At 37.1% G+C, this 441,092-nt stretch overlaps 6 protein-coding genes and 1 long non-coding RNA gene across 14 annotated transcripts; 4 read left to right on the forward strand and 3 right to left on the reverse strand.

Moving 5' to 3' along the window:
* Positions 1-3,847: 3,847 nt before the first annotated feature.
* On the reverse strand, positions 3,848-7,154 carry LOC130604986 (uncharacterized). The gene is made up of 3 exons (XR_008973581.1): positions 7,039-7,154; positions 6,115-6,210; positions 3,848-4,019 (listed from the first exon to the last, which is right to left on the reverse strand). It is a non-coding gene; the product is annotated as an uncharacterized LOC130604986 (long non-coding RNA).
* A 711-nt stretch (positions 7,155-7,865) lies between these two features.
* Positions 7,866-25,806, forward strand: KATNBL1 (katanin regulatory subunit B1 like 1). Of its 2 annotated transcripts, XM_057420016.1 has the most exons (10): positions 7,866-8,111; positions 15,923-16,050; positions 19,589-19,629; positions 19,998-20,277; positions 21,647-21,765; positions 21,949-21,999; positions 22,086-22,175; positions 22,736-22,825; positions 23,220-23,313; positions 24,901-25,806. In XM_057420016.1, exons 2-10 carry the CDS (start codon positions 15,937-15,939, stop codon positions 24,931-24,933), a joined length of 912 nt encoding a protein of 303 aa, XP_057275999.1. In that variant the 5' UTR covers positions 7,866-8,111; positions 15,923-15,936; the 3' UTR covers positions 24,934-25,806. The 2 variants fall into 2 exon arrangements, with proteins under 2 accessions (XP_057275999.1, XP_057275998.1); XM_057420015.1 differs by lacking the exon at positions 24,901-25,806 and having other exon boundaries at positions 23,220-23,654.
* A 17,786-nt stretch (positions 25,807-43,592) lies between these two features.
* EMC7 (ER membrane protein complex subunit 7) lies at positions 43,593-52,490 on the forward strand. The gene is made up of 5 exons (XM_057420017.1): positions 43,593-43,828; positions 46,796-46,915; positions 48,879-49,017; positions 49,550-49,630; positions 51,713-52,490. The coding sequence occupies exons 1-5, from the start codon at positions 43,593-43,595 to the stop codon at positions 51,863-51,865; spliced, it is 729 nt and encodes a 242-aa protein (XP_057276000.1). The 3' UTR covers positions 51,866-52,490.
* A 22,029-nt stretch (positions 52,491-74,519) lies between these two features.
* Positions 74,520-80,392, forward strand: LOC130605040 (fibrinogen-like protein 1-like protein). The gene is made up of 2 exons (XM_057420117.1): positions 74,520-75,154; positions 79,692-80,392. The coding sequence occupies exons 1-2, from the start codon at positions 75,007-75,009 to the stop codon at positions 80,390-80,392; spliced, it is 849 nt and encodes a 282-aa protein (XP_057276100.1). The 5' UTR covers positions 74,520-75,006.
* A 5,880-nt stretch (positions 80,393-86,272) lies between these two features.
* Positions 86,273-132,267, reverse strand: CHRM5 (cholinergic receptor muscarinic 5). Its single transcript, XM_057420115.1, has 2 exons — positions 131,982-132,267; positions 86,273-88,490 (listed from the first exon to the last, which is right to left on the reverse strand). Exon 2 carries the CDS (start codon positions 88,405-88,407, stop codon positions 86,824-86,826), a length of 1,584 nt encoding a protein of 527 aa, XP_057276098.1. The 5' UTR covers positions 88,408-88,490; positions 131,982-132,267; the 3' UTR covers positions 86,273-86,823.
* AVEN (apoptosis and caspase activation inhibitor) lies at positions 91,686-188,996 on the forward strand. The gene is made up of 6 exons (XM_057420116.1): positions 91,686-92,058; positions 113,201-113,381; positions 181,530-181,600; positions 184,701-184,796; positions 187,350-187,707; positions 188,820-188,996. Exons 1-6 carry the CDS (start codon positions 91,816-91,818, stop codon positions 188,936-188,938), a joined length of 1,068 nt encoding a protein of 355 aa, XP_057276099.1. The 5' UTR covers positions 91,686-91,815; the 3' UTR covers positions 188,939-188,996.
* Positions 188,997-189,352: 356 nt separating this feature from the next.
* Positions 189,353-414,386, reverse strand: RYR3 (ryanodine receptor 3). 7 transcript variants are annotated; one of them, XM_057420108.1, is made up of 105 exons: positions 414,128-414,386; positions 363,359-363,478; positions 359,105-359,212; positions 349,165-349,239; positions 348,268-348,346; positions 345,438-345,550; positions 344,860-344,959; positions 341,254-341,347; positions 339,108-339,185; positions 338,130-338,286; positions 332,939-333,112; positions 329,147-329,268; positions 326,860-327,028; positions 326,018-326,153; positions 324,342-324,437; positions 323,956-324,074; positions 321,472-321,605; positions 320,610-320,851; positions 316,687-316,879; positions 314,839-315,055; positions 314,528-314,632; positions 313,486-313,589; positions 312,960-313,043; positions 311,070-311,229; positions 310,638-310,785; positions 309,505-309,710; positions 308,617-308,791; positions 306,855-307,063; positions 305,398-305,582; positions 304,679-304,715; positions 304,145-304,305; positions 303,427-303,592; positions 300,571-300,657; positions 299,981-300,207; positions 298,314-299,115; positions 297,605-297,805; positions 296,943-297,045; positions 294,020-294,157; positions 287,657-287,930; positions 286,375-286,489; positions 282,932-283,064; positions 279,938-280,041; positions 276,006-276,141; positions 270,720-270,900; positions 270,165-270,273; positions 268,885-269,005; positions 265,623-265,792; positions 264,729-264,949; positions 263,396-263,486; positions 262,654-262,794; positions 260,246-260,427; positions 259,214-259,292; positions 257,777-257,866; positions 256,197-256,346; positions 254,775-254,837; positions 253,851-253,926; positions 253,542-253,665; positions 250,317-250,432; positions 249,964-250,031; positions 249,027-249,148; positions 247,009-247,058; positions 246,168-246,228; positions 245,070-245,308; positions 244,091-244,172; positions 239,518-239,648; positions 237,823-238,143; positions 236,142-236,382; positions 234,582-234,669; positions 234,388-234,480; positions 231,560-231,580; positions 229,687-229,701; positions 226,550-226,720; positions 226,027-226,086; positions 224,751-224,882; positions 223,112-223,224; positions 219,414-219,510; positions 217,759-217,868; positions 216,850-216,901; positions 216,117-216,170; positions 215,741-215,840; positions 215,422-215,501; positions 215,097-215,173; positions 213,544-213,617; positions 213,284-213,301; positions 212,721-212,801; positions 212,209-212,297; positions 211,699-211,827; positions 211,234-211,338; positions 210,058-210,139; positions 208,419-209,743; positions 206,418-206,473; positions 205,260-205,428; positions 204,528-204,614; positions 203,017-203,214; positions 202,351-202,481; positions 200,128-200,170; positions 199,436-199,563; positions 198,426-198,486; positions 197,243-197,389; positions 195,689-195,823; positions 194,133-194,289; positions 192,961-193,025; positions 192,749-192,849; positions 191,094-191,145; positions 189,353-190,300 (listed from the first exon to the last, which is right to left on the reverse strand). In XM_057420108.1, the coding sequence occupies exons 1-105, from the start codon at positions 414,176-414,178 to the stop codon at positions 190,205-190,207; spliced, it is 14,658 nt and encodes a 4,885-aa protein (XP_057276091.1). In that variant the 5' UTR covers positions 414,179-414,386; the 3' UTR covers positions 189,353-190,204. The 7 variants fall into 7 exon arrangements, with proteins under 7 accessions (XP_057276091.1, XP_057276092.1, XP_057276093.1 ...); XM_057420109.1 differs by lacking the exon at positions 213,284-213,301; XM_057420110.1 differs by lacking the exons at positions 219,414-219,510; positions 229,687-229,701; positions 231,560-231,580 and adding an exon at positions 220,577-220,676.
* Between the last annotated feature and the right edge of the window lie 26,706 nt (positions 414,387-441,092).

Raw genomic sequence — 441,092 nt, forward strand, 5'->3', positions numbered from 1 at the left:
ATTTCTATTTACCATCACCCCCAAAGAAGTATCTTTCTCACTACACAAGAAGTTTAGAGTTTTTCCCTAACATAAATACTTAATGTTGAAAATAGGATTTTTATTTTTAGTTGGAATAATGAAATTGTGATATTTCACCATTGCAAACAAGTAATTTTCTTTTAGTACCATATGTCATTAAGATTTATAACCATTTTCTAAAATACCTGCCATACACTTACTACCTTTTTCTCCTTAATAGCATTATATAAAATTGTTCCTCATCATACTTTTAAATATCACTCCTATTAACAAAACCACTGATTAATTTTAGTCAGACCCTGGCCTACTCTTTCAAAAAATTAAATTTAAAATAAAATGAAATAAAAATAATTAAATAATTCTGACTACTTCTTTACAAATAAACCTGACATGAAAACTTCTAAGTACTATAAAACAGTGTCCTCACCCTAATGTTCAGAATTTCCTGAGGGAAACTAATACAATATGTTTATGAAGTGTTCAGAAAAATATTCAGGCAACCCAAAAAGCTGTCATCTTATATACCTGATTTAAACTGGTTATACACCTTACACAATATGTAAAAAAAGTACTTGCTGAACAGACAAAACAACCTCGGAATAGTTACTTGAAATCAACATCTAGGCTTTGGGTTTCTATTATTTGGGATTACATCAAGGCCAGCCATTAACTTCTAAATAAAAGAAGCACTTGTTCTAATAATAGAAAACAGCCACCACAAGTTTTACAATGGCCATAGTAATACTGTGACACTGAGCCCTGCTATAAACAGGAGCCATGTGGCATGAAATTTTCCATGAGTATCCTAGGAAAGAAAACGCAGCAGTAAACATCATTAGTCAAGCGAGACCTACACGTCATAAGCAATAGGCAAGAGTCCAGGAAGGCCACAAGGTTAAAATGCTTTGTTAGAGTAATTATAGGATTTGAAGGATTAGGCTGAACCAAAAGATTTAAGGACATGGAAGGATTAAAGGCAGAAATAAATAAATTAAATTTAAGAGAATGAAGATATAGAAGGCAGCACAAAAACTATATTACATTCAGTAAAGGTTTTTAAAGAAGAATTGTTAAATAAATTAGCTGCAATTGCAGGCAATGTTAAATTGCTTTATTTGTTTGCTCTTCAGCAACTGGATCTGCAGAGTGAAACAAAAAAAAATTAAAATCTGTATATTTCTGAGATTAAAGACCTAACACAAGCACATATTTGAGGTGAAATTCCTTAACAACCTCTTTGTATCCCAGAACATATAGTCATCATGTATTCTGTAGCTGCTATGAAACTGAAGGCCTGGTATACAAACCGCAGGGGAGATCACACCCACCACAGCCTATTATTGAAATCTGAAGATTCTTGACATACACACAGAAAATTCCAATCTTTATCTTATGCCACCAAGTTACAACATTTCATAAAGCTTGCCAAGCTTTTTTGAAAAGCCTACTGTCCTTATAAACTATTAATAGTGAGAATTAGCTCACTGCATTTATCCCCAAGAAGATCTACAGCTTCTGTGTCTCCAATATTGTGGATGAGAAAAATTATACAAGGGTTATGATGTCTGATTGATCCTTAGCTCATGAAGCAAGAAGTCGCCAGAAGATAAAACAACCACAACATAACCACAGATATACAACAGTAAACATAAAGGTTTGGTTTTGTTGGGTATTTTATGAAACAGTCACTCACAATTGCAAAAGAATATCAATTTCAGCACAGCTATGCAAAGAGAGTAAATAAGGTTTGAAAAATAGATACCAGCTTTTATTTGGAGTTACTTCAGCAGATGACACCTCTCTCTTCTTCTTTTTTTGATAATGTTTAGAAATAAACAGCATCTGGGCATCTCAGTAAGGATGTCTGACAGAAGTTCAAGACATTTAAAAAAAAGGACAAAATGAAAAAGGGGAGTAGGAAGAAAAATCAGTTACTTGTGAAAGAAAGTAAAATGAAGAGGAAAGTGTTCAGTATGTAGATGCATAAACCAGACAAAGGATTCAAACACAAAGCTCAGACAAGAGAGAACAAATGAACATAATGTTTATTTTCGAAATTTAAGTTTCTTCTATTCCATCTGAAGACATCCACCACCACAACAGTATTACCACGTTTGATTCAACTGCACTGCTCAGCCTAACGACAGCCCACTCAAAATTGACCATAATCCAGTGTGTGGGCACCACCTTCTGGTCAGCGGCGGGAAGGCAGAAAAAAAATAACGGTTAAAACTAATTTTTAATTCATTTTTACCGGGCACGACATTTAACAGCATAATTTTGATGCGAAGATGAATGCATACAGTTTTACTATCTCATCATGTTAGTAGTTGTGGGTCTGAAACTATGATAATTATCATTCAGATGTCTGACTTCAAACAAAACCAGATAGTGTTAGCAACCCCAAAAATCATACCCTAGATTCTTCATACATTTTCTTAAAGGTCTTTATTAAGGCCTAGATGTTTAGTTTCTCTCAAAATTATCATCCTAAAAGCATATTTTTGCTTAAGGAACATTAAATGAAGCTGTGAAGTGGTTGGTATTAATTTATCGATTATAAAAGATTCTAGTTACAAATTTTTATTCACCTTTCTTGAATATTACAGTATGGTGTTTTTCTTTCTTAAGTGGCTAATTGCCTTTTTCAGTCAGATAGCAAACTGTTTCACAGGATTGCAGAAATTCAGACACTAGCCCAATTCACAGATTCTGTAATTACACCTGACTTTATTTCTACAGTAGAAATGGATGCAGTATTCAGGAGCAGTATGTTACAAAGAATCCCAACTTGTCATACTGATTCATAACTTACTATTCATTCAGTCAGCTTGAGTTAGCCTGTCTCAGATTGCAATAAGGCAAAACTTTATATATTTGAATAGAGCATATATTTCAGCTGAACTATGTTCTAATCAAATATTGTCATCCTACACCAATCATTTTTTTATTAATAATGGACATTTTCATTTTGAGGAGTGGTAGGATTCTGGAGGATGTTGATACCTGCTTTTCTGCATCACTGAAAAATCAAGCCACTTTTCTTACAAGCTGCTGTCATTTTCAGCAAAAAATTATCAGTTGTTTGCTTTCTAAAAAAAACATCATCTCCTGACAGCCCACACTGACAAATTTTGCTATGCTCCCTTCAGGGTGCTGAGGCCTGACAATTAGGTTTCTAGCGGGATTGTTAGTCCTCATGTTCATTTGTGGCAGGTTAGTGATTAAATCATTCTCAGAGTGGGTTTTGGGAATTTTTTTAATTGTAAAGCTGATCACCAGTAGCAGGGATGGCTACCAGTTCCTCTCATACGGGTCACTGACCAGACACCAGATGGTGGAAATACTCTGTTCCTACTAATCTGGCCCAGAGCTGGCAATTCAGGGGAGAAAAGCTTTATCCCATTACCAACTGCCTGAGCCATCCTGTCTCATACCTGCAGGCTAAAGATACTTAATAATCTTGAAGTAACTACCACCCCCTCAAATATCCTATCTACAACCCATCCCAGGCACTTACTGGGCAGATCTCAGAAAACATCCATAAATGTCAGTACACTTTATTGAACTTAAATTCTACCTAAGGAGGAATAAAAAAGAAGCCAGGCTGGTAAAATAACGCCACCAATTGGCATAGTGCTACTTATACAACAGCTGGAAGAAAAACTTTAGTGCAAATAAAATATCAGAAAAAATAGAAGCTACAGGGAAAAAATAGAAAATACAATTAGAAAATAGTCAAACATCTTAATCAGCTCGGAACAGTAGAACTATGTTTTTTTTAGTGAACGCATTCATCCCATCCTTACAATTTTCTTTGCCTTTGCACAAGTACTTTGTTTTGCTGCACATTAAAGATTTCCATTTTTATACATTAGGCTTCTGTGTTGCATCCAAAATCACTATCAAAATTCCTACTTTCCACCACAAATTTCCAGGGCAACTAGTGTTACATTTGTGAAAATGACACAAAATATATAATTTGGAGTTACAGATAACTGCAAAGGAAACAATTCAAAGAATTACTGAGCTTCTCTATATTCAGACTCAATCAATGAAATTCTTTAAAAATTCAGATGTGTTTAATATCAATATGTGTTTGAGAATATGAGAACACAAGAGGAAGTAGTAGGTTATTTTTATATGTACATATGTTTACATTTCTCTGCATTAGATCTGCATATATTTGGATCTATATTCCTTCAGTTATGAAGAAAAACACGATTCAGATTACATATCATGATCTGACAAAATCCTATTACACCATAATTACTTTATCTTGTCAGACTCTTTTACCCATCTGGAAGATTTGACTATTCAAACCTGTCGAGCAGCACACAAAGAACTCATTTCCAAAGGAACCATGAAAGTAACTGTACAAAATGTGCCCTGCAAAAAGTGTAAGCATAGCTCTCTGGTGCTACCTTAGATATCCTACTGTTCATTCCTCACTCTGTATTTCATACAGCTTGACACAGCAGGTACAGAAAGTTGTGCAGTATATGTAAGTGCTTGATAAGCATAAGTTTTATTTATGACAATTTACTTTATTCATTTACAGCTATGATGTCTCTAAGGACTGAAAATACTCCATCTTTTGTCCATAAAAGCATCCTATAACATCATGCTGTGTGTCATAGTAATGGTAGCAAAAACATTGTTCTAAAGTAATTACATATTCTTGATGCTGATTCTTTTCCTATGATCATTTTTTTTTCCTTGAAAATACATAACTAGGCCTTGCCAAAATATTTAAAATACTAAAAATCCCTCAAGTATACACTTTTCTATATTGGAACTGCAGCTAAAATTTTCTTGAGGTTTGAATTTATCGAAATAATTATTTTAAAAGTGTGACATCTTCTTTTTTCAGCTTCAGTAATAAGATTGATATAGCTCTTCTGCCAAAACCCCTTGTTCATCCCAGTGTAGCAAAACTGGCTCCAGAGAACTAAAATAAGCAATGTTAGAGAAGTAGCATTTTCTTAATGGAAACTTCAAACACATTAGAAGTATCCTACAAGTATGGTATACTGGCACTCCCCTATTAGCAGTATACAGAAGCAGCAACATTAGATCTTTCCTCTACTGGTGAAATTTACATAAATTAATTTTAAAAAAAAAGTAAACATGGAAAGGAACGTGGAATTGGAAAAAAAAAACTTTCAAAAAGAATGTAATTTTTCAGTACTTTGCAGTTAATGCAAGAAATTATGGCTTTTTCTTTAATTTAGAATCACAGAATCACAGAATAGTTAGGGTTGGAAAGGACCTTAAGATCATCTAGTTCCACCCCCCACCCCCCGCCATGGGCAGGGACACCTCCCAGTGTTACTTAGGGAAGACAGCAGCAAAAAGTAAGTTAAAATAGGCTAAGGAAGATACTTAGAAAAGGTGTAAGGATGCTTAGCTAAGAAGACTCTTTTCAGGTCCAGATAGTAATGTAAACCAGAGAATGCATATCAAAAACAGAATCAAAGGAAGATACATGAAAGAAGCGAGAATTCTTAATGTAAATGATTTCAGCTGAGTCTGAGGATGGTTAACCCATTAGTATTAGCAGCTAGATGGTCCGTGGTCATTGCTAAGTAACCAAGGTAGTTTTGTGCTTCTGAAAATAGAACTGGACCTTTGACAGAAATTACAGTACTATTACAAAATCTGACCCCTACTTGGACTTGCAGAACAGCTTCTTTTCAGAAGGGGTATTTAATAACCAGGCCCAGTAACAAAAAAAATTATTCTGTTTCGCACCTTGGCTGAACCAAGCCAATTGCTCTGCCCTTTAAAAGCTAAACATAAGATCACTTAAGAAGCTCTTCTGCCATTTCTGCCACTGTCTAGCGTCAGCATCTAACTTAGCCACATTTAGCTGGCAATCTTTTAAAAATGGTTTGGTATCTAACCATGTGCTCCTGACAAACTTCACAAGGTCTGGTTTGGAAAGCTCAAGCATTTTTAAGTGTGCATCATCTGGTAATTGTCACATTCTCTAAAGCAATATATAATCCGTTTCCTTTGATTACGTGTTTGTTTGGTTTTGGGTCAGCATGCACAGCTCAAAGAAAATAATGTTTAAAAACCCTTACTGACCTGGATAGCCACAGCTGACGTGCTCAGGTGAGTAAGAGAACCATGTATATATTAAACACAGCGCACACAGGACAGCTTGAACTGAAACTGTAGCATCTGCAAAAATGGCAGTAAAAGTGACATTAGGATGATTATGCAAACATAAAGGTTATCCTGCCATAGGAGACTCTGTTAGGCTAGTAAAATGAAATTGTTGAGAGGATAAAATTATTCTCTTATGGCAAACAGACTTCATAGAAGGTGAGAGTCGTTTAAACTATCAGGTAATACTAGCACTAGAGTTTACTCATTTACTCAGGACATGAGTAAATTTAGACTGGAAATTAGAATGCATTCCGAAGCACCAGGGCATTTTTGTTCAAAAGGAGAATGATTATGGTGAAAGACTCCAATGACTTTTTAGATCAACACACTTACGAAACTTCTGAAATGAAACATTGCCTGACCTAAGGACTTGATTATATACTCGCAGCTCATTTTTAATGGTATCAAATGCCTTCTTTGTATAGCAGATTTGTGTCATAAGCTGGTATCTTATGGATCACCTTGTTTCAAAGTCTGATAATACCATGACATGAAAAGCAGGTCACAAAAAGTGGTAATGTAAACTCTGATTAAATCCAGATAGTCTTGGAGTTGTTCAGACACTGAGGAAATATCTTCATAACCTAGTTACAATATAAATCGTCATGCCCAGTTACTTATAGAAGGATGTAATTTGTCACAGCCTGCCCTTCTCCCCTAAAATTGAGAGTAATGTACACTAGGCAAAATTTCAGCCAAGCCAAAACTTTACTGTAACAGGGACAGATGAAGCCTCTATTTTATAGGGATGCTGTGAGATTGTATAAGTAACACACTTCAGATTATAATATATGAGGGGAAGGAGGCACTAAGTGAGGGGAGATGTGTAATGAAACTCACCTTTCCCTTCAGTTATCACTAAAACAAGCCACTCTTCTCCCTGGCTTTAGGTGTGTTCTAAGATGTTAATCTAGATCAAAGAGAGAACTTTAGTGTCACCCAGGGTTCAGGAATACTAGAGCTGCTCACGCTCAACTAGAAGCCGGAGCTAGAGTGGGTTTGTCAGCCAGTTGAAACATCGCACACTCGTAACCGCGCTTCGTCATTAGCAGTCTACAAACACGGTGTGTAGCGAGAGCTGCGAGGTTCCCGATACAATGTAAGTATTCAGGAGGGGTGATCAGACATCAGCAAGTTTCCCGTACGCTGCGCAGCGCCCAGTTGGAATGCTCCCCCGCGTGCAGCAGCGGCGGATGCTCCCGCACCAGGAGCCCTGCGGGACCGGGCGCGGTCGGGGAAGCGAGGCGGCCGTGGAAGAGAGGCGGCCGGCTTAATACCGCCGCTGCCTGAGGAAGCTCCGCTCCACGCAGGCGAGTTGCGGGGGGGGGGGGAAAGAGGAAAGAAACATCTTTTTCCAACGAGAAGCTGGACCAGACCGGCACAGGTCAGCCCAGTGCGCTGACGGCCCCGGAGCGCGCTCAGCCCGGCAGACAGCCAGGACAGGCCGCCAGGCGGAAGGGGCGGGTGAGGCCCATGGGAACACAGCTGCGGCAGCCTGAGCGCCCGCCCGGAAGAACCACCTGGTTGCACACAGCCAGCGCCCCAACCGCCGTACCGTGCGCGCCGCCACAGGAGGCGGGGCAGGAGGGCGGGGCGGGGCGGGGCAGGAGGGCGGGGCGGGGCGGGGCGGGGCGGGGCGGGGCGGGGCGGGGCGGGGCGAGGCGAGGCGCGAGCTGCGGCGGGCTCTGTGGCAGCGGAGCCGGATGCGCCCTCGGCTGCCGGGAGGAGGCGGCGCAGTCGCCAGAGGGCGCCGCATGCCCGCGCGGGCAGCGGGGCGTGGCGCGGCGCGGCCCAGCATGCAGCGCGGCGCCGTTTGAATGGCGCAGGCTGTGGGTGCTGGGTCGCGGTGGTAGTAGTGTTTTGTGGCTTCTTCTCCCACTTGGCGTGGGCCCGCCCGGTACGATGAGCAACGGGTGAGTGACGGGATGCGAAGCTCCCAGGGCAGCGCCCGAGGAGCTGGCGCTTGGAGCAGGGCAGCGGGCAGAGAGCCTTCCTAGCGCGCGGCGCGTCTGCGGCCGCTGAGAAACCGGGAGCGAGGTAATCCTCGGCGAGGCCTTGCGCCTCTCCGCTGGCTCTGGGGCAGCGGGGCGGACGGGGCGGCCCAGGCCGCGGTCTGCCTCGCCGGGGCCAGGTGCTGCTCCGGGGCGCCCCGCCTGGAATGTGGGCTCGGGGCTGCATGCTGGCCGCTGGCCGGGAGCGGGTCTGCCTCCCGCTGCTGTGGCGACCCTAATCTGACACGCTTGCGCCGCTGGCACCGCGGGGATGTCGACTGGCCAGTGCAGGGACACCTGCAGTCCCACCGGCCGGCCTGTGGCACGTCTATTCGGTACTTGCGTCTCCAGCGGGCGAGTTGTGGTGATTTTATCTTTTTCTGAAGTGCTGTCACTCGCCACAACTCAAAAGCAAGTGTGTGCAGTGGTGGGCGAGTGTAAGGAAAGCAGGAAAGGTTCTGGTGCTACCGAAGGGGAGGATAACGAGCTGGGTGTGAAGCCTCCTCAGGGATTTTATTCCTTGGGCGTGACAGATTCCGGGGAGGGGGGAGAGGAGGGAGGAAATCTTCAGACGCTTGAAGATCAGATCCTGTATTAATGGCTTTGTTAAAAAGCCTTCAAGCTTTTTTCTCAGCTGCTGTGCTGGAGTGGTTGGTGTGCTGTTTAGTGTAGAACTAAAAAGAATTTCTGAATAGTGAGATCTGTTAAGGAGAGAGACACTGGGAGGTAGCTTTAGAAAATTTTTGTTGCTGTTTTTGTAACATGCTGTGCTTTGGAGCAACATTAAGTCAGTTTGCTTAAAAGCAGCTTTCTTCCATCCAGCTTTCTTGGAACATGAATTTTGTTTTTCCCACTCCTCTGTGTTTTTGTTCCTTCTATTCTTGGGCTATAGTCAGGGAAGGAAATACAAGGTAGTTAGCCATGCTTAGTAGAATTAAAGCATAAGAGAAGGCAAGTTAGTGCCTCTTTGGCCTTGCTGATTGGAAAGAACAGATTGTTCCAGTCAAAGCCTGTCACTTTAATTTCTTAGTGCATACAGTTTTGTTTAAAATTTCTGTAATATCATCTCATCAAAGTCAAGTTACCATTGGTTTGAGTTCCTAAACTTTATAACTCAGAGCTTTATAATAATATCTTATATAAAATACCATAATACTATTTCTGTATATATAAAAACATTACATGTCATTATACTGATATATACATGTCATTCTAGTTTTGTGGACATTCTCTTTTGCCCAGTTGTGATACTTCTTTTTTTGATGTATTTCCATTGGAATATTTTTAACAGTTTTGTATATTGATCCCAGGATAAGAAGCTTGAATATGAATTAAGAAGTCTTTTTAAATGCTATAAATGAACCACATTGTGTTTGAGGGTAACATTAGAAAGTGGTATGATCCCAAGCTGTGTCAGATGTAGTCACAGTGTTCAGCCAGGTTGGGATGAGGTTGGTACCCATGCCTCCACTTAGTTTAGAACTTAAGGGGTTTTCAAATATATCTTTCTCTAGGTTTGAATTTAAAAAATTTGTAGTAGGTTTTTGAAGCTCATTGGTTTGAGCAATGAATAGGAAAAAAAAAATTGAGTAGTTTCTTAAAGCTGATGTCAAATACTAATGGGGAAGGCGCAGTGTACTGGAATTTTATTTCCTATATAACAACTCTCAGATAATGTCAGTAATGGAGTTTTTCCAATGTAACTATTTGTAGGGTGTTCGTAAGTGAAAATCCACAGACAAAAGTATTTTTTCATTGGTGAAGGATGACTTCAGGAAAGATTAAGTCACTCACAACTAATGTTACTTTATGGCAGCTTAAAATATCTGTAAATGGTACATCCAGATGCAGAAAACTGAATACTGGTTTATTTAACTTTTTTGTAAAATTTTTTTCCAGAAGGTGGATAAAGTTCATTTATTAGACCTTTAAGCTGACCCCACAAGGAGAGATAACTCACACCTGGATTCATACTCAACAAACTTAACCAAATCTGACTTGTCATTTTTAAAGGTTCTTGATGAGTACTTGCACCAGAGGGACGCATACAAATTCCATATGTAAGAGTAATAGGAAAGTTAGCTTAAATTATAGGAATAAGCTAACTTACCATAACTAGTTGCTCATATAAGATTTGTCTTTAAGGCAAGTCTAATAAAATTCCTCAATTTTGGGCCACACATGAAACTTTTAACTGTAACAAATGGCCTGACAGGTATAGCACATTAAAAAATTGCGTCCTGCTGGCATTGAGGACATGCTTTTTTATAGTGTTGCAGAAAATTTTTGCATTAACATGCTTCTTGGAACTTTTATCTCCAGTTTCTTTTTAAGAGAATTCAGTATTTTACATCTAGTGAACTGTCAGCATAAATTACTAAACAAGGAGATGGGTTGTGGTTTTTTGTTTGGTTTGGGTTTTTTTTTTTAACTCAAACTGTTTCATATTCAAACGATGTAGAAGCCATCTAAAACTGAGAGACAGATAGGTTCTGTTAACATTTGTCAGCGTTAAAATGAAAGGAAATTATGCCAAGCTTACAGAATCACTTCTGCATCATGACATAGTTCCAATTTATTTTTGTAGACAGATTACCCTTTTGGAAATAAATGTGGAATAACCATTACTGGAAGTTTCTCATAAACGTTTTAAATCTGATAATGACTAGCAAAGTTACTTGACCGTTGTTAGTTCCCTGATGTATACGTACTTTGAATACTTTCAAAGTATGAACTCCCCTTCTTAGAGAGTAACAGTTAACTCATCTGAGTGTAATACTTGTCATCCTTGAACTTGCAGTATTGTGGTGTGTGTTCTGTAAGAAATAGATGTTATGTTAATACATGTGTAGATTACGTAAGGTGAAGAAAAGTTTGTCCCTTTCTGGGGGCCATGCCCAGAATTTAGGATGATGGGAGGGAGTGGTGGAGTTGTTAATACTTGCCTTCGATAGATACACGCTTGAAAGCCTTTTAGTATGGCTTTCTTTGCGTGATTCTGGTAGTTACATTGCATCTGAGAGAGATCAAAGAAAACAGCAGCAGAGCCATCAAGAATACTTTGCATAGGTACTGTCTATTGGATGTGGGCACTAATGAGCTTACTTATCAGGGTATGTGGCTGCTGTTACCCTAGGCCTGTGTCCTGAAAATTGAAGAGAGTAAAATGAGGAGGAAGGAAGGTTGGCATCTGCTATGGGAAGTCACTCATGGAACGGCTGAAATTGATGGAATGTGAACCTGTCATCTTAATAAAATTGTGTGTCTCTGTTCATAAGTGCAGTGTACGTTGTCACAGTTGTAAAACAGTTTGGGCTTGTGTGATGAAGGGCTGAGGCAGAGCTGAAAGGACTTGCATTCTATCCTTCTATTTTTAAAATTTGTAAAGCAAGGGATTGCATTGGCCTTAATGAGCTGCATGACGTATTGTTCTGAACAAATACAACCAGCTGTGCTTATCATACGGGAATAATCAAAGAATGCAAGATGTTTAAGTGTAAAGTATTAGATCCTGCACAAATTAGTATCTAATGGCAGTTTAAAAATGCTGTGCATATATCCCAAAATAAGTGTTAGTGTCTATTTAGCTGTCTCTAGGTGATGATACCTTATAGCAGGTAGGAAATAAAAGTTACGAAAAACCCTGTAAAATGCCTGGACAGCTATCATTTTATCATGTGTTACTAAGTCTTTGGAAGCAAGTTTTTTGAGAGATAGGCTAGGTTTGTTATAGCAGCGTTAGATTTAGGTATGCCAGATTGTTTTGCTTATGTTCTGCTCTGTCTCTGGGCTACCCAGGTTGTGTTTCTATATTTAATCATATTTAATAACAGTCTTTAATCTTTTTTTAATGAATTCGCACAGTCTACCCTGGAACCTATGTAAACATTTGGATCTGCAGCATCATGTGGCAGGTTCAGGTTGATGATAATATGCATAAAGATCCACCCCCTTTTGTAAGTTTTGAACCTCCTTCAGCTTTTGACCCTTCATTCTTACATTGGGCACAACAATGAACGATTTCTATGCAACTGTTCCAAGCTATTTGTTTTATAGACCTTCGTCTTCTTTCACCTCTCTGCTATAGGTAGCCTTCTTTCCAGACTGGAAAGCCCTGGTCTGTTCAGTTGTTGATTGTCTGGAAAGTGTTTCATACTTCTTTTAACTTTGTCTGATATTTTTGTTTGTTTGTGTTTTGGTTGATTTTTTGTTTGTTTGGTTGGTTGGTTGGTTTTTGGGTTCGATTTTTTTTTTTTTTTTTTTGGTGGGTTTTTTGGTGTGATTTGTTTGGGGTTTTTTTTGTTTTTTATTTAAAAATCTTCTGAGTTGTTTTTATTGTCTTGTGGTGGGTTGGGGTGTTTTTATTTTATTAAGGGAAGAATACTAAACCTGCACTTAGTACCTGAAATGCAAGCACAAATTAGTTCTGTTTATTATTGATCCATATGGTGCACCGAGCAATCCAAATTATCTAAAATAAACTGTCATATATCTTGTTGTGGATGGCAGTTATTAGCTTACAGCCTGCTCCTGTGCCTGCAGACACACAGGCTTTGTTTTGTATTAATCTATAATCATTGCTGCTGCTTCTTATTGTAAATCACGGTCCTTTAATTCTTCAGTTAGCCCTCATCTTCAGTGTCTAATATAACTTTGTATTGTCAACATCAGTTACTTATCCCCTTTGAGATGTAATCTATGAATATATTGAACAGCATAAACCAATGTAGATTTTTTGTGGGATACCTGCTGTGGCCTCCTTCAATGTGGGAACTCCTTAGATTGTTTATGACTTTCTTAACTATTTGTCCACACAAAGTCTTTCCCTCTTATCACTTGGTTGCTTAGTTTCCTCAGGAGTTTTACCTGAGGGACTTCTTAAAGCTTTTGGGACTCCCAGGTAGGTTTTTATCATTTAGTTGTCCTTTACCCATGTTGTACCTAATTTTGCAGGGCATGACTTGCCTTCACAACAGCCAGGTTGAATGTTTCCCAATATATTATTTGTTTGTGTCCAGTAATTCTATTCTTAGTTTACATTGTTTACTAATTTGCACAATGAGATGACGGTCTGGATCTTCCTTGATGCTGTCTTTAAATACTATTTTCCACATGTGATTTCCTTAGGTGCTTTTTCAGCTCTAAGAGAGGTTCTGCACCTTACTTAACAATGCAGCTATTTCGTTACTGCTTATACTCGCAGTTGCTTCTGCATCATCAGAGACCCTCACAAAACTGTTTAAGCTATGGAAACCTCTCTGTAGGACAGTGAACACAGACATAAGGATTTTACTTCACTTCATCTGATGTTCCTTTATATCTGATTATCTGTTAGCCTTCTGGGTTTCTGTTCCCAGTCTTTAAAGAACGGATTGATAGTTTTGTTGTCTTTTCACGTTTCATCTGGGAGGCCAGGCAGCATTATATTCTTAAATCAAATTTGGCAAACTGTGTCCTCATCTTCATTTCTCTTGAACGCATTCAGTTCTTTGTAGGGTGCTTTCTTCCCTCCAGGATAGTTGAAATACCTCCAATGTGGGTATTTTGAGATGTCATTTTAGACTCTTTAGAGCCCAGTATTAAACACTGGTATGCTAATTGAGTTTCCTTGGTAAGGCATTTCTTTCTAGCCTTCAGAAATTTTACACTTCTATTAAATAAAAAACATTCTAGTTTAACAGCACCGTCTTGTATATTGGAGATCAGACTTTTGCTTACTGCATAGCATGAAAGAGGAGGATAGTTTGAGATCATTTATTGAAGGAGTACATAAGGAGGGGTCACGGTTTTGCATGAAGAGTTGTAAGCTGTCAGTGTGTCATGGAATCAATTGTGAAAGTTATCCTTCAGGAACAGAGAGCATGGAATTTACTTATTTGTTTTTACCATCTGAGGGGATGATTCTGTGGGGTTCTTTGGTCACTGCATTGCACGTTTGCAGATTATCCTTGCTAATTTCCTGGATTTCACTGCTTTCCCCTCAGCTGTTTTTTCCAAGCCCTCATAGCTTTCTGCCTTCAGCATTAGCCTGAAGGCTGTATTTGTTTGGATTTTAGGGTTGTTAGAGTGGGCTTCTCCTTAAAAGTTCAGTTGTTTGCCCTTGTGTTGTGCTCTAAGTTCAAATTTTAATGTACTGTCCATTTTGAGGCCAAATAATGTTTTTAATGAGTCTGATAAGCAGAGGAATGGTTTATTCTTGTAATTTCTTCTAAGGTCCAGGGAAAAAAAATAAATTACTATTTATTTATAAGCCTGGTGGCTGGAAGCCTTGGAAGTGTTGAGAGCTCACAGGCTGGCAACTATTCTGTCACCATCCCACAGTATGCAGGAAAAAAGTCAATCAAGTTAATGCACTAGTCTTAAGCCAGCTTTGTATCTGCAGAAGTATGGATCACAAACTGTTAGAAGACTTGCCCTAAACAATGCTGCCATTTGCAATTTGTGAAGTCCTTGGCCTGAGGACTCCATACTTCTGTAACAGATGCAGTTCTAAAGACAACTGAAGCATTTGAAGGTGGGTTTGGTTTGGTTTTTTTTTTCCTTTTTTTTTTCCCTTGCTTTCACTGTATCCTGCAATATGGAATGAAATATGCATTATGTGAAGAATACACCTTCTACTTTGTTTTGAGCCTGCCTCCTGTTTGTCTTCTTTGATGGCCTTTAGCTACTGCATTGACAGGTCTTCTGTGGCTAGTAAGCTGTTTCCCATCTGGCTTTTTCCACTGCTAAGTGTCTTAGTCTTTGATACACTGAAGTTCTTAATGTGGGATAAATCTGCTACATAGAGGAAGTAGGATAGGACTGTTGGTACTAAAGGTGGAGGGGAGAAATTGGGACATTCATGTTGAGACAGTTTTGCCACCTAGGGGGAAAAATCAATAAAATTGGAGCAAAGGGATGGCCTTTAAAAGCAAGGTAGCGTGTCTTGCTAAAATATTTTAATGCTAAAACATGATGTAGTTCTTTAATCCAGTCTCAAGCAGTGTCTTGTCTGAATCACTGAAAAAGTTGTAAAACCGTATGCACAAGTGTCTCAGTCTTGAGTTTGATTCTCATAGAAATATTTGCATACTTCAAGGCAGAGTCCCTTATACATTTTAGTATTGGTTAACTGTGGAATAAAGATTTTAATTTTTAAAACATGAAAAATAGCCAGTTATATGCCGAGAAAAATGGGCAGGGGAGTGGATTTGCCAGTAAATTACAGGGAGGTCTTTCATTTCAAATTTTTTTTTTTTTAACCTTTGTTATTCTGATAAATTTTGCCTTCTTCCCCCCAAAAAAAAAACCCAGGGATTTTTATTTAGCTGACTTTTCCCACTTGGAAGCATTTGTGGGATTTTTTTTTTTTTTTTTTTATTTTCCCCTCTAGGTTGCAGATGAAATTCATAGTGTGTAATGTGGAGGAGTCTCCTAAATTGCCTTTTCCTTTACTTGAATTCCTGTCTGCATGACACCCTTCAGTGCAGGTGTAGTAAGTTGGATTGAAAACAGAATCTCTACCTCTGTTTCTTCGGGAGGGGCTGAAAACTAAATAGGCATTTTGAAGTGCTCATCAGCATCTTACTAATGATCTAGCTGCCATTTGCTGAAGGATGATGTCTTGGGTTAATTAGATGATGGAACATCTTGTGAATAGTTGAACTCTTTTTAACTGTTTTGCCACCTGTATTTGAAGAAAGTTGACTGAAAGTTTTAGAAAAGATAACTAAGTTTCTTTCCCTTGAAAACAGGGATTTGAGAGATTATGGCATCTGAAGCCCACAATGTTAGAAAACAGAAAGTATTGCATATTGAAGGTCATCACATTGATCTCCCCAGGAAAAGAATCTCTTCTTCCACTAAAAAGATCATGAAGGAGGTAAGCTCTTTGTGGTTGTGGGTTTGTTTTTTTTTTTTTTTATGTCCTCAGATGAAACTGACGTAAACATTCAGACAAGTTCATGGTTCTGAGCAGTCTAAAACCAGAAGCACAGCATTATTGGGTATTTCATGTTTAGATGTACAACAGAACTGTAGCTTTAACAGCAATTATATTATGAAAACTATGCATTATAATACATAGACTTTTCAGCAGGATCTGTTGTGATACGGCAAGGGGTTTTGGTTTTAAACTGACAGAGGGGAGATTCAGGCTGGATGTTAGGAAAAAATTCTTTACAAAGAGGATGGTAAAATACTGGCACAGGTTGCCCAAAGAGGTGGTGGATGTGCCACCCCTGGGGGCATTGCCAGGCTGGATGTGTTTCTGGGTAACCTGATCTAGTTGAAGAGGTCCCTGCTTATTGCAGGAGGGTTGGACTAGATGACCTTTGACGATCCACTCCAACCCAAACTGTTCTAAGATTCTATGATAGGCCATCACTGCACAGACTACACAATTACTGGCATCATATCATCCATGTGAGTAATAGGTGCTGATATGGTTTTACTCATGCCTACTCTGCAGTCTATTTAAGAACTGTTACAGTAGAGGAATACTACCATCAAAAAGTTCTCTCTTGCCAGAAGAGCTACGTGGCACAGGTAAGAGGTGTGGTAGGTGGAATACCTGCATTGAAATGGACCTGTCTTTATATTATCATATAGCTGGATCTACCACATTGTCTAGTAACACATAGTCTTTCATTGGATTATTGGTAATCAGAAGCAATTTCTTAAACCTCTTACCTGTCTTACTGGCTGAAGAGTAAAGCAGCAGAGCATGGAGGAAGCATTAGGGACATAAACTTAACTGCAGGATTGCTTCAAAAAGTGGCAAAGATGCCAATATCCTCTGTTTGCTTATTAAAATTATGTATTAAAACCCACATGATTTTGAGCTGGTGTTAAGATCATAGCATTGTTTTGCTGATGTGCACAGCATAAAGAATCATGTCCACCAAGACTTCCACCCAAGTCTTGGAAGGCAGACGCAGGGACTGTGAGAATGAAGACCTTGGGACCACTGTAGGAGAGAATCTGGTTCGATAGCATCTTAAGAACATGAACACAAGTCCATGCGACCTGATGAAGTCCATCCGCGGGTCTTGAAGGAGCTGGCAAATGAAGTTGCTAAGCCACTGTCCATCATATTTGAAAAATCATGGCAGTCAGGTGAAGTTCCGGATGACTGGAAAAAGGGAAATATAACCCCCATTTTTGGGGTCATCCCCTGGATGACCAGGGGAATTACAGACCAGTCAGTCTCACCTCTGTGCCTGGCAAAATTTTGGAGCAGATTCTCCTGGAAGGCATGCTAAGGCACATGAAAAACAACAAGGTGCTTGGTGACAGCCAGCATGGCTTCACTAAGGGGAAATCCTGCCTGACCAATTTGGTGGCCTTCTATGATGGGGCTATGGAACTGATGGACAGGAATAAAGCAGTTGATGTCATCTACCTGGACTTGTGCAAAGCGCTTGACACTGTCCCCCATGACATCCTTGTCTCTAAATTGGAGAGACATCAATTTGATGGATGGACCACTTGGTGGATAAAGAACTGGCTGGATGGCTGCACACAAAGAGTTGTGGTCAATGGCTCAGTGTCTGGCTGGAGACCAGTAACGAGTGGTGTCCCTCAGGGATTGGTGTTGGGACCGGTCTAGTTCAACATCTTTGTCGCTGACATGGACAGTGGGATTGAGTGCGCCCTCAGCAAGTTTGCCGATGACACCAAGCTGTGTGGTTCAGTTGATACGCTGGAGGGAAGGAATGCCATCCAGAGGGACTTTGACACACTTGTGAGTGACTGATGCCAACCTTATGAAGTTTAACCATGATAAGTGCAAGGTCCTACACCTGGGTCGGAGCATTCCCAGACACAGCTATGGGTTGGGTGGAGAAGAGATTCAGAGCAGCCCTGCGGAGAAGGACTTGGGGGTGTTGGCTGATGAGAAAATTAACATGAGCCAACAGTGTGCACTGCCAGCCCAGAAAGCCAACGGTATCCTGGGCCGCATCAAAAGGAGTGTGACCAGCGGGTCGAAGGAGATGATCCTGCCCCTCTACTCTGCTCTTGTGAGACCTCACTTTGAGTATTGTGCACAGTTCTGGTGTCCTCAGCATAAAAAGGATATGGAACTGTTGGAACAAGTCCAGAGGAGGGCCACAAGGAGGATGGTTAGGGGACTGGAGCACCTCCTGTATGAAGACAGGCTGAGAAGGTTGGGGCTGTTCAGCCTGGAGAAGGGAAGGCTGCGTGGAGACCTCATAGCAGCCTTCCAGTATCTGAAGTGGGGCCTATAGGGGTGCTGGGGAGGGACTCTTCATTAGGGACCCTAGTGACAGGACAAGGGGTAACAGATTAAAACTTAAACAGGGGAAGTTTAGATTGGATATAAGAAGAAATTCTTTACTGTTAGGGTGGTGAGGCACTGGAATGGGTTGCCCAGGGAGGTTGTGAATGCTCCATCCCTAGCAGTGTTCAAGGCCAAGTTGGACGAAGCCTTGGGTGATATGGTTTAGTGTGATGTGTCCCTGCCCATGGCAGGGGGGTTGGAACTAGATGATCTTAAGGTCCTTTCCAACCCTAACTATTCTATGATTCTATGTAAATTTTCAAGTTGAAATGCCAGCAGTATATGAGCTTAGTACCCGTTCATGTGAAAATACGTATTTCTAACTTGAGCATCTTAGTACTTGTTTCTTTTTACCGGTAAAAAGAGAATGGCACAGTTAGAGCTTCATGTAATGAAGATGAGCTTAAAACATTGAAGACTGCTGTATAAAAAACAGTCTTCAAAAATTCATCTTCAAATTGTGTTGCTTAATTTTCAGAGGTGTGGCACAATCTTGAATGTTTTTTGTTATTCCTGTAGGATATCGCTGTTCTGTGCAGTCTGTCTGGTGTCAGGGTGTTAATCTGTTTCCTGTGAAGGATTTAGGATAATCAAGGTCATGTTGTCTACAGCAGTCTTGATTTTTTTTTTTTTTTTTTTTTTTTTTTTTTTTCCCCTTTGGTGTGGAAGTGTTTTGCTATTATCCTTCCTAATACTAGCATCTTACAGGCATCATATTATGGGCCTTTAAATATACGTGAGACAATTAATGCAGTTTTGCCATCAGATTCCAGTAGGCTTTTCATGTGTTGGCGTTTAGTTTGCTTGTAACTAAAGAATCTGTTGCTGATGTCACAATCCCGCCTCTTGCCAAAGATACCCTACAGCTGATCATGGTGCTCCAGGGACAGCTGGGGCAGAGAGTCCATCTTTAGGCCGCTGTGAAATACTTGAAGATTACGGGAAGGTTAACATAGCTGTGCTTAAGTTGCAGAATAGAAAGAGTGGGTGGAAGGGAGGGAATCTCTAGTAAACATAGGCTATGGTCAAGCAGGCTACTTTTTTATGACAAACTGTGGGAGTGTTTGATCCTTTTTAGTAATGCAGGTTTTTTTCTTCTCTATTCCCTTTCTCTCAGGGCAAGAAATCTCCAAAACAGCTGGCTTCATACACAAACAGGTAGGAGAGCAGTGGTGTGAAGAGTCTTGAGTTTCAAGTGAGAGGGAGACAGAGGAAAAAGCAGTTTAAATGTATTACGATACCCAGACAGACAGAGATAAAAGATAGGTCTTAATTTTACTGACAATTGATTCTTGTGTCTTGCTTCCATAATAATAAGTCTCTGCATTCATAAAAGCAAGAAAAAATGTTGGTGGTAGCTCTTACACTTTCATGACTATTTGGGTTATCAGAAGTATCTTGGGGATAAAGTGTTCTAAGTAACCTGCAAGTTCACTACTGAATTCAAGGTGATACATTTTAACTTAACAGAAAGTATTGCTTAGGTTTACAGCAACCTTCACTAAAATACTGCTTTATTGTTGCAGAGTAACAGTTGGAAAAACGGTGGCAAGTCCCCTCTCTCTTTTCAAAGTAGTTTATTGTAAAAGAAAAGTTCATTGCTATACTCCAAAGCCTTGTTACAGAAAGAAACAGCACCCTAAATCTAGGGACTGTGACATGGCAAATAAAGAAAATGAACTGGCTTGTGCAGGCAATCTGCTAGCAAAAGTGCACAATAGTCGTACGTGCTTCCTGAATTCTAGCGACTCTGGCTCATCTCAAACAGAAGGCCCCTCATCCAAGTACAGTGGATTTTTTTCAGAGGTAAGTAGAGTTTAAAGAAACTTTTGTGTCATTAGCTGTGAAATTTTTCAACTATACTAATTTTCTTAACATACAGATTGGCTCAGGTCTTGTTATTTACCATCTTTATCTGGTAAATATCATTACTAATCATTATTTATTATAATACCATTGCCAACAGTACTGCCGGTTTTCCTCATGTTTGGGTCAGCACAGAAGCTCAGATCTTCCAGGCTAGTCTGGGTTAAAATTGCACCAGCACCAAAGGAAAGCCTTCTTTGGACCTAGTTAGGTTTCATGATCTGGCATGATGCATGGCCACACATATGTTATGGAAGTGTGAAAGTGTTAGTGTGTGAATGGGAATAAGCTAGTGAGGTAGGATAAAACCATCTTCAGTAACAGTGTCAGCTTAGTGTGTATGTAACTAGCTTAGGAGTTTGTATGAGACTGTATTTCTTGTTAAGGTTGCTTGATGAAACTCGGTGAATGTTTGTGGGGCTTCTGAAACTGGCTAAAAGGTCAGATATTTAAATGAAATGGGTATTGTGATGGTGTAGTCCATTTAAGTCCCTTAATGTTGAAATTTCCACTTCTGTCACCTTAGATGCTTGTTACCCATTGTGGCTTGCGGGTTTTTAATGTGAGGCATGGCAGGGAAGATCAGATTGAAGACTATCACCATGCTGCCTTTTCATGGTACTGTAAACATGCGCTGCCATGAAGAGACAGCTCAGAGTCCAGTGGGCTGGAGGTACAGATCTGGCACTCCTGCACTCCATCATATTGATGGTTTCAAGGAAGTAGGAGCAGAATAGTTAGAATAAGAAAAGAAGGGTAAAGAAATGAAGACTCGGAAAGATCTAACTTCTGAGAAACTAAAGACAAGATCACTGGCCACAGATGACTGAGATGTGGATGGCTCTGCAGTGTTTATTCCAATCAAAGGAATTTTAATAAAATACCTAAACTTCATTCCAAGAATGAGCTTCTTCAAAAACAAACCTTTTCTGTGAAAGTACAGAAGAATACATATAATTACTTATGTCTGAATCATGTCAAAATTAGTAAACATCTAAGTAAAAAGTACTCAAAGTTGGTGAGAATTATAGATTCATGCTCATGAATGCTCTGTTGAATCATTAGATACCTCTCTTTAGGTGTCTGCAAACCTTATTCTTGTAGCCTGTGGGTTAAGTAGCCTTTATCTATTTGTGCCGCCTTCTAAGGGAAATTTGTGGTGTTTAAGGCCATTGTTAGCTAAATTTCTAAAAGCACACAGGTAGGAAAGTATATTTTCATATACTAAGTTACTATATTAGAGCAGCTTATTGTGTTGTTGCTGGCTACTAAACTTGTGGTAAAATTTTATATTTTCATAAATATACAGGTTTCTCAGGACCATGAAACTATGACTCAAGTTCTTTTCAGCAGGAATCTGAGGCTGAATGTAGCTTTAACCTTTTGGAGAAGAAGGAGTATAAATGAACTGGTCACCTACTTAGTGAGGTAAATTAGGTGTCTCTTCTATATTCTTAAAGTAGTAACAATCCCAAATATGCTGCAGTATTTTTAGGGGTTCCTTAAATGTTGTAACTTCATTATATTTATTCTTTAAATCATAGTTGAAGCATACACTTCAACCTATGTTTTACCAGTAACATTTCTGATATTTTTTCTTAATGATTCTAGGATACAGGATCTTGGAGTAGTAGTAGACTGCCTTCCTGTGCTTACAAAGAGGTACAAACAAAAGGAAGTGGGGGATAAGAATCTGCTATAACCACTCTGACGTTCAAGCACTTCTGAAACATCTTGTGTTTTTTAAGTTTACAGGAAGAAAAACCATTTATTTCAGTTGGCTGCTGTGTAGATCTTTTGCCTTTAGTGAAATCTCTGCTTAAAAGCAAATATGAAGAGTAAGTATTAGTTTCAGATGTTTTCAAAACACTCCTACTTCCTGGCTATGCACTCTCCTAGGCATTAACGGTGTTTAGTCCTCTGACTTTTGTTCCCTCTGCCCCTTCTCCCAAAGCTGCTTTTCTAAAGAAACGCCTACCTGAAGGGAATCTTTCCTGTGAAACTTTCTCCTTTAACAAACTGGTGGTGGAGAAAACCTTTTCTCCAAGGGACTGCAGAAAACTGGCAGGGACTGATTTTGCCCCTAGACAAATTTATTTATCCTAAGCTGTAAAACAGAATAGCATTGAGGCTTTAATATGCTTTATAACATGAAATCAAGGCAAAGGTTTCAGGCAAAATACTTGAATCTCTTCTTTTCAGTAAGAGCTTCAGTTTAGCACTTTAAATACTTGCCTATGTCTTCAATTTCAAGCTTGCCAATTTGTCTAGATTTATATTCCAGAACAGAAAACATGTTGCGTTCTAAGTTGCTTACCATTTTGTCTTGACACTTTAGCTGACCTGTAGATATTGGAGAGTGGGAGAAAAGCGTAATATGTAAAATATGTTGTTACAGATATGTGATAGTTGGTTTAAACTGGCTTCAGGCTGTCATTAAAAGATGGTGGTCAGAACTGTCTGCACATACCGAAAAGGCAGAGGATGGGTGAGTATAGTGTTGGGAAATATTTAAATGTGGGTTTGTAGTTTATTCCATCTCGAAATCTGTTTCAACTTTGATCAGTAGGAGCGCACCTTGTCTACAAAAGAATACTGTAATTTGAAAGTAAAAGCTTAAAAGCACTTATGTTCTTAAGATACAGGATTGTCATGTTTTGGGATGGTTTTTTTTTTTTTTTGGGGGGGGTGGTTTTTTTGTTTTAGTACATCTAACATATAGTCATATCAGGGGTTAATACAAATGCTGTAGAAGTTGGATCAAATTTTTTCCGATATTGTGGCAGTATCATATAGACTAAGTCTATATGTAGTAGTTGTGTTTCAGGCAGAAAGTACTGAAATGTATGCATTTTATAAAGTGGTGGTCATTCTTTTTTCAGAAACATTCATATTTTAAAACAAGAATTGAGTGGTTTATGGGAACAGCAGAATCATCTGACACTGGTTCCAGGATATACTGGTAACGTAGCTAAGGTAATCCAGTTCCGGTTGTGTTTAGTAATGAACATATAATTGCATCACTTGCAGTATTACTCTCGTTTGGTGTTATTTATGCTAAACTATTGATGGATATAAACACCTTTATTTTCCACTAATGCTCAAGCATATTGCACAATTTTTACAAGAGCAAAGAGCCTCAAGCTGCGCCAGGTTTGGTTTAGACTGGATATTAGGAAAAATTTCTTTACCAAGAGGGTGATCAGGTATTGGAACAGGCTGCCCAGGAAAGTGGTGGAATCACTGTCCCTGGAAGTGTTCAAAGACTGTGTAAACGAGGCCCTTAGTGACATGGTTTAGTGTTGGACTTGGCAGTCCTGGGATAAAAGGTTGGACTTGATGATCTTAAAGGTCTTTTCCAACCTAGTTGATTCTGTGATTTTATAGCCATTGTTTTAAGTGTAATACAGCAGGGAGAATCTTAGCCCAGCACTGTTAGCATTTGCACATCAAGTGACTGGGGCAAGTGCCAAGATACTAAATCTTAAAAGCGTATTGCTGGCCTAATGCTTAAATGAGTTTGTGGGTAGCAAAAAAGTGTCTCCATCTGAAGTGAACCTTATTTGCCTTTTCTCAAGGCAAACATGTTGTGGTATCAGTAATATAATGTCTGGTAGATGTATGATTTCTGCTCATGATACTCCTGTCTATTAACATGGCTTTCTGAGGTTGGGCACTAAGAATTACACAGAATAAGAAACCTGTCCACATAGAGGGACCTGATGAAGGCAGACAGTGGGAAAGGGCTTAAAGCAGACACTTGGTTATGTGTAGGATTTGAGTGAACTTGAGAAGGACTTAAAGATTGAATGCTTATAGATTCTGCAAAGATCCTTCAGATACAATTCTATGGCTACAGAATTTGTCACTTTGATGTATCAACGAAGCAATTTATTTCTTGTTCTTCTGCAACTGCTGTGCTCCTCTGACTTCAATTTTGATGCCTCTATGATGATAATTACAAATGTCTTACAGCTTCAGTCAGCAGGCATGCAGAACTGAGTTCTAACTCCCAAATGGTAGAACAGTAAGAGCTTGTAATACAGACTGCCTAGTTCTTCTGGTAGATCAACACAGCAGTTACAGCCAGTGTCAGTTTATTTCTCTGGGATTCTGTTTCCCTTCCTGTTTGTTTGCCTGTTTCTTAATGTATATCAGGATAGATTGTGATCTGAACAAGTCAAGAGCAGTAGGACTAGTACAAGTATGCTGGAGGGATGTGGTGAAGGAACATCACTCTTAATAAACATGTTTCAAATACATGATCTCATGATGATGACTTCTTTTCCTGTGAATGCACTGAGCAGAGGAAAAACTGAATTGGTGCTTTGGAAACTAATCACACTGTTCTGCAGACTTTTCATTACATAAAGAAATGCCATTAAAAGCATTAACTGAAAGTAATCTTGAAGATAACTTGTTCTGAAATTTGGCCTATATATAATTACTCTTGTATTAATGTCCTGATAGGTTACCCATTGACATACAGTCGATGTTACAGCTACAAGTAATGTGACAAACTCTTTCTCCTGGTTTTTGTTTTTGTTTTTTTTTTCCTTCTAGGATATAAATGCTTATTTATTACAGCTGCACTGACATGATTGGGAAACTGGGCTTACGTGAAATGTGTACTATGAAAGCCTTTTGAGAAATACTGGCGGAAGAGAACTGAACTGTCAAGCTGTTTAATAAAACCACTAACATCATAACCATCTACTTCACATTGAAGTGGAAAAATGTCTAGTAGGAGCAACTTTTACTTCAGTGAGGTGAAAGTGCACTATGAAAACTGTATGCCTTTGCTGCATTTGGGATTCACTTAGTTACTAGGTATTCATTGAAATGCTACTGTATTTTACTACAATATCCCACAAAAGATGAATTATCCTGTTATGAAGCCAAGACAGCTGAACCAGTTACAAGGAACCAACAAAAGCAATCAGCATTAAGAGTTTTAAAATCTGTCTTTTACAAGAGAACTCCAAAATGCACAACTATCTTCCAGTTACATTTAAAAAAAAACCACAAAAAACTTCAGAATATTCAATTACTTCTATGTTTTAATCAAATTATTAAAGACAGTTTTTGTTTGCACTATTGAGAAAAACTACACAGCAAAGATGCCTTAATTACTAGTGTTTCAAAAAGCCAATGTGTTAAGATGCAGATAGCTATTATGTTCAGATTGTGATGAAAAACTACAAAAATCAGGGTTTCACAATGTGTAGTTAATGAAACATTGCACATATACAAAGATTAATGTATGAAAAATATTATAAATACCTGAAGTTAAGCTCGGATAAACAGTTGCAAGTGTCAGCAGAATGGTGACTTTGTCTAACAAATGTTTTTATATTGTATGTGAATTTCTAACATAGTAATCTTGTTCTGTATCATTTAAAGTACATGCAAATAAGTAAATATATTAAATGTATCTACTGTTTTTTTCTTTTCAAGTTCATAAAACAATTTCTAGAATAATCTCTTCCACTGTACTTCTAATCATAGGTATTTATGTCTATTGTTTGAAATGTTTACAGCCAGATGAGGCCATGTTTTGCAAGTGGCAAGCTTTTTATACTACCTCCTTTAAGAAAATGACAGCTTCTGCAAAATTAAGTTTTAGCCTGAGCAATGATGGCAATTTTATACCAACAATAGCATTGAAAATACAGCTATAAACTCTTCTACTGTCCTTTTGCTATCCTGTACTATTTTAATTTAAAAGCTATCACTTAATAGCTCTGAGGGAGTTTTGATTTAGACTTGCTATTGCTTTTTATGACTAGGAAGCATGCTTTTCCAATTAAAACTCGTGAAGTGCCACCTGTTCACTTAAAACATAAATACATGCAAAGCATGTATCACCAAACAGTCTACTTCTTTAAAAAACTAAGTATTTACAAGAGTTGTTTTCATACCTAGCATTAAGCATTGCACTTTTATTGATGTGCAAGAGAAAAGTCTTTTGATAGCCCCAAGTGGTTTTTGCTTTACAGATGAAATAAATTAATTTTAAACTGATGTGTAGTGGTCAACAGCTTTAGGCCTCCTGTTGCTTTGTTTTGTATTTAATTTACATATTATTGCTGTCTTTTGAAGGCCAGCTAGAAAGATATCAGAATTTGGTGCTTTTGGTTATTTGAATGTTCTTTAAACCACCAAAGGTTTTGCACTTCCCTGGGCAATGCAATTTGTTACAGGGAAGAGTTCTGAGACATCCCAAAACAGATAACTCTGTGGACAATCTTGAGATACACACAGCCAAATCTTTTTGCTTGAATTTTCATGTATCGTTAGAGATATTTCACGCTCGGAGTTTGAGATAAAACTGACTGCTTTTCAAATGTCCTTGCTGACAATTAAAAGTTTAAAGGAACTACAGTATGATTCCATTCTCATATTTACTGTTCTGTTGAGCACTTAAATGTAATAGTAACAGAAAGACTAGCTTTATAATTTGGGTAGCAGATGCTGAAACTCTACAGTATTCTTGTGCAATTATCTAAAAGGTGATGAAATTCAGATCTGCTTGTTGGTTGTTTTTTTTTGGGGGGGGATTGGATTTTTTTTTTTTAACAGAATGAAGTAACTCATGGCCATTTATTTCTGGTAATAATAAGTAATCATTCTAATTGATTAAAGTGAAATACTCTAGTATACAAAAATCTAGCTTGACTGTAGATGTAAATACATGGGCTTGTAATGAATTCTGCATGTGGCCATGGATTTATCAACATGTAACTGTGGATGGTGCTTTTGTTTCTAGTGGCAAGGTAAGATTGACTTGAGGATCACTCCTGAGAAATATCTAATAAAATTATGCTTTTTTTTTTTAACTGCCAAAAGTTGTATTTTGACAGCATAAATAATACAGTATTAAACATTAAGTCATTAGTATCTGTGCCTTACTTTAGAAGAAATTTTCTTACTGTTTTCAGGCAGTTACTAGATTTATAAGAACAGGATTCTGGTGTCTCCATTATGAAATGATTTTTCTGTCATAATCTTGAACTGATTTCAGACTATTCACACTGACATTCAAGCTTGGGTGCCTGTATGCTCTTTAGTCCTCAAATAGCTAGGAATCGGTTTTGCTGTAATACAATGTAGATGTATGATAGCTGCTCAATGGTAATGAGTAAAATGTCTTAATAGCTGTGTAACTCCTTGAAATCTATGCAGTTGTCTCAGTGAATCTAAGAAGTTTACGAAGTCATGTGCACAAATGCTAATTTTTATGTGATAATTTCTCAAAAACCTCTTTCTAGGAGTGTCAAAAGATCCAGAAATAATTAATCCCTTATCCTGCATGGTTTTGTGATGCAGGAGCATGTACATACTTGAGAGTGAAGGGTGATTCTGCGAAGCTGTTCTTCATGTAATACCACTTGATATGAAATTAATGTCCTTGAAAAACAGTATGTCTTTTGCCTCCATGTTCCTTGAGACTACTAGAGGCTATTTTGCTGAAAAGGTTTTTATCTGAAGCATGAACTAGGGCTTACTCATCCCCTAAACTGAAATTAAAGAAGCTGCCTGGTAAACTACCTCTTTGCGCACAGGTGAAAAAAAAAAAAAAACCTCCAATGTTCTGTTGATGTAAGAATCAGAGTTTAGGTATTGCTGATAGCTTGCTGAAGAGTGGAGATGGGAAAAGCTACCCCATTAATTAGCTGAGTACAAAGAAGCTCGTGTGTCTTGATGATTATGTATAGCTCCATTTTTAAGGAGTTCTACCTGTTTCTTAGTGAAGAGTACTCTGCAGTGGAACACCCTTGTATCGCACAGGTGCTGCAGTTCCAGGCTGCTTAATAGTGCTTACAAATTGTTGCTAGTATAAAAAAAAATAGCATCAGCCCTACAGGAGCTTATCATCCTCAGTAAAGTATAATTAAAATTATCTTCCCCTTTCTGTCAGCTGCTTTACTGTTATCAGAGGCTGCAGTTTTAACACATGGGGTGCAGGATGGGTAGGGTGCAGAGAATAGGAAAGGACAAAAAAAGTACTGATATAGTGAGATCAGTCCCACTGCATTGTACTGTACCTATGTTAAAGCAGGCTCTATTTTCATTTTCAGGTGTATGAAGTAGGCAATTGGGGGGTTACAGGTCTCTCTCCATTTTGTATTGAAGGGATGTTTGAAGTGCTGATTTGTGGTATTTTTTTTTTGTTGGGCATTTTCTTGAAATGGTGGACACTTTTGTGTGTAGAAACTCGAAAGCGTCTTTGCGTAAAGCTTATGCTTGTCAGCTAGCAAGTGATTGCTTTTGCCAGTTCATCTTGCCAGATCTTCCAGTTTTACAGAAGAATGAATGTCTGTCTCAGTGTGGAAATTTGCAGCTATGTTTTGCGCTCAGTTTGCTAGTACAAAGGAAAACGGGTGGCTTATAGTCAACTATTTCAGAATACAAAACCATGCAAATCATGCTACTAGTGTGAAATTATTCCAACTTTTGTATAAGGCAAATTAGTTTATGAAAGCATTTGGCTCTTGTGTGAGGAACTTTATGTTGAAATGATGCTGCATGGGGGGGGGGGGAACGATGGGACTGGTTTTAATAGCCTTGGTAAAGATCAGATAGTGTAGTTTAATTTCTCTGTCTTCCTACACACAGTAATCATAGGCTACAGATGAAGATTCACTGAGAGAATAGGTAGAGCATGCTTGTGTTGATAGTGCTTATGTTATACTACTCTAAATGGCTTGGTTTGTGTATTAGGATTGAGACTAAATGCAAGTGTATTTTCTCCCTCCATTCTTCAGCAGTTAATGATGTGATTGCTTCCTCTTCTGGTTGAAACATAATGTGAGTATTGTTAGAAGAGGGGAGGAGGAAAATTCTTGATAAACCTGAGGGCTAGCTATTTAACATTATTCACTTTGAAGCAATCGTGAACATTTTTCCCTCAAAAACTTTTCACACAAATTTTGTTAATACCTACTAACTAAAGTGGATGATCATGGCTGCAAGTTTGAGTTTGAACTTGACTGGGGAAAAATACTCACTCTAAATAACCATAGCTGCAGAATTATTTTTTTTTTTTTCTATGGAGTACCAAGTTGGGCTCTGTTGCAAACCTGCTGTACGGGAGGCAGGAGGTGTAGCATTGTGCCTTAATGCGATAGAATATTTTGTTTCTGTACTGACTAGATTTTTGTAGTATATCTCTTCATGCAGATTGTAGCTGCTGATCACATAGCTATAAAATGAGGTCTGCTTATTTGGATTGAATGTGATGCCTCGTTTCAGTTTTGTACAGATCACTGTTCACTTGGTCATTACTTGAACTACAGATGAACAACCATGGGGTCTTGAACATCTTACTCTGCTGTAACAAAATACAAGGATGCCATATTTGTGTTTTCCACCCCCACTCCCCTTAATTTTTGTGCTTAAAGCCATCTGAATTCCCTTTGGGAATTAACAGCTTCCAGACCACATGAACACATGATGAAAACAGCTTTACAGTATTTTTTTTTGTAAGCACTGTGTGTGTTGTGAAACAACTAAGATAAATCTGAATATCAAGATAATGTTACATTCCAAGACTGCCTCCTTTTGTGGGTGTAAATGTTGGAACACATACATACCCTGGCATCATACTTTAAAGTGACCTGCAGTTTCAAATAGCTCTTGTAATTTAGGTTGATGGCTCTTTTAAAAGCTGTATTTAATCTACTGAGCTTCGCTTTCAGAAAGTCTGAATTATGTTTGCAGCTTGCAGCTGCCACTTTCACTCCTGTTTCAGGATGGATTGAAAGACTTGGTATGTCTTTGGATTGAATCGATTTAAAGACTTGGTACAATTTCAGCTTCAGAAAAATAGCTGGTCTTTTTTGTCAGCAGGCTTTCTTTATGCCTCTCTTCTGCATGAGACAAACTTGTTTTCTGCAAGAGTTTAAATCGTTTTTTAGCAACACTTTCAGAGGAGGATTGCCACATCCAAGAAGCCTGTAGCATGTTTGATTCCAAATGGAGAAGTTGCACAAATACAGCCAGCTGTTGGGAGAATGTAGTTCATTACTGTTGAGTTTTCTTATCGCATGTGAATCAGCTGTGGTAGTACCTAGTTGGTTTAGATAAAAGTGGAATGATGGATTATTGGGGAGTTGAAGTCTTCAAAACTCTTGGCTGTAAGAAACCAAAAATGCTATTTCCATGCTGATGAAAGTACTACAACAAATGAAGAGAGGAACTATTTGTCATGTGCTTGGTTTGGAGGGCTGAAATATCTTCTTTCTATGTCTGCTAATAGTACTTCGTTTTGAAGCTGAAAGGCATAGACGTTTATGTGTGTTTATTTAAAACAATGAAGTTTCTGACTGAAAAGGAGAAAAACCTTTGCTGTGTTAGTTCATTTCTGGATGACTGTGCCACCCCTGTTCCAGCTGCAGAAGAAAGTAAATAAAATTCTAAAAATAATAACGAACCATCATTGTGCAAGTAGTGGTAAAACTTTATTTTCAACATTGTAAGTTTCTGGCTATTACTAGTGGATCAGGACTAAAGAGTAACTGGCAAGTTCTGTTCTCTGCCCTGTGCACTGGTAAGTCTAAAAGCTTGATGCTTTTTAATCAACCAGAATTGAGTGATGATCAACAAGTATTAATTCCGGAGTAGTTGTGTGCCAACAGCCAGCATTAGCATAAGAATAAGCTGGGTAGCTGGTTATGAACTGAACCATTATCCTAATTGCATGATGGAGTAGTGCTGCAGGGGGTCCCTCTAAAAATAGTGGTGGCATCAATAATCATTAAAGGGGGTTGAAGGCTTGAACACAGGCCAACTGTTACCAGACTGTGGCTAATGTACGCATTCCTGGTTGTGTATTGGTGTAGGGAATTGACTTGCTTAAAATGAAAACTAGGGAAGAGGGCTGTTTGGTTTAGATACAGTACAAAAATTCCCATCACCCAAGAGGGATGCCTATGGATAGATTCAGGTTTGGTGATACAGGAAGTCGTTCCAGTCCTGTGTGCCCGATTCCACAGCAGTGAGACACACTGCAAAGGAAGGCTGGAGACTTTGCGCTTGCAAAGCAGTCACGTTTCCTCACAGTTGCTGCTTTCCCACCCCTCTGACGTGTTGGAGCACATCTGCTTGGCTGAGATCCCAGCTCCACGTCAACCTTGTCACTTCTTCAAGTGAGAATAAAACGCCTTCATATTTGGCACACCTGGTTTCCTAAGTGATGTCTTGTCCCTCAAGTCTTCCAGGTTCTCCTTACAAACCAAATTACCAGCTTAGTGCCATGGAACTGTTAAAACTTACAGGCTTATACCTCTGAATAACACATGGCAACTGTGGATGCTACCACTTTGTTTAAACCTTGCATAAACACTAGAGAAGCAGAATGATACACACTAATGGCTATTTCAATCACCAGATTTAAGATGAGGCTGTTAGGACCGTTTGTGTGTGTGTGTATATATAAATGGGTTTTAAACATAAATATTCTACCAGGTATTAATTAAAAATGCCCACAATTCTGAACATTCACAAATGGTGGGCTGGTGGCTAGTTAGAGAGAAATCCTTCTGCTTAGAGGTGAGTGGTTTGTTGGGTTTATTTTCCCTGTTATTCACCCATCCTGCCTCCCCCTCTGAGTACAGGTCTTTAAAAGTATTGCTGCCTTCTTGAACTCTGTTTTTGCAAGTTTATGCATTTTAGGGTTTTCTCACTCCACAGAAAATTACCGGGGAGGTGAGCAGAGTGAGGATACATCTTGTTGACACTATGCTGTGTAAGCATGCATATGCACTCGTTGCTGTGCAGAAGTATAATTTTTACACTTCCTTCTTCACTCTGGTGCGCTCTAGGCTTCTGTTGGTGGCATGTCTCAGAACATCTGCAAAGGGATTCTTCCCATCTCTTATTTCTTGATTCAAAGAGCAGCATTAGTTGCTTTCCAGCTGACCAGATAAGCTTGCTACTGAAGCTAAAACCAAATAAATCTTGCCAAACAAAACTAGTATTTTTGTCTCCAGTAAAAAGTAGTGCTGTGGCCAGGTAAAAACAAATGTTGCTGTCCCATTTTTCACTAAAAAGGGGACATATTAATGTCTCTGAGTAAGAGGTCTCTGACATTACGGATTTATTTTTTTTAACAAATAGTGCATTGTGATCTACCAGTTTACCTTCTGGATTGTCAGAATATTCGTGCATGACCTTAGCCACCTTACTCTGAAGAGCTGTAAATAAGAGAACGCCCTTGGAGCCATCTTCACAACTGGCAGCTTGCCTACATCAGCCTTTACCCTGGGGACTAGTGAGGCGTATTTCAGCATTTCTCTATGTAGGCTTTGGCATACGCAGTTCTGATACATGCTTCCTCATTTAATAGTCCTCTGTGAGCTCTGGAAAATAAGAATTTAGCCTCTGGTGACTCACTCAAGTCTGTTTTGGATTAAATGGTTCTCATACCAAGAATTCTGCTTATGTGACAGGAACTGCAAGACCTTCTCTCTTCCTGCATAGCCTCAGTAAATCTAAACCCTGATCATAATAGGTTTCTGTATTGAGAAATCTGTTTATCCACAGTTCTTGGTAGCCTCATTAACACTTTTTTTTTTTTTTTTTTTTCCCCCCCTGGCAAAATGGATTGCTTTGTGATTTCTTTGTAGTATTTGATTATCACTATTAACCTTCTGCTGGTTTTCATACCTTAAAGCGGGTTCTATCATAAAATCACAGAATGGTTTGGGTTGGAAGGGACCTTAAAGATCAACTGGTTCCAACCTTCCTGCTATGGGCAGGGACAACTTCCACTAGACCAGGTTGTGCAAAGCCTTGTTCAACCTGGCCTTGAACACTTCCAGGGATGGAGCAGCCACAACTTCTCTGGACAACCACCCTCACAGTAAAGTGTTTATTCCTAATATCTAATCTAAACCTACCTTCTTTCAGCTTAAAGTCATTACCCCTTGTCCTTCACTACAGTTCTTTGTAACAACTCCCTGTCCATCTTTCTTGTAGTCCCCCTTTAGGTATTGGAATGCTGCTCTAAGCTCACCTCAGAGCCTTCTCTTCTCCAGGCAGAACAAGCCAGCTCTTTCCTCCTGTCTTCATAGGAGGGATGTCCAGTCCTCTGAGCATCTTTGTGGCCTCCTCTGGACTTGCTTGAGCAGGTCCCCATCCTTCTTGTGCTGGGGGCCCCAGAGCTGGATGCAACACTGCAGGTGGGGTCTTAGGAGAGTGGAGTAGATTGTGAGAATACCCTCCCTGGATCTGCTGGCAACACTCCTCTTGATGCAGCCCAGGATATTTTAACTCTGAGGTGTATCTCCAAGATACTGCTGCCCATGTTTCCTGGTGTTCAGTGTAACTGAGATTTTTCTGATGTTTATTTGATGTTATCTTTTGGCAGGAAGCATTCAGAACTGAATCTGATTCAGAACTTGAACTGATTGTAATGGTCTGAAACAGTTTTTGTACTTTTTGATGAAAGTATAATTTGCAGTGGCTTTGCAGCAATATAATTGAATTTTACTCTCAACAGTGAGACTTCAGTGAGAAGAAATGGAGTTGGATGACTCCAGCAAGCCCTACCTTTTGCTTCTGCATCCAGCATCAAGATAAAAGGAAGATAAGCAGTAATTACTGCTCTAAACCAGCTTTTGAACCCAGCCTCAACCACAGCTACTGTCTCATAGATGCCACATTTTCTCTTCAGGGCACCACCAGCAGTCAGTCATGCAGAGGTGCAGCACTTGTGGAGCAGCTGCAGCACTGCTCCATGATCTGCTGCTCCCAGATCTTGCTTCAGACACAGGTTTCTCTGCCAAGAAAGTAGGAGACCCTTTTGCTGAACCCTCAGTAGGATTCTTTCTTAGCAGAGCTTCCCTTAGAAGATGTTCCAGACTCTCATCTAAAGTTGTCTGTGATTCAGTTACAGAAGAACCTGTTTTTCTTTCTGTATGTGCCTCTTTTAGGTCAAGATGCCACTGTGTCCTTTGTATGCCATGAGAATCATCTCATTTTAAATGCACAAATTCAGACTTTTTAATCTCCTTGTGTTTTGTCTGACACAGTCTGTCCAGACAAGATAACTGGCTGTGTAAAAGTCTGCAGTGGGACTTGCCGGTAGTCCACCTGAGCTTGAGCTCTCTGTGGCCTTGCTGAAGAATGTTTCTATTCCAGATACCTGCATTACAGCCATTAAAAGGTCCAGCTGCTTTTTCATCCAGCATCATGCTGAGAAAGGGATATAATATAGAAGATTATCCTTTTGAGATGAGCAGGTTAGTGGGTTTTATTTAGTTTGTTGTTTGATGGTGGTCTTTTCCTCTTTCTGAAGCAGGTATTACCTGGGGCCTCACTTTGTTGACACGTATTTTTTGGAGTTCATGCACATTTTCTTCCCCCTTCTGTCCCCCAGCTCTTGCATCAATACAGAGTAGCAGGGATTTGATTTTTGCCTCCCCTTTCCAATTCTTATTTTGACCTGTCAATATCTAAAAGCACATCTTCACCCTTGCAAAAAGTAATTCTAAACTAGACACTAGTCTGCCATCTGGAGTGAGTACCACTTTTAAGATGTTTTGCTGAGTTCTTTAGGTTTGAAGGAGACAGTAGAAGTTTATAAATTAAATCTTGCAATAATTTTTATGTTGGTTGTTACTTTATTTGCCTAAAAGTTTGCTATAAAAGTTCTAAAAGCTAAATACGGAATCAGCACCCCTGCTTTCTGTGGCAAAGCTGCTGCCTCCAGTGGGCCCTGTATTTCACCAGAACTGTATGGAGCTTCCTAAAGGAGCCTGCTATCAAATCCACTTACAAATATTGAAAGCAAGCAGCTAGAGGAGGAGAAGAGGTGTTTGAAGGTGACTTATGGTACTTTTTTTTTTTCCCCAAAAACTTAAAACTATTGCATGAGAAATATAAAAATGGCCCATTATTGCATAGATAAAAAAACTAAGGAGGGGGAAAAACAGTCATCCAACCTCATGAAATACATGGAAAGTACAAGACTTCATGCTGCAACTGGAAATAGTTTATATTATAATGCTTGTATTAAGAATCTAACAATTATGTAATTTAACCCCTAAGTGCTGATCTGAGAAATACCAAATCCTGCTTCAGGCTGAACCAGGATTTGGCAGGCTGAAGCGGGGGGGGGAAGCCCACCAAGAAATAAAAAAACCTATGAATAGAATATATGAAGAATCACTGCACTCCCATGGGATATTTATTAACCTCTAGTCTAGGGCTGATATAGGTACTGTTTGAGTCAAACAGGAAATGCTGCTACTTATTGTAAAGTTGCTAATCATGTTGCTTTAATGAAGCTGTTTAACACATTGAATAGCAATGTAACAAGGCATAGAAAGTTAGCTTGTTTGCCATTGATAAATGATAGATAATGTGTGCAGTTTACCACAGTGGTTCATTTGAGCAGTTCTCTGTGAATTACTAACTCAGGCTCATCAAGGCATGTCTTTACTTGCACAGTCTAATTCAGCATAAAAGCCCACACAAATAGGACTGTATTTTAAAGATAAAAACAGGATTCATATTTAGCTTTCTTACAGTGTAATAGAGGTGTAATGCACCTCCAAATTATTTCATTCAGATAAACAAGGCAGAGATTCAAGGGTAGAACAACAAAAATTGCTTATTTCAAGAATAGCTTAGAAATAGTTACAGAAGAATCACAGGCCAATACAGTGAAACAGCACATTAGGAAAAAGCTTTTGGCAGTTCTTCTTCAAAGTGTTGAATTTTGAATTTCAAAGCACCAGCTGGTAAACTCCCTCAGGTATCAGCTGTGTAAGTGTAAAGTTATATACATAAATATCAAATACCAGTCTTGTACAAGAAAGGCACATACAGAGGAACTTAAAGCCAAGCAAAGTTACAGTTCTCAGTTTCTTAAGAACAGCCACAATGTGTTTGTCTAAAAAACAAACAAATAAAAAAAAAAACAAAACCCTACAGCTTCTGCTGGAGATGACAAGCAGTAGGAGTAGCTAAAGCTTCAGAATAAAACCCAAGGCACTGCAGAAACACTTCTTCATTTCTGAGATCAAGAACTGGCCAAATGAATTCAATTATTCCATAATTTGACAATTCAATTATTTGACGATTCAAATTTTCTACCAATGAGAGGAGTTGAAGGGACAGCTTTGTTTTGCTTTGAAAATAATGCAAGTGCCTAGGCTTTACTACTTCATATTTAGTATAAATCCAGATTTGCTAGCAGTACACACTGTAATTGTTTTTGTAGCAACATATTTAATACACCGAATAGGTTATCATTTAGGAAATGCTTGCACCAATTACAATTGCTTTAGTACACTTTTAAGTGCCACTGTAAGTTGTGTAAAATAAAGACCCCAAAAAAGCTAAGAAAAGGGGGGCTTTAAAATGGTACAGAGAAATCTTTAATGGCCTTTGGTCAATCATCCCATTGAAACCTGCCTGTAGTTTCATAATAAGACAGAAATGCCTGAACTTCCAGCCAGAAGGAGGCTCTGTGCTGCTTTTGGCCTGCATTTTTAGCACAGTAGCAACTAGCATAATTTAAGCAACTATTTAAGGCTGTCTAAATCACAGCAGCTCTTTGCATGTCAGACACGGGATTTCCCAGCCTCTCTGCAGGGCCAGACAGCTTACAGACCTGCTCTGACTGTGAATGTGTCAGTTGGTTCCCGAACAGGATTCTCTCTGGTAGAACATCCCACCAAAGTGCTTGCAGCTGCTTTGTGTTGCTGTGACCTCCTGTCTGATGTGAGCCTATTCTACACAGCATGTGAGCAGCTTCTTGAGTTCCTTCAAAGAAAGGAGTGTTGTTTTGTGGTGGTCTATTACCAATACTGCAGTAAAGTGGGAAAAGAAATACTTCCGTATTGCATTCTGTAAAGGATGCAATAGTGCTGTGTTATGTGGAGGCCATCTTGTGGCACTATGGAAGTAGAATCTAGATGTAAAAACAACACAGCATTCAGACTGCATACCAAGAAATAGGGGTTTTAAACTGCTTATAATTTTGGAAACCAAATGTCACTGTGATGTGTCATTCTAGCCTCATGCAACTAATTACAAGTGGTGTCCGTACAGGCAACAACGCTGGAATCTGAGGACGTGTGGAGCACCATTCTGTGTGGCATTGCTTCTTACATAGTCATCTTAATGAATGCTGTGGTTCTTAAGCGCGCTGCTTGCATGGTTTATGCACAATTGTTGCTTAACAGAGATGTAGGGACAAATTTTAGAGTGAACAGAAGCAAACGAGGACTGCAGTCAAAGTACTGTAAAACCAACTTTTGGGTTACCATCATGTTACACCTATATTTGTTCTGTGTGCAGGAGCGGGTCTGGGAATTTTTACAGCAGCAAATTTATGCACCTTTTCCCTGCACATAAATCTAATAATTAAATTTTTCACACTACTGAATAAAGCTTGAGTTCAGCTAACTAACTTAATAATTAGTTAAAACAACTGCAACCAGACAAAACCAGCTATCATCCAGCATGTCAGCATTTACTAACTCCCATGAAGAGTATACTAAAGAAATATCCTGTTTATGGTTTTGGGCACATATTATTAGAAAAGTGGAAACAATTCATTCCTAGAGAAAAAAAAAAATAAATCCTGAAGTTGGAAGTGGAAAATGGATATAAGTAAATCGAAAAGAGAAGTTTAATTGCGGTTGCAAAAGTAAGGCAGGATAATCCTGAGTACCGAAACACTGGGTCATCCAGTGCCTGCCCACCCCTGCAGTAAAATCTTTCAGGAAAAGGCAAAGAGGTTTCTTCACAAAGCTGTACAGTGTGGGATTTGATAACCATAGAATGGTTAGGGTTGGAAAGGACCTTAAGATCATCAAGTTCCAACCCCCCTGCCATGGGCAGGGACACATCACACTAAACCATCTCACCCAAGGCTTCGTCCAGCCTGGCCTTGAACACTGCTAGGGATGGAGCATTCACAACTTCCCTGGGCAACCCATTCCAGTGCCTCGCCACACTTACAGTAAAGAACTTCCTTGTATCCCATCTAAACTTCCCCTGTTTAAGTTTTAACCTGTTACCCCTTGTCCTGTCACTACAGCCCCTAATGAAGAGTCCCTCCCCAGCACCCCTATAGGCCCCCTTCAGATACTGGAAGGCTGCTATGAGGTCTCCACGCAGCCTTCTCTTCTCCAGGCTGAACAGCCCCAACTTCCTCAGCCTGTCTTCATAGGGAAGGTGCTCCAGTCCCCTGATCATCCTCGCGGCCCTCCTCTGGACTTGTTCCAACAGTTCCATGTCCTTTTTATCTTGAGGACGCCAGAACTGTACACAGTACTCCCAAGTTATAATGCAGAGTTTCAGGGTACAATAAACTTTTTCTAAGCAGACTGGTACTCTGAGGTAAGTCAAGACGGCAGCCTGCATTCCCTTCTGCCCCAAGTCAAAAGTAGGACCTTCTCAAGGCATCTTGTATTCAGGACAGCACAAAGACTGTGAATGAATCCAGGCTGCAATCCTAACTTGTCTGTCCATGTTCTCATCTTAAAACGTTTCTAGTGTAGCACTGTAAATTGCCAGCAGATGGCATAATGATTCCATGCTACAAGCAAAAGAAAATCCCCACTGAAGGAAATACAAAGGACAATTTTTGTTACTTCTATGTTTAATCGTAGTAAAGCTCCTTGTGAAGGAGTGAGCTCAGTAAATTATTTACTTCTCTGTGGCCTTTCACAGTACTTTTAATGCTGAATTCTTCCATCTACCTTCAGTTTATGTATTCTTATAGATCTGCTTGCTTGGGTGGGCATTTTGATTTCTTCTTGCTTTTAATGAATTTCTGAAAAAATAATAACAACAAAAAAGTAGATACGAGTTTTCTGATGCACATCGCATTCTTACTTATTTTTAATAATCAGCCAGCTCTGTGTCTTTGTGTCGTGGTTTAAACCCAGTCAGGTAATTCGTTCGCTCACTTCCCCCCCCTTTCTTGCCCTCCCCCTGCTCTCGGAGGGACGGAGAGGAGAATCAAAAGAATGCAACTCCCACGGGTTGAGATAAGAACAGTTTAGTAACTAAGGTATAACACAAATCACTACTGCTACCACCAATGATAATAATGATAAAGGAAATAACAAGGGAACAGAATACAACACCTCACCACCCGCTGACCGATAACTCGCCCCCCAAGCCCGACCAAGCTCCGACCGATACCTCCTCCAACCCTGCAGTCTCCCAGCCCTTCCGACTAACTCCCAGTTACATCCTGGGCATGACGTGCTGTGGTATGGAATACCTCTTTGGTCAGTTTGGGTCAGGTGTCCTGTCTCTGCTTCCTCCTGGCTTCCCCTCCTCCCTGGCAGAGCATGAGGCTCACAAAGTCCTTGGCCAAACCAAAACATCTTTGTTATCAGCTCTGTTCCCGAGCTGAAAGTCAAAACACTGCACTACACCAGCTACCAAGAAGGAGAAAAAATGACTGCTACTGCTGAACACAGGACACTTTGCTTCTGCTGAAGTTTGTGAATGAGCACTGCTCACCTAGTGCACTGGGTGTACTGGGGGACTGACTTAAAGAATACAGTAAGATTAGAGGCAGATGGCTGAAGCTGTTCTCTTCTTGTCTGCTGAAAGTCAACAGCTCTGCCTATCAGGGCCTGAATTACACACAAAACAGATTGTGAGCTGCTGCTGTTTGTGGTCCAGTGTGTGTGCAGTGTATTAAATCAGCACCAATGACAGGATCATGCTATTTTTCACAAGCAAATACTTAAAAGACTAGCCAAGGTGCTAACAGCTTTACAGAAAGAGAAATTTTGGGAGTAACTGCACTGAACTGTGAATTTAAATGCTTTACTAATGGTGAAACTTAAGCAAGAAATGTATGTAGCCAGTTTTGCTAGCATTCTGTGAAAAGGATTCAGCACAAAAATAAGTTCTGCTACATTTCTGTAAACTTCTTTTGCCCTCAGGGGAAAAAACCCTCTCTTCCTACTTAAGAGTATCCACCAGCATCAGAGACCACAATAGCTCTGTAAACAGCTATGGTCTGGATTGGAAGGGACCTTAAAGATCATCTTGTTCCAACTGGCCATGGGGAGGGATACCAGGTTGCTCAAAGCCCCATCCAACCAGGCCTTGAACACTTCCAGTGAGAGGGCATCCACAACTTCCCTGGGTAACCTGTTTCAGCTTAAAGCCATTACTCCTTGTCTTATCACATGCTATGATGCTCATGGATTTTGATGTTGCATTCAGGGAGCTAGGAGGAATGTAATGGGTCTCCTCTGCTTTTGTTTGTACTTGAAACCAAAGGTGACAAGAATCTGAAGATACGGATTTCAGTGTTATCACTGTGATGGCACTACATTAGTCTAGACCTCCTCTTTGTTCAACCCATTAGGGACTGTCAGTTCTCATCCATCAGGCCAACAGTTCTTTTGCATTAGTGACAGCTGGTTGAAGTAACTCGGACAAAACCGAGAATTTGCCTGTGAGTAAGACAGAAATTTTTAGAAACGTGCACATTTCTACATAGCTGTTACTGAAGGACTGAATCCATCAGAGAAGAGACAGTTATAAAACATGAAGGTCATCCTTGATTGTACTTTCAGGTGGTTGACAGAATTGCTTGGTTACTTCAACTGAACTGAAGCTGTTGCTTGGCAGTTTTATCTACCTCCTGATCAGGGATTCACCTGACATCAAGCTGTAGACACAACTTTGATAACAGTAAAAATTCCTCCCAGAAAAAAATTCCAGGTAGAGTCTCCCAGATGATGTTCTAAGAAAATGAATATTGGTTATATTTTGATAAATCTATACCTTCACAGCCTTGGTTTGGGGATGTTGTTTTTTTTCTTTTGGGGGGGGGGAGGGAGGGGGTCTGTTAACATTTGTAATACTTTTGTTCTGGGATTTGTTCTTTTTACCTAGAAGGCAAACACCCACAGCATGCTATCAAAACTCACAAACAGCATTGTGCAATCCACTCAAATGAGATGCTATTATAGCTAGTCTTAATCAAAACAGACAGCAATCAACCAAATTAATTCTCAGTTGTGTACCCTTAAAAATTTGGTAACTGATGTATCTGTTTGTATGAAATTGAACTATTAATATGTAAAGACGTTATACAGTGTGAGACGTGACCGTTTGCCTACAACAAAAAAGGCTGTGTGCCAATACAACTATTCAGAACTTTGCATAAAGATATGTCTCTGCAATGAAAGCTGCACCCACAGTCAAGAGTCTACACAAAGATGGGATTCTAGCCAAGAGGCTGTTTAAGTAAATTCTCAGTTTATTAGCAGGATCATACAGAGAGAAAAGCTTCTTGGATTAAAAGAACAAATGAAGTTTTCTTCTTTTGGGTTCACATGGATTTAAGTCAAGTAACTGTATTGTGTATGTTATAAAAATAAATTATTTGGTTATGGAAATCCTTAGAACAGGAGGGCACAGCCATTCTATGTGGTCTGAGAGTATCCCAAAGCAGTTCCCTGGGGATGTTTAAAAAATAGCATTTTTACACTAACTGCATATAAAAACTAGTAATGTGAGATACTACTATGAAGGCAATGTCTTTCTGTTGTGTTAGACTGGAAATGGAGTTGCGTATGGCTTTAATATAAATCCTACTGCCTAGTGATCTGACTGGTAAGTACTTGCTTCATTAAAAAAACAAGCAATGCTCAAAGTTATTGAATTCAGAGAAGCTACTTTGTAACACTTCAGTTCCAGCATTATTTAGGTTTCCACCCTCAAACCTCCTGGATTTTCTTGCTTTTGTGAGTTTATGTGGCAGCAGAACCTCACAGATCATGTCTTCCTGGTTGTCTTCTAAGTAGAGACACCTGAAAAATACTACCAGACAAATAATTCACATTACTCCACTCACATGGGGTGACAGACGCTTTAAAAATCATCCTAGTATAACAGTAGTATTATCAGCTGATGACCAGGTTCATAGTCTCTGACATAGTCATGCATAATAATGTTTTCAACATGTTTAGTAATTAATTCTGACATAAGACAGGTAAAAAGGAAGTAAGTGTAGCCACAATGTGACGATGAATATGCATGAGACAGCAGGTCATGCTGGTAAAGGGAAAATAGGGGTAGGGAAGGTATTACAGCCCTCTTGGTTTCTGCTGTAGCTGTGCCTACCTACTTAGTAACAGCTTGTCATGCTAGTTCTTGTACTGTCAACAAGTTCTAGTTATTAGTCAGAAACTGCAATGCTATAAATCACTGGTTAAAAGAAGACACTTTAGGCTTTGATTTTAATCTTCTGTGAGCTTTTTTGTAACCTCCTAGAAAAAGCTTGATCATTACTTTAACTACTAAGATTTAACTTCAAACTGTCTTAATTGTAAGTGAATACACCTTTTACCACAGAAGATACATCTGCTTCTCACACATTCACATTCTTCTGGTTTATCCGTGTCCTTCCACACGTTAAGTAGCCAATTCTTAGAATCAAATGGCTTGGTAAAGACCTTTAAGTTCATCAAGCCCAACCTTTACCTCAGGACTGCCAAGACCACCACTAAACCATGACACTCACAGGCCTCATATACCCGGCTTTTGAACACTTCCAGGCATGGCAATTCCACCACTTCCCTGGGAAACCTGTTCCAATGCATGATCACCCTTTTGGTGAACAAATCTTTCCTAATATCCAACCTAAACCTCCCCTGGTGCAGGTTGAAGCCTTTACCTCTTGTCCTATTCCTTGTTACCTGGGAGAAGAGCCTGACCCACAACACACTACAGCCTCCTTTCAGGTAGCTGTAGAGAGCGGTAAGGTCACTCCTTACCTCACCCTTCATTTTTACTCACAACTGAAAAACAACGGAGCCCTACCCACACCCGATCCCCTTCTTAGGCGCGGGGACAACTTATCTGCACGACAGCCAGCCCCGGAGCAGCTACATCGGCCCCAGTCAGGGGCAGACAGCCCCGCGGCCTTGTGGGGCTGTGCCCGGGCTGAGAGGCCCAGCCGCAGCCTGTGCCGGAAGGCGACAACTTCCCGCCGCACAGAGGCACGGCCCCGCGGCAAGCCCCGGCCTGCAGAGGCACGCACAAGAGGCCAGAGGGCGCTAGGCTTGCAGCGCCCCTGCCGCGCGCCGCCCCCGCTGCTTGCCCGTGCGCTGGACGTCACCTCACTGCGCGCCGGTCTCTCCCTGCCTGGAACGCAGGCGCAGCAAGGTGGCGGCGCTGCTCCTCCGCGAGGGCTTTCGCTCAGCGCATGCGGGAGCGCCGGCGCCCTGGCGCCGGAAGGAAGCGGTGGAGCGATGGCGGCGAGGCGCGGGGTTGCGTGCCTGGCTCTGCTCTGTCTTTTTACGTCGCCGCTGCCCGATGGTGCCCGCGGCTCGGAGGCGGTGGGGACGGCGGAGTCGTCGGGCGGTGCCGGCCCAGGGGAGCGGTTTAAGATCGAGGGCCGGGCCGTGGTGCCCGGGGTGAAGCCGCAGGACTGGATCTCGGGGGCCCGGGTGCTGGTGGACGGGGAGGAGCACGTCGGCTTCCTGAAGTGAGCAGCGGGAGGGGCAGGGGGTTCGGCCCCCCGCGGGAGGGAGCGTCTACCCCGCCGGGTTTGGGCCCGTGTCTTCCCGTGTGCGGGTGCCGCTCGGAGGTACTCACCACCTCTGACACGCTTAGCCTCCGTTCTCTTGCCGGGGCTGTAAGATGGCGGCCAGCGGTGGCAGAGCGGGACAGCTCCACACGAGTTAGGGGCCTGTCCTGCCTAGCAGCGCGCAGCTGTGTAGATGCACATCTAGCCTCCGAGTTGGGCTTTACTGGTACACTTGCGCCTTACCTTGTGAGGCGGTAGAAGCAGCTAGGCCTGTAGTGGGAACCGGCGTGCTGTAGGTATTGTCAGGCTCCTGCAGACGCAGCCAAATTGATGACAAGGGCTCCTGGCTTCTTAGCAGTCAAAAAGCTGGAATTGAGTTATAAGTAAAAAAAAAAAAAACAAAACAACAAATCAAACACACGTTTGCGTTAAGTACTGGAGTACAGTGTCCTCGGCTTTTGTGGGTGCAAATTGTTACTTCTTTTTTAAAACCCTCTCATGTCATTCATTCTGGAGAAAAATTTGTGGCAGAAAGTTACAGTTGTAGTTACTTGTTACAGAACCTGTAAAAAACTTACTGTACCCGTGGAAGCCATTTTGAGATTTACGGCTATACTCTTTTACACAAGATCATGCAAATGCATTTGGAAGCTGTAAAGAATCACATTAGCTTATTCAGTCTCTGGTGGTAGTGGGTGTACAGATCAGCAAAGGGTGTAGTGATATTAAGGCCGAAAATGTCCCCAGAGTTAAGATTTCAACTAATATCATAGTTTCAATAATAGAAGGTAATTCCAAAAAATGTATTAAAGTGAGAGAACAATTTAAGATACACCGTCTCACAGTACCAATAATTTTCAGTTGTTTGCAATAAAAGTTGAACTGAACTTTGACTCTAGGAATTGTCAGTTGGTTAACGCAACAGATTTTACTCTGCAAAACTGGGAAGAGTTTTGTCAATGTAGCACCTCATAAGCCGGTACAACCAAATTGTTGGAGCGTGGCATAATATTTAGGAGCTGATTTAATAAATACCATGGGGTTGGTAAGTTTCCAAATGCTTGGAATTTAAGTTGTCTGAAATGTGAGGAAATAGCCTTAGTTAAGAGCATACTATATTTATGACACAGTGTAATCTAGGTATTCTCTGTTAATCACATTAATTTGATATGTTTGTTTATGGGTTTATAAAATTATATTGATACAACTCAAAGCCAAGCAATTAATATTATATGTTACTGAGTTTGATAATCATACCTGTAGATGTTGTGCTGCCATAAATATGGCACATTTTAGCAAGAATGCTTTAATGTTCAGTAGCATTTTTTTGTCCCATGTATTGAGCATAGTACACTTTTAGTAAGAACTGTTAGAAGAAAGAACAGTTATCTTAAATAACAGTGGTATTTCAGGCTCAGTAGAAAGATGCTTCACTTTCAGTGATAGATTTAAATGTATTTGATATATCAGAAGATGTATTTGTCACCATCTTTTGTCACTATCTCTCAGGCAGGTTTTGAGTATATGTTACATAGATGTCATTCCAGTTACCAAGAGAAAAATTATCATTTGACATAGCAACACCGTTTGATTATTTCAAAAGTCGTTCTCCAGTACAAGCATTTTTATAAATCTGGTTAGTTTCCCCATTAATAAAAGTGAAACTTTTTTCTTCTAAAAGGCAGTATTGAAGACACGTATATGAAGTGAGAATTTCCTTAGTCATAGAAATAAATTAAAAAAAAAAACAACAAACCAAACCAACTGGATTTTGTCAAAATAATACTGTAAAGAATGAAAAAACAGGAGTTCATAGGGAAATATCCTTACAGCAGGTGCAATATAAAATAGTGTAAGCATTCTTAGGTGTTCACATCATTACTGAAACCCACCTAGACAGTACTGTTCATATGCTTCTGATTTTGTGGTGGGAAGGTCTTTATGAGAGAGAAGTTGTGTGAAAGACATGAGGATAAAATTCTTTTTGAGAGTTCAGTGGTTAAGAGGGTTCATTATTTGTTTTCCTGATGCAAGTTTCTAATGTATCAGGTCTAACTGCCCCCCCCCCCCGCCTTTGAACAGCTTTTTTGTTTAAAATTTGGGTCTTTTAAGAGAGTTATCTTAACCTTTTAAAAGGGAGGGGAGCACAGTTTTTTCTTCCTCAGAACTTCGTGAAGCATGTAGGAGGAAAACTACATGCTTCTGTACTTTATGGCAACTGGTGCTGAAGCTTTAAAGTATCTTTTTGCTAATATTTTCACTTGAGTATTAAAGCTTCACATTTTAACATAAAAGCAGTCTGTCTAAAATTCCCTTCTGTATATATCTTCAGAGCTCTTAGTTTCCTTATTGTTGTGATAGAGCTTTCTAGCGTGGGCTAGTCTTGAAGGGAGCAATTAAAAGTAAAATCCTCTAATTTGCAATAAAGGCACAAACCACAATTTCTGTGCACTGCAAGTCATCTTTAATACCTACCCACACTGTGGAGGATGTCAGTTTTTAGGTCGGTTTGGGGATATTTTTTATGCTTCCAGCAGAAGTACTGAAGCAAAGTAAACTTCATTATATGTATTCTGGAAGGAGGAAGGAATACTGGATTCTGCCATCATCTGAGTACCTGAAATCCAACCATTTCAAATATTACTTAGGTTATTAAATTACTCATCCAGCAGGACAATAGCTTGAGAGCATAAGAAAATCCTTAACATAACTGGTAATTTCAGCTACTGTTGTGGCACACATTCATGACTCCAAGGGGGTTGACATTACAAGTGCTGAATGATTTAAGTTTTCCTTTTGGTAGTTGTTATGTGAAGATTTATAACATGAAATAATACTACTACACTTCCTTCTTGAAAAAAAAAAGCATCTTCTAGTGTGGTGAAGTGTATTGAAATGTAGTGGAACATTCTGAATTTTTTTCAGGACAGATGGAAGTTTTGTGGTTCATGATGTGCCTTCAGGATCTTACGTAGTGGAAGTTATATCTCCAGCTCATAAATTTGAGCCTGTGCGAGTTGACATAACTTCAAAAGGCAAAATGAGGTGAGCCTTTCCTGATTTGATTCTGAATTAATCTATTAAGTATACTTGACAGTGTAGTATGTAAACAGTAGTGCAGATCTGATGTTTCATTTCAGACCATATATTTCAGCTTTTAACAATGCTTCTAGGTTCACATTTCTTAAAATCTGAAGTTTGATTTCTTTTTTCCTTTCATATTTATGACCTTAAGTAAGAGGGAATGGTTTAAAACAGTTGTGTTTGTTTACTTTTATTTTCTTACACAGCTATACTGAAAAAAAACCTAGACATAAATCAGTTAACTACTTTTGCTAACACCTTTTTTTTCTTCTTCCCTTTTTCCTTTTTTTTTTTTTTTTTTTTAGTAAATGTTCTGTCAAGACTTGGCATAATGACATTTTAATTCATTCTAATTCTAAATTCTGAAATATTTCTGTTACACCTCCATAAGATACTCCTTACAGTTACTGGCAAATGCTAGTAGTTGCCAGCCTGCAGTATTTCTGTACCTTTCTTTGTTAGCCTTTTTTTTTTAATGCTACAAATGGATACTTTATCCCTAGCAACTGTAAATGTGCATCTGTAACTGCACACTATTCAGTAAGTAAGACAGAAAAATAGCTATCTAATAAGGTGATTGTGTTTAAATGAACATGTTTGTAGTTCATTTTTCTTTTACAGGAACACATGTAGTGTTTTAACTTCAGGTTTGTCTTTTACAGTATCTTATAAAAGATACATTACATTTTAGGAGTACAAACATCAATATAAACACTGCAGCAGTGTTTTTAGGGGAGGTTAAAAATTGAAATCTCAAACTGAATCAGTGCAAATAGTGCAATAATAATAATAGCACAATTTCTGCTTAGATTTTTTTTCCCAAAATGTTATGGAATCTTTGGTTTTGTACTTTGTAAGGCAGTATCTCGGTGGCAACAATTGGTAGGTAATAAATATGGAAGGAACTTGGTGAAACAGACACAATAGTGTGTATATCTTAGCACTGTTTTGGTATCTGAGAACTAGAGGTAAACAAATTTGATGTTAAGCAAATTAGTAGGATATATCTGTAGAGTAAAGTACTAGTTGCCTTGACATCTCTACCAGACGAACAGGTAGAAAGTATAATGAGGAATACTGTTGGGAGATGCATGAAAAAATGTGGTACATAGGGCTTTTCTAAGGAAAGTTCTGCCTTAAAAAAAACCAAACTGGAATTCTTAGAAGAAACACCATGTGAGTAATGGATATGTGTGGATACTTGAAAATCTCAAGTTTTGAAGAAAATAATAGTCATAAGGTAGGAGGTAAAGACATCCTGTGGATTGATATTTGGTGCAGATTTCAAAGGAAATTGTAATGGGAAGAAGTCATCCCAAGAATTGCATGAGGCAGGTAAATAAAAATAGTGAAAAGTGGATAAAGAGTGACAAAGTTAGATGATAGTACCAAGTAACTGTGTAAGTACTGGGCCCAAGTGAAGAGAACTATTGAAGGACTATGGAAAGACCTTATAAAGTAATAAAGGCTGAGATTCAGTATTGATAAATGCAAAGTAAGTTGCTTAGGGAAAAGGTAGTATTAACTTCATATATAAATAATTGTTGTCCTGTGCAAACTCTGTTTGAGCTACACTACACTGTTCAAAGCTGTAATTTAATACTGTACCTTTACTTGCTTGTTACCAAGGTGGATAAGATGTTCTGCGGAAGTCGCATCTAAACAAATAGTTCTGATGTTTCTGATACACAGGTCTGTTTTCCATATCAAGTTTCAGCCTACTTAATAACTAGCTTGGAAAAAAGGTAAAATATCAGTACACTGCTAAGAGAATTTAGCTTCTGAAAAGTGAAGCCTGGCTGACACTGCCTAGCAGATAGTTTTGTTTGTAGGCTGTGGCTGAAACTTTGTTTGGAATATTATAAAAAGAATATTTTTTTTTGTTAAAGGTTGTATTTATAATTATTTACATTTTGCTCATTAGAGCAAGATATGTGAATTACATCAAACCCTCTGAAGTTGTCAGGCTGCCATACCCCCTCCAGATGAAATCTTCTGGACCTCCTTCATACTTCATAAAGAGAGAATCTTGGGGATGGACAGATTTCCTCATGAACCCTATGGTATGTACAGGCAACACAAAAAGGTTAAAAGTATGCTGAAGATGCAAATACAGCTATTCTTCAGAATACCAAAAATAAAATAATTGAGAAAATATGTGCACGCTTTACTTTTCTGAAAGAAATTTTTTACTCCCTTGGTTTTTACTTACTTACAAATAGAAAGTTTTTCTATGATCTCTCCTCCCCTATATACCTATTCTATTACTGTATGTCCTTGAATATAGCCCATAGTCTGGTTCCTTTGACAACATGACGCTGTTGTAATAGTGTGGAGATCAACATGTTGCAGGATTCTAATTACAACAGTTGAAAGAGATAGCAGGCGTTTACTTTAATGATCTGACTTTGAAATCTGTTATTTAAAACATAATACTTCCTTATCATGTTTCTTCCCTGACAAATGGATTACTGTTACGGGGTTACTGACTCAGAATGCAGTAGTGCTAGAATTTGGCTGTTTAGCTAAAAGCTTTATGTCAGTATGTCTGGAGCAATAAATAAGCTGAAGAAAGATTTGCTGTTTTCTGTGTAGGTGATGATGATGGTTCTTCCATTACTGATATTTGTGCTGTTGCCTAAAGTTGTCAACACCAGTGATCCTGATATGAGACGGGTAAGTGTGTTCAATTGATACAGACATAGAGAGCAAAGATAATGAGGTTTTAAGGTACAGAAAGGTAATAAGAAAAAACCCTGGACTTCTAAGGAAGTCTTAATAGGCATAATTTATTCAACTAATACAGTGTTGCTGTTCTAACAGTGAATTCTAACATTTTTGAATCATGAATGGGCTGTTAAACAGTACAACACAGAATTAAATTGTTTGGCATAGCTTTGAAAGCATCACAGTATGAATGATGTTTTCCAGACTTTCTTTAGAGCAATAAGTACAATTCCTCAAAGACTATTTTTTCTTAAGTTTCCAGTGTATTTCTATACTATGTTGAAATCTAGCACTTCATTTTTAGACATCGTTTCATAAGTGTTGTGTAAGGGGAAGAGTATGATACGGGGTTCTCATATCCATCAACCTAAACTGCATATAGCTTACAAGACTGTTAAAGCCAGATGTCACAACAGTGTATTTGATATGGAGTCTTAATGTAGTCATTAAATTGTCTTATTTATTGTCCTTTTATCATGCAAAATGCCGAATAGCAGAAGGCTAGGACAAAATGGAGATTCAAGGTGTTTGCTAAATCTTTTCTTATTTTTGGAAGTATTCCTTGGCTGTCATGGGTGGCTGCTTTTTGAGGGTTTGGTTAATTTAAGCTCCTTTTCCTCTAAATGACCACTGTCTTCAGTAGTACTTTATAGGTGTCTGAGTATTTTATTTTTTTAATTTAAAGTAATATCCGTAAAAAGCATATCAGAGCTTTGAAATGCTCTTTTGGCTTTGATTAAAAAATGGATACAAAGATCTGTTAGATATCCATGGCATGGTCTTCAGACTGAACTTTGAAAGTTTAATTTTTAAAAAAATCACTTATTCCTTACTTTTCTAACTGATTTGACACTGCTTACAGACAGGTTGTTCTAATGGTAAACCATCAAAATTTCTGATGATTTAGTTCTTTGCTGATTGATATGACTTGTTAAGGAGAAATTTTAAGTTGAAGGAATCTTGCTTGTAATTTAAATTATCTTTAAAGAGTAGGAGAAGGTAGTTTTTTAAGAACTTAGTTGTAGTGGCATTCTCTAGATGACCAGGTATTAAATTCTTAAGTGTATATCCAACTTCAGTTTGCTGTGGAGGGCATGGAGCATGTATTACATTTTTCAAGTTAGCTTGTTTTTTCCTTATGGGATCAGCACAGTATTTTATGTGTAGAAAGTTAACAATTTAGTAACTGTGCCTGTTGTAGAGGCATGAAGTACAGATGTAGTATTAGATGCAATAGTAACAAAGGCTACAGCTCTTGCTTCATTTGTACCTTCAAAACACTTCAAGCTGTATCATTCTGAATGGTAACTAGAAGAGCAAGATGACAATCCCACATGAAATTGGCAATTACTGTAAGCATTATCACATTGTGGATGTGCAGTTCAGCTGTTGTACGCATTAAAAGTACTTCATGGTTCATTGGTTTGTTTTAACTGTACTAATTTGTCTCACAGAGCCACTATGTTAAACTCTGAAGTTACATTAGGCTTAGCTGGGTATATGGTGTCATTAAAATCCTTCCTTTCATGAAATAAAAGAAAACCTAACACTAACAGCTTGATGTTACAAAGTAAGGCAATAAAAGTATCTAATCCCTTCAAACAGATTAAAAAATTTAAATGTTAATGCTAACTTGAATACACAAAAATATGTGAAAATTATGAGAACACAGATGTGAAAATCTTAACAAAAGCTAAAATTTTAAGACAGAGGAAAGTAATGCTAAAAATAAATAATGTAATTTTTTTCCTTTCAATTTTTTTTTAATTGGGTGGTTGCCCTGTAAGACTGCTTAAGACATGGTTACCTTTTTCCATACACCAGTGCTTTTAGTTTTGGGGGTTTGTGTTTGTGTATGTAGCTGGGCATTTGGTTGTGGTTGCATAAAAATATGTAGCAATATGTACCCTAGAGAACAACAGATAGTAAAACGATATTTGTGAAAATTTGACATCTTCCTGATATGATCTTATAATTGATGCCTTAGAAACAAACAGAATTGTTACAAGCTAATCTAATCTTTGCATGCAGGAAATGGAGCAGTCAATGAACATGCTGAATTCCAACCATGAGCTGCCAGATGTCTCTGAATTCATGACAAGACTTTTCTCTTCAAAATCTTCCAGCAAGTCTGGTAGTAGCAGCAGTAAAGCAGGGAAAAGTAGTTCTGGAAAAAGGAGGTAGTTAAAGTCTTCATCCTGAGCCTGAGTTTGCACAACTGTTTGTTATGTGGTATCGTGTTTATTTGTGTTGAAAGATCAAAACGCCACTACTGTAAACTTTAATCAGGCACACAGTATGGTATGCTACAACTGTGGTGTGTAGCTTTTTGTAGTCTATATAAGCTGTTTTGTACTTGACAGCAAGAGGACATGGCTTCAATACTGTATCTGTATAAAGTTATTGATGACACTGAATTAACTATATTGTTCTGTAGAGAATTATTATAAATTATATGATGTGCTAAACAGTAATAAATGTCTTAATCATAAGACAATGTATAAATTTTTTTTTTAAGACAATAGAAGTGGATCATAGACTCACAGAATGGTTTGGGTTGGAAGAGACCTTAAAGATCATCTAGTTCCAGCACCACTGCCATCGGAAGGGATGCTTTCCACCAGACCAGGTTGCTCAAAGCCCCTTCCAGCCTAGCCTTGAGCACTTCTAGGAATGGGGCATCCTGTTCCAGTATCTCACCACGTTTTCCTAATACCTAATCTAAATCTCCTCTCAGTTTAGTCTTAGGATTGCTTTTAATGCCTTATACTTGCTGTTGAGTTCTGAAATTAACAAATCCTTCCAAAATTGAGCCATGGGTTTACTAAGTAATTTGCTGTGTCGGGTTTTCATATGTTGACATATAATATAATTTTATTTTACAGTGTTTGCTGCCTGTACACTTTAGTTTAGAGACTTTCCACTTCTTATTACCCAGTTTAATTCTGATCTACTTTCTACTAAAAGCGCTTTGGTGGAGGGTAAAACAAAGTATCCTGCATCAGAAAGTGTTAATCTCTGTCAGGTTAGCTATGAATCTAGGGTATCTTTATGACATGGTGAACATTTATCTTGGATCTTCCCTTGCTAAATCACATGTATTATGACTTCTGCAAAACTTTTGGTTCTTACAGTTTTCTATGGGCTTATCAGTGGTATGATATGTCATACACCGTTCACTTTATCAGTAGCATGATCTGAGGCTAAATACAAAATTTAAAAAATCAAATCTAGAGGTACACTAGGAAGGTAAGTCCCACTAATCTTTTAAATTATGTTCCAAAATCATAGAATCAACTAGGTTGGAAAAGACCTTTAAGATCATCAAGTCCTTTTATCCCAGGACTACCAAGTTCACCATGTCACTGGGGGCCTTGTCTACATGTTTTCCGGGGACAGTGATTCCACCACTTCCCTGGGAAGCCTGTTCACCATTTTGGTGGAGAAATTTTTCTTAATATCTAATCTAAACCTCCTCTGGCACAGCTTGAGGATGTTACTTCTTGTCCTGTCACCTGTTACTTGGGAGAAGAGACTGATCCTCTCCTCACCACAACCTCCTTTCAGGTACTAGCTTTTCAGCCACTCTTCCCCAAGCCTGTAGCATTGCATGGGGTGGTTGTAGCCCAGGTGTGTGACCCGGCACTTTGCCTTATTGAACCTCATACCATTGGCCACAGCCTATGAATCCAGCCAGTCCAGATCCCTCTGCAGAGCCTTCTTATCCTTCAGTAGATCAACACCCCACCCAACCTGCTGTCATCTGCAGATTTACTGAGGGTGCGCTTGATCCTCTCATCCAGATCTTCAGTGAAGATGTTAAACAACCCTGGGCCTCACCAAGTCTTGAGGGACACCACTAGTGACCGGTTGCCAACTAGATGTGACACCATTCACCACTACCCTTTGGGCTCTGCCATCCAGCCAGTTTCCAGCCCAGCAAAGAATCCACCTATCAAGGCCATGAGCAGCCAGTTTCTCCAGGAGGATGCTGTGGGAGACACTGCTTTACTAGAAGTCCAAATAGACAATGTCTACAGCCTTTCCCTCATCAACCAGGCATTTCACCTTGTCATAAAAGGAGATCAGGTTGGTCAAGCAGGACCTGCTGTTCATGACTGCGCCTGATATCCTAGTTTTCCTGCACCTGCTTTATGATCTTACTTAGGATCATCTGCTCCATGACCTTCCCTGACACTGAGATCAGGCTGACAGGCCTGGAGTTTCTAGGGTCTTCCTTTCTGCCCTTTCTGTAGAGAGGCTTCAACATGCCAGCCAATGTCCAGTCCTCGGGGACCTGCCCGCTAGACCACAACTGTTGATAAACAATAGAGAGTGGTTTGGCGAGCTCACCTGCTAGCTACTTCAGCACAGATATATGGCTGTCTAGATATGCTGAGTAACTGCAAAACTTCATTGTTTGAGCATGCCTCTGTGTCTGTACTGGAATATCTTTTCAATCTACCCAGTACCTTCACAGAAAAAGTGAAAAAAAATTATTGTTTTCCACTAGATGAATGTTTACAATTTAAACTTAACAGCAATATCTGCCAAACCCCATTAGCATAGATGTTCTTTTCCAATTTTAAAATTACTGACTTCTTAGGTAATAGTATCCATGCAGTATGGGTAATGAATATCTGACTCCAAAACCAGTATTTAACATTCTCCTGAAAATAACACCTGAAGAAAAAACGATTCTAGGGCATTTATTTGTTCTGCCAAACACTTAGGAGGGCTATAAATTGTCTTATAATACATACTTAGAAGTATGCTGTGAAACATAAAAACTGCAAAAGAATGAAGTACTCATTCATAGGATTGAGTCAACTTTTAAGATGTTCAAGAATCAGTGTTTCTCTGGACAATGAAATATTTCAGTCTTTGCAAAAGAAGCTTCTTGAATGGTCTTGTTGTTTTGTATATTAAGTAAAATATATCCAGTAGAGACAAGAGAGTCTTGGATATTCTTATGAGAAGGACTTACTGAAATGAGTGCCATGTTGCCTTTGGGAAATCAAAACAAAACAAACCCATTGTCTTCCAGCAGCATTTTACTGAAAAATTCGTAGGAAAAACTGGGAGCAGGTCTTTGCAGATGGAGCAACTAGCTTTGTTACTGTGCTGTCCTAGCAAGTACAAGCTATGAGTTGCTTTTGTTTAACAGTACCCGGAATGACAATTAAATTGCATTAACTTGTTTTAATCACAGTTTGTTCAGTAATTAATCATACTGATGCATTTTTCCCTGTTACAAAGGTAAGAACAGCAGTATTTGTGCCTTTGTTCATTGTATCTGTTCACAGTCTTGTTCTGTCTTTGAGAAAGAATGGAGAATTCAAGCCATGAAAAGATGAAAGCCTTTGTTAAGAGTTCAGAGTAAAAAAAATGACAGGAATTGTGAGGATCTAATAAAACTTTTGAAGGAGCATATAGAATAGTCAACACTTCTCTCAGAACTGATGTCTTGAGGTCCAGGCAATTTCTTGGTGCATCAGGATAGGGTTCAGTGTCCTATCCTGATGCTTTCCTCCCTTCCCTTCCTCAACAGAAAATCCTGCCCCACCCACAGATACCTGTTACCTGAACAATCCAAACTTGAGATAAGGCAGATGGTAAGTCAAAGAAGCTGTTACCTCAGAACACAAAGATGTACAGAATCTGCTTGGACTATAGACAAGCTGATTTTTTCATTGCCAAAAGGAGGAAGACTTGCTTCCTCAGGTTGGACTGAGGAAGGTAATCCTGCTACCTTCTGCCTACAAGTTCTGGTAATTCTCAGGCTTTGCCATTTGTTGACTTTACAAGAAATCTGGCCATCTTTCTGCTAGATTTCTGAGAGCTCGCAGAAGAGTTTGAGAGAGCTTACAGAAGGATCAAAGAAGTATCAGTGCCAGCAGAAAGTAAGCACCAGAGGCATGCAGTCAGAAGCAGGAACTATTATTTGTTTCTGGCAGTGAATGTGAGTAATACCATCAGCTCACTGCATCTTAAGGATGTATAGCCCAAGAGCTGAATTAGTCATGTTCTGAATGAGTCTCCTTAGTTTATGACAGGTAGTGTAGAAGGGAGAGGAGACATGTTTTGCTGAAGTCTGTTTCAACTACTAGTCATTTAAGATGGCCTGGAAGGTGTTTAGAACAGCTTGAAACAATTTTATCAATTGCTTCATCAAAGATGTGTCCTTTCTTTACATGTAAAGAAGAAATTTCATGTATAGATACCTCACTGTTTTAAGCAGAAAATACTTGTTGGTGCTCTATCGTTTTGATGAAGTGGGGATGATAATGGCTGTGTGTAAATGGGGTGTCTCAAAGAGAAAGGTTGGCTTGAGGTTAAGATTTGTATTTCTGAAGAGAATTTAGAACTCTAAGGTTAATTGCCTTGAATTTTGATGCAACTGTCAGGCTTTGTGCACATCATTTATGATTTCTATTTCATTTTTTTATTTATAAAGTGAGAAGCTTGTCTTTCAAAAGTAATTGTAAGGATATATTTAGTAATAAATAACAGGTATCAAATAGTCTGGCTATGAGCTTATTGAAGAACATCCAGTAAGTAATCTTAACAAGCACCTTCATTAAGCATTTTTATGTAATTCTTCATACATATTTATGAAAGCAGCCCTTTTAAGTAACCACATCAAGGTTTCGAAAGCAATTAGGCAATTTATATATTCTTTTCCAATTTAGTGAAAAGTATATTAAATCACTAAGATCCATTTAAACATCTTTACTTGGGTGTTAATGGACCTTTAATTGCATACAGGTTGTGTGATCAGTAGCTCAAAGAGGACAAAATTTGTTTCACAGTTTGATAAAAGTACCCTATTTTTACAGGCTAATAGTGATAGCAGTGCCAAGGTTTAAAGGGATTTCACTTTCATTTTTAGGACATCATGTGTGACCTTAATCCTGCTGCTATTGATAGTATATAGTGAACTTGTATTCCTATGATTTTTTTGTTTCATTTGTTTCATATTTTCCTATTTTATTAGGAAAATAGCCAATATGTATGGCTATGTATTACACTTACTTAATGAACTGAAGTAGAAGTGTATACATACACTGTTGATGGGCTAATGGAATACAGAACTTAAAGTTTTGAACTTGAAGTCAGTGGAAAAGCAGATCTACTGAAGAAAGTATGTTGAAAGGTTAGAAAAAAACACATATGTACATTTTGCACATTCTTGAGCAGTAAAAGCACAAGATGCACCTGTAGTCCAGAGGGCATTGGGAAGATCCTGTTTAATTGACTTAATTGTGACCTGTATCTCCAAAGGCCTGTTACTGAACAGCTAGCTGGCACTGAGGCCAGCCTGCCTGGAACAACTTCTGTGCATGCTCTACTCTCCAGAACAGTGCATAGACACTGCATCTCAGGAGCTGTTTCCCATGCCAACTTCCCTACCATATCCAGGAGTTACTGAGAGAGTTATTTGGCATATCCAAAAGTGAATTGGCAACTACTGCACAAACTTAAAACAGTGAATCAGCAGATTCCCAGGGAAGATCTCCTGCAGTGTTTTATTTAGTAAGACACTTGAAGCTATAGATGATTGAAAGCATAAAAAAGAAAGACCCCAAGGTAATGTAAAGACATGAAAAAGCCTGAAGAAATTTTAAGGATTTCTGTCATGGAAGATTTGACCAAAATACTAAGATTTGCAAAAAATATCTTCACAGAAAATTGTAGACAAATGTTTTTGTGATGTACTATAGACATTTTTTCTAGGTGATCGTAACATTGGCAGTAGTGCTAGCATATATGGACAAATGATTATAAGAGAGCCAATGAGGATGACAGACAACTTCATTACTCCTCTATGTCTGTATGTCATAACTAGTCACAGCTGTTAAGAGAGCATAGTCTTCTCCATTAGCCTGTTACCTACATGAGAGAAGAAAAAGCAGTGATCCCACATTTCTTTCCAGCTGGTTAAGATTGCTGTAACATTCAAGAGATCAAGTTTATCAGTTTTTTCTTCAGGCACTATATAAAAAAATGGGCCCCTATTTAAGGCTCTTCCTTAAATGGTGTAATCTAGCCATACAGTAATTCACCTTTCCCCCACTATCAGTGTAGGCTTCGTTCTGTATGATAGTCTGCCAATGGACAAACTAAATACAAAACACATTGTTACACTTTAAGTGCCAAAAAGCAAGCAATTGTGAAAAAATACCCAGATTTTCAAAATTATTGCTTTCCTCACTTCTATGTCTTGTAAAGACAGGGCCTTAATGACTATTTTGAACTTGATACCATGGGTAAAATCTGGTGATTCAAATCATAAACTATAAAATAATACAACATTGAGAGAGCTTTTTAGTCATGAAATTGTCTGTAGGAATAGTATGGTTTCAGTCTGCTTTCAGGTTAAGCTAGTGGAAGCTTCTTGAGGTCACAAACAGATGTTTAGGTTTTTTTATTCTTGATTCAAAATCCATGAAGAATTTAAATCCTCTGTCAGAATAAATACTGATTCTTCATGAAAACCTGTCTACCTTTAAAATTACAAGGTTATTCCTTCAGATTATTCAGGCAGTGACCCTTGTGGAAGAGTTTGTTTCAACTGCTGAGGTGAGTAGCTCGAGAGAGGACGCCTTCAACACCGGAGCGGGGGGAAGACCAGCCTCCGGGAGCCTCAAATCCTCGACAGGACCTGCCCAGGAGCCGGCAGCTCCTGACGCGAGCAGGGACTCACAGGGGGCGGAGCCAGGAGCAGCGGCACCAGCCCTGAGGGGGTAAAAACCTGCCCCAGGGAGCGCGGGCGATTGGGGGCGTCGAGGCAGTTTGTGCGGGCAGGCGGGCGGGATGGTGAGTGCTCGCCGTGTGACCAGGGCCCGGTCCGGGAGCTCTGCTCTGGCTGCCCCGGCGGTGGCCAGCGTAGGCACCCAGACAGAGCCGGTGAGAGGGGAGGCTGCAGTGCAGAGCTCGGGGTGTAGAGAGTGCCTGCACTGGTCTCCTGAGGGGAGGGTGCACAATGGGCAGGGCTGCACTCGGTGCTCCCTGGTGGAGGTCCTCCTGCAGCAGGTGGCTGAGCTGCGGGATGCTGTTAATAGGCTGCGAGATGTCAGGGAAGCTGAGAGGAAGCGGGATTGCTTGCTCCCGGCCCAAACTGTGCAGGGGCCTCGAGCTTCCCCTCTAGCTCATGAAGGAAAGTGGGAGGCCGTTAACCTGGGACGCTGGAAATTAGTGACACAGTCTCCCACAGCATCCTCACAGCTAAATTGAGGAAGTGTGGTCTGGATGATCAGGTAGTGAGGTGGACTGTGAACTGGCTGAAGGAGAGAAGCCAGAGAGTTGTAGTCTATGGGGCGGAGTCTAGTTGGAGGCCTGTAACTAGTGGAGTGCCTCAAGGGTCAGTGCTGGGACCAGTATTATTTAATATATTCATCAATGATTTAGATGAGGGAATTGAGTGTACTATCAGCAAGTTTGCTGATGACACTAAGCTGGGAGGAGTGGCTGACACACCAGAAGGCTGTGCTGCCATCCAGCGAGACCTGGACAGGCTGGAGAGTTGGGCAGGGAATAACTTGATGAAATATACAAGGGAAAGTGTAGAGTCCTGCATCTGGGCAGGAACAACCCCAGGTTCCAGTATAGGTTGGGGAACGACCTGTTAGAGAGCAGTGTAGGGGAGAGGGACCTGGGGGTCCTAGTGGACGACAGGATGACCATGAGCCAACACTGTGCCCTTGTGGCCAAGAAGGCCAATGGCATCCTGGGGTGTATTAGAAGGGGGTGGTTAGTAGGTCGAGAGAGGTCCTCCTTCCCCTCTACTCTGCCCTGGTGAGACCCCATCTGGAATATTGTGTCCAGTTCTGGGCCCCTCGGTTCAAGAAGGACAGGGACCTGCTGGAGAGAGTCCAGCGCAGGGCAAAGAAGATGATTAAGGGAGTGGAGCATCTCCCTTATGAGGAAAGACTGAGGGAGCTGGGTCTCTATAGTTTGGAGAAGAGGAGACTGAGGGGTGACCTTATAAGTGTCTATAAATATATAAAGGGGGAGTGTCACGAGGATGGAGCCAGGCTCTACTCAGTGGCAAACAATGATAGGACAAGGGTTAATGGGTACAAACTGGAACACAAGAGGTTCCACTTAAACTTGAGAAGAAACTTCTTCTCAGTGAGGGTGACGGAACACTGGAACAGGCTGCCCAGGGAGGTTGTGGAGTCTCCTTCCCTGGAGACATTCAAAACCCGCCTGGACACATTCCTGTGTAACATTATCTAGGTGTTCCTGCTCCGGCAGGGGGATTGGACTAGGTGATCTTTTGAGGTCCCTTCCAATCTCTAGCATACTGTGATACTGTGACAAAAAAAAAAAAAAAAAAAGGGAGGAAAAGGACAATTCAAGCGGCTTCCTCCTAAATCCGTTGTCCCCTCGCAGAACCGCTTTGCTGTCCTGCAGGGGGCTGATGAGGAAACGCACTCAAGCCAGAAACAGCCGGCTGGTGCACTGGTAGAGAAGATCTCTACTGGTGCTGCCAGGAAAAAGCAGCGGGTCATAGTAGTAGGGGACTCTACTTCAAAAGGAACAGAAGCACTCGTCTGTCGGCCAGACCCTGTCTCAAGGGAGGTGTGTTGCCTACCAGGGGCACGGATCAGGGATGTGGCAGAAAGGCTGCCTGCTCTAGTAAGTCCCACTGACTATTACTCACTTCTAGAGATCCATTTGGGTGCTAGGGATACAGATAGTAGTAGCCTAGGGAACATAAAGGAGGACTACAGAGCCCTGGGGGAGGTGGTTAGGTGCTCTGGAGCTCAGGTAGTCTTTTCGTCAGTTCTCCAGGATACAGGGGAGGACCTAAAAAAAGCTAGGATGATCAGCCAGGTTAATAACTGGTTAAAAGGATGGTGTCATAGTCAGGGGTTTGGGTGTCTTGAACACCGGACCCAAGCTTGTAGGCCAGGTCTACTGGGGGCTGGTGGAGCTGGTCTGATAAAGAAGGGAAAGAGCAGTTTTGGTAGGAGGCTTGCCAGACTGGTCAAGGAGGCTTTAAACTAGATGTGTTGGGGGAGGGGGGCATCATTCCATCCCAACACACTCAGTCAGTTGCCAGAACCTATAATAAATGCTCGGAGCAATGTAGAGATATCCCAGCCGCTCCAGCCAATGAGCCGGCTTCATTTGGAGCTCCGCTCAGATGCCTCTATGCAAACACCCGTAGCATGGGGAACAAACAAGAGGAATTAGAGATGTGTGCACATCTACAGGCATAATAATAGGCATCACAGAAACATGGTGGGATGGCTCCTATGACTGGAGTGTTGGAATGGAAGGTTACAGGCTCTTTAGAAAAGACAGGCCTGGCAGGCGGGGAGGGGGAGTTGCCCTTTATGTTAGGGATAGGCTGGAGAGTATGGAACTCTGTCTGGGGACAGGTGATCAGTTAACAGAGAGTTTGTGGGTCAGGGTTAAAGCGAATATAGCTATGGGAGACATTACTGTGGAGATCTGTTACAGACCGCCTGATCAAGGAGCACTCTGCAGATGAAGCACTCTATAGACAGGAAAAGCCTCACGCTCACAGGCCCTTGTTCTCATGGGTGACTTCAACCACCCTGACATCTGTTGGAAGGACGGTACGGCCTGGCACAAGCAATCCAGGAGGTTCCTCGATTGTGTAGAAGACAACTTCCTTCTGCAAGTAATAGAGGAGCTGACAAGGAGAGGTGCCATGCTTGACCTCGTGCTCACCAACAGGGAAGGGCTTGTTGGAAATGTGACGCTCCAGGGGAGCCTGGGATGCAGCGATCATGAGATGCTCGAATTTGAGATCCTCAGGACAGTGAAAAGAGCGTGCAGCAAGCTCACTGCCCTGGACTTCAACAGAGCAGACTTTGGCATCTTCAGGAACCTGCTTAGTAAGGTTCCATGGGATATAGCATTAGAGGGCAGGGGGGCCCAAGACTCTTGGTTAATATTCAAGGATCACCTGCTACAAGCTCAGGAGTGTTGCATCCCAACTAGAAGGAAGTGCAGCAGGAGGGCCAGGAGACCTCCTTGGATGGATAAAGAGCTGCTGAGGAAAGTTTGAGGGGAAAAAAGAGGCTTATAACAAGTGGAAGCAAGGACAGGTGGCCTGGGAAGAGTACAGGGATGTTGTCCGAGAAGCTAGGGACCAGGTTAGGAAAGCTAAGGCCCAGTTAGAATTAAACTTGGCTAGGGATGTTAAAGATAACAGGAAGGGATTCTATAGGTACGTAGCAAATAAAAAACAGACTAGGGACAACATAGGTCCCCTGCAGAAGCTCTCGGGAGAACTGACTACACAGGATTTGGAGAAGCCTGAGGTTCGGAATGACTTCTTTGCCTCGGTCTTCACTGGCAGTGGCTCTGACCAAACCACCCAAGTCTTGGAAGGCAGATGCAGGGACTGTGAGAATGAAGACCTTGTGCCCACTGTAGGAGAGGATGTGGTTTGAGACCATCTCAAGAACCTGAACATACACAAGTCCATGGGACCTGATGAGATCCGTCTGTGGGTCCTGAAGGAGCTGGCAAATGAAGTTGCGAAGCTGCTGGCCATCATATTTGAAAAATCATGGCAGTCAGGTGAAGTTCCCGATGACTGGAGAAAGGGAAATATAACCCCCATTTTCAAGAAGGGGAAAATGGATGACCTGGGGAACTGCAGACCAGTCAGTCTCACCTCTGTGCCTGGCAAAATTTTGGAGCAGATTCTCCTGGAAGGCATGCTAAGGCACATGAAAAACAACAAGGTGCTTGGGGGCAGCCAGCATGGCCTCACTAAGGGGAAATCCTGCCTGACCAATTTGGTGGCCTTCTATGATGGGGCTACAGAACTGATGGACGGGGTAGAGCAGTTGATGTCATTGACCTGGACTTGTGCAAAGCATTCGACACTGTCCCGAACGACATCCTTGTCTCTAAATTGGAGAGACATCAATTTGATGGATGGACCACTCGGTGGATAAAGAACTGGATGGATGGCCGCACGCAAAGAGTTGTGGTCAATGGCTCAGTGTCCGGCTGGAGACCAGTAATGAGTGGTGTCCCTCAGGGATTGGTGTTGGGACCGGTCTTGTTCAACATCTTTGTCTCTGACACGGACAGTGGGATTGAGTGCACCCTCAGCAAGTTTGCCAATGACACCAAGCTGTGTGGTTCGGTTGATACCCTGGAGGGAAGGAATGCCATCCAGAGGGACCTTGACACACTTGTGAGGTGGGCTGATGCCAACCTCATGAAGTTTAACCATGACAAGTGCAAGGTCCTACACCTGGGTCGGAGCAATCCCAGACACAGCTGCAGGCTGGGCAGAGATTCAGAGCAGCCCTGCAGAGAAGGACTTGGGGGTGTTGGCTGATGAGAAACTTAACATGAGCAGGCTTCAGTGTGTGCTTGCAGCCCAGAAAGCCAACCGTATCCTGGGCTGCATCAAAAGGAGCATGACCAGCAGGTTGAAGGAGGTGATCCTGCCCCTCTACTCTGCTCTTGTGAGACCTCACCTGGAGTATTGTGTGCAGTTCTGGTGTCCTCAACATAAAAAGGACATGGAACTGTTGGAACAAATCCAGAGAAGGGCCACGAGGATGATCAGGGGACTGGAGCACCTCCCGTATGAAGATAGGTTGAGAAATTTGGGACTGTTGAGCCTGGAGAAGTGAAGGCTGCATGGAGACCTCATAGCAGCCTTCCAGTATCTGAAGGGTGCCTATAGGGATGCTGGGGAGGGACTCTTCATTAGGGACTGTAGTGACAGGACAAGGGGTAACGGGTTAAAGCTTAAATAGGGAAGTTTAGATTGGATATAAGGAAGAAATTATTTCTTGTTAGGGTGGTGAGGCACTGGAATGGGTTGCCCACGGAGGTTGTGAATGCTCCATCCATGCCAGTGTTCAAGGCCAGGTTGGACAAAGTCTTGGGTGAGATGGTTTAGTGTGATGTGTCCCTGCCTATGGCAGGGGGGTTGGAACAAGATGACCTTAAGGTCCTTTCCAACCCTAACTATTGTATGATTCTATGATAAGTGTATGAACATTTAATGACAATATAATTTTCTGTGCAAGTGGAACTTTGCTCTTTTATTGATGATACATAGAAACGGATTACAGTTGAGCTCATTTTTATAATGTACTTGGTTCTGCATGGCTGATAGGAATAAAAATTAAAGACTGTCATTCAGTCAAGGGCAAATGGTGGTGAATATACAACAGAAAGAAAAACTTTCATAGCATTTTTTGACCAAAACTGTATTCTTTAAACCTGAATACAAATATCAAAAAGTAATACAGAAGTTGGTGAAACTTATTTGAAAACAGAGCAAGTAAAAAATGAAAAAGTTTTTTAAAGGAATATTTTCTGTTTGAAATATTAGAAAGTTCCTCTCAGAAGCTCTCTGGAGTCTTTTAAGGATTTTTGTGCTGTCTGGTACACCCTTTGTCTTTCAGAATGTAGAATAGGACACCCAAGCTCATAGGCTGGTGTGCAGGGCACAGGACTGCTGTTTACAATGCAGACGCAAGGAGAATCCATTTAAATACTCAGAGTAATACTGTCTGTTCCTGGGATCAGAACAGGATAACACTTTGAACTAACTTTTGGGAGTAGGGAAGAGTGTTTCTTTTTTTACCAGTTCGTTTTCTCAACCATCCATAGAGATGGTTCGGTGTGCTTCAGCTTGGATGGTGGGAAATGTATAAACTGTATTAATAAAGATTTAATTTCTTGACTGTGCTAGTAGAACACTGAAGGTGAAGAGTATTTAAAGAAATTGGAGATCAAGATTAAGCCTCCTAATGAGGTTGTGTTTTTGCTGTGCTAAACATCTCATACAAAAAGGAGGAGCTCAGATAAGAGGTGGAACAGTTGCTAAAAGACAGGTTTACGGTGGAGTAAGTGCAGCATCCATCATCATGTTTACCAAAAATGATGAGAATTGAACCATGGTGTTGTTACCGGGTATGTGATTAAAGGATCCAGATGGTCCTTTCTTAAAAAATAATTCTTCTACCTGTAGCTTTGTAAGGGTCACCCACGTGTTAGGCACGTGAATCTCTAGACAGCTGATAGAGACTCCTTGAGCAACCTTACCTTCTAATCCTCTCATTTTTTAATTCAAATTGTCGTGTTGATACTCCCTCTTTTGGTTCGTTTTTCTGCTATTACTCTTAATTACACAGAGTCGTTTCACTTCTATTTGCCCTTCATTTTCATGCAGACAACAAGCATCTTGTTGAAACTGCTGTAGCAAAATCAATTCACCTGGTGCTGGCAGAAATAATTGTATACATCACTTGTGCTTTCAAGGGTTTCAGTGGTAGCAACCAATTATTTCTATCACCAGGTAGCTAGCTGGTAGAGAGGTCATTTGTCCTGGAAAGATCTGATCAAATTGCAGTTCTTTCTTTGTAATATGTTTAAGGCTTATTTTATTGTAGATTTTTTTTAACAAACCCTTTAAGTGTACCCTGAGAATAATATCAGAAAGATTGTGCAGTGACCCACAGTTCATTGAAAACACAGAAGCTTAACAAAATGTACTGTTTACAGTTTTTTCTTGGGAGAGGGAGTAAATATAAAATTGAAGAACATGTCCAGAGGGCCTAAGTAGTTCCTTCATGAAATATGTCAAATCACAGTGCCTAACACTGAAAGTTATCAGCTCCTTTCAGCCCCTTTCATTAGTATCACATAGGAATGAAGCACACTTAAAGAATTCTGCCTCTTTCCATCTTAAATCTATATGACAAAAAAATCGGTATGTTCCTCTTCATACATTATAGCTGTTTATGCATCTTTTATATATGATGGACTAAACTTGCCCTCTGAAGCTCATTAAGTGCCTTTATAGCTTTGCAGTACCCTATTGGCCTTTTTTAGTCTTTTGTACACTGTTCAAATTTGATAGCTTTTTTTTTTTTTTAACCAGATAAACTTCCACATTCTGAAATGTGCTTCTTTGTAAGAAGTGATTACAGCTATAAAGGCTTAAATTTCTAACTTAAGCACTGTTTGTGGTTGGGTTTTCCTTAAATGGTGCTCACATTACCTACTCTTTTTCATGTATTTTTAATATTTTACATATATTTTTGTTTACATATTTTTAAGGCCTAATAATTATTTCATGTTCCAAGTTAGAAATTAGAATAAGCAGGTATTTTTGGAATAACAATGTGCCTTACCAGGAATATTAATAGAGTTTATCAACAGAAGTCCAAACCATGAAATGGGCTCTGTTCTGTTTGCTATTTTTAGCAGTGCTTACTTGCTTCAGCTACTTCCTTCATGAACAAAATACAGACCAAAATTACCATATAAATATATACTATATAAATACCTGTGGAAAAGGTATTTATACCTTTATATATATAAGTACCTGTGGAAAAATATGTAAATGCATCTGAAAATCTTGCTCTGCTACACATCGTTACTGTTGAAAGGAAGTTCAGTATTCTTTCTCTAGCCAATGCAAGGGGTGTTGATCTTGGCTGTTGAACACAGCATTATGGCTATTCCATACGATGGCTGCAGATAGCAGGTGATGAAAAACTCCTAGGCTACACTGTAGGAATGTAATTTTCACATGTGTATGGACTTGTTCTGCTGTAGCACTTACAGATAATCTCCTCTCAGTAACCCAAGTATGCCATAACCAGGAATGCTTAAAATTAAGTAGTTAGGAAAGGTCATTCAGCTAACCAAACTGAAGCACAGGTAAGTAAACAAGAGTTAAACCACCTGTGCATGAACTTCCCTTAATTTCTAAACTCTGTAAGATGGATTTCAGAACCAGTGTGTTAAAGAGATATTGCAGGTTTTCTAGTCTGTATAGGTTCTTAGACTATAGATTCTTAACACTACAGTTCCTTAAACCTTTCAGTAGTTACTGAGCAATCTGACTAATTCTCATGATATGATCCTAGTCTCTCTCCTGGGGAGAACTGTGAGCAATAAAATGTCTTGTTTTGGTAGAAATTTTTCTGTTCCCACCCTATCCACCTCCTGTGTGTTATTTATGTTGCTGTTGATTTTCCTTAAAACAGTAGCAGGATCAAGAAACTAAGTCATGTAGTTAGTGTGAGACAGGTGAGATCTGTGATAACCATCACTCCCAGGAGAGATAATTCCCACAGTCAGCTGCACAGACACACGTTAGTGTGGTAGGATATATGTGGTTTGTGATTGGTTTGGTTTCTTCCCTGTGCTCATCATCAAACTGAGAATTTAATTTGTTTATTTAAAGCCTGCCTTATGTTCTGAAGCATTCTTGTTATGTTCCTTCCAAGCATTTCTTATGATGATATATTGCTGTATATGAAAAGTCCTTTTTTTTTTTTCCATACATTTTGTAGCAAAGCTATTTCAGCTGTAAGGTTGCTAGAGAGCAACAGAAGTCATAGAATCTCTGGAAAGAAGATGGTTGCCATGACAATGCTCCCAGCTGCTTCTTGTCCCAGATGAGAAAATAAATTTTAGACTCCTATGTTACAAGGTTAGGCTACAGTGTTTTGAACTAAATGTATAGCTGATTGATTCAGATACATTGCTTGTTAAAAACCTGGGCTTATGATCAGCTAAAATTGTTGAATCAAATATTTGTGCAGGTACTTATCAAATATTTCTTGGTATTTGTTTTTAATCAGATACATGAGGTAAAACTGGTGCATTGAGATGGAAAATATTTTCATCTTACTGGTTTTACTAAATACCCTTTTTTTGTAGTAGAAATTATCCTGAAAGCTGACTGATACCTAGATAAGTAATGTTTTATATATGATTCTGAGTTTGAATCATATTTTGCAATATGCCAGATCTGGAGCAAATGCAAATGCTAGGCACTTTTAAGGTTTATTTGCTCTGAAGTCCAGACTGTCGATGATGGATGTGTTGTTTGTTTTGGTGGTCTCTCATCAACCTCAGTTTAAGCAGGGCTATCACCAACACTAGTTCAGTCATGCTGTGTCTAGCCAGTATTAAATCCTCCAAACATGGAAGTTTCACAACCAGCCTGGGAAAGCTGTTCCCGTACCGTACTATTCCTGGTGAACAAGCTTTCTCAGATGTCACATTTGAACATTCCAAGTCACAGGTTGTGGTTACTGAACCATGTTATTGTTGGACTATGTGATTAATCATGGTAAACACAAAGGCCTGGTGAGGTTCAGATGCATAGTGACAGGCAGAGGGACCCTAGTTAACCTAATCAGTGAAAACTGGAAGACAGACTTGACTGTTCCTAAGACTACCAAAAGGGAATTATTAGACGATTGTCCCTGGTGTGAAACCCAAACAAACTTTCCCAGAACTCCTTGCAGAGTGAAGTGTTGCCTACACGGGACTTGCAATGGCATGCAGGGGGAAGGGCACTTCAGATTTGTTTAAAGGTTATCATGGGGTGCTTTTAACAGGACTCTGGGAATGTGTGAAACTTTCTGTGGAATGTTTAGAGAAAGGACCAAAGGATGGGAAAGGGAGAGATCCATGTAGCATGGAGGAATAAGGCTCTTGACCAGTCTACAGTGGCTGCTTTTCATCACCTTATCATTCCACTTTTTCACGTCTTTTATTTTCTGAATTTCACTTTATTTTAGCTAATTTCTCTTTATTTCTCTTAGTCTTTCCTCTTTATAAAAGATAGGCCTCTACTGTGCCCACTGAAGTCCTCTGGGACCTCTGACTTCTGAAAGGTAATTGTAAATGGTTCAAAGAGGCCTTTTGCTCATAGAATTTAATTTGTCCTTGCCACTTTGAAAACACCTAACTACTTCAGTACCTTTGAGATGTTTTTCACCTAATTTGGCCTCCAGTCCTACTCCTTCATTAAAATTAATTTCATTAAGTATCTGATCACTGTTTATAAAGCCTGCAACAAAAAAGGTCACCAAATCTGTGCCTTTTGTCCTTCACCCTCATTAAATAATGGATTTTTTGTTTTGATTTCTTTATATTTCCAATGCATTTACAGAATATTTGTCTAATTTTTATGTTCCTTGCCAACAGTAACTAACCTCAAATTTTATCCTAGTCTGTTATTCTGTTATTCCTGTATAGTCACTCTTAGGAATTTGTTCTTCTATTCCACTTGTTTGCACAACTTCATTCAGATTTTCAAATTTCAAAAGAACTTTCGACCTTTTGAGCTCTTAGTACGCTTCCTGTCTTTTTTCACAAGAAATAGTTTGTCATGTCTCCCTCATTATAGTACCTTTCTTCAGTTGCCAGCTCCCTTAATGAGCCTTTCTCTCTCAGACTCTTAGCAAGTGAGGATAGAAAATGGTTGCCTAAGTTTCTTGGTCTGTTTTTTATATGTATATATTTTTTTACATATATTGTCATTATACTGTTGCACATACATTTCCTTTCCTCAAAATCACAAATTCTACCCTATTAAGATAGGTGCCACTTATATTGCATTCCACACTCTCCAACAAAAAAACTCTCCATCAATTTTCACCTTCAATGATTATATCTGGCAATTTCTGCCAGCTTTAGAATTGAAAAGTCACAAGATGTGTCCTATCATACCCTTTTCCAAAGCTAGCTGAGTAACTTAAGTTTTTCATTACCTCTAGTTCTGTCTGTCACCTAATCAAACAATTATCTTCCAGCATCTTCTATGATGGTGGATTTGGATGTATTTTTCAAGTTAGGTCTTAATTCAGTGTTTTTGTTGAAAGTGAACCCTTTTCAATTCAGGTAAGTTCCTATGCCTTTAGAATTTAGTCTATGGTTCAACAGAAGACATAAAGATACATTTTCAATGTTTACTTCAGACCTTGGAATGTTTTCATAAAGAAATCTAAAAAAAAAAAAAAAGTTGCTGAACATTTGAAAAGTCAAATGTTTCTGAGAGGGGAGCATTTGTTTTCTTTTACATTCAGTAAAAAATATATACCCTGGCTCATTTCCAAAGTAGTGGTACATCTCACAAATAATGAAGGTGTAAAAAGAGATTGAGAACCTGCACAATGTGTTTCAGCAGTTAATATCTGCTTTCTGCATTGTCAGACAAAACACACTTCATATGCCATTGCCAGCTCTGAAGTTCAAGAACAAGTGAAAACTGTTATGAACATTCATTTTTTTCAACTGCTCCTATACAAAGATACAAAAGTGCATTTAGCCAAGGTTGCAAAGCAATTCAAAGCCACTCAAAGTAGCAGATGTATTTCTATGCCCTGGGTTTTTTGTTTGGTTGATGGGGGGGGGGGAGGGTGGGGGTGGGAATCTTGGTTTGTTTTTCCCTGAAGGAACCACTCATGCTGTGCAGCCATAAAACTTCTTTCAGGAAAGACACTCAGTGAACCTTTTTTTATGTTTTATGTGTTTTGCCTTGTTAGAACTTTGTCTTTTGAGTTCCTTAGTACACTGAACAAGATTACTGCATAAAAGTTAGTATTTTTACAGGTTTCTGGCAACAATACAAAGCCATAAATTGCCCAGCTCAAGTGTTTTGAATCCCCTGGGTACGCAAGTTGCTAGCCTGTCAAAACCCTTCCCATTAATAATGGAGCCCATCATGGGTGTAGTGATCACAAAATTACAGTTTTTGATTCTTGAAGAAGTAAGGAAGGGGTTAACAGAACAGTTCCCTTGCACTTACAGAGGGCAGACTTGGGCCTATTTAGAAGACTGGTTGATAAAGTCACTTTTGGGAGGCAGTCCTGAATGACAAAGGAGTCCAGGAAGGCTGGGCATTCTTCAAGAAGGAAATCTTAAAAGAGCAGGTCATCCACACGTGCCAGCTGAACATGAGCAGCAGTGTTCCCAGGTGGCCAAGTAAGCCAACAGCATCCCTGCCTGTATCAGCAGTAGCATAGCCATCAGGGCCAGGGCAGTGATCACCCCCCTCTACTGGGTGCTGGTGAGGCTGCACCTTGAATACTGTGTTCAGTTCTGGGCCCCTCACTACAAGAAGGACATTGAGGTGCTGGGGCAGGTCCAGAGAAGGGCAACAAAGCTGGGGAAGGGTCTGGAGAACCAGAGGAACTTATGAGTCTGGAGAACTTACGAGGAACAGCTGAGGGAACTGGGGTTGTTTAGCCTGGAGAAGGCTGAGGGGACATCTTCCTGTTCTCTATAACTAAAAGGAGGTTGTAGTGTGTGGGGGATGTTGGTCTTTTGTCCCACACAAGTGATAGGACAAGAGAAAATGACTCACTTTGTGCCAGGAGAGGTTTAGACTTAATATTAGCAGAAATTTCTTCACTGAAAGGCATTGGTCAAGTGTTTGAGTGGCCATCCCTGGAAGCATTTAGAAGAAGTGTAGATGTAGTGCACAGGGACATGGTTTAATGGTGAATTTGGCAGTGTTAGGTTAATGACTGGACTTCATGATCTTAAAGGTCTTTTCCAACCAAAATGATTCTATGGTTCTTTGACTGTATAATACTGCCACTTGCTGTCACAATCATCCAGACTACAAAAATTAAATTAATAGTACTTTGCCCTTGCTAGAATGGATGGCTTCATTGCATGGCTTACATATGGACATTTTCCACATCATTACAGAGTCTGATTAGTTGCAAAATAGGAGCTAGGTTGTCTTTGCAACTTACTTTAGAGCTTGATGAAATTGATCAGAGACAAATCTTCCCTTTGCAAGGCTGTGCCATGAGTTGTTAAAATATCAAGAACTTGTAAAGACAATTTCCACAAAGGAGAGCATGCGCTGGAAAAAATTCATATGAATGCTTGCCAGTTGAAGCTTAACAGAATCAGAGGGATAATTAAAACTTCAGCATATTGTGGAGAAGGACCTGGTTATTGGGCAGAGAAACTATCTTAATTAACATGGCTAACAATAAGTCATTATAGTAATGCATTATTTTGAAATTTATATGACCAAACCATACCAATGTAAAGTACCTTAAGGTCACTATATAATTTTCATGGCTGAAAAATTATTCTCAAAATAATTCATCAAGATCAGAGAGAGAGATGTAGTAATTTTCATTATTTTTCAAAGTTTTCATCTACAGAAATAGATGCCTTTCTGAGCACAAGTGAATTAATGCTTCTGCCCTTTCTTCTCTCTTCTAATTAAATGCTTCCCACTTTGCTTCTGCTCTGACAGTTTAGATGAAAGTTTGGAAATAACAAAGAGAAGCAAACAGCAAGAAATTAAAGAAAAATTAAAAGATGGGTAGAAGATAAACAGTGATGGAAAATGTAGGAATCAAAGGCACAAAGCAAAAATGCACCCCAATTTAAACCAGGGTAACATGAGACCTATCAGTAAATATCACTAAAGTCAGTGGTGTTTTCTAGATTTTATCAATATGGACAGAATGGAGCAGTACCTTCTGACCTTTTTTAGCATACCATTTCAGCAAGATCTGTGTCTGTTCAAAGCACTTTTATTATTTCATAAGGTATTTTCATGCCTTAGCCAGGGTTTATAAAGCTTAGTACCAACCAAAAATTAGATATGTCAAACATATTGATACCAGAAATTCCCTGAGCTGCGTAACAGTAGAAGTGGAGAGAATGTGTTCTTACACTACCCTGAAGCTCTGCTACTGCTCAATGTCATGGAAAAGATACTGTTCTGACTCCTTGTGGCCATCCTCATGTATAATAAAGCACTGCTTGTACTTGAAAAATGAAGAGAAATATCACTGAGTTTTAGATGTTACAAGAAAATGTTCCTTAAAACATTTGTTACATGTATTTATTTAATTGTGCATGAAATAGAAATCCACACATGTTGTGTTTTCACTGAGAATAAATTATTGAAGGACAGAAATTATGCATAGTACAAATCCTCAAGGAGAGCTTGCAGAGGATGTAAATGCTCCATCAGTTTTAATTGTGGCTTGTTTCAGGGATAGAATCTGATCAAAGTGGGTTGCAGGCTGGATCAAGGAGCAAAAAAACTTAACTGTTGGCTCATCTTGAAAGGGGTAAATGCTAGATTAGACATCATCTAAAGGCCATGCAGATAGATAGTGCAACTTCCAGATACATAGAAACAATTAATTAATCTAATTCATTATAGGTTTGACCTGAATTAATGTTAATTAACTCTTGTTAATTCAAATAAAATAAAACAGCACTCTGTTGACCAGCCTGTCCTGATTTGGTGGCTTGTTGGGTTTTTTTTCCCATTTTTATAGCTCTGAGACACTGCTCATTCATTCATGTTATAATATGAAGTAACAAGGTTTATGGTTAGCTTGTTCCCTTGTTCCTAATGCTTAAAAATCAAGTTGTCTCTATGCAGTTTTAATTCATCTATGCAAAATGACACAGTAAATTTGAGCATCTGACTGTGTGTATTTAAGCAACATAAGTAATTTTCAGAACTAAAACCTCTTCACGGTTCTCTGTCACTGTGTCTATTTATTGATCAAGGAAATTTAATTAGTTACTGTGTTGTTTTAATCCTTACAGAAGGACTTTGTACTTTATAATTCATAAATACTTGCAAGTATAATATGTCAGAGTAAAGTCCACCAGAGTAAGCGTGCAGTGTGAAATAATGAAGATGCAATTTTGCTGCATTTGAGATAGTGTGTTGGAGCTGATTTATTCACCTGGGCTTAAGTATCAGGCAAAGTACAACTGTACAAAATGAGCTCATTCATTTCCGCATGATTTTCTTTGCTAAGCTTCACTTGAAAGAGGTAAGGTGCCTGCCTAGTGCTGCTTTCCTCAGTTGCTTTCTTAATAATTTATAATACTAAGTTCTATTTTAAAATTAAATGGGTCTGTAAATCATTTCAGTGTGTAAATATGAAGGAAGAAAAAAGATTCACTCAGAAATGCTAAATTAAAATAAAACTTCTAAAATAATAACTCCAGATCCAAGTGCAGTTTTCCTGAAGTTTAGTGATGCTTGTGGGTTAGGTTTTTATTTTAAGTAAGTCATTTATAACATAATACTTAATAATAGAAACAATACTAGAAGCTTTCATGGAAAAGGATACATGACAGTGGGAAGTGTAGGTAGAGTACAACTTAAATGCTTTAAGGGAATCCCTATGACAAATTTAATGGGAGGCAATTTCCCAGTTTATTACACTCTCAGTGTTAAATGACCAACCCTGCATAAAACAGCAAATTGTATATTAATAATAAATCAGAATTATTATTTAATCACTTTAGGTAGAGTAGAAAATTCTGGTTTGCTGTTTTTCTGCATGGTAGCTATAAAAATTAACTCTCATACCTGAACTCTCTTATCGTGATTTGTCTTGGACATTTTTTAAAATGTGGTGAATATTTTTTTCTGTCTGGAATACTGTTTGCAGAATCTGCTGCTAAGTCATTACATTTATAAGGAATGTGGCTTTGCTGGAACATAAACCACTGTGGAGAAGGGTACTGGCCTCTGTAGACCATGCTGATGCTGGCAGGAAATAAGGTCTGATAAAAGAGCTGTTTGCTAAATCTGTTTGCTGCCTTTGCCAAAGTCATTGGGGGGAGCTCTCTTTAAAAACCCCAGCAAACCAAAACAAAAAAACCACCCCAGTTTGGCAAGTCTTAAGCAAATGTGTCCTTTGAGAGTATGGGAAACATTAGTTATCCCGATTCAGCCTATGCTGCTGTTGATATAAAAATTCCTCTTTTGTCAAACTGGGATTTGCCTGGGGACCCAGGACTTAGTCCAGTAAGTCCAGAAGTAAGACTTCTTGCTATGTTGGATGGAAAGTTACTAGATATGTAACCCCAAAAGAAGGACAAGCTCAAAAAGGTTTTGATACAATATATTAAGCTCTTGTGGGGCAAAAATTCTTTTTGCTTTGTTCATTTTTTTTAAATCTGATTTAAACCTGTGACTGATTATTTAAAGCTGTAGATGGAAATTCATAGAAAGGATAGTCCAGATGTGCTGAAGAGAGCTATCCAGGGCACAGAAATACTGCCAGCACTCAGAAAGCCATGTCTTTTGAGTACTGTTTGAACTAGACAGTCAGAAGAGCTAGTGTTACTGTTTCTGCCAGGTTAACCATTGGTGCTCTATTTCACTAGTTCGGACTCGGGGAATATTTCAATTCTGATAAATACAAGATGTGCTTTTTCTTCCATTGTTGCTTTTCTGTCACAACAAAATTACATTCTGTTTCATTGCCCAGCATGGTGCAAGGTAACAGCTAAGAGATTCCAATCCTATGTGTCAGAGGAATGACCAGTCAGATACAGGGTGCAAGACGTTAGGAAAGGGAGAGGTCCTTGAAAGATGGGAGAAGCTGATTTTGGCAGAGGCTTACTACACTGAAGCTCAGTATTTCAATACCTTTGTTCTTCAGGACTTTCCTATTAGAAGTCATAAATCTTTCCATTTTTAATCCACCCTGTGTTACAGATCTGTACTGCTGCAGAAGGACTGACTTGGAAGGAAGATGCTGATGACAAGCTCAGTGGGATTTATTCTGTTCTTGCTCTTTCAATGCACTTTGTCAGTAAGCACCACAGAGGCAGTGGTCTTGGCTAATGCCCACCTTCTTCCCCAAAGAGGCTATGAGAGACTGGGTAACAGCAATGAAAAAGGTACTCATGAAGAGAATTGGGTATATTGGATGCATGCTGTGTTTTACTCTGTTGTGTTGCTGTAACATTTTCAGCCAATGTACTTGAAAGCTAGCCCTGCAAAAATCAGAGTCACAGAATGGTTTGGGTTGGAAGGGACCTTACAGATCAACTGGTTCTAACTCCCCTGCCATGGGCAGGGACGCCTTCCACTAGACCAGATTGCTCAATGCCCCATCCAACCTGGCCTTGAATGCTTCCAGGGATGGGTCAGCCACAACTTCTCTGAGAAACTTGTGCCAGTGTCTCACCACCCTCACAGTAAAGAACTTCTTCCTTATATCTAATAAAAATTCTACCCTCTTTCAGTTTAAAACCATTCTCCCTTGTCCCATCACTAGATGCCCTTGTAAAAGTCCCTCTCCAGATTTCTTGTAGTCCCCCTTTACGTACTGGAATGCTACTTTAAGGTCTCCCCAGAGCCTTCTCTTCTTCTATAGGCAGAACAACCCCAGCTCTTTCAGCCTGTCTTCACAGGAAAGGTGCTCCAGTGCTCTGATCATCTTGTGGCTATCCTCTGTACTCATTTGAGCAGGTCCACATCCCTCTGGTGTCGAGTGCCCCAGAGCTGAAGGCAGTACCTGCAGGTGGGGGTCTCATGAGAGCAGAGGAGCAGAATCAGCTCCCTCGACCTTCTGGCCATGCTCCTTTTGATGCAGCCCGAGATACAGTTTGCCTTCTGGGCTGCAAATGCACACTGGTGGGTCATTGTTGAGCTTCTTACCAACCAACACCGTCAAGTCCTCCTCAGGGCTGCTCTCAATCAGTTCTTTGCCCAGCCTCTAGCTGTGCTTGGAATTGCCTCAACCTAGGCGCAAGACCTTGCACTTGGCCTGCTTTGCAATATGAACATGTCCTGACCTGAAGTCACAGAACCATAGAATAGTTTGGGTTGGAAAGACCTTAAGATCATCTAGTTCCAACTCCCCTGCCATTGGCAGAGATGCCTCAAACTAGATCATGTTGCCCAAGGCTCTGTCCAACCTGGCATTGAACACTGCCAGGGATGGAGCATTTACCACCTCTTTGGGCAACCTGTTCCGGTGCCTCACCACCCTCACAGTAAAGAACTTCTTCCTTATATCTAACCTGAACTTCTCCTATTTTAGTTTGAACACATTACCCCTTGTTTTATCGCTGCATCCTTGATGAAGAGTCCCTCTCCAGCATCCTTAATCCCTTGCTCAGCTGCCATCTAATTCAAGAGAAATTACCAGTTTTTTTTTTCATTTGAAGACTTATTTGTTGGACAATCATATGTAGCTTACATCATACACCTCAGTACCTAAATCCCATTGGTACCTATAATTGAGGCATCCCTCTGCCTATCTAGCTTGCAAGGTCCAGCTTGTTAGGGTTTCTGATACATTTACCAAAGTAGGTCCCATATAAATTGTATATAAAAAGAGTAGGTGGCTGATTCATTTTACTCCTTTGACTGATGGCATTTGAGGTTTTATAAAATCCACTTTCCAAGTGAATCCTGTGACATTCAGTCTGAATTATTTTCTCATTATTTGTCTATAGAAGTTGTTGTATTTTGCCTGAATAATATTCATTGAGAAGGGCAAATACAAGAGTCATTGTATGTATCACTGATGTGTGCATCACTATATAATCACTTAAATAATGGTAATACTATAAAATCATGGGATTGGGTTTGGAGTCAGGCTATGTCTACCAGACAAATGTTCTAACAACTGGAGTACAGTCATGTACAGAGTTCTGCTCTTTCAGGATGTTTAATAACAGCATGCAGATAATATTGAGATATAAAGTCTTCTATTCATGGCTGTAGATTCTATTAGGCAATGAAAGACATAAAAGACCTTGGAAACACTATCTATTCCTGTAAATCTGTCCTGAGTGGCATGGAAGTACCAATAATCTTCTGAATATCAAATATAAAAGACTATATTTAACACAATAGTAATTCTATGAAAAATAGTATTTAACAGGTTTAGTCCATCTGGACTTCTACAAAGCCTATGATACAATATTTCATGCAATAATAAATCACGGAAGTTAAGGTTATATTATAATTTCAGTAGAGACTGAAAAGAAAATGACAATGACTTGGTTAGAAAAGTAAACCATAAAGTCAAGAGGAGACTTTGGAAGTATTTGCTCATAGGTAATCTTTTCCACATTCTTATTAAGTATACTGATGCAAAACCAGGCATATGCTGATAAAATTTAATGATAACATGAAGTACAGAAATGCCAATGCAAAAACCCAGAATATTACACAGGAAAAAAAAATGTATCGGGTGTTCTTAAGTAATGCCATTTGGTTGAAAACTAAAGTACATGATCCTAGGTTCTACTACAAGGTGAGGACCTCACCAGTTACAAAAATCCCAAAACCAAACTCTAGATTAAAGGAAATTAAGCAATACAAATGTAGTCCTGGAACATATCAACAAAGGTGTTTTTAATAAAACCTGGGAAGAATCAGTGGCACTACACAGGGCCATCTGCAATACTGTGTGCAAACTTTACCCATGTTCTAGGAGATTAATTTGCAATGAAGAGTGCAGAAAAGCTACTAAGACAATTAAGGAACGGAAGATTTATCTTACACTAAATAATAAAAGAACTTCTTTATGCTACCCTCACAAAACAAAGGCTGAATAAAAATATAATTGTCCTCACTGGGGCTTATTACCCAGGAAGAAGCACTATTTAACTAAGGGACAATGTGACACAAGAAAGAAAAAGGTGGATGGTGGACATTAATAAAATTAGATTGGGAACCAGATTTGTATTTCTAAGAGAGTAGTGACAGTTACTGAAATATACAATGCTTTTCAGTTGGAAGAAATTCAACAATTCTGTGAAGAAGACTGTATGATATAATTTGCTGCAGGACCAGTGGCAGATAAAATAGTCACTTCTGCTGCCTTTCTCTTTCCACAAAGTTGTTTGGGGTTTGTGGTTTTTTTTTTTTTTTAACACTAGCCAAATCACTGAGTGTACTTTTGATTTGTTGGTCACAAGACCATACAATGAGATTCACTCTTTTCTGACTCTGTTCTTCTGTTCAGGAAAAGAAAAACAATTTACTGCATTCAGTAAAAGGAGCAAAGGATCACTGATCTCTGGTCAGTGATTTGGGCAAAGAAGAGGTTTTTCCTGAGCATTTATTTTAAAGTTTTTATCTTTGAAAATATTTTTCCTTTGTTGTTTTTTGGTAAATATTTAAAAGAAACCAATTGCTGTACTTGTCCTCAATTATCCTGGTTTCCCAGAAGAAAAAAAATAAAATTCTAAATTCAGCATTTAAATTCCTATCAGTCACTGTCAGACAGAACATAAGATTTTGTCAGTCTGAAGAGCTCTTATTTGACATCACAGGTGGTTTGTAGGAACTTTTCTGACAGAGACACTAAAATTAACAAGTTTTTATTAAACATAAAGTACAAGTATCCCATAGTATAATGATGTCATGACATGCCTTTCAAATCTATGGAGAAGTGAATGATTTCATTTCATAAACATGTTTCTGACAAACAGAACAGACATTGAATACCATCCTTCTCTACAAAAGGAATTCTCTATATATGAATTCATACATACAGAAATGTGTATTTAAATAAATTATATTCTGGCTTTGAGAAGTCTCACAGCCTTTTGTAAAAAGCAGAGCATTGTGCCTTAGTCTCAGAGATGCTTGATACTATACTATAGCAAGAAGTTACCTTAGAAGCAAGTTACATTTAAAAAACACAGTATATATATTTCAGCCCAATCAAGAGAGTTATCCTAAGCCTTACATGCCATTTTTGTTACCTCTGAGTATATTGGATAACGTGTAAAAGCACTTTCACCTATTTTCCTGGTATTGGTGTTATCACTGCACAGCACTGTAGTTCTGGTTGTAAATCCATGGTAAGATTTAGCCTGGACTTTGAGTGACATGAACTGTTCTTAAGAAAAGCCTCAGATGTTTATAAGTTTTATAATAGCAAGAAATATGCTTTACTATCTCACTTTTACCACTGAACGCATGGCATACTTATCAGAATTCAATGCAAAGATGTTATATATGCCCAAAAGTGCAAATTGGTTAAAGAGAAATTAGATTTATTTGAGGATAAAGATAGCTCCTGTAATTAATCACAGTGGTCTACTACACGGCACAGGGAATTGAAAAGTTGGTGACTACTCAAACTAGAAGAACACAGGAAGAAAAGGAATGGTCTGTACCTAACTTCTGGCTTTTCAACCATATTGCTGTCATAAATGCAAAATCACACTTATGTTGCATGACAGGGTTAACAAACCCATTTTAAAATTTCTGAACATTTCCTGCACGTTCTGGTCTGCAATCTTCCCCTTTAGCTGAGCAGGTGCCCACTACCTGGGATGAAGTCAGAGTCATTTTCTGGTCAGAGTGTAGTCATTCATTCATTTTAAAGGACAGAGTTCATATCTAAAATTCACTATTTGAACAGAAATTTACTTTCTTCCTGGTTTTTTTTTTTTCCTACTCAAGACTATCCAAGGGATTGTTTTGAGATTTTTCAGCACTCCAAAGGAAATTCCAGAGATGGTCTTTACATCATCCAGCCAAAGGAGGACCCAATTGTAGTCTCGTGTAACATGCAAGATGGTGGTTGGACAGTAATCCAGCACATTACAGCCAATAGTACTGTCGACTTTGACAGGACCTGGCAGGATTACAAATATGGATTTGGTTCCGTTCATGACAACCACTGGTTAGGAAATGAATATATGCATCAGTTAACAAGCAGTTCCGTGCAATATATACTTGGAGTTAAACTTGTAAACATAAATGCTGAAATCAAATGGGGACAGTATGAACCATTCCTTATTGAAGATGAAGAGTCTCAATACCGAATCAGGGTTGGTCTATACCAAGGCAATGCCACTGATGCTCTAAGCTTGGACACAGAAGCTTATCTTCATGACAACCAGAAATTCACCACCAAAGACAGAGACAATGACAATTACTTTCAGAATTGTGCTAAACTGGAACACAATGGCATTCCTGGTGGAGGCTGGTGGTATGATGCATGTGCTGGAGCAAATCTAAACCGTAGGAATGTGATCTACTGGCAAAAAGACTGCAACAAGCAACGCATGTGCAAGTTTGCCTGGATGATGATCAAACCCGTTGAGTATAGCCTGTCATATCCAACCAAGTCCTGTCTGTGTCAGAAAGTTGAACTGTAGATAAGCCATGTGTACTTTGAAAGGACCATGGATTCTTTCTCCAGTAACTGAAGTGAACTCACACTGACTGAATGATCACATTAAGCAACCATGATTAAAAATTAATTTGGACCTTAGCAAGGGCTTTATGACAGCATATTATCCAGGACTAGACCAGGACATAGACATCACCCAGCCACACAAGAAGTCACTGTCAGAAACTGAGGCCTCTATTAGAAGATTTAAATATTTAATTTTATAGTATTTTAGCCATAAGAAGAGTCACATATGAAATCCAAGACTTGATGTCTTGTACAAGATATACATGAACATACATGCATTTCAGAAGTTTTGCTCCAGTATGAATGTTGATCTCTTATAATTGTACATCTTCACATATCATGCAGGAAGGAAATTTCCAGTGAAGTACCTGCATTTACAAAACACATATTGGAGAGTATTGTGTACTCTAGGGCAACATCAGCCCTTTCTTTTTTATCTTTAGTGAAAGGTATTTTAATATATAAAACTGGAATTAGCCTCATCTCCAGTGGCTTCTTTTCCCCTTCATTGTCTCTTCTCAGCTTTTAAATTATACCATACACAGTGAAGATTCAGCATAGGCTTTTCTTTTCTTCCTTCTTTTTAAAAGACCAGAGCTAATGGAATAATCAGCTTTTCCACTGAAAGCTGCTAATCCAAAATTCCTCTGAATTTTTCTTCAAGAAACTCAGTGAACACATTTTTTAAGCGATCAAATTGATTTTGCAATTGTTTACTCACTGCTCCTTCTTTTTCTTCTGGATATTGCTGCACTTTATTTACCATGTTTTGACTGTTGCTTCTCCCATGATGTGCTTCAGCTTTCTCTTTTTTTCAGTATCACTGTGAGAAAATAAAAGCGTTGCCTTTATTTCATATTTGCTAGCTTCAATTGTTTTGGCACTCAACCTTGACTTTTAATTTAAACTCAAGGTTTATTTAAACAGTGCCCTCTTTCTGATTACACAATAAAGAGAGAATCTTTAGATTTCATGGTAAATTCACCTTTTCTAAAAAATAAATAAAAGGATTTCAGTTTTGATAATCCTGAAGACCTTGTTTTCTTTTACAGCTGTTTGGGTTACTTCACACATTTCTGTATGACTGGAAAAGCTGAATAACAACTGAAGTTTTCGTTGTTGCATGATATAAATGTCAGAATAATAATTAGAATATCTTTTATGTTTTCTCAGATATTTCAATTTCATAAAGCCGACCAACACATACTGGCAAACTCCTACTTTTTAATTTAAAAACAGAAATCTCATAATTTCCATGAAAAGTACTTTGCAGAAAAAAAGTTGTAATGTGTTTTGAGACGTCCAAGACGGCCAGAATCACTTACAAGAGAAATTAATTACAAAGTGCAAAAGCCAAGAAGGGAATTTTTATTTTTTACAATGCACTGCAACGTTTTCAGAAAGAGCTACAGATCTGTTACGTGGGTGAGGCCAGTATAGCATATATGTCTATTTCGCAGCATCTGATTTTTTCCTCCTCTAAAACTGTGTTCAAAGACAAAAGTGTAATAGGGGAAGAAACAGAAAGTGGCCAAATTGAGTTTATGTCATTGAGTCAATTTAATGTGGGTTCTGCTGTAACTCTATCAAGTTGCCTCCAAAGTTGTAATGACAATACATGAAAATCACCCAAGTGCTGCCAGTCTCCCATAGCTTTTATTTTAATTCTTTGCCATATAGCCAGACTCTTACACACCTTCCAAAAATATGTTTTCAATAACCTTGACATGGAAGCACAAAACTGGAAGCCAAATAATCTCTGAATGTTACTGGCTTCAGAAAGGGAGGGTGTTGCAATTGTTTTTTCCATTTTGGTAAATGTTTACTAGGCACTGCTGGGCTATGTACCAGATCAGGAACTTCAGTTTTAATTCATCTCAGTAAAGCTGCTACCTTTTACTCAATACTAAATTGAGTAAATAGTATTATTGAGTAATGGGCCATTAGCTACTGAATGCCATTAGTTTCCTCATGTATCTGCTGATAGATCAAACAAGCCAGTCTTCCCCAAACAACTAGACATTTAAAACCCTTCAAAAAGTTTTCTTCTCAACTTCTCCAGATCCTGCTCAGTGATGGCTCCTGTTTCAGTAAGCCTTACTGAATTCCTGGATTACAATGGTCAGGTCGCCTATAAATATGACAAGGAGGCAATGTTACAGATTTCTGAAAAAAAGCCCTCTGTGGGAGATATAACAGTCAGAATAATTAAATTAGAGATGGGGACTTTTCATGACACTCAGCTCTAAAACTGGAACAATATATAAAGGGTGATAAGGAAGTACAATTAAGGATTTTGCCTTGAAATGTATCACTGTCTCTGTATCTAGACTCCTCAAGCCCATATATGCCAGTACAAGTCCCATTATCAGTACAATAGAGATGAGGAACAAAAATCCACATGTAAAAATAACTTTCAACAGTTAATAGCAGTTACTAACTGACATGCATAGTTGAGTAAGATAAGCTTAATTCGCAATTGAATTATATAATTAATGGCAAAATACACTTTATCGTATTTTACAGGTTCTTACAGTATTTTCTCTATAACCCTTCTGATTTCATCCTTCTTTAGTTCAACAGGACTTTTTCTATAAAGGAAAACCTGTGCATTTATATTCTATCTTGACTTCCTGTCCACCGCAAAACTCCTCACTACGTGCTAGCAAGTCACAGATGGTGCAAAACTCTAACTAGGTGTTCTATACCCATTTAAAAATTCTGGGAACTCTTTCAAGTATTTATCTACAAACATAAATTATATGTACAGAAAATGAATGTTACTTCATGATTTATGGAGATCTGGAATATGTATGGTATGTATAAAAGGGGAGACACAAAAATGATACCCCAGTTTGTGAGAAAATTCAATATTGAAAAATATTAAAGGTGCCATGTCTCTGATAACCTTAGTTAGGGATGTATGTTTATGCATCTGTATTGACAATAAATACATACATATGTGTGTCTGTGTAGGTGATTATGTATAAATAAAATGTACTTTTTACAAATAAGTTCTTTTCACCAGTCCCTGACCATGACCATAATCAATTATAGGATCAGTTTAAAGTTCATTAAAAGGACAGAAATACAGATAACAAGGCTGTTCTACAGTGTAAAAGTCTGCAACACTTTTTAAAGGTACAAAATATAATTTGAAAACAAAACATAATTAGTACTGACAGTCTGATGAGGATCACGTTTTTCTTCTTGTGATTTTGAGTTTTTTTTTTAAGAATAAACATCCCACATGACAATAAAGCAACACACACCTCTTTACAGAATTCCAGGTATTTATGATGTACCCATGTTTGGCCACGTAAGGCCATGTAATGTCTTCGCATCTCACAGTGAAGTGCTAGCAGCATAGTTTGAGCACATATTTCACAAATACATTGAACAGACTTTGTTGCAGCCATCACTGTGTATTCTAATACATTTACTGAGCACAGAGTCCATAAACATGTACAGAACACTGCTGTTCAACAGAAGCCAAAGCCAACAAAAAGTATCCCATTTAATTTCAGTAGAAGCCAATGCTTTACTTTAGCAACAGCACTGGAGCTAGCAGAAACTCTCACTAGCTCATAAATTTTGCCTTTAACTACAGCTTGTGCCACACAGGGGCACATCCATTTGCTAAAAATGAAACAGTTTACTGAATATCTGATCCGGTGTAATATAAAATAATCCCACTATAATAACCAACTTGTACATAGTTACTGTGCACAGGAAAAGCTCTGGATAGTGACAGAGGAAAGTTGATGCACAGGTCTTTATATAAAACACCCTTACTTTTCTTTAATAAGTAATCGTATGCTAATGCACAAAAATAATAGGCACAGTATGGTCTGTTACAAAAGCAATCATCTGAGTTTAGAGAACATATTTTTACATTACCACACTGCTAATCTTTCACTGTCACAATTTTCCCCTCTGGAGATTGGGGATATAAAATATTAATCAATAGTACTGTGGATGTTGACATGGAATAATTATTTATCTGTACAGCAACATTTTGATGGTACAATAATATAATAAATTAATATGAACAATTTCACAGAAAGCAATGGTACATCCAGGATGACTAATACAATCCATGAAATGTGCAACTGGGTCATGTCACCACTGCAATGTCCCACTAAAGCATATATTAGGTATAATATGAAGATTGGCCCAAACTAATATTCCAGGGCTTCTCACTCAGAATTTGATAGAAAGGCCAGAACTGTATCTGAACTTCATAAGCATTTGTTTACTTTAGGATTTCATTCCTTATGACTCCTGTCACCATTAACTGTTTTCTCATGGCCTTTTCTAAGGCTTCATGTTTTGTTCCCACTGCAAGGAGGCAGAGCACCAGCTCTGCACCCATGGCCTCCTGCTCAGTCAATGCTGCAGGACTCCTGACAATTTAACACAGACATCAGACAGGCATCTGCTGTTCAATCCTGCCACAGGAGGGTCCTCACCACACATGCAAAGCCCCCGCAAACCTCAGCTAGCAGCCAGAGTCTCAGCTCATTGTATCTAGGCCAGTATAGCCCAGTCCCAGAAGCCACAGCCAGCAGAAGGGCTGACTCCAGCCCTCAGTACAGCAGCAGATATGGTTCTGCTGGACCAAAAGATAGCGACTGAAGATAACTTCTGTTTCCAAACACCTGACATTGACTAATATTTGTAAAGCTACTTGACGATATAAAGTGCTATGAAGGTGCAAAATCTCCTTAATAGTTTTATAGAAATATTCAAAAAATACTAAAAAAACCTTTATTTTTGTCTTTCAGAGATGCCAACTCTGTCACTGTTTATAGTAGTTTCATAACATATACAAAAATGCAAAGGGCATCAATACATATTTTTTCCTCTTCTTGCATCATTCCATCAGTAATGGAATATTGGAGCAAGGAGAAGTGCAACAAAGGAGATTGCAAAAAAATACTTTCCTTGTGCTGTAAAATAGATAGACTACGTCCATTATGCTTTACAGTCAGTTCTCATTTGAATTGACACTATCACATCAAAATTTTAAAATTTCATTGGGAAATGGAGAAACTTGGAAGTATCTGCTAAGCATCACCATTTTTTACAGGTGACAGTGACTTGCATAATGGAACTGAAATTGGAACTGGCTTTTTCATATACAACATAGATCATCTATTTCCTCAACTACAAGCCCTTCCTATGTGTTGTGGTTTAAGCCCAGCCAGCAACCCAGAGGCATGCAGCTGCTTGCTCACTCCCCACCCTTCCTCCTCCTGCTCCCGGAGGGATGAGAAGGAGAATCAAAAGAAGGTAACTCCCATGGCTTGAGATAAGAACAGTTCAGTAACTAAGGTATAACACAAAACCACTACTGCTGCCACCAGTAATAATAATGATAAGGGAAATAACAAGGGAAGAGAATACAAGTGCTCACCACCCGCCAACCGATACCCAGCCCGACCGAGCAGTGATCTAGCCCTTCCGGGTAACTGCCCCCAGTTTATATACTGGGCATGACGTGCTGTGGTATGGAATACCTCTTTGGCTAGTTTGGGTCAGGTGTCCTGTCTCTGCTTCCTCTTGGCTTCCCCTCCTCCCTGGCAGAGCGTGAGGCTCACGAAGTCCTTGGTCAGAGTAAACATTACTGAGCAACAACTAAAAACATCGGTGTTATCAGCGCTGTTCCCAGGCTGAAAGTCAAAAGCACAGCACTGCACCAGCTAATAAGAAGGAGAAAAATGACTGCTATGGCTGAACCCAGGACACTACGTCTCCATAAAAGTCATCCTTAAAGTGGAAATTTTCTCACTTTCACATTCTCCTACAATATGTGTGTTCATCTGGGGCACTCTGAATCTCCTTAACCATTTAGTATTGGGGATGACAGCATTTCCCCTTTAAACAGTCCTTGATTCATTCCAACAGCAGGTAGAAAAGTCTCAAAAACCAGAGTACGAGCTTCATTGTTTGGTGACTTGGAACACTGAAAGCTAAGCAGACAATACACTAGGAAAGGAACTGTAGGAAGAAACAGTTCTGTACCACAGGGAAATAGACTGGATGACCTGATCTGACGACTGGATGACCATCCCACTTGAATTTCTAGTAATTCATTATTTACTCCGTATATTCTCAGATTGAAAGTAACTGAAAGAAAGAAGACCCCAAGCATGATAACTTTAATGCAGATCTACTCCATAATCAAAACCACCCTGTGTTGCTCACAGTAACCACTGACTTCTTTATCCCAAGCACACTACTTTAATGCAAAAGATCTTTTTTTGGTAGGGTTTTTTTTTTTTAACCCTTAGACATATAAAGCTATTTTGAAAAGACAGAATCAGACCCAATTTACTAGGTTATATCAATATCTGTTTCTCCCTTTATCCTTTGTATAGGAGTAAATTATGGCAGTCTGGTATTGCCTTGCCAGTATAGTTTCTCTTCCACTTTTTTCTTTTTCCACTGGCAGAATAGCAGCATCTTAAAAGTTTTCCTAAAAGTTTTGTTACAGAGGGCATAACACATGGGATTAACAGTGCTGTTCACATAGCATAGCCAATACCCAAGGTGCCACAGTGTCAGGGGAATGCAGTCAGAGCAGAATGTGGAAATCAAAACCATGATATTGTACGGAGTCCATGTGATAATAAAAGCCAAAAGTATGGCACTTAAAGTCTGTGCTGCTTTGCGTTCCTTTATCAGAACCATCCGTTTCCTTTTGGTGATTTGGTTATTTATATTTGGATCCATGCTCTTGATGGAAGGATCCTTTGACAGAGCAGCAGGACAGGGAGTTATTTTTACTTTACGGCAACCATTGTTGGCTTCCTGGGTGCCATCAGCTTTAACCACCAACCGGAATTTATAGGCCACACATTTTTTACTTTTTTGTATGTGGTCTTTGGCAGGTGACAAAAAGTATTTCTGGTTCTCAAAATTATTTTCTTCAGGCTGGTGTTTGACAACATCCGTACTCTCATTAAACTCTTCTGCCTTACCTTTAGATGGACTTCTGTAAGTTACTTGGAAAACTGAATCTGTGGCAAGTTTATCCTCCTCTTCTGAAGATGCATAGCTGCTACAGGTGGTTAACTGGTCAGCCTTAGCCCAATCGATGCAAGTACTTGCTGCCTGAGAGGCTTTCACCGTAGCTGACGTACTTCGACTAGATGAAGACCAGGAAGCCTGACACCTCTCTCTTTTGACTAAGTTTTGTCGCTTGCAACTGAAGCAAGACTTCAGGAATGCTTTCCGAGGCTTTATCATCTCCAACTCTGCCACAGACTCCGAACCTTGCAGTTCAGCAAGGTCCTTGGTGCGTTTCTCTGTCTCTTTATAGATGCGACAATACAAAATGGTCATCACAGACACTGGAATGTAAAAAGCAGCAATTGCAGTACCAAAGGTGATAATAGGCTCATATAAAAACTGTATCTGGCACTCTTCAGGTGGTACTGTTCGTTCACCCACGAAATACTGCCAGCATAAGATCACGGGTGCCCACAGCACGAAGGAAATTAGCCAAGCCAGACCAATCATGATGCCAGCTCTTTTGGGTGTGCGTTTGGCTCTGTAAGTTAAAGGTCTTGTGATGGAAAAATACCTGTCAAAACTGATGACGAGGAGGTTCATTACTGAGGCATTGCTAGCTACATAGTCCAGTGCTAGCCACAGGTCACAGGCAAGGCTTCCAAGAGACCAATGGCCTATGAGTATATAGGATGTATAAAGGTTCATAGAAAATATTCCAATGATGAGATCTGCACAGGCAAGGCTGAGCAAGTAATAATTGTTGACAGTTTTGAGCTGACTGTTAACCTTGAATGATATCATCACAAGAATATTTCCCACTATGGTTATTAAGCTTACAATTGCAGTTACAGTGGCAATAGTAATGACTTCCCAAAGGCTATGCCCTTCTAACTGCTTATGGTTGACGGATGAACTGTTTACAACAGTGGAATTGCTGAATAAATTTACTTCCATTCTTGTTCTTGGTATACTGTCATCAGGATCCTAGCACTGCTGCATATTGTTTACTGTACTCAAAAATATTCTTTTGGAGACAGCTGTAAACATGAAAGATAAAAAGAGAAAAAGAAAATAGCTCATTAAATAGCACAGAGTTCCATTAGAATTGCAATAAAACACTTGTAAAATAATATTTCAAATTATTTGTGCTTTTTGCATTTTGATTATTGTTTTTACCATTATGAACGTAACTAAACCACACAAATATACATTCTTGGACAATGTCACCTTAAGACATTTCTAAATGCAATCAAAACAACTATTGTTTCTTAGGACAATCAATCACACCTGCTCTTGTATTTTGGATAGCTTAGGAGACACTCTACATATTCGTAAAGACAGACATTAAAGTTTTGCAGTGCAGTAAGACAGTGAATCATTGTATTGTTTCCAACAATTATTATCTTTGGAAAATTTGGAGAAGTCACCAGCAACAGAAAGAGACTAAGAGGAAGCTGAGGATGCATGGGGAATTAGGAACCATGCTGGCATAGTGGCAGCAGGTAACAATTTGGTGTTAGAAGTGCTTGGGGCAATTGAGGAGGAATCCTTGAGTTAAGGAAGGAGGCAACATTAAGATGTTTTTTGAAAAATATGTCAGGAAAGACTTTTCTTTACTAAGAGATCTCAGGACAGAGGACACTGATTGGGCCAGGTGTGGAAGTGCAGTTTGGGTAGTGTGGGTAGCTGGATGGCAGGGTTGACCAAAAGTAGTGAACTGAAGTGGAAGCAGCAATGAATGACCACAATGACAAGCAACACAAAAAAAAAAAAATCAATACTTGTATAAGCAGCAAAAGGTAGAAATGGCACCACTATCATTCTATTAATGCACACATGCCTCTGATGTCCACCCCTTCCTACATTCTTCAGTGCTGTTTTCTTGTCCCTTCCTAACATCAGAATTTAGGAGGAAAGACTGATGAAGCTACTCCATGTGGACTGCAAACTTCAGAGCCACAGGATAAGCAGAAATTGTTGCTGTCCTGACACAACTGTTCTTGGTTTAAACTGACATGGGCAGGAGAAACATTGGTAATACAGCATAGAAACTATAATTAATTTCTAAACAGAAAGTACTCTCATTACCATCATGCAACCTCCCTAATGAGCTGTTTTACTGTGATGCCTATAAAAATTGACAGTAGCTAAGCTGCTAGTATGCAAAGATCTCTTCTTGGTATGTTGGCCATTCTTGTCATCTCTTTATTTTCTATCATCTTTTGCTTCATAGGTCTGTGTTAACATTTTGCAGTGTTACCTTTTGTACTCTCTCTGTGTATCACTCAGGGCAATAGTGTCTGTAAATGTGACTTCTTTGTGCTATGATAACATAATTTATGTTAATTATCGATCATAAGAGATGATAATAATAGGGAGATCAACATTAAATTACAAAATCAAAATGCACATGTACAGTATCATGCCTTTTCTGTCTCTCATCATCAATGCATGAACTTCATGCTTGTGAGTTGTAATGGTATTTGCTGTTTGCTGCTAAATATTAGTGATTTTTTTCAGTGTAGCTGTAAGTATTAACTGAAGTGAGTTGTTAAATTTGTACATATAGTCATCTTACAGTTATCTGCAGGCAGATTGTTCGTGTCACAGATTAACTGCACCACAGATGCAGGCACAGCTTGGGTTTGCCAGGTTTTATTAGCTCTAGCTCAGCACCGGGTCTGCCAGACCTGTGCTGGCTGCACAAGGAGTCATTTAGATGTCTTTGGAATATGCTTGCCACTGCTGCTCCCTGTTACTTCATTTATTTGCTTGTCTTGCATTGGACTCATGCTAAACTGATGTATTGATTTGCTGCATGGTATGCCGCAGAACTAAGAAGCCCTTGCCACATGCAGTAGCACACAGACATGACAGCTCATGATTTCACAGTATGGGAGTTGTGGTAACATTTTGCTGTAAGGACTACTTAGGTTTAAAAACCCTACAAAACCAGACTGATGTTTTAATGTGTGTTGTCAAATGGCATCCTGCATGCTCAAGAGTGATCACTGAACTTTCCTCAGGACAGCACGGGTGCCTGATAAACTGGCCTTCCTCTATGGCATAAAGGTATTCTCGTGTCCTGTGCTGTGTCCTCAGAGCAAGATGATCCCCAAGAGGCAGCAGAGGACACATATTTCATGCAGTGCGGGCTTGTGTGTGACACCCTGTCAGCTGGGACTCAGCCACTTTTTCCCTCATTTGCTGTGCACAGCTAACTTTGCGTCCTGCACTTGGGTTACAACAACCCCATGCACTGCTACAGGCCTGCGGAAGAGTGGCTGGAGAACTGCCTGGCAGAAAAAGAGCTTGGGAGGTATTGGTTGACGGCTGAACATGAGCCAGCTTGTGCCCAGGCAGCCAAGAAGGCCAACAGCATCCTGGCCTGTATCAAAAACTCTGGCCAGCAAGGCCAGGGCAGTGATCATCCCCCCTGTACCCAGCACTGGTGAGGCAGCACCTCAAATACTGTGTTCAGCTCTGGGCCCCTCGCTACAAAGCAAACATTTAGATACTGGAGCGGGTCCAGAAAAGGGCAACAAAGCTGGGGAAGGGTCTGGAGAACAAGTCCTGTGAGGAATGGGTGAGGGAACTGGGGTTGTTTAGCCTGGAGAAGGCTTAAGGGAGATCTTCCTGCTCTCTACAACTACCTGAAAAGAGGTTGTAGTGTGTGGGGGATGTTGGTCTTTTGTCCCACACAAGCGATAGGACAAAATGACTCAGTTTGTGCCAGGGGAGGTTTAGACTGAATATTAGCATAAATTTCTTCACTGAAAGGCATTGGTCAAGGCATTGGAACAGGCTGCCCAGGGAAGTGATTAAGTGGCCGTCCCTGGAAGTAATTAAAAGGAAGTGTAGATGTGGTGCATAGGTACATGGTTTAGTGGTGGACTTGACAGTGTCACGATTAATGGCTGGACTTCATGATCTTAAAGGTCTTTTCCAATCTAAATGGATGGCCATAGTTTAAAAGGCTTTAGCTATGACTGCTGTTTTCCAAATATTAAACACAGCTCCGGTTGAAATACACCTAGAAAGCTATTTGCAGAGTGTACGCAGGAAAACGATACCCAGGCGCCGGCCCAGGAGGAGTAGGGCAGCTCGCGCGTCCCCTCAGGCAGGAAGGCCAAAACCGCACCGCGGGCCCGCTGCAGCGTTCGTACATCGGCCGCGGAACCCGCGCCGCGCGGCTGCCGGTGCCGCAGACAGGGGGAGCTGCTGAGGGTGCGGGCGCGCCACAGCACCGCCATTTCCCTCTCTCGCCCTCCGCAGGCGGCCTCTTTCCGGGAGTAGGCGGGGACCGGCACAGCACAGGCCGGCACGGCCTCCGGCGGCGCCTGGGAAACACGTAACCCGACAATGCAGCCTGAGCGGGGCGGCGGCCTGCCCCGCAGGGAAGGTGGCCGGCATGGGCGCCGGCGGCACAGCTGCGCGGAGAAGGCAGCTGATGCGGCGACTGAAGGAAGTAGCCGGGACTGCCACGGCGGAGACGAGAGCCGGGGAAGAGGCGGTGCTCGCGGACACCGAGGAGGCGGGCGCCGGGGAAGGCGAGAACCTCGAGGTCGTGGGGCAACGCCGCCTGCGGCTCAGCGGCCCCGGCGGGTAAGCACGAGGAGACCGCCAGAAAGGCGGAGCTGAACGCTATCGGACCGCAAGGTGGCTGTCGGGGTGGGGGTACAACCCTTTGCCTCTCCTCCCTCGCTCCACCCCTTCCCGGGTGGAGCCAGGCAGCGGCCACTCCCGGGAGTTGGAGGTGGTGGGAGGGGGGGTGTTGGTGTTGCCTTCCCGGTGGGCTCGGTGTGTGCGGTCGTGGTTTGCGCTCTTCTCCTGAAACAGCAGCAGCCAGCAGCTACTTGCTCTAGTGAAAACATAGATAGGGATTTTTTTTTTTTTCCGAAGTAATTTTATACTTTTGTGCTGAGAAATACAAGTGGCGTTTGAATAAATGCATCTGAAAAGTACATCTGTTTGTAAATAGAGGTGAAGTGCTGCTATAAGTCTATTCGGCAAAGCTTATTAGAAGTTAAAATGAGCGTGTCTTGTCTAGCTTGTGGTACTAGCAATGAAGTGGTGACGTGGCTAATTTTATTGCATTGGTATGTGTGATTCACTGGAACACATATTTGTCAGTAACAAAAGGTGATAGTTTGTGCTTTGACCAATTTTAAAGTGTTTTAGTAGTTTAAAAGTAGCGCAGATATGCCCAAGTGTAACACAACTACTTTCAGTTTCCTGCGGAGATGTTAAAATGCCTTCTACAGCCCACTGAGGTATGAGATCAACACTGTGCCTTAAAAACCTGTTTCCATCTATAAGTGTGTTGACAGTACCACATTCAGATTGTTTAGCTTCCATTAATGTTGTTGCAACACAGAAACCATGGTTGTCCCTGGACTGAAAAAAAGATGACAGTGATGACCTAATACTGATTAGTTTTGGCAGCACTGGAAGTCCTAATGTAGATGGGCCAGCTGCTACCCCATTTTCAGCATCATGTTGATTAGATTCACTTTGACTTTTATGATGCTATGGCTTCAGTTGGACCCAGCAGTGTTTTGTCTGCATTAGAACTCCTGTGGTTGCCGCTGGATTTTTAAAAAAAAAGTAAAATATTCATCCCTCTTGTTACTGTCTTTAGAAACTTTTTAGCACTCCTATTTTGGGAGATAAAAGACTGGATAAGTACTCTTGCCTAAGGTGCTGGTTGGTAGTTTCACTTGTAAGTGATACCAGCTGTTGAGTTCATAGTTATGTGTGTGGACAGGTTTGGATTCTAGATGTGAACAGTAGTGCTACATCATAAGCCATAGAGAAATGGGGGGGGGGGGGGGATTTAGCACCTATATTAGCTGAGGAAGCTTCTATCTTTAGCTGATTTTTTTTTTTTTTTTTTTAATCATTGAACCATTTCTGACTAAGTTGAGATGCATTTGTATCTGTGTTTTTTCTGGTATTGTTGACCCAGCAGGGTCCTCTTCATAACTTAAAAGACACATTCAGGAAGGGAATCGTGTTATATGTGTGCATTTTTGTCTGGATTGTTGTTTGAAATATTTTAGGAAACAGTTAAAAATTTTCTTTTGGGACAGTTTACAATATGTTTTGCCTGATCACTGTGTTACTGACTTTAATATACTTATCATCTTAGTCTAGCACAGTGACTATGTTTATTTTTGGCTAAGGCTAATAAGCTGGGTTGGGCCTTTAATTGAAGCAGTAGCTAAGGTTTCCCCAGAACTCTTACTGAGGAGTAAGCTTACTGCTCTTCCTATGCTGGAGGCTTTTGCTGTTAAGCACTGTGTGGTCTCAGCACACCTGCCACAAGTGTCATGTTTGGCAGCTTAGACAGAACTGCCTTCCAGCAATCTAGCCGTAGTGTCAACAGCTGTGCCCGCCTGCAGCTGCTGCTGTCTAGTGCTACCTCTGAGCCAAACTCAATTTACCACTTCTGAAACAGAGAGGACCTCCTTCTTTCTCCTTCCATCTGTGTGGTCAGACAGGCTCCCTTGTACTGTCTTCGATGTGTGCTTGACCATGTTTTCTGAATAGATTTAGGTCTTGCCTGTCAGGAAATTACCCCTTTTTATTCCCAATTCTTTAGCACTCTCTTTGTTCAGCAAAGGGACTTGTTTTACACAAGTGCGCCAGCTCAGTGAGAGAGCCGTTTGTGTAAGAGGGGACCCTGCTGTCTTTCACCAACAGGGGTCAGAGCTTCTCAAGTGATGATGGGCAAGTTGCAAACCCGGAGAGCCAACATAATAATATGGAGAATGTGAGTGGTTTTTTCCATTTTTCTTTTTTTTTTTCCAAATGGGCCTTGAAATTCCCTGGAGAAATTCACCTGTAGTTTTGTAATATATAGGATTTCCAAGGGCAATTAATTCTAGCCCTTCTGCTTTCTAGGCTAGAAGTTGTGGTGGATTACATTCTGCATTTTCCACAGTGCTGGTGTCAGCTTGGCATTTTGGATGAATTTTCTTACTAGATTGGGATCATTCTAACGTTTTATAAACTAAATTTATAATAACATTTTATAATATAAATTTATAAACACAGGATTTAGGTGACCTGATATTATTTCCTGAGAATAATTTTAAGCCTAGGCTCTTCTATAGTTTAAAAGCTGTGATAAATTCATAATTGTATAGTTTTTTTATACCCCATTTGTTTATTAAAATATTGCTGCTAAGCTGGCTGTTCTTCATTGCTGGAACATTGGTTGTTGCTTGGGAAGTTTGCGTCTTATTGTGTCTTCAATTATGAAAAGCTTTATGACAAAACCTACATGAATTTGTATTAAAGAATCTGGATTTGGTTTTGCCAAGTCTGCTATGGACAGAGCAGTAAAATGCAAGTAAAATTATAGGTGAATGGATTCAGTGAAGCATAATAAGATTGTTAATAAAACCAAACTTTGTTGAAAACTATTGGAAATACTTAGCAATTTTTACAATGAAGTAGAAATTGGCATTAAATTGCATAATATTTTAGCAGAAATATTTGTTAATCAATTGCATTCATTTAAAGCAACTGTTCATCTTCAAATGCTGTGTTTGGATTGTTTTAATTTAATGGTTCCTAAACCTGAATTTGGAGCTAGAGAAGGATGTTATTTCTGACTTGTACTGTATTTTTGAGTGTAGTGGCACATCTGCTTTCAATTTTTTTTGTGGACCAGTGAAGGCTGGACACCACTTGCCTTTAGACTACTGTAAGTGTACTGCAGTTCTTTGGGTTTAGTAATGGGTGATCAGCTGTGCTACTTGCAAAGCCTGTCAACACCCAGTACTTGCTGTGTCAGTTCTTTCCTCTTCTGCTGGGTGCTAATGTAGAAGGAGATCAGGATGTTGTTTATAAATAACTGACTTATTCATACCCTGCATGGTAGATCCAGCTGTGGATCAGTCTTAAAGATGAAAGCTTTCATGATTTCTGTCAGCTGTTAAGGAGATAGCTCTCTGAGGAACTCCTCAGCTCTGCTCTTGAAACAAGATGCTGTCTCTCTCAAACATAGAGTTATTTCAGAAGCTGTGAGAAGTGTTCTTAATCCTGGTGAAGAGGAAGAAGGATCTTGCACTTGTTACATCTTTTTGTAACTAGTGTGCACGTTGGTTTAACAGGCTTGATTACTGAAGATTTTGTGTCCTCCCTTTAAAAACGAATCCGAGTCTAATTATGACCAGCTGGTGTAACAAATGGCAGATTTCTTTGTAGATCTGTCATCCTGAGTAATTTCCTGTTGTTTGTCTGCTTTAACTCACCTATTCTGTGTTAAATAAATAGAACACATTTGCAATTATTTTTTAGTAAAATAATGTGGAATTATGATGCTTAAAGTATAAGATCCAGTTGGAATTGACCCAATATTATCTCCCACTTTTATTCTAGCATTTTATTACTAAAGAATGGAGGTTAACAGACAGATTTCAGTGCAGTCTTTCTTGCTTACGGTTAGTTTCAAGATGAAATCTCATTTATTTATTGTTTAGTATATCTTAATTTCTTAAATCCATGCACATGTAGAACTGATCTAAGGGAACACCTAATGCTGTCAGCATCAGATAAATTTTTCCTAGTTTAGTATGAGCTAAATTTTTACAGTCTAAGCAACTGCAAAAGCAATCTGTTCACAGCCGTGGTAGCAAAAGCTTTGATTTTTCAAATACAGATACATTCGATTTTCTTTAGAACACTGTAACAGAGCTTGTGCAGATAGAAGAAGAATAGATTTCTGGATCTTGAACACAAGTTTTTGAGGTTTGGTGTTAATGTTCTGAAAACAACTAGGAAAAGTGTCATTTATGTATATCAGTTTGTGAGCTATACTTAATTACTAATGAGGTGTGAAGAGCTTCCCTTCTGGGAAGTTTCTCCACTTTTATAAGGTGTGAAGAGGCACTAACTGTGAATGAAGTGTGGATTATTTTGAGTGTATTGATTTAGATTAAGACTCTTGAAAAATGTGTGAACAAGTGGTTGCAAACTTTTTTAGGGTTAGTTCAATGTCAGACTGGTGTTTGTTAAATGGGATTTTGCAAGACCTGTGTTCTGTATCTGCTCACGTTCAGTGTTTCTATTGATAATGCTAATGAAGGAGTAAAACATACCTATTAAAATTTGCAGACAGTGCTAAACCGGAAGGGTAGGTAGGAGGCTGGAACACAGAACACAGTCTCAACAAATGGGAGAAGCAGCCTACACTAAGATGTAATTCAAGGTCTAATGTAACACCATATTGTTACACATTTACATAGGAAAAACCTGCAGAGGTGTGTGACTGGTTAAGCTGCAATTTCATAGACTGGCTGCTCAGTGGATGAGAGAGCAGCAATTAGCAAAGTAGTCACACTAGAAGGTCTGGTTGTACTGCAATTTTGGACTAGCTGGAAAAGTTAATCGGGAGGGGCTGAAGAAAGATGTGAGGCTTGGCAGATGTGACCTAGGAGGAAAAGACCTGATTCTCTCCCTCTCTCTCCCCCTCTCGTCCCTTAAATTTTTGTCCGGTGAAGAGAACACTGTAGGGAAACCTGGGTGTCAATTGATTACTGTAGAAAGGTTTCTGCAAACAGATCCGTTTTAAGCAGGACAAGATGAAAACCATTGCTAAGAAGGAGAAATTTTAGTTTGGGCATTGAGAATAAAAATTGGGACTGAACGGGTAGATAGGTTGTGTAATGTGTCAGAAGTATATGGAGATCTGTGCAGGCAAATATTGTCAGAGGTTTTAAGAGTGTAGTAAAGGTTACTGAGAGTACTCATTCGATGGAACTGGTGTGTAACCACTTGCCCTGCCCTATTTTTATTTTTTTTTTTTCCCATTTAATATTTTTAAGACTTTCTTTGCAATTGAAAAAGATAAACACCCTTTATACAACCAAAGTTAATTTAGTCTTGTCAGTTTCTAGACAATAGAGAAACCTGCTTTTCACAGAACTAGGGACTGTCATGTTTTGTAATAATCCCAGATTGTTTAGGGGAGAATGGTTTAATAATATTTTTCATTATTCCTTCATTTTATTTAACCAAATTCCTTGCTGATTTAACTTGAGACACTTTTACTGAGAGGTTACACAGGTGAATGTGCAGCATCATTGCTGTGTAACAGCATCATGTCTGACTTTTTTTTGTGACTTCCTTGGAAAGAGGCTTCTGCAGGTAGATTTAATAATACATCCTGCTGGGAAAACCTGTAAATCCACCAAAGTGTGTGAGAACCTTGCTTAAGGCCCTGTTTCTATTCCTGTTTCACCTTTCCCAGAGGATAACCATGCAGTTACAGACTGTACAGACTCTCTCTTTAGCCCTGGAATGGCCAGAATCTCTGTCTTCTACATAACAGTGATGATTCTGGGCCACAGTTCATCCTAGGCTACTGCTCTGACACTGGCATGTTGCGAGGTCTTGAGCTTTTTCTGATTGCCCGACAAACCAAGAGTTGTTTCTTTTCTTTTTTCTTTTCCTTCCCTCTCTCTCTCCCTCCCTTCCTCCTTTCTGTATTTTGTTTCAGGCTCTATTTCCTCAGACTGCTTTGCTGCCTTCAATAGCTTATTATGGTCCTGTTAGTTTGTAACAGCAGTTGGAATCCCAGAAGCTCAAATGATCCCAATCTCCTTATTTCTTTTCCTTCCACTTCACTCTAATTCTTAGCAAGGATGTTAAAGGATTATTTTCTCAAGAGTAAAGCTTCATTTGTAGAAGCAAAATTAAAAAATGAATTGTGCTAATGAGAAAAGATGGTTCTTTCAGGATTTTCAGCATGGCTCTTTGTTTCTTAGTTTGGGTTGTTGTCAAGGATGGGTTGTTTTTTTGGTGCAAATTTGCCTTGTGGGTTATACTCGAGTGTAGTACTTGTGGATTTAACGTGGTTTCCCTACTGATGGAACCACAGCTGAAGTTGTCCACTAATTGTCTAGACAGTTGAGCACTGCCTAGAGCTTGCCACTGCAAAATAGATGCAGAGCTCTCTGGCAGTTAGTGTTCCATATGCACCTAGGGCTGGCAATCGGTGCAAACTGTTGGAGGTGAGGATGTAATATGCACATAAAATCCTGGGGTTGTGTATCCCAGCAAGTACAACCCAGCCCTCCTTTACATTGTTGGTAATTTGAATGTGTTTGTACTTCCAGCAAGTTCTAAATTATTTCTTAGAGCTTCTTCACAGTAGAGTGAGCTGCAGGATCAGAGCATCATTTTGCATAGCTCTTGCATCTTATAACTATACTCTGACCAATAGCAAAATAAAATGACATTTTAACATCTTGTTTTTATAAGTATGGCATTTAGGGTATTGAGGAACTTGGACAGTTATTCTTAACTACTTTATCTCATGTTGCATGTTCAGTTTAGGGAAGCACATTCTTTAAAGCTCCCTGGAAAAATATCTTTCAGAGGGTTTTCCCTCTTCTGTCCATGGAAAAAAAGTTGGAGATTAATAAGTAACGGGTGTCTGCGGTTGGAGTGGTGATCTCTAAAATGTCTGTAGTAAGTTGCATTCAGATTTGGTACAAAAATAGCAAAGGGTTTTTGGTTGGGTTTATTTTTGAGTGAATGCAAACACTTTACCACCCTGGTGTAGTCATAAAATAATTTCATAAAGGTGATTTAAAAGTAGAACAACAGTACTGCTTCTTGAGCCTCTCAAGAGGCTGATAATAACAGAATAAACATGGAGCTACAGTACACAGTGGAACTTTTCATGGGCACTTGATAGGTTTACATTTGTATAGAATTATTTGGGCCTTGTTTAATAATAGGCTTTGTGCAGATGTTCTGTCTAGATAGGAGTAATGTTTCTTTCTTCAGCTGTAAATAGGTTTGAACACAAGAACTTGTCAGGATCTGGATTGTTTTTTTTCTGTTATTTCAGATTGATTTTCTGCAGCTGCAGTGATGATTTTCAGGGGGGAAACTTTGGTTACACTCTTTATCTACAAGTTACATACTATAGAGGACTGTAGTTCTCACCAGGTCATTGTCACATGACTAATCAATTTGAATTACTCATAAAGCATTTTAAAAATCAAGGGGAGAGAAATGTTTTTTGCAATTAGAGTTAGTAAGACATCTTGTAGAGCCATACTTTGCGAGTGTTGGAGCAGTAACAGTTTTATGTAAAAACTGCAAGAACAAGTTTTTTCCTTGTGTGCCTTATGAGATATTCTTCCCTTTAACTGAGTGTCATTCTTGTCATGCAAAAAACAAGTTTCAGAATAGGATGTCTCTCTTGGCTAATTCTATCTTTACCTAACCCAAAGTGATGAGTTCCAGTATTCAACATTTATGAAGCAGTCTTAGGATTTCATCCCTTTTTCAAAAATTCTCATCCTGTACAATAAAGACTAAAAGCTTTTGTTAACCTGTTCTCTGAGGTGCCCTTTCTTCAAATTAAGCTTCTCTTTAGCTTTGGTAGACTCTCTAAAGGTCACTAATAGAGCAGACTAGTGAAGAGGATTACTCTTTGCAGGAATATTTTTTTTCTTTTCATGAAAGAACCTCTGTCAAGGCTCTTCCTTAGTCTAAAGCAGGGCTGGAGTTGGAGAAGAAGCATTAGGTTTTTCCTTTTCCCCCTCAAGTTGGATAATCAAGTTATAGTAGAAACCTGAACTTGTACTGGAAGAGCCATGATGTTTAGGTGAGCAATAAGGAAATAAATTGTTCCTGTTAATGAGATGCAGTGCTTAAAAAAATCACTGGAGACTCACTATAAATTCATCAGTATGTAAATATGCCAATATAAGAAGAATATGAACGTACAGACATGTATGTCAGAGTGTCAGACTTCATCCCTATTAATACCTTTGAAGAAATAATTTTTAACTTGCTCTATTATGTGTGTCACTGTAGTGATGGAATAGATTTAACATCTGGCAATATTTAATCTTATTTATACCGTTGAAAAATCATGAAGTACAATGCACAGAAAATTAAATATTAAGATTTCTTTTTGTCTTTACATTTCATTAGGTATAGTACAGAAAAAATACATCATAAAAGCAAAAGGACTTGCAAATACCTCTACCTGGCTGTCAAATGTTTTTTACAAATGCTAGTTTTCTGTTGAACAGTTGGGGGGGGGGAACTCTTACTTAAATTATGTGAAACCATTAAAAAGGAAGTATAATGAGAAATGGTTTAATAATTTTCAGTGAGGCAGCAAAGCAGATTGATGACCTTTTCATTAAAAATTGCTTATTCTCTTGCTTTACTGTATTCTTTGTTAGCCATTAAAAATGTTGTTTATGATGAAGAAATAAAGTTCTTTGTGAAGCAATATATTTGAGCTTTTTCTCAAAATATATAGGAAAATCATCCTGGTGTCTGCCAGTTTACATTAGAAACAGGTTGTGCATAAGGTTAGAGAGCCATTACCACTGATGCTTTTTTGTAAAAAGGCAGTCAGCAGACACACAGCATGTTTTAGATACAGAGAGTACACAATGATAAGGTTTAGATCTGCAATGAGTAATGAAGTAAAGGATTTGAAGAATGTGAAGAAAAGGAAAAAGTTTAAACTTGGTTTGTTTTCTTCCCAGTTTCGAATACAGTCAAATTTTTTTCACTTATCTGAGAGGTGATACTTTTTGAACTGAACTTCCCTCAATTCCTATTTTTCAGTTCCTTTGTACTTCATGTAAAAACATCATACTGTCGTAGAGAGAGAGCAGGCATGAAAGAAATAATGATGTGAAATGTTCTGTTTGTTTTTTTCTTTCTTGTGTGTGCGTGTGTGCATGGTGGTTGGGCATCTGCCTGATGCATAGGCCATGAGCTTCTCCTGCCAGGAGTGTCTGATTACTGTACAAAGTAGTTCTGGCTGGGAAAACAGGAGAGATCACCCGTTTCAGACTATTTAGTCATTCATGGGATGTGTTAGGCATGACTTGAAATGTGTGCAGAGAAAGTAATTGAATTTATTTCCACTTTCTGGGTAAAACTGTAGTTCTGCAGTAGCTGAATAAACATGGATTGTATTTATTTGCACTGTCACTTTGAGATACTTTATTTTGACACTCTACTCTTACACCACAGTCTCCATCTACTCTTTGGTCATTTCAGGACAAACAGTTATTTTTGCTCAAGAAAATACTATATTTCTGTTAAAAGTGTACAGTGGTTATGAAGTTGTTAGAGGGTTTTGGTAAATTCTGTATTTCTGTTGCCTGCAGTGGGCAACTGCTTTGAGACCAAGTGCATGCCACACATTGGTGGTATAAAATTCTCCTTCAGGGCAGTGGGATGTCTCTACATCTTTTTTTTTTTTTTTTTTTTTTCTTTTTTAATGTGTGTTACGTTATTATTTTGATATATAGACAGGATTCCCAAACATGTTCATCATTGCTTCTCAAACTGTAGTATAGCAGTTGGAGGGAATACTGCTCTGGGAGCTATACTACTACTTATACCATCTCTGAGCTATATTACGAAAAGAGCTTGAAATGGGAGATGTGGTGTGTTGCTGCCTTTTGTTTTGGAGGAACATCATAGATACACATTATCTATCATACAGCATGCTTGTGGATTCAACACAAGCCTATCTCTTAGAGGCAAACCTGCCACAAATCAGATGTTTGGCAGTAGTTTGCTTCATTATAGAACAGCACTTTACATGGTGCCTGAGGGAACTCCGGCTGATAGTTCCTCCTTTTTGCTGACTTTGTGCTAGGAAGGGGGCTACTGACTCGTACTTGGAAAGTTGATAGTGGAGGGTTTGGGTTGCTGCTCTTTTTGCACCCTTTGTGTATACTGTCAGGGAAATCCTACCTTGATTATGATACAGGGATTGCAACCTCTAAATTTAAAAGTATATCCTTGATGCATTTCTTTTTTTTCTGACTTCCCCTTTCCTTCCATCACTGTGTTCACTGTCTGGTATGCATACATCTATGCAAATTGAAAGGAGAAAAACTGGGCTTCCTCACTGACCCGCCCATATGTTTCTTATGTCAATGAAAAGACAAGGAAAAAGAAAGGTCTCGGTGTCTCTTTATCAAGTGGCTAGTTACTATTTTCTGTGTCTTTTATGTTTTTCCATAAATAAATTAATTTTAGTATTGGTCTCAGAAATGCTGTTTAAAGCCCTGGTACTTGAGGATAGTATCTTTTTAATGTAGCGTTGTTGTAATATGTTGTTTTATCTAGTGTGACTAAATTATTTTTTTAATCGGTGTCATTCAGTCTATATATCCTGCTTGCTTGTTGCTTGATATGTGGTTTTGCATTTGTAGTTATACATTTTGCATGTTAGGCAATCTGCTTTATATCTGTATTATCTTTTATATAATTTATTGTTCCTTGATTTACTGTGTAGCTGTGTATTGGTCCTAAAAATCATCCCTTTTTGATCCCCCCTTTCTGAAAATATCATTAAATGAAGCTATTTGCAACTGAAGCTTTATTGCTTCATCATGTCCCGCTGTAAATGTCATAACACGACTTAATTTCAAAAATGCATGGTGGCTGGATCTGCCAGTTTGTTGATAGAAGGGTAGTAGAGATGTGAGGTTTTTCAGAAGCATGTGAAATTAGAATTAGGAAATGGAAGTATGCTAGTAATGAAAGATGAAAAACTTAGGGACTATGCCTTTGACAGTGTTGAAGACATAGTGAAAGGGAGGAAAAAGCAGAATGCTATCCTCTTTAGTCCTTTTTAGTATTTCAAATTAGTAGAGTGTCTTTATTTACAGCTTTAATTTTCATTATGTGACTATCTCTGTTTCACGTTCTGTTTCTATGTGATAATTGATCTGAAAAGCAACAGATATTAGGTGTTTTAATTAAAGTCAAGAGAAAGTTTCCTGCTGAATGAAACATCAATACCCACATCATTTTAGAAGTTCGCCTTGGTGACTATCTTAAAGTGGGTACTGAAAATGGTTGCAAATGTTATAAAGTTTAAGTTGAGAGATTCACCAATTGACATAAATATTTGTAGCAAGTATTTGTTTTACGAAAATATTTATTTTAAAAATATGTGAATTTGACAACACCTGTGTGTCCACGTGTATTATGTGTAGCAAGGATAGTACTGGAGAATCTACCAGTCTTTAATAGAAAAAGAAAACAAAATTGGCTTTAGAGAACAAGTTTAACATTGCAGGAGATTAAAGCCAAGGATATGTCTTAACCAATACACTTAGCCAGTCTAGAGGATAACTGCTGCCGGATATGAAAGAAGGACCTGCTTCCCAGATCCCATGTTTTATGGCATGCTTCCAGCCTATCTAACTGTAGTTGTCTCCTTCTGCTGTGAACTGATACAGGGAATTTAAGCTGGCAGAAGGTTAACAGTGGGAAAGAGAAGAAAACTATACATTATTTTTCTGCCTGTTTAGGTGTACAATTTCAAAGAATACTGTTCTGTTTGGTGTCTTTCAGAAGTTTTTCTTCTTTAATGCTGTGCCAATTGAAAATGTAACTGTGGGTGAATGTTAGCAGTTATTTTCATGTTATTTTTCTATGGATTTCAAAACGTCTTTTTCCTTATGTGCTTTCTTTCTTACAAAATAGGTGTATTTAAAGAAACCTATAAATATTTTTGAATGTAAAGGTAGGAAATAGTTATGTTGTTATTCAAATGTAAGCTAAGTTTTGGAGAACTCTTTGTTCTGAATATAGCACAGCTGAAATCCTTCAAATGCTTGTTTTTGAGCTTTTTTCTTTTTTTTTTTTTTTTCATTGTGGCAAAAAAGATGTTGTATTGAGAAACTTTGTCACGTATTTTTCTTTGCATGAGAAACCCTGAAGCTTCTTCAACATGTTGGTTTTGAACTTGGTAGAGAGTTGCTGGATTTGTGTTGGTTTTATTCTAAAACTGTGCGTGTGTAGGGGGTGTTAAATAAACATTAGGCTTGTCTCTGTAACTGAGGTGTTCTCTAAACGTTACTCTTTTGAGTAGATTTTGTTAAGTTTATGAAATAACCTTTGTGGATTAGAATCAAGATGCAAATTTTTCTCTATTCTCCAGATGGATGCTGCTTTTAGTGAGCTTTTTGCATAATTTGTCATACTTTTACTTCATCATTGATTTGGTTGCAAAAGTACAGAGCTTTTCAATGTGTATCAGTTTGTAACAGATCTGTTTAGTGAGAGAGGCTGTCTTACCCATTAACTTGTGAAGACTAGCAAAATAGCAATATTCTTCTGGGTTTGAACTGTTGGAGTTAATGTATACTCTCAATAAACTTTGATTCCTTGATGTTACAGAACTCTTCATGCTTTTCTTTACAAGTTGTTAATACAACTGCTTTTTCAATTTTAGAAGTGCTACAATAAAACAACAAAATAACACTAAGAATTAGGTATACTATTGGAGGCTTTCAAGCCCAGAATGGACAAAGCCCCAGCCTGCTTGGTCTGATTTCAGTTCCACTTTCGAGTAGGCTGTTGGACAAGATGACCTCTTGCAATTCCTTCTGGCTTGGACTGGTCTATAATATTTTGACATTAACACGTAAGAAATGAATCCATTTCCCAATACAGTCTCTAATGCAGCTCAGGATACTTATATTCAGGAACGGCAGATTTGTTAAGAACAGGTAACTTTCTATGGAAATTTTCCTTAACCTATCCAGGATGTTAAGTATAACTTGGTTTTAGAATATGACATACAACGTTCACATGTATGCAATATATAAATACTCTGACTTTGGCAAATGCAGCCTATACATAGGAACAATCAGTAATCTAACAGAAAAAGCTATAACCTTTGGCGCAGTATATTTACTTTGAAAGGTTTTATTGAAACTTGTTATTTCTGTCAAGACAGAGGCTCCTGTTTAGTCTTTGCACTCATTTTTTTGACTGAATATTTGTAAGAAGAACATTCAGCTTTTTTAAGTTGCTGATGATTTGAAAGTAATAGAGCTACCAGGTTTTGTATAGGTTCATGTGACCATTTCGTATAAATTGCTTGATGAGTTTGCATAGTTGCCAGTAAATTTCATATAATCATTTCCACTGAATTACGCAAAAAGTACAGTTGATTTTCTGTTGGTGGAAATGTATTGGCTTGGAAAGTTTGAAAAATCAGAAGTCTCTTTATCTATAGACAGCAGCTGGACAAGGTTCCTACAGGCTCTTTGCTTGCAGCACTGCTTAGCCTTGGGAAAGGGAGGCAAAGGACTGCTTCTGCAGTTAATGCAGCTTGATTCTCTGCCGAGTTTCCCAATTATTGCAGAATGAGTGCTGAATTTATAATGATACTGTTCTCACAACAAACCCCATCAGATATTCTTTAGTTTGGAGTTTTAATCTAACTGAATAGAGCTAAATTCTAGCTGATGGCTTTGTAGTGTGGAAAATCATGTACCTAATGAGCAAAGTCTTGAAATACGTAGTTTCTGAAGTAAGTACTCACTTGATGGGCTCTACCAAGTTCCTAAGTCTACTGCTAATGTTAGAGAATAGAGCTTTTGAGATTTTCTTCATGTGAACATACATTGCATGGTTATTAAGTTTATTTTATCTATGAGTGAAGTTTTCAAACTCAGTCATTAGAAGCTGCAGTACAAAACTTCAGAAGTGCATAGTAGAGGTTGGTTTATCCTGCCCCTGTAAGCCATCCATTTGAAAAACCATGGAACTAATCATGTGCTGGCAGGTTACAGAGGTATTTTTGAGCTAGCAGTGGGAAGTGAACATTAGAATTTATGGATTCTTTTATAGTTCTTTGAAAGGGATTTTTAATGCCATTTAGATCAGTAGTTATAAACAAAATAACCAAGCTGTTTGCCCTTCAGGGCCCCCCTTTTTTTTTATCCCCTGGCTCAGTGAGTCTAAGGAAAAGATTTATTTAGCTCCTAATAGAAGCTGCTATTCTCATTCAGTGAGGTGTATGTTTTTTATAAAATATGGCTATAGCTTGTGGAAGTATTAGTAATGATCTGTGAGAAAGATGAAGTGTGACTTGTAGCCTCCTGGCATTTGGGCTGAATACAAGGGCATTTGAGCTGAATGCAAAGGCATTTGAGCTGAATGCTGAATTTACTGAATGCAAAGAATATTTTTACAGCAGGGTTGTTTGGTCTTTTTTTGGTTTTGTTTCTCTCCCCCCCCCCCCCAGTTAAACACTAATGCGAAAACAGACTCTTTCATTTGAAGTTTTTAATCAGTTTCTATTATTTGCATCTCACAGATAGAATAAGCAGGAACTTTGCAGCAAAATAATTTGGATGACAAGGTTTCATTGTTATTGTGGTCAGACTTCTGAATACGATGTCTGTTGAAAGCAACGATGTATAGATAAGCTAACAGCTCACAGTTTTTGCCAAGTGTTGCTGAGCATTACAAACTTTTCTGCCTCTGAAAGAAACTATGGTCTCTTACGGTGTCACTGCATTAGGAACATCTTATTTTTCAGGCAAATTTACAAATCTTACCTTTTATTTACTTTTCTAAAGTCTGGAGTGAGAGTACTAAATAAGAACAGTTTGGGGGATTGTATTCTACTGTTACTTCATACTGACCTTTTTATTGTTCGAACTTTCTCTTTTTTCTCTCTATAGAAGTTTATCATCTACATTCCTAGGTAGACAGAATAATGTATTAACATGCTTCACGGTATTTTCCCAGATAGTTGTGTATGTATGTAACATGCTGACAAACATGTTTACCTTGTTAATTCACCATTGGTAATTTTGTTTGTCTGTTTTTAAAACTAAATTCCCATTTGTCTATGTCATCGTGAATTGTATTTCAAATTCTGTCATTGAATTGAAGCTGCCTCTCTAGGTAACTTCTATATTATTTCTGGTAGGTAAGGACATGTTGATTCTAAACACCTACAAACTTGCATTGGTATCAATAAAATTGCATTAGTACTTTATCTTTTGTAAAATAATAACATTAAGAAATGTGTTTAAAAATGCAGTTTGGCTTTCATTTGCCATAATTCTGAATATTTAGTTTGTTTTTCTTTAATATCCTATACAGTTTGTATTTTAGAGGGCCTATTTAAATTTCTACTGTGATAAATCAGGTAATGTATTCCTTTGTCAACTTTAGATTTAATGTTAATAAATCTAATTACTTCCAAGACAGAGAAGAGGGACATATATCTAGGGGTTGCTATTAGGTAAACGTGGAAAATCAGAAGAACTTTTTTGAAGATTATTATACTATATATAACTATCATAAGGTATAAGCCTATCAATCATGGTGATAGAGAAAATTAAGCTGTCAGGGGATTCTCCTGTACCTTTCTGGAATTAAGGTTAAAAAAAAAGCACATTTAATGATCACCATTACAAAAAAAGTCTTTTTGAGATTGTGTTGTATTCGTATTGTGCTAAGAAAATTGCTGGTGTAATCTCATTGCTCCTGTTTGATTACACCAGCGATGACTTTGAACCACGAAATTAAAAGCAGGTATGTCTTTCCAAGAGCAATTTAAGTCATTAAAGTAACTGTTATGTCTTTGACGTTTCCACTTATGTCTGCCTGAAGGAAACAGTAGTTAATATCAGCTGAGCTACCTTACTTATTGTCACTCGTACAAGTGTAGAGACTTTTACTCTGCAAAACAATTCAAAGATATCACGAACTGTTTTGCTTCTTAGTTATATGTGGTTTTCTGACCCCATGACTTACAAATTCCATCTGTGAGATTTTGACTGTAACAGATGTTGCTCAGATTGGGTTGGGGAGGAGAGGAGAAATTGTCTCTGCACAGACACCTTACTATTGTAAACACAAATGAGGAAAAGCTATATGCCCATCCATGATGCAGCTGATAATTTAGGTCAGCTTCAACCCATAGAATATTTTTGTTTTGTCTTGCTAGTCTTTTCCCCTGATGAGAAGAGAAATTGGGATTGAGACAGGTGAGACTGAATGTCATTGCACTTGGCCACAGCTTTACAGCAGTTTCTAAGGGAGGATGGAATCAAGGTAGAAATTTACTCAAGGAATTGGTGTGTGCTGTTGCTGTTTGGGAGAGCAGCAAATTTAGGGATTAGACAATGGTTATCACTGCCTATGAACATGGAGGCGTATATGCATAGCAGTGGAATATGTCTGGTGTATTGCAGGTAAGTGTCCCTAATAAAGAATGGAGAGAAGATTAAGAAAATATGTATGTTTTTGAGAGGTGTAACATTCAAAACAGTAATACAGGAGTTACAGTAACAAAGGGGAAAAATAGCACTCAATCAATATAATTGTAAAGGGTTTCTAAAGAGAAAATGAGAAGGTTATTGTGTATCTTTGTGAAGAAGGTGAATAGGAGAAATAGCTGTGCTCTTTGTAACAGATTACAAAAAAGCTCAAACTGTGTTTTCATGTATTTCATAAAGTTACATTTTTGGAAAGAGAACTGGGAGAAATACTACAAAATAAATAAAATGGAAATCTAATAATGCATGATATACATAGTGGGGAAGGGCGGTTGGCCCAAAGAAAGGCAAGCTGAAAATAGTTGTTTTCCGTGTTCCTCCCACTCACAGTAGGGTATTCCAAGTACTGACAAAGACTGAATGTTTTAAACTTTTATTACAGAGTTAATAGAACTGAACAGGAAGATGGCTATAAGTCTTAACTCCTGTGGGTTCTTAAGGGTAATACATACAGGTTTAGAAAGTCTTAATGGAAACTCTGACTTTTAATGCACTTCTTGGTTTGTTTTTTTTTTTTAGAGGACTGTGAGCTCAACAGGCCTTGTTGAGTGTTTGAACACATGCTTAACATGCTAGGACTGACTGCCCTTACAGTGAAGAGTGATTGAGTAATTGAAGCAGGGTGGAAGAGGTCACTGTTGCACTTTCTCCATTGTGTACTTCAGCATTGGTTTGATCTGAAACCACTCTGGGTTCCAGTGAAGTGCAGAAGAATGACGCCAGGGGAAATTATCTTCTCAGAACAATGTTTACTTCATTTTGACACCTTCATTCCTGAACCATGTGCATCAACATGTTCTTGTCTGTGAGAAAAGTCAAACAGAAAGCCTGCTTGCCATTTTTTTTCAACCCTGTATACAAAACTAGTGCATAAAGGAAAGTGTACTGAAGTATCCTTTTGCTGTAGTAGAGCTTGTAGATTGTGGTCATGTGCGCTATGCATTTTGCTTGTCTTCAGAAGGAAAGTGGAGTCATAGGCTCTGGTAAAGGATGAAAATCCATTTCTTGGTGGAAGGTCCCACATCGTAAAAGTTTCTCTGCAGGAGAGCTTGGCTCTTTAACTGTTCTTTGAAGGGCTTCAGTGAACTTAGTGTTTATGCAGAACACTGTGTATATATTTGTTTCTGATATGCAAAACAATCTGAAGGTTTCCTGGTTTTGTTCAACTGGGCTTTTGCATACTTTTTCCATTCTCAAAATTTCAATGAAATGTGCAAATGGTAATGCATGTAATACCATCTGAAATAGAGGCACAGCAGATAAATGTTATACCTCCTGTGGCAGAAAGTGTTTTTCTCCTTACCTGAGTAATATTGTTTAAAGGTTATATTTGAATTGGCTTCTAGAATTTGTTTCAGCTTGTATCACATGTTATTTGAGGATGGGGTGGGAGGGAAAACTTTTATTTCATTACACATAGGGCAGATGTTTGCTCTGTACTGATTAAGCGTCATTTTCAGTAAAGTATGAATACAGTGGTATCAGCATATAGACTAGCTGAATAGGCAGCTAAGAGGAAAGTAATAAATATTTATATTTATGTGTTTCTGAGATTGCCACTTTAGATGGTAGCTGTCTTGTGAAATGGTAGAAGCTTATTTTCTGAAGCATCATCCATCAGTGTTCTAATGTATTTGATTATATTAATGGTGAAGACACATCTTTAAGTTGTTTGTATGTTGAATATTCAAATGTGTTTATTTTCAGTTTTATCTTGTAGCATGGCAGTGCGTCATGTAAAATTTTCCATTAAATATTTACTGGAAATGTACGCAGGTCAAAAGTAAACCTCAGCGCAGTATTTGGGGAGCCAGGCTGCACAACTACTGTTAATCCTCCTGAGACTTTGGGGTTTATTTCCTGAAGTTCAAGTTAGCAGTTTTACTTCTAAGAAATGAAATTTCCTTGAAGTGTGCTGTGCATTGCTAATAACAGAATCTGAAAAAGAATTTAGTGCAGTGTAAGAGAAAATGTTTGAATCTGTATTTGTTTACTGGAAGCTTGTTAAAATAAGAAGGTGATAGTCCTATTTTGTTTATGTTGACAGCTGAAAGGAGTGAATCCTTTAAACAGGTCTGTAGTAAGTAATTACATATAATGTCGTAGTTGCCTAAGGTAATTCTGGTCTTAAAAAAGTTCCAAACCCCAAAGTACAACACAGATATATCTGTGTGGCACTATTCTTGCTTTGACTTGTGAATTGTATCAGCTCCTTTGGAATTTCACTAGGTTTGCTGGATTATAGAAAATCTTTCAATTTATAGGAGAAGAACAGAAGAGAAATAAGTTGTTTCTTTTCTTGCTGTAAGCAGATTTGGCTCTGTGGAAACTGGAAGCTCTGGATCAATCCCCAGAGCATTATGACTTCATCCCCTTGCTCATGCAACAACCGTATGTCCACAACAACCACTTTAGTGCATTTATCTGATGAATAGAAATAAAAGAGAATTTACTTAAAAATTGCACAGAACCAGTGAGAATGCTCAGAATATTTTACTTCTTGTCAGCTGTTTGACAATTGGGAGTATATTTTTATAATCATGACAGCTTTTAATCTGTGTTTAAGGGTTTTGATGATTTTAACCAGATATCTCAAATGGTGGTGAAAGAAGCTTGTGGTGGATTGTTTTTCATGTGAAGTCATTATTTGAATTCTGATTTTGCTACCATATGATATGCTGGGAAGTCAGTTTTAGTTTTTAAGACATCAAACAAGAGAGAATCTAAAATCTCAGAACTGTGTTTGAAGATGCTTTTCAGTGGACGTTTGTTTAAAAGCTGTGAAATAGGCTTCCTTGCTATTTTTGGCAATTTTAAATGTATTTTCAGAACTAAGAACTAACAATGGTCTGTTGTCCAAAAAATGCTACTTACAGCTTTTTTGTCTGTATCTTGCTGTCTTTTTATGATAAATATAAATGTAGTATTTGGTGTGCAATAGGGGCTTATTTGGCACTGACAGAAGTTTTTCTGTTGTATAATCAGACACTAAAGGAACATGAAAATCTCAGCTTGTCCTTGTGTAGCTGAGCCACAGTGTAGCTGAGTTTCGTATGGAGTAGTTAAGCCTTCTTCATGATGGATTTCTAAAATCAGTCTAAAGCATGTGTTTCATTGTTCTTTGTCCTTTCTTTATCTATTAAAGTAACTCACTGATAATAAAACAAGTTAATGAAGTGATGGTGATTTGCTCCTGATAGCTTTGTGCAATTGTTTTTACCAGGTGATCCAATGTTGTACCAGTATGTAAGTCCGCAATATGTGCTTAAAATAACCCTAATGTAGTTTTAGAAATGTGGTAACTGCTAGAGGTTTTAGTAATCTTTTTGCACAAGACATAGCTTTTTACTTTAAGGACTTTTAAAAAATACAAATAATTGCTCTTCACATTTATTTCAGGATTACATTTAGTTTCCTGAAAGTCAATGTCTGATGGTGAGCTGTAAAGGTGTTTTGGCTTGTGGGTGTAGAATGGCTTACTCTAAAGTAGTTTGCTTTTTAAATTATTTTGTACTGAATGCAGATGGCTGTAAGCTTTACAGCAATGCAGATAAACTTGAATTTTATTGCCCTAGTCATGAAGAACATACTTATTATTGGGAGATCGAAATTTAAGCGTATAGCAGCAGCACACTGTGGTTTGTGAAGAAAGGTGGAGTAAAGGAGAGAAGAGAGTCTGAAGCTGTCAACAGGGATGTCTGGAAGCAGGCACAGTGGGAATCTCTTCTTTCTTGACTCCTTTACTCCACTTCTTCAGAGCTTTAGATTTCTGCAGAATGTATCTTGTACAGAACTTTCCTAGGTGCTCTCAGTTCTCCTCTTGCCTGGGGAGTGCTCCTTCCTCCAAGAAGTCTTTCTGTTTGTGAACTGGTAGTCATTCCAGCTGAACTCCAGGCTTTGGGAGAGCTCTGTTGATATAGAGGATTCAAGGGATGGGAGAGTTTTCCATGGCTGTTACGTACTTGTGGCAAATGTCTGTTTTGCTTGCATCTTTGTGATGAGTTCTCTTGTTGACCCTAGAGCTTATTAAGGGCTTGGGCTAGTAGACTGCCAGCAGTCTATTTAATTTTTCCATATGTATTTCCATAAAACTGCTTTCGTGATGGAAATTAATTTGACTAATGATTCAATATTACTTAGGACCCTGTAGTTAGTTGTAGTGGAAATTCTGACATAGATCACCCTTTTCCAGATGTTTTTCTGCAGAATTATGTTATCTTCTTATTCTGCTCTACAAACATCAGTTATTTCAGTTGTCACCTGTATCACTGCAACACTTGGACAGAGATACTGTAATTAAATTCTTAGATCTACTCCCTGCACATTGCTCTCAGGTTCAGGAGACAAGCTGCTCATTAAGGGCTTCCGGAATAGCAGAGAAACGAGTGAACTAGCAACAGTGTCACTGTTAGACCCCTGTGAGAACTGAAGCTTCATTAGGTGTTTTTAATTACACTGTTGAGGAGCTACATCAGGAAGATGGTAGCACCTGATCTAAAATTTTGGTGGGGATGCAGGCCAGTTTGTCTTTCTGGGTTTTAATTCTGTGGTGGTTGTTTGTATGAATGACTATTTAAATACAGAACAAAATGCTTTGGAGTTGCAGTGGCTTAACTGCCGTTTACATGTTACAGGTAGAGGAGGATGATGGTACTGAATCACAAGAGGAAGAAGAGAAGGAAGAACTGAAAAGCTATTCAAGAAGAAAAATCGTTTCCAACTGGAGCCGCTATGAGGATATAGAAAAAGAGGGACAGAATGAACATGGGGAAACCCAGAGAGGAACAGACTTCAGTGTTCTGCTTAGCTCAGCAGGTAGATATTTTGTACTCTATAGGTTACTACTGTTCTGGCTGTTGTCTGATGATAAAACAGGACCCTAGAATACCAGTCCTATCTGCCTCAGTAAGTCTGCTATTGATATATCTGTGAGTGCTCTAAGTCTCCATGTGAGCAGCTTTATAGCATACAGACTGCACGATGCTGTGGCAGATGGGGAATAAGAGAGGGCTGCTGCATTTATAGCTTCCTAGTGAAGCTAACGTATGGGTCTGAGTGTGTGCAGCATCCAGTTACTTTGGGCTTATTGACAATGAATTTCTTACTGATCTTGGTCATGTTGTTGCTTTCTGGAAAAGGTTGCTAGTATGGCTGAACAGCAAAGCAGTCGAGGTGCTTGCTGTTGTTTGACACATTTGTAATCATCATTGCACAAATGTGTGCATGAGTAGCAAAAGTTACTGTCCTTGAAAATACAGATAAGTTTTTTTCCCCCTCTTTAAAGGAGATCATAAAAGGAGTTGGTTGAGGCATAGGCTGTAGTTATTTTTTATCTATATGTGAATAGTATGGGTAGTTGCACAAAAACCAGCTACCTACAATTATTTTAGAAGCTCTTGATATGGCATTGAGTTGGAATACCATGTAGTAAAAAGCTGCAAACAATGTATTGTAGGAGGTTTTTTTGAGCAACTTGGAAACTCTGAAATCTGAGTAATCGGATTTTTCAGCCACAGCTTGGTGGGCTGTAGCTAGAAATTATCTATGGTAAAGAAACAAGGCCCAGACCTTTCTTTTTCTGTGCCAGAATCCATTTCTAAAGTTTTACATGAACATTGCAGAATTTAGCCTAAATTGAAAGTTTTAATCATAGAATCATGAGGTATATATTGACTTTTCTGGATTGTTAAGAGTTGAGATGTCTGGTATGGTTCTCAGAGCTGGACAGGTAACATAGCCTGGAAGCAAAGTAGATAATCACAGCTGAAAATTTTTTAAATCAGAAGATCTACCCTGAGCTGCACGTTGCTATGGTGTAGCTTGTTAGAACAAACTTTAGTATCTCTAATTTTATACTTAGCCTTCAAAATCTCTTTAAAATGTTCTGATGATTAGTACTTTTGAAATGAGTATATAAGGAAATACTGCGTATTTCTACTAGTTTGTATTTTTGCTAAGTTATACTCCAATACAGTTATTACCAACCCAGTTATTTTACTCTGTAGATTCTCTGGGTGCCTACAATTAAAATAATGTTAGTTAGTATTCTTACTAGTTATTAATTCTGAATCTTTCATTTAAAGAGTGCTTTATTTTAGGATATATTGTGACTCTTCTTGACATCAAAATAAATTGAGAAGAAACAGCAACTAAATAAAGTTCTTTCTTTAAGAGGAAGAAAAAAGTACCTTCTAAACAATAATGCCAATTTCTTTTTGGAGTCACGTAAAGCAGCGTGTGTTGGGGGTGTATGCATTATTTCTTTGGCTTATGTGCAAAAACAGAATTCAGTCATCTTTAGTGGTCTGAGAAAGAGGTTGCCATCTATGCTTTATTTGATAATTTTGATTTCTGTTAGCATATTGCTGAAATTGCACACTGGATCCAATTCAATTGCAACAAGCAGTTAGGCGAGTACTGGAGGGGGAATGGAGTTACAGTGCCATTTTTAATGAATTCAAAAGCTTAGAAAGTTCTTGCAATTTACTGTTAATACGCAACAATGTAATTAATGCAGCCAGTTAAGACTCCTTTGGCAAAAGCTCAGATAAAAATAAGGTTATCCCATGTAACTTTTAAGTTCCATAATACTGAAAGCAGGGTCTTAAAGAGAGTGCTGTCCTTCAAAATGCAACTTGGATTTATTCCCAGAAAATATTCTGTTAATTGAATGAGATAGCGTAGAAAAAAATAGTTTGAAATAATATAGTAATAAATTCCTGATGCCTAAGAAACTAAAATGCCAAGCTTGGTTTTGTTTAATATTTTGTAAATGTGCTTCTGCGTGTTATTTTATAGTTAATATTAACAAAAAAAAGGCAAAATGAGAACACTAATATACTGTCATATGTGTGCCATGTTGATAATTAGCAGGATTGGAGCTTTTAAATCTAGTGCATAAACATTACTGTTTGAATTAAGAAAGTGACAGAGTTAGGGCTTTATCTGTAGTAAAGTGGGATATTTTTTTTTTTTGAGAAGGAGAGGAAGAGGTTTGCAGACATTTGCAGAGGATGATAAGTCTTAGGGTATTTTATCTTTTTTTATAACTTCTGAAGACACACTTTTTTTGTTGGTTGTGGTTTTTTTTTTTTTTTTCCCTAGGCTTCTCACTGCCTCAAGCTAGTCTCTAGTGCAGCACTGATTCTGTCTTTTCAATCAAATATTTAGGCCTGACTAGTTCCAGACTCCCTTAGACTGCACCTCATCTCTCTGTTGTCAGCCTTTGCTTGCCTGCTACTTCTTCTCACTCACCCTTGCTTCTGTTGATTTTTCTTCTTGTCTGTTTTTGATTGCTGGTGGTGGGTCTTTTCTCAGACTTTTCTTTTGAGTCATTTCTCTTCCACATATATTCACTAAAATGGAGCTATATTTTTCCCTCGCAGTATCTGGTCCTGGTGGTCTCCTAATCCCCATTTCTGAGTTGTTCTGCCTGGGATTGCTTATTTGGCCTAATTTTTCTCTCATTGACTATCACATCTTCTTACATTCCTCTTAGTTTTTTTGCCTTGTCTAGTCCATCCCAGTTTATTCTTTCAAGCTTCAATTTCTAATCTCTACTACAAGCTGTTTCCTCCATCTTCACTCCACACACTCTGTCGGTGTACGTTAAATCCTACTCAGTTACCCAACGTGAAATGAGAAGCCACTGTTTTTAACTGTTGTATGGGTATTGGCATAGTTGAGGTTGAAGAAATACGCATGTGACACTTTGTTGTGTGTTGTACCTAATGCTTCTTAAATGTAGACTTCGCTTACAGTAAAAATCTGGCTCTTCACTCATAACCAGATGTTAGAGGAGACTGACTTCAATTGCCTTGCCCGTGGAGATGACATAAAGATCACTGAGGATAGACTGTTTAGTGATTGGTTGTTAAGCTCCAGCAGATCTTGCCAAAAAATACATACAAACTTGGGTTTCTAGAAGTGTGTAGCTTGGCTAAATTGGGTCAGATTTTTCACAAAATGAGCAAAATGTACCTTTCTGCTACAAAACCATTGTCCAGCCTGATTTCAAGTTACTGATTCAGGGCAGGAGAGTGGTTACAGTGTTTCAAGGCCTTTGTTTTCAGGTCCTTTTGTGGTACAAAAATGTTCCAGCCATTCCCTGACCTTTTTTTTAAAAGGTGGTGGTGAGGGGAGGGTGAGAAAAAGTCTACCTGAAGCAGACAGTTGACATGGAAGATTTCAGACTGAATAGTTAAAAAGTGGCTGAAAATAGTCTTAAGTAAAGACTGCTAGGTGGCTTTGACTGCTGATGTCACTAACCTGACAGAGCTTCTTTGCTAGGGCTTACTATATTTGTGTGTAAAGCAGTATGATAACTTTTTTTTAAAGTCTATTTGTTTCCTTTTTACCACTTTCTATTTTTTTCTGTAATTAACCTTGAATATAGCAAAGCAAACTTTTCTGTATTGCTTTTGGTGTCTAGCTGATGTAAAGTGCAAGTCCATTGTGAAGCCTTTGGGGAATATGTCTTGAATCAATTTAGTGAAAATGCTGTTGAAGCATAAAGAGCAAGAGAAGTGGAAGTGATAGGATAACATAACTTTGCTAGAAGAATCTTGCCATGTTTGAAGAGCTGTCCTCATTTTTTGACTGCTGAGGGTTAAACATCCCAAAATAGATTTCAGTTCTTCGTTAGGTTTTTGGCTGTGAATAGATGCTTTAGGTTTAAAAATATGCTTTTAAAATCTCTGTATAGACCTGATCAGAATGTATACAGGGACTGGATCACTTTCCTTTAAACACTAGCAGCCAAAAGCTGCCAACATATGTGCCTCTGTAGCAGTGTGCTGAGTTGCAGGATGTGATGATTATCAAGATGAAAAAAATATAATTTTGGACATTTATTTTTTTTTTCCATTTGGTCTTTTGGCCATGGCTGAATAATTCTGATGGTCTTAAAGGTTAAGAAAGAACTGCTGTGTAGTTCAAACAGAACTGGCAGAATAGTTTTGGTATTGTGAGAATTCGCATAATTTCTGTAGGTACCTAGAACTCAAGTACAGTAGAGAGTATGGAACAAAAATCAAAAGAGCAATCACTTTAGCATAATAGTAATGAATGGTAAATACAGGATTACTTTCTGTTCCCTAAAACTGTTTTGCTTTTTTAACCTATTGCTTTGGGGCCTGTGTTTAATTTTGATGCGTCTTTTGCAATATATTGCTGCATTTTTGTCATTTTCATGGGTGATACATACATGAGAATTAACAGTGTACAGAAAGACTATTGGCTGTCTTGGAGAAGCTGAGCAGGTAAACTAGTGGAGCAAGGCTTGTGTTAAAAATGGGTGTTCCTTCAACTTTTCTATCTGTAGTATATACTGACAGAGATTTGGAGGGAAAAGAGTGATGACTGGATGAGTTTTCTTATTTCTGACGCCAATTTTATTCAAAGAAAAACAATTGCAATGGCAGGGTGCAGTTTGGGTGCTAAAAACCAATCCTTTCAGTTTTAGAATTCTAGAGAATAGCTGAAAATCTGTTTCCTTTACAGAACTGCCTAACTTGCTGTTGATTTGGATTACTGTATATATCAGGGATCCCATTTACCAGTCTTTTACTTTTCATTTTGTATGTCTGTTCTGTGAAATTATTTATGACCATAGGTCTCAACAGAACTCTCTTTTTGTAACTCTGTTTTTTGAACCACTGAGATACCTAGACTATCTAGAATTGTTGGTTATCAACTCTGAATACATTCTTACTCTGTGCAACTGAGAAGTAATTTTTCATTATCCTTTGCATGTCTTTATGACTATGTGTGGATTGGATTTGTTTTCAACTAGTGTATCTTACTTGGTCAGAAATTCAACAGATGCAGAAATTCATGTCTTTGTTGTTCATCAGGTAACATAAGCTTTGTGATAATAGGGCACTTGAACATTCCTAGCATATGTGCTCCTGAAATAAGCAGTTAAGGCTGTGTCCTTTACATGCATCTTTTCTCATGTTCTGCTTTTTTTTTGCTACCTCATTCCATAAACATTCTCTGAGCTTTCCTGACATGCTCTCCTCTGCTGTTTCTCCTTCTAGCCCCATTCTAGCACATCAGAACTTCCTTCTTTATGGTCACGTGGTAGTAGATACTGTTTCCCATCCATGGAGGCTCTTTATCCAAATGGTCTCATTTCCACTTGCAGACGTTTTAGTTGTGACAGTTATTCCCTGGGCAGTCTGTAGCTTTGGACTTGTTCATAGACCTGAGAGATACTATATATATAGTTTATATACCTGTAGGTATCTGAAAAGAATAAAAATGTAACCTTTCCCCTCCTCTCAATCCCCTCCCAAGCCAAAATAACTTTCCTGAGCAAACAGAAAAAAAACATCCATGTTAAAGATTTGCAGTAAAATCACAGGACTTGGCATCAGTGGAAGCTGATTCTCCATCTGTTCAGTGCTTCCTCCTGAACTTTTCCTAGCATTACAGAAATTCATCTTTTTTGTTCTCATCAGGCAAGCTGTCTTTTTCTTTATTTTCTGAACTAAAAATAGGAAGTGCAAGATTTTAAGTATTAATTACATTTTCTAGGGAAATGTATTTTCCTGTAACATGTAATCTTTGCTTATTATATATACTTTCATATTTGTGCCTTTTTTCCTCCTAAGTTTTATCTAAAATGTAATCAAAACTGTATGATTGAAGTATAATGTGATCTATGATTTGAATGCAGGTTTCAGTGTTTCAGAGATTTATATGCTTTACTGGAGAATTTAGCCAGAATTAGGACTGAATAGAATAAGATTCATAGACTAAAAGGGTTAAATTTTGCTCCCATTAAAATAACTGTGGTATGCTTTCTCCCATTCTTTTAGTTTTTCACACCTTGATTTCACTAATTTTTTCAAGTTCCAGATTTCTACATTTAAAAAGTTTTCTGACCAGTGTCCTTCTGTAATTTTGGGTCTTAATCCTTTGCTGCTGCTATATATTGACAGTATTTCTGCCAAAATGTGTTTACGGTTTTTTTTTGGTTATGAAATCTCGAATCAGTAAGTTTGAATGTGGAACAAATTATCTTTATTCCTCTCTTGCTATTGTAATTTCCACTACTTGAGTTTGTAGGCTTGAGAGCTAGATAAAAATTGTCTACCCATTTGATTCACTGTTTCTTATGTTTAATCATGTCTTTTGGTTTTTATAATACCCCTAAAACCAGCTTTGACTAGGCCTCATGTTGGTCATCATGGTTCTGCCACATCATCATCTCTGATTTTCCTGCCAGTGAAATCCCCTAACCAAAACCAAATTACTCTGACTCCTGTACTCAGACAGTATGTTTAATATTCCTGTTTTCACTTTCAAAATTTAGTACGTTATTCCCACTACATTCCTGTTCACTTTCTCCTATTTTTACTTCTCTTTACTTACTTTCTGACATTCTCCCTTCCTGCAAATTTTCCTTTTAACTCCATGGACTTTGTGATTTTTCTTGTTTCGGTTTGATTGATTTTAATCTTTTCTGTCAGATTCTTTTTAGCACTTCTGATTACGAACCACTGTTAAATTACCTAAATTAGACTCAACTTTTTAGAGCAGTGTCCTGAGATGTTGTTAAATCATCTGAGTTAGGCTGTAAGCTTTATAGAGCGGAGACTTTCTTCTGCTTGCCTGTAAATTATTGGCTCTTTTCCAATGATGGCATTAGTAGATATTACTTCTAAGTTAATATTCAAAGATGTTGATTGATATGGAGGAGCTGTGTTTGGTTTTAATTCTAATATTTTTGTGCTGTCTCTCAGCAGCCTACATTGAAGAAAGAAACAATAAAAATAGAAATTTTATAAAATTCCATAAAACCAGAATTTTTTGTTTATGGTAAGGATGATAGGAGAATCAGATGTAGCAGACTGGTTTAATTGCAGAAGCCAGACTTCATTTGCTATTCTTTTTCTCATAAGGGTTGATGTATTCCTGGTAACAGTTTAGAGACAAATTAACTGATAGGAACATTTCCTTGTTCATTGATGAAGGCTCCAAAGCAGTGTAGTGACCAAACTGCACCATCAGAAGAGACCAACAGAAGCTACTGCTATTCTTTTAGCAAGATTCCCAAGAAATTTGTTCACAGGGAGCAGTGCTGTTTCTAAATGTTGGGGTTGGAGTGAAAAAAGGGCTGTGATGTAGGCAGTGCTCTAAAGGACAAAGAGTGCCTGTTTCTTCCTTAATCTCAGTTGCAGCTCCTCTTTTATTCTTATTCCATTTGTGGTGCTGAAATTCCTTTTCATGTTTGCTACTGATAGCTTGGGCTTTCCCAGTCCTTCTCCTTTTAATGCTGTCTGAGTCACACCTATTAATTTTGCCATTGTTCTGTCCCTGATCTCATTCTGTTGCTGAAGAGTTCCCAGTTCCCACATCCAACTTCCAGCCTATGCTTTCTTTTGATCCTTCCCCCACCCTATATGTTCGTACCTGTCCAAATCACATGTTGGCTTCTCATATGTTTTGTGTTCTCTTTGCTATTGTTCACTCTCAGCTCTCCTGGGAGTGGCATCTTTGGGATTTCTGGCTATTGTATAGGAAGATGGTGCTTCTGAACACTTAAGAGATTTGTTTCTTTCCCAAAGGGCTTATTTTTTGTCTAGATTTGGGTAATTTTCTTGAAGAATGTCAAAGGCATATTGAGCCTTGCCAAAGTCTTTGTTTCAAACCAAGTTTTATTAACTGTCTGTTCCAGGCTCAAGGGAACTATTCCATCCTGTTGTTGTTTCTTGTAAACCAAACCCCTCTGCATGTGTAAAATTGTGAACTAGAAATTCTGTCAATAAAAAATGTGTGCTTGAGGGACGGAATAGGGTGCGACTGGGGAGGAATTATGTTTTCTCTGGTTCTGACTCATTTTCAACCTTTTCTGGAATATGAATCAGATGACCTTCCTTTGACAGTACACACTCGTCATCTCAGTTTATAAAGCATGGTATTTCTGAATCTACTGCAGATAATTTGGATTGTGAGACTGATCATTCTGTATTTCTCTCAAGTTCTTGATTGAAAACAGCCTGTGATAATGTGGTATTTTTTTTCTTGAATATGTGCATGTGCATCCACAAGCAAAAAATGTGTCAGTGAAAAGTGTGTATCAGCTAGCTCCAAAGGGGGCAAGGTGGAAGAACTAATTCAAGATTGGAGAGCTTTAATGGGATGATATCATTCTATTGATTTTTGTGCCATAAAGGTTAGAGGCCACAATTACAGATATTTATAGCACAGAGATTTTCATTCAAGACACTTGGTTAACTTTATGCCAGGAAAATGCTGGCAGAATGGAGGTCTTGGAAAGCTAAGTATTTTAAATTGGCAGTTCAGTGTTAATAGGAGGCAAACTGGGTTAAAGTTTTCTGAGTAAATGAAGTACTAGGATTGCAAGAGTAATAGTCCCAGAGAAAAAGTACTGATTTGTACTTTTTCAGGAAAAGAGATCCTGTTTGCAGTCTGTATTGTCACCTTTCTGACGCTCAAGGAAGTTCACCAAAGTGGTTATTATAGAAAGCAGCAGTTTAGGCCTGGCTTCTTTGCTGATGGTGTCATGCCAGAGTTTGTTGTGGTTTTTTTTCCCCCTAGGTGTACTTTATGTTTCTGAACATGTTAGAAGATAGAGTTCAGCATGATGACAGATGAAAAATGTTGATTGGCTTTTCTACCCTAAGATTTGCTTTGGGCTAACGCACTTCTCGACACAGAAGTAACTGTCCAGACAGCAGTTATGCTTAACTGAAGAGGCAAACAACTTTCAAAGGCAAATAACATTAAAAAAAATGTTTTGAATTTCTCATGTAGATATGTTTCTTAATGCATGTTGGTACCCTGTCTGACCCATTGAAAGACAGACTCATTCTGAAACCTGGTGTCTACATTTCACTTCACTGTATTGCTGTCTGCGCAGGGCTTTGTCACGATGTGTCTGTGCGACCAGGGGTGGACAAGAGCAGTTAGGTCAGTCTAAAGGCATTATTATTGTCCTTTATTCATTATCCATGTTTCCCACATAATACTGTGCTTCATTTTGGGGCAATAAGTCATCCATCAAATCTGGGGAAAAAAAAATCCAAAATGCAGATAGGATCCTTTGAGACAGTACTTACAGTCTGGGACTTTCAGCATTGCCAAATGTCACAGGTCTCTCTACACATTACTTCAGAGACTACGAACTTGATCTGTCTCCTGAAAAGTCAACAAATGCTGCTCCTTGTCACCTCGTGTTGTACGCAGGAAGCAAGTAGTACGTGCTGGTTAATTGTTCTGAAGTCTTTCTTAGGTCCTGGAACATTCATTCTCTCTCATTTTTTCTGCTTTGTATGTGGTTAATTTTTGTACAATTTCCCTTTACCTTCTTATCTTGAAAAGAATGCTTTTCTTTTTTGTGTGTTTTGTTGGGTTGGTTTGTTTGTTTGGTTTGTTTTGGGGTTTTGGTGGTGTTTTTTTGTTTGTTTGTTCATTTTTGTTTTTTTTGTTTTAAGAAAAACAATGTATTTGCTGCACCTTTCAGGTGCCCCTTTCAGGACTACATTACACCTAGGGCAAAAACTGACAAGGAATTCTGTCCTGCACTAACTAGTCATCTTGTTTAATCTGAAGGGTCAATTCACTGTCACAACAGTGAAAATGGAAGGTGTTTGCATGTTCCTTTTCGTCTTACTGTGTCACTTATCCCTTGAAATGCAGAAAATTACTTCTCTGTAAGTGGAGAAACTGACTTTTACCCCAAGTAACAAAATACTTTAATTTGCCCCAAAAAGGGCTGGCTAACACTGCTTGTTTCAGCTGCAAAATATGGACTTGTATTGGCTTCCCCTGCTCCCATACATTAAATATCTGTACAGAAATCTGTAGCTGTTACCAATCATTGTGAATTGGCTTCATTTGATAATGTTTTTCATCTCTTAAGTAATTTTATATGTAACTATTAATTGCTTTAGCCATCTTGTCAGTCATTACTAAAATATGAATTCTGATGAAAGCAGCTATAATTTATTCTAGATTATCTCTTCCTTTTGTACATTCTGAGAAGGAACCTAGTCCACGTCTTATGTTTTGTTTCTTGAATATCTCTGCTTCTCTTGCTTCCATGGAGTGTTTAGCTTTCTTGTTACATTTCTTGTGCAGCTGTGGAGGCCTTATCAATAAAAATTTAATGAATTTGAAGTTGCTTTATATTTTACTTCTGCTCTTGATAATAAGATCATCTTGCCTCTCCTGATGAAGAAGTATGTTTGAAAGGCACTTCAGTGACTATATGGATTTGGCCTCTCACCAGATATGGGTTTAGTTGCCTGATTTGACTGCATGAATGGTGCAAAAGAGCTGGCAGGAATGTGAAATGGAACAGCTGGTGAGAAGGGAAAGATCTTGAATAATCAGGGAAACACTAGGATTGGTATTCATAGTAGTAAGGGAAGAAGCAAGAGCTCCTTTTTTGGTGATAGCATGCATGTGTATTGGATTAAATCCAGATGCCTAATTTTGATTTATCTTAATATACGTTGGCAGTTAGAATACTGACAGCAAGTAAAATTTTTTAATGCAAATAAGAGACCACAGTCTCTCTTGCTTTGAATTTTCTGTAACTCCATGTGATTCTGTCTGCCCTTCTTTTGTGTTTTTCTGTAGTTCATAATGCCTCAATAAGTGTTCACTTACTCTTGTTTTTATATATCCTCTTTCTATCACACAACTTTATTTCTCCAAGTTGTATTTGAATATGAAAAAAGAGGAGGAGGGAGAGAAAGAAGGAGGAGTAGAAATCTTTGCGAAGAGCAATCTAGTCACTTAGAGCAAAATTGCCTACAAGTATGAGATGACTAAATTAACTTGTAGAACTGTAATCTGAAAGCATCAAATCTCATGCCAGTAACTTACAAGCACACTTCAGCTTGTCAAAGAAAATTGGTCTTTATAAATATCTCTGGGTAAAGTAACATTTAACTAGAGGGAAAGCGTTTTAAAGTCTCCAAAGTGTTTGATTTGGTCATGTTATCTTTGTGTTAAAAAAAACAAACAAAAAAAAGCCAACACCAAAACCAAGCAACAAAACAACAACAAAAATCCCCCATGTGATTATTTGTATTTGGTGCCTGTACTTCAAATAGTTTTTCTGTATCTGTTAATCTTAACTTTAACATTTTCTTTTTGTGGTTGTTATTTATTAATAGTGGAACCCTGTAATAGTTATTAAGGGTTATCATTTTGCAAACCTTTCTACTTTTAAAGTATTGTAACATGCTACATTTTCTGCTGCTGCAGTGATTCTAGGAAACTGAGGGAGTGGACAGTGGAACCTTTCTGGGAAGCAGAACTGGAGTATGAATTAAAGACCTGTGTATATAAACTTGTTTAATAGAGGGAAAGAGTATGGTCTAAATTTTAGCATAAATAAAAGGGGACATTTTTTAATTTAAAAAGTCTACAGAGGAGTGTAATTATTTTTACCTCACAATGCTTTAACGTTGATGACAGATGCAATAGACAATGTTTGGTTTTGTTGGTTTTGTTTTGTTTGTTTGTTGTTTGGTTTTTTTTTTTTTTCCTAAATCTCCCTGACTGGTTGTAAATTGAGATTATTTAATTCAAAAAAGACTAGTGAAGGTTGCTCTGTTACAAAAATAACTCCCTGAGCAAGCAATACTTTATGATAAAAAGCTGCTGTAATGCATTTTTGAAAATTGAAGCATTGAACAACTACACTGGCGGTGAAATTTCATCTGACTAGAATTCATTTAATAATGAAAGTACAGTAGATAAATCCAGGGAGACTATAACATGGACAAGGTATGTTGGTGACAGGGATAGCATACACCTGTGATATCAGGAAAGATGATGTCCACATAATGGCATTAGGGATGATTTATCTGATTTACATTAGAATAGGTAAAAGAATTTTTGAGCAACCTGTTAAGGAGAATATATAGGTTTTTAAGAAAATGATTTTTTTTTTTCCCTAGGGTCTTTCTGTATGCATTCTGACAGCTTGGCACTGCTAAACTTAGAATCGGTTCAATTTCCTCATCTTCTTGCAACACTTAATAATGTATAGAATTTTAATAGTTGGGTGCCACAATATTTGCCATTATTTGCTTTCAGATGTTACAGATGTAAAATACTACCAACAAACATTTTTATATTGCAGTTTCTTCACTTTTTAACTTGCAAAATGTGTGAAATAGCAAATACAATAAATCTGTTTCAGTGAGGTGTGGGACAAATTGAGGAAGTGAAACTTGCTGTTATTTCTTTCCCTAACTCAAATCCCCTGCTTGAAGAACAGTGGACCAGGTTCTCTCTCTAATAATTGTATATGAAAGGCTATCCCCAGAATAGCCAATAAAATTCATAGATTACAAAGCCAAATAAACTGTTTGTTATTGGGTGAACTTTTCTAGGTAACTTGAGCAGTCATAACAAAGTAAGTTATGCACTAGTTATGGGTTGGATTAGGGCACATCTCATAGTATGACGGCTGTCAAAAGCTATTGTCAGTCTTGGTTTAATCAATTTCAGTGTCAGAGAATTCCCCAGAGCTCTTTAAAGGTTGTCCCATTGGGCTCTTGGATTGATCCGATGTGCTGTTACCTTCACTCTTAAAAGTGTGCATTTTGATTCCCCCCTAATTCTGGATAGTCTGAGAACTGCAGAGAGTTGCAGAAAAAGCACACAAATGGTAGATTAAACTCGGTGCAGATGAAGATTAAGTGAGGTACGTGTGTGTGTGTAAACATTTTTTTAATCACATTTAAAGACATCTGAAGTGATTGTTGCTATTCATTAGTTGAAAGCAAATGAACCCTAGAAATTAGGAAAAGAACAGAGAACAAATCAGAAAACACATCATGGTGTCACTATATAAACCAGTGACATAGACATATCGTGTAACTCTAATTTGGACACCAGGGCTCCACGAGGAAGCAGAAGTACTGAAAAAGGTACATCAGGGGCAGCAGGATGACTAACAGTATTGAGGAATTTACATATGAGGCGTTGGGGATGGTATTAGTAAAGCAGAGTAGAGGTCTTTGCTCTCAAAGACTGAGATGGGTGAGAATATGCTGTCTAAAATCATGGAAGGATGGATATGGCAAATACGAAATTATTATTGTCTCTTTTGGCGCAAGAAGTAGGGAGTATTGAATGAAGCTGACTGGCAGCAAATTTGAATGAAGCTGACTTGCAGGAAATTCAAATGAAGGTATTTTCTGATGTAACTCAAATAGGGGAGTTTGTCACAGGATCTTGCGGAAGCTTAAATTTTGTGCAGGTTCAAAAAACAACTGGAAAGATCCTTTGGAGGTTATTTTGTAAATAAGACACCATCTCTGGCTCAAGAAATCCTTGAACTACAAATAGGTAGAGGCTGGCAGAATATTTCTGAGGAAGTGGCCCTGTGTGTGTGCCTGGTTCTCAGGCTTCCCTAGACTTAAACTACTGGGCACTGTTGTGGATTCACTTTTATGTATTTTTAGTATTTTCAGCAAGATTGCTGACTTCATCACTGCTTGATATATAAGTATGTAATAGCAGGGTAGCAAGTTGAATTCCTTGTAAAGCATCAGTACCACTCAGTGGGGCAGACTATATAAATGGACGCTTTTTTAATGCCTCATAATTGCAGGAACATTGAAGAAGACAAAGAATGTCTGTCTTGAATACTGAAAAAAAATGCTGTTGCGTGGAATTAGTTAGATAAATGTAGGCCCATGAGATTAACATCAATCCTGGAAAAAAAAGAATGGAAAAGGTGATACACAATTTGGTTAATTAAGATTTAAAGTATGGAGGCAGGCCTTGTTGGACCTAAAAGTTTGTTAAGGGCCAGCAGCCTCACAAATAAAAGAGAGGGGTGAGCTGAACATTTACAAGTCAAGGCTGCAAAGCAGCAGGTTTAGAGTTACCAGGAGCACACAGTTATGTCTGCTGTAACAAAGCTTTCTTCTATGCCGATGCCGCTTTGGCATATCAGGCCCCTTCACAGAGCAGTTTGTATCTGCCATAAATATATATAAGCCGTTGTGCTTTTGTTTTAAGCCAGAGTTCATATGCTAGAGAACTGAGTGTCTGTCACTCTGCATTCTCTCCTGTAGCTGTAAACTGGTTTTGCCTGACCTGTCTCTGCCTGTTTATTTAATGACAAAGGATATGAATGTAACTAATATTGGTCAGTTTGGATTTCTGGAATATACTTCTTTACGTGTGGTTTGTAATACTACATATTACCTGAATGTATTTACAGTGCAAATGGTCCTGAGGTGTTTTAGAGCCTTTTTTTCCTGTTACAGTGACTTTTGGAGGTGGGGGATTATTTAATGAAAGGGCTTGAGAGAGATGCAAATGGCTGTTGTGAATTTTGTGTTTGTAGAATCATAGAATAGTTAGGGTTGGAAAGGACCTTAAGATCATCTAGTTCCAACCCCCCTCCCATGGGCAGGGACACCTCACAGTAAACCATCTCACCCAAGACTTTGTCCAACCTGGTCTTGAACACTGCCAGGGATGGAGCATTCACAACCTCACTGGGCAACCCATTCCAGTGCCTCACCACCCTAACAGGAAAGAATTTCCTCCTTATATCCAACCTAAACTTCCCCTGTTTAAGTTTGAATCCATTACCCCTTGTCCTATCACTACAGTCCCTAATGAAGAGTCCCTCCCCAGCATCCCTATAGGCCCCCTTCAGATACTGGAAGGCTGCTATGAGGTCTCCACGCAGCCTTCTCTTCTCCAGGCTGAACAGCCCCAACTTTCTCAGCCTGTCTTCATATGGGAGGCGCTCCAGTCCCCTGATCATCCTTGTGGCCCTCCTCTGGACTTTTTCCAACAGTTCCATGTCCTTTTTATGTTGAGGACACCAGAACTGCACACAATACTCCAGGTGAGGTCTCACAAAAGCAGAGTAGAGGGGCAGGATTGCCTCCTTCGACCTGCTGGTCACGCTCCTTTTGATGCAGCCCAGGATATGGTTGGCGTTCTGGGCTGCGAGCGCACGCTGCCGGCTCATGTTCACGTTCTCATTGACCAGCACCCCCAAGTCCTTCTCCGCAGGGCTGCTCATCTAATTCAAGGTGAATGGACATATTAGGGCAGTGATTTAACTATAGGAGCAGAAATTGTGGATTACACTCCTTGCTTTTTCTACTAGGTTATGTAAGTTATATATCTTAACAAAGAGGTAGAAGTTTAGGAGTACCTCATGTTTTACCTGTATGCATGATAGTCTTGAGGAGATGTGGAAGTGAATGGAAAAGATAGATCAACAGTTTAGGAATATGTATACTTACAAGTTATGTGCTGCTACTTGTTGATTTCTTTTAGCTATAACCGCCCAAAAGAGGCAGTTGGACTTACTGTCTGTGTTTTGTCTGCGTAATTTCTAAAAGGTTTATTAAATCATGCTATGCCACTTAATGTTTGTTACCTGCTGAATTAGTTGGGAAGTGGTCCCATTTGTATGTACTGTTTGTGCTGTTTTGCTGAGCAGATGTACTCTCTTTTGGCAATCGACTGTAGTTATTTTGTGATGTGGTTTACCCATTTCATGTAGACAAGCAACTTAATACAGAGAGGAAATGAAAAGATATACTTCTCAGATGCCTAGTGATCCTTGAACAACTGATTATGATAAAGGTGGATAATAAATACTGACTCACTGCTTTCAGGTGAGGTGATTTTACATAATTACACATTTTGGAAGACATTCTGTGATGTATTTATTTCTGGTTGTGCAGAAGTTTAGATTTTGGAACCTCATTATGAACTGTTCATTTATGTCTATGCATCTGAATTCTTTGAAGATAAGTGAGAGAAATCATGCACTTAAAAATAACACTTATCTTGATGACTTAAGAGATTAATGAAAACATCTGAAAAAAAATCTACTTTTAAAAAATATTACATAGTTGTAAGCAGTCTTTTAAAAACGTTAGTTGTATCCAGTTCTCCTTCCTACAGTCAAGCCTTCCACTTGTTCTTAGACTTCTCGTATTTGAAACAGCTTAAAAGTTTTAACTGCAATTCTCAGTTTAGAATTTTTTTAAACACTAAGTTTTGAGTAAGCTTTTTGAGACCCTCATTGAATAATAACCTGATTTTTCTTAAACAGGCATGTTGGCTAGCTGTTTTGAGGGGATTTTTTTTTGTTTTTTTTTAAAGCCCTGATAAATAATACCTTTTCAATAGAGGTGGCAAAAAACTCACACCCAACATCCAAGGTCAGAAAACTTCACCAGTGTGAGAGCAGTAACTGCAGAATCAAAACTTGAATTACAATTATTTTCCTCTTTCTTTTACTTCCAACTCTGAACTAGATTGCACAGATACACAGCAGTCTTCTGAAATTAACTGACAAAAGATATATTACATCTGCTGCTTGTTAGAAATGTTAATCGAATTGTAATAGGTTTTGATGGTTCAAGTTATGGCAGTCTTGAACTGGTGCCATTGAAACTTATGGCCGTATTGTTTTGTTTTGCATTGTACAGAACCCACTTAACAGATGATTTTTTTTTTCCCTGAGATGTTAGGTGAAAGACAAAAGTATCAGTGCATGTTGTTATAAGAGCAGTGAGGAGGCAGGAAGAATTCTTACTGGGTCAGTATAATATGTGAAGTGAGGCAAAGGAAAATAAGATTGAGAGGTGTTTGAGCATTTGTGAAGAGAACAGTTGGAGATACTTAGTAAAGAAAAAGACAGAAACTGGGGAGATGTAGAGCGTGCTGGAACCTGTCAGCAACAAAATGGCTGAGTGGCTAGGTACGCCATCAAAAATTCTCATTAAGTTCTTATCAAATACAGCAAGTGGGAAAGTGGAAAAGGGTTAGAATAATGGAAAAATCTTTCCCATTTTAAGCAGAAGACTTAAGCATGAAACTTTAGAAACTACGGAACGCGTTGTGTGTCAAGTCACCCTCCCCTCCATCCCTTCCCCCTAGTCGTGGCAGTCAATAGTGGGATCTTGTAGGAGGAATTTCAAATATAAAAAGTATTCTGCAGTTATATGCACAAGATGACCCCTTTCCTGTGGAAGTTTTTTCACACATTTTTCCTGGTAGGAGTCCCTTTATTTTGGGAGTATGTTGTTGACTCTTGATGTGAGACAAGGGTTAGCATAGTATCAACTTCTTGTTTTTTAGTCTCATGATATTCTGTTAGTCTTTGGCAAGTAAGTTTAACCTGCTAGCATTTGGTGGAATTCATAAATCCTTTCTTTGTTCATAAGTGAAGGGTTCAAAAGAGGTGTTTATGAATGGCAAATTTGTCCTTAGCAAGCATCAGGCGAGAGAGATTATTTTAGTGCGCTAGCAGAACATAAAAAGAAGGGGAAAAGGAAAAAAAAAAAGAAGGAAAAAGGATTGCTAGATACATTAAATGAGAAAGATGTGCTAAATAAAAATGAGGGAAGTGAGACAGATGTAGAGGAAAGCTATTTAAAATGATGCTGGAAAAAGAAATACTGTGTCTTAGTAAACAAAAAATGGTGTGAAATCAGTAAAAGTAAAAGCAAAGATGTAGGTTTTCAAAGCTAATATTACATGCAAAATTGATCAATATGATACTATAAAATGGTGTTTTAAACAGTACATGACTATGCTTTTTCTGTTTCAAGGACTGTGGGGTATTTAGTGTGTGTGAGCACAGGCATTTTTCAAGTTACTTTTATATTATTTTTCAAGTCCTGTTAGATGTTAGAGTCTCATTCTAAAATGTTTTGCATGTTACTTCATGTAGAATTCACATCTATGTGGCTTATGTAGTGGATATTCCAAGTGAGTGAAATAACTGAGATGACCTGCACCTTTTATTTTATAGTTTTACTGGGGCACTGGTGTCCAGTCGTCTCATTGAAACTCTGTACACAGTACTTCAGGGTGTATTAACATTGATGCTGTTTCCTTAGTGTACTGTAGTTTATTTTTCAGAAATAACTAATCAACACTTTTAGCTTTGTTTAATATCCTTTTATATAAACAAAAATTCATTGTCCTATAATAAAAAATATCCTTTTACTGCTGCGGTGCAAAATGTTCTTTGCTTTGCCAGATTAAATAGGTGATGAAGTATAGTAAATGTGTTTTAGTAATATTAACAGATGCATGCCTTTTTATTCCTTTATACTTTTCTTAAACAGCCATGATTGGAAATAGGTATTAAAAATACTTTGAAGGATTTAAGTCTTAGGAAGTATTTCAGTGTAAGTCGAGAGAGAAAGCATTTAATGATTTTCCTTTGAATAACCTTAATATCAACAGAGAGCTACTATTTTAACAGCATAGGAAATCTAAGAACATAAAATATTAGTCATAGAAGGATTTAAACTTCAGTATCATTATAAAGAAATTTAAATTCATTGAGTTATTGTCCAGACATTAAAGTATATATAGATGTGATAAAAAATTGAAGCAGAATATGAAATAAAAACTTACCTAGAAGATACTTGATTGAAGCTTTATCTATGCTCTGTCAGAATATACTGAGACTCACTCAGAAGATAGGAAGCATTTTTCTATTTGAAATGCATTGTGCACTCTTGTCTTGTGATTTCTTTTTCCACAGCGTCTTGTTATTCACTGCTGCTTCGTCTTGTGGTATTGGTTGTTAGTAGTTTATTTCCAGGTATCTCCAATATCAGATTTCTTCCATATTCAGTGTTTGTGTATATTCTGCCCTAATCGGGTAACAGAAAAAGAACCTGTGAACTTTGTATTTTTCCTCCTGCCCCGACCCACACCCCCCCCCACAAAAAAAAAGGAAAAAACAAACAAAAGGTAAATGCACTGACCCCAGTTAACTCAAGTATTCGGCACCTATTTAGAAAAAAAAAATCGTGAAGAATTAGCATCCAGTAAATTCCATCTGTTTTCTGTAGATATTCCAAAACTGAAAAGTTATTTTCCTACACATTTAGGCAGCCTCCAAGTTTTAGATTTTTGTAGGAAATATGCAGGAAGGATCAGTAGACATCAGGTCTTAACTTTTAACCCATGCAACATTATTCTCTGAAGAATGATGAAGGTCTGTCTCTCTCAGATCCTTATGCTTCTGTCAGACACAGATGTGAAATGCTGATTTAGAACAGAGGGAGGAAAAAAAAATCCCGAAGGGTGTAGTGTTTTGTCATCTCTCAGGACAGTGCGCACGCATGGCATCAATGAATAGCAGATAAGAGATATTCAAACCAGTCACTAAATTGACAGGATGACGCTTTCGTACATAATAGACCCATTAATTATTTCTTCTGATGGACAGCAGTGTCTACTAGAAGAAGAAAGCAGCAGATGATAATACTAGGTTTGATAGGTGCTCTGTGTTTGAACAGCTTGTCATCAAGAAATGAATCCAGGAAAAAAATGCTGGTTTAGGATATAATTAGATAAAACGGACCAGAGTTGTTTTGACATGGTAGATGTTATACATAGGGTTAAAAACTCCATTCAGGTTAACGTCTATTCATAGCTTGCTTTTTACCAAAAAAGATGTTCCAGAAGATTTACTTTAAAAATCGTGGATTGTGCTTTGCTTCATGTAGCCTTTCACTGGGGGAACCTGGCTGTAGTCTTACGGTTTTTCATTTATACTTTAAGATGCCGATTAAGCCTACGCATTCATGGGTGTTTTATCTTTTTCTTTTTTTCTTTTATTTCTTTTTTTTCCCTGCAAAAAGAAACCTTAATGTTTTAAAAATCTTTTTCAAAGGACTCTGTGTATGAAGATGATGTTCAAACTCATTATACATTTTGTATGAAACAAAGGCTTTCTGACTCACAAATCCATTTCTAATTAATTTTAGAAATTTAAATAGTCTGATTTAATGTTAATTAGCTGCTCTCTTGAGGTTAATATGTAGGAAATAATACACATTAGAAAACCAACTTTAGTGTAGCATAAGTCCTTCATAAATCTGTCCTAAAATATGATGGGTAAAATCTTCATTCACTGTACTGATGTTGTTAGGGGCAACATGTGCTGATTGTGGGGAGAAAAATGAAACATTTGGAACTTTTCCTTAGAATATAGTTTCCTTCTTTTTTCCCCCCATTAGAATCATATTTACTGCAGCTTTTCTTTTTAATTTATGGACAAGAAAATCTTTACAATAATTTTTTTATTTTGTTTTGTTTTCTTGGTTTTGCCCTCTGTATGTTGAAGGTCAAGAAGAGATAAAATGATGACAGAAAGAAAATAGTGTAATTTACTTTAGAACTGGGGTGAAACATGAACCAAAAAAATGGTGGGATAAGGAGCTACTTCTACAGGTTTGTACTGGTTTGTTGTAATTATGAAGAACCTCTCTCAAAATTTGCCCTTGTCTTCTTTCATTGAAAGAGCAAAGATACTTTCATTTTTCCTTATTATAAAACAATGGAGAGCATCTGGATAAGCTTTTTTGATTTATAGCGTCAATAATGATGAGCAGAGTTATGCATTTATATCACATCAAATAAGTTTGGGGATATTTGGCCTCTAGTTGGCATCCTAAATAGCTCCAGACCAAATCCAAGCCTAGTAGCATATGATGGCTGTAACTTTAAATCCAAATTGTCAGTGTTGTCTCTTTAGATAATGAGTTGAGTTGCCAAGGATACAATGGGTACATGATGTAAAGTCCATGCTGAAAGTACTGAATAAGGCATACTTTCTGAAATAATATTAACACTTCTGTCTCATGATTCCTGTCCTCAAGCATACAATGCATATCTGGAGTTGGTAGCCTAGCTTGAACTGAAAGTGTCCTAAATTTATTAAGATATTTCATAACGGTGCTGATTCTCACGAAGCCCTTCGAAGTAATTGGAGTCTGACAAGACACAATCTTCCTGTTTGCTGCAATAAGATATCTGTATACAATTTGTATTCTCAAATAATCTTTTGGGAGATAAAGAGCAAACAGTAGTCCCAGTCTGCTTCTGCCTTGCAAATCCCCAAATAGGGCACTTGAATATCTACTCTGTGATTATCCCCAAAAGAAGTCCTGAAGCATAAAATGGAGAGTTTTTTAATACACGCATTTGTGCAAGCGCACACATATAGGTACTTGTATAAACCCCACTTTTCCCCCCTCTTTAGAACTGGATAAGCTGAGCTATTTGTGTGTTAGTATCAAAAGTATTCTGCAGTCTCAAGCTTGGAGATGAGACTAAACTTGGATAAAGCAGCACCTTAAAGTTAGGGGATGACAGCAATCCTGACATCTTTCTGTGCAACTTCAGTTGAAGATAAGGCGATGGCTGGTGTTAATTCAAAATCTGAAGACAATGCTGTTTAAAATTTTCAACCTTGAATGTAACACAGAGAAGAGGAAATGAATTTTTAGCATGGTGTTCTGAAAATCTTTTCTGGTTGGTCAAGATACAACAGGAATAAGCTGTATAGATACAAGCTGCATGTATAAAGGTGATAATATCTCTAGTGTTGAAAGTTGCTGGTATACCTGAAGTAGCAAAGGGTTCAAGCATGTACAACTATGAACTCTGTAGGTCCTATAGTCTGTTTTGTGACTGGATATCTACAATGTGACAATGATGTTAATTCTTGTAGAGTCTGGTTGTCTTGCAGTCACAAAATTATGTGATAAGGGATTCCATATCTGTATATAACATCAGTTGGCATGAAGTTCTCATACTTTTAACCCAGGGGTAAGGAATACATCCCTCTGCTTTGTTTCATTTGATTCACAGACCCGTTGGATGGGGCTTTGAGCAACCTGGTTGGGTGTCAGGTATTCCTGACCATGGGAGGGGGTTGGCCTAGAAGATCTTTAAAGGTCCCTTCCAACCCAAACTATGCAACACTATGTTGTTTTATGCACTATTTTCTGATAACAGGTTAATTTGTAGTGATGAAAATGTCCTTTAGTTCTTGGACAGACTTCTGTTTCAATTCCCTGTTTTTTGGATGGTTATTATGCACCTACATGTTATAGCTACAAACCTCAAAATAACTACTGTGTAGCTTTGGCTAACAATGTATTGTAAGTCTGTGCCTGAAAATGAGATCTAGGGTGAATCATGCACCTTCCTGTTTTAAGAAGTCTGCTTTCTCAAAGTTGCATAAGAAGTGAGAACAGAAGGCAGCTTTCTTTAAAAATGCTTTAAGTTTTAAGTGCATGAGCATTCAAGGTGAAAGCTCACTGAAATTTCATTGCAGTCTCAGTGGGATTTGATATTTACAGTATCAAAGCTGATAGCTTTGCCAATAGTATTAAACCATGTACTACTGTCTGTGTTAGTCCATTCATGATTAATAATTATGGATTCTTCAAATCTAAAAGGCCAAGAGTTACCCCTGCTGTATGAAAGTAATTTGTCAAATATATCAGGGAAAAACATTCTTCTAGTAAAACTGAATGATCAGTAAAGCTACATCTCAGTGAAATGTTTCTACAGATTAGAAATGTGTGTGGTAACCACTAATGTTAGAACGTGAACAAATTTGAGAAAAAACTACCAAACACAAAAAAACCAAACAAACCCCGTAGTGGTAGAGAGCGCTTCTAAACATTTTTCCGTTTGAGAATTTTACAAAGCAGTTATCATTTATCACTATCAAACAGTTACACGCACGGAAATCCCAGTTTCAGCTTTTTTATGAATGTTGTTATTCAGCTTTTATAGATCTGCATGATTACCCGCTTCAAGTGAGTTGATAACTGCAGTGGTCGGTTTTCAGAGAAAAGCAGTGTGTATTTATCTGAATTTTAAAATTGCTGAAGAGCTAATGTTCTGAAGAAAACATCATTGTTACTGCTGCTGCTTTTGTTGCCTGCAAGTAGTTCCTGCTTTTGTGAACAAAATTATTTTCCTACTTACTCTTCAGACTTATTTTTGGGGCGTTATGCTTCTGTGTGTATTGTTGTGACCTCAGATCAATAATTATTTGTTATTGCAGATTAAATAATTCAGGTTTATTATTGGAATGTGTGATTATCTTTCAGCTAAAGTAATCTGCAAGCCATCATTTTCAGTGATCAATATAGAATACATTGTATGATTCTTAAAAAAAAACACAGATCAAACAAAAACAAACCCCAAAACAAAATCACAAATCCCCAAGCCCATAAATGACTATATAAATGAAACTAGTCTTCAGTTTTAAAATTTTGAAATCAATCAGATGACTAATACTGAGTAATTTGTGACCTAAAAATGTGACAGCCTGAATCTTACAATTATTTTGAATTTAAAAGGAAGATCTGCTGGCTCTCAATGAAAATACAGATAGTTTGTAATTTCTTGAGATATGACCATTTCTCATAAAATGAGTTTTTCCTATAGTCTGAAAACTGGTGTAGGACAGCAAACTCAAAAGAGAAATGGATTGAGATAGCTTAGAATTTTTTTGTTACCTAGGAAATGAGTTAAGTACTTAGCACAACTCTTATCATGTCAGACATCTGAGGGCTTTTGTGTTTTCTAGATTTTAGTTATGGCAGTCAAGTTTAGACTTCAGAGTAAGTGGCTTTAATAGAAAATCCTTTGAGAGGAAAGACAATTTATTTTTTACTTTTCCAGTGGAAGTATTGCTAGTAAGTGCATTTGGACAGAATGCTTTAATAAAAATGTATAATGATAATTCAACATTATTTCTAGGACTGTTTCTACTAACATTTTGTTGAAAATTTATATTCAAAAAGAGCCCTGTAATTAAACTGCACATTTTTTTAATTTTTTTCTTCTTTTAAGAAAAATAACTGGCATGCTGGCACAGGTTTTATGTAATTTGTTTTATAAATTATACTTTGTACATTTGTGTGTATTAAAATGAGGCTTTCTTGATATGTTTTTTCCCCCATTATTTTAATATTGGAAATAGAAATGCCCAAAGAATTCTGCTTCTGACTAACACAGTACTAGGAAAGATAAGCAATGGCTGTTTCATTAAATATGAGCTTCAATTATATTTTAATCATGTTTTAATTAATGGTTCCGTATTTGTGAATGTGGTGTCTGATTTAGTCAAAGAAGGGTGCTGTTACTAAAGTATTCAGGTTGGTAACCAATTATGAAACTGTATTGAAGATTGAACAGTTCTGTGTAATTGTGGTTTGTTAACTGGCGATATCTGATGAACATGTGCTCAGCAAATTGTTACCTGAAGTCTTTCAATTTTTGTAGACTGTTGACATGTGCATTCACCAGTTGGATTATGACTTTGCATTTAATGTCTTAATTTTTACGCTAATGTGGAGCCTTTCCACCCTCGTCTGTGTTAAAAGGAAGTTTTGCAGTTAATTTTTTTGTTGTAAAAAGCTAAGGAGTGATAGGATGTAGCCACAAATTTTAGAGAGGGAGGGAGAGGGGAGTGTCAAAGATTTTTTTAAGTTTTGCTTATGCACACCCTTTCTCTCCCAACTTGATCATTCTAGTTGCCATAACAACTTCATAATAGCAGTGCATTTGCTGCTACAGTTAAGATTGTGTCAGCACTTCCATTATAAGCTACTGTTTTCAGGAATTTGTAATTTATTCACAGGCCTAAAAATGATATACAGTAAGCCTATTTAATTGGTTTTAATGTACTCCACTGACTTTTTGAAAGCTGCTGTTGTCTGATCTCTGATGGCACGTATAAAATAGCATATTGTTTCAAGTGTGGGTTTGGGGTTTTTTTTGGTTGTTTGTTTTGTTTTTTTTTTTTCCTTTTTTTACTGAGAAGTAGCAAAATGTTTTTAATCTAAAACTAATTTTGACTGGTTCCCATCTGCCAGAGGTATGAGAATCAACATGTTCTTTTGCTCTACCACAATGCTCCATCACGCCTGTATCCAGTTAGACCCATCTGTTCCTGTTACTTAAAAGGTTAGTGTGAACATGGTACTTTTCTGGGAAGTAAAACAAAATATAACCTTTTTAATAAAAGAATTTCATATCTCATTGAGAAATAGGTATTTCACATCTGCAAAACTTTTATAATGAATTTTATGTTAAGTGAGGACTAGCTGTATTCAATGGTGGATGATTTTTGAAATACAAAAATCATAGAGTAGTTAGGGTTGGAAAGGACCTTAAGATCATCTAGTTCCAACCCCTCTGCCATGGGCAGGGACACCTCACACTAAACCATCTCACCCAAGGCTTCATCCAACCTGGCCTTGAACACTGCCAGGGATGGAGCGTTCACAACCTCCCTGGGCAGCCCATTCCAGTGCCTCACCACCCTAACAGTAAAGAATTTCCTCCTTATATCCAATCTGAACTTCCCCTGTTTAAGTTTGAATCCGTTACCCCTTGTCCTATCACTACAGTCCCTAATGAAGAGTCCCGCCCCAGCATCCCTATAGGCCCCCTTCAGAAGTTGAAGAGGAGCCTGTGAGCAATAGCTAGTATTGAAAAAAGTGTTATTCATTGTAGGAACAGTTCCTCTTGTAGAGTTTTAGTGAGGAATTGTGCATAACTTTAATGCAACTTTCTGAAATCTGGAGATTGTTTAACCTGGTAAACCCATCTAAGGAGTTACATAATTTGCCAAAGATCTGCTCTGTGCTCTGTAACAAGTGACTCCGCTACAAGTGTGATAAAGGGATTGTTCGAGGACTTTCCTCAACACAAATGGGTCTTTTATTTATTTATGTGTTTATTTATTTTAATATAGTAGTTTCAGGCAGATCTACAAGGCACAACACTGCCTTGCTGAATAATTACAAATTTGTGAGGACTTGTGGAATTTTTGGTTGTTCCCCCCCTTTTCTTTTTTAGCTAAGTGTCAAATGCAGTGCAAGACCCATAGTCCTAAAACTAAGTGATACTTTTTTGATGTAGGAGACACCACAGTTGTATGTTATGCAGCACTCAAAACTGCTCTGTTGTTACTTAGAAGGGAACAGACTTTCTTTTGCTTTTTAATCCCGTATTGTTTTTATTTTACTTGGAAGTAAAGGCTTCATTTACATAAAATCACTTAAATGTGAAAGAAGTATGTTTTTTTTTTAGTTCATTTATGTAACTTCTTCACTGTAATAGCATCTAATTGCAGTATTTAGACATTTGTATCTCTTCGGTTGATTTATGTTTGAAAAACTTCAAGAACCACATATAATTCTAAAAGAAACACTCATTTGATTTGTTTCTTTTTAATGGTCTGTAGTAAGCATAGCTATTCATTTCAAAGGCCAGTTTCTTTGGTTTTACTTTTTAAAGGAAAATCTAGTTTAAACTTTGAATATATTAATTTAATCATACTATTTAGAAGTTATTTGCTTAATGCAGAAAGATTGTGGGTACTTCTCAACTGAAAGTTAGAGGTAGTTTTTCTAAAAGCTCATTGATTCTATGGCACGGACTTTGTTTAATTCCAGACAAGTGAAATATTCAACCAGGATTTCCTGTGTCCAGGCATTTTATTGTCCTTTTATTGTTTCACTTTTTAATGTGTTTTCACCTTCCTTCCAATCATCTGATTAGTTTTTAGCCATTTTCTGTTACGTTCTTGAAATCATATTCATGGAATTGACTTTTGGAGAGTTTTGTTTCCAACTGACTGTTTAATTGCAGCCAAAAGTGTATAAATGTTGAAAGAAAAAACACAACTCCTGAATAAATAAAATACTTCTAGAAAGCTACGTCATGGTGGTAGCTGCAAATTGCATCTCTCTTGCTAGGTTTTACAGACATCTGTTTGTTCTCCTATCATCTTTTAATAGTTTTTACTTTTACTCCCTCAGCAAACACCCTTTATGCTCCAAAATTATGGAGCTTTGAATTTCAGAGAGTTCTTTTACCTTGAAGATTAATTTTTACCTTAACATGAATAGTTTTTCACCTTAGTTGTTTTGAAGGTTCTGTGTTCTGTTCGGATTTTAATTTAAAAAGATTTTGGCCTTTCTCTGATAAGTAAGAATTCATGGAAACATTTGTATCCTTTGCAGGTTTCATAGTTATCAGAAGTGATAGCACCATATCTCTGCAACTTCTTTCTTTTGAGTAAATATCGGAAGAGAATGCTAGTTAAGATCTTCATGGTACTCTTCAGATGAGAGAGAATATTGAAAAGAATAGTATAATGTTACAGTCTATGGGTAAGCTATAGTCTGCCTCCATTTGTTTTGAAATTTGTAATACAACTCTGTGGAGCTATTAAGATTAGTTAAAAGGGTTTACAAGAAAGTCTGTTTACCTCTCTTCTGTCAATGAAAATTGGGCTGAAAGGTGAGGTTTGATGTCAACTGCATTTTAGAAGAGTGGTATGGAACTCATAAAGTCTGGGTTGTTGGGCTAATTTGTCAGCTTCCCAGTGAATGAGATATGGTTTCTTGAGGTTTTCCAGGAGAGGTAAAAAAGCAGGTCTTGTTCAAGAACCTCTGTGATCTTCTTGCTGTATGTCTACATATGTATTTATTGTGTGGGAAAATAAATTCTTTCTTCCTGATTTCAGTCTGTATGAAGGATTTTCTAAAGACTCGTATGTTTGGCAATTCTGAAGTGAAATCAGCACACAAAAAATGTTATTTGAGCTTTGTCATGTTTGCTGACTTATGGAGGAGGTTCCAGGGCTCTTTCTCAGAGTTAAAAAACAAAAAAAAACACCAGAAGAGATGTCTCTTCTAAGGTAATCTATGAAAATAGTTTTTGTAGGGGTTTTTTGTTTATTTATTTTCTCCTGGGGATTTATTGCTGTCCAGTTGGGAACTGAAAAAAAAAACAACAAAAAAAAACAACAAAAGTGGAACACTTCTATAACCATTTATGGTGGATTCCATGTTGTAACTTTCAACTTATGAACTGGTTTAAAGTTATTTTAGAATTTTGAGAAAGATTGTATTTTGGTACTGGATGTAGCTTTATGATTTTAAGGATGTTATATTTTGGGGAACTAAGGAAGAGAGGGGAAAAATAGATTATAATGGATATGAGACCGCAGTTGGAGGACTCTTTACAGTTCTAGTGTCCTCAACATAAGAAGGACATGCAGCTGTTGGAGCAAGTCCAGAGGAGGGCCACAAGGATGATCAGGGGGCTGGAGCACCTCCTGTATGAAAACAGGCTGAGAAAGTTGGGGCTGTTCAGCCTGGAGAAGAGAAGGCTGCGTGGAGACCTCATAGCAGCCTTCCAGTATCTGAAGGGGGCCTACGAGGATACTGGAGAGGGACTTTTCATCAGGGACTGCAGTGGTAGGACAAGGGGTAATTGGTTAAAACTGAAACAGGGGAAGTTCAGGTGAGATATAAGGAAGAAGTTTTTTATTGGTTATGTGAAGAAGTGGTGAATGCTCCATCCCTGGCAGTGTTCAAGACCAGGTTGGACAGAGCCTTAGGCAGCATGGTCTAATGTGAGGTGTCCCTGTCCATGGCAGGGGGGTTGGAACTAGATGATCTTGAGGTCCTTTCCAACCCTAACTATTCTGTGATTCTATATACTTGCAACACAGTGCATCAAGTAACTGTCTACACTTCAGTGTTTGAGTAAGCCAAAGGAGGATAAACTAACCTATATATAATGCATTACTTACCTGTTTACGTGCTGGTTTAGTTATGCTCAGCTACAGTTTCTTTTAATTGCATTTCTAATAATTTGTCAATAAAGGTGTCCTAGGGTGGGAATTAGCTTCTTGGTGAGTAGTGCTGGGGTAGTGCAAATAGCATCTTCAGACATCTATTTAGGTATGTAACTCTGGTTTTGTTACTGAAACTACGCATCAAAAAGCATTCCTTATTCCTTTAGCTGTTGATTTCTGGCCATTGCTTCTTTCTGTGCCTGGACTGGGAATGTACAGTAGGAAAGTCACAATTACTTTTAATAATTATCTGGTTATTTAAATGGTACTTGAGTGTAATTCTCTTCCATTTCCGTTCAGCTGGGGATTTATGAAAATATTAGACTCTTTTCATTATGTGCTCTTTTGAGTGACTCAGTGTACAAATGCATTTGTGAGTTGGATTATGAATATCATGCTTTATGTCGTATCTCAGACTTATTTTTAAGGAATCTTCATATTTTCTTTCAATTACACAAGTGTAAAGTCTCATAGGGGAGCACAAGACTCATGCTTCTGTTGTTCACCACGTCTCCTGCCACACTGCAAGCATCTTGTCCAGTGGCCGCAGAAGACTGCTATCTTGGTACCCTTTGTGTGAAGGGTGTCATACTTGGGTATACTTTTCTACCACATTTGGGTAGAAAACAAAAGATTTGTAGTCTAAAGAGTTGTGGGCATCATGAGCTGGGTGAGAGGCAATAGGGCCATGCAAAAGCACAGAGAAAGCCCCACGCCACTTCTTGCAGTTGTGGTACCTATAGGACAGGGACACACGTCTCATGTGAGCTGATACAGATGTATGTCTGCATTGTCACTGAACTGAACAGCCAATCTCACTGTTTTGCCTCCTGCATGCACCTTTTAAATTTTATTTATGTTTCAGAGAGCTGCTTTTTTGGGAAAGCCTGTTTACTTGATTGCCACTTTAAAATAGAGCTGAATATTAAAATTCAACACTTGCAAAGTAATGCATCCATTCAGATGAAATCTCACTGATGGAGACATGACCAGTTGTGTGATGAGAAGAAACAGGAAGTTAAGCTGCGATTCTGTTCATCCTAAGCCTTCAAGTACCTTTGGAAATGCTAGGCTTTGCTTCCTGATATGGGTATTTGAATGGAGAAGGGTTCCATGAAGCTCTCCCCTCAGATGGAACTGGTTTTGTCAGCAGGTGGCAATTTTGTTGTTCCGTCCTTTGTCTCTCTAGGAGGTTTCTTTGACCTGCCTTTTCAGGATGGTTCATCTTCCCAGTCACCTGTTTTTTTCAATTTGAATCAGTTTTTTTTTTTGGGGGGGGGATATCTAGCCAAGAGGCTTTTAAAAAATAGAAAGGATATTAAAGTATCATGAAGCACAGTTTAACAGAGAGACAGAAAAATAACAAATTGGGTTTTAGAATATAGAAGTTGACTGTTACCTGTGTGCTTCAACTTTTGTTTGGGTGGTCCAGGAAATAGAGGAACCACCTTCTAGAAGCTAATGGGACCTATGAAACAGCTGTCTGCTCTTTCAGAACCTTTCAGACTAGATCAGAAGAATGAGAGCAATTTCTTACAATTTTACACCCTTGAGAGATACAAAGAATATTTTGACACTATTTTGTGTATTAGTTGAGACGTCTAAAGACATTTTAGTGCCTTTTTTTTTTTTTTTTAATATTATCATTCACTGGCCCTATGGAGGGGGATATTCATGCTTCAGAGACTTCCCTCTTCATCCATTTTTCTGTTTTCTCAGTAACAAAACCAGCAGAAAATACCTTAAATGCATTATGGCTGACAGTGTTTTCTGTCTAGGAGAAAAGAAGTGCTGTTTGTTTAACTAATTAAAGATGACATTTACCTTCAACAGCCTAAGAGATGCTGCTATCTGTAGAAACACCTTGGTGAATAATCTCGGCTTTGAAGCTAGTCCAAATGAGGAGACAGAGTACAAAACGTACCTTCTGCTATAAAGCATGTATTCTTTTATTCGGGCGATCTGCTTCTGAAAATAAGATATGATGAATGTTCTGTTGGTATAACAGAATATAGTTGTATAATTGGAATGAGAGTCATTAAAAATGTATGTTGGGGATGTTGATTTAGACATTTATTTCCTATGTGTGTTCTAAATCACTATAGTCTTCTATGCAGACCATGCTGATAGGACAACTTTAACATTTATTATAGCATTTTGAGATAATCCATAGGATATACATTTAAAAATGTTAAATTAAACATCAATTACAGAGTAGAAACAAGCATCATGGCCATTTGGAAGCAAGCACCTTCTTTGGTGTAATGATGGTGATTCGGAGGAAATTCCAGGAACAAACTTGCCAACAAAGCTTTCAAGCTGAAAAGCAGGTATTCTTTATTGTGGTGCCGGGAGACATGGGGGGATAGCTCCTCCTAACATGCGTCTCTGTATTGCTACACGAGCTGCCCTTATATAGTCACTGGGCATGCATACGTATTCATGAGGTTACGGATGGATTACATTATTTTCCAGAAAGTTCCCCGCATGCATGCAAAATTGTGGTGGTGGTCTCTGAGGGTCGTTTACTTCTTCCAACAATCTTCATCAGTTTTGGCAGCCTTCGAAGCACATGCAGTTGATGCTCATACCAGTTTAATTGGTTCGTTAGCACCAGAGACATAATAATCCTCCTATTCTCCTATTTATCAGTTAGTTTAACTGTAGCTCATCCTGGACACCTGCCATTCCCAGATACTCCTTATCCTGCATCCTATTATTCTAGACTGTTTTTCTTAAAACTATGTCAACTTGAATGATTTATCTTGTACAAGAATTCTCAGTATGTTCTCTAGCTGTGCTCTCTTTTCTGTGTATCATGCACCTCAGTAATTTTCCATTGCTACTGTTACAAAGTCATCGAACTTAACATTACTTAAAACTAATTCTAAAGGTTTTTATATTCCATTTTGTGATTTTGTGTCCCCCTTGTCTCAACGTTCAGAAAAATTACATTGGAGTAATCAAACATAGAAGCCTTCATTTGATATTACTAATAGTAATTTTGAAATAATATTTTGTGATCTGAAATAGAAATTTTTAAGAAATTTTATAACTTGAATTTATACTTGTATAAGAACTGTAACCTTATAGTGGAAGTTGGAACTGCTTCTTTAAGGGATAATGATGAGTGATGAATGTAAAAACAAAATGCCTTGATAGCTAAAAGTAAATGCTAGCATTTAGTTCTTGTCTTGAAGCTGGTTCTTTTTATTATTACTACTACTTTAACCAAATTAAGGTTTTAGTCAAGCTTTTTTTTATGGCATTCATTCAGAAGAGTTTTAGGTAGAGGCAGAGGTTTGCTGCTGGGAATTCTGTGAATATGACTGTCGCCCAAGGGAGTGGTTTATTTAGTTACTTATTTTTATGATCATGTTCTTAAATAGAATAGAAATAGTTAAGTCACTAGTGGAATCTTCTAAGGAAAATTTTTTTTTTTAAATGAAGTTAATTTATGCTTTTTGTTAATAAAAATAATAAATAATAGGAAGCTGTAATATTAAACATTTCTTCTATAAGTATGATGGACCCAAGTCTTTTCTGGTGTAATTGGTTTCATTTTAACAGCAGTAATGCCCATCTGCTTCTCAGGGTTTCTTGGCAACTTCGGTGTACTAAAAGTTATAAATACTTCAAATGATACTGCATATTGTATAATGTTGGTTTATTGAAGCCCACATTGGAACACACTGTTCTAACAAACTGTAACTTGATGTAATTTGTTTTTTTTTGTGTGTTTTTTGGTGATGAGTTTTCTCAATAATTATGATCAAATAATCAATCTTTTACTCAAAAACTTTGGTAGTCAGCACAGAAAAGTGGGCCACTGTAGAATGCATGTATAAAGTTGTAAAATACTATTTCATTGGGGTTGTGTATTTAAAAATGGGATGTATTAATTTATTGTCCAGGTAGACACTTACTCTGATTCTGTTAATCATGATGAAAAATCAGATAATGGAGGCATTTTGCCATAATTGTGTTGATTTTCAAGTTTTTTGCACTGCTTATCCATAACTGTTATTTTGGTGGGAAACCCAGGAAAATAATTTGAGAGAGAGAAGACTGGAGAAGAATAGAAAAAGAAACTGGAGACTTTAAAAAAACAAGAAAAAAAAACCCCAAGCTACAAAACCCCTGAATTTGGACTGATAAAAAGAGATTACTCAGCAGTTTGTAAACCATGTACATATCTATCTATATATAGATAGATGGATAGATATAGATACTTTGGATAGAAGTAGAAGAAAAGAGGTGATCCCAAGTGTCAAAAAAGTAGCGTGGAAGTATGCAAAGGCTCTAGCGTAAGATTAATTAAAGATGCTATTCTTTTCTAGTTATCTCTGGTGCTAGTTGTGTTGTAGGCTTTTGAACAAATATGACAAAATAAGGAAGGAATTGTCCTGCTGAGCAGAAAGGGAAGTTGTCAATAGTTGAAAGCAAGAAAATGGAAGCTTTTGAATGTCATCTTTTGCGTAAATCCACACTAACTGGATCCCCTCTGTCTGGATAACTAACATATTTGACAGCACTTGGAAGCAGGGTCTGTTAGAGAATTCTGGAAGCGTCAGGCTCAAAAGTCCACTTAGTTGAGGTACCAGGGAGGAAAGAGTATCCGTCTTCTGTTTTATTTTGCCCTAGGCAGCTACTTGTGACCACTTATGGAGGTGAGATACTGTGTGATGGACCATTACGTTGTAAAGGAAAGCAAGATGAAATGGGGCATTTAGCCTTTGCATGTTCAAAGATAGAAACTGTAGGAATGTTATAGGATCACAGGATAATTCAGGTTGACAGAGTGCTCAGGACTCTAGTCCAGCCTCTTGAACAAGGCAAGGTCATCTGTGGTCAGATGTAGTTGCTCAGGGCTTTACCCAGTAGTAATGTTAAAGGATGGCAGTGGCACAACCTGCTGTACTACCCAACTCATGATGAAAAGTTTTTTCTTTATATCCAGTCTGAACTTCTCATTTCAATTTATCCCAGTTATTTTTTGACCTCTCCCCATGCATATTTCGACTGCCTGGCTCCGTTATCTTGATAATCTCCCTGCAGGTACTAGCAGGCTGCTGTTAAGTCCCCGCAAAGCCATCTCTTGTGTAGGCTGAATAAGGCTGGTTCCCTCAGGCACTCCTCACAAGGTAAGTACTCCAGCCCACAGACATCTTGGTGGCTCTCTGCTGAGCTCCCTGCAGTTTATCAGTGCCTGTACTGGGGACCTCAGCCAGAGAGCAGTGAGGTATTCTTGGTGTGATCTGACAAGGTCTGAGGGAGCACTGCTGGCTCTTGTGGAGATTGCTGTCTGGGAAGGCCCCAGTTGCAGCCAGTCAGTTGCGGCCTGGACACATCTTCATAGTGTAGATCATAAGTAACATAGCAAATACACTGCAGCGAGAGAAGCTTTAGGTTTAGCATGAGAAAGAAAAAAAAATAATTCTCATATAAGAACAGCAAAACATTTTGAGTAAACGCTCTAAAGTCACTGGGGAGTATCTGTCCCTGAAGATCTTCTATGACAAGTTAGAAAAACAGCTTCCAGGAATAACATAGGAATAAGTGAGCCTGCTTGGGAAGGAAAAGGGTCTAGATGATCACATGAAGCCTGTTTGAGTCCTGTGATTTCCTGTCTGAAGAGGAATACACCCTTCTCACCCCATTGTCTTTCTAAATATTAGTAGCTGTTTGAGCTGACATTACATGAAATAGTTATGTGTGTATAAATGAGCATAGCTCTACATACCATAAGCTGTAGAAATGAAAACAGAAGAAAAAGCACATGCATGTGTGTCATCATTTCTCTTCTGGCTTGATTCCATTTCAATCTACGTATCTTAAACTGATGAAGTATTAATGTTCATTTCTCATGCAAGACTTGTTTAGCAGTACCCTTTTATATTTCTCACAGTTAATGATATTGTTTTCAACTTTTCTTTGGTTATTGTAATATTGTTCTTATATATAACACAAAGATGGTCCGAGGGCTGGGTACCACTCCTATGAAGACAGGGGGCTTGTTCAGTCTGGGGAAGAGAAAGCTTTGGGAAGACTTTATAACAGTTTTCCAGTACCTAAAGGGGTCCTATAAGAAATCTGGAGAGGGCTTCTTACAAAGGAGCGTAGTGATAGGACAAGGGGGGATTGGTTTTAAAGTGAAAGAAGGCAGATTTAGATCAGATACAAGGAAGAAGCTCTCTACTGTGGTGAGACACTGGTACAGCTTGCCCAGAGAAGCTGTGTCTCCCCATCCCTGGAAGTGTTCAAGGCCAGGTTGGATGGGGCATTGAGCAACCTGGTCTATTGGAAGGTGTCCCGAGGGGAGGGGAGTGGAGGGGATGTGGAACTAGGTGATCGTTAAGGTCTCTTCGAACCCAATTCTGTGATTCTATGAAACTGTTCTTTCATTATGGTATATAAAGTTTTACCATATCACTGATAGTTGAAAGAAGAAACACCTGATGCCATTGGCAGTCCTAGAAATTACCACTTGCACTTCTTTGCTGTTTCTTTTCATGATCTGCTTCCGAAAGATTTATTTCAGAATCAGATTAGTTATATTGTCATCTTATTAAATCTTCTTTGAGTTAATAACCTGTAATGCAGTGAGCATGATTTAAATTGTATGCATGATTATAATAAAGAGTACAAATATCATAGTGATCAAATAAAATTAAATTATATACTGGGTTTCTAGATGACTGTTTAATTACTGTATTTTAAAATTTGGATTACAAAACAATAAATAAACTTTATTAGAAAACTTTATTAGAAATTAGGAGCAATCCATCTTGTCAAGTGATAGACTTTAGATTATTCAACATCAATATATCAAAACAAGAAGTTATGCCTGCTGTGTAGGAGTGGTACTTCAGCATGGTGTTAGTCTCTGAGAAAGCAGAAATCTTCCCTGGAAAGACTTCTCCTACCCCCATAGGCCAAATCAAACCCAAATCAAGAGACATCCATCCTATGTGTGTATGTGTCGCGGTGTCTTTGGCAAATGTATATTAGGTGTAGTGAGGACCAAGCTTGCTATTGCTTTCACTGCTTGATCAACATGCATGCATTAATAGTTGTGTTTCATTAAACCTTAGATAGCAATATCAAAATAATAGAAATGGACCATAATAATAACAATGCATTTAACACCCCATTCCTTCCTCTGCTTCCGAAATAAATGTTAATCAATACAAGGTTTTGTTTTGCAAAGTCTTGGGAACCCTTTAGTTTGAAGAAGCATTGATAGCCATTGCTTCTGCTATACTTGTGTTCTCAGAAACGCTTTGGTATGAATATATTTGAAAACCTTCCTGTTTTCCATTCGTGTTTAAAAGGGACAAACAAAAAATAATTTCTGCTTTTGAGGCTTTAATAAACCTCTGTGTTTTGCACTAAATCTTAAAGAGCTTAAAGGCTAAATGTGTAAGTATGCAATGTATACGAATAGTTGTCTTTGCATGAATAATCTTGCTGTATATACATACTAGGAGCAAGTAAGTTCAGGATGCATTCTGTACTTGTGCATCTATTCATGAAGAATTTAGGCTTATTACTTATTAGGATAAAATATGGAATTAAGGCAGCTATTATGATGTGAGGTTAATCCAATTAAAACCAGAGAATATCTGTGGTTAAGCAAAATTAAAAAAAAAATAAATAAAGGTGCAATGACTGCTTTCTGCTGCTTTCTGATCCTTTCCTCTTGCAACTGGTATCTATGGCTGTATATAAATGAGAGGCTGTTAGGACTGTAAATATGCTTTTTCTTTCTGACATGTTTCCTGCTAGTTGCTTGGTTACCAGTACTTGGCTATGCATGCATGCACGATATTAGTTCATTCTTCTGTCTTCACACTTTGAGGTTTAATGAGAAGATACATGATTGATATTCATATTTTTATTTCTCTGTATCTAGCTATTAAGGGTTAAATGGCTTATTGTCCTAGAAGATTTTAAAGTAATTATACCTAGTTTATTGACTTCATATGGAAGGATAAGCTATTCGACTATATATGTATGAGTCTTGTTGAGTTTGGTTTATTTGTTTGGCTTTTTTTGGTGGGTGGTTTTGGGGTATTTTTTGTTTGGTGGATTTGGGTTTGTTTGTTTGTTTGTTTTTGTTTGTTTTTATTAAAAGTCCAAGAAAACCTTGGAGCTGAGGGCTTTAGCATATTATGACTTCTAATATTTCAGTTTTTTAGTGTTTCATAAATAATAAAATACGTTGGAGATGGTGAAAAAGTAAAACTCAAAAAAGTCTTAAAATTACCAGTTTTTTTTAATATATTTAGGCAGTCAAAACAGAATTCTGTTCTTTCAGATTTTAATCTCAGAAAATATTATAATTTGTTAATTGCTTTTCTATTTGTAGATTACTCCTGACTTAGGTACAGAAAAATACTCATCCGTATTATGTAACAAAGCTGCTACAATTTTTGCAGAATTTTTATTGACAAAGGTGGAGCCATTAATTTTTAGCGATTTGACAATGTGTTCATACTTTAAAATGTTATTTTTCCCTTTTAAAATGTGTGTGCCTTATTTCCTGTTCAGACGTACACACCAACCGGAAAAGACAAATAATTTCCTCCCTCCATCCTGTTATATTGTGCCCTCTGCCTTCCTTTTCTTGTTTTAGTGCATGTCTTTTTTCTGGGTGTGTTAAATAGCTGAAGGAAATAGGTGCTATCCAAAATATGATTGTCTCATTCATATTTCTGTGCTTGTTTGAAAACATATTTTCATGTTGAGTTGAATCTGTGCAAGATGGCTAGACACTGCATTAATTTCCTAGTTAGGAGTATTTGTTGGTGTGATGGGTCACACCCAGAAGGTGTGAAGCCATACTGGAGTAATGTCCCATGTCCTAGAGTCTTCAAAAGCTATGCAGATAACTACCTTGAGATTCTGTGCTTTTGAAACTCTGTCCTTTGTAAAGATTTAACTACGTTTCTTGTAACTATCCTCATGCAGCCTATGCACCCTTCTTTCTTTACCTATAACCGTTCTTTAGCAGTTGCAATTGAAAACTGTAATTGCTTACTGTAAACTGTTATCATTACCCTTTCTAATGGTGGCATCTCTTCTAACTTATCCATAGTAAATGTTAGTGTCAGGATCACTACCGAACAACATGTAGTATTTTAGGTGTTTCTATCATATCTGTCACCATGGTACTTAGCTTTCTAGCTTTCAACTGAGTGTACCCCAGAGGAGAGGATACTAGTGGATGAAAGATTGGATATGAGCTGGCAACGTGCGTTTGCAGTCCAGGACGCCAATTGTATCTTGGGCTGCATCCAAAGGAGCATGGCCAGCAGGTTGAGGGAGGTGGTTGTGCCCCTCTGCTGTACTCTGGTGAGGCCCCACCTGGAGTACTGCATCCAGCTCTGGAGTCCTCAGTACAGGAAAGATTTGGACCTGTTGGGGAGGGTCCAGAGAAGGGCCACAAAAATGATCAGTGGACTGAAACACCCCTTCTATGAGGAAAAGCTGAGAGAGCTGTGGTTGTTCAGCCTGGAGGAGACTATGGGGACACCTTATTGTGGCCTTTCAGTTCTTAAAAGGTGCCTGTAAAAAGGATGGGGAGAGACTTTTTAGCAGACCCTGTTGTGATAGTATAAGGGGTTTTAGTTTTAAACTGAAAGAGGAGAGATTTAGTTTGGATGTCAGGAAAAAATTCTTTACAAAGAAGGTGGTAAAACACTGGAGCAGGTTGCCCACAGAGGTGGTGGATGTGCCATCCCCAGAGACGTTCAAAGCTGGATGTGGTTCTGGTGTTCTGGGTAACCTGATTGAGTTGAAGATGTCCCTGCTTGTTGCAGGGGGGTTGGACTAGATGACCTTTGACAGTCCCTTCCAACCCAAACTATTCTGTAATTCTGTGATTCTAAGTGTAAGAGGTTAAAGAATGCAGGTTACTATATGTCGTTATTTATTTATCTACATGTAGTTAAAATCATGTACATGCACATGGGTATATGTAAAAATATTTAAAAGCTGAACTACACTTTACTTGCAAATGGTTATTAGACCTGTGATTTTTCTTTCCAACTTACAAGCTTTAAGAGCTCCCTAATTTCATAATTATCTTCTTTTGAAGGATTTAATGAAGATGTGTTTATGACACTGCTTTCAAAAATTAGACCCATCTCAAGTTTTGTTGTTGTTTTTTTTTAAAACCCAAGCTTACTGTTCTTTTCCAAATACCATTTTCAAAGGTGTGTTTCCCCTCATCTTTCATCCCCTAAATAGTTAGATATACTGAATTAAATACAGTGGAATGGCAAATGCAGGGAAGAAAACCTTTTCAAATTCTCAAAGTATCTTCTGAAAAGGTACACATGTTGCTGCATCTGCAGGATGCTTTAGTACACACTACACAGTAAAAAAATCTGCAGCTGTAAAGTGCTTGAAAAAATGTCTGCAATAGGTCACTAATCATTTTAGGAGAAACAGAATACAAGAAATTTCTGTTAAGTGCATCTTCTTCTGTTTTCTTTCATTTTTCTTCTTTCTCCCTGGAAAGGAAAAATAGTCAACAGCTAAAACAATTTGAATTTTTCTTAGCCTAAATTTATACTGTTACTGTTCTACTTTTCTTATGGTTACACGTATTAGGCTAGTAACATAAAAGAGAATCCCTACTTAGAACTTCTAGGATGGAAGACAATTTATCACAAACAATGCTTGCCCAACAGACAAACTTATTTTCTTGGGTCTTCTCTTCATCTTTTTTGAGAAATGGTATGCATTCAAGAAACCAAATATTATAGAATGCGCAAGTGGTTTAGGGTTATGAAGTTTCATTGCCATGTAACACAGCAGGTTAACTTTTTTCTGTTTAAAGTCGATCATGAAAGTTAAGAAATTCTCTAAAACAGGGGAAAGGACAATAGAACATTTTTTAGACCGAAAAGATGGCTATTATGTAACTCTAAAAATACTAATCATATCGTTAATTCCTATGCATCATGTTAAAACATTAAACTGAATAAAGAATACTCTTCCCATTACGTATGAGGCAACAATAAAATTAATTGTATTGATAGCTCTGACAGTTTTAGATTTAGGTAATATATTTTCAGAAAAAGAGAATAATAAGTGAGTTTAGGTGTTCAGTTCAAATCAGATTCTGATTTCTTCTACTTCCCCCCCCCCATGTATTAGTCATCTGCTTTAATGCTAGCACTGAAAAGTCTAATCATAGAATGGCCTGTGTTGGACCTTAAGATCTTCTAGTTCTAACTCCCCTCCCATAGGCAGGGACACCTCACACTAAACCATGTCACTCAAGGCTCTGTCCAACCTGGCCTTGAACACTGCCAGGGATGAAGCATTTACCGCTTCTTTGGGCAACCTGTTTCAGTGCCTCACCACCCTTACAGTAAAGAACTTCCTTGTATCCAACCTGAACATCACCTGTTTAAGTTTTAACCCGTTACCCCTTGTCCTTTCACTGTAGTCCCTAATGAAGAGTCCCTCCCCAGCATCCCTATAGGCCCCCTTCAGATACTGGAAGGCTGCTATGAGGTCTCCATGCAGCTTTCTCTTCTCCAGGCTGAGCAGCCCCAACTTCCTCAGCCTATCTTCAGGTGCTCCAGTCCCCTGATCATCCTCGTGGCCCTCCTCTGGACTTTTTCCAACAGTTCCATGTCCTTTTTATGTTGAGGACACCAGACCTGCACACAATACTGCAGGTGAGGTCTCACACGAGCAGAATAGAGGGGCAGGATCACCTCTTTCAACCTGCTGGTCACGCTCCTTTTGATGCAGCCCAGTATACAGTTGGCTTTTTTGGCTGAAGCTGGCTCATGTTAAGTTTCTTTTCAGCCAACACCAACAATTCCTTCTCCACAGGGCTGCTCTGAATCTCTTCTCTGCCCAACCTGTAGGTGTGCCTGGGATTGCCCCGACCCAGGTGTAGGAACTTGCACTTGGCTTGGTTGAACTTCATGAGGTTGGCATTAGCTCACCTCTCAAGTGTGTCAAGGTTCTTCTGGATGGCATTCTTTCCCTCCAGCATATCAGCTGAACCACACAGCTTAGTGTTGTTGGGAAACTTGCTGAGGGCGCACTCAATCCCACTGTCTGTGTTGCTGATAAAAATGTTGAACAGGGTCAGTCCCTACAAGCAACCCCTTCGGGACACCACTTGTTACCTGTCTCCAGTTGGACATTGAGCTGTTGACCACAACTGTGTATGGCCATCCAGCCAATTCTTCATCCACCTGGTGGTCCATCCATCGAATTGATGTCTCTGTAGTTCAGAGACAAGGATGTTGTGTGGACAGTGTCGAATGCTTTGCACAAGTCTTTAGTTTTCCAGGTCTTCCGTTTCTCCTTCTTGAAAATGGGGTTGTATTTCCTTTTTCCTAGCCATTGGGAACTTCACCAGACTACCATGGTTTTTCAAATGTGATGGCCAGTGGCTTAGCCATTTCATTCACCAGCTCCTTCAGGACCCACGGATGGATTTCAGCAGGTCCCATGGACTTGCTCACATTCAGGTTCTTAAGATGATCTCGGACCTGATCCTCTCCTACAGTAGGCTCCAGGTCTTCAAACTCAGTCCCTGCATCTGCCTCCTGAGACTTGAGCAGTGTGGTCAGAGCACTTGCCGGTGAAGGCTGAGGCGAAGAAGTAATTGAGAACCTCAGCCTTCTCCAAATCAAGGTTAGCCAGTTCTCCCATTTCCTTCTGGAGAGGACTCACATTATCCCTAGTCTGTCTTTTGTTAGTGCCGTACCTATAGAAGGTATGGCACTAATGTAGATAAATATGCAGATTAATGTTTAAAATGCTCCTTTGTGAGGTAATTAATTATTTTATAAAGTGACTTCTCTTCCTTTCTGATCTGTGCCTGTAATCTGACAGTTATCTAGCAGAATTTTGCTATAGCATAGGTTGTTAAGTTATTCAGCCTCTTTCTAATACTATTCAGTTTAGGTAAGCTTTTTTGCTAGGGTCTGTCTCAATGTAGACTGACAGCTGCTGCTTGGTTGTTTCTATGTTGGAGTTGTTTGTCTTTTTGTGGATGGGACCGGGACCCTCTGGCTTTATGTTTTTGTACAAATTTGGGTTGCAGCTGTGGGATGTCTGGTCTTGCATCTAGAGTCATGAGAAATCTGGAGGTGAAACCTTCACTTTCAAGTTTGAATCCTGTCATCTTCCCAGTCTTTCCATACCAGAGGGTTTGTTATTACTGGCTTCTGATGGCTTGCCTGGTAGTCTAAATAAACAGTTTACAAACCCGTGATGTGTTTATATGTATGTCAAATGACACAGAAACTGTTTCAAGGTGATGCTTAAAAAATAAAAATTGTTTAATTTGTATTTTTTTCCAGAGGAGATCGGAAGTATTTCAGTAGTTTCCATGCAGGCCTGAAGAGAAGCCATGGGCTGCCTCTGCTTGTCACCCCAACACAAGAAGCAGTAATGGAGAGCATGTTATTTTCCCAGGATCATGGGCTATGTAAAAATTATGCCCAAGAGGCTGTGTTACTTTTAATCTTAAAACACGAATAATCTTTCATTTTTCTTTTGGAATCCTCTTTGTTCATAAAGTAGTTTAGTAGTATGAAGTCCAATAGTTGAAAATTTCTACAAAAATTGCAAGTATTTCTCTTCTGTCACTTTCAGTAGCCATTAGGGAATGTGAATGTGTCTTAAATAATGGAACTGAAGGCAGGTGTTGATTTGATCTTTATGGCTATTCGGTCTTTATGGGCATCTATATATGTACTGACAACTGCTGTTCTTTAATTGCTGTTGCTTATTCAATTACAAACAAAATGATTGCTTAAAACTAATCCCACCTTAGTATACTATTGGTATCATATTAAATTTTGAGGGGGATTTGCTCAAGAAAAAGGTACCAATTTTCTAAAGGAACAAAGTTAAGCCTGTATAATAACAGGAATAAGATAAAACCCCTGCAAAAGCTTGAGTTGAATTTATTTTATTTACAGTTATTACTTTGCAGTTCTTGGAGGTCTCAAACTGCTATCTTCAGTGGTTTTCAACAGTAGAAGCAGAATGTTGCTTTAAAAAATGCCAACTCAGCAGAGTTGAGAGCACTTAGCCTGAAATCAGGGGATTGGCTGAAGTGAACATAAAGGCTTTTTCTTACCTCAGTTCCTCAGTTTAGTTTCAATGTTGTCATATTTGCTCAAGTAAACAGTTAACTGAAATTTTGATTTTAATGAAACTGGAGAAACAGGAAATTCGCATTGTAGTTCTGGTATTAATTTTTAATGCTAGCTTTAACTTCAGGTTTTTGAACGTTTTTGCATGGCTGATCATGCTTTTGAATGACTATATCCTAAAGATACACATAGAACAAGCTTTGTCTATGCTACTGTGTTATTTTAAAAATGTTTCCTAACAAGTCTAAGTTTTTATTACCTGCACTTGGTATATTTTATGTCTAACCAGGGATCAGTAAAATTCCCCTGGTATAGATTTAATTTTCTATTTCTAAGATGGCTTATATATATCAGAGGCTCCTTTTAAAGACTGAATTAGAGATACATAAATTAAATGCTCCCTTCTGCAGCCATTAATTTCAATGTTAATGATGGTAATAGCGGAAATTATCAGTGCTATTTCCTCTGTGTCATTTCCAAGCTTAAGAAAAATCTATGTCACTAATTTGTTTATATAATGCGTTTTGCAAACTAATTTACTAGATGCAGTAGTACAAATAATAGTTTAAATAGCATTATAGATAAAAGGACAGATTCTGCCACTTTCATATATATTGTTATGCTCTACTTTGGAAGCAGTGCTTTTGGGTTTTAATAAGACACTATAAGGGTAGGACTCTACTGAAGTAGAACCTGTTTGTTTCCCTTAGGATTTAGTTGTGTAGTTTTAAATATGTTGTACCATTTTATGCTTTCTCATATAAGTGGCTGTGTATAATTAATGGGAGAGTTTTTTTCTTTGAAAATACAATAATCTAATTTTATGACATTGCCTTTCAGCTTGCTCCCATTCTCTGTCTTTCTCCTCCATATATGCTCTGTTTCTTCATTGTATGTAGAGGAATAGCATGTGTGTGTCAAAAAGCCTTAAGATTAAAAGAATCTGAAAGAGGTAAAAGAGGGTTATTAAATAGTCAGGTATGCATTGTAAAACAGTCAAGTAAGGCAATAACTACTCATTTTGTAGCCCTTCTCCACATATTCATGATTTGTTTTACTATAACATCTATATTCTTCACAGTACAGTTCGCTGAAAGATAAATTCCTTTCTCTGAAGACATCATAAACTTAGGTTTTCAGAAATGTATTATGTTAAAGTTCCTACCAAACTCAGCTAATAACCAGGAAACACAAAGTATAACAATTAAATTTGAAAGTAAACAGGCATTAAGATATCAGAAAAATTTGTTTTTTTTTTTTTGTGATTTAAGTGATTCTTTTTGTGAAGGTTATGGCCTGCTGTCTGTCATATCTTAATGATTTCAATTTGGGAAGTCATTAACAGGAATCAGTAAGTGGAAGACTATGTAGTCAGCCCAAGATTTGACAGCGACAAGGAAATATTTTAATAATGCCATGAGATAATGCCCTGATAACAAAAAGGGTATTTTTTGAAAGCTTTCCTTAAAAACAAGTTTTCCCATGGGCAAGAACACTAGTAAGTTTATTTTCCTTTAGTTTGCATCTGTATGCTCTTTTCTCTGTTCCTAGCTTTTTTTTTGCCTGGCCAAAACAAAACTGTAACTAAACCAGTAACAGTCCATGCTGTTACTGGTTTAGACTTACAGATTTGCTGATGGCCCTGCTGGTTGGTGCATTTTTTTTTTGAATGAGTAAGAGAATGAGCTTGAATTGTCATTCCTTTGACAAGACATTCAAGGGCTCTTCTTTACCTGATTGTCCTGGGTTCAGCAGTAGCAGTCATTTTTCTCCTTCTTAGTAGCTGGTGCAGTGCTGTGTTTTTGACTTCCAGCCTGGGAACCTGCTGAACCCAGGACACTGATGAGTGTTGATGACAAAACTTGGACCTTTATATGTTCAAAAGCTTCACCCGCTGTTATATTTAGTGGAAATTTGCTAAATAGATTAAAAGTTATGGGTAGGTAACAAAATGTATAATTTATAAACCATGTTTCCTTAAGAATTATTATTTTAAGTAACTAAATATGTCCCAAAATGAGCTAATTCAATGTATGCTTTTATGCATTTGATTTTTTTTTACTAATTGTTACATTTTTGTGTGGTTGATAAACACATTGCATGTACATTTTTAATATGGTATTTGTCATATTCCTTCAATTTCTTGGTGAAAGATCAGTATCCTCTGAAAAGAAGTCTTTGTATAAATTGCTTATTGCTTATTGCAAGCAGTATGAATTCTTTAGTTACCTAAAGTATCCCAAAGGTTCTAAGGAAGTAAACATTCACAAGTATTTTAGGAATAGTAGGGAGTATGGTCTTAATCATATAATTAGTAGAGGGAGCTATTTCAGCCATGTATGCAGTTAATAACAGAAAAACATACTTTTATCTGAGATTGGTAGAAAATACTCCCCCTTTTTTCACACTTCAGTTCTGTAATAATTTCAGCTTTTCTGTTTGCTTATAAATTCCAAGGTTTTTTTCATTCTCCCATATGAGAATAAACTTAGGAGGATGTCAGTCATATGTATTTTTCACACTCATTAACTTATTGTCGCGGTTTGAGCCCAGCTGGCAACCCAGAAACACGCAGCCACTAGCTCACTCCCCCCCTCCTTCCTCTCCCTGCTCATGGAGGGATGGGAAGGAGAAGCGAAAGAATGTAACTCCCACAGGTTGAGATAAGAACAGCCCAGTAACTAAGGTATAACACAAACCACTATTGCTGCCACCAATTATAACAATGATAAGGGAAATAACAAGGGAAGAGAATACAACCACTCACCACCCGCCAACCAGTACCCAGCCCGAACCAGCAGTGCTCTAGCCCTTCCGTGTAACTGCCCCCAGTTTATATACTGGGCATGATGTTCTGTGGTATGGAATACGCCTTTGGGTAGTTTGGGTCAAGTGTCCTGTCTCTGCTTCCTCCCAGCTTCCCCTCTTTCCTGACAGAGCATGAGATTCAGAAAGACCTTGGTCAGTCTAAACATTACTTAGCAACAACTAAAAACATCGGTGTTACCAGCGCTGTTCCCAGGCTGAAAGTCAAAAACACAGCACTGCACCAGCTACTAAGAAGGAGAAAAATGATTGTAGTGACAGGACAAGGGGTAACGGGTTAAAACTCAAACAGGGGAAGTTTAGGTTGGATATAAGAAGGAAATTCTTTACTGTAAGGGTGGTGAGGTACTGGAATGGGTTGCCCAGGGAGGTTGTGAATGCTCCATCCCTGGCAGTGTTCAAGACCTGGTTGGACGAGGCCTTGGGTGATATGATTTAGCGTAAGGTGTCCCTGCGCACGGCAGCGGGGTTGGAAGTAGATGATCTTAAGGTCCTTTCCAACCCTAACTATTCTATGATTCTATGATACATATGTATACATATATTTATATATACACATCCACACACACAAAGAGAGAGAGAGATCATTCCTTAGTGCATGGACCAATCCCTATAAAGCTGCTGAGTTCATTCGGTCCATGATGTCAGGTTCCATCTCTTGTAACAGTCTTTCAGAGCAGGAAAGAGAGTATGATGTAGTCAGTCTGCCAGTCCTCCCCATATTTGTACTTCAGCCATCGTCCTCCATACCAAAAAGGCTTTAACCGCTTGGCTTGCTTAATTGCAGCGCATTTCACAATTGTGAATAACCTGGGCAATAGTGTCCATTTCTAAGTCCACCCCTCGATCACGAGCCCATCTATATACTGCAACTCTGCCCTGATGGCCTGAGGTGTCATGGGCCCACCAGACTCAAAATATTCACCCTCCCCTTCAGCAGTTTCTGCAACTTGTCACCGGGGACTCCATACAGCTGCCTTCCATCTCTGCTGCTTCCAAAGCACTGGAGGAGCCAGTGGACTATATAGTTGCCCATACTGTCCCACACACCCTGCCACTTGTGGTTGTCCAGCCTTGGGGAAAATCTCTTAGTCCTCCTATATCGTCGTCTAATCCTGGAAGAGACCCAAACACAACTTCACTTAACTTTCAAGGTCAGACAAAATGGTTGTGGATAAAACAGACTCTGTATGTGTGCCAACATGCTGATCCCCATCACAATCAGCAGGCAGGTCCCAAGGATACCCAAAGGCCATTCAAAACCTTCAGAACTCTCAAACAATGTTGCTGTACTTGTCACTAGGGCTGGTGTAGCTGCTGTGCTTGTCTGCTGCACTGCTGCACTGTCTGCTGCGGTCGGAGTTTGAGTAGCTGCTGTACTTGTCGCTGGAGTTGGTGTAGCTGCTGTGCTTGGAGTTGGAGTAGCTGTGTTATCTGTTGTAATCAGTTTTTGAGTAGCTGCTGTACTTGTCACTGGCGTGTGTGGGAATGTCTCCCTTATAGGCTGAGCACCCGAGGAGGGGAAAAAAGATGCGTAATTGCTATACACTTCTATTATATACCTCCCAAAGTATAGAGATGGTGACCACACTGGGAACGCAAGCCAGATCAGTTTCATGATCAATGAGTCTATTGTGTTACAAGTCAATACCTGTACCATAAAGTACAGTGAAACAAGATCCTTAGCCCAAGCACCCCAGCTGATAAACACTAACACAGCAAATACCAACTGTAAGTAAGGTACAACCTGCTGAAACTCCAAGATCAAGAGCAATAACTTTGAGAGCCAATAAATCAGCATTGTGACGAGTGACTATTTATCTGAAACAATGAATGCTTATCAAAAATATGATTAGACACACTCTGGTCAGATCTGTCATTATCTCAATCCTTCGTGCCTCATGCTGGGCACTAAAAAGAATTGTCATGGTTTGAGCCCAGCTGGCAACCCGGAACCATGCAGCTGCTCACTCACTTGCCACCCTTCCTCCCCCCACTCCCAGAGGGATGGGGAGGAGAACCGAAAGAATGTAACTCCCACAGGTTGAGATATGAGCAGTCCAGTAACTAAGGTATAACACAAAACCACTGCTGCTACCACCAGTAATAATAAGGATAAGGGAAATAACAAGGGAAGAGAATACAACCACTCACCACCCGCCCACTGATACCCAGCCCGACCCAAGCAGTGATCTCCCCTTCTGGGTAATTCCCCTCAGTTTATATAGTGGCCATGATGTGCTGTGGTATGGAATACCCCTTTGGCTGGTTTGGGTCAGGTGTTCTGTCTCTGCTTCCTTCTGGCTTCCCCTCCTCCCTGGCAGAGCATGAGACTCAGGAAGTCCTTGGTCAGAGTAAACATTACTTAGCAACAACTAAAAACATCGGTGTTACCAACGCTGTTCCCAGGCTGAAAGTCAAAAACACAGCACTGCAGCAGCTACTAAGAAGGATAAAAATGACTGCTACTGCAAGTCACCCTAGGAATAATATACAGGCTCATCTGAGAGGAAAAAGAACCCATTTATTGCAATTCTCTGCAGACTCAGATACTGAGATAGCCATGTTATATGAGGGAGCTGCATATCATGGCCTTGTTCTGTCCAAATGCTGGGCTGACTTTTTTTTTTTTGGCTTACCCTTGATTCATCCAGTGAAGACGTGGGGCGTTGGGGCAGGGAGGAAAGAAAACAAAACTTTGGAAAAGGCCCCAAATGAATGCCTGTGTTGGAATTTTTCTGTCTGAACTAGAAGGGCATTTGAAAGATTGTCTTTTGATGATTTAATAGAATAACATTTCTAAATTGCTAAAAGCTTTTGTTGTTTTGTTACTACTGGAGAAGGAATTAGGATATAGCAATGAGGGATGTTTTATAAAGCTTCTGATATTTTAAGATTTGGTAGGCCTTATAGCCTGTATCCATTGGGCTTTGTAAGTATTAGGGCAAAACTACTGTGTGACAGCACAAATGTTTTACAGTACTTTGAGTTATAAATAGTTTTATGCATGCACAGCCATGTAACTTCAGCACAATGAGTGATACGATGATATTTAATTTACCTACTAAAGGACGTATTTTAAGAAGGCCTTTGATTTTCCAGGTATGGAGTGTTTGTACTATGGAAGTTGAAGACTTCAGGTTAAAGTGTTTTTTTAGAATGTCTTTTCCTTCTAGAAAAGTATCTATGCCAGCCTACACACAGATACTTAGAACTGTTTAGTAACTGCTTTCTCCCATGGGGCTCTTTGGCTCTGAAATAAGAACCAGCATGCTTAACCCTCATTAAAACAAATAGATTAATTTCTTACTAAAATGAAAAACTTATTTTTAGTCATTAAGCTTCATGCTATTAAGGAAAGTGTTCAATTATTGAAAAGTTGCTGTAATTTAATGGACTAGAAAGATTCTCCACTTCATTAAATTATATAAAATGCTAGGGTTTTTTTTTTGATGCACAATTTATTCACCTTGTATTTCTCAAAATATATAAGCTTTCATCTTATTTTAGAATGTCAATTTAAATCTCAAATTTGACCCATAGATTTTGAAAATAAAAATACTTTCTCTGTAAAGTACTTAAAAGGATAATGTTGAGTACTTTCATAAGCCTAAGTCTTGTTAACTTGATGAGCAATGCTTCTTATGAAGCAGAATTGCAGTCTACCTCTTAATCTATACAAAGCAGGAAACATGTAAACTGTAGGAATCTCAATAAAGCAACAAGAACAAAAGGCAGGTGTTGGAGATGGTTGCACCTATCCATGTAGTTGCCCATGGACAAGCTCCAAGTGGTACAGGTGTGAGGCAGCTGCCCTTCAGAAGCCATGTGAGCAAATGCAATATGTTGACCCTATGTTCACTGTGAGTGTTGTTGCATTGTTATCAACTTTGTTAGTACTTGACTGCTCAACTGAATTTTAACTTCAGGTAACACTGAATCTAATTGATTGTTTATTTTAATCTGAGAGTTAAATTAAAGGAATAACAGAGAAATAAAAATACCTAACAGTAAACAAAGCCAAATTATGTTTGGTGATGAGTTTTACTTAGATGGTTTCAGTTTAAAAGATAAACCTGCTTTTTAATACTGTGGAGAGGGTTCGTATGATCACACATTACTGCAGGTATGTGCAAAAAAAGATCTCTGGGCTCTCTTATTTACAGGGTCTGTGCTGGTGTTTAGTCTGGGAAAAGAAATGCAGTTTTGAAGTGAATCTCACTGTCATTCCACCTTACTGTGATTTGGTTCATAACACACTATTGTTTGGTTAATGTAGACTTCCCCCCCCCCCCCTTAAAAATATTCCTCTCTTCATAGAGAAACCCTTCACTGTACTTCACTGTAGACTTCTGAAGAAAACTTAGTAAAGTTGTTTTGAAAGTTATGAAGCTTTTATTTCTACTGTGTTTAGCTTAACAGACAGAAACTATTAGTGAGAAAAATTGGTGGAGGCATGCTGTTTCAAAATCTCATGTACTTGCTTATCAGTTTCAGGATGTACTAATTTCAACAGGTTTAATGTATTTATTTACGTATCTCAGGAAGTTTGTGCTTTGTTTTGGTTTTGTATGAAACTTATCTATAATTACGCTACTTTTGCTAGTTATCAAGTTGTGGATATGATGTTTGCTCTCTTAGGCTGCATCGTTTTTAAACCAAAGCTGCATGACTCTTCCACATGTAGAGAGTTTGCTTAAATCTATCCTTTCTAGAAGTGGACTTTCAGCCTACCTGACACTTACAGCTGTATTTTTGAAAAGATGGTTCTCTTGACTATACTAGGATGCCTGCCTGCCTAAATAATTTTTATTATTTATTTTCATAGTGATTGGCAGTTTATTGTGGTATTTTACATTGGGAAATTCTTATAAATAAAAAAAAAAATTAAGCAGTTTGGCATCATAGAAATGTATGAGGCATCATAAAGATAATTGCAGAAGTGTAGACCAGTTGATGGAGTATATTTGAAATGATTTTTAGTTGCTAGATATCAAAAGAGTTCAGGTTTCATAGTAAACTTTTTAATATTGTTTTCTGTTTCATTTCAGTTCTAAACTGTACTAATGACTTTGACTTTCTGTGGAAGTTCCAGTCATATTCGTGTGATGATCTTTTACTGTATTTTGACTTGTAAAGATAAGAAATACTTCATCAATGTTGATTTTTAATAGGATAATAATAATAAAGTGAGGGTGTTCTAGGTTAATTTAGAAAAAAGTATGAGATAGTTGTTCTTTACTAATTCATTGTTTTGATTGAGCCATGGAGCTCCTTAAGTTAGTTTTGGGGACAGAAACTGTTGAGAAGATTTACTTGAAAAGGGAAAAACAGATTTTTCAGAATGGAGGATTAACAAGCGAAACAGGTTAGATGGCATTCCAGACATTAGCTCCATTTACATATCAGTTGTGCATGTGCTGGAAACAAAAGTTGTATGTGCATTTATCTGAAATTCATTAGAACAGCACTTTTTTGCAAAGTAATTTTTGCATGGGTTAAAGTGGTTTATTCTTTAAATTGAAAATGAGCATTAGTGAGACTGAGAGGTGCTTTCTTTGTTCTTTCTACAATGTAGATCTCCCTAGTAGCAAACTGAAACCACAGATATTTATTTATATCTTTTGTAATACAGTGACTATATAATCCTAGTTTGCAAAGAAATGAAAAGGCTCTACCCAAGCGATTTCCTGAAAGTTCTGTTAGTAAAGACATGCTACGTTATCATGCTAAAATGCATGACTGTCCTTTAAACAAAATGTGTTATGCTGACTTCATCACATGGAGGATATATGCAAGCCCATTTATTGTGCTTTTTTGTTACATCTTCAGCTTTGTAAACGTTGCACGTACTTTCTTGGGAAAATATTCTTCTTTCTGAATAATATGCTCAGTTGCAAAGCAAATGGATTTTTTAATGTTGGCAATTAAGGTTATATTAATTTTAACTAATTGAGCTTGTTGCAATTTTATTTCTTCAGTTAAAACAACTAAAGTTAATACAATTAAAGTTAATACAATTGTAGGGATTCAAGTCATGCTCTGATCTTGAATGGAGTTAGTCCTCCTTTACCATCTACTATAAACTTCACATAGTAAATATTTGGGATATGGGGAGTTACCTGGTATTTTTTAGAACAGAAAATGTAGGATTATAGATACAACTGTGTCCTTCCTAGGATAGAAACAGAACACTTCCTAGAAGTGTTCTGATTTTTTCCTGGTAGCTTGAAGTAAAAATTGCCTAAATAAAGTAAAAATTGCCTAAATAGTTTGTATTGTCTGATTACTTGCTTCATATTTTGCTAAACACATTTCTTTTTTTTTATCTGCCTCAGAATATTATCTAAAGGTAATGGATATGAAGGGTAGAAGTTGGTCAGAATACAGATTGTTAGGGATTTGTTTAATTGTGGAATTGAAACTTCGGGACTCATTGGGTACTGTTTTAATGGAAGTAGATAATTGTGAATTTTTGTGTGCTTTTAAATGCAGCTCTCTTGCAGAAACATCTGATTTTAAATTAAGATTTCTTTTTATTGTTTGTTAATTGCAGTTTCTGAAACAGTCTGTTCTTGCTTTTAACTAGTGTGTTTGTATGGAATGTTACTCTAAATTCCAGATTTTATTTTGTGTTTCTGTTTTATATGTGTTTCTCTGTTTCTTTGTTTCTTAACCTTCATTAAAACTTTCATTGTACTTCTGCAGTTAAGTAGGTGTTTGAAAAGATACAAAAGAATATTAGCAAAAATTTTCATTTTTATATTAATTTGAGCCAGGTATTGCAAGATAAGGAGTTGAAAGGAGAGGGGAGAAATGTCAAAAGATTCTGGCATATAATTGACAGTTTTACTCCGGTCCTTAAATTCTGACTGCAGGGAATTCTTTTGCTTTGTCTGTACTTCATAAGTCTTCAGTAATAATTGAATCTTGTTTTAAGAGATTGTTTTAAAAGGACATCTTACGGAAGCTTAAAACTCGTGATTTGATTTCATTCGTGCACTATATGATCATTATTTTCCTTTTCTCTGAAAACTTGAAGAGTAAAGTATGTACTTTTCTGACAGTAGACATTAGAGCACAATTTTGGTTTTGGATCGTCAAGTTTTCCATTAAGACTAGTTAGTGTCATCTTTCATCATTAGTCTATTTATAAGTTTAAGGATACTTTTTTTTTTTTAATATCTGCTAAAAAGTGTAGTAGGTTACAGCAGAAAAGCGGTACCAATAAGTACACATTACCAAATAGGGTAATTTGGTATTGATCTTAGATTTCTGTACAAGATATTTTAAAATGAGAATGTAATAGTAAAGCTTTTTTTTTTCAGGATTTAAAAGAAATTGTGTTTGCATTTTGTCTTAGATAATTTTCAAAAATCTTATAAGAAAGAACTAGAATATTATGTGATGTTTTCCATACATAAACCCCCCTTTTATAGCTGCTTAGAGGGTCAGACCTTAGGAGCTAAGAACTAGTGGCCCACAGGGAGAAGAAGTCAAGTGTTATCATATGGTTAGTTATCATATTCTCAGACCATGAAGTTCAGATTTTTGTTCTGAAAATTAACTTCTCTTTGCCTGTTACTTCTGTGACAACAGCATGTGACCTAAATTCTCTGATCCCTCTTTCATTTTTCCTGTTCCTCTCTGAGGACATGGTACCCTGAGATCAAACCTCCTATTTTACCAGATACACTAATTCTTTATGTTATGGCTAGAATTTAGATGAAAGTTACAGCTTACACTTAGATGTCAGATGCTTCAAAAATAGAAATACATGCTATTAAAACTTTTGATTCCACCAGGGTCTATTTAACAACCAGAAATATTTTTTCACTAAAACAGAGCCACCACTATCTTTCTTCAGTATAACAGAAGCCACTAATATTGCATTCACCAACTAATAGAATGAAAAATGCATTGAGAATATTTACACAGCCCATTGTTCTTTCTATTTTTGGGAGACTATAACATCTGTGTATGTAGCAGTCTTATTCAGGTGCTGGTGGAATAAAACATTAGCTACTCTTATTAAAATCTTAAGCATTAGATTTGTAGGAAGCTATATAGAACAGTGGTATTTGTCACTCTCGCGTAACTCCAAAATTCAACAATACCAGTCCAGAGAAACAAATTTAAAATGTATCAGTATAAAATTAGCTGATGATCCTTTACTACAGGGACATTCATTATCAGATTTTTGGGACTATGTTCTATAAGTGTTTAAAACCTATGAAGAAACCCAGGAAGATGACAGCAGATCAGTTGACACATTGTTCACCCAAGTAGGCACACTTTATGACTGGATGTTTGATCTTGACTGTATCTGGTTTTCGTAATCCTCTACTCATAAGAAAAGTGTCTCTATTAAGTTTTCATATCACAGAGAACACTGATGAAGACCGAGGAGGTAAACGATCCACAAAATGCACATGCTGTTTCCAGCTGTCCTTTTTCTACTCTTAGGAATGTGTCTCATTGAAAAGCTATTCAAAGAGACAGTAAGCCCTTATCGCTGGAGGAATGGGATTTGTATCTTGTTATCTCAGACAAGGAGACTTTATTACTTCCTGCTTCCAAAGAAGAAAGGAGGTGAATTCTGCTGAGGGAATTGAATGATTTCAGCTGCTGTGTTGTATTCACATAGGGATTTATTTCCATTACCAGATTAAAAGTAATAGCAAAGGTACCTACCACCCAACGTAAAGCTTCTGAGATCCTCACTTGGAATATATTATATCCCTGTATTACGCACCTGTAAAGGCTGCTGCTTTGACCTTTCAGTTGTAGTAGGAGCATTTAGGAAATCACTGCAGTGGTAATGGCCAATGTGTGCTGCCAGGCTGTGCAGCTGCTCATATATGAAGATAGCCTGACTTATGAAAGACATTTCCTGTGAACAAATTCAAAGACGCAGCCATTGGTCTGGTGCAAGAATAGAAAAGGTATCAAAGGAAGCCTGTAAACAATATGTAGCTCAAGAAGAGGGCTTCTCTTTTTGAGTAGCCTCCTGTGAAGTTTACCACTGAAAAAGTATGCAACAGACCTTTTTGCTGTGTCTGCCCTGTAAAATTTATGGTCACGGTTCTGGGCTCACAGAAGTGTGAATAAATGCACTGTTAATGGATGCCAGTCTGCCCTGTGAAATCAAGTTTGCAGTTTCCAGTATGAACTTGTTCACCTTTTAGGTCATGTGATCTCTTACAGACATGTAGCACCTCATGAAATAGCTTTTTTCGTTATTTATTTATGACATGGAAGAAGCTAAATGAATCTACAGTCCAGATAAGTGCATTGTAGAGAAACTGTGTAGAGGGGTTTGGGGTGTTTTTTGTTTGTTTTAGTTTTTGTTTGTTTGTTCGTTTGTTTTGTTGATGGTGGTGTAGTTTGGTTGGGTTTTTTTGAGGGAGCAAAACTTTCTGGAATTTTGGAAGATAGGCTTAGAATGAATTCATGTTTTTACAATGGAATCAGCTGATGCTTTTCTGCCTTGAGCTATTACTGTCAAGTAACCCAGAATAACTAATAATTCCAACTAGGCCCATCAATCTTGTCTTTCCTAATTATTTGAAATATGTATAATCTATATGCTTGAATCTCAGGACACACCTGATGACAAAAGCTGGTAGAAGTAAATCAATTTACTATACCAAATAAAATCTTAATGACTATCTGAATTGGAAAGATTTTATTAAAATTTTTAAACTGATCTCTCTAATTGTACACAGAAGTCATACAAGAAGACATGTTTTCAAATGAAAAGATTTAAATAATAATGTAATCAGCATCACATTTCTCTTTGTACTTAACAGTGTCAAATACACTGTATTATGCTTTCTTCATGTAGTCGGTGAACCTCTTCTACAGTTTGTCTTCATCTAGCATGTGTGTATAGTAGTCTCCAGGTAACAGTCTCTTAAAATGTTCATGTTCACTTACAGCAGCACTGTACAGAATATATAACTTTTCTCATTATACCGAAGTGATAGAAGTCATGAATCTCTTTTCTAATGACATCTCATTCATCTGGTAGTCGTGTTCACTTACACACATTTTCATGAAGGGTGTTTTCCCTGTAGCCGGGTGGGGGAAAATCTTTGTCAACCTCAGTGAACTCATCTACTGAAAGAAATTGGTGTTTATGGAATTATTGAGCTATAACTTAGTTTTTTCCATTCTGTTATGATTACAAAGAGGTTTGCCATTTTTATTCAGAACAAAAATTTTAGAGTGAGTTTGGGTTGGAAGGGACCTTAAAGATCATTTAGTTCCAGCTACCATGCCTTGAACACTTCCAGGGATGGGACATCCAGAATTTCTCTGGGCAACCTGTTCCAGTGCTTCATGACCTTCACAGTAAAGGATTTCTTCCTAATAGCTAATCCAACCCCTCTTTCAGGTTAAAGCCATTATCCCTTCTCCTCCCTCACACCCGTGTATAAAGGCCCTCTCCAGCTTTTTTGTAGCCTCCCTGGAAGGCTGCTCTAAGGTCTCCCTGTAGCTCTCTCCAGGCTTAACAGCCCAAGTCTCTCAGCCTGTCTTCATAGGAGAGGTGCTCCAGCCCTCAGATAATCTTCGTGGCCCTCCTCTGTATTTTATCCAACAGGTCTACATCTGTCTTATTTTGGGTGCCCCCGAGCTGGATGCAGTACTCCAGGCAGGGGTCTCATGAGAGTAGAGTCAGAGGGGCAGAATCACCTCCCTCAGCCTTCTGGATGTGCTCCTTTTGATGGAGCTCAGCATACAGTCAGCTTTCTGGGCTGCAGGCACACATTGCCAAATAATGTTGAGCTTCCCATCAACCAACACTCCCTAGGCCTTCTCCTCAGGACTCTGCTTAAACTGTTCTTTGCCACGCCTGTATTTGTGCTTGGGATTGTTCTGACCCAGGTGCAGGACCTTGTACTTGGCCTTGTTGAACTTATGAGGTTTGTGCTTGCCCACCTCTTAAGCCTGTTTAGGTCCCTCTAGATGGCATCCCTTCGATATGGCATGTCAACTGCACCATACAGCTTTGTGTCATTGGCAGATTTGCTGAGGGTGCACTTGATCCCCCTATCCATGTCACCAACCAAGATGTTAAACAGTGCTAATACCAACCTCTGAGGAATGCCACTTGTCACTGGTTTCTATTTGAATGTTGAGCTGTTGACTGCAACTATTTAAGTGCAACCAGCCAGTTCCTTATCCACTGAGTGCTCCATCCATCAAATCCATGCCTCTCCAGTTTAGAGACAAGGATATTGTGCAGGAGTTCCTTGATTGTTGTTTTGTTAGGGGGTGTTACAAGCAGCCATACCTCCAGCAGCTCCTGGGGATTCCTTCTGCTCACCCCAGAGACACTAGGTGTGTCCGTAGCTCAGGCCGATGGATGTGGCTGCTGCTTTCCCATTTGCAGGTTCAACCAATAGTGAGGGTAAGTCTAGATTTACACAGTAGGCTGATGACTTCCAACTCTTTTTTATTACCCAGCTTGGAAAGTCTTACAGTGAAATGCAGATGTGATAAACAGAAAGATTGCTCATTAATTCAGTTGGTGTCATTTCCCAAAATTTCCTGGTGTGCATTTTGACAGTCATAGAAAGAAAGCTTGTTTCTAAGATTATCAATTGCCAAACTGTTTCTTATTTTTCTGAACTTAATAAATTCAGTTGAGGCTGCAAATGTTTTCTGTAAGTGTATTTTGAATGTGAGTCATTTTCAGCTGTTGTGTCTTAATCTTTGTAGAACCAGAGATGTGCATTGCTTTTCAGTGTTTAAGGGTGTTTATGCTAACATTTATTTACCATTAAAAAAAAAAAAAAATCTAATCTTGGATGTTGTGCTTCTGTACAAGGTAATACAGAAGAGATAAGAGCACAGAAATCTGTTCTTTTTTTGCTATAGTACAATAAGATGACAACCCATTGACCCTTATTTCCTCCCAGTTTTAATCTAGGAATCCTTTGAGAGATTTCCCCACCATGAGCTTTGGGGTTACAGGGATAGTTAAGTTTCAGTTTGAAATTTGTATTTGACTAGAAATATGTGAGCTTCCCAAATTTCCCTTGGTTTTCATTTTCCCTCCAGTGGTTGCCAGTTCCTAGTTCTAAGTCATCCATCACAACTGACCTCATAGTATGTTTAGCTTCTGCAGTGACTCGTTTGATGTAGGTAACGAAGCTGCAGCTGACAGGTTAGTGCAGTTCATCTCTCAACCCATATATGAATAAAGTGCAAGTGAACTTTGACTGTTCAAGTGTATTTTTAATTTGGCTTTCAGAGAACCCTAGATGCCCCTGAAATTTCATTTTGTTTTCTTAAGTTTAAAACTTATCTTTCATATATATAATTGATGTATGATTCTAACCTTTGTCACTTTTGGTTAATGAATTGAACTTCTGCTGTATTCTGAGTATTTCCTAGTCAATGTGAGAAAGAACTCTCTCCTGGGAAGGCTCAGAATATTAAGCTATCAGTAGAATCATGGGTTGCCTTCTTGTCATCCTAAAACTTTTGGTAGATTCTGATTATTTTCTAAGTCTCTGAAGCTTAAAACCAAAATGAATGTTAATTTTACAAATACAAATACTAATTAAAAAAAATAAAAAGATAAAGCACTGACCAAAACTAGAAGAACTGTTGAAAACCCCCCTGAATGTGTGTTTAGAGGTCATCCATTTTTCATCTACAGAGCAGCATCTTGGTGAATGCTTTTTTTTCTCTTATGCTATGAAGACTATTATTTTTCCTTTTCACGTATATATGGCTAAGATTTATAACTGTTAACTCGAGAATCTTTTACTTGTTGTAAGCATGTTTTCACTGTATGCTGGTTTGGTGGGAAAGATGTGTTGTGAAACCCATCCCTGTGTGATTGCCGGACAGTGGTTATAGAAGGGGACTTGGTTATTTTATGAAAGAAAGAAATGATAATCTGACAACTTGCTACAAATCTCAGTGTCTCTGATGCTGCTTTTAAAATAAACTTTCATTAGATAAGAATCAGACAGTTTGAGCTGCTCAGAAAAATTCTGCCTGAATAAATAAATAAATAATTCAATCATTGATCAGCACCTGCATATTATGTTCTAAGTAGGCTAGAGGGACTTAAAGTATTATAATCATGGCCAGAAATTTGAAAGAATTGTTCAAACAAGGTAAAAAGCTAAAATAAACCTAATAAGCAGAGGTGTAGGACAAGCAGGGTGATGAATGAATGAATAGGCAGGGAAGGCTTTAGCACAACGTTAAAATGCACCATGAAGTAATGTCTCTCTGGAGCAAAATTGTGTGAGCCTTTCTTTTTTGTTTTTTTGACTATAGAGAGCAAGATTATAGAAAATCTACAAGTAAACAACACGAAGTAAATTCGTCTAGTGAATAGCCATGATACAGATTTTTCATTTTAGCCTTTTTTACCAGACAGTGTCACTGTCTTCAATATCTAAAACCTGAACTTTGATATTGCTATTATGCTACTTAATAGTATGCCAATATTGTGATAGAAAATAAATTATTGAAATCAATATTTAAAAATGAACACTAGAGTGCACATTCCACTTCTGTTCTGTTTGAATTCAGAAGGTAATCAAATAAAGATCAATACTTTTGCACTATTCAGACCTGGAAAACACTTGTGTATCAGTGGTAAATACATAGTCCAGATGGTGTTTGTCTCCAGAAAACTGTAATTCTTCATTTTCTATCATCTCTTTATAGAATTTAGTTTGTGGAAGAGCAGTAATTCTTGTTACTACCATGCAAGAAGAACTTGTGCTAATAATGCTGCAGGATGTGTTTCTAAGAGATATTGTAAGCTATAGAATGTGGAATGTTGTAGTGTGTTCAGCACAGAGGAGCAAGCATGGGGTCAACACAGGGGATACTAGTCTTTTCACTCGAGCTAACCTGAGCTTGATTTACTTACGATAAATTTGTTAGAAAAAACCTCAAGGTAACTGACACAAAAGATTAGCAGAAGCTTGTATGTGGCTACATTGCTTTTTCACATGACCCAAAGAAATGTAGATACCAAGTGGTTTTGTTCTCCTTTTATAATTTCTGTTAATACAAGGTTTGAAACTTTGCCTTGACCAGTTAAGCTGTAGCAATGGGAAAACTCTACTTTAGATAGTGTAACCTTTTAGGAAGCACGTTTCTTGAAAAATTATCATGTGGTTCCAGCTCATTGATTATTTTTCTTACAGATGTTAAGTTGAGCAAGAATGTAGTGGCTTTCTGTGCCTTTGGTGAAATGAATAGCCTTGCTTCTATTTTTGATCTGAAATGAATGCTTACCAATCTGTTGTTAACTTTTAAGCTGATGTTCAGACTCACTGTTAAGCCATTACACTACTATTTTTGGAGATTTATGAGTAACTTGCATATGCAAAGAAATACTTTTGCATGCTTATAAAATTAGAGCTTTACTAGATTTACTCTTTGCTAATTAGAATCCTTGTTATTTTATTAACATATCAGAAGATAATCCTGTCTTGTTTTCTGAAGATACTTCTTCTGTGTCATTAAATTAAAAGCAGCTTGTGTTACTGCTGTGACTTGTCAGATCTTCCAGAACCCTTCATAAATGCGAGAAAGCCAAGCCTTGTACTCACTGTATCAAACCACTTGAATATTTTTAGGCCTGCACCTTTATTTATAATTTATGAATACTTTTGAAAGATAGTCCCATGGACATGGCATACTGTACTGCTTGCATGAATAGTGAATTCTGCTTTAGGGAAGAATGGTATTAATTTGGATGTGATAATGTTAAAAATACAACAGGATAAAAAGAAAACCTTATTGATTACATAACTTCATTCTTTGCTATAAGTGTTCTATCAATACAGAATAAGGAATGAAAATGTAGCACTAAGAAAAAAATTAGGTGGGGTTTTTGGGCTATAAAATTCTAATAGTGCAAAGACTGTCAAATCATGTGTGTACCATCATCTAAAATTAAGACTGGCTTTAAATGCTTAAAATGGAAGCTTGAATAGACAACTGTCAAAACTATCGTAAACTGTCATGACTTGCCTGCTATGAAAATTGGAGGGAAGGGGGTGGGAGAAAGGGAAGTTTTCTTGTGTGTGTATGTGGCATGTAAGAGCTACAGATAGGCTTTTTTCTTTGTGTCAAGTTAGTGGCTATTATTGGAATACAGATAGCAAACTGCTTAAAACAAAGTATTTAAGTTTCTTTACATGCTCTAAAATAATGTTTTGTGTTTTGTTGTGTTTTTTTTTAAGTAGAATTTTTTTGGATGGGTGTATAATGGGGAGAATCACAAATTTCACCTCCTGCTATGTCATGCTGACGCTATGCAAAAGAAGTCTTTGGTCCTCAGTATTTATTCATTAAATTATGCAGCAATCTTTGATCTCTTTTTCAGTCTTTCTCTTGAATGGTGTTGTTCAAAAGACAGTGAGCTCAGTGGATTTTTATACTTTGTCTAATCTAGCAGACTGGTTGCAGTGACATTTAAAAAATCACCAAGTATGTTGTAAATTAGTGACCTGAAAAAAATGACACTGAGAAATGTCATGAAGCATCAGGAAAAAATATAAATATTTAAGGTAACTACCTTAAACTTAATGAAAGGTTTAAGCTTAACCGATGGGGAAATCAGTAACTTCACACTTAAATATCATTTTATTGTTTATTCAATAATAAAGAGAAAGGTGGAGATGACGGGATTGGTCACATCAGGTTAAATTTTAAATATCCTTTTTTGCTCAATTCTTTTTTTTTTTTAGTAGTTGGGATTTTTTTTGTAATGTTGTACAAGCTATAATTGTTAAATATTTAATAAAAAATATGTATGAAAAATAGTGATACATATAAGAAAATGTAGAAAAGTTAATTAGAAAGCAGAGAGAGTCTGATACTGTTTATACAGTTTCCCATATGTCAGTGTTGTCTGTCTGCTTATACACCCTGCAGATGTAAAATGTACATTGTCTTGAAGGAACACTCAGCTACAGGTTAAAAATAAATTTGTAGATCACCTGCTTTTCCTTCCCATTTTTCCTGCAGAAAGAAAACTAATTAAGAGAAAGGTAGAGTTCTACAATTATTTGTTGGGGTTTTTTTTAAAGTAGCTTTTTGCTGAAACTTAAGGTTTGAATTAAAACCCAATTTAATTAGACCCAATGTCCATCTGGAGATACCTCTTGTAAGGCACCTGAGCTTGTGATATGATACAGAACTTTCCCATCTGCTATTTTCCCAAACACTTTCTTAACCTGCACCAATTTATGTCCCTTTATGTTACTTCCTGAGCCAGATAGAAAATCTTTGTAGTTAACAATAGATATATCCCTCCTTGCATCTGTGGAAACTTATGACATCTGCACCTCCTGATAGCATGGAGTTCCACAACCAAGCTTCAACTTACAAATTTGCCACTTTTTGGTTGGTTTGAGTAACATTTATCCAAAAAGTTTTTTATATAAATTGCTGGCTTCATTTGCACTGTCCTTCTCAGTCTTCCTTTCACTGCTCCCAGTATTCTTGCGTTGTCATTTAGTTTTTTGAACGCCTTAAAGGCATTCCAATTACATCTACCTTATTTCTTAGTCACCTAGTGTTCATGCAGAAGCATGTGTACAGCTGTTTTTCTGAAACTTTTCAAATATCGTTTTATTTGTTGTTTTCCTGTTTTGACTCTTGTCAACCTCTGCTCTAGCTTTTAATAAGAAGAGGTGTTGGGTTTTTTGTTGTTTTGTTTTGGCTTTGCCTATTCTCTTCCCCTTTCTCCCCCCCAGACTATCGTGTTTGCAATTTGTTGGCTTTAGTCTCCTTTTCATTTGAAAAACTGGCATCCAACCTTGATTTCAAGAGGCTGCAGTTCCACTGTATGTTAAAGTAGTTCTGTTCTTCCTGAATAGACACCCTCTGTTCCCAAAGCAGCACTAGTTTCCAAAGATCCTTCCTTCTTACTCCTTTTTCTGTGACACGTTAAATTTTGAGGACCTCATTTAGCCTAGATCAGATGAGCCTGCTCTTAGGTCAAATTTACATATTATTTTTTTAAATTGTGACTTGTAGTACTGTGTAGTTGTGCCAGGGAATTAATTTGAATATTTTTCTTTCTGAATCTGGTTACAAATATGCTTTATATTTTGCAGTGAAGGCTACAGAAATCCTTGACACCAGTATGTTTGCAGAGAGCTCAAAAACTTCTGCTGGTAACAGTAGAAGAATGTTATGTAAAATATTTTCTTTGTGACATGTATTCTGCTTGTAGTTAGAATTTTTATTCTGAGCCATTGCATAAGCCTTCTGGAGTTTGTAACATGACTGTGCAACCTACTGGCAAGCGGCAGAACCAGGGAAAATATTGGGTTGTATTTGTGGTGAAAGCGTGTTGCTTGGAAATACTTGTCATGTTCTTAATAAAGGATGGACTTTGCGGTGACAGGCAATGCTACAGATCTTAATAGCTTCTGAAGAAATCTCACAAATGTTGAGTTCTTACAGGGTATTTATCTATAGTTTTTGTATTCTCACATTCTAAAAATTGCTATTACTCTATGCATAAGTAGCACATTACAGTCTTACTTACAGTAAATGATAATAGTTACAATGTGTACTCTAGTGGAGAAATTAAAAAGCAGAAGTAGAAAATCAGTGATGTTATTAGAACTTGCATGAACAGACTTTGGAAGCTGTGTGTCTTTGAGAAGTCTGTTTGCAATATTGTATGCTACCTTGTTGTGGGAAAACGATCATATCTGGATGATTATCTGTTTATGAGGTGTATAAAATTATTCATATAAAACTTTTGCAGAACATACGTTCATAGTGTTGGAAGAATATTATGAATTTGTATATATGTAAGTCTCCTTCTGTTGGAGAAAAATAGGAAAAACCATTAGGTGTCCTGTAAAAGGAAGTCTTCAGTAGTATTTATCCAAAGAGATTTTTATATAAAATGAGGATTAATTTTAGATAGACAATTTATGTATATATACATAAAAAATATAAATATATCTATAATATATATGAAAATCGCACTGTGTAGAAACACTGTGTAAGAAGAAATAAATCTTTTCATTCTGATGATGTTCCAAATTGCCTAGTCTGTGGTTCTTGCTCTTTGTGTGCTGTTTTTAAAATCTTCTAGTTAGAGCAGGCCACGGCGTGCATGCATGGATGGATGGATGGATGGATGAGAGTTCTTCCTCATGCTTTTTCTTCTAGCTTGAGAAAGATTCACTCATACCTAATTAATCCCAAAGACTGGTAAGTTTTAGGTTTCATGCTCCTAAGTTAGCTCAAAATTCATGACTTAGTAGTTGCCCACCTTTTCTTATATCTATAGATTTCGCTCGTCTCTTGGACTTTCAGCATGAAGTCTTGCACTATTAAAAGGGAAAGAATATACTGCTTATCTTCCTCTAATTTCTCAAGAGAAGTTGATCAGTCTTTTATGAACCCTTGATGTTGGATAAGATTTCAAGCTTCATTCATGCCTAAATTCTGCAATTCATTGTTTTTTTCCTGCAGAAAAGTGTTAGACTGGAGGATCTGGTTCTTTTTTTTTCACCTTAAAATAACATCTACTTTCTCCTGCATTATTGCAGCCCATGAAGAAGACTGGTGGAGAAGGCAGGTAGCTTATTTTGATATTATATCATTAGTGATGAATTGGGGATCAATATAGAGAAAAAAGGATCTCTTGCAAGTTAAACTTGCAAAGTTGCTTAAAATCAATTCTGAAGATGAACTTCCTTTGAGAGGATATTATCAATTTAGTAGCTCCGGAAGAACTTTGACTAGTGTGGTCGAGGGTGCTTTTTGAGATATTTTACATCTTGTTACTAATTTCCCAAATGTAGTTGTAGTTTTCTATTGTGGTTTATTTGGTTCAGCTGCATAATGTTGTCTTAAATTTGCTGCATTTTGTTTAGCTGACTAAACACATTTGAAGACAGAGGATTGAATTCCCAAAATATAATGAATGAGAGGTGAATAAAGGCTGGAAAACCCCAAATAAATTTATCAAAATCATTGGTACTTATTTAGGAGAATTTAAATTCTGATTGAAAAAAATGGTTTTGAGTCTTATATTTGCCCTTGCAGTGCTTCTTTACAATCACGGTAGTCTTAGAAGGATCCTGTTACATTGATCCTTCCCTCTAATTTGAAAAATTTCTGAATACGGAATATTTCTTGTCTGTCTCCAGTAATGTTTTATGTCTTCTGTTTTTGAGGAATTAGAGAGTTAATATGAACAAAATGATTCCACTGATATGTAAGTTTTTCTACTGAAATCAGTTTTTAAGAAAAACTTTCAACTCTTGGACTCATAATTTCACAGATTAGAAAATTTTATTAAATTACAGGTAGGATTTGTTTGATTCTGCTATTTAGTGACTATTTAAATGAAGAGATAATTCTGCTACTGAGACTATGAAATGTGTTCTGTTTAAATCAATTGAGCTTTAAAATAAATTGATGTGGTAGGAAAGCATGGTGGTTTAGATCTGCTGTTCCTTCATAATAAAGTTACATTTTACACAATAAACAGTATTAAGGCTTACTATGAATGTTACTGAAGACGATGTGTGAGGTTTACTTAAATGCATTATTTTTAGCTGCTCTGTATTTGAAGGCCAAGTGATATTTGTAAGTAACGAAAGCTATTCACTGTATTTTCTTATGTTGGGAAGAACTGTAGTCACTGCAAGATGTGATTAGTATTCATGGCATAAAAGGAAGTTATTTTCAGGGTAGAGGACTTCGTGAGAAGATAATTGGTTAGACCAACATTCTCATTAACCTAATTTGCATTAAATGTGCTTCTGTGAATTGTAGTTATTGCTTTTCCATTTGAAAGACATGCTTTGTTAATTTACTTAAAGAGCCCAGTTAAACTACATTTAAGTAATACCCTTTAATTCAGCAATACAATATCAAATTGAGGATCTGTTATTACCAACTTTTTGAGTGTGGAGATTCATAAACCAGTTCTTGATCCCAGTGGATTTTCCTGATGAAGTAGGTTTGTTTAGTTGCTTTAGATCTGGTCATTCTCAGATACTGAGAGCATTTGACTAATTCTTCAGTTAAATTTTACTTTTTTTTAGGAACAGAGGAAACTTTATTTCCCTTGTGACTCAGCATGAGAAAGAACTGAAGGAGTCTTGGGGATATCAGAAGAAAATCCTTATGCCTTTGTTCTGATAGTATGAAGACTTTGAGGATCACTTGGTTTAATTATTTTTCAATAAAGCTTCTTTATATATGTATCTAAATTGAGCCTTTAAAATATGAACTGTTAAAATAGAAATTAGTTTGCACATTTTCATACCCGTTTTAAAGTCATGAGACTGAAGAATGAATTTCTTTAATTTTCAGCATTAGTTATCACTTCTTAGCAGTATTCTAAATATTCTAAAACAGAGGGATTTATTTCTTCTTGTGCTGTGTGCAGTGAAGAGGGAGGCACTTTTGTCAGCAGTGAGTCAACTGTGAGTGCTCAAGTCTTTGCGTCTTCAGATAGATACATAAAGACAGGATGTTATTTTTCTGTACTGCTGAGCACACCTAGCTATCATGGAACATGGTGTTTGTGAATTATATGAACTAAATATTTGCAAAATTAGGTGTCTTCTTGTATATCTAATTGTTAATTTCAGTGAATAATTATTTGCACTTGTACTGTTTGATACTGGTTATTTTCAAAATAGTAAAATCTGTATGTATTGAATGTAAACCGAGGCCTCGCTGACCAGGCAGGGTTGTATGTCAACCCATTAATGTTGGCCAATGTTGGATAACCCTAATGAAGACAGGGAGATGCAGATTCAAGCTGGACATGGTAATGGTCATAAATATCTATATAAATACTCAACTGAGAACTTTTGCTGGAATGTTTTTTAAGATGACAGTGATGGACATGCCAGGTACTTAGTGTGTTTAGAATACAGGTACACTGCATACCTCATGAGCATACATAAAATGCAATAAATTGGAAAAGCACTTCAGATACAGAAAAAGCCATGGACAATAAATTTTACATGCCTGCTGGGGGATAGTTAGTTTCCCTTCTTTTATTGTTTGGCAAAGAAATATGAAAATCTCTATGCCTTTTCACTACTTATTCATTCTGTTTGCAAAACAGAAGCTGGCTGATGATTGCACTATTGAGTAACATTGTTGAAAGGCTGAATTCTGGTTAAGTTTTGGGACAGGAAAACAGTGGAAAAGAAGCCAGTTCTGGGGACAGCACATTACGTGTTCAGATTCCGTATGCAGGATTAAGGGCATGATTCAGGAATTGCTGAAGTTATGAATGGCAGTTCGATGTTGAGAGCCGAATGGAAGTTAGATGCTCAGTTGTTGCTAATGTCATTGAAAACTTCCTCTAGCACATTCATTCTCTGTTAGAACTTGGGAAAAAATGAGCTGTTTCTCAACTAACTGCTGGGCTAAATCCTACTGACTCATAGGTGAGCTGCAATTCTGGGGATAAAATTTCATCTCCTTCAAGCAATAATTCAACAAGGGATTTGTTTGTTGTTATTTTTGTTTTATTTTGTTTTTCCCATAGAACTCCTGAAACACCTGTTTGTTCTTAAACTGCATAGTCTGGGAAGGTGTATGTCCCATACTCGGCATCAGCACCATCTTTGCTTTCTGTTACTCTCAGTCTTTAGCCATTATCTCGCAACCCTAATCTTTCATGTTTCCTCTGTCACAGACCTTACTATCTTTTTTGAGTTCCTAGAATTTTTGCCCGTTCTTTATTCAGTGAGTAAATTTATAGGACTTTCGCAACCTGTCATGGAACTGCAATAGAAATATTACATCTAAACCAAAATAATAACCCAAGCTCCCCTATAGTAAAAGGAAGTTGTTACTGTCTTGGAGGAATGTGGTAAGAGGTTAGGAGATCCTGTAACTAAGATTATATGTGTATCTTAACTAGCCCTATCTAGGCTGTCTTTTAATTCGGTCCCTTGTGCACATGAGCTGGAGTTCAGGGTTCAGTGCCTATTTTTTGATGACATGCCTGAGTAGGGGCAAGTTCTAGGAAGAGAGAGTCTGGAGAATTTAGCTATCAGACAACAAGAAGTCTTTACTTGGTGTGTACAAACTGATTTTTATGACAATTTTTATCAATTTTAAAAGAGATCTGCATGTTGATAAGTGAAAATCTGTCTACAGCAGTTTTAAAGATGTTCTTAAAACATGGCATTTTGTGAATACTGTACATGTTCCTAGTATGTTGCCAGATTGGACTTTTCAATTAAAATCTTGCTTGTTGACATCTAGCATCTCCTCATTCAGTTTTGAACTTGTTGCACCTTTCAGTACTGTTTTGCAAACAAGAGTTGAAAAGATCTTTCTATGGAATTTTGGCTTAAAAAAGCTTAATATTGTGAATGCATGCAGCATGAAAATTATATGCCAATTTGTTGAAGACGAGACATTGAATTTACTTCTGCAGGGTTGGGAACTTTGGAGAGACCTTGTTATTAAAAAAAAATAAATGTGTGTTTTATTTATTTTCTGTAGGAGATTTCCTTTCACAGTTCCGATTTGCTGATGAGAAGGAATGGGATAGAGAAAGCATGTGCCATAAGCAGGTAACAGAATTATCATTCAAATGAGCTTGTATGGATAGGCGCCTGGCACAGAATACCTAGGCAGTTGTGCTTTCAGCAACCAATAGTTTAATACAGTAATAGCACTCTTTAATTTGTATATTTTTATTAATTTGTCCCTGATGCTGGAGGCTCTTGGGTCTTGTCCTTATTTATTTATTTCCTATTGAAGACTAATCAAAGCAGCAGGCAAGGTTTTTGAGTAACATTGGAGGAAAAGAAGCAAATCCATACAGTGAAAGGAGAATAAGGAACTCACTTTGCTTTACTGATGTATCAAGTCAGCCTGCCTTTTTCAGTGGTATTAAAGAGAAAATGGTTTAGAAAAATAACCTATGAATATAGTCATATTTGATTATGAAGCTTCTTCTAGTTCTTTCAAATTAACAGTTTATATCCTCTGGTTGCAACTTAATCTCCAAAATTACTATGGGTCCAACTAGATTTTAGATTATTTGGATGCAGATCATTTATGCTGGAATAAAAAGGGACAAAGCAAGAGAGTCAGCTGTTTTCTATATAAGGATACTGGGATGTGTCTTAATTTCTTCAGCTGCCTTCCTCATGTAAGTCACCTAAATTATTGCAAGATAAATGCTTTTATCTTCCAAGCTTTTCTTAAAATTGCTGCAAAACTGTGCTTGAGTGTTTGCTATTTATTTCCTAAAATATTAACACTAGTTATTGCCTGGGAAGTGATATTTAAAGGTACATTAAAGTCACAAAGTCAAATTAAAATTAGGAAATAAATCCAAGTGCAGTTTTTTAAACCATCATATGTTTGTTCAGCGGGATGCAGTCTTTCAGTGACTGTGTTGTTTTTTTTTTCTTCACAGTTCTTCCTGCTCCTCATATGCAGGATGTCAGTGTCCAGAATATTAATTTCTTCATAATCTCCTCATAGGCTTTGCATTAGAGCATTTAGGTGATTTGAACTCAAATTAATTTCTGAATGGCTAACACCATTGTGAGCAGAGTGAAGTTGCACATTGCCCATGGTTTTCACAATGTTCTTCTGCCTGCCACTAATGAGACTGGCTCATTGTGAAGTGTGCTGTGGTGGGCACATTCTTCTGCCTCTGTCCCTACCAGATTGGTGTTACTCATCCTGCCTCATCCAAATTAATTGTTTCAAACTGTTTCATGTCTTTCACTGTTCTTGCACCGGTTTGAAATAGTTTACTGCACTAGTCACAATTACCCTCTCTTTGATTTCTTATGTTACATCAGAATCCTGGCACAAATGATTTCGTAACACTGTTTTTTCACGTTGTCTCTCGTCATCAGCCTATTACCCCTTTTTGTTTCTGCCCTATCTTTCTTTTTCATGAAAACTGTATCAGGTAATAGTAATTTGTATTTTTCAGTAGAAAATGAGTTAACAGCAACAAAATATGCCTCTGCTTATTTTCTTGAACAAGTAATTACATGTGCCATGAAGCATGTATAATTTGTTAAATGCTGCTTTGATCCCTTTGAGGTTTATTTCTTATTTGTTTGTTTTGTTTTTATTGAAGCACCACTTCTAGTGAATTGGATATTGAATTCCTTCTTCCATTATGTTATTTCTCAGAATTCCTCTTTACCTTCATCCTCAGCCTTTCCTCCTCTTCCCCATCTTCGTTTCCACCTTCACTCGCAATGTTCATTCACATATATCTTTTGGCAAGTATACTTAGCTCTTCCCGAATGGACTTAAATGTTATTCAGTGATACTTGACTATTTACACTTTTTTTTTATGTAACTGGATTCATACAGTATCCTTGTGCTTTGCAAATATGTAGAAACCATATTTGATCTTCAGTATCTGTCAAAAGAACTGGTGAATTGCTTGTTAAAAGAGTTTTTGAGGTTACTTGTACTAGTGAATCATCTTTGATGGTGCTCACATATCCACTGTAAAATAAAGTTGTTAGTAAAGAAGAAAAATTCTAACCATCAGATAGTTAATTTGTTTGGACCTTTTACACCATTACTGGATACCAGAATCAGAATTTGCATACAAGAACCAACTGCATTGTGTCATTTTTTAGCTTTGTAAATATGCTATGAGAACATACTGTGTCTTTGATGCTCATTCTTGCTGTGCGTACAGGTGTCAGAAGCCATCCTGTTGATTGGCTTTGGGAAGGAGCAGTGTGAATTCCTTTGACAAATCTCTCGGGATATGGCACAAAACACTCTCTACTAATTTATGAGCATTTGGAAGTCTGAATGTCTCTGTTAGTCTATACCACATTGAGTGGGACAGTTTTTTGTCTCTTTAGATTTGGTAGCAGCTTCTCTGCTTCCATGAAAATGAGAGTATGGACTGAACTTGAGCATTTTGTTTTCAGATTTTAAAACATGTAATGGATATCAAATTATCTTTTTCATTAATGGTTAACATGCTCAGAATCTTCTGCCGTATGTGAGCTTGAAATCTGTTTAAGTTTACCAAAGTCCAAGGTGTCCTTTAAAAGCCTCAAATGTTGCTGGTCCATTTTCTGTAAATTTGTTTTTAATACTTTACAGCCAAAAAAGAAAAGGGCCAAGAGACCAAGTAACTTCAATACCTGTTATGTTAGTAAGTAGCTTTTCCACCTTTTACAAAACTAGGCAGCATTAGAGTATCTGTCTTGAATACTATTTTAGAAGTGTATGTAGCTATAGTTGGTTGCTTTTTCAAGCGTTGAAACATTTTAAAAAATGGGGAAGTACAAAAAGGGCCATTTTGTTTAGGCAGTAAAACCAGTAGAGCTACTTACAAGCAACATGGTTCGATTGCTTAGAAAATAGTAGCGACTCATTAAAGAATGGCAATTCCCATTGTATAGCAAGCTTCACAGATTAAAAGATGTTTCAGCTGGTAATGTCTCCTACATCATTGTCAACTTGCAGAACTATTTCCTGCTTTGGATTTTGAAGGCATTGCCCAAGGAGCATTCCATATACACCTTTAAGTGATTATTTTCATTTTAGCTGTTATGGTAATTTAGCCAAACTAAATTAGTACATGTGTCATTTAAAACTATGATTTAAGTCATTATTATTTCATTTTTATTTCAATACAGCCATACTATGTGTTTAATTATATTTCAGTTATCGGCACTTTCTGTTGACTGCCAGTCTTTGGCCCAGGCCCTTCAGGAATTACCTCTACATCTGAGGTTGAATGTAGATGCTGAACTTGTGCAGGTAATACTGTGAATTTTCACAAGAAAATGCAAATATTTTAAGTGAAACAATCTGTGCAAGAATGATTACTTTGAACTTGGTCTTCAAACGTAAGTACAATGCGTTTTATAAGTAAGTACATTTATTGAGACTGGCATGTCACATGGCAGGTAATGCAGGCTGCTGTTCTATCAGCACTTATGCTTTGTGTAAACAAAATGAAAGAATGTAACTCCCATGGGTTGAGATAAGAACAGTCCACAGAATCACAGAATCCTAAGGGTTGGAAGGGACCTCAAAAGATCATCTAGTCCAACCCCACTGCAAGAGCAGGGTAACCTAGAGTACATCACACAGGAACTTGTCCAGGCGGGCCTTGAATATCTCCAATGTAGGAGACTCCACAACCCCCCGGGCAACCTGTTCCAGTGCTCTGTCACTCTCACAGTAAAGAAATTTTTCCTGATGTTCACATGGAACCTCCTATGCTCCAGTTTACACCCATTGCCCCTTGTCCTATCACTGGACATCACTGAAAAACACCTAGCTCCATCATCCTGACACTCACCCTTTACATATTTGTAAACATTGATGAGGTCACCCCTCAGTCTCCTCTTCTCCAAGCTAAAGAGTCCCAGCTCCCTCAGCCTCTCCTCATAAGGGAGACGTTCCACTCCCTTAATCATCTTTGTAGCTCTGCACTGGACTCTTTCAAGCAATTCCCTGTCCTTCTTGAACTGTGGGGCCCAGAACTGGACACAATATTCCAGATGCGGCCTCACCAAGGCAGAGTAGAGGGGAGGAGAACCTCTCTTGACCTACTACCCACACCCTTTCTAATGCACCCTAGGATGCCATTGGCCTTCTTGGCCACAAGGGCACATTGCTGGCTCATGGTCATCCTCCTACCCACCAGGATCCCCAGGTCCCTTTTCCCTTCACTACTGTCCAGCAGGTCAACCCCCAACCTGTACTGATACATGGGGTTGTTCTTCCCCAGATGCAAGACTCTACACTTGCCCTTGTTGAATTTCATCAAGTTCCTCTCCGCCCAACTCTCCAGCCTGTCCAGGTCTCACTGAATGGCAGCACAGCCCTCTGGTGTGTCAGCCACTCCTCCCAGTTTAGTATCATCAGCAAACTTGCTGAGGGTACATTCAGTTCCCTCATCCAGGTCGTTAATGAAAATACTAAACAGCACTGGTCCCAGCACCGACCCCTGAGGGACTCCACTAGTCACAGTAACTAAGTTATAACACAAACCACTGCTGCTGCAACCAATAATAATAATAAGGGAAATAACAAGGGAAGAGAATACAAGTGCTCACCACCCGCCAACCAATACCCAGCCCGACCGAGCAGTGATCTAGCCCTTCCAGGTAACTGCCGCAGTTTATATACTGGGCATGACGTGCTGTGGTATGAAATACCTCTTTGGCTAGTTTGGGTCAGGTGTCCTGTCTCTGCTTCCTCCCAGCTTCCCCTCCTCCCTGGCAGAGCATGAAACTCAGAAAAGTCCTTGGTCAGAGTAAACATTACTGAGCAGCAACTAAAAACGTCGGTGTTATCAGCGTTGTTCCCAGGCTGAAAGTCAAAAACACAGCACTGCGCCAGCTATTGAGAAGGAGAAAAATGACTGCTACTGCTGAACCCAGGACAGAGAACCAGTGAGACTTCAATATTAAACCAAAATTCCTATTAAAAATAAAAATAAAAATCCATCTGCTCAAGCAAGGTGACCCTTACAGAATAAATTTTGCTTCTGTTTGTAGTTACATGAAATGCTTCTGTGACTGACACAACAGTGCTTTTTCTTAAGGGAGCTCAAACAAATCTGCAGATGTGATGTCTAAGGGAATCAAATGCTACTTTCAAACAAATAAATGCTACTTTCAAATACAGTTTTCTTCTTAAGAGTTCTAGTCATTGTTTTTGACTTTTGTCAGCGTTATAAAGTGTGTGTTATGACATTTATCTTTTGTCTTGGCATTGTGACTGGTGAAGTGGTCATCAGATACGGCGCAGTGTTATTAATGCCAGGACATTCTGATAAAAGCAGAATCTGTGTTCCATGGTTAAAAAATGACTTGCCACTTCTTGTTTCACTATGTGATAATGTTTTGTAATTTGGTTTCATTTTTAAAAATATGCAGCTATAACTTGTGACTTTTGCTAAATGATTTTCAGCAACCTGTAGTATGGTTTGCTTTCAAGACTGGAATTTTGGAGGGAAGGCCTAACACGGGATAATATTTCTAGCCAAATTCTGAGTATCAATAGGATTTCAGGAGAGAAGAATTAAAGAGTAACTCTCCAGGAAGTATTTATTTGTGACACTATAGAAGTTGCTAATTTAGCATACAATCTCATATTCTGATATAAGTGATAAAAAGAGTTTGTACTTGCTTTGGTGAAAGTATCATCATGTAATTTTACTTCTGAATTCAATTCTGCTGAAATCCATTGTGCCTTTGTAAGGGGTCAGATGGAGGAAAAACAAACTACATTTCAAAGTAGAATAGTAAAAAGGGAGTTAATCATCAGGAAGACTCAAGTACTTTCTTGTACTCTTAGGCATCAACACCTGAAGAGCTCCCACAGATGAAATCTAAAATTATCAAAGATGGCAAAAAGAGAGAGCTTCTGTTCCGACAGGCTCCAGCTCAAAGTGAAACAGTGTTGGTGTCCCACGCGACTGGCAATTCTGATGCTCCTTCAGAGCCTGGAAGTAAAAATAGTCCTAGAACAACTGTAGAACCCTTTCAGAGGGTTCATCCACTATCAAAGCAAGAGACTGACCATTTGGATGAAGAACTTGATCTTCTCCTGAATCTAGATGCCCCCACTGATAAAGAAAACAGACCTGTGTCAGAAGCATTATCCTACAACATATCAACTGAGAAAAATTTGAAAAATGATTGTAAGGAAAATGGTAAGATCTCTTTTCTCCTCAGCATGCCCTTATTTAATTTACATTGCTCTCTGTTTTGGTGATGTTTTGAATTTGTGATTGGCCAGTGAAAGTACTGCTGTCATCATCTCTGTCATACTGCATTTACCTGAGGATATGTTCTGACACATTTGTTTCTTTTGAATTTTATCTCTCCACTAAAGTTCCTTCTGCAGAGCAGCACTGGTCTTGTGAATCAGCAAAATTTAAAATTAAAAAAAAACAAAAATAAAGCACTACTAGAGAATTTTAGAGTGGATGGTAAAGCTTTCATGTAACATTATTGGCCCTTAGTTCACTGTGCTGATAGCATACAGAAGAATTGACAGCTATTTCTGATGGCTTGTTATAAATGCTCTTTTCAAACTGTACTAGCATCAATTTTATAAAATTGTTTAGCATGGAAACAAAACATATGCAAAATTACAATTTCAGAAAAATCAGCAACCCCTTTCTTTTGTTTGCATTGTTGGAAGCTACACTGCTGTTTGTTTTGATGGAGGTGGCTTACTACTCATCCCCAGTCCACCATGCTTTAAGAGAATCTTTAGCATCTTTGATTTTTTTGTGTGTGATAGTCTTGCTATCTTAATAAGCCCAAGATGGCTGAACATGTAGGATATATAGCAAACCTTGTTACTGAAGACAGTCTTGAAGTGCTCTTTTATTTCAGTGGTAGGTCATGCTTTTCACTCCAAAGCACAGCTTAAATCATTAAGAAAACAATGCCATCAGAATATGGAATCATACTGTAACGTGCTGTAATAATTGTGCAAGGCAATCTGCTGGTGTGGTCTCCTGCTCTTCTACATTAAAGTAACCTCTGCAGTGATGGGATTGCCAACAAATTGCAGTAGGGAGAACACTTATTGTCTGCTGCAAACCAGGCCCTGTCTGCCTTGAAGCCACATTGCTCTGCTTGAGCTTTTTAAGCTGTCTCATCTCTTTTACTGTTGCTACTGTTTATTGTGATTCTTAAGGAGAGATTTTGTTTAAATAGAGTCAGTTGTATATTAAAAAGTAAAATGATCTGGGATGAAGAGCTGGTATGGAATTGCTTCGAGATTTTAAAGTGTGTTCTTTTCACTTTTTAGACCCTTTAAAACTAGATATGCCTGAAGAGAAGAGTACAGCATCACAGCAACAGCAAAGTACATCTAAAACTGTTACTGAGGAAGAGCTTGAAGAGTGGCTGGACAGCATGATTTCTTGAAGCTCAGATTTTCTTCCGTGAATAACTGAATATAGCAAACATTAGGTAGAAAGTTGAATCTTCTTTAATCTCCCTGTTATTTCCTTTATATTTCACTTTATTTTTTTTTTCAGTCTGCCAAAGGTCCAGCTTTCTTTGCTGGTACCTTAAATTTTGTGCAACGAGAGTTAATCTAGATGTGATTAAAAATTGTCTAATATTCTTAGAAGGGTCTAAAATTTGTGATGAAATTAGGATTTGCTAAAGATACAGGTTACACTGTATCCAAGAGAAAGTTATTTCAGCTTGTACTTGCTCTATGTAGTCCTTAAAAATAAAACTATGAATGATGAATGAATACATGTGTTTTTAGTCATCATCCTCACTTCACATCTTCATACTGTAGGGAAATGCGAAAGACAATAGCAAACATAGTATTTGGTTCATAATACTTTATTGCAGTGGGCACTTTTTATTAGAAGGAAAAAAAATGCATAATTCTAGCAGCTTCTACTTGCAGGTGACCATTAATCATTGTTTTATTTTGGCCTAAGATTTAAATTGTATTCATTGTGATACAGTGTATGTCTTTTAACAGCAGCATTTAATAAGCTGTCATTGAAGGTAGTGTATAAACAAACTTTAAGTGCAGTTTCATACAGAAAGACAGAAAAGCAATACAGTTAATGGATCTGTTCACCTAGAACACTAACATAAATAAAAAGTTTGCATAGCTATGTCTACAGAGGTTTTAAGGCACTTAATGTTTCAAGGTTGACAAAGTGTTTGAAAATGTTTTCTTTTTAACTGCTTAAAGCTTTTCAAGCTGTATCTTAAAATACATTCACTAGCAAATAGTGGGGGGAATAAATGGACAGCAGTTAGTTAAAAGAAGTATTTTTTTCTGAGGCATGGCCTCTGGTGTTCAAGTTCTTAAATGTCAAATATGCAATTAAGACACCTTGTAGCCCTTTCAACTGCACTGCCAAAGCATTAGGTTAATGACGTGGTTAAAAAATTGCTATAATTTCAGATCATGTTTGAACTGGAAGGCTTAACCCAGCATAGCTTTCTCTCTTCCAGTGAAAATTCCAACAAAAGACCTGTTTCATATGTAGTAGGTACAAAAAGCCTATGAAATAGTATCACATTTTATGTATGTCTTGAAGTTTAAAGACATTTAAAGTAAATACAAGATGTGAAATTATGTCATGAATAGAAAAGAAGGGTTTTTTTTTTCTATCTTGGATCTTAATAGTTAATGAAGAAATAATTTGTTTTGTGGTATTAGCCAAGTTGATCCTCATACTGTTTCCGGAAGCAGTCCCCTGCTGGGAAAAAATCCCAACATCTTTCTTGGTACATCTTCCACACAAATGACTCCTGAAAAAGAGAGTATTTGTTTTAACAGACTTGCTGCAGTTAGTGCTGTTTGACAATAACAAGATACTATGCCTATGACCATGGAGTAGAACTGTGAAGACATCATTAAAACTCAAAACTTGTATATCAAGAATGTTTGTGAAAGTATTGTTCTGCACTTCTCTCGATTCAGTACTACTGAAATTTAAGCCCTATTAGAAAAATACTGCATACATGTAAGTTAATCAGTCTGTTATATCAGAGCAAACCTGCACACAATTTGTATAGATAGAATGTGGTTCAGTTTGCTTGGAAAACACTGAAGTGTACGGTTCATTTGTAGTGTTTGCATAACAGCTTCTCATTTGAGATGAGATAAATAAGAAAATAAATAGGATTTAATTATCTCTTATTTACACCTAGGGCCTAACAACATTGAATGCACATCCATGTACCTATCTATAGATTGATTTAGACTATAAATATAGCAACTACTTAATCTTTTGGGGATAAATTACAACTGGATATTTCAGGCTTTCATTTCAGAGATAAGATGACAGTAAGGTAACTAGTAGAGTTCTGACCCACTTTTGGGTCAGTGCTACCACAGTTCTGGGTAGAATAGCACAGGGCTGCAGCCTTCTCCTCTACCCTCTTTTTTTTTTTTTTTTTTAACCCTTCCTTTTATTTCACTTGCAGAAAACAATCAGGGAGGGTGGCATCATCCCCACTTCCTGGTGGTACATCAGTTCCACCTGGTGGTACTGAGCTACAAGGCTGCTACACGCTACAGGGTAATTTCTTTTCTACTCACCTGGCCAGTATGCTCAGTTTCATCCTTGTTAATGAGGTACATTAAAAAGAATCTGAAAGAAGCACATGAAGAAAGCAGGTATTAATGCAGAAAACATCTCTGCCTAACCTTTCCTAGCCTGGGGTATGTGAAGGAGATTATGCCTATCAGTGAAGTAATGATATTGCTTATGCTAAAGGAGAAAATTCTATCCTCTAGCACGTCTCCTGTAAAAGTGCTAAAGATTTAAGACATATAGAAGTGGAAAAATGAAGTTTAGCATTTTCTTCATCTTGGTGCTAGGAGCAATACCTGAATTAGGCATATGCCAACTCCTATACACATACGTTCCACCACTTCACTTTGGAAGAAGTTGGCTACTATGCAAGAAGTTTAGAAGTGTGGCAAATCCTCAGCTGCACCAAGATTTCCAAACACTGATGTCATGTAGCTCGTAAGCTCAACCTGGCCATGCAGCTCATAAGCTGAACTTGGCTATCTCAGATCCCTGTGCTTACTCAAATGTAGAAAGCTTCAATTAATTAGGAAGGATGCAGAGTACTAACAATGCTCTGTTTCTGTGTAACAAAACTCGTGGCTGGCCACTTTTCATGCCATGCCTTTCGAGTTAGTTAAACTTGGTATGTGCTTTCATTATAAAGAAAGTAATGTACACTGACTAGCATTTGTATAATTAAAGAGCAACCTGGTTAAAAAGATCGTCCACTATATATATAATATTAAGGAAATGGCCATTTCGAATTTACTGTGAATTGCAGGTTCCCATATACCAATTAACCATTTCAGTATAGTAAGAAAAGCTTGGAGGTTGTTGGCTGGTAAAACTATGGATGTTCATGGAAATTTGCCTCACAAAAGTAATGCACATTGATTTTTGCAGTGTCAGCTGCTATGCAAGGAGTAAAGCAGCCTCCATGCCAGGAGGCTCAAGTAGGTTTTATTTTTTAATTTAAAAAGTTCAGATGCAGCCTTCCAAAGCCAGACATCTATAAGATGCCACCAGTTTAGCTCCTTTAGTTCTTCTGGCACAATGCTCATGTAATTAGCATTGTTGCATGACCAAGTAACTTTTTAAATATCCTCTTTGATCTGCTCTGTATTTACTAATGAAAGTAGAAGATCACTGTGTTGGGAGATTGGGCAATAGTCTAAACAGATACAACTCCTGATTGCTTAGAGGTTTCAGAAAGCTGCACTATCACTAAAGAACTATAGGGTAGACTTATACATTGTTTTGTAGCTTATCTTTCAGGAATGTTCTTGAAATGCTTTTGTTTGGATTTTCTTTCTGTCAAATTGAAGCTATTTTCAGTGGTGTCACCAACATTACCAAGCCCCAGTAGTCACAATCAAAACTTCCAAACCAACCTAAATTATTAAATTGTTGTTCCCTATCATTCCACATACCTGGATTTCCTTTGAGAGGAATGAGGAGTTAATGTGCCTTCACACGTCATTCCACTAAGGCAGCTCTTGTAGGAGCATGACGAAGTTAGTCATAGGTATGGAGTAGAGGAGGGGAGATCAGGAAAGAATGGAGATAGATACTCCCCAGTTCTACAGAATTCTGTCTTTTTGTCAGCAATGCATGGATCTAAATTACTCTGGAGTGGAAAGGTCTCTTTATTGTAATTCCAGTAGTAAAATATACTTACAGATAGTTTGCCAAGTTGTGTTCCTGCAGCGTATGTGTTTCAAAGCCATGTGGGGTTGTGTCAAAATAGTCGTTGCCGATTCCACAAATAAAACATTTGGTCTAGAAACACAAGTTGTGGTTACAAACCAATTTTATCTCAAAGACACTATTTTAACTATTTACAATCTAGATGAGTAAGAATAATGAAAAATGTAGAGTGCGTCCTCATACCTCCATGTCTTCTCTCACTTGTTCTTGCTGGTCTCTTAATTCACCAAAAGCATCAATGATCAGACCTATTTCAAATAGAAAAGTAGCAACACTTCCGCACTTGGCAATTTTCATATTTCAAGTAACGTCTGCCAGATATCCTCCATTGTCTTTGGAGTTTAGCTTACTTATGTCTAGGTTGAAAAGTTCAAGGTACAATTATCAATTTCCAGACATTGGAAGTGTTTATGCAATGCTCCTAGCAGGAACAATTTCTCTTACATAGAAGTACAATATTCAGAGTGAAAAGGCTTTTCTGGTCTTATATTTTGGTCAGTTTAAGCTTCCATAACATCATCTCTTTTGTTCCTGTGAAAGAATTTAATTTTCATTCTCCTTCTCTTGGAACTCATCTCAGCTTTCGTTGCACAAAGACAACTTTGCTCCCACAGGCCCCCTGCAGCCAGTTCGGAGCAGCATTCTGCCACTTCAAACACGCTAAGAATAGAGTTGGATCATTTTGGAACTGTGACATTCCTAATTTTTTCTCAGTATAGATGTATTACATTTTTCTTTGCCACCAGATCGCCATAAACTGGTGTTTCTTCTGAACAGCCTTAGGTCAGGTTATACAATGAGTGTTGCATACCAAAGTCATTGAAGGAAGGTCTCATTCTCTGTAAACCACAGCTTCAAACCAATTAAAACTGCAGATTGTCCTCTAAAGAAAGGAGGAAATGGGTATGTGGCCATCGTGACTTTCTCCATGTCCTTTCCCTTTTTCAAGGGAAAGGTCTCCATTCCACAGACAGCTGTGGTGGTTCCAAGCTAAAGGTATGAAAAGTGTCTACAAGCAAGGCTCTCCAAGTTTAAATGGTTATTACCAATGGAAGAACAGTGATCCTGCACAAACTTCATCAATTCTGGATAGCTGTCACAGTGTTCATAAACACCGTAACCCAGTTGAGTTATGTTTCTTGTGCTTTGTCGTTTTGTAGAACCTGAGACAATGCATTATTTATGGATTAAGTAAAAAAATATTACTTTCAGAATTAATGATTTTATCAGCTCAGAAATAACTCCTTACAGCAATATACTGATAAATTTACCTCAAACACAAATACGGTTTAAATATATTGCAGAACTTAAGGAAATTAAATTCCAACAGTCTCTACCAAGGTAAGTGACAGTACCTTGAATAATGGCCAGTAGGATGACAATGACAAAGAAGAAAAATGTGATGTCAAAGACAATTCGATACATTTCATAAGGGTCTCCTGCGGGATCCTCAATTTCATCTCCAATGCCACCACCAGCCCTTACGCCCACATACATGTGGAACAGGTAACACTAAAAAAAAAGAGGAAAATTACAGATATATTTACTGTGAATGATTTTGTTTCCCTATTGAAAAATGATCCTGCTCTGCTGATTCTTTTCACAAGTTACAGTAAAAAAGAACACATACTATCATTCCTCATGTATCAGTCAGCTACAGAATCTTGTAAACCACCTTCAATCACACAGTGGGTTAAACCCAACAGAAATCTTTAAGCCTAGCCAGTGTTCTGAAGTCACATTGGAAATCAATGCTGGTGCTAAATAATCAGCATAAAACCTCACAAATCTGGTCTTTTTTAAGCAAACACTAAACAGACACATACATCCATTTTTATAATGCAACTTTAGTGTTCATGTAAGATGCTGTTACAAGTTTAATCATATTTAAAAACATAACTTGAGATTTATTTACCTCACTTGGTAGAGTGGTTTAAAATGTAATATAGATGTAATAAAGTTTCATTATTCCAAATACTCCTACATTTATTTTATGACCAGATGATTGTATCCAACTTGGAGAGGCCCAGTTAAATAATACTGATTGGGCATATTTCATAATTGTCATTTGCACATCTGACTTAGCACTCAGTGCTTGAAAGAAAGCCCAAGAATAGGGAAGATCATTTTGTGAAGTCCGTGACACACCTCTGTTCTGAGGGGCTTTATTCTATCTTTGGCTTACAGCACAGGGCAGAGATTGACTTTTCCATGGAAGAAATTAGCTGGCCTCAAACTCTGAATATTACATTTTTAATACCTAATTTGTTCTGTTTTCTGTTGACAGTAAGAAAATCAAAACCTCTTCAAACTGTAATACGTATCTGTAGCATATGTCTTAATACGACATGACATTGTGGTAGCAGGTAGAAGCCAGAAGGGAAATTAGTTGCATTATGTTATCACTGGTAATAAATAACTTTTAATTTCTCCTTTCTCTACTCACCCTTGACTTCTTACTTCTTGACTAAATTACTAGTTGTAAGTGGTTTGGAACAGGCTTTTATAATTAGTGCTAATAACATCATATACTTTATATAACTGAAATAAGAATAGGAAGAGCTTGCACACTTGCAAACATGAAGAACAAATTGGGTTTATTTGTGCTGTACAACACAGCTTCTTTTTGCAGAGTTGACCAGTTTGTCATGAAATTTCTCCCCTGTACTTCAAGGATTTGCCATCTTCAAATGTAGAAGGTGTTGCAGCAAATCATAGACCACAGAATATAGGACAAAAATCCAGAATATCTTCCTATGCTTTTAAGTGTCACCTATCTACTGCTGAGTTTAGAAGAATAGACTCATGGATTTAACATCAGAGGCATCCCTGCTTGCTTATCATTTTATCTTAAGTATCCATTTTAAGATTCAGGATGAAATTTGAAGCATGCCAGTAATATTTTAGTTACCGTCATCATGTCATCACATTTCATGTCTGGTTCATCTTCATCTTCACTTTTGTTGTAGAACTTGCGGAAGAAGTTGAATGCCACAACAGTGTAAAGATACACTACTACAGCGAGGAGTCCTACAGTAAGCACAAGCTGTGTATGGAGATATGACAATGTTAGTTTCAGTTTCATTCCGTCAGAAGAGATATGCTAGCTCAGTTATTGCCTTAAGTATTGAAAATGTATCATATTGTACCTTTGCCAATAAGGAAACTAAAGACAGGAGTTACAATAGCTTTGTGGTCTCCCTATTGCTTGGAGGTGTGTTACTTTGCCCTGCTCTCACATGAAAATCAAAGGGATTTTGTATCAAGAAATTGAAGTTGTTTCCATCTTTCTGAGCTATATGCATAAAAACTGTGTATCACTGAAGCAATATTTCTAGTATTTACTTTAAAAGTTAAATTTACTAACTCGAAAAAAACTAACCAGTTAATTTGATAAGTAATAAATAATTTTAACTTACATTATGCATCATCTATTTTCTATTCCAAAGCTAGTTAGCTAAGCCATCAATAAACTAGATAACCAAAGAGTAAGTAATTTAAGCAAATAAAACTCTTGGGTGAAAAAGTTTAGAAGTCAATAAGACTAGAGTATTGTTGAAGTTAGATGATATAGCATTAGAAGATGCAGCTCTGGAGAGGAGTTAATGAAGGCTACATCTTTTACCATTACTCCTTTAAAAGAAATGTTATTGAACAACTCAGTTTATCTCTTTCTGCAGATCTGTCAGTATGCTCCCAGTGTGAACATTTCAACTGAAAAATCTGCAGCTTTCAGTGTTCATATCTACTAGGAAGAAAAGCAACAGGATTAGAAAAACTAATCTTACCTTGTTCAGAATGTATACTAAAAGCTGTCTTGAGTTGAAACAGTTTTATCAATTATGCCAAGTTTTGAGTGTTACATTTATTCATAAAGCAAATATATAAGTCACTACACTTAAAATAATACTACTTTTGGCCATCCTGGAGGAAAAAAGAGGAGATAAAACCCTCCAAAAAATGCACTATTTTAGAAACTGCTTTCCTGATAAGGGAAGAAACTTCCATTGTTCCATTTCTGCTGAAAGAAAATCTGATTTTTGCATGATGAAGTGACATATAAATATATTCCAGCGTGCAAGCACATTCTTACTAGCTAAGTATTGAAATCTCAGTGCCCAGATCATTATTAGTGTTGTAGCTAAGGAGAGATTGTGAATTCTTATTAGTTATCACTAATCAGTTCGTCACTGAGCATAGAGAAAGAGCTGGGGAGACACTAATTCATACTCTTGTATTTTTCTAAAATGATGCAGCACTCTGTGGGTATAGATTATTAATTATAATTTCATAGGATTTAACATGTATTAGGTGTGCTGCACAAGACATAATGGGATGTATTCTTTAATCCAATCATGATTAATATGGATTAAATTCCAGTATTTCCTAGGTACCACAAGATTATTTTTTTTCCAGTACTGTTACCAAACACATTCATTTTCAGACTTTTTCATGTAGCACCAACCTGTTTGCCATTGTGAGTAACTGAAGACAAAATGGTACGCAATGTCTTGAAACCCATAGCGATATCCAGCAGATGAGCAGCAAAGAAGAAGTTGTTGTAGTGCCCAAGGATAGACATAGTCGTGTACCAAGCTAAGTATAGAAATGACTGCAGAAAAAGTGAAAAGCAATAGAATGTTAGCAGGTGCTAATGTGCATTACTCGGATGCAGAATATTGCTTTTAGTCACTCAGTTTATGAAAGAAAGCAGTACTATCATTCTGATTTGAATCACAGAATAGTTAGGGTTGGAAAGGAATCACAGTCTGAATGTAATACATGTTCAAAACCACTGTCTGACTCTGTCTCTTACCATCTCCACTGTGTTTATTGCTTAACTGAAACCTCTGTCTTTTCATATTTAAATGCAGTCTTCAGTATATATGTTATTAACATCAAAATCTTCTACCTTAAAACTGTTTTGGTTGGGGACCTTGTTATACAGAACTTTAATTTTTAATACTGATTCTGGAGGAGAGAAAATGCATTGTATTACTCATAAGACACTGTACTCTAAGTCTCAAGACCACATCAACCAAGACACCCAGAAAACCTAAAGCACATAATACAGCTTATTCTTTTAACAAGCAGTGAACCTGAAGCCTCTTTGATGTGAAAGCTTTTACTGAAGGACAATGGCTCAGTGTGCTTTTAGTGCACAATGAATTTATACATCTTTTCTTGATTCACCTTGGCCTTCTTGTTTGTTTTGGAATATTCAAGAGGATGCAAAAAGAAGGTTCATGTAAAATGGGGATTTTAATATGTGTGGTCCTTCCAAAGGAGAAGGTATGAAAGAAAAGAATTAACCAACCACAGCAAACAGATGATTCAAGAATAAAAATCCTATAGATGGTGCTTGATTTAGAAAAGACACCTTTGGTGGCTAGATTGATTTCTATGAAATTAAATGAATGTACAACTAACTTTCAGAATGGTGACACTGTATTAATGGTGAGGAAGTGCTTAATACCCATTTGAATCAAAAAGAAAAATATAGCATAAATTAAAGCAGTTTGCTACAACACAGAAACCACTATTTTAAAATGGCTCTGGAATGCAGTATTATTTGTGTATGTTTGTTTAAAATAAAAGCAGATGGTGGAAGACACAATCATGTTTAGAGTAAATCAAAGCGTACTCACATTATCAGTGAAAACAACTCCGAGCTTCCAAATGTGGTACTTCGTATCAATGGAGCTTAACCTAGGAAATACAAAGGTTTTGATATGCATCACTGTTAAAATTAAGTATTGAATTCTATAGGGGTAAACAACAAACTGGGTTTGGCATATCACATTTGTTTGCTGAAGGTAGTGATACACATTAGCTGTTATTTTTTGAGTGATGTAGGCGCTTCATTTTTCAGAGAGTATTCATTAACTGAGCACCCATACACAGTTTCTAAACCACTGAAACTGGTGGAACAATTTCAGTAGAGCAATACTACAATATTCCACTTACAAAAATTAAAATGTGTCTTAAAAGTAGTGAAATGTGGAACCTGATTTGTTTGAATTTAAGAGGTAAGTGTTCTGTCTAGTGTAAAATGTTGCTAGAATTACCAAGAGAAAAGGTAATGCCTACTGCGTGATTCTAAATATTTTATTAGTCATTAGATGGCATGCAAATGGAAATCTTTATTCTTGTGTGCCTTAAGTAGCGAGGAAATCAAACTCTTGCGGAAGCCTAATTCATTTGGGACTTTGATACTTTCAAATTCTGATCTTCACTCATGGATTTGTTCAGGAAAACATATCTAACTTTTTTTTCTAGATACCTAGCATATAGATATTTTTTTATCAATACTTTTCCAGTCCTTTGATTTATAAACTAACTCTGTTTTAACACCTAAGGAACTTTTAAATGCCGCACTGATTATTGTTTAAACTAAAAGAGTGGCCAACTATATCAGTCAGCATCATATTAACGATTTGTTTCTAACTTTTATAGGAGTAAGTATACACGTTTTAGAACAAACAAACAAACAAACAAAAAGCTTTTTTATTTTACTTCCACACTAGGAAGACTTCTCCATTCGAATTTTCCATGCCAAGGAAAACATCACTGCAGTTTCAATATAAAATCTGATTTAAATCTTTGACAGTGAAGTTGTGCCAACACATAATGTGTCTGCAAAGTTCAGAAATTATACCAGGACACAAGAGATGCCTCTTCTGGTTCGCTCTCTTCCACTGGACTAAAATCAAGGGCACTTTTTTCCAAACCCAGAAGTTCTGCGATGCGCTCTGCTCCATATAAGTCTCCGTATTTGTTAATAACCTAAAAATGGAATAAGAGAAACTTTTGCTTAGGGAAAGTCCTAAGTGACATTCACCCTGCTTTAAGCCAGCAGTTGTCAGAAATTAAATAAAGTCTTTCACAATTAACTACTAGAACAGTCAGAACTCCAGGGAAGCCAGGCAGGGGAGCATATAGAAGAAAAATAGAAGCATTAAAGGCTGTTATCTGAAAGCTTATGTATAATTTGCCATCATTTAAGCTGGCATTTTTTTCTTTTTTTAGGGGCATGAGGAGGCTTTGTATCCTAAAGATGACAATGACTTTAAATTAGACCTGTGTGGCTGATTGGCAGCACAAAGTTATTTTGAATGCCTGAGTCTAGGAAGGAAACCATAGCCTTCTGTCTTCCTCCCTCCTACCACCTACGCTGCAGCTGCCTGTTCACCGAGACATTTGCCACCACAGTGACTTCCATAAAACAAATTTCAGTTCTCAATTATTTGTATATATATGTTTACAGAAGTATATTACACATAGATATTTGAGCTAACTGAATAGTAGCTTATTGCCATGTTGAACATAATAGAAATATAAAAACCCTACCTTCCGTTTTACAAATTTGTCCCAGTAATTATTAGGAAAGGACCTGCATAGGCAAAGATATTTCAAGTTATTTAACTGGTTAGAGGAAAAAACAACCCCCCAAAAAAGAGAAAACACTATGTCCGTTGCTGCAGATTCTAGTACAATTTCATTCTCTCACACACTGTGCTTCAAATTACAAGAACAATTTCTTTCTACATGGACAACAGCTGTTACTAGTTATCATTTACTGCAATATCATCCTTCCCCCTAACATCTCCTTTTCTTTTTCCCATCCATAAACACAACTGGCTACAAGAGGACAGTAGGCTAAATATTATCACCTAGCGAGCCTAACGACTCCATAATAGCAGGGTAGTCAGTGTAATATCATTCATCTCCTAAATAAACACGTCATTGCTTCTAGCAATACCATCAATATGGGCAATGATTTTCAGAGGAAAATAAGTCTTGTAGCATAAATAACTTTTAAATTCACTGGATTACATTTCAAATAGAGGCTGAACTCCTGGGAACCAGTAGATAGTTTGCCAACATAAAGTAAAATTAAAATAAATAACCCCATAAAATTGCAAAGATCATTTGGCAAACACCGGGTTAGTGGTAATCTCAGGTGTATCATATTGTCATTACTGGAGCTGATGTCCTGGAACAAGACAAGGTAGAGCTAACAGTAACAGCACTGGGAAATACATCAGCTTTGACCTGCAAGGACAAAGTGTTCTCTCTTGTCAGTGACATTTCCCAGATCTTTAACATGATCATAAAAACCATTTTGCTTAAACTGTCTTATGAACAGCAGTTCCCAGGCATCCCTCATTCTGACAGTCTTACTGTATATTATGGCTGTTTTGAAGAATGCCAGTTAGCAAGAAACACTACAAAATTTAAAGTTTTTCTCTCCTTACTTCCTAGATGTAACACGGAGGTTAGCAAATATGCAGAAGGATAAAAAAGTTCAGTTCGAATGAAGTTACTCCAGATAAAGGCAAATGGTTTCAGTGATTCAGATGGTATTTCCTGGTACAATGATCTGTGTCATTTCCTTCCTTCGTTTCTCTGACTTTTAAGCAAAACATATCTCTAATGTAGCCAGCTTGCGTCTTTCTCTCTCACCAAAAACATCTAATGGTGCTGCATTTATCAGGGTACCTCTTTTGCCTTTTTAATTACTTCTTTTATTCAGTTCTGGAATGCACATTTCAGTATATACACAGTATTGGGCACTGTCCAGCAGTTGTTATCCTGATGGTACAATACCTGCACTGAACCTCAAGTCAGTTCACATGAGAAGGAAGGATTAGTCTGATTAGTGGAGAACAAGCTGTACAGCATGTCTTTTTGGGATAAGCTGACAATATATCTCATTAATTCATGCTTGGTTTTGTTGAGAATAAACTTAATGGATGTTTAGATAGCTTGCCATCAATCGCTAAAGAAACAAGTTGGAAATCAAGCAAAGCTCTCCAGTTACCCAGTTACTAGGGAAAGACTGTAATCTAAGCCTAGGTATACTAGTACCAAAACGTTATTCTGTTTGTTTCAAAAGAGTAAATAGCCTGTAGATAAGGCATTGTTTCAAGAGAAGAGAGTTGACTTGCTGTAGTTGTCTGTGTTGCTTCTACAGACTGCTGGAGCTTACTGATGTTTTTTGTGCCTATACTTGTATCATTCACTCACAGAGCAGGTGAGTCTCCTAGAATCAGTGTATAACTGCTACCGTATTTGCTAGTGCGCACAACCTGACAGTAATTCCTGTCAGACCTATTCAAATTCTGGGATTGCTATTTTCCACTAGTTATTTCTCTTTTCACACAAAAATTTTGTTACAAAGAAGTGGGAAAGAAAGGCAGGAGAATGCTGCTCTACAATATGAATGTGAAATTGAGTCACTGAAAAGGAAGTGATCTTCTTAAAGCTTTCTCCATAGTGACTAATACGTGAAATGTCTTGAAGAGAGCTTGTAAGGGAAGGTGCACAATCCTTGCAAATTCTAGAAAAATTAAAAGGAGGTGGAATATACATGCTAAGATGGTATTTGTTAAATAAACAGATAATGCAGGATTTCACATCAGAATCTACTGCTGTAGCATCAAAACTAAGGTAAAAAAATGCCTTTCTTTTAGGTGAACTAAGTGACAGGTGGACAGCAAAATTCTAGATCAATGGCTTTATGAGCTATGTTTATAAGCAGCTTACATATAACAATTTGATGTTACATACGGAGTATTTATAACTAGGCGATCCCACTGTCCTTTAATGTCATCTTCAGATGGCTGTTCAGTTATGTACAGTCCGTCAAATTCCAGCTTTCTAGCTACCTCCTTTTCTCTCTTGAATACAACCAGCGGGACCTATGAAAATGGCAGTGGACACCTTTGTCATGGCTTACACATCTTTAGAAACCATGATATCTACCTACAGTATTAAATACCCTTTATAATACCATATAAGATCAAACATCACACTAACACCTCACACAAGCAAATCAAGACCTAGAGAGTCTCTGACCAGCAGCGACATTGGAAGTCAACCCCCTACCCCCAACCCTTTGCCTCCTCCCAGTGTACTCAGTGGAGGATGAACAGAGTGGCTAATGAGGAGAAAGCTTTCACACTGTGCAAGCACTGTTCAGCAATAACCAAAAAAGTGAGTGTGTCGGCAACACTGATTTAACCACAAATCCAAAACATGCTCTTGTATGAAGAAAGCTCAGTCTCTGCCAGACTGAGTAAATGAGGAAAACAAACAACTGCATATCCAATAGTGAGCGTTTGTACGACAACTAGGTACAAACAGGTATTCCCGTATTAGCTCAAAAATCACTTCAGTACATTGACAATGTTCCTCAACAAATAATACATTAGAAAAATAACATTCAGAACTTGCCTTTAAGCAATAGTATCCAATCACACAGACAAAGGAGATGATAGTATGAATAACTGCCAGTGCTCTGAGAGCAGGTGCCATGTAACCTGTACTTTCTTCTAAAACAAAAAACACCATTCCCTCGTCCTCCTCCTCTTCATCAAAAGAGTTCCAGAGATTAGAGTCTTCATCTACTTCATCAAGTGGCTCTTCTGTCACCTGAGAGAAATTCAAGCACAAACCACCAGTGAAAAAGTTATGCAAAATATTTTCTTCAAAGAAGCAGACAATGACAGGGTTATCTAATATGTCTGAATTTAGGGTTTGTTTTGTAATCTATATTGTTCCTGAATACTAGAGTCTAAAATTTAACAAAGTTCTCATATTGACTTGTATATTGTCTGTAATTTATTTCATGACTTAGCTTAGAGGACTTTTCTTTTGGACTTCAAATGTGTAAGGAAAGGAAAGAAACCTGAGGCTTTTATGGATGGGAGTTCTCTTTAGTGAATTCTACTCCTTTTCATGGACAGAGGTTGTGAAGATTCTGTAATAAAATTAGTGAAGATGTTCTGATTTTTATCACTGGGTTATACACCGGAATGTGGTGCAACTCATGACATTCAGGAAAAAACAACTAAGATTAATTTTAAAGTATGGATATATAACCTTCTTCATTGGTGATATAGAAAAAACACTCTGAAAAGGCCTCTCTTGGTTTACATTTCTTGTGCCTGCTTGTACCCATCAATTAAAGTCTCAATCCCAGTATAGAAATACCTTAATCAAAAGTCACTAACAACCATGCTGGCAATGACAACAAAGAAAATGGAACAAATAAGTATGAAAGCTGAATTATATTCCCACATGGAAATGGGAGAATGGGGAAAATGGCAACAACAAAAAACACATTTTATGTTCACTACGGGTTAATAAATTCACAGAAAAATAAATTGAAGCAAACATGCCCCTGAGCCTGAAACACCTGAAAAAAAAATTATAAACAAATTAAATATAACTAAAACATATGAACTGATGTAGTTAAACTGAGATATTAATCTTATTCTGATCAGTCAAACCCAACTGAAGTCAGTAGGGTTCTTAAGGAAAAGCAGAAATATAACCACTGAGAATAATCAGATGAAGTCTCTCAGTATCTTTAAAACAAATGACAGAAAAAATGCAACAGTTTTGACATTTCAGTTATTTTAGTTGGATTTCAAATTTCCCATGACAAGATTAACAATTCAAACAGTAACAGATTTCTATGAGTAAATGAAAAAATGCCTAGAAACACAAGCTCAACTATAATGGAGGGATGAAATAAATGTTTTCATTTAGCCTGAACAAAATAAAAACCGAGGAGGTTTAATATCACAAATTTTAGTTACAAAATTTAAAATACTAACTATTTCATATCTAAATGCTTTAGTTCATGGTGAAGGACTTTATTAAACAAGCGCTGAAACGATCATTAAATATTCCTCTGAAAGTAACAAAAAAATCATTTAAAGAACAATGTATAATCTTACCTTGTAAAATAGAAGAATAAAGTTGATGGCAAATGCAACAAACAGAGCAAGAAACCTTAAGTTATAAAAATTTCTTGCCAAGTAGTGCTGAAAGTAAAAAAAAAAAAAAAAAAAAAAAAGAAAATTAGAAGCAGCCTTTAGCTAATACCAAGGTAAGAAAGTTTTAAGAAAATAAATACATAATTGTGTTGCCTTTATTCACCAGTTATAACAAGGAAGGGCATTTCTTGGCAGCCTATTCTGCCATTTCATGGTAAATGGGATTAAAAAGCACCTTGCAATTGCAACAGGGGAGACCAATATAAGGAAATAACGAAATAAGGAAAACTTTCTAGAAGGAAGTCTGGCATAGGAATGCTAAAATACTGCAATAAACTACGTGAGACAGATTCATAGAGTTCATCATCTGATGTTTTTAAGAATACAGAAATATCTCACAGAAATTAGAATTACAGATTCTAGAAGTTAGCTTAGGGAAAATAGGGAGCTCCCAAAACGAGCTCAGGAGGTTAATCTGTCCTGTTAGACCAAAATAAGGGATATCACACACATAAAGACTTTATGTATATAACTCTCTAAAGTATTATAAAAATCACAATGGACTGAATACAGCCAGTCATTTGAAAACTCATGCCAATGTTCCTTTTATGATGATGTCTCTCCCTTCAATATCAGAGTTCTATAGTACATAAATAAAAATTCAATGACCAAAATAATTTAGGAAAAACTTACAAGCATTTTTGTTTGATAAATTTCCAAAGCTTTGAAGAAGTTAGCCATTACAGCCTCTGGTTTCTCAATCTTTTGTCCATGCCTTCGCTTCTTTTTCTTTATTTTTCCCTCTTCTAGCTGCTCGGATTGTACTTCCTTTGCTTTATCTTGTTTTTCACCATCTTCCATGCTAGAAGAAAGGCAATCAAAACAAAAATACCTAGCCAAACTTCTGTACTGTAAATGCATTCCTTTAGAAAGAATCCCAATTCAGAAAGTTTGCCTTTGAAAGCTAGAGGTGAACAAGTCAAAAATAAGAAAAAATGAGTGGCACAGGAGATTTTGGGAAAATTCCTAGATACTTAGAAATTGCTTCACTGAAGCTGTGCTGAATATGCCACTAGTGTCTAAATCAGGAGACCAAAATCAGTCAAGAAAGAAAAAAGCCCACCAGTGATATCTTTTTAACAAAATTTTTAAAAGGTGTAATTTGAGCAATTTAAAGATTAACCAACTTAATATTATAATGTAACATGGCCTAGATGAAACAACAGCTTCAGAAATTGCGTATCTTAGTTATTATCTTCATACTGAGTAACACTCATCAACAGGTTCTTTGGATACGTGGTACCAAAAAAGCCATAGAAGATTTGAAGTGCACTTTTTAATTACTGGAAGTGCTCTAAACAGTGAAAATGATGTTTAACATCCCTGCAGGGATTGAAGAGAGAGACAGATCATATCAAAACAATTCTGTAACAATAAAATGCAAGAAGGGACTTGAAAACAGATAAACAGCATTAATAATATTTATTTAAACTATTACTGCCTGAAAATTATAGTGGGTAGTAGTGGAAGTGTAGATAGCAATAATGACAAGTTGTAGAGTTTTTTCCAAGACTGGTGCTCATTTTTAAAGGTGGTTAGTGGAATTTTTAAAAAGACAATGGCCACAGGTTTATATATGCAGAATTGTCAAAGGCCACAAAAATCAGATTACCATTTTGTTGCCTATTGAGATGGTTTTGCCGCTTCTCAGGGACTGCTGGTTTTCAGAATACTGATGAGACAAAGTGTGCATAAAGTGTTTTGAATACTGAGCATTGCTTGGATTCTTTCTGGACAAATTACCTAGCATTAGGAATTAGCAAGGAATCAAACAGGAATTGTGTAACTTACTCAGCCTTCTCAGCTTCTGCTTTTCTTTCTGTTTCAGCTTTTGCAATTTCAGATATCTGCAAAAAGTATTTTAACTCTCAAAATGGATCCAATCAAATAAAATTTTGGTAACTTTAGTTATTGCTTTCTAAGATACAAATAAAATAATTACCACATTATATTTTTTATACCAGTTTGCACTTTTAAAGTATTTGATTTTAAAAAACAGACAGCTCAGACTAGATGTAAACAGTGAAAATTACAGAAATTCTTCTGATAGCTTTTTTCAGCATAGTGTTACCACCATTGTAAGTAGCCCAGTTGACTGAACAACTTAGAATCATAGAATCAACTATAAGTTGGAAAAGGCCTTTAAGAATGTAAAGTAATTATACCTGGTTATCAGACAGATCATGTGACCAGTTGAGGATGAATGTAATTAACTACATCTAGATCATACCATAATACAACAGTCACTCATGAAGACTGAGTGCAGTTACTGATTATACAGAAAATGAGCATCAGTTTGCTACATTCCAAATATAAAACGAAGAACAGTGTATCAGTGATAGCATCAAAAATCTGAAAAAGACCTGTGTAATTATCAGATACTACAAAACCCAATCGTTTTGCCAAGATCAACTGATGCAGTCGAAACCAGAATATTATTTAAACAACTTTTACTTGCGCAATATTTTCTTCAAACTATTTGTCTTATGGAGGTTGATGGTTGATTAAACCTTTACTTGCACCCCTCAAAACCACCTAAGTGTGTGTTTATAACAGCCCCTTGAGATAAGGAAAAAACAATATACAATTTTACAGATGGCTAACTGCAGCAAAGCCAGAGCCTGGATTTCAAACACGCTTAGGCTTAGTGTTGCAAGACCAAAGTAAACTCATTTTTAAATATAGTTTGAATAACTAAGCTTCACTGGAAATCAAAGAGATGCAGGCTCCAAAGTCCCAGATTCACAAAGGACCCTAAAGTCACCTCTTATATGGGAAACTCCTCTAGTACATGCAATGAAAGCATGTGTTACTTCCACAAATAGTTTCCCCTAAGATCTCAAGCTGGTGGAAGGTAATTCTGTGATCGTTTGATAATGCCTAGTTCTTCTAAGGGGTAGGGGAAGAATGAATAAATCCCTTTTTTAAAAGACTGTAACTTTTAAGTGCACACATAAAAATAAATAAATAAATAATAGAAATAAATAGACATATATAGTCTGATCTAGGCAATAAATCTTGAAGAAGAGCATACAAATGAAGAGGACATAATGAACTAAGAAGTTGTACAATGCAGGCTCATCCTGAAAATATTTGGAAAGCATACTGTAAAGAGGTGGATTAATGAAAGGAAAGATATATTTGAATAACAAGTAGAAACAGATCTAAAGTGTAGAGTGAAACATAATGCCTTCCAAATACGATGAATGCATTTTGGTTTTGACATTTAGTTCAATCCATTTTCAAACAGAATGATAAGTTATATTTAGCTCAGCTGAGTGGAACAAAATATACTGTTCATAAAACAGAATATGAGGAAAGAATGATTACATGGTAAACATAGTAACAACAAATTCAGGAAAAATTATTTCAAATAATAGGAAAAAGTGACCAGTGAAGCATGTACAAGAAAGATGATAATGACAAGGCATTACGGAGAAAGTAGATTGTAAAAATAATTGAAATATACTGTGGGAAAATGGGGTATGCAAAATAAACAAAACTGTAACCCATTTAAAGCAAAATCCATGCCTAGAGAGCTGCTAGCAATTTTTGTTTTGAATGCAAATGAACAATAACAATTTACTGCAGTGACATCTAAACACACTGGGCACATAAACTCTGCTGTCTTGTTTGTAAGACTTTTTTAAGAATACAGATTATAAAGTATGTTCTCACCAAGAACATTTATTAATCAGTTAACTGACAAATAATTCAGTTACTAGAAAATTCAGTAATATATTTGTCTTATTATTATTTTCTGCAAAGAAATACAAAATCTCTTTAACATACCTGTAGTCCTTTTTTCTTACGAACTGTGTTTTCCAAAGATGACTGGATATCAGTACCAAGGATTTCTGCAATATCTCCAAGCCCAGCATCATGACCATGTTTTGAGCCACCTTCTTTCTTTGTATGAATGCCAAAAATGTCTGTTATGATGTCAGCTTCTCCCTTTTCACCCTTTGCAAACTGCACAAGGTCAGCTCTGATGCCATGCTCAGCACCTTCAGCTTTTTCTGCTTCCATAACATCATCATGAATTCCAAACTGTGTTGGGTCAGGCATGTCCCCTAGTATTTTAGTCACTTTAATATTTTTTGCTCCCTCAACTAGGCCACCCCCAAATACAGTGCTCCAAAGAATCTGGAAAATCCCCCACACTACAGAAAAGAACAGCTGGAACATCCCTACAAATAGGAGCCAGAAAAAAGAGAAAAACAGTTTCACCATCTCTTTTACTGTCATCTTTCTAACTTTTCTGTATTGTTTCCTTAGGTTCTTCACAGTGATTGTTTTAAAAAAGTTGGCAACATTCTTCTTCACTGCAACACAGGCCATTGCAAAAGCTGAAGCAGATTCCAGAGACTTTTCTTCTTCCTCATCATCTCCAATATCCATAACATAACAGGACTCTGTCTCTTCCTCTTCCTCAGGCCTCTCGGATGAATCCGTTTCAGAGATCTGGGATGCTAACTGCATTTCAAAGATTGTGTCTTCACAGAAATTCACAAAGAGTTCCATTTTTTCTTGCTCTCCACCTTCATTTACAACATCAAATATAAACTGTCTTTTAGATTCCTTCACCTGTGGCTTCTCCCACTGCATTCTACTGGACTCACTGATTTCAAAGTAAACTCTTTCTATTTTCTTGGCTCCACCTATTATTTCAATGCGGCCAAGGTATGGTTCAAAGTAATTAAGAACACTTTCCGCAGGTTCAAGTAAGCTCTGAAGGCGTGAGTCATTAGGCATGTGCTCTGAAAGGTTTGTTAGCAATACAGCCACATTAAATCCAATGTCTTTAGCTGGTTCATGGAATCTTTCCACAAAATCAACATAGTTAAACATATCATTTTCATCAGCTTCTGCACAGGACAGCAGGAATTCAATCTCTGACTGTATGTATTGTTTTTGAGCCTCCATTGATTTTTGAAATTCCTTCTTTGAAATGATGCCTTTACCATCTGGGTCGTGCTCTTTGAAAGCATCTGAGTTAGTCAGGTCTTTTAACTTAAGGAACATGTCAAAGAACTTCAAAATCATCTCTACATTGCTAGATGATTCTACAAGTGTGTCAACCATTTGTTTTCCAATAGTTCCATTTACAACATTGCCTAAACAGTGAGTGAAAACAGGAAGTTATTTGTCATAGCTAGATTTAAAAAAAAACCTCATATTTGTTCTGAGAACAAAACAAAAATGTTCTCAAATGTTGTAATTTTTCTTTCAATATGCTTTTTTTGTAGCAGTCCTCTTTTCAAGACTAAGTATATTCCACAATAATTATTAAATAAATGTGAAATAAGTTTTTTCCTGACATTACATAAAGGCGATTTAAAAGCAGTTCAGAAAGATTAACATAGCTATCATACTTTACATTATGAAGCTGGGAAAATCATAATCAACCATAAACAAAAACAGGTCCAACCTTCAAGCAGTGACAAGAGCATCACTACCATATCCTTTAGCAGATCTAACAGTTCTTTGAGTAATTCAATCTGAGCAGAGTCCTGTAAAAAAAAAAAAACAAAAGTATAAGGGTGTTTTTAATTTGCATTTATCTGGAAAACTAAATGTAGTTCACATTCCTCAAGATTTCATTGTCATTTTATTATGATTACTATCAGGGATTTTATACAATATGAGGGTAACTTACTACAGCAGAGGTATTAATACCATAAAGATAAGTTTTAATAAAGCATTAAGGAGTACAAAAGGGCAGATAAGGGACAGCAAAAAAACTCACAAAATCGATTATTCAGCACATCTGGCAGTATTTATCGCAGAAAGAATTCACCGTTTCTCACTTCACAGGGAATATTTAGTGGCAGGATGCATTACCACTCAAACTGAACTACAACTATTTAGTTTAACTACAGAATATAAGTCTAACATGGGCTTGTGATTAAGATGAAGGACCGAAAACTGTTAAGTACCCTGAAAATTCAGACAGACTTCTGCAGGGTGGGTAGAAATCTTATGAGTAATTCAGAGGGTAGCAGAGCACTGAACAAGAGTGAGAGAATGACTGCACTGTTGCCTTCAGTTCCCAGTGGCCTGACTGTATGGGTAGTTGAGCTGCAGTTGCAAAAGAACACAAAAGCCTGAAACTGTGAGGAGGGCTGGGATTCCACAATGCTCTGCACAGTGAAATGAACACTGCTTATTGCCCTCTTGCTCCATGCCTGTGACGGATTAATGGGACAAGTTGACTGCCTGCCATATTCCCACCCTCTTTGAATTTTTCCCAGCTTTTATCTTGCCTTACTTATCTGTAGCATGGGAGCCTATTAAAATGCTTTTAATTGTGTTTCTGCTCTGACAGATCATCCGGTTTTGGTAACTGAACAAACTGCCACGTTCATTATCAGAAAGTTATAATGGAGCTGGAAGCAGTGAGTTTGATATTCGAAAAAGTGAGTGCACTGTGATGATTAATGTTGAAAGGAGTGATATGAAGATGCTAGTGCTGATATTTAGTCTTGGGCCTCTACATTACATTAGGCCCATGCACAACCGGTGAGTAGCAGACATTAACTGCTTTACAGCTTTCAACATTCACTTGACAAACATATGAATGAGATTATTTGACTACTGAAAATACCTGTGAAAGTTTCATCTGCATATTGGCAAAAACATGAAGAAAGCCAACAACTGCATCCCACAGCCTACTATGAGCCAGACTCTGTTGATTACCTATGCAAGGACCCTAAAAAATTTAAGAAAAAAAAGCACATGAAATAAATAAGAGCAAATAAAACTAATTATTTCATAAGATTTCTTCCTTAAAGGGAAAAAAAAAAAAAAAAAAGAAGCTTCAGGTTTCCATGAAGCTACAAGAGAGAGCTTCCCAAGGTCTCTGCTATCTGGTGTATGAATACTCAATCGTATCATATTAAATATGTAGCCATTCACATGTTTTAGTATTAACTTTACAATGGACCAGTGATGCTATGTAACTTTATCAAATTTAAGAAAAATAAAGCAAAAGTGTTTACAGATTTGTGATAGGATATTATGAGGCCATAGAACTTCATTGTTGGTACTGTGAGTAAAACATTTTGTTTACCTGGATATATTCTGTAAGGGAATTGAATATTTGTTTGGTGACAGCCAAAGCTTTAGAGAAGTTACGTTGTCCTGATTCATCAATAACATCCTTTCCTGAATAATACCAATAGAAGTCGCTGATTGATTCCTAAGAAAAAATCAACAATGATATATTGTCTAATTTTGGATTCTGTATGCAGTATGCTTGCATTTGTATCACCAAAAGTTGAATCAGCAGCAGATGAAATTTAGCATTTTGTATCAATATGAAAATAACTTTTTGTGGTTTTATCTAACTGCTCCTCAAAGAAGTGAAAAATGAAGTAAATTAACAAACACCTGGTTTCACACAGAATTCTGAAAGCTCATCTATTTTAAAAGGAAAGAAGAGATAAATTAAATCAGAATTCTTCATTTTAGATATCCCTGAAGAGAGGATTTTCACATTTGATTCTAGTAAAATGTGATTTTAGAAAAAAGAAGAAAAGGCAAATATATTGTATTCCATTTTTCTCTGGTTTTGCCTCACCTGAAGACGCAAGAGATAGTCAACTGTACTAATGATAATATTCACTGTTGTGGTGTTGCCCATCTGAGTACGTAGGTAATTTTGAAAATCTGAAATAAGAAGCAATTTGTGATTGATTGGTTAGTATATATAGGAATTAACAAATTCAAGTTTTTTTCATGTTCTCATGGAGACATGCAGAAAGTATTCAAGTATCTTTCTGGGTACAGACGTTTATGTGGTGGAAATTGAACTATAGTAGATCATAAAAGTAAATGCAACTGAAGAATTGTTACCCACATGACTTGCAAAAAACTTTACTATTTGTAATTGGCATAAGACCTGAAATTATGTTAAGACTTAAAAATTCAAATTGAACTCCACAATTCAAGTTCTTGGCATACCAGTTTCCACTCAGAACACTACACGAGTTAGAAGGAATAAGCCATTAGAATCTAATACATTCTGTTCAACTCTGTTTAAGAACAGAGACTCATCATACATTTTCCCCAAAATTAATTCAGTTCACTTACCATTGTTATGCCCCTCACAGAGGAGTTGCAAAAATCTAAATAGATCTCGAGTAAATTCATGATGCTGCAACACTTTTTCACCTTTAAAATATATAAATACAAGGATTATGTGACAACTGTTATGATTAAATATCCCAAACACAATTTTACAGCAACCTTTACAACTGGAATTCAAGTAAAAGTATCATAAAAGCACAAAGCAGTTCAAAAGAAACAAACTGATAATAATGAAAAGAAAAACTGAGACAGAAAAAGCAAAGCCAAAATATTCAGCACTCCAATGCATCCATGGTTAAAAAAAATTAAAAAATAATTTTAAAAAGCACAACAGGATATATATCTAAGAAATAAACTGTTAGTCGTAACTTAAGTATGTCATGCCTTAAGTATGAATGACATTTATTAAATAAGCATCAAACTGTTTATCCAAGCTGAGCACACAACCTGCTGCAGACCATAAAGCTAAATCTAAATATATCTTGAAGATGCAATGAAATACTTCTCTCTGTATTTGCAACACAGTTTTGCAACAATAGTATCAAAAACTGTAAACCCAAACATACCACGCTCACGAACGATGACTGTGGATCAAAGAAAAATAACAAGAATACGAGATAAGAATACTGGAAGTTACAACATTTGTCTTAAAAATTATTGCTAAAGATATTGTAAATATAAATCATACTCAGAACTCAAAGCCTAGAATTACTTATTGTAAGTTTATCAACAGAAAACTCAAGCCACAGTAAATAACAGTTATAGCTAAAGAAGGAAGCACAAATAATGTTTGAAGCACTACTGGAATCTGTTTCATGCTACTTACGAGTTCCTTCTTCAGTAACCATCCCCAGGCCTTCTGCTTTATTTTGTCTCTCAAACGCATTCAAGTCCAGAACACTTTCATAGAAAAAAAAAATCAAAAACCAAAAACAAACAGGAACAACCACTATAGTACACAGTGGAAAATTATTTTCATCTAGGAAATCCCTGGAGGTCTTCAACAACTAGCTTTGACGCTCTGTGACATGCATTGCCTCTTATTTTATTTAAAATGAACATTAAATAAAAGAGCTTGTGATGAAAATAAGGGTCCACTGTTGATTTCTGGAAAGAACTGAGTCTCAAGTCAGGCCTCACGACTTACCTAACCTCACTTGAAGTCATTCATGGTTTCATATAGAAATGAAAAGTGGAAAAGGAACCTGAAATATTACTCTCTATATTTATTTAAACTTGCCTGCCAAAAGGACTTTTCTTCATCACACTCTTTTCCACTAAGTTATCACTACTATTTCTATTATATTGTTACTGCATTTATTATTCATTATGTTATTCAGAAGACATATGGAATCTCTGATTCTGAGTCAGAATACTTTCATTCAGATCATTCAAATACAATTCTATGATTATTTTCTTTTTCAGTTAAAAGCAGTCACATATTCTTCTACCTAGCAACATCATTAAAAGTAAAGCATTTTTAAAGCATCATTTTCATTCTCTTGTCAGTGTTCAAGTCATTTGATCAAAATCATTTTTAATGAAGTCCTGAACAGTACACATACACTATTGGTAATATGATTGCTGTAGGTCCTGTTTGAGCAAATCCTTGCTAAATTGTTCTATATAAATGTAAAAATTAGAGGTCAGATGTTATTTAATTAGGTTGCAACTACTTGGCAATAATTTCTGCAGTGCAGGTCACCATTCCTTCCACATTCCTTCCACACAGCTCCTCCGATTCTAATTTCCAGTCTACTCCTTCAGAACTCTTCTGTTACTTTAAAAGACTAAAAAAAGGAGGTTCTCTACTGTAAGTGTAATCAGAAACACCAACAGTTTCCCAACTTCTTTATATGAGTCCTTCAGCTTAACTAACTTGAACTTCTGGTCTGTCAAGGGAATGGGCTACTGTAGTATCACTGGTGATGTGCCATTTCTAACAAACCTGACATATATTTTGAGAGGATTCAAACGAAGAAACAGAGATTATGTAACTCATCAGAGATGTTGAGAAACTGAAAGCGTGATAAAGCTCCACTGGCCTGTCTCTCCTTCAGTGTTGGCTTTTCTCTATCCTTAGAACCACCCAGGTGGAAAATTTGACAGATCATGGGCCAGTAAAGGAGCCTTTACAGTTTACTTTTCTGCATCTACAAACTAAGCCTTCAAAGGCATATACAGTCTTTGCTTTATTTTTTCCTTTGGAAGAATACTCTAAAAGATTAACATACCATTCCTCTATTCCCAAAAATTTTCAACAAGAATTCTACAGTCTGTGACTCCTGTAATTTAAATGTAACAAATCCACCTGCACTGAGCGATAAGCCACCAACTTGAATAAAATTGAAACTGTAATAATATGATTTATGTTTTTACCTGCAGGACTGCATCAAGCCAGAGAGACTCTGAAAAAATCCAGCATCCTTTTTCTCCTTCAGGTAGTCTAGCATTTTCTGGAAGGTGTACATTTTGGGAGGAAAAAAAAAAATCTATATTAGAATTATATGAAATAACAACTTTCTGAATTACCATTTGAAATGCAAGTCACGGGAAAGCAATAATATCATTGTTATTGTACTAAAATAACCCTGATATTTCTTCACTGTTTAGCTTAAAATTAAAGGCACTGTAACACTAAAATTCTCAAAATTACTTTCCTTCTTTCCACAAGCAAGATTTACAGTCATTAGGAAAGCATTACCTGTTGAACGATGGTGTTCCCACCATTTAGAATAGCGATACCAAGTTTCAGTGTTTCAATAACCATGGGTCCTGTATGCCCTGTCAAACAAGGGTGCAGTCATTAGAACTTGCAATGATGAACTATTCAACCAGAAAAGCAGTCTGGAAATTTTACCTAGTATCGTTGTAATAGATATTTATTTTGCCTCATTGCCATATACAAGTTATATGTGATATACACATCATAGGTATAATGACATAATACATTGTATATATGTATAGCATTATACCTATGATATGTAGATCATGTATACTTTTAATGCTGCACAGAATATTACCTTTGCTTGCGCTAATCATCTGAAGGACCATCTCAGCAGCTCCACGATCATGTAAGCGAGCTTGCTGATAGAGAGTTCTTTGTTTTTCCATTTCTTTCTCCTGGGTTTGGGAATAAAAATGAGAACACAATACAGAGTGGAACTGGTTCAGAAAAAAACAGAACTGTGAGAAATCTGAAGTTGTTGAAGGCCATCTGCCTCCATAATCCATATGGATTGTTTCATTCCAAAACTTCAGAACACACCATATTTGTTATATATGAACAGCCTAGTAAATCAGCTCAATAACTATGTTATTCTTGCACTTATTCTAGAAGAAATAGTTAAAACACTTGCACATTAGGCAATGAGAAAGAAATGTTATTTAAACTCTTACCTCAAATGTCTTTTCCTTTTCTTCTTCTTCCTCCTCTTCTGCTTCCTCACAGCTCTTTTTATGTTAGGAAGAGAAAGCACAAGATTTTTCTTATTATAAAATATGTCTATTTTTACTATAGTATTTCTACAAATATGACCAAAGAATTATTTTTTCAAGCAACAATTAAAGGTGCTGGGAAGACTTGAAATCCCCATAATTATAAATTTTTTTTCTCATCCACATAAGAAACTGATATTCCCTAATGTGTGAGTACTTCACTGTATTCATTCAACTACACATACACCCTGTAACTGCAGGCTATGTGTTCTTATTTCATATCTCTATTTATACCCATAATATTTTTCTTCACAGTCAAACTCTCCTCACATGTGTCAGCTGTGATCAGTATGATGCAAAAACTGCCAACTGATTTCTGACAGGCTTAAAATTTTAACTCCAAAATAATTACCCAAAGAATAAAAATAACTAACAAACATGTTACGACTGCTCATGAGTTAATCCCATACAAAACAAAGTGCCAAGTGATATCAATAGGATTGCACCTACTGGTATTTCATACTATTAATGTAGGAAATTTCTCATTTTATATATATGTAACTGAACAGCATTCGTTTCATTACAAATATAGGAATTACAAGTAGGATTTACACTTAAAACAGAGGGAAACATCTAAAATGAATAGGAAGCACCTGAGAGGAGTGAGGGATGGAGCTTGAAATACTATATTTACCTTTGCCATCATAGCAGAATAGGCAATATATAAAGGATCATCTTCTAGTTTGCTATAAAGAGTAAAGAATAACCAAAATTATTATATAGTAATAAAAAGAAGTCATACTCCTACTAACATTTAAATACCGTTTTATTAAAGGGTGTTTTATTAAAGGGTATTTTATTAAAACAGAAACACACACCTACTTAAAACACAATTATACTTGAAAATCAGTTTATGAATGCATTTTCTTATCTCAAACCAAGTCTAATTTTTAATTAAACAGTTTTGAGGTCTATTTGGACATCATGGACTTTTGGACTTAGGTTGGATAAGTAAGGATCACTGGCTGTTGTAGGCGCAGAAAAGTATAATGGAGATATAAGTTAGAATAATTATAACAGTCAGATGGCAAGATTACATTAGCCATACATAAAAAGCATATGAAGTACCCTACTCAGAAAAAATACATATTCCAATCAATAGTCTGAATTCAAAGCAGAAACTGTCACTGAAAGAGATTCATGCTGATCATCTATGAAACCTTTTCTGATATACTGAATAAAACGTAATGAATACCAGCACCATCACCACATATCTATAAGCAGCAGAGACCAGGGGAAGAAGGTACTCTGAATAAACCAGTAGTTCCTGTAGACTTTATGTTTTTATAAGAATTCACGCTCAGTTATTTCTGTATTGGGTATTTACCAGGGTTTAAATTTCAAAAACAGTCAATATTTATCTCAATAAAGAGGTTATATCGAATTTAAATACATGAAAACTTTAATGAAACTGAGAGGCAAAAAAGTATTCACTAAGGAACACTAAGGAACTGAAGTTGTGCTAAATCACTTCTTTAATGCTACTAGAAATTCAGTTACTGTTGCTTTTACTCAATGTGCTTTTCAAGACAGCTTTTTTTACCTTCTCTCTGTGAGAGCACTGCGACTAAAATAGAGGATAATCTGATGAAGTGGATCAGGCTGCTTTTTCTCAGTCTCTTCCTCTTCCTCTTCATCTTTTTTTGGAAGTGTCTGTCTCAAGATTTATATCAGAACATATAAATTAAGCTTCATGAGTAAGAAAAAAGTCACGTAATTAAGCTTAGACAGGATTTCAGTAATTTTATTCTCTCCAATTTGTATTAACTTCCAGTATTCACCTTACTCAATAGCTTACAGCATAACCTGCAACATTACATGCCTGTATGTCTCAGGAGTTAAGAATATCTGATTGCTATTCATAATTGATGCTAACTTTATAAGTTTCTCATTTGCAAGGTATTGAGAATGAGACAGTGAAAATCTTAGGGAAGCCTTATTCAGCAGAAATTATGTGTTTCCACTGGACCAGACTTGAAAGAAAATCCCAGCTTGATTATTTAGCAGAAATATTATTGGTAATGGAACTGTTATAATAATATCATCAGATACATCCTAATTAAACTGCTCTTTGCTACAATACTTACATACATCATATTATTTAGGTAACCTTGATTCAACAAATGTAATGACTGCTTTTATTGTCAATTTTGAACATTTTTTGGCAGTTTGATATATAAAAGAGCCAGGCAGAAGAACAGCATATCACCTTTACCTTACATGTGTAATCACCCCTTTGCAAGGTTTGCAATTATTGTCGAATTATCACAATTATAGTAATAATTGTGGTTACAGGAGTTCAATTTACTGCTTTAGTAAATCTGAAATAATTGTAATCACTGTTTTGATTAATGGCTTCATTTCTGCCTTTAGGAAAAAAAAAACAACAAAGACTGTGACCACATGACTATGAGAAGAATACATTAGCTTTGATTTTTAAAATATCATACAACCTTCTATACCAGTGGGTCTTTATAAACACAACATGACGGGTTTTGCTAATGCCAAAGCATCTCCTGGTATGTCTTCATATGATCCATGAAGCCATATATTCATTTTCACGGTATTTAGATACTATAGGCCCTTTGGAAGTATTTTAGACAAACTAACTACAGAGGGGAAGAGAAAAAAAGTAGTAGGCTTTCTGAATCAATATTTAGTAACAAAATGCTGAAATTTACTGATCACTTTTATCAAGTACACATGCAAATAAATTTTTGCTGAATACGGCTGTATATGTTTACCTCTCCTTATGATGTATCAAAAAGGGAAAAGCAAAATTAATTTGGATCAAAGCTGAAAATGTTAAAATTAAATATTATGTATCAACAGAAATTTAGAAAGGGGAAAAGGATCAACTGTGTCAAGCTTAAAAAAACAGTAAATAAAATATAGGAACATAGGAATTACCATAATGACAAAAATAGTCTGGCTGTTCATCTAATCCATTTCTCTTCCCAAGAACGAGTATCACATAGTTCATCTGAAGGCATAAACCACCTTAATGCAGAGTGCATCACAGGATTAATGCCTTTTTGACCACAGCAGAAAATTACCTTACGCCATGAAGCATAAGGAATAATATTTTTTAATTTATATGCATACAGTACACAAAAATTAAATATAGGTTATAACAGAAACATGAAATATACACTAAAGTGGGCACTGAAAAATATGCCCAATTATGTCAGTACTTACAGCCAAATCCTGAACTAGTTTCTCCTCAAATGAATATTCCTCTGTTTCTATCCAATAGTTCTGATAGCCATGGAGGAAGAGGTTAATAGAACGGTGCCTGGGGGGGGTTGTGAAAGTGAGATCAAGAGGGGTAACAGAACATAGTATAACAGCTCAGGTGGTTAATGATTAGTAAGGATACGTATTTGTACAATTCTGATCCTCTGATTGGTCAGTGAAACAAAATGCAAACCATAGCTAACATTCAGTGACAAACCAGCATGTACCTTTGAATATTATTACTATTTTTCTATACATGTGTATATATGTTACTTTTTGGTTTTAAAGCTTTGGGAGTGCTACCATACATTATATATGAAACTGCAGGACTGGAACCTTAATGCAAGCATGGGAAAAACACACACTTGAACAGACTAATTTAAAGATGAATGGGATTTACACCTAGGATATGTAAATCTTGTTTACTAGATTTATGACATTGAGACAGCAGAAGTTGGCCACAAACAACAAAATAAGTATCGAGTGCTTTCCACCATGGTATCTGCAGAACAATCGTTGCCGTCTTCCACAGAGAGAAGACTAACCTCAGCTCCTTTTCTTTCAGTTCCAAATAAAGGCAGTATTAATATGTCCTCAAAGATGCTGATTAGAAATACACAAAACCTGCTCTAGAAAATGACCAATTTTAGAAAACTCCTAGGCATATTAATTACTACTACACAGTACCCATTTAATTAACATCCACAGAAAAAACAGCTCCTGGCAATAATGCTACATATATTAATGGCCAAACTATTCCATCTTTATGTTACATTTTGGGGCCAATCCTGTTTTGAGGCACACTACATGAAGTTATAAATGTTGTTTCACGCAGCTTTTTCATTTACTTTTATCCTGCAACACAAAGAAAAGCTATACAAATTGTCTGAACTGACACTGTGCACATGAAATACTATTTTATAATGGAATAGCTACTGAGCCAACCTTCTGTGCTCTTCTGCATTTTATTTTTACTGGTGGCATTTTATTATCAAATCCCAAAAACTGACCAATCAGAATCCCTCTGAAAATTGTACAAATTCATGTTTTATGATAACATCAAATCATGGCTGGGAAGGAATAAGTGTGTGCATAAGCAAGAGGCTCTCCACAAGTTACATTACCATTAAATTGAGTATAAGCCTGTCATACTGAGTTTTTTCATGTACTTTTTCCAGCCAAACACGTTGAAAGGTGCTCAGGAAGAAATTGCTAATTTTGTGTCTGAAGAAAAGCATATAGGTTTTCATTGAAGAAAGGCACAAGTTAAATTCAACAAAGTAGTCAGAAAGAATATAATTTGTAAACTATGAAAAATTGCCATGTATAACCTTGCTGTATCTATGTGCATATACAGAAGACAGACAGTAAGACAAATTTTTTACAAATTAATTTCCTTAAAACATCAAACATACATACATATATCTCAGAGAAAACATTTATCACATAAGACACTTTTTCAAAGCCACGCACATCAGTTAAACACAGAACATGAGGAACTAGTATTTCCTAACTTAACTGATTTTTTTCTTCTTGAAAAAAAGAAAAATATTTTAAAATATAATTATTTATTTTGTATCTTTAGGCACTTCTAGAAAAGGGAGTACTGAGAAAAATTACTTTAACTTCTAGCGTAAATATTCTATGATTTAAGAAACACCTGTGCATCAATAAATATTTTAATTTCTGAAGTATCATCCTGGAATTACTAAGAAATGGTACATATAAGAATAAATTTTGAAGAAAATTAAAGTATGGAAGTGACATTAAATTATAATGAAAGCCAACTGAATCTCCAGAAATTTTCAAATTTCCAATAGAAAGCTGCAACTAAAATGAGGAAAAATTAAACTGTGGTTCAAAGGGATTTATATAGCTCCTAGAATTAACCACACCGTACTTGAAATAATCTCCCTAGGGTTCAGAAATGTCTTAACACCACAGTCAATTTAAATGATGGAGACAGAGGTGCATAATAGTGACAGCCTTATTTTCCTGTCAGAATCTTATGATTAATCTAGAAAAAAATGTGTCTATAAACCAGTGAATTTTAAAACTTTGCTCTGCACCTATCAATTGAGCGATATACCTAAAAGTTTCTGCTCATTGCTGGGGGGTTGGACTAAATGACCTTTAAAAGTTCCTTCCAACCCAAACCACTTTGATTTTACGATTCTAAGTCTTGCCTGCGATGTCACAATTAATTGGCTAAAACAGTTTCATGACAGTTCATTTATAGAATCTACAAGATGAAAATCTACAAGATGAAATAACTGCACAGATTTGCTTCACACTCAGGAATAAACTCCACCTCAAAAATCTACCATAAAGTTTATGAATCAACATCAATCTTTTTAAAACAGAAAGGTTTTAATGAAAATGAAAGAGGAATGCACTACTTCAATGAGTATTACTCCATATTTTATTGAAAATGAAAATACAGATTCATAACCCATTTTGCCTTTTGACAAGTATTACACCAACAACCTCAAAGGTAATAAATGTGGTTTTTTTCAAAACGAAAAAAATAGGACAAACTATTTTTATCATTTTGGTGCTCACATATATTCCTAACATTTTTAAGAATTCATAAATCCATAAATTTATAAATTTAATTATTAATTAAATTAATAAATTTATAAATTACTCTGGTTCTTTGAAGGTTGCCTGAAGGTACTATGACAACTTAGAAAAAGTTATAGTTTAGAACAACTACTTTTTGTAACGGAAGGATGCGGGTTTTATACTATAACTTTTTTTGTCTTGTGCAAACCCAATACTCTTCCTATATGTTAGTGGCACAGTTAGAGACCTTAAGCCAACATTAAGCATGTAGACTGGCATTTAAAAATGCAATGCAACTCTTCTGTTAAATACTTTACAAACAATCTCTGAACAAATATATTAAACATAAAAGGTGAAAAAATGCAGAAGGTGAGAAGCAAACTTAGAGATGTACTTAGGCTGTATCTGAATAAAAAGCAGAGTTGTTGAGAAAGAACAAGGTAAAGGAAATGACCCCAATGCCTCATGGTCTTAATACTCTGTTTAGAGCAGGAGATAGAACCAAGCACAGGATGCACTTTATCTCAGACTTTGTGGTATTTACATGCAATGGTAGTAAGAAGTAGAGCAAAACGCAAGTACATAATATCATTCTGCACTGCTCTGGACCACTAGCCTCTGTAATGCATGTAACACTCAGTTGTAGTAGCTAAAAATTGTCTCAGACAATGAAGCATTCCTGCCATAGGAGAGGAATAGCCATACAAAGTTTAAAAAAAAGAATACAAACACAGGAAAATAAAGAGTAAAACCGGCAAGCAGAGGCAAAAAGGGGACAGAAACAGCAACATCTTAACAATTTCCACAGATAACTTGAGGAACTATACAGAGTAACAGCTGACAAAAATGAAGCATTCTGGTTTTGAAGCAATGTAATTCCTATTGTCTTTTTCCCCTCTGGTTATTTGTTAGGAGATAAGTATTTTGTTGCTGCGAGGAATTAGCTGACAACCAACTCTTTAGTCTCTTAAACAAAATCACAGTCAACAAACTTGCATGGGTACACACAAGAAACACAAGTCATATTTGCACTCAGAAATGTAAAGAAAAGTTACAAAAAAACACCAAACCAAAACCACCTTTATGCCATTTACCTTGGCAGGTTGTATAACGGTGCCATTCGGAAACATGCAACAACAGCCCTTTTGCGTTGTTTTGATAGGAGTTTGTGCCAAACAGCTTTCTTTGATCTCAGTGGTTGTTCAACCTATGGAAAAATATCTTCTAGCACATATAGAGGAAACACTTCAACTTTTATTGAAAATTTTGTGTTTAGCTAGTGGTTAATGTAGTTAGCAAATTAGAAAACGTTACAAACGCTCCCCATCATCTGAAAAAAGCAATCCCAGGCACAGCTACAGGTTGGGCAGAGAAGAGATTCAGAGCAGCCCTGCGGAGAAGGACTTGGGGGTGCTGGTCGATGAGAAAATGAACATGAGCCAGCTTCAGTGTGTGCTCACAGCCCAGAAAGCCAACCGTATCCTGGGCTGCATCAAAAGGAGCGTGACCAGCAGGTCGAAGGAGGTGATCCTGCCCCTCTACTCTGCTCTCGTGAGACCTCACCTGGAGTACTGTGTGCAGTTCTGGTGTCCTCAACATAAAAAGGACATGGAACTGTTGGAACAAGTCCAGAGGAGGGCCACGAGGATGATCAGGGGACTGGAGCACCTCCCGTATGAAGACAGGCTGAGAAAGTTGGGGCTGTTCAGCCTGGAGAAGAGACCTCATAGCAGCCTTCCAGTATCTGAAGGGGGCCTATAGGGATGCTGGGGAGGGACTCTTCATTAGGGACTGTAGTGATAGGACAAGGGGTAGTGGGCTCAAACTTAAACAGGGAAAGTTTAAATATAAGGAAGAAGTTCTTTACTGTAAGGGTGGTGAGTCACTGGAATGGGTTGCCCAGGGAAGTTGTGAATGCTCTATCCCTGTCAGTGTTCAAGGCCAGGCTGGAACAGAGCCTTGGGTGACACTGTCTAGTGTGAGGTGTCCCTGCCCATGGGAGGGGGGTTGGAACTAGATGATCTTAAGGTTCTTTCCAACCCTAACTATTCTATGATTCTATAAAAAAAAATACTGGAGGCCTTATGTACAGTACCTCTCAGTTTATACATAAAAGCTCAAGATGTCAGAGTATCTCATGTGGGACTCCTTGGTAAAACTCCAAAATGGTTATTTTGTCTGTTTCTAAGTATGCATATTCAGTTTTTTATGTGAGTGAATTTCTGTGCCATAGCACTTGTGAACGAGGTGGATTAACTTTAATTTGGAAGAGTACAAATATACCTTTTTGTAATTAAACGGTATCATTTCAATAGACAAGCAATCTATTCAAAAGCTGCTACAGCATCCTCAAGTGCAGATATAGGAGACAGGCTAAACCCGGAAACAGAAAGTGCACTTGCAAACATATTTTCCTAAAATTACAGAGTTTTCAGCTACTGCATGGTGACTATTTGTATACTATACTTTTTATGGCTGTTCACAAAGTCAGAGGCAAATATATCCTGAGTTTTCTCTGAAGCTAAATTGAGGCACAACAGATTATGTTAAAAACTGCATATATGCATCTGTATGTGTGTGTGTGTCTGCATGCATGCACAAAAGTAATTTTTATCTGGAAACTTTAATAATGATACTCACTGAAGTCAAAATAAACTCTAGAAGGTAAAAAAAGGAAAAAAAAAAAAACAACTTACTTTAAAACCAACACAGCATGGACATTTAACTTTTTACCTGTTCCAGGTGATACAAAGCAGCTGATATCCTCTGCACACGTTCCACATTTCTCTCTGGGTCAGTAGGTTCATCACTCTTCAAAATGTCTTTGTATAAATTTAACTGCCATTTCACAGCTGGATCATCAGACTAAAAATCAACATATTTTGTACGTAAGCTGCTGAATGAATATACTGAATTTGACCACCACCACTGTTATTCTCCTAGTATAATAAAGAACGCTGCAGATACTCCCACTTCATGTGTTCCCCTTTAGTCAAAATTAATATCTGCTAGCTGCTCAGGAAAATGGCATTAGATTTTCATATATCTATATATGTATATGAGAGTATATGTATACTGTTGGGTAGCTGAACTCAATCCTTAAGCAAGGTTCTGTGTTTTTATTTCATGAGACCAAATAAAGCACCCCAGGACTTCTGTATACCATTCAACAGCATTAAAAATGAAGAACATTTAGTACTGGGGTTGAATTTAACTCCTTGCTGAACTTCTGTACTCTACAGGTGGAAAGCTGTTCAATGGAATCTATAAACGACAACTGGAATTTCAGTAGGTGAAGTTGCAGCCAAAGGTGTAGGGTTTTTTGCAAGACAAAAATAGAAAAAACACAGTAGAATTACTTACTGTGTCCAATTTAAATTTATGTAAGTACAGACTTACAGCAACCAGACAGTCATCTCCCATGACAGATAAGAGTTACTCCTATTATGTTCAAAGACTGTAGGCAATGCTCTAAATTATTTACTATTTACAGAATGCTGAGGACTCCATTTGGATATCACCTTTGACAGTGTATTCGGTATATAAATAGTAGGAACATAAATGATCTTGAAAAAAATCTGAAGGTGACACAAGTGTTTCTTATTTTATCATAGTTACTTTAAAATGTATCTGTTCTTAGAAATAGTATTTAAGCATTACTGCAAGTTAAATTCAAGAAGAGAAGCTGAAATACTGTAGTTTTAATTTTATTTTCTTCTCAGATCAAGTTGATTCTAAGTAATTACAGCTTTAAAATTACCAATATTTCAATTTTTTATGCTTGTTCCACTCTACAAGAATTCCTGAAATTTGAAAATAGCAGCCAAAGCTACAAATAAACCAATTATACTTACAGAAAAAAATGGGGAAAAAGGGGCAATTTTTCTAATAAGTTTTCGGGTTCTTTTTAAAAATTACTTTTACATTTCATGATAAACAAAACAATTGTGACTTCTGTGTTTTAAAAGTACACACCAGCATCTTCAAGACAGATTTTTTTTTACATTACCTTTTCCTGCAAATGTAAGTTGTTACGTAAATGTTCTTTGACTTCATCATCAGTATCCCTCTGTAGAAAAGTAGAAATATTTCTGAATTCAGATTATGACTCATAAGACCACATACAACCTAGAGCAGCTATCGTCTTCATATTGAACCTTAAACTCTCTTCTTTTCCAAGTACACTAAAGGTTAACAGAAGAGCATGGGACAAAGGCCTTTTTTAATTTTGACCACAAAACAAGGATTAAACTTTGAAGAGAGAATGAAAGCTAACTAATGCTATTTCAGTATTTGATCCAAATGAAATTGCACATGCAAAAATGTACATTGTATACAAATGGAAAATGACATGGAAATGATGGCAGCTGTCTATGCACTTTTTCGTGTGAAAGCACAATTAGCAGCTGTAATTGCTTACAGCACATTGATACATCCAATTATATTGACTGCTTAGATATCTCTGCCTCAAAGTTCAGTTTATAAAGTACTGCTTATTTTGCATTAAAAACTTCAAGGAAGTATACACTTACATGACTGTATCGAGTCTTAGCCAAAGAGATGAGTTCTTGATCTCCAGGAGTACACATATTCAAACCAATGGGAAGCATCTTTTTAAGTGCAGCTACAATCAAGGATGTTTGTATGGAGTACAAATCCCCTCTGCGTTTTGATTTCTTTCTCTCTTGATCTTGTCCCCCAGACTACAATTAAAAAAACAGAAAAGTAAATGACTGCAATTCTTAAACTTTTCTAACATACTCTCCCCCTAATAGTCCAAGGAAACTATGTTCCTGTACAACTAATGAAAAATGCTGCATTAGAGGAAGGGTGTACAGTATTATGCAGAAAATGTAAAGGAATACTTTTGGTGTGTGCCAATGCAGAAATTGTAATAACTAATATTTTAATAGCAGTAACATCCTTGAGTGTGCATTCAGACATATGAATCTATGTTTTCTGGATGTTGCCTCTCAAATCAGAAACAACCCTAAAGTTAAAAGCTGAGTCAGTCTCAGGGGACACTATTAGTTCTCCATGTTGAAGAGGAAAATTCAGGATGTTTAATTTTTGTTAAAAACTTGCATAGTTATCCAGGGTTTGAATGAATGAATATTGTCTGATTTATCTCAACTGAAAAATACGAGCATCTAAAAGACTTATTCAATGCAATAAAATGCCAATCTTATTGCATTTAACGAATTAGTGCCCTTGGGAAAAGCCTGCCCATTGGCTTTGGTTAATATAATCAAGTCTGGGATGAAAAATTAAGTCTTTTGCACCTTTGGAGATCACAAGTAATAGGAAAAGGAAAACAAGAGACAGAAGTAAACAGCACAACAGAATAACATCTGCCCAATTCTCTTACAAGAGACAATGTATAACGATATTTCACACACTTTTTCATTTATGAGACAGCAAATCAAAACCTTTAGAATAGACCCATATATTTAATGAACATATGAAAAACAACAATAACATAAAAGTAGCCCAGTTCTGAATTCTGTATCTAGATTAAACTCCTACTACACTCAAGAAGAGTTTTGCCTAAGATAAGATTTCAGGACTAGGCCTCCAGACTTACACAAAACTACAAAACAGCAAATGCTTGCATTTAACCCTCCACATCCTTTTCCCTCTGTCAATAAAGTTTTACTGACTACTGCTTTTATAATACATTGTGTAGTTTGACATATGGATACAGCAGAATCCACTGCAATTCATTATTTATCAATACTACCACACAATTATCACAGCAATCACTAGAAGAAAAAAAGGCAGCCATACATATAGTACTCAGTGGTCAATTCTGGCAAATTCAGTTTTCTAGATGGTGAAGCACTGCGAATATAGCTGGTGGTGAGCATTGTGCAGGTCAGAGGGAACACACAATGGATGTGGCTTCCTTTCTTAAGGAACTAACAATTGCAAGAGAGTACTTTGCCTCAAAGCTTTGCTTTTGGAAGTGCCTTAGAAGTAGCAGTGATGTAATGGCTATAATAATGAAATTATTTGTACTCTACATTGACAGCAGACAAACAAATCCCACAATGTATCACTGTATTCCAGTGGCGTCACTGTGCATCTTAAATAAGGAAGACGAAAATATATAATCAATATATAAAAAAAAAAAAAAAAAAAGAAAAGGAGAGATACTGATTTACTTTTCTGCATCTTTATGCTTTTAGGCTTGAGGACATTTTACACATCCAATTTTATTTTAATTTGAGATTAATAACAAAGTATGAACAGGATAGGTAAACCTTAAAACCTGAACAGTTTCAAATCTGAAAACAAGAACCATTCTGCCTTTGCCATCAAATTGTTCTACCTGGGAATTCACAAGTCCGGCTGATAAATATTTAAGTAGAGTCACAGACAGAAACCTAAATGGCAATCAAATTATGCCTCTTGCAGTTCTAATAAGCAACTATAGGAGTAAATGCAATAACTTGATTTCATTCAAGTGGATAGATTTTGCCTAAATAATTAACTGTGCTAAGAGGACCTCAACAGGAAGAATGAGATAATCTGGTTGTCTAACAGCACATAATCTTAGTTGTTTGAGGATCTAAACGCAGAAATGGACATTTTTTAAACTTATACAGACAAATAATTACAGAATATCCAGTAAATTTGTAATAACTAAAAATACAATCATAAAGTATTTTTTTTTTAAATAAATCAGGTAAAAACAGTTAATATGATGGAATTAGTATTTCTAGTACTCCAAACCCTCCTTAAACCTTCAATTCTCTGAGATTATCCAGACAGCATTTGTTAAATCCTACTCTATATACCTGGGGAAATTTGACAATAGCAAAGTATGAAATCAGATCTATTAGATTAATACAACTGCTCACTTTTTAACTTATTCCTCCAATGTAATTCATTAAAAATTCTTCACAGGACCTTGGGAGCTGCTCCACACAAAGGGTGAAGGGAGAGATGAAAGGATTTTACATTCCCATTTTACTTCACCAGTGAAGAACATACCATAGGTTGCAAAGTACTCATCTACATCAGAAGTTCATATTAAAAAAAGATAATATGAATGATGCAAATGAAGGTGAACTGTGGTTCACTGGGGACAAAGCAAACTTTGAATAAAAGTACCATTAAAGAAACAAGAATTGTTTAAAGGCTTTTTCACACCTTGCAACTTTAGTAAAGACTATTTTAATTTTGTAAAAAAGGTGGGATTTGAACTCTGAATTTAATTTAAACTTACTGGTTCTAATAAAATCTTTATTCATTTACTGACAGAGTACAGGTGTTAGTGCATTTCTCTCACATACTTTTCTTGAATATCAGAAGCCAAATAAACATTTCTGATGACTCTACTTAGGTAGTGCTTTTACAACATCTGCTTTAATATATTAGCAAAAAAAATCAGAATGCAGAAAGACAGCAGAGGCAGAATATGCACCTAAAATAATTATAAAAGGCAACTTTACAACATTCGCACATTAAGCAACATGTGGGAGTGCGAAAGGGAATTTCAGCTGCTCTGGTCAAATACTGCCCCTTTAACTTGCAGGAAATTTACAGGAGGTGGAATGTGGGCTTTCACTTTGTGACGCCACTGCTATGATCAATGGAAAGAATGCTTGGAGCCTGATCATCTCTAAATCTAAAACAAAGACACATCATGCACTTTGACCTGTACCTTTACTTGCATGGCCTGTATGAAAGAAAAATAAAGGGAAAAAATCATAAGTAAAAGAGATGAAATGCTGAAAATTTTACAAGTTAGTAATAAACTGACTCAGCTTTACTAGGATAATTAAAACATTATAAGTTTTAGCTATAATAATAGCCTGTAAGTGTATAATCAAATGAGATCTTAGTGAAAAAAATTTATTCAGCTTAATCCTTATTAAATGATTGAACTTCTGAATTTATCTATTGCTATTCAGCACTACCATTTATTACTTCAGCTCACAAGAAAGTACATGTAATAAGTAAGCACATCAATATGACTAATTACTGTATCTTTTCCCAAGATCATTAAAAACAGAAAGGTGTTTGGAACTCTGGATAGTCCAATAATAAAAAATATTCACATTTTCATGAAAATAGCTCTTTCTGCCTCTTTTCCCCGTAAAATATGATCGCAAAAAATTATGTTTAGAAATGGATATCAAACTATCACTGTGAAGATGCATTTCATTTATGGATGTATTTTCCCATTGCATAGCTCATTACTATTTTGAAGACAGCCTGAGAGAAAACTTAAGCTCCTATCTCTCAGCAGTACCCATTCTGAGACCACTATTATATACTCAACTGTAACTCTTATACATACACAGTTTTTATTCCTGTTTATGATGTTAATACCATAAATACACTTAAATAAACATGCATACCATAGTCAACAATACATTATCATTGTGTCAGACAATCTTAAGAAGATAAATTCAAAGTCATATAGTTACGGTAAAATGGCAAAAAAGTTCAACTGCTACTTATAGGAATCCTTGACCAGGCATGGGAAAATACTATAGAAAACTGTTAAATATTAGAAAAAAAAAACCAACCCACCAATACCCACCAAAAAACCAGAAACTCAAGAACCCCCACTTCTCTGATAGGTCTAATAGTAACTTTGTTTTCTTGTGATGCTTGAGTTAGCCTCAAAATGTTGAAGCCAAGTTATTAAAATATCTTTTTATATTCTACTATATTTATATTACATAGTGAAGAAAACCAGCTACAAGAAAGACTGAAAAACTAATCATCAAATTAAGTGTTTAGCATCTCAGAATCTTCAATACCTTACTCAGACAAATAGCAAATTTTAATTGAAAAATGCTGCACAGACATGGCTCAGCTTATATGCACCAAAGGTAAGTAAAGACGATATGTGAATTATATTTCATTTATTGGTGATGGCCATAAAAGTAATCCACTCATGATTTACAATAGTATATCTAAAGGAAACATACTGCAATTGAAATAAGTCTCAAAGAAGAGATCTAAACCTCTTGCAGAAAATACTAACATGAAATGCTCTAATTATCATACATTTGCAAATAATATGCATTACATATTGCAAATGGGCACATGCCACAATGTAGTTCTGTAATACAACTTGGATTTTATGTCTGCCTCAAACTCCTATAATAGGTCTATCCAAATGCTTTTAAAAAACAGATTAAGAAAAAAATTAAGAATGAGAGCCAGTCAAATAAGCTTCAGTAGGCTATGCGAATTCTTAGCAACTGAGGTTATATATCCAGCCACACATTCCTTTAGATGCAAAAGTTACACAAGAAAAATTGCCCACATATGTATTAGACATTTATTATGTACATGTGAATGTGTGCATTTAGTCTTTTACATCAATTAACTGTAAACTACAATAGGACAACATTGAATCTTAATAAAAATACTATTTTACCAACAAACCTATGAAAAGTTCAAAACTAACAGATTAGTGGAGTTGAATATGTTTAAATTCTCCATTTCCACACTCCTATTACAAATCTGTTATTTCAGTGCAATCTAAGTTACCAGTCTCTCTCAGTTCTCTAACTTACCGTTCCCCTCCGAGCAATCTGCTGCCATTTTTTCAGAAAAGAAAAATTAAAAACTTGCTCAGCTGTTAATACATTTATTTGAGAAAATATTAACAATGGTAATATTGTATAACTCAAATACAATGGGTACGTTATCAATTTACTGAATGCAATGATGAATCGTTTGTTACCACTACTATTAGTTACTGATAAATAATAAAATCCTTCATTGTCTGCATGTTTTTTTCTGGATATGGCATGTGAAGATACAAAACATGGTATATCACACCTTACACACTTGCGCTATCAGAGTATTTAGCATCTTAGGAAAAACGCTCTGTTGTAAGACAGTTGTCTAAAGCAGCCCAAGATCAGCATGGGGCCTTACTCCTTTAAGAGACCCCAAACTGTTCTGCCTCGGGCCAGCTGTTAATAGGCAACGTTCATATTCACAGTTATCTACACAGTCTCATGCTGGATAAATATTAGATATGATTACTTCTAAAAAAAAAGTAATGCAAGTATAGAGGAAGTGGTGATAAACAGAAAAGTGCTAATTATTCTGTTAGCATACTATTTCCTGAGCTGAATCTTAATATTAAAGCAAGAAATTATAAAAACAATACTCCCTGATGTAATGCCCTCTACTGATTATTCTCTGAGGATATAAATAAGTATCAAACCTTGTAAAAAACCTGAAATTCAGTTACATAGAAAATTTCTTTTTTATTCCAAACCATGCAGTCTTTTAAAAATATTATTCAGATCTAAATATCTGCTTTAATGAATGTGCTAGTTTTAGAGCATTTACATTATACATTATATACATTATATACATTATACATTATCACCAATTTCCTGCGTAGAAATCATATATAGAAAACCAACACAAAAATTCTAAAAGATGCCTTATGTATTGTATCATGATATTTAATTCATCATGAAACAAATGCCTAAATGATCAGCTGTTCTGCAATCACTCCTGCAGATATCATATTAATAAAATAGTAATGAAAAATACATTAAAAAATATTTTATTTCTTCCTATATTAGCAATAACCATGCACAGTGCCCTTAAACACTATGTTTTTATTAATATGCTTACAAAATTCATATGCATATAAAAGTATAATCTTTATATATAATGTTATGTACTGTATATCCAAATGAAGGAAAGTACATTTACAGATGCATCTACTTCCATGTTATATACAAATACACTATGAATACTTTTATAAATGTATCTCTATATTTAAATATGTACTACAGGAGTTTGAAAATGCAATCAAAACCAAACTCTTTCAAAGTTGGGGCATATAGATTCTTGATGTTAAATTCCTGTGATTTTATAATAATTGGAGCAGCATGAAGGATACCTATGTTTCATTTTGTAAAGGCTTGTTTTGTCATTCCTGTCATTCCAGACTGACTATGACACTAGCAGTTTACATCATACTATCCCTTTATCAACACTGCAGTGAGACACAATTGTGATTAAGTATGAATCACCTGATTCTAAACTACCATGCTTGAAAATAAAGTACACTTAACTCTTTCCTCCTCAGGCCAATTCTAATGTATAAAAGTTGAAGTACATGTAATTAAATGTATGTGTAGCGATTGCCATATGATAAAAGTACAGAACTACGTGATAGACTGTTACAGTACCAGTGATCAGCAAGCAGCCTGGACTGTGCCCACTATGCATCTCACTAAAGAGGATTATGCAAACATTTCAGTTCTATCGCACAATTTCAAGGAGGTGCATCTTGAAAACAAAAAAACACATTAAAAATTTCATTTTCTCCAAATATGGAATTCTCTATATAGTCTGAATTGCTGTTCAGTACCAGCCATGAAGTAATGATAAGCAGAAAATCTGTTATTTTTTGCTTGTAAACTTTCCAATATCAGGGTCTGGCTTAACCATATTTCAGAACCAAAAATATAGAACAGAAATTAAGCAAATGCTTTTTAAGAGAATTAAGAAATGTAATAGCATATTTTCTGTGACTCTGTTGCCTAAAGCTGGACTTACAGTAGCTAGGTTACAATCATAATACAGCAAAATACAAAAGCGTAAACCCCACCACTTCCCTGGAACACTTTCAAAATAGGATTACACCAAACACATTACAAACATGAATAAAACAAAGGGTTCTTTGCTATATTCACCAACACTAATTTGGAATTAGGCTTCATCTGGCTTTAGCTGAGTAAGGCAGTCTTCCTCATCTAATGTCAAAGTGACATTTTTTACCTTGACAACATGCATTTTCTCTACTATACAGGTAACAAATGTACTTCCCAAACATCATGTCGGCACCTTGTCATATTGAAAATAATCAAAAAAGAAATTAATGTGGTCATTAATACGAAGCAAGAGAAACAGTGCACATGTGTCACACTATATTTATGAATAAAGAGGCATATGCAAAGACAGCATTCCTCTGTCAATATTGACAGAACAATACTGATTGACGTTGACAAGAAAAAGATTAGGCCACCAATGTTTCTTCCCTAGCTTTTATACAAGAGTTTACCCTTATGGTGGTTTTTTTTCTCAAAAATCAACAGTATATTACAATCCATAATCTCTTATACATTACTTTTTTTTCGATTTTAATCTTCTGTCTTTGACTACATAGCAGACATTTAACAAGTAACTCTAAGGTAGATAGCCTACAGTTTGTATAGTAGTTGTCATGTCTATCATCAAGAAATAATACTATTTTTAGTTTCTTCTACCAGCATAACACCTGCAATCTGAGTAGATTTTCAGAGCCTTTTTATAACATACTAAACACATGCTGAAGACTTAATTGATCCACAAATTTTTATTAACTTACTTTAGACATCTTGCTCTTGGTGTCGCCTGTTAAAAACGCTAAATTGTTGATTTCATTCTGAATCACAAAATTTTGTTCTTCTCTTTTGAAATTCTAAAAATGGGGAAAATCACCAGAAGTTTAATTCATCTGCAGTTACCACATTTAAATTGAAAAATAGAATTTAATGGAATAGAAATTGTACATTGTCTTACATGTGATTTACACCACAGGATAAAAACTTCAGCTACCATTCGAAAGAGTTCATCGGAATCTGCATCTGGTTTCTTTAGCCAATTGGCTCTAATTACAAAAACAAGAGAAATTTAAAGTAAGACAACCGAATATAATAATCTCTATTTAACAGATCAGGTTGCATTTGTGTAGTTAATCTTGGAATGGAATGAGAATCACCTCAATTTTCCATGTCCATGGTTAAAGAGACCATTTTTCGTGGCAGTTTAACTAGGCTCCAACAAAACTCCTAATTCTTCTGTACTTAATTCTTCATGCTCCTCCTTCCCCTGGTATCAACACACAGTTTTGTGCCTATTACATGAACCAGACTAAAATACAGACCTGGCTGAAAAGCAAAAATATTTCCCTGACTATTTCTCTATCCCCTTCCCTCCAATCATTGATCTAAAAAAGAACACTGCAAGGGTGTGAAGGAAATGAATGAGTGGGTAAAGCTATAACATATGAGTGCTTCACTTGATTTATTTTTGTAATCCAGGACCTAATACAATTTGTCTGGGTCTGTCTGCAGAAGGATGCTCAGAAAACGGGCAAATGGACTAACAGATGCAGCCCTCTTAAAGATGTCCAAATTAAAATGCATTAATATGACCATGCATAAAGTGGGCACCTGACAGCACACATGAAAGGAATTACTATGTTATAACTTATGCGCATTAACTCTATCTGTCTAGTTTGATTTCTCCACAGCCCAGTTAAAACTGTGTTTTTAAAGAATTTGAAGTTTTTCCTTGCCAACAAGGTCTGAAATAGTAAAACCTTGAGTTCATCTAGAAAAAGCAAATAATTCTCAATAAATTGGTTCACATGCCACATGATCATGCATGCAATGAAAATGCTTCTAACTAGTCCAACATGTACTAACATCTAAAAAATGTACATAGACAATGACTGTGTAAAGAACAATGTTGTTAAGGATATAATTAAGATATTGTAGATACTGAGATACTATTGATACTCTTCAGAAGAGCATCTTGGGGTCATGTTCTGGGACAAAAGAAAGGGAAAGTGTAGGCACAGAATAATCCTCCTGTAAATAGTTGAGGAGAAAAAAGTTCTGGTAATTCTAAAGCCAATATAATGTTGTCCACCTTTTATTTCCATCTTAAAAAAAAAACAGCAGAAAGGACTAATATATTTGTCGTATTATCTACAAATAGAATGGTTCAGTAAGGCAAAATGGTTTTACACCCTTTCATTAATAGTTAAGGGTTTTAGCTATCTTTTAGTTTGTGAAAGGCATATTCGTTGTAATGCCACTGAACTGCAGTAGCATATATAGCAAGTCTAGTCAGGATAAGCATTCTTAATAATAGTGTAGTTACAATACAACTAAATAAGCCTAATGCATCTGAGAAGAGGTTGTGTATTCAAGGTACATCATTCCATAAATTAAGAATCTTAAAATACTCAGGATCTGATTCTCAGCATAACATTAAATAGATTTCTGATTATCTGATCATGGAGTCCAGTACATTAACTAATAAATATGAATTTAATTATTGTTTTTTATTTACCTGTTGTTGTCTACATAACGTATCAACATTGGATAGAAGGCATAAAGATCTCTACAAAGAACAGCAAACTCATCAAGAATGAGGAGCTCAGCTTCTTGGGTGTCAGTTTTACTATCTGCTCTCAGTTGCTCCTCTTCCATCACAATCTTTATAGCTTTCTTCTTCAATTTCTCCAGTGTTGGAATAAAGTGAGTTTTCAGCAGATCAGGCCTAGCTTTGCTGATGATGGGTTGAGCATAAACTATACATAGACAAATATAGACAATCTTATGATTAATGTGCAATTGATGTTAATATGAACTCTGGAGTTCTAGAAAACATAAAGGTCATAACACTTCACATATTTTTGGACTATCATAAAATTATTAATAAAACGACAAATATAGCTTTTGTGTATATTAAGAGATTAAAAGTTAGTTACTGAGACCTCAGATTGTAAGTATTTCAGTTTTAAGTCAAATAAACTACCATGGTTTTGGCAAGTCACACATCTCTAACTTAGAACATAGACAATGCAGGGATTGAGACACAAAGTCCTCACAAAAATACTGAAATTTTTTGTTTGTTTGGGGTTTTTTGAATGTGGTTTTTTTTGTATACCATGTCAGAAAATAGTCAGAAGATGGTGTTCTGGAAGAATTCCTGTATCTGTTTTGCCTTGGGCAAGCTAAAATGCATAGAAAATAGTCTGAAGATGGTGTTCTGCAAGAATTCCTGTATCTGTTTTGCCTTGGGCAAGCTAAAGTGAATAGAATTAATGACTAATCCAAGGTCATAGATCTATTTTCTACAAGCATTTGTGATAAAATGCAGATCACTTAAGCCAAAATTCCTTGTAAGAACCTCACTAGTACATTATCGCCTTACATAGATAAGCAGCCACTACAAAACTACAAGCAGTGGTCTCTACAGTTAAGCAGCAGACCTCTTACTAAATTTTAATGGAATCATTATTATTATTAAAGAACTCTTAGTATGTAAAATAATACTGAAAACCCAGTGCCAATGGGCATTAGAATTTCACAGGAAATTATTACTTCTACATAGATTTTCTTGAACCACCTTATTATATATTATACTTTTACACTGTTTTTAAGACAAATGATAAAATCTGGATACAGTATATCTCTTCAGATAGCTAGCTTTTAAATGTTACAGGACATTTTGTGAAATCCTTTTGCTCATTTAATAGCTGGAAGTTACTCAGGCAAAGCAACTAATTCTGAACTTGGATTACTTCTGTGATTATTTCACCTCACACTTTTTCTTTCCCTTTTGACCTTATACTTCATGAATAGAATTCATGTGATTTATACCCCCTACTACAATAGTCAGTTCTTGGTTGTCTTGAAAATAATTGGATTTTGATCCATTGATCCAACTCCAAATTAAATGCAAAGGCTCTTATACAGTGCATAGAGAAGGCAAGATTTTCAGAATCTATTATGGTGTATAGAAAGCACTCTGCTTATAGTGATACTACAATGCATGCATAAAAATAACAATAAAAAAACTTTTAAAAATTAAGATTTCTTTCTCTTATTTATCTATTCTTTATCTTTCTTTCCTGTTGTTTTCAATCACAATTTATTATTACTATAGCACTGAGTAATACGGTAAAGTGTAGCAAAGCAAAGAAATGTGATTAGGTACCATTACTCTTTACAAATATTTAGAGTACCTGCAATTCTTTTCATCCAAGATGCTTCATCTATTCCCAGATTGTTGTTAATGATTTTCAGAATGTTTCCAAGGACGATGCTCAGATGCTCGGATGTTATCATTGTACAGCAAGGCCCAGTGCTTTGAGGAACACTCTCTGGCCCTCTTTCCCACCAGTAGGATAAATAGTTGCATAGCATGGGTAAGATAACCTCAATTACATGAGGCATTTCAGTGTACCTTGCTCCAGACTCTGCTAAATCATTAATTTCCTTTATTAGTCCATCCAACTGGGGGATCTCTGGACACATGTCTTCCACTGTGTCAGGCATACCTAAAACTGCAAGTAAGGGTATAAAAGAAAAATATTAATTAACAAAATAAAAGGGAACATATATGTTCATCTACGTTTAAACCCTAAATACAAATGTCATTGTCACTCAGGTTTTTTTCTTTCACCATCTTGGGCAGATGTATTAAAACTTTGGAGCATACATGAAGATCTTATCTCATAAATGATGCCTTTCTGATAATGTGCATATAGCACTGATGTAGGCAATCAATGCCACAAAGATATGGCTTTACCATAAGGTGTCCTGCAATTATATGGTGGGAAGCCCAGCTATGTGAAAGTGCAGAACTGAGAGCTTATATTGGGTAAACTCAGGCCATTGTTTTCATAACCTTTCAAAAATTTCATGTCACTTTGCAAAAGATTAAATCCACTTCAGGGAAAATAAAAAAAGGCAGCTCAAAATCATAGGCGAGATTAAAATGAAAATGTATCTAATTAAAAACTCTTCACATCTATCTCCCAACAAAAATGATAAGAAAGAATTCAGTTTGCCAGATACTTGTATTAGAAATTGAAGGGTGCTTAGTGCTTACTCAGCAATTAACAACCCATCATAATCTAATGCCAGTCACTCTAGTAAAATTCTTCTTCCACTAGTGCTGCTTCTATAAGGTAAAGCTGAAAGGAACAAAGGGCTAGCACAAGCTTTTCATTAACTGCTTTTATATAAAAAAATTAGGAAGCATATGGAATTGATCTACCTACTTCCACCCTCCTTCCCCACAAAGGAACAATGATTTTGGCACCTAATGACTCCTACAGTGGATCAATGAAGAAAATACTGAAATACTTTTGAGTCCATCAAGAGTAAGGGGGGAGAGAAACAAATGAAGAAAACCTATGTAAAAGACTCATGTTCCTTTGATTAAGGTTTCATGGAATCAAAGTCATATTCTGTCAGGAGTTCCCTATACCAAAATGCAGTGGAGTACTGGTAAGACAACAAAATACGTAGATAATTGCCCTGTTCACACAAATAAGATATTGCACCTCTTGCATGTTGCTAGTAAGAACATAAGCATACAATCTGCTATGAAGTTTTGTAATGTAGATATGATCTTCAACTAAGCTTCAAGTTTTACAGTATGCAGCTTCAGAAAAGAATTCAAACGTCACATTCAGAAATACATCCAAATAATCCAAATATGCTAGGAGAAAGACAAAAATGTTAACACGGTCTCAATAAAGCACAGCAAGGCTAAAATGACAAGTAATGAAAGAGTAATAGTAGGAGTCCTCTACTGAGGCATACATTCAGGTCCTTTACATTATTACAATTTCTATTACTATTAGTTGGAGAGGAGCAAACAGGTGTGTGTTTTTGTTTTGTTTCATTGTTTCATGAGGAACAGTACTTACTTGCTCTTTCTCTTGCACTTTTTGTGTTGAAGACAGACAATGGGTTGTAATGGTTGAGAGAAGGTTCAAGGAATGCTACTGGAATGGCTGCTGCAAGAGATGCTAAGCACTCACCAAGTGCAGGACGCTGCCTGTATGAGACATCAAAATTTACCTGAGAGGAAAAGTCTTTCACAGGCTTTCAATGTCTAGCATGCATTATAAAGCACCAATATTTAATCTGATGTAGTTTATGTTTTTAACTATTTGACAATTTTGAAAAATTTTATTTTTCACATGACAAAATTTCTGGAAATTATGTTGATATAAGAAACAGAGTTTTAAAACAAACCAGCCTGTATCAAAAATTCCATGTTAAAAGGTAAACTGCTTCATAGTGCAACAACACAAAACACATCTAGAATATGCACAAAAAATAGATTAGTAACTGCATATTATTATAGCTGCAGTTTGCTTGAACAAGGAGCAAATGAACAGAATTTGTTTTGGCAGTCATACCCTTTTTCAAGATTTTACTACTTTTTTATACATATGTATACATATATATATAAATACACATTTCTTTTGCTTCACACATTTACCATTTACATAGTTAAATTACGAGAAACACTACTGCCACTCATTGAAGACTGATTTTATGACTTTCTGGGTTTCTGTGTGGCATGCTCTGATAGAGGCAATACAGCATTCCCCCAAAAAACCTTTGCAAGTTCCTATTTGTCTGTTCTGTACTAGCAATAGGACTCAGCATCTTAATAAGCTGGATGAAGGAAATGATCCACTCAAAAATAAACCTCATCATAAAAAATAACCAAGCCAAACCGACAGCAACAAAACTTGCTCATCATCTGCCTGCATACATACTACATACCAGAAAAAAAAAAATAAACAAAAAGAGGTGGAAATGTACAGATGAAGGTGCAAGAGATTCTGAAACAGTCCCTTTCAGCATAAGACTAGACCCACACTGGCTAAGGTACTCTTCTGAAGTTCTGAATTTCTGAAGCACTTTTTATACAAGATGCCTCCCAGATTTTGTTATGCTTGACATACAGATTGGATAAAGATAGTACAGCCTTACATCCTCTGAAGCTTCATGGCATTTTTTTGGAATGGACGTGGACCTGTTGGAGTAGGTCCAAAGGAGGGACACGGAAAAGATCAGTGGGATGGAACACATCTCCTATGGAGAAGGGCTGATAGAGTTGGGATTGTTCAGCCTGGAGAAGACTCCAGGAAGACATTGTCGCCTTTCTGTACTTAGAGGAACTATAAGAAATATGAGGACAGACTTTTCAGGAGGGCCTGCTTCAATAGGACAAGTGGTAATGGTTTTAAACTGAAAGAGGGTGGATTTCAACTAGATATAAGGAAGAATTTTTTTTTTTACAATGAGGGCGATGAAACAGTAGAACAGGTTGCCCAGAGAGGTGGTAGATGCCTCATCCCTGGAAACATTCAAGGTCAGGTTGGACAGGGCTCTGAGTAGCCTGATCAAGTTGAAGATGTTCCTGTTCATTGAGAGGAGTTAAACATCTAAAAGTCCTTTCAAACCCAAACTATTCTATGATTCTATAATCATTCAGCTTTCAGGGCTAACTACAATATTTTTAAGATTCATTTGTGTCAACAAAGCCTGCCTCATTTTATGACCTAAAGTCAAAAACTGTGATCCATCTAGTACCTCATCTTTAACTGCCTATGTCAATGTTTACTTCATAACCATGCTTGGATGTGAAAAGTTTTGCAACTTTCTACCCTCCAACTTCTTTTGTTCTAGGAGAAACAAAAGAAATTGGCAAAAGCAACGGCCTCACAGAATTAAAAACATTATAAAAAAGGTTTTCTGTTCACTTGGGTATTTAATGTAACATGATTCACATTACACTGCTTCAAGTGTGAATGCCTATTCAATCTCTGTACAGAATTACTACAGTTTACTATTGTTTTACTGCCATCAAAGAAATGAAAGATGCAGAAATCAATTACCGCAAAATGAAAAAGAAACTATGTTCTCCACCTATAATCTGTGTCATTTGCCTTATATTCTGACCATCAATATAGTGTACATTTTGCAACAGAATACATGATACATTAGTATCATAGATAGCAACCACAGAACATTTCATTAAAAATCAAATTTTTGATAATTTTAGAATTCCTACTAAATTTAAAAGCACAGCAAAGTTCTCTTCCAATTTAAATTGGGTGGAAAGCTACAGTGTTATATATATATGAGATTTCATAAATTTTCCTAAAAAGGAAACATTATTACATCTTTGCCTTCTTTTGGATCAAGGAAAAAACCTGGGGGTGTGTGCGCATATAAATATATATGTACACAAACACATATTAAAAAGTAATTTGAAAAGACTAACATCAAATGCACTAAGGCTATTTAATCACATGCATGACAATGTCATAATGCATACCCATCTTTCCATATGAAAAGAAGAGTCCAAGAAGCCAAAAGAAGGTGAACAATTACACAACAAGGCTAAGAATATTACTCTTTAAGTACACAGCTACTTTATGTCATATGGATTTCCTAAATATGAGAAATCAAGGAAAAGCCTATAATTTTGCAGGACAGAAACTAGAAAAGCTAAAAATAATTTCAGAGTCACTGACATAAAAAGCAATGAATGTAAAATAAATCATTTAGGAAACTGAGTGGTTCAATAGACTTAGAGTAAAACATACTTAAAGAAAGCGAAATTAACCCTTCAGACAAAATATTTTAGGAAGACAACTAACTGGAAACATTTGCTCCAAAGAATGAGGAAAAACTGTCAGAGACTGAAATGCAAGTCTTGGAGGAAGTGAAAAACACTTGAAATATAATGAAATCAATCTAGTCTTTGAGAAACCAACCAAGATAAAAGACCACCAACTGATGACCATCATGAAGAAGCACTTACTATTACACCATTGTTACAACAGACTTTCTTGCATCTTTCAGTCTTCATTTTGAGAAGCCTCAAACAGGTCAAATCGAAGTCTTGAACTGAACAATCTGGATATGTATGTATGATTAAATACAGCAGTTAATGCCATATTTAACTACATACTTTTTTTAAAGTGCTACGATTTCCTAACTTGCGCAGAAGTTTGTATCTCTTAATAGTGATACAGATATTTCATCAGTTGTTCTAAAAATCCATTAGAAATATGCTTCTATAAACCAACTAGGAAAAGAATAAGATGCCATAAAAGGACATAAAACTTTTGGGTACTGGATATGAAAAGGGAATTTTCAACTTTATAATCTAAATTCCTGATGCAGTGCAAGAAAAGAAATGGGTACCCAGGTATAGAATTCATAGTCAGAATGACTACAGCAATAATACCACACTTACCAGTGGAGCATTAGGCCTCAAAGAGGTCAAGGACTACTGTATTTTACATCCGGTTCTTAACATTTATGAACCACAGAGACATTTATAGAAGAAAGATTCACAGAGAAAGCAGAAATATATCCAATATCCTAAACAAGCTAAGCAGTCTTTGTACAACAGAGAAAACCCTTGCCCAACAGAAGTTTGTCACAACAAGGCAGCCATAGCAATCCAACTTTGTATTAGTCCTGAGCCCCAGCAGTCAGGGGGCTTGTAGAATCATCTGAACTATTTCAGCCATGAAAATTGATATTCACCTATGAATAATGAACTATGACCCATCCTGCAATGAAAGGTAAAATTTCTGAATATCCCTGCCAAAATTCAGTAGGAGAGAAAAAGAAAAATGCACTTTGAACCTAAATCTGGGCACTGTTTAACTTGAATAACTGCTCAAGTCAGCTCAATCATTTACTTTTAAGTTTTGCTGAAAAACTGAACAGTGTGTTTGACATCCTACCAACCCACCTAGACACTAATGTCTACCTACAGTTTAACAGCCTGAATGAGACTAGTGAAAACCAAACTAACTGAAATTCACAGTTGGAAACTTCTCACACAGCCTTTGGCAACTAATTCATTTCCTTGGTTATATCTGACCTGATCATTCTTCCCTTCTAAAAAGACAACTGCAGTAGGAAAAGGTGATGCAACTAGATGCTTAAAGGAATTGTAGACGCTACTCTTTTTAAATTCCAAGTAACTGGCATTTTCCTTTATAGAGTTAAAATCTCTTAGAATGCTCTAAATATACTCAAGATTTTGCTGCTTGGGACAACTATTTTAAGAACTGTGTGTAACCTTGGGTGTGAGACAGACACAGCCTACTTAGTACTCAGCCTGCTTACCTCAGCAGTATGTGATAGCCAAAATTTGAGAAGCTTGCTGGCAAAACGTTAGCTTTCCCTATGGGAAAAACAAACTCCCTGCAGATATGCTACCATATGCAGGATGAATTGTTTGCTTTTATTTAGTTTGGGCTGTTTTCTGCTTGGTTGTTAGGTTTTTTTTCTGGAGTAGAATTGAATTCTAAGGTATAGGCAACTACATTCCAGCTCAAGTATATTTTAAACATGCTCACACTGTTTCAGATTCACATTTCATTTGAATTGCTTTATTACCTAAACAACACACTCCTAATGAAAAGATTTTACATGCTGTTTTTCATTCATTACCTTTCAACATAGATGTTTTTCCCAGTCCCAAGGGAATATAGGCTACAAAGAATTCTGTAACATGAAACTTGTACATCACCCACTAGAGGAAAACAAGAGGTAGATTATTAATATTTATTCAAATAAAGACTACTTTCTAAATATAAAAAATGTTTTACATAATCTGAAAAACAGTGTCTAAAACTTCTAGTGTATGTATGACTGAACATTCTATTGTTATTTATCTTAAATACACTATCTGTCATCTACATTCATGCCAAAACCTAACAGAGCAGACATTTCAAGAGGCCAGCAAATACTTGCTAATTAGATATTGCAGATTATCACACTTGCAGAGTACAGTTTTAATCTAAATGACATCATTCTGTATGTTTAACTTCCACAAACATGATCTAAAGGCTCCCCACATTTTAAAAGAAAGTGGGCTATCATTTTCTCAATTATCTTTCGCTTTGAAAATCTGATCATACAAATATATACAAAATGCTGGAACAGCATATTGCTGAATCTTGAAGCATTTCAGTAATTTTAAACTGAATGATGTTAAAAATAAGGAAAATTTAAATTAGAATATCTACAGTAGTTTTCAAGTGTAAGAAAAAAAAACACTATAAATTAATAGTGAGTTGTCTCCTTCAATCTAATGACATAAAAATATGCAACAAAAATAAGGATAATTTAATTTTCTATAGGAAACTATTCTCACCCACACAGCTGGTAAGAGAGCAATTCAGAGGAAACTTTAATTTCTTTCTCTCAATGCTTGCAGAAATATTGTACATAAGTAACTTGAAACTTACTAAGTATTATTTTTAAACATGAAATAGAAATTATGTACTATGCCGCTAATATATGATTTAATTCTGGAAATATGCATGTTAGTGAAAACAGAATTTCATCCTTTGAATTCATGCAAACATTACTAAAAAGCATTTGTATTATAACAGAATAAATTTCAAAAATGAAATAAAAAACTTACAAAGTAAATCAATTCCAAACTGATATTGTGCAATATGCTCAAAAATTGATGTCAAGATGGGTAACAATGCTACTGTAGTATAATTGATATTCTGTGAAACACCCTTGATTTGTGTTCGTGAATGTGTAAATTTTCCAAGCTTAAGATTTTCTGAAGTTTTTTCCAGGTCTTCAGCTGCATTTTCAAAAAAGGCACGCAATCCAGCTTTAACAAGCTCAGATCCTGATTTCATAACAGTTCTGAAAAATAATGAATGAAAAATATTAACTCTGCATTGATCTTTAGTAGTTTTATAGATATGTATGCACATGTTACATGCTATCAATCTTTGAAAACATACAAAATATCAATGAACTTTACATTATGAACTGCAAGGACACTTACATCTACATAGTAGTATAAGCAGCAATTAGCTCGAAGCATTTCATACAAATTAATAAGAAGAGCGAGCTTGCTTCTCAGTCTTGGCTTTCCAGTTTTTGTTATCTGCTTTCCAGTAAGACAATGCCTTCTCAGCAGACATCATAGGTGGTGAGAAAGTTCCTCTGTACAATATGCTCAAGAAAAGTAACTCTTAATTCCTAAATTTTTACGGGAGCTACAGCAGTTAGATATGCAAGTCAGGATGCATGCTTAGATGCATCTTCAAAGCACACTAAATCTAGAAAATGCTACTGCAATACCACCCTCACAGTCCCATTCTATAATGTTTTTGCACTCTTCTCCAAGCCCTTAATGAAGCTTTCCAGGGCTATTATTCACAATGAGTTCACTGCCAGGCTGCTGTATAACACAACTAGGCCAGAAAACAGTTCATGTTAGAAAACTATTCCAGGCTGTGTTTTAACATACTCAAGTATTTCAATGGTAAACACAAGTATCAAGACATTCTTCAGACTTCTAAAGCCAAATTTTTCAGTTATGTACTAAACTGTCTCAACATACTCTACAGGTATCAATACTTGCAGTTACAAAGTTTGTGTCATTTATATCTCCCAATAAAGTCTTCAAATGCCCTTGGAAATAGTGACAAACTGCTCCTGAAAAACTTGGGGATACCTATGTACTTTGTAGCTGGTACAAATGTTGCAAACTTACCGTGTGTCAAGAGACTGAGCTAATATGTGCAGGCAGTTCACCATTGTAGCAGAATCACTCCCTGGTTAGAAAGAGATACTATGAGAGCACGACAGTATAGAAAATGTAGGATAATCTAACAATCCAAAATGTCATTATTGGAGATGCAGAGGTTAAACAAGACATAAGTCTACCACCTTAAGTCACTGGAGGGAGAGTTAGGTCTCGTTCTAGAACTAACTTTCAATTTCTTAAGTCTGTTTCCATATAGCAGCTTAAAAGAATAACCACTGGCTACTTATGGCACCAAGTACTTATGTAATTTTCATTACTTAAGTACTTAAGTAATTAAGTAATTACTTAAGTACTTAAGTAATTCATACTTAAGTAATTTTCATTACTTGATGCTGCAACATTCTGAACTTTCTGTCTTGTAGTATCCACATTTCTTTTTTAATTTTCTTACCTTTACCTTTGAAAAAAAGGTATGTTATTTTTCCCTACACCCCCCGAGCATATTAAGAAATTAATCTATTGGATTCAACAGTTGGATGACAGAAATTGAAACAATGTAAAATGGCTTTTGAAATCTAAAAGTAAATGCAAAGGCATGAGAGTTTTTAAAAGGAGTCTGAAAATTCTAGAAGCTGCTATTTGTCCCTTCTCCAACACTTTACATATTCTGTTATTTGTTAGCTTCAGAGGCACATTCAATGAAATCACTAATTGTATTGGAAGTTTATGCATCATTTTATAGATTTTTTTCCTATAGCTTGTGAAAAGGTTGAGGTAAGATAGAAGCACCAGTTATGCATTCTTTATGTTTTTAACGTTATCATAAAAATCTTTCTTAGCAACTTACCAAAAAGTGAGATCCTATGTCTAACAAGAGCAGCTAGTTTGCAGAACAGGCTAAAGTAGAAAAGAACAGAAAGAGCAATACAAGACAAGACAAAGATAAAGATTTATTTAGAATGTGAGGTAAAGAGTAGTAGGGATATGAAAGAGAACACGACATAATTCCTGAATATGCACATCCTGAATCATGCATGATGATAACACACTATTTAAAGCAATTTGTGAAGATATCCTTTGTAAATAAATAAATCCGTGTTTAGCCACTGCTGATGATAAGATTAATCCTGAAACGTAAACAAATGAGAAGAGCTTCTGGCAAGTATGTCAGAAACTTGCATATATAACCTATTTGTCAAAATAATAGGATAATTAAGAGAAAGCAAAAATCACCAACTCTGACTACTTCAACTTCTAAAAAGTAAAGACAGCTAGGCATACTTTTCTATTATCTGTGTTATACATTACAAATGGAATTACGATGTAACAAAAAAATGAAGAAAATATACCTTAGGAATTGCTATGGTGTCCTACTAACAAGAGATTGTCATTGTTATCTTCACAATAGTAAGAAAATATTATACTTCCTATAAGATGAAAATAACTGTCACTTTGCTCAGTGACAAATGGAAAAGGAATTATATTTCTGAATTTATAATAGCAGATATGCAGACTAGAGGTCTAACTTCCTTCATGTATGAGCTTTTGTGAAGGTGTTTTGTACAACACCAGTGAGCATCTTTCTAGCTTTATTAAGCTGACCTGACTGACTTCAGTGAAGCAATAGAGGATTCAGAAAGAGAGTATGAAATTGAATTCAAATGAAACGAAATTAAATGAAACAAAGCTTCAATCCTCCTGAACCTGAGCTGGCTTATGCAAGTACCGGAGGACTATCTTGTATATTTGTATATAATATATCTGAAAGCTCATTAAAGCAGAATTTTAGGGACACTATATCCACTCACTCTTACGGGCAACTGCTTTATAATGACTACCACACATCTAGAAGATGGAAATAAAAGGGTAATAATAATTTAGAGAAATGCAAAGAGACACTGGAAGATAAAATGAAGAACAGAATCTAGGAAGTTCAGTGCTAGGTCTGATGTTATGTAACAAGTAAGTTATCTTTACTTTCAAATTTTGTATCGAGTCTTCCACTGGAAAAGTAAACTCTGTTCAACTTAGTGAAGGAAAGCAAAATAAATTTAAGAATCTGACAGCTAATGTAAGAAAGCATGAGCATAAAATACAGTTTGAGAGATTATGATACAAAATTTCCCAAACAAAATAACTGGCGGCATACCCCTAAATGGAATAAAAAATTGGCAACAAAAATATTAGATGACAGTCATCGCTAAAAATAAATTAAATACTGATTTTTAAATGTTAATTGCAGAAAAATGAAAACCATATTTTTGTAAAGGCAACACATTATAAATTAAAAGGCAACTGTCTCTTTTTAATTGAGTTTTCTAGAATAACTTCGAGTCAAATGGTTGACTTTGAGTCAAATATAAAACAGTACAGACATCTAAGTTATTAAATTCCAGCAATTTTTCTTTGGGGGCATAAGTAATTTTGTAGAGAAGGGAGAATCCATAATGACACCTAAAAAGCTGCATCATGGTATTTTCACATTTTTTGATATCTGAAAATTTAAATGTGAATCTATTTAAATAACTCAGCTGTGGGATAAGCTTCAACCAGAAAGTGCCATCAACAATGACACATAAACCAATCAGAAACTAAGTTTTATTAGTTCCGTTGCTCACAGAACTATTCATTGGTTTTGATGTTATTGACAATTAGATACTGTTAGTATTATTACATATACTTACTTCTTTAATTAGAATACTAAAATAAGGAATTCTATTCACTTACTGCCATTCTGATAGAGAATAAATTTATTTACATTCTATCTGAGGACACTGAGCTTTTGAACTATTATTACTTTTAATCTAAGAGTTGTTTAATTATCAATATAGAACCCTCCTGTATACATCTTAATTGTCTACTTACCTTGCTACCATTTCCTTTTCCTTATTTGATGCATATCCACTGCTACTGAGTGTTTTTGTTGGAGAAGACAGGAAGTAGAGGCAGTGATTTGTAAAGTACTGATCAACTAATGGTAAAAGAACCTAAGAAATACAGATACAAAATGTATTTTTCACAGAGCAAAATGGTAAATGTTGCAACAATGCTCTGATTGATGAGTTTATTCAAAGAATTTTCAAGCTCTGTAGCAGCTGTATTTTCTCATTTCAGACACAAAATAATAAAAATTAAAATCTTAAGGCTTACAATTTTACTTAAAATTGATATAAATAATAAACAGAGTTACGCAAATCTATTTTGGATCCTATACTGCAGGCTTATCTTCTCACATTCAATAAAGATAAGTAACACTGAACTAAGAGGACCCTTCCTCTCCACTATTTACATAAATCTCCAGTACAGATATAAAGGGAGAGGGCTTTTTTCTTTTTAAGTGCCTAAATTAAATTCTAAGCGTTCCTTACTTCAAATCTGATTATTTACAACATTTTCTTACTAGGTACACAAATGTGTATAACAACGCTATGCATAGAAATAGTTCTTCCTGTTAATTAAATGATACTATGCACTTCAGTGATATACCGGGGCAAAAATTTTCAGAAATAATTTATATTTTCAGTGAGAGTATTTAATTTCATATAATAAATAAGCTGCCTTTTAATTTCTATGTTCCTTCTCGTGTTGAATCAGATATTTTGAAATATTTGGATCTACCAAATGCATTGAAATAGTTTTGAAAGTATTTTGAAATATTTGATAACATTTAATTTATTACTTACCATGAAAAAAATGGGATAGATATATTTCTATTACCTGAAAAGCAGTCTAATGTTAAAAATTTCCATGTTCTGTATAATGGAATGTATATGTACATTACTTGAAATACTAAATCACTCACTTTGGCAAAGAATTTTATTTCTTGGTCATGTGGAGATTTTTCAGTTTTTCCACTGGTTACAATGGCTTCTGCAAGGATATAATCAAGGCAGACACAAATAAGAAGTTGTCTAAAAATAAATAATAGCGCTTTTATATATCCTTGTAATCTTATTTTTGCTATAATACAAATAAAACAGCAGAAACAGTTTAACTAGTTAAAGATGTCCAAGAATTCAATCTTCAAATCAAAAGACATCATTTAAGTTTCTTAAATGAAAGAAGAAGTGGTTGCTAGAATTTTAAACATACCGATATCCAGATATTTAGCTATCAACAGTTTTAATATTTTTCAAATTAAAATCTGCAGCTTACCCAAATGTGCAATAAACTCTTGAGCAGAATCAACATACTTTAAAATTTTCTTCAGGAACTTAAAGGCAAACCTCTTTTCCATGGATGAAGCATCCAACTCCATGTCATTCAGACCCCTGTTTTAGAAAACATTAAGATAAGTAGCATTGACGATGACAGTACTATGAAACATTTCATTCCTTATTATTTTTCATGTCAGATTTTCAAAAGAAGAAGAAAATGACCTTCCACAGCAGCTCTAAGTTGTCATCTACATAGCCATAAATGTTAAAATAAGTTCATGTTTCTCTAAGCGGAATGATAGTTTTGGATTAAAATTTCCAAAATGTGTGTGGTTTTGAATAGAGACTTCAGAGAGCTACCTTATTGCACAAATGAAGCCATCATTTTAATCCGACAAAGCAATGCACTGGCCACTCAATTTCTACTGCTCGCAGATCAAAGTGCAAAATGTTTAGGAAGTCAGCAACTGCATCTTTACACAATCAGTTTAAGTACTACACTTCATTTCATTATTCACATTTTTGTCCTTGAATTTTATGAAGTCAAAATGACTTAAACAACTAAACGAAAACCTAAATGTAAATAAAAAACTACTATACTATTCAAAGTAATTGAAAAATTGCAATGGTATGTGATACTTTAGGAAGATGCATGTATTATGTATTCTTTGAGATAAATTAATGACCTAAATCATGACTAGTACATTCAAATATATTAAACAGGAATAAAAACATGTATGGTTGGCTGTGCCTAGATTTAAAATAATAGATTTTACTTCAGCTACAAATAAAAACTACCTCACTGAAATTCTAAAATTCTTTAGGATCACAGAAAAAATTAGCTTGGAAGGAACCTCTGAAAGTCATCTGATCCAACTCTCATCTCCAGTAAAAGCTGAATCCAAAGTTAGATCAGGTTGTTCAGAACCTTGTCGAATAATGTATAGAGTATCTTCATGCACTGAAATCTCATAATATTTGCTGGAGACCCTACTGTAATGTTTGACCACCCTCATTGTGCAAAAAATAAAGGCAAAATACTTTCGTATATCTAACTGGAATTTCCCTTGTAACAACTTGTTAATTTGAATAGAGAATGTTTGAATGTTTGTTGGAGGAAATGATCATTTGTCCTGAGATTCCTTAGCACTGGTATAGGAGTAAATTAGGGAGAATCAAGGGTATTAACAGGTATATATGGCTGGCAGGCATCTCCTCCTACCTCACTTTTGAAGTGGATAATTTATCTAAGTATTTATGTGTATTTTCAGTGAGATCAGTGAAAAGATTATCTTTTTTTGTTTATAAGTCATGCTAGCTGAGAGATTCCATGTACTTTCCTGAAAATTGAAAGACATTGGTAGCTGTGTTAAATAACAAAGCTGGTATCAAAAGACATTTAGAGATTTAAAATAAAGATGCTTAACAGAATACCATGTTTTTTCTAACTTATACTTGATTAAGGCCTGAGAGATTTCTCTGTATCTCATAAGCACCTAAAAGTAGTTCAAAAGTGTTCCTGACAAACAGAGAGGAGCAAAAATCAAAACAGAGGCAGATGGTATATGTAACGTACACACACTATGCCGCCTATGTTTCCAGTTAAAAAGAATTTCCATGTTTTAAGGATTAGACCAACATTTTCGAGACTGACATTCTAGAAATGTGATAATTGCTATCAGTACTTCAAAAAGAAAATTTGCATATATTTAAATATGCACATAGTCATCTTAAGAAAACACTGAGAAGATGATAATTGTGATTCACCCTTATATAGACAATTGCTGAAAACTCTCAGCCCCTACCCCATATGGAGTTTGAGCAGGCTTTTTCAATTAGTTAACACTGGAAACACTGTCTTCTTAACCTGAACAGATACAGCCACAAAGAGATACTAAAACTTGTATTTGAGCAATTCCATTGGTGTTTCAAAGGATCACCCATTTCATAGAATCATAGAATAGTTAGGGTTGGAAAGGACCTTAAGATCATCTAGTTCCAACCCCCTGCCGTGGGCAGGGACACCCTACGCTAAATCATATCACCCAAGGCCTCGTCCAACCTGGCCTTGAACACTGCCAGGGATGGAGCATTCACAACCTCCCTGGGCAACCTATTCCAGTGTCTCACCACCCTAACAGGAAAGAATTTCCTTCTTATATCCAACCTGAACTTCCCCTGTTTAAGTTTTAACCCGTTACCCCTTGTCCTGTTACTATTTACAGGAACTAAACCTGCTTTTCCTATTCAATGGCTCTAAAGCAATTATAGAGGATATAAAAATGTCTGCTGGCATACCTACATTTTGATTTCAGGCTGAGAGTCTACATATGTGGCAGGAGGGAATTTTTCTTCTAGTAAAGCAGAAATGTATATTTAAAGCTGTCTTCTAATATCTTTAAAAATGTTATTAATTGCTGAAGCCAACAAAGTTACCTTTTGAAGATCCTAATAATCAATTAGTATAAATTTCTGAGTGTATACTTTCACTACAGACACAGACTTGAAAAACAGAAATAAATGAAATCATCTGACTGCACATACAGAAAAAAATTGTTCATGAATAGAGTTTATTTTACAAAGATGCCAGCAAAACTGCAGTTTCCTAAGTCCTCAGGGGTTTCACATACAAAAAAAGGATAACAATTACAGTATATTATCTTACAATTCCATCATATAAAGCAAAAAATACAGTATAATGAGTTATTTTCATTTCATTGACAGTGTATGCGCCTGCAGGAGAGCTGACTTCCGGACACAGCAATTCAATTTAAAAGTCTGCACTCCTGCTTGAGCAGAAGTATGAAATGCCCACAAAACAGCCACTTTGTCTGACTGCTCCACAGAATTCAAACCAACATTTTTCTTAAAAACTGGATTAAAAAGCACATAGATGTGTTTCAGTATCAGACCTCAGATTTATTTTCCCACTACACTTACTGACACTGCTGGCTGGTAATTTAGAAGTTTTGAGTCACCTGCTTGTTTAATTAAACTATTGTTGCATTTCGTATCCACTGTGATCACATACTTATTAAAAATATTACCTGTCTACACTGTTTCAGAAAGGTCTTTCTAAACATAAAAATAACAAGGATTCTGATTTACATAAGATATGTCAAACGGTAATTATGTTACTAACAGAGTGCAGCAAGATAAGGACAATCATCATGGTTCCTGCACAGAATGTAAGCAAGTATCTAAAAAAAAATGTGCAACTTACCGAGATATGATTATACCATTGACTTGAAGGAATTTAAACAGCTCTTGTGCCTTTTCACGGTCTCGCGATTTCTCCTTAGCTGTCAATGTGTCATAAGGTACCAATAAAGGATGACTACCTCCACCTTTAGTAAGTTGAAAGAACTGTAAGTTTTTTGACTGTAAGATTTATTTTGCTTCAAGAACAAAAGGGAACTATTCAATTTTGATTGTCTTACACTGTCCTCTTTCAGATTGTTTCTTCTCCCTCATTTTTGTCTTTTTTTTTTTGTCTTTTTGTGTGTGTGTGGTTTACAGCATTCTGGCTTACCTTTGCTTTCCAACTCCATTTTCTTCTTTTTGGCCCATATGTTATGGTAGTTTTCTGCCATTACCTCAGCCATTCCCTATGTTGCCATCAGAAAACACAAGATGCAAAATTAGGACGTGACAAAACTTGTAATTCAACGTAATTTTACACTATTGTGGTAAAGAAACTTCACAGTTAAGTCTCATTTCTACATTCGTCTGTTCTTCGAAGTCAGCATAGGCACAGGGTACATATATATCACATGCTGTTTACACCGCCTTCCATAGTTACATGATAACTTTTTCTATGAACTCAGAAAGCACCAATAGGATCAACAGTAGAAATCTCTTTCATATATATATATATATATATATATATATATATATATATATAAATAGTATGGCTTGCACCTTTTTACAAAAGCATATCACAAACACTAGGCTGAGTAAGTTGGGGCTGTTCAGCCTGGAGAAGAGAAGGCTGCGTGGAGACCTCATAGCAGCCTTCCAGTATCTGAAGGGGGCCTACAGGGATGCTGGGGAGGGACCCTTCATTAGGGACTGTAGTGATAGGACAAGGGGTAACAGGTTAAAACTTAAACAGGGGAAGTTTAGATTGGATATAAGGAGGAAATTCTTCCCTGTTACAGTGGTGAGGCACTGGAATGGGTTGCCCAGGGAGGTTGTGAATGCCCCATCCCTGGCAGTGTTCAAGACCAGGCTGGACGAGGCCTTGGGTGATATGATTTAGCGTAGGGTGTCCCTGCCCATGGCAAGGGGGTTGGAACTTGATGATCTTAAGGTCCTTTCCAACCCTAACTATTCTATGATTTTACGGTTCTATGAAATAGGCTTATAAAACCTGACAAAATTCAAGTCATTAGTTATAAAAGAACAAATATATTAATTCTTTTCAGCACAATATATGCAAAACACAAACACAAACCTGAAGCTCCCTAGGAAGCATCACATTAGAGAGATCAAGTGGTGCTGGGTTATATCCATTTCCCTGCAGGAAAGAAAAAGGAATTATTTTCAGGTAAAAAAGTATTTCAGATAAAAGAATCAAATACTGAAATACATCATCTCTGTTGTTGATCTGATTAGAGCAACACCATTCTCATTTTTAAACTTTCTTATCGAACCTCTGTTCACCTTTTATTTGCAATGTGCTGAAGACACACAGGATGATTAACAGAATACATCTGCAGAAATAAGAAGGTTACTGAAGATACTTAGATCTCCCTACTTAAAACAACTGGCAACCTGCTAAGATCCATGCTTTTTCAGCCTAAGAGAGGAGACCAATCATGAGGCATACAAGATATGCCTTTAATACATGACAGAACAGTGTGGCAAGAGTGTGAATGAATTATATCCTAAAGAGAAGACATCACAACATAAAGTTAAAATAGATTATTGTCTCACGCAATTTACAGACTAAGAAAAAGGAGGAGTGTGGTATATTTATGGAGTCTTTAAATGTTTAAAGTATGAGAGCTGCAGTGCAACAAACCTTAAGTGCTTAAATTAAGCATTATTTAACCTATGTTAAATGTAACTGATCACATATATATCAGTGATTCCAATCATGTATTTAAGTTAAACATGTGCTGAAATCCCCTACTCAGTCATGTCTTTATGTGTATCTTCTTGGGCAAAAAGGCGCAGTGCAGAAAAGGCTCAGCTGGCTGGAAGCACAATTGCCAGAAACAGGAGGACTCCCTGTAAGGAGCGAAGTTTGCTGAAAAGATAAGAAATGCTGTCTTGTAACAAGAGTGCTCAGGGGCCACTTGTGGTAAGCAAAACTGCTGCTGGGGAATGAACCCAACATATGCTTAAGGTGCCTGATGCTCACAGAGAATCAGTGCTGGTGCAACTGTATGTAAGGGATCAGCTTCTGGCACATCTTTTGTGTGCTCCTTCCGCCATAAGTAGTAGAGCTCCAAGGTATTTATCATTAAATCTCACTATATTTGAGCACAAATATATGTTTAATTCACCTCAAGGGCTACAATAAAAATTCCTCAACACGTCATAGTTTTAAATAGTTGCCCACCTCCAAGACACATAGTGCGCAGCAGTCTCAGCATGCAATTATTAAATAAGTAGATGAAAACTGTCTCCATGTCTTCTGAGAAAATGGATAGGTGACAGCCTTATCATTTTAAAGTTGTCTTTTTTGCAATCCCCTCTTTAGTGTTGCTTCACAGTTTTTATTATAGTGACATGACTTCCAATCTCAGAACTCTAACATTAAATGTTTATTTTCATTAGAAGAGTATAAAATTAACATAGTTTTTTATAATTTCTTAGTAGATTAACAAACAAGTCTTTTGCTTTCTAAATTTAAGCAATTCCGCCTTACCTGGCTAGACTGAGATATGTTGCGGAGCTTTTCATTTTCACGCTGATGTATTATTGCTTCTCCTCCTTCCTTGGTCCTTTCTAGGCTCCATCCCATGGCCAACATGGTTTTCAGTGATTCTCTGGCAGGCCAACGATAAATTTCCTTTTCCTTTGAAGAAAATAATGTAAAATTTCTCTGTATTTAGCAAGTAACAAACACACAATAAAAATATTCTGTCCTTATTTATAAATTGTCACATGCCACAATGGCAAACAAAATTTGATTATATCTGAGGACACATGAGAAAAACTTTAAAATACTTTTTTTGTTCATTTTATTCCTAGTAGTATTTATTTCTGGAATATCTGTTACACAGTAACAGGATTCAAGTGAGCTCTGGAGCAATGATGTAGTTTGTATCTGGAAACCTTTTCATTAATTCCTCTAGCCCAAAATAATACAAAATTGATGGCATTACAAGTACTATGAAAATAGTTAGGCAAGTATGTACATTTGAATGCATCAGCACAAGGCCTTTTTTGGTCTTTCTGTATTTATATCCACTCTTAGAATGTCACTGATCTATGTACCTCTTCATATAAATACAGTCATCGATAAAAAATTAGGGAACAGCCTTTATTCTAACATTCTTTTGAAAAGTAAAGGTGTTAGAGAAAATCTGAAAAGTTGTGGCAAAGAAAATTCTGAGTATGTCATATTAAGACCTTCAAATCAACCTAATAAAAGTATTTCAGGTCATACCGTGAATAAGAATTTTTATGACAATTACTTAACATGACACTTTTCATGAAAAGACCTGATTTCTATGTTCAAAAGGTCTAATCTGAGACAATTCAGAAAAATCTCTTTGAACTGTTTTAATAACAACTCAACCAATAATTCCTCAGCTCCTCTCCAAAGACTTCAAAGCAATTTACAAACCTTGGGAAATTAAACCTTTTGAACCCCTCTTGGTTTTTTATCATTTTCATTTTCTGAACAGGAAAAGTTTGGTAAAAAGGGACAAATATTTGAGTTATGAGTAACCCAAGGTTTCACTGAAAAATATGTAACAGAATTCAAATCAGTCCACTGTTCTGACCACTAGAAGATATTCATGTCTAGTCAAGAAATTCAAATGAAAGTTTATTCAAAATAGTTTAAATATGTTTCCCATTTTCTACTGAAGCATCTTCTATACTTTAAATTTTTCTGCCATCTTTCTTGAAGACAAAATTGCCTTCAGCTATGTTAAATTACACTTTTATCTGAAAACCCAGGACTTTCTGCCAGTCATTCCTCATCCACAAAGGCCTGAAAATCCTGTGCTATAGATACTCTGAATACAAATTGGCTCAGGCAGAGGAAGACGGCCCAACAGAAGCAAATTATACAAGACTCTGTGTAAGATTATCCAGCCAACTCCTTAAGCATATAAATGTTTCTATTCTTAACAGCCACAAGAATTCCACAAATTCTTGTAAGAATTATTTGTAATAATTCTAATTTGTCTCTTACAGCATATATTTTAAATAGACTTTAAAAAGTACACATATCAATCTAATTTCTATTAATGCAGCTATAATTTCCTCTATTACCTTTTCAGTTAAAGTCTTGAAAGGTCTTATTAATGGGTGTGTCTTCATATTTTCATCAAGTGAAACACCGTACTTCCACCCACTATTAGTCTGAAAGCAAAATAAATATACTGAAATAAGATGAGAACAACATAGATGAGTAATGGCAAATTATCCAGTTTACTTTGTTGTATTGAACTGCTAAGCTATTCCAATAGCTACTCAGTGCCACAGAAATTTCTGTTATAAGAACGTGCACCCATTTGTAGATACATTGGAATAAAACATGGTCCTGACAAATTAGATGCCACCTATGAGTAGTAGGTCTCGTGAAACCAGGTCTGAGCCTAATACACACTGGCGTCCTTGAAATGGACTCAAGCATGAAGATGGTAGTAGCTAAGGTAAAGAGTCTATTCTCTGGGAGGTTAAAGTCAGCAACACAGAAAATACAACGTTAACAGCTCAAGCACTAAAGAATGTAACTTTAATGAATCTTTTACCTCAAACAATATTACTTGAAATTTATGGGTTGAGACAAATGTGTGCATATTTATATCCTTCTGTATATATATATATATATCTCTACAAATTTGCATACATAGCCCCACACAACAACAGAATTGCTATTTCTATGTAAGTGTTGTATAAAATTGTTATTCATTTTTTATTAATAGTTACAATAAGTTACTTAACCCAAATTCTATTTTTTTCCTTGAATGAAAGAGATTTAAAATTCCTACTTGGGTTGAATTAACTAGTTCAATGTCAGAAAATTTCCAACACAGTTATCAAAAACTATTGTCAACTCCCCAAAACTTCATTTTGCTCAAATTTAACTCTGAAAGTTATTAACAATAAAATATATTTGCAAATGTAACCTTAAAAAGGCCTTTTTTAAACGTTTCACTGAAACATTAAAAAGATGTATCACTTAGTATATATTGTCTCATCTTGTAGCTATTTTGAAGTGGTGAAACTGAAACACAACACAGTGACAGAGCACTTGGAAAATTAGAGGAAGAGCCTTCTTAAAGCTGCATTTTCTGAAATAAAAAAAGGACATTAGACTTTCCAGATACACGATTAGATCACAGAGCTGCTTCAGTAAAATTGAATCTCTGCCTCCCAGTCAAAAAATATGATTACCGAGCAAAATAAAGGTAAGATCTACACAATTTTATTAATAAAAACAAGCAAACAAAACTAAAGCCAGTGCCCCCTTTTCATTTCCTTCAAATATTTGTCTAATAAATTCTGCCCACTTTGAAAAACTGACAAATTTCAGTTCATTTTCTTGAGCAAAAGATTTCTTCCACATACCCGTAAATATGCAGACATTAACACATTCTGACCGAGCGCTTATCAGTTAAATTGTCCCATTTTCTTACAATATTCATACCAGGTATTATTAACTAGTCCTTTCCTGACCGTTGCTGGTATTAAAATAATTCCTACCTTATCAAAGGCCCATTTATCATGGGAATGTTCAGCGTACTTGCTGACAATATACTCCAACTTTTCAGGAAGTACAAGGCTGTAAGCAAAGGAGAGTATGGTCATTCAATCATAAGTCACTGCAGTCTGATTTATGAAAAAAATGTCAGTATAATATAGCGCTAATCAGAATGCTTCACTTCCACACAAAGGCAAGACATTCGGCTTTGCCATTCCATTTTCTTTCAGAGAAATGCTGCAAAACAAAGAGCTATAATGGCATTTACAGGGAATCTTCAAATACGTAACAGCTGCACTTATTAGACACTGAAATCACAAGAAAAAAAACACTCCTTCACCATAACCTACAGATATTTTTCTTGACAATTCTTAATACAGGATAATATTTGCATGGATGTTTCACATTGCATAATGATGCAAAGGCAAGTCTTTAATAGCAAGAATCAACTAGTGAACCTCAGTTCTTGAATATAAACATATTAGAAATTTGATTTTTAAAAGCACAAGATTACTAGAAAGGCTAAGTCTCTATTAAATCATCACACATGACCTGCTTACCTTTCTGTATCAGATTGAGATCAGTACTCAAAATTGGGAATTTTATAAAAATTGGGCAATAGGCCAACTGAATCACCAGATTTTGGTGATCTTGTACCATTTGTCATGAGCACAATCTAAATAATGATAACATCAAACCTATTACAAGTGTACATATCTCAAACATTTGAATTACTAGGCATAAAGTAGACAAGAAGTATAGAATTTGTTACGTAGTCTGCACATATAACAGGGAAGTACTTAATGTCCATACAGTGCTGAGAAGAAGATGTTTTATATCGAGTAAACAGGATATATCGCAGTGAAGTATTTGGCAGGAGGAAGCAAAAATCCCTACACTACTTCTGAAAAGTACTAGTACCATTAAAAAGCCAGTGACTAGCCAACTTTTCCTACAGAGGAGAAAAAATTGTTAATAAGGAATAGAACAATAATATTTAAGGAAAGGAAATTGCTACGATTTATATGACTCACTTCGCTGTATTGACAGGCTTGGGATCAAAATTTCCTTCTGGATCCAGTGAAGTCTGCTTTTCCAAAGTTGACTTAATTCTTGTATCTAAATAATCAGGGGGCAAGGCCCCAGCAATAGCACTTAGACAAGGCAAAGCCATTCGAAAGAGCTCTGGATCATACTTCTGCAGGAGAGATAGGAACTGGTTGGAAAATCCAACAGAAAAACATGCAAAATGTTAGTGAAAAGCAAGCAGCCATATGTCCAAATATTAGAAGATGCAAACAAACTGTGAAGCACATTTAAAAATTAAGCATAGAGCAAAATTATTCCTGCACAACATCTATTTCTCTTGATACCAACTTGATACATTTTAAAGACTACTCAAATTAACATGAAAGGATGCTGGCACTTTTATAAGTATATATCATACAAGTATGACTCTTAAGCTTTCTTTGGGCTAGTAAGGGGCCTTACTGTTTGCCTAGTTATAGAAGTACAGCCATCTATGAAATACAGCTTCAATTCTAAAATGACTAATTGCTATGTTAGCTGCAGAAGCCATTGTAATTTCTCCCTCTTTTCCTGTAATCTGTTTCAGTTTAAATCATACTGGTTAAAGGAAGCTGTATTTTACTTTAGCAAAGGCAGTTCATTATTTTTCAAAAACTGTCCTGCTAAGAGGTGCATTTGCTCTTCTGAATAGTCATTTTAGCTCTAGAAAGCACACAGATGTACCTGATATATAAAAATATGAGATGATAGAATTACATTTGAAGAATATATCTTTAGCAACTTGCCATCAAACATATTCAAGGTCAATTGTTACACACTAAATCATAAAAAAACATGTTCTAGAAGAAGTGGCAGCAGATCACAGTAGGCAAGGCTCTCCTTCCAGCTTTGAAACAACATTCTTAGTATGCTTAGGATAAATAAAAATCACTTCTCTATCTTTCAGATTCCTATCTGTAAAATGCACATAATGATATAGTTTTAAAAGGCTTTAAGATCTACTGATGAACACTAAAGTGCAAGAGTTTGATGCTATCATAATTTTTTCATAAATTTTACTCAGATAGCTCAGGCATCTTTTTGATGTTACAACACAGACACCAACCATTTCTAGCAAAAAAAAAAAAACCTACAAAAATATTTCTCTTGCTTCATTATTAGAAATTTTATACGCTACTATAAATTTGAATGACCACTTTGTGTTAAGAAAGTGCTGAAAGTATATTATACCATTATATATATATTCATAATATTAAGGTCCATTATAATTTTATCAACAAGTTTTTTCATGTTTATATCAAAGCAAGCAGAATGCTTAAAATTTCAACACTTTAACTTCCTCTAGTTTTGTTTCAGATTTACACAACAACTACGATCATTTAGAGAAATAAGAAAATACTATTATAGCGGGCCATCAATATTGGCAGAAACATATCATCATTTATTTGTAAAAAGCCAAGATGCACTAATTGGAAACATTTTATTGCGTCAGGCCCTCCTGACACTCTGCACTTGTGACAGCAGTGAGAGAAGTAAATGTCACTAGAATCAAATGCAAGTAAGGCTTAAAAAGTAGTTTTAGAGTAATGCAGAGACTGATACTGTAAATCAGAATGCCTACAGAAACAAGCATCTAAATCTGTCAATAAGAATTTGAACAGAAATTCACAGAAATGCTATGAAAAATTTGTTGTTGTTCCATAGCAAGAATCTGATTTTTGAGCTCAATCAGGCAAAAAAAAAAATAATAATTTAACTGAGTAAGGCATTTCTCCTATCAGAACTATTTCTTACTCAGACCAAAAATAAGCAAGTAAAAAAAAAAAAATCCCAGGATCACAGTTTGGAACAGGAAAATGGAAAAAAAAATATTTCTAAGAATGTTGCATTATATTTTGTAAGCTGGGCAATAACCAGAAAACTAAATAAAAAAAACAACCCAGAAAGTAAACAAAGAAACAAAGAAAAAAACAAACCACAAAACCCAAAACAAATCCCCCAAAAATCCCAAACAAGTTTATGTTTGCAAACAATGTAGATTTACTGCGCATACACCAACTATTTGACAAGCATATACATACATTTCTTAAAATTAATTTTCTGCCAGTAAAAAGTGTTTTTAAAAGTTTAGTAGAGCTAAAATAGGAGAGGTGACATCACCAACTTGTTAGCACAGCAACCAATCTGCCTTATTACTAGTGTAAAGCTATATGGGTGTATCAAGACAAATGTGTTATATTTCATTAGTTTGGAGAGAATCTTTCAAGATTCAGCATTCAATTTTTCATTAGAAAGTTACTTCATTAAAAGCATTCATTGCCATATCCCCTATATTAGATAATGAACTGATAAATAGGCACTTGTCACAACAAATTATCATACCCCATACTGTAATGTGTATTAAAGTCATTACCTTATGAGACAAGGAATCAAATATTCCCCAGAATAATTTTTCAGTTAAATGTAATTCTTCTTCTGCTGCAATTCCATAGCTTCCCATTCCTGAAGGCAGACAATAATATTTCCAGCACTGCTCATAGTGATTTGTCAGAAGCTAGAATTTTCAAGAAAAAAACGCACGTAAAACATCAGTACCTAACAAAATAACATACTGGTTAGTGAACTCTGAATTGCCAGTATCTATTTAAACAGTTACATAAGTATCATTATTTATTTCTGTTTCTTCATTTCTAATGGCTCATAAAAACAGTCTCTTTTTCTTCTTTTGTTGTCTGGGAGAGCAGTAGAGCCCATACTCTGAATGTATAAAAGTGTGTATTATTCCCAGCTGCAGCTGTGGGATTCTCAGAGATGACAGAAGCAAAATTACAGTATTTCAGGATTGTCACCATGTGAATACAGGTTAACTCGGATGGTAAAAACAGAGTCAATGAAAAGGTATAAAGCACGACATGACAGATTCTGGTAAAACCTTTTACAAACTCAAATTGATTTTACTTCTGTCATTTGTAGTTGGCGGCCTCAGTATTATTCAAAACATTGCAAAAGGAGCCTCTAGTACACCCTTTAAACCATCTCTCTGGAAAAACCTGTGCTTCACCCTGCCCCGTTCTGTTTTTTAAAAACATAACAATGACGGATTATCATGAAGTAAGTTTTACATGGAATATATGTACAGAAAGTAAAGCATTTACCTTGAGAGGCATTTTACAGTATTCATTGAGTAGGGGCACATCAAAAACTAGCCTTCTCAACAGCTGTTGTAGCATAGAAGGACGTAAGTGGCTGTAATTTTCAAAAAAAAAAAAAAAAAAGAAGTTCTTAGTGAAGTTCATACAGTCCAGTAAAAATTTGCATATTAGAATTCAAATCACTATAAATGTGTTTTGAAAAACCAATGGTATGTGCTTAAAGAACCTCGCTGTGCCTCATCTACATATAGAAGAATGTAGCACAGAAAGATGTGTTACTTTTGGACTATCTTAGGTGGACAGACAATGTGTATGACTGTATCAGACGACAGCAGAGGGAAGGGTGCTGGATATTTTTCAGAATACATAGAATAATCTGAGCAAAAGAAACAGAATATGACCTAACAGAATGGTTTCTGATATGAAACTAAAAAGCAACAACACACTCCTAACTGAGCAGGAAAATACATTATGATTATTCTTGTAAGAAATAAATCTCAACTAGGAGACTGAATAAATTACTCAGCATTTTTTTCTAGCTATTTAATTTCAGTGATCAATAGACTCAAAATCAAGATAAAAACACTGCTTTCATATCTCCCTTTTAGTCATCACTTTTCCAGGCTGAAGATTCCTGGTCTCCTAAGCTGTTTCCAAAGGAGCAAAATTATTCCTTATGTTGATCGCTTTTTTTTTGTTTTTTCCAAATCTTCTCCATTTCCAATCTATCCTCTTTTTTGGCAGGGGTCCATCGCTATGCACAAACCGAAAATGCACACTGCATTACTAATCTCACAGTCCACTGCCCAGACAAGTAGCACTACAGTTTATAACAAAGATCAAGAATTATGATTCAGTTGGCAAATCTACATTTCAATTCTTGATATGTCTTCAGTGCTCAGTTCAGTTTTAGGATTTGGAGAGTGGGAGGTAGTTTTTCTTTTCTTTTTTTCTTTTTTAAACAACAGTCAAGGTTCTTCACACCCCAATCAGAACCACAGACATCAATCCCTTAATTCCCTGACACATACTTACTGTCAGACTTGCAATAACACTTTTGGTATTACTGGGGTTTTGTTTTTACAAATAATCAGAATTTATCCTGTATCACCATAAAGCTCATATCAACATGACGGTTTGTGTAGTGCAGTAACCATAATGGAAAAATCAAATCTGTTTTCTCTTAGGAAAAAACAAATCTTATCATGCATTCTGGTAATTTATTTCACACAAGAATAAAATAATCATAGTTCTACTTTATACACAAAGAAAGAAATTCCTAAAATACATATACTGCACAAAAGAAATCAATTTGTACACAAGGTATAATACATACTGGCAAATAGCAAGCAGGCATTCTTCAATAGTGTCTCTTTGTGCTTTTGTAAGGGAACGTCCTTTGGATAACCTGTATATTGTGTGAAGCATGGAGTCAACAAGAGAGGCGTGATGCTCTGTTCCAGAAAAGAGGGGAGCACATCTTTTAAGTAATGGAAACACAGCTGAGCAAATATATCTGTTTAGTGCAAGAGCTGCCTCTGTGGTACTTAGAGAAACCTGTGTGAAGTAGTAAATGACTGTTAGTATCATATGGAATAAAGGTTACTAGATATGAAGTCTATAAAACAGAATAATTAAATACTCCTTAAGTCCCCTTAATGACTGAGTGCTAAAATTATATCCATTCATAACACGAGGACAAATGCCTTTTTTTTCAATTGATAAAATCCAAGTCATCCACTTATCGCCCATCTCTTGCCCCACTGTACTCTGAACCAATAGGAGAAAAAAAAAAAAAGCATCTTCTTTCTTTAAAGAGGTTAACAAAACCACAAAGCATTAAGTACCACTTTTGATCTCACTACACGTATATGAGTTTTCAGTGTAACTCTTGGAAAGACACAATAAAAGTAATCAGTAGACCTATTACAAATGTACTTACTGTATAATTAATGTAAGCCTGTATTAAAAGTTTCTAAACTATATTGCACTATTGATTCATAAAGTGGCACTGAATGCTTAAGATAATAAGCATTAATTAATTATCAATTAGGTTGTAACTAAACAACCTAAATTAATAGTAACAGAATTATTACTGTTGTCTTTACAGCAAGCCTACACTATCTTTTTTTTTTTTAAATAGCTGCTTTGACTTGAAATTCCATTTTTTTACACTAATGAAGCCACTATATTCAGCCACTGCACCTGAACTCCATAGTAAAATACTTACTGTATCCAAAGAAGCAGAGGCTCTTAAATCTGGTAAAAATCCAACTTCCAGTAGGTGAAGGAGAAAACTTTGGTCCTTAATACCATAGACACGGTCCAAGAAGAGTACCATGGGTGCTTTATGATCAGGACAGAAATTTGCAGACATGTCTGGCTCATTTACTGTGCCATCTACATAAATATATAATTTAATTTTTAACTGTAGATAACGGATAAAACAAGAAAAAGCAAGACAGTGAAAGACACTAAAATTATATTTAATGTGTAAAATCACATGTTCAATGAAAATTATATTATTGTTCTGTTTTCTTGTGTGCTGAAAAAGATTACTAGGTTTCTATTATTTCAAAACACCCTATTATTTGCAATTTACTATTACTTCACTATTAAATGACAGCTTAAGAATGAATGGTAATCTATTTGTTCCATTAGAAATACGGAGAGTGTTTATATGGTATAATTAAAGATATATACTACTGCAAATATTAAAAATATATAGCAACTGTGAAGGCAAAAAAGGTTAATTTTAATTTTTGTCTCATGTAAGCTAGACTAAAAAAGCATAGAACCTAAGGGAAAGACAAAAATTACACAGAAGTTAACTGTGGATGAGAAAAACCATCTCTGACTGTAAAGTGGAATAGACAATAACTGTTAAACAGAAAAGACAACAGAAGGAGGGAAAGGAAGATAAAAGTATTTTGCACTATAAAAAAAAATGACAGACTGGTAATTTATATCCCATGAAATATGGAGAAATCAATGGGGAACATGAAGATGATAAGCCATAAAAATGTCATCCTCTGTTGAATTTATGCTTCATAGAAAATTTCAACTTGTATGGTTATCTTGGAAGTTATTTTGTGGATATAAATCCACCCTGGATAACCACACTGACCACTTTAAGGAAAGAATCAACAGTTGCATAACAAGCAAGAACACGATGATCAACACATTTCTGCACTTTGAGTTCAGAGTGCATAAACCAAACTATGGTGTGCTCACGTTACTAGTAAAAACATGTTTGTGTCTTGTGTGCATCCCACAGCTGTTTTCTGTTTCTTGGGACTGCAGAATAGAGGTAGTTAAGGTACACAGAAGGGCAACTAAAATGATGCAGTTAATGGAGCATTTATGATGAGAAACTAAGAAAACTTAAGATTCTTCAATTTGGCAAAATGAGGCCTGAGAAAGGATATAAATGAGACATCGAAAATTATAGCTGACAAGATGAATGAAGAATTGCTATACCACAAATCACAAAATACTACAATACAAGGGTCCTAATTAATATTAGCTGAGCATAATAAAAAATGCAATCATAGAATCATAGAATAGTTAGGGTTAGAAAGGACCTTAAGATCATCTAGTTCCAACTCCCCTGCCATGGGAAGGGACACCTCGCACTAAACCATGTCACCCAAGGCTCCATCCAACCTGGAGCATTTACAGCTTCCTTTGGGAACCCATTCCAGTGCCTCACCACCCTAACAATGAAGAATTTCTTCCTTATATCCAATCTAAACTTCTGTTACAGTTTGAACCCACTGGCCCTTGTCCTATCACTTTAGTCCCTGAAAAGAGTCCCTCTCCAGCATCCTTATATGCCCCCTTCAGATACTGGAAGGCTGCTATGAGGTCTTCACTCAGCCTGCTCTTCTCAAGGCTCTTCTCCAGAAAGCCCGAACTTTCTTAGCCTGTCTTCATAAAGGAGGTGATCCGGTCCCCTGATCATCCTTGTGGCCCTCCTCTGGACTTCCAACAGTTCCATGTCCTTCTTATGTTGAGGACACCAGAACTGTACACAGTACTCTAAGTGAGGTCTCACAAGAGCAGAGGGGTAGGGTGACCTCCTTTGACCTCCTGGTCATGCTCCTTTTGACGCAGCCCAGGATATGGTTGGCTTTCTGGGCTGCCAGCACATACTGAAGCCGGCTCATGTTCATTTTCTCCTCAACCAGCACCCCCAAGTCGTTCTCCACAGGGTTGCTCTGAATCTCTTCTCCGCCCAACCTGTAGCTGTGCCTGGGATTGCTCCGACCCAGGCATAGGACCTTGCCCTTGGCATGGTTAAACTTCATGAGGCTGGCATCAGCCCACCTCACAAGCATGTCGAGGTCCCTCTGGACCCACTTCCTTCCAAGTGTATCAACCAAACTACACAGCTTGGTGTCATTGGCAAACTTGCTGAGGACACACTCAATCCCACTGTCCATGTCAGCTAGAAAGATGTTGAACAAGACCGGTCCCAACACCGATCCCTGAGGGACACCACTCGTTACTGGTCTCCAGTTGGACATTGAGCCATTGACCACAACTCTGCGTGCGGCCATCCAGCCAGTTCTTTATCCACTGAGTGGTCCATCTATCAAATTGATGTCTCTCCAATTTAGAGACAAGGATGTCGTGCAGGACAGTGCGGAACACTTTGCACAAGTACAGATAGATGACATCAACTGCTTTGCCCCTATCCATCAGTTCTGTAATCCCACCATAGAAGGCCACCAAATTGGTCAGACAGGATTTCCCCTTAGTGAATGTCACCAACCAACTCGGGTTTTTTCATGTGCCTTAGTATGCCTTCCATGAGAATCTGCTCCAAGATTTTGCCAGGCACAGAGGTGAGACTGACTGGTCTGTAGTTCACTGGGTCTTCCCTATTCCCCTTCAGAAAATGGGGGTTATATTTCCCTTTTTCAAGTCATCGGGAACTTCACCTGAGTGCCATGATTTTTCAAATATGATGGGCAGAAATGCTTAAAACACTTTTTTTATGTAGCAAATAGCGAATTTCTAGAACTTACTGCCACAGGAGTTTGTGGGTACAGACATTATTCCAAAGGGATTAGATACATTCTTGCACACCAGGTCCAGAAGCAGATACTAATGGGCAGGGAGGTACACTCTAATCTTTCTAATCAAATAACTGGATAATGTGAAAGTACAAAGGAACTCTGTCCAGACTTACTTATCCTACCCAAAAAAACAGCATCTCTACAGCCACTGTTGGAGACCAAGCACTGAGATGGACAGCCCATTGCAGTGCGATCCTGTAGTATTACTATGTCCTTATATTCTGTGTTCCACAGGAGTATTTGTTCTACTGAAGCAGCTCTAATTGATAGCTACCTAATTAAAATCTGAAGAAAAGTTCTCTATTTGTACTCAGCTCTAACAAAACTTCTCCATTTTACACCAGAAGTCTTATGTGCCAGAAGATTTTTATATAAGGTGAACTAGTCCAATGAAAGTACTGAAGTTACCTTTGTTAACTGTTGACAGCTTTAGTGGTATGCTTATAATCCCAACCAAATCTTCAGTTGGCACTAGAGATCGAAGGATTGACCTGATTCGAATAGCTTCCCCTTTTCCACTTTGAATAAGCTGTTAGAGAAAGTTAATCAGTTAAGAAATTTATTACATAAGAAAAATGTCATCAAAATACAGATCTTAATATGCTTTTTTTTTCAAACACTGGGGGGAAAAAAATGCACAGAAATTTAACTTCTCCCAGAACTGTAAAGCAGTTGATTTTCAGCTGAGCCTACTTTTGAATCTGTCCTAATTTGGCTAATTTCACAATATTATAAATTCCCAATAACACACAAAATATGGATAAGATCCCTTAAGCAGTCAAAGTGATAAAACTGGAAATTTTTGAAAGACTTGTTACTTACAGAACCTATAGTACCAGGTTTTGAGCTTGCCTCTTTACCTTATGGATAAATGCAAACCTGTCTGATGCATCTATGCATTTTTCTATTATTCCTATGCCGTAAAAATTTCAGAAGGCATTAACAACAAAGAGGTGACCAACTCCTTTCAACTTCTAGCAGAAATTAGATATTCACAACCTCTGTCTCTGAAAATCTCTTCCAATAATTTTCTTAACATGAAACTACTATATCTGGCAACAGACTCCTACATACAGCTTTACAGAAAATAAAACTAATACCTTTGCTAACAGGTAGCCAGAAGCTGTTAGTCAAATTTCTTGCTTCTTGTTTTGACATACATACTGCATTTTCAGCTGGATTTATCCTACTAACAAATTTTAAATACTGACAAGCAGAAGTCTGTCTAACTTAAAACCAAGTCTTGCATGTGGCTTTTGTGGGCATTACAGTCAAAACAGTTATTTTACATATTTTTCTGTGGATCCATGCAGTGCAGATACCATATTTCATCAGTGCACACAAAGGCTGTTCTGTATCACAGAAGTATTTTATGGCTTTCTAGAGAAAGTTTCAGAAATTTCGATGGTAGTATAAATGTGCAATACTAGTAGTTCATCTTTGCTTTGATTCCACAGTCATATAAAAAGTCCCCAAAATTTCAGATATATAAAAACCGTAAGTAATCAGAAGACCATGATTCCTTATAAACAGCTTGCAGGAAACATATTTGTCTAGATACAGAGAGAAAAGCAATAAAGTCCACCTTCTGAAGGGAAGATACCTTTGAACAGAGAACAGTTTAGTTAGACATGTACAGTTCTTTTTACAAATCTACATTTTCTGAGCAAGTGACAAAATGAACTTACATGCATTTCCGGTGCACAGCGTCCAAGTAAATCTATAAGAGCTGAGTAAAATGACATGATTGCATTGCCCATATGCACAATCTCCTCCTCCTCCTCCTCATCATCATCCCTAAAAGATAAACAAATCCAGAGCATTTTTGCTAATGTAATTTTATAGGTCCTCTCTGGAGCTATGTCCATGATCCAGAGACTATTAATTAGATATATTAATTTTCCCTGGCTCTGGATTACAGGGGTATCCTTAGAGTAAGCATGTAATTAACAGTAATAAATGACTTCACATGAGCCTTCTATCTTCCTCTTTCACTTTACCTTAGCTTCATTCCACAACAGCATTCTCTTCTTTGCCCTTCAGGCTTCTTCTGCAACTCTTATTCCACTTTTATCTAGCTCACATTTTACAAATTCCATCTGACAACTGCTTGTGGGTGTAAATCTCTAATACTCTATGTTTGTATAATATTGAATAACAAAGCCTATTATCCATATATTCCAAGCTTGAGTAAAACAGCTATTAAATCATCATTTGCCAAACAAGCATTCACATTTACGTACCCTTCTCTTTTATATGCCTGAGAGGGAAGGTCACGAGAAGGATTCTCTGAGATCCTGATGGCTTCCTGCATAGCTGCCAGCAAACCATTTCCTCCTTCTCCCCTAAGGTCTGGTCCAAAGCACTCTGGACGTCGAATAAGGAGCTTCACAACGACACTCGCGTTTTCCTCAACGCTTTCACCTGAGGACCAAAAAAAGCACTATACATACTTTCTCCTGAAAGGTATCCTTAAGTCAGAGGACAACCATGTTTTCCCCCTAAATTTTACAAAGCAGAAAAATACTCCCCATCCTTATTTTTGAAAACAAAAAGGTAACAAGTTGGCAGCATTAGGTGTGCTTTATGTAAAGCTTTAAAACTCACAGTGACTTGCTTTGCTAAAGTTTTACTACAGTGAAGGTTAATTTGCTTTTTATGGCAAATACTACAGTCTCTGGTATAAAGGCTAAGAGTCCCAGGAGGCAATAGAAGGCTATTGGGGAAGGTAGGAAGCAAGTTTTGACTCAAGCCAACAAGCCTCTTGTTCTCTCGCCTCTCCTGTGGGACAGGATGAAAATAGAAGGTGTGATGACTAATAGATTCAAATAACAACTATCTAGCATAGAAAGCAAAATCTATATATGCCAGCAAAGCAAAACGACAAATTAATTCACTGCTTCCCAGGCAGATGTTTAGTCAGCTCCTAGAAAGCAGCACTTCAGCATGAACAGTAGTTGTTTGGGAAGACAAGCATCATAACCATGAACACTGCCCCCACTCCTGCTTTCCATGAGCTTTCATTGCTTTTATTGCTGAGCACAAAATCAAGGTATGGAATACCCCTTTGGTCATTTGGGGTCAGCTGTGGTAGCTGTGCCTCCTCCCAGCCTCTTGACCACCCTGGACCTACTCACTGGGGCCCAGGAAGGAGGAGAAGGACCTGAATGGGGAGACCATACAGGTTGTTATGAAGAAAGTTAACTCCATCCCAGTCAGACCTAGTACAGGGCATGAGAGGTATTTGACTTTTACTGGGCCAGCTGAAGCAAGGAATGTTGTTTAACATTCTGTTCTTAGTACTTCATCAGTAGAAAACTCATCTCAGAGTTTAATCTTCTCAATATAACTAAAGTATGACAAATTCTATTTTAGATTAAACACACCTAGACCAAAATCTCCTGATGTTTTCTACTGCATGTTTAAATACCTGTTAAACCTTCTGCTTGGTATTTAATGCCTGAAATTGAATACTTCATCTTTTCTATAGTTTATATAGTTTTATAGTTTAAAGGTCATAGTTTGCCTGAAACAACAAAATTTATAACAGCTTTGTGTGGAAAAATGTATGTATATTTGAAATTGGAAGAGTGGGTTTAACTATTGTATAAGTACAGGCAGACAGGTTTTGATCTAGATGCTTGCTGAATAAAAGTCATTAGGAAAAGGAACCTTCATATAAATGAATTCTTTTCATGTAACAGCTTCATGGGCTGCAGTTAGTGGCACGTGGAAGTATGACAGGAATAATAATAGGGTCAAAAGCAGCTTATGGTTAAATACAACTGTTCAGAAATTCAGTGAGCACCTTATAAGAATACAGATAATCCATATGAAATTAATGGGACGTTAGGAAGAAAGCATATTACAGGAAAAGAAACCATTCACAGTCAACGAACTTGTGATGTCAGTAGCGCAGATCATCAGTGTCTATATTCTACATGCAAGCTACAATACTAAACCAACACAAGTAGCAAGTTTGCACTAAACTGAAAGTTGCAGTTTTAGCAGCCACCAGAAAAGTATCATGAGAAACTGGTTTAGCTGAGAGCAGCAGTGGTGTTACCAGGAAGTCACAATCAACAGAAGGCAATGACTGATGGGACAACTGGGACTGACTGGCTCAAGAAAAAGCAGCTAAATACTTTAGATATGTCAGCCTTGTATTTTCCACAGTTAAAACACTGGTATGACCTTCATACGAAACATAGGATGAGAGAAAACAGCCTCAGGTGTGCCTGGGGAGATTGATTGGACGCTAGGAAGAATTTCTTCACTGAAAGGGTTGTCAGCCATTGGAACAGGCTGCCCAGGGAAGTGGCTGAGTCACCATCCCTGGAGGTATTTGAGAAGACTTGCAGATGTGGCACTTAAGGACAGGGTTTAGTTGTGAACTTGATGGTGTTAGGTGTATGGATGTATGTGATGATCATAAGGGTCTTTTCCAACAGAAGTGATTCTGTGATTTGGTGCCCTGCTTACTGACTTTGCACTGATTTTCTCCCCCCCCCCCCCCTCTTTCATTCACCTTCTTTTCATACAGCAGGGAAAAAGCAGGATTTTAAATCTTGAATTTGACAATTTTACCTTCATTTAGATAAAACCTTTTAAATGAAGATTTTTAAAACAATGCAGTAAGTAAAATGTAATCTCAAAAAGTTCACCATATACTTCTCCATAGTTCTACAAACAATCATCCAAACGTACAACATTCAGCTACAACTACCAGATGCTCCTGAATCCTTGCATATTTCCTATATCTTTTGAGGAGGCAAATACAAAATGCCCTTAAAAATTGGAAGGGGCCATTTGAGTCCATACTGCAGAATCAAACAAATACAAGTAAAATTATATCATGCAATTAATTTTTAGTTTAATAAAAGCACTACCAATATTGTTTTGATGGTTTGTTTGGTAGAACCACCATTTTGGTGGTTCGTTTCCAATACATTTTAGATCTAGATGTAAAAATTTATTTTAGTTTGGGCAGTTTTTGGCACACCAAAAATATGCTTTGTGAGGAGTGCTATTTAGAGTAAAAGAAAGCATATATCAGCATAAGCCCCTTGCAGACAGTTTTAATTTAGAACGGGCAGGAAGAAACTTTTTTTAAGCACAGAGATCAAATCAGTCTTTAATGCTGCTCTACTAAAGTCAACAGAAGTTTATCAAGAATTAGTCTACATTTTCAGTTTACAATTTCTTGTACCCTGCATTTGCCAGTAGAATCTTATTCTGACCTTCTCTATATTTATATTTCTTCTCCATGACCCTTCTGATGGGATACTGAACTCCTGAAAACAGCTTTAATATCCTGAAGCCTGCTCTAATGTACTTCAGAGGCCAACGTAAGGAAGAATTTTGCTTGAAGAAAAAAGGTTTTGCTTATTCCAGGGACACACCGGCCAGAATCAAAATCCATTCATCTATTTAGAAGTGTGTTTGCTTTTATCTCAACAACCCAAATGTTTTACTAATCTATATTTGTAATTGTCCTCTAAAGCAGGAGACACAGAGAAATTAGTCATCTGATTTTTGAAAGTGCTGCCTCTAAAACTGTCATAATAAGATTCAAAACCCCAACCATAACTGTTTCTCAGATAAAAAGCAGCTGAAACACTTGAAACTAAAACTTCATTCTACTAGCAGACCATCCAGCAAAGTTTATTCACCATAGAATTATAGAATGGATTGGCATGGAAGGGACCACAAAGATTATGTAGTTCCAACTCCCTGCAGGGGTTTGCGTCTTCTGGCAGGGACACATTCCACTAGACTAGGTTGCTCAAAGCCCTGTCCAACTTGGCCTTCAACAATTCCAGGGATGGAGCATTCAGTTCTCTGGGCAACTCATTCTAGTGCCTCACCGCTATCACAGTACAGAACATTTTCCTAATATCTAGTCTAACATAAATTATTACAAGATCAAAGCTATATTAATCTAATTTTACAGAGTGCTGTTAACATTTATTTAGAAAATCAACAATGAGAAGCACACACTTTATTAACTCAATGACTATTTGTTCTACACTTCTTATCACAGCAGTTTATCAACTTAGTTTAGCAATTCAATAGCTAAAGGCTTATCAACTGAGAAACTGAACAGCAAACATGTTTATTGTTTCTGTTTAAGGTATTATTTGCTAATTTCAGACTGATAACATTATATGACTAGAACAGTCAAAATCTAAAAATTAGATTGTTTAAAGTTGTTTCCCTTCTGCCTGTCCCTATCTGTCTGTTAACATTTTCTATATTGGCAGACCAGATGAGCAGTGAGAAGACAAATCATTTGATCTCACCTAATCCCTAATCTAAATTACTAGTGTCCTGGGTTCAGCAGTAGCAGTCATTTTTCTCCTTCTTAGCAGCTGGTGCAGTGCTGTGTTTTTGACTTTCACCCTGGGAACAGCGCTGGTAACACTGATTTTTTTAGTTGTTGCTAAGTAACATTTAGTCTGACCAAGGTCTTTCTGAATTTCATGCTCTGCCAGGGAGGAGGGGAAGCCAGGAGGAAGCAGAAACAGGACACCTGACCCAAACTAGCCAAAGAGATATTCCATACCACGGCACGTCATGCCCAGTATATAAACTGGGGGCAGTTACCCAGAAGGGCTAGAGCACTGTCGGGGTTGGGCTGGGTATTATTGGTCAGCAGGTGGTGAGCGGTTGTATTCTCTTCCCTTGTTATTTCCCTTATCATTATTATTACTGGTGGTAGCAGCAGTGGTTTGTGTTATACCTTAGTTACTGGGCTGTTCTTATCTCAACCTGTGGGAGTTACATTCTTTCGATTCTCCTTCCCATCCCTTCGGGAGCAGGGGGAGGAAGGGGGGGGAGTGAGCGAACGGGCTATGTGGCCTAAACCACAACAACTAGTTTGATGAAAAAAAAATCCACACGAGTTGGAGAATGCTTTTTGTTTAGTGGCATTCAGATTAACCTAAATTTGATTTTAGCATATTTATTTCACAAATTTCAAAAGGAAATTGCCCAGAGAAGTAAGTACAAGACAGTTATCAAAGGAGAAGACTTTTCTCTTTTTTCAATACATCAGATTAAAGGTACACAGTCAGGGTGCTTTACAAACACCAATCCCTCACAACTATGCAAACATGTGACCTATTGGAAATTTGCTTTTTGTAGTGCAAAATGGCTTAATTACAAACCTCTAAAACTTCCAGTGCTATAAGTGGCCAAGAAAGGTCAAAAATCACTGCTCACTAGTTATGTTTATAACCAACATATCTAGTATATGTGAATACCAGTTTACTTATTTAATTAATTCCTAATATCATTTGCTACTTCAACAGATTATGAACTTATGCAAGTTGCAAAAAGAGTAAGGAAAAAAATGCAACTATAAAGATTAAAAAAATTACAATAAGCAACATATACCAGTAATCTTGTATTTGTAGTGAGAACAGTATACATTAATCTCTCTCCATATATTAACACATTTTCTGGTTAGAAACGTAATTTTAAGGAAACCTTTTGATAGAATTTGGATGATGAGAAATCACACTTACTATTAACAAAAACTGCAAATCTTAAGAATGACAGGTAACGTTCACCCTCTATTGGATTCCATCCAATGTCTGGATATCCTTTAGCCAGCAATACTGGACAACTCTGCAGGCCACAACCTGCCAGGTAGGTAACAACCTACAATACAGAAGCAATGACTTATTCATTTGCTTAGAAATACATTTTTCAAAATAGATATAAACCAATCACAATAAATATAAAACAATAACAAAATGAACATAGTAATTTTTTTGATACAAGCTTTTTACATAGAAGGTTGTTTCACCTGAGAAACTACCAACATAGTTCATAACTGCATCAGTCTTAGTTTCTAGCTCTTGCTTTTGGTGATGATGTCAAAGTCAAGCACTTTCATTTCTGAAGTTACCTTATTATATGATGATACAACAATACAAGAACAAGACAAAATGTGGAATGTGAAAAGTAGAATAATATATTGTGGAATTCTGATTTTTTTTTTAACATTACATAAACAACATTCAAAATGCAACTTCAAAAATCACATCAATAGCCATGTATGACTAAATTGCTATAAATAGAATAAATATTCTGTTATAAATTTATTTACTGTAATTCCAATAGATATGCAAAAAATTACATTTTTCAAAGACTAATAAATATCAGTGAACAGTTTTAAGAGGCTGAAAACAGAATCATGGAATCACAGAATCATAGAATAGTTAGGGTTGGAAAGGACCTTAAGATCATTTAATGCCACCCCCCCACCATACGCAGGGACACCTCGCACTACACAATGTCACCGAAGGCTCTGTTCCAGCCTGGCCTTGAACACTGCCGGGGGGAAGCATTTACCACTTCCTTGGGCAACCCATTCCAGTGCCTCACGAGCCTCGCAGTAAAGAACTTCTTCCTTATATTTAAACTTTCCCTGTTTAAGTTTGAGCCCATTAGCCCTTCTCCTATCACTACAATACCCAATAAAGAGACCAGCATCCTTATAGGCCCCCTTCAGATACTGGAAGGCTGCTATGAGGTCTCCACGCAGCCTTCTCTTCTCCAGGCTGAACAGCCCCAACTTTCTCATCCTGTCTTCATACGGGAGGTGATCCAGTCCCCTGATCATCCTTGTGGCCCTCCTCTGGACTTGCTCTACCAGCTTCATGTTCTTATACTGACACCACAGCTGCACACAGTACTCCCAGTGGGGTCTCAGAAGAGCAGAGTAGAGGGGCAGGATCACCTCATTTGACCTACTGGTCATGCTTGTTTTGATGCAGCCCAGTATACAGTTGGCTTTTTGGGCTGTGAGCTCACATTGCTGGTTTATGTTCAGTTCTCAAATTAAAAAAGATTAACATTTTGGTAATATGTAAATTCCTAACACAGCATTTCTTATTAAGAGGAATAACTAAGAGAAATCTTTGCAATATGATGATAAATTTAATTAATTATAATAAACTGATTTTCTCAATCATTTACAGAATATTTTCTCAATCATTTAAATGGAAATTAGCAGATAACTGCAGAAATGTGATTTTTGTTTTTACTGAAAATACACAAAGGACAACATATGAACATGATTATAGTCCTTAAATATATTCTGCAATAGGTAATGAACACCAGGACCTTTCATGAAGCCATAAAAAGAGATGCAAATTATAATTTCTTAGAATGGAAGGCAGTCAAAAATGGGTGGCAAAAGGGAGATAAGTTTTGCTATTTGGAAAAAGGAGATACATTATTCTGCTTAAGCACCCTATAGCAATTCCACCATTCATGAGATCACATTTAGTGTCATTACACACAGTCACACACAGTATGCTAGAGATTGGAAGGGACCTCAAAAGATCATCTAGTCCAGTCCCCCTGCCAGAGCAGGAACACCTAATGCCCTAAGAGAGAAACTAGTTAAGAATTCACGAAGAGGAATTATGCCTCTGCTGATACAGTATGTAAGTTGCCTCCAAAAGGCTGAAACAGAAGAAAAATGGGCTGATGTGAAAAATTTGCTTATTACAGTATACAGTAAGGAAGTTACTCAGTGCACTTGGTGGGAAAAGTACACAATTCCTAATAGACATGATAGCTTTCTAGTGTCCATTTAGAAGGTATAAGTGAACACATGTCTGTAGGAGTCTAGAGATACAGCTCATATAAAATGTAAGAAAATCAGGAGAATACATCTCTTCTCCATCTCGTTTTTAGATTTTATAATTCCACCACCAAATCCTACAATTTTAATCCTATTCAGTTTACTACAGTATGTCATCTGGCCAGTCCTCTACCTTCTACACATTCATTCATTTGCAGTAAAAAGAGATCAAATTTGCAATAACAAAAGTTCAGAAGTTGTCTATGTGTAATTTATTTGCTTTAAACACAAGCTTTATGATGCAAATTTTACTTGAATAGAAACACTGTCATTCTGTGAGTAAAGTATGTATGCCACATTCATGAACTGATAGATATCCAGTATTTGTTTTTTGTTGTTATTTAGTATGTAGATTTGTTTACTGAATAACATCCACCTACTGCTCTAGATAAAGTTATTGACTCACCAAAGTCAGGCAATAAGTCACCATTCTTACAGCTAAAACAACTTATGAATTTGGGAGACCCAGTCTAAGACACATATAGCCTGATTTTTCAGCATGTTGATGCTGATATCTGTTACTGTTTAGACATTCACCACTTACGTGGTGCCAAGTATTCAAAGGTAAGCAATCAGTACATGAGGAACATGCAATTAAGGGTCAACAGTGAAATTCAGTTTAAGTGATTTGCCCTATAGTACTTTCCATGAAAATGTAGGATACTCATTGGTGGCATTCCAGTCACTAGTGGTGTATCCCAAAGATTGACACTGGGGCCAGTACTGTTTAATATCTTTAGTAATGGCAGAACAGAGTGCACTCTCGGCAATTTTGCAGGTGATACAAAACTGATAATTGTTCTTAACATACTTTTATCTAATTAGTATGTTCCTGTGCTCTCTCACACCCTCCCCATTAAAATTCTTGTCTCTGCCTTCCACCTACCCCCTTCACACTCCCATTTATTTCTATTTCCCAACTTTTCCTCTCCCACAGCATATGCTGATCACAAACAGCCCACAACACATTCCACTCTCATCACAGTTTTCCCATACTGCACAGAGACTTTCTCTGTGCTAAGCTATCATTTAGGTGCTTAACTGTTCCTCTCCATTCATATTAAACCCTGCCTTTCATTTTCTGTTCCTCAAATGCTGTGCTAGCACATATCACTTCCATTCCCAGATTTCCCCCTTTTCCTTCTGACTGTGAACCCATCTTCCATCTCTTAATCTGTTTTCTTTCCAGGACATACAATGAACTTTTTTGCCTTTTTTTTTTTTTTGTATCCTTTTATCCACAATTTCTAGTTCATCCTGCCTCTCCTCATACTTCCCTTTATTCCTAACTATTTCCAATGATCTGAGTCCTGGATTCAGTTTCCTACTGCAACTGTCCTAAATTCCTGTTCCAACTTCTCTTTTCAAATACCTGCCCTTCCATTCCCTTAGCTCTTACCTACATTCCCATCAATTCTTCTGTTTTATTTAAGCCAAAAGACCTGCTTAATTTCTTCACATTCACCTCTTTGTTCTCAAATTTGCTCTTCCCCAAATAATGTTTCTTGATACGCCTTTCTCCTGTTTCATGCCTTTTTTTTTTTGTCATCCTTTCTACCTGATAACGATAGTGAAAGAATGCAGAAGATAGAAATCAAACTGTTTTGCTGTGATTCCTACTAAACATAAAGCAAATAATGGAAAATACTGCTCAGTCAATCTTACCTTGAGAAGGAACATACCTAGAGCAAGTATTTCTGAGAACATATTCAAAAATTACTATGATCAAATTTGCCCTTTTCCCTTCTAGCACAAGTACATTATTTAATAAATAGGTGAGCAGACCTCAGAGTGGTTTACCTTATCGAGATCTGGCTCCTCCAGTGCTAGTGCAAGCTCATTGTTGTCCATTACAGAGGCTGCTGCAACATCGAGTGGTGTTGAACCTCTCATTGAAGGAAATGCTGCAGAAAAAAGTTAGTACTTAAATACAGTTTGCAGTAATCACCGTCATGCAGCAGAGGGCAGCAATCACACTGGGATTTGAACATAAATATATTAATAGTATATAGTATGGCTGTTTTTCAGTCAAGAATATGGTTAACTGCTTTGAGCAATGTTAAAATAAATTGCTGATTGATTTTGTTTTCCTAACTTGATTTGTCTATTCAACCACACTGGTTTTAAGTGCAGAGAAGAAATCAGTATCAGCAACACAGAAAATCAGAGGGATATTATACCTTCTATTTAGCAGAGCAATATATTCACTATGCAATTCTGCACAACCTTACCAGTTCAGGGTTTTAAAATTTATTTTAAAATACTCATCCAAAAGAGACATTTTCAAGCTTCAGTGTCACCTGTTTTCTTTCTTCTAGTCTTATCCCATCTTCTGTGTTCAATATGGGCAAATGCAGGCATTGAAATGGTCTCAGTGAACAGCTAAAGCACTGTGTAATCACATGCTATCTTGCCTTGATATACCTTATTAATTTAGCGTCTATCTAGCCAAGATATTTTTCCTTCTGTTATAAAATTTAATGTGCACACATAAAAACCCATATATTCAGTGCTTTAAAGGAAAAATACGAAATTACTATCAGTGGCCTAAGTTTTAGAAGAAAGAAAAGTGAAGCCAGATAAAACATACAACCAACATAAAGGGTTAATCTAATCTTAGATTTCACAGAATCACAGAATGGTTAGAGTTTGAAGGGACCTCTGGAGATCTTTTAGTCCAACCCCCTTGCTAAAGCAGGTTCCCACACAGCAGGTTGCACAGGATTATATCCAGCCATTTTCTGAGTATCTCCAGAGGAGATTCCACAACCTCTCTGGGCAGTCTGTTCCAGTGCTCTGTCACCCTCAAAGTAAAGATTTTCCTCATTCAAATGGAACTTCCTGTGTTTCAGTTTGTGCCCATTACCCCTAACCCTGTTGCTGGGCACCACGCAAAGAGTCTGATACCTGCCTCTTGACACCCTCCCTTAAGATATTCATCACCTCTCCTCCACACTAAATATGACCAGCTCTCTAAGCCTTTCTTCATGACACAGATGCTCCAACCCCCTGATCATCTTCATAGCCTTCCAGTGAATCCTCTCCAGTAGTTCTTTGTCTTTCTTGAACCAGGGAGCCCAGAACTGGGCTCAGCAGTAAAGACTGAAGCAAAGAAGGCATTCTGTAACTCCACCTTCTCTACATCCTCTGTCGCTAGGGCACCCACCTCATTCAGCAGCAGGTCCACATTTTCCCTAGTCTTTCTTTTGCTACTGATGAACTAGCCCTTCCTTTTGTCCTTGACATCCCTTGTCAGATTTAATTCCAAATGGACCTTAGCCTTCCTTGTAGCATCCCTGCATACTCTGACAGCATTTCTATATTCCTTCCAAGCGGCTTGTCTTTTTTTCCACATTCTGTAAACTTGCTTGTTTGAGTTTTGCCAGAAGCTCCTTGCTCATCTCCTGCCTCCTTTGCTTGGTTTCTTTCTTATATGGATGCACTTATCAAGAGCTTGGAGGAAGTGATACTTGAGTATTAATCAGTTCTCTTTGACACCCCCCCCCCCTCCCCACCCCTCCCATCTTCTAGAGCCCTAACCCATGGGATTCCCCTCAGTAGGTCCTTGAAGAGGACAAAATTAGCTCTCCTAAAGACTGGAGGTGCAAACCGACTTATTGCCCTGCTTCCCCCACACAGGATCGTGAACTCCACCATCTCATGGTCACTGTAGCCAAGGCTGCCCCCAGTCTTCACATTCCCAACCAACGTTTCTTTGTTTCTTAGTAGAAGGTGCAACAGGACACCTCTGCCTTTTGGCTCTTCCACTACCTGCGTCAAAAAGGTATCATCAGCGCTTTGCAGGAACCTTCTGCACTGTGTGTGCCTAGCTGTGTTGTCTTTCCAGCAGGTATCAGGGTGGTTCAAGTCCCCTACAAGAATTAGGGCCTGTGATAATGAGGCTACTTCCAGCTGACTGTAGAAAGCCTCATTGACTTTCATCTCCTGATCAGGTGTCCTGTAGTAAACACCCACAACAGTGTCACCCATGTTAGCATGTCCCTTAATTCTTACCCATAAGCTCTCAACTTGTTCTTCATCCTCCCCTAGGCAGAGCTCAAAACGTTCTAGTTGCTCTCTCATGTAAAGAGCAGCTCCACCAGCTCACCTTACTGGCCTGACTTTCCTAAAAGATATGCAGCCATCCATGAGAGCTTTCTGGTCAGGTGAGTTATTCCATCATTTCTCTGTAACTGCAATGAGACCACGGCCCTGTGACCACACACACACATCTCTAATTCTTCCAATTCATTCCCCATAGCATGTATGTTGTTGTACAGGCATTTCAGAGAGGTAATAAAAGATGCAGATCTCTCAAGAGAGGTGCAAGAGGATTCATCATATCCGTACACGCTCGTGAGGTGGTTGGTCTTCTGGTTCTCTTCTTGGTGGGCAGCTAAGGAGCATTTATCACTTCTCTGGTTGGCCTGGCTTATTCCCCAGTTGGATGTGATGGTGCAAGCATTGCCACTTAGAACCCTGCCCCCAAGTCCTTAAATTTATAGCTCACTTCAATCGTAACTATTTTGAATGGAAAGAATGCAGAACTATGGGTTTAATCTTAAATTTTCCAAGGTATTTAAAAACACAGGCTTAGGCTATTTTGTTTCTAACACAATTCAAAGATACATAAGGATGAAAGGGAAATGGAAAACAGATTTGAGTTAGAGGTGAAAACAAAGTGGATTAACATTCAGAGGAGCTTCATCACATACTTCAACTTGCTTTAGAAATTGTATACTAGTCTTGTGATATCCTGGTCTTGCTTTTAGCTGTTATAGTCACATGACGTACCCAGTCCAACGCTGCTGTTTTCCAGTAAGTAACTAAGATGCTCAAACATGGCCTTTTGATTTTGTCGACTGATACGACAGAAGTAGCACAAGAATCGACAACAGCTTGCCACCATCTTCGGAAAAACGATCTGCTGAAGAAGAAAGTTGACAAAGCAGTGAAATATGGTAATTACCAATCTGTTCCAATTCTTCTTCCTGCATGCCTAACAAGGAAATTATAGTGAAGTTACCAAGGTGATAAGCAGCTAACAGTTGCTTTGCTTCTAACTTAAGGAAAAGGGGCTGTGTTTTCTTTTAAATTTTGTATCCATTAGATCATTAGGTTACACAAACATTGAAAAATCATTTTGCAGAGAACTATAGGGGACATATAAGGGGAAAAAAGGAGAAGTAATGCTCATAAAGCAATCTACAGACCAGAAAATGCAGTTACACAAAATCTCTGTTTTAGCAGCATTATAAGAAGCTCAATCTCTAATATTAGGTCATAACAACATAAAGAGGATTCAAGTGCTTTAGTTTATCCTCCCATTTTGTAACAAGAATACACATGTAAGACTCTTCTACCAGACTCCTACGTTGCGTAATGCATAAGCCTGATAAACCAAAATATTAAATTGCAACTATTGAATGCTTTTCAAACAAACAAACAAACAACAAAACAAAACAAAAAAAAACTAAAAAAAAAGAAACCCAACACTTTAATTGCTGCACATTACATTTAAGGATTTCTCCTCGGAAAATAAAATAATTTCATCTGTAGCATTCATGAAAGAATGTTTCATGGGTTGAAATTGTTCATAGCATCTGAGAAGAAAACTTCTGCCATTCTCACATATTACTTAAATGAGCTGAAAGAACAAGATCAAAAATTATGGGACAGATTTTTAGTGCTTGTTTGAAGGTTTTTCTATCTGATTTATTTAATTTACCATTATATAAGATTTTTTAAGAAGTGTCAAATTCAGTTGCAGATCTATGTCCTAAGGATACTCATAAAATCAATCAGAAAATGCATTACCATCAACGAGAATTATTTTTTGAATAATCTGACTGTGACCCTTCAGGCACAAGCAGGAATATATTCTATATAATATATACACATTCTACAATATGCAAGGTGATATCTGAGCATTTTAATCACAAAATCACGGTTGGGTTTTTTTTTCTTCTTCCTATGACATCCTGCCTCCTTCACTTCATATCTTTCAAATTGCTTATAACTTTATTATAACAAAGTCTAGTAAATGCTCACTTCATTCTCACACAACTCTAACTCATTCTGAGAAGTGCAATCTTTTCACTTATGAGACAACAATCTTTACAAAAAAGTAACTACCTAATTAAAAGCTATATGATATTATCTTTTCAATACATCAGGTGCACTACTAACTTTCAGAGACTTGATTAACTGCTGTTTTTTTTTGGGGCAGTTTTCTTGCTAATATATGCAGCTTATTTGTCTATTTCAGTCATGAGGGAACTACTATGTACAAGCAGCATTAAATATTATCTCTGTTCTTAAATATAGGATGGATGAAATTTACTGAAAAAAAATCATTCATTCATGAAAACATTTAACAAAGTTTTGACACCCCCCTAAATTTTCCGGGATTTTCACAGAATGTATGAAATAATTTATTTAGAAAATGACAGTAACAGCAACTCTGTTAAAAATTGTCATTTTAGAAATTCATCAGGAATACATAATTCTAAAAACTTTCAATCAGTAAGAAACAATTTTTAAGTACAATGACTGAATTCTGACAGCCAAAAAGGGTATTGATCAGGATTATCTGAAAATGAATGAACAACGAACATCAGAAATCAACATGACATGGAGATTCCAGAATTACAAGATCTAAAGACAGTCTTTAAAATAACTATTTTAGTCTTGAAGATAACATACCAAACCCTAACTATTATGGAAACACTCAAAGCTCATCCAGTTATGTTCTGGGATATACACTTCACCATTAAGTGCCTTTCCAGGATTTTGTAAGCCTGCAGTAGCAAAATACTCCTAAAGTAGTGGGATACCTTCAGCCACATCATATTCCACTGATCTTCTCTCCTGTTTCTGAATCATTTATTAATAGCACAGCTGGAAAGAAGCCAAATATGTTTTCTTCAGTTTGAACTGCCAAGTTTTTACCTTCCCACCATTCATTCAGAGAAGTATGAGCTGCAACACTCTTACCACATCTCTCAATACAGTCTCATGATAAAATCACTTAATTCAAGAAGCTGGTGATCCAGCTTAAATCATCTGTGGCCACAACCTAGGAAAATGACCAATCCCTAAATCAGAGACTACATTGCAAGTTGCTCATTCCATGTCTTGAAACTATGACATTGTACAGAAAGAAATGTCAATCAAACTGGAAAGAGAAAACAAAAGGAATATAGTAACAATCTAGCTGTGAGGACCTTGCCCGAGAGCAGGAAAAACAGTGTTCTAGTGGCTGATGCCATGGCTACACTTCAACTGTATATAAGCGACTCACTGGGCAAACACACAGAGAATTTCAAATAAGTACATAAAACCATAGCTGACAGGGAATGCTCCATTTCCAGCCCTACTCCTTTTTATTCAGAACACCTTACCTGGCAGAGTGAAAAATCTGCAGCATGCGCAAACATGTACCTGTGTTACTAAAATTTTGTATGAAAAATATTTTTTAACATTTAAATATTTACTTAAAGACAGTGTGGGGTTGTTGTTTTGGGTGGGTTTTTTCGTCAGCTTTTACTATATGTACATGCTGTAGCAAAACTGAGGGTTGCAACACCTATAAATTAGCAAAATATTAATCGTCTAATAATTAATTGTAACTTGTCTTGAACTCACATATGAGCATATTATGACAGAATAACCAAACCCTGTATATGAAGATTTTGTAACACTGTGATGGTATAGCCAGACACAATGTGTAAGTATTTTACAGAAGTATATGTGCTATGTGACCAAGGAGGCAAAAAAATAGGGGTGGAGATGCACATGGAAGGCACTCAAGTAATGAAAAGTTGCCAGAGACAGGATAAGCACAAGAGAGTAAAATAGACTCAAAATTTTTCCAAAATTGAGTTGGTGTTAGTCTCTTATTATAGTTTATTGCCAATAACACGCCCCATAAATGCAGCTAACGTATACATTTAATATAAAATAAGAACAAAATCTTTTAAAGTCCTATTAAAAGATAAATGAAACACCTATAACCTCTCACTCACTTTAAAAAAATTAAGTCCTAGAATGCTGGGCTTTTCCCTCTAGTACTATAAAAACTCTTCTGCCTTTACTATTAGCATTTCAATTAGGACAGGCAAAACCTATCTTACATGAGAAAGATATATTTTTGTTTGAATACTTTTTAAACATCCTAGTATACTTTTAGAAAGGTTCAAAATGCAAAATGCATAATAAGATTATGGTGGAATTACCTGAGATTTATCTCCTCCAAGCACATTCACCATCACGTCCATAACAGTCTCATGCATGCCCAAGACTCTCATTAAGTTAGGATGCTGATAAAAGACCTTGTTGTTCATTATATCCCTAAAATGAAAGAAAAGGCAACCATGTGTTTTAAGAAACTCCATTTTAATTTAAATCAATGGTGCATTATTAGAGATGTCAGAAATACGCATTCACTGTAGTAACACCATCTTAAATTCTTAGATTTCAGCATAATACAAGAACATCTAACAACTAAATGCTTCACAATTCAATATGCTGTCATTTCTCTAAGAATCTAAACTTTTAAATTATTTCAAAATGGTATTTCTTCATCTTTAAATTACTTTTACCATATGTTCTGTTTAAAGAAAAAAATATATTCTATGATGATCTAAGTGGAAAAGAATATATTCTGTTGTTTTAGGTAGAGTGAGGATCAAGAAATCCGAATCTAATGTTGCCTGTACAGTAACATCCCTTAATTTTTTTTTTTAGTTCACAACATAGAAGACAATAGACAGACTTAATATTCAAGGTTATCTGTTAAATGTGCTTCATCAATATTTCCAAAATTAAGACCATCTGTCAGAAGATATAAAATGGCATACAGTCCCCTTAAATAGGAATATTTTAACATTTTCACTATGCCCACCCTCCTCATGTTCTAGAATTTGCTGTATTTCATAATCCAGAACACATTTCATGTGTTTCAATAGGGAATCCAGTCATTTCTACCATTTAAAGTCAACCTGTTAAAAACAAATGGCAAATAACAGACATCATGCCTGCTTTACAGAAATACAGAAAGCTGGGAATTGAAGATGACTCTCAACACAGCACCTCCAGGAAGGTGGCTACACACATGCTGAGTTTAGACAAAACCAACCCTTTATCCTCCCTGGAATTCTCAACAACTTTAAAAACCCAGCATCAGGGACAAATAAAGTAATACCGTCACATACTAACTAATGACTTGTTAACCATTACTTGCTGAATTCACCTGATTAGTTTTCAGAATTTCTATTAAAAAAATATGATTTTTATGGTGAAACAGTAAGAATAATGGAGATTCCTTACAACCAATGTAAATGACAGAAACTGATCAATTGGAGGCATCTTGGAAATAACCTGTGAAAATGAAAATTTCTGGTACATACGTGCATTTTAGAAGAGCAGTAATTTTCATCCAGGATCTAAATGAAAGCATTTACTAATAGAACAAAAAACTTTACACAATTTAGAAAAAAGAAAAAGTTAATTCCATACCCTAATCCATTAATCATTAGCAGTTCTTCCTCTTTTCCCATCCTGACACTGAGAAGTGAACGAATCTGGCCCAGTGCTGCAAGCAGATTAATGGTATCCTTCACAGAGACAGCACTAATAGTGTAGGCTTTCCTCAGAGCTTGCAGTAGCTCACCAATACTGTCATATTGTCTACGAAGGAGGGTGTACATAATCCGAACTAATTCTGGATCTTGAATCTGATCTTCCTGGGACCAGCGCACCATAGTCTGGGATATGAGTTCTTTCAGTGTAGCTAGAAGAATAAAATACATAAAATGTTAATAGCTATTACCACAACGAAAAAGGTCTCATAAAATGTACTGTAAAATATCAGATGATCAGGGGACTGGAGCTCCTCCCGCATGAAGACAGGCTGAGAAAGCTGTGGCTGTTCAGCCTGGAGAAGAGAAGGTTGCGTGGAGACCTCATAGAAGCCTTCCAGGATCTGAAGGGGGCCTATAGGGATGCTGGGGAAGGACTCTTCATTAGGGACTGTAGTGATAGGACAAGGGGTAATGGGTTAAAACTTAAACAGGGGAAGTTTAGATTGGATATAAGGAGGAAGTTCTTTACTGTTAGGGTGGTGAGGCACTGGAATGGGTTGCCCAAGGAAGTGGTGAATGCTCCATCCAGGTTGGACAGAGCCTTGGGTGACATGGTTTAGTGCGAGGTGTCCCTGGCCATGGCAACTAAATGATCTTAAGGTCCTTTCCAACCCTAACTGTTCTATGATTCTATGAGGCAGCTGTAAGAAAGCAAGAAAACACAAGCAGACTGTACAGGGTTTTTCAACTAGAAAATTAATTTTTAGATCTTTCAAGGTAAGTGCGATCCTCGAGAGATGGAAAATAAGAAACATCTACTTAGCATTCAAGTCAATACCAACACTGTTGGCAGTAAAGACTTCTTGGTTGATCACAACTTTAAGAATCATCCTTGTAAGTTAAATGCTATATTTAACCTTTTAATTTATCCTTCATTTCTACATCAAGATTTATAAAATAGCACTACATGCAGCACAAACATCTGCTCATTAGGAAAGACAGAAACCTAATTTTATAATGCTAAAGAAATATCATGGTTTTGATGATCATCAGCCTAGGTCTGGAATACAGAAATTGCTAATTAAGTTTTCAGTAAACAGTTTATTGGCTGACAAGTATGAGTTCAATTACCCCAGAAATATTCATGAATGTGAGCTCAGCTTGCCAATCAGTTTTGCCGGGGGGAGGAGGAAATAAAATCTGTTCTAAACTTATAAAACTGCCAGAAAAGAGGATGAGATAGCCTTTTTAAACCAAATATCCAATTAAGGGCCTAGCCAGGGTGGTTTGAGCAGCTTTTGCTGCCCACTCGCTGAATATTTAGCTATTTTGCTGTTCAAACAAAGGATCTACACTGTCTTCAAAAATATGATTTAACCTGGAAGTATCTCTGAATTGTATGATGATGTAAATGCATTAAGGAGTAGTGTTAGTGCCAGCAGATTAACTTGTACCAGAAGCTAGGAGAAATCTGAATACTGGGCATGGTGATCAATAACCAGCCAAAATAGTTGCTAATTTTAACAAGTTTTAACAAGAAATTGCAGTGCCTTACCAATTTTTCAAGGATGCATGATAAGGCCCCATATATATGCCTAATTTACAATACGACTTGACTGTTACTAAAGTCATTATAATGAACACTAATTTATTACATCAATGTAATCCAGTTCCATTGTTTGTTCCAGCTTGTTTGGGTTTTTTTTGTTTGTTTTTTTTTTGGAGGAGTGGGTTTGGTTTTGTTTTTGGTTTTTGTTCTTTTTGCCGGGGGGTGGCGGGGGGGTGGGGTTTTGGGGGGGGGGGGGGGGGGGGTCTTTTGTTTGTTTTTAATTGCTAACTCATCATTAGCACTAGTGTAAATTCCTCTCCTAAAATAAAAGTCCATTTTAATAAATATGAACTCATGCTTAGAGGAAAGGAAGATTTCCTTGTAGAAAATAGTTCCTTCTTACAGATATTCACAGCCTGAGTATGTATGACCAGATGATTGAGGCCAGAGACTTTTAGTCTTGGCAATAAGTACATATCACGCACACCACTACCACTCTTCATGGATATAAGAGGATGGAGGTACCTCAAACATACAATGCCCTTCACTCTCTGAATTCCAGAATTCCTGGGGGTAAAGTGGAACTGCACATATGCACTACATATCACAGTCTCCAGCTACGGTTAAGAATAGAATAGAATACATAATTTTTCATTGCTCTTTGAATGACTTCATCCACATGCATATTTGTACTATGCATCACTTCAAGGAGAAAGCACTCCAAGGAGAAGCCCAAGCCAGAAAAGCTTATCTGAAATTTCTAGAAAAACAAACACCCTGAAATTTGTCCAACCTGCATTTCTTGTGACTCAAAGCTCTAGTACATGAAATATGTAAAATGCTCTGTTCCAAGGACCAAACACCCTGTGCCCCTAGGGGTTAGGAGTGAATGCTTCCTGACTCATGACAACAGAATCCACATGAAGCCTTAGAGAAGAAATGATACTCCCCAGATACAGAGTAGATCCTACTGCCATTGAAGCGAAATCAGATGCTAACAGATAAGTCACAGGGGAATAAACCCCTTTTTCATGCAGCACATGAGATTGTTGTAAGATTTAATGTATTTAAAAATTAATATCAAGCTTAACAGACCAAAATAGGCTTTCAGGGCAAGACAAACCCTCTCTGGTGCTCTACAGAACAACTAGATCATGTAAGAAATGTCCTGAATCATAATACAGCATTAGTGTTTAATCTCACACAACTCTTGACGAAATGATCAAGTCTGAAAAAAAATTAACTGCTTTGGGTCTGTACAAGGACCTATTGCCAAACTGAGCAAATTTGAAATAGAATGACTTACTGCCAGTGTTGGTTGGAAGACCAGCCTCAAGTCACTTGCACAATTCTGCACATGACATTTGGATGTTCTTATATAAATTTGGAGATAGGCAAAACCCAGTCTTGATTTGCAAAGGTAATGAGAAACCTCAGCAAAAAATTTATGACCTAAAGGAAGACCTGAAGGAATTTGTCTTTTTTTCCTTACTTCTTCCTCACTATCCATAGTCACTACTGAGGACTGAAAACTCACAAACATGACAACAAAGACAAAATTTCTGAGATTCACTCTACTTGTCAACATCACGGGGTTAATACATGGCAGGAAAGCCAGGCAAGTTGCCCAAATAGGCTCAATGCAATGGCAGATTGTAAAGGAACTGCAAGCACAGAGCCCATTTCACCTGTTTAGGCCATGAACACTCCCTCCTTTGTTAGGGAGTAGGGTATAAAAATCTACCCGTACAGGAATAATAGACTAAAAGTCTGCAATTTCAAGTGTTTTGGGGTGTTTATGTGCACGTATGTGTATTTATGTATATACATATCCTAAGAAGACATAGTAGGAGGAGGAATACGAATACTTTGGTTTGCTACTAGTCCTTCCCTGCTGGTAACAGAACCAATAAATAATTTATTGGAGAAAGTAGAGCCAAAATAACAATATACCTTCAAAATGCAACATGAAATATTGCAGAGATGAAATAATAATGACAAATTGCTACTCAACTGAAGCAGACACAGCTTGAGATAACTTCCATTTACAAGCAAGGTCTATTTTGCTCTCAAGCAGCAAAGGGGTTGAACGAACTTCTATAACAAACACTATAGGTAAGTATCTGTAACATTTTTATTTCAATGCTTCTTTTACTTAGTGTATCTTTGAGACACCAGTAATACATGCAATTATCTATTTTCAGCTTTCCATTGCTAAAATGACTACATGCAGTTATCAAATACTTAATGCATGTGCATTATTTCTTAAATCGGTTAACCAACTAAATAATATTCTTCAAAGCATTATGAAGAAATGGCCAGCTGCTATATATGACATCCTTCTGTGGTTATGAGCATGTCTAAAAACCCAGCATTTCAGAGAACCAAAAATAGTTCACGTACAGTATAACATTCATTATAAGCTCTGGTAGTACTTAAAAGTTAAAACTGATTGAATGCAGTAAAAAAAAATAAAAAAAAAAAAAAAAAAGGAGAATTTTATTTCCTCTGGATAAAGGTATATAACAAAACATATTATAGCCTGTAAGTGTTCAAATACTTGTTGGATAATGTTTTTAAATATGGTTGTAGGAATATGAAGAAAACATGCTGAAACAAATTCTCAGTCTTCTGCTTACTTTACACCATTAGTCATGGTAAAGTAGTAAGAAGACATGTGAAATATGGCAAGCATATTTGCATAGAAGTAAATGTAATTTTAATTTACTCTTCTACAGAAAATACAAACTTTCCATTTTTTTGTATTACAAAAACTGACTTAGAGTGTGAAGTTTATCCGTCATTCCTCTGTGTGCAGAGGATTCATACATTTGTTTCTTGCAACAACTAACTTTAACTCAAGAGTAACACTTTCATTGATTAACACTTGTCAAACTTTGCACAGCTTTCTCTTAATATGATATAAAAAAATGGATATAAATGTTATCAGATGATACATACATTACATAAATCAAACCCAACAAACCGCCAGTGCCTTGCAGTATGGAGTGTCAGGCCTTTTTGAGAAGAAAGCTCATCAACCTATTTGCTCAGCATCAACCAAGACAGAGCTTGGACTGTTTGACCTAAAGAAAAGCAGGCTCAGGGGCAGTCTTGTCAATCTATATAAATACCTGAATGGAAAGTGTAAAGAAAACAGGGACAGTCTCTTTTCAGAGTCCAGTGACAGGACAAGAGGCAATGGACACACTCTGAAACACAGGACAGTCCAGCTGAACAAAAGGAATGTTTTTACTGTGAGGGTGACTAAGCACTGGCACACATCGATCATGGGTAGTGGACTCTCAACTCTTGGAGATACTCAAAAGCTGTCTGGACATGGTCCTAGATAACCTGTTCTAGATGGCCCTGCTTGAGCAGAGGGACTGGATCGCATGACCTCTAGAGGTTCCTTCCAGCCTCAGTCATTCGGCCATTCTGTGATTCTATAAATCACTGCCTCAGGGCAGTACAGATCTGAAAACAAAGGAATAACAACATTCTATTGGCTTACTCTTAAACAATATTAAACTAATTAATGCTCAATAAATCCTTGAATTGTTTCAACAGTTACTCTCAGTTCTCTGCTGTGTTTACTCAGCTGTGCAAGGACTGTTTTCACTGATGTAAAATACATTATCCCATATATATATATATTGTTTTTAGGTTTATGGATTAAATTGCCCCTCATCTCATTATTTTCAAAACATATACACAAACTTTTCAAATGTTTTGAGTGACGTATTTCTACTTTAATGACATGTTAGTATTACTCAGCAAACACCGTGATTTTTCAGTCCTCTTCCCCTATAATATTCTGCTGCAGAAAGGAACATTAAAAAAAATGGTGATAAATTGAGTCTCCTTATGTATATTTAGGCAACATGAAAGCTCACTGTGAAGGGATATGAAATTTATAAACTATAGTGAGAAGTTTTGAAGCAGACTGATGACATCTAATCAGTATTTTTCTCTGCCCTTTAGAGACACATCTGAAAGATTTATAAAATCAAAGAGCAGAATAAAGAATGTCAATACTGAATTCTGGAAAATTCTGTTAAGTACTTAGGAATACAGAATTTGTACTTGTGAAAATAAAGATATTACTTCCTTGTTTAATTAGTGAAATAGATTGAATATTTCATTAAATTCAGAAAGGATATGGTATGGAATATATATGTACATGTATATGATGCTTCAGATAAATCAGAACAAGTTATTGGTTTTAATGAATGTATACAGTCACCATTATCACACATGAAAGAAATCCCTTTTAATATAAAAACACAGAACTGTAAAACCATTTTGTCACAAATATCTTGGTACTGGGATGCAAAAAACTTCGCATGCAGCAAAGAAAAATGAAATGGGGCTAAAGCTGTAAAGAAGAAAGTCTTGTATTTAGAAAAAAACAAACCATATAAATGAAAACTTCTCAAGTTCAGAATGGTTGAGTCTAGATTACTGTGCCATAAATAACTTTTTGCATTTCTTTGTAAAGAATATGCAAATTTTCAACCCCAGAGTTGATGATCTGGATCCAAAATCTTCCACCAATTTTAACTTCTTTGTAACAATTGGATCTAAGATGTTCAGTACGTAGGATGGTTGTTCTAAGAGGCAGAAGGAACTTAAGCAGTTAGTCTCCTTCAGTCTGCTATAAAGTTTTAACAGAAAATACACTCTTGTTGACAAAGTACATCTTTAACACTTGCATCATGGAAGTATTTATATTGAAAGAAAACTTACTAGGATATTTCTCTTCTTCCTCCTTAGGTTCTACTTTTTCTGCTTTTGGTGGACCTTTGATTTTGTACATTAAAGAACGGAGTTTTCCAGTAAAGGAGGAATCTTCTTCTTCCTCTTCCTCCTCTTCTAGCGGTATACCTTAGCAGATAATAAAACTGTTTAGAAACAAAACTAAACCTTTGAAGATTAAATCCTTCAATATTTAACCAATACTAAATATCTACAGGAATTTTTTTTGACCAGCAAATTTCTACAGGAAAAATGTATGTAGTAATGCCAGCAGCTTTAAGATGTTAGCTACAGTAGCGCCCCTCAAATTATGCTTATTTTAGTACACACACTTCTTACATACAGACTTATAGTATTTTTTTCTAGTATTATGACCAAAGAGGTGGTTGGTTTGGTTTTGTTTTGTTTTGTCTAGGATTCTAGTACGGCAATTAATTTGGATTCAAGTCATATTTGATGAAATACGTGACCCTTTATTTCATATTGCAGAATGTAAGCTAAAGAATTGCATGGCTGTATCTCACAAAATAGTACATTTTTTCAGTTGAGATATTTAGCAGTCATAAACAAATATATTAACTGGATTTAAAACTGTAAGAAGGGAGATGTTCAGAGACTGTACCAGTGATACATGTTATTCATCAAAATGTAAATATGAGATGGGATGTCAGTTCACATTTACTATAGTTCAGTTCACTATGTTGCTTCACAACCATTTAAAGCATTTTCAGATCTTTCACACCTTTTAGTGATGATCAGATACCATGTGTGTTACGTGCAAAAGCACAGAACATGTAAGTAGGCTCCCTTCAGAACAGAGCTAATTGTGCTGTGCTGACAAGCAAGCTTTTGCTATTTGGCTGCCGGTCAAAGTGAAATTGAAAAAAGGAAAAGATTTCCAGACAGAATACTGAAGAGATACAAGCTGGAGCAGATGGAAAATAATAAATTGCAGAGGCTAAAACTGGTATTAAAAAAGAAGCTCAGAAAGGAAAATAAATAATGTAGTTGGAGAAACTTTGCCACTGGCAGCTACCAAGAGGAAAGAGCTAAAGTTATGACTAGGAGTGAGTTAGTGACTAGGAAGAAGAAAATTCAGAGGGAGAGAATGAGTGAACTAGAAACTGAAATTAAAGCCTACATATGGAATTTAAGGAATGGGAAAAGTGAGACTGGCTGGACAAAATAAAAATCTAAGAATGAAGCAAGGCTACAGTCAGACACTAGAAAAAGAACATGAAATGTAGCCTATGAGAGGAAAGAGAAAGCAGACAAGGATGTTACAGAAAGCAAGATCATGCCTGGCACTGAAAAAAAAGCTAGGACCTAGAAGCAAGAGAGACAGCAAGGGGGAGAACTTTTAAGAGGTTGAAATGGCCAATAATGAGGTAAGACAGTGTTGAATTGGAGGAGATGGGGTCTGTGACTGCTCCGTATTGTTTATTATTCATTCTGCATCCTCTCAGAGTTGCAATTCATTCAGAAGCTGACCATCTCATGTTGCTTTTGGCTAATTGCTTAATTCAAGTGGCAGAGGTCTGTGCACTGGAACAGATGGTTCCAACCCAGATAAGTGTCAATTTGATATTATGCAATAAAATCTGTTGAAAATTTGTTTTGTTTACAACTAAGAAATTACACACAAAAATTACGATAGAGGACTTAATCCTAGGATTAAGACAGCCTGAGTATTTTTAATTCAGGCTATTTGCTTATATTCATTATGAAGCAGCCTTTAATTACTTGATTGCATACATATTTTTCCACTTAGACCACCAAGAATGCTTAGTATTAAAAAGATGATTAAATATTCCAAGCACAGCTCCTTTTCATTTTAACTGCAGCTGTGATTACTTAGTACTGATTTTCAGGACTAAGTCAAGACACAGCTAATGAGGAGCATTTATCCACAGTGGCCATCAGTATTAAACCTGTACAACGTAATGAATAGCGATTTGTTTAGAATCCAGAGGATCGCTAAACTATTTTAATCATGAGACTGTGCTTTCTCTATCTCCAGTCCTTTCTCTTATTCAGTATACACATTTATAATGCAGTAAACAATAATAAAAGTACACCACTAAAAAGACAAGAAAACTACCACCACCACTATTAGTAGAAAAGATGAAGAGTGATCAGGAGCTAAGCTAAATCAATAATACCAGCAACAAGATTTCAAGGTAAAATAAATATATTTTAGAGTTACGACATTTCCAAGCAAGCTGAAGGTTTTCTATAATCTTCATCATGGAGTCTCAGAGAACACCCTAATGCCAAACAGGCAATATATTTGAAAAACAGAGGTCAGATCAAATGTTAAGTCACTGAACAATGGAGATGATGATATCTTTCTTAATTAAAATAGGGAGAAAGAGGAGTACATACAACGATGTTAACTATTCACTTTAATGCATGGAATAAAAATGCTGAAATGAAAGAAACAGTTATTGGTGAACACTTGAAGCAAGGATGAATAACAGTCAAAACACAGGATTGTCATAACCAAATTATGTTAAAACAACTAAATTACCATCTTTAACATAGCTAACCTTACTGATACAAATCTTGATTTTAAGAACTTCTGATACTTGCTCAGAAGTAAGATGATGAAACACAACCCAGATACTGACCCACTGAAACACACACAGATACTCATCCTTGGCAGAGGCTAAAGCTAAGGAAGTTGAAAAACTGAAACTGGCTTATAAAATCAAAGCTTGATGTCTGCTGGAGATTCTAATAGAGTACTAAGAAATAGTAGCATAAGATGATAGCAGAACCCTTAACAATACAAGCATAGGACGATATGGGAAGCACCATTGATCCAAACACAAACCACAAGCTGTTGTTAATTACAGGTCACTAAAAGAATGCAGTTCCATGAACTGGTTAAAACAAAAAGCTTGCCACTCACCACAGTGACTTAGAAGATCATCATGAAATTCATATAACTCATCCCGGATCTCCTCTGGACAGGGACAATCCTCTCCCAGTTGGAAATTTAGCAACATATTAATCTTTTAAGGAATTAAAATGTAGTTAAAACACTGAGATAGCCTAAGACATATTCTAACATATAGCCATACTTTACCTATTTATGATCAAATTTATAGTTACATGGAAATAAAGCACAGATTTCTAATACAGCCTAAAGGAAATACTAAAGCAATGGTACTTGGTAAGCTTTAACATCAAAATACAGTTACACTTAATAATAAAGCTATTTCCTGGAGCTAGAAAAGACTATTCTCATCATACAGATGTCAGCACAACACCAACTTTGTGCTAACTTTTAGCAACCAAATTCATGAAGTTTTTGCAGAACTGGATGACTCTTGGCTCCTCAGCATTGGGCAGTAATACTGCTGGGAAATCCTAAGTCATCTTAGAGCTTGAATTCTGGAGTACAGGTATAAGCATTCTGACATTCAGCATTTTGGGGCATCTTAATAAATATATTTCACAATCAGTTTTGGTTCCCTAGCAGTTCCAATGGTAGTTCAGAAGTCAGAACTCTATTTTATCATCACAAAGAATTTTCTTTAATCTTTAGATTAACCATTTCTTTAATATTACCTGTTCTTGAGGAGGAGACCGAAATTCTTTAGTTTTCTTGGCAGTCAAAGCAGCAGACATGTTCAAGGCTTGCATGAGTTCATTGTACCTGAATTTTTGATTATATTGCAATTTTGATACATAACGGTCTGCAAATGATACAATTGCTTCCACTCTATGTTGTAGCTCACAGTCACAGAAATAATTGAGCAAATGACACATCTAGGATAGAAAAAACAGACTTAAGTTCAACAGTTCAACAAACTATAATTGAAGAACTGCAGTGGATACTATACACTGCAGCAGACTTCAAAAATGAGAGATGTTTTTTCCCCATTATTTTTTTACACTGTAAAGGTGACAATTTATGAATTTTTTTAATCTGATCAGTAATGCTATATAGCATTCAGTCTTTCACTCCAAAACACATAGAATTCACAGAATCATAGAATATTTATGGTTGGAAGGTTCCATTAAAGATCCCCTGGTCCAACCCTCCCTCTTTTAAAATACACATACGAAATAAGCATTTGTGTATCTATTTTGAGTGTAGATATATATAGAAAGAATTTCATTGACATAAAAATTGGTTATTAATGTTAGGTAACAAGCCAAAGAGGAATAAAAATCCTCAGGATTTCAAATTTGACAAACTATAGAACAGACAGAAAGCACTGCATTTCTTTCAACAACAGTAGAACATTTGTGATACATTTAATTAAATGGTCACCTGAAGCTTAACAGATTCTGGCAATCTTGTCTGCAATAAGCCCTTCACAGGAGCTTTTGTTTCTTTCATTGCTTTCTCCCCAGCTTCTACAGCTTTTTCTTCAACTTGTGTAACTTCTTCCTTCTCTGTCCTCTCTTCTGTTTGTTCCTTGTGCTCTCCAAACACAGTGGGATCAACGAGGAGCAGTACCTGCCTCACATCATCATCATCAAAAACACCCATTATGAGCAATGTTGCTATCAGTTTAAGGACAGGAACAAACTGGAATGCAACCTGTCCTCCAACAGGATCTCGTATATGAGTACCACTACATTGTACTGCCTCTGTTAACATACTTATGGCCTTGGACTTGAGTGTATCAAGCGGTATCTCTGGGCTGGATGTCTGATGCTCTTCAGTGGTCACAATAAAGCATGGAGTAGAAAAATTAAAGCTTGGTTTCAGACAAGTGCTAAGCCCCACTCCAGGTAATCCGTGCTTCTTTGTTTCATCCGGATATAATTTAATAGTTCGAGTTTCATCTGTAACTGGAATGATAAATTCATTGTTCATCATTAGCTTGGCTTGCTTTGCGTACTCCAAATGAATACTAATTAGCAAGTCATAGAATCCAGAACGTAGGAGTCCAGGTAAGTATTGATTATCTATTGTATAAAACAGCTGAGATATGTCCACATGGCTACAAAGTGCATAAGCAACTCTAGTGTTACCTAGAGCACTAACTGAACAATAGAGTTTTAAAGTATGGTAGTGAAACTTCATCAAATCTTCTTGTTCACATAGTTCCAAAATATCAACACATCTGTTATGAAATAAAGAAACAGAACACCAGTCAATTCCATTAATAACAATTTTGTAAAAGAAAAGTTTTATAACTATAAAGTGGTCAGTTCCACTTTAAACCATTAATGGTAAAGTTGATACCGACAATCTTAACATGCATCATTAAACCACAGTAAATGGTGGTAATAATTTGATGAGATTATCTACAATTAGTACTCCATAGGAAAAGAAAAGAAAAAATGTAAGACAGAGAAGTTTCTTTGGAAGCTATGGTAAATTAGGGCTTGTTTTTGTAAGAAATGAATTTGTAAATAGCTGATGAAAGTACAGCAGATAGATTACCTTTCTGCCATGATTTTGCTTATACTTTATTTGTCACTGGTTACCATATTTGATGTTTGGACACATTTTTATTATCCTCAGTCTGAGGATAAGACCTAATGAAAATCTAAGACAGTCAGGATCTTGTCAATAAGAACATAAAAATTTAGTTCATGTTAATTCAGAGCAGATGAAACAGAAAGAGGTTACATGGTTTTATTACAGAAAAAAATCAGCAAAGCAGTACTCGCATGCTCTTTTTATTTGGGGAGAGTGGGGGTTCAAGCTGAGAAAATCTCTATGTTTAAAGACCTAGAGATTTAAGATATTATTTTATAAAGTAAATAAAATCAGTCATTTTGTGTATGCAAATGTCATCACATGGCATTAGAGTTATTCAGTCTCCTGTATCTACTTAAATTTCACAAATAGGATATTACAGCAGATAAATTCTCATCAGCTCCAGTGTAAATATTCTCCAAGGCAGGTTTAACTAACACCCAGATATCAGCTTTCAATGCATTTGGTCCACATCAAGTCACTGTAGCTTCTTCCCGATGTACCTGTTTTCTTCTGGGATATGTAGTGCCATCATCTGCAGAGGTTCCAAACACTGTACAACCCACCCATGACGTTCACTGACACGCTCAGTTTCCACTTTTAGAAAGCTGTTTGGCATCCTGCTCCATAAAACAGGTGTAATTGTTTGCACATCAAGACGAGGGGGACACTGAGGAACAGGATTTCTTTCTTCACTTTTAAAAATTGCTGCTGATAAAGGCATGGTATTCTGAAACAAACAAGTGTATTAAAATCATTTTCGTAACATCTGATCATGAATAAACCTATAATACCCAAGGGAAGTATAATTTAGTGATAGCAAAGAACTCATAGAAATATATTATTGTAATAAAATCTGTTTAAAACCTCAAACATTTACAGCATTCTCCCCAAATAGCATTAGTTTGACAAACGCAGTTTAAATTTGCTGAGCAATTAATTTCATATAATAATTACATTTACGCAAGTAAATGTAGAAGTCAAATAAAAAGTCACACCTTTGATTCAACCTTCCTAAACAAATTCAACTGAACGGGAATTTCTGTGGAAATAAACATTAAAAAAAAGCACCTTCATAGAAAATATTTTGTACCTTCAATTTACCAAGTTCAAACTGAATCAAGTTAGTGCTTGTGGGCTGTACAAAAGTTGCTGGAAAAAGCTTTGTGTTTGGCTCAACCTAGAAGAGAAATGAGATTAAAAAAATTTAAGAAATTAAAAAAAGCAATAAGAATCTCCTCCCAAAATGTTATGAGATATATAATAAATACTACACAGCTTACACTTTAGTATCAAGTAACTGCAGACATTGTATTGAAGTGTTGATTAGCACCTACCTGTAGTTCACCTCTAATATAGTAAACTGTTTGCTGAATTATCTTGCATTTAATTATCTTTACAGGCTCACCTAACATTCAGGCAGATGTGTCTACTGCTTTATGTGCTCTCAACACCGATTCTAACTCTAGAGCAGCTCCTTAAAAATCTAGCCACTTTACAGCTACATCCTTTGACTCTTGTTATAGGAAAAGCACCCTCAACATGGCCTGAGAGTAGAATACAGCTTTTCAGACCAACACACATTGTTTAGATTTTTTTTTTTTACATTTTATGCTGGACAAAATATCTCACTCCCCAAAAAGCTAATTAAAAAAAAAAAAATTAAAAAAATCTGAGAGATGGAACCAGAAGGGAGTAAGGTGAGTGTGAGAGAGCAGAGCATCATTTGGTAAGGATAGTGCAAATCTTTACTTCCTATGAAGGTAAGTGAACTTCTGATCCATATTCCAAAAGTACAAAAACGCAATTTTTCAAAGATCTCTTTATTTCCAGACTCAGCATTTGTCTCCAGTCTCTACAAAAACTACAGTGAATCACACTGAATCACTGTGCTGCATTTTAAAGTGTCTGGTCAGGCTGGGTTTTTTTTTGACAGCTACATTATCCTGATTTTCCCATAGCTGGACTCAAAGTACATATGAGAGTAGTAATACCAGTTTATTCAGAAGAATTCTCTACATGACCACCCACCCCCACTGCCAGGAAAAGAAGAATTTAAAAGATACTTATAAAATGGCATGTTATGAAAAAGATTTCAATGCTCCAGGGTGGCAAAAAAAAAAGGTACATTCTATACAAACAATTCAGGAGTTCAGGAGTTCAATTAAATATTTTATTCATATCATTGTGTATTTTGTGTACTATGCATATACATTCTGCACACTAAGTGCAATTACAATACTTGCGCTGTGAAGGAGTGCAACTTCTAACTTTGAGGACTGCAAACTAAAAAGAATTGAAAAATAATAAACAGTCATGAAGATGAAATTAAAAAATCTGTAATTTTTTCAATGAGAAAACAGCTCCAAAATATAATACAACTTAAATGAATGTAAAATAATACCACATACCAAAAAATTTGTATGCAGAATAGGTTTGTGGGTTTGAGGGTTTGTTTGCTTGTTTTTGGTGTTTGTTGTTTTTTTTTTTTTCAGAACTTTGACTATCAGGATAGACAAAATAATTTAAGCACAGGTATGTACATTCTAATCTATTTTTTTTACAAGTAATAAAACCCAAACCCAAACCAGAAACAAAAGGTACCCTGGACTGAAAGACACTACTAATAAAATGTGGGGTTTATCTCATTAAAGCCTGAAACTACCTGACTGAGACGATGTAAGTCACAGACTCTGACCAAAGATAGACATTTCCTAGTAATAATAATAGAATTTGTAATTTCTGATCTTGTTTGAAGGTCAGAAAACCATTACTAACTCAGAATAAAACAAAATATCTTGTAATCCAATATGTAAGATCTCCTTTCTGCTACACATACCTTAGCATTGGCCTGACAATTAATGACAAAATCTCAAATATATATATATACACACACACACTATCTTTCATTTACTTTTCTATTATAGAGGGGTTGAATTTTTTTTCCAAATATCATAGTATTCAATAGTTAGATCAAGAACTGCACAAAATTAACTGTCCTCAATATGTTGACCTGTAGGCATTTTAGAATGAAAACAGCATACAAACATTGTCCCTCTACTTCAGTTAAGAGAACTAAAAAGTGCAAATGGTTATAAGGTTATAACAATTATCTTTCAGCCTCTACTAGCCAAGTATCAGTTGTTTGGTGTACTTTAGGTGAGAGATTAAGTATTATAAAGATTTTATTTTATGGTAAGAATATTCAAGAAATGCATATGAAAACTACAGAAGACTATTTTCACTACTTTGAAAAACAGGTAGAAAATATTTAAATTACTTGAAATAATGAAAAGTTGGGAAATATTTCACCCACTCATGTAACACTCCTGTTGCATTGTATCTTTACATGAAGTGTTGGCTATACTTTTTTCAACAGTTAGTTTTCAATAGAGTTAGTATACAATGTTCCATTAAATTTAGATAAATAACACTAAAGTTTTATCTGTATTGCAGATTTCTGGGGGTTTGTTGCCTAGAACTATGAGGGTGACATTTACTGTGACAATGGTGGGACATTGGAACAGGTTGCCCAGAAAAGTTGTGGCTGATCCACTGCTGACAGTGTTCAAGGCCAGGCTGGATGGGGCTTTGAGCAACCTAGTCTAATGGAAAGTGTCCCTGCTATGGCAGAGGGGGTGGAACTCAATAATCTTTAAGGTCCCTTCCAACTCAAATCATTCTATGATTCTATGATCTAGTTCTAGTTTTCTGAACAGATCTACCAATAGTCCTCCCCCAACAGCTGAGACAACTGCAAGAAGTTAGAAAAATGTAGCCTTATAAAAAAGAGAGAGAAAAGGAGGGATAAAACAGGATAAAAAAGTAAAATATTATTGTCACATAAACAGTGCTCAGTTACATTTCTGAACAAGAAAAAAAAAAAACAATTACAACAGCATCAAAATGACCAGCTTTAGTAGATAGCTTCCTGAAAATCTGATAATACCTGATAACAAGAGCCAAGCTCTTTTCCATTGGCTGTGAACGACAACATTCCAGTAGCCAGGTCAACAAAGCATCCAATTTCTAAATCAACATTACTGCGACCTGATCTCTGGGAATTGGCAATTACATCTCCTCCCCAAACCATATAGCAATTGCTCCGCTTCACACTGAAAGAACAGCAAGAACAAATCATAGGTCATATTGAATTTGACTAAGTATTCAGTAAAGATGTACTTTTGAGTAGAATAACAGGTAGACACCCTCAAAGGTGCTTGTGCCCCTATTATTTTTATGTTTCCTCATTAACAAACTCCCTTTTTTTTTTAATAATGTAAGCATCATGGGTAAAGGATCAGACTATGAGCACTTTTATTTATGTTCCCTTTTTATATTTATGGAACAATTTGACATGTTTACATGTGTTGATAAATGACAGTGAAACGAGTAACAGGTTCATCCACAGTTACCAAATATGGATGTTAAAAGAAAGCAGCAACACCAATCATTATTTCAAACAGAACACTAATGATATATATACTCATTTTAATGAATCTATATAAAACACATTCATATATAAATGAGCAAAGAAACTCCTACTCCATAATCAATTTTCTCATTAGTTTAAATTAGTGTTTAAAACATCATCAAGCTTGTGAATAATTCACTTTTAAACAACAGTATTAAAATGCATTCTTAGTAAGTGACAAATAAACCCATACCTTTCATGAACCCTGCCTCTCTCATCACCTAAAGTAACTGTCACTGTACAATTTCTATTTAGGTCAAAATTCTCACTGTAAAAATGATAGTCTGGGGTTACCCAGCCAACCCAGACAGAAGATGGGTCTTGGCCAGCAAATATCCGTAGTGAATAAAAACACTGAAAAGAGGAAAAGAACATATTAGTAATGGAAATCTAAATTACCGTATCAAGGAATACTCAAATACTTATTAAAAATATCTTCTATATATCAGACAAATGATAGAAATTACGTCTTTTTTTAATAAGTCATTTAAAATGCTTATAAATTTAAAAAAACCCAAAACAACAAAACTACACTACTGGTTTAAGACTGTGAGGTTTATGCCATAAGTCATACAGTTCTGGGAATTTTTATTTATACAAATTGTTATATCACTGCAAATTTTTAAAAAGGCTTCTTTCAACAGATCATTTTCTAATGAACATGTTGCCACAACTAAATCTACTTCATAAAGGAAGAAGAACTAACCATCAAAATGTATTTACTTACTGTAGTAGAAGGAGCAGCAATTTCTTGGCTATGCTTTCTAAAGATAAAGAAACATCAGTAAATTAGTTTTTAAAAAATAGTAGGGGAAAAAGTACTCAATATTAAACTGAGTGTACACATGGCTGCTGGGTACTGAACATGCATTAGTAAACTGAGTACACAAAGACTGTACAGGATACAAATATACACCCAACATAACTGATTTCAGTTAAGGTGGAGAGAGGTGGTGACAAGAAATTTATATCAATTCACTTCAGATGCAGGCAACGTTGGAAGGTGCTGAACTTAGTAGTGCCTGGTAACTTGAATCTGTCCCACCATCTTTTCTTCTTTGCATTAGTCACTTTTCCAGTGACTGAAAAATACTGCAGATAAGCACTGATCCAGTGGGCAAAAACTCTTGAGCTGGCTTTCCAGCCTGGCTGAAGAGCTTTGCAAATCCCAATGATTTTAAAAGGACGGTAACTCCCTAGCAATGAATAACTGTAAACCTTGTGATGTAGCTTTTCAGAAAATGGTTCTGTCTTATCTACATATAGCATTCTGCAGAGCTCTAAATTTATTAAAACCACCAAGAACAAAAAAATCTCAGTAACGTGCATCCTGTGCTACTGTCTGCTTAGCACAAAACCAAATATGAAATCTTGAGTGTAAAATAATAGAACATTTTACATTTACATCAAGAGCAGGAAACAGGGGTATCTAAAACCAAGCCTAACCGTTTTTGGAAAATATCAGATGAGGCATTTTCCACACCCAAGCTGAAGTTGAACGATGAGTGGAACTCAATGGGCATACTCAATCGACAATATATCATGTCTGAATTGCTGTTCTGTGTGCCAAATGTTTTGTGAATAACTTTTAACCGAGGTGGACTCTCAATGGTTCCATCAATTCTCCATACCTAAAAATAATGGAAAGAGTTTTAAAATAATATTATTCCAAGAAAAATGCTGAAAATTTTCATTATGCAATTTTTCATTAACTAGAGGATGAGACAACTGAAACAGTCAAATTTTTCACAATGAAGCCATTTCAAACTTTCTTCTCTGACATTGAAACTAGCCTGAAGAGCAATGGAAGCAACAGATTCAGTACTTCCTGTCTACAGTAAATGTCTGCAAGTTGTTCCAAATTGCATTAAAAAAAAAAAAAAAGAGTACAGAATTTATTAATTCACTGAGGGCAAAAAATAACTGAAAAAAAATTTTTTTTTAGAAAAAAATGAAAGAATGACTCATTTTTCCACCACAATCAGAGGAAATATTAATTAGAATCCTTCAAATGATTGTTATGAAGTTTGAGGATGATACTTTTTTTTGTTTGTGCTGAAAAATTCAGTATGTTTTTATCTCAGTGATAGGAACGTTTCAAAAACTTTTAAAGGGAGGAATACAGTTGAAATGATCCTGATAAACTGAGAAAAATCCTGAGATAATTTAGCTGAAATTAAGTGAAGTGTATTTTGTTTGAGAAGGAAATGTTGAAAGTATTATGGAATAATTGGCTAAACTCCTAAATTATAGTAAATAGCCTAGGGATTACAGTAAAGATAAAAACTGATCAGGAATTCAAACATATAATTGTGGAATATATCAATATAGAATATTTTATACAAAACAGGATATATTTTTCTGCTCTAAAGTAGACTAGTTAGGGAGTTGTGGAATTCCTATCACTGTTGCATCATAAGAATGAATGAAACTGGTATCACTCAGGGACAACACAGGTATACTTAAATGTCCCTCATTTTCGAGAAGTGGACTAAATCAGTCTCTGTTTAGTTCACACTTCTATTACTTTACGTGATGCAGAATTCAGTTGAACAATTTTTAGATATTTAAAAAAAATGTATAATAGAGGAGGTTTAAAAGCTGAAAGCAAATGTAAGATAGAATATAAAAAATGGTTTGAAGAAAACACAATCAGCATGTTTCAAGTACCTAACCACAACATAAATAAGACATAATAGAATGGATAGGTATATCCACATGGATACTAATAATAGCATAAATGAAGTTGAAGATAGACAAGATCATCTGGAATTATCTATGAATGACTTAATAGATTTATATGACAAACTATCTGATGACAGTAAGTATTAGTAAGGGTCTAATGTCTCAGCTTGCTAAACAAACAGTTGACAAACAGGTGTCTCCCTAACATGTACGGTTACCTCAATGTGAGGATGATTTTTTGGCACATTGACAAATGTTGGTAAGCGTTTACTAAACCACATAGCAACATCTCTGTTCATGTTGACAGCAAAAGGTTCAAAACCTTCTTGAAGGCCACACATTGTATAATACTTGAATGTACTGGCATCCATTCCAAGGTTCATACGACCAATCTGAGACAGACCCAGTGCACAAATTGGAACAAAACCTAAAAAACAATAAAACAACAAAAAAACCTCACAGTAATTTATTTGGAGAACATAAGCATTCTATTTTGGATCCATCTAATGCAAGTTAAACTTTAGCTCCTACAAGTAATGCACATGAAGCAATGACAGTAGCAAGGATTTAAAGCCACCTTAAATACTAATGTCTAAGTTAAATATAATTGCTACAAAAAGCCCTGAGGACTTAGGCAATGAAGGGACATTAAAAATACCATTCAATTTATTTAAACATTAAACCAGTTTAATAACTGTTATTAGTAGTAGAAATTGTGTGAAAGACCAAAAAAAAGTCAAGTCAAGAAGTAGTTTTGTGGACAATTAGATTTGAAAAAATAAGATTTGCTCAAGTCAGTTATTCATTTATTAGAAGAATCAGTTAATTTTTAGACTACTAAACATGCCTTTATACAGTGAGTTAAATGCTGGAAAAAATCCTTGGCTAGATTAAAATTATTAACAAATACTAAGTATGCTCTCTGAGGACACTGAATTTTCAAAAGGAGGTTCAGGTATCTCAGCACATCTGTTTAAAACATAGTTTGCCATCAGTAACTATAAATTTGTTGCCAGCCTTTATCCCACCATCATTCATGATGGACAAATGCACACTTTCTTTAATGCTGGCATTTTTTATCACTGAACTCTTTTGGTCTCCATATACTTTTAGCAGCCAATACACAGGGATGAAAGGCTGTTTAACTATTTTCTATCTCTCTAGAAATGGAACTTGGAGCAACTTCAGGGAAAAGCCAACAGTTCAGCCTCTAAAGGAGAAATTTTTTCTCTGTTACACTTCAGTCCTTCAGAAAAACTATCTTAAGGCAGTCCCTCTGTATCTACCATTAGGGAAACTATATCAGTGGTCAGACCAATTGCAAAGTCTTCTGACAATTACTGATGGGCATGAAGATACTACTGGTTGGAGGAAATACGATTCAGAAGAAAATGTCAACTAAAAAATAAAGCAGCTTGAAAATATTCCCTGCCTCCTTCAATGCAGTCATGTAGATATTACTCTTGCAAAAAAAAAAAAAAAAACAAAACAAAACAAACAAGCAAAAAAAAAAAAGTCACAAATCAGGCTCAATTTATGTTGCAAAGTTTTGTTCTCTTGGTACACACTTCCGCCACATAGTACTCAATTTTGTCCTTCATAGACAAGAACATAATATGCGTATGCTCCGGTAAAATAATCTGAGACTACATGTTCAGCTTTTGGGAATTTTTCAAGGTGCTTCTTACTACCACTTCTTAATGATGAAGTTCAGTCTTGTGAGTAAGCCTAGCAAGGCTCAAAGATTCTGATTCCTGAAATCCCATTCATATCTACTTGTGGTTAAAGGAAAAAAAAAATTAATTTGTGCCACAAGCACTCTTAAAATATTTTTTTAAGTTAATGTGAGCTTTCAGACTGCACTACACAACAGTAAAATATTATTTCTCAGTTCACTAAGCCATCGTGAGAGATCAGTTTTTTCTGTGTTTTGATTTGCTTTGTCTTCCCATAACCATGTAAGTATAACAAGAAAATTACCACTTTCTATTCCAAAGTCGGCAAACGCAAGCTCTGAACCTTTACTGGTTATAAGCAACTCTCCATTCAGAGTAAAGATAATTGATTTGTCATCCAAGTTTATCATACAACCAACCACATCTCCCGATTGCCAGCTTCGTCCAAAGAATCCACTGCCTTGATGCCAACGCTGGCCCTAAAGGAATAAATAAATAAATAAAATAAAATAGTAAACAAACACTGTGCTAAAATTAAAAAATAAAATACAAAATGTCAAACAAATATTTCACCTTCCTGGATCTCAAAGTAATACAAAAAGTACTGATTGTGGCTTTCGGGTAATTATCTTAGTTATTTCCCATAGAAAGACTAAGGCACTCTAATATGCAAAGAGCAATTTAGAACGTGAATGATAACCATTATTCACTGGATTCCACTTCTGACAAGCAATGTCATTATCATCCTTCCAATCCTTTAGGAGTCACTTTTGGGAAGAAAGAATGTGCAGAAAGCAGAAAAGACAGAAAAGGGAATACAGAACTGTAGTTATCTCATCTAGTCATTGAAGAAACAGATTTACTTTTGTAAAACACCATTTAAATTAAAAAAAAAAAAAAACAGAAAAAAAGAAAAAGGAAGTGAATGATGTATCATGATTATACTTACAACAAAATTCTTTACTTGGATGGGTATATCTTAGGAAGATAGATATAAACCAACCCACCTCTTTTAGCATAATTTCAGTGATCAAAACAAAAAAGCAGATACTATCCAGCGTGAAACAGAGCTCAGATATATTTATTTGACTCAGAAATATTTGAATATTTGAGCTGGAGTATAAGACAAAACCTACACTGTAGTTCTCTGCCTAGCCTTTTCATAGGTCAAAAAAGGTAGAGATATACTGACTTTGCTTCCTTCAAATACGAATGCTTGGTCATCAGCTCCCAACTCTATGTCAGGTCGACAGCCTGGCCTGGCCCAGCCAACACGCATATCTCCACCTGTCACAGCTTCAAATTCAAAGTACCACTTTCCAGACTTCACTGCATAAGACTGTTCTACTCTGAAAAATCGTATCTTATCAATGCTGACTTTTTCCACCGTTTGGTCAGCTGCAAAAATAAACAGAGAAAAAAAATCCCACCTTTTATAATTACAGGAAACTATAAATGCCACTGTTCAGGTTTTAATCTGTACCCAGTATTTTCTATCTCTGAATACAGCCATTATCTACCACTGAATGTTTAAGAAACTCCATGGTAAATGTTACAAAAACATTAACAGTAATAAGAATATAGAGGCTACCACATCCTGTACAGGATGGGTGGTTTTCTGCTATTTAGAATCAGAATATTTCAAAGTATCACTCAACACAGGGCTCCAAGCTACAGAAAACCACAGAAGTTTAAGACAACTACATGCATTACAATCCAATGCAATACTGCAGTATTCCAGTACAACAAAATACTTTCTTACACAAGTAAATACATTTAGACTTAAAAAAAAAAAAAAAAAATCAAGTAAGTTTTGTTTCAATTTAGTTGTTTTTTTTTGTCAAAAATTACAGTGGTATAGCAAATATGAAGAAAAAGTCTAAACAAATTTCTCCTCCTGATATCAATAAAGAAAAATTCTTGAAGTTGGTGCACATCTTTGATTACTTCTTAAGAACTGAGTTTGACTTGAAGTAGTCAAACCGAATCTGCATACCACTATAAAAAATTGTTTTAAATTAATCCCACTTTTTTTTTCTTTCTTTCCTTAGATCCAATGAAAACCACTATGTCCACTCACATTCCAGATTTTCTTCAATCTAAAAATCATGGAAATCAGAATTGTCATATCATTAACTACAATCTATCTTTAAAAAAATATATCTAAGTAATATACATGTAATTTACAAAGTATAGTTGTACCTTTCATCACAGTCCACTGCAAAAATATGGTATTATTTATTCATATCTTATTTTTTCCCAGCACTGAGGCAAAAAAAAAAAGAAAAAGGAATGATTCTTATTGAAAGTATTGAAAGTACTTACCTATCTCTTGGTCAGGTGGTTCAATATTATAACCATAGCCTGCAAACGTTCTAACAGCTTCACGGAGGCTATCTCTGTTTGATTTTTTAGTACGTTCATCTAATAATGCATATGGCACTAGCCGAGGATTACGTTTGTTCTTAAGATCCTGAAAGAGGTTATAAAAAAAGAACAAGAAGAAAACTGTTTAAACATCACAAAGATTTTGTATGATGAGAGATTGTGTTCTGAAATAATGTTAAGATTACAGGAGGAAAAACAATATTGATCAAGAACAGTTCTACGAATGCAAGCCCAAATTGTTAATATCAAAAATCTAAAGACAAGAATGAAAAAGAAGCATGGAAATATGGTGTCATACCTCCTGCAGCTGCAGCCATGCAGGTCCAACAATGTACCAGACTAATGCAATGTAGCTAAAGTAGTCCTTACCTGCTGAATGCCATAGGTCCATCCTTGCTTTATTCTGTCTTTTGCCCAGACGTTATGTGCATTTTCTGCTAGTTTGTCAACTAGAAATTCTTGAGAAGGTAACAATTTCACTTCAGAAAGATCAAGAGGGGCAGGTTTATATCCATTTGACATCATGTAACTGTAAGTCAACGAAGGAAAACAAAGGGTCAAGATACTCCACTGATGGCATTAAAGTGTTCAGTGCGGCATCCATAGAGTTCACTTTCTCCACTTTTCAATCTCCTATTCTCCCATTCCTTTGCAAAATCCTGCATTGTCTTTGGTCATTGACAAGGAAGGATAAATTGTGTTCTAGCCGAGACTCATTTTCCACTTACTTGCATCCTATCTAATTAAATGTGACCCTGATCTGCGTGTGCATCTCTAAACAATTGCTACAAAAAAATCCAGATTTTTGTGAATTGAGTACTCTTTTTCTAATTTCATATTTGCCATGTTAAACCTTTCAAGTAATTGCCATTTTTAAAATCTGCATGATGACTTCTTATGAAATTATTTTACATGCATTCTTAAGTATGATATTTTCAATATACTAGTCTATAAAGATTGACTTACCATTTTTCCAGCAGAAGAAAATATTTTATCTATTATTCTTCCCACTTTTTCACTGAATAGTGGGTTTGGCTATTTTTTCATTAGCAGATATTACTCCCTACAATACTTTCACATAGTATTAAGACTGCATATTCACTCTTGCTCAAAACAGATAATTTCCATTTGTTAGGATGATTCATGTGGGCAGTAGCTATTTTAACAAGAGTCAGAAATTAAGATTGACTTGTTCTGTTATTGAAGACAATAGTATCAAAAGAGTATTATGATGGACCTGTATGAACCTTGGGAAAGGTTCTTTTTCTGTTGTTTTTTTTTTTCTTAATGCCGTCAACTGAATCAAGATTAGCATCTCCATATGACAGAACTATCTATTTTACTGCTCTCTTTAAAAACTTTTGTTTCTTGTGGATAAAGCTCTTTCAGGAAAAAGCCATCTAATGGGTTGATAAACTGATGTGAAATGGCAGGTACCCAAATCACTGTTCCTGTCTTCAAGTTTTGTTGCAGGACAGGGCTTCAGTCTGTCCCAAGAAAACCACAGGATCCTCACAGAAAACACAAAAATACAAATGTAATCCTTGATTAATCTTTGTCACTTTGGGGATTATTCTTACTGGTAACTTAAGGATGTTTAAAGGAAAAATATCATCCACCTAATTTGGCTTATAGCTAAATAGCCACAATTCAGCTACCAAATTAAACCAAAACCCTGACTGTATTTTATGCAATAATCTACTTATGTACATTTCCTAGAAATATGCAACATTATAAGAACAGGTTTTTTGGTTTGGGTTGGGTTTTTTTTTTTCTCATCTTTAAACAGTGCACCAATAATATCTCTGGAAATGTCTATCTGTTGAACAAGCATTTTCCTGGAGAGGTGATAAGAAGAAATGCAAAGAAGGAGCAATGGGAAAATGGTATATCCTTTTTCAAGTAGATCAATTTACCATCTTATACATGTACTGTTCTTTGCTAAGTGATAGAAAAGCAGAGAAATGTTGCTTTTAACTCTGCAGTATATATTCTAAGATCTTGTAACGCAGATATATTTACATATGGTTTAAGTGTATGACTATTTGTGTCTCTGTGAATCACTCCATGTGATGTAATGCAGAGTATTCACAGTCGACCATCACCACAGGCAAGGTAATGGACCAACCATGTGCTCTGTAAATTTGTATGAAGTATGTCGTTCATATCAAGTATTTTTTAAATGACCTTACCATGTTCTTGTTTAGTTAGTATACTTTATTTGCAAAAAGTATGTAATAGTTATCATAAAGTACATACTTTTTAGGAAGTTTGACTTTTTTAAGATCTTCCTCAGCTGCTGGATGAGCATGAACAATGTGACATCCAAGGGCCAACAGGGTTCTGCCAACATAAACAAAATGGCAGTAGTGAAATACATTAAGAGTGCTCACCCATTTTGTACATTTCTTTCAGTTTACAGAACTAATGATATTTAAAACCAGGGAAGCAATTTAAAATAATGGAATTACAAAGCCCAAATATTTTGACTTATTAGCAATACTAAATAAAACCTTCAAAGTCTAAAAAGGTACAAATCTGTGGTTTCAGAGTTATCCCACTCTACTAAAACCAACAGGATTTGGTGTTTCTTCATTTCTGTCTCTGTAGAGACAAGACTTCTTAAGTTGCTCTGAATGTATCCCTGGAATTTCTAGCAAAGTTAGCAAAACACAATTTGAAAGAGATATTCTAACGTTTTTATATCCTACAACAGTATGAAGTGCTTGAATAAAGATAATAATTAAAAAAAAAAAATTTATTTTCTTTTAAATTTCAAGCTCACTTTAGGGTTTCAGTTGACATTTGTAGATTATAATTCTTCTCTGTCTCAGGTAATTTTGAGAATTCCACAAGACAAGGATGATGTCTTTTATTATCATCCCGTATCTGCAACAAAGGAACAGAAAAGAGTACTTTTATTACATCAGATTGAAGCCAGAATCACAGTAAAAAATAAGTTATATTTTGCAATTATGAGGACCTTGTAAATAATATCATTTATATTGCTCATTGACAGTTAACCATCATTATCTAAATGAATTTTCCCATGATTCATTTATAATGCACTTCATAATGCTCCTTCATAACAAGTAACATCAGAAAAAAATATAGTTATTTCATGCGTTCTGCATAATTTTATATACCAACTTTAATTGTTGAATTTAATATAGTATTCTGAATTTAATATTCTTGGCCTAACCTTTTAACTTTTTTTCATTTGGTGGTGACATCCATGGGAAGGGAATGCCTTGTGATATGCATTTAAATGATGTTGAGTTTTCTACATGGCCTTATTCTCTTCAAGCTGTTAGGTGATACCGCATTATAAGGGATCGTCATAATGATAAGCTTTAACTGTAACAATTTATTAAGTAAGAAACCTGAGCTTTGAGGAATTTGAATGTTTAGTAAAGTCACCAAAACCCTGCCTCTATTATCAACACAAGCAAATTTCCACAACGGACTTTTTGCTTGTTATCACTTTGATCCCCAACACTAGAGTAACCAAAAAGGTAGTTGAGGGTTTACTCACTGTTCATATGACTTTTAGTAGAATTCCATCTTGGTATAGCTAGTATGGTTCTCAATTATTTTTTCAAATGGTTAATTATAAATAGTACTAAAATATGTACCTTATTTATATACCATATTTGCGTTCTAATCACTAGTTAATATCACCATCTCCTGCTAGCTTACATGTTCACCTTTTGTTAGTAACATATAGACCACCATTAAATACTCCGTTCAACTTTCAAGTCCAGGTTTTCTAGTAGGAGACAACCTAATACAGGTGACTATAACCACACAGGACATCCAAAACATACCTTGCCGTATGTCCATCCCAATTCTATTTTATTCATTCCCCATAGTTCATGAATATTTTCAGCTAATTTGTCCCTGATCTTTTCAAGATGAAAAGGAAGAGCAATCTAAGAAAAAAAGCATAACAATTCCACAAATAAGAAAAGGTTCCAGTTACCAACCTCATAGATCCAAGTTCAACTACTTCAGTTAAATACACCACAACACACAAAGAATTGCTTAGAAAGGGGGCAAGCAAGCTTAGCTTTCATATTTTTTATTTAAATTTTGTTAAGACATATTTTACAATCTTGTTATTGCATATTTAACATACCTGACTGGTGTCTATTGGACAAGGGATAAACGAAGCTTGGGAGAGGAACTGTGTTGTACCCAGCAAATCCCTCACTCCATCAGAATCTCTCTTATATTCTTTCACTGGTTCCAGTTTCATCTTCTCTTTCGGAAGCAATGCTTCATAACAGGGAGCATAGCCAGCAGGAGGCAGAAATTTAAACTCTCCATGACGCCCACCAAACAAGAAACGAACTCTGTGAAATTTCAAACCAAGAAATTACACTCTTAAATAGTCAACATATAAAGAAATAAAGAAAGAAATAGTTTAGAAAATTAAACATTTATTTCAACAGCATTTACAAAAATACTCACATATTTCAAGCGTTGATAAACACCGAAGTGTTACCAAGCATTCAGGTTAGCACATCAATAACACCATCACCTACCCACATCCACTGTTTCAGACACAGAAGACGACATTATAACCTGCTACTGCCATCAGCTACTATTAATTACAAGGGAAAATCTTCTCACAAAATACACAAACATCAAATAAGAATGAAGATAAATAATTACACAAGTTCAGACATATTTTTTACAGAAAAAGTTAATGAACATTTTCAAAAGCCCTTGTACAAATGCAGCTGCATAGTAAGGACACTCTCAGAGAATAAATGAAAACCGATTTATTAAGCCCTTCCCCAGCCTCTTTTATTTTGTTTGGTCTCTGTTAGTATTCTCACCTGGTAGGTTCTCTTAAGCATGAGATGCTCAAAGTACTTATGTATTGGTAATAGAAGGAAAAGCTCAAAGACAACCAATTATTTGATTTACTTTGCCTCAGAGAAAGAAAGAATTTATTTTTTTTTTTCCCAATTGCTAAATATATGAACTAGTTATAACCTGAGTTCTCTTTCACTTATGAAAGCTGTATACTGGCTATTCTAGCCATATCAAACCTTCATTTCTCAAAAATTACCATTCATATGAGAAACACTACTTTAAATAAAAGTCAGCCCTTTGAATTTTTTCAGACCTTCACCACAATCTCTTACTAAGATCCTGATTATTTCTTCTAAGTTTGGCAGTTTCTGGCAGCTACAGACATACAGATTATTAACATCTTTTCATAGTGAAAAATTTTCATACTTCTCCAAGATTTTGTGAAGAAATCATGCTCAGCCTACAAAAGACAAAAAACTCAACCATTCTTATGGTTTTCTTTAATTATTCTTATGCCTTTTCTTCCTAAAATTGTTACCTGTCAATACTAGAAATAAGAAGATGCTCTAAGATGAACTGAACAGAAATTGGTCATAACAACAGCGAAGAGTCTTTTGTTGTTGTGTTGACTTTCTAATCTTAACACAAGCATTTTGGTCACTTAAGGAGATTCACATTTGCAGACGGTTTTCTGAATGAATTAAAGAGAACAATCAAAGCTTGAAAATAGTAAATTCTAATCTCAGTAATTTAGCTGCAGAACAGGTACAAATGGGCAATATTAGTAACAAGATTCCAAAACTACTTCTCACCAGTCCTTTGTGTTTCCTACTGTGAATAAAGTATCAGTTTTCATGATGACTAAAGTATTTTACTTCTTGCTGAGAAAGCCAGTGAGAATTTAATTAGTGCCAAATGTGGTGCTGTGTTCCTAATGTGGTGCTTTTTTCATGATAATTGGAATGAGACAAAATCAATTTCCCATAGGTCACCAAATAAAATATTAATTTTCAGACACTGTGACTTGGTCAAACTGGTAACAGGCTGATGTTTCACCCTTAAATAAAGTCATCACTAAAGAAATCAGTAGTTTCCTGTCTCCCTGATTATATTTTGTGTGAAAAGACAGCAAAGAAAACAAGTAAAATTAAGTTTTACTTACTTTACACCTGCTGATAAGCTTACAACCGGGAAGAAAAAACCGTCTATACTGAAGTTCTCAAACATTCCTTGTACAGGCTGCCCATTAATGCGGAATGAAATGCTGGGTACACCTAAGTCTAAGCAGCAGCTAACCACGTCATCAGATGCCAGTAAATGCTGATTGACAGATGCTACAGCTCTGGGTACTCGACCTAAAATAAAAATATTTAGTAATCAGAAGCTTTAGGCAGACTCTCATGGGTTTAAATTATTCCCACAAAAACATCAAGTTTTATGTTTGTAGTCACATAGACATAATCTTGCCTTCATCTGTTTTATGAATGATTCTGCTTTTAGAGACAATAAGTCTTCTTCAAACTGATATAGAGCAGAAAAGTGCATAAACTGAGACCTCTGACACTGTTCACAAGACAGAATGTGCTCAGCTGAAATCATGCAAGTTCACACAGTAGCCTGATGCAGGAGTACTGAGGAACAGTAAATGATGTCCTCTTTATAAAGCTAACATTGATATATACTTTTGTTGTTGTTGTTGTTTGAGAGATATCAGAGTCACATATCTGTGAATATTCAGTGGTGAGACACTGGAAAAGGATTCCCATGGAAGCTGTGGAAGCCTTGTCACTGGAACTGTTCAAGGTTGGGTTGGATGGAGCTTTGAGTATCCTAGTCTAGTGGAATGTGTCCCTGCCCACAGCACAGGGGTTGGACTAGAAGATCTTTAAAGATCCCTTCCAACTCAAACCATTCTATGCTTCTATAATTCTAACTGGAGCTGTGATTATAACCAATACCTAGGTATACAGTATCAAGAGGCAGAATATTATACTGAGTTATCAAAAAAAAGATTAATAATATAATGGGCCAGGTTTTCTTTTTCAGCTACAATCCATTCACTAAACAGAGGGAGTTTCATTTTCCGTACCTGGGAAGGTGGAACCAGACTGCCATTAAAAGCACTCAGCAATAATAATAATGATAACTAGAGATAATACATCTGAAGTAATATAACTATACATATTCACATAAAACTGCAGTTTTTCAATTGCACTTGAGTATGATTATATTTTTAGTTAAGGAATATCTCTTTAGAATTCCTTTCAAAACAATTCAATTGAAAACATTGTATTTTAAGTGTAAAGCAAGCCTAACTAAGCAGTTATGCACTATTCCAAATCACTGTGTTTGGAACTTCTTATGAACAAATTGAGTCAATGTTTCAGGACAGTTTAAATACTCTGAATTTTCCCTTACTGCAGGATATGAGCTTTAAGAGACCTTCCAGCACTGTATTTCTGATGTTCAGTTACAGTTTATTTTTTTATTAATGATTTATGCGCCCCTTTCTAATGGAGTATGTTGCAGATGTCTCCCAACCTACTTCCAAAAATCATTGCTCCTATCATTCGGGAATTGTTCAGTAGTGCTGAAAAAAAATATTGAATTATATATGTGCAGACACACACAGAGATATTTTATATACAAAATCCTGTGCTAGAACAATGCTGATAAAATAGATGGTCAAACATACTCAAATTAGGAAATGTTAGAATTAAGGACATAAAAATCAAACTCAGCATAGTTATGTACACTGTATTTATGACACAGCTTTTTAACTGCATGGCCTGCATATTCTTTTCTGGACAATTAAAGAGAAATTATCTGTATAAGGCATTTCAAGGCACTGAAAATATGGGGAAACAAATGATTTTGCTTAGAAGCCCTGAATAGCATACAGTAAATACAGCACAAGCCACAAATCAATTAAAAAAATAACCATAATTTACTGTATATGCAGGAGAGATCTGGAAGGAAAAATACATGGTACTTCATCATTAAATATTGTACAGAGAAAGACTAAAATAATGTCTATTTTTTCCCTCCAAACTTAAAAATGCTCATGGATGGCTACACACTCAAGAAACAAACAAATATAGACAGATCTACAGAGTGTGCTATACTGAAGTTTGTTCCAAGTCTTCTGAAAAAACTTTAAAAGACTTTCACAGGAAATGTAGAAAGCTAAATTCCTGGTGAAAAAAAACTGTAACAAAATGTCCTTTATAACAAAATGTTACACTTCCAAGTCAGTGTTTGAACATTTCAGAGAAAAGGTAGGCAGAATTGTCTAACTTTGAAAAAAAAAAAAAAGTCCACATCTCATTCTGGAAAATTAACTCTGTTTTCAATTCAATTCTACCTTGAGGCAGAGATCCAGCCAATAAAATCTGCTCTCAAACAATTTATGATTAACAAGGATGTAAGCAAAAGAAAATAAAATTTTAGATAATAGTAATACCATGTTAATAAAAAGCAATCCTTTATATTCTTAAAAAAAAATCTATATGAACAAAAGACCTTTACCAATGAAGACAGACCATTATACATTTGAGGCACAAAACCTAATTGCCCGACCTCTGTTTTAAATATTTATGCAAATATAAGACATATGTAAAATCTAGAAATTTTAGCATCTGCTTAGCTTCCTACTCTTTTCTTTCTCCTTCACTCCTTATTAATAGTTCAATTAAGTATATTACAAAAATATCAGATGATGTAATTAAGAGTATGTAGCTAATTACCTAAATATTTTATAGTTTTATGCATTATTTCTTCTCTGCAATGTTCCTGATTTAGAGAGTATTTAGGAACTTTAAGAAAGCAAAAACAACCATCAGCATTACCTGTGATGCTATTTGATTCTTACAATTTGCCAAAACACTTTGCTGTTATTTTCTACAGCTACATATATTGACATGGTCAAAAAGTATTCAATTGTGACAAAGCTGTCTGTTTACAAAAAACAGACAGCTTTCCCTTTCTAGTCCCCATTCCCTGCATATAGTACTGGGTGAGGAATAATCATGCAAAAACCCAACAGCCTTGCTCAAAGCCACTTTCCAGCACCCAAAGAGCTCTCACTAACTCTTCTCCAAAGCAGATTCTTCTGTTTTCTCCTTTTTCCTCAGTGGTTATTCTTTGTGACACACTCATTACTACAAAAATTATTTGAACTGCAACACATCAGATGAGCCCTCCTGTAAACTCCTTTTATTCTTCTAGACCTCTTTACTCAAATATACAGAGTGCGTAGGCAGTGACATCCACATTTTTGTTAACCCACTAACATCTTCAATTCACTTGAACAAAGACTGGCTAATAAGACCACAAGTTTACCATCACTGATGCTTAAGTGACCACAACATACACATTTGCTGGCATCCATTAACTCCCTTCTTTATAAACTGCAAGTGTAAGCACTTCACTGTAATACTAATTGACAGTCTTTTAGATAACTAGATACACTTCTTAGAAAAATTCTAATTTTTCTGCTAAGCATATTTTAGATGATATGAAAAATATATTTTCAAACTGCATAGCAACTGCAGGTTTTCATTTTGATATCACACCACACAAATTTATGCTTTAAAACCAACAGAGGTTGGTAATATCATAGCAAATCTTACTTCTAGTTGACAAAAACCATCAAAATTTAAATTCAATTTATTCAATTTATTAAATTTATCAACAGATGCGAGGATAAGAATGGCAATTTACTTCACCTGTACATACTCAGGGGAAAGAATAATACAAATGTATATTAACATACATATACGATTAATCTGTCTGAGATCAAAACATTCAGTGATTTATAACAGACTTCAGTCAGCATTCATCTAGATCTGGAAAATACCTTTTTGTGATCAAAATCATGAAAACAGAAGCTATCTGCTAAAAAGCCTAATTAGTATAATCCAATATTGACTAAAATCTGATCTGAAATTCTAAATAACTTTACCATATCCCAGAGTTCTGAAAGTAGCTCACTATAAAGAAGCATGCTACGTACAAACAAGTACTGAAGGTAAAGGTAGGTAACTCCTAAATGTAAGAATAAGGAGAAGTGAACAAAGTACCTACCAGACCACAGATGAAGGCCATCAAAACCATAAGAGTACAGGTCATCACCAACACCATTGCCTCCCCATCCTTCACCACCTCCAGGATAGGGGGCATAACCTGAAGTAGAGGCCCATCCAACTCGTAAATGTGTGGGTTCTGCCGTTAAGAATGGATCAACCTGATCAATTATTAACTCAAAGTACCACTTCTTGTATTGTGCAGAGCCCTCAGCAACACCCAAAAATATATTTGGCCTTATGCTAAGAAAGAAAATGGAAATCAGTTAGTGTAAACATAAAATGCAACATATGAATTATATTGCTGTATAATATTCAAATTTACTTTGCAAATATGTAAGAGTATAGATGTCCACATTTTGCTTATGATATTTAAAACAGTGAGCCATTTTATAACTTTACAAAGTTGCTGTAGAATCATCTTTTAAGGTATAGGCTTCATGCTTTGAAAACCTTATAGTCAAAAGAGGAATAAGAAGATCATTTCCTAAAATCAAAAACCAGAGTGAGGTTGTAGGAAAATCGAATCCCTCCTAAAACACGCAAGCACCTCACATTATGTTTATATTCTCCATAATAATTATTAGGTAAAAACATGTTCTGTTTTGAATGAGAAAAAAACAACTTTCATCTTTCATTTCAGAACAGACATTACTATAAATTAGCAATTTCTATTTGAGCATAGTTTCCATTACAAATGGCATTTGTTTTTCAGAAGTTAATACTTAAATAATTCCTAAGGTGTATGTCTCAATATTGAAAGCTGTGGAAGATCTCTTCGGTTACAGTATATTCTTCAATTAATTATTAAAGACACATAAGTCCCATTTTTTCTAATATAACAATAAAAGATGTCACTATACCTTGTCACATCATTAATCAAGCGTGTTTGCAAGAGTAAGTCTCTTCTAGGCAGTAGATTGTCACAAATCAGATTTTGATTGGCACGAACTGCAACTCCATTACAGACACAGAGAGAGCAAAGCACATCGAGAACCTTAAAAAGTACACATATCAGAAGAAACTCAGGTAAAGGCATATACTATTATTAAGTTGTCTGCTTAATTTACAGTCAGAATAGACCTAAAGGAAGGAATATAGTACACATTACCATTATTGCTTTCTAAATACTTTTCACATATATGGACCAGGTGTAATCTGTACTAACGAAAGAGGATATCAAACATAGATAGAACACAAATTCAGAACAAAGAGTTTTCAAAATGACTCAAAACCCCTTCCTTCAAGATTCCTTATTCCAATTTTGATTACGAAAAAAGCAAAGCTAGAACAGCTGTATGCCAACTCTTTAATATTTTTTTAATTGAATTTCACTAAAAAGTTGAAATATAAAATGAAATTTGAGAAATTTACTGCAGCTCAAGAAACTTTCTGGCAAAATTAGAGGCTAAATCTCAAATGCAATTCTCAGACTTCTTATGAATCTGTTCTGAAAGCACATTTTCAATAAGAGAAGTAATCCATTTATTCTTAAAATTAAAAACATTTAAAAGAATTTGTTATAAAGCAAAACAGAATTTCAGAAAGATCTTACTCTAAAATTTCAGCTAAGGGAGGAAGCTGCACACTTTTGCATAAAACAGGGAAGCTTAAAGATGCAGTTGAGCTCAGATAAGCAATCATTAAAGCAATGAGCTGAAATGGCCGAAACTCTTACAGACTATCTCCAAGACAGAGAGCTACTTTCACACTATTGATTACCATTTTGGAAACTCCTTTACAATGCAAAGAGCAGAAAACCACCCTCAACAACAGCTTAAGCAAATATACTGCAAACTTTGCTATGGCCTAGGACCATGCATTTTTGTATCATCTCTGCCGCTGGGCAGAAACCTCTAGCAGAGGGACAGAGGTAGTAGCTTAAATAACCCCAGAAACTCTGACCAGTAGTCAGGTGGAAAGCATCTTAATAACATTAATGATCATCAGTAACCTTGAATATAAACTGTTTAAATAATCTGCATGCCCTCACTGACCATATTTCTGACACAAGGCTTTTAATTTTAAAAATCCATCAAATAAATAATTCCCAAACTTATTTTAGTTAATAATGTTACTGTTTCTTACTTCCTAAATTACAACAGAATTTCTAAACTAGTAGGAGAACAAGATATACTGTTTCTGGAGCTACAAATACATTAATTAATTCACATTATTTAGTCATGTTTAGTCAAGTATATAACAAATGGAAATGCACAAATACATTAGCAAGTCTAAATCTTCTCTTGTGTACAACATTTCCCTTTTCTACTTTAAGTTCTCACTATGAAGTCTACATTAAGATGCTCAGCTGAAAAGTTCTCTTTGCAGGTGACTGGCATGGCACAATAATCTTGCTAACAGCTAAAACAGTAACCTAAATTTCCCACTGTAATTTCAACCTTTTTCTTATGCCTGCTTATATCAGTTTGTACCCCTTAACCATGCTTTAAAATACTTCTTTTCCATATCTATAGTTGGTTAGGTTCTCTATATTACCTTTTCCTATAAATCAGTAATTTCAGCTCACTAAAACGTTTTTTGTTCTTCCTCCAGGTTATCAGTTTTTCAAATAAAATTTGAATTGAGGAAGGAAACTCACAGCAGAAAATCACACATAAAACTATATCCTCCTCTGTGTTGTGATGTCATCCTGCTTGCAGCCAGAAACTCTGTTCACCTTCTTCTGTCATATTAAATTGCACATTGATGTCTAAATTACTTTCCACCATTATTTCTTCTGGTATAACTCTGGGTTTTTTCTTTCTTCTGAACACCTGTGTTTTCAGATATTTGGATTATTTTTCCGATTTCTCACTTTATTTTGTTCTTTTCTGCTACTATTATTATTACTCAAGTTAGGAATGAGTTTGCAGGATTCAGTTCTGTCTGCTGATACAACAATGCAGACCCTGCATCAAAAAGCAAGCTACTCTGTCCACGTGCTTACAGCCACCAGAATGCTTCATTTTCTCAGCAAATCCAAAGTTCATAATGTCAGTATTTCTCAACTATGCTTTTCTTACCTATTTATTGTATTTGGAACTGAAAAGCAATTGTATATTACACATTTTTTAATCTCAACAAAGCAATTTTGCAGATGTACTTCAAGGTTATTCATTCCTTTCAAAGTAGTAGAATCACATAATTTTGGGGTTGGGATTTTTGTTTATTTGGGTTGGTTTTTTGTTTTTGTTTGTTTGTTGGTTGGTTGCTTGGGCTTTTTTTGTTGTTTGGTTTGGTTATGTTTTTATGGGTTGGGTTTTTGTTTTTTTGTTGTTTTGGGGTTTTTTTTTCCAGAAATCATTGTAAGGTTATCAATACATCCTCAGCTTTCCCAAACATACCTTGTAATTGCGCCCATGCTTATCCAACAATGAAATAATGGATTTGATGTGATCCTCAGCTATTATATTTAAAGCTTCTGGGCTTTCAATCAAGATACAGTGCAACACTTCCAAAATACCTATATGAAGGCCACAGAAACAATGTTGTTATTAAATCATCTGTGCAACTGGACATAATCTAAAAGTTTGATAAATAACAGAGTATCTACAATACTTTGCTAAAAAAAGGGGAGGGGAGGAGGGGGGAGGGGAGGAGGGGGGGAGGGGGGAGGGGGGGGGGGGGAGGGGGGGAGGGCGGGGCATTTGATTTCCACGACATTTATAAGGTAAGACAGCTGGGTGTGGTGTACTGATAATTAATTTATATTGATTTAAATGCATCTCACCTGAGGAAGATTCTAATCTGTCCAATTTACTTATTAGCCAATCAAGGTTACTGGAAAACTGGGTACAATTGTTTCTGTTGCCACGAATAAGAGCAGCTGGAAAAAAATCCACAAGGTATAATGTTATAACAGGATATTTCCTCTTAATTCACCAATATATTTTAATACAATTTTTATAACAACTTCACAAAATAATAAGCAGACAAATCCTATATACATATATGTCAAGATAATAATATCTTATAATATATAATAATAGCCACTGACATAACTCCTGAAGAGCATGCTGGTTTTGAAGTTGACAGGGGTTTACAGGATGAACAAGAATTTTAAGGAAAAAAGAAAATTGTTTTATTTATGTTTTTTTAATTTTATTGTTAAACTTAAATAGAAACTATCTACCAGCCTTGTTTAAAGCAAATGTCAAGCACCATCATGATGGAGAGGCTGAAATACTTTTTCTGTTTCTTCCTACCAGTGAGTGAGAAGATCATATGCAGAAGTTTAAGCTCAAGTGCAGGTCAGGTTTACTGCTCTTTAGCTCTACTTTTATAGGTAGAATGTTATAGAATGGATAGCTTTCAGTCTTCAGCAGCACAGAACATAATGTTATTTGACTGCATTTTGAAAGTTCACCATCATTCAAGTTAAAAACGTCATTACTTATCATAAAAAAAAGCTTTTGTTTACAATTGTCAAGGATTTTTATTATGAAACATTAACTTAATATTTATTACATCAGAACAAGTGTGTTCAAGATGTATCTTTAGAAGAAAATCAAGACAAAATCTGAAAAGGCCTAAATATCACTAAAGAGGGTTTTTTCATCCTGCTTTCCTTTAAACTCATAAGACTGGAGTAAGGCATTGGTATCTCATTACTTTCTAAAGCAATGAGAAGATTCCACCAGAATCATTTGCATGTCTGTGCTATGTGAGTAACCTCACTCTTCAAAGTACACACCCTAGCTTGTTTTATTCTTGTTCTAACTCTCAATTTGCATATTTTACTATGGTTTAGGACAAATTTTCTTTATAATGAAATCAGAATGTATTTAAACTCCATCAGAAGACAAGATTCTTCTATATAAGGAATTATGCAACTTGGGTATTAAATCAATGGTTTGAAGAAATACATATATACATACTTCTACTGCATAATTTTGACACTACTACAACACAGAAGCAGTTTGCTCTAGGAAGTATGGTGTTGAAATTGAAAAAAATCTTTTAATTTGATCTATATAATAATTTTTTTTAACATTTAAATCTGGGCCTCAGGTAACAAACAGATTCAGGAGACCTGCAAGTTCCAACTAATGCTTTTAGGCTTCTCTTCAGCTTCAAAGACAGCTTTCTAGCTTTTCTGCTTTTTAAAATAATAATTCACACCTATTTGCATACCACAGGTACATTTAAATTAAAACCAACCAAACAAACCAAAACACCACACTTGCACGCTTCACCAATCATTTTCCTAGCTGAGATTTTTCTTCTGTATCATTGTTCAAGAAACTCTATTCTCTGCAATAACTACCAGTAAGTATATGGAAGAAATTCTGTAATTTACATGACAGCATGAATAGCATTTGAAGTATTCTTTGGTGGTGAAGAAGGAAGTTCAATATAAGAATCCATATCCTGCTTTTTGCATTAGTAGACTACTGAAGACCTTACCTAACAATTTGTAAAGTAGATTCAAAATTTCTTTCCATGCTGTACCATGTTCTTCTCTTGTAAATCCTGCAAAATGAGCTGCGCTGTTGTAGTCATTTAAGCGATCAATGCAATTCAAAACTATTGCCAGCATTCCCTAAACACATATGACAGAAATGAAAGTGAACTGTATATAAATGAGCATTTGTTGTTGTCGTTTTAAAAGATTTCCTCCTGCACACATTTAAAAGTTGCATCATCTTAGATTTAAAAACAAAAAACAAAAACAACCAAATTATTGTGCATACAAGATTTGAATACGTATTTTTCAATATCATAGAATCATCTATTTTAGAAAATGATTCTACAAGCTTCCTTACTCAGCCAAGAATTATAGAAAGTAAAGAATAAATGAAGACAACAATAAAGCCTTTTATAATTTTTGTGAACAGACTGTTTTTTGCATAAAATTTTTACATCAGAAGTAACATCTATCTTTTCAGTATTTGTTTGGAGTATCCAGAATGTAAAACTTCATAGACAGAAAAAGAAACTTGTCACAATGGTTTCTTTTAAAAATGACATCTGTTGAAAGATTCTCAGAAGTACTAAGACCAAATTTTATGAGAGAGCTTGTGGCCTATGGCAAGTGTGAAAGCAAAAAATATGCAACAGCAAGTTATCATACTGCATTAGTCTATTATATATAATATACATGTTAAATTAATTACATATAACTACCCATGGAACTTTGCATTATAAATCCTATGCATACATCTAGATGATAATATATAGGTTCTTCTGAATGTTTGTGACACAATACACTTAAAAGTAAAATAATGTAACAGTTCCTCTCTCTGTACCTCCTCTTTGAATAGATTTTGTCTGTTTTTGAGTGACCGAAGCTTGTTTTGCTTATCTTCATGTTCCAGGTCTTCTTCGGGAAGCTTAAAGTAAGTAATTAGGTCTTGCAGAGTCTGAGCCATCTCCTCAACAGGCAGGGCAGTGGATGATAATGTTCTGTTGTTTCCACTATGGAAAACAATGAGAAAGACTGGCAGCATTATTCATTTTCCCACTGTAATTTACAGTATTATGTAGCAGCCTCTTTTCTGCTGGCATCTAAATCAAGTCTTGTTTAACACATGAAATATGTATATGATCAACACCTGATCTGAATTGCAAATCATTCAAATATCTATTGTCTAGGTGTCCAGTGCTCAGATTCTACTTCCACTTCCTGAACTGATGTAAAGAGACAGAATCACTAAAACAAATGGAAAAAAAGAAAAAAAAGATTAAACAGAGAAGAAAGATCTACCAAAGTCCTTTCTGACAGTAACTAATTTTATTTAGATAGTTTTAAATCCTATTGATAATACAGGCATAATGTGCAGATGGACTAAAATAGTAGCAGTTATTGAGGCTGTACAATCCCAGTCTTCTAGACATAGAATACAAAAGTAACAGGTAATTCTAACATCATTAATTACATCTACTGTATCAACTCTATATAAGAAATAAAGAAGGGTGTATTTAAAAATATAAAGCATTTCAAGGAGTCCCAGTTATCAGTAGCATAATGGACCATAGAATCATAAAATCATAGAATGGTTTGGGTTGGAAGGGACTTTTAAAGGTCATCTAGTCCAACCCCCATGCAATAAGCAGGGACAGGCTGCTCAGAACTACATTCAGCCTGGCCTTGAATACCTCCAGGACTGGAGTATCTACCACCTCTCTGAGCAACCTGTTTCAGTATTTTACTACCCTCATTGTAAAAAAAGGTCTTCTTCATGTCCAGCCTGAAATTCCCCTCTTTTAATTTAAAACCATTGCCCCTCATCCTATCGCAACAGGAGAAAAAGTATCTTCCCATCTTTTTTATAGGGCTTTTTTTAAGTACCGAAAGGCTGAAATAAGATCTCTCTGGAGTCTTCTCCCCAACTCCAGGCCCTTCCTCACAGGAGACATGCTCCATCCCTCTGATCATTTTTGTGTCCCTCCTCTGGACACACTCCAATAGGTCTGTATCTTTCCTGTACTGAGGACTCCAGAGTCGGACACAGTACTCCAGCTAAGGTCTCACCAGAGCAGAGGGGCAGGATTACCTGTTTTGACCTGCTGGACACACTTCGTTGGATGCGGGCCAAGATACAATTGGCCTTCTGGGCTGCAAGCATACATTGCTGTCTCATATTCAATCTTTCATCCACCAGTACCCCCAAGTCCTTCTCCTCAGAGGTGCTCTCAATCCCTTCATACCCCAGCCTGTATTAATACCAGGTGCAGGATCAGGCGCATGTCTCTTTCCTGTCCCAGCATTTGCTCAGTCTTGGGTGACAATCCAATTTTTCAGTCTGACTCACTATTAGAAATAATTTAATCTTGGAGGAGCTGATTGCTGGCAAAAGTGGTTCTGGTTTTATATCCTTAGCACAAGAAATACAAAGGAGCAGTGTATACTACTGTCATACTGAAGAAGTAACGTTTTCAATGGTGGGTTCCCTGAAAGCAAAGTCTTAATTATAAACTCATTTTTCTTTATTTTAATTTTATTAGGCAGCAATACAAGAATGGCCACTTGATCATCTTAATAAAACTTCTGCCAAGCACTATGAAAAAAGTTTCTACAGTACTATATATATTATTACCAATTTCACTGTGTATACATACTCATATATTGATCTCAACAACTATAAATGAATATGCATTGACACTGAATTGTATTTTACCTTAAAATTTGCCCAAAACATATCCTATGAAAGAGCTATAGTGAAGTAAACATGGAACTTTCACACTCAAAAAAGGAAAAAGAATTCTTTTATGAATACTGTGAAGTTCTAGCTACTATGGAATACTTACTAATGCTGTAACACTAAAATCATTTAGCATGTTTTCTTTAATCTGGATTATGATCCAGTTTGTTCTGGCTTCACATAAATAAACTTAAAACATATATGTTATCTATTTAATTGCATTACTCACCAAAACTGCAAAATTAAGTCAGTAAAAAAATATGGCTAATAACTTTTAAATACAAATACTTGAAAGCAGGAAATAAGGATTCTGTTAGAGTAATTCTTATAATTTCAGAATACTTCAAAAGCCAAGTATAAAACAGATATTATAAAAGATACTAACAACTACCTTATAAACTGGCTGAATAAGCTTGTAGTATTGCGAATGATTCGAGCAGCCTGGGATTCCTCATGCTGACATCTTTGTAAAGTTAGACCATCATCCATATGGCCTTCTTGGTGTAATATAACCTATTAAAAGTCAATAATTATCAGAATAGTTACATTAATAACTTGTGTGCTTTTCAGTATTTTGTAACTTAGTTCAATATCACACTGAAAACAGTAACTGCATACATGCTGAGCCACTACCTGTCAATCACTTTATCTGGATGCTTTTTTATTAACTAATTACAAATCTGTCAGTCTCACATAAAAGTTATTCAGAGACATATTTTAATGTGCCTTTATTCTGTTATAATTCATTAAACATGCTTATCAAATATTTTCCAACTGAAACAAAAACTGCCATTCTTTCTATATTCTGGCTGTCAGGTAAAGAGGATCTTCACTATCTTAAGCATACTTTACAAAAGATTCACGCATGAAAAGACTACTGAAAAGAAAATCAAGCAGAAATGACAAACATTATAAAAATTACAATGCAGCTAAAGGAACAACCACATTTGTGAGTAACTTCTGAACCATTTATCTATTCTCTGCACATTATGTTTGATTCTTACCAGAACCATACGTGAACATCATATGAAACTCAAGCAATTGCAGAGATCCTTTAGTGGGTTTTAATTTTTCCCCTTAAATAAAAGCAGAATTTCACCAAAAGCTAGCATAAAAACAAGTCATTAAAATACTACAGCTTTTTTGTAAGAATTAAATGTGAGTTACCCTGTTTCTTTGCTCAATATGTAATCTATTGAATCCTCCACTTGAAGAATGTATTTTTTTAAACTCTGAGATGGTAAAAATTTGCTGCCCAACTTCTCAATTAATTGAGGAATTCTGTAGGGACTCAATAATTAACAAAGAAACTAATAATGCTATACAAGTTGGCACTGCCCCATGTGGGAAGGTTATTTACCAACACCTTTTTTCACATACTGGCAATTGGGCATATACACAGTTACGTTTTTCTATATGTGAAAGAATTAAAAGTACACATGTGCTCTGTTCCTTCCAACATACTAAGGTAGTGCTTTTAAAAGAGACAATCTTCACCCTATGAGTTTATCTGGACCCCAAAATCCATACAAATATGACAGAGAGGATTAGGAAGACATTTCTGAATGAGTATATTAATAATATTATCTTTAAGGAGACTAGTTTACATATTTGTTATCTTTCCTCTTCATTCAAGTACTTTGTATAGAGTCACACTGTGGATGACTTCATCAGCTTAAATATCACATAAAGAAGGATCCAGGGGTCTCTTAACTGAACAATAACTAAAGAACTGTTCTTCCCATCACAAAACTAGTAGGAAAACATTTGACAATCAGATAATCTTTCCTCAGGCTCCAGATTTTGGAGCTACAGGAATGGTACAGGAATGAAAAATATAACAGATAGGACATTAAAGCTGTAACACTTTTGCAAAGTAACTGAATCTTCACACGTGGCAGATACGCACTTTTCTCCCTCAGTATGCAGCAGACTAGGGATGAGAAAAGTCTTTTAGAAGGACTTAATCTTCCCTATTTCTCTGACCAAAAAATGACAACCTCCAAACCTCAACTAAATCATCCTGAAACACCACAATGACAAGAAAGTGCTACTTAGAACTCCAGTAAGTAGATTATGGCCAGAAGCATCCAGCACTGCCTACTCCAGTACCGCAGACAAACCACTTCCCTGCATCTACAGAGGCATTTGGCACTGCCTTTCTTCCTGAGGTACAGCAGGGCATTGGTATTGACCAACACCCTGAGCAATGGTCTCTGGGATGTAAATCCAAAACATTTAATGTGTTTCTCTGTTCTTTGAGCTCTAGCATTCTGGAGCTCTGCAGGAGTTCACAGTTTGCACAGAAGCAAGCTCTCAAACTGAAAGAAAGGTATCTATCACTCATGCTGGATGGTGAAGAAATATTTAACAGGATATTGATATAAACATTATCACTACCTGGCAAAGTCTTGAACCCCCGGTTACCAAGATCTCAGAGAGAGATGCAACAGATAAAAACTCTGGCAGAAATTGTGCAACAGAAGCCTCACAAATGAAGCCAGAATTTCTTACCTTTTTGTGCCTTGCAAAGACAGCATGATAACTAGATACATGAAACTACACCAAAGCCAAACAAAAGACATTTTTACTTGGAACCCCAGCCCTCTCCCCCCACCCCACCAAACCCTTTGCAGTCAGCTTGAAAAGGATTACAGTGACTGAAAGTGAAAAATCTCCTGACAAAATGATGGTGAAGGACCCATCATTTTACCCCAAGGGATGTAAAAATTCTTTATAAAATTATAGTCTAGTACTATATTTTGCAGAGGATAAAATATTGTTTCTTGCCTCCACGGAAATATCAACTACAGGAAGCAATAAGGTTTGGGTTTTCCTCTGTTTGAAGGCACTTAACAGGAGACAATTCTCTAGGTGAGAGAGCAACAAAAGATTTGGCGTCTTTGAACATGAATGAAACAGTTTGAAGTGAGAATAAAAGTGACAGGCAATCATGGAAGTTGTTTTAGTCCTTTGCTGTTGAGCAGAAAACTGGGGGGGGGGGGGGGGGAACCAAAACTTTACAGGAAGCTAGTATAAAATTCCTCATTTGAATACAGAGGAAGAATCTACATGCTGCCTTTTAAAGAAGGAAAATTAGACCCTCTGAGGAAACAGAATCCCATACCCAACACTGTCATGGGAAAGGAAGAGGTCAACCTTGCGTGAATAACTCTCTCACCAAGAAAATACTGAGTGACTGGCATACAAAGAAGAACTTCTCTGACAGCAATGTTGCTGACAGAGACACTCACTGCCCATTTATGACCATGTGTGTTGCACAAATAAATAAGATTGTGTCAGGAGTCTGCTGAGGACCTCATTTTTAATATTACAGTGCTTGTGTACAGGTATCCTCTTGGTAATGTACATACAAGCCATTAAAGAAAATATCCCAACTTATGTTCAGTAATGAATTTTTTTTCATGTTCTAATGTTAGATTAAAATTGAAAAAAAATCTGTGTATACAAAGAATCATTTGGCAATGATGCAATTATGCAAAGGGAGTACTGAACCCACTAATAGTGAATGAAATTTAAACATAATTTGAAGAGATAACAGGCCACATGATCCTTAAGAATATAACATTACATTCAAAATATACTAATACCTTATAATCAAAAGGCTGAGAGAAAGACCTTCTTGATGCCACATCAAAATTATATCCAACATTTTGACAGGAAATTTTTCATTAATACCGCTTAAGAAACTTGAGGAGCTTAAGTAACAAGTTAAATTAACATTTCATACAGTATACTGTATTAAAAAATCTAAAATACCAATGAAAGTAAGATGACTTATAAGTTTACATTGTTAAACAGTACAGATTTTCAAAACAATGATTTTCACCATCCAAATCAGGAATTTCTGTATTTTACTGCAGTATCAAAAATAAAAATTGAGCCCAAATTAATAATTTCCTCTGGCAAGAAAAAAAGATAGATGCATTTCTTACTGGCAAAATTTTTCTTCAGTTACATAGTTACGTTAATAGCCACCATTGTTTATCGTTTTAGAAGGAAACGTTTACACCATTTTCAATACACCATTTTCCATAAAGCACAGAACAATAAAACCCACAATTGCCATATTGGTAGAACGGTAAAAAAAAGGACAGACAGAAAATGTTATGCAACTAACATTCATTTTACAAGTAACTGAAAAAAAACCCTTAAACATTACCTTTCTTTTCAAGGGACCTAAACGTGCTGATTTAGCATCTTGAGCTTTGTAAGTCAACCATAAAGCACTAGCCACATGTTGGACAAAACAGATTGAATCACCATACTTTATTTCTGGGACTCCCATTCCATCAATGTCACGTTTAAGACTAGAGTCCTGCTTTTCTTTTAGCTCCTAAAAAGATAAAATAAAAGCTGGTATTTAATTTCTGTACCAGAATTGGATAAACCATGGAATTCTACACAAGAGGAATAATGCCCCTGTATTGCAACAACCAGCAAAGATGAATCTTTTTAAATACATTCAGTTTAGCCGTTACATTTATTTTAATTTTAACTTTTTTTTCCCCATGTATTTTACATTTATCCATTTTTAAGAGGAATTAGATTCTTTCAAATCTCTTTTAAAGACATTGTTCTATGCTCAGCTGGAATATCCAGTACAATTTTTAAGCCCAACCTATTACTTAATCCCATACTTTATCATGTACAAACAGAAGATCTTAAGTCTCCAGCACAAAAGCAAGTTGTCATTTGGGGGGGGGGGGTGTGTGTAATAAAATAGTTTTCCTTTCCAAATTGAATTCAGGAATAAGAACAGAATTATGCAGCAATTTCTGTAACAGCAAATTACAGATGCATGCACATATGTGTGATTAAGTCGACAATTCTGAGTAATTAGAATATAAATATTTTTCTACTATTTCAAATGCTGATGAACTTAAGTGTTGGTAGTTGCTCATTTGTTGTTAAGTAAACAAAATGTGATAGACATTGAGACACAGTTTAAATTTTTATATGTGTAATGGGTTTTCTTACTTCATTTCAGTTTACTGAATGTTCAATATCTGTGGAGTAAAGAGAAGTTCTATTTTAACTATGCTAATCTACTTTAATTTATATGGGATTTAGCTGTCACATTTCAACAGTTGAAACAGACAGCATCATAATGCCAAGATGAAGTAGAATGAAATTACAAAACATTCCTTGGGGATACCATTACAATATCAAGACTATTGGGAAATAATGTCACATCATATTTACATGGACTGAACTATTACATACAGATAGGGATGAACTCTTTCAATACATATTTACTGTGAAGCCGTTAAATGAAATGCAATAAAATAGCATAATTTCATAAACTGACAGCAATTAATTATTTAGGTTTGCATAGCACCCTGAACATTAAAACATTTTTCTGAAATATTACATCTGCATCTGCATCAAGAATCAAGCATGAAGGAAAATCTCAATGAAAGAAATCAACAAGTGATCCAAATTAAGTTACTTTTAAAAAAATTGAGCCACACTGACCCTTTTGGACAACACTAAGCAAAGAAAAAACAAGATATTTTAATTTCAGAAACAAAATTTTTTTGGGGAGCCTGAAGGCTCTCTTCCCTTTAAGCAACCCAGCATAAATTCTTCTTCATGATGTTCTGCTCCCTGTACTCTGTCCAGTTTGTCTAGGATTTCAGCCAAATCATTTGATAGCAGTGTGTAAAGACAGGGTGTATTTTCAAACAGCTGAGAAGTATAATCAGCAAAAGATTATCAGCAGAGAAGGGGAAAAACATCTCTTATCTGGATATTTGGACATATTCTTAGCAGCGAAATATCCAAACACTTTCTCTTTCAAAACTCCCTCTTCACAACCTATTCTCAGTTTAACTCCCTCAGGCCATGAATGAATCAAGTTGAAGAAAATTAATCAATTCAAAGAAAACAAATCACATCATAGGTCTGGAAGATGGCAAAGGAAAAATAACAGTAATAAAAAAAAAACAAAACGCAGAAGAAGGAATGAACACAGGAACTCGAGGGCAAAGCTGCCAAAATTTACAAATTTCCCAAGGTAATATACTAGAAGACAGGCAAGATTTAGAAGATGAGAAAATTAATAGAGTCATAGATTCCTATGTGATAGAAGGAAAGTAAGGAACAGCAGTATGAACAGGACAAATAAACCCAACTTTATAAAAATTTTTCAACAGTCCTCTTGTAAAAACTCCTGAAATCTTAAGTGTTTTTTACATACCCTGAAGAAGGGTAAGACAACCCAACTGCTGAACTCTTACTAAATCTAACCTACCTGAGTTAACTAAAATTGTATCTTTTGGTGTTGCACACTGGTATTGCATTAAAAGTACTGCCATAGCTACCCCAATTTAACAGTAGAAAAAAGATAAAAGTTCTACGAATGTGAGAGCAGAGGACTAATATGTTGAATTTACCTATCCTGATAGTGGGCTTACTAAGCTTTGTGTATTTTGTGGCATACACTTCTACAACCGAGTAGGCAAGGGGATAAAAAAAAAGAAAAGATAATTTTGCTTTCTCAATTCTCCCCCCGTATAAAATAAGTAGGAAAAGAAAGCTTTAATACTGTGTTTAAAATGCAGTGTTTACTGGGAAATGATAATTGTAAAATACAAACTTACAAATAAATACTTGAACTGCTAGAGACGATTGTAAGTAAAGGATTCTGTAATATCTATAATTTTAAACTTTATGATTACTACTCAACTATTACGACATCCTAATGTCATGTTGAGCCCCTAAGATAGCTACATGCTGGCAGTAATATTAAAATATCAAATCCTTCTGCATGAGTCATCTGTGACTTTTCAATGTGTCAGAATGTTACTTACTCAGACTACACCAATAACTTCTTCATTGTTAATTGTATATACCATCATGAAAATAAAATATGAAACCTCAAATATTAATTCTAGGCTATAACAATTTAAAAACAAACAAGTATTTTTAAATACGCTCTTGTTCTTCACTGTATTTATTCTCCAAGAAATTTATAAGCAGAATCAAGGTTCTGCAGAGTACACTGAGCCAAGTACTGTGCTGGAATGAGAACATCCCATTTCAAAGCAGGATTCCATCTGCTGTAGGGAAACTGCTGCCTCTGTGGTCACAAGACATTATGGAACCACTGCCTTAAATATAAAGGTTAACATTTTAAAAGTTTATGGAAAGTAAGATCCACATTAAACCCAACAAAAGGCATAATTTGGGGGGTTCATTAGCATAATCTTTCACTTTTTTAAAAGCTCCCTTCTACTCTTATTATATAAGAATATATTAAGGAAATCTCTAATCTGAATTCCATAATTTAAAATATTTGTTTCAATTTCCAGTATTACCCCGCAAAAAGAAAGAAAAAAAAAACCACCACAAAACCAAAAAACAACAGCGAAAGTAAATGCAGTATGAAGGCAATCACAGGTTTTGAAATGCAAGGAACACACCAACTGCTGAACTGGTATGTAACAATACTGAGTATGAATGGGATTTTTTTCAACAAAAGCATCTCTGTAACAACTACTTGAAAAATAGGGCTTTAAGTCATGTGTTACAGGCTCCTGAATACTCCAGATAGCTCTGCCTACTGGCACATATACTCTCTTTTTTTTTTTTTTCCATAAAATCCCTTTTGCTGGCTTCTAAACTGGAGAGAATACCTCGATGGAGAAACGTTTCATTTCCTTTTGGATACTCCACAGCAATATATATTCACAGCAATCTGGTCTGAACTCAGTGTTGACCCCACCTGGAGGCTGGACTAGATGAATTCCCAAGGTTTAGAAAGATTCCTTTCTAATCAGAATTATTCCATGATTCTAAAGGATGGAAGTGCTGTAAACAGACACGTATTCCAGAACCCTATTTTTAAAGATTTGTACATAGCTGGATAGGAAGGTATTAGACAGTTATCTTGAAATTCCCCTTAGTTCATGCCATGTTAAAGTCCAGGAAAGTGAAAACATTTCTTAATTGAAAAAATGAAGAAGAGAAAACAAAGGTTTACAAGTACAAATATGCAGAAATTAAGATAATCACATTTGCATATATGTAGCCTAGCTATCAGTTCTACAGTTCTTTTCCTCTCAATCTGTATACAATCATCACTTGGTTTTAAGATTGATTTCTTTCTTACAGTCCAAATCAACCTCTGAGGTTCTTTTGTTTCCAAAACCCCACCTTTCTTTCTTCAGGAAGAATTATCACTGCTTGTTCACCTCAACTTTGGAAACACTAATGTTTCTACTCATGGGCCTGTGCAGCTCTCACCTGCCCAGATAATAAACAACTATTCTTATTCTTGGCACAGAAAAAAGCAAGTTTATAACCTATTGTGAGAGAAAAATACTCTTTCCTGTAGAGGACAGCACAAATCCTAGTATGAAAAGGTGTTGAATTAGCATTTCATATAAAAATGTATATCAACAACTATTTTATGCACAAACACAGTAGAAGAGATGAATGCATTACAGAGTCATTACTGATTTCTGCATAATTAATTGCTAGTGAGTGCACCTTAAGCATTTTGGTGATTTAGACTCTGAATACTAGATCTCACCTACCATATACATAACTTTAAAGATTCCTTTTCACTGCTCTTCAGGGACCATAGAGCATTCAGAATTACATGGAACATTTAACTTCTCATACTTGATAAAAAACTCTACTGTAGCAGCTATAGCAACTATTTAGAAGTAGTATTATGAAATCATGTAAAAAATTTGCATCACCTTTGTTGTAAAAACCTTTCATTTTTTGGAAAAAAGTTGTTAAGTTTGCCTACCTCCATAATCATTCTTCATCCTCTCTCACTTGCAGTTTTTCTCAGCTGGAAATGATGAAAAAGCTAGTAGCATGCAATTAGCAGCTCACTAAGGAGTACAGTTTAAAAACATATGGCTTAGAAATCTGAATAAATTTTCCTTGCAGTTCACCTATCAGCACACTGCACAAAGAACAGCTAAGGCAGAATTTTGTCCAACTGAACTGAATTCAGTTGAATCCAATTATGACAGGTAGAGCTGGAATGAATAACATTCTAATGACATTCCAACTAAAATGGTTCTGTAGCGATTAAAGCATTCATATTAAAGTACTGTATCTCGCATTGTATTAGTACTCAATCTTGTTTTTTTAACCTGTTAACTGTTTAGTTTACTCTAAAATTTATTCATCATCCCTTTTTTCTCCAAAGGAAACCTCTGTTACTCTTGACTCAGGTTATTTACCTTTGTATTTAAATGTTTAATCTCTGTCAATTACTTCAATTTAAAAATTAAAAGTAATTTAGAAAGTCATTGAAAGATGAACAAATACAGATCTAGTATTTGAGTCCTCCACATTTAATACAAATTTGCATTGATGTTATTTACCTTTGATACTCTAAAACAAAAGGCAGTAGACGTTGTGTCCGACTTTTCTCTATCTAACATTGCAAGTCCTTCATCTTCACTCAAAGCCAAGTACTTTCCTGTCGTAATATGTCGAAGGCGGAAAGGTTGTCCCCACCTGATGTTACTTCCACTCCAGCTAAATGTATGAGACATCAAAACATAATTGATGAAATAAGCAACTAGTATTTCTATTTGGGCCCAAAAGGAGATTCAGAAAATAGAATGTGTTATATACATTCCCCTTTTTTGCTTTTGATTTCAGCATCTGCAGTGTAACAGATGCAAAACTATTAATACATTTTCAAAAGGCACCCTGGGAAGGAGTATAGCTTTAATATTCTTGTTTCGATACCCTCTCTCTGCTTTAGTAGGGTGTTACCTATGGTATCCATAAAAAAATCCTACATGTTTCTGAAAAATACTGAAGTGTAAATTAACTACTATATTTCAGTTATTTTATTTGACTGCCTAAATAAACCAATTAAACCTAAGTGAGAACATTCCAAAGAACTATCCTACCTTATTGTGTATATTGAAATTTCACTTTCAACAAGTTAACAGATAACTGATCATCCAAGAGGGAGACACAAGTCTAAAAAAACCCACAAAAACCAACAAACACCTACATGGAATATTACTGTTTGGATTTCCACCCATGCTTCTGAAATTCCAAGTGAAAACTAGGAAAGCATTTTACTTTTGGACAGAAGTAATGTCTCAGGCAAACGAATCTCACAGGCAACACTGCTTTTAATATGGGACACAGATAAAAAGAAAAGTCTTAAAATACTGACATTCCCCATATGACTGTGTCACTTTTCATTATTTATCATGAACATACTACATATATAACAGGACAAGCATATCACTCATGTCCTGCCTTAAAGGTCTGTAGCAATCAAATTGCTGTTAACATAGCAAGAGTTGGTAACAAAATAGTTCAAAAAATATCAGTACCTTATTCGCAGGGGTTCTACTCTCCACAAAGACCTTGCTCGAACACAAGCTCCTCCGGTTTCATAAAGTACTTTCCTACTGAAAAGATTCAGAAGATCATCCTCTTGTGTTTACTTGTGCTACATACATTTACAACTTAATCCTCTTTAAACTGCGTATGACTCCTCCCCGGCTCAAAAGTAACAATTTCCATTCTATTTGACCCCCTTAATTTCTCATTGGCCCAAATCAAACATTCCTTCAGTGAAGGAATACCATAGATAGATCTCTGTTCACATTTTATACTTCTTAAATCCTGTACAACCTAAATTCTCTAACCCTTTTCTATATGCAACACTGTATTAGCATTAGTGACCTGCTTTTACAGTAATGAAACTGCAAGTAAAACAATTGCTGCTTATTCACAACGGCATCCATGTAACATTTTTCTTCATCTTCTTCTTGATTCTATCAATACACCCATCTTTTTCTGAGTTTTTGCCAAGCCTGTCTTTTTGATGTTCAGTAAGCCCACCCTTTCTATTTTCACCTGACCTATAATAAAAGACCTTAAGAGTCTTGACAGAGAATACTCTCTTGTGTGAGTTGTTAAGGGCTATTCTTTACAGAACCCTTCACAAAATTAAATGTCTGTTCTAGAAAAGAGAAATTATCACTGTTGTCTTACTTAGCTTATTTAACAGCCCTAATAGAATGCATAGAACTGATTAAACAAAGAGATAGAAATAAACAACCATTTTCTACAGCTCTTTGTCCTGCTCCTTTTGCTATGTTATTTTTTCATGTATTCATCTTGTTTTGTATAATGTGAGCGTGACTCCTACAACTATGACACAGTACAAAGTTGGTCTTATGTCTATTACACAGCTCACAAATCCAAAAGATAGTACAACTCCAAATCATTAATCTTAGCACACTGTTATCACTATCAGTGATACAAATGAATATTTGAAAATGCTGAATTCACATGTTCTTATTTTAGGAATATAAATACATATATTTCATTCAGAAAAGTCAGAATTTTTTAATGTTACCCTTTTATGTATATAGTTTAAAAACATAGAGCAGAGCTTAAGGCAGTAACACTAAATATATATCAAAAAGAACATACAGGCAATAGGACTATAAAATTATTTTTGGCTTTAACTGTAGCTGACTTCTGGATAAGTAACAGCAATAACAACAGCATTTCTGAAAGTATTAAAAAGGATCAATACCTGTTTTAACCTTATTAAGACTGGCTGTTTATAATAGTCTTGAATATGAGATCTATTCAACACAAGGTATCTAGATCTTAATACTTTCACTAGTACTTTTATACTTGCTATTCACATTTTCACACTCAGCACAAACTTTTCATCTTTTTTCTATACACATCTGAAAAGAATGGCAATAGAAAAAAAATAACCAGTACTCTGACATTCAGTTTGGGTTTTATTTTGGCTTTGGAGCCTTTTTTACTCTACAGAAACATAAACATGGAAAATTTAGAGCTGAAAACTTTACTTCCCATAACTGAATGTTACTTGTGCTATCATACTACCTAGAGCATCACTTTTTTACCACAACTGGTACAGCTGAATATGATCTTACTTGTTAAATGTGATTTTTAATGCTGGGTGTTTTGTGTATGAAAATTATTACCTTGCTGTGCTTTTGATTATCAGCAAAATGAAAATTTAAATTCAAATGATAAATCAACATAAAATATAATGACTGTAGACCTAAGTTTAACACAAAAGTGATTTAGTCTAGGTAATTTAATTATTTTCACATATTAAAAAAATTTGAAAGAGCAAGAACTTGCAAAAAGGTGTAAAATATATAAAATATTGTTTAGGCTTTTTATTTATTTAATTGCCATCTTCCCTGCTAATGCTTGCTTACAGTAGTGCACATTAAAGATAAATAACATAACAGGCTGAAATCTCACTGGAAATCAACTACTTGAATTTCAGCAATCAAAGAAATCATGACTAATTTTCTGCTTAGTAGGTCTCAACTTCTTGTAACAATGTCACTGCCTAATTATAGACAGCTGTAAAGACTGTTTAATGCGTCTAATCTCAAATTCAACTGACAATCAACAATCTACTTTTTTGAGAGAAGGAAATGTATAATAATGCATCACTGCACAACTACTTACTTGTGCTGTGAATCATTCTGATCTGTAGATGGAATAGTCAAACACTCATCATGGCCATGGAAAAGACGTACTACATGCCCACCAAGAAGATATCCTGTAGAAGCAGCACATTTACTCATTAGCTTTGACACTGACAATATAAAAATAACACCCTCAAAAAAAATTTAAAAAAACTCAAAAGACTGAGGTGAAATCTGTACTGTGAATTTTCTCTCATAACTGAATTAAATAAGAACAACAAACTTAGTATAACAAAATTATTTTTTAGCATTTTATCCAATTAAAAATAATTCTGAAAAGTAAAACAAAAAGAAAGCACTTCAACATTTTAAAATCAGGATTCTGGAATAGAATAAGAAAATAAAAACTCCTGCAATTTCTGCAACAATTACTGTTTCGAAAACTGAATGCCTTAGGTAAAAGTTAAATCAAATGTGTACTACCATTTCCTCCCCCTTAATACAATTTAAATGTTCTCAATACAAAATAATTTGATGAGTTCATCGGTTTGTTCTGACATTCGTAATTCGTGTCAAAATTTAAACTGCACAGCAGTAGGAGACAGAGGACAAAAAACCACTTAGCAGCTCTGAAGATTAAGTTTAATGGAAGCAAACTTTCCAATCCATTTAACACAAAGACTACAGGTCAAAACCAGGCACTTAGCATCAGAGAAAAAAGGAAAAGAAAAGAAAAAAATGGTGTAGGAGGAGAATGATTCATCAGCCTCTCAGTCCAAACTGTTCTGACCTTGTAAGTGAAATTGATGCCTTTTAAAAGAACAAACACACATAAAGGAGGAAGGGTAGAAGGAAACCCTTGATAGTGTACGCCTGATTCAATATAAATTTGTAAATTAGGAAAACAGTAACTGGCAATTATCCTGTTGGTGAGTAATACAAAGGTCAAAGCAATGAAAGAATGTTAAAAAAAAAACAAACACAAAAACATTTCTGATCTTACTCTTCCATCACAGGTACTTGACACATCACAAAAAAGTATGCTGTCCAATTTCCAGTCCAATTTTAGACAGGAAATCCCACTTTCTCAATCTGTCCATTCAACCTGAGATAGGCTACTAAGCCTTGGGAAAAAACTGACACAGAAGACCTAATTCTCGGCTTACCCCACTCTATCCTTTTTTTTTTTTTTCCAGTTATTATCATGAAATTTTGGATTATATTTCTGATTCTGAGCTATACAGTACAGGAGCTGCAAGTACAGCAAAGGACCACTATGATGATTAAGAGACTTGGGGATCTCACACATGAGGAAAGGCTTAGAGAACTGGGACTGTTTGACCTGTAGAGAGAAGAGAGCCAGACTCTCTTCAGTGGTACCCAGTGACAGGCCCAGAGGTCATGGATACAAAATGAAAAACAGTAGGGTCTATCTGAACAACAGGAACCACTTTATCAAGGGTGCTTGGCAACTGGCACAGGTTGCCCAGAGAGGTTGTGGAGTCTCCCTCCTTAGAGGTGTTCAAAAGCTACTTGGACATAGCCCTGGACAATTTGCTCTCGGTGGCCCTGCTTGAGCAGGTCCTTTCCAACCTCAACCACTGTGTGATTTCGTAATCATGAAATTTAGCTGCCAAACCCTTCCTGTTACAGAAATCTAACATATACCACTGATCTTCCATAATCTCTGCATAGCTCGTTATGCTTGTCACCTGTTAAAAATTTTAATTTCACTATCAGATTATTTACTATAGATTTTACTATACTATATTTTCCATTTGCTTGATTTTTTATTTTTTTTTTTGCCTGTGAAACCTGAGAACAGAAGGACTTTTCCAGAGTTAACCTCTACTCTATTTACAATGCATGCTGGCAGGGGACCAGATAGCCATTTATAAATACAGAGCTCCAGCATAACACACTTCTTGCAGAAGCAATCAGAAAGTATAACAAGGAAAATCCATATCTCATATGCTTTTAAAATGAAAACCTACAAACACTTTGAGACAATTTTTTTTATGGGCCAGTGAACAGACATACTGTGGGATGCTGATTTAAACCACCTGGGGTTAAAAGGACCCAACCACAGCTCACATAAGCCTAGTGACTGTTAACGATATACAAAATCTACATTTTTGGCTTTAGTTATTGTGCAGCTCCTACTCCCCAAAATTAAACTGAAGACAACAAAGTCATCTGTTGCTGTGTAGGGTTTGTGTGACAAAGTTTTGATTGCAGGGGGAGGGAGGGAAAGGAGGGGGCTACTGGTGTGGCTTCTATGAGAAGCTGCTAGAAGCTTCCCCGATGTCTAACAGAGCCAATGCTGGCTGGCTCCAAGACAGAACTGCCACGGGTGGAAGTGGCGATGGTGGAAGCACCTCTAGGATAACATACTTAAGAACAGGAAATAATCTGCTGTGGATCAGCAGCCAAAGAGAGGAATGAGAACGTTTGAGAGCAACAGCTCTGCAGGCACCAAGGTCGGTGAAGGAGAGGAGAAGGTTCTCCAGGCACTGGAACGGATATTCCCTTGCAGCCTGTGGTGCAGACCATGGTGAGGCAGGCTGTGCCCCTGCAGCCATGGAGGTCCACAGTGGAGCAGATCTCCTCCTGAAGTCCATGGAGGACCCCATGCCAAAGTAGGGAGATGCCCAAATAAGGCTGTGAGTCTGTGGGAAGCCTGCTCTGGAGCAGGCTCCTAGCAGGACCTGTGGCCTCACGGAGAATGGAACCCATACTGGAGCAGGTTTGCTGCAGGACTTGTGACCCCGCAGGAGAGCCACACTGGAGCAGCCTGTTCCTGAAGGACTGCACCTGACGGAAGAGACCTATACTGAAGCAATGGAAGAGTGTGAGGAGTTCTTTCCCTCAGGAGAAAGGAGCAGCAAAGACAATGTGCCGTGAACTGACCATAACTCCCATTCCCCATCCCCCTGAGGCACTGACAGGGAGGAGATAGACAACGCATGCGTAAAGTTAAGCCCTGGAAGAAGGGAGGGCTGGGGTGAAGGTATTTTAAGATTTGGTTTTATTTCTTGTTATCCTAGTCAGATATGACTGGTAACAAATTAAGCTAATTTCTCCAAGTCAAGTCTCTTTTACTCGTGATGGTAACTGGTGAATGTTCTCCCTATCCCTACCTCAACACATGAGCCTTTTGCCTTTTGTTACATTTTCTCTCCCCTGACCAGCTGAAGAGGAGAGTGACAGAATGGCTTTGGTGGATACCTGGCCCAAGCAGGGTCACAACACCACAGCTGCACTCCCCCTCCTAATCTCTCATGCAGCTTTTTATCCTTTCCTATTCTAAAGTTGCAGCACTTATTTATCTTTTCTACAGTTAACTTGGCTGATGTAGCTGTATTTCTTCATTTTCCCTTTCATTATTCTCCTGTGCTTATTTTCTTTATTTGCATTAAGCTCTCTGGTTTGATATTTTAAGGGTGTTTTAGTTTTAAGGTTGTTTTTTTTTGTTGTGGTGTTGGTTTTTTTGATTGGTTGGTTGTGTTTTGTTTGTTTTTTTTCTGGCTTGGTTTGTCTTTGTTTTGTTTTCTGTTTGGTTGTTATTTTTAATTATGTCTCTTTATGAAAAGCAATACAAAGTATTCTAAAGTAAATACATTTCTAAATAAGCAAAATGACAAACCTTCTGTAATACTGCTTCCAGAGCATGTAGGATGTACATTCCATAGCGTCTGCATAAAGGAGGCATCCACCTGAATACCTCCATTTGATATGGAGAGATGCTGAAACAAGGCAACAGTAACAAGAAACAGTGACATTTATTAACTTAAAAATATTTTGCATATTGATTTCTCAACAAAATACAAATATATGATCAAGTAAATATACTAATATTCTTTAAAAAGAGTAGTCACTCGCTCTTAAAATTAACTCTTCTAAATCTAACCAGCAGACTCCAGCTGCATCTTAGAAATCTTCCACAGTTACAAAAGGAAAAACTTCCCAAAACAGAAAATGCTGAAGTACGCCTTGGGGTAAAGGCATGGAAATAGTCTTGTTTTGGGGGAAGGGGGAAACCTTTCCCTGAGGTAAAATAAATAAATAAATAATAATTTTAAAAAAGCTCATTACAACTGGGCATTATTTCCCACATGAGAAAAAAAAAAAATCATTCATAGGAATCCCAGCCATTTTCCCCAGCTCCTCATAGCACTTTTTGTTTTCCCCCCATGTGTCCACTTGCTAAACAAGCAAACCTACCAGGTATCTTTCCGAGGACACACTGACCAAGATAAGATCATCACCTATTCGAACTTTTTCTCCTTCTGACCTTTGTTTAGAAGCAGGGTGTATTGTCCACCAGCATGCCTCACCTAAAGAACAGAGACACTTATTGAGTATATACGAAACAGACAACTCTCAGGAAACTTAAGGCTATCTTTATGCGACATTGAAATACTGCAGTAAAGAATTGTTTTATAAGACATTCACCTTCTAGTACCACCTCATTCCTCTTTTCAATCCATTACTTTTTCTTTTCTTTCCTTGAAACATTGTCAACCACTCTTTGCCATCACTGAAGCTAATATTTCTCTTTGCATGTTTTTTTTTAAAGCAACTAACCACTTAAAAACATTGCTCAGAACTGCCCTCACTTCCAGGCTCTCACTGCCAGCTAATTGCTGACAGTTACCTCAGTCTTAATTATCACCTTGTATCTCTTCTTTTGCTTAATGTTCATATTTAACTCACCATCTTCTGTATCATTTCCACTCTAAGCTACATTTATGCTGTAGAATATAGAATTTTGAAATAAATATTCCGTAACTTTACAGTATTACTATACTACAAACACCAGTTTTGGGAGCAGTTCCATTAGCACTACAGACCTTATAACTACAGGATAGATAAACCTAAGGGTGATAATCACAGAACATTTCTTACACATTAATATTCCAGATTACTTTGCACACACACACATGCACACACCAAGTCTGGGAAGATTACCTAATTCATTCCACAATTTCACACCCTTCAGGGTTTAGTTAAGACCCTGAAGTTAAATACAGCTTTCTCACTGGGCAATGCAGTGGGAGAAAATGAAACAAGGTAAAATTGGTAGCATAAGACAAAAATCTGTTTGATCAACTAAAACATTTCATGTAATACCTTCTTAAAATTTGAAGGTTATGAAGCTAATTATAAAGAAGACAATAAATAAATTTTACATCCCTTAAGTATGAAGTGCTAAATCTTTAAAAGAAAGTAATTTTAAATATCTAGTGGCTTTTCACTCAACACCTGTTAGGTGAAGAATACTTCCTTCAGCTGAAATTGATTCAATAGGACAGTTTCATGGTGGGGTAAGTAGGGCAAGGGGAGGTGACTGTATGGTGTTCAGTGTACAAGCATACAGTAATTACCAAAATCCTCTGTACAGAACCAGAATTAAGTATTCCTTTCATGCGTTGCTTTTTATATCTTACCTATGTTACAAGGGTTTTTTTTTTTATATGTACAGTTAAGCAAATACCACTATGAGACAACTACAGATATTCATTACAAAACCTCTGAACACATGCACAACAACTCTGAAAAAAAACCTATAGAATTATATAGACAGATTTCACCGAACAGAGAAATAGAACACATACATTCTGTTTAGCAACGTGCCTAAAGAAAATGGTCTCCATCTAAGGCAACAACTAAAGATATAATCAAGTAACAAGCTGCTAAGATCTATCTGAGACATATATAATATAATATTCTATGGCTACAAATAACTGAAAGACAAATTTCACTCATTCATAACAGAAGGTCATATATAGCCAAAGCCACCTGAAATGTTTCAAAAATCATGGTCCACAAACATTTTGACACCTACATTAGCAATACCCTTTCATCATCCATTGGTCTATTTTGATTTTAATTTCTTTTCAAAATAATGAATTGCAATTGAAAGGACAAGTTTATATTAATACAACTGGCATTTCTTTATTGGAAGTTTGTATACAGTGCAATCTCTATACAGGCACTTAGATTTTAACTTCAAGGTACATGTCTAGGCCTGGGTACTACAGGGTAACTTGTCACTTTCTGATGAGCACCCATTGCTTTCAGTAACCATTGACACTATGTATATACAGCATCATGTAAACCTATTTGTGCTCTTTGTGGCCAGGTTGCTTTTAAATTCATTTCACATAGCTCCCAGTGGCATCTCATAATTTATATGGGATTTCATGGAAGCACAATCATTTTTACTATATTTCTGTCAGAAGCACTGCTACTGGCAGTGCTCCTGGAAATCTACTAATTAGATTTTAAAACCTTCTCATTATTTCTTGTTTGTAACGTATCTCTTCCACTCTGACTCATTATTATTTTGCTCCACTTTATGCTTCTATTTTTCTTCAGCTTTTTTAGCAATGTGTTGATTACATTTTTTCTGGTTTCCTGCATTTTAAGTTGCATACTTCTTTTGCTGTTCGGTTACATATATATGCTGAATGCACCTATATATGGCTTTTCTGTACTCTAATTATATTGAAAGTGCTGAACCACACACATCAGAAAACAAACACATTGAATTTATTCAATTGCATTTTTTTACGTTGACCATTATCACCAGTATCATTGCAGTTGTGGTAACTCAAAGGGACTCTCATATTCTTACACAAAGTCAGTAGAATCATAGAATCATAAAATAGTTAGGGTTGGAAAGGACCTTAAGACCATCTAGTTCCAACCCCCCCTCCCATGGGCAGGGACACCTCACACTAAACCATGTTGCCTTGTCGCCCAAGGCTCTGTCCAACCCAGCCTTGAACACCAACAGGGATGAAGCATTCACAGCTTTCTTGGGCAACCCATTCCAGTGCCTCACCACCCACACAGTAAAGAACTTTTTCCTTATATCTAACCTGAACTTCCCCTGTTAAATTATCAAAAGTCATCAGTATTGACAGTCATCACTTTCTCTAATGAACACAAACATAACATTCATAAGCTTACAGTGTCACCAACTTCAACACCTCTTCTAAAACAAGAAATGTGTGACACGTTTTCTGTTAAAAATAACTTGCCATACCTGCTGCATTTTCTCGCAGTCCCACATCAAATGCAAGTTTATCTGTCTGGGATCTTGATGATGTTAAACATGTCAAATACTGCAAAACAGTAAAATTATTGAAAACAAAACCCCATCAGTATCCACTAAAGCACATGCTAAATCAATACATTCGCATGGAGTCGCATGGCTCTATCTTACAATCAGCCTGTGCTCAATTTTTTAAAATTAATTAAGCATGAAGCTTCATGTATATAAGCTCCTCCTTACTTGAAAACATCAAAACACTTTTCCTCTTCAGCAGTATTCCTCTGTGCAGTTTAGCTTCTACTTTCCAAAGTTTCACATAGTTCAGCAGAGAGGAACAGGCAAACAACTTATTACAGAATTATTGTAATATATTTTCTTCATGACAACTTCACTTAGGTATAATTACATGGGCCCTAGTAAGTCAAAGGCCCACAACAGTAAAAAATTTCCAGTTGTACAATGTAGTGAAACAAAATTTATATAAAAGTAGCCTGAAGATAGCATGTTTGTGGGTATAGTCTCTGGGAACTATGGGATGTTAAAAGAATCAACTTACAAAATATGATGGAAAAAATAACACAACACAATGAATTCATTTGTGATAGCTAATGGAATTATCATTAAAATGGATTCTTTAATGACACAGAAACAATCCTTGGGTAAAGGAGCTTTTCAGCTACATTTCTGAGTGAAATGGATTGAAGAATCTGAATTTAAAATATATGGGCCACTTCCATTGTGCTGAAACACAATAACCTATTTTCTTATCTAGTGCAGAAGAGAACTTAGAAACAACTTTCTTCCAAATTTATGTATTTTTGACTTAGATAAAAATATGTTTATTTGAATTTCATGTTACTCATTCTCTGCAAGTGCTCATTCACTTACCATTTCACTGAACGAATGTCGAAGTAGTATAGCATGGCCATACAGCAGGGTTCTGTGTCCACCCCCTTGAGCTGCCTACAGAACATGACAGAGAATGTCAGAACACTGAACTGTGTGGACTATGATCGCAATTATGAAATAGCACAAGGAACTACCACAGTTCAAGTAATAATTGCAAATAACCAAGCAAATTATGAAATGGATACGCTGGGCAAAAAACATAATTATGAAGTAGCTACAGCATTAGCCAAATATCTGCCAAGGGAACAAATATTTGGTCAAAGACTCTTATTGTGACCTATTTTTTATTATGAGTAAAACCACAGCATTAAAAAAACAAACAAAAAAAAAAGTTTCAGATAAAGATACTACTTACCTTTCTTATAAACTTCTCAGAGGCATTAAAAAAAGAAAAGTAGCAAAATAAATATATATACATACACAAATTGAAATCTGAAAGAGGAAAAATGCACCCATTGTCCAGAATAGTTCAAGCACATATGAAGGATACGTTCTTGCTAGGATTAATGTTATCTTAAGCATTTGCCAGATTAATTAGAGCAACACCATCCATAATTTCAACCAAGCACAGATATTAGTTTTGAATATGGAAATTTATGACTAGATCAGGGAGAGGCAAAACTAGATTTTCCATATGCTTCCTTTACAGAATTTGACACTATCGTTTCAGCTCCTTTTGGTGACCAGAAGAAAACAAATTCAAAGGAAAGAATCTTAACAAGAATGTTACCTATGGAACAACAGACAACAAGCTTTACATGTTTTCAAGTCTGCTCCTCTCAGCTTTTTTCTGAATCTACTATCTTCCTTCCTAGTTATTTATAAATAACAAGACCATTCAAACTTAAATGAACAATATGACCAAGAAATTAAATCCTTGATTTATTGTGGTACTTTCCCCTAAAACTAAGATTTTTTTTTTTCTTTTTTTTTTCCTCCAGATTATACATGAAGCACTTTTTTAGGAATGTGATCTCCAAATTTTGCAGATTTATGGATATCATGGTTAATGTTGGCATTAATTAAACTATGTTAGGCAACCTTATACTTAATTTTTTTCTCTCAGTCCTGATCATAACATTTGCACCTTGTATGTCTTGAGTAAGAAGAAAAGGTCTAACATCAGAATCCCGATAATAAGTCAGAAATCACTGATTTAAGAATGTCTAACTTCTGATGTTATAGCTTGAAACTCTTTTCACACAGAGCTTTTTCTTCATTTAAAAGAGCATTTTCTTTATGGTCTTACTGTTTCAGGTATATTTAGACAATTGTTGAATATGAAAGCTGATTCTCCAAAATATAATTTTAGAACAAGGATCATCTCTCTAGTGTGTTATATATTACTATAGGGGATTGCCTTTAAGGTCAGTTCTTTTCCTTGGATTCATGTGAAAGGGACCAAGATAATTAAAGTGCAGTTCGAGGAACTCAGATAATGGTTACACATGTATAGGTAAATGATTTTGCAATCTATGAACAACACATCAGTTAAACTACCAATTAGGTCAATAGGTTTATATGCTACGTACAACTTGTGTTCTACAGAAGTACAGTTTAGAAGATATCAAGCTGAGGAAGCTACCACATTCTGTAGCTCAACATATAGAACGCTTAATCATAATCAAAAGATTAAAAATGAAATGCTATTTGTCAAAACAAAGAATAAAAGTCCAAAATCAATTCAGCAGAGGTCTTTTATTACACCTACAATAGAATAAATATCCTATTTTCTTAGGTAATAGCAAACACATTAAAAATTAGGGATTTGGGACCTGGTTATCCTGGAACTTCATGTCATACACAGTAAATTTTATTGAGAAATTTCTCAGAATTATATGGATACTATGTGTACTCTCCTTCACAATATGACCCACATAATCAAGTAAAATTTCGCAGTACACCCAGAAGAAAACTAAAAAACCTCTAAACCTAGATAACAATTTTGGACCTGCATAGATAATGCATTAGGTTATTGGAAAAAATTGGAGACAAATATAAGAGAGCTATTGTTGGTTATTGTTGGTTATTCAGAGAACACAGCATACTTTTAGATATCATCATAGAATCATAGAACAGTTAGGGCTGGAAAGGACCTTAAGGTCATCTAGTTCCAACCCCCCTGCCATGGGCAGGGACACCTCACAGTAAACCATGTCACCCAAGGCTCTGTCCAACCTGGCCTTAAACACCACCAGGAATGGATCATTCACAACTTTGCACAAGTCCATGTAGATGACATCAACTGCTCTACCCCTGTCCATCAGTTCTGTAGCTCCATCATAGAAGGCCACCAAATCGGTCAGGCAGGATTTCCCCTTAGTGAAGCCATGCTGGCTGTCACCAAGCACCTTGTTGTTTTTCATGTGCCTTAGCATACCTTCCAGGAGAGTCTGCTCCCAGATTTTGCCAGGCACGGAGGTGAGATGACTGGTCTGTAATTCCCCGGGTCATCCATTTCCCCTTCTTGAAAATGGGGGTTATATTTCCCTTTTTCCAGTCGTCAAACTTCACCTGACTGCCACAATTTCTCAAATATGATGGCCAGTGGCTTAGCAACTTCATTTGCCAGCTCCTTCAGGACCCACGGATGGATTTCATCAGGTCCCATGGACTTGTGTACGTTCAGGTTTTTAAGATGGTCTTGAACCAGATCCTCTCCCACAGTGGGTGCAAGGTCTTCATTCTCACAGTCCCTGCATCTGCCTTCTAAGATTTGGATGGTGTGGTCAGAGCATTTGCCAGTGAAGACCGAGGCAAAGAAGTCATTAAGAACCTCAGCTTTCTCCAAATCCAGGGTAGCCAGTTCTTCTGATAGCTTCTGGATGGAGCCTACGTTGTCCCTACTGTCTTATTCACTACATACCTATAGAATCCCTTCCTGTTGTCCTTAACATCCCTAGCCAAGTTTAATTCCAAATGGGCCTTAGCTTTCCTAACCTGGTCCCTAGCTTCCCGGACAACATCCCTGTACTCTTCCCAGGCCACCTGTCCTTGCTTCCACTTATTATAAGCCTCTTTTTTCATTTGAATTTTCCTCAGCAGTTCCTTATCCATCCAAGGAGGTCTTCTGGCCCTTCTGCTGCACTTCCTTATAGCTGGGATGCAACACTCCCAAGCTTGTAAAAGGCTGATTAGAAACAATAAATAAAAAAAAAAAATACAAAAGCTACTCCAAAATATGTCATCCATTAAAAAATCGTTTAATAATATATCCTGCAGGAACTTACCCCTGCTTGGCGAAGAAAACCAGAAAAACATTATGTAACAGAGTATACAATACTTCTTTCATAAATTACAACGCTTTTTTAATCAACAAGGAAAACCTTAACAGCAAAATCAACTGTAATTACAAACAGGTTGCCAGAAGAAAATTACATGTATTCAATATGTAACAAATATAGGCATACTGAGAGCAAGCAATAAAGCACCTCATGCTGTTTTTTTTACTGAAAGCTTTTAAGTGAATCACCAGTATTTTTAAGGCTGACTCATTTAAAAAAAAAACAAAAAAAAAAACAAAACAACAACAACAACAAAGTAACAAACCCCAAAAACAACAAACCCCCCAAGTCTAATAAGCTACATTCTTCCTCTAGAAAAATCTGAAACAGCAGAACTCTTCCAAACTAAGTTTAATATGGAAAGCAATCCAATGGAATGATAGACTGGTAGAACCAATGCCTGACTAACCTTTTGGTGAAGAAATATTTCCAACTACCAAACCTAAACTTCCCCTGACACAGCTTGAGTCTATTGACTCTTGTCCTATCACTTGTTATTTGGGAGAAGAGACCAGCCACCTCCCCCCTCCACCTTCCTTTCAGGTAGTTGTAGAAAGCAATAAGGTCCCCACTGGGCCTTCTCTTCTCCAGACGTTCCTCATAAGACTTGTGCTTTAAGCCCTTCACCAGCTTTGTTGTCCTTCTCTGGGCCCGCTCCAGCAGCTCAGTATCTCTCTTGTAACGAGGGGCCCAGAACTGAACATAGTATTTGAGTATTTCTGATAGAGGGTGGGATGCTGTTGGCCACCTTGACTGCCTGGGCACAAGTTGGCTCATGTTCAGCTGGCCATCAATCAGCCTCTCCAGGGTCCTTTCCACCGAGCAGCTTTCCAGCCACTCTTCCCCAAGCCTGTGGCATTGCATGGGGCTGTTGTGGAGCAACTGCATGATCTGGCAATTTGCCTTGTTGAACATCATACAGTTGACCTCAGTCCATCGATCCAGTCTGTCCAGCTCCCTCTGCAGAGCCTTCCTACCCTCAAGCAGATCAGCACTCCCATCCAATTTGGTGTTGTCTGCAAATTTACTGAGGTTGCACTCAACCTTCTCATCCAGATCATCAAAAATATATTAATCAAGACTGGCCCCAGTACTGAGCCCTGAGGGACACCACTAGTGACCACTCGCAACTAGATGTGACACCATTTACCACCACTCTTTGGTCACTACCATGCAGCCAGTTTTTATCCCAGTGAAGAATCAGTTTCTCCAGGCCACAAGCAGCCAGTTTCTCTAGGACAACACTGTGGGAGACACTGTAAAACATTTTTCTAAGGTCCAAATAGACAATGCCTACAGCTTTTCCCTCATCAGCCAGTCAGGTCACCTTGTCTTAGCAGATGAGTTCAGTGTATGAATCTGCAATAATTCTCTGTCCTGGATTCATCAGTAGCAGTCATTTTTCTCAGTCTTAGTGCTATGTTTTTGACTTTCAGCCTGGGAACAGCACTGATAACACCAATGTTTTTAGTTGTTGCTCAGCAATGTTTACTCTGACCAAAGACATTCTGAGTCTCATGCTCTGCCAGGGAGGAGGGGAAGCCAAGAGGAAGCAGAGACAGGACACCTGACCCAAACTAGCCAAAGAGGTGTTCTATACCACAACACATCATGCCCAGTATATAAACTGGGGGCAGTTACCTGGCAGGGCTAGATCACTGCTTGGGTCAGGCTGGGTATTGGTCAGCGGGTGGTGAGCAGCTGTATTTTCTCTTCCCTTGTTATTTCTCTTATCATTAGTATTACTCATGGTAGCAGCAGTTGTTTGTGTTACACCTTAGTTACTAAACTGTTCTTACCTCAACTCGTGGGAGTTGTTACATTCTTTCAATTCTCCCTCCCATCCCTCCAGAAGCAGGGGAAGAAGAAGGGAGGGAGTGAGCAAGCAACTGCATGGTTCTGAGTTGCCCGCTGGGCTTAAACCACGACATTCACTCAACAAGAAAGATGATTTCTCATTAGAAATTACTTTATTCCACCAAGTGTACTATGCAAACAGCATTCACAATCTATATATCTTAGGGTGTTTTAAGACACTGTCTGTAGTATATCCTAAACTACTCTTGTAAACTTATGGCCACTATACATAGATTAAATACAAAATCTGTCTCGTTATTTTAGCCTGTGGAACTACACCTAACTTAGAGAATTAAATAAGCATAAACCACACAGTAGCAATGCTCCCCCTATGAGTGCATACACACACTTCTATATGAATATGGTTTACATATCTTGCTGTTTGCCCTGGGTTTAGCAGTAGCAGTAAATTTTAGTCCTGGCCCAGCCCAGTCAGAACTTTTACATATTGTAGAGGGAGGCAAAGTTCCCGTGATGCATATAAAGAATTTGCTGGGGAAGACAGTCTGGGTTATTCCTGCTTCAGGTAAAGGCAAACCCACTTGTGGGATTGCTTTTGCTCAGGGACCTGGATATACTTGGTGGGTAATGCGGGAAGATGGGGAAGTCCGATGTATACCTCAAGGGGATTTGATTTTAGGGGAAAACAGCCAGTGAACTCAATTGTATGCTGTTGCCTGCTGTGTAATACTCTTATAGCCCATCAACTAGATGTCTCCAGGTCACCAGCGACTGGCCCTGACTTCCCTCCAACCATCATCCCAACAGAGAATGAACTTTGACAGAACCAGATGAGTTCTGCAGTTAAGGAACGATCAGCATCAGCAGGCAGTGATCCAATACTGCACACAGCCTTTCCTGCCCTGAAAGATTGTTACAAGAGATGGAACCTGACATCATGGACCGAATGGACTCGGCAGCATCATAGGGATTGGTCCATGCACTAAGAAAATGATCTCTTTCTCTTGGTCTGTATGTATATGGATGTATATATGTGGGAGAGCGATGGTATATTGAAAATGTGGGATCTGAGCATGACATGAATGGTATGGAACAAGGGGTGGATAATGTCCTGGGTTCAGCAGTAGCAGTCATTTTTCTCCTTCTTGGTAGCTGGTGCAGTGCTGTGTTTTGACTTCCAGCCTGGGAACAGTGCTGGTGATACTGATGTTTTCGGTTGTTGCTGAGTGATGTTTACCCTGACCAAGGACTTTGTGAGGCTCATGCTCTGCCAGGGAGGAGGGGAAGCCAGGAGGAAGCAGAGACGGGACGCCTGATCCAGGCTAGCCAAAGAGGTATTCCATACCACAGCACGTCATGCCTGGGGTGGGGGGTAACTGGGAGTTACCCGGAAGGACATGGGCTTCTGGGTCAGATGCGTTTTCGGCAGGTGGTATTGTATTCTCTTCCCTTGTTATTTTCCCTTATCATTGTTGTAGTTGGTGGTGGTGGTGGTGATTTGTGTTGTACATTGGCTGCTGGACTGTTCTTGTCTCAACCCGTAGGAGTTGCACTCTTTTGATCCTCCTCCCCGTTCCTCCAGGAGCAGGTAAGGGGAGAGCCCCAGGAGGGAAGGGGGGGCCTCGACCGGCTAGGGTTTAAACCACGACACTGTTACATGTCCTAAATATGTATCTCTCTCCTAATTGAACTGATATGATTTCCATGCATTATGTACAACAGAAACAAGCTTACAAAGAGAAAAAACAAGAATATTCTTTAATAGAGTGAAAGGTAGGTACTGCAGTATTATTACTTAGCATTATAAAATTGTGAAAGCATAAAACTAAAGTTTCACTCTGACAATAATTTTAAATTACAACCTGTTCCTTTTTTTTAATTCAGATTAAAAAAATCCTAACTTTGAGCCATTAACATGTGCATGAAGTCATGAGGAGTTTTAGTCTAGAAGTTCTTTCACTCCATAGTAAGAAACGCCATAGTTCCATCTGGCTGCTTGCAGCAATTCATTAATTTTTTCAAAAAAGAGTAATTTAGATCATTAGTGCCTTACTTTTTGGGATGATATAAAGCTTTGGCAACTTGCTTTTAAATGAAAATTTTAAAAGTTAAGAGATATATTTGATCATCTTAACATTCATCTTTTTGAAAAACAAAAATGTTTATAAAAAATATTTGTTTCCTTTGTTATTATCAAAAGCATACAACAAACAATCACAAAATCATATAATCATAGAATGACTAGGGTTGGAGAGGACTTTAAGATCATCTAGTTCCAATCCCCCAGCCATGGGCACGGCCACCTCCCACTAGACCAGGTTGCTCAAGGCCCTGTTCAACCTTGCCTTGAATGCTGCTGCGAATGGAGCATTCATAGCCAGTCATAGCTAGAGTTACACTTGGATTTCCTGCAAGAAACAAGACTCGCTATTCTGTAACAAATGCTTAAGCAGTGCTTTAATGCTTTTTATTTACAAATAGATAAAATTTATGAGTGTTTTTAAGTGGTGAATTGCTCTGTAACAATGAAAGACTGCAGGCTGATTGGCAACTTATAATTCAAGAGCAAAAATTATCAAAAACTGAGACAAAATTTTTTATCTTTAGAAAAATAATAATGCATTTTTAATGTATCATTTCTGCATAGATGGATATGACATTCAAAAAATTAGCCTCAAGTAAATAAAACACCCTTCTCATTTTCCCTTCTAAGATATTTACTAAAATTCCCCTTCTCCCACACATTATTTTCTAGGGTTGTACTACAAAAAGGAAGAAAACACTGAAACAGAATGCACAGTGTATGAATCCCAGAGAGAAACCAAACTTCAGCTCAAGAGAAAATAGTAATTTTCTGGTTCTACATAAAATAAAAATGAAAACTGATAGACTATCCAGCTCTGCAGACTATATGCATCATAATTAGTTGCCATTTAATTTCATAAGAGAAGGAAAGCCATAGAGTTTTATCACATTTGATTTAGAAGACTGCAAAAATTCAATTCAGTTCAGCTGAAATCAAGGTAAGTTTCCACCCAGGCTTTTGGACTATGCTGGAAAATCAATTCAAGCCCAGCATCATGGAAAATAACAGCAAGCTGATCTGAGCAGGCAGCAGAAATCTAACAGGTACGGTAAACATTGATTCACTCAGGTTACCCACAACAAAGTCAAGGTGTAAATCAAGTTTAAGAGACCTACATGTGACTACAAGTAATTTAACTTTAAGTGACAGCGAAATGCAAAGGATTTTTGCTCATACAAGTTTTGTGGTTTTCATGGTGCCAGAAAGCAAATATGGAATCTGTCATAGCAAATAAACACTGTAAAGTCTTATTATTCATTTGCTAATAATACTTCACCCCATGAATTAAGAAGTGGTGGCACTTGTTTTTTTTTATTTCAGATTTCAGTTGTTCACTGAATAGAAGAAAATAATAAAGGTGATGTCACATTTTAAATTCCTAAAATTTACACACATGAGTATAACAGAACAGCAATCAACTGAGAGTAAGACCATGGGAGTGGGGATTATAGGTCAATTTTATGTCCTTTTAGAGAAACACAAGCTCTACCTAAGGATATAGAACTAGATAATTTACCTAAATTACCTCTGGAAAGCCATTCAAAGATGCAACAAGTGTTACTTCTAAAACTTCCAGAAGTATTAATGCATAGATGAGAGTTAAGTCTGTCTCACCTCCACCACCAGCAATGAGGTTCATCCAATCACTGAAAAATTATCATTGTTCATGCAGACCACTGAAAATAGAGGCAAATCCGCATCTTGGGTTTTGATTAGGCTTAATTTTTACTTATAACACCATCACATTTTTGCCAAATACCTCAGAAGTCCTATGAAGAATACAGTTCTTAAGTAATTTGGTCAATAATATATGATGTAGAATAAAGCCTTTCGGCATCCTGATCACTCTAGTGTGGAAGTCCTCTTTCAGTCATTCTTAATATATCTTAGATTTGAAATAATGATTCAATTGAAACATTAGCAATATGAAATGCAAGTGTAGTTACAACATTACACTATATTGTAAGCATTCCAGTAACTATGCTTGTGCTAATATAGTAAAAGATTAAGAAACCCAAAGAAGAGAATTTTGAAATAATTATTTCTATCCAGCAGTTCTTACTTGTTGCCACAGATTAAATAACTTGAAATTATACTGAAACAATTTGGTTATGCAACTACAAAGATAAATATTGTATATTTATTTATGAACTAAAATAGATTTAAATTTGTCACTTCATTTCATTGACAGGACTTAATTTCTTAGCTGTTAATTTCATGTGAGGATAAATCAAACTAAATCCAAATACCTGAAATACTCTCTTAGCTCAATGAAGTGAGATAGAATACTTACATGATGAGAAAATTATTTTGCTTTCTCCATTAATAAATAGCACTGCAATACAATAATGCATTTATGGCAATTATTTATGTTTCAGACAAAAAGCATCTCATATAGTCTCCTCATGCTCATAAAAGCCAAACTCCGTCAATGATTCTCTTACTCCTTTCTCAGCACCTAGGTCTGAACTGACAGTAATAAATGATATCTGAAGATGACGTTTCTGACTTTTGTAAATATTTCAAAAGACTAATTGCACCTGCCCCTCAATACTAAAGAGAAATTGATATTATTACAGTAGTTGAGCAATAATGCCCCAGAAAAACAAGAAAAATGAAGAATCTGCTATGACATGAGGCCCCTCTCCTGGAAAACCCTGGTGATAAGAAAGAAATGAGAACAACAATCCATATTCAGAAATTTAATATTCTTTGATGTCAATTTACTTACCCCATCACTAGCATTATCCCCTGTGTTGGCCAGCATTTCTTGAAGGGCTCTGACAGATAGGGACTGTTCAAGGACAAAATTACAGATGCAAAGGTCCGGAGGAACATACTGTAAAAACAAAAAGTGTAAAATAAAAAGTGCTGATCTTTTGATTAGAAGAGTAGGATGAAAAGTGTGTTTGAACATACCTGTATTTAATTTTAAAAAAACATAATGTTCACTCCTTTGCTACTGAGATACATGCTAATTCCTTTATCAAAATAACATAAATCCATTCTTCATAACTTGTCAGTGCAATTTTTCCTAGAGTTGTATTTCTCACAGTAAACCAAAACACCTTCAGATCCAAAAGTATGTATTACTGCTTACCTGTCTTTTAGAATCACACCATTAACTCTGTATTTGTTCTCCAGTGTCATTGACAAAACAGAAGAGAAGGTATATGATCTTATATGACATATAAGGTCAAAGTTCTGAACATATTTATAGCTGTCACTAAATAGCAAAGGTTCAGAATCTTGAGATATAACAATATTAACTATTTTACATCCTCTCAATTGTTCGATCAATCTGCCTGCTGGAATTGAAACACAAAACTTACATTCACTTCAAGAGCAGCAGATTTTTTTTTTTTTTTTAAATTTCTTGGCATTCATGTGTCAAAGTAAGATGTGTCCAAGAAAAAGTCTCAAGGGGAATCATAAATGTATATAAATATGTGACAGGAAAGTACAAATAAGACAGAGCCAGACTCTGTGCAGTGGTACCCAGTGAAAGGGGGAAAGCACTGTAAGTAAATTTATGTAGCAGAATTAATAGGCTGATATGTTATACAATAAAAGAAAGCAGAAATTTGGAATAAATAGTTCTCCAAAGTCAGTGAGAGTTCTGAGGAGTTCTTCCAGCAGACCTCTGCATAGCCTTGTCCACACATACAGGAAGAGATACAAAAATACAAAGCTGATCTAGGAAGCCTACACAAATTTGCAAAGGAAATTTAAGGAAACAAGTGACAGTCCTGCCCTGACAGCCACTCTTTTTAAAAAAGTTATTTAAGTTATTAAGTTATTTACAGGTCTTTCATGCAGAGTTACCAGTTTTCCATCAACACACAACACTGAAGACACTTCACTTTTCTGAATCCAGCCTTCTGGATTCCTCCAGGCATAATCATAACATTAATTTCTTGTAGGTGATATGCTCACTAATCACATCTTTGGCCACAGCTTCTTGCCTGCAGTATAAAAACCACTGACATGAGCTGGTACAGCTGGTACTGATTTACTAGGTTTACTTTTACCAGACCTGTAAATTATTACATTCTGTCCTTAGGACAGAAATCTTATGTTAGTTATAATTCTTTTCAGGCACTTATGTTTATTTGACAATTCTACTACTAAAATTGATGCTAGTATATTGGTATTATTTTTGAGGTATATTCTTCTTAGTTATCAATAGAAGTTAAAATTGCTGCACTAGACTATCAGCTTTGAAATACATCAATTTTTAAAGTATCACTTTAAAAACAAACTGCAATGAAGTAATAAAGATAAATTATTAGCAAACCAACACTGCGATAGTTTTTACTGTAAAGAAATAACATGTAAGTTGCGCAGGGATCTATATTAAAATTCTAGCAGAAGTATGTTGTAGTTGTTACTCCCTTCAGCATGTCATAAAAATTACCAAAACCAGCTAATGGCTAACCATAGAAACCCTATTTTTTCCTCTGTAAGGTTCTAAGACATTTTTGTCCTCTTTTCTTGCCTCACTTTACTCTTAGCTACTTCTATCTTCTGATTACTGAGAACTCAGATTAAAAAATTAAAGTTACACATTTTCATTCTAGAATGAACAGATATGTTTAGTTATTTCTTGTCTACCTTCTGTTTTCCAGAATTACTTGAATGGAAAAACATTTCCTTTCTTGATTTAACAATACTTAGCCAATGTTCAACGAGTGTAGAAGCTGTCACATCTTCTGCAAACAGACTTTGGCTTTGGTAAAGCGATCAACTGAGGAAGACAGTAGAAGGTAACACTGTGATTTTCTGCTGTGGACTTCTGTTGGTAAACACACCTTTAATCTTCTTCAATGCAATTTATTCTTAATACAAAGAAGAAATCTAACTGTAGGAAGCAATTCTCAGGGATCAGAAAGGCGTAAGGAATCCATCTCAGGTAAAAAATACCATTGTAACAGGAAGGACAGCGCTCTGCTGTGTAAAATAAAAGGACTTCTATTATCAATGTTCCCATTTTGGAAGCTTATAGGCAGGAAGCTTTCCTTGTTTGAACAGACTGTGTCCTCCTCCAATCATTATTCTCACAGCACTTCCTGGAGCAATCTCAATTTTATTGACATTAATATGAATTTGAATGCCATGACAGTACCCTGTATCTCAGCAGCATTGCCACAGAGGAAATGATAGATTAGATAGATAGATAGATAGATAGATAGATAGATAGATAGATAGATAGATAGATAGATAGACAAATAGAAAGAAAAATGGAGAGATAATATAACTTTCTACCTCCTAGTAAGATTCTTTTGATTGTAATTCTAAAAACTACGCTAGTTCCCTTGAGCACATCATCATTCAGCATTCAGTGAACTATGGCTGTGTAACATCATGACCTCCACATTCTTTACAAGAGGCAAGAATAATTTTCCATTTTATAAGCATGTTTATGCTTATAAATTTAGCCTGCTAGCCCTTAAATACACCTCTACTTTCTAACAATACACAAGGCACTGCAGATCTTGCACATGTGGCATGACTTCACCAATTGCTAGTTCCTCATTTTTTATCATCTGAAAAAAATTGCATATATTAGTTTAAAAGATGTCTTAATTGACAAAAATATTCAATAGCATAGTAGTGAGAACATAACCATGTAGGATTTAATCAGAAGCACACCTATTCAACAACTTTATTTTAGTCCACTGGATATGTGCCATTTTGGTTTTCTCTTTTTTATTTCATAACCAAAATTTGATCCAAATTTAAATGAAAGTAAGTGTCATCAGTAAGGGCTGTTGGCAAGTATTGTACTCTCTAATCATCCAGATTAACTGCCTACACTTCCCTTCATACAATGTATTTACATGCCCCTTTCCAAAATTCTTTACTGTTCTCAGTCAAGACCAGCAGTTCAAAAAGCTTCTCTGTAAGCTCTTTTAAAACAGTTACATACAAGTTTTCTGAATTTCTTTATTGTAAACAAACTTCAGAAGCTTCTGTAATGTTATCTAAGACATTTACAAAATGTAAGTAGATCTATGCCATTCTACAGTAATACATACCATTCCTCTGACCGAACTCTTCGAATGAAAAGAAATGCAAATTTAGATGCAGCATAATTTTCCACCCTAGGGATGAACAAGGACCTCTCATACTGTATAAATAAAACTGTGGATGTAGCATGGTCATAATATCCAGACTAAAAATAGGACCACATACCAACATTTCAAAAGAAAAGATACAAAGACCCTACTAAAAAAAAAAAACAAACCCAAGAAAAAAACCCAAACAAACAAAAAAAAAACAAACACCCCCCCCCCCCAAAAAAAAAAACAGAAGAAATAATTTATCAGAAGACATATAGAGATATAAAGGAGAAGTAAATGATGCAGAGAAAACAAAGAGAATGAGGAGGTCTTTCTCTGCATTTCACTTTAATATTTTGCTCTAGCACAAGTCTAAATTTTCATGTCTCCTCCGAAGCTCCTCTTATTACTCTGTTTTCTTTTATCTTTTTCTTCACAGATCTCTACCTTCTTTTTTCCATTGGCCAGTTTTCTTTAAAGCTTATAAATTACTTGATAATTCTGTTCCCTGTACTCTCTGATTAATCAACACAGAAGCAGAGCTTAAAGCCAGAAACTAATAGGTGACAATGCTTCTAAAATTATCAATCCAGGATATCAAGATATTTGAACCTAGAGTAGTAACAGGAATAAGTTTTTTAGTGAACTTAATAATAGTCTGGAGACCTTATCTTGAAAATATGAAGTATTTCAGTTACAGGAATTATTTTAGATAAAGAAGAATGGCTTTTTACTGTTAATAGGTATATCTCAAAGTATATTTAGAATCTCCAAGAAATCTCATGTTGCAGTCACAAAAGAAAAGCATACAAAAGATGCATCTAGCATCACATTAAAGAAACTGTAGTTAAATGTATTTGTGAATAATAAGTAGGTTAAGTTTCACTGATTCATTACACCAGTTGGGAGTCTTGACTTCTTACTTTAGCTTCTGATGTTGGTTCCAAAAAGCACAGGCGATTCCCAAGTCCCTCAGCTGCCAAGCAAAACTTCCTTTGTTCTTTGTGGATACTGGCAACACACTGAAGTACGACTTCGTCATCCTGTTACAAAACAAGGTACAAGGAAAAAAAAAGTAAATATTTAGAAGTTACATACACATTATAGTGCTCAGAAATTCTAGAAAATGGAATCCGTTTAAAATGAACACATACTTCTACAGCTGATATCATGTACATACGCAGAGATTCCTTTGAAGTGTATATAAACAGATATTTAGGTATAGACTTATATTCAAGACCACATCAAAGTGTCAAAGATTATGTACTGTCTCCAGGACTTTCACAAGTACTGTATGCTTCTTAGCAGTGGCTTGGTACGATGCCATAAAAAACTGCTAGTACACTGTTACTCAGCTTGACTCAGTAAAACATATTTAAAGTTTACAATAAAAACCTGTTGCTGTGATTTTGCAAACAGCAGAAACCTAAAGATAAACAAATTAATTTTGTTAGCACAGTAAGCACTTATCACAGGTTCTCTGAATGCACAATCTTCACTTTTAAGACCTTGTTTAATTTAGACATGATGACCAAAATCACTTTTCAAGTAATGGTTCAAGTAACTCATAAGTACTTACTCCTACAAAGACATATTCCAAGAATAAGAATATTCAGGAAAAGTGCCATACAAGCCCTATTGTTTGGCTATCCTAATTATTTTAGATGCTTTTTTACAAATTGTTACATGATGCAATGCCAGAGACACACTTACTTAAAAGTGACATACAACAGCCCTATTGTTTGGCTATCCTAATTATTTTAAATGCTTTCTTTACAAATTGTTACATAATGCAGTGCCAGAGACACACTTACTTATAAAGTGCCAAGCACTTATTCACCTCTTAACATGTGATATAAGCTGATATAAGCGAGCCAAAAGAGATTATTTTTAGTACTCAACTGTGTCAAAGTTATATACAGAATTAAAAGTCATTTTACCTTCCGAAACTTGTCCATTATCAAAGGAAAACATCACTTGCAGACTAGCACACAGAAAAATTTATTTTTATACAGGTATGTAAACTGCTCACCAAAAGACCTTCCATAGAAGTTTCCTAGGGGGCGGAAGCTGATAAAACAAGAGCAATATGATATGGCAGTGTCCCATCCAGCTATGAAGTTACACTGGTGTCAATTATTATAGTCAAAGAAGATACACAACAGCCGCTTGTACTGAACTTGGATCACTTGAACAATTACGTTCTAAAAGCAGCGCTGCTTTTTCCAGTTCCCTTATGCAACTGCAGTACTATGACAGTAGACAGTTACAGGCACTTGAAATAAAAGCTGGGATTGACAATGTGATTTTGACGAAAGGAATTAACTTTATTTAACATGTCTTTTAAAATGGGAATTCAAAAGCAGGTTTCTCACTTGTGTGATTGTGCAAGTGTGTGCAAGTTATATGCCTTTCTTTCAGTTGACATTTCACTGCCTACCTGCTACTACTAAAATGGACAGCTATTCACCCATGACACAGACTAATCAGCAGTTACAGGCAGCATTTTCCTTATCTATGTTTGCATAACAACCAGTAGCATTTTTAACAGTACAGAATGGGAATTATAAAAATTTTTATAAACAATTCTAAAATGTACAGTCAAGTAGGAGGTAAACTGAATTAGCCAATTAATGCTAAACAAATTCATTTTCCTTTCTCCTTGCTGCTTCTGTAAAATGTTCTCTGAAGGTCTCAGCTTTCAAACTCATTAGTTAAAAACACTTCTACTTCTTAAATTCCAGTGTAATAAGTTAAAAAATCTAAGCAGTACAATGAAACACTCATTACTATATCCCTCTGTTAACGAATTTTAAAAAAACCTCTGGCATCAGAAGCTTATCTATTTGGGGGGCAAAAAAAAAAATCAGAACGCGTAAGATAAAAATAAAGATTTTTAAAACACTTTTTATCATCTGATTCCTGGATAAATCTTTGAACACATATATTTCAGATGTTTAAAAAGATTAAAATACTGAAATATGAATTTAAAAATAGCAAGATTTGGAATAAAATTGAGATTTGCCACTTAGCTTGTATTTATCAGTGGATTACAGTAAATTAATTACACATAGCTGAAATTATATTTATTCTCTCTACTACATTAAAGAATCCATCATTTCACAGAAGCATATACATAGTACCCATTATATTTCTCAGTTTTCAAAGAAATAAAATTATGCATCAGACAACATAGATAAAAAATTACTTAAGATGAGAACTACTCAAATAAATGAACTATTTTCTTTTTACTTCCACATGCATAAAGGACCTATAGTTTCTATCATAATGAAATGAATGTTTTGATTTTCTAGAAATCAAAAAATCAGCCCTTCTTTTCAGAACATACACTGGAATCACAAAACCTTTATCAATCAGGTTAAAACTTAAACAGGGGAAGTTTAGGTTGGATATAAGAAGGAAATTCTTTCCTGTTAGGGTGGTGAGGCACTGGAATGGGTTGCCCAGGGAGGTTGTGAATGCTCCATCCCTGGCAGTGTTCAAGGCCAGGTTGGACGAGGCCTTGGGTGATATGATTTAGCGTAAGGTGTCCCTGCCCACAGCAGGGGGGCTGGAACTAGATGATCTTAAGGTCCTTTCCAACCCTAATGATTCTATGATTCTATGATTCTATGAATCATTAAATGCCATAACCCCAAAATACAAACACTGCTGATGTCTTAAGTAAGGACAGCACTCAACATTGATGTTTTACATTATTTCCCTAAATTTCCAATGTACCCTTTTCATTTGTGCTACATTTAACAAACTATGTATTTGTGACATAGGATGAACAATGTTACTAAAGTTTCTAAAAAGTGGCAATAATAGTGTATTTCAGCATGGTTTGGAGAAGACTTTAAAAGAGTTTATCATTCAGGTGTAGGTGGAGTATAAGGAACTAATGGAAGCCATATAATCTGCAAATAAGACAATTTGCCATTAAGATGACTCAGTATTACAGTGAACTTACTGAAGTAAGATCATTCTAGCTAAGGTCTGAAATTCCTTTTCTGTCCTGAAGACACTAATAGAAGTGAATTTTATGGAGTTGGTATCCTATAATGAAATTTCACATCATGCCTCAACAGTACCTTGTTTTCTTGAGTCTTCTCACACAAATGCTGGTATTCTAAAATTTATTTAACCTTGATCTTCACTTACACATAATTTCATCTATTTACTTCAATATACCTTTTTTAGTATGACGCTAACCATTCTATAATTCTATGAGGAGAAGCCTGCATGCCCAACGAGATGTGGAGGCTCGTGATGAGCAGAGACAAGTTGTTAGTTAAGGATAACAAAAAAAAAAACAACCACCAAAACCAAAACAAACACCACAAACCACACAAATTCCTTGAGACTCAGTCTGCCAACGAGGAATGTAGCAAATCTAAAGTATTTAAATGTGAGCTCTGATATTTCCCTGATTAGAAATTTTATTTAATCTAGTCAGTTTAGCTTTGGTAGGTTTTGTTATTGTTTTTCAATACAACAGATTTAAGACAGCATGGAATAGCAGCCTGGAAAGGACCTCTGTAAGCAATGGTCTGACACCTCACTAGGAGAGTGCTAATCTAGATCATGTTTCTCAGATGATCTAATGTGCTTAATTTAAGAAAAAAGTCCACTTCAAATTTCTGATCAGCTTGAATTACTGTTACAGATTAACACCTCTTTCCACCACACGTTATATCTCTTCAGATCAAGAGTGTAATATGGTACAATCATATCAAAGTTCTCTATTTTTTTCAAGGTTTTGCTTCAGTGAATATTTTGCATCAAGGAAAATAATTTCAGGTTGATCAAAATACTTCCATGATTTACTTATCTTCTAAAAGCACACACATTCTAATTGTTAATTACTAATATCTGGTTTCCACCAGTAGCATCATCAATAAGTATATAAAGTTAACCATGAGATCCATTTTGTACCACCATAATTGATATCTATTCACAAATACAGATGAATAGTGTTACACTTTTTTTTCCTGAATGAAGAGCAATTGAAAAATCTCCCCTTCTGACCAGAAATCTCTTACCTGGTTAGGATTCATACATCGGTCTTTTAGCAAAAGGACTCAGACCACATAACTCCAACCCCAATTCTAAGAATGTTTATATACAGAAACACATTGATATTACTAAAATGTATTTCAGGTTGTCTGAAATCCTGTAGAATCTACTAAGTGTCCCATATTAATCTATCCACTTGAATGCATAACTTCACAAAAAGAAAAAAAAAAACAAACCAGCTTTGGAGATTTGTTTTTCTTTCTTTTTTTTTTTTTTTTGAAAGTATGTAAATGCATAACTGTTGTACTGTAAACATAAATTTCTAGTTGCTTTGGCCAGAGATGAAGCTGCAATCTGAATTGCACTCTCCAGTAATACCTGCATAGGCTGAGAAACAAAGGTGTTTCTAAACAAGAGTCACTCACTCAGTATCCTCTTTTAAGACAGAACAAGTTACCAAAATAGAACTTGGCTCTTTGCAGAAGTATGTCTAACAACAAACAATTTCCTTAATTGAAAACTCTGATTCTAGCCTTCATTCATATAGCATAAAGCAGCATACTATCTAATATTTGTAAAGTTTATCTGATTTTAAAAAGAAGTTTTTAATGAGCCACAGTTCCGTGGTTTATTACCAGACAGTATTTAGCCTTGGTCTTCAGACTGTCTTCCTCCTCAGGTGTTTCATAAAATGTGGTGAACTGAAAATGAGATTCCTGTGATGGAGTAATAAATCAAAACATAAACAAGATCAATTTTAATTAATCAATGACTTGACTTGCTGCAAGGTGAGTCAATTACACCAAGGTGAATCGATGCATTGCAGGCATGAACTTGCTTCTGCTCAGTTCACTAGTTTCTCAACTCAGAATTTGAGAATGCAGAAATTCCAAGAGCTAATGAAATTCCTTCTTCATTTATATTGCATATATATCCCAGAATTCAGAATTATGGTTATTTATACAATACATTTAATTCTGTTTAGAGGTTGCATTCAACAGTAGACATGCTTCCGTATGTTTCATATTAAAAAGTACAAAACCATTAATACACTAATACTGATATAACATACATATAAAAGATTCAAAATTAGCTGGAAAATTAGATTTATTTTGTTACCTATCAATTCATCAGCTACCAAATCTCTATATTCTCTCTCATATTCAGTACTGAAAATGAACTGATAAAATTAGCATGACACTGAAACCTAATCAGTTTTAGAAAATCAGTCACTTTGTTATTAAACCTGTAGATTATAAGCAGAAGCTGTTTCCTCAAAAAGGTGTACATATTTTGCTTGTATTTTACAACTGCACATAAACATGCACGTGGATGCTTGCACATGAATAAATTTCATGTAAACCAACAAAATTGTTTTGAAAGTATGTACTTATGCAACACAATGTAGAAGTTTTATTTGATAAAATAACCCTTCCATGAAGAAATGTATCTCTTTTAAAAAAACAAAATGTATCAGCTAAACAAAGAAACTCAGAACTCCTGTTTTCTATGGCAAAACAAGCAGGCATATCAAGTTGATCCTCTTTACAGGCCTGATTACTGTGAGACTGTGACACTTTCTGAATATAGATCAGCATTGCAAAGGAAGTAAAAATCCACAGCCACCTTTACTCTTTAATAGACAACAACCCACTCATGTATCTTACTGTATCATGAAGCACAGGATATGAGAAAACATCTTTATTAGCATTTGAACACTAGCTACAAACCAATTCTTCCACATGACAGTGTTCCTTTCACGGTTTTTGGGCAAAACGTGAGAACAAGTGAAAATTCACCAGAAATTGCTACAGTGGCTGCATTCTTCTTAGCAAAACAAGAAATTCCAGGCAGAATTTTCGATGCTCTAACTAGTGACTGTTTCAGTAAATTTGTGGGCGCCCACCACTTCCCTTCACAAGGGGAATGGTGTCACTGCAAAGCAGTGCACTCACAATTTTTGCAGATTTTTTTCAAAATGCACAGGTTGTAACATGGATAATGTCACAAAATATTTTCAGTCACTTCTAACATACAGTCTTTGACCCATTTTTTAAATTATACTACGGTCTTTTAATTGAGAAATAGAAGAATATTTCTACTTGAAAGCTGGAGCTTGACCAAGTGCTGCCCTGGGACACGGAACTGGATCGTCTTCTTTTTAAGGGGGGGAAAAAATAAATCTCTCCTAAATCTGACCCCATTAGAAAAATCTGAAGTGGGATAAGAGAGTATGATGCAAATCATAGTAGACGAACACACAAATCTTTGCCAGAGTTTTACATGTGCTAATTTGGTGACTTAGCTCTGCAAAGATCTTGACTTCAAAGTACAGAAGAGACTTCCTTACACTGCCTTACACTGGATTTTCAGATCCAGGCATAGTTTTTAAACAAGGAGTGGATACGCTTTCCATCCATCCTCTGCCCGTTCATCTTCCTCTTGAATCCAGCTAAAATTTAACTCACAACCTCCTTCGCTCTGCACTGATAAAGCTCAGCTACAGGAAAATCTAAATCTTGTGTTTGTCTTGAACCTGTTTTCCACATGCTCCATTTAATATTTCCAAGTTCCTGCATCACAGCAGTCAGTAAAGATTAATGCCAATCCTCATCATGAACTACTAAATTGTTCCCCATCTGATCACAATCCTGATCCTCACCTGACCTTTCCCTGAATATTTTTGGGTCTAATGGTTTCTTCTTGAAATGAGGGAACCAGAATTCCACATACTATTCAAAGTATGAAAATTTTTACGTATTTATGCAATAAATGTTCTCTTTATGCAAAAAGATGTTCTCTGTTGTGCTCTTTATTCTGTTCTTAGTAATTTCTAACATTTGATTGCCATTTTTTGCCATAAATGAGTACCAAGTGGGTGTTTTCACTGAACTATTATAACACCATGATCTTATTTTTCGGTTCTGAGCCTATCATTTTAAACATGAAGCTGGATTTCTATATTCTTTCCTCATGTCTATAATGTCATATTTAGCCTGAATTTAATCTGCCATTTTACTAAGTTACTGCAGTTAATTTCAGAAGGCCCTTCTACAATGGTTCACAGCTTGTTCACATACTTGCTACCCTAAAAAACCTCCTACCGTCAGTGCTCTACCTACTTATCCCATTTCCAAGGTCACCTCTCCCTGTGTCTCTCTTCCCCACCCCAATCTCCCCCCTCCCTTTCAACCTCCCCATGATCATGATCAAACACAGTGATGGGTTGTGCAGTATCCATCTTTAGAGGCCTCAAAACCCAACTGGAATATGTCATAAGCAACCTGCTCCAGAGATCACTTCCAATCTCAGTGACTCCAGTTTAGTCAGTTTCATTCAGAGACCATCAGGTCACTTAAAGCTCCGGTCTTTCAAGATGCCATAATTGATACATAATCCTTAATGGCTACTGTATGCTAGAACATGATTTGTAATATACATTGGAGTATTCACAACTTAATTCTCCAACAGACCCTCATGCTTGGTTGAACCTGACTCAAAAAGATAATGTTGCCCTCTGTTTTCTATCTACATACGTTTTTGTCTTGTCTCATTAGAAGGAATGCACAACCTGAAGAAAGATATTAGAATAGGAAATGTACTTCAGTGTTCTGTCTTTTCCTGAATCTGTTCTATTTATATGATTTTATTCCCACAATACTTGAGCACACAAGAAACAAGGCAGTCCGAATTTAACTGCTTTGTCATTAGTGCTCATACACTTTTATCCACCAACAAATTATCAATCAAATTACAATATATATTCTCAAAAAGATTACCACTACACCTCACAATTAGCTTCTCTATTACTGTCAGTCAGGATGCTGACAAAACAGAAATCACACCGATTTCATACTGTTAAGTTCCAGAGAATAAACATCCTGGCTTAATTTACCCCATTACAAAATGTGCATATAGAATGCAAGTTTTTACTTTAAAACTTTGCACATGCTAAGGTTCAAATGTCTTTATAACAAGTCTTTTTTAATTTCTTCTTTGTTACTCATAAAGCACTTCTCCCAGCAAAACCTAGCCCTAATCTGAAAGTGACTTCTTGAACAGAAGAAACAAGACAAAGTCTAGGAAAACAAACCAAGACAACTGTTCATTCCAACAAGGAAATTAAGTGCAACACCACAATTAAAATACAGTAAATATACATTTTTAAATAATGTATGTTCATAGAGGTATTCCATGTCAAACATTTGCTGATAACTTAACTCTGATGCTGACGGGTGTAAATATTTTGTTCTTGCCTTTTTGCAATTCTGATTATAGATTTTAAGATCTATAAGGCAAAATACATACATACGCTTTTTGCCTAGCACCTTTCACTTACAAGACTATAAAATAGCAAATAACTGTGAATAAAAAAAATATATTTGTTTTCAAACAGATTTACTATAGCCTTATAAAGTTGGGTAAGCAAAAATTGAGTCCAATTCTATTCTCATGGATAGTACTAAAAACTATGTAGAACTTTTAAATCAGTAAAATCATAAATATTAAAATTAATGCGAGGAGGAACTGTATTTTTTTCTTTTAGAAAATGTATTGAAGGTTCACTTAAATATCGAAAACTGTTAAAAAAAGTATGAATTATACCCATTAAAATGATATAAAATATTTAAGTATCATTTTCAAAAAAACTCCAAAGTATCTTAGCCAGATTTTAATTAAAAAGCAAGATCATATAGCTTATCAGATATAGTCAATATCCATCTTCATCATGGGTAATACACCATCTTTAATAAAGCTTCTAAACAGTGTAGTCAAAGTACTTTTCACTTGATCTAGCAGAACTTTTTTTTCTTTTCCAGAGAGTGATAAATCACTTTGCTGTAGTTGAATTTCACACCTTCTGTTGTAAGGCTAACAATGCATCTGAAACTTTGAAACACATCCCTCAGTTTGCTACAGTAAAGAAGAAAAATGAAGAAAGGTGACTCAAGTTAGCAAGCTGATGAAGCATATCAAGACTTCCTAAATACTAGTATAAGAATGAGTTACTTATGTGTTTGTTAAATAAATGATCCAGTTTTTAAACAAACAAAGAGTCCATAGTTTACTTCATTTCCACCTTCTTAATGGATATAGCCATTAATTTCACTCATTCTATACCAGAAGCTTCATAGAAAGCTACTTTAAAAGAACACCACTTCCACATTTGAGAAGAATAATCTTTTCAAACCTATAATCTCATATGTTACTATTAGGATTACTTCAGTAATTATTATTGGCTTTTAATTTAAAAAAACACCTGATAACAAGTAATGAAAGTAAAGCTAAATCTGCTGACGATTCACTTACCACCACCACCACCACTGATTTAAGATCTGCTCTGGACATTGGTTTCCTACATTTGTTTGCGGGTTTTATGATGACTTACAACATGACAGTTGGGTTTAAGCACACTTTTGCTTTAGAAATTAACACATACTGCCTGCCAGAAGATTTATTTATAGACATTTAAAGCAAAGGAAAGCATAAGAGGATAGATTCATGTGACCTCTTCCTAGTTCAATTGCATGACTGTGATGTCTGTATTTTGGGATCAAAATATTTGTGTGCACTTCTGTGTGGACATCCTAAAATAAACTTCATAGTACTGCAGCACAGCTGTATAAACAAAAAAAACCACAAACAAATGACATCCAGAGCAGATCTTTAACATCTTTGTATAAATTAAAAGTCTTTATTTATTTGGTAGTAACATACTGAGGCCTTTCTTCCCTCAGTAAGAACACAAATTTCTCCCAGTAAACACAGCCAGTTCACTGCAAATGGATCCTTATGATGACAGCAGAGTTATTTGATGGAAATTCACACACCACCATCTGACAGTTCTCAGCAGATTTTAAAAATAGAGTTGGGGTTTCTGTTGTCAGTTTACTCCTTCAGCAGTGGTTGAATCAAAGTGTAATCTCAACTCTGGAACATACTTCCATATCTTGTATCAGGTCATCAGCAAGACAGAATAAGCAAATCATTAGACAGTATTAAAATGTAGTCAGTCCTTTTCACACACATTAATACTTCTGAATTAAAAATTATTTCAGAAATTAAGTATATCAATATTGACCATTTTGCTGCTTTTCAATACAGGTTCCAGGCTGCAGGCTTGCCACTGAAGCATTAACACAGTCTGCTGTTTTCTGTATCATAGCTTTCCCCGCCTCCCTCCTCACCCAGTTCCTGTATGGAAATAAGATAGTGACAACAAAAGAACAAAACAAATATCAAGACCAAAAGTAACATCCAAAATACTTATTATCTGTTAGAAAAGCTGGTTACTAAATATCCTTTAAAATCACTCCTTTGGTTTCAAACTGTAAGGAAGGAGAAAATCTTAACTTTCAATCCAGCATGGACTGGAAAATAAGAAATACCCTTGGGCTAAAATTTGGCTGGGGTTAGATATTTCCAAGTACTTGATGGAACTTCCTGATTAAAAGTTTCTGACAAATGAGTGTCAGTAAAATCAGGTATTTTCCAGTCAGGACTGAATGTACACACATATATTTTATACAATCCCATTAACATACCAAGCTCATGAATCTCAGGCAGTTTATCTCCTAACTGGGAAGAATCTAGTTGAAGATGAATCATTACATGAGACTGGGGATTGAGCATATGAATTCAACCTATCTCTAGATTTCAATCTTGCTTTTCGATATTTAATGGTAGTTTTAACCCTACTCTTATTCACAGATCTGAGCTGAACTAGCCACGCACACCAGCTTGACGCATACCAGTGGGAAAATAAATCCAAATCAGGCAAAGTCCTGTCTTGCTTGAAGAAATGAAGAGACTTTAAGTACACATGTTGATTCTCAGAATGGCAGATTGATTAAAAGAATCAAAACATATCCCAGGCTGATCAAGGAAGTGGAATCAGCCAAGAAAGGTGCATTCTACTAAGTACTTTTCATTACCTACCGAATGAATCTGTTACAGTGGGTCCCAAGGAGTGTCATGAAAAGGGTCAGCTTGGAACACTTCTATCAAGAAAGGGTGAGAGAGTTGGAGTTGGTCAGCCTGGTGAAGAGAGGGCTCTGGAGAGCTTATTAGGGCCTTTGAATACTTAAAGAGGGCTTATAAGAAAGGTGGAGAGAGACTTTTTCCAGGGCCTGTAATGACAGGAGAAAGGGCAACTGGTTTAAACTGAAAGAGGGAAAAATTAGGTTGGACACAAGGAAGAACTTTTTTAGCATGAAGGTGGTAACTGGAACTTGTTGTCCAGAGTTGTGGATGCCCCATCATTGGAACTGTTCAAAGTCAGGTTGTCCAGGGCTCTGAGCAACCTGATCTAGTGAAAAGTGACCCTGCCTGCAGCATGGGTTGGACTACATGATCTTTAAAGGTCCCCTTCCGGCCCAAACCATTCTATGATTCTATGAATTGTGGTGTCAGTACTGGCAAGCACCTCTGACATTCACGACTTCTGGCATAAAATTATATGAGCAAATGAAGAAATTATGAGATTTATTAGGAAAGGGGGGCATTATAGTTCATTTTAATGGAGCATCCTTTTGGAGAGAGAAATGAATGAAAAAAACATTACTGCATATGCACATTCTTGCATATATTTTTGGCTTCCTCATTTCTTTTACATTTGATGCAAGGGATATACTGGCAGACCAAGCAGTTAGCAACAGAAAGATATAATACAGGATAGCCATAACAACAAATTCATTTCCATTTTAGCCATTGATTAGCAACTGGAGTTCACAAATGTAAGAGAAAATTTTTAGCATAATAAATTCAACCTGCATGGTTTAACTTATAAGTTTTTACTCTTTAACAGATGAGCAGAAATATTAATGGACTAGCCAGTGTCTTGTCTCAATTACAGATGAACCAGTTTAAAAATCTTGGCATATGACAGCAAGAAGTACTCCAAATAGAAGCTGTCAGCCTTTTGGAATCCTAGTGCATGCCCACTACCAGATTAGTAAAGATACCAATAGCAACAGACATTAGGTCATATCTGTTTCAAATGAGAATGAATGTGCAAAGTATTTATCATATTTTTTCAATCATATATACTGTATACAAGATTACATCCCTGAACTAACAAGTATAAATATTTCAGATGTTCATTTAACATTGCGGTTTCCGAAAGAATGTAAGATTTCCCTTTTTGACTAATGTTTTTTGCTAGGAATCTTAAATGTGACTTTGACAAAAACTGTGGATCTTTAAGTATCCAATATCATTCAGGGTTTTATGCACTGACTATACCAACTGTTGGCAAGAGGGATACTTAAGAGTACAGATTTGAAAATTAGGGACCTGCAATAGGAAAAACTATTATCTATCTTCAATTTTAGGATCTCAAAACAAATTGGAAAAGGTTCTACAAAAAGATGAAACAAAGCAGACATTTGCTCAGTCAGTGTATCAAGTTACAGGCTAGCTGCTTTCTACATGAAAATAGGGGAAACCTTTTTAAATATGTTTTAAAAATAGTACTCTGAGAAAGGATTTTATGGTGTCGCAGTTGCCTGAATTTAAGTCCTGTACTTGTCAGGTATAGGCAGAACCACTACAGAAAAACGGGCAGTAGCATTTAAACATTTACCAAGTGCTTGCAAGACCCAGCTCTTTGACCCAGGTCTCAGAACCACAGCAGGCCTGCAAATAGCCAATAGTTAAATAAGGCTTGCACGAGTTGGTTAAGAAAGGAATAGGTATGAATCAGGCTCAATTGTTTAGATTTACTCAGAATTATCATAAATTATAAAGCAGAACAATTCTAAAGGAACTACAATACCTATGGTTATTCTATACAAGTGAATGCACAGATATATTAAGGTATATATGGGTATAGCCACACAAAGTATATATATTAAGGGATGTGGAAAACATTAATGAGCTTTCACACACAGTGCTCCTCTACTGCAGAATTGAAAGAATCTTTTGAAAGTGAGCTATAACACATACAACAGCTACATCTTCCATTTCTTAGCCCATACTCTACTATGCTGTTATTGCACTATGTATACACACATACCTGTTCGTTTACTATGTTTTCTATCAGTAAAACTCTTCAAACAAGAGCTTGCTAAGATGAATTACACTCTTATTTTGATAAAAATGTCTGAAAATCATAAATTACTGTCATATATAAACTTAACTATCTGTTACAATCCTGAATTATGACTTGCTGCAGATTTATTTCAGAAGTAAGGTCTCCGATATTTTTAGCAATTCTTTAAAACAAAAAGCTCCCTATACTAAGAAATCATCCACATCTGTTACAGTTTAAAAGAGAAAAGGCATCAGATGCAGTGAAAATTCACACAGAAATCTTTCAAATAGGATCTGAAAAACACAGCAGATATTTTAACAGCCTTCATACAAAATATATGGAAAAGGTTAGAATAAATAAGAAAAGAAGACACAAATAAAACATGAAAATTGAAGTATATTCAACTGCTGTCCACCCCATGTCAAGTGTTTACACATACTACTCAAGCTGAACTATAGACAGTGGAATATACTCCAGGTTTCAACAAGAACTGGCAGGGACAGGTACTGACAGAGCATAAATGAATCATATCTACCACATATATCCTCAAAAGTGAAAAATTCAACAGTGGCATGGCAGTTTTCCCTGCATAGTGGTTTTACAGGTGTCTTACAGTTAATGCTGTTCCGGTAGGAAATACCTACAAATCTGCAAGCAGTAGCAATATTTTAAAAAGGGACAAATCAATCAGAACCCTCAAGCAAACTGAGTGGGAATATGAAAGCTACCTGAAAGGTCTGCCACAGATGACTCATCTCAGCCACGCTCCCATTTCATTGGATCTACAACTGACAACAACTACAATTAACAGGAATAATTTCCCACAAAATTAAGATAATTACTTCTCAGTGTCTACCAAATTGATGTTACACAAAGCATTTAAGACTGCCCCACATGACATCCCTGTCTCTAAACTGGAGAGGCATGGATATGGCAGATGGACCTCTTAGTAGGTAAGTAATTGGATGAATGGTCGCACGCAAAGAGTTGCGGTCAACAGTTCAATGTCATGTGGAGACCAGTGAGAAGTGGCGTTCCTCAGCGGTCAGTATTGGCACATCTTTGTCAGCAACATGAACAGTGGGGTTGAGCGCACACTCAGCAAGTTTGCCAACAACACTAAGCTGTGTGGTGCTGTCACCATGCTGGAGGGAAGAGATGCCATGCAGGACCTTGACAGGCTTGAGAGGTGAGTCTGTGTGAACCTCATGAGGTTCAAAACAGCCAATTGCAAGATCCTACATATTGACCAGGGCAATCCTAAGCACAAAGAATGTGAGTCGACAATGCAGCATACAGTTGTAAGCTATAAAACAGAAGAAAGCTTTACTTTTGATATCCCATTTCAAAAGCAGACACTCTTCTGTTTCAGAGAGTTACAAAATTTCTTCCTCAAGTTTACAAGTTACTTTGTGCCTGAACTTTCAAAATTCACAATCATACTGCCTGCTTCCACGAAAGCTTAGTTATCACTGGAGAACTAAATTAGGTTTTCTTATCAGGAATACTGGGGCTGATTTTATACTTGCATGTGCTAAGTTAGATTTGTATCTTTCTTAACATATGAAAAAAAGGAAATGACAAAATCTATCACCACTTCAAACTGTCTTGCAGGGCAACTGTTATATTCCCACTGTGGGTTTCTTCCACAGAAATTACTGCCTGACATCCATACTGTCAATATGCTAATGTATATGAAATTCGGTTTCGGCAAGATAATTAGAGTATGAATCTTTAAATATTCCATGACTCCAAATCTAGATCCACATTTTGCTTCATATAGATTCTATAGGTTTTTGTTCATCTCTACTCTTTTGCGAGACCTCACTTGGAGTACTGTGTACAGTTCTGGTGCCCTCAACATAAAACGGAAACGGAACTGTTGGAACAAGTCCAGAGGAGGGCCACTGGGGCACCTCCCTGTCATTTAAGCCCAGCCGGCAACTCAGAACCACGCAGCCGTTTGCTTCCTCCCTCCCCCAACCCCTCTTCCTCCCCCTGCTCCCGGAGAGATGAAGAGGATAATCGAAAGAATGTAACTCCCACAGGCTGAGATAAGAACAGCCCAGTAACTAAGGTATAACACAAACCAATGCTGCTACCACCAATAATAATAATGATAAGGGAAATAACAAGGGAAGAGAATACAACCACTCACCACCTGCTGACCAATAATGCCCAGCCTGACCCCGGCAGTGATCTAGCCCTTCTGGGTAACTACCCCCAAGTTTATACACCAGGCATGACGTGCTGTGGTATGGAATACCTCTTTGGCTAGTTTGGGTCAGGTGTCTTGTCTCTGCTTCCTCTTGGCTTCCCCTCCTCCCTAGCAGAGCGTGAGACTCAGAAAGTCCTTGGTCAGAGTAAACATTACTGAGTAGCAACTAAAAACATCGGCGTTATCAGTGTTGTTCCCAGGCTGAAAGTCAAAAGCACAGCACTGCACCAGCTATTAAGAACGAGTAAAATGACTGCTACTGCTGAACCCAGGACAGTATCCATTCCTTATACCATGCCATTCACGTCATGCTTAGATCACACATTTTTCAATATACCATCACTCTTGTCTCATACAGATATATATATATATATATATACATACATACACACACAAAGAGAGATATATCATTCCTTAGTGCATGGACCAATCCCTATAAAGCTGCTGAGTTCATCCAGTCCATGATGTCAGGCTCCATCTCTTGTAACAGTCTTTCAGAGCAGGAGACAGTGTGCAGTGCTGGATTGCTGCCTGCAGAACTCGTCTCGTCACTGCTGAGCTTGTCTGGCTTCAGCAAAGTTCATTTTTTTTTGGGATGATAGTCAGAGGGAAGTCAGGGCCAGTTGCTGGTGACCTGGAGACATCTAGTTGGTGGGCTATAAAAGTATTACACAGCAGGCAACAGCATACAGTTGAGTTCATTGGCTGTTTTCCCCTAAAATCAAATCCCCTTGAGGTACACATGGGACTTCCCCATCGTCCTGCATTACCCACCATGTATATCCACGTCCCTGAGCAAAAGCAATCCCACGAGCGGGTTTGCCTTTACCTGAAGCAGGAATAACCCAGACTGTCTTCCCCAGCAAATTCTTCATATGCACCATGGGAACTTTATCCCCTTCTACAGTATGTAAAATTTCTGACTGGGCTGGGCCAGCCCTGTTGGCAGATCCTCTGGTGTTGACCAACCAGGTGGCTTTTGGTAAACATGTGTCCCAATGTTTGCAAGACCCACCACCCATTGCTCTCAGTGTAGTTTTTAACAGCCCATTGTACCGTTCGATTTTCCCAGAGGCTGGTGCATGGTAGGGGATGTGATAGACCCACTCAATGCCATGCTCTTTGGCCCAAACGTCTATAAGGTTATTCCGGAAATGAGTCCCATTGTCTGACTCAGTTCTCTCTGGGGTGCCGTGTAGTCACAAAATCTGTTTCTCAAGGCCCAGGACAGTGTTCCAGGCAGTTGCATGGGGCACAGCATGTGTTTCCATCCACCCGGTGGTTGCTTCCACCATGGTAGAGCACATGGCGCTTCCCCTGGTGGGTTGGTGGCAGTGTGATATAACCAATCTGCCAGGTTTCCCCATATTTATACTTCAACCATGTTCCTCCATACCAAAGAGGCTTTAACTGTTTGGCTTGCTTAATTGCAGCACATGTTTCACACTCGTGAATAACCTGGTCAATTGTGTCCATTGTTAAATCCACCCCTCCATCACAAGCACATCTGTATGCTGCATCTCTGCCCTGATGGTCTGAAGTGCCATGGGCCCACCGGGCCAAAAATAATTCACCTTTATGTTGCCAATCTAAGTCCATCTGAGCCACTTCAATCTTAACAGCTTTATCCACTTGTTGGTTGTTCTGGTGCTCCTCAGTGGCTCGACTCTTGGGTACATGAGCATCTACATGACATACCTTCACCACCAGGTTCTGCACCCAGGCAGCGATATTTTGCCACAGTGCAGCAGCTCAGATGGGTTTACCTCTGCGCTGCCAGTTGCTCTCCTTCCATTGCTTCAACCACCTCCACAGGGCATTTGCCACCATCCATGAGTCAGGATAAAGTACTGGCCACTTTTCTCATTCAGCAATGTCCAAGGCCAGCCGGATGGCTTTCACTTCAGCAAACTGACTCAATTCACACTCTCCTTCATCAGTTTCTGCAGCTTTTCATCAGGGACTCCATTCAGCTGCCTTCCATCTCCGACGCTTCCAAAGCACTGGAGGGACCCACTGGACTAGATACTTGGCCATACTGTCCCACACGCCGTGCCACTCATGGCTGTCCATCCTCGGGGAAAATCTCTTGGTGGTCCTACCATATCATCGTCTAATCCTAGATAAGACTCGGGCCAGACTGCTTAGATTCCATGATCAGACAAGTTCGGGTGTTCTCAAGGAGGTCACGCCATAGGCAAAAGAGAGAACATATGCAGCAACAATCTGGTTCCCAGGAAGAGAAGCAAGGTGCTTCCAAGGGCATTGAAAGGATATTCAGGATCCTTAAATCTTCCAGAATCTACTCCCACTATAAACAGTCTGGTGGGGGAGCAGAGGGTGTAAGGGAATGTCTCCCTCATAGGTAGACCACCCAAGGAAGGAAAAAAAAGATGTTCAATTGCTAAACACTTCCATTATATAGCTCCCAAAGTATAGAGGTGATGACTACACTGGGAACACATACCAGCCCAGACTCATGATCAATGAGTCTATTGTATTACAAGTCACTGCCATGAAGTACAGCAAAACAGTAACCTTAGCCCAGGCCCCCCAGCTGATAAACACTAAAACGGCAAATACCGGCTGTAAGTAAGGTACGATCTGCTGAAACTCTGAGATCAAGAGCAACAACTCTGAGAGCCAATAAATCAGCATTGTGATGAGTGACTATTAATCTCAAAAAAAGAATGCTTATTACAAATGCAATTAGACACATTCTGATTGGATCTGTTATCTCAACCCTTCGGGCCCCATGTTGGGCACCCAAAAGAACTGTCGCGGTTTAAGCCCAGCTGGCAACTCAGAACCATGAAAGAGCTCGTCACTCCCCACTTTCCCACTTTCCTCCCCCTGTTCCCAGAGAGATGAGAAGGATAATCGAAAGAATGTAACTCCCACAGGCTGAGATAAGAACAGCCCAGTAACTAAGGTATAACACAAACCAATGCTGCTACCACCAATAATAATAATGATAAGAGAAATAACAAGGGAAGAGAATACAACCACTCACCACCTGCTGACCAATAATACCCCGTCCGCCCCCGGCAGTGATCTAGCCCTTCTGGGTAACTACCCCCCAGTTTATACACCAGGCATGACGTGCTGTGGTATGGAATACCTCTTTGGCTAGTTTGGGTCAGGTGTCCTGTCTCTGCTTCCTCTTGGCTTCCCCTCCTCCCTGGCAGAGCGTGAGACTCAGAAAGTCCTTGATCAGAGTAAACATTACTGAGCAACAACTAAAAACATCAGTATTATCAATGCTGTTCCCAGGCTGAAAGTCAAAAGCACAGCACTGCACCAGCTACCAAGGAGAAAAACTGACTGCTACTGCTGAACCCAGGACACTCCTGTATGACGACAGGCTGAGAAAGTTGGGGCTGTTCAGCCTGGAGAAGAGAAGGTTGCGTGGAGACATCATAGCAGCCTTCCAGTATCTGAAGGGGGCCTATAAGGATGCTGGGGAGGGACTCTTCATGAGGGACTGTAGTGGTAGGACAAGGGGTAACAGGTTCAAACTTAAACAGGGGAAGTTTACACTGGATATAAGGAAGAAGTTATTTACTGTAAGGGTGGTGAGGCACTGGAATGGGTTGCCCAGGGAAGTTGTGAATGCTCCATCCATCCCTGGTGGTGTTCAAGGCCAGGCTGGACAGAGCCTTGGGTGACATGGTTTAGTGTGAGGTGTCCCTGCCCATGGCAGGGGGGTTGCAACTAGATGATCTTAATGTCCTTTCCAACCCTAACTATTCTATGATTCTATGATCTAAACCTGCAATGGATATACAAAACCTCTCTTTCTAATCTTCTAACCACTGTGTAGATCACTGAGTGAAGTCAAATAGTCCCACTCATACTTTAAAACAAACAGACATAGAAATGAGATACACAGAGATCTGAAGTGTACCTGCTAGACTCTTCATAATGACTTTCACAAGAGAAAAAAGAGAGGCTTTAAAAAATGTAGACAGATAAATAAAATTCCATATTTTAATAGAATAATTTCAAATCACAGAATTTAAATGGTGAAAAATATGTGGGCCCCTGAATGCACTCATAGTAGGGCAACAAAGCTGGTGAAAGGGCTGAAAGGCATGTCCCATGACCAGCTGAAAACTCTGGGTTTGTCTAATTTGAGGAGGAGACCAAGGGGTAGTGTCATTTTTCTCTACATCTTCTTGAGTAGGAGAAGGTACTGGTCTCTTCTCCCTGGTATCCAGTGACAGGACACATGGGAATGGTTCAAAGCTGTGCCAGGGGAGGTTTGAACTTTACATTAGGAATATTTCTTTACTGAGAAGGTGACCAAACACTGGAACAGACTTCCTAGAGAGATAGTCAATGCTGCAAGCCTGTCAGTGTTTAAGAAGAGGCATTTGAAAAATGCCCTTAAAATGCTGTAACTTTTGGTTGGCCTTGAAGTAGTCAGGAAATTGGACTAGATGACCACTGTAGGTCCTTTCCAACTGAACTAGTCTATTCTATTCTAGTCTAAATAGGAAAAAAAAAAAATCCAACAGTATAAACAGAGGAGCATAAACTGCTCATTTTGCCCCCTCAAACAGGTCCTTTCTTCAAAACTTGGTTTTACAAAGATCAATTACTTTTTGGCTGATTGGAAATCTAGACTGCCCATAAAATTCTTTCTGTCTTCAGAGGCTGTAGCCTCCCACTTTCATGTTACTTCCAATTTACTGCTACACTACGATAGAATCTTCCCAGCCCGCACTGCTCCCAAGCTCAGCAGCAGGAAAGAAACCATTTCTCCCTTCCCAGTCTGTCTAGTCCAGGCCCAACTCAGCCACTTGTAACAGGAAATAACTGTGAACAAATATTGCTTATCGAAGATGGCTTTAAGAAAATAACTGTATGTTCGAAAAAAGCTGGGCTAGCACAGTCAATTTTGTTACTAGTCTTGTTTAAGATTCACATCAGGGAAGATAGTGGAGAAACATGCAGCAGATCATTGATTACAATAATTTTACCCATTTCAGATTGAAAATCAGTTACAAATCAAGTGTCTGTAGTTAACAGAATGGATGAGAACCAACTTTTGTATGAGTTCAGACAAGAGTAAGCTTGGAAATAAAAAACAACTACTGCAACTAGCATGATTCTTGAGAGAGCTCTCTCACCTGAGACTCTCACTGAGATGTTATGAAATCTAGGATCGGAAATCTGCAAAAAGCATAGCTGCTTTACCCTCAGTGTTTCTACACATACTCGGATACGGTTTTTGTATTTCTAGGGCTTCTATTTCATGTAGAGATTAGTGTGCTTTAAAATATCTGTCAGAGACCTTATGCAATGGGAATGAACTGAAGGAAAAAAACTTGAGTACAAACAAATTATCCATTTGTTGAGAAGTTACACAAAAAGAACACAACAATTTCCTAAACACAAACAAGCTAGTAGGACTTCAAGACACTGACTTAAACAATGAAGACAATTACACAACAGTACTACAGAGAAAAATCTCTTCAAACTAACATAGCTGATACCACCTCCCCCCACCTGTAAAATCTGGTACTCACGTCCTTTCATATCTGTCCCTGATTAACAAATATTCTGGCTCTGCTACAAATTTATAATCTCCATATAAACATCACCTCAAATTACTACTCTGGAGCCATTAATAAGCCAGGAGGTTGAAGATGACTAAAAATGGTATCACAGTGTCGTGGTTTAAACCCAGTCAGGTAACTTGTTCACTCACTCCCCCCCTTCTTTCCCTCCCCCTAGTCCCAGAGGGAGGGAGAGGAATCAAAAGAATGCAACTCCCACAGGTTGAGATAAGAACAGTTTAGTAACTAAGGTATAACACAAATCACTACTGCTACCACCAGCAATCATAATGATAAGGGAAATAACAAGGGAAGAGAATACATCACCTCACCACCAGCCAACCGATAACTCGCCCTCCTCCCCCCCCCCCCCTTCCGGCTAACTCCCAGTTACATCCCTGGCATGACGTGCTGTGGTATGGAATACCTCTTTGGTTAGCTTGGATCAGGTGTCCTGCCTCTGCTTCCTCCCGGCTTCCCCTCCTCCCTGGCAGAGCATGAGGCTCACAAAGTCCTTGGCCAAACCAAAACATCATTGTTATCAGCTCTGTTCCCAGGCCGAAAGTCAAAACACAGCACTGCATCAGCTACCAAGAAGGAGAAAAATGACTGCTACTGCTGAACCCAGGACGCACAGAATAGAGGTGAAAAGAATAACTGTAATTCTTGTAAAAGTCCAGAAATCATTAGAATGAAGTACAAAGCATGAATCTTCAAAATTAGGTTATCAGATTTTTTAATTTTTTTTTTTTTAATAAGACCTGCACATATACCTTCTGGTATCAGTTCTACAGATTCAGTGCTGACCTACACTTTGCCACCAGCTAATGTTTGCAGCCGTGTAATTTTCTGAGGTTTTTTAGATACTCATAGTCCTAGTTTCAGCTGCAACATTTCATTTCATTCAAAATTCAGTTTATTTTCATCCTAGTAGTTGGTGCAGTGCTGTGTTTTGGCTTTAGTCTGAGAATAATGCTGAGAAATTTGCAACTAAAACATTGGTGTGTTATTTCAAACACCACGCTATCTCAAAACCAAATTAGTATACAACTTTTTTCTTTGTGCAAAGGCACAAAAATTTGACTCAGTAATTAAAATAATACAGAGATGTTTCAACAGTTATTATTGACCTATAAAATCAGATTTTACAGTCAGGCAGTTTCTAAATCTACTACACAATTAAATTACCCACTAACAGCTCTTCTAAAGAAGTCAGAAATTACAAGGCTTCATTTCTCATACTTTAAGGGCATCTGCAGTTTATTAATGCAATTGGATAACGTATTATTTGTAGACATACTGTAAATAAATTACGTACAATTATAATGTAGAAAAAGCAACTGAATTTCAAAGGCACCACTCACTATATTTTTTAGATATTCAGATGAAACTGCAGATTTTAATTATAGCAACAGAGAAAAAGCTATTTCAAATAACACTGTCTCATGTACAACTATTTTAGCCTCTTTGAAGCCTAGTTGTCTTAGTCCCCTAAAATGTGATGTGCTGAAGTATGAAGTTACACGCTTGCAGAAAGGCAGATATGAAAACAATGATGTTAACTATGAAGTGTTTTATATTGTCATCACAGTGGAAAAGGGCTCTCTGCCATGTTCAAGTTTTCTCATACCCTCTCCTCCATCTTCAACAGAGTACAGTTTTATTAGTTCAAGCTAAAATTGGCTGGAATAATAGAAAACTTACAACCTACTACTTGCCAACTTAGCAAAACCTTCACTTCTACATTCTTAGTTTTGTATCTGTTCATTAGTACAGGGCTCAAAGATGTCTGAAGCTCTGATAAAATTAGTCTGTTCTTATATTTTCAAGCATGTTCACTAAAGGAAAATATGCTTATGTGAACTATAAAGCTTCTAAAGTATCCTCTTATTTATAGATGAAGTTTTCTGCATCACTGCTAACCTCAGCCATTCCTTCTCTTTCTAAAAGTTACATCACCGGTTGCAAAGCTCACAGAACATCAACTTAGGGCCTATACCCACCACTTTTTCATGGTCTTTGTTTTAATGGGAAATCAAAAGGTGCCTCCAAAGATTCACGGTAACCTACCTGATACTATATTATTATAAATTATATTCTCTACAAAATATGCAAAATCTGTATGGATTTAAATGTGTTTTTAACAGCTGCTCTTCTACATGAAGATCTTAAAAGCAAGCTTTCAAAAAGTTGAACCCACCTAACCTAGCCATCAAGTCCTGTTTTTCAGTTTCTCAGCACATCTCTCATTACCATTCCTTGCACCATCTCTCACCTCAGACTTCATCACAAATTGATTTTCTTCACTCTTCATTTTCTACATCAACCTTATAACTGCTTCTCCCTGTTTTTTATTCTGTTTGCCTGCTCCATCCCACACCTCATGTTTCTATTTTAATTAAAGGAGAGTTCTGGCTACTTCTGATGTGCGTGGGCACAGCAAATGCCCAACCATTGTTTTTAAAATTTAAGATGTCGTTCATGATGTAAAAAGACACATTGTGCATGATAATTTTATGCCCAGGAGGAAACAAAACCAACCCCCCCCCCCCCCCCCCCCCAAAAAACCCATGAAACAACAACCTCCCTCCCTCCCTCCCCCAAAAAAAATAACCCACAGCCAAATTGTTTTAAAGTACATAAAGAAGTTGCTTCAAACTCTAAATCACTATGTTTTGTTGCCAAATCTCCCAAACAAACCCAGTACAGAATATAAACAAATACGGGCAATTTAATACACAACAGTTATAAACACTTTTTTAATCATGGGAAAATGCTGATCTGTTTCTTAGCCGAGCCTCTACTGAGAAAGATGTAACTATGTGCTGCTCTAGGTAGTGCTAATACAGGTCCATTACTTGAATTAATCTGTTCCTCATTTGTAAGCAGTCCTAAATATAAGACAAAATCTCTTTATCCCTACACTAAGTCTGTTCTTTGAGGTATGCCGTCATAAATATTCTATTCAAAGTTCACTCCACATAGACAGTTGTTCGATCATGGATTGTCATGTCAGTACAACAGGTTAGACACTTGTTTACCACAAGCTTATCTCAGCTCATCTACAAGAGTCTGGGAACATCTCTTTAAGAGGCAGACACCAATCAAAGACCTCCATGTCACACAAATACATCCAAACACAAACAGCCTGTGTATTCTCATGGTCAACAGTGACAAAGAAGGTCAGGGACTTTTACCACCCCTTCCATGACAAGAAGAAGAAAATGTCAGTTTACTTAACATGTCAATGTTCCTCCTTCCACCTCATTATACAGCCCCTTACTGCTTAGCAGGATCTTTATTTCAATCCCTCTTATATCCCCAGTTCTGAACAGGAAGCAAAAATGTGTGAATATGATCTGTTCACAAGAGAGAAGCAGCCTTCGTTTTTGTATCTCAAAAGCTATGTAACTATCTCCTTCCTCATCAAGTCACTTCTCACACTAGCACTTCCCACCCTGCTTCTCTACCAAGATATTAGCTCCTGCCTCAACATTCTGTGATTCCAATTTATTCCATCTAAAAAAAAATCTGAAGATGAAATTCCGTCTCAACTTATGAGAAATAAGAAGCAGAAAAGTAGATAACAGAACCTGATAGGCAGCAAAGCATGTCATTAAACAGAAGTATTCTTAAGTAGTTTTTTCACTACATGTATAAGACAAAGAAGGGGTTCAACTAAATTTCAAGGGTTTGTGCCACCAATTTTTTTCATTCTATGCATTTCCAGTGCACAAATAATTGAGATAAAGTTGAGATCTCATTTCCAGTCTTAGCAGTACACCAGAAAATATTAGCAGTTGTATCACCTATGCAGTAAACCACATAGCATACTTCCTTTGTCAATAGATGAAAATTTCCCAGAGAAAGCTTCTAGCATATCTGTGAGACTCTGCACATTAATTTCAGAGGTAAGTACTATCTCTTCCTAATGTCTTACGGTCCACACAGTATGAAATGCTTCTCTCAGATTACAGAATATCATACTGTCCTGGGTTCAGCAGTAGCAGTCATGTTTTTCCTTTGTGGTAGCTGGTGCAGTGCTGTGTTTTGACTTCCAGCCTGAGAACAGTGTTGGTGAAGCCGATGTTTTCGGTTGTTGCTAAGTGATGTTTACCCTGACCAAGGACTTTGTGAGGCTCATGCTCTGCCAGGGAGGAGGGGAAGCTGTGAGGAAGCAGAGATGGGGCGCCTGACCCGGGCTAGCCAGGGAGGTATTCCATAACACAGCATGTCATGCCCTGGGTGGGGGGTAACTGGGAGTTACCCAGAAGGACATGGGCTTCTGGGTCGGACTCGTTTCTTGGCCGGTGGTATCGTATTCTCTTCATCCTTTTACCCTCCCAGTCCTCCCCCCCGACCATTTACATTTGAGAGTTTTGAAGTTTTTGAATGGCCTTTTAATGCTGTTGAGACTTGTTTGCTGATCGTGACGGGGATCACCATGTTGGCACGCATACAGAGTGTGTTTTGCCCACGACTGATTTCAAGAGTTAAGCAGAGTCAGGTTTGGGTCTTGTCTGGGGTCAAACGACGATGCAGGGGGACCAAGAGATTTTCCCTGAGGCTGGACAGCCATGAGTGGCAGGGTGTGTGGGATAGTATGGGCAAGTATCTAGGTCAGTGGGCCCCTCCAGTACTTTGGAATTTCACTACCGAACAACTGCAAAATCCAGAAGAATTAGTAAAACACTTAAATGAGGTGTGTGGTCATTCTGGACAAATCATGGCAGTGTGCTGGGGCTTGGCCTATGCTTACAGGGCCTTGTTCAACACTATCCAGCACCTTCAAAAGGAAAAGAATGTCAGCGGATCTGAAGGCAAAGCAACAGTCGCTACTCAAACTTTGGCTGCAGTGAACAGCACAGCTACCCCAGTGGCAAGTACAGCAGCTGCTCAAACTTCAACTGCAACAGACAGCGCGGTTACCTCAGCTCCAAGCACAGTAGCTACACCACCCCCAGCAACAAGTACAGTCGCTACTCAAACCACAGTGATAATTACTGCAGCCAAACCTGAGGACCAATTCGCACCAATATCGGTTGGCCCTGTACGCAAGAGAACAAGCAAAAAGGAGGCAAGAAGGGTGAAGCGAGATGAAGAACCAATGAATTCACCACCCGGTCCAAAATCTGATCAGGAGTCATCATCACATGACAAAGAAGAAGAAGAGGTAACTTCTCGACCTCGGACCTCAACCAAGCTGCAGAATATGCGAAAAGATTTTACCCATCAACCAGGGGAGCACATCATCACCTGGTTACTCCGATGCTGGGACAATGGGGCCGATGGTCATGAACTAGAAGGTACAGAAGCCAAGCAGCTGGGATCACTTGCTAGAGAAGGGGGAATTGACAAAGCAATTGCAAGAGAGAAAAAGTCCCTCAGCCTTTGGAGGAGGCTCTTGGCAGCTGTGAAAGAAAGGTTTCCGTACAAGGACGATGTTACGAGTCGTTCGGCCAAGTGGACTACATTAGACAAAGGCATCCAGTCTCTGAGGGAATCAGCCATCGTAGAGATGATCTATCACATCAAGCCGAATAACGGGGATACACCCATAGATCCAGATGAAGTTGAATGTACACGACCCATGTGGCAAAAGCTGACATGGAATGCGCCGTCATCATATGCCCATTCATTGGCAACAGTAACCTGGAATGACATAGTACCACTAACAGTGGATGAAATGGTTCATAAACTCCGAGAGTTCGAAGACAATCTCACCCCTTCCATCATCTCAGCTGTGGAAAAACTGTCCCAGGACCTCAAACAATTGAGGGACAATCTATCTGATTTATCCAGCTCCTCACGTGTCTCAGCTATTAACAAAAGGCGTCCTATTGTTCGAGAGAGGAGATACAGGAGGTATACGCCACGGGGTACCCTATGGTTTTACCTGCTGGATCACGGAGAAGACATGACAAAGTGGGATGGAAAACCTACTTCAGCTTTGGAGGAACGGGTGAGTGAACTGAAGAGGGGAGCAAGGGCCAAGACTGATCATCCCATGAGAGCTACGGCTTCAGTCTCTGGTGAGCAGTTTCCCAGATGGAATGGAAGAGCTGATTTTACTCCAGCTCCTGTGATAACGAAGAATAATCCCTTTTACCACGACTTAAGTGTCCAACGCTGTGACGACCATTAGAGGGGGCCTGCCTCCAGCCAGGTGGAGGTAGGGGACAATCGGATTTCCTGGACTGTGTGGATCAGATGGCCTGGCACATCAGTCCCACAGAAGTATAAGGCTCTAGTAGGTACCGGTGCACAGTGTACCCTGATGCCATCAAGCTGTCAAGGGGTGGGACCCATCTATATTTCTGGAGTAACAGGAGGATCCCAAGAGTTGACTGTGCTGGAGGCTGAAATCAGCCTGACTGGGAGGGAATGGCAAAAGCACCCTATTGTGACTGGTCCAGAGGCTCCATGCATCCTCGGCATAGACTACCTCAAGAGAGGGTACTTCAAAGACCCAAAAGGGTACCGGTGGGCTTTTGGTATTGCTGCTTTGGAGACTGAGGAAATTGAGCAGCTGTCCACCTTGCCTGGTCTCTCAGAAGATCCCTCTGCTGTGGGGTTGCTGAAAGCTGAAGAACAACATGTGCCAATTGCGACCACAACAGTGCACCGGCGGCAATATCGCACCAACCGAGACTCCCTGATTCCCATCCATCAGCTGATCCGTAGACTGGAGAGTCAGGGGGTGATCAGCAGGACCCGCTCGCCCTTTAATAGCCCCATATGGCCAGTGTGAAAGTCTAATGGAGAATGGAGACTAACAGTAGACTATCGTGGCCTGAATGAAGTCACACCACCATTGAGTGCTGCCGTACCGGACATGCTAGAACTTCAGTATGAACTAGAGTCAAAGGCAGCCAAGTGGTATGCCACGATTGATATTGCCAATGCATTTTTCTCCATTCCTTTGGCAGCAGAGTGCAGGCCACAGTTTGCTTTTACTTGGAGGGGTGTCCAGTTCACTTGGAACCGACTGCCCCAGGGGTGGAAACACAGCCCTACCATTTGCCATGGACTGATCCAGACTGCACTGGAACAGGGGCAAGCTCCAGAACACCTGCAATACATTGATGACATTATTGTGTGGGGCAATACAGCGGAAGAAGTCTTTCAGAAAGGGAGGAAAATAATCCAAATCCTGCTGAAAGCTGGTTTTGCCATAAAACGGAGTAAGGTCAAGGGACCTGCACAGGAGATTCAATTTTTGGGAATAAAATGGCAAGATGGACGTAGACAGATCCCCACAGATGTGATCAACAAGATAACAGCAATGTCTGCCCCAGCTAATAAGAAAGAAACGCAAGCTTTCTTGGGTGCTGTGGGGTTCTGGAGAACGCACATCCCAAATTACAGTTCGATTGTAAGCCCTCTCTATCATGTGACCCGGAAGAATGAATTTCAATGGGGCCCTTAGCAGCAACAAGCCTTTGAGCAAATTAAACGCGAGATAGTTCATGCAGTAGCCCTTGGACCAGTCCGGACCGGGCCAGATGTAAAAAATGTGCTGTACACTGCAGCTGGGGAGAACGGTCCTACCTGGAGCCTCTGGCAGAAAGCTCCAGGGGAGACTCGAGGTCGACCCCTCGGCTTTTGGAGTCGGGGATATAAAGGATCTGAGGCCAGCTATACCCCAACTGAGAAAGAGATACTGGCAGCCTATGAAGGGGTTCGAGCTGCTTCGGAAGTGACTGGCACTGAAGCACAGCTCCTCTTGGCACCCCGGTTGCCCGTGCTGGGCTGGATGTTCAAAGGCAGGGTCTCCTCTACACATCATGCAACTGATGCTACATGGAGTAAATGGGCTGCACTAATTACACAACGAACTCGAACAGGAAATCTCAGTCGTCCAGGCATTCTAGAAGTCATCATGGACTGGCCAGAGGGCAAAGATTTCGGAATGTCACAAAAGGAGGAGGTGGTGCGTGCTGAAGAGGCCCCACCATATAATAAACTGTCAGAAAGTGAAAAGCAGTATGCCTTGTTTACTGATGTCTCTTGCCGTATTGTGGGAAAGCATCGGAGATGGAAGGCAGCTGTATGGAGTCCTAGACGACAAGTTGCAGAAACTGATGGAGGGTGAATCGAGTCAGTTTGCCGAGGTGAAAGCCATCCAGCTGGCCCTGGACATTGCTGAATGAGAAAAGTGGCCAGTACTTTATCTCTATACTGACTCATGGATGGTGGCAAATGCCCTGTGGGGGTGGTTGCAGCAATGGAAGGAGAGCAACTGGCAACGCAGAGGTAAACCCATCTGGGCTGCTGCACTGTGGAAAGATATTGCTGCCCGGGTGCAGAACCTGGTGGTGAAGGTACGTCATGTAGATGCCCATGTACCCAAGAGTCGGGCCACTGAGGACCACCGGAACAACCAACAAGTGGATAAAGCAGCTAAGATTGAAGTGGCTCAGATGGACTTAGATTGGCAACATAAAGGTGAATTATTTTTGGCCCGGTGGGCCCATGACACTTCAAGACATCAGAGCAGAGATGCAACATATAGATGGGCCCGTGATCGAGGGGTGGACTTAACAATGGACACTATTGCCCAGGTTATTCATGAGTGTGAAACGTGCTGCAATTAAACAAGCCAAGCGGTTAAAGCCTCTTTGGTATGGAGGAACATGGTTGAAGTATAAATATGGGGAAGCCTGGCAGATTGACTATATCACACTGCCACCAACCCGCCAAGGCAAGCGCCATATGCTTACCATGGTGGAAGCAACCACCGGGTGGCTGGAAACATGTGCTCTGCCCCATGCCACTGCCTGGAACACTATCCTGGGCCTTGAGAAACAGATTTTGTGGCAACACGGCACCCCAGAGAGAACTGAGTCAGACAATGGGACTCATTTCCGGAATAACCTTATAGACGTTTGGGCCAAAGAGCATGGCATTGAGTGGGTATATCACATCCCCTACCATGCACCAGCCTCTGGGAAAATCAAACGGTACAATGGGCTGTTAAAAACTGCACTGAGAGCAATGGGTGGGGGAACTTTCAAGCATTGGGATACACACTTACCAAAGGCCACCTGGTTGGTCAACACCAGAGGATCTGCCAACAGGGCTGGCCCAGCCCAGTCAGAACTCTTACATATTGTAGAGGGGGACAAAGTTCCCGTGGTGCATATGAAGAATTTGCTGGGGAAGACAGTCTGGGTTATTCCTGCTTCAGGTAAAGGCAAACCCGCTCGTGGGATTGCTTTTGCTCAGGGACCTGGATATACTTGGTGGGTAATGCGGGAAGATGGGGAAGTCCGATGTATACCTCAAGGGGATTTGATTTTAGGGGAAAACAGCCAGTGAACTCAATTGTATGCTGGTGCCTGCTGTGTAATACTTTTATAGCCCATCAACTAGATGTCTCCAGGTCACCAGCGACTGGCCCTGACTTCCCTCCAGCCATCATCCCAACAGAGAATGAACTTTGAACATCATGGACCAAATGGACTCGGCAGCATTATAGGGATTGGTCCATGCACTAAGAAAATGATCTTTTCCTCTTGTTCTGTATGTATATGGATGTATATATGGGGGAGAGCGATGGTGTATTGAAAATGTGGGATCTGAGCACGATGTGAATGGTATGGAATAAGGGGTGGATAATGTCCTGGGTTCAGCAGTAGCAGTCATGTTTTTCCTTTGTGGTAGCTGGTGCAGTGCTGTGTTTTGACTTCCAGCCTGGGAACAGTGTTGGTGAAGCCGATGTTTTCGGTTGTTGCTAAGTGATGTTTACCCTGACCAAGGACTTTGTGAGGCTCATGCTCTGCCAGGGAGGAGGGGAAGCTGTGAGGAAGCAGAGACGGGGCGCCTGACCCGGGCTAGCCAGGGAGGTATTCCATACCACAGCAAGTCATGCCCGGGGTGGGGGGGGGTAACTGGGAGTTACCCAGAAGGACACGGGCTTCTGGGGCGGACTCGTTTCTTGGCCAGTGGTATTGTATCCTCTTCCCTTGTTATTTTCTGTTATCATTGTTGTAGTTGGTAGTAGCGGTGGTGATTTGTGTTGTACATTGGCTGCTGGACTGTTCTTGTCTCAACCCGTAGGAGTTGCACTCTTTCGATCCTCCTCCCCATTCCTCCAGGAGCGGGGAAGGGGGAGCCCCGGGGGGGGGGGGGGGGGCTCGATTGTTGTCAGCCCGGCATCACTCACTGGGAGTGAGTGAACGAGTTGCCTGACTGGGTTTAAACCACGACACATACACAATACCTTGCTAAGTGAAAAGACTAAAATATACTTACTTTTTTGCCCAAATCACACAAAACAGTGAAGAGTAGAGCTTACACATAATATCAGTGCTTTGTATTGTTTATCAGTAGGCTTATTTATAATTTATTATAAATAATAATTGGGGAAGTCTGTTATACATAGCATTATAATACACTTAAGATTATACACAAATGTACAAATAGCCTGCATTGAAATAACGATCTTGAAATTGTTAACAAATTCAGCTCTCTAAAAAAGCAGATTTTATTTGCAGCCATCTGTAGAAACAAGGAATACTTTTAAGATACTATTGTATTAGAGCTTCCTAGTTCTTAATGTTTTCTCCATAGCTGAGTTGTGACACTGAAACACTATGGTATATAACAATTTTGCATCATATAGCATACAATCACTAAAGACTATGGTGTATGATGACCAGACTTCATATACCTTCATCATATGATGAAGGACATGTATTGCTAGCTTACATTGAAACCAATCACAGGCTTGATGATTATCGGTGCAAAATTGAGTCTTTTCCTTACCCTTAGTAGAAATCCTACACAGCATATAAACACAAAACCCTCAAGCATTTTTGGTTATACTGCAAGAATAGCTGGGATACCCATTAGGTAATACACTGTTGCATTATTTTCACATCAAACTAATTTTATTAGCACTAGCTTTTGTAAGCCACCAAGAAAAATCAGAACAAAGTACAGAAAGCAGCAGTTCTGTACATGAAGCTCCAAATTACATAGTAAAGTACAAATAAAAGTTTACTGCAGAAAATAAAATTGTTAACATAAAATTGCTGCTAAAGGTTTTTAGCCAACTGCGAGTCAAAATGCAATCAAATTTACTAAATGAATTACATAAAGCATTCTTTATACACAGAAAAATTTAAAGGGTTATACAGCCACCCAGACACTAAGAATATGTAAATACTTCTGTAAGTTCCATTAAGGTTGGACATGGATTAACATGTAAAAATCAGCACAAAAAAATGCAGCTGTGAATGTTGGAAAGATCTAGACTAATCTTCTAACGCAAGCCTGAGAAAACTTCCTTACAGAGACTTTCTGATCTTTCCAATTCCATGTAACAGTAGTTGGGACATCAGATTTCTTTTTGCATGAGTAGCTTGTCACTTGTTTAACATCAAGTGTAAGAAGACTTTTTGATGATTCTACAGCATACTAGAAAAGTTGTATTTTCTAAATATAATAATTTCAGAATTAATAACTCCAAACAAAACTAATTTTAAATTAAAGGAACAACTCTCATCATTGATAAAAGATGACAAAATTAAGTAACACAGGGTCTACTGTGGCCATAGAGTCTATAGCTAGCACTACAATTTCATGGTGATTATGTCATTTATATAAATAACTCCCATTTCTAAAATGGGTTTTATTTTTAAATGCATCACATTAACTGGACAGAGTTTAGGACAACAATAAAAAATCGGCATTTAGATTTGTGAAGCCTGAAATTGCTGAGGAGACCTTGCTATACATTTTATTTAAACACTTGCAGTAGCATAGCATGCTTCTGGGAGACTAATTACACCATTAGCATGAGTATAATCTACAGTTCAAGTATTCTATATGTATCTCTGGTGAACATTATATGATTATTAAGATAAACATTCACAGCTACTTTGTTCACGTAAGCCACATCTAAACCCCACATCTGGGAAAAATGTGCATTTCATAGATCTTAGCACATTCAGATGAATCAGCCGTTCATTACTCCAGCTGCCTTCCTGTTAATCTTTCTTCATTAAAAAAGAGTATAAAATGCTTTCTCCCGAGATGCATTTCACCCTGCACTGGATAACATATGCTGAGAACTTAAAATAAAGCCCACCTCCCAAATGAAGTGCTTCTCCTCACGGTTTTGATTAAACATCTCAACCTCAGCATCTCAAAACTGAACTGGCTATTCTCAATATGAACAACAAACTTGGCAAAAAGAGGCCAGAACTGGTTTGCATTTGAAGAGACTCCTGCCTCCCTTGTTCCTACAAGCTTTTGTTTCTGTGTCTTCTTCCTTGCAGGGAAACTTGACAATACACACTACTTTTATTTGTCTAAGCACAAATTCAGTGACCTGATTGGCACTTTTCTGCTTTTTGAACAGAAAGTACATAATTTTGTGTCTCTCCACAATTTAAGTGCTAATCTCATATTTTAATTTCAATGCTTTTTTCTTAACTATATTTTTATTCAATACGTTTTCTTAATAAAACTCTTTTCTAGATTTGAAATGGTCAAGGATGTTAATGTTCTACTCTTTTCAGCTTGCTATCTTCTAAGTGATGTATTTCCTAGACCTCAGACTCCTTGTCTTTAAAACTAAATAAAGCACAAAAGAGATAATATTCAATACAATTTCATAATCAAGATATTGTATTATTTGAATTATGTTAAATGTTATCATGCCATGTTTGATTAATGTTACAAGAACTATTTATGAGACACATGTGAGATTAGTGACCTGAATTAAGATCACCTTCATGGTCTGAGATTCTAGCACACCAACTATAATCAAATGTTGGTTCAAGGCTACAACTCTTTGATATCATTACATGGAAAAACAAAAACGAAAGAAGAAATAAGCAACTGACAAAATACATACAGGTGAATGAATTGAATTTTCTGTTCTGAATTAGACAGATAAATTGGTGAATTAGGGTTGAGGCAGGAAGTGATAGGACTTGCAAATCTATTGCGGATTATGGGTCATCTGAGACAGAAGAAGAAATCACCTAATACTAATCTCTATAAAAAAAGATATGTAGCTAGATATTTATTTATTGCTTCAGTTATTCTGAAAGAAAAAAAACTGAGCAAAGCTGTCTTATTTAAGCAGAATCTCTTAAAGGTATGTTTGAGTTTTTTTTAAAGGGAATTAAAAAATTATTACTCCGAAGACTTAATATTTTCCTTTTCTTTCCTCCTTTTCTTTGATGCTTTAATAATTTTAAATAAAACCATCAGTTCACTTAAGAAAATACTGCAAGAAATCAGATGTTCATTTATTATTTATTCTAGTATGCTAAAGTAACAGATACCCAATTTTGAGACACAAATATCATATATATGATATTTGTATATATGTTAGTACTCAGAAAAGAAAAAAAAAAAGAGGCAATAAACCCACTGGTCTCAATTTTCTCCCTGTATGCCTGAAAATATTTACAGAAGACAATTTGTCTCACTGAACAGTAGTAATGTGTTGTCACACACATTAAGACATGAAGAACTCATCACTTTCAGGTAAAACACTGAATAAAGACTAATCACAGTGGCTAAGAAGAAATTTCTGATTATGTTAATTTTTTAACCAATGAACTCTGATTAGCAACACTTTACACACACAAAAAAAGAAAGGAAATGAAAAAAAGTCAAACTACTGTATATCATCAGTAGAAATAACAGTAATTGTGCCTAAAAGAGGCAGGGGAAATTTGATTTTGCATGTCACACTGACATTTTAATCCAGAGAAAAGTTTTTGAAAAGGTCTGAAAGGATAGCTTAAAAAACAATTTAGCACACTAAAAAATAGAGAGATTATAGCTATTAAAATGTCTTTTTTTTTTGTTTGTTTAACAAGTAATTAGCATTCATAACTGCATAGCAAAAACAACAAAAAGACTCTCTTGCATCACCTGAACATAGATCCTTTCCAAACATTACCAGCCTTTAAAATTGTGCTTCCCCCTGTTTTAGAGAGCGTACTCCGAGTACTTAGGACAAAAATATTTTAGTTAATAAAACTACATATTTAGTTAAAAAATCATGGTTTAGTTAATAAAATTACTTTTTCATTTAGTTAATGAAACACAAGACCCTACAAGATTTTCAAAAATAATAAAAATAAACTACAGCTTGCTTCTGTGAAGTTAATCTGCACACTTTTGGCCAGTGGTAGCCACAGAGAATATAGAATAAATTTAATTCATATGTTAAGTGCGAAAAATATATACACATGGTCCTAAGGCTGTATCCACAACTTCCCTCAAATGTGTTATTTCTGACTCCTACTCTGTTCATCAGTTTATTTCAAGTCCTACAAGACAAGCTGCATTGATTTGACTTTACTAACAAAATGGTGTTACCATTGTAGAAATTATACACCACGTTTTCCTAGCTAAGAATTTCGGATAGAAGAGGAGCCATGATTTCTGACAGTATTTTGCATGCAACATGGGACAAAGACAACCAATAATTTAAAGAAATAATTTTTGGGTTTAGTAACATTCAGGTCCACAGAAATGAGACATTCTTTAAAAATGCTGTATGCAGAGTAATATATGTAGTAGTACCATTAAAGTCTCTGAAGATACAAGCAAGTAACAAAACAACTTCAGCTATAATAAAACGTATCATTTTCAAGCTGTGCTATTTTTTCATAGTTATGCCTTCAACTAAGCAGAAAAAAAAAATAGTAATTCTGAATAACAACTAAAAAAAGAGTAAAAAAAATATATCCACTGTGACTCATATCAAAGCAGTGGCACGTAAGTTCATTTCAACAGACGAGAACGTCTCAAGGCAAGTCGTTAGTATTTCAGTATGGCTGCCTTATAATGACTAAGCAATAGTACAATGATTGTAACCTGGAAGTGTAGACAGAAGGACCAATTAGAATTTAATGCCTTTGTAGATTGCCAAAATGCTATCTGCTTATGAGAGAAGAGGTATATAGAAAAAAAAATTACATCTATATTGAGTATGCACCAGGCATCAGACTTCAAGACCACACAGAACTTTCTCTCCTTGGTTATACACGGACAGCTAACTGAAAATAACTGAAATTCACAAAAATATGTATCATTAGGTTTTGGATCAAATCATATCAGCAGCATTCAGATTACTGGTCTAGCTACTGACATGTCACTGATTTATAGTGAACCCTGTTGTTCTGAGGGACGTAGAAAATATTCACAAACAACCTTCTCTTTCCTTGTACACTCCACAAATTACCATGCAAACCTGAAAAACATTTTTCTGGAAACTTCCTCCTATATCTTCGAATGTATAGAGGTTACCTTATTTCTCGTGTACTAAGGTGCAGAACTCCTTGTTCATTTCTTAATATAAAACCCATATCCTCTAGTGTTTAATTCTTTCTGAACATGAGACATTTAAATCAATACAATTTTTAGAATGGAAATTGTCATCTTTCACCTTCAAAATTTATCTAATACTATGAAACAGATTCAAGGTACTCCTATGTAATTTACCGATTACCTCTGTTACAGCACTGTTTCTTTTCTAAAGGTCACAATTACTTCAGCATTATTTCATGCAAGAACATTTCCATACTCATTATACTTTGTTTCCTATGTCCTGACCTCCAAATGTGGTAATGGTACTGGTCCTGCAAATTGTGAGAATACAGTCTGACTCATTATCTTGGCATTCCTTTGTCCTCACTGTTTTTTCTCTGCTTGTTCAGGAAGAAAACAGAAAGAATTATTCTGACATGATAATATCATAAAATAGAGTAACATTTGCATTCATACTTGACAAAACTTTGCTTAGGGAAAGAGGTGGGAAGGAAAGGCAGTCTGTTGAAAGGAAACTGGAGTTGATTTAATCATTAGATAAGAGGGTTTCTCTGCGGTGACAAGATTCCGTAAGAGTTAAACTGGATATGGTTACCATGGAGCTAAGACTCCCACAGGAAAAAAAAATTACAGCATTTTGAAACATTTGTTGGAAGCACACAGGCAGCCAAATAAATGACACTGCACCACTTTCAGGCTTTATTAGGTCACTTAAATTCTACCTCTAAGTGGAAGCTCAGGGGAGGGATTTTTACAGGCTTTAACCAAGTATTCCAGCCACAGCTTTTCTAATTTAGTAATCTTTGCCTGAGATCTGAAGATAAGTTTCTTTTGCAATGCAAGATTCACCATATTAATATAATTACTTATTGTCAACAATGGTTCCAAGTAAATTGAGGGGCATGGTTTAACTGTAATATAAAAAAAAAAAAAAACAAAAACCAAAGAAAGACAATGGAATTCTGACATCAATCTTTCCCCTTCTTTTTAGGGACTGCATTTGTACTGTTGAATTTGGTAATATGAATGGCATCCCATGCCCAAAAGAATTACAGCTATAAAAATTACTTCTCAGTAGGCAGGCAAGACACTTTCATAAAATGTATTCATTCATAACATTAATACATACTCCAAGAAATGAGGATTTCTCAGCTCTAATGCCACGGTGGTAAGGACACAGTCAAGTTTTCTGGGAAATCTTTAGTATAAACTATTTTATAATTGCAGAAGCAAGCTATCACTCAATCATGGAAAAAACAGTATAGCAGTTAGCTGTAGTTCTGCTAGTTCTAGTTCACAGCTACAGATAGGGAGGAGAAGGACTTGGGGGTGTTGGTCGAAGAGAAAATGAACATGAGCCGGCTTCAGTGTGTGCTCGCAGCCCAGAAAGCCAACCGTACCCTGGGCTGCATCAAAAGGAGCGTGACCAGCAGGTTGAAGGAGGTGATCCTGCCCCTCTACTCTGCTCTTGTGACACCTCACCTGGAGTATTGTGTGCAGTTCTGGTGTCCTCAACATAAAAAGGACATGGAACTGTTGGAAAAAGTCCCGGGGGGCGGGGGGGGGGACCTCCCATACAAAGATAGGCTGAGAAAGTTGGGGCTGTTCAGCCTGGAGAAGAGAAGGCTGCGTGGAGACCTCATAGCAGCCTTCCAGTATCTGAAGGGGACCTATAAGGATGCTGGGGAGGAACCCTTCATGATGGACTGTAGTGATAGGACAAGGGGTAATGGGTTAAAACTGAAACAGGGAAAGTTTAGGTTAGATATAAAGAAGTTCTTTATTGTGAGGGTGGTGAGGCACTGGAATGTGTTGCCCAAGGAAGTTCTGAATGCTCCATCTCTGGCAGTATTCAAAGCCAGGTTGGACAGAGCCTTGAGTGACATGGTGTAGTGTGATGCAGGGGAGTTGGAACTAGATGGTCTTAAAGTCCCTTCCAACCCTAACTATTCTATGATTCCAGGATAAATACTCAATGGTCAGAAATGCCCTTCCTGCTCTACCTCAGGACAGCACTCTCAGTGGCAGAAATCCAGCTAAGACTGTAAGCCTGATTTGGAGAGTTCTGGCCTACAGATAAGCTACAGCACTATTCCTAAATTCTTCTTCCTGACTTGGCACTAAAGACTTTCTGCCATCAAATTCAATCTCAGAGGGTATACTGGTACATGCCTGGACTGGTATACACTTAACTGGGTAAAAAACTGGCTGGATGACTTAGCCCAAAGAGCTGTGATGAATGGAGTTAAATCAAGTTGGTGGCTGATCACTAGTGCTGTTTGCCAGGGCTCAGCCCTATCTGATATCCTTATCCATGATCTGGATAACGGGATTGAGTGAACCCTTACTAAATTTGCAGACAAGTCCATGTTGGGTGGGAGTGTTGATCTACTGGAGGATAGGAAGGTTCTAGAGCGGGATATGGACAGGCTGGATTGATGGGCCAAAGCCAGTTTTACAAGGATCAAGGCTAAATGTCAGGTCCTGCACTTGGTCCACAACAACCCCATGCAACGCTACAGGCTTGGGGCAGAATGGCTGGAAAGCTGCCCAGTGGAAAAGAACCTGGGGGTGCTGGTTGACAGCCTGCTGAATATGAGCTGGCAATGCTCCCAGGTGGCCAAAAAGGCCAACAGCATCCTGGCTTGTGTCAGAAATAGCATGGGCAGCAGGACTAAGGAAGTGGTTGTGCCCCTGTACTCAGCACTAGTGAGGTTGCTCACCGTGTTCAGTTCTGGGCTCCTCACTACAAGAGAAACATTGAGGTGCTGGAGCATGTCCAAAGAATGGCAATGAAGCTGGTGAAGGGTCTGGAGAACAAGCCTTACAAAGAGCAGCTCAGAGGACTGGAGTTGTTCAGTCTGGAGAAAATGAAGCTCAGGGGAGACTTTATTACTGTCTACAACAGGTTGTAGCAAAGTGGTTGTTGGTCTCTTCTCCTAAGCAAGAAGTGATAAGACAAGAGAAAACAGCCTCAAGTTCCACTAGGGAAGGCTTAGATTGGATATTAGGAAACATTTCTTCTCTGAAAGGGTTGTCAAGCATTGGAACAGGATGCCCAGGGAAGTGGTTGTGTGGCCATCCCTGGAGGTATTTAAGAGGTGTAGATGTGGCAGTTAAGGACACAGACTTAAAGGTCTTCTCCAACCTAAATGCTTCTATGATTCTTCTCTATGATGTTATAAGGAGAAAGGATATTCCGTCTTTCTCAACTAAAATTCTACTTCCTTCAAAACTAAAACGTGATACTGAAGAGAAATGTAACCATAAAAAAATAATACATATAAGAAAATCAAAAGCAGTATGATACTCCTCTAACTCATACCAATATATATATACTACTGACTACTTAGGTATGTGACATTTCACTACTTTCTCTAAAACAGTACAGAGAGTGACTGCATGACTCGGGGTACCAAAGAAGTTAGGGACTGTTCTCAAAAGGCAGTACAAATAAGGTCACCCTGTGGAATCAGTTGAGCTATATGCACATAAAACTGCATGCTTCCACTTTGCCTCAAGGCTGGAGAATTGACTGCAGCTATACCATTTACTAGCATAGTCATAGACTTTGCAGCTATCATAAAAGGATTTAAAAAAGGGTATATTGTCTCTTTTTAGGTTGATCTCTAGGTTGAATTTATATTCTTTAGAATATGTCAGTATGGCCTTGCTATGAAAGGTGAGCAAGTCCTGGCCAAGGAAAAGGAAAATATTATTCACTGTCCAAGAACTGGTTGTCACCTGTGAGTAAGGGAGACTCAGCAAGCAGGAGTATAAACAAGAAAAACCAAAACTGTGAGGAAACCAAAAATCCAGTCATATTAAGCTAAACAAACTCAGGTTATTTATTTCAGAAAAGGCAAAACTGGAGAGGGAACAGAATTCTTTCTTGTAGCTATATTGACAGGTGACACTGTACACATAAAAAAATAAACTTAGAAATAGATAAATACATTTAAGATGAAAAACTGAAGAAAGATTACTAGATCAATGGGTTGCTACTTTGATAAAAGCAGTAGCCAAATTAGGTTTTCAATTGAACATCAGTCCAAAATGATTCAATGACTCTAAAAGTTCTTTCCAGTTCTACGCTGCTAATACATAAATAAATATTTCCACATGAAACAAAAGCAAATGCAAGACTAATATAAGCAAAGATACTTCAGATGTATGCTGTGAGGTAAAAATAAGGCAGAGACAGCAAACAAGCAGAATGACTGGAAAGTCTTAGTGACTTCACAAGTCTGAAAAATAACCTAAGAAGATGAACTTGGAGGAGTAATGACAGAAGAATGTCAGTGTTCTCAGCAAAGTATCTTTATCCATTTGCTACATTCCTTCTGTAATCAAGGAGATGGGGCCTTGCTCATTTTTTAATGTAGATTCCACTTTGAAGTTTTTCTTTTCCACAAAAAACACCTACTTACACATAATTTTCCATCAAGAGCAAGCAAATGCCTTTTAAGACCCTGAATTTTGGCAAGTTATGCATGTCAAAATGAATGAAAATCTTGCCATTTCTTACAATTTCTTGATTATTTTTTATGAACTCAAGGAACAAGAGACAGAAGGACAGCTGTTCTCACTCTGGCTTTCACAGCTTCAAGTAGAGCTGAAGCAGAAACGAGTATTAAACTGGTGTCTCAGCTTCTGTCTCTTTCCATCTTTCTAATCTCTCTTTGTAAATATTTACTGCTAATGCATAGTCACAGTGAATGAATATAAAGATTCTTTGTCTCCCTAGTCAAGTCCACCCAATACTACTGTTTTTTCTAATTTTATTTTTTTTTGGGGGGGAGGGGGTGTTTGGGGTTGTTTCCTTTTTAAAAAAAAAAAACAAAACCGAAAACCAGCTATAGTATTGCTATTGTTCTTGTCACAAAAATTAACAAAAAAAAAAAAAAAATCAATCCACCTCTGTGGGATAACTGCATCTTGTCCTTATCGTCATATTTAATAACTTGCTACTCATCCCTCCTTTAGCAGCAATCCCTTCAAGTAAGCAAATTCCCATGTCCGACAAATTTCTGGTACTAATCACAAATGTCCATGTACAAAATATTCAAATTTATTTATTTATTTTGGTAGCCATAAGCCACTACCTCTTTTCTGGTTTTATTTGTTTAGGTTTTTATTACTATTAAAATTTTATTTAACACCTTCATTTTGCAGTGCAACATTTAAATTGTGTTATGATTTAATACTTTTCATACTTAGTGAAGTCTTGTTTTCCTTGTGTACTCATCCGCACCCTGTCCATCAACGTAAGCACTTTGTATCAGAAAACATACTGTTTTCTTGTGTTTGTACAGCACCTTGTAAACCCTAGCCCTTGCCTGGATGCAACAGTATTGCCAATTTTTAAATGAAAATCATTCATAGATAGATAGATAGATAGATAGATAGATAGATAGATAGATAGGTAGATAGATAGGTAGATAGATAGATATTAAAAAAAAAAAGTTGGTTGCCAAGACAGTCTATATATTAGTGCTCAATCATAGTTCAATCACAGGTACTAGGCATTAACATTTGCAGCTGTTCTTCTTCAAACTGTTGTGTTAATGTAAGTAAGCACAATAGAGTCCTTCAGAGTGTACTGATTAGGCTAAATCCCAGGTTTTAATCATGGTTCACTTGAGATGGTTTGAGATAATTATCTCAAGTCCAGCCATCATTAGATCATTGGACTGAAATTAATACTGCTCAGTGTAACATAAGAAGTGGTGGTTCTACTTCATTAATGTTGCTTCATTTTCTCACAATCAAGTATTTATATAAACATATAAACTAAATTTCTGATTACTTTTGGTTGTTCAACCAAGTCAGTTCCCCCTCTTTGAATTTGCAAGCTTTCACATCTAGCACATTTGCCTTCCAACTAAGTACTGTTTACCAACAGTACACTTTCATCACATGTACCTACCAAGAACTGACCCTTACACATAGCTGTAACATTTCATCAAGTTCTAGAGGTTACTATTACACTAATTTGAAAATAACTGAAGCCAAGGCCTGCAGCCAGAGATCCAAGCACACAAGAGCCATGCAAACCATGCACGTACTAGACAGAAAGTAACCAGCAATTGCTATACACATATAATATTGTAACAGGAGAAGAAATACTTGGGAAGAAGCAGGTGTTGCCATTGCTTCATACCTCTATTTTAGGACATCAGCACATTGCCCAACATTGTATAAGGCAGCATTTCTGCATTGTAACTCTTCACCTTGTGTATCCCCCCAAAATGCTTATACAATCAATGCACAGTTATCCTACAACCAAATCAGTAACCTTGCACCTGATCAGTATGAGTAAGTACAGAACCTACAGCCATTTAAAGAAACCAAATGAAGGTTGTGTACTAAGAACCCTGACTACATTTCATTCTGCTTGAATGAAAAAGGATATGTTACCTTCGAGATGCCACATCAACTACCAAAGAAAAAAGCACCTGGGCAGCAACATGATCTGATGGGGGCCAACTCAGCACTGCTAAAAGCTCACATCATATACTTTTGTTTATACAATATACCTACTTTTCAGTAAATAACAGCTTTGTCTTTGCTTTTGTCCTCTGCAGCTGCCCTTGAGAGGAATAGCTAAGTAACTTCTGTTGTAAAAACTGCAGTCTCCAGTTTACTGTGAAAATGTCTGGTTCAAGAAATTATATGAAAACAGTACACTGAAGTCAGTATCTGGTGTTTTGAGATAGCTAAATTACACAGCTAGTTGATAGGGTGTTTCCCTAAAGCAATAGGTGCTGGAGATTCAAGGGATGCACAAAAATAAAGAGGTTGGATACTGTTAACTGATGTTGCCTGGAAGTAGCCCAAGTTCAGGATAATCTTCCAGCAGCTCCCATGTTATTATTGGCTACTATTATTACTGCTCTGTCTGGTTTTTTTAGATAATCAAAGAAAATAAAGACTGATGTGAAAGATAAAAGTAGTAAAAGGATTAGGATAAAATTAGATTTCATGAACGCATGACGCAGTTATGCAATTGTGTGTTTAATTTTCTAAACAATACTAGAAACATTCTATTGATGTCACACATTACCTATAACAGAATATCACCACTATCATCTTTTGGCCTTTTTTTTTTCTTGAAGATTTTGGCACCCCTCCCCCCCCAACCTTTTTTTTTTATGTTGTAGTGGACATATTTAACCCTTTTAGACTGTTCTGATTTATGATTTTAAATGTTATTCATATTGGCAAGGATAGGAAAGGTCATATTACCACTGTAATTGGCAAGTTTAGCTTTATATACAGGCCTCTGTTTAGACAATGATGTTATTTAAGCCTAAGGTCAACCTTAAAAGAGGCTGACTTGGGAAGATCCCTGGCAAATAAAAATGTGTAAGTCTTTCTAACAAAACCAAACTTTGATCATGAAATGAAAATTACATGCTCAAAATAAATCTAAAATCTTCCATACCATCAAGCTTCCTGAATTTCACTTTAATCATAAAGACCATACTTCCTAATAACAGGTTCTCTCAAAGAAGTTTTCTCAACAAGGCACCAGTGGATACAACTTTACAGCTTACTGCTTATGCAGTTGTATGACAAGAAATGGGAACTATCCTCTGGTTAACATTAAAAGGTCATTAATGACAGCTTCTGTAACTTACCTTCAGTTAGTCTACCTACCTAGGGCATTCACATGACTCATCAAATTGTGGCATTTCAAAGCAAAATTGACTAAAAGCCAGAATAAGAAAACTATTTCATCTTCTGATAAAATTCTCTTCCTTAACAAAGGAAAATATTTAACAGTATCAATATAATTTCTTAGGTGGAAACCCATATTTGCAGGTGATAATTTACTTTTTACCTCCTTGAGGAAACTCCAAATTTTGTAACAACTCAATGATTAGATTGTATTTTATCCTGGAAGAACAATCTGGCTGTTCAAGCAATATTTACAACAAACACCACACCAAGTTGTTTTAGACCTCACCATTAGTTTCTGTCTAGCTGGTTTAGTAGCTGCTATGTGCTGCTCGTAAACAATCCTAAGAGCACACCATAGAGAAGAGCTGCACATAGAGGAGAATAGGGCCAAAATACCTAACTGAAACAATTCTGAAACTCAGGCTGATTTGTGTGAGTAAAGTAAAGCAGCTCTTCATCAAGACAAGTTTGATATACTAAGCTCTTACTATTTCACACATTAAACTGAAGTAATGATGGCAGAATGTTCACATCACTGGTAAAGATTATATAATCACACATTCTATACCCTTCTCCAGTAACACCATTATATTCACTACTATGAAACAAACTTTGGCCAGCCCCGTAAGTTTATCTTTTCAGTGCTGCCTAAAAGTGCTGCTTCAAAACTACAAGAGTAGAAAATCAGTCCTACAGTAGTTGCTGAATTTTCCTTCTCTTGTAAAACACATTATATTAACACATATTACTGAAACTTCTTTTTGTATGTCCTATCATAGTCGATTTCATTATGTATGTAAAAAGCAACCAAATCTTCCATCTGTATAAAAATCAAAGTATCGGAGAGAGTTTTAAGAACTTCTAGAAGTACAACCATTATAAGCATAGACGTATAAATGCAGCATAGTAAGCAAACTCTCAATATTTTTGAAAGCTCATTTTTGTTACATTGTGTAAAAATAAATAAATAGATAAATATGCATAGTGATTCAGCCATCAGAAGCACTAGTCACCATGAGCCATTCCCTGTAACTTCACCTATACCACGTTACCTACAGCTATTTCTAGGGATAGTAATAAAGTAACTAAAATAAATGAAGATGATGAAGGCTGAATTATAAATTATTCAGGCAGGACTATTTCCAAGAGATCTGCACAACCTTACAAAGAAAGCAAGTAAGGAGTTTCAAATACAGTCTATAGCAACTAACACAGAAAATGTTTAGGGTCTGCAAATTTGAAAGTTACTATTATTCTGTGCATTTTTAAAAAAACACTCCTTATTAATTGCAATGTACATAAATGCACATAAGATAAAAATGCAAATTTTTAAATGAAGGTTTGACATACATTATAAATAGAATCGCTTCCCATACATAGTAACTGATCAGGAAATCAAATCTTATTAATCCCCATTAACACTTAATCCTGTGATGGTGAACATATATGCAGCAAAGAATCTTTTGTCCTGTAAATGTTCTTCACAAAAAAGTTTTCCAGTGGCAACAAATGCAGGCATGACATGCATGACCAGACTGAGGTCTTCCAAACTGTAAAGTCTACCTTTCCCACCTTTGGCTACACATCAACTATAGAGTCTATTGATTTTGATCTTTTGGAAAGTGCAATAGAAATGGATATGCATTTCAGAAGAAGGTTATGCTAGCAGCATGGAGTATGTAATACTGACAGTTTGGGAAGGTTTTTTGTTTGGATGGTTGGTTGGTTTGGTTTTTTATTTGTTTTGTTTTAGTTTGTTTAAATCAAAATGATGTGACTGCACTGACTGTATCAACATTTTTACACATTATCAAACAGCTTCTGAATTCTACTAAGTATTGACAGTAAATATCCTTAATATGTACCAGGTGTATAGGTCTTCTGGGCATCCTCCATATACAGAAAAGATGAGACAATACAGTTGAACTTCAGGGGAAGTCTTGGGAGATGGAAGTCATTTGGCCTTAAGCATTTTAGTGACTCATCCAAGGCATTTTAGTATATATTCTAAGCTTGATTATCCTTGCACTCCCGCTTGTACATGGTACTGCTGATGAAATTTGAAAGCATGTTAAATCTTTAGTGTTTAAATTAGTTCTGCATCTTCTGCTAAACAGTTGTTTCAAGTCACCAAGTTGAAACTCTGTTGTTTGTACAAGTGATTTATAAAGGATTTTATTTCAGTTACAGTTCTTTCATCTTATGTTGTTATTGGAGAGAATTAAAGCTGTTTCAGTTGGGTAAAGGAAGTTGATTTTCTGGTACAAGGTATTGGAGAACCCAGTTAAATGCCAAAGTAGCTGAAATGCTCAAGACTGACAGAGATGTTTGTTGTGGACTAAAAACAGCTCAGGCGTGTGCTGACTACTCATCTTACTGAGGAACTAGCACTTGCTTATTTGGATAAAAGCCCAGTAGAAGGAACAAACCTAATGTTACTACTGAATCTTTCACCTTATGTTGTTGTTGTCTCTGCCACTGCTTGTACTGACTGAAGCTGCCACTCCCCACTACAGACATGAAGTGCCAAAAAAGGGCACTGGAAACTTGAGCTTACCTGACTGACAGACTGGCCATCAGCTCCTATTTACAGTTGAACCACATCTGCTAAGACAGAGCTTGACTGACAGCAGGTGCACAATGGCTGACAAGCACAGCCACTGAGATGATAATTTTACGGTCTACAGAAGTCTGTGTTTATTATATATCTGCACTATTATGAAGTGCCATTTGCAAAATCCTTATTTCATGAAAGAGGTCAATAAACACATGACTTTAAAATTAGTGTCCTGTGATTGAATTAAATATATTCTAAATAACTGCATAACAAATTTCCTTTTCTTATCCTCTCTGCCCACCACTCTGTTTTAGTTTTTGGAATCTGTATCTAACACACCTGGCAGCATTTGGCTGTCTGGTCACAGCACTGCCATGGGAACTGAGAAAGAAGCAATATTCACAGCTGGATTTCAATATGAATCATACCCAGTTAGCATGGTAGGGGATTAGAAACAAGGCACAGAGATCAGGCAACCCACTTGCTGCATTCCACAAAAACGTTGGAACATTACTAGCAAACTTGCTGTTTATTGACAAAGATATTAATCCCCCTTCAGACACCACAAGGCAGAGCTTGAGCAGAGGACAGATCCCCACAACAGCCACCAGTAGGGCTAAGAGAAAATAGGGAAATGTATGCTTGTATTATTATTGCTTGGTCTCAAATCCTATTAAAAAGGCTTTTAACTCAATAACATTCTAAGGTTGAAGACTTGAAGAACTTTGCTTGATTGTAACAAATTTGATATTATTTCACCAGACCTGCACTGACACCAATACCCAAAAAAAAACCAAAACTGAAAAAGAAAACATAAAGAAAAATAAACTGACGAGTTAGTCATATCTATTTTACTAGTTAAAGGGATCATGACTATATTCAATCTTGCAATTGTTTTGTAACAATACACTGTATACTATTGTGATACATGCAGTGATTTCTTTCTGAAATAGCATTTTTTTTTTAGTTTAAGCTGTAGAAAGAAAGAGGGGTAAAGCATGACGCTGAGTTCATGTAGTGCAATGCTGCTTCGTGTAACTGGTGTAGACAGGGCTAATATGAAGCAGCTTGCAAAAACAGACCTCATTACATATAATTACATGTCTTGTATATATCTCATGTATATGTATATATAATGTGTATACATACATCATACATATATGTACTATCATTAGCTATAATATAACATGCAATGTTGTACAATCTATCCATGAACATGCTCTATGTCCCTGAAAGAAAAAATAGATTTACAGTTTATTCTATAAACCCATGCTAAACAAAACGTAAGGAAGGTATCAGGGAAACAGCCCAAACAACATCTGATCTTCAACGGCAGCAGCCTATAATGTCAAGACCTTTAGAAGTGCATCCCTAAGTCAGCTATCTTCATTTTGATAGAGAGAAATCAGCTTTCTCCTCTGACTAATAATGATTTAAGTCTTCACTGTCCACCTGCTATATCTGTAGCCGATTAGTAAAAGTAGAACAAACATTACCAGGGCAAGAAATAAAAGATAGCAGGATTGCATATTACACACATATAACAAGTGCTTTGCTTCTCCCTTCCATACACAATATGCAAGTGGGAACACGTACACTGAATATCCAGGATCAAATCCAAATGAAAACCATCAACCAGAAGATTAGAGAAACAATTCAAACATTACCACAGGAAAAAAAAAAATAAAAAAAAAAAAAAATCAAGATTTCATAACTAAGACACAGCAGCAAGGTAGCAGTGTAAGTAAAAAAAACTGTTTATTTGTATTCATGCTGGTAAAAATTAATAAATGAAATTACACTTTATTAGTAACACCTTCCTTTAAATGCTATCGTTGTTCATAAAGACTTCACACAAGAACTAAGACTTACTTGAAATGATCACTGAAGACATACTACTACTACAAAAATGATGACAATGGAAGTGACTCTCTGTAACTTATTCTTAAGGTCTTTGTAATTTTCATTGCTGCCAAATTAATCAAATGTGAGGAATGCCTTGGGAACAGACAGTGATATAGCGAAAAGCCTTCCATCAAATTTTATAAAGTTCGCTGCTTCCTAAAAGCAAATACAGGTACCACTTTTATGTGTTACTGAGCTTCCAGCCTTTCCAAATAAGCAGAGAGCCTAAAAATGATGTACAAAACTAAACAGCAATTTAAATCCAGAAGAAAAAACACTTCATAACCAACAAAAAATGGGGGACAAATGCAAAGTTTCCCTTTAAGGAAGCAAAAATTAATTTTACTAGGCTTGTAAGAGTTAATTGTCTTGCTCCTTCAAAAAATACTGAAAGATATTTTTGGATCTTATTTTATATCTCACCAAGAAAGAGTTATCTCTAAGAGCCTAAAACATTCTTCAGTCTACAGACACAAAAATAAGGAGTATGGAGATCAACAATTTCAAAGGAATATCCTGCTACACAAGCCTGGGAAACATTCACTAGCAAGCCAAATTCCCAGAAAACATTTTATCTGAAGAAGATCCTGACTGATCAACAATTTCACTGAAAAAGTTGTAAAGATGTAAAAATATACTGTACTTCATATTTGTATGTACAAACTTTTTAAGCAATAATAAAAGCTCTAAGTACTAATTACTAAAAGCTTAACATCACTGTAGTTCTCAATACCTAATAAATCATTCCTTTCTCCATATATTGCAAAACAACAATTGATCCCTTCTTCACAAAGGTGAAAGAACTTATAATGGGAAAGAGACAGCAGTAATTGATATGATTGTTCACAGCAAGGAGAAGCTGGGACTTCAATGACAGAAATCTAGTCATTTTTTTTTCCCCTCTAAAAGATTTTCTAGCACCAAGTAGAAGGAACACATCTGCATAGTCTCACTTTTGCTGTTCCCATTTTTGATCCCCTCCTATTTAGTGCTTTATTTCACCCATTGGGAAGAAGTGCTATAGAGTTCTTCTAGAAAGAATGGGTCACAGCAGCAGAAATTGCCATCTCATGTAGCACACACAGGCTACCTACGAATAGGAAAAGCTTATCCCTTCATCATTGAGGAAGACTGTTCGGTCAAGGCAACATCTTAAAAAGTGAAAGGATGAAGGACATTTAAAGCTCTTGCCTCCTAAAGGCTGAGTAACCTACTAAATTATGTAATATAGGTACCTCTAGAAAGTGAAGTTAAGGAATGTTGGAAAGAACACTTTGTTGTAATTATCCATTTCTCTCCCCTCCCTGAAATTCTCCTAGGCTTAAAGGTGCTAATGACACTTCATCAAACCTAAATAATCTACATAAACAGCAGCAACCATCACCACTCTCCAACCTTTAATTCCCAAAAATGTATATTCCCAGCCTCCCAGAAATGAGCCTTGTAATTTTCTATTTTGGACACTTAGCACGTTGTATTTTAGAGACTCGTCCTTTTAAAGCTGTATCAACTCTAGAGGATTCTGCTTCTGGAACATTATTTGTAATAAATGAAAAGTAAAGGTAGCATGAAAGAGCATGGAATACACACAGCAGCAGCACCTTTTTTCATGCTAGTTACACAACAACAAACTCTTAGTCATGCAGGGTAAAAATAATGAGAGACACAAGATGACACATGAAAAAGATCGTATCCTCTTCCCAAAAATTAATGCATGACCACTACTTGCTTAAAAGTCCAAATCAGTTGTCATACCAGATTTGCGTAAAGCTTTAGGAAAGAATGGTGTGAGGGCTCTTTATAGCAAGTTACACCAGGCAAACACTATTTCACTAATTAACACTCCTTCCCAAAGAAATCCTTATCTCCTTTTAAAATAAGCTTCTTTTAAGCAGAGAAGAGACCCCAAACATTTGCAAAGTCTCAACTTCAACATCTGTTGGTATTCCCTACACACAAGTGTGCATTCTGTGTTTATCAGAAGAGGTCATCAAAGGCTTGCTTGGTTTATTCATCATTTTAAGGCTCTCCTATCTGCAAAGCTTCTGTTAATGCCAGTGAAATTTAACCTAGACAGAAGTTTCAGAGGTCAGATATTTGGCATGCTACATTTAGAAACCCAAGTACAAAGTTGACGAGGACGCTTCAAACACAGAGGATTACAGCGGAAATAGGTCTCCTTAAACCAAACTGGCTATTGAGCAAATTCAGGGAAGAACACACTGAGACTGCTTGATGCTATTAAAGCTCATATTCTTGCTTTATTTTTTCCCACTGACTAAATCAATTCTCCCATTTGGCAAAGCTCAGCACAGAAATACTTCATTTTTAATACAACAGGAAAGGAATAGACATGAGACATAAAATCATGTATTACATGACCTATAAAAAGCAGATACTTACAGTTCGTAGGAACTGTATTTCATCCTCTCCTCCTTCACCCCCTTCAGCCATGGCTCTTGAGGAGTCAGCTCTGCTGTGACTCTGATCGCCTCCACCGTCAGCTCACTGCGCTCTGTACAGCTCCTCTTCTCCTATCAGTATTAGCATATAGCTAATCCACAGCCATATAGGGAGCTCAGCTAACTCCACTGCACTGCAGACTGTCAGTCAACCCCCTCACTGCCAGAGCCAACTGCGCTGCTTTCCCAGCTCCTAAGAAGCAATTCTTTTCCTTTTCTCTCTACCCTGGAGGCAAAAAAAACCCCTACTGTTAAGGTACTGCAGGAAGCATTATATGCATCACTAGGTGTTGATTTTTCCCCAGATACTCTCTGGTCAAAACAGCAATAGCGGTGAAGTGTTAATGAAAACGGAGCTCCCACTTCCATTTTCACAGATCAAGGTACCCAATTTTGCACTGAAATGTATCAAATTCAGCAACTCTGAACCTCCTGATTTGTGCAGCATGGGGATGTAAATCAGATGATCACAGAACAAGCTGATTCTGTCAGAAGATATTTTCAGCCTGCTTACAATAACTTCCATTTCTTGCTTCTCTGCATAAGCAGCTGCAAATCTGATTTCCAAGATGACTTAGTCATCGGAACCTACTATGTATAGTTATTTCTGCTATCCTTTTATAAATGTTATTTGTATATACACATGCTAAGGACTGCAGGGCTTTCATTTGTACCTTTTTAGAACTGCACCTGTAAGTCTCTCCATTTTTCTTTGTTTGATATTCAGCTTTACAAAGTAGCCTGTGCATTGTTTTGGGACACAATTTCCTGCCCTAATAAGCAAAATATTTCAGTTAGAGTTCATCTTTTAAAATTGTCAAGTGAACTTGCAAAACCTTTTCATAGTACTTCTATACCTTAGAGTTTTGTTCTGCTAGGTATTATGCCCATATATTTAATGAGAAAAATGTTCAACTGCTACAGCATAATGAAATGTGTATCTCCTCAGGACATAGCTAGGTTTTTTCCAGGACTTCCCCACTGCTCCAAGATTGAGATTTGGCTGTTTATGGAAACACGCTTAATCAAAAGTTTCATCTACACAAAGTATAATGCCTTGTATTTCTATTTTTTTAAACAAGAAGCTGTCTTGAGTTTTGGTTTTTTTTTTTTAATTGACTTAATCTATGACTGAAAGAAAATGACATCAGGTCACTGCAGTAAATCTGTCCAAAATGATCACATACAACACACAGTGTACATATATACACATGTGACTCTGCTTTACTGGAGATGACTGCAAGGTGCAGCATTTTGCTGTGAGAGTCGCACAGGTCAAATAATCTGCATTGGGACCACTATGTGTTTTATGAAACCCTATTCAAGCCACTTAATTGTAAATCTGCAATTTTATGTTTTTGTTTCTAAATACATTCTAGACAGACTCTGGTATTTCAAAGGCATCAAAAGAATTTGTCTACAAATTAAATATAAGGAAAACTTTTCTGCTTTTAGCACAAACAACACACTTCTTGCTTATTCTCCAAAATAAGCTCTTCCCTCTTACTAAAGGATTCAGGCTGACATGAGTTCTTGATTCTAGGTTAGCTTTTGGGAGGCTTCACAGCTGCTGCTGCCAAACAATAACTCTGAATTTTTATAGTAGTAGCAGCCTGGCAATAAAATAGTAACATGAATTTTACAGAAGGAACTAAATAATCATCCTGTTGTTGTAAAAAAAAAAAAAAAAAAAGAATATCTAAATCTAAACCACTTTTTGATGTGGGCATTTTACCTTTCTGAAGCTTGACTTACACCACCAAAGATAGATCAAATACCTAGTAGAAGATGTCTACAAAGCCTGTAATGGTAAACGCATGCCACCAGTTTCAAAAGCACCGGTAATATCAATGACCTAAGCGTCTCCTGGGTAAGGAGTCAAAATGTTATTCTCCAGTGATAACTACAGGCTTAACTACTAAAATTTAGATGTGGCTTAAAAGATTGACATGCCTCTGCAGTCTTATTTTCCACTGAAGTACAAAAATGTGTATATAAAGTTTTTAAAAAGCCACTGAAAGAAACACATTGCTTCCTTAACAAAAACTTCACAAAATTATCCAAACTCATTCTGTTGGATATTTTCAGCCCATACATTAAGTCAGTCAACTACCTGCCTAGTTTACAAACACCAGGCACTTAGCACAAGTTAACATTCCATTCACAGAAAAGTACTCCTGTGAATTTAAAATTAAGTTTTATTTTGTTTTGGTTGGGGTTTTCATTTATTTATTTATTCTAGAGGAATCCCATTACAATTTACAGTTGAAAATGTAGAATCTTAGCCAAGCTGAAGAAAACCTCCATGAAGAAAACCTCCAACTACTTATTTAAAACAGAGAATGGTTTGGAAATACATATAATCAATTTTCATCAAAATTTCTTCCTGACATTTTAAAAATTACTTTTACTGGGGTTTTACACATAGCCCATGTCAATGATTTGTTACATGCCACAAAGTTTCATTTTGCTTTTAAAAGTTGAGGCAATCTTTGATGCAAGTCTTTATGAATACAGAAAAGAAAGTTTATTACAGTATTGCAGAATCCCTTGCATATCATAAGTATTGCCTGTAAGGCCCAAATCAGTGACGTTCCAAGCAACTTCAACACTATTTAATTCAGTATGAGGAAAGGACAGTATATCATAACATGCTCGAAATTCACTTTCACCAGTGACCAAAAGTATATGCTAGATTGCCATCTGGTGGTATAAATTAAAAACAAGCAAACAAAATCTGTGACTTTATCTTGGTAAGCACGATTCACATTATTTTAGCTTAAGACGTGAGTTTTGTTTCCAATTTCAGTATAGATTATTTAACACATTTTTTCTATAGTCTACAGTGCTATGAACTTTGACATTTCAAAAAAAAAAAAAAAGAAAGAAAAAATATGCTAACAAGTTTCTTCCTAAACCAGAACACTGTTACAGGAGTAGGGCTTTCTCTTGTTTCCAAAAACACAGTTACTCCAATCCCAGTGACTTAAATCTGCCAAACCAAAGATTTTCTGCATCTGTCCAAATCTCCAGTTTTAGATGGCCCGGGCAGAGCTCAAAAACACTAGCAGGTATATTTCACGGTTTCCCCATAATTTCCACCTCTGTTCCCCATCATAATACATCACCACATTCTTGTACACAAGGCACTATTCCCACGCCAAATAACAACACTTAAAAAAAACAAACCTCTTTCAGCGCAGTGTATTTCTCTTTGAAACTGGGACTCAAGGTGTGAGCAGGAACATATACTTCACTTGAACTTCTCAGTTTTAATTCAGACTAGGTCCTTCAAGCCACCATTTGGAAGAGCAAATAAATTAGAGCTTACATGGTAGAAGACACCAGGATAGTGAATTCTGGTTAAGCAAAATAAGAATTTATTCAGAGTGAGCAAGTACAAATGCTGGCTTTGTGTCTTATAAAAAGTTACAAGATATGATGAGGTTATGTCTGGGAAAACAAAAGCCATTCCTGATTTAAGAATGACACCAATACTGAATTTCCTATCTCCGCTCCAAACTACCAAGCTTTTTCTGTCTATAATGTATGGACAAAGTTGTATTTTCAAGCTTGCTTTTTTCTTTAAATGACTGAATTTTTCTGTCATATATTCACAAAACCATATCTATCTGGCAGAGATCAAGCGTGACAGTTTCAGCACTGATCTCCCGTAAGTATATGAATATGGACTGCCTTTATGAGCAATTAGGAAATTATAATGAGGGATTTTCAATGTTTTCAAAAGAGTCCACTGAAACTAAATTATGGTTTTAAAGAATTGCCTATGGTAACACATCACAAACAACCTGAAGTTTATAAAAAAAAAAAATCAGCCTACCAGCCAACAGAGAATTGAACTAATTCAGTTTGGTGGCAGTAGAAGTGTGACTAACCATTTCCAAAGAACTGAGACAAAAAGAAGTCCTGAAGCTGCAATGTTGATTAGCTGACTATCCTAAACACAGAGTACTGACGTAAGTCAAACAATAAATTATCAAAATAAAACATGACAGAATTAAGAGTTAGCATGTACTTAAGTTTCTCTTGCAACTACCACGTAGCTGAAGAATTATCACCATAAAATGCCAAGACCGTACCAGCTAATTATAGAGCAGCAACTATAAAAATAACTTTGCTTTCTCTACAACTCTCAATGCTTTGTAGCTGCTAACTACCTTCAAGACCATCGTATTTGCTGTCAATATATACACTATAAAACTTCTAATTCAGATGGCCAGTGCTTTGTATTCAGCTGTGTTGTTCGGTTATGACTGGTAAAGTAAATCTCCCAATACCAGTTTTGGACTTCCTCTGAGAAAACTGTGCAAGCACTCTCCACGGCACTTACCATGCTTTCAGATATACCTTCCTTTTCGCAGTGCCTTCCTACATAAATACTGAATTACTGTATATAAAATGATGATATAAAAATTATTGCACATTGTTCAACTCCACAGAATATTTCAATACTCAATAATTCTTTAAAGATAATAAACAGTATTAATAATAACAAATACTCTGACTTAGAGACTATGACTTATGATCATTTATTGAAAAGCACAAGACTTCACTTTTTGTAAACAGCACTACACACTGGAGAAGAATATTTCTGAAGAAAATCTTATCTACAGTAGAAAAATATGCACAAGCCATTATTTGTTAATTATCAAAAGCTTTTTCTGTTTTAATTGTCCAGAAAGTCCAAGTAAAGATAGCTCCAAAAATGTTACTCCTTACCTACAAAATCTTAATAAAAAAAAAAAAATGGAAAAAGTATCATCTTTATATTATAAAGCAGAGTGCCAGAGTATCTGGAAAGAAAATATTTTGTACCAAAAAAAAACCCACCCTAGCTTTAAATTCTTAAAAACAAGGAGAATACTAACTATACAGCCTGTCACCAGTAACATTCACAAGATCTATTTTGTCATCAGACAATTTTACTGGATGGGATGCTGTGAGGGGGTTAAAACAAAGAAAAAACACCTGTCCACTCAGCCGTAAGATATCCTAGAACCACACATCACTGCAGGTAAGTTGCTCTGACCCAAACCATGCTAGATAAATTGCTTTAAATATAAAGGGAGGTGTGCTCTTATACTTATGAAGTCAAGTTCACCATAACTGCAAACAATCATGCAACAGACACACAAGCCCAAAATAAGCTATACACTCAGTAAGCACAGCACCTCCTGTAATAATAAAAACTTTGATATCAATAGTAAAATTCTGTCAAAGCGGCATCAGTATTCTTACTGTTTAGATTATTTTCACATTTGATTAAACTACCACAGATTTGGATGATTATGAGCTAGTACTGATGGCCACAGTAACTGACGCATAAAATATTAAAGGAAATTACATGCAAAAAAATATATTGTCAGTAATTTAAAAAACAAACAAACAAACAAACATGTTTCAGAAAGCAGCCAGCTGCAAGACTGCATTCTCGGGGTTCACTTATATAGCAAATGCTAAAATCAATGACTGAAGTTAGGCCAAACTGACATACCATTACTCCAAGGTCAGATCAATTTACTTTTCTGGAATCAGGTCCCAAAGTGAATTAAAATCACTTATGTGTAATTTTAAACTGAAAAATGTCTGTGAACGACAATTCACCAGCTTTGTTCAATGGTTCTTCAGGAAGGTCATAGGAAGAGATTAACAGTCAGAACCAATTTTGAATATACAGGATATTGAACTCTCATTCATGTCAGAAAGATCCTGAGTATTACTATAGAATCAAGATTGCCTTATATATCTTGCTGACAGTAGAGTCTTACAAAGCGTCCATAACCTCACTCCTGCTTATTAGGCATATAGTAATTGGACTGCATATTACATAAAAAAGTATAATTTCTGGGAATAGCAAATATACAACCATTATTTATTCAAACCATCACAGTCTTTATCTTGCCAGTTCTAGTAAGACCGAACTGAAATTAGACAACTACATAGTTTCAAAATGTATATAAACCTTTACATTACATTTGCAAATAAAATTAGAAAGTTACATAAGCACTAAGTCAAGTTAAAGAGCAGTTTAGCTCCGCTGTCTGTTTCGGGCACTGCCCATTTGTGAATACTTCAGAAAGAAAGTAATAAAACAGAGTAAATCTGCTGCAATAGTCTCCTCACAAAATCTTACAATTCCTGCTAAGCTACAAATATGGAATTTCAAAACCTGAAAGTTGTATTTGAACACCTGAACAACATTCAGTTGTAGAAAACAGCCAGTCTTTTCAAATTTGGCATTACTAATAAAGATGTTAAAATAAATAAATTTGACAAGACTTAAATCTTCAATACAGAATTCCAGATTCTACCTTTTAAGACACCGAATTAAAAAACACATCTTTAACATGCACAAGTAAAACAACCTGTAATAAAATAAATAAGAATTCATACAGCATTGCCTATAAAAAACAAATGAACTAAACCAACTGTTATACAACACCACTGTGACTTCAAAAATACCTTACACATGGGGCACTAAAGGATTGTGCTTTTAAGTTTGATGCAGTAAATTATTTCTTCTAAGGCCATGGTGCAGTATTTTTAATCTTACTATACATCTGCAATTAAATTCAAGTACTACGGAGTTATTCTAAGGAAAGGGCATGAAGTAATACAGTATACGTGTAACTTTTATGTAACCAGGTCTTCAACATCATCCACATGGAAGCTTCCTGTAATTTTTAAAGTATCATTCTCTTTCATTTGTGAACTAACATAAACACTCTATTCTCCTGCTTACTTTCCGTTTTCAGTCGAACTTCCCAACCTACAAACACGGGCTTTTAGCTCCCATTAAGTTGCATCCTTTGTTGCGTGGTTTAATGCCAGCCAGCAACTACACCCCACACAGCCATTCACTCCCTCCCCCTGTTTCAAGATGGGGGGGGGGGGGGGGGGAGAATCAGAAGGATAAAAGTGAGAAAACTCACGGGTTGAGATGAAGACAGGTTAATAGGTAGAGCAAAAGCTGTGCATGTAAGCAAAGCAAAACAAGGAACTAACTAATTCAGCACTTCCCATCTCCAGGGAAGCAGGGCTCCATCCTGCATAATGGTTACTTGTGAAGACAAGCAGCATCACTCCAAACATCCCCCCACCCCATTCCTTTTTCTTCCCCCAGATTTATAAGATGACCATGATGCAATATAGTATGGAATATCCCTTCAGTCATTTCAGGTCAACTGTCCCCACTGTGACCCCTCCCAATCCCTTGTGCACTCCCAGCCTACTTGCTGGTGGGGTGGAGTACAGAACAGAAAAAGCCTTGATCCTGCGTAAGCACTGCTCAGCAGTAAGGAGAACATCTCAATCATCAACATTGTTTTCAGCACAAATCCAAAACACTGCCCCATACTAGATACCATGAAGAAAATTAACCCAGCTGAAACCATCTCACTCTGTCAATCCAACCTTGTTCAAACTTCCTTTTTTCCCACCTCTTCATTCCTATAAGGGAGTACTACCTCTTCTCCACCATTGCACCCCTTCAGCATTAGAAGTGCTGTGAAGCTAGTTGGAGGTGTAATACCCACTCTCCTCTTCCCACCTTCACACAACTATGTTGGTTATCCATTTACTATCTACTCTGGCTTACCTGATACATCAGCAATTGCACCCCAAATCTCATTTTCTGCTATTTTCATGTGCCCTTGTTTCCAGGTCCTGAGCCTGTTCATGGAATCATAGAATAGTTAGGGTTGGAAAGGAACTTATGGTCATCTAGTTCCAACCCCCCTGCCATGGGCAGGGACACCTCACACTAAACCATGTCACCCAAGGCTCTGTCCAGTCTGGCCTTGAACACTGCCAGGGATGGAGCATTCACAACTTCCCTGGGCAACCCATTCCAGTGCCTCACCACCCTTACAGTAAAGAATTTCTTCCTTATATCCAACGTAAACTTCCCCTGTTTAAGTTTGAACCTGTTACCCCTTGTCCTATCACTACAGTCCCTAATGAAGAGTCCCTCTCCAGCATCCCTATAGGCCCCCTTCAGATACTGGAAGGCTGCTATGAGGTCTCCATGCAGCCTTCTCTTCTCCAGGCTGAACAGCCCCAACTTTCTCAGCCTGTCTTCATATGGGAGGTGCTCCAGTCCCCTGATCATCCTTGTGGCCCTCCTCTGGACTTGTTCCAACAGTTCCATGTCCTTTTTATCTTGAGGACACCAGAACTGCACAGAATGCTCCAGGTGAGGTCTCACGAGAGTAGAGTAGAGGGGCAGGATCACCTCCTTCAACCTGCTGATCACACTCCTTTTGATGCAGCCCAGGATACGGCTGGCTTTCTGGCACTGCGAAGGATCTGGTATCTGTTCTCACAGGATACACTGAATTGCTGGCTATTAACTGGCAGAACAGACATGGTAAACCTATGAGGCATCAACACAAACTTCTCCGAGCCTCCTTTTGCCGTTTTTGTTTTCCAAAACTAACTGGAAGTTTGTAGCACCTGTGAGCCTGCACAACCCTTCACTTCCACACTTGATGTTTTCTCTTGTGACTTTCACGTGGCAAACCCGTATTTGTGTGCAGCTCCCCTCTGCCACTTGCCCCAGACAGCCCAAGTCAGCCAGCCCCTGCCTCGTGTGCCTCAGCTCCCCCCCCCCCCCATCTCCCACTCACTTTCCTCGCTGTATCACCTTCCCTTCAGTTTACATCGTGTTTGGAGACGTGCCACGGCTCCCGCTGTCCGCCCCAGCACCGCTACCTCGTCAGCGGCCCCCCTGCTGCCGAGCAGCGCCGAAGGCCCCTGCTGGCGGGGCGGCCTCACGCCGCGCCGTGTGGCCGGTGCAAGCCTGGCAGACATCTTGGGCACTTCCGTTCAGCGCCCGCTCCTCCGAACTTTTCAACATAGGAGGAAGGGGGAAAACAACCCCAGTGCTGTGCTGCAGGGAGGGTTACTTTCAGTATCCCTCATCTTGCGTTTGTTTCTAAGACTGTTCTCAGGTTTGTACCCGGGTGTGTAGGGAAATGAGATGCCTTAAGCAAAGGCACTGCTTTCAAGCTAGTGTACCTGAAAGTCCGGTTGCAAACCCGCCCAAATTGAGGGAACGCCCGTCTCCAGATGCAGCAGGTCGGGATACGCAGGCCCAGTAGTTAGGAACTAGGTTAAAATTATCGGAGTACTTATGGCTCACTTCACACATACAATATGCTGAATATACGTGCAAAGGTTACAGAATAGCTCCTGGAAGATACAATGCTTGTTTGTAAAAATGTTACCCTTAGAAATAACGGGTACTTTTACATATGCCTTTGCATTTCTTTATGAAGCTTTACATAAACACCCAGATTCACTATTTTTACAGATGGACTTCCATCAAAGAAGTTACACCCCAGTGGCACCGCTAATCAGATAGAGCGTTCGTGATAAATTCTGAAAGTATAGTCACAGAGTGGAAGTCTGTTTGCAACCACCAGTTGTTGTGATGATTCAACAGTATTATGTTTCTTTCCGCAAGCTGTTTTCTAACACTGGGAATGCACACTACATACGTGTGAAGCAGTAGCAGAGACTGGAAATGTAGCTGAAAGTATTAGGCATTCTGTGCAACACTCCTTCTGTCTTTGTTAAACAGCAAACTTGTTTCTATTTGTACCTTAACTGGGAAGATCTTAATTGAAGAATCTGAATGGGGTGACCATTCAGGTGTTAAGGATGAAAAAGACTACGTGTGAATTAGTAATTTCACAACAAACCATCATTCACAAGACATAGCAACTTCATTGTTTCTAAAGGAGAAGTTTTGTAAAAATAATAAATGTAGTTACGATACACAATTTTTGAATCATTACCTGTTCACTCCATGTTTGTGCTAATGGTTTGAGGTTGTCTACCTCACAGAAAAAAAAATGTGTAACAACATTCAGGGCAAGTTTTCACTTAGTGTTATTTATTTATAGCAATCTGTAGAGTTTCTTTCATAAACTCACACTTATTCTCTTGTAGGTTTCATTCACTCACACTCACATACAAGCTCAAAGGTGAGTGTGCCCAAGCAGCCTGGGCTTACATACATAGCTTGAGTACAAGGGATGCCAGTTATGGAGTCTTCATCACATCGCTGAAGTTCTTTATCATCAACAATGCTGTAGATTCTGAATTTTAAGTGAGATTGCTGCTTATTGTGTGTTTTCTTCTGTTTGTCTGGAAAGAGGGTCCTGGTAGGCAAACAGGACAAGGAGGGATATATGCTTTATTTTGCAACCTTGTTACCATGCCCCTCTTGTTAGACTGCAGGGTCTTACTGGCAAAACTTTCCTTTACAAGAAAGCAGATTTTCTGGTCTTGATACAAAATTCTATTCTGAAATCAGTGGGCCACTGGGAACAGTGTTCCTTACTATTGTTGTTATTATTATTATTTCAAGCCATTGTTTTAACCTTGTTTTGCCATTTTTTCCGGTGCCTTCAAACATTTTAATTTATTTACGCTACAAATCTCCACATACGGGTCAAATTGCCAGTAACAAATGTATGTCTACATAGCAAATGACTTGACCTGGCATTTGAGAAAAGAATTGCAAATAATATGATAATACTGGTACAGAAATTTAAATGAATTCATATTTAGGTCTCAGAATTATGAAGCCTTATAGTAACACTATCTAAACCAAATTTGCCTCCTAAGCATACTTTTTCTTCCATTTCTCAACTTGTTCTGGACTTCCAGTATCAGAAATCTTGACAGCTTCATTTCAAGAGAGCAACAAAAACAGGGTAAGCTCGACAGTAGCTCAGGGAATGCTAATTGGAGCTAAGATTAAAAGCTGCATCTTGAAATTAGTGATATCTATGGCTTGTAAAATATCCAGCTTCTCTTACATTATTGTTTTTCATCTCCTTATTTTCCAGTGCAACAAACCTGTTCTTCAGTATTTTTCCTCCACCAGAGGTCTCCTTCTCTACATGTCTTGTATTTCCATAATTACATATGAAAGGATCTCTCTGCTGGCAACATTTCTTCAGCAAGTGCATACAAGCCTTGAACTGCCTGCACAGATTCTTCTTCTTACTTCAGTTGTACAAAAGAAACCCCATAGTTACACTATTTGATCTGTGCAGGCCTCATAGATTCTGCTCAGCAAATACAAAAAAATAAAATATGTGGTAGAGAAAAAAGTTATTAATGAATGCAAAATCCTGATTCTGTTTTACAGCTCCTTTAAGAACAAATTAATCCTTATGTCTATTTTCTCCCATTCTTTCTCCATAAAAAAAAAAAAAAACTGTCATTGTAATAAAATTTCCTAACTACTTTAATCCAAAATTGCTGTGCTTCTTCCATGCTTTCCTTTAGTTCTCTTATATTGTATCTCTTATATTACCTGTGAAGTGTTCATGGAAACTCTCTCTCATATCTTATTTGTAAAAAACAAGAACCTAAAAAGTTTCTCCCACAAGAGAAAGTGACTTATGCTACACTGAGTGCCTTTTGGTGCAGCACAAACTTTTGATGCGTATTTTATAATTAAGTAGTCTTTCTCACTTCTCCTCTTCACATATTCCAATTTATGTCACTTCTTTTATTTACTTGGGTTTACTTTCAAGTTTTGTTAATTTTCACAGCTTTAAGTAGATGGTTTAATAGCCAAATATAAAGCTGTAGTCGCAAGTTGTTAATCATTTGTTTTCTCAACTGTATCTTAGACATTTTAAATGTATTAATCTTACTTGCATTGCAGCAAATGATAATGTGCTGGAGATGCTTTAATTAACTTTTGTAACAAGATTCTGAAAGTATTAGATAGGACCTCTTGGGAAAGTGTAGAAGCCAATTATACAATTAACTCTTCCAAATATTCCCGAGATACAGGATTCAAAATCAGACAAAAAGATGCTAAATAAAAAAAAAAAATCTACTTTCATCTACTATTTGGGATTAGTTTAGGTCCAAATGTGTAGTTTGGTTATTTGCACTCATATATTGGATATGAGAAATGGAAGTGAAATAATCTCACCTAACTTTACAGTATTATTAGCTAAATCTAGTGACTCAGAGAAAAAAACATAACAGCCAAGAGGTTATTTTTTCTAAATAGTATAGGCAAACTTTGATTGCTTTTCTCTGCGTTTTTGGAGACCCTGAGCTCTGCACAGGTCTGCAACTTCTATTTCAGTACTGCACACACCTTTCCTTTGCTACATTTTCTAGTTCATTTTTGTCTCTCCTCATGAAACACATAGTGCTCTTATATGACCCTTGAAGAAGCCTGTTTTAAGAAGCTTATATATGTATTTATTTGTTTTAAGAAGACATTAATAAGTACAGAACACAGCCTTCCTGCACACTACCTGCCCTTTAACTCCCACAGCTTCAACAGCTGAACCTTGTTCTGCTTTTCTGTTTCCCTCGATTTCAGCAGGTCCTGTAGTGAGTTACAAGCAAACATAACCAACTAGTTTTGCAGTGGTCATGCAGAGGGAACTGCATGGATACTCCTGTGATCTGAACAGAGTAATGAGGCTTGTGGCCCTGGTGAAAGAAACTGCCCTGTATTTTTTCTTCTCCTCTGCTTCTTTCCAGGAAAGCAGAATCACCCACAAATTCTAGATCAAGCACACAGAGATCCCATCTCCTTGCCCAAGCAGAAAGGGTTTCAAAGGAGGGAAGGCACAGCACTTTCCCAGGAACAGAGTGGCAGAGGCATCGAGGGAGCTGAGAGCCTGGTCTTGCTTTCCCCTGACTCCACTGCCAGGGAGAGACAGCAGCTGCTGGCCAGAGTGCTCTGATGGGCCGGCAGGAGTTAAGGAGGCTCAGGACCATCCTACTCTACCCAGCACAAGGCAAGGCTGCCAGTGGTGGCTGCACTGGCCACAGGCAGGTCCAAACGGGTCCCTGAAAAAAATGCTTAAGCATATACTCAAATTTACTTAACGTTTGTGAAGTCTCTGTGCTATTAGACAGCCCTGCTGTTGCCAACTTAGTCCTAATTGCACAGAGAAATCTTGCTGTTATGTTAACAATAATGGTGTTCAGGGCTGTCAGAGGTCCAGCAGTGGTGCTGCAGGGGTCCCATTCTATGGCTGACCTCCCAGCTGCAGAGCCAGGCAGGCCCCACTTGCTGAAGACTGCCAGGCCAAACTGGTCCAGGCACTGTGGCTTCACAGGAGGTAGCCTGACCTGCCAACCACAAATGTTTAATAGTAAAACAAAAAAATAAATTCTTGCTCACTTCACTCGTATGAGAATATTTAAATGCCACTGTGCTGGGTTGACTTTAGCTAGACACCAAATGCACACCAAGCTGCTTTATCACTCCCCCTCCTCAGCTAGACAGGGGAGAGAAAAGATAACAAAAAGCTCATGTGTCAAGATAAGGATGGGGAGAGATCACTTGGCAACTACCATCATGGGCAAAACAGATTCAACTTGGGAAAATTAATTTATTACCAGTCAATGCAGAAGTAGGATAATGAGAAATAAAACCAAATTTTAAGGAAAAAACCCCACACTTCTCCTCATCACTCCTTTCTTCCTGTGCTTATCTTCACGCCCAAGTTCTCTACCTCCTTCACCCAAGAAGTCCAGGGGTGCTGCTACCATCACTGATGGGCTCAGTCTTGGTCAGTGGTGGGCAGCGCCTTGGAGATGCCCAGCATTGGCTCTGTTGGACGCAGGGGAAGCTTCTAGTAGCTTCTCACAGAAGCCACTCCTGTAGTTCCCTGCTACCAAAAGCTTGCCATGCAGACTCAGTACTTCCCCAGTAAATTGTCTAAGGGAAAGTAGGGAGCAAATTTAGGCGGTAGGGGACAGAAGTCCTCACTCTTTTCAAATTTGCTCTGGAGTCCTTCTGAACCCTCCTTAGAGAGGTTCAAAGGTCTGCACTACAGGCTGAAATAAGACAGATTGGTGGGAAATAGGATAGAGTATTCAAAGTGCCAGAAATTTTAACCCAGATTCTGATGAATCAACTCTGCAGCCAAATAAAGGTTGTGGCTTTTGCAGATTAAATGAAGACAGCTGCTATCATCTGTAAAACTGTAAAGATAAAGTCGACCCACTGCTATGGGTGCAGGACTTGTCTTTATCTCCCCTTGGCATTTAATCTTATGTATTACTTTTCTGTTGACATACTGGGTATAGCAATGGAGACTTAAAATATCCCAATTCATACTTGCTACTGGCATAGTAGTTTGCTGGAGTGATCCTCCAGTCCAAGGCTCAGAGGTCCTGTATATATTCTCATGGAAATTTTGTGTTGATAATGAGTGTTTAAAATGTCTCCCAAGTTAAAGTGCTGCTGAAAAATAAAAAGTAAATATGGAGGTCTTGAAACTGGAGTTTTTAATAATAAAAATCTTGTGCTTCAGCAATTGAAGGATTAGTCTCAGCTAGTTATTTCTGACTCAGTCCTCCAAATAATTCCACAGAGATATCAAAATAAAATGCAATTCTTATAGTATAATGCTCATATGATGTAAAGGAGGCAGCTATTCAAAGATTCATACAGTGGGATCACCCTTGGTAAATATATTTGCTATATAAGTATATACTGGGCAGGAAGTATACATTTTATTTGTAAGAGGATTTTTTTATTTAAAATAACACCTAGGATAATTGTCTCTCTGTAAAATACTTCCACTAGGTGGTATAATAAGAGGAGAAATACAAAATTTCATTTTAAGAGAGACGTATGTTATGAATTTTACCAATGTTAAAGTCCCAGTCCAGCGAGTTTAAACAGAGAGGAAGTATATATTGTTGCTAAGTTATCTCAGAAACATTTATAGTAAGTTGAAGGTCTCTGAAAAGATGGTATTGATCATTATCAAGGATTATGAATCTGACTGGAGTTGTTTTGTCATGAGGGCTATGAGGGGCACTCAACATGGCTTCACCAAGGGGAAATCATGCTTGACCAATCTCTTAGCCTTTTATGAGGAAATAACACAGTGGATGGATGATGGCAGAGCAGTGGATGTGGTCTACCTTGACTTCAGCAAAGCATTTGACACAGTCTCCCACAGCATCCTCACAGCTAAATTGAGGAAGTGTGGTCTGGATGATCAGGTAGTGAGGTGGACTGTGAACTGGCTGAAGGAGAGAAGCCAGAGAGTTGTAGTCTATGGGGCAGAGTCTAGTTGGAGGCCTGTAACTAGTGGAGTGCCTCAAGGGTCAGTGCTGGGACCAGTATTATTTAATATATTCATCAATGATTTAGATGAGGGAATTGAGTGTACTATCAGCAAGTTTGCTGATGACACTAAGCTGGGAGGAGTGGCTGACACGCCAGAAGGCTGTGCTGCCATCCAGCGAGACCTGGACAGGCTGGAGAGTTGGGCAGGGAATAACTTGATGAAATATAACAAGGGAAAGTGTAGAGTCCTGCATCTGGGCAGGAACAACCCCAGGTTCCAGTATAGGTTGGGGAACGACCTGTTAGAGAACAGTGTAGGGGAGAGGGACCTGGGGGTCCTAGTGGACGACAGGATGACCACGAGCCAGCACTGTGCCCTTGTGGCCAAGAAGGCCAATGGCATCCTGGGGTGTATTAGAAGGGGGGTGGTTAGTAGGTCGAGAGAGGTCCTCCTTCCCCTCTACTCTGCCCTGGTGAGACTGCATCTGGAATATTGTGTCCAGTTCTGGGCCCCTCAGTTCAAGAAGGACAGGGACCTGCTGGAGAGAGTCCAGCGCAGGGCAACGAAGATGATTAAGGGAGTGGAGCATCTCCCTTATGAGGAAAGACTGAGGGAGCTGGGTCTCTATAGTTTAGAGAAGAGGAGACTGAGAGGTGACCTTATTAGTGCATATAAATATATAAAGGGGGAGTGTCATGAGGATGGAGCCAGGCTCTACTCAGTGGCAAACAATGATAGGACAAGGGGTAATGGGTACAAACTGGAACACAAGAGGTTCCACTTAAACTTGAGAAGAAACTTCTTCTCAGTGAGGGTGACGGAACACTGGAACAGGCTGCCCAGGGAGGTTGTGGAGTCTCCTTCCCTGGAGACATTCAAAACTCGCCTGGACACATTCCTGTGTAACGTTATCTAGGTGTTCCTGCTCCAGCAGGGGGATTGGACTAGATGATCTTTTAAGGTCCCTTCCAATCTCTAGCATACTGTGATACTGTGATACTGTGAAAGTTCTTTTTTTACCTGCTTGTTCTCATTTGGTCTTGCTTTGCCAAGAACCTTATTATAAAACGTGCTATCACTGAAAAACACATAATTTTCTATATGAATATATCATACAAAGTAGAAGCAAAATGTAACTACATATTTCTGTTGTGTGGTCCTTGATTATATGAATAAGGTGTCTAATCACTGTGAAATCTTAACATATTTGTACTTTGAACCAACAAAGACACACTGTTTCCTTCTGGTATTGTAAACCCTCCATGTCCGCTATTCATATATTCCTTCCTGTCCAGAAAATTTTGATTGTAAGGTGTCACTCTAAGTATTAAACCTTCTTAGTACAGAGTCTTCTTACTAGGAAAGTGGAAAAAAACCCAAACCTTCAGATGGCAAGCTCTTGCAGACCTGTCTTGAATCTTTAATGTTCCATTAAACACTGACAATATTTATTGTTATTAAATGAAAATAAAACAGGAGGCTGATGGAGGCATAAGAATGTATTTTCCACGGCTAAACAATCCATTTAGGGAGGAGGACCTTAAGGAGAAAGAGCAAATTAAAGGTAAACTATTACTTTTGACATAACTTCTGTAAAGGTGTGAGTATCAGTAAAGTTATTGATATATCTTCAAAGTAGAGTCTTCATAAAGGATATACATAGCAGATAACAGCAGTCATTAACACAAATATAACTTCTTTTGCAAAAAATATGTTAAGGCTTATCATAATGCAAGTTAAGGGATGAGAATATTATTCTAAATTTTGATTGAACCTGGTTTGCATTTTTTAAAGTTATTATGGACTGGTCTCCTTCCTATGTAAAATAAGGAAAGTATTTAAGATGAGTGATTGAATGATTAGGCTTGAGGAATTAATTTTATAGCTCTGTGTTTACCTTCATAGCTCTTTAGTACCTTAACTAGCAGGTACTGAAGTTACATGAAATTCTACAAACTGGTACTGAGTTAATTTTGTGGTTTTTTATGAACTGTGTATGAGTCATGATGCTGTAAAGTGTGGGTAGAACTTCATAATAAAAACCTTTTCTTCCCTAGACAGTGTTTCCAATAAATAATTCTTAAAAAAGTAAAAAAAAAAAGTCCAACTGTAAACATAGTATGACTCTACAAAGGAAGGCAGTTACAATGAAATTCATTAAATGTTCAATTAAATGTTCAAAGCACTTGTTTCCAGCTGCAAGTTCTGAAAAAAATTAATCCCAGCTGTGAATCAGTTCTAATGCAATTAGCACTTTAATGCTTCACAAGGCAGTAACAAACAAGAATTCTGTTTTCTGGTGAAAGGGAAGTTAACAACAGAATTCAAACAATTAGTCTGATGGTAGTCAATTGATAGCAAGCATAGTCATAAAAAATTACTCCATAAATATTAGGAAAAAATTTACAGTCCTATTTCCTTTTTCCTCATAGTTCAAATTATCATACCATTTGAAGTATGGTGGGTGGTTAAAAACATGCTGTGAAAGGATAGAAGTTGAGGAAGGAAAATCAGTAGCAGATTTCTTCATAAGCAAAAAAAACCCCACAGTAATAAAGGATAATGTTTTACCTAGACATTAAACATTAATTTCATTCTTGAGTTAATTGAAGTCATGGCTAAATACTGTAAACTGTCATTTGAATCTAATTAAGTCCTCAGTGAAAGAGCCAAAAAGTATTGGTCCTAATGTTTTTAATTATTAATTTTTCAATACCTGTGTTCAAGAGACTTGAATTTTCAAAAATGCAGACATCATCTTGTTGCTTCTTGACCTGAATATGCATATCTCTTGAAATTTACAAACCAGCTGGGAACTTTTGGCATGTTTCGGCAACATTACATACACCCGAACCTGTGAATTTGGACATCAAGATTTCTACATTTATACTGTTTTGCCTTTGTCAAATATATCCTAGTATTAATATGTTTTTTTTTTCTTTTCTTGATTACACTGATACTAGATTTATACTTATTTCAGTCTAGCAATATCACATGTTTTTTAATTAATGGCCTAATATTGATTTGCTTTCATTTCCCCATTTCTACATTGATATCCCTGCTTTGTATTGTGTGATAATTTCAAATTTATTTTTACAGAAGATTGAAAGTTTTAGCCCCTTTTACAGTAAAAATATTCCCCCCCCCCCATTTAGAAACAAAAATAAAATCTACTGTGGCCTTATCAAATTATATTTTAAACTGCAATATTGTTTAATATTACAGATTACTTCAAAATTTTTAGTGTTGATATCTGTGTTTCCCACGGAAATTTGAAGAAGTGTAATTTGAAAATGTTTCAATTTCAATTACAAGTTTTCTGTTAGTTTTTTGTTATAGTACATCTTTATTTGTAGAATTTATACCTTGGTGGCCAGTGGCACTGAAATATAGCTTATAGAAGAATAAAGACTTACTGAATAATTATTTTAACAGATGAATATTATTATTTTAACATATCTGCATTTCGCAGCTACCTATTAAGAAATTCCACACTACATTAACAAATTGAGAAAATGTAGTTAGGTGCATGAGCTACCACATGGGAATCTATCATGGTGGTTTCTCCATTTCTCTGTTTTGCTTTCTCTCGTATTTTAGCCATCTCACTTTCTGGAATTTGTTAACTTTGGCCCCAGAATGCTGATTTATAGTGGTAATTGGCAAAACATTATTAGAGTGGAATTGCTTCTTTTTACCTTCCAGACAAGGCAGGAGATAAAGTGAGAGACTGACTGTAATTATTCTGTTCTGACACTAATAACACCACCTGCTTAGTGTTGCTTTTGTTGCATGTTAAAGTTCTTCCAAGGTCATGGATCATTAGGAATAGTTAAATGAACAGGATACCTCATTTCTACCTACAGCAAACAATTTATTAACAAATCTGTCCCACAACAAATGAAAGAGTAAGTAATATTTATGTCTCTGTACATCTAGTTCTTTTATAATACCCTTCAGTACATCATTTGAATAAGAGATATTGTGGTAGAATACCTACCTTCTAACAGGTTTATAGCCTGAGTAGTACACCATCTGCACTTGTTTCCTGAATTGGTTATGGTTGGGCTAATGCAGTTAGTTTTAATCCATAAAATCCTAAATGACTGAAGACCTAGATATTTGTCATTACCTCTTGTTCAACAGAATTAGCAGTGCTACTAGAATTAGATCCATCATACTTTATATAATAGAAGGCTATTGGAAGGTTATCTTTTCTATACTTTCCCCGTGGAACTTTTCCTTTTAATATATGAGACAATGCTGTAAAAGGTCTGATGTCCAGATTTGCATGTCAGATAAAAAATGATAATGACTTAATATCTTAAACTGAAATAAATATTATTATTTTTTCAGGATTATTCAATGCCTATCAATAAGGGTATGCTATAATCACAGAATACCTGGAAATGTTCAAGGCCAGGCTTGATGGGGCTTTAAGCAACCTGGTCTAGTGGAAGGTGTCCTTGCCCATGCAGGGGAGTTGGAACAAAATGATGTTTAAAGTCCCTTCTAACCGAAAGCATTCTATGATATTAGGATTCTATGTATATAGAACAATTTGCATTGGAAGGGTTAGCTGTCTAAGCAAATGCTGAAATCCCTTGCACAGGCAAGTTTGTATTTTATACTTTATAACTCCTTCCTTTTAAAAGATGAGTTATTTTTAACTATTTGTCTTCTGCTTGGTAGAAATATTTCTTACAAGAAAAGAGGGAATGGGAATAAGTGTTAAAAACCCAGTATGTCATCTGAGCTCTATGCTCAGCCTTCCTTTAAAGGGAATGTACTTCAAACTAATTCTCGGGTTTTCATTTCTATTTTCCACTATATTGTTTCATTTATTAACTACTACTTGGAAAGTAAAGGTGGCACAAACAACAGAAGTAGTAGGTCAATTCTATAAATCTGATTATGACACATACTTCAGATCATAACTCCTTATGATAGGACATCAAGGCATTGGCATCAAGTATGGCATTAACAGAAATATATTAAAACTAAATTTAAATTTTAAATTATTTTCCCTGAGGAAACCGGAGAAACTGCTAAGGCTGTGTGTAAAATGAGAAAATCTGTTTACACAAAGAGAATTCTGAAATAGCTATTTTGGATAAAATTAGAACAGTAGATGCAGTTTAGTAGTTGCAGATATTAAGTGGGTTATAAATGGGCTAAGAAATAGAACAAGCTTTTAAAAAGACATTCAAGACCAGGCTGGAAGCGGATCTGGGCAATCTGATCTCATTGAAGATGTCTCTGCTCATTGCAGGGGCATTGAAGTAGATGACCTTTGAAGGCCCCTTCCAACCCAAACTATTCTATGATTCTATGAGGAAAAGCATCAAAGAAAGATTTAAAGGACTAACTAAGGGAATGAAAAATAATTAATATGATTGTCCAGCATCAAAGAGCACAAGGAGTGTGGGATAATCCATTTTGTTAGTTTCCACTGAGAAACAGAAAGCTTTCCATGGAATGGAGAGGCCAGACCATTGTCTCTGCAGAACATTGCTTTTGACAAGTTAAGGATAGTATTTTGAGAGTAGTGTTCCAAACACAAGGCAGTGTAGGCTTCTCTTGCTGCATCTGCACACAAGTATCTGAAGTGGCTACAGAGTGCAGAGCAAAATTTTCATATTAAATTGTCATGCTTTACACTGAAGAGCTGGTGACAATGTCTTCAAAGTCAGTCTGCTTTAGGAAAATCTGAGGATGTTTTGGAAGAAGAATATTAATAGTTTATACAATGTACATCAGGTCTTTTACTCTTCATGCAGTTAGTTATTGTCAGCTAATGATCTAGTTTTGCCATTTTCTTTTTAAACTGAAAAATCCAACAAATATGAAGACTTTGCTACAAAAAAAAAACAAACCAACCTGCTAGTCTGTTCTTGATCAACGCAATTGACAGTAACATAATGAAATAATGACATTGTGAAGACATACGCTCCTTTTGGTTTTAATGTCCTGAAAGGATGCCATACAGCTTACATTACTCAGAGTAAAGCATATTGTAAAATTAGTCTAGGTTGAAAGAACAGAAATTAGAAAGTTGCTTATTTTAAAAATATCTAATTAATGCTACCAAACATTTTTTACGTACATAATAATCAGGAAATTTTATGCTACCAAACATTTTTTTCCACATAATAATGAGGAAATTATTAACACCACCAAATTAAGATTTCATTAGAAATATTCATTAGAATTGGAATGCTCTGTTGTTGGCATCCATTTTGGCATATAGATAAAAGAATTGTAGATGTATCTGTTATAATGGAATGAAATGGGTTATTCAATTGGAGAGCAGTGTTCGAAAATTATAGGTATTCAGATTCATCAGTAGCTTCAGTGACTAATGTGTGATCCATCTGTGAAACATTTGAACTGTAGAACAATTAAAATCTGTTTCAGATTCTAGCATTTCTTGTAGCATGGACTCACATGCTTTGTCATGCAAACAGAATGTAATTAAAGGTAGTAATAGAGTTCTTTTGGAAAGAATTTCCTTGACTTAAAAAAATCCACACTTTTTTCACTTCATTATGAAGGAAGAAAACACTATAACAACGTGTGGAGTGTAATAAATATATACACTGAAATTTTGCAGTTTACTGAGACATTATATTCCTCCTTCTTGTAAACGAATTCATTCATAGAATCATAGAATCATAGAATCATAGAATAGTTAGGGTTGGAAAGGACCTTAAGATCATCTAGTTCCAAACGCCCTGCCATAGGCAGGGGACACCACACACTAAACCATGTCACCCAAGGCTCCATCGAACCTGCCCTTGAACACTGCCGGAGATGGAGCATTCACAACTTCTTTGGGCAACCTGTTTCAGTGCCTCACCACCCTTACAGTAAAGAACTTCTTCCCTGCATCTAACCTGAACTTCCCTGTTTAAGTTTGAACCCTTTAGCCCTTGTCCTATAACTACAGTCCCTGATGAACAGTCACTTTCCAGCATCTATGTAGGCCCCCTTCAGATGCTGGAAGGGCTGCTATGAAGTCTCCACGGAGCCTTCTCTTCTCCAGGTAGACCTAGGCTTTTCTGGCAAGTGAAATATTTAGATTGCTTTTTTTGTTAATGTTATTGGAAGGGCAATTTCCAAGGCATTTGACACTGTCCTGCATGACATCCTAGTCTCTAAATTGGAGAAGCATGGTTTTGATAGATGGACCACTCAGTGCATAAGGAATTGGCTGGATGGTCAACGGCTCAATATCCACATGCAGGTCAGTGGCAAGTGTTGTCCCTCAGGAGGCAGTACTGGGACCAACGTTGTTTAACACCTTTATCGGTGACAGTGAGGTTGAATGCACCCTCTGCAAGTTTGCCAACAACACCAAGCTCTGTGGTATGGTCAATACACTGAAGGGAAGAGATGCCATCCAGAGGGACCATGGCAGGCTTGAGAGGTGGGCCCATACAAACATCATACAGGCTGGGCAGAGGCTGGATTGAGAGCAGCCTTAAGGAGAAGGCTGTAGAAAGGGTATTGACTGATGAGAAGCTCAACATGACCTAGAAATCCAACCATATGCTGAGCTGCATCAAAAGATGATGACTGGCAGGTTGAGGGAAGTGATTCTGACCCTCTACTCCACTCTTATGAGACCACACCTCCCTCCAGCTCTGGGGCCTCCAACATAAGGATCATGTGGACCTGCTTGAGCAAGTCTAGAGGAGGGCCACAAAGATGATCTGGAGCACCTCTCCTATGAAGACAGACCAAAAGAGTTTGGGTTTTTCAGCCTGCAGAAGAGAAGGGTCCAGGAGGACCTTAAAGCAGTATTCCAGTACTGAAAGGGGGCCTACAAGAAATCTGGAGAGGGACTTTTCACAAGGGCAAGTAGTGATACAAAAAGGGGGAATGGCTTTAAACTGAAAAATTACAGATTAGATACAGGGAAGAAGTTCTTTACTGTGAGGGTGGTGAGGCACTGGAACAGGTTGTCCTGGGAAGCTTTGGATGCCCCCTCCCATCCATGTTCAAGTCCAGGCTGGATGGGGCTTTGAGCAACCCAGTCTAGGGGAAGGTGTCCCTGCCCATAGCAGGGGAGTTTGCACTAGGTGATCCTTAAGGTCCCTTCCAACCCAAGGCATTCTATGATTCTATGAAAACATCCAACATCTGTCATGGTCTAAGCCCAGCCAGCAACCCAGAACCAGGCAGCCGCTTGCTCACTCCCCTCCTTCGTCCCCCTGCTCCCTGAGGGATGGGGAGGAGAATCGAAAAAATGTAACTCCCATGGGTTGAGATAAGAACAGTCCAGTAACTAAGGTGTAACACAAACCACTGCTGCTACCACGAATCATAATAATGATAAGGGAAATAACAAGGGAAGAGAATACAACTGCTCACCACTCACTGACAAATACACAGCCAGACCCAAGCGGTGATCTAGCCATGCCTGGTAACTGCCCCCCAGTTTATATACTGGGCATGACGTGCTGTGGTATGGAATACCTCTTTGGCTAGTTTGGGTCAGGTGTCCTGTCTCTGCTTCCTCTTGGCTTCCCCTCCTCCCTGGCAGAGCATGAGACACAGGAAGTCCTTGGTCAGAGTGAACATTACTTAATAACTGTCCTGGGTTCAGCAATAGCAGTCATTTTTATCCTTCTTAGTAGCTGGTGCAGTGCTGTGCTTTTGACTTTCACCCTGGGAACAACACTGATAACACCAATGTTTTTAGTTGTTGCTCAGTAATGTTTACTCTGACCAAGGACTTTCTGAGTCTCACGCTCTGCCAGGGAGGAGGGGAAGCCAAGAGGAAGCAGAGGCAGGACACCTGACCCAAACTAGGCCAAAGAGGTATTCCATACCATAGCACATTATGCCCAGTATAGAAACTGGGGGCAGTTACCCGGAAGGGCTAGATCACTGCTGGGGTTGGGCTGGGTATTATTGGTCAGCAGGTGGTGAGTGGTTGTATTCTCTTCCCTTGTTATTTCCCTTATCATTATTATTATTGGTGGTAGCAGTAGTGGTTTATGTTATACCTCAGTTACTGAAATGTTCTTATCTCAACCCGTGGGAGTTACATTCTTTCGATTCTCCTCCCCATTCCTCAGGGAGAGGGGTAAAGAAAGGGGAGGGAGTGAGAGAGCAGCTGTGTGATTTACGGTTGAGCTTAAACCACCACAGTAACAACTAAAAACATTGGTTATCAGCGATGTGCTCAGGCTGAAAGTCAGACACAGCACTGCACCATCTACTAAGGAGAAAAATTACTGCTACTGCTGAACCTAGGGCAGTACCCACCCCTTATTCCATACCATTCACTTCTTGCTCAGATCCCACATTTTTCAATACACCATCACTCTTGTCTCGTGTGTGCATACACACACACACAAAGAGAGAGATATCATTCCTTAGTGCATGGACCAATCCCTACAAAGCTGCTGAGTTCATCCAATCCATGATGTCGGGCTCCATCTCTTGTAACAGTTTTTCAGAGCAGGAGACAGTGTGCAGTGCTGGATTGTTGCCTGCTGATGACACTGCAGAACTTGTCTGGTCACTGCTGAGCTTGTCTGGTTTCATCACAGTTCATTCTTTATTGGAATGATGGTCAGAGGGAAGTCAGGGCCAGTTGCTGGTGACCTGAAGACATCTAGTTGGTGGGCTATAAAAGTATTACACAGCAGGCAACAGCATACAGTTGAGTTCATTGGCTGTTTTCCCCTAAAATCAAATCCCCTTGAGGTATACATCGGACTTCCCCATCTTCCTGCATTACCCACCAAGTATATCCAGGTCCCTGAGCAAAAGCAATCCCACGAGCGGGTTTGCCTTTACCTGAAGCAGGAATAACCCAGACTGTCTTCCCCAGCAAATTCTTCATATGCACCACGGGAACTTTGTCCCCTTCTACAATATGTAAAAGTTCTGACTGGGCTGGGCCAGCCCTGTTGGCAGATCCTCTGGTGTTGACCAACCAGGTGGCTTTTGGTAAGTGTGTATCCCAATGCTTGAAAGTTCCCCCACCCATTGCTCTCAGTGTAGTTTTTAACAGCCCATTGTACCGTTCGATTTTCCCAGAGGCTGGTGCATGGTAGGGGATGTGATATACCCACTCAATGCCATGCTCTTTGGCCCAAGTATCTATAAGGTTATTCCGGAAATGAGTCCCACTGTCTGACTCAATTCTCTCTGGGGTGCCGTGTCGCCACAAAATCTGTTTCTCAAGGCCCAGGATAGTGTTCCGGGCAGTGGCATGGGGCAGAGCGTATGTTTCCAGCCACCCGGTGGTTGCTTCCACCATGGTAAGCACATGGCGCTTGCCTTGGTGGGTTGTCAGCAGTGTGAGATTGTCAATCTGCCAGGCTTCCCCATATTTATACTTCAACCATGTTCCTCCATACCAAAGAGGCTTTAACCGCTTGGCTTGTTTAATTGCAGCACATGTTTCACACTTGTGAATAAGGTGAGCAACAGTGTCCATTGTTAAATCCACCCCTCCATCACGAGCCCATCTGTAAGCTGCATCTCTGCCCTGATGGTCTGAAGTGCCATGGGCCCACCAGGCCAAAAATAATTCACCTTTATGTTGCCAGTCTAAGTCCATCTGAGCCACTTCAATCTTAGCCGCTTTATCCACTTGTTGGTTGTTCTGGTGGTCTTCAGTGGCCCCACTCTTGGGTACATGAGCATCTACATGACGTACCTTCACCACCAGGTTCTGCACCTGGGCAGCAATATCTTTCCACAGTGCAGCAGCCCAGATGGGTTTACCTCTGCGTTGCCAGTTGCTCTCCTTCCATTGCTGCAACCACCCCCACAGAGCATTTGTCTCCATCCATGAGTTAGTATAGAGGTTAAGTACTGGCCACTTTTCTCATTCAGCAATGTCCAAGGCCAGCCGGATGGCTTTCACTTCGGCAATCTGACTCAATTCACCCTCTCCTTCATCCATTTCTGCAACTTTTCATCAGGGACTCCATTCAGCTGCCTTCCATCTCCGACGCTTCCAAAGCACTGGAGGGACCCACTGGACTAGATACTTGGCCATACTGTCCCACACGCCGTGCCACTCATGGCTGTCCATCCTCCGGGAAAATCTCTTGGTGGTCATCCTACAGCTTCGTCTAATCCTAGACAAGACTCAAGGCAGACCCTGCTTAGCTTCCATGATCGGACGAGATCAGGCATTATATCAACCCTTAGTCCCCCACACTGGGCGCCAAAAAGAACTGTCGTAGTTTAAGCGCAACCTGCAACCCAGACCCATGCAGCCGCTCGCTCACACCCCTCCTTTCTCAACCCACTCCCGGAGGACTGGAAGGATAATCGAAAGAATGTAACTCCCACAGGCTGAGACAAGAACAGCCCAGTAACTAAGGTATAACACAAACCACTGCTGCTACCACGAATCATAATAATGATAAGGGAAATAACAAGGGAAGAGAATACAACCACTTGCAACTTGCCACCTGATACGCAGCCCTACCCAAGCAGTGATCTAGCTGTTCCAGGTAACTGCCCCCAGTTTCTATACTGGGCATGACGTGCTGTGGTGTGCAATACCCCTTTGGCTAGTTTGGGTCAGGTGTCCTGTCTCTGCTTTCTCCTGGCTTCGCCTCCTTCCTGTCAGATCATGAGACTCAAGAAAGTCCTTGGTCAGAGTAAACATTACTGAGCAACAACTAAAAACATTGGTGTTATCAGTGTTGCTCCCAGGCTGAAAGTCAGAAGCACAGCACTGCACCAGCTACTAGGAAGGAGGAAAATGACCTCTACTTCTGAACCCAGGACTACATCTTTTTAGCATTCTTTTTCAGAATA

Source organism: Pezoporus wallicus, unplaced genomic scaffold, assembly GCF_028554395.1.
Source record: "Pezoporus wallicus isolate ANWC-B61680 ecotype Strahan unplaced genomic scaffold, APGP_CSIRO_Pwel_v1 contig_5418, whole genome shotgun sequence".
In the NCBI taxonomy this organism is placed as follows: Eukaryota; Metazoa; Chordata; class Aves; order Psittaciformes; family Psittacidae; genus Pezoporus; species Pezoporus wallicus.

Coding starts and splice junctions, on each gene's coding strand:
- RYR3 (XM_057420108.1), bottom strand. CDS start 414,178: ATGGCTGAAGGGGGTGAAGGAGGAGAGGATGAAATACAGTTCCTACGA. Junction 247,059..249,026: donor GAAAAGGAAATGGTAGCAAG/GTAAGTAGACAA, acceptor TTTCTACTTTAG/CCTGTTCTGCAAACTAGCTG. Junction 245,309..246,167: donor GCTCAGTCTCTTGACACACG/GTAAGTTTGCAA, acceptor ATTATTTTTCAG/AACTGTTATGAAATCAGGAT.
- LOC130605040 (XM_057420117.1), top strand. CDS start 75,007: ATGCTGATGACAAGCTCAGTGGGATTTATTCTGTTCTTGCTCTTTCAA. Junction 75,155..79,691: donor GGGTAACAGCAATGAAAAAG/GTACTCATGAAG, acceptor TTCCTACTCAAG/ACTATCCAAGGGATTGTTTT.
- KATNBL1 (XM_057420015.1), top strand. CDS start 15,937: ATGGCATCTGAAGCCCACAATGTTAGAAAACAGAAAGTATTGCATATT. Junction 21,766..21,948: donor CTGGTCACCTACTTAGTGAG/GTAAATTAGGTG, acceptor TAATGATTCTAG/GATACAGGATCTTGGAGTAG. Junction 22,176..22,735: donor CTTAAAAGCAAATATGAAGA/GTAAGTATTAGT, acceptor ATGTTGTTACAG/ATATGTGATAGTTGGTTTAA.
- CHRM5 (XM_057420115.1), bottom strand. CDS start 88,407: ATGGAAGTAAATTTATTCAGCAATTCCACTGTTGTAAACAGTTCATCC.
- AVEN (XM_057420116.1), top strand. CDS start 91,816: ATGCAGCCTGAGCGGGGCGGCGGCCTGCCCCGCAGGGAAGGTGGCCGG. Junction 113,382..181,529: donor TGTTCTGCTTAGCTCAGCAG/GTAGATATTTTG, acceptor TATTTTCTGTAG/GAGATTTCCTTTCACAGTTC. Junction 181,601..184,700: donor AAAGCATGTGCCATAAGCAG/GTAACAGAATTA, acceptor ATTATATTTCAG/TTATCGGCACTTTCTGTTGA.
- EMC7 (XM_057420017.1), top strand. CDS start 43,593: ATGGCGGCGAGGCGCGGGGTTGCGTGCCTGGCTCTGCTCTGTCTTTTT. Junction 43,829..46,795: donor GAGCACGTCGGCTTCCTGAA/GTGAGCAGCGGG, acceptor AATTTTTTTCAG/GACAGATGGAAGTTTTGTGG. Junction 49,018..49,549: donor ATTTCCTCATGAACCCTATG/GTATGTACAGGC, acceptor TTTTCTGTGTAG/GTGATGATGATGGTTCTTCC.